This window comes from Dipodomys merriami, unplaced genomic scaffold (assembly GCF_024711535.1).
Source record: "Dipodomys merriami isolate MVZ:Mamm:240054 unplaced genomic scaffold, mDipMer1.0.p SCAF_13, whole genome shotgun sequence".
In the NCBI taxonomy this organism is placed as follows: Eukaryota; Metazoa; Chordata; class Mammalia; order Rodentia; family Heteromyidae; genus Dipodomys; species Dipodomys merriami.
The window spans coordinates 5,721,974-6,298,689 of NW_027202604.1; the positions used below are offsets into that span (position 1 = coordinate 5,721,974).

General features: G+C 38.9%; 2 protein-coding genes and 2 pseudogenes across 2 annotated transcripts; 1 reads left to right on the top strand and 3 right to left on the bottom strand.

Moving 5' to 3' along the window:
• The window catches only part of LOC138824518 (zinc finger protein 385D-like), a 33,300-nt pseudogene extending 6,381 nt beyond the window's left edge, over positions 1 to 26,919 (top strand).
• Positions 26,920 to 54,701: 27,782 nt separating this feature from the next.
• On the bottom strand, positions 54,702 to 128,100 carry LOC138824644 (uncharacterized). Its single transcript, XM_070018613.1, has 4 exons — positions 127,895 to 128,100; positions 121,651 to 121,834; positions 108,083 to 108,133; positions 54,702 to 55,211 (listed from the first exon to the last, which is right to left on the bottom strand). The coding sequence occupies exons 2-4, from the start codon at positions 121,824 to 121,826 to the stop codon at positions 54,821 to 54,823; spliced, it is 618 nt and encodes a 205-aa protein (XP_069874714.1). The 5' UTR covers positions 121,827 to 121,834; positions 127,895 to 128,100; the 3' UTR covers positions 54,702 to 54,820.
• A 31,192-nt stretch (positions 128,101 to 159,292) lies between these two features.
• LOC138824645 (zinc finger protein 385D-like) lies at positions 159,293 to 399,548 on the bottom strand (annotated as a pseudogene).
• Positions 399,549 to 455,402: 55,854 nt separating this feature from the next.
• LOC138824573 (nuclear pore-associated protein 1-like) lies at positions 455,403 to 467,223 on the bottom strand. The gene is made up of 3 exons (XM_070018424.1): positions 466,788 to 467,223; positions 459,958 to 466,596; positions 455,403 to 455,461 (listed from the first exon to the last, which is right to left on the bottom strand). The coding sequence occupies exons 1-2, from the start codon at positions 467,221 to 467,223 to the stop codon at positions 462,908 to 462,910; spliced, it is 4,125 nt and encodes a 1,374-aa protein (XP_069874525.1). The 3' UTR covers positions 455,403 to 455,461; positions 459,958 to 462,907.
• Between the last annotated feature and the right edge of the window lie 109,493 nt (positions 467,224 to 576,716).

A 576,716-nucleotide genomic window follows, 5' to 3' on the forward strand; every position in this document is an offset into this window, starting at 1 on the left:
CTCTGACAATTTGACATATGATTCCTCCAGCTATTTCTCTTTGTACACTTGCTTAATTTGCCTTTCCCTTGGAATGGATAGCTTTTTACACCTCATAGTTGTTTTTTGAGTGGTGACTAATTGATCCCTTGTAGCGTATCTTTTAACCTACATCCTGCACAACTGATTGTAGACTTCTTTGGTGTTTGCCGTTCATTAATATTGTTTCAGCAATATGTTAAAATTTTATTTATTTATTTTTAACCTTCTTCTTGCTACATGAAAGTAATGTACAGAGCGGCTATAGCTACATAAGACTGGTACAGAGTAGGTTACCTTTTGGACAATGTCACCCCTCCCTTTTTCTCTACCAGTTTTTTCCTCCCAGTAGTTTTAGTAGTACTAACAAAGCAATTCATAAACTCAGATCTGGTGGCACTTTTTCCATTAGCAGTTCAGAAATCCTCACAGTTCATATGGTCAATAGAAACAGCATCTGTGGTAGTGGACCCTTCAAAAATTAAAAGGGATAAATTTCATCTAAGTTCTATGGATTGGTGCATCATCTCAACCCATCTTGATGACTGAGATAGACTTCCCTGACTCAAATGGGTTGAACTTTCCTTAAGAGGAGAAGCTCAGAAAAATTTTCTCCTTATAAAATGTAATTTAAGAAGACAATTGAGACTAATCTGTATAAAGTAGATAATTTCTACCTTATTCAGTGTTAACATCCAGTCTGAGGAAACTTTATTAACTCAGATTGTCAAGTCAGTCAGACTGGCTTTGGAAGTATTTTCTTTCTTTACTGTGTGGCTGTTTATTTGTCTGTTTGAGACAGAATTTCATTTAGTATCCTAGGATAGCTTGGAACTTGCTATGAAATCTGGGTTGTCCTTACACATGATCTTCTGGCCCCTGCCTCTGTCTCCCCAGCTCTGAGACTGTAGCATGAGCCTGGCTTTCAATTACCTGAAGGTTAAATCAGGTCACAGTGATTTTTATTGTGAATTGCTGAATAAAAGCAAATTGCTATGCATGATGACATTGTAAGGCTAAAAATGAATATATACCTTCTGATATATGTAAAAGCTTCATGAAAAAAATACTTTTTATTTCCCCAGCATTAAGACATGCTTCAAGAATTCCTCCAAAACCTACAATTATTTGTGCCCTTAAATTATCCCGCGAAACTTATTTGGAGTCTTAATTTCAGTAAAAATTACTATATTCTTTTAAACAAAGCCCTAAACAGTGTTATTCTCCAGTTGAGAAAAGATGGCTTCCCTGAAGTGGACTTTCAGTTTATTCTAGGATCAGAGTTCTTGCTCACCTTCCTTTTTCCTACTCCCAGCCAGTTGAGAAGGTTTTTAATTTGCTTTCTCCAGAAGTATCCTTAAAAAGGAGTGACTTTTGGATGTAAATTGACATCTCAAAGACAGAACTATATGCATGTGTTAGTGTTTTGTGTTGTTTTTTTTTTTTTTTTTTTTTTTTACAGTCATTGTATCTTTTATTTATTTTTTTTTTTAAATTGTATTTTATTTTATTTGAGAACATACTGTACAGAGGGGCTACAATTACATGGGCAGAATAATGCATACATTTCTTACCAAGCATTGCAGCCTCCTCCTTTGTTTACTTTTAGATGAGGTAGGAAGTACAGATTGGCTGGGGGGTGGGCAGGGAAAGGAGGAAAGAGCTTGATCCTCCACTGCTCCTCATCATGGTTTCCTACTGCATGGTCCAGGAGCAGAAAACAAAACTCAAACTGGATGCCAGTGGCTCACAACTGTATTCCTAGCCAGTCTGGAGGTTAGGATCTGGATGGTTTTGGTTTGAGGCTAGTTTTGGCAGAATTATTTTTCTAGTCTCTATCTCCAAATGATCAGCACAAAAGATGGGGTGGAGGCTCAAGTGGTAGAATACCAGCTGAACAAGTAAGCTAAGTGAGTACAGAGGCCTGAGATCAAACTCCACTACTGAGAGAAAGAGAGAGAGACAGAGGAAAGAAGGAAGGAAGGAAGGAAGGAAGGAAGGAAGGAAGGAAGGAAGGAAGGAAGGAAGGAAGGAAGGAAGGAAGGAAGGAAGGAAGGAAGGAAAGAAAGAAGGGAGAGAGAGAGTGGGAGGGAGGAAGGGAAGGGGAAGTGAGGGAGGGAGGGAGGGAGGAAGGGAGGGAGGGAGGGAGGGAAAGAAGTAAGAAAGGAACCAACCAAATCTCTAGACCTATTGCTTCTTTCATTTCTTTCCTATTCTCTCCCAGAAGAGTGGGTACTGACATGAATATTCTCTTCAATAAAACTATGATTGAGCTGTCCAAAAGGTTCAGTTTCCATGCTAAAAATAACTTGACAAGGTCGCCACATTATCTGCCTGCCACATTTTAAGCCATGTCCTCAAATACCTGAGAACCTGTTTCTTCTCACCCAGCTTGCCTTCTGGCTCTGATTTCTTCCTCATCCCTCTGAGTTGGTGCTTGTGGCCTGGCTGTGATCTTGATTGCTTGGCAGAAGCTTTCTAAGAGCCAAGACTTGGCTCTAGTCTCTGCCACTCACACTCCCCAAATGCACAGAGGTTTGACTTTTCACATCCAGTGCTGAACTTCTAGAACACTCAGCCTGAGCAACCTGCCCAGGAGGCCATGAGCAGAACTGGTCCCATGGCCCTAGTAAGGGTTTCCCACTGTGAGAGGAACACTTCCAGGAATCATGATGTACGAGATAGAAATTTATATTTAAAAAAAAACTTTTCAAAAAGTACTCTAAAAGAAGACAAATTACCCACTCAAGAGCCTCACTTTTAAGACAATTGGATTTTTGTTAAGTGTAATTTCTAAAATCTTGGTCATTTAAAAATAGATGTTGCAAGAAGATGTTGCACATGCTTATAATCTCAACACTTGAGAGGCCAAGCCAGAAGGCTCACCAAGCTCAAGGCCAGCTTGGGCCACATAGTGAAACTCTGTTTCACAAACCAATCAAACAGGTATACACAAGTGTATGATAAATGAAGTAATGTTTCTTCTCTAAAAATAAGAGCTATGTTTTTAAAGGATATTTTATCTAATTCAATGGTGAATTTTCAGAACTTCTATTTGCCTCTGATGGACTCTCAAAAGGTATTCCGACTTGACTCAGGAAACAAAGATTCCAGCAGGTAGATTGGGCAAGGACAAAATTCCCATCTTTCTGTGGCTATAAAAGTGTTTACCATTCTACAGGATTGAAATGGCTAGTACTGACAGTTTCAGAGACAGCACAAACTTCCTTTGAAATTACTTTTCAGTCTGCCTTTCCTGAACACAGCTCTACCTTAAAAATACATTGACATTGAAAATACTGGAATAAACATTGATTCATAAAGCTAATGAAGAAATCCTTAATATACTCAAAATATATAATAGAACTTGAAGAAACTTTTGTTCCAATAACAGTCTCTTAAATGAAGCCTGTGGGGAAAAAAAAGAACAAAGTGTTTTTCTTCATATTTGGGAAGGAAAAGAGACTGATTTCAAGCTCCTAGTCTTGGGGCTTGAACTCAGAGCCTGGGCCCTGTCCTTGAGTTTTTGTGCTCAAGACTAGCACTGCTGCTTGAGCCACAGTCCTCCTCTGGCTTCTTGGACATTAATTGGAGATAGTGTCCCCTGGACTTTCCTGTGCAGGTTGGCTTTGAACCACGATCCTCAGATCTCAATCTTCTGAGTAGCCTAGACTAACAGGGATGTGTCATTAGCACCAGGATGATTTTTTTTTATTCAAAGCAGGAAGAGCAAGTTTATTTGGAAGCAAAAGGAAGGTAGTAAAATAGACTCTTTGTACAGTGAGGTCTCAAACTGTGAGAAGGGTCTTCAAAAGATTGATGAAAAGTTTATTGTATTGGTAAAATGGTGAGAAAATCGCAATAAATGTAGTTACCAGTGAAAGGAAAAATATAAAATATGGTTCATTTTTTTTGCAGGCACTAGTCTGCTATCATTTAGAATCTCTAGAACTAGGTGATAGCTTATAGGAATGATAGGAAGTAAAATTATATAACCTGAATGTCATGAAAATCAGTTGACATGATATAGACATAATCCTACCATTTTAGAAACCAGTTTGTTGGCTTTGATAGGGAAAAGGGATTATTTCCCAGAATTCTATTATTTTTAAAGTAGTTTTGTCAATTTTTGGCAGCCAAACTTTTAATAGTCGAATTCTGATTTCTCCTGTCCTATGTTTATTTTCACATTTGTCTATTAATTTTTATGCCTTCCCAAATCCTACAACTCTTGACCTAACCAACTAAAACAATATGCAAACGACTATTGTGAAGACAGAACTTCTATTAAGTAGTTATATTGTAAGATGAACTTCCCTCTGCCTCCTTTTCCTACAGAGGGAGTAATAAAAACAATTCTATTATGAGTGAAATGACTGTTGGAACTTGAGACAATCCATCTTACAGTTAAAAGAATGTCCTCAACAGTTATTGAAAATTTTCTGTAAAAATTAAGCAACCCTTTTGCCAAGTTTCATGCAGCTTCCTTCTTTTCCTTGTATTTCCTTCATGTTTGCAAATCATTTCCAGCCCTTTGTGTAATGGAATTGTCTCCCTTTCTTGTCCCCTGAAATGGGAAAGAGGCCTTTAATCAAAAAGCTTGAGTTGTAACAAGTGCTTGAGTTGTAACCGTTACATCATGATATTTTCCCAGTGATTAAAATGTTTTTCTGCATAGTTAATCTATGAAACACTAATAGTATTATGAAAACCGCTAAGTAACTCTAGCCCATACAATAAAATGCCTGAAACTAGATGGGATAATGTCCTAAATTATATCCCTACTAAATATTTTATCCCGTACCCTTCATTATGAGAGCTTGTTTTCTTATCTTCAAGACAGCTCTGTGGCACACAACAAATTGAAGAGCTGACAATGTGATTTTATTATTATTTTTACAGCCTGCCTAATAGGATCAGTTTGTATCCTAATGGCTTGCATGACCATTTTCATATTCCACATTCCCCACACATCCTAACTTTGAAGCCAGAGGCAAGATTTCACTTAATTTGATTCAATTACAATGAGTAAGATCTCTCAAGTTTTATGACTTCCTGTGATATAATTCTGAATGGTTGGATATTGTAGAAGTTAAGGAAATAAAACATACTCTATTTCTAAACGAAAGCACGTGGCTAGAAGCATAAGGGGATTGCTATATAAAACAGATATCTACCAAATCCCATAGCTGAAAACCTACACCTTGACATTTTGCCAGTTTTGAAATCAAGACTGACAATATGCAGGTCTTCTTGCTAATGAATGTGCAGCTGTCACATTCAGGACTTTTCTTCCTTCTAAAAGTTTTTGGAACATGGGAACTACCTTCCTACATTGTGAAATATTTTCTTGTTTCCCACTTTGGGGAAAAATAACTTCACAAGAAGTCTGAAGAGTCATGAGTGAAATAAAACAGCTTTGGAATATATAGATTTCCTTCTTGTTCTTTCTTTGTTCCCTTTTGCAATACTAAAGTCTTCTGCCTTAGTGCTTACCAACTGTATGTACAGTGGCCCCAGTTTCTCAGCTAGACCAAGGTCAATCAGGTTGATTTTCTTCCTATCCACTTAATTTTGGAAAGAAGAAATTGGGTAATTTACTCAACTTCAGAGAATGCAATAGAAATGAGTTCTCATAGAAATACCCTCACTAGTTGAGAGAGAGAAATTCTGTTCTTACAATAAAAAAAAAACAAAAAACCAGAACACCCATAGATTACCTGCACAATGGTAACTCAATTGGGCTCCCATAATTATTTCCTTCTGCAATATGTCTCTATTCTTCCTCCTTCATCACATGTATCTCAAGAACTGTTAGCCATGTGCTTGTGGCTCATGCCTATAATCCTAGCTATTCAGGCCTGCACTCTGGGCCTGGGTGCTGTCCCTCAGCTCTTCAGCTCAAGGCTAAGCTCTACCACTTGAGCCACAGTGTCACTTTCAACTTTTTCTACTTCTGTGGTGCTGAGGAATCGAACACAGGGCCTCATGCATGGAAGGCAAGCACTCTACCACTGAGCCACCTTCCCAGCCCCCTGTCGGACTCTTATCTTCAATACATCACTAAAAACCATAAGTAGAGCTGTGGCTCAAAGTGGTAGAACACTAGCTTTAAGCAAAACAGCTCAGGGACAGTGTCCAGGCCCCCAGTTCAAGCCCCACAATGGGGGAAAAAAGGGAATTGTTCATGTTGTATCTTGTAGAAGAGAAGAGAGGGGAGGAGTGGAGGGTAAGGGATAAGCGGACAGGCAAGAATCAAAGTGGGAAGAGATGGGAGGGGAAGGAAGGATAGGGGAGAGAGAATTTTTTTCAAATACCCTTTTATGGTGCCCAGCCTGTCTTGTTTTGCCTGGGACCTGTTATAGCACCCAGACTCGCATGTCCCAGGAACAACCTGGTTCATAGGCAAGCAAAACTAGTCACTTGATTTTCATTTTCCCTTTCTTCTGTTTGTGAGTTTCCTTTGAAGCTTAGATCAATTAATCTAAACCAGAAATTGGCAGGTCTGCCAATTGTGGTCTTCAAGTGCTGCTTGTGATTCTCATACAAGCCACAGAAGCAGAAGCAACCCCTAAGAATTTGTTAGAGATGCAAACTGAATCACTACTGAACAAGAGACTGATGGAGAACTTGTAATTTGTCAAACCCTTTAGGCAATTATGATGCTTAACAAATATTTCAGGGTTACTAGTTGATCATAACAGTATTATTTGTGATTCGTGGAAGTTCCCAAGACCTCAGTCTTGTCAGGTTTGGATACTGTGAGGGTCAAAGGAACAGGAGCACATAGAAAAGAGTAAAAGAAAGAAGAGTTAAAAGACATAAGAAAAAGATCAATAAGGATGAAACTTTCTTTAGGGGGTCAGAAATTTTCTATTCATATTGATAGATTAGTCTTCAGTCTAGCACCTTCCAGAAGTAGGACCCTAACTTGAATGAAAAAAATAAACGCCTAACAAAACAAATTTGATGACAGCATCATCTGTATTTATCAATACCAATTATCCAGCAGATGGTGTCCTAGTTGTGATATAGAGTATATTGATAACTCATAAGAGTAAGGAAAGCAATCCCTATTACATGTAATAAACTAAGACTCTGAAATGATAAAACATTCATACAGAATGCTGTAGCATCTGTTAGTCCCAGTAATATCATTGAGATAAGTTAAGATGAAAGACTATATGGTAAGGCTTTTTCCTTTGCATATGTCCCTTCTTTATGTATTCTAAAAGAATAAGAGAAAAAGTAATACTAACTTTAATAATTTTTTCTTTCCTTAAAATAGCAATCTTATATTCTGAGAGAAAGCCAAAGTCAGTGCATATGACCAGTCCCTTACCCACAGTGAAAATGAGCAGTGCTGGAGAGTTCAAATACAGTGTCTCAGAACCCTTCCCCAAAGTGTCATCTTGTCTAGTAGACTGCATGCAGAAGATTAATGGCCTACACACACACACACACACACACACACACACACACACACACACACACACACACACACACACACACACACACACAAATATTAGCATTTAAGGTCTGTTCATTTTAGATGAAACTGTGATGCCCAATTTGGTTATCAGAGTATCCCAAAGTATTGGCTAAACATGGATGTGCTTCCAGTGCTACCAATGACTCTTATCCTACTCATCTTCTCATCTTCTGCCTCTTTTCCCTTCTACTTATTTCTTTGAAAAAGGACTGGCAGTATTGCCTCACTAGTGTGTACTTGCCTTTACTTTGTGAAATCTCAATTCACACTAGCGTGATCCTTTTCAACGACTGGCCTGTTTTGAAGATGTCAGGCAGTATGAAGCTGTAAAGTAGTTTTTAGCTTTTCTTGGCCAACTATTGAATCCTGCTTGATACTCCAGTGAAGGATCAGACCATTCCTGCTAAGGCCTACATTTAAGGAGTCCCTAGTCTATGTTTCAGAAGATCTTGGGAACCTCTGATTCTTTTCTTCCTGCTTTGCCTGCCTCTTTTCCCCTTCTGCTTCTCATTTGCTTCTCTCTTTTTTACCCTACCCTGATTTCCATCTCCTTCTCTGAGCTTCTGCAAACATTCTCTATCTGAGAAACCTGATGTGCTAGTCTGCTTCTCTTAAAAAATCGAGGTAGTGTTTGCACTTGCTGAACGTTTAGATTATTTATCCTTGTGGTGAAAGCTATATTACTAAGATAGCATTAATGTCCCAACAAATAATGTGTGCCCTAGAAAACAGTCAGTTCTTATGAAACTAATTGGTGCTGGCTCCAAAAGGAAATACAAAATTGAACATATTTTATTTTATTTTTAACAGGATTGGTATTAAATATGTTTGCATCTTGAAGACTTAGATTCTAATCTGCATAGGTCATAAATAGTACAAAGTGAGTTCAACACATCACCATTATCTCTGTGTATGGGTCAACTTTTAAGCAGTTGCCTCAAACACACCATACATAAATTGGGCAACTTTGAAAAATGATATCAAAAGTTTGATTTTCATCTTGGTTAGATTTGTACAGTTTCTAACATATGCAAGATAAGAGACGGTCTTTCAAATCACTTGAAGGTAGAAGAATTGTTCGCTTGGTTCTTTAGGACATTAAGGATTTCATAAATGTCACTGCAGGGCAGAAATTGTCTCACAATTAAATGTTTGTAGGACCATTTTACTTGCATGGAACTTCTAAATCATAAGCTAACAGAGATGCAAGAGTATCCATTTGAAGGAATATTTACTTTCTTCATGTTTTTCTAGTAGTATTTCCTTCTCTTATCCTCCTAATAGAGAAAATCCCCTGTTCTCCACTGTTTTCATATTAGAGCTTAGCAATCTTTGGATATAAGATACAATACATATATTTCACTAGTACTTAGCACAGTGCCCAACACAGAGAAGTGGTCAATGAGAGAAAGTCCACAATTTTCCAGGACTGGGAAGAGTACAAGTGAGATATATGTCTTACGTCTAAATATCTTATCAAGTTTTCCCCAGCGGGACCAGACTCTATTCCCTGCAGATTGACCACGGAGAATGAAGAACCTCTTGCCTTGAGCCCTAACTGGATAGTAACACCAACTAAAGAAAGGTTTCATCCAGAAGTTAAACTTAACCAAACCCTGGGTCCCAGAGATGAAGGGACAGAAGTCCTGCAGATTCTGTACATCTATGTGGCCAGTATCTATGTGGTCTGTATCTATGAGTACATGTTTATGTGGCCTGTCTCTTTGAGGGTTCATGTGCATGGACTATACAGATGGCTAGAGAACTTACTGTATTGAAAGTCCTAGGGGTCTGCTCTTTATAAGTGCAGAATCAGAGGAAGATTCTGATTCATCTAGGTAGCTGATATCCTTGCAGCTCTGGTCGATGTTACCCAATTCTGTGAGGCCTTATGCAATGCAATGCACCTTGATTGTCCAGATCTAAGGGACCTGCCCCTATGTAACCCTGTATTTGACCAGTGTCTACAGAGTCCTCAGCTATGTCAAAGTCTGTGTGGCCCATATTTATACATCCAACATTACCACACACCAGGAGAAATGGCAGTATTCAAAGTACCATGGAATGACTCTTAGGAAAACAGCATTGGAGCAAATTTCACTTTGTCTATTTAGTCAGTATTCATGAGGCCTATGCTTATGCATACAACATCTGTGCAGCTGACATCTATGTGGCCAGTCCTGTGTGGCTACATCTATGAGTTAGACCTCTATGCACACCACATCTTTAGAGATTGTGTCTATATTATCTGTCTTTATGAGGTCTATGTCTATATGACCAAAGTCATAGATAGGTCTCTATTCTACAGTTCAGACTTTGTTTGCCTAGTTTGGGATGAGCATAGCCTTCAAAAGTACAAAACAAATCATTTTCATGGCTCATTCTTGTCTGAGTCAAAGTGTATGGCATGGTTCTCAATAAATGTTGGTTAAACTAAATAAAATCATTAGGAAATAAACCACCAGCAGTAATTTTTAGAGACTTAGGAATATTTTTGGACATGAAGCACATTTTTATACTTCAAAATGTCAGCATATTTAAGAGGAAGCAGCTGTTGCATACCCACTTGCTAGCTAATCTAAGAGAGACTTAAAATTCACACAGGAGAGAAGAAAATAAATCAGATATATTTCTAAGTCTTCCTTCTCCACAAAAACTTATTGAGGATCTTTAGGTTGTATCATGAACCCCTGCTACCTGGGAAGAGATTGGAATAGCTCGAAAGTCTGTAACTAAAGTAATAAAATTTCATACACAGATTATATAAGGTGTTCTTTTATTATCCATAATTCAAGTTGTTGGACATTTTCTGTAAACCTTCCTGGTGCTTTTTGGATGTTTTGCAAAGTGTATTTATAGTGTTTTTATACAAGAAGAGGGTCACAAATGGACCATATGAATACTAATGCTTCTTTTCATTCTCAACCAACGCCCCATTCCACAAAGTATTATCAATTTGTTTCAGTGCCAAAGAATGAGTGTTTCAATAATGAGTATTTGCTATAGGGCACTAGCAGCAAAATGACTCAAAAATCTAAGTCCAGACAATCTCAAATCTTTCTCTTCCACAGAATGCCACCCATTATTTTCCATTCCCTGTCACATATATTGTTGCTAGAGTCATTGGTTGAATAGCAAGAAGAAATCAGAATCAGCCTTTGGGAAATACTGAGAAAAGTGAATCATTATCCTACTTTCTCATTTTTATCTGGGGAGGGGCACAGTACAGTGAGGAAGGCTGTGATTTATTCTTACCACTTTTCACAAGAGGTAATTTCAGAGCCGCAGGTTTTCCTTTTTCCTCTCTTTCTAAATGGATTTGAGCAAAGTATAGTAGTTTCACATAAATGCGTGATTGGACATTTGTGATTTGACTCATGCTCTGGCCAAGTTTAGGTTCTTTTAAAGTCAAATGCCTAACACGTCATCTTTCACCATGAATAATAAATCATGAGTGACTCAAATTCTTTTACCAAATATATTTAAACTTGAGCAATAAAAGAACAAATGAAGAGCATGTACAACTGAGGTAGACCATGTGATTGAAAGCTATGATGTTGGCCAAATCCCCAAATTTCTATATCCAGAATTTCCTTCTTTAAGATAAGGATAAGAGTGATACGTACCTTTGGGAGACATGTAAGCTGAGAGTGCACTAAGACCTGTAACTGCTTAAAAAAGTGCTTCCCCATCCTTTCTTATTATTTTCCTTTCTTATGTGTCAAATATTTATTGGGGAGCCTATTTCATGGATATTTAAGAACAAGTATATAATATTAAACAAAACACATGGAAGGTTTTTTTTAATAGTTATAATGATTATTATTATTGATATTTCAAATTATTGTGTGAGATGTTTCATAAATTAACCAGTTACATTATTATTACACAGACCACCAAATGAATATGAGATATATCAAAAACTAGCCTCTTTATGCCCTAATGACATGATCTATGTTTATTGACCTTCTTGTCCCCAGTGGCTTAGCACAGAACTTAGCCCAAAACAGCAGCCTAATAAATGTTGATTGAATGAAGGCTGGGCTCATGAGACCCAGCTACGTAGGATAACAAGCTTTGATTTGAAACTGTACCACACACACTTCAGTTCCAGTTTTAACCTTATACACCATGACGTTGAAAAGTGTCCTGGAAACTTTCTATTTTGAAATTAAGACTGCTATGTTTTAAAACCACTAAGGCCTAGTTTAACTATGATTATGCAAAGTAACCCAAACCACACACTATTTCTTATCTAGTTCTACTTGTCAATATGAGAAGAGTTTGGAAAATCTGAAGTGTTAGATGACAAAACAAAATACAGGAGAGCTTCCTTACACCTTGTTTTTAAGTTTCCTTTTTTTTTTTTTTTTGTCAGTCAAGGGTCCTGAAGTCAGGGCCTGGGTACTGTCCCTTAGCTCTTCAATTTAAGGTTAGTGCTTTGCCACCTGAGCCACAGTACCACTTACAGCCTTTTCTGTTTATGTGATGCTGAGGAATCAAACTCAGGGCCTCATGCATGCGAGGCAAACACTCTACCACTGAGCTACCTTCCCAGCCCCAGTTTTCCTTATTTTTAACGTTTCACATGACCACAGTTCATCTGTCAAGACTCATGAATCAATACTAACAAATTGTTAGCAAAAACCTCTTCTTCATTTACATTTCTTATGTTTCTGACAAATTTCCTTCTATCACCACAGGAGCCCATCCAAGATCCTACATTGCAGTTAGATGTTAAACCTGCATAGGCTCTCCCACACAGAGACAGTTTTTTTAGACATTCCTTGTTCTGACGGCATTGGCAGCGTTGAGGGTACTTGCCAGGAATTGGGAGGAGTGACCTTAACTTGAGGTTTCTTTTGTGCTTTCTACGACTGGTCAGGTATTATGATTTGAAGAAGAAAGACCACACAAGGAATCCTTATCATATTACCTGATGCTGCCAGGTACATCCATTGATCCTTCTATTTTAATGAGTAAATAAGAATGATTTACAGTAATTGTATAATTAGTGATTTAATGTAACCCCATTAAGGAAAGCCTCTTTGCCCTTTTGCAAATTTCTATGTCATTTTGCGTGCAGTGTATAAAATAGTTGATTCTCTTGGGATAGGCATATGCTAAAATGTGTTTACCTTAACTCCTTGACTTGAAAAGAAGGACCTTTCATCACAGATAAAACGCTGATAAGTGAAACTCCACATGCTGTTACAAGTTAAAAATCCTACCTTTAAAGAATCATTATCCACAGATTCAAGTTAAAATTTAAAAAAAGTATATAGCTTTATATTCTTTCAAGTTCATTCCAATCTCAGAAAATAATATGTATGCTCAACTATGTGGTCAAAATAGGACAAGAAATAGAAGTAGAAGAAGTTAAGCCTTTGAATATTAATTCTCCTAAGCTCGTTTCAAGTAAGGAACTTGCCTAAAGACATGTTAATTCTTTACTAAGTCCTATGCATAAATAATCTGGTGTCTCTAGTCTTAGTGATTTTGGTGTAAATGTATACTCTCCTGTGGGACTAGAAGATATACCAATGTAGCTATTACAAGGATTGGAAACACCATTTTTTTTTTTACTCTTTTTTCCCAATTACAATGAAGAGAAGTTATTGTGGGATTAATATGATCTATGTCATGGACCATTTTCAGATCAAGACATAAAAGAAATATGTCAGTCCAGAGAAGAAGTTATTGAAAGATAAGGATTACTACAAAAATTGTTAGCATGGTGAATTTCACTGAAATAAATACCCAGAGTATCACATCTGGTTTCCTTGTGTGGCCACACTGGAAAATCCAATTTCTGTAAACATCATTCCTCCACAAAGCTGCCTGTAAGAACAATTTACTGACTTTACTACAGCTTAAGATCTTACTGTAGACAATCTTGGACAGGATTGTCTTGCACAGTATTTTTACCCCATTATCCAAGACATCTACATCTTATGAAGTAATTTGCTTTGGTTGACTTCATCCCACTGGTGTGATTTCAGGGAATTTTTGTAATTTCTGGGATGTCCTGATTTTTATAGCTCCCTGTGAAGGTCAAGTTGTGTTATTTGTATAAGTATATGAAATTCTTTTAAGTATAGAAAACATTTGGCAAATTGGCGATGAGTTAGTTACTCAGAGGTTCATGCTAGCAATCATTTCTTTTTATGAGGGGACGGTGAATGCAGTAAGATCATCTTGATTTTAGTAATGGGACCTTAGCAGGCAACTAAAAGCTAATCAGAAGCTTCTCAGTGTCCAAGAGAACAAATGGGAAAAAATGGCATGAGGGTTATTTTTGTTTGTAAAGTTTATCCAGTGAGTCACTCATTTGCAGGTTGACATTTAAAAAAAAAACCACAGTAGTTGAGTGTTTTCCATTCCGCTGAACGAGACTGCCTTAATAATTTCAGTCACTAAAATAAGTGATTGTGTGAAGTGTCAAGCATAGGAAACAAGATCGGGAAGAGCCTTTTACAGACCAGCCCTTCACAAGAGTCTTCTTTTTTTTTTTTTATTGTGAAAATAGCATACAGAGGGGTTACAATTACATGGAGAAGATAATGAGCACATTTCTTATCAAGCCTTGTTGCTTCCTCCTTTGTTTTCCCTTCCCAACTCTTCCGATTACCCCCACCCTGCCTCTTGTCCCTTGACATTAACTAATGTTTTTGATTCCATATTTAAGAAAGTAGGAATAAACAACCTCAACCCGTGTCTTCATTCTTATGCTTGGAGCAATGCAAATACACACGTTCAAAGGCATTTTATACTGCTATCTCCCCTTGGAAGTATGAGGTTATAAGAAGTAAACGTGTTCAGAGGCAATAGCACTGCAGGCAGGCTGCTGTCCCCTACATATCGCCTTGTCCAACCTATTTATCATGAACTGCTTAGTCTGTCTTTGAAAAGTGACCACAGCAGCACATGGAATCACATGTGGAATGAGAGATCCCAGAGCAGCTGAAGCTGGAGATACAGCAGGGAGTGTTCGGACTAAGAGGATAAGAACCAGCTGACAGGCAAAATGAAGGAGAGCAGGTAAAGATGGGGTATTGACAGATGGAGAAACCAGTAGAAAGCTCATTTGCAAGTTATTGCTGAGCATGACACGCATTGCTAATATCACAGTGAGTGGCACTTTTAAGAGGACAGTCCTGTGTGCCCAAGTGACATTAGGACAGGGGAATTTCTCTTTGAAGGTTGATCTCTCCAGATTTAGTATCAGACTTCAGTGCCAAAAGGGTTGTTGGATTACAGCACATCGACACTTCCATGGTCCTCAAACTTGTGAAACCATGTGACATTTAACATAGGATGATTAGTCTGTGAATTCTTTATGAGTGAGGTGGATCATTTGATTGCTTCTACCACAACTTCCTGCATGTGGTTTGATGTAGACTGCCCACTTAAGAAATACACCAGACTAGAATTCCTCTTGGTTTCATACTGATGAACTTTTCAAAGGGAGCTGAATTATGATTCTTTGTAAATAGAACAATGGTTTTCTCAGCTGCTGATCTAGGGAAAGCAATTTTGATATCAGAGTTTTGCTGATTAATAAAATAAAGCAATATAGGAGGACAACAGAAAAGTAATAGGACAAATAGGAAAAAAGCATGTTTCAAAGGCACTTATCCTCTTTTTAAAATTTTTAAGAGGAAAATGTATGTATTGCAAACATTCTTCTATTCCGGCATTGTGTTAAGAGAAACTTATGACATGTTTATTTTTCCCCAGAGAATATTTAGAACTTGCATCCATGTATATCTTGAAGAATCACCTGATGGTTTCCTCCAAAGCTTAAGTGAAATGTGGTCATCTGTGTACATTCCCTCATGAGATGACAGATGCAGTTAACAAGCAGTGATTTCTCACTGCTCTTATCATTATTAACAGGGTGTCATGTTACCCATCGGTTTCCAAACAAGGAAAGACAATGACCCTCTATCCTCCCCTTCCTCCTATGCTCTTTTAAATGCAGACAGTACCACAGGGACATCGGCGATATCAACGACGACAAGTGTGGAAATCCGCAAAAGCAGTGTTATGACAACTGAGATCACCTCTAAAGCAGAAAAAAGCCCCACGACAGCTAGCGGCAATAGCTCATGTCCTTCCACAGAGACGGAGGAGGAAAAGGCAAAACGACTGCTTTACTGCTCCTTATGCAAGGTCGCTGTCAACTCGGCCTCACAGCTGGAGGCGCACAACAGTGGTGAGATGCACATGCTTTCATTCTGTCTCCACAGCCCTGCAACCATCTTCCTCTGAATAGATTAGAACTTGTGCAGCAGGACACAAGGGCTGGGGGGACAGTGGCACAATTATTAGATGGCATTCATTAGCCATTAAAACATAAAAGTGACAAGCAAAGTGGCATTTATATGGGGGCAGGGGAGGGTTTCCAGAGCTTGTCGACTATGGTGTGTGCATGTGTACGTATGCACCTGTGTGCATGTGTATGTGTTTTTGCAAACTAGGTAGAATAGCATATAATTCTAAGTTTTTTTTTATATTAACCTGATTTCTGGATTACTGTGCACATCTAGTATTTGCTTCTAAGTGATATTTTCTAAAGTTATGTCATAAAACATGGCCTGTACTTTTCCATGTATGTTTGGTTAAAACATCTATATTATGATTTCTATAGCTAATAATGCTGTTGTAGCCAACACTATGTAAAATAAATACTTAAGAGAGAATTTAGTATTTTTTATGCGAGGCCACTGAGTTACGAACTCTACATGTAAGTTTTTGTGTGCTCTTCCTACAACTTAAAGACAGTGTGTTTTGTTATAGGACCAATCAAGCACAAAAACAAGAAAACAAAACCCCAATGTCTCTTACTTGAACTGTAAACTTTAAAACAGAAAAGTAAATAGGAGAATATTGAGAAACAAACACAAAATGCTCTTCCTTTATAATTTGGTCTTATCTAGTTGTCTGTTGCTCTCTCTGACTCTGTCTCCATTTTTTTCTTGGAGGTATTTTTTTTATTTTATTATCTTTAAGTAGTTGTACAAAGACGTTCCCATTCTACAAAACAGTATATGAGTACAAAGTGTCTGACAACATTGTCACCCATCCCTCTTAACCCATCCTTTCTCTCACTTCTTTTCCTTTAATTGAGATTAGGTGATGACATAAAATTTCACATAAAAATTCACATATTCCAGTATTGTGGAATAGTGATACTCAGAGTCACAAACACATTTAAATTTTTACAAAGCATATTGTCATTATCATGGTCTATACAGTTTGTGAATTCTATGAGCTTTGACATTACAAGTTATTTTTTCCACATCAGGTGATGTTTACACTTTCCTTTTGCTTAGTGTGGACTGTTCCCACTTCTGTCTCCATTTCTGTTTGCCCCTGCTTCTCTCTCTCTCTCTCTCTCTCTCTCTCTCTCTCTCTCTCTCTCTCTCTCTCTCTCTCTCTCTCTCTCTCTCTCTCTCTCTCTCTCTCTGTCTCTCTCTGTACTTCTCTTGGTGTCTCTTTCGGCATGTGTGTGGGAAGTGTGGGTGTGATTAGGTGTACATACAAACATCAGCTTTTCTCTAAAATGTGAGTTGATTTCCAAGATCGACTTTTCATTTAAAAGACTGTTCTTTGCCAGGGTTATGTCAGCAGCTGTACCAGAAGTAGATTCATCTGTGAATCATGTCTGGAGTTAATACTGCAGCTGCATGTTTAGTCACTGACCAATTGTGCCTCATTCGTAATATCTGGGCATTGACTTTAAAACTCTGAGGGGTGACTGCAGATGGAGAACAATTCCTTTAGCATGTGTCTTCCTCCTACCAACATTAACTGCAGTCAGGCACAGTTCAGGAGTTCAGTTGCTGGGAAACCTAGAAACCGATCTGCCTTTCTATCAGAATCTGTACCATCCACATTTGCCATACATATACAGGTATAATGCAAATACAAGTATAATCATCATGAATTCCACGTACTTCTTAAAAATTCTTTGACAGAAAAACACATTTATTTGGAGGCAAGTATCAATTTGGCAGGCCAAATCTGTCCTTCACAGTTAGAGTTTAAGAATTTTGGAGTCCTAGAATTCTTAGCAGAAACATTGCTACATCAATGTGTTTTTCTGCTGGCTTCACACTCACCATGTAACAGAGGCTAGCCTCAAACTCACACTCTTCCTTCCTCCATTCTCATTGTTGGGATTACAAGTACATACCACTATACCTGGCTCTTGTTTATATATTTCTTGTTGGAAGTCCTGGGACTTGAACTTAGGGCCTGGGTGCTATCCCAGGGCTTTTACGCTCAAGGCTAGCTCTCTACCACTTGAACCACAGCCTCATTTCTGTCTTATTTGGTAGTTAATTAGAGATAAGGGTCTCACAGACTTTCCTGCCTGGGAAGGCTTTGATCCCAGATCCTCAGATCTCAGCCTCCTGAGTAGCTAGATTATAGGTGTGAGCCACCAGTGCCCTGCTTACTTTTACATTTTTAAAATAAGCAGCACTGGGGTTCAAGTCATGAATCAAGCTTTCAGTGAGGTCAGCCTCTGAACTGCTATGGATTTACTAACAAGTTGTATCTGTGGAGCTGTTGTGATATCAGTTGTAAGCTATATAAAATTACCATAGTAACCATGTTCACTATTCAATAGAGACTGATGTGTTCTTTCTTTTCTTTTCTTGTCTTGTCTTTTGTTGCTCATGTGTCTTGCAGTTTGGGCCTGGGTGCTGTCCTTGAGCTTTTACACTCAAGGCTACCATTATACCATTTGGAGTGCCAATTCCAGTTTTCTGAGGGTTAATTGGAGACAAGAGTCTCACAAGCTTTCCTGTTTGGGATGGCTTTGAGTGATGATCCTCACATCTCAGCTAGGATTACTGGCATGGGTCACTAGCAACTACCTGACTAATGGTATTTTAAGGGAGAAGCTCTATATCATTGACATTATTTAGAGCTTTCAGTTCATTATGCTATGGAAAAGCATAATGCACAGCCCACTTCATTCTGTTATTTTACATGTGGATGTTGATTTTTTACAAATACAAGAACAATAATTATTTTGCCTCAACATATTCAAAACTAGACAACTAAGCAAAAAGTAAATAAAATTACTTGAAGCTTTATGATTTGCTGAGTTTGGATGAAATATGGTACTGCTTTCAGAAGTCATTCATACAAAACTTCAAATAGAATTACTATCAGGTCAGGCTTTCAAGAGTGTCAGGATGATACCTTTGCTTGAAATCTTGAAGATTTTCTCAAGACAGAGATGGCACGGAGATGGTGCAGAAACATATTTTTGACTGCTCTGCTGAGCAGTTGCATAGGATGCAGAGGTAGGCCTGGACCTTGGAGGGCATTTATGCGATACAGAAACAAGAAGTGATATTGTGGACTAGTACAGGGCCACAGCCCTTTAGTATATCCTGGTTTATAGAATTCTGCTCAGAAGAAGAGGGTGCTGGAAGAAAATAGATTGGGAGGCGGGATTTGAAAGACCCAAATAAAAGCCAATTTTACACAAGACGATTAATATGTGAGGTAGAAAATCAAGGGATATATATTATGGAAGACTGGTATACAACCACAGCCAGTTGTGTTGGAAGCCCTGAGTGAAATTTTAGGGACTTAGCTAAGGATCAGTTTTCTAGATTTCAAGAATGTCATTGAAGGCTTGTTTTCTGTGCCCGTGAGGGTAACTTAGTCTTGCCTATCTCAGTGTCTTATTGGGCATTAAAATAGCACTTAATGCATATAGTTGCTGCGAGCCAACTGCACAGTTAGCACAGCCTCGAGGGTGTATCAAGGTATTGCAATAAAAACGAGTTTCAATCTTCATCATGTATATATTCTCCATGTACATTTATCCCCAACGTTTTCAGTTAAAACAAGATTTTTTAAATTGAATTTGAGCTTTATTTGGGATAAATAAAAGTAGTTACCTTTAGAGCTTCTTAAAACATTAAAAATATAAACTGTCTAATAGCTATTTAATTATGAATACTCTGCCACTAAGTGCATGAGGTTATACTGTACAAAGTTCAGCTGTACTGATGATTAATAATAACCATAGAAGCAAAGCCACTTGTTGAAGTCCCCCTACCAACCTTGAGATTTGTGTGTGTGTGTGTGTGTGTGTGCATGTAAGCTATGTACCAAGCCCTGGCTCCAAATCACAAATGATTTGAACCACAAGTGAACCAGGAGTCCCTTCTGAAAATCAGGATGAGATGCTCTTGGTTTCTCAGGTGCACTGGAAATCTAAATTTGCCCCTGAAGTGCATTTCATTTTGAATACAGGAGGGGAATTTTTGAAATAAAATTATCTGTTGCAAGAAAGAGGTGCAGAACACCTTCAACGTATCTGTATCTGGCATCCTAGAACATGTGTACCATCTGCAAAGTAGAAAATTCCTGTGTTTACTCTATTGCATGGAGGCCGGGCAAAGAAGAGTAGGGCACCAACAGCACTAACTTGAATTGCTTCGTCCTTCAGTGCAGTGCTGCAGTTCCTCCAATGCTAACACCACGCTGACTTCTTTAGGTTGACATATGAGTATTATAATAGTTATGCATTAAGAACATTGATATTCAAAGCAAACAACCTAGGTTGTAAAGTGTGTATGTTTTATATTGATTGGTTAAAGTCATGATTATCCTGAATAAAATGTGTAGCTATGAACTATCTTATTCGATAGGAGGGGATCTACACTGATCTAGAATGTTCCAAACATGTTTTACTCATTAATGTTCAGTAATGCTCTGAGGCAGATGTATGACTCAGAAGTTAAGAATCTCTTTTTATGTTTGCAGAACTGATCAAAAACCTAATAAATACAAGTAGGAAGTAGAAATTAATTTAAACGAATACCAGAGAGGCTACATGTGATAATAAAAGAAATTCCTAAATTAAAACACATCCCCAAGAGGGATGAAGAAGGAAAACGTAATAACTAGAAATTAAGCAAAATTTAAGCAATCCTTTTTTTTGGGGGGGGTCTGGTCATGGGGCCTGAACTCTGGGCCTGGGCGCTGTCCCTCAGGGCTGGGCGCTGTCCCTCAGCTCTTCACCTCAAGGCTAGCACTCTCCCACTTGAGCCACAGCGCCACTTCCGGCTTTTTTCTTTTTGCTTATGTGGTGCTGAGGAATCGAACCCAGGGCTTCATGCATGCAAGGCAAGCGCTCTACCACTGAGCCACCTTCCCAGCCCCAAGCAATGCTCTTGAGGGAAAATTGCCATCATGATGGAACTACTGTGATCTGAAAAAAAAAATGTTGATGATTGCCAAGTGGAGTTACAGTACCTATGTGTGAGAGCCCAGAGAGGTTAATGCTTTAGTGAAGAGAAGCATTTATTTACAGGTTATCTTCCTACACTTTGAGCTTACCTTTCATTTTCTTACTTACTTGCATTGTATTAGCCTAAAGAGACCTTCACAGAACCATCGTTTTTTTTTTAAATTATTAATCTTGCTCTTCCATTTTGAACCTAAAACACATAGTCAAGCGAGGTTGTTTAGATTCTGTTTAAAAAGTGGATATTTAATTAGTGCCACCTTTGCAAACACACCATGTTTAAATTGATTACATTTGTTACACATCACTTCCAACTCTGCCTTCAGCAACTAAATCACTCTTCCTCATTGGCCTTCATTTATGGCTTATTATAGCATCAAGAGGAAATGAAACTCAGTCACACCCATTTAATTTCCTCTCAGAGGGCTCTCAAGTTCAGTTGCTAGGATGATGGTGTTTGCTTGTGATGTGGAGCAGCATTTTACAAAAGTGAAAAGTTCAATAGGATTATACAAGGTGACAGGAACACGTTGTTACAGTCTATACATCATGGCCAGGCTTCAGCCTTATTCCCAAAGGTTCACATTTGGATATTATACGGTTCCTTAACTTATCTACTAGCTAACACTTCCCCTGTCATTCTTTTTATTTCTCTTTCCCCGTCCCCAACTATTCCTGGCAGGTACTAAGCACAAAACTATGCTAGAAGCCAGGAATGGAAGTGGGACTATCAAAGCCTTTCCTCGGGCAGGAGTAAAAGGCAAAGGACCTGTCAACAAAGGAAACACAGGCTGCAAAACAAGACTTTCCACTGTGAAATCTGTGATGTGCATGTCAACTCAGAAACCCAACTGAAACAGGTAGGCAGGGCAGATGGTGGGAATGTAAACAAAGCAGCCCTGCCCCCTCCCCCCACAAGCAGGATACATGTGCAATCTTTCTTCCTTTCCCTTCTGTAATTCTGCTCTATCCTTCCATCCATCCCTCCATCCACCCATCTGCCTACTCACCCCCTTGTCTTCTTTTATTTTATTTTATTTTTATTGTGAAAATACTGTACACAGAGGGGTTACAATTACATGGGCAAGATAATGAGTACATTTCTTATCAAGCATTGTAGCCTCCTCCTTTGTTTCCCCTTCCCATCCCTTCCCACCCTCCCACTTCCACCCCCCCCACCCATCCGCCCTGGTTCCCCCCACCCACCCACACCAAAGTTGTAAAGTTCCTTTTCCACATAACGACTTGTATATTTCATTGTTGCAATGGGTCCACCTGTATCCTTATTTAAAGGATTTGTTTTTCCCCTTCCCCTCCACAAATTATACCAACATCAAATACAGTGAAAGCAGGGGTTATACTGTGGGGGAGGGACATACAAAGCAACAAAGAAATAATCTTATGAATGTGTTAGAAATAATCACATGAAAGAAAAAAAATATTTGAATACATATCTTAGGGTTCATTTTCCTAACATCACCTACTCTGACCTTTTCTGCTTGACTCACACATATACTAGATATTGCAAGTAAGGGAAACCATGGGACCTATGTTTCTTTGGGCCTGGCTTACTTCACTTAATATAATTTTTTCCAAGCCTTTCCATTTCCTAACAAATGGGGCAATGTATTCTTTCTGATGGAGACATAGAATTCCATTGTGTATATATACCACATTTTCTTGATCCATTCATCTACTGAGGGGCATCTGGGTTGGTTCCATATCTTAGCTATAGTAAATAATGCCATCTAATCTTCGATAAGGGAGCTAAAACAATAGAATGGAACAAAGACAGCCTCTTCAGTAAATGGTGCTGGCAAAATTGGTTAACAACTTGTAGAAAACTAAAGCTAGATCCTTATATATCACCCTGCACCAGAATCAACTCCAAATGGAGTCAAAGCAGACACTCTGAAAACATTACAGAACAGATTAGGAGAAACCCTAGGTCTCCTTGGCACAGGCCGAAATTTTCTTCATAGAGACCCAGAAACACAACAAATCAAAGAAAGGCTGGACAAATGGGACTGCATGAAGTTGCAGAGCTTCTGCATGGCAAAGGACATAGCTAGCAAGATCAATAGAAAGCCCATGGATTGGGAGAAGATCTTCACTAGCCATACAACGGATAAGGGTCTCATATCTAAAATATACCTGAAACTCAAAAATTAAATCCCCAAACAAAAAATCCTCAAAGAAACAACTGCCCAATAAACAAGTGGTCTAAAGACTTAAAGAAAAACTTCTCTGAAGAGGAAAGAAGGATGGCTAATAGACACCTGAAGAAATGCTCAACCTCCCTAGCCATAAAAGAAATACAAATCAAAACAACATTGAGATTCCACCTCACCCCAGTTAGAATGGCTATAATCAAGAAATCTAATAACAATAGATGCTGGAGGGGATGTGGACAGAAGGGAACCTTACTTCATTGTTGGTGGGAGTGTAAACTTGTTCAACCACTTTGGAAAGCAGTATGGAGGTTCCTCAAAAGACTCCACTTAGAGCTCCCCTATGACCCAGCAATCCCACTTTTGGGCATTTACCCAAATGTTTACAAACAAGACCACACTAAAGCTACCAGCACGACTATGTTTATTTCTTTTTGTTTTTTGAGGGAAGACAATTTTTTTATTGCACCCCCTTGTCTTCTATCCACTGTCCTTTTTTGTGTATATTAATTTGCCGGGAAATGCAGTGGCTTCTAGGATCTCTTGAAAGTTCTTGGCAGGGAGTTTGCCCTATTCTGTTGTATGGAGTAGGAGGAGACAGTTATCCAATCTTTCCTCTATCATATTTCCCATTCAAATATGTTAACTCTCATTAAAGGTCAACTTACCATGTTCCGTTTCTATGTGTTTTGCTATTTCCATGCTGCAACTAATTTTGTGCTGTGCTACTCTCTTATTGTGTGTAGTTTATTACACGGTATTGTGCTGTAGTTCTAAACCCTGCAACCAGCTGCTAAAAGGGATGACTAATCACATTGCATTCATTTCTATACTGAATAGCCTTCTAAACATGTCAGTGGTATATTTCCAGCGGAAGGCCCAGCCTTCGTATTGTGTTGTGTTTTATATATGTGTGTGTACAGGATTTTGCTGATTTTATGCACCTTGGTTATTTATCTTTAGAATTTGAAGGGCTGACATTTGGCTGTACAAATGTGAGGATAAATATTGGTATGGAAATAAATTCATGCCTTCCTGGGCATCTTTGTTTATTTGCACATAAAATTCCTTTAGACATGCCTTTCCTTTGCGAACACTTTTCTAAAAATGGATATGTGTTCAGGGAGAAGTCAAAAAGCTGGGCATCAGAATCCAAGGGCACAAGTGTGTGCCTTTTTAAAAAATTTGTCTTTCTGAAATGTGCATGAAATAATGATTATCTTTCTCCAGGTTAAAACAATATTTGTGAGAGTTTTTGTAGATACCCTTTTTTACGCTGTCACTGTATAATTGCATTTAATAGCACATTAGCAGTCGAAGGCACAAAGACAGAGCGGCTGGAAAGCCCCCGAAACCGAAGTATAGTCCCTACAACAAGCTTCCTAAGGCAGCACATCCACTGGGGGTGAGTGACATCTTTCTTTCCCAATAGATAACATGCTTTCTGTAATGTCCACAGTCTGTGAGAATATACTTTTTGGAAAGGGGTGGGGAGGAGAGAATGTCAGTCAATAAGTGGAGTATATGTACCTAAGATATCACAAATTGATTTCAGTGAGATCTCGATACCACCATTGGCCCAATGATTTATGTCAAGCCTTTGCCCCATTTTAGCCACAGCTTCGTGTCTTACCTATTTGCATTCAGATCCATCATTGAGCACAGCCAAGGGAGAAAAGATCAGATTCTTTCAATTCTCTAAGGGAGTCGCCTTGTGAAATCTGGTCTTGATGTGAGTGATGATGATAATCAAGGTAGAAGGTCAATAAAAGTCTTTTTAAGAGTTTCAAGACAAAGCATTGATGTTCAAAATACAGGCTCAAGAGGATGACTTTGTTTTCCTTAATCCTTCATCCAAGGGAACTATAGAAGGCCTGGACAAATATATCCTGCAAAATGCCCTCTTTCATTACTCCAAAGTATGCCTTGTAGATGATACAGTGTCCTTGTGTAGAGATCACTAGGGTTATTTGGGAGGGAATCAGGGAGAATTGAGGAAACCTTCCAACATTGTATCTATAACCTATGACTGGTTAAAGGGACTATCATTTCTATCAGACTCGGTCCTCAGTGAAAACTGAGGATGCCGGATTGTGCATTTTGAAATCTGTCTTTCTCAAATAGATCTTTTCATAGTTGGTGCTGTTGTGTACATGGACACGTGAAAATATAAGAAAGCTGTAGTTATTAATTAGAAGATGCTCGTGTCAGTATTCTCTATTTTTATGCAGATGGAACCACTTTTTAAAAAAAATAACAATAGATTTAGCTGCAGAGGAGAATGTGAGTTCTGTGTGGAGCTGGTTTTTCAGCACCGTAGTCCTCTTAACCAGCATAGAAGTGGCTGAAGTTTGTAAGTAAGTAGAGCACTCAAAATCCAGTTAATCTTTAGAATCTCCCTCTGGACTGTGGCCATGTTACTACTTGTAGAAGTGGAAATATTCTCCCCAAGGAGAAGTATCTTCTTGACTTCCTAACCTGGAAATATTGTTTGTTATAATAAAGCAGGATGGAGAAGAGGTGGTGAGTATTTGCATAGAGACAAAGGGGAAAGTGTCAATATTTGGAGAAGTGTTTACTCTTTTTTGAAGAAGTTTTTTGTTACTATTTGGTATTTCCCTTGGATTGGGTTGGGTTTTAGACAGGAGGAAATTGCATTGTCTGTGGTGCCTGCTCAGTGTAGATTGAAAACAACAATGAACCTCTTTTTTTAACCAGGATCTACTCTGTGATGGTTAACAAATGTGTCAAGGGTGGCACACATTTTCTCTATATTTTATATTTCATTTGATCATCTTTTCTTGGTCATTTATTTTATTTTATTTTTGTGCCTGTCCTTGGGCTTGAATTCAGGGCATGAATGTTGCCCCATGAACTTTCTATGCTCAAGGCTATTGCTCTACCACTTGAGACACAACTCCAGTTCCAGCCTTTTGGTGATTAATTGGAGATAAGAGTCTCAAGAACTTTCCTGACTGGGCTGTCTTTGAAACACAGTCCTCCTGAGTAGTTAGGATTACAGGCATAAGCCACTACTTAAAAAAAAAAAAGATGAATACTTTCCTCGGCAAGTATAATTTTCAACTTAAATAAGATTCCCAGGTCCTTGTCTAGAGGATTCTTTAGCATTGCTGGTTGGCCATTTTCAGCTCTCCCGCTCTTCCAAAGGGAAAAATGTTGTTCAAGGCTTTTTATTTTCTTTATTGTCAGTTCAGCAGTTTGACTTTATGATTGTAGCTGTTCACTGCTTTGTGTGCGTGCGTGCACACGCGTGCACATGAGTACGCCAGTAGTGGAGCCTGAACTAAGAGCCTAGTGCTCTCAATTAATTACGTTACTCAAGGCTGACCTTCTACCACTTTAGCTACACCTCCACTTCCACCTTTCTGGGGTTAACTGAAGAAGAATCTTTTGCATTTTTCTGCCCAGGCTGGGTCTCTAGCCTGATCCTCAGATCTCAGCCTCCTGAATAACTAAGGTTACAAACACAAACCATCAGTCTATCACTCCGTTGTATTCCTAAGCCTACTTATCATTTTGACTAATGACTACAGATTCCCAAACTCTTATTCTCATCCTTCTTTTAACTTTTCCTTACAGGTAAAATTAGTGTTTTCAAAAGAACCTTCAAAGCCATTGGCTCCCCGAATTCTTCCCAACCCCCTTGCTGCCTCAGCAGCTGCTGCTGCTGTGGCAGTGAATTCTCCCTTCAGTCTTTGAACTGCTCCTGCAGCCACTCTGTTCCAGACCTCTGCCCTGCCTCCTGCACTTCTGCGACCAGCGCCAGGACCCATTCGGACCGCCCATACTCCAGTACTCCAGTACTGTTTGCTCTTTTCTGAATTCCAAACTGGAGTCGTTGTACTGCAATAATTTTTCACAAAACAAAACAAAAGAGAACTATGCAGTGTTTATTTATAGTTTAACGCATATCTGAAGAGCCAGGACTTTTGATAGTGAATTGAAAAGATTATTTAAAAAAGGGAGGGGGTAATTAAGGGTGGGAGGGAGGGAGTGGTATTTTCTCCAAATTAAAGCATTCCTCTTGAATCACTGATTGTTTTAGTTGTGATCTCCAGCATTGACCTGTAGTGGTATCTAGAACTTTCAAAGCCTTTGTGACTGTGCTTTTGGGCACTAATTTTCCCCTGCATTGTCTTTTCTGCTTTATGAAACAACTATAATTGTCTAAGGGCATTAACTGGTTCCAGTGTGTATATAGTAATTTAATCTGTAGATTAAAATAATATGAAAAAGCTAAAAAACAAGAACAAATAAAAAAAACACAAACAAAAACAAAAGCAACACTGTGAATAGTAGTACCCGTGCTGGTCCTCTGGCTATGACAGCAGTTACTGGGTATTTATCCCAACAAAAGTAGATACAGTAGATGTCTTGTAAAACAAATAGTGCTGTGTCTCACTCTATGCCATTAGGTTTTAAAGAATTGCAAAAGTTAGAATGATCTATTTCATACCAGTAATCAGTAATAAGAAAAATTAAATAGACACTGTACAGTGTCATGGAGATGTCTCTAATCAGCCTTCTCCCTTCACATCTAGCTTGTTAGACGGGGCTATGTCAGGGGTGGGAGACATGAAGAAAGGTAATTAATTTCTTACCATATCCTAGTTTCCCACCTCAAGCAAGTATTCCTGGAAACATAGAAGTGCTTATAATGAACTTGCATTTGGAAACCGACATAGGTTTTGTAGACAGAAATCAGTATGACTATGCTGTTTCAAAGACAAGGAACAATCAATCTAAAGAGGAGAAGGAAAAGAAAAGATCTTTCATGTTAGTACATAGCTAATAAAAAACACGAACATTGCAATCCTTCAGTATTCACTTTATATCATACCAGTAGGATTGTCTCAAAGGTTTCTGTTTGAAGAATGATTCTAGACTTAAGCATTAGCAATTGTTGTGACCTTATTGTTTTTGATTCTTTCTTTAATACTTCCTACTGACATGATATAAGCAACTAATATATATTTAACTATTAAGAACAAAATAAATGAATCTGAGTTACTTGCACACCAGTGATCACAGCGTTAAAAAAAATTAGTGGTTAGATTCACTAGGACATCATTTCTCCAGTGGAGTGTTGAGGTAATACTGACTGCCTTTGAAATTCACTATAAAGCTAAAAGGAGTTGATGTTTTACCTTTAAAACAAGATTTATCAGGGGTATCTATAAATATATGTATATTGTATATATGTTAGAAAGACTAAGAGAATAACTTATAAAAAGAAAAATCTATATAAAACAATTATATAACCATTCAGTGTTCCATGTTATCATTAAGTTGGTAACGGATGGCGTAAAATCGTTTTGCCTTTAATTTATGATAAAGGCTCTTTGATTTTTTTCCCCCATAAAAAACTAATAGGTACCTATCTATATGGTGGGGTTTGATGCAGCTAATCTGTTGCATTAATTAGAACAATGACGCTCAAACTTAAAGCAGGGACAAAATGTGCATAAACCAATCCTAACTGATTTAGGTTTAAAGAAAAAAATATTTTTGAAAAGGTTTTGTAAAGACTATTTAAACATATAGGGGAGGGTGGGGTATGGCCTTCCTGAAACTTCTCTTGTCTAAACTGTAATAACATTGAGAGAGATATAAGGAATCAAGATGAAACCCTTTGAGAGATAGGTATTTAACATTTTTCATTTTATATTTACAGAACACCCATAGCGGGCTTGGTGCTCAATAGGAAACATGGTCTCCGGAATACTTTACTATCTAGTGATAGAAATTCATCACAACAATGTATCCTTCAAGCAGTTGGCTTTATCTATCATTTGTTAACCAATCAACCTAAACAAAAAGAAAAAGAGAGAAAGGAGAGGGGGAAAAGCAAAGGAATAAATGAAAAGAAGGATAAAGGAAGAATAGAGAAGATAAGAAAATACATTTTATCATTCTTCTGGTAAAAAAGAATTTTAAGCCATGACTGTGGTTAAATATATTGGTTAGCATTACAATTTTATTTGGAAAATAACTAGTTTTTATTTAGCAATATCTTTATTCTTTTGGTTTAGAAAAATGTTTCTTTCCTCTAGCCCTTGCTAATTCAGCTAGGTAGGTAGATATCTAGTTTGCCCATGAGTTTGTTCCTTTGAGCTCTGTATGTATCCCATTTGACTAGCTTCTGATGATATTGGACTTTAATGTCCTTCTCCTACTCTGTCAAATATTTTGACCTTTTATTTCAGTCATCCTGAATCCTTATCCAACAATTTTCCCCCAGCTGATATTGGCCTCTCTGTTGGAGAACTTAGGTGTTAATTGATGTAATCTTATTGCAATGTATTTTTGCTGTTCTTCGCCATTTTCATTAAAGTGATTGAGCCAGTCCACCAGAAGTCAGGGCCTGTGGGACACACAGAGCCCTGGTCACAATGTGTTACTAAATCATGATTTGCTGGGAACAAACAAAAATCAGCCATATTTTCTCCATCAGCCATATGAGAATACTCAAAAATACCTGGATCCCTTCTGCCTCACTTCCCTATGGAACCGTTTTTGTTTAAATGGTCTCTTAAATTGAAGTTGTAAGCATTGGTTGTCTTTTATTCACTACCTAATAAAGGATGACGCCTAACTATAGAACATACAATGGATTTACTGTGAATTGTTTTACCCACAACACCCATTTATTATTTATTATTTAGACTACTATAAGGCAATACACTTTCCCCTTGGGATCTTTGTTCATGAATAAAGATTAATAATTCAAAAATGTCAGAAGTGGTGTTAGGAAAATTCCCAAAGGTGGTCAGACTCCATATTTCTTTATCCCTTCCCATGGGTCATAAAGGCAAACGATAGGTGAACATCTTTTATTTCAATTTGAGACAAATATAAATGCATTGCAAGAGGTGAACGCCTCTGGAGAGAGCATTTTTTCCCAGATTATCCAGACACATGGGGAACCGTTGTGGGGAGGTTCTGTATTTCTCCTTTGAGAAAACAGGTGATTACTCATGACAGATTGTACCTCTAACTCATTCTGAGCTTTGAAGGGTTGCTGTTTTAGTCCTATAAGCAAACACAGTTGGCTTTTGGCAAGTTGTATTGCCATTGGCTCATTTGAAAGGATTGCTATTTTTACCTTCTCTTGCGGTTCTCTGAACAATTGCAATATTTCAATTCTGTTATCATCAGGGATCTAAATCTGTTACCAAGGACCTATTTAAGAAGACAATATTAGCTGGGAGCCAGTGGCTCATGCCTGTAATCCTAGCTACTCAGGAGGCTGAGATCTGAGGATCACAGTTCAAAGCCAGCCTGGGCAGGAAAGTCTGTAAGACTCTTATTTCCAATTAACCACCAGAAACCTGGAAGTAGCACGGTGGCTCACGTGGCAGAGCGTGCGCCTTGAGCTGAAGAGCTCAGAGATAGCACCCAGGCCAAGAGTTCAAGCCCCACGACTGACAAAAAACAAAACATCACACACACACACACACACACACACACTCACACACACACACACACACACACACACACACACACACACACACACACACACACACACACACACAAATCACTGGTCCTGTTAACCTGGAAAGAGAGGTGTGTTTCAAATTGAAGCACAACATCATTAAGGGAAAAGCCACAGCAGAACATGAGATGTTGAGTTCAAGCCTAAGTATCACCTTCCTCCCTTATGGAATTTAAACTCAATTGGAAATCAAGAGGAGAAATCATAAAGGTAAGGATTAAGAATTACAAGACAATAATATTGTAAAGATAATATCAAAGCATATTATGGATGTGTCCAGATGAATTTATAAAGCACAAATCTAAAACCTAGTTCACATGGATTAACTTTCACATGTTACTAAACTGTAAATATCTTTGTCTTTCTGCCCATGCCATGTTTCAACCTTTCTGAAGAAATCAGATTGAAAAAAAAGTAAAAAGAGAATGATGCCTAGAACTAACTACTTTTCTGTTCAGAGAAGGGGTAGGATTGTGTTACTCATTGTTTGCAAGAAAGCAATGAGCCTGAAAGAAATCCATTTTAGGAAGAGAAATTCTTGGTGTGAGGACAAGGAAAACTGTGTGAAGATCTTGCTGCAATTACCATTTTGTCCACCCCCATAGAAAGCACTCACCCCACAAGCCCAGGAAAACAAGAACAACTATTATTCAACAGACCTCTTTCTAGAGAGTCAAGAGCATTTATGTGGTATATGTAAATGTGTGTGTGTGTGTGTGTGTGTGTGTGTGAAACCAATATATTGAAAAGCAAATGGTTTACCAAAGCCTTGCAATAAATGACAGATATAAAAGTTAAGGGCACTTATATTTTTAAAAAAATTCTTAAAAATTATATATATTCATATTTTGTGGTTAATGCATATATACAGACATATACCTTAGAATTGGTCACTACTATATAATTACTTATAGGAGAAATTATACTTGTTTTCTCACAAGTTACTTAAATCTCACTCTAGAAAAATGCCTTCTGAGTTGATCTCTTACTCATGGAAAAATTAGGTGCCATTCTCTATGTTCTCATTTTTTATTTTTTTATTGTTTGGTCCAGTCTTGGGGCCTGAACTCTGAGCCTGGGCGCTTTCCCTCAGCCCGTCAGCTCAAGGCTAGCACTCTACCACTTGAGCCACAGCGCCACTTCTGGCTTTTTTTTTCTGTTTATGTGGTGCTGAGGAATTGAACCCAGGGCCTCGTGCATGGAAGGCAAGCGCTCTACCACTGAGCCACCTTCCCAGCCCTCTGTGTTCTTATTAAACTTGATCAGACGTCATGGTGCTCAACTTGATCATTTATAGTAATGACCAGTTTAAACTTCAGATGTGTTCAGCCATTTGTAAATTCAACCCAGCCATACTGGAAAGATGAGTTTCCATCACTGAAAAGGGAAAAAGGACAGACTGAAAGTATTCCTCAGTTCTTTTGAATGTGAATGTTGATGACTCTTGCAGGGAAATATTTTTATGCTCATGACCTGTATGAACTGTATGAACTTCTAATCAGTAGCACAGAGGTGGTTTCCCTGTGTAGGACTTGCCTGCTGCCATCACCATTCATCATTCTGGTAAGCCATAAATCCATTCCAGGAAGTAGCAACCTTGTACGCCATAGGAGGATGATATATCAACCTATCAATCTTTCACTGGGAGCTCTGATAATTCTCTGAACAAGTAAGTGGGCAATAAAGACCTGCCATATAAACGATGCATTTCACCTCCTGAGAGAAACCTTGCTAGTTACTGAGGAGTTTCATACAGAAACCAGAAGACACACTCCAGAAATAAATTTTCCTATTTAACCAAAGCCAACAGCAATTATTAGTTAAAATGTTCACTGTCTATACTTAGCTTAAATAATTAATTAGGCTGTGGTTTTTCTTTACAGGTTGAAACTACAAAAAAGATGAGAAAAATATCTGGGTGATTTTTCTCCTTTATGTTATCCTGACTCGGAAAATAATATCAGGACTCTGCTCAATATCAGCTGGTTGGCCAAAGGTTTTTATAAATTTCAAGTTTTACCTGATAACAATAATGCTTCACCTTTGAAAAGTCTATTAGAAAGAAGTACAGTAGGCAGACTTCTGTTGAGTTTTTCAAACAAAAGCTAGAGTCAAAGACATTGAGCTGCCTCTGGCTAGTTACACAGATAGAGGATTCTGGTTTGTTTGTCATAAGTTCAGCACCAGGAGCTAAAAGCCACAGGCTACACATTGATACCCCTTGAACAGCCAGGAATTCAATGTGTACAATATTGTGGTCTACATTTTGTCAAAGTATGCTCCATCAACTTCTATCAGAGGTTCTGGTGACTGCAAGGAGCTTGACCCTTGAAACAGGACTAGGGTTATTTTTTCACACAAAGATAATTGAATGATGAATATGTATGCTGTTCTCAAAGTTAATTGAATTATAGATCCTAAGAACTATCCCCTCCTATGCTGGCAGAGTATTAAATTAAAGAAATAGTAATGATAGTCAAAAATTTGCATAAATTGTTTTATATCAAGCTTTCTTAGTATTTATTTATTTATTTCATTGGGGGGGGGAGTTTGAACTCAGGGTCTGGTGTGTTTTAAGTGAAGTGCTCCACCACTTGAGCCATAGATAGTTTCACTTCTGGCTGTATCTCTTATCTCCACTAATGGAAGATAGGAGTCTCACAGACTTTCCTGCCCCAGCTGACTTTGAACTGCAATCTTCAGATCTCAGCCTCTTGAGCAGGTGTGGGCCACTGGCATCAGGCCAGTCTTCTTTTTGAAATCCTGTAATAACATTCTATCATCTGTCCATTGTTTCGCCAGGATATCACGACAAAATTTCCTAGGGGTTAATAATTCTCCAGTATAAAACAAAATTGCTACCAATTTTATTGACTCAGGAATGAAAAAGACAGCAGATTTTTGCCTTGTCAGTAGTCCTGTACAAAGTGAACCTTGTAGCTGTAAACAAAGTCTTTACCAAGAGTTTGATTAAATTCTTTATCTAGATTTTTTAAAATTCAGTTTCAATAAATTAAAGATAATTGTGACATTTTTGTGTGATTGAAGTCCCTCCTTGTTTCCATGGCTCTAACTCCTCAAATATTACCTCCCCTCTCTCTGAGTTTGGAAATTAATATTTGGCTCTTTATTCTTTACTAAACTCATGAAATGAAAATGCTTATATCCTCTCTTACATAGATGCATCGTAAGTAATATACTCAGTCTGGGGAATATCTTCCTTCTCCATTAAACTCTTCAGGCTCTTTGGAACAATATTGTAACATAGACTGCATGAAAAAGGCAAAAAAAACTGTTTTAACTCAGATCTGAGCAATACCTGTCTCTTGGCCATTTTTCTTCTTGTGTGAAGACAAGATTTCTCATCTTTCAATGCACCCCACAATGAAACCTCCTGGGTGGCCGGTACTGTAATAAAATTGCTGTGTCAGCAGGAGCTTAGAGATGGTCCTTTATTATTCCATAGAGCTTAATCAATTAGCTTCCATTTTTTTTTTGTCAGTTGTGGGGCTTGAATTCAGGGCCTAGGCACTGTCCCTAAGCCTCTTTATGCTCAAGGCTATGACTCTACCCACTACTTGAGCCACAGGACCACTTCTGGCTTTTGAGTGGTTAATCAGAGATAAGAGTCTCAGGCCACCAGGCAGGGACTCATCAAAGAAAGAGAACTATAGACCCATTTCTTTGATGAACATTGATGCAAAACTTCTCAACAAAATTTTGGCCAATCGACTTCAACAATTCATCCAAAAAATCATACACCACAATCAAACAGGATTCATTTCAGGGATGCAAAGCTGGTTCAATATACGCAAATCAATTAATATTATTCATCACATCAACAGGAGCAAGAATAAGAACCACATGGTTATCTCAATAGATGCAGAAAAAGCATTTGACAAGATCCAACACCCCTTCATGATGAAGGTTTTGGAAAAATTAGGAATCCATGGAACATTCCTCAATACAATAAAGGCTGTATATGACAAACCTACAGCCAGCATTATACTCAATGGTGAAAAACTAAAGCCATTTCCTCTTAACTCAGGAACAAGACAAGGATGCCCACTCTCTCCACTTCTCTTCAATCTAGTATTAGAATGCCTAGCTAGAGCAATAAGACAAGATGCAGACATAAAGGGGATCCAAATAGGGAAAGAAGAAATAAAACTCTCCCTCTTTGCAGATGACATGATCTTGTACTTAAAGAATCCCATAGACTCCACTCCCAAATTACTCAAGCTGATTCAAAACTTTGGCAAAGTAGCAGGTTATAAAATTAACCCCCCAAAATCAATGGCTTTTCTGTATGCCAACAATGAGAAAAGTGTGGCTGAAATTAGGAAAGCAACTCCATTTGTAATAGCCCCACAAAAAATAAAATACCTAGGAATTAACTTAACTAAAGAAGTGAAGGACCTCTATGATGAAAACTTTAAAATCTTGAAAAAGGAAATCAACACAGAACTAAAAAAATGGCAAAGCCTCCCATGCTCCTGGATTGGAAAGATTAACATCGTGAAAATGGCAATATTTCCCAAGGCTATCTACAAATTCAACGCAATACCTATCAAAATTCCACCCTCATTCTTCAAGGAAATAGAAGAGGCAATCCAAAAATTCATATGGAACAATAAAAGACCGCGAATAGCAAAAACGCTCCTCAATGGAGAGAACCCTGCTGGAGGAATATCAATACCAAATTTCAAACTCTAGTTTAAAGCCATAGTAATCAAAACAGCTTGGTATTGGCATAAGAAGAGACCTCAGGACCAATGGAATAGAATTGAAAACCCAGAAATGAACCTACAGACCTATAGCCATCTAATTTTCTAATCAATAGAATGGAACAAAGACAGCCTCTTCGGTAAATGGTGCTGGCAAAATTGGTTAACTACATGTAGAAAACTAAAGCTAGATCCTTATATATCACCCTGCACCAGAATCAACTCCAAATGGATCAAAGACCTTGAAGTCAAAGCAGACACTCTGAAAACATTACAGGATGGAATAGGAGGAACCCTAGGTCTCCTTGGCTCAGGCCGAAATTTTTTGAATAGAGACCCGGAAACACAACAAATCAAAGAAAGGTTGGACAAATGGGATTGCATAAAGTTGCAGAGCTTCTGCATGGCAAAGGACATAGCTAGCAAGATCAATAGAAAGCCCACGGATTGGGAGAAAATCTTTACTAGCCATACAACGGACAAGGGTCTCATATCTAAGATATACTTGGAACTCAAAAAATTAAACCCCCCAACAACAAATCCTCAAAGAAACAACTGCCCAATAAATAAGTGGGCGAAAGACTTAAAGAGAAACTTCTCTGAATTAGAAAGAAGTATGGCCAATAGACACATGAAGAAATGTTCAACATCCCTAGCCATAAAAGAAATGCAAATCAAAACAACATTGAGATATCACCTCACCCCAGTTAGAACGGCAAAAATCAAGAACTCTAACAACAACAGATGCTGGAGGGGATGTGGACAGAAAGGAACCTTACTTCATTGTTGGTGGGAATGTAAACTTGTTTAACCACTTTGGAAAGCAGTATGGAGGTTCCTCAAAAGACTTCACATAGAACTCCCCTATGACCCAGCAATCCCACTTTTGGGCATTTACCCAAATGTTTACAAACAAGACCACACTAAAGCTACCAGCACAACAATGTTTATTGCAGCATTATCTACCATAGCTAAGATATGGAACCAACCCAGATGTCCCTCAGCAGATGAATGGATCAAGAAAATGTGGTATATATACACAATGGAATTCTATGCCTCCATCAGAAAGAATGACATTGCCCCATTTGTTAGGAAATGGAAAAACTTGGAAAAAATTATATTAAGTGAAGTACGCCAGACCCAAAGAAACATAGGTCCCATGGTTTCCCTTATTTGCAATATCTAGTATATGCATGATTCAAGCGGAAAAGGTCAGATAATGTGATGTCAGGAAAATGAACCCTTAGATATGTATTTTAATGTTTTTATTCTTTCATGCATGTGTTTCTAACGCATTTATAAGATTATCTCTTTGTTGCTTTGTATGTCCCTCCCCCACAGTATAACCCCTGCTTTCACTATATTTGATGTCAGTATAACTTGTGGAGGAGATGGGGAAAAACCAGTTGTTTAAGGATACAGGTGGACCTGTTGCAACAATGAGAAATACAAGTTGTCATGTCCAAAACGAGCTTTACAACGTTGGTGCGGTGGGGGGGGGGAGGATGGGGGGGAAGTAGAGGGGAGGCTGGGAAGGGATGTGAAGGGTAAACCAAAGGAGGAGGGTGCAATGCTTGGTAAGAAATGTATGCATTATCCTGCCCATGTAATTGTAACCCCTCTGTACAGTATGTTCACAAATAAAATAAAATAAAATTTAAAAAGAAAAAGTGTCCTCAACCTCCAGAAAACCTCCTGCTAGACCTCACCTCCTATGGGTTCCACCACTGTGAGCTTGGGTGGAAGCTTTTAAGAAATAAGCCTTTGGGAAACCCAGATCTTAACCGTACTAATAATAATACCTCTAATTTCTAAATTTATGCAAAAATATACTTGGACATGGCCTATCTGCTCAAGTTATCCCGGAAGTAGCAATGGAATATTCACCAGACAACTATTTAGGTTTTGTATTGTTCTTCTGTGCTTGTCTTGGGGCCTGAGCTCAGGGCCTGGGTGCTGGTCTCTTAACTTTTCTCTCATGGCTAATGCTCTACCACTTGAGCCACAACTCCATATTCAGCTTATTTTGGTGGTTAATTGGGTAGATAAGCATCTCATGTGGTTTGAAGGCTAGCTTCCAACCACAATCAGATCTCAGCCTCCTGAGTAGCTAGGATTACAGGAGTGAGCCACCAGTGCTGGGCATGTATATAGTTTTGTATCTACACTATGAATATTTTAAGGCTCCACATCCTTTATTAATAACCTCATTTGAAACCAATATTTTACTCAAAGGGTCAGATTACTCTCAAACAAGGAATCAGATGACAAGTTGACAAGCAGAACTAACTTTCAGAAGAATCCATGTTCCATATCTTTACCTGATCATTGTGTGTCCTAACAGGAGTTATGTCTACCTACGCATTTGGGACCTAGGCGTGAACAGAAAGTTATCAGCAAAAATTTTCCAGAAATGTCCAGGATTAGGAAAGGAATGAAATTCAATACAATTAGCAAAAGATGTATGGAGGTAGAAGGATTCATCCTTGCACAGAGAAAATAATATAAGTCAGCTGCCCTTCTCTGTCACATGTATGTGATCCCAACATACAGTCATGGGATGATGTGCTATGAAAATAACAAGTACTAAGCTAACTAAAAGATGTATATCTTATGAGAGAGTGTGATGGGATTTGGAAGAGAAAGAAAGACTTTTGACTCTGGTGGGTCTTTGAACGTCTCATGTATGGGACTATTTTTCAGGCAATAGTCTTGTTTAGCAATCTAAGTTCCTCTGGCTTGAACCTGTTCTGCTTTATGTCTGTTGGGCCTTCCAAGATTCCTGTGGGAACACTGAATAGGATTCTGGACCATGGAAAAACAAAATGTGTGGCCTATTACTGTCCTAACCCACAGGATGCCTTCCCACACCTCCACCCCTTGTCCTCCAGTGTGCAGTAAAGCTGTCCCTGAAAAACACATGGCTTTTGCCTTCCCATCATCTAAGTTCCCAGGGCTGCTGCTGTGTGAGAAAAATAAGAGCCCTGTGTGTTTTTTTTTCTGGATCTGACTCACAGCAGTTCCATTTACTGGTTTCAAGACATTAGCAGAAGTTATAACACTGTGGAGATTTGGGACATGTCAGGAATGTTGGAACACAATAATACAGTGTAGCTACAATTTTTTAAAATATAAATTGTGCTATACCTTTACATAGATTTTATAGATAGGTGATAAATAGGTAGTTAATGACTTTAAAAATTTATACTTTCCTTTACCAACTTCTCAAAAAGTTATATTATCCCTGGGACTTTTGTTATGAGCTAGTGTTCATTCACAGAAAGTATATTATGCACTAACATATATAATGTACTATAAAATATTACTCAAACATTTGCTGCTAGTTAGATCTGCAAATAAACAAGGGCCACTGAGTGCTAGGATACAACTTCATAGAGAATGTAGAGAAAAATTGGAATTGTTAATGAACCCTAAGAGCCAGTGAAATCTAGCAGTTTAAGAAATGCCCTAAGTAGCCATGCTCCAATGACTCATGCCTGTTATGTTGGCTACTTGGTAGGCTGAGATCTGAGCATTTCCATTTGAAGCCAGCCAGGCCAGAAAAGCCTGTAAGACGCATCAGAGTCCAATTATACATCAAAATCAGAAAGTGGAGCTGTTGCTCAAGTGGTAGAGCGCTAGCCTTGAGTATAAAAACTCAGGGACAAAGCCGGGCGCCAGTAGCTCACGCCTGTAATCCTAGCTACTCAGGAGGATGAGATCTGAGGACCATGGTTCAAAGCCAGCCCAAGCAGGAAAGTCCGTGAGACTCTTATCTCCAATAAACCACTAGAAAACCAGAAGTGGTGCTGTGGCTCAAGTGGTAGAGCATTCTCCTTGAGCTGAAGAGTGCAGGGACAGTGCCCAAGCCCAGAGTTCAAACCCCACGAACGACCAAAAAAAAAAAAGAAAAGAAAAGAAAAGAAAAAGAAAACTTAAGGACAGTAAAATGTGGTACCTATACACAATGGAATCTTAACAGCTATTAGAAAGAATAAAACAATGTCATATGCAAGAAAATAGATGGAACCAGAACCAATCATGTTACGTGAGGTAAGCCAAGCTCAAAGAGACAAATGGCTCATGTTTTCTCTGATATGCAAAAATTAGATCTAAAATTCATTGGGATATGATAAATTATACAGGATTCTAGATACTCATGTAGAGAGAGACCAAAAGAGGACAGCCTTAGGAGATAAAGACAAAGGTTCAATTCCTAAGTGCCTCTTCATATTTGTAAAAAATAATATGCTTATTGAAACCACCTCTCAGTTCTGGAAACAAGAGACTTTCCACTTTCTTTTTTTCAGTTTTTAACTTTTGGTGATTCTGTCTCCTTTAACTTATGTATTGTATATTCAAGAGTACCTCTTTGGAAGAGTTGGGGGAGAGTGCAAAAAATGGTGAAAAGTGCAGAAAAAGTGCAGCAGTAATGCTCACTAGACTTTGATGGAGATAGGAGGGAGGGACTGGGAGAGAATGAGGGAACAGAAGATGCTGTAGGAAAGGAAAAGTGCTCATTACCTGTAATTGTAATCCCTCTGTACATCAACTCTATAATAACAATAAAGTAAAAAATAAAACTAAATAAAACTTAGGGAGAGTGCCCAGGGCCTGAGTTCAAGCCTAGTAACGAGAGCATCTATGCAAGTGCCTGTGTGCACACATACAAATAGAAAAGAAAGAAAGAGAGAGAGGGAGAGAAAGAGAAAAAGAAAGAAAGAAAGAAAGAAAGAAAGAAAGAAAGAAAGAAAGAAAGGAAGGAAGGAAGGAAGGAAGGAAGGAAGGGAGAGAGGGAGAGAAAGAGAAAGAAAGAAAGAAAGAAAGAAAGAAAGAAAGAAAGAAAGAAAGAAAGAAAGAAAGAAAGAAAGAAAGAAAGAAAGAAAGAAAGGAAAGGAAGGAAGGAAGGAAGGAAGGAAGGAAGAAAGAAAGAAAGAAAGAAAGGAAGGAAGGAAGGAAGGAAGGAAGGAAGGAAGGGAGAGAGGGAGAGAGAGAAAGAAAGAAAGAAAGAAAGAAAGAAAGAAAGAAAGAAAGAAAGAAAGAAAGGAAGGAAGGAAGGAAGGAAGGAAGGAAGGAAGAAAGAAAGAAAGAAAGGAAAGAAGGAAAAAAGGAAGGGAGAGAGGGAGAGAAAGAAAGAAAAGAAAGGAAGGAAGGAAGGAAGGAAGGGAGAGGGGGAGAGAGGGAGAGAGAGAAAGAAAGAGAAAGAAAGGAAGAAAGAAAGAAAGAAAGGAAGAAAGAAAGGAAGGAAGGAAGAAAGGAAGGAAGGAAGGAAGGAAGGAAGGAAGGAAGAGAGGGAGAGAGAGAAAGAAAGGAAGAAAGAAAGAAAGAAAGAAAGAAAGAAAGAAAGAAAGAAAGGAAGGAAGGAAGGAAGGAAGGGAGAGAGGGAGAGAAAGAGAAAGAAAGGAAGAAAGAAAGAAAGAAAGAAAGGAAGGAAGGAAGGAGGAAAAAAGAAAGAAAGGAAGGAAGGCAGAGAGGGAGAGAAAGAAAGAGAAAGAAAGAAAGAGAAAAAAAGAAAGGGAGAAAGAGAAAGAAAGAAAAAAGAAAAGAAGAAAGAAAGAAAGGAAGGAAGGAAGGAAGGAAGGAAGGAAGGAAGGAAGGAAGGGATAGAGGGAGAGAAAGAAAGGGAAAGAAAAAGAAAGAAAGAAAGAAAGAGAAAGAAAGAAAGGGAGAGAGAAAGAAAAGAAAGAAAGAAAGAGAAAGAAACAAAGTAACAAAAAAGTTACTTTGTATCTAACTTAAAATGTCAAAAGTATTTGTACATGGGTGCTTCCACCTATCCCACACGTCTTGGACTCAATGGCCCACCAGACTGTTTCCTCTGACCACTGCAGACCTCTTCAAATCTGCCTTTCTTGTGAAATATTAAGTTCCATATTTCCTCGCTTCTTCCCTAGCAAGATAGCTCAATGTGTGATCTAAAACCAATTTTCTTTCTTGGAATGTGACTTGTATCACTAGGGCTCTTTAACTATTTTGTTTGACTTTCACATTCCATAAATGTGTGGTAACGGGGGTTGAACTCCATGTCAAACAGTTGTTAGGTAGGAACTCTAATGCTGAGACACACTTCCAGTCCTTTTATTTATTTAGGCTTTTTTGCATTGGTTATTTTATGATAGGGTCTCTGTTTTTTGCCTGCGCCTCAACCTAGATGGAGACCCTCTACTCCCTGCCATAGCTAGGATGACAGGCTCATGCCACGCTACCCAACTTCCTTCACGGCAGTGGAATCTCATGAACTTCTTGCTTGTACGGGTCTCTAACCAAGAACCTTCTAGTCTCAATCTCTCCGGTAGCTAAGATTACAGATGTGAGCTACTGCCCCAGGAAATACCTGTATATCATGGGAGATGATAAAATCATGATTAGCATATTCATCACGTCATACATTAATTAAGTTGCTAATATGTGCACAAAACAGATGGCAAAACCCTGTCCACTCTATTAAGATATCATATAACTAGACTCTGTCAAAGGAGCTAAGCTACCATACATTGCTTTTTTGCATCAAGATTGCCAAAATAAAATAAAATAAAATAAAAAGTGTTAGCAACAGCTAGTATGGACAGTCTCAGCATGTAGACATGATTTTAAGCCAAGAATAGCAGTAAAACCTATAATCTCAGCACTGGGGAGACTGAGGCAAAAGGATCAAGATTTCAAGGTAAGCTTGCTCAATTTGCAAGCCATTGTTTCATAAATGATTTTTAATATGACCAAAAATATTTAGCCCTCAGAGTTAACATGGTAGAGGGTTTTGAACTCATGGCCTGGTGCTTGCTCTGCTTGCTCATTTGCTTGTAATTCTACATCTTGCATGCATTCAGGTCCTTTGTCCATTTTAAAATTATTTGTTTTATTATTATAATAACTATTATTATTTTTGTATGTGAGGTATAAAGGATTTATTTGTTTAATTACTAGTTTTTGAAATTTTTTATCTTGTTGGTTGTTGGGCTTCAACTCAGGGCCTGGGTGCTGTCCCTGAGCCTCTTTGTGCTCGAGGTAGTGCTACAAAGTAGAGCTCAAAGTAGAGCTCAAAGTAGAGCTCAAAGTAGTGCTCAAAGTAGAGCTACAGAGCCACTTCCAGGTTTTGAGTAGTTAATTGGAGATAAGAGTCTCACAGACATTTTTCTGTCCAGGCTGGCTTTGAACCTCGATCCTCAAATCTCACCCTCCTGAGTAGCTAGGATTACAAGAATGAGCCACCAGCACCCAGCTCCTACTACATTATTTTGATATATAGTCTAGGCAGGCCTTGAACCCATCTCTTGTCTCAGATATCAGAGGGCTGGAATTACAGTCATGCACTACCATACCCAGCTGAGTTGTTACAATTTCTTATATTTTGTATATAAATCCTTTGTCAGATACACATTTTACAGCTCTACAGGTTGCCTTTGTGTTTTGATTGTTTCCCTTGTTGAACAAAATTTTCTAAGTTCCATAAACAAGTTCTGTTTGTTGCTTTTGCTTTTTGTATTTTTTGAAGATATGTCCAAAATCCTCATTGCCAAAACCAGTTAGTATCATGTAACTTTTCCCCTCTTAGGTTTCGTATGTTTTCCTTATGTTATGAACATGTGAATAGAATACATTTGGGAAACATTTCATATGTCCAGAAAGAAAATGATTATTACAAATATATAAATCAGACATATAACACACATAAGTAATCTTAACACTCAAGAGGGTAAGGCAGGAAAATCATGTTCCCATGCTCTGTTCTTTTCATTAGTCTATGTTTCTATGTATCTATCTGTATATCTAAATAATGCCAGGTAAGATCTACATAGATAACCTTGTCAAAGAAAAAGAAAGGAAGAAAGGAAAGAAAGAAAGAAAGAAAGAAAGAAAGAAAGAAAGAAAGAAAGAAAGAAAGAAAGAAAGAAAGAAAGGAAGGAAGGAAGGAAGGAAGGAAGGAAGGAAGGAAGGAAGGAAGGAAGGGAGGAAGGGAGGAAGGAAGGAAGGAAGGAAGGAAGGAAGGAAGGAAGGAAGGAAGGAAGGAAGGAAGGGAGAAAGAGAGAAAGAGAGGAAGGAAGGAAGGAAGGGAGAGAGAAAGAAAGAGAGAGAGGGGAGGGATAGAGGGAAGGAAGGAAGGAAGAAATGAAGGAAGGAGTTAAGAAGAGAGAAAGAAAGAATCGAGAAAGAAAGGGAAGGAAGGAAGGAAGGAAGGAAGGAAATGCATGTTCATCATGACCCTTACTGTAGCCATTTATCTAATGTGAAAGGGTATTTTGAAATAAGAACACATAATGAACATTACAAGACAAGTATACCAAATGTATTTGTGTATAAAGGAAAAGAAACAAAATGTATGTATATTAAATATGTATGCTTTTAAAATACATTTAAAAGTTTTAAAATTTCTTATCTTTTCTGTAATTTGGAAGTTGTTCACATTTGTCTATTACCATATGAAAAGTTAAAAATTAAAATTGTGTAGCTTTCTGGGTGCCACATTATTTTTTTATTACCAGATTCCTAACCATAGCGTAACAGAATCTTTTTTTTAAAGCAGAAAATATTTTAGTGCTAGTTTTCATAACATCTCAAAGAATGAACAAGCACTCCATTATGTGGTTTGGAAATATACTCCAAATGTGGGTTGGAAATATAGAAAGTTATATTCAATTTGCTTGTGAAACTGTTCTGAATTCATGATAAAAATATTTCTTCAGAAATCTAGAGACATGTTTGGAGATAGTTTTACAAATACAAGCTTTGAGTTTTGTCAATCTGAATTTAAGATGTCATCTTCATTAGCATCACCTGAGAACATGTCATTTATCCCTGCCACGGTTGGTAATGATACACTAAACACTGATTGAGACATATGATTGATGTCTTTTCTGTTTCCTCATTCTAAAGCTGTTCTAAGGCATCTCTGTGTATGCATACGCCTCTTTTCATTTTTTAGCAATTACCATTGCTCTGTAAATCCTTCAAGAGTAAGATACTTCCTGATTGTAGCATTAAGTTTTATGGGAGCCAAAAAAGCGAGAACTTGACAAATTCCAAGAGAAATGCCATTTCTTTGTTTAAAACATGTTCTTAATTTATTTGCATTGCAATAACCAAGTCCTTCTTTACCCATAACCTTAATTACCACAATCATTCATCCTATTATGACTCTTTATTTCCCTGACTCCTTTTTTCCTTCCAGACTCCAATTTGTAATGTCACCTCCTTGAGGATTCATTATCTGGCACTTTGTACCCTGGCAGAAGAGGATTTCTGTCTTCATGCTCTGCTTTCATTGCATTTGTAAGTCTCTGGGCACTCTTGCTTGGAATATATTGTGGCCACCCTGTCATTATGAAGTGGCCAGCATTCATGTGAATAATAATAATAATAATAATAATAATAATAATAATAATAATAAAGGTTGGGGAACCAATGCAACAGCGATACTCACAAGACACTATATGTTGGAAATGAACTTTGCAACACTGTATGTTGGAAATGAACTTTACAACGTGGAGGAGAGGAGAGTCGAGGGGCAGAAAGTGGGAGAAAATGAGGGAAGGGGTCACACTGTTCAATAAAAAAAATGTACTTATTATCTTACTTATGTAACTATAAACCCTGTGTATATCACCTTTACAGTGAAATAAAATATTAAAGCAATGATTTTCTATGAAAAAGAGTTAAGCTCAAGATATGTCTTTATATGGTAAGACATGATTTCCCATTAAAATGGTTTCTTTTATTCTAACCATTTTTATATGTGGTCCTGACAGCTGTCATTCATGATCACTAGTTTGGGAGTATGTATATTTATTATACCATAAATGTAATTGTAAATTTCAAGTTTTGTATTTTTTAAGTTTCCTTTACATTTCAAAAGTAGATATTATGTGCCCTTATTGCTAACAAAGCTAAGTCATTTCTGTGGATGGACCATCCAATGACACCCAAACCTCTCAACTCCTTCTTTCGGCTATTGAATTCCTCAAATAGTTCCTATGGTGACTTGTGCAAATTCTCAACCCCAAAGTCTTACTATGCATGGTAATGTAGCTTGATGCTCAAAACCTACTTACCAGAAGAAAAAGGTTAAGAAAAAAATGTATACTGGTCACCTTAACCCAAAGGAAATTGATATCTCTTATATTAATCAGGATAAGGCTAAACAGTTGCAGTGGTTAAGAAAATAAAATATTTCAACCATCTAATAATCGAAAAGTTGATTATTCTGTAGATAAAATGTGATGTCAGTGTTCTTGGCTAGCAAGAGGGGGGTTCTTTTTAAAAAAATCTTTTTATTGTAAAGATGATGTACAGAAGGGTTACAGTTATATAACTCAGGTAATGAGAGGTTATTAATCTTAGTGAAGAACTAAGCTTGCTATACTCTGCCATTCTAGACATATGGCTATGAAGGTTGTTCTGGGTATATTTATTCAAAGAGGTTGTGAAAGTTACTAGAGAAAACTTGCTGTTCAAGATCTAGCTCTTCTACTGACACGTAACTCTGCTACTTTTACACACTTAGGGTCCACTAGACCCCTTCTAGATTTACAGAGATTGGGGCGTGCAGTGATTGACAGGCATTACATATGAGGGGAAGAGATCCTACATCTTTAGAACTCAATTTTCTTTCTCTGACAGAGAATCCATGACCAGACATTTTGCTAAGGAATGTAAGGCCCTGGTTTAATTGTTTCTAGTGTTCCATAACATCCCCTAAAGGTGTACTTCTAGAATTTTAACCGGAAGCCAACAGATTTCTACCAGGCTAGGTCATTCTTGTTTTGTTTTGATTTTGGTTTGGGTGCCTGGACTTCTACTTCTGTTTTTGATAGCTTCCTGAATCCCAAAGGCAGTTCTCAACTTGGAATATAGCAAATGTACATATAACATATTTAGAATGTGGTTCTTATTGTTCTAAGCCTATTGTTCTAACTTATTGTTCTAAGTGCCACCTGGGAGTGACTTTCTTGAAATCAGGAGTCTCTTCTGTTATCAAATTCCTCCATGGTTCAGAAATTCCTGTTTAATTAACAACCAGATTTCTTTTACTAATAAGTTTTTTTATTATGAAAATACCATACAGAGGGGTTACAATTACATGGGCAAGGAAATGAGTACATGTCTTATCAAGCATTGTTGCCTCCTCCTTTGTTTCCCCTTCCCATCCCTGCCCTCCCATCCCTCCTTCCCCTGCCAAAGCTGTAAAGTTTTTTGACATAACGTCTTGTACCCATTGTTGCAATGGGTCCACCTGTATCCCTACTTAAACAATTTGTTTTTTCCCTTCCCCTCCACAAATTATACCAACATCAAATACAGTGAAAACAGGAGGTATACCGTGGGGGAGGGACATACATAGCAACAAAGAAATCATCTTATAAATATGTTAGAAACAATAGCAAGAAAGAAAAACAATCGAGTCTTATCTTGGGGTTCATTTCACCTAACATCAATTTATCTGACCGTTTCTGCTTGTCTCAGACATATACTAGTAATTGCAAATAAGGGAAACCATGGGACCTATGTTTCTTTGGGCCTGGCTTACTTCACTTAATATAATTTTTTCCAAGTCTTTCCATTTCCTAACAAATGGGGCAATGTCATTCTTTTGGATGGAAGCATAGAATTCCATTGTGTATATATATGCCACATTTTCTTGATCCATTCATCTACTGAGGGGCATCTGGGTTGGCACAACTATGTTTATTACAGCATTATTTACCATAGCTAAGATATAGAACAACCAGATTTCTAACACATCTGGTTACACAATGATTTATTAAATATTTGTTAAATAAATGAGTGGGTGAAACTTTCATAACTCATAGCCATACAACATAGACATTGTATCTAATGAGCTATAGAAATAAACGGAGTAGGGCTAAGAGCTTATGGATGTACAACTATCCAACTCATTTTTTAACATTACCTGAATATTAAAGTAACACTTAAGACAATCTATTTAAAGTTCTTTCAAATATTTGAAAAGACTTCGTGAAATGTTTCCAAAAGTGTCATTAATAGGTTTTAGTTTGCCTCCAGGCTCCATGATGGCTGTCCCAAGATGTGTTCAGCCATGGAGCACTTAAGAAGTTCAGTGAATGACTTCATTATGTATAATGGGCAATGAACTTAAGTGCTCAAGTCTTGTTGAATTTATAAGAGAAATTTCCTCACGTGCTCCATCTCTTTTTTTCTATAGAAAACTTGATGCCTTTGCCCAAATCATCATCTCAACCTTGAGATCACAATTGTTGAAAGGCAATAAGTGGTCCCCTGGGATCTTTATCTAATTATGAAACACTGAAGGTGGTACAGGTAACTCTTCTCTGCCTATTTCTTTCAATCACTTAAATTCACATCTCTGATTTCTAATTATTGTATTCAAAATATGAATCTAATTATATCTATTATGAGTAAAATTCCCTCATTGTGCCCAATGTCTTCTAACTAAGGATTCTTTTAAAACCTGTAAATTCTTTCTCTATCAACACTAAAAATCTATATTCAGATGTAATGTTTAGCCATCCAGAAAGTGCATATTCAAACCAGGGTTATAAAGTATTCTTGGCGTAGGGTTAACTATTTGATCTCTATCGCCAATCCAAGATCGAATGAAGTCCTAGCCTTGTGGTAATTGGTTTCTCCAGAAAGCAGATGTTGAGATGGAGTTCCATATGCAGGAGATGTGTCAGGGAGTGCTTTGGTGGTCCAACCTTGAGAAAAGATAGAAAGGGAGCAGAATTAGGCAAAATGGGAAGAGCTGCATCTTCTGTGGCAGTCTCAGTTGAAGTCATAGATAATCCTTCAGGGAACTGTGAAGACAAGATATGGCTTCAAGCCTTTCTCAACTTGGAGGTGTGGCCACTAGGTTTTTGACATTTGTCTTTCACTATAGGCTGTCTTGGAGGAGGAGCCTGAATTAGGAAAATGAAGTCTTTAAGAAAACCATAATCAGAGACCCTCAACTGCAGGGAACTTAACTCTATCATTACTAAAGGATTGGAATGCAAAAAAGAACATCCATCGATAGGGTTCCAACTCTATCTAAGAGGCTATTTGCTACAGAAGATGTAAATGCAAGACTGAAATCCCCATTAGCAGTAGGTGAGAGTAACTGATGACAAGCAATTGCCTCTGCCAATGGGAAAATGCTGGGAACACTGACATATGCCACATAATGTTATTGGAAACGTGACCCAGATCTTTCTCAATACACTGTATCTTTGTTCAAGTTAACCATATCTTCTCAGTGAGCCAGGAACTGAGGGAGGAAGAGTAAAAATCTCCCATCCAATAGGCCAGGAACATGGGTCCCGTAAGATTGATATTAGCTCAAGCAAGTCTGATGAATAAATTATTGGTGGAATTTTTCACTGGTTTTGAGGCTAATCTTTCAGTGGGTGCACACAGGACCTATAAACTGCTGAGGTCTTGCTGAGACTGAGTGAATGGAACAAGTAAAGTTCCTTTTCTTTAAGTGGAAGTAAAAGACCATTTTACCTGCAACACATTTCCATACATTTCATCAGGCTTTATCTCATCATTTTCCCTACAATTAAAGCAGACTCACCCATTATGTCCTTATCCTTGTGCAACCTTGGGAAATGTTTGACCAACTGTTATGGTGGTTTAAGCAAATAAAATACAGCCCATAAAATTTATGACATAAAGCAATGCCCATTGCCAATTGATATTCAAGTATGAAGGCAATGCTAATTATATTTTCACTTGTGTAAATAAGATTGGAGAAATAGTTGTGAAAATTGTATTTGTTTAAACACATATGGGAAGTCATTTGCAACCCAATATAAGCATAAAAGGACCTATCATAGAATGTAAGTATCGTATCATTAAAGTTGTGTTGCAAATGATGCTAAGAATAATAAAGTTCACTTCATAATCTGGATTCTATTAACAAGAAATGTCCTCTTACACCATTACACTTTTCCTAACCCATTAAGCTGATGTTTTAAAATTACTTATATTGAAATGCTAGTACGCAAGACAATAAAATACTATACTGTTGCTATAACATGTTGGATTTTAATTACTCTTCTTACAAAATATGAATTAACATGGTGGTAAGTCGCTTGAAATCTAATTAACTTGCCTTTGTTATCTTGCTCAATGCCCACAATCTGCAAATAATCTTTACAAAGTTAACATATTAATAAAAATATGATTATGCATCTTCCTCAATTTAATTTGTTTAATTACATTACTAAACTTGGTTTGTCTCTCAGTAAAGTATCAATTTTGTAAAGTGTGTAACAGTCTCTTGATCACTCATCTTCACAACAAGCCAATGGCTTATTAATTCTGGGTAAATCATTAAATGCATCTGTGTCTAAAGTTCAAGCTCCAATTTTCTGCCACTCTGCACCAAAATGGATTTGTTATACTCAAAGCAAAAGAAATACTATGTGGAATCCTATTTGCTCCGTGTCTTGCACATCTACCCTGATGAATAGGCTGGAATGGAAATAATGTACAAAAAAGCCAGTAGAAGAAAGAGATTTCAAAGCAAGAGAAGGTGCTATGGTCAGTCGAAAGCACTTGGGCAAAGTGGGATCATGTTTGTAAAGTTTGACATTGCACAAGCTGCAAAAACAGTGATTATATGCTGAGTTGCATTTATTAACAACCATGCAAATCAACTCAAATATCCCTACTCAAAAAGGAGGCATATATCACAGGGCAGATAATTAGAATACTGTTAATATTCATCCGTCAACCTATTCTACTCTGCATATATTCATTACCTAAGATAACTGATGGGCACGAGTTTAGGAAGGAAATTATTTTCCTTGTAGGGAAACATACATAATGGAAGCAACCACTGTTCTTTGTTGTATTCTATTCTGGGAGATTTGTACGAGATTCAAAATTAGAAATTCAGTATTTTTTTAAATTTATCTGGTTAACCTCTTCCCACTTAGCTGCCTGGTGGTATTCATGAAAGGTGTAAGGAATTCCCAGATGCACTTTCAAGAGAATGATCTGAACATAGTACTTTGACTCTATTTGAGAGAGTCTAACTGTACCGGTATTTCTGGAACTTTACATTCTGTAATACCTGTATAAGGAAGAATCATAGGTGTCAATGACAAGTTTCAGGGTTCTAAGTTTATATTTTATACAGCTGTGCTTTCAGAGACAAATGGAAGTAAATCTAAATGGAAATGTTCACTATATTATCAAAGAAGAAAAAATAAGAAAACACAGATGTGAACTTCTGGCTATTTGAAGCAATCTAATCTTAAAGATACTTGTCAGATATTAGGGAAAAATGGCAGGTTTATAGTTTTATCTTTAAGACCTTAGATGTTAAAAATTAATTATCAAGCTTTGGGGTAAGTACTCATAATTCAATTACACTCTTTTTTTAACAATTGAACAAGGTTGTTACATGGAAAATATACCAATAGATGAAGAAAGATTAAAAGGCAGAAATCAGAAAATCATCTGACCTTCCCGAGTGTAATAAGAAGAATTCACAAGTTAAAATTTGAGTGAAAGCAGATGGAGCTGATAATAAAGACTTTCACTGAGCTTTATTACCTATTAAATATTTTCATGAATGTCAGTATTAACTTGTGACCAACAGACTGGTTCAATATGATAACTATTATTTATTTATTTATATTTTTGGTGGTAACAAACATTGAATTCAGGGCTTTGAGCCTTACCTCTCCATCCCACTTCATATTAGTTCATTTTTTAGATAGTCTCATGCTTTTGTCTGGCTATTCCTTCACCATCTACTTCCCCATTAGCTAAGACCATGGACATGCATACCATGCCCAGAATGACAAGCATTATAATCTCTACTTTCTTTTTTTTTTTTTGTCGGTCATGGGGCTTGAACTCCGGGCCTGGGCGCTGTCCCTCAGCTCTTCAGCTCAAGGCGAGCGCTCTACCACTTGAGCTACAGCGCCACTTCCAGTTTTCTGGTGGTTTATTGGAGATAGGAGTCTCACGGTCTCTCCTGCCCGGGCTGGCTTTGAACCACGATCCTCAGATCTCAGCCTCCTGAGTAGCTAGGATTACAGGCGTGAGCCACCAGCGCCCGACTATAATCTCTACTTTCTAAATGAGGAAATTCACAGCTCCGTAGGATTAAGAGACCATAGATAGGCCCTGAGTTCAAACAACAGGACCACACACACAGTAGAAGAAATTATACTGCTAAGGAAATTTACCATGAGTTTTGTTCTTGGCAATATACAAAAACACTGGGATTCTTGAGAAAAGTTTGCTCAACCTCAAAAGTCTCCTACAAAAAGAGTTATAGATTTAAAAGTGTGCCATTAAGTTCCAGGGCCTATGCCCTGTGTCACTAGATACTAGCTGAAGCTGGTAGAGTTTCTCTCAAAGACAGGTCTTCCTCCAACTCCTCTTCCCACCACAATGGAACCTACTTGCTTTTCTTATCTATTCTTTTCTTTGTACCAGTATTGGGGCTTGAACTCTGGGCCTCACACTCTGGCTTACCTTTTTCATCCAAGGGTGGTGCTCATCTCCAAGGAGATAAATAGTGGTTCTTATTCTCTTTATGGACATAGCTCAGGTATAGACATGCACTGTTTATGTATACACTACATACATAGATATTTAGTAGGTTTGTGGTATTAATATTTCATGAGGAGGCCATTTAAGAAAACAAATATCTAGAATGTCTCTTTATAGATAGAGTAAAAAGATAGAGAAATACTAATTAAAATAAACAATTTGAGGGGTTTGAAGCTAGCACACCACTACTGTGGCATAGTTCAGTGGAGAGTACAGTTTAAGTACCACATCTCCATTCTCCTTCATTTGTGACAGTAGCTACATCTTTTATTTTTTCCAGTTTTTGTTATGTTTGTTGTAGCAAAGGGGATATGAAGGTCTGGGTAACATCTTTTGTGTTCTCTAATCTTGATCTCCATGTGTTCCGCCATGTTTCTCCGCCCTTTTCAGAGAGCATTCAGAGCAGCAGCCACAAGCCTACTACCTCTTCTCTTGCTCAGACACAGAGGGTTGTGTTCCAAATGCTGGAGAACTTTCTCATCCTGGGTCATTGTGAAGCATGTTGGAGATGAGGACCTTGCTCATCCATATGAGAAAAATAGCTGGAAGACAAAGCAATTTTGGTTCTATCACATCACTGAAATCCTGGTGTCATTTTGTGACAGTCCCATAATCTAGCATATCCTGAAAAATACAAGGGTAATTGCTAGTTTTAAAAAGTGGAGTTGATTTGGGGGTTCCAGATTTGCTAATCCTTGCAGGGCTTTATAACCTTCATAAAACATTCTGTTGTGTGCAACTCTGGCCTAATGTACCACATATGAATGTTTCATGGGCTTTCTAATAGAAAGCCCGCAGGTCTTCCCCAGAAGAAACTTGTTCTTTTCTGTTATTACTTAAAGAATTCACTGCAATGCCCTCAATGCTGAATCTTAATGAATCAGTTCTTATGCAGGGTCCAGAGGAATAAAAAAGGAGAGTATCACAAAGAAAAATACTACCAATGCCTTCAGATTTTTTATTTTTATTAATATATATTTGCTTACTTTCATTTCTAGTACAGTTCTTTTAAATACTTGGCCCATGGGCCAGTGCTTATTTGCATGCTAAAGAGGAGCTAAAGGCACTTTATGCTGATGTAAGGCATCTAATTAATGAACTGGGAAAGATAGATCTTACCTAAGTGGAGAATAGCTTCCTTTCATCACCATTACCACCAGATTGCATGCTTCATGCCCACCACTTCACACCTTTGGTTTGTTCTTGAATATATTAAGTGGAGAATTAAACAACCCTAGTAGGATATCACTGAGTAACTATTGAATGTGTCTATACATAAGGAGTATGCCAAGTACTGAGTGTATAACTGATGGTAAATGGGTAAAAGGGAGGTCTGAAAATGGAAAAGGTTCTTCCTGTCAGGTCAGAATCTTCTCAGAAGTGGTTATATTGTTTCTTCTATAGTTCTTAGATGTGAGATGGTGCTTTCTCTGACATCTTTATTATACAATGGCTAATAGTATACTTAGAGATAGAGTGGGAAAATAAGATGGGGAGTCTAGTGAGGATAAAAGAAGTAAGAGAGAGTCAAATACTAGTTTCAGTTTGGCACAGGGTAAAAACTAGGATATGGTTCATGATGCTCATGCACAGGACCTGAGTATTTATTTAGTCTCTGTATTTGATAAGAGGGTTACACCTAACCATGAGAATATGTGGTAATCTATAGCAGTTCACTACTAAAATTAAGCTGGGTCATGTAGATATGCACAACAACTTTTAGTTTGACATTCTTTAATTGGAATGACAAAAGGAGTTAGTATATCTTGTACTTTTCACCCTTGTAAGTTGACATTCGTAGCTGGAAACACAGTCCTAGATTTCAGCATAGTTATTAGAAAATATTCATCACATACAAGAGCAATATAGTATTTCTTTAAGTCATCTACTTGTGGGTCTTGACGTGGAGGGCTTTTTTTGTTTACAAGCATTGGCAACGAGGGACACAACCTAATCTCAGCTCACATGTTTGGTTTACTGATATCATAGTTTCCCTGAGGTCCCTTGTAGTCATCTGTGGAGTACCGTCACAAAATCAGTAATTGTGTTAAGAGAAACCATTGTGTCTGCTTGTTTGTTTTCTCAGAACTAACCTCTCTGGATTAGAACATTTGTCTGTATTTGTGGGAAGGAAATTAACTATTTTTATTAGCTTAGTTCAACAATCTCAGACTATTGACTAGCTTAGATTGAATAACTCAGTCTCAGCCTTACTAATTTGGCCAATGTATCTTCAGTTAGATTTAAGTCAGCTCTCTAACAAAGCCCCTGTCGTTGATCACCAGTGCTATTTGTAATTGAGAGAGGCTAAAGAGTGAAAAATAGATCTGTCTTCCAGGCTCCAAAGACTTACCACATTACTGGGACTTCTGGTTATTTTGTTTATTGCTCTATTTCTGTCATACAGAAGAGTCACTGGCAAGGAGTATCGTTGCTGCATGAATGAATAAAAGGACGAATGAAATGAATGGATGAAAGGAACAGATGAATACACAAGTTCTCCTTCAAGAGCTCCAACTGAGGAAAGACCACCTAAAACTACCTTTATTCTGCCAGCCCATCAAAGCCCTGAGTACGGGCAGGTATGCTGCAATATAGTCTGAGGGCCACTCATTTTTTTTTTTTTATCATTTTCTGTGTTTTTAAAATATCCATAAGCCATTTATTTTTATTGTTTATAAATAAAGAAGATACTTTATTATATGAACATTTTATGCATTGTTGTACATTATTCAGTTATACATTTTTATTCTTTTTTATTATGAAAATACCATACAGAGGGGTTACAATTATATGAGCAAGGTAATAAGTACATTTCTTATCAAGCATTGTTGCCTCCTCCTTTGTTTCCCCTTCCCATCCCTTCCCAGCCTCCCCGCACACATGCCGGAACCCTCCCCCCTCTCTCCCTCCCCCCACCGCCTTTCCTCCCTCCCCCCACCCTGCCAAAGTTCCTTTTTCGACATGACATCTTGTATATCTCATTGTTGCAATGGGCCCACCTGTATCCCTACTTAAATAATTTGCTTTTTCCCTTCCCCTCCACAAAGTATACTAACATCAAATACAGTGAAAGCAGGGGTGTAGGGAGCCAGGGTAAACGCCATTACAAGATGGCGCCCACTCCCTTGCAGCTTTGAGGTAACCACTCCATTTCAGGCAGTGCTTGGCGGGACGGTGGGTCCTGGGCTTTGCGCATGCGCGAGCCACGTAGAGTCCCCAGCCAATCCCGTGGCACCTGGTGACGGTGAGAGGCAGACGACCAATGATAGAAAGACCCGTGTTCCTATTCCCTATATAAGCGGCCATGTTTTGGGTGCATGCTCTCTCGCGCTCAAGCTCTCCCATCAATAAAAAGGCTCTCCAATAAAGCGTGATCTGAGAAGACTCCTGGTGTGGTGGTCGTTCTTTCTCGCTGGCCGAGAAGGCGCGCGCCGCACAGGGGTTATACCTTGGGGGAGGGACATACAAAGCAACAAAGAAATAATCGTATAAATGTGTTAGAAACAATCGCAAGAAAGAAAAAAAACGTTTGAATACTTATCTTGGGCTTCATTTCGCGTAACTTATCTAACTGTTTCTGCTTGTCTCAGACATATACTAGTAATTGCAAATAAGGGAAAGCATGGGACCTATGTTTCTTTGGGCCTGGCTTACTTCATTTAATATAATTTTTTCCAAGCCTTTCCATTTCCTAACAAATGGAGCAATGTCATTCTTTCTGATGGAGGCATAGAATTCCATTGTGTATATATACCACATTTTCTTGATCCATTCATCTACTGAGGGGCATCTGGGTTGGTTCCATATCTTAGCTATGGTAAATAATGCTGCAATAAACATAGTTGTGCTGGTAGCTTTAGTATGGTCTTGTTTGTGATCATTTGGGTAAATGCCCAAAAGTAGGATTGCTGGGTCATAGGGGAACTCTATGTAGAGTCTTTTGAGAAACCTCAATACTACTTTCCAAAGTGATTGAACAACTTTACACTCCCACAATGCAGCAAGGTTCCCTTCTGTCCACATCCCCTCCAGCATCTGTTGTTATTAGAGTTCTTGATTATAGCCATTCTAACTAGGGTGAGGTGGAATCTCAATGTTGGTTTGATTTGCATTTCTTTTTTGGCTAGAGAAGTTGAGCATTTCTTCATGTGTATTAGCCATCCTTCTTTCCTCTTCAGAGAAGTTTCTCTTTAAGTCTTTAGCCCACATTGGCCATTTTCTGTCTTTTCAGAAATCAGAGGAATCTTTCTCAAACCCCATATTTTTAAATCTGAGTCACCTTACATACAAATTTAGCTATTCCACCTATCAAGTACAGTTCCCCATCACCAAAAATAGGATAATAAGGATTTACTGAATTCTTCTCCCTGTCGTATTATTTACATCATGCCAAGCTTGTCCTTCTCTTATCTGTAGACTCAGCTGCAGGAAAATATCACTCATTAAAAAGAGAAGTATGGGCATAATGAATACACAGACTTATTTGCAAATTATTTATTTTATTGGGAATAATAGAATTTAGGTAAACTATTATAAAGGTGGTTGAAGCTATGTTAATGAGAAATTGATTTTATTAGAAATTAGCCAGTCACCAGTGGCTCATGTCTGTAATCTAGCGACTCAGGAGGCGGAGAGCTGAAGATTACGGTTTCAAGCCAGTCTGGGCTGAAAAGTCCCTGTAAGACTGTTATCTTCAATTAACCACCAGAAAACTGGATGTGACACTGTGGCTCAACGTGATAGGATGCTAGACCTGAGCAAAAAGAGCTCAGGCTCTATTTCAAGCCCCATTACTGACAAGAGAGAGAGAGAGGGTGAGAAGGGGGAGGAGAGAGAGAGACGAAGAAGAAGAGGAGGAGGAGGAGGAGGAGGAGGAGGAGGAGGAGGAGGAGGAGGAGGAGGAGGAGGAGGAGGAGGAGAGGAAGGAAGGCAAAGAAAGAGAAGGAAGGAAAGGACAGAAAGAAAGAAAGAGAGAGAGAGAGAGAGAGAGGGAGGGAGGGAGGGAGGGAGGGAAGGAGGGAGGAAGGAAGGAAGGAAAAGAAAGAGAAATAAATTAACCTTAGGGTAAAAAAAAGAAAAAGAGTGGTATAGATTTGGTCATGAGTGACTTTCTTATTGTCATTTCAGGCAACTTGGTATGCTTAATGCAGACCAAAGGCTAGTAGTGCCAATGTCAATGACTGGCACTGGCTGCTCAGTGGAGACCTCCAGTGAAAACCTTCTCTAGGCTTGCTTTGATGCTAAGATTTCTAGATATTAGAATTAAACATTCCCATGCTTATTTAAAAAAAAATAGTTTCCATCCTAAAACAACTACCCTAAAATACATGTTAAAGAATAATGAGAGGTAAAGAATGGCATGTGTGCTGTTGCTTTTAGTTTGATTACTTATGAGAGGAATGTAGAGTTAATTACAGCATCTGTATTCCAATAATAGCTGTGATAAAGGAAGCCACACAGACTACTGGCACAGATTCCCTACACCTAAGTGTCTCCCAGAGGATTTCTACAAAATATTAATTCTTGGGCCCTAGCCCTAGAGAGTCTAACTTAATTTTTCTAGGTTAGAATCATAACGCTGATATTTTCTCTCCAACTCCCTAGGTGTTTATTATTGGAAGCTTTGGAGACATGATTTGGGGACTACTGGTACAGAAAAATGGCCATTTGTTTGCTTTAAGACAGTTCTGTCACCAAAAGCTGGATGCTTATCACTTCCTGTTAAAGCAGGATAAAAGAGCTGCAAATAATAATGCTGTCTACAGAGTTATTTTGAAGGACACATTTGGTAGGCCACTTTGAGTAATTTTGGAAGCTCCAAAGTTCTATATAAATGTCAGCTGTCTTAACACTTGAAGATAGTTACTCAGATTAGGTTAAATGAGCTTGCATTAGTAAAATCTAAAAACAGTACGTATAATAAACTTCTCTGTCAATCATAAAAGAGGGTCTTGGCAAATTGTGTATGTTTTCTTTGACCTCAGCGAAACACTGATGTGGGGGAATGTTAGTACTATATGACTTGCTTCTCAGAGACCTTAACTAATAAAACTGAATTTTATTTTAGATTTGTTTTACTTAGGTAAGTGAGTCTTGTATCTTCCAATTAATTGTTTATCTGGTTCAGAATGAAGTTTTAAAATGCTACCAACCCTCAGAGAGCAGCTTGCAGATGATATACAAAATCTGTTATACCCATTGCTTGTTTATAAAGCTAAAGTGCAGTAGGGAGCTATTAAATTCTAAAGATTAGAACATGTTGTTGTTTTGCAATGATAAACTACGAAACCTTTACAGAAAGGGAGAGAGCATATACCTAAAAGTAGGGAGAGCCAAAGGATAGGGCACATTTGTGCTACAGATGTCCAACACAAATATCTGGAATAGATTGCTAGAATTATTCCTAGATGGAAAGAGACAACTATTGAGAAACAGACAGACAGACAGACAGGCATGCAGACAGACACAGACACAGACGCAGTCGTAGACACAGAGAAAGATCTAGCCAAAGAAATGGAGTTGATCTTGAATGTCCCCAACTAGAGATGAGTTGGTGACTTTGTGAGGTTTGATAAATAGGCTGGAGATAATACATTCTCTTAGACACCAGCCTAGAAAATACTTGTACACTATGGTTGAATTTCTGCCAGGTCAATGAGCTCCAGGTTGCCTTAAATTCTTTCCCGATGGTACAGAAATAAAGACAAGACCTCTCCGAAAGTTCCATATATACTACAATAGACTGAATACCAGGGAATTCTTAGGCAGATTGCTGCCACAGAAATACAATTCAAGGCTTTTAGTAGTTGAGCCAAGAGCTCTGTGTTTACCTCTTTGTGGCTTTAAGAAATAATCAACACCTTCCTCCTTTCCAATGAAGCATTGGCCTAAAGAACTCTGTGTATCATTAAAGATCTGGCTTTGTTGTCCTTTGGCTACTTCATGTTAAAGACATGTTAAAGTCATTACTAAAATACTCATAGCATGTTCGTATCTTGACAATGCACACTTTTCAGTGAATACCCATCATCCCTTTTGAGTGACTGTCAGGCTAATTTTAGATCCAATAAAATATATTTATGTATGAATAACCATACAAGAATATGTGCATGTGATATTAAAATTATGTATGCAATAAATAGCCTGTTTGAATGAATCATCCCAGGAAATAGAGTGTTATTTCTATTCCAGGACTTTGCTGATCTAAAATTTGCTGTAGGCTATATATTTCTGCATCACTGACATCTAGAAATTCAGCAAATGAACTATGGTGCTCAAATCTTCCTCATCTCACATTTTTGCTTTTTGCCTCAGTTCTAAGCATGGCACTTATTTCATTTTAAATGTTACACAGGTTCTTTTGATTATCTTATGGCCAAATGGCCATCGTGGTGTTAGTAAAAGCATTTCAGAAACATCAATAAAAAAGACTTTCACATTAGATGCCAATGATAGAAAATAATGAAGCAGAGATATTACTTGCTGCCAAGTTCCAAAACTTTGAAATCCTTTCTGGAAAGTTGATGAAGAGCAGGTTCTTCTCTCTCTGTTGTTCTATTGCCAGATAGATGCTCAGCTGACTAGTTGTTACCATGTGCCTGGACAGAGAGTTGTAGAGAGAAACACGAAGAAATGTCACATGAAAAGTTAGTCTTCAAATGACATTCTATGGGGTAGGACATGTAGGGGAGAGAATAGCAAAACGCTCATGTTCAAATTGGATGTATTTCTTCATACCCTAAACTAATAAAACGCTGGAGACAGAACCAGTTTTTACTTTTATATATCCAAAATTCATCCAGATGTCTTTTCAAAGCAATTGCTCAAAGCAACCTAGAATGTCAAGCTTTCACTTATGAAGTGCTATGAACGTGGTCTCAGTTCTGATGACTAAATCCATTACAGGGTCAGATTCAGGAAAGGCTACAATTGTGTCTTAGTCTGCTTGTTGTTGCTATGACCAAAACATCTGAGGCTGGATAATGCATAAGGGACTTGTTCCATTCCTGATTCTCATGTATGGAACAGTTAAATTGCATGGGGCCAGTATCTTCCCAAGGGTTCCTGGCCCACATCACAACACAACTGAGAAATGAAAAGAAAACTGCAAGAAGCCAAGCACAGAAAGGTATTCATGAAAAGTGCCAAGCTACTTTATATCAACTCATTTTTGTGATAGTTATACCCATCCTGTGAAAACCATGCTAACCATTCCCATCAGAGATATCTCCAGTGACCTATTACCTCCCACTAGGCCTGACCTCTTAAAGGTTCTATGGCCGATCAGCATTGACACACTAGGACCAAACTTCTAGCACATAGCAACTGGTGATAGCTGTCAGCAATTCTTCTGGGCTGTGAAGAATTGAGTTTTAGACCCAGTTTAGCCACTAACTAAACATTTCCCCCCGATCAAGTTGTTATACTTCTTTGGGGTTAGACTAGTTTAATTACTTTTTTTTCCAATCTCTCTACAATATTTATTAACTCACTCATACCTTCCTCCTTCCCTCTCTCCATGTTCTCTTCCTCCCTCCAATTTTTAATTTCTTTCATCTTCCTCTATTTCCATACCCCCCTGCCCTTATTTCTTTGCTCATTATATTCTTCTTCTTCTTTCCTGTACCTCTTCCTTCCTATCCTCTTTCCTTTCACTCTTTTTTCTTCCTATTTCTCCCTACTATTCCTTTTCCCTACACTTTTTCCTTTCCTTTCCCTTCCCTTCCTTCCTTCCTTCCTCCTTCATCGTGTTGACTTTCTGCAAAGGGCATTTACAAAAAATCCCTGTCCTAGTTCAGGCTTTCCATTCTCTAGCTCAGTTCTCCTCAGAATGTAGTCCATCAACAGCAGCTTGTGTTTATGAAATGAAGATAATTATGATTCACCCAGAAATTATGGAGTTAGGGTTCATCAATCTACATTTATAAAATCTTCTGATGCCACTCTAAAATTTTAGAACCACTGCTTAAATCATTTTTGTCATTCTCCCCAGTAGTCTCTACTTACTAATAACTTATTTACAACAGAAAAGAGGGTCCAGGGTAGACTATGGCGCCAAGAGGACATGGAGGAGAATGTTACTCTGGGCCCTGTGCTGAGTCAAAACTGTATGAATTCATCCACGCTATTATTCACCAGTCCTTAAACTACTGAAAATAATAATGCTGCTTCACAGGACTATGTGAGAATTCTTCGTGATGCACTTTGAAAACAGAAAGGAGTCCTAAACAGTAGCCATTACCCTTGGGTTAATAGGGTTATCATTTTTGCTACAAAACAACATGAAGAGTAATATGGAAATTTGGGATTCACTGATTTTGGTAGGCAGAATAAACCTCCTCCAAAGATCCATGCTCTAAGTCTCTGGGATCCCTGAACATATTACCTTTCATGATAAAGGGGAGCTTTTCAGATACAATTAGAGGTAACCCTGAATTATCAGGGAGGACACATTTTACTAAACAATTCCTTCACAGTGGAAAACCTAGCTGTGGGAACAGACAGATGTGATGATGAAAGTCACTTCAAAGAGATACTATGTTGCTGGCTTTGCTGACTGAAGATGGAGGTCAAGGGCCAAGGAAAATGTGGGAAATCTAGTAACTAGAAGAGGCAAGATTCTTTCCAACAGATTCCAGAAGGAGACGCAGACTCATGCATGCCTTGATTGTACTTCAGTGAGTCTTGTGTCCCACATCTCACCTACAGACCTCTAAGATGATAAATCTGTTGTTTAAGTCATTGTGTTTGTAGCAACTCATCTAGGAAGGAGTAGTTGAGTCACTGAAATGATATTTAGATGGGTTTCTTTTGATTAACACAGCAGTCTAAAATTTCTCTGATGTATGACCTACCTTGTCCTTTGATCATTTGTAAACATGATCATGGCAAACATTTTGACTTCTTTCTACACCAAAATCCACCCCCACCCAGCCCTACTTTGAGCTTTATCTCCTCATTCTTTCTTCATTTACTCAATGAAAGAGGAGCTAATGAGCCTCGAATTAATGACAGGAGAAGCAGAGCGTTTGGTTAATCCATTAAATGGATAAGCAGCTACTGAATAATTAATTGCAATTTGGCTGAAGTTTTAGCTTCTTATCTAAGACAAAAAATAGTATACCCAAGATATTTAAAGCTGTATAGAAAATATGCTCTACTTCAAAATTATTTGGGGAAGTGTTTATGAAAGGTGCCTAGCATATATATTAGTATGTTCTTTGAAATTTGTAGGGTATAAAATATTACTGCTGCTGATTAAATAGTCACATTTGTTACAAAATAGCTTTAGAATTGTTTTCATGACAAAAGATGGTAAGAAAAACAATGGTAACTTTAGGTATAGAGACTGACTTAATAAGCTATTTTTGTAATGAGAAGTAACACACTGAGGTCAAATATGTGTAATTCTAGCTGCTGATTAGTTTCTGTGAGGTTAAAAAATAAAAGAAAAATGTTTTTGCACTTTTTTGTTTATAGCTTTCTGAACCTTACTCTCTATTCTAAAAAAGAACTAAACATGGCAGGGGTAAATATATAAAAAACACTTAAACTTAATTAGATGCTGTCATTAGTATGTTATATATTGCATTTAGAATTTTATTATAAAATTTAAGTTGTGATTAACTCAAACTAAAAAAAAAAACAAACACATTTTCTTCTAAGAACAAGTTTCACTGGCCTAATGACTAGGCCAACGTAAGCAGATGATAATATCCAGAACCAAAGTAAGCAGATGATGATAATATCCAGAACCAAAGTAAGCAGATGATAATATCCAGAACCAAAGTAAGCAGATGATAATATCCAGAACCAAAGTAGACTCTGTTAAGGTCTAGAAAGACTTTTCAAGCAGTGGAGTCCCTGCCCAGCAAGCAGAAGGCTAAGCAATTTAACATGTCAGAGCAACCAGTCTTACCAATTTCCATACAAGTTTTAAGGCTTGTGGCAGGTGCGGACTTCCCTTGCAGTTATGATTTGTAGACTGTCACCAGGGCCTTCTGTTTTATCAGGTGATGGTGTCTTCAGCTTTCCCTCTCCCTCACTGAATGCTGGGGCTGGGCTTCAGACTCTCTGCAATATTTTCCTGTTGCTGCTGTTTCTTTTGCCTTTCTGCTGCCTTGCTGTCTATTTGATTCCTATCTTCAAAATATAGGTCTTGTGTTAGCTAAATCTCTTTATTCAACAAGTCACATCTAATGTGTTATTTTTCCTCCTCTCTTCCTAGACAATTTAATGCTCAGGAAAGCACTTTCTTTCTATAATAAAAAAGGGCAAAAACAAAACAAAACAAAACTAACTTGAAGCAGAAGTCCCCAAAGAGACACCTCATATTGCTTTCAGGTTTACTTATTCAGTGTTACTTATATTTCTCTAAAATAGTTCAAATAGTCACAAGAAAAACATAGTCTTCTAAAAATGCTGGGATGCCTATTTCTCTTGGTGCAAAGCTTAGCTTTGACTTTAAGTCCATATGACTTACTGTCACCTAGTTGCATAAGTAATTGAACAGTACAACTAGTGTTGATAAGTCAAAATCAAAGGAGGTTTTAAGACAAGTATTCTTTTTGATATATGCATTACTTTCTGCATGCTAATCCTTACCATGACTTACTTGTACATCTTCTGCTTTAGAGGCTATTTACTGAAGTAAATCTGAAGTGAATCCAATAAAGTCTCCAGTTCCATGGTGCTTGATAATGTGCCTGTGCAAAAATATTTAGTTTATTAATCAAAAATGCTAAATTGTGTTTTTACCTTACTTTCTATTGCTACATTCTTATGTCTGCAGACTCATGCTGAAAGATCAAACAATCAATGGTAAGAATATAATGAATGAAACAGAATGTACCATTAATAAGCAAAATCTACATTTCACACAGAAGTAAAAGTTCTCTTGATGCTAACCTATAATTCAAGTGTACCAGATACCTCACTAAACTGAAACTGCTGGCCTCAAATTCACCTGCATAGCTAATCAGTAGATCCTGAACATTATCCATTGCACCTGTGTATTCTTCCGGTCATAGTGATGTATCAAGAAACAAAAACAAAGGCTGTCAGAGAGCACATATTCCACTGAGACTCTGGGACACTAAGCAAACTGGCTACATAAAATATTCATCTTTTTCGATAGTGATAATAATATAAATGACAAATATCAAGTACAAGGGGAAGTGAAGGGGAAATAGTATGGGAGACAAAGTCTGTAGAAGCATCTACTAGCTTTGAGGGAATATTAAGAGAAAACAAAGATCTGTAATAGAACACAAACATCAGAAAGCAGGAAATGAAACTAGCAGAACCAAAAAACTAGAGTACACAGATTGTTAGAAGAGAGAGACAGAGGACATGGTGCTAAAAATTGAAGAGGTGAAGGGTCTAGTCATGTCACAATTTTAAATGGGCTGTTCAGGGAAGACCTCCATGAGAAAGCCAAAACAAGGAGTTGAGGGAGAAGGTAAGTACCCATGGAGATATTTGGGGAACCTCATTCTAGGCAGAAGGAGGAGTCAGTGTGAAGAATCTAACAATGAGGTTTCCATTTTGTTCAAGGAATATCAGTAAGGCCCAGGTGATTGTGGTGAGGTGAGATTCAGAAACATCTGTAGGCGCTCAAGTGGGAGAGGGAAGTCAAAGCATCTGCAGCTTTTCTGTTCTAAAAATAAAATAAAAAAGGACCAAATAGGATCAATTCAAGAATCCAATATGATGCATTATGTAAATATTTGTTCTCTATGCCATTTGTGTTATTGAAATTATGGACATACTTGAACCTCCAATGTATGATTCTAGCATCCCGGAGTTCATACTAAAATGTAACAGAATCATTTATTTCTGATATAAATATTTTTTTTTATAAATTCTTCTTTAACTGACAGAAATTTCCTTTACTTAGATCAACCACTCCTAACGATAATGAAACCAATTTCTGTGAATCAGAGATAGGCTTTCCTATGATCGCCCAAGTTCTAGCCAAATCCTCTTATCTTTGACTTACAAAAATACAGTTCTGTTTAAATTTACTGCTCACTTGCATTAAAAGAAAAACAATTAAAATATACTGCTCACTCTGAGTTTTGATGTCTGAGCAGAAACTGCTGTAGGTTGGGTGGTTCTGATAAAGAATCCCCAAAAGAAAGCTGGTGTTCCAGTCTAATTCTCAATTTCTAAATATTATCTACATCAATGCTGTTTATATGTGATGAAACACCAGTTATTCTTTTTGCTCCTGTAATATTTTTATCTAAACTAAATATTGTTTATATAAATGTTACTTTGGATAAACATACCAAAGTTCCATAATCCCAGAATAAAAGTGCAATTTAAAACATATATCAAAGCCAGGCACTGGTGGCTCATGCCTGTAATCCTAGCTACTCAGGAGGCTGATTTCTGAGGATCACAGTTCAAACCATTCCTGGCAGGAAAGTCCTTGAGACTCTTATCTCCAATTAACCATCAGAAACCCAGAAGTGGTACTGTGGCTCAGGTGGTAGAGCAATTGCCTTGAGCTGAAGAATTCTGGGACAGCACCTAGCCCCAGAGTTCAAGCCCCAGGGCCAAAAAAAAAAAAAAAAAAACCCACCACCAACAAAAAACATATATCAAAATATCTAAAAGACTTTCCATTTCCTAACAAATGGGGCAATGTCATTCTTTCTGATAAGTGAAGTAAGCCATGCCCAAAGAAACATAGGTCCTATGGTTTCCCTTATTGCCAAAAACTAGTATGTGTCTGGGACCAAGCAGAATAGGTCAAAAGCTATGTACATATGATAAGATGATGTTAAGTGAAATGAACCCCAAGATAGGGACACAAGTGGATTTTTCTTTCTTGCTATTGTTCCTAACATATTTATAATGTACCATGTGATTTTTTTTGTTTCTTTGTATGTTCCTCCTCCACCATATAACCCCTGTTTTTCACTGTATTTGATGTCGGTGCCCTGCATCTTGTATATACACTTCTCTAGCTTGGGGAGGGGAAGGGAAAAAACAAAATGCCTAAATAGGGATACAGGTTGACCTATTGTAATAATGGGATGTACAAGACACTATGTTGAAAAATGAACTTTACAATTTAGGGGGAGGTAGGATGAGAGGGGTGTATAGTTGTTGAGGTGGAAGGGAAGGAATGGTAGGGGAAAACAAATGAGGAGGTAACAATGCTTGATAGGAAATGGACTCACTACCCTGTTCATGTAACTGTAACCCCTCTGTACAGTATTTTTACAATAAAAATGTATTTAAAAACATCTGAAAGAATGTTAAATAATTTCACTCTTAAGAACAAGTAGGTGAGTTTGGGAAGTATACAAAATAGCTTGATTTAGGTCTGGGAAGGTGGCTCAGTGGTAGAGTGCTTGCCTTACATGCATGAGGTCCTGGGTTCGATTCCACAGTACGACATAAGCAGAAAAATCTGGAAGTGGTGCTGTGGCTCAAGTGATAGAGCACTAGCCTTGAGCTGAAGAGCTGAGGGACAGTGCCCAGGCTCAGAATTCAAGCCCCATGACCAACCAAATAGATTTAGATATTGCACAATGCATACATAGAACAACTTTTAATCCATATATTTTTATAGTTCTTTGTTAATTAAAAGGTTTTATATATATATATATATATATATATATATATATATACTATATCTTACATTGTTCTGTAGGTTGTTTTTGATTTTACACTACTAAACCAATTTTATTTTATTTTACTTCTGTATATGAGTCATAGGTCACAACTTACTTTTTTTCCCCATGGACTCAAGATCTCACATATTCACCCCAGAATGGCCTTGAATTTTCCATACTCTAGTCTCACATCCCAAGGTGATGAAAGTACCTTGGATAGTTTCCTGTCCTTTTGTAAACCATATGAAAGCTTGTATCTTGAAAAGGCTACTGTTTGCTCATTGCTCTGCTTTTCTACTTTGCCAAAGAATGTTGAACATATTTTGGGGTTCTCTATGCTGTAGGCAGAGAGTCTTCCTATGAAACAATGCAATGTTTTATAATGAGTCTGAAAACCATATAATCTTTTCAATATTATTCTTCGCTATATTATTTAGTTGTATTTCCAGAAAAAATTATTTTTATTGTAAAGTTGATGTACAGAAGGGTTACAGTTACATGTCAGGTAATGAGTACATTTCTTTTTGAACAGTGACAACTTTTCCTTCATTTTCTCCAAGGTTCCCCCCCCCCCCACACTCACAAATTACCTAGCTCATTTTCAACTAGTTTCTAGTGCATATCACTACTACATTTGTCTATCCTTCTTTCCACCATTTCTGTGCTCCTCCTTACCCTCCCCAAAACAGATAAACTTATGTACAAGAAAAAGTTACAGAAATCAAAAACAGAAAAAGGGAGAAGACATAACAAAACAAAAAAAAAACAAAATAATAAAAAATCTCATTTCCATTTCTTGGAGTTTAGATAAACATCATTTTATATAAAAAAATCATATGCATATAAGCTATTGAGCCAATGTGATCCTTTCCTAAGACTACCCTTTGGTCTCACCATGCGGAAGTTTAGAGTCCTGTTTTATGAATTTCTTTTTACCCACAAAAATTCTTGCTGGCATTTAATAGCAATTGCTGTAACTGTGTATCTTGACTTACAGAAATTCATATCTCTTCTGTGTGGAATTTTCAAACCCATGAAATCAGTTTGCTTCTCTATTAAGGATTTCCTTGTTTCTTTTTATCAACATTGTAGTTTCAGAATGCTTGTTTAGATTCACATTATTTATTAGGCTTCATTTTTTTTGTGTGTGAAAATACCGTACAGAGGAGTTACAATTACATGGTAGGCTTCATTTTTTTTAATTATTTAAAGTATTATTTTTAAAAAGTTAATATCCAAGTATATGTCTAACTTATAGAAATACGATTTATATTTTTCACATGTAAATTTTTAGTCTATCTTGTCTTCTCTAAGCTGGCTATCTTTACTTGCAACTTTTGCTTTACTGCTCTTTTGTTTTGCTTTTAGATTCCTGGTAATGTTCTATATAGAGAATCAGAATATCTTCAAAAGAAAGCTTAATGGTATGTCTATTTCTTTTAACTTTCTTCTCCTTATAAAACATCAACCTTAAGGGGGTGGACATTTTTGCAATACTTGATGTCAGGGTGAAGGCATTCAATCATACTCAATTATAAAGAGTGTGAGATATATATAAGCTGTCCATGTTCCTCTCATTCCTAAAATCTCTGGGATGTCTCATCAGAATGACTATTAAATATTTTTTTTCAAGTTCTTTCCTTCATTGATTGATATGATACTGTGACTTTTCTTCATTAAAGTGCTATCGTTGAGGTCCAAATAATTCTTTAAAAATATTAAACCAGCCCTTGCATTCATAAAATAAACCACTCTTGGTCCACAAATGCTTCTTTTAGCAAATTGATGAATTATTAGCTGATATTTTTAAAGGATGAAAAGAAATTTATCTAGAGTTTTCTTATTTCACATTTTCTTTGTCGGGCTTTGGTATCAGGATAATAGAACTAATTTCATATTTTCCCTAGGGGATTTCTCCTTTTTTACAATATTTCATTTAAAGTGTGTATCCTGTGAGAATATCTGAACCTGCACATTTCTAGTTTGACATTCTTAATCTATAAATTAAATTTTCTAAAGTTGATCAGTTCATGTTACCCAATTCTTATTGGTGAAATTTGCAAGTTGTGTGTTTTGAGGAGCTGGTATATACATATTTTTAATTGTGAAAATACGATACAGAGGGGTTAAAATTACATGGGCAAGGTAATGAGTATATTTCATATCAAGCATTGTTGTCTCCTTTGTTTCCCCTTCCCATCCCTTCCCATCCTCCCCCCGCCCCCCTCACCCAATCCTCCCCACTAACCCTCCCCCACCAAAGTTGTAAAGTTCGTTTTCAACATAACATCTTGTACATCTCATTGTTGCAATGGGTCCACCTGTATCCCTATTTAAACGATTTGTTTTTTCCCTTCCCCTCCACAAATTATACCAACATTAAATACAGTGAAAACAGGGGTGAAATCGTGAGGGAGGGAAAGACAAAGCCACAAAGAAATCTTCTTATAAATATGTTAGAAACAATAGCAAGAAAGAAAAAACATTTCAGTCCTTATCCTTTTACCTAACATCAACTTACCTAACCGGTTCTGCTTGTCTAAGACATATACTAGTAATTGCAAATAAGGGAAAGCATGGGATTTGTGTTTCTTTGGGCCTGGCTTACTTCAGTTAATATAATTTTTCCAAGTCTTTCCATTTCCTAACAAATGGGGCAAAGTCATTCTTTCTGATGGAGCCATAGAATTCCATTGTGTACATATACCACATTTTCTTGATCCATTCATCTACTGAGGGGCATCTGGGTTGGTTCCATATCTTAGCTATGGTAAATAATGCTGCAATAAACATAGTTGTGCTGGTAGCTTTAGTGTGGCCTTGTTTGTGATCATTTGGGTAAATGCCCAAAAGTGAGATTGCTGGGTCATAGGGGAGCTCAATGTGGAGTCTTTTGAGGAACCTCCATACTGCTTTCCAAAGTGGTTGAACAAGTTTAAGCTTCCACCAGCAATGCAGTAAGGTTCCCTTCTGTCCACATCCCCTCCAGCATCTGTTGTTATTAGAGTTCTTGATTATAGCCATTCTAACTGGGGTGAGGTGGTATCTCAATGTTGTTTTGATTTACATTTCTTTTATGGCTAGGGAGGTTGAGCATTTCCTCATGTGTCTATTGGCCATCCTTCTTTCCTTTTCAGAGAAGTATCTCTGTAAGTCTTTAGCCCACTTATTTATTGGGCAGTTATTTTTTTGAGAATTTGTTATTGGGAGATTTAATTTTTTGAGTTCCAGGTATATTTTAGATATGAGACTCTTGTCTGTTGTATGGCTAGTGAAGATCTTCTACCAATCTGTGGGCTTTCTATTGATCTTGCTAACTATGTCCTTTGCCATGCAGAAGCTCTGCAATTCCATGCAGTCCCATTTGTCCAACCTTTCTTTGTTGTGTTTCTGGGTCTATTTTAAGAAAATTTCGTCCTGTGCCAAGGAGACCTAGGGTTTCTCCTATTCCATCCTGTAATGTTTTCAGAGTGTCTGCTTTGACTCCTAGGTTTTTGATCCATTTGGAGTTAATTAAGGAACAGGGTGATATATAAGGATCTAGCTTTAGTTTTCTACAAGTGATTAACCAATTTTTCCAGCATCATTTACTGAAGAGGCTGTCTTTCTTCCATTGTATTTTTTTAAAAGCTGGTATATTTAATCAAAGTTTAATTTGGCCTTTGATGTTTAACTTGGCCTTTGAGGTGATGGGCACCATATCCTTCCATACTGTTTTGTTAATAGAGTCCTTAATGATATCCTCTGTCTTATTCTTTTTGCATCTTTTTTATTGAAAAGGCAATGAGCAGGGGTGTTACAGTTACATACGTAAGGCAATAAATACATTATTTTAAATTGTTACCCCATCCCTCTTTATCTCCCACTTACCCCTTCCTATTCCCCCTGCAAGTTGTAATATTCATATCCAACAGTGTCAAGTGAATATCAATGTTGCTGTGGTTCAGCCCTTGTTCTGCTGTTCTGTGATTCCCTTTCCCTTCCACATACTGCAGTGTCTATTATGCAAAACATGAAGTACAAAAAAACTAAGAGAAATGAAGGAAAAATAGTGAAAAAATAATGAACTACATACAGGGTCTAATGAGAACCTCTTGTTTCCATAAGTTGGAGTTCATGTTAATATGCTTTATTATATATAGTCCTATGCACTTAGTACTTGGTTTATTGAGAGCCCCCGTTAGGAATATCATATATTTACAAGGTACCATGCGACTTTTTGATGCTTTGTATGTCCCTCCCCCAGGGTATCACCTCTGTTTTCACTGTATTTGATGTTGGTATAATTTGTGGAGGGGAAGGGAAAAAACAAACCGTTTAAATAGGGAAACAGGTGGACCCATTGCAACAATGAGATGTACAAGACACTATGCTGAAAAATTAACTACAGTTTGGGGGGGGAGAAGGAATGAGGAGGGGCGGAGTGTATTTATGGAGGTGGGAGAGAAGGAATGGTAGGGGAAAAACAAAGGGAGGCAACAATGCTTGATAAGAAATGTACTCATTACCTTGTTCATGTACCAGTAACCCCTTTGTACAGTATTTTCACAATAAAATACTTACTACAAAAAAGAATAACATATACAATGGGGCAACCTGATCTTAACTATGAGATATACAAGATACTATGTTGAAAATGAACTTTACAACTTGGGGAGAGTAGGAGTTGGGCAGGTGGGGAAGGAAGGGATGGTAGGGGAAAAATAAAGGAGTGGGGTAACAATGCTTGATAGGAAATGTAGTCATTACCATACTCATGTAATTGTAACCCCTCTGTACAGTATTTTTACAATAAAAACATATTAAAAAAGAAAAATCAACAAAAAGAATATCATATACATATTCTAGTTCTTACAAATGAAGGAGATCATGCAACCTGCTTTTCTTTGGGTCTGGCTTACTTAACATAATTTTTTCCAAGTCTTTCCATTTCCTTATGAATGGAACAATGTTATTCTTTCTTATGGAAGCATAGAATTCCATTATGTTTATACACCACATTTTCTTGATCCATTCATTTATCTAGGGCTTTTGGGTTGGTTCCATATCCTGGTTATAGTAAATAATGCTGCGATGAACATCATCATACTGGTGGCTTTAGTCTGGCCTTGTTTATGATCATTTGGCAAATTTCCAGCAGCGGAATTGCTGGGTTATAGGGGAGTTCTCCGTGTAGTCTTTTTAGGAGCCTCCACACTGCTTTCCAGAGTGGTTGAACAAATTTGCACTCCCACCAACAGTGTAGTAGCATGCCCCTTTAGTCACATCCCCATCAGCATCTGTTGTTGTTAGATTTCTTGATTATGGATATTCTAACTGGGGTGAGGTGGAATCTTAATGTTTTTATTTGTATTTCTGGGCAGCAAAGGACATAGCTAGCAAAATATATGGAAACCCCTCAGACTGGGAGAAGATCTTCACCACCAATACAACAGACAAGGGTCTGATGTCTAAAATATATCAACAGGTCTAAAAATTAAATTCCCCAAAACAAACCTCCAATGTAACAATCACCCCATTTAAAATTGGGCTAAAGACCTTAAAAGAGACCTCTCTGGAGGGGAAATATGAATGGCCAAGAGACCCATGAAGAATTGCTCAACATCTCTGGCTATAAAAGAAATGCAAATCAAAACAACATTGAGATTCCATCTTATTCTTTTTTTTATATTTTGACATGTATACTTCATTATATTTTACAAGCCATCTTCCAAAAGAATAATGTATGGGATTTTGTCCCTTGAGAATTTCAGTATAGAGTGAAACAACAACCTAAGAATGTCCCTTACATTTCTTTGTATTTTATTGCTGAATGGCTTGTGTCAGCTGTAATTATCAATGAGGTTTAGCATAATAAGTTAGTACATGCATACAGTTGTGCACTGACTGAATTTTGCCTTCCATCATTCACATCCTCTGCCCCTCTCCTTACCTCTATAACCATTATTCTGCATGCAGGCTGAGTCACTAATAACAGATGAGCTAGAACATATGTTATCTGTTTTTCTGTGTCTGGTTTGTACCACTTAGCATATCTTTCAGTTCCATCCATTTTTTTTGCAAATGACAGGATTTCCTTTTTTTTAATGCACATATATGCATATAATATATAATGTGCATTAAATTTTATGTATTTTATATGTTGCATATTATATTTTGCATGTTATATGTTATGTGGTGTGTATTGTATTATAAATATTACATATAGTCCTTTTATCCAGTGATGGGTGTCATGTTTGGTTCTAAGTATTGCCAATGTGGATAGAGTATCAATACATATGGATGTACAGATACCTCTTCAGTATGTTCATTTCATTTCTTTTAGACATTTATATAGAAAGGGGATAGCTGGAGTCTTTGGTAGATAACTTTTATTTTTTCAGGACCCTTCATACTTTTTCTCACCAGGATCAAGTATCTGTTTGTCCACATATTTTCTAGAATCTATCATATTTTATTGTTTTGATGATGGCTATTCGAACTAGGGTGAGATAATATCCTATTGTTTTGCTCTATGTTTTCCTGGAAGCGAATAATATTGAAGTTATTTTCATATATTTTTCTGGACACTTGTATTTCTCATTTTGCAAAATGTCTACTCACAGCATTTTTTGTTTTTATTTTTTTAATTTTCAAATTATGTCTTATTATCTTTAAGTACTTGCATTTTAATCAATGTCACCCCTTTTTTCATTCTGCCTCATACTCTGGTTTCTCTTCAGATCGTATAAATCTTTCCCCATTTCATTCTGCCTCATCCTTCATCTCTCACAACACAATCTCTCCCCTCAATTCAGTAGATGTGCAAAGAAGTTTCAATTCAACTTGCCATTTTTTGTTTTCAGATGTATTATTTGGTTCTGTTTTTGAGTTCTTACTATATTCTATTAATCCAACAAAACAATTCACTCATTCTGTAAGTGATCCTTTCACTCTGTTGATTTACTTTTCTATGCAGAAGCCTTTTAGCTTGACATATTCCTGTTTGAATATTTTGTTTATTTACTGTACTTTGGAGCCATTTTCAAAATTGTTGTCAATGCCACTATCTTGGAATGCTTATTACATGTTTTCTTCTGGCAGTTTTAGTTTGGGCTTCTACATGTAAGTCTAATGCTTTTTGAGTTGACCTTTGTGTTTCAATTTTCACCACTTTTGAGAAAAATGTATGTTTTTGGTACCTTTTCCAGGAACAGTTGGTTATAGATGTGTGTGTTTCCCTCCCCCCTCCCCGGGCTCTCTCTTCTGTCTTCTTATTCTGTTTCTGTTTCTATACCATTACTGTAGTCAAACCTAAGTAGGAGGGAGAAATAAATAATATGTCACCTTGCCACTAACAGATGATAGTTCAGTTTTGCACTTCACCACAAATAATGTTCAAGAGGAAGTGTGTGCAATACTCACTCCTCGGTCAGTTTTTCTAATACTTCTCTTAGTGGGAAGGTAGGAGTGTCTCAATAACGTTATTCACAAAGCTTCCACTGATAAAATGGGAGAAGACCTAGTTACCATCATGTGCTGGTGAATATGCCAAACCCTTCCTGTCGCCTGTGACATGTTCTTCCACAGGACTAAGAGTGCTGCTTTGTTACTGACTGTAGTAGGAAGAGGTCTAAGTTCCACATGATCTTTAATGACCTTGACAGAGTTGTTCACCTGATGCAGTAAACTTCCTGACTCTGTGATCTTGCTTCTCAGACCATGATAGAGGGAATCATTACAGTGTGATGGGTGTAAGGAGTCCTCTTTCCATCTTTGCTGTAGTAGATGGGAGTTGTGGCTCCAAGATTTTTATATGGTGTTTGATTTAAATATAGTGATATAACAAAGTTTTCTGTGTTGCTTGTCTGACTTTTTTTTCGGGGGGGGGGCGGTCATGGGGCCCCAACTCTGGGCCTGGGCGCTGTCCCTCAGCTCTTCAGCTCAAGGCTAGCGCTCTGCCACTTGAGTCACAGCACCACTTCCAGCTTTTTTTTTTCTTTTTGCTTATGTGGTGCTGAGGAATCGAACCCAGGGCCTCAGGCATGCAAGGCAAGCGCTCTACCACTGAGCCACCTTCCCAGCCCCTGCTTGTCTGACTTTTATCTGGACCTCTGAGTCTTTTTTGGAACTATTCTTGACTTTTCTGGATTGTTGGCTTTTTCATCCTTCAGTCTGAAAAAATATTAGGCAAAAAAATCCAGAGAACTCTCATGATACCATTATCTAGGGCCTCAAAACTCTTAAAGAGTCTCTCTTCTTACAGCCGTCTTTTAGAAACTTCTTCTATCTACAGAGGGTGATGTGTATTACACAGCATTAGTAGCTGTGCTTAGTGGGAGAAATAGGGAAAATATGCTATATGACTCTTCTCAGCCTTTCAGAAAAATGCAATACCTGAAATATGTCTTGCTTAAAGGTTGCTTATGGGCAAGTACAGAAGCTTTCATTTGCAGAGTCAAGGTTCTGTGTGGAACTCAGGCCATCACTAGTTTATTACTAGCTTCCCCCTATCTAACCCATGTTGCCATTTTGAAATCACATAGTCTTCTGAAACAAGTGACTGAAGATACTTGATTAGAGAGGCACAGAAAAATGAATGGCACATAAGCCTGTTTCATGACAGCATCCATTGGTTGGAGTGAGTTATTTATCTTTATCCCCCTGTGGGACTTCAAATTATCATAAGAAATCACAAATTGCTCTACACTGAGATGCAGGGTCAGCCAACCCATTCACCTGTATTGTAAGAGACCTAATTTTATTATCTCCAACCAGTCTTGATAAATGATGCCAAAAAGCCTGAAATATTTTAATAAAAGAAACCATGTAGCATTACTTAGCAGGTTACTCATTTATGCTGGATGAGTTGCCTCTAGATTTTTTTTTCAGTTTGGCTGGCTAATAAAGATAGGCACAAAGGAAACAAGTCTATTTTTTAATGGAACAAGTATGGGGTATGTCAGTCAAAGGGGAATTTAAGAAGATAAAACAGAGTCTCTGGCCTTTAAATAGGAATAGAGGAGGGAAAGAATTAGTAGAATACATTAGGCTATGTACTCACTCCTGAACATTGTCATCTCTAAGCTGGGATCATAATGATTACACCTTCTTTATCTGTGAAGGTATTGGTGAGGCCAACAGAAGGTTCAGTGTTTGTTTGGGTTTTTTTTGATGTTCTAATGTACAATTTTTATTTTTTTAATTTTTGTTTATTTTTTATTGTGAAAATACTGTACAGAGGGGTTACAATTACATGGGCAAGATAACGAGTACATTTCTTATCAAGCATTGTAGCCTCCTCCTTTGTTTCCCCTTCCCATCCTCCCCTTGCTCCCCCCACCCAATCCTCCCCTCCCCTCCCCACCAGAGTTGTAAAGTTCATTTTCGACATAACGACTTGTACATCTCATTGTTGCAATGGGTCCAAGAAGGTTCAGTGTTATGGGAAGTGGCGCTGTAGCTCAAGTGGTAGAGCGCTCGCCTTGAGCTGAACAGCTGAGGGACAGCGTCCAAGCCCAGAGTTCAAGCCCCACGACCGACAAAAAAAAAAAAAAAAAAAAGGTTCAGTGCTATGAATTGCTATAACTCCACTCCTCTAAAAATGAAAGTACCAATCCCTCACAATTGTCAAATTATTAAAATGACAGTAAAAGGTGATATGAAAGACCGCAATGAGAAGAAATGTAAACTAAAACAAAAGTTTTCTTCCATTCATTAAGCAGTAGGTGCCTAAATGCCAGGACTTCTCCCAGACTTTGTAATAAAACAAGTATATGGTCAATCCTTAATTGAATACCTGTGTAGAGCTCCAATAAAACAAATAGTAATTAAACAATATGAGTAGTGTCAAAAAGATTAATGCAGCTGGGTACCGTTGGCTCACTCTTGTAATCCTAGCTACTTAGGAAGCTGAGAACTGAGGATTGCAGTTCAAAGCCAGCCCAAGCAGGAAAAGTCTGTGAGACTCTTATCTCCAAATAAACCACCAAAAAAACAGAAGTGGTGCTGTGGCTCAAGTGGTAGAGTGCTCACCTTGAGCTGAAGAGCTCAGGGACAGTGCCCAGGTGCAGAGTTCAAACCCCTCAATCAATCAAAAAAATAAAAAGAGTAATGCAAGATATTTTGTACATGTAGCATACCTTACTCAACCAGGTACTTGGGGTATAAATTTTGTGAGATGGTACTTCAAGCTGAATCTTCTGTGAAGGATGAACAGTTAAAAAGAGAGACATAGGAATACTGGGTATGAGTAAGGAGGAAAGTTCATTTAATATAGAAATAGAAAAGAAAATATTTAAAAGGGAAATAGATACAGAAAATACAGTTTGAAATCAACGTCTAATAATGTGTTTCAAGCTATCATAAGGAAATTTAGTCTTGAAGAATGACTTTATATAAGTTAGCAACATCTATTGAAAAGCAAGAATAACTTCAACTTGCCTCTTTTCTTGAAACATCAGAGATTTTATTCATGAGATAAGAGAATAAAAAAGGCCTTTGTCTTTTGATTCCTTCAGATAAATAGGCTGTGCAGGAAGGTATTGATGCCATGTTGACTTATCTAGCTTTTATTGGATTTGATAGGCCATGAGACCTGGAATTCTCTCAAGAGTATAAAAGAGAACAGGACAAGATCAAGACATCATCGTTGAAAGCAAATGATATCAAAGCAGTGACATTTATTCCTACATTTGTACATGTTAAATTCACCAGAGGCCTGTCCAGAATCTCTAATCACTGATCAGAAACTAAAGGTCCGGTCTCTAAGTGGCATAGGTATATTCATTTATTCCCTGCAGCTTTTCTGGAAGTCCTGAAATTTACCCATGTATAATATGTGAATAAATTGTTCTGCTATAAGAATGAGAAACCCTGGCTTTGTAGGTCCACATTTCAGTGTAACAAAATGACCAGAATCTCCTACTTCTTGCTTCAGAAAGTACTTGTGCTCTCCCTTTTGCCATGACTCTATCCTCTCTTCTTAGGGATCTAACCTGGGTATCTTTCTTCATTTAATCTTCTTTTGTTTCCTTTGACATGTAACTGTTTATTTATTTGTGAATATTTTTATTATCTTCAAGTAATTGTACCAAGGAGGATCCATTCAATAAGACAGTACTTCTCTCTTCTCTTTCCACTCTAGTACAATTATAATTTGTGAATATTCAATTAAAACAATTCCAAATATACTTGGCTTGATTTGGGTGGTATATCCTGTTTGGGGTTTGCCTAAATGCAGAACCAAAGATATGGATGTAAGTACAGGTAGTTTATTTAGAAAGTGATCTCAGACAATGCTCATATGAGAGTAGGAACAGAGAAGAGAGAGTATTTGGCAACTTACTACATGGAGCCATTAAGAATCTTGTGTAAGTCCTTGTAAACACATAATTTAGACTAGTCTTCTGGGGAGTAAGAACACTGGAATATTCATTTACTGCTTTTCTTTTATTGGATAAAAATTATTCTTTCTTACTGGATCCAACCTACTCATGGGCTGTTTGCCCACAGGAAAAAGAATACTTGTGTTAGGAGAGATGTCTTCACTGCAGCCACAGATAGCCATGTGGTCCAAGAGCATACAAATGAGGTAACAATACTTCAGGCTACATAATGATATTGCTTAATTGGAATGTTAGTCCAGATCCTTTGGGAGACTAAACAGACTGATCACACAATGATTTTACTATGGGAAATATCTATGAGAGAAAATCGACAAGACAGAGATCCTCCTGTAAGTCTGACCCTGATTTAGAAACAGAGGACACAGGCATTAGGCCAAAGCATCCCAGACTGCCAATCAGTTTAAGGAAGCCTTAGTCAAACCACTGGTATTTCCTCAGCCAAAACCTATTGCCAGTAGATCTTCCATGAATGGGCCTGCCTTATAATGCCTACCATCTAGCCATAGGTTGAGGACCCTTCTGGGAGGAGAGACCTCTGCACAATCATGTTGGATCCAGATCACAGTTGTTGGAGCTACTGAGTAATTACTCTTATCTCTGTAGTTGGAGGTCTTCAAAGCACATACTCATAACTACCACAAATAATAGTAAAAATATGACATAGAAGATAACATCCAATGGTGTGTATGCCAACTTATATTGGGGTATACAATTTTTCAATTCCTATAGTAACTGCATTTAGCTCCTTGAAGTTGGCCATAGTGGGAATGCAATGCAAATTAACAAATCATACAGGTCACCATAGTTCTGATTCCCTGAAAGCCTGTTGTTAAAACTTATGAGCTAGTGCCCCATTAATAATATCTGTAGTAATTTCATCTCAGGGCAGAACAAAAACTTCTGAATACCACTCATAAGGAAATGGAAAGAGTTTGAAAAATATATATTAAGCCAAGTAAGCTGGAAACACAAGTTTGCTGTTTTCCCTCATTTGTAGTCACTAGAATATGCGTATCAAACTAGAAGTAAACAGATTGGATGGTTAAAAAAATATACACTGCTGTATGATAAATTATACAAGTCATTAGGCATTCACACACAAAAACCAAAGGAGGTATATTCTTAGGAAAGGAACACAAAGGCATAATGCCTATGCATATCTGATCATATAAAATAGTATTTATGGAAATGAGCTTTAAGAAATGGAAACAAGAAGTTTTCTCTTAGCTGCTGTTTTGTTTTGTTTTACTTTTGTTTGTTCATTGATCTGTCTTTGGGAGGGCAATGGAGGCATAGAAATGGTGGGACAAAGGGTGAACAAATGCAGCAGTGGTCCTCACTAGACACTATGTTGAAAATGAACTATAAAACCTGTGGGTGGGGATATGAGAGAGTGAGGGAAGGGGCAATATTGTCCAAAATGAAATGTATTCTTTATCTTACTTATATAGCTGTAACCCTTCTGTACACCATCACCGCTATAATAACAATAAAAATACATGAAGAAAAAATTTTGAATATATTATTTTCAAACTTAACAAGATTCTACTCTACCAAAATAATTTCATGTGCATTCCTATAAAAAAGTGTGTCTGGGAAACAACAAGGAGGCAACAATACTTGATAAGTAATGTACTCGTTATCTTGCCCATGTAATTGTAACTCCTCTGTATGGTATTCTCACAATAAAAATTAATAATAATAATAATAAAGTGTATCTGCTGATTGTTTACTTTTTTATTTTCTGCCATCAAACAAGGCTCCCCTTCCTTTTTTTTTTTTTTTTTTGGGGTCCAGTTGTGGGCCTGAACTCTGGGCCTGGGCTCTTCAGCTCAAGGCTAACGTTCTACCACTTGAGCCACAGCAGCACTTCCTCCTTTTTTTTTCTGCTTATGTGGTGTTGAGGAATCGAACCCAGGGCCTCATGCATGCAAGGCAAGTGCTCTACCACTGAGCCACCTTCCCAGCCCCTGCCCTTCCTTTTTTAAAAAAAAATTTTTTTTTGGGTCCGGTCATGGGTCCTGAACTCTGGGCCTGAGTGCTGTCCCTCAGCTCTTCAGCTCAAGGCTAACACTCTACCACTTGAGCCACAGCGCCACTTCCGGCTTTTTTCTTTTTGCTTATGTGGTGCTTAGGAATTGAACCCAGGGCCTCAGGCATGCAAGGCAAGCACTCTACCACTGAGCCACCTTCCCAGCCCGAGGCTGCCCTTCCTTTATCTGTCATATTCTGTTTCTCACAAAGAAAGCATGATATTTTTATATCCTATTTTATTGGTTTCCTAACCTGAAAGCTCAACAAAAACATTTATATTACTATGAAAAATTTTTCTATTCCAATATTAAGTTTAGCACCAAATAATAACATGTAAGGTTAATCTTCTCTGTTTGGGGTTAACAACCACTCTCAAGAAGGCAAGACAAAACTCTCAGGTTCAATTGTCAGTGAACTGAATAACACCTGATCAACCCAGAGAACGTGCAGGTCAGCCAAGTAACTGAATTCTAATGTCATTTTTTTTTTTTTTTTTTTTTTTTGGTCCAGTTGTGGGGCCTGAACTCTGGGCCTGGGCGCTGTCCCTCAGCTCTTCAGCTCAAGGCTAGCACTCTACCACTTGAGCCACAGCGCCACTTCTGGCTTTTTTCTTTTTTGCTTATGTGGTGCTGAGGAATCGAACCCAGGGCCTCATGCATGCAAGGCAAGCGCTCTGCCACTGAGCCACCTTCCCAGCCCCTCTAATGTCATTTATACTACTCACTCTTGAATTTCAGAACGCGGAAATGTTTAGGTTTACTGTCATGTAATTCAATAAATGAATAGGTAGGAGTGATCCCTACTTACTATAAAGATATCTAGTAGAATAACACCATTAAAGCAATTTTTGAGAACAAAAAATGGCTTAAAAACAGCAAGTGGTACTGTTAACATGAGGATTTTTTCCAAGTTCCATAGATTTCTTTGTGATTATCTGCTATTTGCTAGTAATATTTCATGTAATATAATAATAGAGGGATACTAAACTAGAAAAAAAGAAAATAGACCTGAACACTTCGAAATTGTATTGTTATATATGTTACAATTCAGAAAGCCTATAATGTTGTTATAACTAGAATCTATACAAGGGTAGTTTATTATTTAGTAGAAAAGAAGACCAAAGGAAATAAGGAGGGAGCCTGAGTTCAATATGTACAATTTAATCCTGAACTCATAGTATGTTACAACACAGGTATACAAAACCCAACAGGTGGGGCTGGGAAGGTGGCTCAGTGGTAGAGTGCTTGCCTTGCAAGCATGAGGCCCTGGGTTTGATTCCTCAGCACCAAATAAGCAGAAAAAGCTGTAAGTGGCACTGTGGCTCAAGTGGTAGAGCGCTAGCCTTGAGCTTAAGAACTGAGGACATTGCCCAGGCCCCGAGTTCAGGCCCCACAACTGACAAAACAAAAAAACTAAAACAAAACCCAACAGGTATCTTAAATCAATTTTCTTTGCATGTAATGTGGATTCTGTTTATCAATTCTCTCTCTCTCTTTTTCTCTCTCTGTCACACACACACACACACACACACACACATACACACACACACACACACACACACCCATGAACTTTCTCTGTAAAACATAATATATAAAACTTGTAACTAATGGTATCCCATTTGATGACCACATTATATGTATGTGTATAATATACATATGTATGTGTGTATATGCACATCTGCATGCATGTATATATGTACAAACACACATTCACAGACACATATATAATATATGTATACCTAATATACCTGTATTTCATTACAGTAACGTCACCTGTGGATCTTATGCTGAAGAGGAAAAAATATCACGCTACCATCATAAAGATAGAATATCTTCATCTTACCAACTTATTTAGTAAGCTAAGACTTCATGAAATAAAGTTTTCTTATGATTGAACGTGTTTGGAAATGATACATTTTATAATTACTTTCTTGGGAAATCAGAAATAATTTTAATTTTGAAGGCTTTGAGAAATTCCATAATTCATTATGAATAAAACTTCTTTATTTTTATATAGCCCACCATACTTTAGACTTATGTCATTCTGAAATATTGATGGAAGAATATAACAAATGGAGCTAATAGTAGACATCTCAGTGGATCTGATTACTAGAGATAAGTGACATTTTCATTCCTTACATAAGTAACTATGCTATTTCATGAAAATGTTTCCTGTTTATGAAAGGTTTTAATTTTAGTATGTATATTGAATGGAATTTACAGGAATGAAACTGTGCTATTGAGTCTCTTGTGAAAAATTTAATATGTAAACAATACCTTGTGGAGAATTCCAGGACATCAGTAATTTACAGGTATTTTCTCCTAGAAAAATAAATTTGGATTTTTAACTCATCAAGTGCAAAATATTAGGTTAGAATTTCTTTGTACTATTTTTCTAACCCTCCACAGATCTTAACCTCCCAGGAGTCAAGAATTGTTTTCTTTTTGCGTTTTTTTTAAAATTCTCCAGGGTTCATTAAGTGAAGCTAATTACATTATTGTTGAGTAAAACTCTAAATGATTAAACAGCAGAAAAATGATTCAAAGGTCTTTGTGGTTAAACAGATAACAAAACTGATTTAAAAATCTAAACACACTCTCAAAATTAATCTCTCCATTAAAACTGGGATTAAGAGTATCCCAGGGGTCATGTGGGGATGGGATTGGTGGCTAGAAGGGAGCCAGTGAGGGCTTATGTTTTCCTCCCAATGTTGCACTCTGGATTTGTGTTGGTTAACTCATTAATCTGTACATTTTTCTGCATCTTCATTGATCCTCAGTAATATTCAAGAGAATATAGAAGTGTTTGTGACTTTAACTATCACTATCTCACAATTGTGAAACTTATGTAATTAATTAATCTCAATAAAAGATAATAGAAAAGAGACTATAAAGATCAGAAAACGATCTCTATTCCTATCCATTCCATAATTGCATTTTGAATATTATAAGACTAATGGTTCCATACAACTCAAAAGTTCACCACCATCTATTGATGTTAAAATCCCATTTGGGTGTGTTATCCTTAAGCAGTCACTGAAAGGTAAATGTTAATCTGACTAAGGCTGGGCCTTTCAACCACATTTTGAAAGATTTTTTTGATTGTGTTTCCTGAGTGCTGGTGTCTAGGCTAAGAGGCTATTGATTATCAAACTGAAAAGAAATAACCAGTATTGTGATTAAAACTGACTGTGTGGTTTATTTGTAACTTCTAAATTAGTCCATTCAACACATTTGATTACATTATCATTGGTACATAATGGAAATGCTAGTGGCTAAAATGTGAGTATTACTGGCCCAAAGTTATGGCACAAGTATGAGTCTTGAACTAAAAATCTCCAGTCTTGAAAGTCTAACATTTATTTTTATATATTTTTTTATTTTTTGGTAGTACCAGGGATTGAATGTAGAGCCTTGTACTAGCTGGACTGGGACTCTATTACGTGAGCCACACCTCCACACTTCCTGAATTTTTCCTGGTTATTTTGGAGAGGGAATCTAGTAAACTTGTCTGTCTAGGATCCTCTCAAGCTGCAATCTTCCAGAATTCAGCTTCCTGTATAGCTAGGATTATAGACATGAATCACACACTATGCTGACATGAAATTAATTTTGCCTCTGGTGATGAAATTTGAATTTGCTATATAATGTATTTTGTATATTGAAACAAGAGCTTTCATCAGGTAAATTATAGAAGTTACTTATTTGGACTGTTTTGACTACTGAGATTATGAATCAGAAATCTGGAACTTTTTGTATGAATTTTTGTGCTTTCTTTTATTAAAATGTATATAGGTATTGGTATTTTGATATTGGGTAATATCACAAAACATGAGAAATTAGTCAATTCCAAAAGGTTCATTTAGACTCTGACAATATTTCTTACACCATGCAGAAAGAAATCTCTGATTAACATGTGCCATTAATCATTTAGGCACAAAACCAGGACCTTTTATTTCCAGTGATCAGAAATGCAGTGCCAAAAATGAAGGCATAGTCAGTGGATGACAAGTGTTAGTTTACTTATCTCTGAGAATAGAGTCTGATTTAGGAAAAAAAAATACCAATTGGGATTTCAGAGGGCAATCATTTATGATTATTAAAGTCATTTATACTTGGTGGCACATAGATCTATCAATTTTTGAGAATATTGGTTTTTAAATTTTTGTCTTTTATTATTTCTTAATCTTCACTGTTCATTTGGACACAGTCTTTTCTGATTTATAAAAATATCCAGTGAAAATGGTAGCTATTTGGGCTCTCAGAGGTCACGTTCCTGATGCCAAAGGTCAGAGAAAATCCTAGCGGCCACAGTAGCTGTGGGATGAAACTTGGATTACTTGGTAGCAAATGAAAACAAATCTACTTATGCTCAATTCTAGAATCTTGAGTTGATGGTGATTGTAATTCTGCAACTAGCCTTTCTTTCATTTAAAATTGTGTTCAGGAAGTAGATATACTTGATGTTTCTTTGTCATAGTCTGTGTATGTGTGTGTTCATGCGTGCGTGTGCATACATGACTATTCCATGCTTTAGAAATCCACTTTACTGTGGAGAAACTTTAGATTAGCTGCAAGTGTTTTTCCTCTGCTGTTGAAAACAGTGATGTATGAACATGCATATCTCACACTCACAATGGCTGTGGTAATAGCTTCTGCTTGACAAATGGTAGATCGCATTTCCAGCACATCTTCAGTTGTGTGGGAGGTCTTGTTACAGGCTGTGAACTTCAGAATCTGGGAGTGTTTAGTTCTCGCTAATCTTGTTCTGGTATTAGAGCTTGAACTCAGGACCTCACACTCTCACTTGGCTTTTTTGCTCAAAGCTGGCATGTTACTACTTCAGCCACAGTTGCACTCATGGCTTTCTTTTCTTTTCATTTCTTTCCTTTTTTTTTTTTTTTTTTTTTGTAGTTACTTGGAGATAAAAGTATCATGGAGTTTTCAGCCCAGGAAGACTTCAAACCTGGATCCTCAGGTCTCTGCATTCTGAATAGCTAGGATTTACCCATGTAAGCCACAAACACCATGCCTGATCATGGATTTTTCAGCATTGCTTTGATTACGAATAAGGTTGTCCATACTCTATGTTTAATTTCAATTTATATTCCCTTTGGTAAAGAGCCAATTCAAAACTTTCACCCATTTAAAAATTTAATTTCTGCATTTTGTACTCATTTGTAGTAATTGTGTGTGCATGTGTCTTTGTCTAGCTAGCTAGGTAGATAGACAGATAGACAGACAGACAGACAGACGACAGACAGACAGACAGACAGACAGACAGACAGATAGATAGATAGATAGATAGGAGATAAGGGGTCTTTGATCTAAGGACCTCATGCTCTCCCTTGGTTTTTCTTTTCAAGGTTAGTGCTCTACCACTTGAGCCACAGCTCTACTTCCTGCTTTTTGTTGATTAAATGAAAATAAGAGTCTTACAGACTTTTTTGTGACTGGCTTTGAACTGTGATCATCATCACAGCCTCCTAGGTAGCTAGTATTATAGGTATGAGCCACCAGCAGTTAATTTTTAAACAGTTTAAAATAAAAGAACTGACAATTAACCCTTTATAGTTTTTCATATTTCAGGCTAAAAGCCTACTTGTATATATGTGTGTGTATGTGTGAGAGAGAGAGGGTTAAAGTCACTTTTCTATTGTAGTACTCTTTCTGAAAGAAAACCTCAGCAAGAAGTAATTATTGTACATACTGCATTGAAATAAGCAGTATTATTTACAAAGAACTCACAAATGTGAAGTATGGTTAAGGCTTAATTGTGATTTGCTCAAAACAATTAAAAAGCAAGAATAGTCTCAGGAAGAAGGAAGGTCACCCATGGCATGAGTGGGTATTTACAGGTAGGAAGATATTTGAGATAATCTTTGGAGCATCACTTTTCTGCGACTTGAATACTTGATTTCTGTTAAGTTCCCTCTGTCATAACAATGAACTCTCTGAGCTGAATCCCAATGTATCTGTCCTAGCTCCTGCCTCTGGCATGTTTTTTAATCTTTAATACATAGAATCTCTCAGTGTGCAGCCATTCCGTGATGGCTCCATTGTTTCCTCACAGCCATTGCTAATGGAAGACAGCCCATGCTAAATGCATTCCCATTTGTCTCCTGAAGGAATCTCCATATTGTGTTGTTTTCCCAAGTGAAACCATGAAAAAATTTAAAAATTCAGCTTCCCTCAATTATTTTAAGTCAAAATATTATGCATCTTTATTAAGAAATAAGTCATCCAAATTGAAAATCTGTAATGCACATCTTCCTTCCAGGAGAAGAATTTAATAGGCTGGGGTTGATTGCTCTTTATAAAGCTATCTACCCCTTCCTTCATGATACATTATGCAGCAGTGTGTGGAAAAGTTCTGTTTTCCTCTTTTTATTTCTCCTCCCCCAGCCCAATGTCGGTACTGGGGCTTGAACTCAGTGCTTCTTGCTCTGACTTGACTTTTTAGCTCAAGGCTGGCATTCTGTCACTTGAACTGTAGCTCTTTCCATGGTTTTGATAATTACTTGGGGATAAATGTCTTACATACTTTCCTACCCAGGCTGGCTTCGAATTGAGATTACCAGATCTCAGCTTCCTGAATAGCTAGATGATAGGCAAGAGCCAACAGTGCTCAGCAGTAAAGCTCTTCTAATATTAAAGTAAAATAAAGTTTTAATAAATCTTAACGTTCCTATCTTCAGATAGGCCAGCATTAGGTAAATATGAATAAATTCATATTAATAGGAATACAGTGGCTAAGTACCTTCAGGTCGTTATGAGGTATTTTCCCAGATAGTTGGCAAGAATCCTGATTCCCATTTATACCTTGACTCTGTATTATTCTGTATTATTCTCTCAACCAGACAGACTCATGAAATTGTCCTGTATTCCATACTGTGAGAATGGGTGTTAGGATGACTGTAATGTATCACTTATATTCATACTTCTATAGGCAGACATAATAGATGTCCAGTAAAATGCTTTTATTCCTGTTTCAATTTTAATAAGAAATATTTTTTATAGAGCTGCTTGTGTTTTTATTGCCTATGTTGATTGCAGGGAAGCATCATGAATAAAACCCTACATAATATTTGAACTACATTATTACTACCAAATATCACATATGCATTTCTTACATGAATAAGTACATTAAAATGAAAGTACATTTGGAGGCTATGTAACGCGTATTTTCTATCAATGAAAAAACACATATGAGTATCTCCTAGGAGAAAACCATGTGATAAACCTTGTAAGAGATATGCCAAATTCTAATATGACCATCAAGGGTCCTGCCCCATTAGGCAAGTACCTCCTGCAATCCTTTCCCTTAAATGAGAGTAGAATATATGGATATAGTATGTCATTCCAGGGACTCGAAGTGCCATCATCTTGTTATGAAGATGATTTTTAAATTAATGAAATGTAATACACTGGATCGACATATGAGGGATAGATGTATAGAGAGGAACAGAAAAGACAACGGATGTTTCTGTTGGCATAGAAACAGCATAAGGATATTCAAAGCACGTTAAGAGGTCAGCTTACAGAGAAGCAAACAGATTGGATCTCTCCAGGCTGGCCCCTATGGAGCATTCAAAACAGCAACAGCAGGACTAGTTTAGGAACGTTTTATCTGTAACTCTAGAGATGAGATTAACATCTGTGTGCTTTATTATTGATTTAAATGTTCATTTGAACTTGTCTTTTATCATTATCATCATCTGACTCATCCATAACCAACAGATAAATTCTTACTTGTTCCTTTCTATAACTGTGTTTTCTTGACCTCTATACTCTTTCAAACAGTGATTAAGTTCATTTTTTAATATTTCCCAGGTAAGTCTGATCTGGCCTCTTTGTATTTACACCAAAGTTCCATCAGACCCAGGGAATAACTCTGGTATAGCAGTAATTGCATTACTTTGTGACTGACTGTTAACCTTATGTACCTCCCTCATATTACTATGAGATACTTGAGTTCTTAGGACAGTCATTTTTTTCTGTATATCCTGGTACTAGGGCTTGAATTCATGCCCTGAGCACTGATCTCAAGCTCTTTTGCTCAAGGTTAGTACTTTAACACTTGAGCCACAGCTCCACTTCTGGTTTTGTCTGTGCAGTTAATTGGAGATAAGAGTCTCACAGACTTTTCCTGCTCAGTCTGGCTTCAAACCATGACACTTAGATCTCCACTTCCTAAGTAGCTAGGATTCACAGGTATGACTGAAACAATCTTTCATCTCCAGGTATTTTGTCTCATGCATGTTATTGGACACATGTTAAGTGAGTAACACCTGCTTTTACGAATGGATTGGTGGTGATTCACAGGCCTAGGAACCTCAAATATCCATTTTTTAAACAATTGGAATCATTATAAAGTCGCCTAGTCAGCAGTTCCTTCCCTTGAGTTAAAGGCTCTGATGGTCTATGAAAATCTTTGAAGGGAGAGCCATGCAAGAGAGGAGAGACAAGAATAAGAACCACATGGAAGTGTCAATATATGTAAGGAAGGTCAACAGGATGTGTGTAGAATGATGAGACTAGAGGTGATTGCAGGTGTTACAGCAAAGCATTTGCTATCAATTTTCTTACTTTGCAGTATCTCTAGTATATAAATGTTGAGCACAAATGGTATATCGAAACTTCAGTAGATCACTCCATTGAAATGCAATCCTACTGCTAGAACAGCCTGTGTTGTGAAATATGAAAGTGCCTTCTGATCTCTTCTCCTTTGCTCTCCATTATGGAGTACATTTGCGGGATAATAGGATGTCGCTCTTTTAGTATCACATCTGTTCCCATTCCGTCGTCTTCACTTGAAATCATAATTTCCTCTTTGGGAATGCACAATTGGTGCCAAGTGGAGATGATTATGATGTAATAAACAGAACTGATGACTTCAGGTGGATAATAATAGTTAAGAAACTGAGGCTTTTGCTTCCAAGTATATTCCCTTGCTGATTAAAATGAGGAAACAAGGAAGCCAAAATATGTGGAATGCTGAACAGAGTGGCCTCAGAATTGAATAGCATCTCCATGGTTCAGCTCTGATCAGAGGTTGTCACAGCTGTTGTGGGCTGTTGTTTTTTATTATTATCAGGTATGCATAATAGATATCCACACTTAGGCATATTTTAGGGTCCTTCTTTTATTTTTGTGGGTCATGGGGCTTGAACTCCAGGCCTGGGCAATGTCCCTCAGCTCTTCAGCTCAAAGCTAACGCTCTACCACTTGAGCCACAGCGCCACTTCCAGCTTTTTCTCTTTATGTGGTGTTGAGGAATCGAACCCAGTGCCTCATGCATACGAGGCAAGCACTCTACCACTGAGCTACCTTCCCAGCCCCTAAGGCCCTTCTAACCTCATTATTATATTATAAAAGGGGCAAAAAGTTTCTTTGAAGGCAAGTTGGATCAGTTTCTGTATGAAGCACTTTTACCTTGTAAGGATGGGTATATCACTTAATCCTGTTGAGTTTCAAAGTATTGTAAACTTCATTGATAAATATCATCTTCTGCCAGGTGCTGGTGGCTTATACTTGTAATTTTAGCTACTCAGGAAGCTGAGATATGAGGATTATGGGTTCAAAGTCAGCCCAGGTAGGAAAGTCTGTGCAACATATCTTCAATAAGCTACTCAGAAAAAGCCAGGAGTGGCTCAGTGGCTCAAGTGGTTGAGCGCTAGACTTGAGTACAAAGAGGCTCAGGGACTGTACCCAGGCCCTGAGCTCAAGCCCCAGGACTGGAAAACAATGAGTTTCTATCAGGCTTCTAGTGGCATATACCTATAATTGTAGCTTCTCAGAAGGCTTAAGTCCAGAGGATCCTACTTCAAAGCCCAGCTGGGCATAGAAGTCTTTGACACTTCATTTCCAAATCAACAGCACTTAACGGGCCTAGAAACATGGTTTGAGTGGTAAGGCACCAGCCAAGGAAGCCTAACAAACATGAGACTCTGAGATCCAACTTCAGTACTGAAAAACAAAAAGTACATATGGACATATTTTCAAAATGCCTACCAGCATGTCTGACCCATAAAGTATTCCATATTTAGCATTTATAATAATTTTTTCTGTGATAAGCTATCTCAATATTCATATGACCACTCTATGTCTGGATAGTGTTTGGTTATTACTTTGCCACTGAGTGTGGTAAGTCCCTGGGTTCTGGTCCCACATTTTACCACTGAGTACAAATTACCTCATTCTTTCATTTTCCTACCCTTTGAAACAATTATTAAGTAGTTGCACAAAGGTGCTACAATTCTACAAGTCAGGTTATGAGTCCAATGCCTCTTGGTCAATGTAATCCATTCCTTTGTTTTTTGTAATTTCCCCCTGTCCTTCCCTACACACAAGTTACATAGTTCATTTTTTGCAGTGCATTTCCTCCCCTTTCCCTGGACCACTCATTGGCTTCCCCCACAAACATGTTTCCTCTTCCTGCTATTCACGTTGATAAACTACTTCCGTTATTCAGAGGAGTTACACCCTCCTTCAGTTTGTGTGTAAATGCACTGAGACCTGTATATATTAACATGAATAGTTGTATTTTAGATCTAGCTTCCACATATGTGAGCCCTTTGTCTCTCCGATCTTCGCTTACTTCACTTAACATGATTTGATCTAGGTGCATCTTCCATTGTCCTGCAAATGACATAATATTACTCTTTCTATCAAATGAGTAAAATTCCATTGTACCACATTCTCTTGATCCACTCATCTTTAGTACATGTAGGGTGACATGTCCTTTCCAAAAAAAAAATTGAAAGTTCATTTTACTCTTTCGGATGAGAGTTCATTTTGGTGAAAAGGGTCCAGGATGATTACAAATTTTGTCAGATTGAAGCATCTCTGAGGGCAGTTTTTTCAATATAGTTTTCTAAATGCATTTGAAACTGAAAAGGGCAAACAAGGAAGAGGAGACTTCTCAGGCTTCACCGGGTAGTCACGAAGGAGAACTAAAGAGAAGCTGACAGGGAAAGGAAAGGTACTACACACTAAAATATGTGGAGCACCAGCCTGGCATGCATGAGGCCCTGAGTTCACTTCCCAAACCACAAAAGAAACTCTGTTTTCCAAACAAGATATAACCAGCACCCAGATCTGAAAGATCTATTTAAACCAGCTAGAAAAAATGACTTCATTTGTGATGCCCTTGACAACAAATTCCTAGTCCCGAAGAGACTATGAAGAGCAGGCAGGCACTGCAGAAGAAAGCATGCAAATGACAAAATATTACTCTACCAGATGAGTAGAATTCCATTGTCCCACATTCTCTGGGTCCGCTCATCCTTAGGGTATCCTCTGCTCCTCCATCCACCTATCTCCAGCCTGAGTTTCTCCTGTTGTAGAGTGGATGACAGAGGAAGGCCCAAGGCAGAAGGAAGAGCATAGTCCTAGCAGGAAGCTACCAGCCTCCAGATAAATGTTCAAGTCCACCTGGATTCGGCAATTTTTGTCCCTGCTACCCAGCACCTGTGTGGCTGAGACTATGTCAAATTCCTATGCCAGGTCCCCATTGAATACCACAAAGTAGAGTTGCAGAGGGCTGAAGTAGAGTATCTGGGCTGTTTCCACAACTTGACCATTGTAAATATTGTGGCAATAAACCTGGATGAGCAAGAATCTTTATCCTGACTTGCAATCAAAGGATTGATCACACGATGGATTCATAATTTGATGGCTTATGTTGGGAAATAGTGAAAGGGATGCTATGGAGCCATGTCTTGAAGTCTTGTGTCTTGCTCAGGATCCTTCTACCCCCATTTCTCTGCTCACCATGATGTGAACTTCTGAAATTCACCAGCGAAACACTAATATTTCTGAATCCACGAGCCAGAATCAATTTTATGTCCAATTATTGTTCTTTCAGTTCTTGTGCACATAATGCAGAGAAAATAAATGCAACTGGCTTCTGTCCTACTAAATTTCTACAAAACCGTATATAAAAAAGAAGGAAAAGCTGATGGATCTCTTTTAAGCAAAATAATCTCTTTTAAGCAAAACAGTCTTGATTTAACATAAAATATAATATTATGTTTCAAGAATGATAAAAGACAAAGAAGAAACGTAAGAACAAAAAAAGAAGAAGGAAAAAGAAAAAAATAAAGACAAATTTATATAGATTCTTTATGCTATAAAGGGTGTGTGTGTGTGTTTCATTTGTTTAGACAGGGTCTCCTTATATATCCCAGGCTGTTTTGGAGCTTGCCACAGGCTCTGAGTCCTGGGATTATAGCTATGCTTCACAAAACCTAGTTCAAGTTTCTTATGATTATAAATAACCAAAATTGGTTAACAAACTTATGAAAAGTATCCTACCACAGTAAAAAAAGTCAAATGTAAATATTACTCCATCAACACTCCCACATTATTTCTGCATATTATTTTTTTGCCTTTATGTTTAATTTTTGGAAAATGGAATAAAGATTTGTACTCTTGTGCCTGGCTTCTTTGGGTGAATATTATATTCTAAAGATCTGGTAATTTGTGACGAAAACTAAATGAATTTTTATCGTCATGTCTTATGACTTAACTTCTCCAAAAGGACCATCTCATTAGACATTGTAGGGGGATATTGTAATGGGGCCTGGGCATTTGTCATCAGGAGTGATGACTTGTCTTTTGCCTTCAATGGACATAATGTTTAGAGGATAGAGCTGGGAATATGACTCAGAAGTAGAGCACATGTTTAGCTTGCTCAGTATTCTGGGTTTAATCCCAAGTATCCTCCCCATCATCACCACCAAATAAATAAATTAATAAGTTTAGAGCATGAATAGCATACAATTTCTTTTTTTACTTAAATTTTTTATTTTTTAAAATTGTTAGTATAAAGGTGATGTACAGAGTGCGGTTACTGTTTTATGTCAGGTAAAGAGCACATTTCTGTTTGGACAATGTCACCCCTCCCTGACTGTTTATCCGTCCCGCCCGGTCCCTACCCACATTATATAGCTTCCTGAAAACCTAGGATTACAGGCCTTCACCATGAGCACCTGGATGTTTTTTTCTAATTTTATTTTATTTGTGAACATACTGTACAGAGGGGTTACAATTACATGGGCAGGATAATGCATACATTTCTTACCAAGCATTGCAGCCTCCTCCTTTGTTTACCCTTCACATCCCTTCCCAGCATCCCCACTCCCAATCCCAATCCCAATCCTTCCCCTCCTCCCCATCCCCCCCCCCCCCCCCCCCGCACCAACGTTGTATAGCTCCTTTTGGACATGACAACTTGTACTTCTCATTGTTGCAACAGGTCCACCTATATCCTTAAATGACTTGTTTTTCCCCATCTCCTCCACAAGTTATACTGACATCAAATATAGTGAAAGCAGGGGTTATACTGTGGGGGAGGGACATACAAAACAACAAAGAAGTAATCTTATAAATGTGTTAGAAACACATGCATGAAAGAAAAAAAACATTAAAATACATATCTAAGGGTTCATTTTCTTAGCATCACATTATCTGACCTTTTCCGTTTGACTCATACCTATACTAGATATTGCAAATAAGGGAAACCATGGGACCTATGTTTCTTTGGGCCTGGCTTACTTCACTTCATATAATTTTTTCCAAGTTTTTCCATTTCCTAACAAATGGGGCAATGTCATTCTTTCTGATGGAGGCATAGAATTCCATTGTGTATATATACCACATTTTCTTGATCCATTCATCTGCTGAGGGGCATCTGAGTTGGTTCCATATCTTAGCTATGGTAAATAAGGCTGCAATAAACATTGTTGTGCTGGTAGCTTTAGTGTGGTCTTGTTTGTAAACATTTGGGTAAATGCCCAAAAGTGGGATTGCTGGGTCATAGGGGAGATCTATGTGAAGTCTTTTGAGGAACCTGCATACTGCTTTCCAAAGTGGTTGAACAAGTTTACATTCCCACCAACAATGAAGTAAGGTTCCCTTCTGTCCACATCCCCTCCAGCATCTGTTGTTGTTAGAGTTCTTGATTTTTGCCATTCTAACTGGAGTGAGGTAATATCTCAATGTTGTTTAGATTTGCATTTCTTTTATGGCTAGGGATGTTGAGCATTTCTTCATTTGTCTATTGGCCATCCTTTCTTCTTCAGAGAAGTTTCTCTTTTGCCCACTTATTTATTGGGTGGTTGTTTCTTTGAGGATTTGTTGTTGGGGGATTTAATTTTTTGAGTTCCAAGTATATTTTAGATATGAGACCCTTGTCCGTTGTATGGCTAGTGAAGATCTTCTCCCAATCCGTGGGCTTTCTATTGATCTTGCTAGCTATGTCCTTTGCCATGCAGAAGCTCTGCAACTTTATGCAATCCCATTTGTCCAACCTTTCTTTGATTTGTTGTGTTTAACGCAATAAGAAAAAAATACTTAAAAGGTGAATGAGTCACTAGTATACTACACTTTGTTTAACTTGCAGTATTTTTCTCTAATTACTTAAAGCAAGCAGCTTTTTTTTTAACAATGAAGATTACAAACGCCTAAAAACAAGGGGTGTGTTTCAGACACATTGCATGACTCCACAACACTGAGAACTTGGTGAATGGACTGAGTAAAATGCCAAGCTACCCATGAACATCGAATGTGTTCATAGGACATTGATCTGCATCATTAAAAAAAGAAAAACTAGAAAAGACTAAAAAACTTTTTTAAATTTTTTTCCCTCTGAAATTTGTGTGAGAGTTTCAAAATGAATTTAAGTTCATCTTCTGAAGAATATGAACAAATGCACTAAAGATCCTGCTGGCAAATGTAATATATAGAATATTTTTTTAGTGTAAGTACAAACTTAAACCTTTCAAGTTTTATTTCACATACTAAGACATACCAATGAGAATGAAGCAACTCACACTGAGTATAAAATTATGGTTACATTTTTAAGAAAAATATTTGAGCTAATGATAAACATAACCCCAATTAATGAGTTTTGCAAACATGAAAACTAATTAGTTAATTTGATGATAAAATAACAAATGCTATCTCCTAAGGAATTTTTAACCTTCCTTTTACTGATAGAAGCCCAGGTGTTATTAATAAAGACTTCCACATACAGATAAAATTGCAAAGCCTTTATCAATACATACTGGCTAATAAGCAATCTAGGGTCACTCTCAAGTAACAAGATACTTATATGTATTGTCTACATTCTTAAAAAAATTGGTATGAAGAGTCTCCTGCCTCAGCACTTATAACTTAAAAAAAAAAGGTGACCATTATATGCAACATAACACATTCATGTTATATGCCTTCACCATGAATCCTTAAAACCAATGAAGAACAGCCAGGTACCAGTGGCTCAGGCCTGTAATTGAAACTACTCAGGAGGCTGAGATCTGAGAATCGTGGTTCACAGTCAGCTGTGGCTCAAGTGGTAGAATGCTAGCCTTGAGCAAAAGAACCTAGATACATGAAACTATCTAAATTATAGCAGTATCAATACTATTATGAAGCCCGTATAGTGCCTGACACTACTATGAGTACTTTACATATGCTAACTTATATAATCCTACTCAGGCAACTCAATGTGTCTTACAGATAAAGAAATCAAGGCAAAGAAGAAATTATGTTAACTAAACCAAGAGGTTATATCCATTATGTAAGCCAGTCAGTCTCCCTAGAAGAAACCACAGTGTAATAACTGCCTCTAACTCAGTTACAAGTGTTCTGAGTACAGCAAGGGCAGAGAAAATTGGTATTTGAGGTATTTGAGGTAGACCTTGAAATCTAAAAGGAAATAATAAAACAAAGCCATGCCTGTATACAGGGGTAAAAAAGGCTTCCCAACTCTGCTCCTCCTATTTGTCCTCTGTATAAACAGTACATAACCAGCAGTTGTAACTGATAGGCAGTCCACACATCTACAAGAAATATTTGAGAGCATACTTAAGCCAACCTGGCTTTGATGGTAATCTCTACTATTCTACAGATGTAACATTCCTTAGAGTGTTTTCTCAGTTGCAAAAATGGAGAACAGCATGATAGCCATCCCATGTGTTTCATGAGATGAGATCCAAACATATATAAACTGACATGCTATCGGTAACAATTACATCTCTAGTAAGAAATGCACTAGATTAAGAAAAAGTCTATAAATAATGACACATACACGACTATCTGTATTTAGCATGGGAGGGAGGGAGCACAAGTTCTTAAAAGCATTCGTAAGCCCCTCATGGGCCAACATTCAGATGCTTCCCAAGAGGAAAGAATGCCTTTCCTCCTGAGCCCAATTATAGAGTCTGGTTGAATAGGTAATACAAAAGAAATTACTCTTGAAATCTCAGTGCAACCAGACTGTCTTTATTTACTTATTCTTTCCTGGTGAGTGGAGTAAGTGATTACACAATGATATTCTACATTATTATTCACTAGATAATTTCATTCATGATGAATTTAGATGTGCTCACTGAGAACTGGGTATTGTCTCTCTCTCAACCTCATGGAAACTTGGTTTTTCTCCTAACACCTGGTTGGCAAACTCTTTCAGTTTCTTCTGCTGGCTGTTATCTCTTGCATCTATATCTAAATGCTCTGGTTTCAGAGGGTTGGGTTGAATCATCTTCTCTGTGTATATACTCTTTCCAGATACCAGTTTATAAATTCTGGTAAGCTTAAGTATGTTTATGATGTCAACACCAAATTGGTGTTTCTTGATCTTCACCAAGTTCCAAACTCATGTTCAACTACCTGCTTGAGACCTCCAATTGGATATCTCAGTCATTTCTGTATTAACACATCTAAAACACAACTCTCTATCCTGTCCACTAAACCATTTCTTCCCATTGGTCTTATCTCAAAATAGATACTACCATTTCTTCCCACAGACTCAAACAACCAATCTCTTGACTTCTTCCTTGCCTCTTTGAACATCACAACATGTGTCCAACTGACCGTTCATATCTATAGGTTCACATCTAGCCAAAACTAAAAAATATTTTGGAGAACAATTTGGTGTGCACTGAACACAAACCCTTTTTCTCTTGCTATTAATACTCTGAACAATAGAGTATAACAACATTTATACAGCATTTACATCATACTAGGTATTTATAAGTAATCTAGAGATGATTTAAAGCATAAAGGAAGATTATCTAATTTACAAACATTATGTCCTTTTATATAAGAGACTTGAGCATCCAGATTTCTGTATCAACAATCTCCAGAATCAATCTCCAGAAAACACTGTGGGTGACTGTCTCTGCTTTAGAACCTCGGTATATGTAGCTTATTATGTACACTCTGACACATCTTATAAACTCAACATCTTTTATTTAGTTCTGAGTCCAAATGTAACCTCCACAGAAAGCTTTCTAAACTCATCTGAAAGTAGATTCCCACTCTAAAACTCACTCCTTGTTTATTTTCTTCACAGTAACTAATACATGTTTATTATTCCCTTCCTCATAAAGACACCGTTTTGGTTTGGTTCAGCTTTATAACAATTCCAATCTGCCCTCACAGTTGAACATAAACTCTACAAAGGCTGGACAAAAGTCTTGTTCATAATTTCATTCCCAGTATATAACATAGTACTGATCACATGCTGATCCTTAGAATAGCCTCAAAACTGCCTTATTCTGCTTATCTTATTACTCAGTAAGGCAGTTGTTTTCTGAACATACCCCCACCTAAACATTCTTTCATAAATATAACTTTTATGTTGCTATTTCTCAGGCCCCCAATACTTTGAGGGCTTTTCTATTAATCTTTGGTGAAGTAATTTGTCAAACACTGAAGTTATTCTTACCCTGTAATAATTCTTGTCTCTGAACATGACAATGTTTTTCTGCCATATTCTACCCTACATCAGACCTAATTCTACTAAGCACTTAGAAAAACACATAAAACCTAACTCCTTGAGATCAGTAAGGCAACAGGCTCTACTACTTCCCAACTCTTCAGAAGACTATATGGAACATCAAGTACAATAGTCCTTGAACATGTATAACACATATGTGTAAGGTAACATTATGAACATAAAAATATCCATTTAAACCTACTTAACCTAGTGTGCTTACTAAACCACACGTTCTATTTTGCAAAGAAGTCAAAACTCATCCGCTGGATTCCTAGCTGATGAGGCTGACTATAGAGGGACACTGGATAAATACAAATCCATTTGGCTAATTAAATAAGTGTATATCAAACTGAAAAATCCATCTCCAGCTACCTTCCACAGAGAAGACTGAGACCCAAATCTTCAGTGACTAATACCCAACAGGTATAGCCAAGCTGTGCACCCGTGACTCATGCCCCACGCCGTAATCCTAGCTACTCAGGAAGCTGAGATCTGATCTGAGGATCACATTTCAAAGCCAGCCTGGGCAGGAAAGTCCCTGAGACTCTTATCTCCAATAAACCACCAGAAAACCGGAAGTGGTGCTGTGGTTCAAGTGGTAGAGTGCTGGCCTTGAGCTGAAGAGCTGAGGGACAATGCCCAGGCCCAGAGTTCAAGCCCCATGACAAAAACAAAACAAAACAAAAAACCCTATAGCCAATTTGTTGTGTTCCACTCTAACATCTTACTTCTAAAATGATAGCAAACTAGAAAACATGGACTTATGGATAACAATGATATCAGAAACTGAGCAAAATAATTTCTCTGTTCAGAGATTCTGTCAGTAGCCAAAAAACACTAACCCACAACCCAGTGAGCCCCAAAACTAGAACTGTTAAAGAGCTTTATGAGGAAGGCAACAAAATAAATTTTAGCAAATATTTTAAATGTTTTGTTTTGTGACATTATCTTTGATAGTGGCCATTTAAACTCTGAATTTAAAACACCTTCCAGGAAAAGGCTGTAAGTGCAGCTAATGTGAGAGTGAAAACTGTAAGAAAGCCAAGCCAGGCCTGGCAAGCTTAAGCCCTGAGGAGGTTCACCTCATTGGGGCTTGGGGGGAGGGAGGGTTGGGGAACGAATCCAGCAGCAAAAGGAATTAATTTGAGAAGATACCACATGGAAGAAATGAGAATTCAAGTAAGAGTATAAAAAGAAACACTATCCACTAGAAGATGTTCAGATTATCATCTAGGATTCATATTCTGTGAAAATGTACTTTTTAAATATTCTATATTCTTACTATGTACTTCAGAATGAATTATTAACTTCTCATTAATGCCAACCATCAGAAATAAAGTTAATACACTACCTAAATATTGGAGGCTACTTACAATATTGTCTTTTGGATCTACTTTACCTTCTAGGTAAAGCTAACCAATAATGAGGTTATTTGGGTAATGTAATAACTCAGGACACTTGGAGATAGTCCAAGATATGTGCAAGTCTCAAAAGTACTCTAGAATCATTCAAATTAGGAGTAAAATATACAAGGTTTTATTCACATATATAATATACATATACATATACATGATAAAGCAAAGTACTAATTATATAAATGCTAAATGTTTCTAGAAAATCTGAAACCAATGTAACAGAATCTTAAATGTAACTCCTTTGTTTACCCTGTCTTGAAATATAATTTTTTTCTTCTGCTTTACCACTTTAAATCATAGCTGCTTATAAATGCAGATCACAACACTATTTACTGTTATTTGTGAACCAAGCTACTGATTCTGCTCTGTCTTACAGTTCTGTTTTTTCACTCATTCTCATTCTAGATCATGTTACCCTTCCATGGTAGGCTCTGGCTCATGTAGCCACACCTACAATTCCATTACCTCCCACATACCTCCAAAACTGCAAAGTCTGGCTCCATTTACAAGCTAATTTGAGGCTGACACCAAAATGGCAATTGTTAAAACAATAAATGTTCCACAGAAAGTTGGCTTGGACAAAGATTTCACTTCAGCACTTGTACCTGAATCTGTCACCTTCTTCTAGTTCACTCACAGGACCTCAGCTCTGAAGTCAGAAACACCAAAGATTAATTTCCAGTTGTAGCACTTACTTTCTCTAAGTCCAAGTCTATTCCCCATCTTTAAAACTGTCAAAACCATTATCTACCTCACTCATGACACTCATGAAGATCAAATGAGAAAATGCTGGTAAAGCACTTAACATACTGCCTCAAAGACTGTTAGCTCCCTACTGTAATTAATTGCACTTATTCACAGACACACTGAACAATAACTGGATGCTAAGATTTGAAAAAATTAAGGAAAGTTTCTGCCCAAATGAGAGAAACAAATATTGTGATAAAGTTCAGGGGAATGAGCAAAAGTGAAAAGAAAACCCACAAACAAGATCTGCCAATTCAAAAACATCTTCCATTTCTACTTCGTACACATCCAGAACAGTCATTCATGCAAGAGCTTTCATAGCTGATTCTGTTTTTTTTCTCCTCCATCTCTATTCTTACTCCATATGAAATATTATGAAATTAATTTCTACAATACAATGTAATGCCATTCACTTTTTATTCAATATTTTAGTAATAATCTATATTGATAAGTTTATTTTATAGACAGTCTCTAACAAATCTTATTTCCCATATGAGAAAGAAGCCAATCTGATAACCTCACTGTCCCAAAAATAACTATAAATTTTCCACCTTCATGTTTCTGCTTGCACACATTGTCTTACCCGAGGCCATCCCTACTTCTTTCTACCTTTCCAAATCCTAACCAGTCTTCAAAAACTCAGTTCATCCCATTCCATAAAGAAGTTTTTTCTCCTTGAAAGGAAGATTTTTATGAATACCAAAGATCTCTCTTTTTTTTTTTTAACAGCATGTCCTATTTGCATGGTTCACTAAGCATCTTCATGTCTTCCTAGTGACTTAACCAGATCTGCAGGATTGGTCTATGCTGGACCAAGTATAGGTCTACTATGAAGCCTTCAATGAGTATAAAACTGAACTGCAGGAGAATGGGCTATGAAATCAGAATAAGTCATAGAGAAAACTTAATCTAACACTAAAGTGCAAAACCTGAGTATTTTTTAAAAAATCATTCACCTGGGTATCTGTGGCTCACACCTATAATCCTAGCTACTCAGGAAGGAGGCTGAGATCAGAAGACCAAGGTTAGAAGCAAGCCCAGGCAAGTCCTCAAAACTCTGTCTCCAAAATAACCAGCAAAAAGCTAGAATGGAGGTATGGTTCAAATAGTAAAACATCAACCATGAGCAAAAGAGCTCAGCCATCACAAGGCCATGGGTTTGAATCCAGATACAGGACATCAGTTACCTAGTTCGACTTACTGTGCATGGGGGAAAAAAGAAAGCAGTACCTTTGAAAAAGTATTTTACCCACTGTGACACTGACATACATGCTCACACAAAGGATTATGGTTAAAAATTAGTAATTCCCCCCAAATCATTCTTCAACATGTTCTGACTAAATCTGCCTCACAGAATTCAGAAATGAAAATCAAAAATAGTACAAGATTTTGTGTATGTTTTGTGTGTACGTTTTCTTTTTATCCCTTTAACTATACATCCACAAATAACCAGTGATATAGTAATCATGCTGAAAATGCTTGAATTAATAAGGTGACACCAATGAAAAATAAACCACCAACTGGAAGACTTACACTTTCTGACTCAAAGCTTAATACAGGGCTATAGTGATTAAGACTGTGTGGTACAAGCAAAAGAACACACATACATATCAATGGAAAATAACAGAGTACAGCAATGTCTTTTACATTTACAATCCACTGATTTTCAACAGGGTTATTCAGGTAATTCAATAGACATGGTAGGGCATGCTTGTAATTCTACTATTTGTCAGGTAGAGAAAGGAGGGTTCTGTGTATGAAGCCAACCTAAGCAGCAAGGCACTGAGTCAAAATCCCAAGAGTTGGGATATAATTCAGTGTTAGAATGTACAGCATGTACAAAATCCTGTATTCAGTCCCTAACACCATTAAATAAAAATGTTTTGCATTGCAGAAAATACTACAGAGAAAGCAAAAGGCAACCACAGAGTGGAAGAAAATGTTTACAAATCATATATCTGATATGTCAGATTTATACCCAAAATATATAAAAAAAAAACTCTTACAACAACTCAACAATAAAAAGACAACATAAATTTTTAAATGGGTAACTTTTAAAAAAGATAGTCCCAAAGAGAACTGATAAGCCTACAAAAAGATGATGTTCATCATCATTAGGCATCAAAATATTGCAAACCAAAACAATCAACTACTTCAAGTCTATTAGATGGTTATCATCAAAAAGCTGAGCAATATTATTTCTTTGGTTATAGACAAACTGGGAACCTTATATCCTACTCATGGGGAAAAAAAATAGTGCAATCACTTTAGAACACATTCTGGAAATTCTCCGAAAGGCTAAACATATGAATTACCACTCGAGTGTACACAATTGAAATAAAAACAAATGTTTTGTCAAAAATTTGTACACAAATGTTTATTAACAATGCTAATCACAATATCCCCAAACAGGAAGAAGCTAAATATGCATGAATTGATAAGTTGATATATACAATGTGGCATGATCATTAAAATGGACTGTTACTTGACTATAAAAATGAAATACTGATGCATCCTGTAACATGCTACAATGAAAACGTTTTGGTTTACAAAAAAACCCACATATTATGTGATTCCATTTATAAAAATTCTCAGATAAGACAATTTTTTTCTGGGGGGTGGGGGTGTATCCGGTCATGGGGCCTGAACTCTGGAGGCCTGGGCGCTGTCTCTCAGCTCTTCAGTTCAAGGCTAGTGCCCTACCACTTGAGCCACAGCGCCACTTCCGGCTTTTTTCTTTTTGCTTATGTGGTGCTGAGGAATCGAACCCAGGGCCTCATGCCTGCAAGGCAAGTGCTCTACCACTGAGCCACCTTCCCAGCCTGATAAGACCATTTTTTAAAGACAGAAAGTATATGTTGCCTAGGGCATGGGGGAAAAAAGAAAGCAGTAACTGTGAAAAGGTATTTTACCCACAAAGCAAGCATGATTATGCAACCCTAGGAATACAATAAAACCTGAAAGTATAAAGAATATTTTACACCTTATATCTCAATAATATTGTTTTAAAAAGAGGAAGAGTATAAAGCAAGCCAGTGTTCAGTAAAACACTGAATCTTGAAACCAAAGAAATACCAAGTACAAACGACTAGCATAACTGAATTACCTCTACCTACCTTTTTATTTATCATCCTTTGCTTCCTAAATAAAAACTCAAAATTCAAGCTAGTCATTTTGGCTTTGTCACAGTTTTCAAGTATTAAGGATTTTCTGTCATTCCCATGAGGTTCATAAACCTCATACAAACTATAATAGTATTGACTAAGTAACAAAAGCTTCAATTTGAAAATTCTTTAGACACCAAATGCCAGTTTTCAACTATACTAAAGAAATACAAACGAAACATATTGGCATCCTCAGATTTAAGATCTTGGTTTTTTCTGAATAATAGTGAAAGTCACAACCGTCAGTCATGTATAAAGGACAGTGATTCTACCATTTATAACTCTGTAAGCATATACAGTATCACTGCCAGCTAAGTGTTCACAAAGCATTGAAGAAGCAATTACTATAGCAAAAGCTCAACATCTCCAACTCAGCAGGTGGTATGAAAACATTTATGGATCTTCAGAGGCCCTTGTAAATGTCTTGGGTCACTTATGTTATCCAACATAAAACGTAAAAGTTGAAGCCAACTAAAATATATTCTGTTATTTATAGGAAATACTCAAGTATATAACAAATTTCACTCAATATATAATTCTTCATACCTATGATGCCACAGACTGATTTTATGATAATTTTTTTCTTAAATATATAATAGTCTGAACTGTTTAAGTTACTCTTTAAGCTGAATGCAAAAAAAAAACTTTTAATTCAGCTTCAAAAATAAAACAATATTTCATTTTTATCTCATTTGAGAACCAAGAAAGTGAGAAGAAATTGAAAATAAATACTAAAAGATAAAAACTGGGACTAGAGGCATGGCTTAGTGGAATAGTGCTAGCCTAGCAAGTGCAAGGCTCTGAGTTCAATCGCACTATTGCAGAAAGAAAGAAAAAAGAAAAGAAAAGAAAGATTGAATCTATTAAATCATTTATAGAAGTTCTTTAGGAAGTACCACATAGGGGAGGTAGAGGTATAGCTAAGTAGTAGAGTGCACTCATAGCAAGCACAAGGTCCCAGATTTAATCTTTAGTAGTAAAAGATAAAAATCTAAGTTTCTAACATAGCACACTGACAGACATGCAGAATAAACACATGCTGGTTCCTCTGTGATTCCACCGATTTCTAAACTAGACGACAAAATTCCAAGGTCCTATCTCTGGCCTGACAGACACAGGACTAGATGGTAGAGGCCTGTTAAGGCCCCGCAAAACAGAACAAACCACACTGTAAGTGGAAAGCAACAGTCACCCAACACCCACTCACACTAGATAGCCAACAGAGAAAAACCCTTCTCCACTGTGACTGCTAAACAAGTAAACCCACAGATGTTCCTTGCCAGTGACAGCAAATTACAGTTGTCCACAGAACCATGCAGCAGGGTTCTGAAAGGGAACTGGAGGAGAGGGAACACATAAAGAAAGTATGAAGGAAATTATTTCCTCTGACATCAGGTATCATGTACTGACTGCTAAGAAAAGTGACTCCTGTTAGGCAAACAGCTTTATTTTTCTATATTTTTATAAGTTAATTCCACATAGTCAATGGATCACACCTAAAGGTAACAGAAGTCTATGAGACTCCATCTCCAAAATAACCATCAAAAATTCTGGGCTTAAGGCTGGGAATGTGGCTTAGTGGTAGAGTACGCTTGACTAGCATGCATGAAGCCCTGGGTTCAATTCACCAGTACCACATAAACAAAAGCTGGAGGTGGCATTGTGGCTTAGTTGGCAAGTTGCAACCATTGAGCACAGAGAGACTCAGGGACAGAGTCTGGGCCCTGAGCTCAAGTCCCAGAACTGGCAAAAAAAAATAAATTAAAAAAAGAAAAATGCTGGGCTTGGCAGTGTGACTCAAGTGATAGAGAGCCAATAAGCAAACACAAGACCATGAGTTCAAACCCTAGTATAAGTGGGGGAGACGAGAAGAGAGGGTAATAAACATTGGTCAAAAATAAAACAAATTAAAATTTTATGTTCTAATTTCTCTTTCAAAAGTTAGTAGCACATTGAAATATGTTCTAAGTTCTCTTGGAATATTGAGGGACAAATTTGTTATCAACTCCAGCCAAATATTTGATACCAAACAATACAAAGACCATAGTGGTTCACTTAACAAGCATACTAAACAATATTAAAAGTGGCATAAGCACACAGGAAATATAGGACACATCACCAGTTACCAAACAGCCACAGCATTTACTCACCAAAGGAAGCACCACTTAAAATGAAGCAAAGGATCTTTCTCTTTTCTCTGTCTGACCCAGTCCAAGCAACTACTTAGGAATCAACAAAAGGAACCACAGCCCTAGTATTGCAGGTCTACCTTGTACAGCAAAATTATTAGCCAATCTTCAGACATGTGAACTGCTTTTGAAAATTTCCTATAAACCAGAAAATTAATGACACTAGGACATTCTTTCCTGAAGCTATCTGAAGTGTTCATTATGTATGACTCCCATATAAAAGTCAAAAACTATTACATGTATTTGCTTTACAAAGAGCTCACATGTGAACCAGTAATAAGGCTCAAGGTTCAATGAAAAAAAGTAAACTTCCAAATTTCAGATAACACTATAAACTTTTACTTTAAATCAAACTATGATTCGAGCTATTCAAGCTATTATGTAATTCCATTCCTCCATCTCTAAAGTTTTGTACATGCTTACAATAGTAGTTTAATTATTGTCTTAGTAGTCAAAGCTAAATGAGACTATCCAAGATATTAGAAAATATCCTAAAAAAGTTATAATCTATATTGTACAATACTATGCACAGATTTATCAGAAATGAGTTTTAAGCCAGGCATTGTGGTACACACCAGTAACTCCAGAAATCAGCTGAGGCAGGAGGATTGTGTGGGCAACCTGGGCTACAACCTGTTTATAAAATAACAGAACAGACACAGCAGACAGAGATCAGAAGGATCACATTTTTAGACTGGGGGGGGGGGGGGGGCGGACAGATTTGCAAGCCCAATCTCAACCATTATAAGGCTGGGCTGTGACACTCTCCTTTTGATTCCGGCTCTGCAGAAAGTGTAAATAGAACTGCCACCAAGGCCACCCTGAAAATAAATATGAGACCCAAGACTATTATTCAAAAAATGCCTAAGACAAAAAGGGCTAAGGCAAGGTTCAAGTAGTAGGGTGCCTGCCTGCCTAGCAAGTCCCTGAGTTTCAACCCAGTAGTGGGGAAAAAATAGCTTTAAACTCATTAAGACAAAGTAATTATTTTGTCAATAATCTGTCAAAATTTAAGCAAAGTAGTTTGGAAATTAAGTTCAAATATGTATGTAATATACTACACTTTTTAAAGTAAGAATGCGATTAAAACAAATACTATGCTAGAAAGTGAGTTTTTTTATTCATTTCCTATTATCCACTTATATGAATTGATCACAAGTTAAACAACAATCTGACATCTGAAACAGCTTTGTTATGTCAAAAAATATTACATGAAACCGTCTTACTAAGCACAGAGAAATATTTGTTCTATTTAAGTGAAACATTCTTTGAACATTATCATTTCAAGCTTACATGCTGTACAGGATTCTCATATAAAGAACCACATTAAGTTCACTACAAACGTAATAAGCCTTAATCAAAAGTTTTTCTACATAAAATAGTTGTCAACTATCTATCAATATAACCAGTTGTAAAATTTTCATTTTCATTAATAGTTAAGGTTGTTATCTTTGTACATAAAATAAGGCCAACAAAATCATACCAAATAATAAATTCTGTCCACATTCAATGTTGGAAACAAAATGTTCATTTTATCTAGCCTCTCACCTTCAATGCATGGAACTATCACTTTAAGCCATAAAATTTGATGTTGTAGCTGGGTGCTATTGGTTCATGCCTATAATCCTAGCTACCCAGTAGACTGTAATCTGAGGATCAAGGTTCAAAGCCAGGGCAGGCAGCAAGGCTCTTGAAACTCTTTATCTCCAATAAACTACCAAAGCGTTAAAAGCTATGGTTCAAGTGGTAAAGTGCTAATGATGAGCAAAAAGCTAAGGATGTTGCCCAGGCCCTTAGTTCAAGTCTCAGGACACACACACACACCAAAAAAAACCCAACAACAACAACAAAAAAAAAACATTCAGTGTTGACCTGGTTTTAATACTGACCTCATATCAAATCAGAAGTAAAAGTCTTAAAATAGTCAACCATCTTAACATTGCAACAGACTCAACATACAGTATAAAGCAGAAGATTATTTTTCTGTCCTTTCTCCGTATCTTTTATAAAAAGTATTTTTATTTCCCAGTAAATGCTGACTAGAAAATGGGGGTGGGATAGGATATGTGGTCACTGGAAGAGAGATAAAGAACAACCAGACCTATCTGTAAAAGGCCCACAAAAATCATTTGTGACAGGACAGATATCTTTCTCATCAGCTGCCCAGGGTCCATCTGCCGACATTCATAATTTTGTATGGCCTTCAAATAGTGTTATAATATCCAATATCCCTTCACAAAAAAAGACACCCCATTCCTGGTAAAGAATATTGTTTTTATTTTTATTTCTGTCAGGACCTGGACACTGTCTCTGAGCTCTTTCTAGTCAAGACTAGCACTCTATCACTTTGAGCCACAGTCCCACTTCTGTTTTATAAGTGGTAACTGGAGATCAGAGTCTCTTGGGGACTTTTCTACCTGAGCTGGCTTTGAATGGGGATTCTCAGATCTCAGCCTCCTGAGTAGCTAGGATTACAGGGGTGCACCACCACCACCTGGCAGTGTTTTCTATTTAACATCACTGGTTTAAATCACTTATTCTTAGTCACATCCAAGAAATATTTTAATCATGAATAAACATTGCTGAATGTTCTTATACTTTTATAAACTAACTTCCAAGAAGACAACAATAAATAATAATTATTAAATAGCATGTTTTAGCCACAATATTATTCTATCATTAAAGAAACAATTTAAGGTATTAACACCTTTTCCACTAAAAGATAACAGAATGTGTTGCTACACTGTAATTTCATTAGCATACTGCTATTACATTGCACTGCTATTGGCAAGTTGACTGTACCACTTCAAACATACTTGCTGAATATTTCACTCTGCACAGACAACAACTACACTATAACAATTATTTAAATCCAAAACACCATGTTATTACTATTAAAACTACAACATGAGACCAATAGCTATACCTTCTGCAAAAGACACAAGTCATAAAAATCAGTAATTACTTACCTACAGTTGGGAGGAGGGTCCAACGTAATTTCTGCAAGTTCTTTCTGAATTCTTTAAAATGAAAAGAAAATTTATGTCAAAATTTCTTTAATCTATTTCACTAAAATGTGGTACTTCAACAGTAATACTTCCCTTTTGTGTATGTTTTAAATTTGAAGTATCAGTACTGAATAAAGCATTATCTACAATTTTGAAGATGTACTACCAAGGATGGTGACATCTGTACCACCAATACATAAAGCCTGCGGCAACACACTAACTTATTAAACTATAAAGGCCTTGTTTATAAAACCCTTCAAGGTTTTATAATGGTGGCTCTCGTCTGTAATCCTAGCTACTCAGGAGGCTGAGATCTGAGGATCACAGTTCAAAGCCAACCCATGCAGGAAAGTCTATGAGAATCTTATTTCCAATTAACCACCAGAAAACTGGAAGTCAGGGACAGCACCCAGGCCCAGAGCTCTATGATGGAAAAAACAAAAACAAAAACAAAAACTTCAAGGTAGGATTTTTTTTTTTTTAGGAAATTGGCTTGAAATGTGAACTCTGGTAACTGGGACCCACAGCAAAACTCTGTGTGTGGATATTCCTAGCTTTTGTTTTATCCTTTCAATGAACTGTAGCACTGCTATACAAAGGCAGACTAATAATGGCTCTATCCTTAAAACTGTAAATAAACTCAGTTTTCCATTTCAAATATTTTATGCTATCTTTTCTCAATGCAGGAATGCTAGTTTAAACTGGAACCACCTTTCACAGTAACTATGGGTCACTCTTCCTTACATCCAAACATTCCTGACTGGCCCAATCAACTGATGAAGAAATATCTAGATCTCATTCCCACATTGGAAACTGCTACCAAAATACATAGTATTCTTTCTAAAGCATGTTGAGACTTTGAGGTTTGGCACCATTCCATCTGCTTGAACTACCTTAATATTCCATGAGTTTCCTACAAGAAATTAAAACCTGCTTTTGTTCTTACGTCACTTTTCTAGGGGACGGTGCTATGGACTGAACTTAGAGCCTCTCATGTGCTAAACGTGAACATAACCACAGAGTTATACTCCCAAGACCCTTATGTATTATCTTTTTTACTTTGATTTTTAACAACATCTAACATCCTATGTACCTACACAAAGACTAACAGTGGTAAGCTGTTTTCTATGAGTACACTTTTAAACATCTCTTAACCACTCATGTCATGAAATTTGGGTTTTGCTAAATCAAACACAAAAATATTGTTGAGCTGGGCACCATTGGCTCATGCCTGTAATCCTAGCTACTCAGGAGGCTGAGATCTGAGGATCTCAGTTCAAAGTCAGCCCAGCCAGGAAAGTCCGTGAGACTCTTATCTCTAACTAACCACCAGAAAACCAGAAGTAGTGCTGTGGCTCAAGTGGAAGAGCTAGCCTTGAGCTGAAAAGCCTAGGTGACAGCACCCAGGCCCAGAACAAACAACAACAATATACATATACATATATGCATATATATACATATGTATATATACATATATACACACATATATATACATGCATATGTATATATATATATGTATATTGTTGAAAAGAATTTACTCTCCTTTGCCTTGCTTTTTTTTTGGGGGGGGGGGCCAGTCCTGGGGCTTGAACTCAGAGGCTGGTTGTGCCTGGGCCTCTTTGTGTTCAAGGCTAGCACTCTACTGTCTTTCTCTGAGTAGTTTATTGGACATAATGAGTCTTGTGGGCTTTTCTGCTTGGGCTGGCTTCCAATCGCAGTCCTCAGATCTCAGCCTTCTGAGTAGCTATGATTACAGGCATGAGCCACCAGCACCAGGCTTGCCTTGGCTTTTTTTATTAACAGCCAGATGCCTGCTGTATGATAAATATTACTACAGTACATGATAGCTGACTATAAAAAAAAGAATGTGAGCAAAAACATTAACACATTCGATTTCATTCTGTAAGACAACAACTAGAATTACAAAAATAAAGGAAACTCCTCCAAAAGAATTATTACCAACTTCCTAAAGGAACTGAATGACATTAACACAACTTTCACTTCTCTAATTCATATGGTTCAAGGTTGAGAGGCACTATGAAACAGCAAAACTAATTAAAAGGCAAAAAACTTCCACTTAAATTCTGCTATGCTATTTATCGAGTTGATAGGCAAAAGTATTTCTCTCACCTGCTCTATATGACTCAGTTTTCTATCCTACAAAATGATGAGATTAACTAAGACAAGTTTCATGATTTCATTTATCTTTAACACATGACAATTTCCTTTTAATACAGATTCTACAATGTGTTTATAAACACCTGAGTAAATATGGTCCCAAATTAGAAACGCTCAATGGGGTGAGTAAGCAACAAAGAGAAGTGGAATAGCAGAAACTTAACAAGTTGAAACTCACAATAGGGAACCACAGAATGTATAAGAATATAAAAAAAAAATTCAGGGATGGAGTAACTCAGTTGTAGAGTGCTTGCCTATCATGTCCAAGTCCCTGGGATTAACCCCTAGTGACATAATAAAGATTTGGGGTGGGAGGAGGAACAAAAGAACTAAAAAAAAAAAGCTACTGCAAAAGTTACATATTAAGTGTGAAAGAAACATTAATATATTTTTAATCAAATTATATATATAAAGGAATGAGATCTGGATCTATTCTGCCTAAATGCTATGACTCATTCCATAGCCCAAGAATCCCAACACTGGACTTGCAGAAAATATAATTCTAATATGCTGTTTGGTCTGGTATTTAGTATTTACAATTATACAATTCATTAGAATTTTATTAATAGTCAAAGCACAGAAGATGAGTTAAAGCTGTACTATACAAATAAATGTTACAAATTCTGAACTCTGAAATGTAAGATTAATTATAAACAAAGTTAAAAATAAGCCAGGCACCAGTGGTTCATACCTGTACTCCTTGCTACTCAGTTAGGTCTGCCCAGGAGAAATGGCCCACTCCCTTGGTTCTCTCCCTAGAAGTTCCCTCCTAGCACCAGTATCCCAGGTTACTGTAAAGCCTGGAGGCAGTGGGGGGTTCCTCCAGGCTCTGAGGTCACTTCCTCATCCTCTGAGGTCATTTGCACATCTGCTGTGGCCATACCACCTCCCCATGCCCCCTTGCTCCCCTTTCCCTGTATACTCTCAACCCACCAGAAGCTCTCTCTGGCTTTGCCCACTTCCATCTTCTGTGACCAGCAGTTTGGCCTATCTCAGTCTCTCTCAGGGTCTCTCTCTCTCCCCTAATAAACCCTCTTCTCCTTGAACTGCATGTGAGTTTCCTTTCAGCAACCCTTACACTCAAGAGGCTGAGATCTGAGGATCACAATTCAAAGCCAGCCCAGGTAGGAAAGTCTGTGAGACTCTAGGCTGTAAATTAATCATAATGAAAGCTGGTAGTAGAGCTGTGGCTCAAGTGGTAGAGTGCTAGCCTTGAACAAAGGGAGCCCAGGGACAGCACCTAGAACCAAGGTTCAAGCCCCATAACTGGCAAAAAAAAAAAAAAAGGCTAAACACAGATGGAAAAATAGTGGTGAAAAGATAAACTGAAGGATTAATATCTCCATTTTACAAAATCGAGAATCAAGAAATAGTGTTAAATTTTAAAGAATTACAGAAATAAAAGCTTAAACATTTTACAGTATAAAGAACAATTTTTAATGTAAATATCAGTAACAGGAGGGAAAAAGGAAAAATAAGTAAACTAAATATATCACAGCAGGGACTTAAAGGGTATTATTTAACAATTCAACAAATAGGAAATAAGGTATTATTCAGCTAAGCAGAAAAACCAAGAGAAAGACTAAGCTAAAAGCTAAAAGTTTTCTAAGTAAGAATAGAGTTAGGACCATTGGAGGAAGAAGGGTGGACAAAAAAACTGTTACTTTCCATTAAAAAAATCCTTCACTGTTTGTTATAACTTCTGTCATGAATAACTTCTATACTTATTTTAAACCGCAGGAACAATAGGAACAAGTATTCAAAAGAGCATGCTTTTAACTATAAAAGGAAATCATTTTTTCTGAAGATGATAAGAATCTCCTCTTATAACCCAGCCTGGCCTCAAACTAACCCTATCTTCCTACCTCTGACTCCCTTAAGTGCAATGATTATAGTTCTGTACCTCTATACCCAACTGAAAAACTTAGGGAAGGGAAATTGGGGTTTGAACTCAGGGCTTCATAGTTACAAGACAAGAGCTCTGCTCCTGGAGCCATATCTCCAGTCCTTCTTACTCTGGCATTTAATGGGCAGGCAAAATGTAATTGGGATCTCAACTCGGGACCTCTTACTTGCTAGCAGGTACAGCAGGAAATTTGGCTACTGAGCCATCCTTTTAACCCTTTCTGCTGCTCTGGAAATTTTTGAGATAGGGTCTCCACTTTTGCCCACGCCAGCTTGAACTACAATCCTACTATTTATACTTCCTGTTTTAGCTGAGATAACAAGCACAAACCATCATGTCCAGCTTTTTCAGTTGTAATGAGGTCTCATAAACTTTTGCTTGGTCTGGCCTCAATTTATGAACCATGATTCTTGTAATCTTCTCTCAAGTAGTTAGATTACAGGTGTGAGCTACTAGTTCAAAGCTGCTGCTTTATTTATCTGTTTCTTTATTTTTACACTCTAGTTACTCTTTATATAGGGTCTCACTTTTATCCTGGGTGATCCTAGACCTCAATCATACTATTTACATTTGCATATCTGAGAAGCTTGCACCATGGGGTCCAGCTATTAGTTGAAATGAGGTTTTACAAACTTTTGACTGGGCTAGTCTAGAATAGTGATACTCCAGATCTCCCCCTACACTACAGGCATGAGCCACCACCAGGTGGCCACAGGTTGAAAATCACTTAACATGAAAGAAATTTGTTGAGATTTTCAAATTATTCATCTTATTTTGTGCTTATCATGCTCCTTTTGGTTTAAAAAAACAGCTAATAACATCTTGCTGTAAAATTCTACAAAAGAACTTGAACTTCACCAGATGACCACAATTCCAAATTCATATTATGCAATAGAAAAAACAATTAATAAATTCAGCAACTCTGAGCAATGAGACAATATATTTTGAGTCAGTTCTGAGCAATGAGACAATATATTTTGAGTCAGTTATCTAAGAATAATTGTATTTCTATTGGCAGAAAAGATTATTCTAAGAATTGCTATTTAAAAGGTTGCAAGAAATCAAAACAACATTGAGATATCACCTCACTCCAGTTAGAACGGCAAAAATCAAGAACTCTAACAACAACAGATGCTGGAGGGGATGTGGACAGAAAGGAACCTTACTTCATTGTTGGTGGGAATGTAAACTTGTTCAACCACTTTGGAAAGCAGTATGCAGGTTCCTCAAAAGACTTCACATAGAGCTCCCCTATGACCCAGCAATCCCACTTTTGGGCATTTATCCAAATGTTTACAAACAAGACCACACTAAAGCTACCAGCACAACTATGTTTATTGCAGCATTATTTACTATAGCTAAGATATAGAACCAACCCAGATGCCCCTCAGTAGATGAATGGATCAAGAAAATGTGGTATATATACACAATGGAATTCTATGCCTCCATCAGAAAGAATGACATTGCCCCATTTGTTAGGAAATGGAAAAACTTGGAAAAAGTTATATGAAGTGAAGTAAGCCAGGCCCAAAGAAACATAGGTCCCATGGTTTCCCTTATTTGTAATATCTAGTATATGTATGAGTCAAGCGAAAAAGGTCAGATAATGTGATGTCAGGAAAATGAACCCTTAGATGTGTATTTTAATGTTTTTTTTCTTTCATGCTTGTGTTTCTAAGGCATTTATAAGATTATCTCTTTGTTGCTTTGTATGTCCCTCCCCCACAGTATAACCCCTGCTTTCACTATATTTGGTGTCAGTATAACTTGTGGAGGAGATGGGGAAAAACCAGTTGTTTAAGGATACAGGTGGACCTGTTGCAACAATGAGAAGTACAAGTTGTCAAGTCCAAAACGAGCTTTACAATGTCAGTGCGGGGGGGGGGGGGGGGGGAAGGGGGGGAAGGAGAAGGATTGGGATTGGGGGGGAGGGGGGAGGCTGGGAAGGGATGTGAAGGGTAAACAAAGGAGGAGGCTGCAATGCTTGGTAAGAAATGTACACATTATCCTGCCCATGTAATTGTAACTCCTCTGTACAGTATGTTCTCAAATAAAATAAAATAAAATATAAAATAAAATAAAATAAATAAAATAAAAATAAAAAATAAAAGGTTGCGAGATATCCTGCTGTTTTCAATGACAACAATTCAATTTTATCTCAGAAGTTGGGATCATGATATACAGTAAGAGGGGTAAGGAAGACAGCTATTTCAGGCACTGTCCCATAGTGATGAAAAAATGAAGCACCAATAATTCACACTTACCATGTACCTTTCACATGCTGAGCTTAAGATGAATGAAAGTGAATTAAACATCTCCCAGAATTCTCTACTACTTTTTTATCAAAGCTCATTTAAAAGATAAGGAAAATAAAACTATAATTATTCTTGCACAGCCAAGGTGAAAAACTGAAGAAATTATCCTCTGAATCATAGAAAAAGAGCTCTCTTACCAGAACATTTAAGACAAATTTTTTTTAGAAATAAATCAAGGAGCCGGGCACTGGTGGCTTATGACTGTGATTCTAGCTACTCAGGAGGCTGAGATCTGAAGATCACAGTTCAAAGCCAGCCTGGGCAGGAAGTCCATGAGACTCTTATCTCCAATAAACTGCCAGAAAACAGGAAGTGGTGCTGTAGCTTAAGTGGTAGAGTGCTCACCTTGAGGAAGGAAGGAAGGAAGGAAGGAAGGCAGGAAGGCAGGCAGGAAGGCAGGCAGGAAGGAAGGAAGGAAGGAAGGAAATCAACTAGACAATTATAGACAATTACCTATATTTCCAATTACCAGTAGGCAACTACGGTACAACTCAGGTTACTGTACCACAGAATTTAGCAAAAGCACTTACTTACAGAGATGAGTCAAGAACAAATTACAAATTTAATTGTAATTTGTGTGATTTTACCTATTTAACTTGTAGGATGAATGAGGAGAACAAAATAAGAATACTGTGTGAGTCTATCATTTGCTTTAAGGAAAAAAAAAGGCAGGAAGCTTAACAATAATTTGATACCTTAGTGATAAATATGATACTAAAATTGTATAGAACAAAGACACATTCATTTTAAAATCAATATACTGAAGTAATGTATCAGAAAAATAAAACTATATATAAATTGCACATACATAAAGTCTGGGCTAAAGAAAAATCCCTAATTCAGCCAGGCCCACGCCTGTAATCCCAGTTACTCAGGAAGCTGAGATCTGAGGATCAGGGTTCAAAGACAGGCAGGGCAGGAAAGCCTCTGAGACTCTTATCTCAATTAACCACCTGAAAACCAGAAGTAGTGCTGTGGCTCAAGTGGTAGAGTGCTTGCCTTGAGCTGAAGAGCTAAGAGACAGTGCCCAGGCCCACAGTTCAAACCCCACAACTGACAAAAAACAAAAACAAAAAATACTCCCTAATTCATTCAGACCCAAAAAAACAAACAAACAAAAACATGAACATGTGGATGTAAAGATTCAGAAAAGTGATTTCTAAGCAGTTACTATTTTGGAAAGAGAAAAAAAAAAAACCCTAGCTGAACCTCGGTGACTTTGTATTTCCCTGTGGGCTACATTCTTCAGTCATTCTGGCACCCCAATTCTAACCAACTGAAGTCAACTTCAAAATCAGCTTGTTCTCAAGAACGTATTAACTTTTTAAAAAAAGATTTAATGTCAAACCAATCTCTAGAAAACACACTGCCATTGCATTAAGCATGGAATGGGTTTCTAAATGATTATGATACTATACCAGTCATTTTAAGAGATTTTTAAGAAAGTCATCAATTAAACAATTATATATAGCAAAATAAGGTGCATCCTGACTGCAAAATGGTTTTTAACAGTTTAAGAAATGTGCATTTAAAATCAGGAAAATACAGTAATTATAAAAGATTGTCATGTAGAAAACAAACTCAGATGATCCCATTCATTAATAGTTGACACTGGAACATGCTAGAATCCAATCCGTTTTTCAACCTAACACGAATTTGAGTCTGAAACTGAATACTATTTCCAGAGTAACATCATACTGAATGCATGGTAACATCACAATATCTATTCTCAATGACATTAATTTGAGTTAAATATGACTTAAATATCACGTTTACAAACTTGCCAATGATGTAAAAAGCAGCAGCAGAGTCAATTCAATGAAAACCTCGAAACAGATGTTTTACTGAACTGACTAGTCAATTTAGTCAAAATCATCTGAATTTGTCATGAAAGACATAGTCCAACTACATACTTGCAAATCTGACAAGAGTAATATAGACCTATCAGAACAGACTAAAGCTGAACATTGGTAGCAAATGCCTATAATCCTACTCAGGAGGCTGAGATCTAAAGATCATGGTTCAAAGCCATCCAGGGAAAGAAAGTCCATCAGATTCTTATCTCCAATTAATCACCAGAAAACTAAAAGTGCTGCTGTGGCTCAAAGTGGTAGAGTGCTAACTTTGAGCAGAAAAAGTTCAGGGACTGCACCCAGGCCCTGAGCTGAGTTCAGGCCCCATGAGCAACTAAAAATAAGAGAGAGAACAGACTGTGACAAAAGCATACCACTTTTGGTTGTTGTTTTTTGTTTTTGTTTTTGTTTTTGCCAGTCCTAGGGCTTGAACTCAGGGACTGAGTGCTATTCCTGGGCCTTGGGCCTCTTTGTGCTCAAGGCTCGCACTCTACCACTTGAGCAATAGCACCACTTGCAGCTTTTTCTGAGTGCTTTATTGGAATTAAGAGTCTCATGGACTTTTCTACCCAGGCTGGCTTCGAACTACGATCCTCAAATCTCAGCCTCCTAAGTAGCTAGCAGTGCCTAGCAGCATACCAGTTTTTTAAAAAAGAAATTTTTGCCAAAGAAGGGTAAAAATATAGCAAAGATGCAATCATTCCTCTAACTCTAAAAGACAAAAACTAATTTATATCATTGTTTAAATACTCACTTAAATATGTGTATCAGTATTCAGTGTTACCTCAAAATGAGAATTTAAGAAAACTTGGTTCTACAACAAATTATTGATTCTATTACAGCACATTAATTATAGCAATTATTACTTCTATGATTACAGCATATTTCACTTAGCAATTGAGCGCCCCTATGTGCAAAGCACTTTCCCTGAGTTATTATAAAGTATATTTAATTACAGCAGCTAAGTATTTCTAGTTTAACAATAGCATTAAGTCTTTTGAGATTAACATGTACTTCATTTTGCCAAATTTGGTTAAATGGACTTAAAAATATCTTTGTAGATTTTAACTGGCACAAAGACTATTATTCATGGCATCCATTTATGGGCTTACTAGGTACCAAACAAATATTTTAACAGAGTTAGACCTCATGACAGACTTCTAAAGAGGGTACCATTATTTAATCTTTATTTTACAAAAGAAGCCACTGAATCAGAAACCAAGTGGTAGTACACAACTGTAATGCCAACACTCTGAGAGAGGCAGGAGGGTCATAAGTTTAAAACCAGCCTGAGCTACACAAGGGTTCCACACTAGCCTACTTCCATACAGTAAGACTCCCCTCTCAAAAAGCCAAAAGCCAAAAGCCAAGAGAGGAAAGCGAGGCTTAGAGATAGATGTTACTCATTCAGGGTTAGAGAAAATAATAAGTGGGGCTGGGAAGGTGGCTCAGTGTTAAGAGTGCTTGCCTAGCTTACATGAAGACCTGGGTTAGATTCCTCAGTACCACATCAACAGAAAAGGCCAGAAGTGGCGCTGTGGCTCAAGTGGTAGAGCACTAGCCTTGAGCTGAAGAGCTGAGGGACAGCGCCCAGGCCGAGTTCAGGCCCCACAACTAACCAAAAAATAAAATAAAATAATAAAATAAAACAATAGTAAGCCAAGCCCAAAGAAACATAGGTCCCATGGTTTCCCTTATTTGCAATACCTAGTTTATGTATGAGTCAAGCAGGAAAGGTCAGATAATGTGATGTTAGGAAAATGAACCCTTAGATATGTATTTAAATGGTTTTTTTTTCATGCATTTGTTTCTAACTCATTTATAAGATTATTTCTTTGGGGCTGGGAAGGTAGCTCAGTGGTAGAGTGCTTGCCTTGCATGCATGAGGCCTTGGGTTCGATTCTTCAGCACCACATAAGCAAAAAGAAAAAAGCCGGAAGTGGTACTGTGGCTCAAGTGGTAGAGTGCTAACCTTGAGCTGAAAAGCTGAGGAAAGGCGCCCAGGCCCAGAGTTCAGGCCCCACAACCGGACCCAAAAAAAAAAAAAAAAAGATTATTTCTTTGTAGCTTTGTATGTCCCTCCCCTACAGTATAACCCTTACTTTCACTATATTCGATGTCGGTATAATTTGTGGAGGAGATGGGGAAAAACAAGTTGTTTAAGGATACAAGTGGACCTGATGCAACAATGAGAAGTACAAATTGTCATGTCAAAAACGAACTTTACAACTTTGGTGCGGTGGGGGGGAGGGGGGGGGGGAGGCTGGGAAGGGATGTGAAGGGTAAACAAAGGAGGAGGCTGCAATGCTTGATAAGAGATGTACTCATTATCTTGCTCATGTAATTGTAACCCCTCTGTACAGTATGTTCACAAAAAAGAAAAAGAAAAAAAAAGAAATGTACTCATTATCTTGCCCATGTAATTGTAACTCCTCTGTACAGTATTTTCACAATAAAAAAATAAAAAGAAAAAAAAAACAATAATAATAATGTGTTGGAATTTAGATTCAAATTCAGAACCTGTCTCCTGAATTCAAGTTCTTTACTGCTACTGGTTATCTCAAACAGTATTTGGAAAAATAATCTTCATCTGATAAGGATTTTTAATTTTTTAAATTTTAAATTAAAATTTTATTTTAAAATTACCTAACTCTACATCCAAACTGAAATCTTAATTCTCAAGAAAACTCTAATCTCTACAATTAATGCAAAATTTTAAGGCAACCGGTATAAATATTGTAAACCTATTATGCTAGGCATCGTAGATACAATGGTGAATTTTTTCTTTTTTTTTTTTGTCAATCGTGGGGCTTGAATTCAGGGCCTAGGCTCTGTCCTGGAGTCCCTCTGTGCTCAAGGCTAGCACTCCACCACCTGAGCCATAGCTCCACTTCCAGCTCTTTTTGTTGCATAATTAGAGATGAGAGTCTCACAGACTTTCTGCCCTGGCTGGCTTCGAAATGGGATCCTCATATCTCAGCCTACTGAGTAGCTAGGATTACAGGCATGAGCCAGCGGTGGCCCTGCTATAATAGTGAATTTAAAAGATGTGGGTCTTGGAGCTGGGAAGGTCAGTGGTAGAGGGCTTGCCTTGCATGCATGAGGCCCTGGGTTTGATTCCTCAGCACCACATAAGCAAAAAGATCCTCAGTTCTCAGCCTTCTGAGTAGCTAGGATTACAGGTGTGAGCCACCAGCACTGGCTTGTACTTTCTATATATAATAAAATAAAATGAAATGTAAGTTGAGCAATGTACTTGAAAAGTCTACATTCACACATTAAGCAACACACTCTTCCTCACAGCAAAATTTGGTTTTGATAAATCATTCAAAAATATGATTGAGATATTTTGTAGCGGTGCTCCCAATTAGAGAATAGAGTAATGGTAGCTGTCTTAGGAGAATAGAGCACAGGCCCAGAAGGAATCTACTCCCCAGAGCCTGGGCCGGCACTCTTCCCTTTCTGTGAAAAACTCAGAGACTTGTAAAAACTCTATCAGCAGCTCAAGACTGATGTTACATGCAGCTGTACACAATCTGTATTTGAACATCTCTTACCCCTCCACTCCAATCACCTTTCCTCCACCTACATGTTATACTTACTCCATTTCCCACCTTTTTTATCTATCCTGCCCTTACCCTCATTTCCCAGCAGCAAGTCATTTTGTGGTTAGAGAAGAGAAAATTCACCCAGTTGAGTCTCTCTGGGTATGCAATGTAAAACCATTACAAAAAGAACCTTTTTCTACCGTAGGTTGAATATTCAGAACTTTCACATAATTCCTGCAACAGAGAGGTCAGGCACAGGTAACACACCCTACAAAGGGGAGTGAATAGTTAGTTCCCTGGAATGTACTGCTATTGCTGACCACACCGTAACTCCAACATTTCTCACCCTGAGGTTCTTTTCTCAGCCTGAGGTTCTTTTCTCAACCCTGAAGATTATTTATAATAGAGGGAAACAAGGGCTCCCATCTTTGTAAAAATGAGTTCCCTCTAATCTACATCATCCAACAGTAAATAAAGCTAGCACTAGCATTGGACATTTAGACATTCCATTATGGCTAATAGTTCCATGTGGTGGAATGAAAGTTAAATTAACACCTACATATTACTTTTATTCACAATGCCTATTTGGAAAAAAAAGCATAAAAATCATAGGAAAGACCACTAAATTTAATTTCTTTTCAAGTGATTTTCCAACAGATATTCTATAATGTAAGCATATCAACACAGATCCCTCTAAGCCCAAATGGCATGCCAACCCAATCATCATAAGAGGGTGAAGAGGTAACAGAAAAATCATTTAAATACCTACTTTGTAGATTTGTCTATTCCCTAGGGAAAGAGAAAACCTGTATCGACTGATTCTCTGCTTATTGAAACCAAAAAGCATTTGATTTTTTTTTTTTGGGGGGGGGGTCCGGTCGTGGGGCCTGAACTCTGGGCCTGGGCGCTGTCCCTCAGCTCTTCAGCTCAAGGCTAGTGCTCTACCACTTGAGCCACAGCACCACTTCCGGCTTTTTTCTTATGTGGTGCTGAGGAATCAAACCCAGGGCCTCAAGCATGCAAGGCAAGTGCTCTACCACTGAGCCACCTTCCCAGCCCCAAAGCATTTGATTTTTAACTGCAGTACTTCTAAATTTATTACTTTACTGGACTAGAAACCTATCAATAATTACTTCAACAGATTCTTTTTCTTTTTTTCCTTTTGTGTCAGTTGTGGGGCTTGAACTCAGGGCCTGGGCACTATCCTGGAGTTTTTCTGCTCAAGGCTAGGTCTCTATCGCTCTTACAGCCACAACACCACTACCGATTTTCTAGTAATTAATTGGAGATAAGAGTCTCACAGACTTTCCTGCCTGAGATGGCTTTGAACCGCAATCTCCAGAAATCAGCCTGAGTAGCTAGCATTACAGTTATGAGCCAATGGCACTCAGCAAGATTCTTATATTTATTTTGTGTTACTAAACAACAACAAACAAAAAAAACTTATGGCTAAATAAGCATGAGTCAAACCATCATACTTTCACACATTTCCTGTATATGCTCCCTAACAAGATATAAAACCACATAAACACACAATAGATACTATTCTGTTATCTGACATGCCACTTGGCTAACTTAAAAAAGTTTTCCACAATTAAAACCATGTAAAAAGAAGACAATCTTTTAAAGGCAAACTGCTCAAACTTCATGACCCACATTCCAGAAAAAATGACTAAATGCAAGAAAAAAAAATCATTAAAGTGATAAATCGACATGGTAACTAAAATACCTTTTAGCACTAGTTGACAATTTAGCAGCTGTTTTGCTGGATATTTTTCCCTCCTTTTTCTTGGGCTGCACTTGCTCTCTTTCTGGTTCTTGCTGAACACTTTCACGTTGATCTCCATCAGAACTTCCTCCACTAGTGCTTGGACTGTCATCAACTCTTTGAGCCTCAGTGGACATTTTAGATCCTAGATTAAAAAGTCAAAAGTCATTTATTCAGATGTGGGAAAGACTACAATAAGGTACTTCCAGAATAGACAGAAATTGAACCTAAAAACAGAGTAAGTAGAATTCCACATAAAATGGAAGTTGGTCATTTACAAAACATACAGCTTTAAGGACTGTGAAAACTTGTATGCAGTATGCATCCAAGCAAAATTTCTATGCAAAATGTTGGCAGCAGCATTATTCACAATAGACAAAAAGTAACAATTCAAATGTTCACTACTTAGTGAACAGATAAAATATGGTATCATCCATGTATAACACAATATTGCTCAGCTATAAAAAGGGATGAAGTACAGTATAGACACATTACAAGGACAAACCTTGAATTTTTATGCAAAATGAAAGATGTCAGTTACAAAGGACCACACACTCTATGAGTCCATTTATAAGAAATGTTTAGAACAGGTCAATCCATAGACACATTGAGGTAAGAATGAAGGAAGGAGAGGGAAGTGACTGCAAATGAGTATAAAGTTCCAGGGGCTTGAACTCAGGGCCAGAGCCCTGTCCCTTAGCTTTTTCCCTCAAGGCTGGTACTCTATCACTTGAGCCACAGTTCTACTTCCAGTTTTTTGTAGTTAATTGGACATAAAAGTCTCAGAGGCTTTCTGCCTGTGTTGGCTTGGCTTCAAATTGCAATTCTCAGATCTCAGTCTGCTGAGTAGCTAGGATTACAAGTGTCAGTCACCTGGGTCTGGTTTTAAAGTTCCCTTTTCAAGTCATAAAAATGTTAAGTTAGACAGTGGTGATGGCACACCACACTGTAAATAACTATCCTAAAAATCAGAGCTACATGTTTTAAAAGGATGAATTGAGGCCTGGAGATGTAATTCAGTGGTAGAGACCATGTGTAAGGACTAGAGTTCCATCCTCAACAACCATTAAAATGGAGGAAGGGGGAAAGGGTGTTAAAATTTTATAATTTTAATTATATGTCAAAGCAGCTGTGATTTAAAAAAAAAAAAAAAAAAAAAGACTGGGAGACTAATCTCTACTAGCTACTGGGCTTAAGCCCTTTGGGCCCAGTGAGAAACTCAGACTAGTAAGTAAGCCAATCTATTAAGTAAGCCAACCTACTAAGTACTGTTAACAGAACAGAGGTCAGCGCAAATAGCTACTAAAACAGAGAAATTGCAGGGGGTGGGCACTGCCACATCCATATCCGATCCATACCTTGCAAGAGCTCAGCTAAAGTTAAAACCTTCTAAATGGATAAATTACTTTAAGCAACCTTTGTGATAATAAAACACAGAGGTCATATGATTCTCAATAAAAACTGGAACATATAATGGTATAGGCACTGACCTACCTATATACTAAGCAGTGATGTTTCATAAGAGCGATGAAAGACATTGAAGAATTATTTTTTTTCAGTGTGAATGAAATAGCCCTCAAGGCTTTGAAATTCCCTGTACTCTTAAGTTCATGCTCCCCAAGCAGCTCTGATTACCAACTATAGTTCCTCACTATCTTGATTCCAAGACAGTTGTTATAGATAGCACAAACACAAAAAAATTCATATGTGAAAAGGGACAGGCCTCTCCTTGCTATTCTATCTTAGTCAATTTCTGAGTTTGATTACTGTGACTTTATTCCTCATGACCTAACCATGACTTAGATGACAAATCTAGGACTGTGCTGATAGAACTGATGGCCAGATCCTAGCCATATAGTACTGTCACCAATAATTACTTTGAGTTCTAGATAGTTTCCTTCCCAGACACCTCTTTAAAAAAACAAAACCACCTTTGTTCAATTAGTGCCATTGCTGACAAGAAAAAAAAATACTTTTAAAGAAGATAAATTGGCTGGGCATTGGTAGCTCACACTTGTAATCATAGCTACTCAGAAGGCTGAGATCTGAGGATCACGGTTCAAAGCCAGCCCAGGCAGGAAAGTCCCTGAGACTCTTATCTCCAATAAACCACTAGAAAACCAGAAGTGGCACTGTGGCTCAAGAGGTGGAGTGCTAACCTTGAGCTGAAGAGCTGAGGGACAGCACCCAGGCCCAGAGTTCAAGCCCCACAACCTGCAAAATAAATAAATAAATAAATTGAACAACTCCTTTTTTTAAAAGGATACTTTTTGGTTACTCTTAATCAAATTTAGACTATAAATAAAATCATCTCTGACATGATCATGAATAAGAACAGGTAAAAAAATTCCCACATAAAACACAGTTGTTATAATATTCAGTCCAAAGAGATAACTAATCGACCCACTTAGCTTTCAATTTTATAAGATAGATCTATGATTGCAAATTTTGTAAGATAAACTAAAAAGCTCTGCAAGAAACACTGCAAGAATCAGAAAAGAATAGAGAAATGAATCACCAGAAGAAAATACGAAATGCCTTTAGACACCACAGATTACCACTCTCAACCGAGAGCTTTCTTCCATCATGCCAAAGAAAAATAAGTCTGCACAAACTGCTCTGAAACACAGTGATAGAAAATTTGACTACTGTCTCTACCTATTCTGTAAATGGAGACCATCAGTCTCCACAGCTATGACATCTTTTATGAGCACTAAAGTCACTTAATAGAATATTGAAATTTATATCAGTATGCTTCATGTCTGGCTTTAAAAGTCCAAATATATTTCTGCGATTACTTCTTCAGTTTTATTTCATTTTAAATTATCGTTATTGGATTTAGTACTAGTTTTTCTCCAGCTTATTTCTTTTGGTTAAATCATCTTTTAAATGTGTTCATAATTGCATGTTAGAAAGAGCCAGATGTATGTGCAAGAGGATAATTCTCAAGGAAAGAAGCTCAGATATAGCAAAATACTGCTAACAATATTTTAAGAATGTGAAATGAGTGAAAAAATCACTGGATTCATCTTAAGCCAGAAGCAATCCATTACATGACAAATACATAGGAACCTAAATAACATTATCTTATACTGAAGCTATAAATAACTATGATTTAATAAACTAAGCCAAATTTCAGTTGTATACCACATTAGTTATAAAGCTACACATTTGTCTCAATATTCTTATTGATGTGTATTTACATAGTAATAATGTCATGATTATGCAACTATTTAGGAAAACTACTAAATAATGTAGTGAGCCATAATCTGAAGCTGAAATTTCCTAAAATACTCTAGAATATTAGAAGGCTGCTGTAAAGATTAATCTGAAAAAACTATTAAAAATTACTATTAAACAGTGGGTATGGCTCAGTGATACACCATTTCCCTAGCATGTGGGAGGGGGTAGGTTCCATCCCTAGCACCAGAGCAAAAAGCATTTAAAAAATATTACAAGTACTTCAAGTATTAAAAAGAAATATCATTTCTACAGTTCGATAGCTTAAAAAATTCTTTCCAGTGGGGCACCAGTGTAATCTTAGCTACTCAGGAGGCTAAGATCTCAGGCAGTCTAGGCAGCAAAGTCCAGGAGACTCTTATATCCAATAAACTACCAAAAACACTCTAAGTAGAGCTGTGGCTCAAATGGTAGAATGCTAGTCTTGAGTAAAAAAGATCAGTAACAGTGCCTAGGCCCTCAGTGCCCAGGACCTGAGTTCAAGCACCACAACTAACCCCCCCCCAAAAAAATCATTTCCACTTCTGATCAAACACATCTTCCTTCAACCAAATCTTAATCTACAAGCAATAAATTCATCTGACACCACTGGTAACCACTATAAAAACTTTTAAAGTATTTGTATCTTTTTCAAATAGCAAGAATATAAGGAATTTCTACTGGATTTAGTTTTTGAATGCCTGATTACAGAAGAAATGTGAGAAAATTGTATTTTCAAGTACAACCAATTTTTTTATGAAAAACATTCCACTTTTAAATGTGGTACCTTGTTTCTTTAAATTACAAATTCTTTAAATTAAAGTAAAACCTCCTACATTAAAATTTTTTATCATTTTCTGAATTAGTATTTTAAAATTGATTCCCAAAAAGCTTGTCTGATCCAATTATGAAATCTAGAAGGAAGACAAACTCCAGGATTATAATTACTCTCCTATGGCAGTGTCAAAGATAAGGTAAATAGATCGATAAAATTTTTAACTCATATTCACTGAAACATTAAGCAGTAGATTTTCATAATATATGTTATATTTTAAAGAGTTTACATATTGTAAACTTACATCTTCAACTCATAAATTGCCTAAGCTTGTATTACTTCTCTGTTGAAACTACAGTCCTTAGAAATTAGCTACATATATGAATGAAAGGCACACCTTCCATACAGACGAAGTGGTCTGGCTACAACACAAAAACAACGATATTCCCTCCATAAGCCCACACTATATAAAAGTAAGCTTTATAATCATGTCTTGCAGCTTAGAAACCACAAAACAACCGTTTATATGCACTTTTACTGAAAGAAAACATTTAATTCTGTCACCTATGTCTTGCAAGTCTTCCTATTCGCGTTTCCAAACTTTTCTAAAATGTAAAATAAAATGATTTATATTATATGCACAACACCTAGTAATACCCAGCAGTTAACTTAAGGATATTTATACAGGAAACCTTTAACGCAACACCTGATTTTGGGGAAAATATACTGCATCCTAGGGGAGACAGAACGAGGTTGTTATATATGAAAACACTCCATCTTCCTCATCTGTGCACACATGAAACCCCAAAACACCAGGAGCATCCAAATTGTTCTGAATAAGGACAAAGACTTAAGATTCCCAGTATCCAGACCCATGATCACATCTTCAGACCTGTACTGTTCAAATAATCAGGGATTAAAAACTCAGAAGCGCTTAAAATCTGGGGGGAAAACTGAGGTGGTGAGAGGGTGAGCCCTTGGATTTCTTTCTGCACTTTAAAAAATATCTGAGGAGACGCTCAAGAACACACAATTTTAAAAAAAAGCGATGGATCTTTAAAAAAAAAAACATTGCAAAGGTGTCTAACAGCTAGAAAGCACAGAATGATGTCTTCCTAAAGGGGCCTTGATTTCCTTTAGGGAAGATGGATGGGGCGTTTCTGGTTAGTGGGGGGGGGCGGTGGTAGTGGGGAGCCCCACAAGAGACCATGCTTTATCTTCATTAAAAGTAATCAAGGGCAAGAGGATGAAAACATGATGAGTGGGAGAAGACGGGGGGGGGGGGGGGAAGCGGGGAAGAAGGGAGAAGGGGAGATGGAGGGGGGGGGAATCTAGTTTCAAATCAGGCCAGTGGGGGCTGCAGAGAAAAAACCAGAGGAAAAAAAATGGGCTCGGGATCCCAACTGTGACCAGCACCCGGCATCCTCACAAAAGACCAAGAAGACAACACACGTCCCCCTCGAGGACTCCGAGAAAGACGCCCCCGCCCCCCGCCCAGGTCTCCTCCCGACGGGGCTCCCGAGGGCCGGCGGGGCGGGACGGGCCGGGCCCGGGCGGGAGGGACCCGGGCGCGGCGGCGGTGCGCGCCGGGGACGGCCGGGCTCGAGCCAGCACTTTCCACCCAGACACGCAGCCGGTACTTTTTCCTTTTTCTTTTTTTTTTTGCAAAGACTTAGTTCCAGGATGCGGCTGGAGGAGGGAAGGGGCCGGGAGGGTGGCGGAGGATGGGGAACCGAGAACCGCCGGGTGTGTGTGGGGGGGGGGGGTAAGAAGGGCCGGGAGGGACGCGGCTGGGGAGGGGGGTGAGGATGGGGAGGAGGGGGAGGGGTGGAAAGGGCGAGAACCGGGGCAGGCGGCTCTCCGGAGGGGGCGCGGGGCAGCGCGGACGAGAAGTAGGGCGCGAGCCGGGCGAGCGGAGCCCCGCGGCGTGGGGGAGGGGGCGGGGGCGGGGGGAGGGGAGCCCGCCCGCCCGCGGAGCGGCGGGGACACCGGCGCGGCCCGAGCCCGTACCTGAGGGAGGGGTGTAGGCGCAGGTCGCGGGCGCCCGCCGAAGCCCGAGGACGCGGGGGAGGGGGCGGGGAGGGCCCCCCCCGGGGACCGGGTGTCCCCCGCAACACCGTCGAGTCACCGGGAGCCGGACCCACGCACCACGCACCCGACCGCCCGGCCACGCCTGTTCCCCCGCCGCGCTCGCGCCCGCCCCGGACTCACCCTCAGCGCCGCCGCCGCCGTCGCCGCCGCCGCCGCCGCCGCCCCCGGCCGTTCCAGCTCCGGCTCCCGAGGCTGCTGCCCGCGGCTGCGGCTCTGGCCGCCCCTCAGTCCTGGAAAGTGAAGCCACCACCGCCGGGAGCCAACGCCGCCCGGCCGTCCGTGCGCGCGCCCGCCAGTACGCGTGCCCGCGTGCCCGCCCGCCCGGGAGAGACCGCGAGAGCGCGAGCCCCACGTCGGCCGTGCGGCGCCGCGCGCTCCCCCCTCCCGCCCCTTCGCCCCTCCTCCGCCGGCGCGCGGCCGCGAGGGGGCGGGGGCGGGCGCGCGCACGAGCGGGCTGCCCCGCGGGGCCTGCGGGGGGTGGGGGAAGGGGGAGGGGAAGCGGTGGGGAGGGAGGGAGGGGGAGGGGACGGACGGAAAAGTAAAGTGACAGCTGAGTCCCGCGCTCCGGCCGGGCCGCGGAGCGTGGGGGGTGAGGGGCGTCAAGCCGGGAAGGAGCGACAGGGACGGTGAGAGGTGGGGGGGCTGGGGGGGGAGTCGAGGCTGACGGGGCGGCTGGAGGGGAGGGGACGCGGGGACCTTGACGGGCGCGCGCATAAAAGGGACACACGAAGGCTAGGGGGTGGGAGATGGCCCAAGAATGGTGAAGGGATTGGGGGTGGGGGAGGCCTTGTACCCCCAATCCACCGCATCCCCCTCCGGACTTGAACTCGCCTCAGAAGTCCCGGCCGACACCTCAAACCCGACTCCCAGCCGCGTGGTGCCCACAGGCGCCCGAGGTGGGGAAACTTCACCTGGGCCTGGGCAAGAGTTGGCCCAGGTTAAGCCTGACCCCACCCCGACTCTGCAGCCACCCAGGTGGCCCTGCTTCTTTGGACTTGGTCTGAACCAGAATGCCCAGGCCTCTGAGCCTTGCGATCTTGGGTGTCCAGAGGGATGGGGAGTCAGGGGTACCGGAAAGCACAGGGGGCCCAGGTGAAGGGGTTGGGAACGCTAGCTGGACTGCGGATGGCCTGAAGGAGCCTTAAGTTCTCCTGTACCCTCCCCTAAATAGCCAGTATTTAAAAAAAAAAAAAGTATGCTTTCTCAATTCCATGAAATTTCCCTCACTCCCACCTGTTTGCTCACTTGAGTGTGATCACTGTTCCTAAACTTCTGCTCTGCAGAGCTCTGTGAGAAGATTGTCCTGACCAGACATGACTGAAGATAGACACCACCACCACCCCCAACACCCATCCCAAGGAGAGGGACAGACCTAGAATAATCTAAGTCACTTGGACATAATCTAATTGGATACATAATCAGGAGAGGAAAACCAGGCTGCCAGGGGTCCCAAGCCCACCATGTCCTGCAGGAACTCAAGAAATTCAGTGTAGCAAGACTCTCACCCAGAAGACTGGAGCAACATTTAGAACGAACATCTCTTCACAAGTGCCTTCTACCAGAAAATTGCCAAAAGCAAGTATTGGTGTTTAGCCTCTATAAATCATCACTGAGGGAAAATGGAACAGTATTGTGGGTCACTTCTAGGTATAACTCGTGTCAACAGGTCCTCTTTACCCTTAAAGTCTATATATTGGAGCATTAGAAGTAGTTGTATTCTAGGTTGATCAGGTAAATTGCCACCTATGTCTATCACCTGGTGTAGTGTATTAGTAGATATGGTAGTAGAAAAATAAGGCATAGAATGCGTCATACTTCTAAATATTGAGGATATGACCAAATAGAGCATTTCATAAACTGCCTTAAATGTGTGCATAATTAGTCTTTCCTCACTCATTCTCTGCATATCACTATTCTCATTTTACTGATGGTGTTTCAAGAATACAAAAATGTTGGAACCTTCCATGTGTTTTGCAACCTTTCTAGATTGAATTCAGGGCTAAGTAAGCAAACATATTCATTCTTCCACTAAACTACGACTCCAGCCTCTCAATTCTTAGGCTTTTCTCCAAAGTATTATTGTATATATTCTCCCATGTACTGTTGGTTTGTGTTTGCTCACAATAAATGTTTTATAACAGAGTACTCCTCCGTTACAGGCAGTCTCTGGTTGGGAACAAGGATGCAGTAATATCAGCTTCTATCAGGAGAAATGTTACTGCTTTGCTCCAACTGTGGTTGCAACAGTACTTCATTTGTATGTAAATATTTTAACCACTATTTACTAAGTTCACAAAAAGAATAATACAAATCAGACATACCCTTTACATTTATTCAAGGAATCTGTTCATTACCAGACACTTATATATTTACTGAGTTTTGGGATATACTATTGAATAAAGGAGAAAAAAAATCATTCTTACAGAACTTCCCTTTCCCTGATCCTTCTCAGCAGTACACTCAACAACAATTCTACATGATGTGAAAAATGAAAGTAATTATGATTACTAATGATGATTTAATTGTATAGTTAAATGTTTATTTCTAAATTTTTCATGCAAATAAGTTCATAATTAGGAAAACAAGTTACTTGGCCAGTTAATCAGGTTTCGTTTTAGTCTTGTTGTTTGGGCTAAAATGTACTCCAGGATGTCATCTGTGATTTGGAATATTAAAAAAAATGCTTAAGGGTGAGCCTTTAGAAAGCAATGTCCCTACATTGCCAAGCATGGAGTGGGATGTGTTTGATGGAAAGAAAAGCTTGGAAAACCTGAAACATGAGAAGAAATCAGAATGAGAGACGATTTGAGGAGTAGAAGCTGTGTGTTCAGAGTGGCTAGCCAATTGAATACAAGTACTTTCCAGATCTGGCCTTGAAGAGTCTCTATATGATCGTCCATTCTGTTTGTCTATCATATTGCTGGTTGAGCCATTTTCAGAGAAAAGCATCATAATCAGATGGCAATCCTGTGTACTGTCAGAGAGGAGGCAAGCCACCTCTCCATACACATGCTGAAATCATGAAAAAAAAAAAAAAAGGTTAACCACTGAGATATGGGCATTTATCAGTGACAATATAAGCTCTACTCAAAAACCTATAGAGCAAGATCACTCTCACTCTAAAAAACTATGATAAAATTATGTTGTTACATATCTGAATTATATACTAGAATAGTGTGATCATCTTTTTTTGGTTGATTGTAGCTCAGGGCCTGGTTGCTATCTCTGAGCTTTTTTTTTCTTTTTTTTTTGCAATGGATGTAGAAAAGCACATGAAAATTCATCATTTCACAGAAACCATTGCACAAATTTAAATAAACAGTAATCATCTCAAGATAATAAAAGCCATGTAAGAAAATGTACAGAAAACATATTATATAGTTCATAATTCTTTCAATTAACTGATTATTTCATTTTGCTCTCATTTTATTTATGATATTTGCATTCAGATTTATAACAGATAAGAATATCTAATGTTGTATACTTGCAATGTCTTTTTCTTGCTTTTTATGAAGGTAATATTGGCATCTTATTTTATTTTATTCTTTTTTATTGTGAAAATACTGTACAGAGGGGTTACAATTACACAGGCAAGATAATGAGTACATTTCTTATCAAGCATTGTAGCCTCCTCCTTTGTTTACCCTTCCCATCCCATCCCAGCCTCCCCCAGCGCCCCCACCCAATCCTCCCTACCCCCACCAAAATTGTAAAGTTCATTTTTTTTTTAAATTTATTTCATTTTATTTTTTTTAATTGTATTTTATTTTATTTGGGAACATACTGTACAGAGGGGCTACAATTACATGGGCAGGATAATGCATACTTTTCTTACCAAGCATTGCAGCCTCCTCCTTTGTTTACCCTTCACTTCCCTTCCCCATCTCCCACCTCCCCCCACCCAATTTTACCCCCCTCCCCCCACCCAATTATACCCCCCTCCCCCCCCACACCGACATTGTAAAGCTGGTTTTGACATGACATTTTGTACTTCTCATTGTTGCAACAGGTCCACCTGAATCCTTAAACGACTTGTTTGTCCCCATCTCCTCCACATGTTATTCTGACATCAAATATAGTGAAAGCAGGGGTTACACTGTGGGGGAGGGACATACAAAGCAACAAAGAAATAATCTTGTAAATGCGTTAGAAACACATGCATGAAAGAAACGAAAACATTAAAATACATATTTAAGGGTTCATTTTCCTAACATCACATTATCTGACCTTTTCCGCTTGACTCATGCATATACTAGATATTGCAAATAAGGGAAACCATGGGACCTATGCTTCTTTGGGCCTGGCTTACTTCACTTAATATAATTTTTTCCAAACCTTTCCATTTCCTAACAAATGGGGAAATGTCATTCTTTCTGATGGAGGCATAGAATTCCATTGTGTATATATACCACATTTTCTTGATCCATTCATCTACTGAGGGGCATCTGGGTTGGTTCCATATCTTAGCTATGGTAAATAATGCTGCAATAAACATAGTTGTGCTGGTAGCTTTAGTGTGGTCTTGTTTGTAAACATTTGGGTAAATGCCCAAAAGTGGGATTGCTGGATCATAGGGGAGATCTATGTGAAGTCTTTTGAGGAACCTGCATACTGCTTTCCAAAGTGGTTGAACAAGTTTACATTCCCACCAACAATGAAGTAAGGTTCCTTTCTGTCCACATCCCCTCCAGCATCTGTTGTTGTTAGAGTTCTTGATTTTTGCTGTTCTAACTGGAGTGAGGTGATATCTCAATGTTGTTTTGATTTGCATTTCTTTTATGGCTAGGGATGTTGAACATTTCTTCATGTGTCTATTGGCCATCCTTCTTTCTTCTTCAGAGAAGCTTCTCTTTAAGTCTTTCGCCCACTTATTTATTGGGCAGTTGTTTCTTTGAGGATTTGTTGTTGGGTGGTTTAATTTTTTGAGTTCCAAGTATATTTTAGATATGAGACCCTTGTCCATTGTATGGCTAGTAAAGATTTTCTCCCAATCGGTGGGCTTTCTATTGATCTTGCCAGCTATGTCATTTGCCCTGCAGAAGCTCTGCAATCTTATGCAATCCCATTTGTCCAACCTTTCTTTGATTTGTTGTGCTTCCAGGTCTCTATTCAGAAAATTTCGACCTGAGCCAAGGAGACCTAGGGTTTCTCCTATTCCATCCTGTAATGTTTTCAGAGTGTCTGCTTTGAGTTCAAGGTCTTTGATCCATTTGGAGTTGATTCTGGTGCAGGGTGATATATAAGGATCTAGCTTTAGTTTTCTACATGTAGTTAACCAATTTTGCTGTCTTTCTTCCATTCTATTGTTTTAGCTTCCTTATCGAAGATTAGATGGCTATAGGTCTGTAGGTTCATTTCTGGGTTTTCAATTCTATTCCATTGGTCCTGAGGTCTGTTCTTATGCCAATACCAAGATGTTTTGATTACTATGGCTTTATAGTAGAGTTTGAAATTTGGTATTGATATTCCTCCAGCAGTGTTCTTTCCGTTGAGGAGCGTTTTTGCTATTCGGGGTCTTTTATTGTTCCATATGAATTTTTGGATTGCCTCCTCTATTTCCTTGAAGAATGAGGGTGGAATTTTGATAGGTATCGCGTTGAATTTGTAGATAGCCTTGGGAAGTATTGCCATTTTCACGATGTTAATCTTGCCAATCCAGGAGCATGGGAGGTTTTGCCATTTTTTTAGTTCTGTGTTGATTTCCTTTTTCAAGATTTTAAAGTTTTCATCATAGAGGTCCTTCACTTCTTTGGTTAAGTTAATTCCTAGGTATTTTATTTTTTGTGGGGCTATTACAAATGGAGTTGCTTTCCTAATTTCAGCCACACTTTTCTCATTGTTGGCATATAGAAAAGCCATTGATTTTGGGGGGTTAATTTTATAACCTGCTACTTTGCCAAAGTTTTGAATCAGCTTGAGTAATTTGGGAGTGGAGTCTATGGGATTCTTTAAATACAAGATCATGTCATCTGCAAAGAGGGAGAGTTTTATTTCTTCTTTCCCTATTTGGATCCCCTTTATGTCTGCATCTTGTCTTATTGCTGTAGCTAGGCATTCTAATACTAAATTGAAGAGAAGTGGAGAGAGTGGGCATCCTTGTCTTGTTCCTGAGTTAAGAGGAAATGGCTTTAGTTTTTCACCATTGAGTATAATGCTGGCTGTAGGTTTGTCATATACAGCCTTTATTGTATTGAGGAATGTTCCATGGATTCCTAATTTTTCCAGAACCTTCATCATAAAGGGGTGTTGGATCTTGTCAAATGCTTTTTCTGCATCTATTGAGATAACCATGTGGTTCTTATTCTTGCTCCTGTTGATGTGATGAATAATATTAATTGATTTGCGTATATTGAACCAGCTTTGCATCCCTGAAATGAATCCTGTTTGATCATGGTGTATGATTTTTTGGATGAATTGTTGAAGTCGATTGGCCAAAATTTTGTTGAGAAGTTTGCATCAATGTTCATCAAAGAAATGGGTCTGTAGTTCTCTTTCTTTGATGAGTCCCTGCCTGGTTTTGGGATGAGGGTTATGATGGCTTCATAGAATGTGTTCGGTAGTGAGCTTTCTCTTTCAATTTCATTGAAGAGTTGGAGGAGTATTGGTGTGAGCTCTGCTTTGAAGGCCTTGTAAAATTCCGCTGTAAAACCATCTGGTCCTGGACTTTTCTTAGCTGGGAGGTCTCTTATTGCTGTTTCTATTTCAATGCTTGATATGGGCCTGTTAAGCTGGTTTAACTCATCTTGGTTTAGTTTTGGCATGTCAATATTTGCTAGGAAAAGGTCCATTTCTGTCAAGTTCTCAAACTTATTAGCATAAAGTTTTGAGAAGTATTCCCTTATAATGTTCTGAATCTTGGTTGTTTCCGTGGTGATGTTTCCGTTCTCATCTCTGAGTTTATTAATTTGGGTGTGTTCTCTCCTTTTTCTGATAAGGTTTGCTAAGGGTCTGTCAATTTTGTTAAGTTTTTCGAAGAACCAACTCTTTGTTTTGTTGATTCTTTCTATAGTTTTTTTGGATTCTAATTCATTTAATTCTGATTTAATTTTGATTATTTCTTTCCGTCTACTGGATTGGGGTTTATCTTGCTGCTCTTTTTCAAGGAGGTTTAGATGTGTCATTAAATTGTTAGTTTCCGATCTCTCCAATTTGTTGATGTAGGAGCTCAGAGCTATAAACTTGCCTCTGAGTACTGCCTTTGCTGTGTCCCAGAGGAGCTGGTAATTTGTGTGTTCATTTTTGTTGAATAGCATGAACATTTGAATTTCCTTTCTAATCTCTTCCATGACCCACTCATGATTCAGCAGTGTGTTGTTCAGCCTCCATGTGATACTGGACTTTCTTTGGTGGCTTTTGGTGTTGAGATCTAATTTTATTCCCTTGTGGTCAGAGAGAATGCAAGGTATAACTTCAATGTTTCTGAATTTAGACAAGTTTGCTTTGTGGCCTAAAATGTGGTCTATTTTAGAAAACGTTCCATGTGCTGCTGAGAAGAACGTGTATTCTGTTGCTGCTGGGTGAAATGTTCGGTAAATGTCTGTTAAGTCTAGTTGATCTATGCAGCTGTTTAGATCTGCGGTTTCTCTGTTGAGTTTTTTCCGGGTTGATCTATCTAGTGGGGAGAGTGGTGTGTTAAAATCCCCAACAATTAATGTCTTTGGATCTATATGGGATTTGAGGGAAAGTAGTGTTTCTTTGATAAATTTGGGTGCTCCATTGTTTGGCAAATAGATATTTAGAATTGTAATATCCTCCTGAAGGAGAGATCCTTTAATTAGTATGTAGCGACCTTCTTTATCTCTTCTCACGAATTTTAGTTTGAAGTCTATTTTATCTGATATTAGGATTGCAACTCCCGCCTGTTTATGAGGGCCGTTTGCTTGGTAGATTTTGTTCCAGCCTTTAACCTTGAAAATATGTTTGTTTTTACGGGCAAGATGTGACTCCTGCAGGCAGCAGATAGAAGGGTCTTGTTTTTTAATCCAACTAGATAGTCTATGTCGCTTAATTGGAGAGTTCAGTCCGTTAACGTTAAGAGATAGGACTGAGAGGTATTTGGGGGTTCCTGCCATGTTATCCACCTTCTTGGGGGCTGTGAAAACTGGGTTCTTCCTAAGGTTCTTGGATTCTCAGTTTGGGTGCAGTTTCTTGGCCTTTGTTGCGTTCTTGTTGGTTTTCTATGTGTAGGACATCTTTAAGAATCTTTTGCAGGGCTGGTTTGGTGGAGATGTATTGTTTCAATTTTTCTTTGCTATGGAAGGTTTTTATTTGGCCTTCAGTTATGAAGGAGAGTTTAGCTGGGTACAGTATTCTTGGTTGATAGTTGTTTGTTTTTAGGGCATGGCATACGTCATTCCAGGCTCTTCTTGCTTTGATTGTCTCTGCTGAGAAATCTGAGGTAATTCTAATTGGTTTCCCTTTATAGGTGATTAACCTTTTCTCCTTGACATCTTTAAGGATCTTTTCCTTGGTCTGGGTTGATCCTGTGTGGATTATAATGTGACGGTGGGATGTCCTATTCTGGTCTGGTCTATTTGGGGTTCTAAAAGCTTCTTGTATCTGAATAGGCCTATCTTTTTGTATGTTTGGAAAGTTCTCTGCTAGGATCCTGTTAAACAAATTTCCTAGACCATTAACTTCTGTTTCTAGGTGCTCCTCTACACCCATTATCCTTAGATTGGGCCTTCTGATGGTGTCTTCCAGGTGTTGGATAGACCTATCATATTTCTTGGACTTGTCTTGGATGGTTGTATGTTCTTTCTCTATAATATCTAGGCTGTCTTCAATCCCTGAGATTCGATCTTCTGCATGGTCTAACCTGCTGTCAAGACTCTCTACTTTGTTTTTATCTCTTTTCCTTCTAATTGGTCAGCTTTGATGGCTTCAAGTTCTTTGTTGAAGCTCTGTTTTAGGTCTTGTATGAATTTCTTTACTTCCTTAATTTGGTGTTCAGTGTTTGTTCTCAAATCACTTAGTTGATTGGTTATGGTTTCTTTGGACTCCCATTCCTTCTGTTGGGTTCCATTCAGCATTCCCTTTGTGGTCTCCCTGACTTCCTTCAGCTCTTTGTTAATGGATTCCATGAATGCCTTTAGTGATCTTTGTGTATTCTCTACCTGGTCTCTTAATTCGTGAATTACTCTTTGATTAGTTTCCTCCCTTCTGTGGGATTCCTGCAGTTCTCTTTGAGTGTTCTCTGCCTGCTCACGCCATTCCTCCCTTTCTCTTTGAGTATTCTCAAGTTGTTCATGCAAATCCTGTATCAGTTTTTGAGAAGCTTCCTCACGCTTATGATATTCCTGTATAAACTTCTGGGATGCCTCCTCTCTCTCCCTATCACGCTCATACAGAGTCCTTTGTACATTGTCAAACTTCTCATTTATCATGTTTGCTATTAGTGTTTGTAGAGCTATTTGGGAACTCTCCTCTGGATTATTCTTTATCTGTTCTAATCCCTGATTATCAAGGTTGGGAATTGAGATACCCGAATTTGCCATTTTTCTTGTGTTTTTCCGGCTTACTCGGCCCATTTGAGATAAAGATTGCACCAGTTTTGTGCTAGAACACTATCTTAAGGCAACCATCAACCAAAGTTTGCATTTGTACAGTCAATAGTCTACAGATACAATCTAGTTCAACAGATACATCTATTCAACATCAAACGACTATATGTTAAAGGACTTCGAACCGCAGAAAAGAATTTGGAAAACCAGAAATTATTAGGATTAGGGAGAGATGTGGGTAAAAAATAGGAATAGATTGGTGTGGGGAGGCACAGGGAGAGTTAACTATGTCCTAATCACAATGCAGGAAATGAGTTGGGTAGGATGCAAGTAGAGAGAGAGAGAAAAAGAAGAGACGGAAAGGGGAATAAAGAGAGACCAGAAAAAGAATAGAAACGTAAAAATTAATGTTATTATAGAGGTTAAAAGACCGTCTATTTAGAGAGGAATGTGAATATGTTCAGAGAAGGGGAGGGACATAGAGGAGATGTGAAAAGCTTTAAGGATGGGAACGGGAGAAGAAAAGATCAGAAGTTCAGTAGAGCTAGATAAAAAACAAAAAGATAATTAAGAAAGAAAGAAAAAGAGAAAGAAGACAAGAAAAGAAAGGAAAACTCTCATTCACGTATTCCTAAAATAAAAATTATAAGATGAGAAAAAAAAAGTTACTGGAAAACAATTATTTTTTCAGAAGAGGCAAAAATTAAAGATTAATAAAAGTTTTAGAAGGGAAAAAAATTTATATATATATATATATATATATATATGGTAACAAAAAACAAAAAACAAGCAAAAAAAAGAAAAGAAGAAGAAGAAGAAAAGAAAAAAAAAAGAAAAAGAAAAAAAAGTCTTTTGATTTTTTTTTGGGGGGGGGGGAGGAGTGGGAAGAATCCTGTATCTCCCTTTTGTCTGCAACCAGTCTCTTGTTGGAGTCTCTGGTCAGCTTGAGGTCCTGTGGCTTGATTGGTTTCTTAAGTCGGTTGGTTGGAAGAGGCAGAAAAATGTTCTGCTTTACCCAAGATTTTGAGATCCCCCTCCCAGGTTAGTTTTCTGGGAGGGTGGTCTGCTTTGAGAGTCACAAAAGAGGGGGATGTGGTGATGAGGCTAGGTTCTGGGTAGAGTTGAGGCCTTTCAACAAACAGTAGCTTTTCCCTGGGGCTATTTTGTGATAAAGCTCACAGCCCCCAGCCTGGAGCCATTCTGCGGGTTTCTGTTTTTCAATTGATTGTGGTGGCTGCTAGAGGGAGGGGCAGCCTCTGGCTCTGGTTACCCAGTGAGGGAAGGCACTCCGATGGCTGGCGCCTGAGCTGGGTGACTTTTCCCTGGATGGAGCTGAGTCTGGCAGGTCACTTCACCATTAAGTTCTTGTGACCTGCTAAATGACTCGTTTTATTCCAAGGCCTGAGCTGGAGCTAGCTGCTCCTCCGAGCTTTGTCGTATCCAAGATGGAGATCACTGGTGCTGGGGGGGGAGGGGTGGCCTTCCCTCCTCTGCTCCCTGAGGAGTGAGGATGTCGGGCTTGTACTCACGCCGAGTCTTGGATCCTGGGTCGTCTCTGGTCTGCAAACTGCAGGATGAAGATGTCCGCTCCTTGTCGGTTCTTGTTGGTGTTGAGTAGGATCCGCTCGTCCGCTGCGTCTGGCTCCTTTGTCCCCGACTCTCTGTGTCTCAGGTATGACTCCGTGGTCGCCGCCGCGGCCCCGCCGCCGCCGGAGCGGCAGCTGGTGCGTTTCCTTGGTTTCCCCTCTCTTGTCTAACTCTCTGTCCTGTGATGACACACTTGGTGTGATTCTCTGGCTTAGGACTGTTCACTGGAACTCTAAAACTCCTTTCTATGCGAGAGCTTGTTCAGATTCCAGCTTCTCCTCCGCCATCTTCCCGGAACTCCTCGTAAAGTTCATTTTTGACATGACAACTTGTACTTCTCAGTGTTGCAACGGGTCCACCTGTATCCTTATTTAAATGACTTGTTTTTCCCCTTCCCCTCCACAAATTATACCGACATCAAATAGAGTGAAAGCAGGGGTTATACTGTGGAGGAGGGACATACAAAGCAACAAAGAAAAGAGTTGGAAAAATTATATTAAGTGAAGTAAGCCAAGCCCAAAGAAGCATAGGTCCCATGGTTTCCCTTATTTGCAATATCTAGTATATGTATGAGTCAAGCAGAAAAGGTCAGATAAGGTGATGTTAGGAAAATGAACCCTAAGATATGTATTTAAATGTTTTTTTTCTTATCTCTGAGCTTTTTAGCTCAAGGTTAGTGCTCTACTACTTTGAGCCACAAGGCCCCTTCTGGTTTTCAGGTAATTAACTGGAGATAAGAGTCTCATGGAATTTTCTTGCCCAGGCTGGCTTCGAACTGTGATGCTTAGATCTGTCTCCTGAGTAGCTAGGATTATGGACATGATCCATCAGCACCTGGTTTGTTGTGATCATCTTGAGTTTAAAGTCCACTATGTCTTATTCTATATTTGCTTCTCTAAGTAAAGACAGGAATACAATAATTGCTTGAATTAAGTGAATGGTGATCTGAAATATACATTGATAGAAATATTTTAGGCAATGTGAAAATGTGATCTCAATTCAGAGTTTCCCTTATTTCAATGAGATGAACCATATTTTAAGCGAGGTATAGATTATGGAACGCTAAATAATTTGGGCAACGTAGACAGCCAACATTTTTGGAACTACCTCTGTCTGATTCTAGGGCCCATGTTACTTTTTTGAAACATGTGTTACAGAGTCTGTAGAAATCTTCAGCCCTTCTCCATGATCTTGTGCTTTGTCTTTTTCAGAAGTTCCTGAACCATATTTTGTCTCTGTGGTTCTCTGATGGAGATCAGACCATTAAAACTCAAGAAGTAACTTTTCACTGTAGGGAAACATTGTATGTTATTTTCCAAAATAATTTTTGATAAGTCATGGGCATTTATTTACATTTTATAGCCTATAGGTTTATCCTTTAAATAAGTGCCTATGGATTTTTTATGGTAAGGAAAAGTTGATTTTTTCCCCGAACAATGAGGTAGCTTATGATCTAATCAAAAATAAAATACAAGAGACTTGTTATCTTCCGAGGAGAACTCTGCAGTCCTTTGCTTGCACACTCCTTATTAGTCTCCTTGGAAACGGATAATCACTTGTTTCCCTTAAATAGATGAGATGCCAACAAATATGTAATAGTGGTTTGATACTTCAGCAAAGAAAAGTGCTCTAATGACAGCATAATAAATCTGAACAGGAAAAGTTAATAGCCACATTAGTGACAGCGTAACTATAGTGTGAGAAGCCCATAGAGCCTGAATTTTCTGCCTCCGCTTCGTTCTCTTTGTGATACTCACTCTTCCTTCCCAACCTTTGCAGAGCCCAAAACATGGAAGATGCAGAAAACCTTATAGCCTTGGTAATAATTTCTTCTTCCTCCTGTAAAAAAAGGTTGTCAAATTTATCAAACTTCAGGTTAATGATTTTCTAAAATATGATCTAGAAACCATTCTTAAAGACACAAATGTGTGATGTGAACCTGAATGTATTGCATTTAGTGGGAGATTTTTCTTGATTTGCTACATGTAGGGTCATTGATCACCATTAGAATATTCTCTTTGCACTCTGATTGGTTGGCACAACTGTCATGAAGGCAAATCTAGCACTTACTATAGTCCTGTCATAGTAAAGCCTTGGGTAATTTGAGTGACTTAATTACATATGAAGATATGTAGATGCAATAGTAACCTTTGACCCTGTTTTCCTTTCATATCGTTGTTTAATATTTACGAAAGGGGAGGTACTCATGACATATTGAAAGCCTTTGCTTTGCCATCATCAGAATTCATGATGCTTAGCAGCGACCCCACATTTAGAGGAAAATCAAGCCAGAGACACAGTCTACTACATCTCTGCCATCCTTCGTTCTTAGCTCCACTTTCTACACTTCCAGCTTCTCCTTCTACTTTTATATTTTCTCTTTTTAACTTTACACACCAATTCTGACCTTTTCCTTTGGAGTAGCCAAATGATATGATGAACGACATCTCCTTCAAAACATAACATAGCCCAATACAAAAAAAAAGTTGCCACTGGAGAGTCAGAGAACATAAAACATAAAGAAGTATAAATATTTATGGCAATATTAGCCATCCTTGGCATCATTGCACAAGTTCTACAATTTGTCAAATATGTCTTATACATTATTTCTCTTGAATCTTTACAACATGGGCATTACTGTCTTGATTTTATAGATGGTAAACTACTTGCCCAGAGTCATGTAACAGAGTCAGAATTTTAATGTTGGTTCCAAAGGCAATGTAGAGTGAAGTGTCATTCAAGAATAGCAAATAGTTTGCTACAAAAATTTTACTAACTGGAATCTTTGGAAGAGAAATTAACCAACCTCTTAACTATTTCCAAATCCTTGTTTGCCAAGGCATCTACCCTGCTATTAATAATAAAAAGAAGAATAGATACTATTTAGGTAGTGCCTTCAATGTGCCAGATATATTTAATATGTTCAGATTATAACTAGTAGTTAAAACAAGGGACATTGGAGTCAGACAATCTGTATTAAACCTTTATTTTCAAAAATCAGAGCCCTTGGGTCTCTATACCTTCACACTCCAAGTTTCTTATTTAAATAATAAGAAATACAATATCACTTGTAATATAAGGTTGTGATAAACAGATGAGAAAACATACATTCATCTTTTGGGACTCAGGCTGCTCATAGATGGCATCCCACAAGTGTTAATTAAATTATTATCGATTTTATTATTGTATGCTAGTCAATCTGCTAAGAATTTTATGTACGTTACTTAACCCATTCCTCAGTAATTTCAATAGGTTTGCGCAACTGGAGTTGTAATTTTACAAAGATGAAAGATGAGGCGCATATATTTTTCTAGGGAAATGAGGAAGGTATTTCTGAGCTAGCTTCTTATATATAGCCACTGTGTATCCAAAGCCAGGGCTGGCAGATCTTAGAGCTAGATTCTAGTTTGTGAACAAGAGAAATAGTTATAAAACATGGTTCTGTTTTATGCCAGACTGCCTAGGAAACTTCAAGCCCTTGAACTTTTTATTATTAGTTTACACATTTCCCTAACCATAAGGATTGTCTTTATTTCCATTGCGTTTAATACTTTACATGAATACTTTTCTGTACCCACTCCAATGTCTTCCTTCCCTGTTTGCACCATAAGAAATTTATTAAAGTATGTGAGAAAAATATACAAGGCTAATATATGTTACCCCAAGCAAAAAAAAAAAACAGATTTTAAAACTCTTCACTCTATGCCTCTCTTCTGTTTAACTAATTATTTATAATAACCAAGTTATCGAGTCAGTCCATATGCCTATCAACAAATGAATGGATAAAGAAAAGACAGTCTATATAATGTAGTTTTATTCAGCCATAAAATAGAACAAAACTATGTTATCTGCAGAAAAATGAACAGATCTTGAATGTTTTCTCTTATATATGGAATTGGATTTTAAAATAAAAAAGGTGTATCAAGTGCCAGTGGCTTATACCTCTAATCCTAGCTACTTAGGAAGTTGAGATCTGAAGATTGTAGTTCGAAACCAGCCAGAACAGGAAAGTCTGTGAGACCCTTATATCCAATGAACTACTGAGAAAGGAAAGTGGAGCTGTGGCTCATGTGGTAGATTACTAGTCTTGAGCAGAACAGCTCAAGGATACTGGCTAGGCCTTGAATTACAGCTCCAGGACCGGCACACGTACACACGAATGAGCAATCATGTGAACACACACACAGATATTACAAAAGTGTTAGAGGTTATCTTAAGGAATAAAAGTGCCATAAAGAAACTTGCTGTATTATATAATTTATAATAATTATAATTTATAATAATAATAATAAGTAATCAAAATCAAAATGAATGCACCTGACATAGTATTTTAAATTTTTTAATAAATACAGATCTACTTAGAGATCAAAGCTGTTAATTTACGATAAAAAAAGAATGATAATTATCAAAAAGAAAGATACTGAACCTAGGAAGTTCTTAAGTGACTATATGATAAGACCCTTACTTATCACCAGGCATCCAGATCCAATTGTCACTCTTCCTCAGAGAGGTCGTGAGAGCTACGTCTGGGCAGTTTAGGGCATCATATGATCACAATACACAGGACTCTTTTGCAGGGACCAGAAACTTAAGCAAAGTTATGCGCCTGTTGCAAATTTGTATCTTAGCAACATACACATTTTAAATAAATAAATGATTCTCCAAATAACTTTATTCACCGAGGAGAGATTTCAGGTTCTTGTCTGTCGGTCTAAATAGCACCTGATGTTCTGTTCCTTCTGTGTGGAATCTAAAAACCATGCAAACTTTCTTCCCCCATTGTTAAATTATTCTCACAAGTGGAAAATGCTTTGCTTTCTGGCAATGGTGAAACATTGCTTTTCAAATTTCTCCAGGGTTATTAGAGAAACAATGTCAGGGAGGAGAGTTTGATTTAAAGGGATGAATGTTTGTCAGACAGCATTTCTGAATCCCCTGCTAGAACACTGAATTGGCCAAGGAGATGTTTTAATTTCATTTCCAGTCGTCTCCTAACTCGAGTGTTTCTATTAAGGATCTTGCAGTTAAGTGGGACAGGGATATTGGCAGTCAGAAGGAAAGGGAAAATTATGATACAAGACAGAACATTCAATAAATTTTATGTACATAATTACATGAGAAATTGTTTTGTTGAACCAATGAAATCAGGCAAAGTTCCAAGAAGCCTCTGTTGGAATGTCGAATGTCTATTTTCACTCACATCTACCCATACTTCACTTCTGTTCTCCATGCTCTGTGACAAGATTCACAAGCTATAGACTTTATTTTTATACAAATACCTCTTCTGCATGGAGGTGTTTCTCATTATCTGTAGACCAGAATCCCAAGTTTGAGCAACTCTTTCCTAAGTAGGGTAGCTCATTTTCATCGTGGCAATGTTCAACTTCCCAAAATGTCTCTTATAGAAGCTTTCCTTGACTTCTTCCATTCCACCTAGAAGTCAGGTAGCTCTTCTTCTATAACCTGTTACAACTCTCCACAGCCCCAAAGTTACATGTTTGCATGTCCATTTACCGTCTAACTATGAACTTCTTAAGCCAGAACATATGTTTTATTTAGACTTTTAAAAAACCCTATTGATTGAGATAATGTTGTGTTGAGAAGTGTTCTTTGATGGATAGATGGCTGCTCTCTGGGTGATAAAAGAGTTAGACATGAGGGAAATAATCTCATCTGTAAGGTGCACAAGGTACATATTCACTACTTAAGGAGATAGGTAAGTAGAAAAAGCAACTGATTTTGAGGCAAAAAAAATTGGGCTTAGATAGGTATTGTACTACTTATTGGTTGTTTAGTCTTGCTTTGATTGTTTTTCTTAGACCATTACAAACATGGTTAAGTTTCATTAAGCTTATATCCAAGGATTTTTAGATATGGTTTGGTCACTTATAAAAATGTATAAAATGGCATCTATTATTTCTACTATGCATTGATCTATGCATCTTAAAACATTTTCCTTTTTCTAAATAAAAAATACGTTAAAGACCTCTACACACACAAACATGTATAGGCATTTCTACCTCATCACAAACTTTCACACAGGTAGTTGATTTATCACACACGTATGTGCAATATTCCCACAAGACAAACACAAAATAATCAATACAAAATGCCCATTGTCCTTACAAATACCAATTCTGACCAATTTTTGCTTGTTTTTGATAGGACATAGAAAGGGTTCCTAATAGTATTAAATAATTACAATGCTTTATATGATTTGTTATGTGCCAGATGCTGTGTAAAATATTTTGTATATATTAAGTTTATTTGATATAAGGTTACAGTATATAGGAGTAGCATTTGCGTTATTTAACAGAGGGAAAAACTTAAGCACAATCTAATTAAAAACTGTTTCGAGGGCAGGCAGCTAGGGAATAGCACAACTTGGTAAGTTCATTTCAGCAGCAATGACGTAAGAATATCCTCATGAAACAGGTGGTTAGACAGTATATTCCAAATTTCATAAGCTAGATATCATGGAAAGGAAGTGTAACTTCTAAAATGATATTTTGAAGTCCTTTTGTAAGGAAGTGTCCTTATTTACAACTAGGGTCTTTTCAGGGATAATTTGTTTTAATTATAGTGGGCTCCCACAGATGTAGGATGGATTCTAAATTTAATGTGATGGATGTCCTCATAAGAGGAGACAGGGAAGACATACAGAGGGAAGATACTGGAACACTATATGAATGGGTCTCTGCTTTGCAGCACCCATGTTCATGGTTTTCTTTAGAAGCCCAGGAATTCGGAGTGCCTGGGTAAGCAATGGAAGCAAGTTAACATGAACTCCATTCTCTTTGTAAGCCTGGAGAACTATGTCTTAACAGCTAATGTGCTGTTTTTAGCAACTGTGCCCCTTGCTTTTCCTGCCATCCACCCAGGAGGAATCTAGAGATGATAAAAACTGTGGCCAAAGAGAGCTTCATTTTCTCCTTCTCCATGTAGCACATTTCTCCCACTAGTTCTCCCTCTGTGGCTAATAAATCACAAAGTTGCAGAAAGCATGTTTACTTAGTTAGTCTTTCACAACATAAAGCAAGCCACCTATAAAATTATCTGACACTCTTGAAAATAGCTTCAATTAATGAATAAAACGTGATAAACTGATAACTGGCTTTGGAATGTGCAATTTTTACTAGGACAAAAATTCAATAATGTTCTCATTGTTTTCTCCATCATCAGACCTTAACTGACATTAGCTTCAGCATAACAATTCCCAGTCTATGTTTAGAAAATCCATGGACAATTTCCTAGGACTTGGCTAGAAATTATCCTCAATGCCTGGATGATACTCTTTGAAAAATGTGAGGATGTGTGTTATTCAAAATTCCAAATCTAGCTTTGGCAGGAGCTCCTAGCTTGGAGTACTCAACAGAAATTTATGAGCTGTTCTATTTTTTGTTTTATTTTTTATTGTTAAGCAAAACGACATGGAAGAGATTTTTGCTCTTAGATAATTAATGATTTCAAAACAATTAATGATAATATCAAGTCATTTGGGTCCATCTGCCCAAGAGATGAAAAAGATAGATAGTATGCTATGGGTCACTCTAACTTTTAAATGCTGTTCTTAAATATGGAGACGAATGAGGTATTTAAAAAATCAATAAGAATAAAAATTCATTATATATGTATATACATACATATATACCACATTTTCTTGATCCACTCATTTACTGAGGAGCATCTGGGTTGGTTCAATATCTTAGCTATGGTAAATAATGCTGCGATAAATATAGTTGTGTTGGTAGCTTTAGTATAGCCTTGTTTGTGATCATTTGGGTAAATGTCCAAAAGTGGGATTGCTGGGGGAGCTCTATGTGGAGTCTTTTGAGGAACCTCCATACTGATTTCCAGAGTGGTTGGACAAGTTTACACTACCACCAACAGTGCAGTAGGGTTCCATTTTGGCCACATCCCTTCCAGCATCTGTCATTATTAGATTTTTTATTGTGAAAATACTGTACAGAGAGATTATAATTGCATGGGCAAGATAATGAGTACATTTCTTATCAAGTACTGTTGCCTCCTCCTTTGTTTCCCCTTCCCATCCCATCCCATCTCTGCTACCCTCCCCTCCGGCCAAAGTTGTAAAGTTCATTTTTCGACATAACGACTTGTACACCTCATTGTTGCAATGGGCCCACCTGTATTCCTATTTAAATTATTTGTTTTTGCCTTTCCCCTGCACAGTGAAAGCAGGGGTTATACCATGGGGGAGAGACATACAAAGCAACAAAGAAATATGCTATAAATATGTTAGAAACAATGACATGAAAGCAAAAACATTTGAATACTTATCTTGGGGTTCATTTCCCTAACATCACCTTATCTGATCTTTTCTGATTGTCTCAGACCTATACTAGTTATTGCAAATAAGAGAAACCATGGGACCTATGTTTCTTTGGGCCTGACTTACTTCACTTAATATAATTTTTTCCAAGTCTTTCCATTTCCTAACAAATGGGGCAATGTCATTCTTGATTATCACCATTCTAACTGGGGTGAGGTGGAATCTCAATGTTGTTTTGATTTGCACTTCTTTTATGGCTAGATAAGTTGAGCATTTCTTCATGTGTCTATTGGCCATTCTTATTTCCTCCTCAGAGAAGACTCTCTTTAAATCTTTAGCCCACTTGTTGATGGGGCGGTTGTTGAGATTTGTTTATAGAAGATTTAATTTTTTGAAGTCTAAGTATATTTTAGATATGATACTCTTGTCCATTGTATGGCTAGTGAAGATCTTCTCCCAATCCGTAGGCTTTCTATTGATCTTGCTAGCTATGTCCTTTGTCATGTAGAAGCTCTGTAGTTTCATGAAATCCCATTTATCCAACCTTTCTTTGATTTGTTGTGTTTCTGGGTCTTTATTAAGAAAATTTCGGCCTGTGCCAAGGAGCCCTAGAGTTTCTCCTATTCCTTCCTCTAATGTTTTCAGGGTGTCTGCTTTGACTTTGAGGTGTTTGATCCATTTGGAGTTGATTCTGGTGCAGGGTGATATATAAGAATCTAATTTTAGTTTTCTGTAAATATTTAACCAAAATTTCCAGAGCTGAAAAGCTCAAAAGCCAAGTACATATGATCATATAAGTTGTTGCTAAGTGAAATGAACCCCAAGATATGGACACAAGAGATCTGTCTGTATTGAAATTGTTTTAAATGTACAATGTGATTTTATTTTTTGTCATTAATTCTTTTGTATGTTCTTTCCCCTATGGCATATCCCCTGTTGTCACTGTACTTGATTTTGCTACCCTGCATCTTGTATATACATATGTCTAATCTGCGGAGGGGAAGGGAAATAACAAAATGCTGAAACAAGGACACAGGATGATCCATTGCAAAAAGGATACCCACAGGACAGTATATGGGAAACAAACTTTACAACTTTGGGTGGGGGGTGGGGAATGGGGTAGGGTTGGAGGAGTGTGGGAGGTGGGGATGGGAAAGGAAGGTAGAGGTAGCAATGATCCACAACTAATGTACTCATTGTCTTACTCATGTAACTGTCACCCCTCTATACAGCATCTTTACAATAAAATAAAAAATAAAAAAATCAGTAAGTTATTTTTACTTGTACCTTTTCTAACGGATAATCTGGCATGTTCCAAATATTTGAGGGAAGTATAAATCCCCTCAAAATCGAAACACATTGAACAAGGTGGACTTGTAACTATGAAATATGCTTGATATTTTCCCCTAAATCTAAGTTTTGATACAAGCAGAAGTTAAGACCTCCTGTCTGGAAGCCCCAACCACGAAACAGTAGGGTTCCTTTCTAGAATAGATTCCCCCTTACCCAAGAGAATGTTTGCTGGATGTCACTCTATGAAATACTCACCCACATACACACATCATCAGCACCATAATTCCAATACATGGTCCAGTCATTAATTTGTTATAGGCCATATGTAGGTGAAATAAACCTCTACTGGAGTTAATGTTTGGAAAACATTTGTAGTTATGAAAATGCCCTTAACTATGAGAATCCAAGGTATTACTGGATAGACCTACGCTGTAAAAGAGACATGGTGAGGATTCTGAAAGTCAGCAGGCAGAAGATTATATGATGAGCAAGAAGTGATTTGTCGCTCTGTTATTTGCAAACCAAAGGATTATGGGGCCAGGCTGAAAGCTGTAAATATATGCTTTGCCCAGAGAATGTAATTTCAGCTGGACTATAGCAAAGTAGATACTGAGAGGAGAATGCAGTGTGAGAGATCTCTCCCCAGGAGATGTTGGAAATTCTCACCTAAAATTTTTGATTATTTGGAGTCAGGGACCAGTGGCCCATGCTTGTAATGCTAACTACTCAGGAAACTGAGATCTGAGGATCATGGTTTGAAGCCAGAAAACTAGCCCTGAGACTCTTTTTTTTTTTTTTTTTTTTAATTTGTGAACATATTGTACAGAGGGGTTACAATTACATGGGCAGGATAATGCATACATTTCTTACCAAGCATTGCAGCCTCCTCCTTTTGTTTCCCTTTCACATCCCTTCCCAGCCTCCCCCCTCCCCCCCAATCCCAATCCTTCTCCTTCCCCCCCTCCCCACCCCCTCTTCCCCGACATTGTAAAGCTCATTTTGGACATGACAACTTGTACTTCTCATTGTTGCAACAGGTGCACCTGTATCCTTAAACAACTGGTTTTTCCCCATCTCCTCCACAAGTTATACTGACATCAAATATAGTGAAAGCAGGAGTTATATTGTGGGGGAGGGACATACAAAGCAACAAAGAGATAATCTTATAAATGCGTTAGAAACACATGCATGAAAGAATAAAAACATTAAAATACATATCTAAGGGTTCATTTTCCTGACATCACATTATCTGACCTTTTCCGCTTGACTCATGCATATACTAGATATTGCAAATAAGGGAAACCATGGGACCTATGTTTCTTTGGGTCTGGCGTACTTCACTTAATGTAATTTTTTCCAAGTTTTTCCATTTCCTAACAAATGGGGCAATGTCATTCTTTCTGATGGAGGCATAGAATTCCATTGTGTATATATACCACATTTTCTTGATCCATTCATCTACTGAGGGGCATCTGGGTTGGTTCCATATCTTAGCTATGGTAAATAATGCTGCAATAAACATAGTTGTGCTGGTAGCTTTAGTGTGGTCTTGTTTGTAAACATTTGGGTAAATGCCCAAAAGTGGGATTGCTGGGTCATAGGGGAGATCTATGTGAAGTCTTTTGAGGAACCTCCATACTGCTTTCCAAAGTGGTTGAACAAGTTTACATTCCCACCAACAATGAAGTAAGGTTCCTTTCTGTCCACATCCCCTCCAGCATCTGTTGTTGTTAGAGTTCTTGATTTTTGCCCTTCTAACTGGGGTGAGGTGATATCTCAATGTTGTTTTGATTTGCATTTCTTTTATGGCTAGGGATGTTGAACATTTCTTCATGTGTCTATTGGCCATCCTTCTTTCTTCTTCAGAGAAGTTTCTCTTTAAGTCTTTCGCCCACTTATTTATTGAGCAGTTGTTTCTTAGAGGATTTGTTGTTGGGGGGTTTAATTTTTTGAGTTCCAAGTATATTTTAGATATGAGACCCTTGTCCGTTGTACGGCTAGTAAAGATCTTCTCCCAATCCATGGGTTTTCTATTGATCTTGCTAGCTATGTCATTTGCCCTGCAGAAGCTCTGCAACTTTATGCAATCCCATTTGTCCAACCTTTCTTTGATTTGTTGTGTTTCCGGGTCTCTATTCAAAAAATTTCGGCCTGAGCCAAGGAGACCTAGGGTTCCTCCTATTCCATCCTGTAATGTTTTCAGAGTGTCTGCTTTGACTTCAAGGTCTTTGATCCATTTGGAGTTGATTCTGGTGCAGGGTGATATATAAGGATCTAGCTTTAGTTTTCTACATGTAGTTAACCAATTTTGCCAGCACCATTTACTGAAGAGGCTGTCTTTGTTCCATTCTATTGTTTTAGCTTCCTTATCGAAGATTAGATGGCTATAGGTCTGTAGGTTCATTTCTGGGTTTTCAATTCTATTCCATTGGTCCTGAGGTCTGTTCTTATGCCAATACCAAGATGTTTTGATTACTATGGCTTTATAGTAGAGTTTGAAATTTGGTATTGATATTCCTCCAGCAGTGTTCTCTCCATTGAGGAGCGTTTTTGCTATTCGCGGTCTTTTATTGTTCCATATGAATTTTTGGATTGCCTCTTCTATTTCCTTGAAGAATGAGGTTGGAATTTTGATAGGTATTGCGTTGAATTTGTAGATAGCCTTGGGAAGTATTGCCATTTTCACGATGTTAATCTTGCCAATCCAGGAGCATGGGAGGTTTTGCCATTTTTTTAGTTCTGTGTTGATTTCCTTTTTCAAGATTTTAAAGTTTTCATCATAGAGGTCCTTCACTTCTTTAGTTAATTCCTAGGTATTTTATTTTTTGTGGGGCTATTACAAATGGAGTTGCTTTCCTAATTTCAGCCACACTTTTCTCATTGTTGGCATACAGAAAAGCCATTGATTTTGGGGGGTTAATTTTATAACCTGCTACTTTGCCAAAGTTTTGAATCAGCTTGAGTAATTTGGGAGTGGAGTCTATGGGATTCTTTAAGTACAAGATCATGTCATCTGCAAAGAGGGAGAGTTTTATTTCTTCTTTCCCTATTTGGATCCCCTTTATGTCTGCATCTTGTCTTATTGCTCTAGCTAGGCATTCTAATACTAGATTGAAGAGAAGTGGAGAGAGTGGGCATCCTTGTCTTGTTCCTGAGTTAAGAGGAAATGGCTTTAGTTTTTCACCATTGAGTATAATGCTGGCTGTAGGTTTGTCATATACAGCCTTTATTGTATTGAGGAATGTTCCATGGATTCCTAATTTTTCCAAAACCTTCATCATGAAGGGGTGTTGGATCTTGTCAAATGCTTTTTCTGCATCTATTGAGATAACCATGTGGTTCTTATTCTTGCTCCTGTTGATGTGATGAATAATATTAATTGATTTGCGTATATTGAACCAGCTTTGCATCCCTGAAATGAATCCTGTTTGATTGTGGTGTATGATTTTTTGGATGAATTGAAGTCGATTGGCCAAAATTTTGTTGAGAAGTTTTGCATCAATGTTCATCAAACAAATGGGTCTATAGTTCTCTTTTTTGATGAGTCCCTGCCTGGTGCCCTGAGACTCTTATCTCTGATTAACCACTCAAAAGCCAGAAGTGGTCCTGTGGCTCAAGTAGTGGGTAGAGTCATAGCCTTGAGCATAAAGAGGCTTAGGGACAGTGCCTAGGCCCTGAATTCAAGCCCCACAACTGACAAAAAAAATTGGAAGCTAATTTATTAAGCTCTATGGAATAATAAAGGACCATCTTTAAGCTCCTGCTGACACAGCAATTTTATTACAGTATCGGCCACCCAGGAGGTTTCATTGTGGGGTGCATTGAAAGATGAGAAATCTTGTCTTCACACAAGAAGAAAAATGGCCAAGAGACAGGTATTGCTCAGATCTGAGTTAAAACAGTTTTTTTTTTGCCTTTTTCATGCAATCTATGTTACAATATTGTTCCAAAGAGCCTGAAGAGTTTAATGGAGAAGGAAGATATTCCCCAGACTGAGTATATTACTTACGATGCATCCATGTAAGAGAGGATATAAGCATTTTCATTTCATGAGTTTAGTAAAGAATAAAGAGCCAAGTATTAATTTCCAAACTCAGAGAGAGGGGAGGTAATATTTGAGGAGTTAGAGCCATGGAAACAAGGAGGGACTTCAATCACACAAAAATATCACAATTATCTTTAATTTATTGAAACTGAATTTTAAAAAATCTAGATAAAGAATTTAATCAAACTCTTGGTAAAGACTTTGTTTACAGCTACAAGGTTCACTTTGTACAGGACTACTGACAAGGCAAAAATCTGCTGTCTTTTTCATTCCTGAGTCAATAAAATTGGTAGCAATTTTGTTTTATACTGGAGAATTATTAACCTCTAGGGAATTTTGTCGTGATATCCTGGCGAAACAATGGACAGATGATAGGATGTTATTACAGGATTTCAAAAAGAAGACTGGCCTGATGCCAGTGGCCCACACCTGCTCAAGAGGCTGAGATCTGAAGATTGCAGTTCAAAGTCAGCTGGGACGGGAAAGTCTGTGAGACTCCTATCTTCCATTAGTGGAGATAAGAGATACAGCCAGAAGTGGCTCAAGTGGTGGAGCACTGCTCTTAAAACACACCAGACCCTGAGTTCAAACTCCCCCCCCCCCCAATGAAATAAATAAATAAATACAAAGAAAGCTTGATATAAAACAATTTTTGCAAATTTTTGACTATCATTACTATTTCTTTAATTTAATACTCTGCCAGCATAGGAGGGGATAGTTCTTAGGATCTATAATTCAATTAACTTTGAGAACAGCATACATATTCATCATTCAATTATCTTTGTGTGAAAAAATAACCCTAGTCCTGTTTCAAGGGTCAAGCTCCTTGCAGTCACCAGAACCTCTGATAGAAGTTGATGGAGCATACTTTGACAAAATGTAGACCACAATATTGTACACATTGAATTCCTGGCTGTTCAAGGGGGTATCAATGTGTAGCTTGTGGCTTTTAGCTCCTGGTGCTGAACTTATGACAAACAAACCAGAATCCTCTATCTGTGTAACTAGCCAGAGGCAGCTCAATGTCTTTGACTCTAGCTTTTGTTTGAAAAACTCAACAGAAGTCTGCCTACTGTACTTCTTTCTAATAGACTTTTCAAAGGTGAAGCATTATTGTTATCAGGTAAAACTTGAACTTTATAAAACCTTTGGCCAACCAGCTGATATTGAGCAGAGTCCTGATATTATTTTCTGAGTCAGGATAACATAAAGGAGAAAAATCACCCAGATATTTTTCTCATCTTTTTTGTAGTTTCAACCTGTAAAGAAAAACCACAGCCTAATTAATTATTTAAGCTAAGTATAGACTGTGAACATTTTAACTAATAATTGCTGTTGGCTTTGGTTAAATAGGAAAATTTATTTCTGGAGTGTCTCTTCTGGTTTCTGTATGAAACTCCTCAGTAACTAGCAAGGTTTCTCTCAGGAGGTGAAATGCTTCGTTTATATGGCAGGTCTCTATTGCCCACTTACTTGTTCGGAGAATTATCAGAGCTCCCAGTGAAAGATTGATAGGTTGATATATCATCCTCCTATGGCGTACAAGGTTGCTACTTCCTGGAATGGATTTATGGCTTACCAGAATGATGAATGGTGATGGCAGCAGGCAAGTCCTACACAGGGAAACCACCTCTGTGCTACTGATTAGAAGTTCATACAGTTCATACAGGTCATGAGCATAAAAATATTTCCCTGCAAGAGTCATCAACATTCACATTCAAAAGAACTGAGGAATACTTTCAGTCTGTCCTTTTTCCCTTTTCAGTGATGGAAACTCATCTTTCCAGTATGGCTGGGTTGAATTTACAAATGGCTGAACACATCTGAAGTTTAAACTGGTCATTACTATAAATGATCAAGTTGAGCCACCATGATGTCTGATCAAGTTTAATAAGAACACAGAGGGCTGGGAAGGTGGCTCAGTGGTAGAGCGCTTGCCTTCCATGCACGAGGCCCTGGGTTCGATTCCTCAGCACCACATAAACAGAAAAAAAAAGCCAGAAGTGGCGCTGTGGCTCAAGTGGTAGAGTGCTAGCCTTGAGCTGACGGGCTGAGGGAAAGCGCCCAGGCTCAGAGTTCAGGCCCCACGACTGGACCAAACAATAAAAAAATAAAAAATGAGAACATAGAGAATGGCACCTAATTTTTCCATGAGTAAGAGATCAACTCAGAAGGCATTTTTCTAGAGTGAGACTTAAGTAACTTGTGAGCAAACAAGTATAATTTCTCCTATAAGTAATTATATAGTAGTGACCAATTCTAAGGTATATGTCTGTATATATGCATTAACCACAAAATATGAATATATATAATTTTTAAGAATTTTTTTAAAAATATAAGTGCCCTTAACTTTTATATCTGTCATTTATTGCAAGGCTTTGGTAAACCATTTTCTTTTCAATATATTGGTTTCACACACACACACACACACACACACACACACACACACACACACACACACACACACACACATTTACATATACCACATAAATGCTCTTGACTCTCTAGAAAGAGGTCTGTTGAATAATAGTTGTTCTTGTTTTCCTGGGCTTGTGGGGTGAGTGCTTTCTAAGGGGGTGGACATAATGGTAATTGCAGCAAGATCTTCACACAGTTTTCCTTGTCCTCACACCAAGAATTTCTCTTCCTAAAATGGATTTCCTTCAGGCTCATTGCTTTCTTGCAAACAATGAGTAACACAATCCTTCCCCTTCTCTGAACAGAAAAGTAGTTAGTTCTAGGCATCATTCTCTTTTTACTTTTTTTTCAATCTGATTTCTTCAGAAAGGTTGAAACATGGCATGGGCAGAAAGACAAAGATATTTACAGTTTAGTAACATGTGAAAGTTAATCCATGTGAACTAGGTTTTAGATTTGTGCTTTATAAATTCATCTGGACACATCCATAATATGCTTTGATATTATCTTTACAATATTATTGTCTTGTAATTCTTAATCCTTACCTTTATGATTTCTCCTCTTGATTTCCAATTGAGTTTAAATTCCATAAGGGAGGAAGGTGATACTTAGGCTTGAACTCAACATCTCATGTTCTGCTGTGGCTTTTCCCTTAAGGATGTTGTGGTACAATTTGAACCACACCTCTCTTTCCAGGTTAACAGGACCAGTGATGTGTGTGTGTGTGTGTGTGTGTGTGTGTGTGTGTGTGTGTGTGTGTGTGTGTGTGTGTGTGTGTGTGTGTGTGTGTGTGTGTGTGTATGTGTGTGTGTGTGTGTGTGTGTGTGTGTGATGTTTTGTTTTTTGTCAGTCGTGGGGCTTTAACTCTTGGCCTGGGTGCTATCTCTGAGCTCTTCAGCTCAAGGCGCACACTCTGCCACGTGAGCCACCGTGCTACTTCCAGGTTTCTGGTGGTTAATTGGAAATAAGAGTCTTACAGACTTTCCTGCCCAGGCTGGCTTTGAACTGTGATCCTCAGATCTCAGCCTCCTGAGTAGCTAGGATTACAGGCATGAGCCACTGGCTCCCAGCTAATATTGTCTTCTTAAATAGGTCCTTGGTAACAGATTTAGATCCCTGATGATAACAGAATTGAAATATTGCAGCTGTTCAGAGAACCGTAAGAGAAGGTAAAAATAGCAATCCTTTCAAATGAGCCAATGGCAATACAACTTGCCAAAAGCCAACTGTGTTTGCTTATAGGACTAAAACAGCAACCCTTCAAAGCTCAGAATGAGTTAGAGGTACAATCTGTCATGTTTTCTCAAAGGAGAAATACAGAACCTCCCCACAACGGTTCCCCATGTGTCTGGATAATCTGGGAAAAAATGCTCTCTCCAGAGGCGTTCACCTCTTGCAATGCATTTATATTTGTCTCAAATTGAAATAAAAGATGTTCACCTATCATTTGCCTTTATGACCCATGGGAAGGGATAAAGAAACATGGAGTCTGACCACCTTTGGGAATTTTCCTAACACCACTTCTGACATTTTTGAGTTATTAATCTTTATTCATGAACAAAGATCCCAAGGGGAAAGTGTATTGCCTTATAGTAGTCTAAATAATAAATAATAAATGGGTGTTGTGGGTAAAACAATTCACAGTAAATCCATTGTATGTTCTATGGTTAGGCATCATCCTTTATTAGGTAGTGAATAAAAGACAACCAATGCTTACAACTTCAATTTAAGAGACCATTTAAACAAAAACGGTTCCATAGGGAAGTGAGGCAGAAGGGATCCAGGTATTTTTGAGTATTCTCATATGGCTGATGGAGAAAATATGGCTGATTTTTGTTTGTTCCCAGCAAATCATGATTTAGTAACACATTGTGACCAGGGCTCTGTGTGTCCCACAGGCCCTGACTTCTGGTGGACTGGCTCAATCACTTTAATGAAAATGGCGAAGAACAGCAAAAGTATATTGCAATAAGATTACATCAATTAACACCTAAGTTCTCCAACAGAGAGGCCAATATCAGCTGGGGGAAAATTGTTGGATAAGGATTCAGGATGACTGAAATAAAAGGTCAAAATATTTGACAGAGTAGGAGAAGGACATTAAAGTCCAATATCATCAGAAGCTAGTCAAATGGGATACATACAGAGCTCAAAGGAACAAACTCATGGGCAAACTAGATATCTACCTACCTAGCTGAATTAGCAAGGGCTAGAGGAAAGAAACATTTTTCTAAACCAAAAGAATAAAGATATTGCTAAATGAAAACTAGTTATTTTCCAAATAAAATTGTAATGCTAACCAATATATTTAACCACAGTCATGGCTTAAAATTCTTTTTTTACCAGAAGAATGATAAAATGTATTTTCTTATCTTCTCTATTCTTCCTTTATCCTTCTTTTCATTTATTCCTTTGCTTTTTCCCCTCTCCTTTCTTTTTTTTGTTGTTTAGGTTGATTGGTTAACAAATGATAGATAAAGCCAACTGCTTGAAGGATACATTGTTGTGATGAATTTCTATCACTAGATAGTAAAGTATTCCGGAGACCATGTTTCCTATTGAGCACCAAGCCCGCTATGGGTGTTCTGTAAATATAAAATGAAAAATGCTAAATACCTATCTCTCAAAGGGTTTCATCTTGACTCCTTATATCTCTCTCAATGTTATTACAGTTTAGACAAGAGAAGTTTCAGGAAGGCCATACCCCACCCTTCCCTATATGTTTAAATAGTCTTTACAAAACCTTTTCAAAAATATTTTTTTCTTTAAACCTAAATCAGTTAGGATTGGTTTATGCACATTTTGTCCCTGCTTTAAGTTTGAGCGTCATTGTTCTAATTAATGCAACAGATTAGCTGCATCAAACCCCACCATATAGATAGGTACCTATTAGTTTTTTATGGGGGAAAAAATCAAAGAGCCTTTATCACAAATTAAAGGCAAAACGATTTTACGCCATCCGTTACCAACTTAATGATAACATGGAACACTGAATGGTTATATAATTGTTTTATATAGATTTTTCTTTTTATAAGTTATTCTCTTAGTCTTTCTAACATATATACAATATACATATATTTATAGATACCCCTGATAAATCTTGTTTTAAAGGTAAAACATCAACTCCTTTTAGCTTTATAGTGAATTTCAAAGGCAGTCAGTATTACCTCAACACTCCACTGGAGAAATGATGTCCTAGTGAATCTAACCACTAATTTTTTTTTAACGCTGTGATCACTGGTGTGCAAGTAACTCAGATTCATTTATTTTGTTCTTAATAGTTAAATATATATTAGTTGCTTATATCATGTCAGTAGGAAGTATTAAAGAAAGAATCAAAAACAATAAGGTCACAACAATTGCTAATGCTTAAGTCTAGAATCATACTTCAAACAGAAACCTTTGAGACAATCCTACTGGTATGATATAAAGTGAATACTGAAGGATTGCAATGTTCGTGTTTTTTATTAGCTATGTACTAACATGAAAGATCTTTTCTTTTCCTTCTCCTCTTTAGATTGATTGTTCCTTGTCTTTGAAACAGCATAGTCATACTGATTTCTGTCTACAAAACCTATGTCGGTTTCCAAATGCAAGTTCATTATAAGCACTTCTATGTTTCCAGGAATACTTGCTTGAGGTGGGAAACTAGTATATGGTAAGAAATTAATTACCTTTCTTCATGTCTCCCACCCCTGACATAGCCCCGTTCTAACAAGCTAGATGTGAAGGGAGAAGGCTGATTAGAGACATCTCCATGACACTGTACAGTGTCTATTTAATTTTTCTTATTACTGATTACTGGTATGAAATAGATCATTCTAACTTTTGCAATTCTTTAAAACCTAATGGCATAGAGTGAGACACAGCACTATTTGTTTTACAAGACATCTACTGAATCTACTTTTGTTGGGATAAATACCCAGTAACTGCTGTCCTAGCAGGAGGACCAGCACGGGTACTACTATTCACAGTGTTGCTTTTGTTTTTGTTTGTGTTTTTTTATTTGTTCTTGTTTTTTAGCTTTTTCATATTATTTTAATCTACAGAGTAAATTACTATATACACACTGGAACCAGTTAATGCCCTTAGACAATTATAGTTGTTTCATAAAGCAGAAAAGACAATGCAGGGGAAAATTAGTGCCCAAAAGCACAGTCACAAAGGCTTTGAAAGTTCTAGATACCACTACAGGTCAATGCTGGAGATCACAACTAAAACAATCAGGGATTCAAGAGGAATGCTTTAATTTGGAGAAAATACCACTCCCTCCCTCCCACCCTTAATTACCCCCTCCCTTTTTAAAATAATCTTTTCAATTCACTATCAAAAGTCCTGGCTCTTCAGATATGCGTTAAACTATAAATAAACACTGCATAGTTCTCTTTGTTTTGTTTTGTGAAAAATTATTGCAGTACAACGACTCCAGTTTGGAATTCAGAAAGGAGCAAACAGTACTGGAGTATGGGCGGTCCGAATGGGTCCTGGCGCTGGTCGCAGAAGTGCAGGAGGCAGGGCAGAGGTCTGGAACAGAGTGGCTGCAGGAGCAGTTCAAAGACTGAAGGGAGAATTCACTGCCACAGCAGCAGCAGCTGCTGAGGCAGCAAGGGGGTTGGGAAGAATTCGGGGAGCCAATGGCTTTGAAGGTTCTTTTGAAAACACTAATTTTACCTGTAAGGAAAAGTTAAAAGAAGGATGAGAATAAGAGTTTGGGAATCTGTAGTCATTAGTCAAAATGATAAGTAGGCTTAGGAATACAACGGAGTGATAGACTGATGGTTTGTGTTTGTAACCTTAGTTATTCAGGAGGCTGAGATCTGAGGATCAGGCTAGAGACCCAGCCTGGGCAGAAAAATGCAAAAGATTCTTCTTCAGTTAACCCCAGAAAGGTGGAAGTGGAGGTGTAGCTAAAGTGGTAGAAGGTCAGCCTTGAGTAACGTAATTAATTGAGAGCACTAGGCTCTTAGTTCAGGCTCCACTACTGGCGTACTCATGTGCACGCGTGTGCACGCACGCACACAAAGCAGTGAACAGCTACAATCATAAAGTCAAACTGCTGAACTGACAATAAAGAAAATAAAAAGCCTTGAACAACATTTTTCCCTTTGGAAGAGCGGGAGAGCTGAAAATGGCCAACCAGCAATGCTAAAGAATCCTCTAGACAAGGACCTGGGAATCTTATTTAAGTTGAAAATTATACTTGCCGAGGAAAGTATTCATCTTTTTTTTTTTAAGTAGTGGCTTATGCCTGTAATCCTAACTACTCAGGAGGACTGTGTTTCAAAGACAGCCCAGTCAGGAAAGTTCTTGAGACTCTTATCTCCAATTAATCACCAAAAGGCTGGAACTGGAGTTGTGTCTCAAGTGGTAGAGCAATAGCCTTGAGCATAGAAAGTTCATGGGGCAACATTCATGCCCTGAATTCAAGCCCAAGGACAGGCACAAAAATAAAATAAAATAAATGACCAAGAAAAGATGATCAAATGAAATATAAAATATAGAGAAAATGTGTGCCACCCTTGACACATTTGTTAACCATCACAGAGTAGATCCTGGTTAAAAAAAGAGGTTCATTGTTGTTTTCAATCTACACTGAGCAGGCACCACAGACAATGCAATTTCCTCCTGTCTAAAACCCAACCCAATCCAAGGGAAATACCAAATAGTAACAAAAAACTTCTTCAAAAAAGAGTAAACACTTCTCCAAATATTGACACTTTCCCCTTTGTCTCTATGCAAATACTCACCACCTCTTCTCCATCCTGCTTTATTATAACAAACAATATTTCCAGGTTAGGAAGTCAAGAAGATACTTCTCCTTGGGGAGAATATTTCCACTTCTACAAGTAGTAACATGGCCACAGTCCAGAGGGAGATTCTAAAGATTAACTGGATTTTGAGTGCTCTACTTACTTACAAACTTCAGCCACTTCTATGCTGGTTAAGAGGACTACGGTGCTGAAAAACCAGCTCCACACAGAACTCACATTCTCCTCTGCAGCTAAATCTATTGTTATTTTTTTTAAAAAGTGGTTCCATCTGCATAAAAATAGAGAATACTGACACGAGCATCTTCTAATTAATAACTACAGCTTTCTTATATTTTCACGTGTCCATGTACACAACAGCACCAACTATGAAAAGATCTATTTGAGAAAGACAGATTTCAAAATGCACAATCCGGCATCCTCAGTTTTCACTGAGGACCGAGTCTGATAGAAATGATAGTCCCTTTAACCAGTGATAGGTTATAGATACAATGTTGGAAGGTTTCCTCAATTCTCCCTGATTCCCTCCCAAATAACCCTAGTGATCTCTACACAAGGACACTGTATCATCTACAAGGCATACTTTGGAGTAATGAAAGAGGGCATTTTGCAGGATATATTTGTCCAGGCCTTCTATAGTTCCCTTGGATGAAGGATTAAGGAAAACAAAGTCATCCTCTTGAGCCTGTATTTTGAACATCAATGCTTTGTCTTGAAACTCTTAAAAAGACTTTTATTGACCTTCTACCTTGATTATCATCATCACTCACATCAAGACCAGATTTCACAAGGCGACTCCCTTAGAGAATTGAAAGAATCTGATCTTTTCTCCCTTGGCTGTGCTCAATGATGGATCTGAATGCAAATAGGTAAGACACTAAGCTGTGGCTAAAATGGGGCAAAGGCTTGACATAAATCATTGGGCCAGTGGTGGTATCGAGATCTCACTGAAATCAATTTGTGATATCTTAGGTACATTTACTCCACTTATTGACTGACATTCTCTCCTCCCCACCCCTTTCCAAAAAGTATATTCTCACAGACTGTGGACATTACAGAAAGCATGTTATCTATTGGGAAAGAAAGATGTCACTCACCCCCAGTGGATGTGCTGCCTTAGGAAGCTTGTTGTAGGGACTATACTTCGGTTTCGGGGGCTTTCCAGCCGCTCTGTCTTTGTGCCTTCGACTGCTAATGTGCTATTAAATGCAATTATACAGTGACAGCGTAAAAAAGGGTATCTACAAAAACTCTCACAAATATTGTTTTAACCTGGAGAAAGATAATCATTATTTCATGCACATTTCAGAAAGACAAATTTTTTAAAAAGGCACACACTTGTGCCCTTGGATTCTGATGCCCAGCTTTTTGACTTCTCCCTGAACACATATCCATTTTTAGAAAAGTGTTCGCAAAGGAAAGGCATGTCTAAAGGAATTTTATGTGCAAATAAACAAAGATGCCCAGGAAGGCATGAATTTATTTCCATACCAATATTTATCCTCACATTTGTACAGCCAAATGTCAGCCCTTCAAATTCTAAAGATAAATAACCAAGGTGCATAAAATCAGCAAAATCCTGTACACACACATATATAAAACACAACACAATACGAAGGCTGGGCCTTCCGCTGGAAATATACCACTGACATGTTTAGAAGGCTATTCAGTATAGAAATGAATGCAATGTGATTAGTCATCCCTTTTAGCAGCTGGTTGCAGGATTTAGAACTACAGCACAATACCGTGTAATAAACTACACACAATAAGAGAGTAGCACAGCACAAAATTAGTTGCAGCATGGAAATAGCAAAACACATAGAAACGGAACATGGTAAGTTGACCTTTAATGAGAGTTAACATATTTGAATGGGAAATATGATAGAGGAAAGATTGGATAACTGTCTCCTCCTACTCCATACAACGGAATAGGGCAAACTCCCTGCCAAGAACTTTCAAGAGATCCTAGAAGCCACTGCATTTCCCGGCAAATTAATATACACAAAAAAGGACAGTGGATAGAAGACAAGGGGGTGCAATAAAAAAATTGTCTTCCCTCAAAAAACAAAAAGAAATAAACATAGTCGTGCTGGTAGCTTTAGTGTGGTCTTGTTTGTAAACATTTGGGTAAATGCCCAAAAGTGGGATTGCTGGGTCATAGGGGAGCTCTAAGTGGAGTCTTTTGAGGAACCTCCATACTGCTTTCCAAAGTGGTTGAACAAGTTTACACTCCCACCAACAATGAAGTAAGGTTCCCTTCTGTCCACATCCCCTCCATCATCTATTGTTATTAGATTTCTTGATTATAGCCATTCTAACTGGGGTGAGGTGGAATCTCAATGTTGTTTTGATTTGTATTTCTTTTATGGCTAGGGAGGTTGAGCATTTCTTCAGGTGTCTATTAGCCATCCTTCTTTCCTCTTCAGAGAAGTTTTTCTTTAAGTCTTTAGACCACTTGTTTATTGGGCAGTTGTTTCTTTGAGGATTTGTTGTTTGGGGATTTAATTTTTGAGTTTCAGGTATATTTTAGATATGAGACCCTTATCCGTTGTATGGCTAGTGAAGATCTTCTCCCAATCCATGGGCTTTCTATTGATCTTGCTAGCTATGTCCTTTGCCATGCAGAAGCTCTGCAACTTCATGCAGTCCCATTTGTCCAGCCTTTCTTTGATTTGTTGTGTTTCTGGGTCTCTATGAAGAAAATTTCGGCCTGTGCCAAGGAGACCTAGGGTTTCTCCTAATCCGTTCTGTAATGTTTTCAGAGTGTCTGCTTTGACTCCATTTGGAGTTAATTCTGGTGCAGGGTGATATATAAGGATCTAGCTTTAGTTTTCTACAAGTTGTTAACCAATTTTGCCAGCACCATTTACTGAAGAGGCTGTCTTTGTTCCATTCTATTGTTTTAGCTCCCTTATCGAAGATTAGATGGCATTATTTACTATAGCTAAGATATGGAACCAACCCAGATGCCCCTCAGTAGATGAATGGATCAAGAAAATGTGGTATATATACACAATGGAATTCTATGTCTCCATCAGAAAGAATACATTGCCCCATTTGTTAGGAAATGGAAAGGCTTGGAAAAAATTATATTAAGTGAAGTAAGCCAGGCCCAAAGAAACATAGGTCCCATGGTTTCCCTTACTTGCAATATCTAGTATATGTGTGAGTCAAGCAGAAAAGGTCAGAGTAGGTGATGTTAGGAAAATGAACCCTAAGATATGTATTCAAATATTTTTTTCTTTCATGTGATTATTTCTAACACATTCATAAGATTATTTCTTTGTTGCTTTGTATGTCCCTCCCCCACAGTATAACCCCTGCTTTCACTGTATTTGATGTTGGTATAATTTGTGGAGGGGAAGGGGAAAAACAAATCCTTTAAATAAGGATACAGGTGGACCCATTGCAACAATGAAATATACAAGTCGTTATGTGGAAAAGGAACTTTACAACTTTGGTGTGGGTGGGTGGGGGGAACCAGGGCGGATGGGTGGGGGGGGTGGAAGTGGGAGGGTGGGAAGGGATGGGAAGGGGAAACAAAGGAGGAGGCTACAATGCTTGATAAGAAATGTACTCATTATCTTGCCCATGTAATTGTAACCCCTCTGTGTACAGTATTTTCACAATAAAAATAAAATAAAATAAAAGAAGACAAGGGGGTGAGTAGGCAGATGGGTGGATGGAGGGATGGATGGAAGGATAGAGCAGAATTACAGAAGGGAAAGGAAGAAAGATTGCACATGTATCCTGCTTGTGGGGGGAGGGGGCAGGGCTGCTTTGTTTACATTCCCACCATCTGCCCTGCCTACCTGTTTCAGTTGGGTTTCTGAGTTGACATGCACATCACAGATTTCACAGTGGAAAGTCTTGTTTTGCAGCCCGTGTTTCCTTTGTTGACAGGTCCTTTGCCTTTTACTCCTGCCCGAGGAAAGGCTTTGATAGTCCCACTTCCATTCCTGGCTTCTAGCATAGTTTTGTGCTTAGTACCTGCCAGGAATAGTTGGGGACGGGGAAAGAGAAATAAAAAGAATGACAGGGGAAGTGTTAGCTAGTAGATAAGTTAAGGAACCGTATAATATCCAAATGTGAACCTTTGGGACTAAGGCTGAAGCCTGGCCATGATGTATAGACGGTAACAACGAGTTCCTGTCACCTTGTATAATCCTATTGAACTTTTCACTTTTGTAAAATGCTGCTCCACATCACAAGCAAACACCATCATCCTAGCAACTGAACTTGAGAGCCCTCTGAGAGGAAATTAAATGGGTGTGACTGAGTTTCATTTCCTCTTGATGCTATAATAAGCCATAAATGAAGGCTGATGAGGAAGAGTGATTTAGTTGCTGAAGGCAGAGTTGGAAGTGATGTGTAACAAATGTAATCAATTTAAACATGGTGTGTTTGCAAAGGTGGCACTAATTAAATATCCACTTTTTAAACAGAATCTAAACAACCTCGCTTGACTATGTGTTTTAGGTTCAAAATGGAAGAGCAAGATTAATAATTTAAAAAAAAAACGATGGTTCTGTGAAGGTCTCTTTAGGCTAATACAATGCAAGTAAGTAAGAAAATGAAAGGTAAGCTCAAAGTGTAGGAAGATAACCTGTAAATAAATGCTTCTCTTCACTAAAGCATTAACCTCTCTGGGCTCTCACACATAGGTACTGTAACTCCACTTGGCAATCATCAACATTTTTTTTTTCAGATCACAGTAGTTCCATCATGATGGCAATTTTCCCTCAAGAGCATTGCTTGGGGCTGGGAAGGTGGCTCAGTGGTAGAGCGCTTGCCTTGCATGCATGAAGCCCTGGGTTCGATTCCTCAGCACCACATAAGCAAAAAGAAAAAAGCCGGAAGTGGCGCTGTGGCTCAAGTGGGAGAGTGCTAGCCTTGAGGTGAAGAGCTGAGGGACAGTGGCCAGCCCTGAGGGACAGCGCCCAGGCCCAGAGTTCAGGCCCCATGACCAGACCCCCCCCCAAAAAAAAGGATTGCTTAAATTTTGCTTAATTTCTAGTTATTACGTTTTCCTTCTTCATCCCTCTTGGGGATGTGTTTTAATTTAGGAATTTCTTTTATTATCACATGTAGCCTCTCTGGTATTCGTTTAAATTAATTTCTACTTCCTACTTGTATTTATTAGGTTTTTGATCAGTTCTGCAAACATAAAAAGAGATTCTTAACTTCTGAGTCATACATCTGCCTCAGAGCATTACTGAACATTAATGAGTAAAACATGTTTGGAACATTCTAGATCAGTGTAGATCCCCTCCTATCGAATAAGATAGTTCATAGCTACACATTTTATTCAGGATAATCATGACTTTAACCAATCAATATAAAACATACACACTTTACAACCTAGGTTGTTTGCTTTGAATATCAATGTTCTTAATGCATAACTATTATAATACTCATATGTCAACCTAAAGAAGTCAGCGTGGTGTTAGCATTGGAGGAACTGCAGCACTGCACTGAAGGACGAAGCAATTCAAGTTAGTGCTGTTGGTGCCCTACTCTTCTTTGCCCGGCCTCCATGCAATAGAGTAAACACAGGAATTTTCTACTTTGCAGATGGTACACATGTTCTAGGATGCCAGATACAGATACGTTGAAGGTGTTCTGCACCTCTTTCTTGCAACAGATAATTTTATTTCAAAAATTCCCCTCCTGTATTCAAAATGAAATGCACTTCAGGGGCAAATTTAGATTTCCAGTGCACCTGAGAAACCAAGAGCATCTCATCCTGATTTTCAGAAGGGACTCCTGGTTCACTTGTGGTTCAAATCATTTGTGATTTGGAGCCAGGGCTTGGTACATAGCTTACATGCACACACACACACACACACACACACATCTCAAGGTTGGTAGGGGGACTTCAACAAGTGGCTTTGCTTCTATGGTTATTATTAATCATCAGTACAGCTGAACTTTGTACAGTATAACCTCATGCACTTAGTGGCAGAGTATTCATAATTAAATAGCTATTAGACAGTTTATATTTTTAATGTTTTAAGAAGCTCTAAAGGTAACTACTTTTATTTATCCCAAATAAAGCTCAAATTCAATTTAAAAAATCTTGTTTTAACTGAAAACGTTGGGGATAAATGTACATGGAGAATATATACATGATGAAGATTGAAACTCGTTTTTATTGCAATACCTTGATACACCCTCGAGGCTGTGCTAACTGTGCAGTTGGCTCGCAGCAACTATATGCATTAAGTGCTATTTTAATGCCCAATAAGACACTGAGATAGGCAAGACTAAGTTACCCTCACGGGCACAGAAAACAAGCCTTCAATGACATTCTTGAAATCTAGAAAACTGATCCTTAGCTAAGTCCCTAAAATTTCACTCAGGGCTTCCAACACAACTGGCTGTGGTTGTATACCAGTCTTCCATAATATATATCCCTTGATTTTCTACCTCACATATTAATCGTCTTGTGTAAAATTGGCTTTTATTTGGGTCTTTCAAATCCCGCCTCCCAATCTATTTTCTTCCAGCACCCTCTTCTTCTGAGCAGAATTCTATAAACCAGGATATACTAAAGGGCTGTGGCCCTGTACTAGTCCACAATATCACTTCTTGTTTCTGTATCGCATAAATGCCCTCCAAGGTCCAGGCCTACCTCTGCATCCTATGCAACTGCTCAGCAGAGCAGTCAAAAATATGTTTCTGCACCATCTCCGTGCCATCTCTGTCTTGAGAAAATCTTCAAGATTTCAAGCAAAGGTATCATCCTGACACTCTTGAAAGCCTGACCTGATAGTAATTCTATTTGAAGTTTTGTATGAATGACTTCTGAAAGCAATACCATATTTCATCCAAACTCAGCAAATCATAAAGCTTCAAGTAATTTTATTTACTTTTTGCTTAGTTGTCTAGTTTTGAATATGTTGAGGCAAAATAATTATTGTTCTTGTATTTGTAAAAAATCAACATCCACATGTAAAATAACAGAATGAAGTGGGCTGTGCATTATGCTTTTCCATAGCATAATGAACTGAAAGCTCTAAATAATGTCAATGATATAGAGCTTCTCCCTTAAAATACCATTAGTCAGGTATTTGCTTGTGACCCATGCCTGTAATCCTAGCTGAGATGTGAGGATCATCACTCAAAGCCATCCCAAACAGGAAAGCTTGTGAGACTCTTGTCTCCAATTAACCCTCAGAAAACTGGAATTGGCACTCCAAATGGTATAATGGTAGCCTTGAGTGTAAAAGCTCAAGGACAGCACCCAGGCCCAAACTGCAAGACACATGAGCAACAAAAGAAAAGACAAGAAAAGAAAAGAAAGAACACATCAGTCTCTATTGAATAGTGAACATGGTTACTATGGTAATTTTATATAGCTTACAACTGATATCACAACAGCTCCACAGATACAACTTGTTAGTAAATCCATAGCAGTTCAGAGGCTGACCTCACTGAAAGCTTGATTCATGACTTGAACCCCAGTGCTGCTTATTTTAAAAATGTAAAAGTAAGCAGGGCACTGGTGGCTCACACCTATAATCTAGCTACTCAGGAGGCTGAGATCTGAGGATCTGGGATCAAAGCCTTCCCAGGCAGGAAAGTCTGTGAGACCCTTATCTCTAATTAACTACCAAATAAGACAGAAATGAGGCTGTGGTTCAAGTGGTAGAGAGCTAGCCTTGAGCGTAAAAGCCCTGGGATAGCACCCAGGCCCTAAGTTCAAGTCCCAGGACTTCCAACAAGAAACATATAAACAAGAGCCAGGTATAGTGGTATGTACTTGTAATCCCAACAATGAGAATGGAGGAAGGAAGAGTGTGAGTTTGAGGCTAGCCTCTGTTACATGGTGAGTGTGAAGCCAGCAGAAAAACACATTGATGTAGCAATGTTTCTGCTAAGAATTCTAGGACTCCAAAATTCTTAAACTCTAACTGTGAAGGACAGATTTGGCCTGCCAAATTGATACTTGCCTCCAAATAAATGTGTTTTTCTGTCAAAGAATTTTTAAGAAGTACGTGGAATTCATGATGATTATACTTGTATTTGCATTATACCTGTATATGTATGGCAAATGTGGATGGTACAGATTCTGATAGAAAGGCAGATCGGTTTCTAGGTTTCCCAGCAACTGAACTCCTGAACTGTGCCTGACTGCAGTTAATGTTGGTAGGAGGAAGACACATGCTAAAGGAATTGTTCTCCATCTGCAGTCACCCCTCAGAGTTTTAAAGTCAATGCCCAGATATTACGAATGAGGCACAATTGGTCAGTGACTAAACATGCAGCTGCAGTATTAACTCCAGACATGATTCACAGATGAATCTACTTCTGGTACAGCTGCTGACATAACCCTGGCAAAGAACAGTCTTTTAAATGAAAAGTCGATCTTGGAAATCAACTCACATTTTAGAGAAAAGCTGATGTTTGTATGTACACCTAATCACACCCACACTTCCCACACACATGCCGAAAGAGACACCAAGAGAAGTACAGAGAGAGACAGAGAGAGAGAGAGAGAGAGAGAGAGAGAGAGAGAGAGAGAGAGAGAGAGAGAGAGAGAGAGAGAGAGAGAAGCAGGGGCAAACAGAAATGGAGACAGAAGTGGGAACAGTCCACACTAAGCAAAAGGAAAGTGTAAACATCACCTGATGTGGAAAAAATAACTTGTAATGTCAAAGCTCATAGAATTCACAAACTGTATAGACCATGATAATGACAATATGCTTTGTAAAAATTTAAATGTGTTTGTGACTCTGAGTATCACTATTCCACAATACTGGAATATGTGAATTTTTATGTGAAATTTTATGTCATCACCTAATCTCAATTAAAGGAAAAGAAGTGAGAGAAAGGATGGGTTAAGAGGGATGGGTGACAATGTTGTCAGACACTTTGTACTCATATACTGTTTTGTAGAATGGGAACGTCTTTGTACAACTACTTAAAGATAATAAAATAAAAAAAATACCTCCAAGAAAAAAATGGAGACAGAGTCAGAGAGAGCAACAGACAACTAGATAGGACCAAATTATAAAGGAAGAGCATTTTGTGTTTGTTTCTCAATATTCTCCTATTTACTTTTCTGTTTTAAAGTTTACAGTTCAAGTAAGAGACATTGGGGTTTTGTTTTCTTGTTTTTGTGCTTGATTGGTCCTATAACAAAACACACTGTCTTTAAGTTGTAGGAAGAGCACACAAAAACTTACATGTAGAGTTCGTAACTCAGTGGCCTCGCATAAAAAATACTAAATTCTCTCTTAAGTATTTATTTTACATAGTGTTGGCTACAACAGCATTATTAGCTATAGAAATCATAATATAGATGTTTTAACCAAACATACATGGAAAAGTACAGGCCATGTTTTATGACATAACTTTAGAAAATATCACTTAGAAGCAAATACTAGATGTGCACAGTAATCCAGAAATCAGGTTAATATAAAAAAAAACTTAGAATTATATGCTATTCTACCTAGTTTGCAAAAACACATACACATGCACACAGGTGCATACGTACACATGCACACACCATAGTCGACAAGCTCTGGAAACCCTCCCCTGCCCCCATATAAATACCACTTTGCTTGTCACTTTTATGTTTTAATGGCTAATGAATGCCATCTAATAATTGTGCCACTGTCCCCCCAGCCCTTGTGTCCTGCTGCACAAGTTCTAATCTATTCAGAGGAAGATGGTTGCAGGGCTGTGGAGACAGAATGAAAGCATGTGCATCTCACCACTGTTGTGCGCCTCCAGCTGTGAGGCCGAGTTGACAGCGACCTTGCATAAGGAGCAGTAAAGCAGTCGTTTTGCCTTTTCCTCCTCCGTCTCTGTGGAAGGACATGAGCTATTGCCGCTAGCTGTCGTGGGGCTTTTTTCTGCTTTAGAGGTGATCTCAGTTGTCATAACACTGCTTTTGCGGATTTCCACACTTGTCGTCGTTGATATCGCCGATGTCCCTGTGGTACTGTCTGCATTTAAAAGAGCATAGGAGGAAGGGGAGGATAGAGGGTCATTGTCTTTCCTTGTTTGGAAACCGATGGGTAACATGACACCCTGTTAATAATGATAAGAGCAGTGAGAAATCACTGCTTGTTAACTGCATCTGTCATCTCATGAGGGAATGTACACAGATGACCACATTTCACTTAAGCTTTGGAGGAAACCATCAGGTGATTCTTCAAGATATACATGGATGCAAGTTCTAAATATTCTCTGGGGAAAAATAAACATGTCATAAGTTTCTCTAAACACAATGCCGGAATAGAAGAATGTTTGCAATACATACATTTTCCTCTTAAAAATTTTAAAAAGAGGATAAGTGCCTTTGAAACATGCTTTTTTCCTATTTGTCCTATTACTTTTCTGTTGTCCTCCTATATTGCTTTATTTTATTAATCAGCAAAACTCTGATATCAAAATTGCTTTCCCTAGATCAGCAGCTGAGAAAACCATTGTTCTATTTACAAAGAATCATAATTCAGCTCCCTTTGAAAAGTTCATCAGTATGAAACCAAGAGGAATTCTAGTCTGGTGTATTTCTTAAGTGGGCAGTCTACATCAAACCACATGCAGGAAGTTGTGGTAGAAGCAATCAAATGATCCACCTCACTCATAAAGAATTCACAGACTAATCATCCTATGTTAAATGTCACATGGTTTCACAAGTTTGAGGACCATGGAAGTGTCGATGTGCTGTAATCCAACAACCCTTTTGGCACTGAAGTCTGATACTAAATCTGGAGAGATCAACCTTCAAAGAGAAATTCCCCTGTCCTAATGTCACTTGGGCACACAGGACTGTCCTCTTAAAAGTGCCACTCACTGTGATATTAGCAATGCGTGTCATGCTCAGCAATAACTTGCAAATGAGCTTTCTACGGTTTCTCCATCTGTCAATACCCCATCTTTACCTGCTCTCCTTCATTTTGCCTGTCAGCTGGTTCTTATCCTCTTAGTCCGAACACTCCCTGCTGTATCTCCAGCTTCAGCTGCTCTGGGATCTCTCATTCCACATGTGATTCCATGTGCTGCTGTGGTCACTTTTCAAAGACAGACTAAGCAGTTCATGATAAATAGGTTGGACAAGGCGATATGTAGGGGACAGCAGCCTGCCTGCAGTGCTATTGCCTCTGAACACGTTTACTTCTTATAACCTCATACTTCCAAGGGGAGATAGCAGTATAAAATGCCTTTGAACGTGTGTATTTGCATTGCTCCAAGCATAAGAATGAAGACACGGGTTGAGGTTGTTTATTCCTACTTTCTTAAATATGGAATCAAAAACATTAGTTAATGTCAAGGGACAAGAGGCAGGGTGGGGGTAATCGGAAGAGTTGGGAAGGGAAAACAAAGGAGGAAGCAACAAGGCTTGATAAGAAATGTGCTCATTATCTTCTCCATGTAATTGTAACCCCTCTGTATGCTATTTTCACAATAAAAAAAAAAAAAAAAGAAGACTCTTGTGAAGGGCTGGTCTGTAAAAGGCTCTTCCCGATCTTGTTTCCTATGCTTGACACTTCACACAATCACTTATTTTAGTGACTGAAATTATTAAGGCAGTCTCGTTCAGCGGAATGGAAAACACTCAACTACTGTGGTTTTTTTTTTAAATGTCAACCTGCAAATGAGTGACTCACTGGATAAACTTTACAAACAAAAATAACCCTCATGCCATTTTTTCCCATTTGTTCTCTTGGACACTGAGAAGCTTCTGATTAGCTTTTAGTTGCCTGCTAAGGTCCCATTACTAAAATCAAGATGATCTTACTGCATTCACCGTCCCCTCATAAAAAGAAATGATTGCTAGCATGAACCTCTGAGTAACTAACTCATCGCCAATTTGCCAAATGTTTTCTATACTTAAAAGAATTTCATATACTTATACAAATAACACAACTTGACCTTCACAGGGAGCTATAAAAATCAGGACATCCCAGAAATTACAAAAATTCCCTGAAATCACACCAGTGGGATGAAGTCAACCAAAGCAAATTACTTCATAAGATGTAGATGTCTTGGATAATGGGGTAAAAATACTGTGCAAGACAATCCTGTCCAAGATTGTCTACAGTAAGATCTTAAGCTGTAGTAAAGTCAGTAAATTGTTCTTACAGGCAGCTTTGTGGAGGAATGATGTTTACAGAAATTGGATTTTCCAGTGTGGCCACACAGGGAAACCAGATGTGATACTCTGGGTATTTATTTCAGTGAAATTCACCATGCTAACAATTTTTGTAGTAATCCTTATCTTTCAATAACTTCTTCTCTGGACTGACATATTTCTTTTATGTCTTGATCTGAAAATGGTCCATGACATAGATCATATTAATCCCACAATAACTTCTCTTCATTGTAATTGGGAAAAAAGAGTAAAAAAAAAAAATGGTGTTTCCAATCCTTGTAATAGCTACATTGGTATATCTTCTAGTCCCACAGGAGAGTATACATTTACACCAAAATCACTAAGACTAGAGACACCAGATTATTTATGCATAGGACTTAGTAAAGAATTAACATGTCTTTAGGCAAGTTCCTTACTTGAAACGAGCTTAGGAGAATTAATATTCAAAGGCTTAACTTCTTCTACTTCTATTTCTTGTCCTATTTTGACCACATAGTTGAGCATACATATTATTTTCTGAGATTGGAATGAACTTGAAAGAATATAAAGCTATATACTTTTTTTAAATTTTAACTTGAATCTGTGGATAATGATTCTTTAAAGGTAGGATTTTTAACTTGTAACAGCATGTGGAGTTTCACTTATCAGCGTTTTATCTGTGATGAAAGGTCCTTCTTTTCAAGTCAAGGAGTTAAGGTAAACACATTTTAGCATATGCCTATCCCAAGAGAATCAACTATTTTATACACTGCACGCAAAATGACATAGAAATTTGCAAAAGGGCAAAGAGGCTTTCCTTAATGGGGTTACATTAAATCACTAATTATACAATTACTGTAAATCATTCTTATTTACTCATTAAAATAGAAGGATCAATGGATGTACCTGGCAGCATCAGGTAATATGATAAGGATTCCTTGTGTGGTCTTTCTTCTTCAAATCATAATACCTGACCAGTCGTAGAAAGCACAAAAGAAACCTCAAGTTAAGGTCACTCCTCCCAATTCCTGGCAAGTACCCTCAACGCTGCCAATGCCGTCAGAACAAGGAATGTCTAAAAAAACTGTCTCTGTGTGGGAGAGCCTATGCAGGTTTAACATCTAACTGCAATGTAGGATCTTGGATGGGCTCCTGTGGTGATAGAAGGAAATTTGTCAGAAACATAAGAAATGTAAATGAAGAAGAGGTTTTTGCTAACAATTTGTTAGTATTGATTCATGAGTCTTGACAGATGAACTGTGGTCATGTGAAACGTTAAAAATAAGGAAAACTGGGGCTGGGAAGGTAGCTCAGTGGTAGAGTGTTTGCCTCGCATGCATGAGGCCCTGAGTTTGATTCCTCAGCATCACATAAACAGAAAAGGCTGTAAGTGGTACTGTGGCTCAGGTGGCAAAGCACTAACCTTAAATTGAAGAGCTAAGGGACAGTACCCAGGCCCTGACTTCAGGACCCTTGACTGACAAAAAAAAAAAAAAAAGGAAACTTAAAAACAAGGTGTAAGGAAGCTCTCCTGTATTTTGTTTTGTCATCTAACACTTCAGATTTTCCAAACTCTTCTCATATTGACAAGTAGAACTAGATAAGAAATAGTGTGTGGTTTGGGTTACTTTGCATAATCATAGTTAAACTAGGCCTTAGTGGTTTTAAAACATAGCAGTCTTAATTTCAAAATAGAAAGTTTCCAGGACACTTTTCAACGTCATGGTGTATAAGGTTAAAACTGGAACTGAAGTGTGTGTGGTACAGTTTCAAATCAAAGCTTGTTATCCTACGTAGCCGGGTCTCATGAGCCCAGCCTTCATTCCATCAACATTTATTAGGCTGCTGTTTTGGGCTAAGTTCTGTGCTAAGCCACTGGGGACAAGAAGCGCAATAAACATACATCATGTCATTACTGGCATAAAGAGGCTAGTTTTTGATATATCTCATATTGATTTGGTGGTCTGTGTAATAATAATGTAACTGCTTAATTTATGAAATATCTCACACAATAATTTGAACTATCAATAATAATAATCATTATAACTATTAAAAAAACCTTCCATGTGTTTTGTTTAATATTATATACTTGTACTTAAATATCCATGAAATAGGCCCCAATAAATGTTTGACACATAGGAAAGGAAAATAATAAGAAAGGATGGGGAAGCACTTTTTTAAGCAGTTACAGATCTTAGTGCACTCTCAGCTTACATGTCTCCCAAAGGTACGTATCACTCTTATTCTTATCTTAAAGAAGGAAATTCTGGATATAGAAATTTGGGAATTTGGCCAACATCATAGCTTTCAATCACATCGTCTACCTCAGTTGTACATGCTCTTCATTTGTTCTTTTATTGCTCAAGTTTAAATATATTTGGTAAAAGAATTTGAGTCACTCATGATTTATTATTCATGGTGAAAGATGACGTGTTAGGCATTTGACTTTAAAAGAACCTAAACTTGGCCAGAGCATGAGTCAAATCACAAATGTCCAATCACGCATTTATGTGAAACTACTATACTTTGCTCAAATCCATTTAGAAAGAGAGGAAAAAGGAAAACCTGCGGCTCTGAAATTACCTCTTGTGAAAAGTGGTAAGAATAAATCACAGCCTTCCTCACTGTACTGTGCCCCTCCCCAGATAAAAATGAGAAAGTAGGATAATGATTCACTTTTCTCAGTATTTCCCAAAGGCTGATTCTGATTTCTTCTTGCTATTCAACCAATGACTCTAGCAACAATATATGTGACAGGGAATGGAAAATAATGGGTGGCATTCTGTGGAAGAGAAAGATTTGAGATTGTCTGGACTTAGATTTTTGAGTCATTTTGCTGCTAGTGCCCTATAGCAAATACTCATTATTGAAACACTCATTCTTTGGCACTGAAACAAATTGATAATACTTTGTGGAATGGGGCGTTGGTTGAGAATGAAAAGAAGCATTAGTATTCATATGGTCCATTTGTGACCCTCTTCTTGTATAAAAACACTATAAATACACTTTGCAAAACATCCAAAAAGCACCAGGAAGGTTTACAGAAAATGTCCAACAACTTGAATTATGGATAATAAAAGAACACCTTATATAATCTGTGTATGAAATTTTATTACTTTAGTTACAGACTTTCGAGCTATTCCAATCTCTTCCCAGGTAGCAGGGGTTCATGATACAACCTAAAGATCCTCAATAAGTTTTTGTGGAGAAGGAAGACTTAGAAATATATCTGATTTATTTTCTTCTCTCCTGTGTGAATTTTAAGTCTCTCTTAGATTAGCTAGCAAGTGGGTATGCAACAGCTGCTTCCTCTTAAATATGCTGACATTTTGAAGTATAAAAATGTGCTTCATGACCAAAAATATTCCTAAGTCTCTAAAAATTACTGCTGGTGGTTTATTTCCTAATGATTTTATTTAGTTTAACCAACATTTATTGAGAACCATGCCATACACTTTGACTCAGACAAGAATGAGCCATGGAAATGATTTGTTTTGTACTTTTGAAGGCTATGCTCATCCCAAACTAGGCAAACAAAGTCTGAACTGTAGAATAGAGACCTATCTATGACTTTGGTCATATAGACATAGACCTCATAAAGACAGATAATATAGACACAATCTCTAAAGATGTGGTGTGCATAGAGGTCTAACTCATAGATGTAGCCACACAGGACTGGCCACATAGATGTCAGCTGCACAGATGTTGTATGCATAAGCATAGGCCTCATGAATACTGACTAAATAGACCAAGTGAAATTTGCTCCAATGCTGTTTTCCTAAGAGTCATTCCATAGTACTTTGAATACTGCCATTTCTCCTGGTGTGTGGTAATGTTGGATGTATAAATATGGGCCACACAGACTTTGACATAGCTGAGGACTCTGTAGACACTGGTCAAATACAGGGTTACATAGGGGCAGGTCCCTTAGATCTGGACAATCAAGGTGCATTGCATTGCATAAGGCCTCACAGAATTGGGTAACATCGACCAGAGCTGCAAGGATATCAGCTACCTAGATGAATCAGAATCTTCCTCTGATTCTGCACTTATAAAGAGCAGACCCCTAGGACTTTCAATACAGTAAGTTCTCTAGCCATCTGTATAGTCCATGCACATGAACCCTCAAAGAGACAGGCCACATAAACATGTACTCATAGATACAGACCACATAGATACTGGCCACATAGATGTACAGAATCTGCAGGACTTCTGTCCCTTCATCTCTGGGACCCAGGGTTTGGTTAAGTTTAACTTCTGGATAAAACCTTTCTTTAGTTGGTGTTACTATCCAGTTAGGGCTCAAGGCAAGAGGTTCTTCATTCTCCGTGGTCAATCTGCAGGGAATAGAGTCTGGTCCCGCTGGGGAAAACTTGATAAGATATTTAGACGTAAGACATATATCTCACTTGTACTCTTCCCAGTCCTGGAAAATTGTGGACTTTCTCTCATTGACCACTTCTCTGTGTTGGGCACTGTGCTAAGTACTAGTGAAATATATGTATTGTATCTTATATCCAAAGATTGCTAAGCTCTAATATGAAAACAGTGGAGAACAGGGGATTTTCTCTATTAGGAGGATAAGAGAAGGAAATACTACTAGAAAAACATGAAGAAAGTAAATATTCCTTCAAATGGATACTCTTGCATCTCTGTTAGCTTATGATTTAGAAGTTCCATGCAAGTAAAATGGTCCTACAAACATTTAATTGTGAGACAATTTCTGCCCTGCAGTGACATTTATGAAATCCTTAATGTCCTAAAGAACCAAGCGAACAATTCTTCTACCTTCAAGTGATTTGAAAGACCGTCTCTTATCTTGCATATGTTAGAAACTGTACAAATCTAACCAAGATGAAAATCAAACTTTTGATATCATTTTTCAAAGTTGCCCAATTTATGTATGGTGTGTTTGAGGCAACTGCTTAAAAGTTGACCCATACACAGAGATAATGGTGATGTGTTGAACTCACTTTGTACTATTTATGACCTATGCAGATTAGAATCTAAGTCTTCAAGATGCAAAAATATTTAATACCAATCCTGTTAAAAATAAAATAAAATATGTTCAATTTTGTATTTCCTTTTGGAGCCAGCACCAATTAGTTTCATAAGAACTGACTGTTTTCTAGGGCACACATTATTTGTTGGGACATTAATGCTATCTTAGTAATATAGCTTTCACCACAAGGATAAATAATCTAAACGTTCAGCAAGTGCAAACACTACCTCGATTTTTTAAGAGAAGCAGACTAGCACATCAGGTTTCTCAGATAGAGAATGTTTGCAGAAGCTCAGAGAAGGAGATGGAAATCAGGGTAGGGTAAAAAAGAGAGAAGCAAATGAGAAGCAGAAGGGGAAAAGAGGCAGGCAAAGCAGGAAGAAAAGAATCAGAGGTTCCCAAGATCTTCTGAAACATAGACTAGGGACTCCTTAAATGTAGGCCTTAGCAGGAATGGTCTGATCCTTCACTGGAGTATCAAGCAGGATTCAATAGTTGGCCAAGAAAAGCTAAAGACTACTTTACAGCTTCATACTGCCTGACATCTTCAAAACAGGCCAGTCGTTGAAAAGGATCACGCTAGTGTGAATTGAGATTTCACAAAGTAAAGGCAAGTACACACTAGTGAGGCAATACTGCCAGTCCTTTTTCAAAGAAATAAGTAGAAGGGAAAAGAGGCAGAAGATGAGAAGATGAGTAGGATAAGAGTCATTGGTAGCACTGGAAGCACATCCATGTTTAGCCAATACTTTGGGATACTCTGATAACCAAATTGGGCATCACAGTTTCATCTAAAATGAACAGACCTTAAATGCTAATATTTGTGTGTGTGTGTGTGTGTGTGTGTGTGTAGGCCATTAATCTTCTGCATGCAGTCTACTAGACAAGATGACACTTTGGGGAAGGGTTCTGAGACACTGTATTTGAACTCTCCAGCACTGCTCATTTTCACTGTGGGTAAGGGACTGGTCATATGCACTGACTTTGGCTTTCTCTCAGAATATAAGATTGCTATTTTAAGGAAAGAAAAACTTATTAAAGTTAGTATTACTTTTTCTCTTATTCTTTTAGAATACATAAAGAAGGGACATATGCAAAGGAAAAAGCCTTACCATATAGTCTTTCATCTTAACTTATCTCAATGATATTACTGGGACTAACAGATGCTACAGCATTCTGTATGAATGTTTTATCATTTCAGAGTCTTAGTTTATTACATGTAATAGGGATTGCTTTCCTTACTCTTATGAGTTATCAATATACTCTATATCACAACTAGGACACCATCTGCTGGATAATTGGTATTGATAAATACAGATGATGCTGTCATCAAATTTGTTTTGTTAGGCGTTTATTTTTTCATTCAAGTTAGGGTCCTACTTCTGGAAGGTGCTAGACTGAAGACTGATCTATCAATATGAATAGAAAATTTCTGACCCCCTAAAGAAAGTTTCATCCTTATTGATCTTTTTCTTATGTCTTTTAACTCTTCTTTCTTTTACTCTTTTCTATGTGCTCCTGTTCCTTTGACCCTCACAGTATCCAAACCTGACAAGACTGAGGTCTTGGGAACTTCCACGAATCACAAATAATACTGTTATGATCAACTAGTAACCCTGAAATATTTGTTAAGCATCATAATTGCCTAAAGGGTTTGACAAATTACAAGTTCTCCATCAGTCTCTTGTTCAGTAGTGATTCAGTTTGCATCTCTAACAAATTCTTAGGGGTTGCTTCTGCTTCTGTGGCTTGTATGAGAATCACAAGCAGCACTTGAAGACCACAATTGGCAGACCTGCCAATTTCTGGTTTAGATTAATTGATCTAAGCTTCAAAGGAAACTCACAAACAGAAGAAAGGGAAAATGAAAATCAAGTGACTAGTTTTGCTTGCCTATGAACCAGGTTGTTCCTGGGACATGCGAGTCTGGGTGCTATAACAGGTCCCAGGCAAAACAAGACAGGCTGGGCACCATAAAAGGGTATTTGAAAAAAATTCTCTCTCCCCTATCCTTCCTTCCCCTCCCATCTCTTCCCACTTTGATTCTTGCCTGTCCGCTTATCCCTTACCCTCCACTCCTCCCCTCTCTTCTCTTCTACAAGATACAACATGAACAATTCCCTTTTTTCCCCCATTGTGGGGCTTGAACTGGGGGCCTGGACACTGTCCCTGAGCTGTTTTGCTTAAAGCTAGTGTTCTACCACTTTGAGCCACAGCTCTACTTATGGTTTTTAGTGATGTATTGAAGATAAGAGTCCGACAGGGGGCTGGGAAGGTGGCTCAGTGGTAGAGTGCTTGCCTTCCATGCATGAGGCCCTGTGTTCGATTCCTCAGCACCACAGAAGTAGAAAAAGTTGAAAGTGACACTGTGGCTCAAGTGGTAGAGCTTAGCCTTGAGCTGAAGAGCTGAGGGACAGCACCCAGGCCCAGAGTGCAGGCCTGAATAGCTAGGATTATAGGCATGAGCCACAAGCACATGGCTAACAGTTCTTGAGATACATGTGATGAAGGAGGAAGAATAGAGACATATTGCAGAAGGAAATAATTATGGGAGCCCAATTGAGTTACCATTGTGCAGGTAATCTATGGGTGTTCTGGTTTTTTGTTTTTTTTTTATTGTAAGAACAGAATTTCTCTCTCTCAACTAGTGAGGGTATTTCTATGAGAACTCATTTCTATTGCATTCTCTGAAGTTGAGTAAATTACCCAATTTCTTCTTTCCAAAATTAAGTGGATAGGAAGAAAATCAACCTGATTGACCTTGGTCTAGCTGAGAAACTGGGGCCACTGTACATACAGTTGGTAAGCACTAAGGCAGAAGACTTTAGTATTGCAAAAGGGAACAAAGAAAGAACAAGAAGGAAATCTATATATTCCAAAGCTGTTTTATTTCACTCATGACTCTTCAGACTTCTTGTGAAGTTATTTTTCCCCAAAGTGGGAAACAAGAAAATATTTCACAATGTAGGAAGGTAGTTCCCATGTTCCAAAAACTTTTAGAAGGAAGAAAAGTCCTGAATGTGACAGCTGCACATTCATTAGCAAGAAGACCTGCATATTGTCAGTCTTGATTTCAAAACTGGCAAAATGTCAAGGTGTAGGTTTTCAGCTATGGGATTTGGTAGATATCTGTTTTATATAGCAATCCCCTTATGCTTCTAGCCACGTGCTTTCGTTTAGAAATAGAGTATGTTTTATTTCCTTAACTTCTACAATATCCAACCATTCAGAATTATATCACAGGAAGTCATAAAACTTGAGAGATCTTACTCATTGTAATTGAATCAAATTAAGTGAAATCTTGCCTCTGGCTTCAAAGTTAGGATGTGTGGGGAATGTGGAATATGAAAATGGTCATGCAAGCCATTAGGATACAAACTGATCCTATTAGGCAGGCTGTAAAAATAATAATAAAATCACATTGTCAGCTCTTCAATTTGTTGTGTGCCACAGAGCTGTCTTGAAGATAAGAAAACAAGCTCTCATAATGAAGGGTACGGGATAAAATATTTAGTAGGGATATAATTTAGGACATTATCCCATCTAGTTTCAGGCATTTTATTGTATGGGCTAGAGTTACTTAGCGGTTTTCATAATACTATTAGTGTTTCATAGATTAACTATGCAGAAAAACATTTTAATCACTGGGAAAATATCATGATGTAACGGTTACAACTCAAGCACTTGTTACAACTCAAGCTTTTTGATTAAAGGCCTCTTTCCCATTTCAGGGGACAAGAAAGGGAGACAATTCCATTACACAAAGGGCTGGAAATGATTTGCAAACATGAAGGAAATACAAGGAAAAGAAGGAAGCTGCATGAAACTTGGCAAAAGGGTTGCTTAATTTTTACAGAAAATTTTCAATAACTGTTGAGGACATTCTTTTAACTGTAAGATGGATTGTCTCAAGTTCCAACAGTCATTTCACTCATAATAGAATTGTTTTTATTACTCCCTCTGTAGGAAAAGGAGGCAGAGGGAAGTTCATCTTACAATATAACTACTTAATAGAAGTTCTGTCTTCACAATAGTCGTTTGCATATTGTTTTAGTTGGTTAGGTCAAGAGTTGTAGGATTTGGGAAGGCATAAAAATTAATAGACAAATGTGAAAATAAACATAGGACAGGAGAAATCAGAATTCGACTATTAAAAGTTTGGCTGCCAAAAATTGACAAAACTACTTTAAAAATAATAGAATTCTGGGAAATAATCCCTTTTCCCTATCAAAGCCAACAAACTGGTTTCTAAAATGGTAGGATTATGTCTATATCATGTCAACTGATTTTCATGACATTCAGGTTATATAATTTTACTTCCTATCATTCCTATAAGCTATCACCTAGTTCTAGAGATTCTAAATGATAGCAGACTAGTGCCTGCAAAAAAAATGAACCATATTTTATATTTTTCCTTTCACTGGTAACTACATTTATTGCGATTTTCTCACCATTTTACCAATACAATAAACTTTTCATCAATCTTTTGAAGACCCTTCTCACAGTTTGAGACCTCACTGTACAAAGAGTCTATTTTACTACCTTCCTTTTGCTTCCAAATAAACTTGCTCTTCCTGCTTTGAATAAAAAAAAATCATCCTGGTGCTAATGACACATCCCTGTTAGTCTAGGCTACTCAGAAGATTGAGATCTGAGGATCGTGGTTCAAAGCCAACCTGCACAGGAAAGTCCAGGGGACACTATCTCCAATTAATGTCCAAGAAGCCAGAGGAGGACTGTGGCTCAAGCAGCAGTGCTAGTCTTGAGCACAAAAACTCAAGGACAGGGCCCAGGCTCTGAGTTCAAGCCCCAAGACTAGGAGCTTGAAATCAGTCTCTTTTCCTTCCCAAATATGAAGAAAAACACTTTGTTCTTTTTTTTCCCCACAGGCTTCATTTAAGAGACTGTTATTGGAACAAAAGTTTCTTCAAGTTCTATTATATATTTTGAGTATATTAAGGATTTCTTCATTAGCTTTATGAATCAATGTTTATTCCAGTATTTTCAATGTCAATGTATTTTTAAGGTAGAGCTGTGTTCAGGAAAGGCAGACTGAAAAGTAATTTCAAAGGAAGTTTGTGCTGTCTCTGAAACTGTCAGTACTAGCCATTTCAATCCTGTAGAATGGTAAACACTTTTATAGCCACAGAAAGATGGGAATTTTGTCCTTGCCCAATCTACCTGCTGGAATCTTTGTTTCCTGAGTCAAGTCGGAATACCTTTTGAGAGTCCATCAGAGGCAAATAGAAGTTCTGAAAATTCACCATTGAATTAGATAAAATATCCTTTAAAAACATAGCTCTTATTTTTAGAGAAGAAACATTACTTCATTTATCATACACTTGTGTATACCTGTTTGATTGGTTTGTGAAACAGAGTTTCACTATGTGGCCCAAGCTGGCCTTGAGCTTGGTGAGCCTTCTGGCTTGGCCTCTCAAGTGTTGAGATTATAAGCATGTGCAACATCTTCTTGCAACATCTATTTTTAAATGACCAAGATTTTAGAAATTACACTTAACAAAAATCCAATTGTCTTAAAAGTGAGGCTCTTGAGTGGGTAATTTGTCTTCTTTTAGAGTACTTTTTGAAAAGTTTTTTTTTAAATATAAATTTCTATCTCGTACATCATGATTCCTGGAAGTGTTCCTCTCACAGTGGGAAACCCTTACTAGGGCCATGGGACCAGTTCTGCTCATGGCCTCCTGGGCAGGTTGCTCAGGCTGAGTGTTCTAGAAGTTCAGCACTGGATGTGAAAAGTCAAACCTCTGTGCATTTGGGGAGTGTGAGTGGCAGAGACTAGAGCCAAGTCTTGGCTCTTAGAAAGCTTCTGCCAAGCAATCAAGATCACAGCCAGGCCACAAGCACCAACTCAGAGGGATGAGGAAGAAATCAGAGCCAGAAGGCAAGCTGGGTGAGAAGAAACAGGTTCTCAGGTATTTGAGGACATGGCTTAAAATGTGGCAGGCAGATAATGTGGCGACCTTGTCAAGTTATTTTTAGCATGGAAACTGAACCTTTTGGACAGCTCAATCATAGTTTTATTGAAGAGAATATTCATGTCAGTACCCACTCTTCTGGGAGAGAATAGGAAAGAAATGAAAGAAGCAATAGGTCTAGAGATTTGGTTGGTTCCTTTCTTACTTCTTTCCCTCCCTCCCTCCCTCCCTTCCTCCCTCCCTCCCTCCCTCACTTCCCCTTCCCTTCCTCCCTCCCACTCTCTCTCTCCCTTCTTTCTTTCCTTCCTTCCTTCCTTCCTTCCTTCCTTCCTTCCTTCCTTCCTTCCTTCCTTCCTTCCTTCCTTCCTTCCTTCCTTCCTTCCTTCCTTCTTTCCTCTGTCTCTCTCTCTTTCTCTCAGTAGTGGAGTTTGATCTCAGGCCTCTGTACTCACTTAGCTTACTTGTTCAGCTGGTATTCTACCACTTGAGCCTCCACCCCATCTTTTGTGCTGATCATTTGGAGATAGAGACTAGAAAAATAATTCTGCCAAAACTAGCCTCAAACCAAAACCATCCAGATCCTAACCTCCAGACTGGCTAGGAATACAGTTGTGAGCCACTGGCATCCAGTTTGAGTTTTGTTTTCTGCTCCTGGACCATGCAGTAGGAAACCATGATGAGGAGCAGTGGAGGATCAAGCTCTTTCCTCCTTTCCCTGCCCACCCCCCAGCCAATCTGTACTTCCTACCTCATCTAAAAGTAAACAAAGGAGGAGGCTGCAATGCTTGGTAAGAAATGTATGCATTATTCTGCCCATGTAATTGTAGCCCCTCTGTACAGTATGTTCTCAAATAAAATAAAATACAATTTAAAAAAAAAAATAAATAAAAGATACAATGACTGTAAAAAAAAAAAAAAAAAAAAAAAAACAACACAAAACACTAACACATGCATATAGTTCTGTCTTTGAGATGTCAATTTACATCCAAAAGTCACTCCTTTTTAAGGATACTTCTGGAGAAAGCAAATTAAAAACCTTCTCAACTGGCTGGGAGTAGGAAAAAGGAAGGTGAGCAAGAACTCTGATCCTAGAATAAACTGAAAGTCCACTTCAGGGAAGCCATCTTTTCTCAACTGGAGAATAACACTGTTTAGGGCTTTGTTTAAAAGAATATAGTAATTTTTACTGAAATTAAGACTCCAAATAAGTTTCGCGGGATAATTTAAGGGCACAAATAATTGTAGGTTTTGGAGGAATTCTTGAAGCATGTCTTAATGCTGGGGAAATAAAAAGTATTTTTTTCATGAAGCTTTTACATATATCAGAAGGTATATATTCATTTTTAGCCTTACAATGTCATCATGCATAGCAATTTGCTTTTATTCAGCAATTCACAATAAAAATCACTGTGACCTGATTTAACCTTCAGGTAATTGAAAGCCAGGCTCATGCTACAGTCTCAGAGCTGGGGAGACAGAGGCAGGGGCCAGAAGATCATGTGTAAGGACAACCCAGATTTCATAGCAAGTTCCAAGCTATCCTAGGATACTAAATGAAATTCTGTCTCAAACAGACAAATAAACAGCCACACAGTAAAGAAAGAAAATACTTCCAAAGCCAGTCTGACTGACTTGACAATCTGAGTTAATAAAGTTTCCTCAGACTGGATGTTAACACTGAATAAGGTAGAAATTATCTACTTTATACAGATTAGTCTCAATTGTCTTCTTAAATTACATTTTATAAGGAGAAAATTTTTCTGAGCTTCTCCTCTTAAGGAAAGTTCAACCCATTTGAGTCAGGGAAGTCTATCTCAGTCATCAAGATGGGTTGAGATGATGCACCAATCCATAGAACTTAGATGAAATTTATCCCTTTTAATTTTTGAAGGGTCCACTACCACAGATGCTGTTTCTATTGACCATATGAACTGTGAGGATTTCTGAACTGCTAATGGAAAAAGTGCCACCAGATCTGAGTTTATGAATTGCTTTGTTAGTACTACTAAAACTACTGGGAGGAAAAAACTGGTAGAGAAAAAGGGAGGGGTGACATTGTCCAAAAGGTAACCTACTCTGTACCAGTCTTATGTAGCTATAGCCGCTCTGTACATTACTTTCATGTAGCAAGAAGAAGGTTAAAAATAAATAAATAAAATTTTAACATATTGCTGAAACAATATTAATGAACGGCAAACACCAAAGAAGTCTACAATCAGTTGTGCAGGATGTAGGTTAAAAGATACGCTACAAGGGATCAATTAGTCACCACTCAAAAAACAACTATGAGGTGTAAAAAGCTATCCATTCCAAGGGAAAGGCAAATTAAGCAAGTGTACAAAGAGAAATAGCTGGAGGAATCATATGTCAAATTGTCAGAGCTTACTAAAATGTCACAGCCCTCCAAACAGTATGATGGGAAGTGGCACTGTGGCTAGGGTACAGCACTGGCCTTGAGCAAAAAGGAGCCCAGGGACAGGGCCCAGGCCCAGAGTTTAAGCTCCACAATTGGAAAAAGAAACAAATAAATATAAATAAATGAATAAATAAACAGTATGATTTACATCATACTCACAGTTGAATTAGTAGAAAAGAATCCATACCTAAATCCACACACCTATGAGTTATTGATTTGTGACAAAGCTGGCACCATTATTCAGTGAGGAAAAACACATGCTGATTTTTTTAACATGCTAATTTTAATCTACCCTTCAATAGTGATTCTGGGACATGGATATTTGCATGCAGTGAGTGAATTTGGACTTCTGAATCATATTATCTAACACAAAATAAATGGATGTTTGACCTAAATAAAAGAACGAGGAATCTATAACAGTTAGTAGGAAAAGAGTAAGGATAAGTATTACTGACTTTAGGTTAGGCAATGGTATCTTAAAAGCAGTAACAAGAGCACATGAAACAAAAGAATCAATAGGTAAGTTGAAGTTGATCAGTATTAATATTTTTAAAAAGAGAAAACAGCACATGGAACAAGAATGTATCTATCTATCTATCTATCTATCTATCTATCTATCTATCTATCTATCTATCTATCTATGAACATATACATATATACTATATAGCTTATAAGAACCTAATGTCCTGAATATATAATGAAATGTTACAACTCAACAATAAAAACAATCCCCCTAGCTAAAATTAGATTTAAAAAATTGAATGAACTTCCCAAATGAAATATACAAGTGGAAATAAGTACATGAAAAGAAGGTCAGCATTAGACAAGGAGAAATGTCAATGATCACCACAAGAAAAAGCCATCTCATACCCTCTAGAATGACTATCATAATACAAAAAGCAAAAAGAAATAAAAAAGAGAAAATAACAAGCACTAGCAAGGATGTGGAGAAATTAGAATCCTCATACCTTGCTGGAGGGAAAGAAAGTGATACAGCTATAGAAAAGTGTGGCAGTTCCTAAAAAGGTTAAATAAAGTTTATGGTATAACTAAAAAAATCTGACTTCTATGAAAATATCCATAGTGACTGAAAATAATGTTGCCATGTGCCTCATCCATAAATGTTTTATGGTAGCACTAATCATAATTATGAAAGATGATAAAAACTCACATGTCTGTCAACTGAGGAATGGATACCTACAATATGGTATACTTTAAAATATTATTCAGCCCCATATTAGGAAATAAAATACTGACACATGTTACAATATAAATGAACTGGAAAAGCATCACGCTAAATGAGAAAAACCTAATCAACAAAACACTGCATATTATATAATTATCTTTACAAGAAATTCCCCATTAAGAAAGTCATTGATCAAGACATACTGTGTTTATAAATTGCTTTGTTGAATGATAACTCTTTATACAACTACTTGAAGATAATAAAAATATTTTAAAAAATAAAAGAAGAAAGTAAAGGCAGACAAAAAGTATATTAGAATGTTTTAGGGGTTGTGGGAGGGGAAAATTAGAAGGTACAGCGTTACATGACAAAAATATTCAGGGGCCGGAAACTGGTGGCTCATGACTATAACCCTAGCTACTCAGAGGGCTGAGATCAGAGGATCGAGGTTGGAAGCCAGCCCAGGCAGGAAACTTCATGAAACTCTTACCTACAAAAAAACTGCTCAGAAAAAGCTGGAAGGGGTGCTGTGGCCAAAGTGGTAGAGCACTAGCCTTGAGCAAAACCTCAGGGACAGAGCCCAGGCCTAGAGTTCAAGCCCCAGTACTGGCAAAAAAATTTTAAAATGTGTTCAGAGATGGACAGTTTTATGATTTCCAACATTAAGCATATACTAAAAGTCCCTTGGTTCTATGCATTAGTATAATAAAAAATAATGGTTTCCCTATTATATGAATTCTTTATCTATAAATCATTTTCTAAAACTAATGTTCTAATCTTGGCCAATAGCTGTGCATGATCTGGTTCTCAGGTATTCACCTCTCTTAAGTTTCTCCTTGCCCTCCCTTCCCTTTTGCTCTGTAAGAACCACATACCAACATTGGTATTGTTGATTTTCTCAAGCACTCCAAGTACATTTATATCTTATAGGCATTTAGGTTGCTCCTTCTCTACCAAATTCTTCCCAGAGAACCAATAGCTTGTCCCCTTGATACCCGCAAGCCTGTATCAACATCTCAGAAAAGGTGGCTTCTTACCACGTTGGATAAAATTGTATCTCCCTACTCATGTTTATAAATCCTTGTTGTTTGTGTTTTCTCCTCTCCTGCCTGAATGTCTTATGTTCAGCCATTCTATGTAACATCTGACAGCCTGTTTCATCTGTCTTGCTGCCATGGAAGGCAAACTCTATAGGGAGGCAAGGATTTTTATCCTTCCCCTCTCTGCTGTTCTTTTATTTCTGGAGCAGTTCCTGAAACAAGAGTTTCCTGGAAAACATTTCTTGAATCCATGACAACACAGGAACAACACAGGAAATTGTTGGGAAGAAATATATCTATCTATCTATCTATCTATCTATCTATCTATATATATATGTATATATATATATATATATATATATATATATATATATATATATATATATAAAACTCTATTGTTGTAAACATCATTTCCATCTCTTGAAACTTTTTGCTTTCTTTTCACACAAGTGTGGATTACTCGGGTGATTTAAATAGAAAGTCCTGATTATTTCTTTTAGGAAGAATCATGTTACACAATTTATGGATTCCTTTATGGATCCTAGCTAATGTGATACCCTGAGAAACAGGATGTTTATAATCACTTCAGCTGTAATGCCCCAGAGTTTCTAAAGAGGTGATGAACAAGGTAAGAATAACAAGTCATTCGCTACTGGCCTTTCCATTTCCAAAGGCTAATAGCTAGACAGAGTGAATGTGGAAAACTGTTTTCTGCATTTAGGATATTATGCTAGACACTATATGAAGACATCATTGCCAAGCCTTATTTTCTTTTTATTTGGCTAGGTCATAGAGAAAAGAGTGAAACAGCCAGAAAGAAAGCTGCCAAGCCTCTTGTAAAAACAGCAAAACTTCATGCAGCTGAAAAAGAGATTAAGATACAAACTAGAAATTCAGGTTAAAAGACCATGGGAAAATTTGAATTCCCAAGCATCAAGCAACTCTGTAAAACCTATGATACATAACTCAAAGTTAGAGTAAAAATTAGTTTTTTCTTCTTCTTAGAAACACAGGCAAAATTATGGAGATTAACTCTTATATTTACTAAGTATCAGGGCTCTCCAAATCTTGATCTCAACCTCAGTAAATTTTAACACAGAGTTAGGATTCATTCATTTCATGTTTGTCCAATTTTACTCCTTGTTTTACAGCAACACCATCCTTGAGTAAAAAGACATATTTACGTATATATAGCATATATATGTATATATGTATGTATATGTGTATATTTATATATGTGTATATATGTGTATATATACGCATTTGCATATATGTGTACTTTATACATATATATGTAATTTTATACATACACGTATATATACATATATATTTGATATATATGTCAGTTGTGGTGCTTGAACTCAGGGCCTGGGTGCTGTCCCTGAGCTTTTGTGCTCATGGCTTATGCTCTACCACTTGAGCTACAAAGCCACGTCCAGTTAATTGGTGATAAGAGTCTCATGGACTTTCCTACCCAGAATGGCTTCAAAACACAAACCTCAGATCTCAGCTTCCAAGGTAACTAGGATTACAGGTGTAAGCCACCAGTGCCTGGTGCTGATATACATATATATGTTTTTCAAGTGAATTTATTATGTAAAAAGCTTACGTATGGAAAGCATCAACCATGGGAACCTCACAAGCAACTTTTGTTCAGCTATTACATGAGGACAAATAGTCTCAAACATAATGGCCAGTAAATTCTTGCAGTCACTTTCAAAAACAATTCAATGTTCCCTCTAAATGTTAAACAGAGTTATCAAATGACCCAATATGCACACAAAAAATACTTGAATATACATTTTCAGAGTATATTACTCATTTCCCCACCCCAAATAGTAAACAACATAATGTCTATCTATTTATGAATGAAATGAAAAATGGATTGTGGTATATCCATATAATTGAATGCTCTTCAGCCCTGAAAATAAATAAGGCTATGATACTATCCACACCTGAAGGAAATTTGATTATACCAAGTAAAGGAAATACACCTGTATGAGTATTGCAGCATTGTTGTCATTAATTGCTTTACCACCCATTTTCTTCTCAGAGATGTCAGTGAGATGCGGGTCTGGGAACAGCCACAAATCCCTCAATATTTTTAAGCCTTGCCTGCAGGTTGATGGCAGTCTCTTAAGCTGCCCCTGATTCATTCTCCATCACTCACCAGAATACAGAGGGCTGCTGTGACCACTTCAAAAGGATGGTCCTCTCCTGCAGAGATTGATCTCATCTAGCCAAGTTTTTACTTTCATTTCTAATAGCAGAGTTTAGAGTCTTATTTTTCCCCTCAATCGCAACAACCCTGTAAGTCGTATCTTTACACCCTTCTGTATATCACTCCGATCCATCCTAATATAAAAATGCATTATTAATATCTACCTTTAATGTATTCCTTTGCTCAACATTTTGGGAAACAAACAAAAAGAAATCCAATGACCTTCATCTGGCTTATATATACCCTCTACTATTGCTTGTTTCTTCCATCTTGCCTACTCCTCCATATACCCACTTTGCTGTAGCTATAATGTATTTGTGCTAATACCAGGACTTGAACGAAGGTTCTAATACTCTCTCTTGGCTTTTTTCCCCTTAAAGCTATTGCTCTATCATTTGTGTCACACTTTCAAGTATATTTTGTGTTTGTTGATGGGCTTGCTTTTTGTTTTCTTTTCTTTTTGCTGGCTAACTGAAGAGTCTCACAGACTTTTCTGCTGGGCTAGCTTTGAATCTTGATACTCAGATCTCAGCTTTTGGAGTAGCTAGGGCTGTGGATGTGAGCCTCCAGCACCTGGCTTCTTCTTCTCTTATGTAGTTCCACTAAAGAAAATGAGGAAGATCTTTGTCCCATTAATGTAAAAAGTTGCTTCAGGGAAGCGCTGTGGTTTCACTCAGGTAAATGTCACTCTGAGCTCTTCCATAATCTGCCCTAAGTTTAAATCCACGCTGGCTGTCCCTAGCTGCACTGTACATACCTTGTACACAATGAATTCGCTTTTCTGAGGAGGAGGCTATAAGGACATTACATCTATCCCTTTTTCAAATCTTTTAATTCAAAGGAAATTTGAGAGGAGGCAGGGTTCTAAGACTGAGGTACTTTTTTCAGCTATAATGACAGATGAAGCGTGAACATATGTCAGAAAAAGAATAAAAGAATAGAATTTGGTTCATGTTTACTTCTACAGATGCTCATATCTCCTCTCTGTGTCTGTGTCTGTGTCTCTTTCTCTCTCTCCCTCCCTCTTTCTCTCTCCCTCCCCCTTCTCTGTCTCTCTCTCTCTCTCTCCCTCTGTCCTGGGGTTGGAACTAGCTTTGTGTTTGTTAGGCAGGTGCTCAACCACTTGAGCTATGCTCTCAGACCTGTTTATTTTTTAGATATGGGCTCATACTTTCTTTCTGAGTCAGCCCTGAACCACCATACTTCCACCTTCACCTCCCAGATAGCTAGGATTAGAGACAAGGATAATCATGACAGACTGGTTCATTAAGATAAGATTCCACTGTTTTTGCACAGATTAACTTTAAACAAAAATTCTCTCATTTCTGCCTCTAGGCACTTCTGATTACAAGCATGCTCCATAGCACACTTATTTCCTCTTTTAATGACACTGTAGTCAGAGAAGTTTGATTAATTTACAACAGTTTTAAGTATTAATTTCTTTATAGTAGTGTAGTATGGCTACTTAAATACACAAAGAATTAGTCATTTGGAATTGAAGATATCTAAACAGGATGGGAAGAAGACTTGAAGAGAAAGATGTAAGTTAAGAATTGTTTTGTGTGGGGCTGGGAAGGTGGCTCAGTGGTAGAGCGCTTGCCTTGCATGCTCAAGGCCCTGGGTTCGATTCCTCAGCACCACATAAGCAAAAATAAAAAAAGCCAGAAGTGGCGCTGTGGCTCAAGTGGTAGAGCACTAGCCTTGAGCTGAAGAGCTGAGGGACAACGCCCAGGCCCAGAGTTCAGGCCCCACGATCAGACCCCCCCCCAAAAAAAAAGAATTGTTTTGTGCTCTAGAGGTTTAATGCTGGTTCTAAAACAATCATCCATTCCCTTCAAAGCACTGCACCAAGAAAGTGAGATGATGAAGAATATAGCTATGAATGCCTCATGTTGAACTTAACGTTGGTAAAATTCAAGTCTTGTTAGATCAATGAGAACATTGCACCTCCACTTTTCTCACTGCATGATATTAAGGCACTTAGACAAATCTCTTTCAGAGTATAACTTCAGTGCATAATTTGGAAAGGAAATCCATCATCTAGTTCTTTTCTACTTTCTCTGGATTTTTTTTTGGCATTTTCAAGCATAATGCTTTACCTAAAAACCCTTCAACACACATATTATAAGATTTAAGGAATTAAGGCCATATTCTGAGACTTCTACCTATTAAAAACAATCAAGCTTAAGTAACTAATTTAGGTAGCCTCAGAATAGGTAGCTACTGGGTTCGAGAATTCTCACTAGTATTGTTCTAGAGGATTCTGAAGAGTGACAGTGGGTGTTTTCTGCCACCATTATCCCCACCATTCTGTGAAAATGTCAGGCAGAAAATCGACTAAAGAGACCCAATATAAAGTTAGAAACTTGCCCAAAACTCTGAAGTATTATTTCTGATGCAGTATTCTTAAGCTACAAATACATTTGTCTAAGACTCTGAAGTATTAGTATCAAAAGGTATGACATAAATTGGTGACACATAAGTATATCTTAAAATGGAGGTCAAATTAAGGATGACATGTACTCAAAATGGTTTATATGTTTCATCTTTTTGGGAAAGAGGGGAAAAATGTGGTTCTGCTAGCACTTAGAGAAATTACTTGTTCTCAGGTCACAGATCAGCCAACAACCAGAATCAAAGCCTGAAAACTCTTCCATCAGACACAAGCACTCTGCAGGGTTGACTATGGAGGGAAGGAAAGTATGGGACAAGTCAGGTGGCAGTGGATCTTGCCGTTCATCCTAGCTGCTCAGGAAAATTACAGTTCAAAGCTAGCCTACACAGAAAAGTCTACAAGTGTCTACTTCCAATTCACCAGCTAAAAGCCAGACCTGGGGAATGGTTCGAGGAGTAGAGAGCCAGCCAGGAGATGAGAGAGTGTTAGTTGAACCCGTGGCATCACAAGATGGATGCAAAATCTGCTTGTGGTACCAGTTTCTCCATGGCTATTTCTATCCCTCAGTCACCATAGAACCATACATAGAACAGTTTGAGAAAGTTCACCATCACATTTCAAATCAATGGGGTGACTAGAAACTGACAAAAGATGAGAGACACCAGTGCCGTATGCTATTTGATTCTTTCTAATAAAAAGTGAGAACCGTCTATCAACTCTGTAAAATTTAAAGACAATGTGGGATGCATGTTGTTACTTTCTAAGTTGAAAAAGATGAAGGTACATTTTAACTTGCCTGATATAGGCATATAACTCACAGAATTACCCTTGCCCCAATTCTCCTAGGTTCTGACTTTGCCTTTCTGGATTTTCTTATTTCTTAACCACTAGTTGGCTTGACAAGTTCAAACCCATGGACTACTGATACTATAAAACTTCTATCCATCAAAATCTCTTCACGCGGCTCTGATATTCTCACTAAAAATCATGAGATGAGAGCAAATAAACAGCTTGTTTCTCTTCAAGCAAAGGTCAACTGTGTGTACTTAAGGTGGAAATAGTTCTCTGTTAATTAACCTGTTAGGCGAAATATTCAGATTCTCAAAAACTCCCAGAGGATGAAGTACAGAGAAGCACTTCTTAGCCCTTAAGCTAAACCATCAAAACAGATTACAGAGAATCCTTTTGTCTTCCACAACACAATCTGTAGTACACAGGATAATGTGCTCCTTACAATGCTTCAACTGTGACACAGTGGAAAAATGACTTCTTTCCGAGAACATGTTCAGCCTTTGGAATGTCTTTGGTCTCTCAGAAAGTCAAAGGAAATCTACTAGTGTTTGCTTGCCTGAGTTTATGCCCATTGTGTTTAAACAGAATAAACTCATTTTCAAATTTCTTTGCATAGAACGCAAAACGCTAGCTGAGCTAAAACATTGTGCTAATCTTAAAAAGAGCTTTGGTCATTGCAGCAGAACTGGCTAGTGTTGTTATTAAATTAAAACATGTTCAACATAACAGGTCTAAGTGTTTTAAACTTGTCTCATGGTGTTCTCTTCAATGAAGTCTGAAGCTACATAAACACTTACAGCTTTTTTTCCCCCTGTATTTGTTGAGTGTGGCTCTGTCCTTGAGCTTTTCTCCTCAAGGCTAGTGCTCTACCACTTGAGTGACAGCTCCACTTCCCGGTTTGTGTGGCTAACTGGAGTTAAAAGTCTTAGGGAATTTCCTGCCTAGGTTCGTTTTAAACAGTGATCCTGCTAGTATTCAAAGCATGACCCACTGGCTCCTGGCATCTTATAGCTCTTAAAAAGAACCATTGTTTCCTTCCTTCCTTCCTTCCTTCCTTCCTTCCTTCCTTCCTTCCTGTATTCCTTCCTTCCTTCTGCCTCCATTCCTCCATTTTCTCCTCCTTCTTTCCCTTTGGCTGAACATTCTTGTCCTGTTCCTCTTTTTCTCCTCTTGCTGCCTTCTTCTATTCCCAGAATGCTATCATATCATACAAAGGAACAGCACAGAGTCGCCTTTTCTATGCTAATTAATCTTGAATATTCACAATTACTAGACAAAACCAGTAGGAAAGAAAAGCAAAATAGTCACTTGCCTGGATATCCCTCCCTCTGCCTATCTGCCTTCTGTGTAGTCTCCCTGATCCTTCTCCTGGAGCTCCTGGAAGAAGTACTCTGGGTTTGTGTTGACTGAGTGAGTGATACAGGCAGGTGCATTAAGTTAGATTTTGTGGTTTTACCTCCAGACCAACAGGTAATACAGAGAAGAGGGTGTGGAATCGTGATATTGAACTAGGCCTCATGAACATTGTCCAAAAGTATCCTTTGAAATCATTTTAAAGATTCACTGTTGTCATTACTTCTGTGTCAATATGAGAAAAATGAAGAACAGAAGGGACACATTGAGGATCTTGGAGAAAATTATGGAACAGGGCATTTTTTAATGATTCCCTTCCAAAGATCCTGAAGTATAGTCTATCCTAAGCCCATTCTTTCTTTCTTTTATTCCTTTTTGCTGCTGCTTCTTGTTCTTCTCATTTTTCTTTTCTTCTTCCTGTTTCTGTAGTTAATTCTCTCTCTCTCTCTCTCTCTCTCTCTCTCTCTCTCTCTCTCTCTCTCTCTCTCTCTCTCTCTCTCTCTCTCTCTCTCTCTCTCTCTCTCTCTCTTTCTCTCTCACCATTCTAGTATTGGGATTCAGCTCAAGTCTCACATTTCCTAGGCAAATACCATTTGAACAATGCCTCTAGCACATTCTTGGCTTGGGTATGTGTGTGTATGTGTGTGTGTGTGTGTGAGAGAGAGAGTGTACGCATACATGTGCTTGTAAATTTTCACTTTCTCCCTTTATTCTTTAATTACCTCTCACCCTAACACCACTGAACCCATCTCCTCTTCCTGGTAGTTATTTTGATAAACAGGTTGTTGATTTGGATTAATTTTGGGAGTGTCTGATTTTATGACCAGCCTGGACTGTTATTCTCCTGTATTTCCTTTGGTCACTAGGCTGACAAGCAAGTGCCATTGTGCCCAGCCATAGTGCTTTCTCTGTAGTTTGGGATAACAGGCTTACACCACCACACCCATTCATTGTTGAGATGGAGTATTATGTACTTCTATGCTCAGGCTGGCTTTGAATTACAATCCCTTAATATCTGTTTCCCAAGTGGCTAGTATTATAGTTTATGGATCCCTGACTGAATTTTAAAGCCTACTTGCACCTTTAATTTTGTATAGTTACTAATTTTAAAGTACAGAACTCAGGGTCTTCAATGGATTTAGCATTCAGTATCCGTTACTAGACACTGGAGAGTCCTTGATTCTGTGTAGCTCTTTACATTGTCACTTAATGATGTCTTCTACAGGGAACTGAGCCTGGTGCCTCAAGACGCAGGGACTGAGAGCCTGAGGTATTTCAGATGCTCACAAATCCCTGCCAGCAGGGAGGCTTACTGGATTCCACCCATATAGTAGTACTTTATGGAACTTGGAGGAAAGGAACTGGACCTACTTAGGATCCCATGATTTTTCAACTCCCTGACTCCACAAAAGCAAGCAGAAAACTCAGAGCCAGTAACAGCTTTCTCCTTAGGGGTCCAAAATCCCAAAATGTTTGGTAAACACCTCTATCTTTATGTTGACTCATTTTTTTTGTTTGAATGACAAGAAATGTTTGTTTACTTACAAACGAAGATATCTACATACTTATACTCCCAGCCCAAAGCTGATGTTCAAACCTCAATAGCTCTCTCCTATTGCATCCATGTTTCCTTATTCACTAACTGCCCTTGTAAAACCTGCATTACTTTGTTGGAATTATTTAAAATTGTATCCTTTTTCTTTTATATTACTATACATGGTAAAAATCATACTACACAGCAATTGAGAGGATGGAACACTTTATCATTCACAAATATTTCCTTTCTAAATATTAGTCTAGGGCTGGGATGTAGCTCAGTGGCAAAGCGATTGCCTAGCAAGTGCAACGTCCTGGGTTCGATCCCCAGTACCAAAAAAGAAAAGACAAAAAAAAAATACAGTTAAAAAAGCCTAAATATTAGTCTATCCTCTGGTTTGATTCAAGAAATGCAGATTTGAGATGGTATAACTTGCATCCAATTTTTTTATGCATGTACTGATATTGGGAAATGCAAATGTTTTTAACTTCTGAAACTAATGTCATTTTAAAATGTGAAAACAGGGCTGGGAAGGTGGCTCAGTGGTAGAGTGCTTGCCTTGCACACCTGAGGCCCTGGGTTTTATTCCTCAGCACCACATAAGCTGAAAAAGCCAGAAGTGGAGCTCTGGCTCAAGTAGCAGAGAGCTAGCCTTGAGCTAAAGAGCTAAAGGACAGTGCCAGGTCCAGAGTTCAGGCCCCACAACAACCAAAACTAAATAAAACTAAATAAAAAATGTGAAGATAGAATGGGGAGCACATGAGGAATTCCTACAAATGGGGTACAGGAGGCTCCTAGTGGTAATCTTACCTATTCCAGAAAGGAAGATGCAGAAGATCATACTTCAAGGCCCACCCAGACAGATAAGTCTAAGACATTCTAACTGCAATTAAACATCAAAAGAATGGACTGGAGACATGGCTCAAGTGGTAGACCACCGGCCAATTAATCAAGCAAGGATGAAGACCCCTGAATTCAAACCTTTGTACTTACTTCAAGTTACTTCGTCTCCCATTGTGGGTGATGCTGCAAGCATATCGTGGTTCAGTGATGAATTAGGGTCACCAGAACCTGCTAGGCAGGAGTTTTTGTGCCAGTTTTCACAAGTGTGGCAGTGTGAAAACACTATGTGAGTCACTACAACAGGCCTGCTGGGGAGTAAAGGCAGGGTTCACTGCAGCCACAGGTGATGTTGTGGCCACATGTCCTGACTGCATGATGTTGTCACGAGGACAACGTAGTGCCACCAAATGAGGCCAGACAGACAACCAAACAGGTTTTGGGCATACCCAAGATATTCATGGATATCATAGCTCTGGGGAACCAATTCCCTTGCACCTCCTAAAATTTTGGATTTAAGGGAAGTCAGGAATCCTCATACTTCGGTTCAATGTTGACTTTTACATTTAATCTAAAGCTCTTTCTATGGCTATTTGCATTCTCTGCAAACTGTTTATTTAAATAGAACCTTTTATATTATAGTTCTGATTCACACCCAAACCTATGGAACCCATCAACAAAAGATAGACAAATCATTTAATTTTGATAAATTCATTTTAAATTGTATTTATTAATAAAGATGGGGGCTTTATTTGAAATAAGGAAAGATAGTGGTAGTGCAATAAATAATGGAATAAGTACCACTTGTGAGGAAACAGCTTTTCATCTTTCAGGATCTAGGACATCTGAAACATGGTCCAGCTCTTTGCTGAGTCAAGCTAGTTTTCAAGCAAGAGATGGTGACTAAAGAGTCATTAATGAGTCGCCACTGGAACATCCTTCTAAAGCAATCAAGCTGTAGGTAGAGAAGACTTGTGTTAAGAGAAAGTAAAATAAACTTTCAGTCTTATTAGAAAGCTGGACCTGTCTCGAGTCCTGTTACAGAGTTGGATCTTCTACATTTCAAATTTCTGCCTTTGGCAGCCTGTAGGTGCTTCAGCGTTGGAAAATGAGCGTTTGGTGGATTTTTTAAATCTCAAGTGTCTTGTACTTGATGAGTCACCGTTTCCCATTGTGGCAGAGGTTGCAGGAATGGCTTGGTTCAGGGATGAATTAGGGTCACGAGAGCCGGCTTGTCTGGAGATTTTCTTGCCAGTTTTCTTCCGTCTGGTAGTACTAACAACACTGTGTGAGTCGTTACCAGAGGTGTGTTGGGGAGTAATGGCAGGGTTCACTGCAGGCACAGGCATGGACATGGCCATGTGTCCTATTTGCATGTTGGTGTCATTAGGTGGTTGCATTGTAGGCACAGTTAGGTCAATAATTGGTGTTTGCAAAGGTACTGGTTGGCTCAGAGACAAACTGTCAGGTTGTCCATTGAAGACCCCGACTGTGGGGTCTGGAAGGGCACCAGCACTAGATGCATGGCCAGTGTGTGGGCCTGGCCCCGGCATGTGCTGGGATTGTATAAATTGACTGTGGGAGTCTTGGTTGCTGGAAATAATGCCACCGTGTGGCACATAGGCAGGAGCAGAATGGTCCTGGTTCACTACAGAGAGGTTTGTCAAGACGGTTGGAGATGGAAAGATCGAAGCCTCTGACGGATGCGTTATATCCATCATGTTATCGTCATCGTCCATGGACGGTTTTAGTGGTGGGGAAGAGCCACTTCTGTGAACAATGACAGCTGCTTGGTCCATGTTGGGAAGGACCGGAGGAGCAGAAGATAGCGGAATAGAGGGATTGTACATTTGATGTACAACAGGGATCACATTGGCGGAGTCATTAGGTGGTTGCATTGTAGGCACAGTTAGGTCAATAACTGGTGTTTGTAAGGGGACTGGTTGGCTCAGAGAGAAATTATTGTCAGGTTGCCCACTGAAAACACCAAGAGTGGGGTGTGGAAGGGCACCAGCACTAGATGCATGGCCAGTGTGTGGGCTTGGCCCCGGCATGTGCTGAGATGGTATAAACTGATTGTAGGAGTCCTGATTGCTAGAAATAGTGTCACTCTGTAGCACATGGGCAGGAGCAGGATGGGCCTGGTTCACTACAGAGAGGTTGTTTGTCAAGATGGGAGGAGATGGAAAGATCGAAGCCTTTGATGGATGTGTTGTATCCATCATGTTATCGTCATCGTCCATGGACGGTTTTAGTGGTGGGGAAGAGCCACTTCTGTGAACAATGACAACTGCTTGGTCCATGTTGGGAAGGACCGGAGGAGCAGAAGATATCGGAATAGAGGGATTGTACATTTGATGTACAACAGGGATCACATTGACAGAGTCATTAGGTGGTTGCATTGTAGGCACGGTTAGGTCAACAACTGGTGTTTGTAAGGGGACTGGTTGGCTCAGAGAGAAATTGTCGGATTGCCCACTGAAAACCCCAAGAGAGGGGTCTGGAAGGGCACTAGCACTAGGTGGATGGCCAATATTTGTTGCAGGAGTGGCCTGGTTGAGGAATGAATTAGTGTTACCAGAGCCTGTGCGTCTGAAGATTTTCTTGCCAGGAGTTTTCTGTCTGGCAGTGTTGCAAACACCAGAAGAGTCACTACAAGAGGTGTGCTGGGGAGTGATATTAACGTTCACTGCGGGCACAGGCATTGGCATGGCCATATGTCCTGCTTGCAGGTTGGTGTCACTAGTCACAGTTAGGTCAATAATTGGTGCTTGCAAAGGTACTGGTTGGCTCAGAGACAAACTGTCAGGTTGTCCATTGAAGACCCCGACGGTGGGGTGTGGAAGGGCACCAGCACTAGATGCATGGCCAGTGTGTGGGCTTGGCCCCGGCATGTGCTGAGATGGTATAAACTGATTCTGGGAGTCCTGCATGCTAGAAATAACGTCACTGTGTGGCACATAGGCAGAAGCGGGATGGGCCTGGTTCACAGCAGAGAGGTGGTGTGTCAGGACGGGAGGAGATGGAAAGATCGAAGCCTCTGAAGGATGTCTTATATCCTTCATATGATGATTGTCCATGGATAATTTCATTGGTGGGGACGAGTCATTTCCATGAGTAAGGACAGCTGCTTGGTCCATGTTGGGATGGACCACAGGAGGAGAAGATATTGGAAGAGAGGGATTGTGCATTTGATGCACAAGAGGGATCACATTGACAGAGTCATTAGGTGGTTGCATTGTGGGCACGGTTAGGTCAATAACTGGTGTTTGTAAGGGCGCTGGTTGGCTCAGAGAGAAATTGCCGGATTGCCCACTGAAAACTCCAAGTGTTGGGTCTGGAAGGGCACTAGCACTAGGTGGATAGCCAGTATTTGTTGCAGGAGAGGCCTGGTTCAGGGATGAATTAGTGTCATGAGAGCCTGTGCGTCTGGAGATTTTCTTGCCAGGAGTTTTCTGTCTGGCAGTGTTGCAAACACCATAAGAACCACTACAAGAGGTGTGCTGGGGTGTATTATCAGCATTCACTGCAGGTACAGGCACTGTCATGGCCATATGTCCTGTTTGTATGTTGGTGTCATTAGGTGGTTGCATTGTAGGCACCGTTAGGTCAATAATTGGTGTTTGCAATGGTACTGGTTGGTGCTGAGACAAACTGTCAGATTGTCCATTGAAGACCCCAGTGGTGGGGTATGGAAGGGCACCAGCACTAGATGCATGGCCAGTGTGTGGGCTTGGCCCCGGCATGTGCTGGGATTGTATAAACTGATTGTAGGAGTCTTGTTGGTTAGAAATAATGTCACTGTGTGGCACATGGGAAGGAGCAGGATGGTCCTGGTTCACTACAGAGAGGTTGTTTGTCAAGATCGGAGGAGATGGAAACATAAATGCCTCTGAAGGAGGTGTTGTATCCATCATGTTATCGTCATCGTCCATGGATAATTTCATTGGTGGGGAAGAGCCACTTCCGTGAATAAGGACAGCTGCTTGGTCCATGTTGGGAAGGACCGGAGCAGCAGAAGATAGCGGAAGAGAGGGATTGTGCATCTGCTGCACAAGGGGGATCACATTGACAGAGTCATTAGGTGGTTGCATTGTAGGCACGGTTAGGTCAATAACTGGTGTTTGTAAGGGGACTGGTTGGCTGAGAGAGTAATTATTATCAGGTAGTCCACTGAAAACCCCAAGAGTGGGGTGTGGAAGGGCACTAGCACTAGATGCATGGCCAGTATTTGGGCTGGGTCCCTGCATGTGCTGAGACTGTATAAACTGATTGTGCGGGTCTTGCTTGCTGGAAATAGAGTCACTGTGTGACATTGTGTGCTGTGGTTGCACAACAGAGATGGCATTGATGGAATAATGATCGTTTTGAGGGACCAAGGTTTGGGAAGAACAGGACCCCTTGGTAGGAGGTAGGTTGTTGGGGGCTGGCCCCATCCCAAGTTGCCCCTGGTACAGACTGCAGGGGATTTGGGGAACTGGATAGGTATAGGGTGTTGCAGGGGCAGTGGGGTCTGGGCCCATGGTGACATGGCCCTGAGGCGGACTGCAGAGCGCCTGGGGTACTGGTGGGCTGGTGGGCACTGGCCCATTCGGCAAGTGTCCTGGTTGCAGGCCACAGGGGGCCTGAGGTATTGGTTGTGGGGGAGGTATAGGTGGGCCGCTGGGTACTGGCCCATTCATAAAGTTTCCCTGTTGCAGGCTATTGGGAGCCTGCGGCAATGCACAGGAGTCAGTGGTGGAGACTTGGGGAGATGAGTAAATGATGGCTGCAGATGGTGGTGTGGTATCCATCTGAACAATATCGTCATCTGTGGCCGGCTGCAGGCTCACATGACAGGATAGGCTGGGGGCGGCTGCAGCCATATCAGTGGTGGTAGTGTTAATGGGAAGTGGGACTACAGGAAGGGTGGGGAAGGGAAGAGGACGGGAATCAGGAGAAGTAGCAGTGTTAGATTCCTTTGTGCAGGGGAGAATGGAATGATCAGGAAGAGGAAGTCTGGAGGAGAGAGAAGTGGTAGGGGTTGCAGCTCTCATTAAAGGGGCATGGTTTCCATTTTTATCATTTAGAACCCCCAGTTGAGAGGCTGGGGTACCAAAAGGAAGAGAGTCTGCAGGAGGAGCCAAAGAGGAAATGAGGATTTTAGGTGCTAGATCCTCGTTAGATTTTGATGAGGATGCTGGCACAATGTTGGCCCCAGCAGCCTGCTCTTCCACATTAGAGGTGTTAGGAAGAGCTGGGATGTTTAAAGTGCAGGCAGGCAGGGTCACGAAGACATAAGTCTCTACAACAGGTGGAGGAACAGAAGAGGCAGTGTTGATGTCACTGCCATCTGTCACTTCTGTTCTCCCTGAGCATTTTGTCTTACTGATTTTACTATGAGTAGACTGAGTGGTGTTACAAATGTCCACGTCTTTCTCCATGTCCATGCATGGAAGTTTAGGAGGTGGGGGAAGCTCACCGCGACCCCACTGTACTGGTATTGGCACAATCTCTGGCAAAGGAAGAGCTGATGGCAATGCTGCTTTCCTTTTGGATGCTCTGTGAGCTGCCAGATTTGGGGTAGCAGGGCTTGCTGGTGGTCTAGTTGTGGGTGTTTCAACTGCCACCCCCTTCACTGACTCCAGGGAGTCCCGTGGTGGATGAGCTTTGGGCTTTACACCCACTGCCCCCTTCGCTGACTCCTGAGAGTATGGTAGATGAGCTCTGGGCTTTTCACTGTCCACTATCTTCGCTGACGCTTGGGAGTCTTGTGTTGGATAAACTTTGAGCTTTTTACCCACTACCCCCTTCGCTGACTCCTGGGAGTCTGGTGGTGGACTTGCGGTGGGCTTTTTGCCCTCCACCACCTTACCTGACTCCTGGGAGCGTGAGCAGTTCGGGGGCTGGTTTTCACCCAGATTGTCCGCGGTGGAACTATGCGAGCTGGGAATGTCACGGCCATGAGACTCGGTACCTAGAGGAGACACAAGCACCTTTTTGTTCCTTTCTACACTGGGAAGAGTCCCGGGCTGGGGAGTAAGGCAGCATCCATTGAGAGTAAGTCTCTCCTGATGGTCACAGGACGGCATGGTGCCGTTGCTCCATTGCTAGGTCGTCCCCTCCCACTGGCCTGTCCCTGATGGTCTCCCAGAATTTTGAACTCACCCTCTTGGCTTTCGAACTCGTCACTGCTTGAGTCGGGAAGAGGGACGTCCCACGGCATCCTGAGCACCACAAGATGATTGCGCGGTCTGGGTGTTGCAATTCGAGGTGTGGACTCGAGCTGACACGAAGGGGTGCTCGGGCTTCTGGGGGTTTCCAACCCCGAGTCTCCAGCTGGCAGCGGATGCGCAGGTCTTTTTGGCGATCGCTCTGGAGACGCCGGAGGGCCCTGCCCCGGGGTGGTGTCCGAGGCCTCCGGCTCAGGGCACCTCCTCTTGGGGGCCCTGGGTGGACCGGCTGGTGGCAGCGCCGGCCTGGGAACCGGCCTGACCTTCCTACAGACGGGGCAGCGTGCAGGCTCGGGTGTTGAGCTGCGAACCCACCTCGGGAAGGTGAGGCCGCGCAGCTCATCATACACTTTACTGAGAACGTTTGCCATAACGGGGAAATATGTGCGAATTATCAGCTATGAGAGGGAGAAGGGGCGGCAGCGATCCTTCTCCTCGGGTCGCTAAGGACGCACTGCCCAGCCTGGCCTCTGTGACATCACCTGCGCATTCCACAGACCAAGTGCGCGCGCACGCGGAGGGCGCGCGGCAGGCTCGAAGTAACGTTTGAACCCCACATTCTGATGGTCACGCAGATGCTAGTGGCCCAGGCAGCCCCTGGACCCAGCATGAATGGGAGAAGCTCTCCATTCATCCACCTTCTTGCAATCCTAGTATCTGAGTTACTGTCTATTTCCATAGTCCATCTAGGACCCTCCTCCACATTTCTTTTCTACAGTGAGCACAAGCACTTGTCCACAGGCATCATCTCCTCACATCAGGCTCCAGGGCACCAACTGTCAGCACAGCTTCATGCCCCTCTCTCTTGGACTTGAGTCTTGTACACTAAATGCATTTCGTTTAGGTGGAGGAATTCAACGGTGTCGTGGACTTCCTGTGGGCTTTTTGCCCCCCCCCCCACCTTACATGATCCCTGGGAGTTTGATCAGTCTGGGAGTTGGTTTTCACCCAACCTGTCCTTGGCACAGCTTTGGGAGCTGGGGAATCTCACAGGGTAACTACAGGAGACACCAGTATCTTTCAACATTGGGAAGATTTCCCTGCTGGCAAGTAGGGGAGCATCCACTGCAAGTGAAGGCTCTCCTCATGGATAGATTATATACGATCTCTTTGGATGTGTGCTAAAGAAATTCAGCAGCCTGTTTTCCAAATAAATACCAAGCTAGTTTTCTGGTCTTTATGGAAGGTGTCGACAAATCACACAACTCATTGGTTTGCTAGCAAAGAATGGAACCTAATTTGGACTTTATGAGACACCAGTTGGGTGTACTGTTCAAGAACATTAGGGTCAAGTTAAAATAAGTTTAGATTTCCTTATGCCCAAGCCAAGAGTTCTCTTACTGGAGGTATGGACAAGGGATATATACATAGGATGATTAAAAGAGTTATAAATTTCACCAAGATAAGTAAAATTGGAAAACACATACCCATGGCTTTGTCTTAGTTGTATCTTGTTGGTTTGACTCCCTACATTGCAGTAATTGTCTCTCTTATAAAGAATTATTTGTGTCACCATTATGCAGGGATCTCAAATACATGAGTGACAGAAGGCTAATGAAGTATATATGTATATACACATACATATATTTATATGCATTTTCTTGAAAATAACATGAACACAAAATACATATCTATCTGTCTGTCTGTCTGTCTATCTGTGTATCTATCTATCTATCTATCTATCTATCTATCTATCTATCTATCTATCTATCTATCTATCTGTGCTGTTTTGTGTTTGAGTCAGGGTATCACCAGGACTCTAATTCATCATTCTCCTGCCTCAGATTCCCATGTGTCAGTATGCCCAATTTACTGTTTTAATGTAAATATCTATTTAAGAGAACATTTACATATTGCACATAATGACAACTGTTGGTCATAACAACCATGAATTTAGCTTCAGGAATGTACGAATCTCATAGGTTTGAGAATTCCCACCAGAACGCACTAGTATTTTTCTAATTGGTGACCTGATGTGTGATTTCTGCCCACATCATCCCCACTGTTCTAGGCAACTGTCACAGTCTAAAAAATAAGGAAACATAATATAAAATTAGAGATAATTTTGTCTAAAACTCTGAAATATTATTTCATAGAATGAGTATCAAAAGGCATGACTTAAAATAAATTGACAACATGGAATTATATCTAAAAATGAAAGTCAAATTAGGAATGATATGTACTGAAGTGGTTTATATCTTTCATCTTTTTTTTTTTTTTTTTTTTTGGTCGGTCATGGGGCTTGAACTCTGGGCCTGAGCGCTGTCCCTCAGCTCTTCAGCTCAAGGCGAGCACTCTACCACTTGAGCTACAGCGCCACTTCCGGTTTTCTGGTGGTTTATTGGAGATAGGAGTCTCACGGTCTCTCCTGCCCGGGCTGGCTTTGAACCGCGATCCTCAGATCTCAGCCTCCTGAGTAGCTAGGATTACAGGCGTGAGCCACCAGCGCCCGGCTCATCTTTCATCTTTTTGGAAAAGAAAGAAGTGGTCTGCTAGAACTTGGAGAAGTTACTTGTTCTCAGGTCACAGACAGCCAACAACCAGAGTCAAAGTATGAAAACTCTTCTTTCAGATGCAAGTGCCCTGCAGGGTTAACTATGGATGGAAAGGAAATACAGGACAAACCAGGAAGTACAGGCTCTCACTTGTCATCCTAGCTACTCAGGAGAGTATCCATCCTGCACAGAAAGGTCTACAAGTGTCTACCTCCAATTCACCAGCTAAAAGCCAGACTTGGGGAGTGGTTCAAGTGGTAGAGGATCAGTCATGGACTGAGAAAGAATGATAGATGAAACCCTGGCACTATAAGGCAGATGTAAAGTCTGTTTGTTGTTCTACAGTTCTGTAACCTTCAGTCACCATGGGACCATACATAGAACAGGGTTTGAGAGGGTTTATAATCACGTTTCAAATCATTGGGGTGACTAGAAACTGACAGTAGACGACTAGAGACAACAGTTTCATATACTATTTAATTCTTACCAATAAAAAGTGAGAACAGTCCATCAACGCCCCGAATTTCAGAGACAATGGTAGGATGTTAATTCCAAGTTGGAAAAAGATGAAGACTGTAAAACTGACAGACTTACTTTTAAAAGCCCCAATTCTCCCAAGTTCTGACTTGGAGCTCCTTTCTGGGTTTTCTTACCACTACTTGGCTGGATATTATTTTCATCGACATGCACAAAGCTAGAGACTGCACTATGGAACATCCTTTCATCAAAAGCCCCTAAAGCAGCTCTGATATTCTCACTAAATTAATCAGAGCAAGTAACTCATTTCTCTTCAAGGACAATGACAGCAAGCAAGGTATACATAGGATACAAATAGTTTCCTGTTAATTAAACTCATATATAAAATCTTCAGATTTTCACTATGATTAAACAGAGTAAATACTTTTTAAATTTATTCACATAGAAAACAAAATGCTAGCTGAATTGAAACATTGTGCTAATATTAGAGAGAATTTCAGTGATCGCAGGAGAACTAGCTAGTGTATTAAATCGAAATGTTCAACATAGTGGGCCTGAGTATTTTAACCTCGTCTCATGGTGTTCCCTTCCGTGAAGTCTGAAGCTCAATTGCTTCCTATTGCATTTAACAGGGCCCTTCCTTCCTTCCTTCCTTCCTTCCTTCCTTCCTTTCTTCCTTCCTTCCTTTCTTTCCTTCTCTTCCCTTCCTTTTCTCTTCCTCTTCTACTTCTTCCTCTTCCTTCTGACTTCCTTTCTTTCCCCTCTCTTGCTTCTCCAACTTCCCTTTTCCTTTCCCTCTCCTCCTCTCTCTTTTTCTCCCCTTCCTTTCCTCCTTCTTCCCCCACTTTCATTTTGGGTCTGAGATCAAAGAACCCATGCTCTATTAATATTTATTGACTTTACAAACAATGCTAGACAATTCAAAGTGTTAAAGAATAAAGTTAAAAGCAGGACAAGAAACAGTCTTCAAAAACTCAATACTAAGAGCTAGAAACAGCAAAGAGCTGCTGTTGTTACAAGGTGCAGTAGAAAACAGGAGCAAACAATGTGCTATGGTATTCACAAAACTAATGAGATTAACTTTAGGAAGTATCATCCATATCATTTCAGCATCCTGAATAACATGGATTAGAGGTATGAGCCACCAGTGCCTGGTTATGTCCTTTTATAGAGAGTTGCAATGATCAGGGTAGCTGCTCTTGCCTGTGGATTTAGAACTAAAATTCTTATTTTCCTTATTTCTATCAAGTACACAGCAGGAGATTTTATACATTATGTGGACATTTCTGTCCTCCTTGCTCCATTTTTTCCTCTTCTTTTTCTGACTAGTAGCTTGAAGAAGGATCTGATATGTCTAAGTAAATTTCTATTTTCTTTTCTTTACATAGAGTGATTGTGACTGGCCCGGTTCTGAGGCTTGGACCTCAAGATTGTTTCTCCTTTGGCTTTCCTAAAGGAATCTGTAATCGTTTTGATCCTGTACTAAAACAAACAAGTGTATTTTAAACCTGATGCTCAGCCTTGGCCGACATATTTGTTTCCTGTCTCTCTCACATGACACATTTTCTCTTGACTCAAAGGCTTTGCACATCCTTCCTGTGTTGACTGATAAAAGTCCTTTTTTAATTCCTTCTTCTCAGTTCTTGACATAAATATTATCTCCTCAGACATATCAGCTCCTGGTGAACCAACCCTTCCTCCACACTCCCTCATCTTCTCCTATTAAATATTCTGCTTTTAAATAGAATAGTATTTAGGGTTTTTTTTTTTGGGGGGGGGGGTCCCGTCATGGGTCTTTGAACTCTGGGCCTGGACGCTGTCCCTCAGCTCTTCAGCTCAAGGCTAGCGCTCTACCACTTGGGCCACAGCACCACTTCTGGCTTTTTTTTTCTGCTTATGTAGTGCTGAGGAATCAAACCCAGGGCCTCATGCATGTAAGGCAAGCTCTCTACCACTGAGCCACCTTCCCAGCCCTAGAATAGTATTAGTACAAAGTTAGTGCTTAAGCACATCACATTCAAAATGTTGGAAATGGTACGCCACCTATATTTAACTACTGTTTCTTTTTTTGCCACAGATGTTTGCTACTACTAACAAATGCAAGTGTGATACCTGGGAGAGAGCCTGGTTGTTGTCAGGCAGTATCAATTTAAACTAAACCCTCTTCTTTCTAGCTATTAGCCACCTGTGCAAGCAGCCCAACCTACTTTGTTTGCTTCCATTTGCAAGGCTTAGATGGGAAAACCCAGGGAGAACCTGAATACCACAATGCAACAGCCTAAAAGCAAACCACAGAACAAGACACTCTCAGGGACTAGGAGGCAAAGATGGTGTGGATGCTGCCCTGTCTCCCTAGAAACCTGGGAAGGCCTTCAAATCCTGAGGATCTGAGCATGCCCAAGAAAGAAATGTTTGATAAATAAACTGATCTCATTCTGTCCTTTCATCTGAGAAACTCATCCAAGGTCAAGCATAGTGTTACAGATAGCTCTTGGGTCATGTCATCCAACACAAAAATAACTCTTTTACCATATCAGGCACTTAGAGTTCATGCTACCTTTTCTGTGAAAGATCTTCCACTTTATTTCTGAGGTTAGAAGTATATTTCATATATTTTAAATCCGGATAGAAAAAAAAATTGAACATCCACTTTGCACACATTAGAACATATAGACTATTTTTCTAATCAGAACCCTTTCACAAGTCTTGCCGTTTTCCAAATCCAAAATCATTTTGTACTGCTTGAAAGCCAGCTCTAGCATTGCTAGCAGAATTATACATGAGGGATACATTTCTCATGCTGATGACTGCATTCTTCTTGGCCCATTTTCTTAGACTTATTTTGTGTTTTAATTATGACCAAGATGTATTTGGCTCATTTGATGAGGGTCCCTTTCTCTATCTGTTGATATTGAAAATATAGAATAAGAAAAACAGCTTGTTACCTTGTGTGGCTGAATTCCTGACGTGTTATTTACTGTTTAATCTATTTCACAGAATGAGAAAAACTACTACCAAGATAGGTAGTATTCAAAAGGAAATATTACAGAAATGTGGGTTGGAGGGAAACAGTAATTGTTCAGTTTCATTTAGTTCAGTTCTTGAATTTAAATTTGCTTTAGAAAATGTGATTAGATTACAAATTTTACACTATAGTATTCATGCATTCTATAACAATATGTAAGAAGGCCAAACCTGACACAGTTAACTTCTATTTACAATATTCAGGTAAATACATGTAAAATAATAGCATATTTTCATTAATGAATATCTAATAAGGCTTAATTCAGGGTATTAGGTATTCACAGTATATGTTTTTTAAATTTCATTGTTGTAAAACACAGGCTTCTCTATTTTTTAAAAAATCTGGTGGCTTCAATGTTCATCAAAGAAATGGGTCTATAGTTCTCTTTCTTTGATGAGTCCCTGCCTGGTTTTGGGATGAGGGTTATGATGGCTTCATAGAATGTGTTCGGTAGTGAGCTTTCTCTTTCAATTTCATTGAAGAGTTGGAGGAGTATTGGTGTGAGCTCTGCTTTGAAGGCCTTGTAAAATTCCGCTGTAAAACCATCTGGTCCTGGACTTTTCTTAGCTGGGAGGTCTCTTATTGCTGTTTCTATTTCAATGCTTGATATGGGCCTGTTGAGCTGGTTTAACTCATCTTGGTTTAGTTTTGGCATGTCAATATTTTCTAGGAAAAGGTCCATTACTGTCAAGTTCTCAAACTTATTAGCATAAAGTTTTGAGAAGTATTCCCTTATAATGTTCTGAATCTTGGTTGTATCCGTGGTGAAATGAACCTACAGACCTATAGCCAGAAATGAACCTACAGACCTATAGCCATCTAATCTTCGATAAGGGAGCTAAAGCAATAGAATGGAAGAAAGACAAACTCTTCAGTAAATGGTGCTGGCAAAATTGGTTAACTAAATGTAGAAAATTAAAGCTAGATCCTTATATATCACTCTGCACCAGAATCAACTCCAAATGGATCAAAGACCTTGAAGTCAAAGCAGACACTCTGAAAACATTACAGGATGGAATAGGAGGAACCCTAGGTCTCCTTGGCTCAGGCCGAAATTTTCTGAATAGAGACCCGGAGACACAACAAATCAAGGAAAGGTTGGAGAAATGGGATTGCATAAAGTTGCAGAGCTTCTGCAGGGCAAATGACATAGCTAGCAAGATCAATAGAAAACCCACGGATTGGGAGAAGATCTTTACTAGCCATACAACGGACAAGGGTCTCATATCTAAAATATACTTGGAACTCAAAAAATTAAACCCCCCAACAACAAATCCTCAAAGAAACAACTGCCCAATAAATAAGTGGGCGAAAGACTTAAAGAGAAACTTCTCTGAAGAAGAAAGAAGGATGGCCAATAGACACATGAAGAAATGTTCAACATCCCTAGCCATAAAAGAAATGCAAATCAAAACAACATTGAGATATCACCTCACTCCAGTTAGAATGGCAAAAATCAAGAACTCTAACAACAACAGACGCTGGAGGGGATGTGGACAGAAAGGAACTTTACTTCATTGTTGGTGGGAATGTAAACTTGTTCAACCACTTTGGAAAGCAGTATGGAGGTTCCTCAAAAGACTTCACATAGAACTCCCCTATGACCCAGCAATCCCACTTTTGGGCATTTACCCAAATGTTTACAAACAAGACCACACTAAAGCTACCAGCACAACTATGTTTATTGCAGCATTATTTACCATAGCTAAGATATGGAACCAACCCAGATGCCCCTCAGTAGATGAATGGATCAAGAAAATGTGGTATATATACACAATGGAATTCTATGCCTCCATCAGAAAGAATGACATTGCCCCATTTGTTAAGAAATGGAAAAACTTGGAAAAAATTATATTAAGTGAAGTAAGCCAGGCCCAAAGAAACATAGGTCCCATGGTTTCCCTTATTTGTAATATCTAGTATATGTATGAGTCAAGCGGAAAAGGTCAGATAATGTGATGTCAGGAAAATGAACCCTTAGATGTGTATTTTAATGTTTTTTTCTTTCATGCATGTGTTTCTAACGCATTTATAAAATTATCTCTTTGTTGCTTTGTATGTCCCTCCCCTACAGTATAACCCCTGCTTTCACTATATTTGATGTCAGTATAACTAGTGGAGGAGATGGGGAAAAACCAGTTCTATAAGGATACAGGTGGACCTGTTGCAACAATGAGAAGCACAAGTTGTCATGTCCAAAACGAGCTTTACAACGTTGGTGCGGGGAGGGGGGTGTGGGGGGAAGGTGGGGGGAAGGAGAAGGATTGGGATTGGGGGGGAGGGGGGAGACTGGGAAGGGATGTGAAGGGTAAACAAAGGAGGAGGCTGCAATGCTTGGTAAGAAATGTACGCATTATCCTGCCCATGTAATTGTAACTCCTCTGTACAGTATGTTCACAAATAAAATTAAATTAAATTAAAAATAAAAAAAATCTGGTTGCTATTTATATAGATTTCTTTCATTTTTTTAAAAAAGTCATAATATTCTATTCTTTATGGTTAAACAATACCTCAATGTATTTACAAAATATAAATGATTTATGCATTTATTTGCTGTTGGTCAACAAGGCAGAATCTGCATTCTCTACTGTGAACTGTGCTACTACGAACACAGGCGTGTAAGTATCTCGAATGTATGCTGACTTACACCCCTTTATGGCCAGGAGTGGCAGAGCAGGATCAGATAGTGGTTTTGTTTTTCATTTTCTAAGGGACTTCAACACTGATTTCCATTGTGGTTATAGTAACTTATATTCCCAACAGTGCTGAATGGTGTTTCACTCACACATATTCTTACCAACATTTCTTTCTTTCTTTTTTTTTTTGTTGGTTGTAGGGCTTGAACTCTGGGCCTGGGCACTGTCCCTCAGCTCTTCAGCTCAAGGTGAGCACTCTACCACATGAGCCACAGCGCCACTTCCGGTTTTCTAGTGGTTTTTATTGGAGATAAGAGTCTTATGGCCTTTTCCCGCCCGGGCTGGCTTTGAACCAAGATCCTCAGATCTCAGCCTCCTGAGTGCTGTGAGCCACCGGCACCCAGCTACCAGCATTTATTATAGTATTACTTAGCTAGGAAGGACAGAATTTTTGTTGTTTATAAGAAAGTGGATGAAACTGGCAATCATCATGTTAAACATAGTAAGTCAGAGTCAGGAAGAATAGTCTCTGTCATATATAGGAAAAATATCTATAAATAAACAAATAACTAGACACTATGTTGAAAATAAACAATACAACTTGTGGGGAAGGGTAGGGAGAAAAAAACTGGGAGAAAAATGGGAAGAGGTGACATTGTTCAAAGAGAAATGTACTTATTTCCTAACTTATGTAACTATAACCCCTCTGTACATTACCTTTACAATAACAATAAAAAATGAACACAGATACATACAAGGAAGATTATTTGCTATTTGATGGAGACCTGTCTATCAAAAAAACTACAGAAGGCAATGGAGCTAAAGGTGAATCAAAAGGAAGTCACAGAACTCAGATATGTTCAAATACAACTCATATAAAATGTCATGTCTCGGGCTGGGAAGATGGCTCAGTGGTAGAGCGCTTGCCTTGCATGCCTGAGGCCCTGGGTTCGATTCCTCAGCACCACATAAGCAAAATGAAAAAAGCTGGAAGTGGCGCTGTGGCTCAAGTGGTAGAGCTCTAGCCTTGAGCTGAAGAGCTGAGGGACAGCGCCCAGACCCAGAGTTCAGGCCCCACAACCGGACCCAAAAAAAATAAAATAAAATAAAATAAAATAAAATGTCTCTTTTTGATCATCCATAGAAAATAATCAATGCAAACCTCCACATACATAACACAGGTGAAAGGCAGGTAAAAGCCTTACTTATTAGTCCTGTGGCAGTACTGGGTGTTGAACTCTAGGCCTTCCTTTCCCTTAGCTTTTTCAGTCAACGCTGGCACTCTACCTCTTGAGCTGCTGGTCCATTTCCAGTCTTTTTCCTAGTAAATTGGAGAGAAACATCTCATAGACTTTACATCCTGGGCTCACTTTTCAGCCTCCTGAGCAGCTAGAATTATAGGCATGATCCATTGGCACCTGGCTATTACATTTTAGGGCAATGAAAGTTGTAGTTTAAAGCATGTACTATGAACACACTCAGAGAAATCTGTTCCTTTATCTTGCCTTTTATAGCTTAGTGGAAGGTCATTCCCATGTCATTTTTTAGAAAAGTAATTCATATGTATCTCTGTGCATTTTGCATGTGCTGCAAATCAACAGTAACAAGCATGCAGTTTGCTCACTACTTTCTAGTCATATGGATTAAGAGCTAAAGCTCTTTATTTGTCTGTTTGTTTTTAGATGGGCTCTTACTCTTTAGGCTAGGCTGATCTTCCTCAGCCTCTCATGTGTTGGGATTATAAGCCTGTGCTTAAAATGAGCTCTGTAATCACAATTCTGAACTCTAGTATTAGATGTTTTTGTTCCTGAGTGGCTGGGAAATTAAATCCAAGATTTTTAACAGGCTGGGTAAGAGCTCCATTTTGAGCCACTCCTCAACCCTTATTAGATTTTGAGAGAGATTCTCAGTATGTTGCTCAAACTGACTTTCAAATTGTGGTTTTTCTGTCTCTGTCTCTAGGATTCTGGGATTATAGGCATGAACCCTCATGCTAGATTTTGTTTATTTGTTTGTTTGTATAGAGCCTTGTTCTTGTTAGGTAGTCACTCAGCCTCTTGAATCATGCCCTCAACCTTTTATTGTATTGGTTATTTTCAAAGTATGATCTTGTTTTATGCCCAAGCTAGCCTGGGATTCAATCCTGTGTGTCCTCTTGTTGATGGAGATGGTAGGTAAGTGCTGATGGTGTCCAGTCATTGCGTTTCCTCTGTACCTGAGATACAAGGATGTGCCACCACATGTGATCATGTTGTTAGACTTTTAAAATATTGAAATTTGTGCTGGGTGTGAGTGGCTCTTGCCTTCAGTATTAGCTACTCAGGTGTCTGAGATCTAAGGATTGTGGTTCAAAGCCAGCCAAGGGAAGGAAAGTCCATGAGACTCTTATCTCTAATTAAGCACCAAAAAGCCAGAAGTGAAGCTGTGGCTCAAGTGGTAGAGTGCTGCTAGCCTTGAGCAACAAAGCTCAGAGACAGTGCCAGGATTGGCACAGAAAACGGGAAGAGAGTCATTTGAAGAGACAGTCCTTTGAAACAATTATCCTTCAAATGAATAACTGATATATTTATTATTTATCTGATAACTCTAAAAGATAGACCCAACCCTGTTGAGCAGAAATTTTACTATTTGAACTCAGGGCCTTGAAGTTGCTAGGCAAACCCTTTACCACTTGGTCGATGCCTTCAGTTCCATTCTGTTAGGTTATTTTTTTTTAATCCAGTTTGATTCTCATGTTCTTTGCCTAGTCCAGCCTGAGGCTCCAATCCTCCATTCTATGCCTCCCATGCACCTGAGATTATATTGCCATTCCTGTCTAGTTTATTGAGATGGATGTCTTACCATCTTATTGCCCAGCTAGCCTCAAACCACGACTAGCCTTTCAATAGCTAGTAGCTCCAAGGAGCTGAGATTACAGGCATGAGCCACTTCATTCAGCTTTTCCTTCTTACGGTACAAAGTAATACATGTATTTGCTTGAATCCTGTCCTCGGGGCGCTTAGGCTCAGGTTGTGGTGTGTGTGCCTACTTGAGTGTGATAAGAGACTTATATGTCCTTTTATTTTCTTTTCTAATAGGCAGAGTTACTCGTTTTAAAGAGGAAATAGCTGTGCTTTCCAGAAACCAGCATCCAAACTGAAATTGAATTCATTTATTTATTTATTTCCTCTTCTCCTTCACGTTTGCCAGGACCTGATTACTCCCACGTCAGAGTGATTCCAGGATGCTCTCCTCCCTGCAAATGGTGGGAGACATGGTGAGGATATGTGGAGGCTCCTCCACATGCAGTCTTCACAGTCTCCCTTCTGCAGAAGGCTTTTGGAACTCTCTGCCTCTCTCTCCCATGTCCATGATCAAATTCAGCTCCCAAACTCACTGCTCCTGAAACTCTGTCCACCTCACAGTCTTTAGGGCACCTTTTCCTTTGCCATATCATATAGACAGCACCTACCAGACCCCCATGCTCCTCCTGCCTGTCCTTTCCTTTCCTGCCTTAGCTCTGATCCATTCCCACACTCTGGGGAGACCTTGACTCGTCCTTACAATGAAGAATTTCATGATAATCTCCTCCCCACACTGACCTCCAAGTCACTGCTGCTTCCTCAGGATCATACTGATGGTCGTGTTTGTCTCCCTGATACCCAGAGACCACTGTGTCTGCTCTTGCTGGCTGGACTTCCAAACTCCCTCTGCAGATCTGACACCAAATTCCGGTTCTTGTTTCTTACTTCTGACATCCCCCCAAATCTGTGCACAGTGCATACTTTCCTTAAATTATTTCATGTCAACTCCTAGAGCCTCAGTTTCAGGAATCAAAATCAATAAATGACACAGTGGCCACCAATTTTCCAACTTCTCAAAGACACAAGTCCACTCGTGGCAGTGACTTCTTGTTCCACCTATTCACTGAAGGTATCTTTCCCAGATCAGTCAAGAAGCAGGGAAACATGCATGCTATAATTCTCACTCCATCATCCTTAATGAGACTTTTGTTCAGGGGGTCTCTACGAAAGTGGTATGAGATTTCACTCAACACAGGATCCAAAAAAGAATCGAGCATGTCAGGGCTACATTAGCACCACCTTAGCACATTACACATCCCAACCTGCTGGTTATTCCAATGGAGATGTGTTGTGTGGGTGCGAGGATCCTTGTGGAGAATGTGTATTGTCTTTCAGTGCCCTGCCCTGCTATTCAAGTTCTCCTTTCTGTACCCTGTTGCCATAGATTTTATTATACCATCTACCTTGTCACCGCCCAAAAGAGTGAAATTAACCAATGCCACTTTCTAGATTGCAGGAGGAAACTTACTTAAATAAGGGGTACCCTAAAACTTCTAGCATCTCCCCTGGACATAAGCAATACTCCATGGTACCAGCTTTATTAGTCTGTACCTCAAATAAATATACATTGGACAGAGCTATAGCAAGAACAAACTTTTGCTTTGTGAACTTCTGAGACCTATGTCCTCATCATATTATGTATCCTAAACTGTCCCTTATGGCAAGAATCAGATACCTGGAGTAAGATTGCTCTTTCCCAGGACAGCTTCATGCCTAGAAAGGGCAGCCCCTTGCATTCAAGTTTGTGCATATCTTCAGTAAGAAAACATAGCATGAAAAATGTAGAAAGGTTAGTATTTTTCTCTCTTTCTCTTTGTTCAGGTTTAGTAGTAAGGAAATTTGCAGGGAAAGGGATTAATAAGAATTTTTAAACTTTTAGGTCATAAAAATCTTTGTTAGGTATTAAGTTTAAATGATATATAATTAAGATAATAACGCTAATGAAATGTATGGCAGGATCCAGTGTTAACCATAAATTTCTCATAAATACTGCTTAGAAAAGATTGTATGGATGTATCAACTACTTCAGACCAAAACATAAATTATCAAGTTAATTTTTTTAATATTTGAAATAGTCGTCTAGTAAAGGTGTTTTTTTTTAACCATACACTTCAGAGTTATTCTAGCAATGTAAATACATTTCACTCAATTAACAAGAAATGCACATATCTCTGTGCATTTCATCTAGGCTACCACTTGAGAAATTTATCTTTGCTCTGTGTAGCTTTCCTAGAGATTTTCTTTTTCATATCTGAAATATCATTAAGCATATGTAATTAACACATGTAATGATGTGTTAATGACCTCTTATTTATACAGCATAGAGCTCCAATGAACACAAAACTGCTCTATTTACTTAATGTATTCACTAAACATATGCATCTGGAACTATCTTTCGACTTCAAATGAATTAACTCCGCAAGGCAGTAGATTTCTTTAGGAGAAAATGTATTTAAGGGATAGAATAAAAAACTAAGACATGCAAATATCCTTTTGTATGACAAACTTATTTAAGGCTCTTGACTGAGAACTGTAGTACAAGGGAAATTCTCTGCAATTCCTATCAGTGTTTGCCAGGTCCCTGGTGACTACAGAGGGCCTTAAATTTTTATTAACATCTAAGAAGGACTTAATTTGTAATGAAAGGCTGCTTTGCAATCGCCACTAATTCTCCATTTACCTGCCTCTATAATTTGCTTCACTTATGGCAGGCTCTTACATTAATATTCATTATAGAAGCTCCTCTCCAATATTCCTTGATGTGACAGAAATGCATTAGCTATGACAAATGCTTCCTGATGTACTCAGAGTCTGAACGCAAGCAGAATCTATGGTAATTATTGCTATTTAAACACACAGATTATTCCTTTTTGGTTTCTTTTTTAATGGAAATAAAATCCGTAGCTACCACAGATTAGAATTCTCTGCTTAGAAAAATAAAAAAGGAGATTTGATTTTAATGTCATCCCCACCCCCATGTGAACATATTCATTACAGAGAGAGTGACATGCAGTCAGCCTGGTGGATCCATACATATACACAAAGAAAAGGAGAAATTAGAAAAGCCCATATAGTGTAATGTGGTGGTGTTCACACCCGTAATGTGGTATCTGGAAACTGAGGCAGGAGGATGATGAGTTGAAAGCCAGCTTGGGCTTCCCAGGGAGTACTTGTCTTCGAGAACCAAGGGATGCAGATGTAGCTCAGTGGTAGAGCACTTGCCTAGTATTTCCTACTGTGGAGAAAGCCCCTGGTTCCTCTGAATACACAGGATGAACTTCTTATTTGTGCAGGAAAAAAAAAAATGGGCCAAGGACTCAGGAAGTGACCTTGTTGGTTTCACCTGTTATAGCTCAATGTCATATCATAATGCTGAAATACCAGTGTACACCCTCTTTACACCTTCTTCCACTAGAGAAAGGTCCAAAGGCAAAGAGGGACATTTGTATTTTACTGATCAGTAAGACACACAATACATATAACCTGGTTCACTAGCACATTAATTCTCTGATAATAGTTATCATTTAGTTGCTTATTAATTCTGTAAGTTTAGATTTTGGTATCTCCCAATAAGCCACTTTCATTCAGAGGGTATGGATCACTTTCATTGTAACAAGTAATTTAACACTCATCTGTTCTTGAAATATATTCAGACGTACATTTAGATATAGTATTCTAAACAATTCATTTTGTCAAATACATAAACATTGAGGGGTAGTTGTGGAGGTAGCGGAGAAGGGATGGTAGGGGAAAAACAAAGGAGGAAGCAACAATGCTCCATAGGAAATGTACTCATTACCTTGCTCAGGTAACTGTAAAGTACTTGTATAATAAAAAATGTACAAAAAGATTGGTTTTAATCTGCCAGTACTTGAGTTTCGATTGAGGGCCTTTTGCTTGCTCAGTTTGGTATTGGCCTGATGCTTTTACAACTTGGGCCATACCTCTAGTCCAGCTTTTTGCTAGCCTGGAAGACTAGCCCCGCCTAGCTTCAAACCACAATCCTGTGGGTCTCAGCCTTCTGAATAGATAGGATTAGAGGCAGCAGCCATCAGCGCCTGGCCATTTATTCCCACTAATATTCCCCTCAGAAGACATAGGCTTATTATATGACAAGATAAAACTGGCCATTCTCAGATAGATACATGGTATTATTAACTTTAAATTGTATTTACTCATAACTTTCTTTATTTCCCCTTCCTTCCTTCTTTCCTTCCTTCCTCTTCCTTCCTTCCTTTCTCTTTCTTTCTTTCTTTCTTTCTTTTCCTTCTTTCTGGCTCCTTCCTTCCCTCCTTTCTTCCTCCCTCCCTCCCTCCCTCCGTCCCTCCCTCTCTCCCTCCTGCCCTCTCTCCCTCCCTCCCTCCCTCTCTCCCTCTCTTCCTTCCTCCCTCCCTCCCTCCCCCCCCCCCCCACCTAGGCAAGGTATATAGTCCAGGCAGGAGGACTTAAAGATGAGATCTCCCAGCCTCAGCTTCCCAAACTTTGTGATTGCAAGCTCATACCACCACACCTTGCTCTTTGCACTGAAAAAAAAAAATTATCAGCCAGAGTTGTTGGCTTATGACAGAAATCCTAGCTGTTCAGGAGGCTGAGATCTGAGGATCATGGCTCAAGTTTGTGAGACTCTTATCTCCAATGAACTACTTCCCCCAAAGCCACACATTGAGGGAGTGGCTCAGGTGATAGAGCACTACTTTAGTGGAAAAGCTTAGGAACAGCTCCTAGGCCTACAGGATGGCACACATACATTCAAAAAGTCATTCTTAATGACTTGAACTTAACCTGCATCTTGGAACAGCATAGGTAGGTGTTCATATATAGTTGTTGATCCATAAATAGGAGAATAACTCTATTTTTTTTCATCACCTACATAGTTCTATTTTACGTTTAGTTTTCCAATCTCTTCACTCATTTCCTAGGATGTCATTTCCGGAAACTTCACAGTCCTCGTGACTTTTATTATAACCGGAAACTTTTAATTTTAAGTGAGGAGAGCACACTAACTTACTAAATTAAGTCAAGACAAGCAAGAGTGAGTAATAAAGCCATTAGTATTATTGACCTGGACTTATTTATTTCTTCTGATTAGGGCGGGGTGTGGCAGTAGCTTGTAGTCCCAACTACTAGGAAGTCTGAGACAAGATTGGGCAACCACGTCTCAAAAAAGAAGAAAAACAGAGCAACCATACAATTCAGAACAGGGTTACAAAACCCCATTGATTAAGACCATCCCATAATTGGCTATATAAATCTAGGGTCAGCAAATGGTGACCTGTGAGGCTAAATCTTACTGCCTTGGTTTTTTTGGTTATTGTTGTTTTGTTTTGTTTTTGTTTTTGTTTTTGTTTTGTTGGTCATGGGGCCTGGGCGCTGTCCTTCAGCTCCTCAGCTCAAGGCTAGCGCTCTACCGCTTGAGTCATAGTGCCACTTCAGGCTTTTTCTGCATATGTGTTGCTGAGGAATCAAACCCAGGGCCTCATGCATGCAAGGCAAGCACTCTACCACTGAGCCACCTTCCCAGCCCCTCATGCCTTGTTTCATAAATAAAGTGTTTTAGAAACACAGTCATATCCCTTTGTTTATATATTGTCAGTGACCGCTTTTGCACAGCAGTTGTAGAATTAAGTAGCCTTGACAGGGTCTATGGGGTTTGCAAAGATTAAAAATATTTCCACCTGGTTTTTGCATTAAAAAATTACCAACCCCTAATCTCAGACAACTTTGCCTAAGATTATTAACGAGCAGGCTACTGGGAAGTAGAGTTCAGCACTGTCTAGAACTGGATTTCCACCCTGGAAATCCAGCACTGAAAATAAATAAATGAATGAATAAATAAATAAATAAATACAAGCTAACAGAAGCAGTGCTGTGGAGCACTGGTGGCTCACACCTTTAATTCTAGCTACTCAGGAGGCTGAGATCCAGGAATCAGAGTTTGACAACAGTCTGGGCAAGAAAGTCAATGAGACTCTTATCTCCAATAAACACTAAAAATTGCAGCAGTGAAGCTATAGGTCAAGTGGTAGATCACTAGCCTTGAACAAAAGTAGCTCAAAACCAGTGCCCAGGCCCCCAGTTCAAGCACAAGGACCAGCATGTGCATGCACACACACAAAGCAGTACTTCCAAATACCATAAACCCAGAAGACCTGGAGAACAGTCCTACATAAATACTCCCTTCTAGGAAAAGCTGACTTTTACTCTAAAGTTAATTCAAATCACTGGTTTTCCAATCTCTGCTATCAGTAGAATCATCTGTATATTTTTAAAATGCTAATTCCTGTGCATACAATCAAGTGTCAAGTGTGAGGTAGTATTAGCCAAGAGGCCAAGCCCTGGCCTTCTACATGGTTCTTGTTTAATTTCTGTGTCTCCTTCTGTTTCTATTGCTATTGTTGTCATTGCTAATTTGTTTAATTTTCACTGTGAACTAATTATAGACTCACATACAAGTTACAAAACATTGTTCATGTGTCTCTACTCAGTCTTCCCTCAAATTCCTTCACTGATACATCATATGTCACTACAGAAACATTGTTAGAAACTGATACTAGACAACAGTACTAACAAAATAGTGGATTTTGTTTGGATTTTTACCGGTTTCAGCATGTAATCTCTATATATGTCTGTGAAATCACACATGTTGACTTTTGTAATCACACCATGACCAATAACATACTACATTATTCATTCATTTCAAAAGAAAATATTTCTTGCTACCCCATTACTGGCATAGCTTCCTTTAACCCTAAGCTCTGGAAACCACTCCAATAGTTTAACTCAGAAATCTGCATAGACAAAGTTATAAAGGGCAGATGCTGGTGGCTCACGCCTATAAACCTAGCTACTCAGGAAGCTAAGATCTAGGAAGCACAGTTCAAAGCCAGCTTAAGCAGGAAAGTCTGTGAGACTCTTATTTCCAATTGCCCTTCAGAAAACCAGATGTGGTGCTGTGGCTTAAAGGGGTAGAATGTTAGCCTTGAGAAAAAGAGCCCAGGGACAGAACCCAAGCCCCATGGCTGAGGGGGGGTAAAAAGGAAAGAAAAAATAAAAATAAAAAGTAATAGAGCATACATAGAACCTCTTCAGACTGGTTTTGTTCACTCATCACTATGTATCTGAAATCTACCCAACTTGCTACACTTGGTAGTTTATTCTTCTTAGTTACAAAGAGACATTCTACAATTGTGAGTTATTATAATTTGTTAGTCCATTGGCTCAAGAAAAGCATTTGGATTGTTTCCAGTATTTGATGAGGATTAGTAAAACTGCTGTAAACATTTATATTTGGATTTTTGTGTGAACAGAAGTTTCCATTCCTCTTGGGCAAATACTTAGAGTAAGATTGTTTGGTCATATGGCAACCATATGTTCATAGGAACTGCCAGACTGACTCAGTAGCTTGGTTAGTTTTCTTTTCCCCTGCAATATGTGAAAAGACCTAGTTCCTTTGTCTCCTAGTCAGCACTTAGTGTTGTCAGAATTAGTATTTATTTTTGTAGCCATTCTAACAGGTGAGTAGTATTGTCTTACTATGTTTTTACTTGCATTTTCCCTGTAGCTAAGGGGATGGATACAGAATATCTTTTTATATGCTTTTGACCATCTGTGCATTCTTCAGTAGAATGAATGTTTACAGCTGTTTCCTATTTTCATTTTAGGTAGTTTGCTTTTTTATTGTTCAATTTAGATTATTTGTCATGTACTTTTTGTCAGATATGAAAATCTAAGGTATTTCCTCCTGGACTGATAGTTTTGTTTTCTAGCTCAAACATTTGTAATTTTTAAATCCAATTTATCATTACTTTTCTATTATGGACCGTGCCTTTGATGTCACTCTTTATCAGAGTCCAATCAAGACAGAAAGCATTTTGTGAATACAACGCATCTTGATCAAAGTCATCCCTTTCATAATTCTCTCCCAACCTTGTCAACCACACCACTTCCTTTGATTTTCTTAATTTTATAGATATGCATTGAATTTTATGAAACTGCTTTGTTGAATGGCAGCTCCTATGTACAACTCCTTAAAGATTAAAAAAGAAAGCAAGCAAGAAGGCATACAGTCATTGGAAGTTTAGTGTTGACTGCAATAGGATTGATTCAATACAACTGGCAAGTAAGATTTACAGAGATCTCTAAATAACTTTGGAGTAGGAGGCAGAAGAGCAGGCTCATACCTTCACAGGGCCAGGACCCCTGGCTCAGGACAAAGGGGCCTCCGCAACTCAGAGCTAAACACCAGACCTCATGGAAGAGGGGTATGACCACCACTCACTGAAGGCTAGACATTGCTTTAGGAATTCCTGGAGGAACTTGCTGGAAATAAGTTCTTTATGAAAAACTTCTTACTAAATATCTTGTCAGAGGAACAGTCACAGAATTCGGTCTTGAGGGTGTTTTGAAAGCTGCTCATCTATGGATTATTCTGACTGCCAAACATTTCAGGAATATGGCATCTCTAGAAGAATCTTTCAACAAACTGGATATTGCTTGTGAGCACCTAAGGCCAGGTACAAAGCCTCCTTCCTTTTGTTGTACTGTTTTTCCACTCCCATCTCCTGACAATGGTTAACCTCAGGCCAGCTTGCCAAAGAAAGATGTTTAAAGGGTCCAAATTCATTTTCCCAGCTTGGGACTGGTCCACGGTGCTCTGCCTTGTATTTCTCTATTTTTGATGTTTTCATGGTGTGCAAATAAAACTTTATTTCCAAAAATAAATGCCTGGCCTGTCAGATATCTTTGATATAACTGCAGAGGAAATTGAGTAACTGTATTATTAGTGTGTTTATTGAAACAAAAGTGGTACTTACGTGGAAACAAACAGGCTCCAGCTTTTTGCCTGACATTGTTTATGCTTTTCTGTGATTTTTCTTCCCTAAAGTATAAAGGAGGTCTGAATCTTTCTGTATATTGAGGGGTGGGACTTGGCATAGTTTTTTTTAAGTTTTATTCTGTTTCCCTGACTCGGATTGTGGCAGCAATGGTTAGCAGGAAGCTTCCATCCCTTTCTGTATGGGGGGGGGGGGGGAGGGAGGAAAACGCACAGCATTTTCCTGGCATTCCTTGGGAGTACAGCTGGGCTGCTTGAAAGGGGTCCCCTCCTGTGGTGCTGTTCTCCCAGGCCTGACACAGGAGTGCAAAGAGCAGGCTTGGCTTGGGGCTGTTCTGTCTCTATCTTTTGGCAGTTCTGGGTGCAGACTCCACTGGAGCATGGGCTGGCATGTGTAGGACGCAACAACACAAAGAAACAAGCAGACACATAAAAGAAGAGTGGGAAGCTCTACTTGGTAACGCCTCAAATTCTGAGGTACCTCATCAGCCCTTTTCTCACTCTATTCTTTCCCTGGCCTGGTCTCCTGACTGTCTTCCTGGATTCTGTCTAGGCTTCAGAGTTGTCATGAGCAAGCCTAGGTTAGAAGGACCTTCTCTAATGTCTAAAACCAGAAATCTCCCATGGCTGTGTTTACAGCAGATGGATTTGCCTAGACCACAGGCCAAAGCTTCTTTGACCTGCCAAGTGTTTCTGAGAGAGGGTATTCCATCACCAACTGAAAAAAATGAGCATCCTCATACACAAGGCTTCTGTGTTTGAAAGGTCAGAAGAAGGCTCATCATGTGGACATGAGAGGTTCCCATGAAATCGTAAAATGAAGACCATTGAAGGGTGAAGCAGAGCTTCGAAACCGAAACCTAGAAATAATCCCCTTCTCTTCCCACACCCATCCTGCCCCTGTGTCACAAATGCCACTTCTATGTAGCCCTTTTCACTTGTACCTTTAAGGTGAAATCTACAAAGCAAGACTGCAACCTCCTTGAAGGCTGGAAGCTCTTCTCAAACTTCCACCTGCCACAGCAGCCTGGGGTAGGTGCTGAGTAGCTAGCTACGCATAGCTGCAAGGTAGAGGTAAACCCTCTGTGGAAACTGACTTAGCAGAGCTTAAACATAATTATCTGGAAAGTCACAAATTCAGCTAGAGATCAGCTGAGTGGAAAGGATGCTTGGTGAATGATGAGGCTAATCTGCCTGATGATCAAGACTTCGTTATGCATACATATGAGAACCCAACTCGAAATGAGGTGCATAAATTAATGTATGCATTAATTTATAACCACCTATGGAAAAATGGAGCCAAGCATCATAAACACAAGCACAAGCCTTTCAAAGGCACGCATTTCTGAGGCTCATATTTGACAATGATAACTGATCAAGCTCACATCAGTCACACTACAGGCTCCTGTCCTGATTACAAAGTACACACTGTCCATTTCTCTGAACGTGATGTGACAAGTTATCAAAAGATGATGAATGTCTTCACAAACAGGAAGGGCTCAAAAAATGCTCACAATATTTCTCTGTGCTTTTGTAACAACAAACATCTTGAGTGAATTTCCTATCTGTTAGGGACGCAAAAATGAAAAGCTTTCCAAGATCATTACCAGGAATGAAGAACAGTATAAAGGTAAAGAATAGAAGATCAGGGTTTTGGGATAACAACTGGATCAGTTTGGCCATAACCCCAGCCCAGGTTATTACAAAATACTCATAAAACCTAGTTACAAGCCCACAGAAGGGTTTCCAATGTCAGGAATGTATCTGGGTTACTCTATGGGATAAAAGATAATTTGTTGGGCTGGGAAGGTGGCACAGTGGTAGTACGCTTGCCTTGCATGCCTGTGTTCGATTCCTCAACACCACATAAGCAAAAAGAAAAAAGCCGGAAGTGGCGCTGTGGCTCAAGTGGTAGAGCGCTAGCCTTGAGCTGAAGAGCTGAGGGACAGTGCCCAGGCCCAGAGTTCAGGCCCACGACCAAACCCCACCCCCCCAAAAAAAATCCATAGACTAGGGCTGGAAAGGTAGCTCAGTGGTAGAGTGCTTGCCTTGTATGCATGAGGCATGAGGTTCCTCAGCACCGCCAGAAGTGGTGCTGTGGCTCAAGTGGTAGAGCGCTAGCCTTGAGCTGAAGAGCTGAGGGACAGCGCCCAGGCCCAGAGTTCAGGCCCCACGACCGGACCCAAAAAAAAAAAAAAAAAAGGTAATTTGTTATTTCTTCATTTATACACTCTTTTGTTCATTTATTTGTTTGATGACTATATCTTTGAGTGGGTGGGAGAGGTGCGTGCGTAAGTGTGTGTGTGTGTGTGTGTGTGTGTGTGTGTGTGTGTGTGTGTGTGTGTGTGCAGTCCTGGGATTTGAAGTCAGAGTCTGGGCCTGGGCACTGTCCCTGAGCTTCTTTTGCTCAAGGTTAAGGTTAAGGTTCTATGACTGGAGCCACTGTGCCACTTCCAGCTTTCTCTGAGTAGTTTATTGGAAATAGGAGTCTCACAGACTTTCCTTCCTGGGCTGACTTCAAACCTTGATCCTCAGATCTCAGCCTCCAAGTAGCTAGGATTACAGTTGAGAGTTGCCTTAAGCTATGTCTTATTTTGTCTTTTTTTTTTTTTTTTGAAATCGCAAGCTAATTACATGTAAAGAACTAAGAAAACTGCCATGAAAGAGACAGACATGTTCTCAACTTTTACTATGAGTGGCTGAAAATCTATAAAAGTAAGTATGAAATTCACAAATGTGATAGAATATCTAAAATGAGAAATCTTTTATCAGAAATAAGGTTTTATTTGTGCCGATCCAAGTGAGATCCTCTGTTGTATTCTTACAACTATGTAATGCAAGATTGTAATTATTATGCTGCACCTTATCAGGTATTTGAAAACAGCTCATCTTATAGCACTAAATTTCTCCAGGGTAACTATCTTTAGTTTTCTTTTTCAAAAAACTCTGTTACTTTTAACAAATTATTGCCGTCACTTACAATCTGGTTTTCCAAGCTAGTTTTGTTCTGTTTAGTTGACTGAAAACACAGTAGTTCAAAATCTGACCTTCTTTACTCATAAACCCATTGGCTAGAATTAATTAAATGGCCCAAATATAACAGAACTTGGAAATTGAAAGAAATGAGAGCTTTGGGTGAGTATCATATCAAATTCCAAGTCTCACCTAACATGATAATAATAGGTTTAATATCACCACCATTGTTGTTGTTGTCAATCCTAAACATTTACTTATGTTTCCAATTGTAAAGATGCACACAATGGCCAAGTGCTTGGGGCTTATGCCTGCTATCCTAGATACTCAAAAGGCTGGGTCCTAGAAGATAATTGTTCTATACCAGCCTAGGCAGAAAAGTGCAAGAGATTCTTTTTCCCAATTAACCAGCAAAATGCCAGACTGTGGGCTGGCTCAAGTATTAGAACCTTGAGGCAAGAAAGCCAAGAAAGAATCCCAGGTCCTGAGTTCAAGCCATGGTTCTGGCACACACACACACACATGAACACACACACACACACGCACACGCACATGCACACACACAACGCAATCATGTGTGAATGCACGCAGATGTCATGAATACATGCACATATAACAACATTAATGTAGTTACTGAATGGAGAAAATTGATGATGGAGGATATAGAATCAAATATCTAAGTGCAAACATGACGCTTAACCTCTCAATTCTACATTATCTTATTCAAGAATAAGGTCAAAACCTTTGTTGAGTTCTTGTATTGAACTAATCAATCAATGTAAAACATTAGAGTGTTAGACTCTCATCAAGTGCTTCCTATATATTAGCTGTTATTATTATCACAACTAGATATACAAAGAAAATAAAATACTTTTGTTAAAACGAGGCCAGTCTTCCATCAGATTCCTAAGCACAATACTCTGGAAAAGACAGGAGGACATATTTCAATATAATCTCTCCAGGTTGAAATTTTATAACTAGAGATAAATTTACATTTCTGTTTTCCTTTCTCTACCTCTTTCCTTTCCCATTCCCAATGCATACTATTGGTTCATCTTTTGTCCCACCATTTCTGTACTTCCATTTCCTCTCCCAAAATCCCATGAATTTACATACAAGACAAAGGGTACAGAAATCAAAAATAGTGACAAAAGGGAAAAAGCAGATAAACAAATAAAGAACCTCAAACAGTGCAATTAAAAAAAAAACTCTTGTTTCCATTTCTTGGAGTTCATTTCAATGGAAAAAAATTACATTAAGCAAAGTAAGCCAGATCTAAAGAAACACAGGTTGCACGGTTTTTCTCATTTGTCATATTAGAATGTACCTATAAATCTACAAATAAATCCAATGGATAGTCCAAAGACAAAAAATTACACTTGGACATGATTTAATGAAACAAGACACTATGTGATTAAGTGAGACCAAAGGAAGATATTCTTAGGAGAAGATCACAAGGGCTCAATAGCTATGTGTGTATGATCATATAAAATAATGCTAATCTAGTAATTTTTATTCCTTGATTTCCCAGCTATACACTCAAATCTTAGCAAAAGTATTATCTTTTCTTTAGATGTACTTATACTAGGTATTTTACTTTATCTTCTTTGCCTCTAGATTTATATTGAACAAAACATTTTTTTCTTTTCTTTTTTTAATTTAATTTTATTTTATTTGTGAACATACTCTACAGAGGAGTTACAATTACATGGGCAGGATAATGCATACATTTCTTACCAAGCATTGCTGCCTCCTCCTTTGTTTACCCTTCACATCCCTTCCCAGCCTCCCCCCTCCCTATCCCAATCCCAATCCTTCCCCTTCCCCCCACCCCCTCTCACCCCCGCACCAACGTTGTAAAGCTCATTTTGGACATGACAATTTGTACTTCTCATTGTTGCAACAGGTCCACCTGTATCCTGAAATGACTGGTTTTTCCCCATCTCCTCCACAAGATATACTGACATCAAATATAGTGAAAGCAGGGGTTGTACTGTGGGGGAGGGACATACAAAGCAACAAGGAAGTAATCTTATAAATGCGTTAGAAACACATGCATGAAAGAAAAAAACATTAAAATACATATCTAAGGGTTCATTCTCTTAACATCACATTATCTGACCTTTTCCGCTTGACTCACACATATACTAGATATTGCAAATAAGGGAAACCAGGGGACCTATGTTTCTTTGGGCCTGGCTTACTTCACTTAATAGAATTTTTTCCAAGTTTTTCCATTTCCTAACAAATGGGGCAATATCATTCTTTCTGATGGAGGCATAGAATTCCATTGTGTATATATACCACATTTTCTTGATCCATTCATCTGCTGAGGGGTATCTGGGTTGGTTCCATATCTTAGCTATAGTAAATAAGGCTGCAAAAAACATAGTTGTGCTGGTAGCTTTAGTGTGGTCTTGTTTGTAAACATTTGGGTAAATGCCCCAAATTGGGATTGCTGGGTCATAGGGGAGCTCTATGTGGAGTCTTTTGAGGAACCTCCATACTGCTTTCCAAAGTGGTTGAACAAGTTTACATTCCCACCAACAATGAAGTAAGGTTCCCTTCTGTCCACATCCCCTCCAGCATCTGTTGTTGTTAGAGTTCTTGATTTTTGCCATTCTAACTGGAGTGAGGTGGTATCTCAATGTTGTTTTGATTTGCATTTCTTTTATGGCTAGGGATGTTGAGCATTTTTTCATGTGTCTATTGGCCATCCTTCTTTCTTCTTCAGAGAAGTTTCTCTTTAAGTCTTTTGCCCACTTATTTATTGGGCAGTTTGAACAAAACATTTTAATTTTCCTGTATTTAGTAATTTTAATGGGGTTCCTTTTTTATATATAGGATAGCATGTGCCATTGTGTTTGGGGAAATAGATTTCTATCACATTTGGTTTTCTCTTAACATTGTTTTACTTTATTTTAATAAACATGGTAACTAGGTGTCATCAAATTTCATCTTAGAGGGTTTGATATCATCATATAATTAATAGGATTATGATGATAACCTAACACTGGAGAGTTGTTTTCCTGTATTAATAGTACTTGGTTATGCTGTTTAAACTTTTGATCAACTGCAGAATTCTATATGGTGTTGTTTCCTTCTTTGGACTAAAACTTTTTTATCAAATTTTGCTACTAATATGATGCTATCTCCCCAAATAAAATGGAATCATTTCTATCTTATCCTGTGGCTTAAGTTAGCTAAACTGAAATTGGAATGATCTGTTTTTAAAGGTTAGATAACAGCTATCTTTGAACTATAACAAGATTGGTGCATTGCTCACTGCTGAATAGAGTACCTTCTGTCACCTCTAATTGCCTGTTGTGTTTTCCACTTTTCCTGGTATAATTTAATACTTTATAATTCCATGAGTACTATATAGCTTTTCTCTACTTTTCAAAATTGCTACTAAAACCTTTCTCAAGTTTCTGAGTTTGTTCCTGTTGTTCCTTTGCCAGTTTGCTTTGCTCTTGATAGAGTTTTTACTTTTGTTTCATATATCTTTCAATGATTACCAAGAAATGCAGTTTTGTTGCTATATATTTAATTACCTTTACACCAGTTATTCCCAATGTCCCCAAATGCCAATTTCTAATGTTTATTGTGATTTGATCAGAAAAGGTAGCCCATAAAATCTATTCTTTTATTTTACATGCAACATTTCTTGGTGGCCAAGTATGCTTCAATTTTTAAATATTTTATGAATATGTAAAGTATACATCTCAGGAAGATGTTAAAGTGTCACTTAATTAACTGCATTCTTTTATGCTGTTACTTAGCTAAGATGTACAACATTGAGAAGGAAACATTGAAATAGCGTACTATTTGTATTCTGACTATTGGTATTCTTATCAAGCTCCTGTCACATAATTAGTAGTCTTGCTTTATCTGTACTAAAAGATATTCACTTGTTCAATATGTACAAATTCCTGGCTATTCTGTACCTTCATTAATTTTGCCTCTTATTGTTACCTTTCTCATTACATAATCCTTTTATTGACTAGAGTATTTTAGTTTTATTTCTTGCTTTTCTATAGAGTTGAGGAGTTATTTTTTTTCTTTATACATTATCTTCAAATCATTGTACAACAGGGTTTCAATTCAATAGGTCCATTTATGTGCCCAATGCATCTTCATAAGATTAATCAGATTTTCATTGTGTATATTTTTACTCTTTATTTAACACTTCTGTCACATTTGATATATTTACTTAGCATTTATATCATATATTCTCATTCTACATCATGATCTATTTATGTCTGAGTCAACATATAAACATTCATTTGTTCTAAGATTCATAGTTCACAGCTCCTGCTTCATTTTACATTTCCCCAGACTCCATCTTTCATTTCACCTTTACTTGTTCATCTCTTCTCTACACTGTACGCCCCCCAAGAGATATGCTCTGTGAATTCTTATAAAACCTGAAATGAATTGTTTGGCCTTCCAGATGAATTACAGTTGATCTGGGTAAAGGATTTCCAGGTTGAAGTCCTTGACTCTCTGTTGTCTCTATGAACTATATTATTGTTTTATAGATCCCAGTACTGAAGACTGAAACATAAGATCATAGTCTAAATCTTTCCCATTAGGTGTAACTTGTTCTTTCTGAGAGGAATGCATTAAAAGTTTGTTCTTAGTCCAAGCATAAGCGTGCACAAGCCTTTTCTCATTATTACACCTGTAACTTCAAACTACCTGTTCATCCTGATTCAGATCTTTCATCTTAAATTACATGTCCATTTCTATGTCCAGGGTCCATCCTCCATGATTCACCTCCTATATCAAAATTTCTCTCTCTTTTTGTATTTTTTCATTTTATGCTATAAGGTAGTTACCTAATTGGATTCCAAGATAGCAAATTCAGTCTCAAATCAGATCATCCTCTGCTCTAACAAAATCAAATATGTTTGCACAAAAACTCATTTCAGGCCGGGAGCTGTTGGCTCACACCTGTAATCCTCGCTACACAGGAGGCTGAGATCTGAGGATCGCAGTTCAAAGCCAGCCTGGGCAAGAAAGTCCATGAAACTCTTATCTCCAATAAGCCACCAGAAAACTGGAAGTGGTGCTGTAGCTCAAGTGGTAGAGCGCTCGCCTTAAGCTGAAGAGCACAGGGGCAGAGTCCAAGCCCAGAGGTCAAGCCCACAAACGGCTAAAAAAGGAAAGAAGGAAAGAAAGATGAATTGAAACTGGCCTTCATCTGATACAACAAAACTTTTGCCATCTGACCATGCTCAACATGGCTCAACATGTAAGGGACTGGTCCAACATAGACCTTGCTTTTTGAGATATACTCCCCACTGGTGATTTGAATGGTACAGTAACTCTTAGTGAGCTTGCAAGTGTCCTCTTCCCTCTGCTTCTCTTTAGCAACTTCCACTCAGAGCTATTGCCTTAGAGAATGGGCATTGCATGCCCAAGACGTTAACCTCGGTCCGGTGACAGCTTAAAAGGGAATGCTTCTTAGCAGTTTATATCCAAAAATATCTTCCTCTTTGTTCTCCCTGGGAGTCTGCCATTCAGCTTATGGATTTGAGCTGTCCTTCAGAAAACCAGCCCTCTCTAATCATTGCTATAATTCACTATCTGATCAGGATGCAAAACTGAAGGTAAACTGCAACCTCAGATAGTGTCACAACAAACCCAAGATGTTTTTCACAAAACTCTATGCAGCTCTGATTCAAGAGATCCTTCATCTATCTCCTTGACTTCCTTTCCTTTCTATTTCTTCTCAAGTAGCGGATGTAGTCACAGGCTTAGAAGCAGAGACCTGTATTATTATGTTTTCCATGCTGTGACCAAAATAACTGACATAAATGACTTAAGAAGGGTGTATTTTATCTCACCATATCCAAGATATTTTTCCATAGTTGTTGGGTGCCATGTACTAGAGTGAACATTGTGGTGGCAGAATGTGTGACAGAGGAGATTTCTCTTGGTGGGCAGGAAGCAAAGAGTGAAGAGTGCATGGAGACCCCAGTGGAGCCTTCAGAGTCTTGCCATCAGTGGTCTAATTCCTCCATCAAGGCCCTTGCTTCCTAAAACTTTCACAACCTCTCTCCCAAAAAGTCTACCATCTGGGGACTAAGTGCTCAAAGCATGAGCTGCTGGGAATATTTCATATTCAAGCCATAAGAGACTCAAATCTTTTTCTATTTAAGGCTTCTCTATCATAGTTTCTTATAACATGACAGTATCACCCCAAGAGTGATCACAGCTCTATGCTGCTCAATAAAAGAATAAAAAGCCCTTATTCCAGTTTCTCCATGGGATAAAGCATTTATGTATCTTCAAAGAAAAGAAGGAAGGACTGAAGAACAACCAAAATACAGAAGAAGGGCAGAAGAAGAAGAAAGAAAGAATTCTGGATCAATAAAATTGAAGGCACAGTTCAGTCCAGTTTGTTTTATAGTGCAGCAGGCTTTCCCTACAAGCCTTTGTACCATGACCCTGGAGGAATGGCTTTAGTGAACTAGTTAATAGTAAATGCCATTATATAGGCAAAACAATATGTTGTATCATTTCTGAAGACTTTCTGCCATTTTGAATTGGTTTATGAGCAATAGCTTAGCATTATCAAAGCATGTCTTCTTTGCTTCTTTTTGGAGTAGGCTCAAGTCTTTTAACACAAACATAAGACACTTATTAAAATCTCTCCTGTATTCAGTGAAAACTTACGCCAGAGGGGATGAAAAGGAATGCATAAACGCTGCTGTTGATAAGTGTTTCTTTGACACTTTAAGAGATCTTTGATGATTCTGGGGTCTGAGACAGATCTCACCCACCAACAATTGGATGGATCATACATGGATGGATGATGAATGAATAGCTAAAAACGTTTGAAATCATTTGGCATAGCAAAAATTACTTCTGAGTTCTGCTTCCACCAGACTGCACTGGATTTTTCTCAGTGTCTGGAAAATGCAAATCTAACCTCCACTTGAATCAAATTCTCAGTTATACAGTATCTATACTGTGAACAGCACAGCCCAGAAGTAGTCCCAGAAAGAGAAATAAAACAATAACAACAATAAGTATCAAGTTGGGCCTAGTAATATATGCCTGTAATTCCAGCAATGAGGAGGCTGAGGCATAGAGACTGTAAATTCAAGAGCCTCAGTGGGCTATATTGTGAGATCCTATCTCCAAACCATATAAAGAGGGTAACATTAACACTAATAATAACAATAATACAAAGCATAATTAAATATCTTGCATATCTAACATATGAAAGTTACTTACATAATTCTCTTGCCTTGTAAAGGACTTTTATATTTTTATTCCTTTATCTTACATTTGGAAAAATAGATGCCCAGAGAGAATTATATAACTCACCCAAGGTATCCAGCTAGAAAGCAGGAACTGGAATTTGAACCTAAATCAACCTGACAATGGAACTCGCACTTGTATAAATCATGCTGTCATTTGTAGTCACTGCAACTTATCAACCCACAACTTCTTAGAGCTATGACAGCCTTCACTGATAATAAACAATATGACTGTATTCACTAGTAATAGCTAACCTGATTTTTTCCCTCTGGCTTCTTCTGGTAATCAATTAACTTCAAGCCAAACCATGACTTTTGAGCCTGTGCATTCCCCTGAGTAAAATGCTAATATAATTGTATGATGATTGATTATCTCCACACCTCCCTTCTATCTTTAACCCAGTTTTATCCCATCTTGTCAAAGATCAATCTGGCAAAACAATGCTGAACAATCTGTGTGTGGTAAGCACAGATTTTACCAGACAGACTAATTCGAAGATTGTATTTACCCTACAAATTGAAAAAACAAAACCAAACCTTTGGTCCTTAGGATGTAAGAGCCCTGTACATATGTGCTGAACATCTATTTCCTAGATTTTAACTATCCTTGCCCTGCTTTATTTATGAGTCATAAAGCTGTAAACAAAGAATGAAATGCTCATCGTGAAGTTCAATGGGATATTTATACTCTTACAATCAGATGTGTTTTTCATCATAATGGGACACACCATGACACAAACGGAAGTAAGAACTGAAGAGATTCTCACACAGAATTATTTAAAATGTTCAGCAAGAGACCAAACATCAGAATCAGACAAACCATTACAATAATTCAAAATCTCTATCACTATGCGTATTCACTGAAAGGAAGCAAGCTGGTATATATTTTTCTTTACAACAAAGACTGGTCACAAAATCTGAAGTAAAAGGATAGGAACACGTACAACAAGAGGGGAAATAAGGAGGAAAGTAAAGATGGAAGAAAACAAAAAGAAGATGAAGAAAGAAAAAAGACAAGTGTGATGTATGAAAAGGAAGGAGGGAAGGTCTGGACCCAGAACTCAGGTCTCCAACTGTTTTGTTTTGTTTTGTTTTTCAGCTCCAGAAGTTTCTTCAATGCAAACTCATTTCTATGCGTTGCACCACTTACTTGCAGTATTTAAAATGTAAGAGAAAGAGAAAAGAATATGCATTAAGTGACACACACACACATATACTCTCACACAGATTATTTGACGATGAAAGGATTCCGTGACATCACTATAAAACCACCAGTTTTTTCATGAGTAATGAATGGGAAATGGCAGATATGATCAAATGTCCCTATTTCAAGTCATTTCTTCAAATGTCAGCTTTGTAACCCAGAGCACCCTCATAACTGACAATTAAGACATGGTAGTAGCATCCAATATAGATGCAAGATATTTGCTTTGGGATGACTTTTCACATTTCAAGCAAAGAGCTGGAAGTCATCTTTTTCTGTGTCTCACTCCTCCGGTCAGACATAGGAAGAATCCCTTGTGGATAAAACTAGAAACGGTGTCATAATTTATTTAGGAGTAAGCACATTCATTCTCTGTTATGGGACCAATGCCGGTAGGGGTTAGCTCAGAGCTGTAAGAAATAGGTTCTGAAAGCAAGATACAGAAAACTCAGCAAAAGGTCAATTTGGAATCTTAAATATTTAAAGATATATGGATTGAAAATCCTACAGAACCTTCCATCTGAAAACCCATGTCTACAGGAAGCAAGTGTTTCTAAACCTATTATTTTCTTCTTCCCTTGATGAATTATTTTTATCGGATCAATTAGATAGACCTATATAAATATTCATTCAGCAAAGAAGATTTAAGAATATCACACCTATCCAAGACATAGTTGCAGTAACCAACAAGCCTTCAAGAAGATTTACCTATAAAGGAGGGACAAACTTTAGCCAATTGTGTACTTAGAATAAATAATAACAGCTAAAGTTTAGTAAGTGTTAAAATGCCAGGCAAGTAGGAACTATTAGTATCCCTGTTTTAAGTACATAGAAGCTTGAACCAAGAGAAAGTAATTGTTTCCAAATATACAAATCTAGTATTGAAGAAAGTTGGCCTGTGAACTCTAGCCTCATAGTGCCGCGGACCGGGTTCTGTCGGGACGACGGAGGACACCTAAGGGAGGAACCTGGAATAGGATGGGGAGATGGCAAACAGACAACTCACACACATTAGGAGTGGATGCTGAGTGCGATTTAATGCAGAGTATAGCAAACTTTTATAACAGAAGTCTTCATGAGAAAGGGCAAAAGGTTACACAATCTTGCTGCATGGCTTCTTTCTTGGGTGGTCACCAGCTGGGCACCTGATAGGCATTTGTCTTCGGCTTATCTCTAAGGAATACAATGGGTTTGGGTTTCGATGTTCATCACCAATTAACCATTACCTATTTTTATAGAGGCCTTAACTTTCCCATAAGATCTTTCCTGTCTCTTCTTTAATAGTAAACTTTAAGGAGACCTAGCAATTCTCTTAGTAAATAGCAGGAAATTCTCTCTCCTAAATAATTATCTCAGCAATTGCCATACATTCTTTCTGTTTTAACTGAGCCTATAGCTTCTTGTAAATCCCTTACAAATAATTCCTTCTGCTGAAGTGACTTTGTGAAACCCCCAATACTTTTATATTTACTTATAACTTATCTCCTAGCCTCCATAAGAGGGGTTTCATGTTAGTACTTAACTCTGGTGAGTCCGTCATATTTTTAAGACACTCATCAGATATTGGAGTCCTCAACACTCTTAAGAAAGAGCTTTGAATAAGGGAACGTTGACAATGAGCAAGTACATAAAGCAGTAGAAGAAGTAAAGGATTAACAGGCACTCTTATGAGGGAAAGAAAGGCATAAACACATCTTTCCCAGGGGTTTGCCAGCCTTTTTCCAGGAGTAGGCCTCTTAGAAGCCCTATTCTCTGAGGTAGACTTCGGTGAAGTCCCAAAACTTGGAGATAGGTTTCTGTAAAGCCCCATTATCTGAGGTAGACTTCGGTGAAGTCCCAAAACTCAGAGATAGGTCCTGAAGCCCCTATCTTGGTCTGATAGATGGTTTCCCATGCTAAGCAGACTCTACTGGAGTCAGTGTGGCATCATAGAATATATAAAGTAATGCAGCATCTGAAATGTAATTTGTCTAGATTTGAACAGACTGTGGGATCAGCTGCCTTCCTACAGCCAAGGCCTCTGTTCATCATAGCAAGAGAAGTGGATACCTCAAACATGGGCTTGGCTGTTTCGAAGAGGTTAGCTTTCTTTCTGTAATTCTTTTATCAAAAATACAACCCCTCTCCAGCTTTAGATCAATTATTAAATAATAATGAAAATACAGGCAGTTCTAAGACCAAAAAGGCAAATTAATGAGCTAAAGGGGTAAGTTGGAACAGAATGTACTCAATAAGCAATGCTTAATAGTCAAAGCAGGGAGCGACCCTAAAAAAATTTTTAGCTACTTCTAGAATATGCCTTTAAGAACAGTCAGAATTCCATGGGAAAAGTATTGTGACCACAATGGCATGAGGCATTTGTAGCACTGTGGGAGGCTCTGGATAGGGAAAGTTCAAAAGAAAGGAGAAATTCACTGACCAGGCACTGTGTGGATGAATGATTTCCAATTACAGAAATACATGAGGGGTTTGTATCCACATTCTGTAGTAGGAGGGGGTGGGCCTGGCTCAGTGAAGTGTGCTGTTTGCTGTGTTTCACAGCCATGTCTCCTAGTGGGCTAAGGTTTTGGTTGGCCAATGAGGTAGCCATCAGAAAGAAGAGGTAGGCACCCAAGGGTGTGATTGGAAAACACCTTGTCCCTCTCCCCATCTTTAGCATCAAAGCCCTCAAGAGCTTGATAGATGCTTCTCATTTGTTTTCGATCTTACACCAGCCCTAACCTAAGAAAAATGTAATCATCACCGAAGTCCACAACAGAAAAGAGGTCAACAAAGTCCAACTTGTAGATCTAATCCAGTCTGCCACCTGATTTTGTAAGGAACATTACTGGAATACAGTGATGCTGATCCATTTATAGATGTATTGAGCTGTACAAGAAACAATCCAGATAAACTCTCTCACGCTTGCATTTATTTTCTCAATTTCTTGTCTTAATGGTAAACTTATTGTCCATTTCTAAGTTCAGAACTTAGGTCATGGGCCACTCAGTAAATGTCCTTTAGTGAATTGATCTTCTTTTTGCACTATTTCACTCCTTGAAGTGATAGGGATTTGTTATGGTTTGAATAACAATGTAATTCTCTAATTGGTAGAATTATTTTGAGAGGTTGTGAGAATTCAGGAGGTTAGAGCTAGCTGGAGGAAGAGGATGGGTAAGAGAAGTGTCTTTAAAGAATATACCTCTTTGCTTCCTCTTTTTTCTGCTTCCTGTGTGACATAAAAGGAAGAATGCCCCTACACTCATAATGTCCTGCTCAGAAACCTGGTCAAGTGACCATGGCCTAAACCCTCTGAAACTGTGAGCCAAAATAAGTCCTTCCTCCCTTATATTGTTTCTGTCAGAAACTTTGTCCCAATGATGAGGAAAACAAAACTCACACAGAATCTGAGTCGGATCCCCCTTGAGGTAGGTGTGGTTATTCTGGGAAAGTGGTCCACATGGAAAAGTTCTGCTCAGATTCAAGTGTCCTGTCTCTTGGCAAGTCTCTTGGCAAGTGACTGCTGATGGTGAAATATGACTCAAAGCATAGATATCAGGGTGTTACACAACTCAAACCAAAGGGATTGCACCTATAGCAGAGATTATATGAGAACCAAGACAGATCAGGACCCAAGTGGCTACAAGAGTATACTATAGCCCTAAAATAGCCATAACCCCAATGCATACAAGTTGTGTGAACTTGGGTAATTGCTTTTCTTCTCTGGGCTTGTTTTCTCTCTGGAAACCCGAAATATTTCTCACCCTCTAGGGCTAGTTTGAAGATAATCTGAGATAATAATGTATTAAAATAAGTTAAAACATATTAGATTCTGAAATAATTACTGAGCATCTACTCCATGTCCATGTCCTGGACTGAGTACCAGAAAGAGCAAACTAAAAGTCCTTATAAAGCCTTTCTTCTCATGGGGAAAAATAAAAATAAGAAAACATTCAATATTTCAGAAAAAAATGAAGACAGGTTAGAGGTACTGGGTGGATAAAATCAGAAGTGGATTGCTCCTTTATATAAGGTGGAGAGAAAAGTCCTTACTAGTAAAGTAACACCTGAGCAGAGACCTCACCTGAGTAGAGACCTAAAGGCAGTGTGGAAGAAAGCTATGCAAACATCCAAAAATAAAATGTCCAAGGCAGAAAGACCAACATGTGCAAATAAAATGGGAGACAATTGGACATGTTTAAGAAACAGTAATGCTTTTAAAATGCTAAGCTTTAGTTTTGAGATAGAAATACTTGATATACTAATATAAAGTTAAAATCGTGCCCCAGTTTCAAAAGGATACAGTATAAGGAGATACTGGTCAAATAGTCAAATAAGTTATAGGCTTGGGGATCGAGCAATGCCAAATACATAAAAACTAGACATTTGATACCCAGAACACACACTCTTTCCTCTCTCTCTTTCTCTCTCTTCTCTTTCTTTCTCTCTCTCAACTCAATCTATGTTACACTAAGTGCTTTACCATTGAGCTGTGTCCTTGGCCCTGACTAGACTTTTTTTTAACTAAAAATTTACTTAAAATATCAAATCTAGGTCATTTTATTGTTCTTACTTTAAAATAGTTACTTAAGTGCTTCAATATATCAAGCACTGACATATTGGTTGGTTCTAAGTTATTTGAAGACAGAAGATGCCTTAGATCCATGTATATTTCTGAGTGAGAAAATCATTTTCCATGAAAATAAAACTATCACCTCTTCTTCTTTCAGTAGGCTAAGACATATGAATTAACTCTATTTGTTTTTTTTTGTATGCCTAGGAAAATCTCTCTCTCTCTCTGTCTCTCTCTCTGTCTCTCTCCCTGTCTCTGTCTCTGTCTCTGTCTCTGTCTCTCTGTCTCTCTGTCTCTCTGTCTCTCTCTCTCTCTGTCTCTCTCTCTCTCTCTCTCTCTCTCAATGAGTGATAAGCTAAGTTTCCAGATTCCTCCAGGAAGAAAAGAATGCACCCAGGAAGTTTGATCTCAATTGATGGCATCTCCTCACCTTAATGACTAATTGATTGTCTTATTTACATCAGAGCTGTCTAACCAAACCCTAGTGTGCACTGGCAATGCTCCCATTGTCTCTCCTGTACTTTGGGAGCTCTTGAAGGTACATTCCGATATTTTGATGTACATTCACTGGATGGTCAGCCTCACTTCCAATAACCCTGGCCTCTCTTTAAAGCACAGAGGAAACAAATTGCCTTGAATCACTTCCAAAATCAGAGGGAGAAAAGGAGGATCTTCAAAAATTTTCACAATTTAATAGGTGTCTCTGGCTGACATTGTTCATTATCTATCTTGATTTATTAAGTAAATACTTTAAAACACTAATTTATTTAATCCTGAAACCATTTCATGATGCATATATTCCGATGTACGCACTTTGCAGATGCGGACCCTGAGGCACGGGCAGGTCTACTCTTATCTAATCCATCCTCTAGAAAGTACTGGAACTGGAACCACCTGGCTTTGGAAAGATTTTCTGATATTAAGTCACTTGGTGACTATTCTGACTTTTCTATTTGTTTATCTGGGTCCAGGCTTTAAAGGCTCAACAGGAGGTTTACAACTGGAAGAAAAATGGATGGGGATATGGAATAAAAGATTTTAAATTATGCAACGTTTTCCTGATTGTAAGTTTAAAATTTTTTAATGAGAGAAATTACAAATTATAGAAAATACAAGAAAAATTTATCATCCCAAATAATCACTTAGTATTTTGTTCTGTGAATATCCAAGTTTTCCCTCCAAATATTAGCAAATAAATATGGGAGATTTGATGTCTCTCTGTTTGGTTCATTATATAGTACATTATGGATTTTCACATCATCATTGAAAATTATTTGAACATTTTTTCCAGTGACTACATAGTTGGAATTCATAAGAATATGTCATAATTTATTTTACTGTTGAATATCTAGATTGTTTCTATATTATTTTTGCATATATCAACATATGTATATATGCCATCCCTCAAATACTCAAGATCATCTTAGCTTATTTTCTTTAACATATGTTTCCAGACATGAAACTACTGGGTCAAAGGATACTCGGGATTTAAAAGCTTATATAAACTCCTTAACCAATGGCCTGAGAGAAAGACGGTAGCAATTTGAAAGCGAAAGAAAATTATTTTCTTCTGCCTCAAGCTGCTGCTTTAGATGGGTCACATCACAGCTGGGAGACGTCCGAGACAAGTACCCATAGGAAACAGAGGTGCACCCGATTCTCCTTTGCACCTCTTCTCTGTAGAGTGAGCCCAATCCAGTGCTGTTCTACGAAAGCGAACTGCAAATGGAGCCAAACAGAACAAATTGGAAGGTGGGAGCGAACGAGAGAACGTCTGCACAGGCTTCCATCTGTGTTTCAGAGCTTTGGATAGAAAGCAGTTCCTGAATACTGATTAGCCGTCTCTGTTTTGAAGCAATTTACATTCAGTGCTTTGGGGTCCTCAACTCAAATGTTCAGAAGAGTAAGGCAGACTCGCCATGCTTCTAAGATAAGAAAAGGAAAAAGTTGAGGTGCGGAACATTTGCCCTTGTCAGGACTTGACCCTTCAGAAGCAGCCAGACCTTGCTTAGCAAACAACTGGTTGTAATCACCAGTGGATGCAACTCCAAAATTGCAACTTCCAGTTTTCGAACGGAAATGAAGAACTGTATTTTTAGTGTTTCATTTTTCAACTTTAACATGCTGGCAATTAATTCAATTAAAAAATATGGCATGAGATATAGGTCATAGGGGGTTTTGTTTGTTTTGTCTATTTGTATGTTTATGTCAGACTTAGGGTGTAAATTCAAGGATTGGGAACTCTCCCTTAGCTTTTTCAATCAAGGCTGATGCTCTTGATCTCTACTTTTGAGGGGTTAATTGTAGATTAGAATCTCACATATTTTCCTGTCTGGGCTGGCTTCTAACCTCAATCCTTGGATCTCAGGCTCCTGAGCAGCTAGGGTTATAGGCAAGAGCCACTGATTATATATGTTTTTAATAAGACCTTTTAGAATTAATTATGTTTTCCTATAATTTCTCAGTTTTATACAAGTACGTTCAAAACAGCCAAGGAGGAAATTTGTAACCAGCACCCTGCGTAGGGAACAACTGGTAGAAGTACTTAGCAGTATTGCCACCTGTCTTGGTTCTGAGTGTTGATTATTACGATGAAGTGGGCTATAAAGAGGATGGCAGGGTAGACAGAGCGAGAGGAGAAACTAAGAGAAAAGAATTCCATTGCCACCCGTGCTTTTATGAGTGTCTGTCACTTTAAACCTATCGTTATGGCTGAAACTTCCTGAGAGGAGACCTCAGTATCAGCAGCCTGCTGCTGGTGGCCCATCCGTGATTGTCATTGGAAACAGTTTGCACCACGATCTAGTTTAATGTCTTGCCTATTTTTACATTCTAGCACTAAAAAGTTAAACTGCCCACCTAGCAAGGCCAGAGCAGGTTATTTTCCAAAAAAACCCATATATTTTACAAGTAGTTTCCTAGCCCAGTTTCCTTTTTATATGGGATAGTATCCATTGTACAGAGATCCCGTTGATTGTCAGAAAGTAGAGAGGTGAAAAAGGCTTTCATGACTTGGAAACCAGCTGAAATCACTCTGAAATGATAGTGGAAATTACTGTCAGTATTTACATAGCATCTCAGTTAGCCCTTTCCTTTTTGTGGAAATAGTATTGAGTTATAAAACAAACAGCAATGTGGTTCATGCCTATAATCATAGCTACTCAGAAGGCTGAGATCTGAGGATCTTGGTTCAAAGCCAACCTGGGCAGGAACGTCTGTGAGATTTCTTTTTTCAACTAAACACCAAAATGCTGGAAGTAGATCTGTGACTCAAATGGTAGAGATCCAGCCTTGAGTGGAATAAACTAAGGCAAACCATCCAGGCTCTGGCTTCAAGCCCCAGTATCAGCACTAAAAAAAAAAAAAAACAGATCACTAACAGTCTCAGGAAAAAACAGGGACATATGTCCATCTTAGCTGTAGGAATTCTCTCTTTAGGCACCTTCTAAGACATTATTCACTCTCTTTGCATCTCTATGACAAGAATCTTCTAGATTGTGATTGGTCTACGCCCCAGAAAATATAGGGCAGCAGCTCACATTTATCTAAGCTTGCCTAACATCCTTCCAATCCTGACTGAAGTAAAAAAAAAAAAAAGGAAACTGAAGCTGGGCACTGTGGCTCACGCCTGTAATCCTAGCTACTCAGGAGGCTGAGATCTGAAGATCGCAGTTGAAAGACAGCCCACGCAGGAAAGTCCATGAGATTCTTATCTCCAATAAACCACTCAGAAAACTGGAAGTGGTGCTGTGGCTCAAGTGGTAGAATGTTAGCCTTGAGCTGAAGAGCTGAAGGACAGCGCCCAGGCCCAGTGTTAACAACCGACCAAAAAAAAAAAGGAAACTGATGTCACATTACACAAAATTAGTTGAACAAAATAGAAAGCTTCTATGAGCTACTGACTTCAACTTCTCTGGTATCATTTCCTTTATTCAAATAATCTGACTCTTTGGACAGAACAGGCTTTCTGTAGTTTTTTTGTTTCCCAGGCCATGTTTCTCTTTACTATTTTTATTAGTACACATTGTTAATACAAGGGAGTTTCACTATAATAATTCCATAGCTACATCAAACAATTCACTCCTCTATTATATCTATTCATAAAAATAAAATAATTTAGGTCTTCCTTTCCATTTTAACCATATTTGCTTTGCTGAAACTCACACTGGTTGACATTATTATCTCAAGTTGGAGAAATAAGCCATGTAAGGGTTAGCAGCAGTTAAAAAATCTCCAGCAAAATCCTACAACAAGGCAAGAGCCATCATGTTCATCCCAATATGAAAAAAAGTCATGTGACCCCTTTAGAGTAGGAATTCTATCTTAGGCTTTCTGTGTGTTCTTCTCCACACCAAAGGTTTCATGAACAATATCAATATCCAACTAATGTGATGACCCATTTAGGTCATTAATATTTACAGTGTGGAGTATTGCATTCTCTTGACTCAGAGTAATATATATTTGCACATATCTGGAATATGCTTAATAATTTACATGTCATGTGGGTGTAATTTATGCCAATGTTTTTATTTTAAGGGCAACTTGCATACCTCAAAGCAGCAGAAGACATTGAACTAGAACTTAGGACATTAGCATTTGAATCAAAGACTCTCCATAACTATTTATTTGGTCCAATAAGTAATATTTATCCTCCCTATCATGTTCTATCTTCCCTTAATTGTTTTCTTTGGTTCCTAACACTAACCTTGGCTCTTGCTAATACCAGCTCAAGTGAGCCCAAACATCTTCATCTCATATTTAAACATAATTTAGAATAAAATGACTCTTAAGGTCTTTAAAGCAAAGACATTATAATGGCCAGAACAAAAACAAGTTGCTAATTTTAGTTACCTGTTCAATCTTTTTATCTTTTTTGAAAGCAGGCTTTTTAATTATAGTACCTTTTAATAAATTCAATCATCAATAATATCATGTGAAACTTTAAGATGAAAGTCCTACTTCTTTAAAGTAGATTTCTTAGAAGGAAACAATATGTGTTTTTATGTATTTGTATGGGAATATTAGCCTCCCAAAGACTTATTCCTGCATTTACAATTATGATGACTACCAGGCAAAAACACTCAATAGTTTATAATAATGTAATTCTTAAGGTCTAGTACCCAAGCAATGGAGATATAGCGCCAATATCATGGAAACTACTTTGAAAGGAACATGCAAATTGTTGCATCAAATATGATTAATTTTAAACTTATAAAATTGGTGCAACTTAGAATTAAAATATATTAATGAAGATGCTGGAGGGGATGTGGACAGAAGGGAACCTTACTGCATTGTTGGTGGGAGTGTAAACTTGTTCAACCACTTTAGAAGTAGTATGGAGGTTCTTCAAAAGACTCCACATGGAGCTCCCTTATGACTCAGCAATCCCACTTTTGGGCATTTACCCAAAGGGTCACAAACAAAAGCTACCAGCACAACTATGTTTATTGCAGCATTATTTACCATGGCTAAGATATGGAACCAACCCAGATGCCTCTCAGTAGATGAATGGATCAAGAAAATGTGGTATATATACACAATGGGATTCTATGCCTCCATCAGAAAGAATGGCATTGCCCTGTTTGTTAGGAAATGGAAAGACTTGGAAAAAATTCTATTAAGTGAAGTAAGCCAGGCCCAAAGAAACATAGGTCCCATGGTTTCCCTTATTTGCAATAACTAGTATATGTCTCAGACTAGCAGAAATGATCAGATAAGTCAATGTTAAGCAAAATGAACCCCAAGATAAGGATTCAAATGTTTTTTTCTTTCTTGTGATTGTTTCTAACATATTTATAAGATATTTCTTTGTTGCTTTGTATGTCCCTCCCCCATAGTATAACCCCTGCTTTCACTGTATTTGATGTAGGTATAATTTGTGGAGGGGAAGGGAAAAAATGAATTGTTTAAATATGGATAGAGGTGGACTCATTGCAACAATGAGATGTACAAGATGTTATGTCGAAAATGAACTTTACAACTTTGGCGCAGGGGGGGGGTGTAGGTGGGGGGGATGGTGGAGATGGGAAGGGATGGGAAGGGGAAACAAAGGAGGCAATAATGCTTGATAAGAAATGCACTCATTACCTTGCCCATGTAATTATAACCCCTCTCTACAGTATTTTCACAATTATATATATATATATATATATATATATATTAATGAACAGTATTTTTTGGAGACTAGAGGGTTCACCATTCTGTATTTAAGTGTATGCTTTATTGAATATACCCAGTAAATCAAGCAAACACACCTCATGGGTGTGTGATCACAGAAGCTATGACAAGCAGTTTGCCCCTGCTTGTGCCTAGAGGATATAAAACATTAAACCACTTAAAGCCCTAAGCATTATGTCAACTCTGTAGTTAAAGTCCAGCTTCATATCCTACCCAAAAGCTTCAGGTTGTAATTTCTCTTCTCCATCAGCTAGCTCTGGCTAGTGGGGGACCAGGTCAAATAGAAGGGAAAAAAAAGAGAAGTAAGAAAAGATTTTACTTGATGAGACACATTTTTAAGTTAGCTTCACATACACTGAGCCTGACAGATAGATGTTCAAATTTGATTCTTTTGCTCTTAACTGATTCCGTGCCCTTCCTCAGAGATTTCCCACTGGCAACAATCTCTTGTTCTTCTCAAGACCCAGGAGATGCATCTTCCTGCTGCCCCTTTTGTCCTTGTTTCCTAGCCATTTGAGACAGACTATTGCTAAGGAGTCCAAAGACTTGGCTGGCTGGATTCCAAATGGTTGCAGGTGGGTTTATCCATGTGTGCCTCCTCTGATCCACAGATAAAACTCATTCACCCTTAACTCAGAGACACTCTGAGAGGCACAGACCAATTCAAACCCAGCTACAGAAACTCCACTAGCAAACGATTTATGGATGAAATGGCCTCTGTCCACACCTGTGACTGCTGAGCAACTCCTCAAAATGCCCCTGGTCTTGATGCCGTGCCTCTCTCCAGGCACTGTCCCAGTACCCTGCTGTTTGGTCCACGGAAGGAATCACTGCACAACTCACACCAAAGAAATCTCGACATGAAATCCTGCTAGATCTCCAAGGACCTCATTCTTCTATCACCCTTGGGCTAATCATTATTGACTTGTTTACATTTCTCTTGATTTGCCTTTAAAATGAAAACAGAAGCCTCTCTTTGTTCTATCCACTGGAATCTCATATAGCAATTTTACCTATGGAGTTGATTGACTTAAAAAAATAATAAAACAATCCACATATCTAGGAACAAACTGTTTTAATTCGCTCCAGATACCAGAATAATTATTAATTGCAGTAAAGATTCTATCACGTGCAGAAATCCCAATTTCTGTGTAACCTAAACTTATAAACCAACAAAATATTTTCTTCTAAAAAGACAAAAATCCAACAAAACATACCTGTTATCCAAATACTGTGGCTTCCTCCCCTCCTGACTATTGTCAATTTTAAGAAGACTCTAAAATATACAGTATTACAACCATGTTATAACACTGCCATCTGAATTCTGGTGAATTACATCAAAATCATTTTATTATAACCTATATTGGAAGACACCAACTAATTCTAGTATATCACTAAAAAAAACATGAAAGAAACTGGGCACCAGTGGCCATGCTTGTAATCCTAGCAACTCAGAAGGGTGAAATCTGAGGATAGGGCTTTCAAGTCAGTCCCATCGGGAAAGTCCATGAGAGTCTTATTTCCAATTAACTTCCAAAAGTAAAAATAAAAACAAAGCCAGTCTGTAGCTGTGGCTTGAACAGTAGCATGCTAGCCCTGCACAAAGCTTCTTAGGAACACTGCCCAGGCCCTGAGTTCTAGTGCCAGGACCAGCAAAAAATAAAAATGAAAATAAATGAGATAGTATCTCATTCGATGCAAGTTTCCTTTTCTGCTCCATCTCTGTTTAAACAGCAGTTATAAGAATTGTTATTTGGGAGGGGAAGGAGATGCACAAAAATATTGTAACAAAGGGTGAACTAATTCAGAAGTGGTACTTACTAGACACTATGTTGAAAATGCAGGAGGGGAAATCAGGAGGGGAAAAATGGAGAAAATGAGGGAGGGATGACACTGTTCAAAAAGAAAGGTACTCAATACATGACTTATGTAACTGTAACCTTCTGTACAGCATATAAATAAAGTAAATAAAAATAAAAGGTATTTGATATCCAAAAACTTACAAAATAATTAATCTTGTTGGGCTTCAATGGCTCACACCTGTAATCCTAGCGACTTAGGAGACTGAGATCTGAGATTGCAGTTTGAAGCCATCCTGACAGAAAAGTCCAAGAGACTTATCTCTTACTAACCAGACAAAATCTGGAAGTGGAAATGTGGCTCAAGTAGTAGGGTGACAGCTTTGAGGAAAAATGCCAAGTGAAAGCATGATGCTGAGTTCAAACTCCGGCACTGGCACATACACACAAAGAGAAATAATCCTTTGCACAGCTCTACCTTCTAACTATAAATAATGGATATTTGTTGACTCTGTCACTTCTTTGCCATTAGCTAAACACTCAAATTTCATTTATGAAACAGGAAATATTGGCTTGTATTGTCCATCATATTTCTTAGCACACTGTCTGAAACTGTTGAATTTGAAATGAGATTACTTGGATTAAAGACTAGATCTATTACTTATAAATTGAATGACATTGAACAGATTATGTCACATTTCTGTCTCACTGCCTTCTCTCCTATGGGAAATGGGAATGATTATAGTAGCTAGTTCATAGATGGTAATAGAAAATAAAATAAATAATATGCTAGTTCATAGATGGCAATAGAAAATAAAAGAAATAATACATTGTACATGTATCAATAGGCTAAAAGATGTCAAATATTGCTTATTGTTATAACTATTCTTATTGTATACCTAGCAAAGTCTGGTTTCCAAATTTTCCCTCAAAATGATTCCCCAAAATCTTGTATTTTCATGTTACTAAAATCCTAAGAGTTATAATTTGGAGATCTTTAAAGGTTTTTAAGAAATTTGAAGATTCTAAGAAATAAAAAATATCAAGAAATTAGGTGTGAACTTAAGTATAGTCATTCACAGGTTTTCTAAACAGAATTCTGTATGTATGTTTATCTGATTTGGGATAGGGAAGGGAAATAACAAATGGTGAGACAAAGGATAAAGGGCAAACCAACGCAACAAGACACTATGTTTGAAATGATCTTTACAACTTGGGGGTGGGGAGGGAAAGCAAGAAAAAGATAAGGGAGAGACTAATAATGTTTGATAAGAAATGTACTCATTACCTTGCTTATGTAACTGTGACCCCTCTGTACATCACCTTTACAATAAAATAAAATTAAATTTTAAAAACTTAATTCCTTCACTATATTTGATGTCAGTATAACTTGTAGAGGAGATGGGGAAAAGCAAGTCGTTTAAGGATACAGGTGGACCTGTTGCAACAATGAGAAGTACAAGTTGTCATGTCAAAAACGAGCTTTACAATGTTGGTGGGGGGGGGAGCAGGGAGGATTGGGGGGGTGGAGGCTGGGAAGGGATGTGAAGGGTAAACAAAGGAGGAGGCTGCAATGCGTGATAAGAAATGTACGATGGGGGGGAAAGAGGGGGGAAGGAGAAGGATTGGGATTGGGGGGGAGGGGGAAGGCTGGGAAGGGATGTGAAGGGTAAACAAAGGAGGAGGCTGCAATGCTTGGTAAGAAATGTATGCATTATCCTGCCCATGTAATTGTAACCCCTCGGTACAGTATGTTCACAAATAAAATAAAATTAAATTTAAAAAAAGAAATGTACGCATTAACCTGCCCATGTAATTGTAACCCCTCTGTACAGTGTGTTCACAAAAAAATTAAAATTAAAATTAAAAAAAACTTAATTCCTCTCCTTCCCCTTGTCTTTCTCCCCCTCCCCGTACTTAATTCCCTCAATCTCCCTACAAAATTTTACAAATAGAATTTGTCTGCATTAAATCTTAATTTTCTATGGGAGGATTGTGTACTTTTTCAATTTACTTAGCTAGTTAAATGTATATATGCATATGCATAGGTATGTATATTTGTGTATAGGTGTGTAGATGTGCATGAATGCATATATTTATATAATATATACAAATAAAATGAAATATCAGCAAAATAATTAATGAACACTTCGTCAGAGTCACTGTATGTAATGTCAGCATATGAAAAAGATATTCAACACCATTACTCAGTAAGGAAATCCTGAGAGAATCCACATAATAACACTACACACTTTGAAAAAGAATTTTTAAAAAAAATATGACAATATATGCAGAACAATTATTTTCATATATTGTTGTGGGAATGTACACAGTGTAGCAATGTGGGGGGTGGAGAAGGGCAATGTGTGTACATGCCAGTCCTAGGGTTTGGCTCAGTATCTGAGCACTGCCCCTGAGCGTCTTCGCTCAAGGCTAGACCTCTACCCCTTAAGTCACAGCACCATTACCGGTTTTTATGGTAGTTAATTGGAAATCAGATTCTCATGGACTTTATTGCCTGGGCTGGCTTCAAACCATGATCCTCAAAACTCAGCATTCTGAGTAGCTAGGAGTACAGGCATGAGTGATTAGCTACTGGCAGTAAATTTTCAAAATATAGTTACCATCTGATACAGAACTAAAATGAGATTTTCTTCTCCACACAGGAAGACAAATACTCTGAGTATATCTTTGACATTAACTGTACAACTTGAGTATATTATTTAACATGCCAAATTGTTCATCATATTTGTCTTGTACCATTTAATGTAAATGTTTATATATGTGAGTATAATTTATGTTTTGTGTACATTTGTGTTAGGGTGATATAGTCTAAAGCAAACCCCCATTGTTTTTTCCAGAGCTGAGAACCAAACTCAGGGCCTTGCACTTGCTTGGCAAGTGCTCTTCCACTGAGCTAAATCCCCAACTCCCAAACCCAAATTTTGTATCACCCCTAAAAAATGTGTCAACCCCAAGAATCTCATAACAATTGGGTCAGAAGGGATGGGGTGAGCAGCTGAGACACTCGTATTTTCTTAAAGCTTCCCAGAGAGCCTGCTATGCATCCAAGCATTGAAATCACTATCACAGTGATTCAAACACAACCCCCCCCCCACACACACACAAATGTCTAGGTTACTTTATCATTTCCTATTCCTTCCAAGTACTGCTAAAAGGTAGGAAAAGTTTTTTGCCGTTCTAACTGGAGTGAGGTGATATCTCAATGTTGTTTTGATTTGCATTTCTTTTATGGCTAGGGATGTTGAACATTTCTTCATGTGTCTATTGGCCATCCTTCTTTCTTCTTCAGAGAAGATTCTCTTTAAGTCTTTCGCCCACTTCTAATGTTGACAGATTTAGACATCAACATACTGCTAGAGTCACAGTCAGAAAACAGACTCAAGGTGAACTTTGAAGGTAAAAAAAAATAAACTTAAGGAAAGATTTTAAGATGGAATTATTGAATTAAATCACTCTCAATTATAAAAATAATAAACAAATTAAGCACCTATTTTTATATCTTCTAAACTTTACACTGACCACATTTACACTGACTATATTTAAAATGGATAAAGCATGACAAGCAGATTATTATCTCACAAGATTTATGTCTTTGTAGAAAACCTAACACCATCAACCATGGCACAAAGACACCACTCTTGAAGAGGACAGAATCATGAGAGGATGTATCACCAGTAAAAATTAATTAAATTCTCTTCCTCTACCCCAATGTCCCTCACCTCAGAGTGAGGATCACAGCCTTAGTGCCCAATATTCTGGTATATTTCACAGATAGACTAGTTGGATAAAGGACCAAGAAACACAGAAAAAAACCAGTATATTAAAAATAGCTCCTAAGACTGGAGCTATTCACATAAAGAATTATGTGAGTTCTGCCTCAGCATAATGCTAAGTGTTAGGATTTAAGTACCAAACAAAGAAGCAAAGACTCCTACTCTCCCCAAATTTAATAGCCCTGCATTTTCTTTTCTTTCCTTTGTTGTGTGCCAATACTGGAACTAGAACTCTGGGCCTGAATGTTGTCCTTTAGCTTTTTGGCACAAGCCTGGTACACTTCCACTTCTGGCTTTTTTGGTAGTTAATTAGAGATAAGAGTCTCATAGACTTTCCTGCTCCAGCTTGTTTCAAACCTTGATCCTCAAAGCTGAGTCTCCTGAGTAACTAGAATTACAGGTCACTTGTACTCATTTTTTTCATTATATGTTTATTTATCAAGTTCATATAAACTGGTTTCATGGACCCAATTAATATTTTGTTTAACAAAAATAATTTTATCAGGTGATGTTAAAAATATTCCCACCTTATATGTGAGCTCATTAATCAGAGCCAGTAAGGATGAAAGGCAGAGAGGGGAGATTCATTTTGGGCCCACCAACAAAAGAGGCAAAGCATTTGCATCTTTAGAGTACATATATGACCTTTTGGCTTAAATAGAAAAAGAATTGGAACAAGAAGCATGCATAATTAAGATTGCTATTTTAAGGAAAGAGAAACTTATTAAAGTTAGTATTACTTTTTCTCTTATTCTTTTAGAATACATAAAGAAGGGACATATGCAAAGGAAAAAGCCTTACCATATAGTCTTTCATCTTAACTTATCTCAATGATATTACTGGGACTAACAGATGCTATAGCATTCTGTATCAATGTTTTATCATTTCAGAGTCTTAGTTTATTACATGTAATAGGGATTGCTTTCCTTACTCTTATGGGTTATCAATATACTCTATATCACAACTAGGACACCATCTGCTGGATAATTGGTATTGATAAATACAGATGATGCTGTCATCAAATTTGTTTTGTTAGGCGTTTATTTTTTCATTCAAGTTAGGGTCCTACTTCTGGAAGGTGCTAGACTGAAGACTGATCTATCACTATGAATAGAAAATTTCTGACCCCCTAAAGAAAGTTTCATCCTTATTGATCTTTTTCTTATGTCTTTTAACTCTTCTTTCTTTTACTCTTTTCTATGTGTTCCTGTTCCTTTGACCCTCACAGTATCCAAACCTGACAAGACTGAGGTCTTGGGAACTTCCACGAATCACAAATAATCCTGTTATGATCAACTAGTAACCCTGAAATATTTGTTAAGCATCATAATTGCCTAAAGGGTTTGACAAATTACAAGTTCTCCATCAGTCTCTTGTTCAGTAGTGATTCAGTTTGCATCTCTAACAAATTCGTAGGGGTTGCTTCTGCTTCTGTGGCTTGTATGAGAATCACAAGCAGCACTTGAAGACCTCAATTGGCAGACCTGCCAATTTCTGGTTTAGATTAATTGATCTAAGCTTCAAAGGAAACGCACAAACAGAAGAAAGGGAAAATGAAAATCAAGTGACTAGTTTTGCTTGCCTATGAACCAGGTTGTTCCTGGGACATGCGAGTCTGGGTGCTATAACAGGTCCCAGGCAAAACAAGACAGGCTGGGCACCATAAAAGGGTATTTGAAAAAAATTCTCTCTCCCCTACCTTCCCCTCCCATCTCTTCCCACTTTGATTCTTGCCTGTCCGCTTATCCCTTACCCTCCACTCCTCCCCTCTCTTCTCTTCTACAAGATACAACATGAACAATTCCCTTTTTTCCCCCATTGTGGGGCTTGAACTGGGGGCCTGGACACCGTCCCTGAGCTGTTTTGCTTAAGGCTAGTGTTCTATCACTTTGAGCCACAGCTCTACTTATGGTTTTTAGTGATGTATTGAAGATAAGAGTCCGACAGGGGGCTGGGAAGGTGGCTCAGTGGTAGAGTGCTTGCCTTCCATACATGAGGCCCTGTGTTCGATTCCTCAGCACCACATAAGTAGAAAAAGTTGAAAGTGACACTGTGGCTCAAGTGGTAGAGCGTTAGCCTTGAGCTGAAGAGCTGAGGGACAGCACCCAGGCCCAGAGTGCAGGCCTGAATAGCTAGGATTATAGGCATGAGCCACAAGCACATGGCTAACAGTTCTTGAGATACATGTGATGAAGGAGGAAGAATAGAGACATATTGCAGAAGGAAATAATTATGGGAGCCCAATTGACTTACCATTGTGCAGGTAATCTATGGGTGTTCTGGTTTTTTGTTTTTTTTATTGTAAGAATAGAATTTCTCTCTCAACTAGTCAGGGTATTTCTATGAGAACTCATTTCTATTGCATTCTCTGAAGTTGAGTAAATTACCCAATTTCTTCTTTCCAAAATTAAGTGGATAGGAAGAAAATCAGCCTGATTGACCTTGGTCTAGCTGAGAAACTGGGACCACTGTACATACAGTTGGTAAGCACTAAGTCAGAAGACTTTAGTATTGCAAAAGGGAACAAAGAAAGTACAAGAAGGAAATTTATATATTCCAAAGCTGTTTTATTTCACTCATGACCCTTCAGACTTCTTGTGAAGTTATTTTTCCCCAAAGTGGGAAACAAGAAAATATTTCACAATGTAGGAAGGTAGTTCCCAGGTTCCAAAAACTTTTAGAAGGAAGAAAAGTCCTGAATGTGACAGCTGCACATTCATTAGCAAGAAGACCTGCATATTGTCAGTCTTGATTTCAAAACTGGCAAAATGTCAAGGTGTAGGTTTTCAGCTATGGGTTTTGGTAGATATCTTTTTTATATAGCAATCCCCTTATGCTTCTAACCACGTGCTTTCGTTTAGAAATAGAGTATGTTTTATTTCCTTAACTTCTACAATATCCAACCATTCAGAATTATATCACAGGAAGTCATAAAACTTGAGAGATCTTACTCATTGTAATTGAATCAAATTAAGTGAAATCTTGCCTCTGGCTTCAAAGTTAGGATGTGTGGGGAATGTGGAATATGAAAATGGTCATGCAAGCCATTAGGATACAAACTGATCCTATTAGGCAGGCTGTAAAAATAATAATAAAATCACATTGTCAGCTCTTCAATTTGTTGTGTGCCACAGAGCTGTCTTGAAGATAAGAAAACAAGCTCTCATAATGAAGGGTACGGGATAAAATATTTAGTAGGGATATAATTTAGGACATTATCCCATCTAGTTTCAGGCATTTTATTGTATGGGCTAGAGTTACTTAGCGGTTTTCATAATACTATTAGTGTTTCATAGATTAACTATGCAGAAAAACATTTTAATCACTGGGAAAATATCATGATGTAACGGTTACAACTCAAGCACTTGTTACAACTCAAGCTTCTTGATTAAAGGCCTCTTTCCCATTTCAGGGGACAAGAAAGGGAGACAATTCCATTACACAAAGGGCTGGAAATGATTTGCAAACATGAAGGAAATACAAGGAAAAGAAGGAAGCTGCATGAAAGTTGGCAAAAGGGTTGCTTAATTTTTACTGAAAATTTTCAATAACTGTTGAGGACATCCTTTAACTGTAAGATGGATTGTCTCAAGTTCCAACAGTCATTTCACTCAGAATAGCAAATTCTTTTTATTACTCCCTCTGTAGGAAAAGGAGGCAGAGGGAAGTTCATCTTACAATATAACTACTTAATAGAAGTTCTGTCTTCACAATAGTCGTTTGCATATTGTTTTAGTTGGTTAGGTCAAGAGTTGTAGGATTTGGGAAGGCATAAAAATTAATAGACAAATGTGAAAATAAACATAGGACAGGAGAAATCAGAATTCGACTATTAAAAGTTTGGCTGCCAAAAACTGACAAAACTACTTTAAAAATAATAGAATTCTGGGAAATAATCCCTTTTCCCTATCAAAGCCAACAAACTGGTTTCTAAAATGGTAGGATTATGTCTATATCATGTCAACTGATTTTCATGACATTCAGGTTATATAATTTTATTTCCTATCATTCCTATAAGCTATCACCTAGTTCTAGAGGTTCTAAATGATAGCAGACTAGTGCCTGCAAAAAAAATGAACCATATTTTATATTTTTCCTTTCACTGGTAACTACATTTATTGCGATTTTCTCACCATTTTACCAATACAATAAACTTTTCATCAATCTTTTGAAGACCCTTCTCACAGTTTGAGACCTCACTGTACAAAGAGTCTATTTTACTACCTTCATTTTGCTTCCAAATAAACTTGCTCTTCCTGCTTTGAATAAAAAAAAATCATCCTAGTGCTAATGACACATCCCTGTTAGTCTAGGCTACTCAGAAGACTGAGATCTGAGGATCGTGGTTCAAAGCCAACCTGCACAGGAAAGTCCAGGGGACACTATCTCCAATTAATGTCCAAGAAGCCAGAGGAGGACTGTGGCTCAAACAGCAGTGCTAGTCTTGAGCACAAAAACTCAAGGACAGGGCCCAGGCTCTGAGTTCAAGACCCAAAGACTAGGAGCTTGAAATCAGTCTCTTTTCCTTCCCAAATATGAAGAAAAACACTTTGTTCTTTTTTTCCCCACAGGCTTCATTTAAGAGACAGTTATTGGAACAAAACTTTCTTCAAGTTCTATTATATATTTTGAGTATATTAAGGATTTCTTCATTAGCTTTATGAATCAATGTTTATTCCAGTATTTTCAATGTCAATGTATTTTTAAGGTAGAGCTGTGTTCAGGAAAGGCAGACTGAAAAGTAATTTCAAAGGAAGTTTGTGCTGTCTCTGAAACTGTCAGTACTAGCCATTTCAATCCTGTAGAATGGTAAACACTTTTATAGCCACAGAAAGATGGGAATTTTGTCCTTGCCCAATCTACCTGCTGGAATCTTTGTTTCCTGAGTCAAGTCGGAATACCGTTTGAGAGTCCATCAGAGACAAATAGAAGTTCTGAAAATTCACCATTGAATTAGATAAAATATCCTTTAAAAACATAGCTCTTATTTTTAGAGAAGAAACATTACTTCATTTATCATACACTTGTGTATACCTGTTTGATTGGTTTGTGAAACAGAGTTTCACTATGTGGCCCAAGCTGGCCTTGAGCTTGGTGAGCCTTCTGGCTTGGCCTCTCAAGTGTTGAGATTATAAGCATGTGCAACATCTTCTTGCAACATCTATTTTTAAATGACCAAGATTTTAGAAATTACACTTAACAAAAATCCAATTGTGAGTCTTAAAAGTGAGGCTCTTGAGTGGGTAATTTGTCTTCTTTTAGAGTACTTTTTGAAAAGTTTTTTTTTAAATATAAATTTCTATCTCGTACATCATGATTCCTGGAAGTGTTCCTCTCACAGTGGGAAACCCTTACTAGGGCCATGGGACCAGTTCTGCTCATGGCCTCCTGGGCAGGTTGCTCAGGCTGAGTGTTCTAGAAGTTCAGCACTGGATGTGAAAAGTCAAACCTCTGTGCATTTGGGGAGTGTGAGTGGCAGAGACTAGAGCCAAGTCTTGGCTCTTAGAAAGCTTCTGCCAAGCAATCAAGATCACAGCCAGGCCACAAGCACCAACTCAGAGGGATGAGGAAGAAATCAGAGCCAGAAGGCAAGCTGGGTGAGAAGAAACAGGTTCTCAGGTATTTGAGGACATGGCTTAAAATGTGGCAGGCAGACAATGTGGCGACCTTGTCAATTTTTTTTTAGCATGGAAACGGAACCTTTTGGACAGCTCAATCATAGTTTTATTGAAGAGAATATTCATGTCAGTACCCACTCTTCTGGGAGAGAATAGGAAAGAAATGAAAGAAGCAATAGGTCTAGAGATTTGGTTGGTTCCTTTCTTACTTCTTTCCCTCCCTCCCTCCCTCCCTTCCTCCCTCCCTCCCTCCCTCACTTCCCCTTCCCTTCCTCCCTCCCACTCTCTCTCTCCCTTCTTTCTTTCCTTTCTTCCTTCCTTCCTTCCTTCCTTCCTTCCTTCCTTCCTTCCTTCCTTCCTTCCTTCCTTCCTTCCTTCTTTCCTCTGTCTCTCTCTCTTTCTCTCAGTAGTGGAGTTTGATCTCAGGCCTCTGCACTCACTTAGCTTACTTGTTCAGCTGGTATTCTACCACTTGAGCCTCCACCCCATCTTTTGTGCTGATCATTTGGAGATAGAGACTAGAAAAATAATTCTGCCAAAACTAGCCTCAAACCAAAACCATCCAGATCCTAACCTCCAGACTGGCTAGGAATACAGTTGTGAGCCACTGGCATCCAGTTTGAGTTTTGTTTTCTGCTCCTGGACCATGCAGTAGGAAACCATGATGAGGAGCAGTGGAGGATCAAGCTCTTTCCTCCTTTCCCTGCCCACCCCCCAGCCAATCTGTACTTCCTACCTCATCTAAATAAAACAACACAAAACACTAACACATGCATATAGTTCTGTCTTTGAGATGTCAATTTACATCCAAAAGTCACTCCTTTTTAAGGATACTTCTGGAGAAAGCAAATTAAAAACCTTCTCAACTGGCTGGGAGTAGGAAAAAGGAAGGTGAGCAAGAACTCTGATCCTAGAATAAACTGAAAGTCCACTTCAGGGAAGCCATCTTTTCTCAACTGGAGAATAACACTGTTTAGGGCTTTGTTTAAAAAAATATAGTAATTTTTACTGAAATTAAGACTCCAAATAAGTATCGCGGGATAATTTAAGGGCACAAATAATTGTAGGTTTTGGAGGAATTCTTGAAGCATGTCTTAATGTTGGGGAAATAAAAAGTATTTTTTTCATGAAGCTTTTACATATATCAGAAGGTATATATTCATTTTTAGCCTTACAATGTCATCATGCATAGCAATTTGCTTTTATTCAGCAATTCACAATAAAAATCACTGTGACCTGATTTAACCTTCAGGTAATTGAAAGCCAGGCTCATGCTACAGTCTCAGAGCTGGGGAGACAGAGGCAGGGGCCAGAAGATCATGTGTAAGGACAACCCAGATTTCATAGCAAGTTCCAAGCTATCCTAGGATACTAAATGAAATTCTGTCTCAAACAGACAAATAAACAGCCACACAGTAAAGAAAGAAAATACTTCCAAAGCCAGTCTGACTGACTTGACAATCTGAGTTAATAAAGTTTCCTCAGACTGGATGTTAACACTGAATAAGGTAGAAATTATCTACTTTATACAGATTAGTCTCAATTGTCTTCTTAAATTACATTTTATAAGGAGAAAATTTTTCTGAGCTTCTCCTCTTAAGGAAAGTTCAACCCATTTGAGTCAGGGAAGTCTATCTCAGACATCAAGATGGGTTGAGATGATGCACCAATCCATAGAACTTAGATGAAATTTATCCCTTTTAATTTTTGAAGGGTCCACTACCACAGATGCTGTTTCTATTGACCATATGTACTGTGAAGATTTCTGAACTGCTAATGGAAAAAGTGCTACCAGATCTGAGTTTATGAATTGCTTTGTTAGTACTACTAAAACTACTGGGAGGAAAAAACTGGTAGAGAAAAAGGGAGGGGTGACATTGTCCAAAAGGTAACCTACTCTGTACCAGTCTTATGTAGCTATAGCCGCTCTGTACATTACCTTCATGTAACAAGAAGAAGGTTAAAAATAAATAAATAAAATTTTAACATATTGCTGAAACAATATTAATGAACGGCAAACACCAAAGAAGTCTACAATCAGTTGTGCAGGATGTAGGTTAAAAGATACGCTACAAGGGATCAATTAGTCACCACTCAAAAAACAACTATGAGGTGTAAAAAGCTATCCATTCCAAGGGAAAGGCAAATTAAGCAAGTGTACAAAGAGAAATAGCTGGAGGAATCATATGTCAAATTGTCAGAGCTTACTAAAATGTCACAGCCCTCCAAACAGTATGATGGGAAGTGGCACTGTGGCTAGGGTACAGCACTGGCCTTGAGCAAAAAGGAGCCCAGGGACAGGGCCCAGGCCCAGAGTTTAAGCTCCACAATTGGAAAAAGAAACAAATAAATATAAATAAATGAATAAATAAACAGTATGATTTACATCATACTCACAGTTGAATTAGTAGAAATGAATCCATACCTAAATCCACACACCTATGAGTTATTGATTTGTGACAAAGCTGGCACCATTATTCAGTGAGGAAAAACACATGCTGATTTTTTTAACATGCTAATTTTAATCTACCCTTCAATAGTGATTCTGGGACATGTATATTTGCATGCAGTGAGTGAATTTGGACTTCTGAATCATATTATCTAACACAAAATAAATGGATGTTTGACCTAAATAAAAGAACGAGGAATCTATAACAGTTAGTAGGAAAAGAGTAAGGATAAGTATTACTGACTTTAGGTTAGGCAATGGTATCTTAAAAGCAGTAACAAGAGCACATGAAACAAAAGAAACAATAGGTAAGTTGAAGTTGATCAGTATTAATATTTTTAAAAAGAGAAAACAGCACATGGAACAAGAATGTATCTATCTATCTATCTATCTATCTATCTATCTATCTATCTATCTATCTATCTATCTATGTACATATACATATATACTATATAGCTTATAAGAACCTAATGTCCTGAATATATAATGAAATGTTACAACTCAACAATAAAAACAATCCCCCTAGCTAAAATTAGATTTAAAAAATTGAATGAACTTCCCAAATGAAATATACAAGTGGAAATAAGTACATGAAAAGAAGGTCAGCATTAGACAAGGAGAAATGTCAATGATCACCACAAGAAAAAGCCATCTCATACCCTCTAGAATGACTATCATAATACAAAAAGCAAAAAGAAATAAAAAAGAGAAAATAACAAGCACTAGCAAGGATGTGGAGAAATTAGAATCCTCATACCTTGCTGGAGGGAAAGAAAGTGATACAGCTATAGAAAAGTGTGGCAGTTCCTAAAAAGGTTAAATAAAGTTTATGGTATAACTAAAAAAATCTGACTTCTATGAAAATATCCATAGTGACTGAAAATAATGTTGCCATGTGCCTCATCCATAAATGTTTTATGGTAGCACTAATCATAATTATGAAAGATGATAAAAACTCACATGTCTGTCAACTGAGGAATGGATACCTACAATATGGTATACTTTAAAATATTATTCAGCCCCATATAAGGAAATAAAATACTGACACATGTTACAATATAAATGAACTGGAAAAGCATCACGCTAAATGAGAAAAACCTAATCAACAAAACACTGCATATTATATAATTATCTTTACAAGAAATTCCCCATTAAGAAAGTCATTGATCAAGACATACTGTGTTTATAAATTGCTTTGTTGAATGATAACTCTTTATACAACTACTTGAAGATAATAAAAATATTTTAAAAAATAAAAGAAGAAAGTAAAGGCAGACAAAAAGTATATTAGAATGTTTTAGGGGTTGTGGGAGGGGAAAATTAGAAGGTACAGCGTTACATGACAAAAATATTCAGGGGCCGGAAACTGGTGGCTCATGACTATAACCCTAGCTACTCAGAGGGCTGAGATCAGAGGATCGAGGTTGGAAGCCAGCCCAGGCAGTTAACTTCATGAAACTCTTACCTCCAAAAAAACTGCTCAGAAAAAGCTGGAAGGGGTGCTGTGGCCAAAGTGGTAGAGCACTAGCCTTGAGCAAAACCTCAGGGACAGAGCCCAGGCCTAGAGTTCAAGCCCCAGTACTGGCAAAAAAATTTTAAAATGTGTTCAGAGATGGACAGTTTTATGATTTCCAACATTAAGCATATACTAAAAGTCCCTTGGTTCTATGCATTAGTATAATAAAAAATAATGGTTTCCCTATTATATGAATTCTTTATCTATAAATCATTTTCTAAAACTAATGTTCTAATCTTGGCCAATAGCTGTGCATGATCTGGTTCTCAGGTATTCACCTCTCTTAAGTTTCTCCTTGCCCTCCCTTCCCTTTTGCTCTGTAAGAACCACATACCAACATTGGTATTGTTGATTTTCTCAAGCACTCCAAGTACATTTATATCTTATAGGCATTTAGGTTGCTCCTTCTCTACCAAATTCTTCCCAGAGAACCAATAGCTTGTCCCCTTGATACCCGCAAGCCTGTATCAACATCTCAGAAAAGGTGGCTTCTTACCACGTTGGATAAAATTGTATCTCCCTACTCATGTTTATAAATCCTTGTTGTTTGTGTTTTCTCCTCTCCTGCCTGAATGTCTTATGTTCAGCCATTCTATGTAACATCTGACAGCCTGTTTCATCTGTCTTGCTGCCATGGAAGGCAAACTCTATAGGGAGGCAAGGATTTTTATCCTTCCCCTCTCTGCTGTTCTTTTATTTCTGGAGCAGTTCCTGAAACAAGAGTTTCCTGGAAAACATTTCTTGAATCCATGACAACACAGGAACAACACAGGAAATTGTTGGGAAGAAATATATCTATCTATCTATCTATCTATCTATCTATCTATCTATCTATATATATATGTATATATATATATATATATATATATATATATATAACTCTATTGTTGTAAACATCATTTCCATCTCTTGAAAATTTTTGCTTTCTTTTCACACAAGTGTGGATTACTCGGGTGATTTAAATAGAAAGTCCTGATTATTTCTTTTAGGAAGAATCATGTTACACAATTTATGGATTCCTTTATGGATCCTAGCTAATGTGATACCCTGAGAAACAGGATGTTTATAATCACTTCAGCTGTAATGCCCCAGAGTTTCTAAAGAGGTGATGAACAAGGTAAGAATAACAAGTCATTCGCTACTGGCCTTTCCATTTCCAAAGGCTAATAGCTAGACAGAGTGAATGTGGAAAACTGTTTTCTGCATTTAGGATATTATGCTAGACACTATATGAAGACACCATTGCCAAGCCTTATTTTCTTTTTATTTGGCTAGGTCATAGAGAAAAGAGTGAAACAGCCAGAAAGAAAGCTGCCAAGCCTCTTGTAAAAACAGCAAAACTTCATGCAGCTGAAAAAGAGATTAAGATACAAACTAGAAATTCAGGTTAAAAGACCATGGGAAAATTTGAATTCCCAAGCATCAAGCAACTCTGTAAAACCTATGATACATAACTCAAAGTTAGAGTAAAAATTAGTTTTTTCTTCTTCTTAGAAACACAGGCAAAATTATGGAGATTAACTCTTATATTTACTAAGTATCAGGGCTCTCCAAATCTTGATCTCAACCTCAGTAAATTTTAACACAGAGTTAGGATTCATTCATTTCATGTTTGTCCAATTTTACTCCTTGTTTTACAGCAACACCATCCTTGAGTAAAAAGACATATTTACGTATATATAGCATATATATGTATATATGTATGTATATGTGTATATTTATATATGTGTATATATGTGTATATATACGCATTTGCATATATGTGTACTTTATACATATATATGTAATTTTATACATATACGTATATATACATATATATTTGATATATATGTCAGTTGTGGTGCTTGAACTCAGGGCCTGGGTGCTGTCCCTGAGCTTTTGTGCTCATGGCTTATGCTCTACCACTTGAGCTACAAAGCCACGTCCAGTTAATTGGTGATAAGAGTCTCATGGACTTTCCTACCCAGAATGGCTTCAAAACACAAACCTCAGATCTCAGCTTCCAAGGTAACTAGGATTACAGGTGTAAGCCACCAGTGCCTGGTGCTGATATACATATATATGTTTTTCAAGTGAATTTATTATGTAAAAAGCTTACGTATGGAAAGCATCAACCATGGGAACCTCACAAGCAACTTTTGTTCAGCTATTACATGAGGACAAATAGTCTCAAACATAATGGCCAGTAAATTCTTGCAGTCACTTTCAAAAACAATTCAATGTTCCCTCTAAATGTTAAACAGAGTTATCAAATGACCCAATATGCACACAAAAAATACTTGAATATACATTTTCAGAGTATATTACTCATTTCCCCACCCCAAATAGTAAACAACATAATGTCTATCTATTTATGAATGAAATGAAAAATGGATTGTGGTATATCCATATAATTGAATGCTCTTCAGCCCTGAAAATAAATAAGGCTATGATACTATCCACACCTGAAGGAAATTTGATTATACCAAGTAAAGGAAATCAGCCACAAAATATCAGGTGTTCTGTGACTGTTTCTATAAAACTTCCAGGCAGGGGAAATCCACAGATTCTGAGAGTTGATTGGTGGTTATCAAGGACAAGGGAGAAGATGGAGAGCCACTGCTTATGAGTATGGTATTTTTCTTAGGATAGTGATAATGGCACAATTCTGAAAAACAGCCACTCTACACTTTACATAAGTGAGTCCTGTGATGCAGATATTCAAACTCAGTGAAGCTCTTACATTGTAAAAAGCCCAGTGCTATGGAAATTTCTCACCAGTTGTAGCATTTCTGTGTCTTCTTTGCTATTCTAGAGCACCAATGATAACTCCTGTCAGCTTGGCTTATGTAACTACAATTCTCATGTTGGTTCACTGGTGGATCTCTGAGATCTTATGAGAGTGCAGATCCCCTGAGCCAGCCCGGCTCATGCCTTCATTTGCTCTGATGGGAAACTTAACTCCGTGGACCAATACACATGAATGCTTGGTAACCAGCACGTGTCTCAAGCTAATAATATCCTGCTGAAGACAGTCACTTTTCTGCTAAAATAAAACCTTGCAGAACAAGATCTGCATTCTCTTCTATGGTATACTGTTCTTGTCATTAAAATCAGCTAAGGCCTCCAATTCAGCTCCTCCACCACACTCTATATTTTATTATTGTCAAACTATCTGCTATCTTTTGGATTGGAAATATCTCCCCCAAAGACGTTTGTGTTAGAGGCTTCATTCCACTGCATGATGTGACTGGAAAGTTGGTGGGGCCATTAGAATATGGCACCGGCTTACAGAAAGTTAGGTCATTGGAGCATGTGCCTAGAAAACCTTTTTCCTTTTCTTCCCCTTTTGCTCCCTGGTTTCTTTGATATGGACAACTCCCCCCACTATCTGCTCTTCCCATGTTGTTTTGCCTAGCCTCAATTCCAAAAAATACAAGGCCCAATGGCCACAGACGGAAACCTCTGAGACCATGTGTCAAAATGATCCTGTCTTTTGATAAGCCTATTAGCTGAGATACTAGTTACCATACCAGTAGCATACTACTGGCTGACACACTGTCCAAAATGCCCCAAGAGTAACGTTCTATGCCAGCACTCCCGTGTCCACACCTCTGCACAAATGTCATGGTGGATACTCAGTGATTCCTTTTCCATGTGCTTAGAACAGCTTGTCGTAGTCGTTTTTTATTTTTATTTTTTTGGTTAGTCATGGACTTGAACTCAGGGCCTGGGCACTGTCCTTGAGCATTTTTGCTCAAGGTTGGCACTTTACCACTTTGAACCACTGCTCCACTTCTGGTTTTCTGGTGGTTTATTTGTGATAAGAGTATCACGGACTTTCTTGCTCCAGCTGACTTCTGATCTGATCTCAGACTCCTGGATAGCTAGGATTACAAGTGTGAGCCACTAGCCACAGGCATTTTCTGCAGTCTTTTTTGGGGACCAACCCTATTACCATATTTTTTAAATCAATAATCTTTTTGCCCAGATTTTGAATCTCAAAAATGAAATCTGTCTTTCCCATGATAAATTGTTGAAAAGTACATTCATTATTTGGTATTAGGAAGGATTTACTTCACAGTTGCATGTAACTACTTCTGCTTGACATCTTTGTTTTACTGGGCAGAAGAAAGTTGTATAAGTAAATACAAAATAAGACAAAATGTAACTGCATAAAAAATGATTGTTCCTACCCTAATATTAGATTTCATCTACAAACTTCTGTCATTAAAAAACAAAAGGCCCTCAATATGACTGGGTTTGTCTTCATTTCCTGAGATTTGAGCTGTAGGGTGATGCTGGATTTGCGCAGGTTTTCACATCTGAGGGTGGAAACCAATGGGAAGGCTCTCCCGAGCCAGATGATGCAGGTAGGGCCATGGCCACATTTCTGTCAGTTCTTCAGTGTGCTAAGCAAGCACTCTTGTGCTTCTAGTTCCATTGATAGTTTTTACACTGGAGCTTCCCATGCACTGAGGCCTAACTTCTATTTCAAGCTCAGATTTTATTCAAATCATACCACTTTTATTTTACTTTCCAGTGTGAGAAAGATGATACTCGGATCTTGTTTTGTGTCTTATGTTCTGGTTTGCGTGAAGGATTGATGTAAATCTGAAATATGGTTTTGGTGTCTAGAGAAGTATGAAATTCAGATTAAGTTGTTGTGTCTTCTGTGTATAGATACCAGGCCACATGAGGATGTATAGATAAACTTAAAGCAATGGTGGATATTGGACATTTATCATTTAGTGTTGCTTGTGATAAATTATATTTGGTTTAAAAATCTAACGACAGGAATTTTGAGTTGTGTACATTAATGTAGCAGACATAGTCAAGTTTTTAAAATATTATATTGCATGTGTAGTAGTAATTAACCCCGTGTAATCTTGTGTAGAAGTTATAAGAAATGGGTGCTTCAATAGAAGCTCAATTGTTTGGTCTTTGTATTGTAATAAAAAAGAATTAAGTTTTCTAACATTTTTCTATATACTACAAAATGTTTTAAGGAAAAGAGCAAAAACAAATTTAATTATTAGAACAATTGTAATCTCTAGAATGGACGTTTCTAATTTGACTTATAGCCATTACATAAACTATCTAACCTGATTTCTGATAATGTCTGTTGAAGTCCCAAAGTTGATTTCTAGGACAAAAAAATATTAATTTGATTACTTTCATTGTATCTAGTATTTGTTTAGTAGTATTCACTCTGCTACATACTTTCATGCTCATTTATTCTCCAAGCAAAGCAGAAACTGCTTTTGTTCAGAGACTTGATTTAATTCACATAAAAAAAACAAGCTCTGTACTGCACCACCCAGTCTCCCACGTGGATCTTACCCTGCATGGTATCTGAAGGGGCTTCAGGGAGGAATGGAAGATTGTCTTTCACCTCCAAAATCACATTGCACTCTCATGTCTTTTCTCATTGGACTCCACATTTAAAATAGGTGATTAACAATATTTAAAGTTCCTCTTTGAAATGAGGCTTTAATTCCAAAGCAGACTGTTTAAGAGAGCAATTTTGGTAAAGATGTTAGAGATTCAAATTATTCATGTTGGGCCAAATGTTAAATACGAACTTAATTGCCTTCAAATTTGCACAGGAACTCATTAGGCCTCTAGCCAGTTGAAATCACCCACTATCAACGTGTAGCCATACATTTCAAATGATCGTGGGAAGGGCAGATGCTCTGTGGAGAGTAAGCATGATAGACAACAGCAAATGTCCGGGAAAGCCAGTGGCTGGTGCAAACCAGGACAGTGACTTCTCTGCTGCCTCCAGCATAAGGCTTGTAGCTTCCAAGCATATGAGACCAGCTTAGAACTTTGGGGATAAAAATGAAAAGTATATACCTAGCAATACATAATAAAATAGTGGAGGGCTGGGAAGGTGGCTCAGTGGTAGAGTGCTTGCCTTGCATGCATGAGGCCCTGGGTTCGATTCCTCAGCACCACATAAACAGAAAAAGCTGGAAGTGGTGCTGTGGCTCCAGTGGTAGAGCGCTAGCCTTGAGCTGAAGAACTGGGGACACTGCTCAGACCCAGAGTTCAGGCCCCACGACCGAAAAAATAAAATTTATTAATAATAATAATAATAATAACGGGCTGAGAAGGTGGCTCAGTGGTAGAGCGCTTGCCTTGCATGCATGAGGCCCTGGGTTTGATTCCTCAGCACCACATAAGCAGAAAAAGCTGGAAGGGGTGCTGTGGCTCAAGTGGTAGAGCACTAGTCTTGAGCTGAAGAGCTGATGGACAGAGCCCAGGCCCAGAGTTCAGGCTCCACGACTGGACCAAATAATAATAAAATAATAATAATAATAATAATAATAATAATAATAATAATAATAATAAAATAGTAGGAAGCAAGTAGTCATCTACTAAAATGCTGTGTGACTTAACTTTTTATGTTACAGATAATATTTTCATGGCTGAAATGGAGACAGCCTGTCACATTTATACCATCATAATCTACATCCCAAGAATAAGAAATCCAGAGGTCATTACAATAGCTGGGTGGCTGAACAGTTATTGAAATATAAATATTGTCTTTTCTAATTTTAATTGAACCTCCAAAGATTTGACACGCAGAATTCCCTGGTGTTTTCCGTTTCCGTGGATATACTTTTGTGAAGCCAGATTGGTATCTGGCTGCAATAAAACAAATAGAATAAATTAAATTTGTAAGAAAAGATAGCTAGATAGATAGGCAGGTAAGGCACTAGGCACTGTTTTATGAGTAATATTCACATTACAAAATGCTTAGCATAATGCAAGAAGTAAAATCAAGTTTTAAAAGGCTGAGGATATAATCATAATGCAAATACATGATGAAGTAAGCCATACATTAAAAATAAATTTCAATCGAGAAGCTATGAAGTTCACATTACATATGACTATAACACAATGCACTAAACAAACATACTGAAAATCTAGAGGTCTCTGAAAGAAAAAGGTATTTTATAAAATAGTAGTTAATTTAAAATTCAGACCTGAGAGTTTGAAGAATGCAAGTGAAGTTAAAAGATAATGAATTGTACCACATATAATTTTATTAGCTAAGGTCAGTAAAACTAGTAAACATACATGACTTATATAAGAGGGTTGCTGGGAGAGAGTAAAGGAAGGGATGACATTGCTCAGGAAGAAATGTCCTCATTACGTGGCTTATGAAATGGTAATCCCTCTGTACATCACCTTAGTGATAATTAAAATTAAAAATAAAACAGAAAGTAGAAATATTCATAAACAAAAACCCTATTACATGCATTATGGGCCAACATTTTCTTAAAATGAAAATAGCCCATGCATTGCTAAAGGGAATCTGGAATGAAATTGGAGGTCGGTGTGTTCTTTTCGTGTTATAAGGCATTGTTTACATGACTAGCAAACATCCCACTTACTTAGAATGAGGAGGAGGAAGCAGACAGGAGCATTTATGCATTAGGCTCCCACCCCAGCCATACAAGGAGCCTCTTTCTACCTCACCTGGAAGTTCAGCTGGTGGAGGTACCGTTAGCTCTTCCACTCACCCAGGCCCCCTCAAGCTGGTGAGCCTTCTCTTGGTGCCCACCCACCCTAAGATGTGAACAGATGCCCAAATTCATGGCCTCCTTACAGCCCAAATCTCAGGAAGTAAAGAGAAGCCAGGCAGACTTAATACCTCTTATTTTCAATGACAAAGGTTACTAAATAGAATTTAATATAGAGGTAGTGTCAATCGTTTTTTGGACAGCTACTTTTTTTTTCCTTCCCAGATTGTCCCCACCCTGCACCATCCTCTCAGAATATCCTCTGTGCCTCCATTTCTTTACAACGGAATAAAAGTGGATACCTTATATATTTATAGATATTAGAGGATGCTATATACATGCAAATCAAACAAAGCAATTAACCCAAGTAAGTTCAGCTGAGGTAAACGCTACACACTATTTGGCTTAACGAAAGGCAACTAAGATTAAAGTAAGCCTTCAACTCCTTTAAATCTCTCCCCTAAGAAAATACTTTGCTGATTGCAGTATTCTCAGGGTATTTGATAAAACATTGCTTCATCCATAGAAAAGCAGACTTTTGTGAAAGTAATTGCCAGAGATTTTATAATAATTCATAATCACTATCTGAAACCTTAATGTAAACTTACATGCACAATTTTGGTGAGCTGTGTAATCTTATATTCCAAAATGGGGGGAAAAAGCCTTCATTTCAATATCTGAGAATGGGTCCACTAATTGGAAACAAATAAATCTTACTGCAAATACATGGACTTTTTATATTATAAACAAACTATAAGTATTACTACTAAGGCATGGACTTTTTATATTAAAAATCAAACAAAGGAATTTTCCTATCTTATCTGCTTCTCTTTCTGACTGACTTTCACATACACATAGGTACAGGGACATTCTCTCTCTCCCTCTCCCCTCTCTCTCTCTCTCTCTCTCTTTCTCACACACACACACACACACACACATACACACACACACACACACACACACACACACACAGTACCTCAAACTCCCAATTAAGTGTGTTTTATCCTCTGGAACATTGGTCTACATTTGTATTTTTTAAACTATAGCTGCTAGCAGCTGCATCTCAAGCTTAATAAATTTATATTTCATTTTCAAATCATAGTCTCTAAAATCCCTTTGTATAAGACTCACATAGTTATTTACAGCTTCTGGAAAATGGAACACACACACACACACACACACACAATTTCTCTTTAATAGAAAGACAACCCCAACAGATGTATATAACATATTAAAATTTGTCATAGAAATGCAGGGCATGAGAAAATGAACCAGTGCCCATGCTTACCACACATTACACGGCCTACTCTCTGGCTTCACAGTGGGATGAGACAGAGAAATACAAGTAAGTTCATGAAGCAGTCATGTGACCTTCTTACCCGCCAAGCACTCTGGTCCAAAATAAGAAGCTATAAATTTCTTCCTCATTAAATACTTAGACATCTTCACAGAGAGATTTAATAGACAAGTCCTCTAAACCTTGTGTTTAAAAGTTAACCAGAGCTATCTCTCTCTAGAGTCCTCAGAACACATTTTCTGTCCAATATTTAACCACCTGTAAAACCTAAATTTTAACTTACAGAGAGGCAATTACAACTCATCTCCCAGTGTTTGGTTTGTGTGTTCTTGCTTTTTGGTTACATTCTTATGCATTCTGCTAAACGTCCAAGGCCACACATGCCAGTTTTTAGAGATAGTTCTAGTTTCTAATAAGGCATATAAAATATAGTCAATTTGAAGTACATTTCTTCCCCAACTTGGTGAATAATGGGTTGGAATGTTTTCTTCAGAGCTTAGATTGAAGGGAACTTTCTTTCTCATATTTTTACAAGTTCTCCACCTCTATTCCTACCTCTCTATCTCCAAGAAGACCACAGCCTCTCATCACCTAGCCAGAGTAGATATCACAAGGCAAACATTTATAGTCCAGGAAATGCCCAGGAAAAAATGTGTTAATCAGAAGTCTAACCTCCAATTGTCACTAGGACAAAAGCCCAAATTTTCGACCAATTCTTCCAAGAAGGGATTTGTTCTTCATTTTTGTAGGTACTCCTAACTCATATCTATATGCTTTTCAGTCCATCCTATTCCTTTCCTGTGAGAAATACACCTGTATGAGTATTGCAGCATTGTTGTCATTAATTGCTTTACCACCCATTTTCTTCTCAGAGATGTCAGTGAGATGCGGGTCTGGGAACAGCCACAAATCCCTCAATATTTTTAAGCCTTGCCTGCAGGTTGATGGCAGTCTCTTAAGCTGCCCCTGATTCATTCTCCATCACTCATCAGAATACAGAGGGCTGCTGTGACCACTTCAAAAGGATGGTCCTCTCCTGCAGAGATTGATCTCAGCTAGCCAAGTTTTTACTTTCATTTCTAATAGCAGAGTTTAGAGTCTTATTTTTCCCCTCAATCGCAACAACCCTGTAAGTCGTATCTTTACACCCTTCTGTATATCACTCCGATCCATCCTAATATAATAATGCATTATTAATATCTACCTTTAATGTATTCCTTTGCTCAACATTTTGGGAAACAAACAAAAAGAAATCCAATGACCTTCATCTGGCTTATATATACCCTCTACTATTGCTTGTTTCTTCCATCTTGCCTACTCCTCCATATACCCACTTTGCTGTAGCTATAATGTATTTGTGCTAATACCAGGACTTGAACGAAGGTTCTAATACTCTCTCTTGGCTTTTTTCCCCTTAAAGCTATTGCTCTATCATTTGTGTCACACTTTCAAGTATATTTTGTGTTTGTTGATGGGCTTGCTTTTTGTTTTCTTTTCTTTTTGCTGGCTAACTGGAGTCTCACAGACTTTTCTGCTGGGCTAGCTTTGAATCTTGATACTCAGATCTCAGCTTTTGGAGTAGCTAGGGCTGTGGATGTGAGCCTCCAGCACCTGGCTTCTTCTTCTCTTATGTAGTTCCACTAAAGAAAATGAGGAAGATCTTTGTCCCATTAATGTAGAAAGTTGCTTCAGGGAAGCGCTGTGGTTTCACTCAGGTAAATGTCACTCTGAGCTCTTCCATAATCTGCCCTAAGTTTAAATCCACGCTGGCTGTCCCTAGCTGCACTGCACATACCTGGTACACAATGAATTCGCTTTTCTGAGGAGGAGGCTATAAGGACATTACATCTATCCCTTTTTCAAATCTTTTAATTCAAAGGAAATTTGAGAGGAGGCAGGGTTCTAAGACTGAGGTACTTTTTTCAGCTATAATGACAGATGAAGCGTGAACATATGTCAGAAAAAGAATAAAAGAATAGAATTTGGTTCATGTTTACTTCTACAGATGCTCATATCTCCTCTCTGTGTCTGTGTCTGTGTCTCTTTCTCTCTCTACCTCCCTCTTTCTCTCTCCCTCCCCCTTCTCTGTCTCTCTCTCTCTCTCTCCCTCTGTCCTGGGGTCGGAACTAGCTTTGTGTTTGTTAGGCAGGTGCTCAACCACTTGAGCTATGCTCTCAGACCTGTTTATTTTTTAGATATGGGCTCATACTTTCTTTCTGAGTCAGCCCTGAACCACCATACTTCCACCTTCACCTCCCAGATAGCTAGGATTAGAGACAAGGATAATCATGACAGACTGGTTCATTAAGATAAGATTCCACTGTTTTTGCACAGATTGACTTCAAACAAAAATTCTCTCATTTCTGCCTCTAGGCACTTCTGATTACAAGCATGCTCCATAGCACACTTATTTCCTCTTTTAATGACACTGTAGTCAGAGAAGTTTGATTAATTTACAACAGTTTTAAGTATTAATTTCTTTATAGTAGTGTAGTATGGCTACTTAAATACACAAAGAATTAGTCATTTGGAATTGAAGATATCTAAACAGGATGGGAAGAAGACTTGAAGAGAAAGATGTAAGTTAAGAATTGTTTTGTGTGGGGTTGGGAAGGTGGCTCAGTGGTAGAGCGCTTGCCTTGCATGCTCAAGGCCCTGGGTTCGATTCCTCAGCGCCACATAAGCAAAAAGAAAAAAAGCCGGAAGTGGCGCTGTGGCTCAAGTGGTAGAGCACTAGCCTTGAGCTGAAGAGCTGAGGGACAGCGCCCAGGCCCAGAGTTCAGGCCCCACGACCAGACCCCCCCCCCAAAAAAAACAATTGTTTTGTGCTCTAGAGGTTTAATGCTGGTTCTAAAACAATCATCCATTCCCTTCAAAGCACTGCACCAAGGAAGTGAGAAGATGAAGAATATAGCTATGAATGCCTCATGTTGAACTTAACGTTGGTAAAATTCAAGTCTTGTTAGATCAATGAAAACACTGCACCTCCACTTTTCTCACTGCATGATATTAAGGCACTTAGACAAATCTCTTTCAGATTATAACTTCAGTGCATAATTTGGAAAGGAAATCCATCATCTAGTTCTTTTCTACTTTCTCTGGATTTTTTTTGGCATTTTCAAGCATAATGCTTTACCTAAAAACCCTTCAACACACATATTATAAGATTTAAGGAATTAAGGCCATATTCTGAGTCTTCTACCTATTAAAAACAATCACGCTTAAGTAACTAATTTAGGTAGCCTCAGAATAGGTAGCTACTGGGTTCGAAAATTCTCACTAGTATTGTTCTAGAGGATTCTGAAGAGTGACAGTGGGTGTTTTCTCCCCACCATTCTGTGAAAATGTCAGGCAGAAAATCAACTAAAGAGACCCAATATAAAGTTAGAAACTTGCCCAAAACTCTGAAGTATTATTTCTGATGCAGTATTCTTAAGCTACAAATACATTTGTCTAAGACTCTGAAGTATTAGTATCAAAAGGTATGACATAAATTGGTGACACATAAGTATATCTTAAAATGGAGGTCAAATTAAGGATGACATGTACTCAAAAGGGTTTATATGTTTCATCTTTTTGGGAAAGAGGGGAAAAATGTGTTTCTGCTAGCACTTAGAGAAATTACTTGTTCTCAGGTCACAGATCAGCCAACAACCAGAATCAAAGCCTGAAAACTCTTCCATCAGACACAAGCGCTCTGCAGGGTTGACTATGGAGGGAAGGAAAGTATGGGACAAGTCAGGTGGCAGTGGATCTTGCCTTTCATCCTAGCTGCTCAGGAAAATTACAGTTCAAAGCTAGCCTACACAGAAAAGTCTACAAGTGTCTACTTCCAATTCACCAGCTAAAAGCCAGACTTGCGGAATGGTTCAAGTAGTAGAGAGCCAGCCAGGAGCTGAGAGAGTGTTAGTTGAACCCGTGGCATCACAAGATGGATGCAAAATCTGCTTGTGGTATCAGTTTCTCCATGACTATTTCTATCCCTCTGGCACCATGGAACCATACATAGAACAGAGTTTGAGAAAGTTCACCATCACATTTCAAATCAATGGGGTGACTAGAAACTGACAAAAGATGAGAGACACCAGTGCCGAATGCTATTTGATTCTAATAAAAAGTGAGAACCGTCTATCAACTCTGTAAAATTTAAAGACAATGTAGGATGCATGTTGTTACTTTCTAAGTTGAAAAAGATGAAGGTACATTTTAACTTGCCTGACATATACATATAACTCACAGAATACCCTTGCCCCAATTCTCCTAGGTTCTGACTTTTCCTTTCTGGATTTTCTTAACCACTAGTTGGCTTGACAAGTTCAAACCCATGGACTACTGATACTATAAAACTTCTATCCATCAAAATCTCCTGCCGCAGCTTTGATATTCTCACTAAAAATCATGAGATGAGAGCAAATAAACAGCTTGTTTCTCTTCAAGCAAAGTGTCAACTGTGTGTACTTAAGGTGGAAATAGTTCTCTGTTTAATTAACCTGTTAGGCGAAATATTCCGATTCTCAAAAACTCCCAGAGGATGAAGTACAGAGAAGCACTTCTTAGCCCTTAAGCTAAACCATCAAAACAGATTATATGAGAATCCTTTTGTCTTATTCAGCACAGTCTGTAGTACACAGGATAATGTGCTCCTTACAATGCTTCAAATGTGACACAGTGGAAAAATGACTTCTTTCCGAGAACATTTTCAGCCTTTGGAATGTCTTTGGTCTCTCAGAAAGTCAAAGGAAATCTACTATTGGTTTGCTTGCCTGAGTTTATGCCCATTGTGTTTAAACAGAATAAACTCATTTTCAAATTTCTTTGCATAGAACGCAAAATGCTAGCTGAGCTAAAACATTGTGCTAATCTTAAAGAGAACTTTCGTGATTGCAGCAGAACTGGCTAGTGTTGTTATTATATTAAAACATGTTCAACATAACAAGTCTGTGTTTTAAACTTGTCTCATGGTGTTCTCTTCAATGAAGTCTGAAGCTACATAATCACTTACAGCTTTTTTTTTTCTGTATTTGTTGAGTGTGGCTCTGTCCTTGAGCTTTCCTCCTCAAGGCTAGTGCTCTACCACTTGAGTGACAGCTCCACTTCCCGGTTTGTGTGGCTAACTGGAGTTAAAAGTCTTAGGGAATTTCCTGCCTGCGTTCATATTGAACAGTGATCCTGCTAGTATTCAAAGCATGACCCACTGGCTCCTGGCATCTTATAGCTCTTAAAAAGAACCATTGTTTCCTTCCTTCCTTCCTTCCTTCCTTCCTTCCTTCCTTCCTTCCTTCCTTCCTTTCTTCCTTCCTTCATTCTGCCTCCATTCCTCCATTTTCTCCTCCTTCTTTCCCTTTGGCTGAACAGTCTTATCCTGTTCCCCTTTTTCTCCTCTTGCTCCCTTCTTCTATTCCCAGAATGGTATCATATCATGCAAAGGAACAGCACAGAGTCACCTTTTCTATGCTAATTAATTTTGAATATTCACAATTACTAAACAAAACCAGTAGGAAAGAAAAGCAAAATAGTCACTTGCCTTGATATCCCTCCCTCTGCCTATCTGCCTTCTGTGTAGTCTCCCTGATCCTTCTCCTGGAGCTCCTGGAAGAAGTACTCTGGGTTTGTGTTGACTGAGTGAGTGATATAGGCAGGTGCATTAAGTTAGATTTTGTGGTTTTACCTCCAGACCAACAGGTAATACAGAGAACAGGGTGTGGAATCGTGATATTGAACTAGGCCTCATGAACATTGTCCAAAAGTATCCTTTGAAACCATTTTAAAGATTCACTGTTGTCATTACCTGCGTGTCAATATGAGAAAAAATGAAGAACAGAAGGGACACATTGAGGATATTGGAGAAAATTATGGAACAGGGCATTTTTTAATGATTCCCTTCCAAAGATCCTTAAGTATAGTCTATCCTAAGCCCATTCTTTATTTCTTTTATTCCTTTTTGCTGCTGCTTCTTGTTCTCATTTTTCTTTTCTTCTTCCTGTTTCTGTAGTTAATTCTCTCTCTCTCTCTCTCTCTCTCTCTCTCTGTCTCTCTCTCTGTCTCTCTCTCTCTCTCTGTCTCTCTCTCTGTCTCTCTGTCTCTCTGTCTCTCTGTCTCTCTCTCTCTCTCTCTCTCTCTCTCTCTCTCTCTCTCTCTCTCTCTCTCTCTCCCTCTCTCTCTACCATTCTAGTATTGGGATTCAGCTCAAGTCTCACATTTCCTAGACAAGTACCATTTGAATAATGCCTCTAGCACATTCTTGGCGCTTGTGTGTGTGTGTGTGTGTGTGTGTGTGTGTGTGTGTGTGTGTGTGTGTGTGTGTGTGTGTGAGTGAGTGAGTGTACGCGCATGTGCTTGTAAATTTTCACTTTCTCCCTTTATTTCTTAATTACCTCTCACCCTAACACCACTGAACCCAACTCCTCTTCCTGGTAGTTATTTTGATAAACAGTTTGTTGATTTGGATTAATTTTGGGAGTGTCTGATTTTATGACCAGCCTGGACTGTTATTCTCCTGTATTTCCTTTGGTCACTAGGCTGACAAGCAAGTGTCATTGTGCCCAGCCACAGTGCTTTCTCGGTAGTTTGGGATAACAGGCTTACACCACCACACCCACTCATTGTTGAGATGGAGTATTATGTACTTCTATGCTCAGGCTGGCTTTGAATTACAATCCCTTAATATCTGTTTCCCAAGTGGCTAGTATTATAGTTTATGGATCCCTGACTGAATTTTAAAGCCTACTTGCACCTTTAATTTTGTATAGTTACTAATTTTAAAGTACAGAACTCAGGGTCTTCAATGGATTTAGCATTCAGTATCCGTTACTAGACACTGGAGAGTCCTTGATTCTGTGTAGCTCTTTACATTGTCACTTAATGATGTCTTCTACAGGGAACTGAGCCTGGTGCCTCAAGACGCAGGGACTGAGAGCCTGAGGAATTTCAGATGCTCACAAATCCCTGCCAGCAGGGAGGCTTACTGGATTCCACCCATAAAGTAGTACTTTATGGAACTTGGAGGAAAGGAACTGGACCTACTTAGGATCCCATGATTTTTCAACTCCCTGACTCCACAAAAGCAAGCAGAAAACTCAGAGCCAGTAACAGCTTTCTCCTTAGGGGTCCAAAATCCCAAAATGTTTGGTAAACACCTCTATCTTTATGTTGACTCATTTTTTTTGTTTGAATGACAAGAAATGTTTGTTTACTTACAAACGAAGATATCTACATACTTATACTCCCAGCCCAAAGCTGATGTTCAAACCTCAATAGCTCTCTCCTATTGCATCCATGTTTCCTTATTCACTAACTGCCCTTGTAAAACCTGCATTACTTTGTTGGAATTATTCAAAATTGTATCCTTTTTCTTTTATATTATTATACATGGTAAAAATCATACTACACAGCAATTGAGAGGATGGAACACTTTATCATTCACAAATATTTCCTTTCTAAATATTAGTCTATCCTCTGGTTTGATTCAAGAAATGCAGATTTGAGATGGTATAACTTGCATCCAATTTTTTTATGCATGTACTGATATTGGGAAATGCAAATGTTTTTAAGTTCTGAAACTAATGTCATTTTAAAATGTGAAGACAGGGCTGGGAAGGTGGCTCAGTGGTAGAGTGCTTGCCTTGCACACCTGAGGCCCTGGGTTTTATTCCTCAGCACCACATAAGCTGAAAAAGCCAGAAGTGGAGCTCTGGCTCAAGTAGCAGAGAGCTAGCCTTGAGCTAAAGAGCTAAGGGACAGTGCCAGGCCCAGAGTTCAGGCCCCACAACAACCAAAACTAAATAAAACTAAATAAAAAATGTGAAGACAGAATGGGGAGCACATGAGGAATTCCTACAAATGGGGTACAGGAGGCTCCTAGTGGTATTCTTACTTATTCCAGAAAGGAAGATGCAGAAGATCATACTTCAAGGCCCACCCAGATAGATAAGTCTAAGACATTCTAACTGCAATTAAACATCAAAAGAATGGACTGGAGACAAGCCTCAAGTGGTAGACCACCGGCCAATCAATCAAGCAAGGATGAAGACCCCTGAATTCAAACCTTTGTACTTACTTCAAGTTACTTCGTCTCCCATTGTGGGTAATGCTGCAAGCATAACGTGGTTCAGTGATGAATTAGGGTCACCAGAGCCTGCTAGGCTGGAGTTTTTGTGCCAGTTTTCACAAGTGTGGCAGTGTGAAAACACTATGTGAGTCACTACAACAGGCCTGCTGGGGAGTAATGGCAGGGTTCACTGCAGCCACAGGTGGTGATGTGAAAACATGTCCTGACTGCATGTTGTTGTCACGAGGACATCATAGTGCCACCAAATGAAGCCAGACAGACAACCAAACAGGTTTTGGGCATACCCAAGATATTCATGGATATCATAGCTCTGGGGAACCAATTCCCTTGCACCTCCTAAAAAATTGGATTTAAGGGGAGTCAGGAATCCTCATACTTCAGTTGAATGTTGACTTTTACATTTAATCTAAAGCTCTTTCTATGGCTATTTGCATTCTCTGCAAACTATTTATGTAAATAGACCCTTTATTACACTTCTGATTCACACACAAACCTATGGAACCCATCAACAAAAGAAAAGATAGACAAATCATTTAATTTTGATAAATTCATTTTAAATTGTATTTATTAATAAAGATGGGGGCTTTATTTGAAATAAGGAAAGATAGTGGTAGTGCAATAAATAATGGAGTAAGTACCACTTGTGAGGAAACAACTTTTCATCTTTCAGGATCTAGGACATCTGAAACATGGTCCAGCTCTTTGCTGAGTCAAGCTAGTTTTCAAGCAAGAGAAGGAGACTAAAGAGTCAGTAATGAGTCCCCACTGGAACATCCTACTAAAGCAATCAAGCTGTAGGTAGAGAAGACTTGTGTTAAGAGAAAGTAAAATTAACGTTCAGTCTTATTAGAAAGCTGGACCTGTCTCGAGTCCTGTTACAGAGTTGGATCTTCTACATTTCAAATTTCTGCCTTTGGCAGCCTGTAGGTGCTTCAGCGTTGGAAAATGAGCGTTTGGTGGATTTTTTAAATCTCAAGTGTCTTGTACTTGATGAGTCACCGTTTCCCATTGTGGCAGAGGTTGCAGGAATGGCTTGGTTCAGGGATGAATTAGGGTCACGAGAGCCGGCTTGTCTGGATATTTTCTTGCCAGTTTTCTTCCGTCTGGTAGTACTAACAACACTGTGTGAGTCGTTACCAGAGGTGTGTTGGGGAGTAATGGCAGGGTTCACTGCAGGCACAGGCATGGACATGGCCATGTGTCCTATTTGCATGTTGGTGTCATTAGGTGGTTGCATTGTAGGCACAGTTAGGTCAATAATTGGTGTTTGCAAAGGTACTGGTTGGCTCAGAGACAAACTGTCAGGTTGTCCATTGAAGACCCCGACTGTGGGGTCTGGAAGGGCACCAGCACTAGATGCATGGCCAGTGTGTGGGCCTGGCCCCCGCATGTGCTGGGATTGTATAAATTGACTGTGGGAGTCTTGGTTGCTGGAAATAATGCCACCGTGTGGCACATAGGCAGGAGCAGAATGGTCCTGGTTCACTACAGAGAGGTTTGTCAAGACGGTTGGAGATGGAAAGATCGAAGCCTCTGACGGATGCGTTATATCCATCATGTTAACGTCATCGTCCATGGACGGTTTTAGTGGTGGGGAAGAGCCACTTCTGTGAACAATGACAGCTGCTTGGTCCATGTTGGGAAGGACCGGAGGAGCAGAAGATAGCGGAATAGAGGGATTGTACATTTGATGTACAACAGGGATCACATTGGCGGAGTCATTAGGTGGTTGCATTGTAGGCACAGTTAGGTCAATAACTGGTGTTTGTAAGGGGACTGGTTGGCTCAGAGAGAAATTATTGTCAGGTTGCCCACTGAAAACACCAAGAGTGGGGTGTGGAAGGGCACCAGCACTAGATGCATGGCCAGTGTGTGGGCTTGGCCCCGGCATGTGCTGAGATGGTATAAACTGATTGTAGGAGTCTTGATTGCTAGAAATAGTGTCACTCTGTAGCACATGGGCAGGAGCAGAATGGGCCTGGTTCACTACAGAGAGGTTGTTTGTCAAGATGGGAGGAGATGGAAAGATCGAAGCCTTTGATGGATGTGTTGTATCCATCATGTTATCGTCATCGTCCATGGACGGTTTTAGTGGTGGGGAAGAGCCACTTCTGTGAACAATGACAACTGCTTGGTCCATGTTGGGAAGGACCGGAGGAGCAGAAGATAGCGGAAGAGAGGGATTGTACATTTGATGTACAACAGGGATCACATTGACAGAGTCATTAAGTGGTTGCATTGTAGGCACGGTTAGGTCAACAACTGGTGTTTGTAAGGGGACTGGTTGGCTCAGAGAGAAATTGTCGGATTGCCCACTGAAAACCCCAAGAGAGGGGTCTGGAAGGGCACTAGCACTAGGTGGATGGCCAATATTTGTTGCAGGAGTGGCCTGGTTGAGGAATGAATTAGTGTTACCAGAGCCTGTGTGTCTGAAGATTTTCTTGCCAGGAGTTTTCTGTCTGGCAGTGTTGCAAACACCAGAAGAGTCACTACAAGAGGTGTGCTGGGGAGTGATATTAAAGTTCACTGCGGGCACAGGCATTGGCATGGCCATATGTCCTGCTTGCAGGTTGGTGTCACTAGTCACAGTTAGGTCAATAATTGGTGCTTGCAAAGGTACTGGTTGGCTCAGAGACAAACTGTCAGGTTGTCCATTGAAGACCCCGACGGTGGGGTGTGGAAGGGCACCAGCACTAGATGCATGGCCAGTGTGTGGGCTTGGCCCCGGCATGTGCTGAGATGGTATAAACTGATTCTGGGAGTCCTGCATGCTAGAAATAACGTCACTGTGTGGCACATAGGCAGAAGCGGGATGGGCCTGGTTCACAGCAGAGAGGTGGTGTGTCAGGACGGGAGGAGATGGAAAGATCGAAGCCTCTGAAGGATGTCTTATATCCTTCATATGATGATTTTCCATGGATAATTTCATTGGTGGGGAAGAGTCATTTCCATGAGTAAGGACAGCTGCTTGGTCCATGTTGGGATGGACCAGAGGAGGAGAAGATATTGGAAGAGAGGGATTGTGCATTTGATGCACAAGAGGGATCACATTGACAGAGTCATTAGGTGGTTGCATTGTAGGCACGGTTAAGTCAATAACTGGTGTTTGTAAGGGCGCTGGTTGGCTCAGAGAGAAATTGCCGGATTGCCCACTGAAAACTCCAAGTGTTGGGTCTGGAAGGGCACTAGCACTAGGTGGATAGCCAGTATTTGTTGCAGGAGAGGCCTGGTTCAGGGATGAATTAGTGTCATGAGAGCCTGTGCGTCTGGAGATTTTCTTGCCAGGAGTTTTCTGTCTGGCAGTGTTGCAAACACCATAAGAACCACTACAAGAGGTGTGCTGGGGTGTATTATCAGCATTCACTGCAGGTACAGGCACTGTCATGGCCATATGTCCTGTTTGTATGTTGGTGTCATTAGGTGGTTGCATTGTAGGCACCGTTAGGTCAATAATTGGTGTTTGCAATGGTACTGGTTGGCTCTGAGACAAACTGTCAGATTGTCCATTGAAGACCCCAGTGGTGGGGTATGGAAGGGCACCAGCACTAGATGCATGGCCAGTGTGTGGGCTTGGCCCCGGCCTGTGCTGGGATTGTATAAACTGATTGTAGGAGTCTTGTTGGTTAGAAATAATGTCACTGTGTGGCACATGGGCAGGAGCAGGATGGCCCTGGTTCACTACAGAGAGGTTGTTTGTCAAGATCGGAGGAGATGGAAACATAAATGCCTCTGAAGGAGGTGTTGTATCCATCATGTTATCGTCATCGTCCATGGATAATTTCATTGGTGGGGAAGAGCCACTTCCGTGAATAAGGACAGCTGCTTGGTCCATGTTGGGAAGGACCGGAGCAGCAGAAGAGAGCGGAAGAGAGGGATTGTGCATCTGCTGCACAAGGGGGATCACATTGACGGAGTCATTAGGTGGTTGCATTGTAGGCACGGTTAGGTCAATAACTGGTGTTTGTAAGGGGACTGGTTGGCTGAGAGAGTAATTATTATCAGGTAGTCCACTGAAAACCCCAAGAGTGGGGTGTGGAAGGGCACTAGCACTAGATGCATGGCCAGTATTTGGGCTGGGTCCCTGCATGTGCTGAGACTGTATAAACTGATTGTGCGGGTCTTGCTTGCTGGAAATAGAGTCACTGTGTGACATTGTGTGCTGTGGTTGCACAACAGAGATGGCATTGATGGAATAGTGATCGTTTTGAGGGACCAAGGTTTGGGAAGAACAGGACCCCTTGGTAGGAGGTAGGTTGTTGGGGGCTGGCCCCATCCCAAGTTGCCCCTGGTACAGACTGCAGGGGATTTGGGGAACTGGATAGGTATAGGGTGTTGCAGGGGCAGTGGGGTCTGGGCCCATGGTGACATGGCCCTGAGGCGGACTGCAGAGCGCCTGGGGTACTGGTGGGCTGGTGGGCACTGGCCCATTCGGCAAGTGTCCTGGTTGCAGGCCACAGGGGGCCTGAGGTATTGGTTGTGGGGGAGGTATAGGTGGGCCGCTGGGTACTGGCCCATTCATAAAGTTTCCCTGTTGCAGGCTATTGGGAGCCTGCGGCAATGCACAGGAGTCAGTGGTGGAGACTTGGGGAGATGAGTAAATGATGGCTGCAGATGGTGGTGTGGTATCCATCTGAACAATATCGTCATCTGTGGCCGGCTGCAGGCTCACATGACAGGATAGGCTGGGGGCGGCTGCAGCCATATCAGTGGTGGTAGTGTTAATGGGAAGTGGGACTACAGGAAGGGTGGGGAAGGGAAGAGGACGGGAATCAGGAGAAGTAGCAGTGTTAGATTCCTTTGTGCAGGGGAGAATGGAATGATCAGGAAGAGGAAGTCTGGAGGAGAGAGAAGTGGTAGGGGTTGCAGCTCTCATTAAAGGGGCATGGTTTCCATTTTTATCATTTAGAACCCCCAGTTGAGAGGCTGGGGTACCAAAAGGAAGAGAGTCTGCAGGAGGAGCCAAAGAGGAAATGAGGATTTTAGGTGCTAGATCCTCGTTAGATTTTGATGAGGATGCTGGCACAATGTTGGCCCCAGCAGCCTGCTCTTCCACATTAGAGGTGTTAGGAAGAGCTGGGATGTTTAAAGTGCAGGCAGGCAGGGTCACGAAGACATAAGTCTCTACAACAGGTGGAGGAACAGAAGAGGCAGTGTTGATGTCACTGCCATCTGTCACTTCTGTTCTCCCTGAGCATTTTGTCTTACTGATTTTACTATGAGTAGACTGAGTGGTGTTACAAATGTCCACGTCTTTCTCCATGTCCATGCATGGAAGTTTAGGAGGTGGGGGAAGCTCACCGCGACCCCACTGTACTGGTATTGGCACAATCTCTGGCAAAGGAAGAGCTGATGGCAATGCTGCTTTCCTTTTGGATGCTCTGTGAGCTGCCAGATTTGGGGTAGCAGGGCTTGCTGGTGGTCTAGCTGTGGGTGTTTCAACTGCCACCCCCTTCACTGACTCCAGGGAGTCCCGTGGTGGATGAGCTTTGGGCTTTACACCCACTGCCCCCTTCGCTGACTCCTGAGAGTATGGTAGATGAGCTCTGGGCTTTTCACTGTCCACTATCTTCGCTGACGCTTGGGAGTCTTGTGTTGGATAAACTTTGAGCTTTTTACCCACTACCCCCTTCGCTGACTCCTGGGAGTCTGGTGGTGGACTTGCGGTGGGCTTTTTGCCCTCCACCACCTTACCTGACTCCTGGGAGCGTGAGCAGTTCGGGGGCTGGTTTTCACCCAGATTGTCCGCGGTGGAGCTATGCGAGCTGGGAATGTCACGGCCATGAGACTCGGTACCTAGAGGAGACACAAGCACCTTTTTGTTCCTTTCTACACTGGGAAGAGTCCCGGGCTGGGGAGTAAGGCAGCATCCATTGAGAGTAAGTCTCTCCTGATGGTCACAGGACGGCATGGTGCCGTTGCTCCATTGCTAGGTCGTCCCCTCCCACTGGCCTGTCCCTGATGGTCTCCCAGAATTTTGAACTCACCCTCTTGGCTTTCGAACTCGTCACTGCTTGAGTCGGGAAGAGGGACGTCCCACGGCATCCTGGGCACCACAAGATGATTGCGCGGTCTGGATGTTGCAATTCGAGGTGTGGACTCGAGCTGACACGAAGGGGTGCTCGGGCTTCTGGGGGTTTCCAACCCCGAGTCTCCAGCTGGCAGCGGATGCGCAGGTCTTTTTGGCGATCGCTCTGGAGACGCCGGAGGGCCCTGCCCCGGGGTGGTGTCCGAGGCCTCCGGCTCAGGGCACCTCCTCTTGGGGGCCCTGGGTGGACCGGCTGGTGGCGGCGCCGGCCTGGGACCCGGCCTGACCTTCCTACAGACGGGGCAGCGTGCAGGCTCGGGTCCTGTGCTGCGAACCCACCTCGGGAAGGTGAGGCCGCGCAGCTCATCATACACTTTACTGAGAACGTTTGCCATAACGGGGAAATATGTGCGAATTATCAGCTATGAGAGGGAGAAGGGGCGGCAGCGATCCTTCTCCTCGGGTCGCTAAGGACGCACTGCCCAGCCTGGCCTCTGTGACATCACCTGCGCATTCCACAGACCAAGTGCGCGCGCACGCGGAGGGCGCGCGGCAGGCTCGAAGTAACGTTTGAACCCCACATTCTGATGGTCACGCAGATGCTAGTGGCCCAGGCAGCCCCTGGACCCAGCATGAATGGGAGAAGCTCTCCATTCATCCACCTTCTTGCAATCTAGTATCTGAGTTACTGTCTATTTCCATAGTCCATCCAGGACCCTCCTCCACATTTCTTATCTACAGTGAGCACAAGCACTTGTCCACAGGCATCATCTCCTCACATCAGGCTCCAGGGCACCAACTGTCAGCACAGCTTCATGCCCCTCTCTCTTGGACTTGAGTCTTGCACACTAAATGCATTTCGTTTAGGTGGAGGAATTCAACGGTGTCGTGGACTTCCTGTGGGCTTTTTGCCCCCCCCCCACCTTACATGATCCCTGGGAGTTTGATCAGTCTGGGAGTTGGTTTTCACCCAACCTGTCCTTGGCACAGCTTTGGGAGCTGGGGAATCTCACAGGGTAACTACAGGAGACACCAGTATCTTTCAACATTGGGAAGATTTCCCTGCTGGCAAGTAGGGGAGCATCCACTGCAAGTGAAGGCTCTCCTCATGGATAGATTATATACGATCTCTTTGGATGTGTGCTAAAGAAATTCAGCAGTCTGTTATTCCAAATAAATACCAAGCTAGTTTTCTGGTCTTTATGGAAGGTGTCGACAAATCACACAACTCATTGGTTTGCTAGCAAAGAATGGAACCTAATTTGGACTTTATGAGACACCAGTTGGGTGTACTGTTCAAGAACATTAGGGTCAAGTTAAAATAAGTTTAGATTTCCTTATGCCCAAGCCAAGAGTTCTCTTACTGGAGGTATGGACAAGGGATATATACATAGGATGATTAAAAGAGTTATAAATTTCACCAAGATAAGTAAAATTGGAAAACACATACCCATGGCTTTGTCTTAGTTGTATCTTGTTGGTTTGACTCCCTACATTGCAGTAATTGTTTCTCTTATAAAGAATTATTTGTGTCACCATTATGCAGGGATCTCAAATACATGAGTGACAGAAGGCTAATGAAGTATATATGTATATACACATACATATATTTATATGCATTTTCTTGAAAATAACATGAACACAAAATACATATCTATCTGTCTGTCTGTCTGTCTGTCTGTCTGTGTATCTATCTATCTATCTATCTATCTATCTATCTATCTATCTATCTATCTATCTATCTATCTATCTATGTATCTATGTATCTATCTATCTGTGCTGTTTTGTGTTTGAGTCAGGGTATCACCAGGACTCTAATTCATCATTCTCCTGCCTCAGATTCCCATGTGTCAGTATGCCCAATTTACTGTTTTAATTTAAATATCTATTTAAGAGAACATTTACATATTGCACATAATGACAACTGTTGGTCATAACAACCATGAATTTAGCTTCAGGAATGTACGAATCTCATAGGTGTGAGAATTCCCACCAGAACGCACTAGTATTTTTCTAATTGGTGACCTGATGTGTGATTTCTGCCCACATCATCCCCACTGTTCTAGGCAACTGTCACAGTCTAAAAAATAAGGAAACATAATATAAAATTAGAGATAATTTTGTCTAAAACTCTGAAATATTATTTCATAGAATGAGTATCAAAAGGCATGACTTAAAATAAATTGACAACATGGAATTATATCTAAAAATGAAAGTCAAATTAGGAATGATATGTACTGAAGTGGGTTATATCTTTCATCTTTTTGGAAAAGAAAGAAGTGGTCTGCTAGAACTTGGAGAAGTTACTTGTTCTCAGGTCACAGACAGCCAACAACCAGAGTCAAAGTATGAAAACTCTTCTTTCAGATGCAAGTGCCCTGCAGGGTTAACTATGGATGGAAAGGAAATACAGGACAAACCAGGAAGTACAGGCTCTCACTTGTCATCCTAGCTACTCAGGAGAGTATCCATCCTTCACAGAAAGGTCTACAAGTGTCTACCTCCAATTCACCAGCTAAAAGCCAGACTTGGGGAGTGGTTCAAGTGGTAGAGGATCAGTCATGGACTGAGAAAGAATGATAGATGAAACCCTGGCACTATAAGGCAGATGTAAAGTCTGTTTGTTGTTCTACAGTTCTGCAACCTTCAGTCACCATGGGACCATACATAGAACAGGGTTTGAGAGGGTTTATAATCACGTTTCAAATCATTGGGGTGACTAGAAACTGACAGTAGACGACTAGAGACAACAGTTTCATATACTATTTAATTCTTACCAATAAAAAGTGAGAACAGTCCATCAACTCCCCGAATTTCAGAGACAATGGTAGGATGTTAATTCCAAGTTGGAAAAAGATGAAGACTGTAAAACTGACAGACTTACTTTTAAAAGCCCCAATTCTCCCAAGTTCTGACTTGGAGCTCCTTTCTGGGTTTTCTTACCACTACTTGGCTGGATATTATTTTCATCGACATGCACAAAGCTAGAGACTGCACTATGGAACATCCTTTCATCAAAAGCCCCTAAAGCAGCTCTGATATTCTCACTAAATTAATCAGAGCAAGTAACTCATTTCTCCTCAAGGACAATGACAGCAAGCAAGGTATATATAGGATACAAATAGTTTCCTGTTAATTAAACTCATATATGAAATCTTCAGATTTTCACTATGATTAAACAGAGTAAATACTTTTTAAATTTATTCACATAGAAAACAAAATGCTAGCTGAATTGAAACATTGTGCTAATCTTCGAGAGAATTTCAGTGATCACAGGAGAACTAGCTAGTGTATTAAATCGAAATGTTCAACATAGTGGGCCTGAGTATTTTAAGCTCGTCTCATGGTGTTCCCTTCCGTGAAGTCTGAAGCTCAATTGCTTCCTATTGCATTTAACAGGGCCCTTCCTTCCTTCCTTCCTTCCTTCCTTCCTTCATTCCTTCCTTCCTTCCTTCCTTCCTTCCTTCCTCCCTTCCCTTCTTCCTTCCTTCCTTTCTTTCCTCCTCTTCCCTTCCTTTTTCTCTTCCTCTTCTACTTCTTTCTCTTCCTTCTGACTTCCTTTCTTTCCCCTCTCTTGCTTCTCCAACTTCCCTTTTCCTCTCCCTCTCCTCCTCTCTCTTTTTCTCCCCTTCCTTTCCTCCTTCTTTCCCCACTTTCATTTTGGGTCTGAGATCAAAGAACCCATGCTATATTAATATTTATTGACTTTACAAACAATGCTAGACAATTCAAAGTGGTAAAGAATAAAGTTAAAAGCAGGACAAGAAACAGTCTTCAAAAACTCAATACTAAGAGCTAGAAACAGCAAAGAGCTGCTGGTGTTACAAGGTGCAGTAGAGAACAGGAGCAAACAATGTGCTATGGTATTCACAAAAGCAATGAGATTAACTTTAGGAAGTATCATCCATGGCATATCAGCATCCTGAATAACATGGAATAGAGGTATGAGCCACCAGTGCCTGGTTATGTCCTTTTATAGAGAGTTGCAATGATCAGGGTAGCTGCTCTTGCCTGTGGATTTAGAACTAAAATTCTTATTTTCCTTATGTCTATCAAGTACACAGCAGGAGATTTTATACATTATGTGGACATTTCTGTCCTCCTTGCTCCATTTTTTCCTCTTCTTTTTCTGACCAGTAGCTTGAAGAAGGATCTGATATGTCTAAGTAAATTTCTATTTTCTTTTCTTTAGATAGAGTGATTGTGACTGGCCCGGTTCTGAGTCTTGGACCTCAAGATTGTTTCTCCTTTGGCTTTCCTAAAGGAATCTGTAATCGTTTTGATCCTGTACTAAAACAAACAAGTGTATTTTAAACCTGATGCTCAGCCTTGGCAGACATATTTGTTTCCTGTCTCTCTCACATGACACATTTTCTCTTGACTCAAAGGCTTTGCACATCCTTCCTGTGTTGACTGATAAAAGTCCTTTTCTAATTCCTTCTTCTCAGTTCTTGACATAAATGTTATCTCCTCAGACATATCAGCTCCTGGTGAAGCAACCCTTCCTCCACACTCCCTCATCTTCTCCTATTAAATATTCTGCTTTTAAATAGAATAGTATTTAAGGTTTTTTTGGGGGGAGGGGGGGTCCAGTCATGGGTCTTTGAACTCTGGGCCTGGACGCTGTCCCTCAGCTCTTCAGCTCAAGGCTAGCGCTCTACCACTTGGGCCATAGCACAACTTCTGGCTTTTTTTTCTGCTTATGGGGTGCTGAGGAATCAAACCCAGGGCCTCATGCATGTAAGGCAAGCTCTCTACCACTGAGCCACCTTCCCAGCCCTAGAATAGTATGTAGTACAAAGTTAGTGCTTAAGCACATCACATTCAAAATGTTGGAAATGGTATGCCACCTATATTTAACTACTTTTTCTTTTTTTGCCACAGATGTTTGCTACTACTAACAAATGCAAGTGTGATACCTGGGAGAGAGCCTGCTTGGTGCCAGGCAGTAACAATTTAAACTAAACCCTCTTCTTTCTAGCTATTACCCACCTGTGCAAGCAGCCCAACCTACTTTGTTTGCTTCCATTGCCAAGTTTTAGATGGGAAAACCCAGAGAGAATCTGAATACCACAATGCAACAGCCTAAAAGAAAACCACAGAACAAGACACTCTCAGGGACTAGGAGGCAAAGATGGTGTGGATGCTGCCCTGTCTCCCTAGAAACCTGGGAAGGCCTTCAAATCCTGAGGATCTGAGCGTGCCCAAGAAAGAAATGTTTGATAAGTAAACTGATCTCATTCTGTCCTTTCATTTGAGAAACTCATCCAAGGTCAAGCATAGTGTTACAGATAGCTCTAAGGTCATGGCATCCAACACAAAAATAACTCTTTTACCATATCAGGCACTTAGAGTTCATGCTACCTTTTCTGTGAAAGATCTTCCACTTTATTTCTGAGGTTAGAAGTATATTTCATTTATTTTAAATCCAGAGAGAAAAAAAATTGAACATCCACTTTGCACACATTAGAACATATAGACTGTTTTTCTAATCAGAACCCTTTCACAAGTCTTGCCGTTTTCCAAATCCAAAATCATTTTGTACTGCTTGAAAGCCAGCTCTAGCATTGCTAGCGGAATTATACATGAGGGATACATTTCTCATGCTGATGACTGCATTCTTCTTGGCCCATTTTCTTAGACTTATTTTGTGTTTTAATTATGACCAAGATGTATTTGGCTCATTTGATGAGGGTCCCTTTCTCTATCTGTTGATATTGAAAATATAGAATAAGAAAAACAGCTTGTTACCTTGTGTGGCTGAATTCCTGACGTGTTATTTACTGTTTAATCTATTTCACAGAATGAGAAAAACTACTACCAAGATAGGTAGTATTCAAAAGGAAATATTACAGAAATGTGGGCTGGAGGGAAACAGTAATTGTTCAGTTTCATTTAGTTCAGTTCTTGAATTTAGAAAATGTGATTAGACTACAAATTTTACACTATAGTATTCATGCATTCTATAACAATATGTAAGAAGGCCAAACCTGACACAGTTAACTTCTATTTACAATATTCAGGTAAATACATGTAAAATAATAGCATATTTTCATTAATGAATATCTAATAAGGCTTAATTCAGGGTATTAGGTATTCATAGTATATGTTTTTTAAATTTCATTGTTGTAAAACACAGGCTTCTCTATTTTTTAAAAAATCTGGTTGCTATTTATATAGATTTCTTTCATTTTTTAAAAAAGTCATAGCATTCTATTCTTTATGGTTAAACAGTACCTCAATGTATTTACAAAATATAAATGATTTATGCATGTATTTGCTGTTGGTCAACAAGGCAGAATCTGCATTCTCTACTGTGAACTGTGCTACTACGAACACAGGTGTGTAAGTATCTCTAATGTATGCTGACTTACACCCCTTTATGGCCAGGAGTGGCAGAGCAGGATCAGATAGTGGTTTTGTTTTTCATTTTCTAAGGGACTTCAACACTGATTTCCATTGTGGTTATAGTAACTTATATTCCCAACAGTGCTGAATGGTGTTCCATTCACACATATTCTTACCAACATTTCTTTCTTTCTATTCTTTTTTTTTTGTTGTTCTTGTTGGTTGTAGGGCTTGAACTCTGGGCCTGGGCGCTGTCCCTCAGCTCTTCAGCTCAAGGTGAGCACTCTACCACATGAGCCACAGTGCCACTTCCGGTTTTCCAGTGGTTTTTATTGGAGATAAGAGTCTTATGGCCTTTCCTGCCCGGGCTGGCTTTGAACCAAGATCCTCAGATCTCAGCCTCCTGAGTGCCGTGAGCCACCAGCACCCAGCTAGCAGCATTTATTATAGTATTACTTAGCTAGGAAGGACAGAATTTTTGTTGTTTATAAGAAAGTGGATGAAACTGGCAATCATCATGTTAAACATAGTAAGTCAGAGTCAGGAAGAATAGTTTCTATCATATATAGGAAAAATATCTATAAATAAACAAATAACTAGACACTATGTTGAAAATAAACAATACAACTTGTGGGGAAGGGTAGGGAGAAAAAAACTGGGAGAAAAATGGGAAGAGGTGACATTGTTCAAAGAGAAATGTACTTATTTCCTAACTTATATAACTATAACCCCTCTGTACATTACCTTTACAATAACAATAAAAAATGAACACAGATACATACAAGGAATATTATTTGCTATTTGATGGAGACCTGTCTATCAAAAAAACTACAGAAGGCAATGGAGCTAAAGGCAAATCAAAAGGAAGTCACAGAACTCAGATATGTTCAAATACAACTCATATAAAATGTCATGTCTCGGGCTGGGAAGATGGCTCAGTGGTAGAGCGCTTGCCTTGCATGCCTGAGGCCCTGGGTTCGATTCCTCAGCACCACATAAGCAAAATGAAAAAAGCTGGAAGTGGCGCTGTGGCTCAAGTGGTAGAACTCTAGCCTTGAGCTGAAGAGCTGAGGGACAGCGCCCAGACCCAGAGTTCAGGCCCCACAACCGGACCCCAAAAAAAAAAATAAAATAAAATAAAATGTCATGTCTCTTTTTGATCATCCATAGAAAATAATCAATGCAAACCTCCACATACATAACACAGGTGAAAGGCAGGTAAAAGCCTTACTTATTAGTCCTGTGGCAGTACTGGGTGTTGAACTCTAGGCCTTCCTTTCCCTTAGCTTTTTCAGTCAACGCTGGCACTCTACCTCTTGAGCTGCTGGTCCATTTCCAGTCTTTTTCCTAGTAAATTGGAGAGAAGCATCTCATAGACTTTACATCCTGGGCTCACTTTTCAGCCTCCTGAGCAGCTAGAATTATAGGCATGATCCATTGGCACCTGGCTATTACATTTTAGGGCAATGAAAGTTGTAGTTTAAAGCATGTACTATGAACACACTCAGAGAAATCTGTTCCTTTATCTTGCCTTTTATAGCTTAGTGGAAGGTCATTTCCATGTCATTTTTTAGAAAAGTAATTCATATGTATCTCTGTGCATTTTGCATGTGCTGCAAATCAACAGTAACAAGCATGCAGTTTGCTCACTACTTTCTAGTCATATGGATTAAGAGCTAAAGCTCTTTATTTGTCTGTTTGTTTTTAGATGGGCTCTTACTCTTTAGGCTAGGCTGATCTTCCTCAGCCTCTCATGTGTTGGGATTATAAGCCTGTGCTTAAAATGAGCTCTGTAATCACAATTCTGAACTCTAGTATTAGATGTTTTTGTTCCTGAGTGGCTGGGAAATTAAATCCAAGATTTTTAACAGGCTGGGTAAGAGCTCCATTTTGAGCCACACCCCAACCCTTATTAGATTTTGAGAGAGATTCTCAGTATGTTGCTCAAACTGACTTTCAAATTGTGGTTTTTCTGTCTCTGTCTCTAGGATTCTGGGATTATAGGCATGAACCCTCATGCTGGATTTTGTTTATTTGTTTGTTTGTATAGAGCCTTGTTCTTGTTAGGTAGTCACTCAGCCTCTTGAATCATGCCCTCAACCTTTTATTGTATTGGTTATTTTCAAAGTATGATCTTGTTTTATGCCCAAGCTAGCCTGGGATTCAATCTTGTGTGTCCTCTTGTTGAGGGAGATGGTAGGTAAGTACTGATGGTGTCCAGTCATTGAGTTTCCTCTGTAGCTGAGATACAAGGATGTGCCACCACATGTGATCATGTTGTTAGACTTTTAAAATATTGAAATTTGTGCTGGGTGTGAGTGGCTCTTGCCTTCAGTATTAGCTACTCAGGTGGCTGAGATCTAAGGACTGTGGTGCAAAGCCAGCCAAGGGAAGGAAAGTCCATGAGACTCTTATCTCTAATTAAGCACCAAAAAGCCGGAAGTGAAGCTGTGGCTCAAATGGTAGAGTGCTGCTAGCCTTGAGCAACAAAGCTCAGAGACAGTTCCCAGGCCCTGAGTTCAAGTGCCAGGATTGGCACAGAAAACGGGAAGAGAGTCATTTGAAGAGACAGTCCTTTGAAACAATTATCCTTCAAATGAATAACTGATATATTTATTATTTATCTGATAACTCTAAAAGATAGACCCAACCCTGTTGAGCAGAAATTTTACTGTTTGAACTCAGGGCCTTGAAGTTGCTAGGCAAACCCTTTACCACTTGGTCGATGCCTTCAGTTCCATTCTGTTAGGTCATTTTTTTTAAATCCAGTTTGATTCTCATGTTCTTTGCCTAGTCCAACCTGAGGCTCCAATCCTCCATTCTATGCCTCCCATGCACCTGAGATTATATTGCCATTCCTGTCTAGTTTATTGAGATGGATGTCTTAACATCTTATTGCCCAGCTAGCCTCAAACCACGACTATCCTTTCAATAGCTAGTAGCTCCAAAGAGCTGAGATTACAGGCATGAGCCACTTCATTCAGCTTTTCCTTCTTACGGTACAAAGTAATACTTGTATTTGCTTGAATCCTGTCCTCGGGGCACTTAGGCTCAGGTTGTGGTGTGTGTGCCTACTTGAGTGTGATAAGAGACTTATATGTCCTTTTATTTTCTTTTCTAATAGGCAGAGTTACTCGTTTTGAAGAAGAAATAGCTGTGCTTTCCAGAAACCAGCATCTAAACTGAAATTGAATTCATATATTTATTTATTTCCTCTTCTCCTTCACGTTTGCCAGGACCTGATTACTCCCACGTCAGAGTGATTCCAGGATGCTCTCCTCCCTGCCAATGGTGGGAGACATGGTGAGGATATGTGGAGGCTCCTCCACATGCAGTCTTCACAGTCTCCCATCTGCAGAGGCTTTTGGAACTCTCTGCCTCTCTCTCCCATGTCCATGATCAAATTCAGCTCCCAAAGTCCAAAAATAAAAAAGGAGATTTGATTTTAATGTCATCCCCACCCCCATGTGAACATATTCATTACAGAGAGAGTGACATGCAGTCAGCCTGGTGGATCCATACATATACACAAAGAAAAGGAGAAATTAGAAAAGCCCATATAGTGTAATGTGGTGGTGTTCACACCCGTAATGTGGTATCCGGAAACTGAGGCAGGAGGATGATGAGTTGAAAGCCAGCTTGGACTGACCAGGGAGTACTTGTCTTTGAGAACCAAGGGATGCAGATGTAGCTCAGTGGTAGAGCACTTGCCTAGCATTTCCTACTGTGGAGAAAGAATCTGGTTCCTCTGAATACACAGGATGAACTTCTTATTTGTGTAGGAAAAAAAAAATGGGCCAAGGACTCAGGAAGTGACCTTGTTGGTTTCACCTGTTATAGCTCAATGTCATCTCATAATGCAGGATAGCTGAAATACCAGTGTACACCCTCTTTACACCTTCTTCCACTAGAGAAAGGTCCAAAGGCAAAGAGGGACATTTGTATTTTACTGATCAGAAGACACACAATACATATAACCTGTGGTTCACTAGTACATTAATTCTCTGATAATAGTTATCATTTAGTTGCTTATTAATTCTGTAAGTTTAGATTTTGGTATCTCCCAATAAGCCACTTTCATTCAGAGGGTGTGGATCACTTTCATTGTAACAAGTAATTTAACACTCATCTGTTCTTGAAATATATTCAGACGTACATTTAGATATAGTATTCTAAACAATTCATTTTGTCAAATACATAAACAACTGAAGGGTAGTTGTGGAGGTAGCAGAGAAGGGATGGTAGGGGAAAAACAAAGGAGGAAGCAACAATGCTCCATAGGAAATGTACTCATTACCTTGCTCAGGTAACTGTAAAGTACTTGTATAATAAAAAATGTACAAAAAGATTGGTTTTAATCTGCCAGTACTTGAGTTTCGATTGAGGGCCTTTTGCTTGCTCAGTTTGGTATTGGCCTGATACTTTTACAACTTGGGCCATACCTCTAGTCCAGCTTTTTGCTAGCTATTGAATGATGGAGCCTGGAAGACTAGCCCAGCCTCGCTTCAAACCACAATCCTGTGGGTCTCAGCCTTCTGAATAGATAGGATTACAGGCAGCAGCCATCATTGCCTGGCCATCTATTCCCACTAATATTCCCCTCAGAAGACATAGGCTTATTATATGACAAGATAAAACTGGCCATTCTCAGATAGATACATGGTATTATTAACTTTAAATTGTATTTACTCATAACTTTCTTTCTTTCCCCTTCCTTCCTTCTTTCCTTCCTTCCTCTTCCTTCCTTCCTTCCTTTCTCTTTCTTTCTTTCTTTCTTTCTTTTCCTTCTTTCTTGAGCCTTCCTTCCCTCCTTTCTTCCTCCATCCCTCCCTCCGTCCCTCCCTCTCTCGCTCCCTCCCTCTCTCCATCCCTCCCTCCCTCTCTCCCTCTCTTCTTCCCTCCCTCCCTCCCTCCCCCCTCTCTCTCTCCTAGGCAAGGTATATAGTCCAGGCAGGAAGACTTAAAGATGAGATCTCCCAGCATTAGCTTCCCAAACATTGTGATTGCAATCTCATACCACCACACCTATCTCTTTGCACTGAAAAAAAAAAAAATTAATTATCAGCCAGAGTTGTTGGCTTATGACAGAAATCCTAGCTGTTCAGGAGGCTGAGATCTGAGGATCATGGCTCAAGTTTGTGAGACTCTTATCTCCAATGAACTACTTCCCCCAAAGCCACACATTGAGGGAGTGGCTCAGGTGATAGAGCACTACTTTAGTGGTAAAGCTTAGGAACAGCTCCTAGGCCTACAGGATGGCACACATACATTCAAAAAGTCATTCTTAATGACTTGAACTTAACCTGCATCTTGGAACAGCATAGGTAGGTGTTCATATATAGTTGTTGATCCATAAATAGGAGAATAACTCTAATTTTTTTCATCACCTACATAGTTCTATTTTACATTTAGTTTTCCAATCTCTTCACTCATTTCCTAGGATGTCATTTCCGGAAACTTCACAGTCCTCGTGACTTTTACTATAACCTGAAACTTTTAATTTTAAGTGAGGAGAGCACACTAACTTACTAAATTAAGTCAAGACAAGCAAGAGTGAGTAATAAAGCCATTGGTATTATTGACCTGGACTTATTTATTTCTTCTGATTAGGGCAGGGTGTGGCAGTAGCTTGTAGTCCCAACTACTAGGAAGTCTGAGACAAGATTGGGCAACCACGGCTCAAAAAAGAAGAAAAACAGAGCAACCATACAATTCAGAACAGGGTTACAAAACCCCATTGATTAAGACCATCCCATAATTGGTTATATAAATCTAGGGTCAGCAAATGGTGACCTGTGAGGCTAAATCTTACTGCCTTGGTTTTTTTTGGTTATTGTTGTTTTGTTTTGTTTTTGTTTTTGTTTTTGTTTTGTTGGTCATGGGGCCTGGGCGCTGTCCTTCAGCTCCTCAGCTCAAGGCTAGCACTCTACCGCTTGAGTCATAGTGCCACTTCAGGCTTTTTCTGCATATGTGTTGCTGAGGAATCAAACCCAGGGCCTCATGCATGCAAGGCAAGCACTCTACCACTGAGCCACCTTCCCAGCCCCTCATGCCTTGTTTCATAAATAAAGTTTTTTAGAAACACAGTCATATCCCTTTGTTTATATATTGTCAGTGACTGCTTTTGCACAGCAGTTGTAGAATTAAGTAGTCTTGACAGGGTCTATGGGGTATGCAAAGATTAAAAATATTTCCACCTGGTTTTTGCATTAAAAAATTACCAACCCCTAATCTCAGACATCTTTGCCTAAGATTATTAAAGAGCAGGCTACTGGGAAGTAGAGTTCAGCACTGGCTAGAACTGGATTTCCACCCTGAAAATCCAGCACTCAAAAAAAAATAAATGAATGAATGAATTAATAAATAAATACAAGCTAACAGAAGCAGTGCTGTGGAACACTGGTGGCTCACACATTTAATTCTAGCTACTCAGGAGGCTGAGATCCAGGAATCAGAGTTTGACAACAGTCTGGGCAAGAAAGTCAATGAGACTCTTATCTCCAATAAACACTAAAAATTGCAGGAGTGAAGCTATAGCTCAAGTGGTAGATCACTAGCCTTGAACAAAAGTAGCTCAAAACCAGTGCCCAGGCCCCCAGTTCAAGCACAAGGACCAGCATGTGCATGCACACACACAAAGCAGTACTTCCAAATACCATAAACCCAGAAGACCTGGAGAACAGTCCTACATAAATACTCCCTTCTAGGCAAAGCTGACTTTTACTCTAAAGTTAATTCAAATCACTGGTTTTCCAATCTCTGCTATCAGTAGAATCATCTGTATATTTTTAAAATGCTAATTCCTGTGCATACAATCAAGTGTCAAGTGTGAGGTAGTATTAGCCAAGAGGCCAAGCCCTGGCCTTCTACATGGTTCTTTTTTAATTTCTGTGTCTGCTTCTGTTTCTATTGCTATTGTTGTCATTGCTAATTTGTTTAATTTTCACTGTGAACTAATTATAGACTCACATACAAGTTACAAAACATTGTTCATGTGTCTCTACTCAGTCTTCCCTCAAATTCCTTCACTGACACATCATATGTCACTACAGAAACATTGTTAGAAACTGATACTAGACAACAGTACTAACAAAATAGTGGATTTTGTTTGGATTTTTACCGGTTTCAGCATGTAATCTCTATATATGTCTGTGAAATCACACATGTTGACTTTTGTAATCACACCATGACCAATAACATACTACATTATTCATTCATTTCAAAAGAAAATATTTCTTGCTACCCCATTACTGGCATAGCTTCCTTTAACCCTAAGCTCTGGAAACCACTCCAATAGTTTAACTCAGAAATCTGCATAGACAAAGTTATAACGGCCAGATGCTGGTGACTCACGTCTATAAACCTAGCTACTCAGGAAGCTAAGATCTAGGAAGCACAGTTCAAAGCCAGCTCAAGCAGGAAAGTCTGGGAGGCTCTTATTTCCAATTGCCCTTCAGAAAACCAGATGTGGTGCTGTGGCTTAAAGGGGTAGAATGTTAGCCTTGAGAAAAAGAGCCCAAGGACAGAACCCAAGCCCCATGGCTGAGGGGGGGAAAAGGAAAGAAAAAAGAAAAAGTAATAGAGCATACATAGAACCTCTTCAGACTGGTTTTGTTCACTCATCACTATGTATCTGAAATCTACCCAACTTGCTACACTTGGTAGTTTATTCTTCTTAGTTACAAAGAGACATTCTACAATTGTGAGTTATTATAATTTGTTAGTCCATTTGCTCAAGAAAAGCATTTGCATTGTTTCCAGTATTTGATGAGGATTAGTAAAACTGCTATAAACATTTATATTTGGATTTTTGTGTGAACAGAAGTTTCCATTCCTCTTGGGCAAATACTTAGAGTAAGATTGTTTGGTCATATGGCAACCATATGTTCATAGGAACTGCCAGACTGACTCAGTAGCTTGGTTAGTTTTCTTTTCCCCTGCAATATGTGAAAAGACCTAGTTCCTTTGTCTCCTCGTCAGCACTTAGTGTTGTCATAATTAGTATTTATTTTTTTTTGTAGCCATTCTAACAGGTGAGTAGTATTGTCTTACTATGTTTTTACTTGCATTTTCCCTGTAGCTAAGGGGATGGATACAGAATATCTTTTTATATGCTTTTGACCATCTGTGCATTCTTCAGTAGAATGAATGTTTAAGGCTGTTTCCTATTTTCATTTTAGGTAGTTTGCTTTCTTATTGTTCAATTTAGATGATTTGTCATGTACTTTTTGTCAGATATGAAAATCTAAGGTATTTCCTCCTGGACTGATAGTTTTGTTTTCTAGCTCAAACATTTGTAATTTTTAAATCCAATTTATCATTACTTTTCTATTATGGACTGTGCCTTTGATATCACTCTTTATGAGAGTCCAATCAAAACAGAAAGCATTTTGTGAATACAACGCATCTTAATCAAAGTCATCCCTTTCATAATTCTCTCCCAACCCTGTCAACCCCACCACTTCCTTTGATTTTCTTAATTTTATAGATATGCATTGAATGTTATGAAACTGCTTTGTTGAATGGCAGCTCCTTTGTACAACTTCTTAAAGATTAAAAAAGAAAGCAAGCAAGAAGGCATACAGTAATTGCAAGTTTAGTGTTGACTGCAATAGGATTGATTAAATACAACTGGCAAGTAAGATTTACAGAGATCTCTAAATAACTTTGGAGTAGTAGGCAGAAGAGCAGGCTCATACCTTCACAGGGCCAGGACCCCTGGCTCAGGACAAAGGGGCCTCCGCAACTCAGAGCTAAACACCAGACCTCATGGAAGAGGGGTATGGCCACCACTCACTGAAGGCTAGACATTGCTATAGGAATTACTGGTGGAACTTGCTAGAAATAAGTTCTTTATGAAAAACTTCTTACTAAATATCTTGTCAGAGGAACAGTCACAGAATTCGGTCTTGAGGGTGTTTTGAAAGCTGCTCATCTATGGATTATTCTGACTGCCAAACATTTCAGGAATATGGCAGCTCTAGAAGAATCTTTCAACAAACTGGATATTGCTTGTGAGCACCTAAGGCCAGGTACAAAGCCTCCTTCCTTTTGTTGTACTGTTTTTCCATTCCCAGCTACTGACAATGGTTAACCTCAGGCCAGCTTGCCAAAGAAAGATGTTTAAAGGGTCCAAATTCATTTTCCCAGCTTGGGACTGGTCCACGGTGCTCTGCTTTGTATTTCTCTATTTTTGTTTGTTTTCATGGTGTGCAAATAAAACTTTATTTCCAAAATTAAATGCCTGGCCTGTCGGATATCTTTGATATAACTGCAGAGGAAATTGAGTAACTGTATTATTAGTGTGTTTATTGAAACAAAAGTGGTACTTACGTGGAAACAAACAGGCTCCAGCTTTTTGCCTGACATTGTTTATGCTTTTCTTTGATTTTTCTTCCCTAAAGTATAGAGGAGGTCTGAATCTTTCTGTATATGGAGGGGTGGGACTTGGCATAGTTTTTTTTTTTAAAGTTTTATTCTGTTTCCCTGACTCGGATTGTGGCAGCAATGGTTAGCAGGAAGCTTCCATCCCTTTCTGTATGGGGGGGGGGGGGGTAGAGGGAGGAAAACGCACAGCGTTTTCCTGGCATTCCTTGGGAGTACAGCTGGGCTGCTTGAAAGGGGTCCCCTCCTGTGGTGCTGTTCTCCCAGGCCTGACACAGGAGTGGAAAGAGCAGGCTTGGCTTGGGGCTGTTCTGTCTCTATCTTTTGGCAGTTCTGGGTGCAGACTCCACTGGAGCATGGGCTGGCATGTGTAGGACGCAACAACACAAAGAAACAAGCAGACACATAAAAGGAGAGTGGGAAGCTCTCCACTTGGTAATGCCTCAAATCCTGAGGTACCTCATCGGCCCTTTTCTCACTCCATTCTTTCCCTGGCCTGGTCTCCTGACTGTCTTCCTGGATTCTGTCTAGGCTTCAGAGTTGTCATGAGCAAGCCTAGGTTAGAAGGACCTTCTCTAATGTCTAAAACCAGAAATTTCCCATGGCTGTGTTTAAAGCAGATGGATTTGCCTAGACCACAGGCCAAAGTTTCTTTGACCTGCCAAGTGTTTCTGAGAGAGGGTATTCCATCACCAACTGAAAAAAATGAGCATCCTCATACACAAGTCTTCTGTGTTTGAAAGGTCAGAATGGGGCTCAACATGTGGACCTGAGAGGTTCCCATGAAATTGTAAAATGAAGACTATTGAAGGGTGAAGCAGAGCTTCGAAACCTAGAAATAATCCCCTTCTCTTCCCACACCCATCCTGCCCCTGTGTCACAAATGCCACTTCTATGTAGCCCTTTTCACTTGTACCTTTAAGGTGAAATCTACAAAGCAAGACTGCAACCTCCTTGAAGGCTGGAAGCTCTTCTCAAACTTCCACCTGCCACAGCAGCCTGGGGTAGGTGCTGAGTAGCTAGCTACGCATGGCTGCAAGGTAGAGGTAAACCCTCTGTGGAAACTGACTTAGCAGAGCTTAAACATAATTATCTGGAAAGTCACAAATTCAGCTAGAGATCAGCTGAGTGGAAAGGATGCTTGGTGAATGATGAGGCTAATCTGCCTGATGATCAAGACTTCGTTATGCATACATATGAGAACCCAACTTGAAATGAGGTGCATAAATTAATGTATGCATTAATTTATAACCACCTATGGAAAAATGGAGCCAAGCATCATAAACACAAGCACAAGCCTTTCAAAGGCACGCATTTCTGAGGCTCATATTTGACAATGATAACTGATCAAGCTCACATCAGTCACACTACAGGCTCCTGTCCTGATTACAAAGTACACACTGTCCATTTCTCTGAACGTGATGTGACAAGTTATCAAAAGATGATGAATGTCTTCACAAACAGGAAGGGCTCAAAAAATGCTTGCAATATTTCTCTGCGCTTTTGTAACAACAAACATCTTGACTGAGTTTCCTATCTGTTAGGGACGCAAAAATGAAAAGCTTTCCAAGATCATTCATTACCAGGAATGAAGAACAGTATAAAGGTAAAGATCAGAAGATCAGGGTTTTGGGATAACCACTGGATCAGTTTGGCCATAACCCCAGCCCAGGTTATTACAAAATACTCATAAAACCTAGTTACAAGCCCACACAAGGGTTTCCAATGTCAGGAATGTATCTGGGTTACTCTATGGGATAAAAGACAATTTGTTGAGCTGGGAAGGTGGCTCAGTGGTCGAGCGCTTGCCTTGCATGCCTGGGTTCAATTCCTCAACACCACATAAGCAAAAGAAAAAAGCCGGAAGTGGCGCTGTGGCTCAAGTGGTAGAGTGCTAACCTTGAGCTGAAGAGCTGAGGGACAGCGCCCAGGCCCAGAGTTCAGGCCCATGACCAAACCCCCCCCCCAAAAAAATCCATAGACTAGGGCTGGAAAGGTGGCTCAGTGGTAGAGTGCTTGCCTTGTATGCATGAGGCATGAGGTTCCTCAGCACCGCCAGAAGTGGTGCTGTGGCTCAAGTGGTAGAGCGCTAGCCTTGAGCTGAAGAGCTGAGGGACAGCGCTCAGGCCCCACAACCGGACCCCCCCCCCCCCAAAAAAAAGGTAATTTGTTATTTCTTCATTTATACACTCTTTTGTTCATTTATTTGTTTGATGACTATATCTTTGAGTGTGTGGGAGAGGTGCGTGAGTGTGTGTGTGTGTGTGTGTGTGTGTGTGTGTGTGTGTGTGTGTGTGTGTGTGTGTGTGTGTGTGTGTGTGTGTGTGTGTGTGTGCAGTCCTGGGATTTGAAGTCAGAGTCTGGGCCTGGGCACTGTCCCTGAGCTTCTTTTGCTCAAGGTTAAGGTTAAGGTTCTATGACTGGAGTCACTGTGCCACTTCCAGCTTTTTCTGAGTAGTTTATTGGAAATAGAAATCTCTCAGACTTTCCTGCCTGGGCTGACTTCAAACCTTGATCCTCAGATCTCAGCCTCCAAGTTCCTAGGATTACAGTTGAGAGCTGCCTTAAGCTATGTCTTATTTTGTGTTTTTTTTTTTTTGAAATCGCATGCTAATTACATGTAAAGAACTAAGAAAACTGCCATGAAAGAGACAGACATGTTCTCAACTTTTACTATAAGTGGCTGAAAATCTATAAAAGTAAGTATGAAATTCACAAATATGATAGAATATCTAAAATGAGAAATCTTTTATCAGAAATAAGGTTTTATTTGTGCCGATCCAAGTGAGATCCTCTGTTGTATTCTTACAACTATGTAATGCAAGATTGTAATTATTATGCTGCACCTTATCAGGTATTTGAAAACAGCTCATCTTATAGCACTAAATTTCTCCAGGGTAACTATCTTTAGTTTTCTTTTTCAAAAAACTCTGTTACTTTTAACAAATTATTGCCGTCACTTACAATCTGGTTTTCCAAGCTAGTTTTTTGTTTTGTTTAGTTGACTGAAGACACAGTAGTTCAAAATCTGACCTTCTTTACTCATAAACCCATTGGCTAGAATTAATTAAATGGCCCAAATATAACAGAACTTGGAAATTGAAAGAAATGAGAGCTTTGGGTGAGTATCATATCAAATTCCAAGTCTCACCTAACATGACAATAATAGGTTTAACATCACCACCATTTTTGTTGTTGTCAATCCTAAAAATTTACTTATGTTTCCAATTGTAAAGATGCACACAATGGCCAAGTGCTTGGGGCTTATGCCTGCTATCCTAGATACTCAAAAGGCTGGGTCCTAGAAGATCATTGTTCAACACCAGCCTAGGCAGAAAAGTGCAAGAGATTCTTTTTCCCAATTAACCAGCAAAATGCCAGACTGTGGGCTGGCTCAAGTATTAGAACCTTGAGGCAAGAAAGCCAAGAAAGAATCCCAGGTCCTGAGTTCAAGCCATGGTTCTGGCACACACACACACACACACACACACATGCACACACACACACACACACGCACATGCACACACACAATGCAATCATGTGTGAATGCACACAGATGTCATGGAATACATGCACATGTATCAACATTAATATAGTTACTGAATGGAGAAAATTGATGATGGAGGATATAGAATCAAATATCTAAGTGCAAACATGACGCTTAACCTCTCAATTTTACATTATCTTATTCAAGAATAAGGTCAAAACCTTTGTTGAGGGCTTGTATTGAACTAATCAATCAACGTAAAACATTAGAGTGTTAGACTCTCATCAAGTGCTTCCTATATATTAGCTGTTATTATTATCACAAATGGATATACAAAGAAAATAAAATACTTTTGTTAAAACGAAGCCAGTCTTCCATCAGATTCCCAAGCACAATACTCTGGAAAAAGACAGGAGGACATATTTCAATATAATCTCTCCAGGTTGAAATTTTATAACTAGAGATAAGTTTACATTTCTGTTTTCCTTTCTCTACCTCTTTCCTTTCCCATTCCCAATGCATAATATTTGTTCTTGTTTTCCTGAAAATCAAGGCAAAAAGGGCAACACAATTCCCATGGAGAAAGGAGGGATATCTGTTGTTTAGGAAGCTAATAATAACAAATATGTCTATGCATCTAAAATCAAATCTTCTATCATACCTACCGTGAAGGCAAATCTGTCTCTATAAGAATTCTGATTACGGCTTCCAGTTCTATTGTTCCTACGTGAACCGCTCAGTAGAAATGGGACCGCAATGACATTAAGGACATAGAAACTGGAATAAGACTTGGGTCTACCTGGCACAATGCTTCTAGGCTGTATTCTTAGGCCAGCATTTTGGAGAGAAAAAAAACAAAAACAATAAAACAAAACAAAACAAACCATTCAGTTTTAGCTGTCTGGAAAGAAAGTTTTGGCATTTATTTGTTTAATCTCTCCAAAACAGTCCAAATGCATTACCTGAAGGCAGAACTTCAAATTGGATTTCTGTTTCCAGAGGACATTGCTCTTGCTGCTAGAGCCAGCCTAAAGCTCTAGCCTGTAACGAGCACATTTGCAGTGAGAGTTTATTAATAAATTGATGAAAGCTCACCAGTTAAAAGCTAAAGAATGCCACTTAATGCTCTCTTTTGCTTTTAATGGACTGAAACCTGTTTTAAAAAGCAGCTAAAGGAAAAGGGAAATTTTCCTTGCTTCTTGATAGAGGCATGGCAGCACATACACAAACACGTGCACACAAGCATATGTGTGGTGCCTACACAGTACACACACACACACACACACACACACACACACACAGAAGAGATCGATTTCAATAGCTTATGCATTCAAAACAATGAGAAGGTAGCAACTCTAAGTGTAGCTACCTAGAACAGGGGGTCTGGGGTATGGGGGGCTATGAGGCAGACTGGTGAAGGGGTCCCATGGAAAGGCTCAAGATGAAACTCTAAAGACTTCCCACTCAGATCCAACTTTTATGATTACATTATGAGCTTTCCTGGGGATATTAAATCAGTGGAGCAAAAAATAGGCACATTTGGTCCACAAACAAAGAAGGCCCAGTGGAGAGAATTGAGGGTTGAAATGGCACAACAGATGTCTCCAGGCTCCCGTAGCTGGGCGCCTGCTCAGAAGGGCACTTCTGAGGGCTTTAATGCAGGCAGTGGCGTATGGAGCACAGAAAATACTGGAGAAGTTAGGGAATGGAGTTTTAAAGACTCCCTGCTTCTTTGTTGCCCTCAGTTGGCTGCTTCTGTCTATTTTTGGGTTTGTGATGTCAAACCTACCAGCTAATGAAGTCATTTCAGGGAGACTTTTTCATATGTGTCACCTGTCAGGACCAGGTCCAATAGTCAACACTTGACTTTTCCACTCTGAAACACCTATTGATCTGCCCTGTCATAGACCCAGTCTGTGATGTACAGTGGGATCCAGACTGGCAAAGAGCATCAACGAGATCCTTCCCCGTGCTGTCCTGAGGTGAAGGACACCCCATTCTTCTACTCTAGAATGGAAACCACTTTCTGATGTCCTCCTATTTGTTGGGACTTGTACTCAAAATCTTTTACTTCTTCGTGTGTGTGTGTGTGTGTGTGTGTGTGTGTGTGTGTGTGTGTGTGTGTGTGTGTGTGTGTGTGTGTGTGTGTGCGTGTGTGTCAGTCGTGGTGCTGGGCACTGTCCCTCAGCTCTTCAATTCACCAGCACTCTACCACTTGAGCCAGAGAGCCATTTCTGGTTTTCTGGTGGTTTACTGGAGATAAAACTCTCACAGACTTTCCTGCCCAGGCTGGCTTTAAACCACAATCCTCAGCTCTCAGCCTCCTGAGTAGCTGGATTACAATTATGAGCCACCAGCACCCAGCTCACAACCTTCTTCTGACCACTTAAAAGTTTGCTATTGTATATACATGTATTTGTATTACGGAAAGGAAGGGGAACAACAGAATGGTGAGACAAAGGACAAGGGGGAACCAATGCAACAGCGATGTACACAAGACACTATGTTGGAAACGATCTGTACAACTTGGAGAGGGGGGTGGGCTGGGGGAAGGAAAGTAGGAGAAAAATGAGGGAAGGGGTAACAAGTTTGACAAGAAATGTACTTATTACCTTACTTATATAACTGTCACACCTCTGTACATCACCTTGACAATAAGAGTCTCCATTCACCATATGTGTTTATATGGATATATATATATATATATATATGTATATATATGTATGTATGTATATGGATATGTAAGGATGGAACCTTATACAAATCCAGGTTTTAGTCCCTGATGGCTTTAATGACTATCATCAATATCAATATATCATTATCAATATCAATTATTGTATCAATGTATGATTCCCATTATGCCAATTTCTCCCCTTTTGCTTTCCAAATCTTGCTGCTGTACCTTTTCTGCTGCTGTTCCAATTTTTTTTAATGCATAACAAAACATCACTATGGCAGGTTCACTTTCCAAAAAGAACTGAAGCAATAGCTCTCATCGTATGTTCTTCTTACAATGTGACTGTCGCTCATTCTTTTCATTGAGTGAAAAGTCATTGCCTTTTCCCTGGAGCCTGTCTCAACCAATACAGTACAGTGCAAAGACAGAGACTTTAGTGACTAGGTCATGAGCGTAACCTGGCTGCCTTTGTAACCCAGAGAACATGCGACAAAAACATCTCCGTTCACCCTATGGATAGGTCACTAGAGGTCACTCCAGCAGACAGTCCTTGCTGAAGTTCCAGCCCACAAGCAAGCAGCATCAACACACTAACACTGGTGTGACTCCACACAAACTTCCATTTGACTCTAATGCAGTAATACATCCCATACCCACATGCAGAAGAAACAGCTCCAGACAGAGAGCCACCAGCATCATGAGAGACAATGTTAATAGGTAATTTTCTTTTTCACTACAAAGCTTGGACTGCTCCCTTATTGCACAAAGGAACAATCATTAAAAAGTTCTTGAGATTCAGTAATTGAATCTCTAGATCTTCTGCTAGGTTACAGTCATATTCATCTATGTCTATGTTACCAGTGGCTGCTTTCATGGATCGCTGTTAGAACTAAGTAGTGGCCACGGGGGCTAATATATTAGCTACCTGGTCTCTTGAAGAAAAACAGACTCTCTTTTTTGCTTTTTTAAAAGTTTGTTATCATTATTCTTTATTTCCTTGTTGGACACTATGACTCAAAATTCCAAATCAGAGATGCAGATCTTTCCTATTTAGGTCTTACAATATAGTGAGGAAATCTCATTTCAGATTTTACAGATCAACTAATAAAAGATCTCAATTCAGGCACCGACGTTGGCTAAGTTTAACTTTATTACATTGAAAAATCTTGTTCAAATATAAAGTACTTTTTAAGAAGAATCCGCAGGAAATATGAACATAATTGGGTAAAAGTTGAGTATCTCTGCTCTAAACAGATCAGCAAGATCCACAGCACCCAGAGGTAATGTAATATCCACTGACATTACCTAGTGTGTCAGACAGGCTCACCCCTCATTTTTTTGCTTTTGGTAGTGTGTACTTACTGGTTGTAATCCTGAGTTATGAAAATTTAATTTAAATTTACACACTAACATAAAGGCATACGTTTACCAGTATGCACACATGTGTTTGGGTAAAGCATTAACTAAATAAAATACACCACAGAGATTCGAAATGGCCATATATGTGATTGCCACAAGGCCACGGTTAAATGAATATGAGTTGAGGTACTCACAGCAAATGTGTACATTGGCCAAATCAGACTGTGGCAGACATATCAGAATAAACATTTATTTTATTATCTTGTTTTCTGCAGTAAGGAGACAGCTGAATTCCTAGCTATGCAGAAGCTTTCACTGGGTGGGACTTTGAGAAACAAACCAACAGCTTTCTCACCGTTTTAAGAAAGACAAGTATTCTTGAAATTGGACCAAAAGTGATAAAAATAATAATAATAATAATACTTTCTAGTAGCAAGCAAAACTTTCCAGTCTGGCAAACTAATAAAAAGCAGCATAGTTTTCTAATTAAGTAGTATTTAGTGTTGGCTAAGCTGGTAGTCTATCAAATGAACCATACGTCCAGCCCGGCTTTTTGCTGGCTATTTTGGACCTGAAGTCTAGCAAACTTCTCTGTCAGGGCTTTCTCCAAATCTCAGCCTTCAGAGTTGCTAGTGTTATAGGCACACACTGGTACCCAGTAATTCTCTTCTCCCCCCCCCCCGCCCTTTTCTTTAAAAAAAAAAAAAAGAGAGAGAGAGAGAGAGAGACCATCATAAAGCTTTGGCCCTTGACCTATCTTCTCTTACCAGCTTACTTGCTGGAAAAGATCACAATATAGATGCATAGAGCAAAGGCCATGGGCAGATACATACTTTAAATACTCTGGCCATGTATAAGACAAAGTATAGCAACATTGAGCACAATAGTTTTGCTAATGAGAGGAGCTATTCTGGGTGATCACATTATGGTGATGCAATCTAGCAGCCAAAATTAAAGATAATACTAACAAAGAAGTATAGGCAGATTAAGTGCTTTCATGCCAATAGGATACAATGGCTTGGGAAGATTCAGAAGTCAGTTTGAATCTTAGCTCCCTGGAAAGAATAGTTAACCTCAGTTAAGATTCTTTAGCTGCAAACTTAAGAATATTTTCTAAGAGTGAGATAGTCCTGTTACCTTCACTGTCCTCCAGAAGAAAATTTACAAACAACTTCATGAAAGCCTTTTGTTCTCTACTCCATTATCAGGAGCTATTAAAAGGAAAGAGTGACATGTAATAATTACAAGGAAGTGCATGGTAAGTACTAACAAAGCACTGAATCAATAAAACATTACATTAAGATTTAGTCTGAGGGTGGCACACATTGAACTCGATTTAAAATACAGTATTGTGTGATCCTTTCTGCCTCTTTCATATAAAAGGGCAATTGCATTTGGACTTTTGTGGTGTTACGCCTACCTACCTGCTATTTTTTCCCCACTAAATCTTGTACTTCCTTGAATTAAATTTTGTACTTTTGTCTTATCTTCTGAACCAGATTGAAGATTTCTGGAAGTTAGATCTCCAAATGTGGATCTTAGTTTTCTTTGATTCTGCCTCCAGAGTCTCATAAAAGTCTAAATAGAGATGGACAGATGGATGGATGGATGGATGGATGGAAGGACAGATAGACACCATTCTTGATTCAAAGTCAGATCTCTGACAACATCAATAAAGCTTGGGAATATTTTTTTCCTATTCTACAAACTCTTCTACTTCAAAGGGCACATGGAAGAAAAGCATTATTTTCCCCCTTGATTTTTACTTACTTCTTCTACTGCCTGAAAAACGAAAGGTTTGGACAAAAAATAAAAATAAAATAAGGACAAAAATAGGTCAGTTTCAATACTGCTGTATATTCTCAATCCTGACCTTCACCTTGGACTTTGTCCAGGCAGTAATGGTGAGTCTGAGGGTGATTGATTTCAGCAATCATGTACAACTGATATATTGCCAAGACTGCCCACAAACTCAGTCTAGCCCAAGCAAAGCCTGCCAGAGATGAGTTGTGCACTGGTAGAGCGGTACACACTCTAACCTGTGTAGTGAATATGTTCTCTGCCCTCAAATTTAACCCAATACTCCTGTCACAGCTAGAAGTTCAATACGGTCAATCTGACTCAATAGAGCTGTTTGAAATGTTCTTAACTCTCTTTAGAAACTGAAGCAGCACAGTAATTTAATGATGAATCTGAATGCAATTATGATAATTAAAATAGCAACTTAATTTTATGCTGTCTCTGGGAAAAGCTCAGCCCACTGGTTACACCTGCAAATTCTGAGTTACACTGGTTAAGATATTTGATTTATTTTGCACACTGGTTAAATGTAGGAGAGATCAGCTATAAAAATCTATTGACTACTGTGTACTTGGAATGTGTTATTTTTAATTGCTAGTCGAATTATTGGAATAATGTTGGCACAAAGATGGTGCAGTAGCATGTACTTACACTTATTCTGTATTTCTTGCTAGTATATATTAGTTGTACAAGGATATTTCACTTTGATATTTCTATATACACATACAATGTACCTTGATCAAATTCATCCCTCAAGCATCTTCTTTCATCCCTATCTCCCACTGGAAAACAATTTTATGTTGGTTTGTTTCATTCTAATGTGTGTATATGAAGTATTTTGGTCATAATCACCTTCTTTCTCTTCCTCTGTTTACCCCTCCCCCTCCCAAAATGGTACCCATTTGCCAATAGAACTTGTTTTGCATTCCCTGTTGTTACTGCATTAGTGTATATTAATTGTACAAAGGGATTTCACCATGGCATTCATACATGCATACATTATTTTTAATCCAATTAGCCCCCTCTATCACTCTCTTTCCACACACTCTCTACACCTCTGAAAGTCAACAGCTTTCAGTGAGCTTCTCTATGCGATCTTCATTCACATATACAAATTATTCCAACATTGTTCACCTTCGATTATTGTCTTTCCCTCTTTCCCTCTCCCTCATCTACCCAAAAGTCCCATAATTGCGGTCATATTATACACACACACACACACACACACACACACACACACACACACACACACACACACACACACACACACACACACACACCTTTTAGGTCTAGATTCTGTTTATAATAAAAATGCAACTATAGTTTTTCTGATCCTGTCTTACTTCATGTAACACAATGATCTCCAGTTCCAGCTATTTCCCTACGAGTGGCCTAACTGCACTTTCTTTACGGTTGAATAATATTATGTGTACATATCACATTTTCTTGATCTATCCATCAGTTTTAGGACATCTGTGTTGTCACCCAGGTGAGACAATTCAGAATAGTCCTGCAATGAAGATGAGTGTGCAAGTGCCTCAACTGTAATCATATCATATATTGTTTTAGATGCTTGTCAAGAGTGGTATTACTAAATCCCAGGGGACTTCTATTTTATATTTTCAGAGACCATCATAATGATTTTATATAATGATTACGCTAATTAACATTCCCATCAGCATTGTATTAGGGTGCCTTTTCCCCTCCATCCTTGCTAACTTTTATTGTTCTTGTTTGTATTCCTCTTTCCTCTTTTTTGTTAAGGTGCCAGTCCTTGACCTAATTTGCTTATGGTTAGTACTCTATCACTTGAGACACAGCTCTACTTCCACCTTTTTGGGTGGTTACTTGGAGATGAGAATCTCAAGGACTCCCTGCCCTGGCTGGCATTAAACTGGGATCCTCAGCTCTCAGCCTCCTGATTATGGGATTACAGGAATGAGCCGCTGGTACACAGTTATTGAGTATATTCTTTATGATGGCTATCCTGACTGAAATGAAATAGAATCTCAACATTATTATTTCAGTTTCCTATATGGCCAGTAATGTTGAGTAGTTTCAAACTTTGCTAGTTGTTAGGACAAAGATTTATGTGTTAAAGGTATAAGTTTTACCAAGTACATGGACATTACGTCAAGTTCACAAAGAAGAAGACAAGCAATCCATTATAGAACTGTGTCTACGTGGAAACCTGGAATTAGAAATCAGACAGCTGTGGGTGAGGCTGGATTTGTGTGTAGTTGTGTTCACCTATGCACAGGTGCCCCAGCAAACATCATATACATCCTTCTTTGTCTCTGAGTGTGATACATAGAATGAAAGAAGCTATACAGGAAGACTGGCTCAATCAACCACACAGATATAACTAGTTTCCAATTTTCCAGTGGGTTTACTCTGTTTGTTTCAGGTGGTTTTCCCAGGCTATAAGTGAGTAAAGATATGGAAGACTGACAAAAATGATAGGCAAGTGCTAGATCACCAAAAGTCCTCTCATTGTGTTCCAAAGTTTGGAATTGATAGGAAATAAATGCAACTCCAATTCTTAATTTAAACACCTCTCTTCACTTGGGTTTCATTTTTACTAAGAACACTATGTCAGTGTAATGTACACTGTGAAAGTAGAGTAAGAAATGTGATGCTATTGAGATGTTCTACTCATCTACTAAGATTATTCTAGATGTATACTATTTATGACAAATAAGGGAAATAATAGGAGCTATGTTTCTTTGGGTCTGGCTTATTTTACTAAGATGATGCTAAATGAAATGAACTCCAAGACATGGGAACAAAAGGGTTTTCTTTGTTGTTGTTTTTAATGTACTATGTGATTTCTTGTTTCTTTTGTGTATCCCCTGTTGTTACTGTATTTGATTTTGATATGCTGGGTATTGTGTATACAATTATCTGAATCCGGGAAAGGAAAGGGAACAACAGAATGGTGAGACAAAGGACAAGTGGGAACCAATGCAACAGCAATACTGACGAGACAATATATTGGAAATGATATGTACAACTCAGGAGAGGGAAAGGAAGGAGAATAATGAGGGAAGGGGTAACAAGGTTGACAAGAAATGTACTTATTACCTTACTTTTGCAACTGTAACCTCATGGTACATCACCTTGACAGAGAAAGGAAGAAAGAAAGAAAGAAAGAAAGAAAGAAAGAAAGAAAGAAAGAAAGAAAGAAAGAAAGAAAGAAAGAAAGAAAGAAAGAAAGGAAGGAAGGAAGGAAGGAAGGAAGGAAGGAAGGAAGGAAGGAAGGAAGGAAGGAAGGAAGGAGGAAAGGAAGGAAGGAAGGAAGGAAAGAAGGAAGGAAAGAAGGAAGGAAGGAAGGAAGGAAATGTGATGCCAATTGTAGTAGTCCAGACCTATCTTCCCTAGTTAATCAGGAAGTAGAGGTAGGAGAATAGAGATCTTCTGGCACCCAACAAAAGCATGAGACACTATTTGAAAAACAAACTAAAAGAAAAATAAATAACTGGGGAAGTAGTTCAACTGAAAGAGTATTTGCTAGACAAACAAGAGACCCTGAGCTCATTCATTCATACTGTCAAAATTTTTAAAAAAGAGAAGTAAAATAAAACAAAACAAGCCATAGCAGTCCCTCTGCCTTTTCATATTAGTGACCAAGTTGGCTAAATGTCCACATGTTTATACTGTTGGTTGTTCGACATTTTATCATATTTTTTGTCGTCAACTCTCATTGCATTTATGATTTCTAGAGTGCAGCTGAAATATTTTATCATATAAACTTATGTCTACAGAATTTGATTCTAAAAATGGCATATAAAAGGTGGGAAAAATCCTCCGTGAATGCATACAGATGCAGATGCTTCTAGAAATAAGGCATCTGTAGACAAAGCCTCTGGGAATTTAAATTTAATTTTCAAATATCATCCAGACATCTGGCATATCATATATATGGGTGAGCTGTTCAATTTATCATTTATTTTTATAAATTTAATACTTCTGGTTGAGATAATCATATACATACAACACACACATATGCACACACATATGCATATATATATATATATATATATATCAAAGTAATTTAAGAAATGTCACACCAAAGAAAACAATTTGTGTGTTAAGACTTCAAGCTGGGACCATTTGAAAACCAACAAATGTAAATCCATTAACCAGGGAAGATGAATTCCTGTCCAGCAAGTGAAGTCTGGAAGCCAGAGCCACACCCAGAGACCCTCTATTATAGGCTATTCTCTGTTTTGGGGAAACATTCATCTTCTCCCTTCCCCAAATTTACTTACCTCTCTAATCCCTATATAGAAGGTATAAATGCTTCCAGATATTTCTGGGTGGGGCTTGTGTTACTCAGTTCTGTTATGTGATACCTGTGAGTATAGCAAACATTTGGGTGCATTTTCTCTTATTAATCTGCCAGCTGTCAGCTTATTTCAACAACTAAATTATCAGACCCTCAGGAGGCAGAAGGAAAGTATTCCCTCTTGTGTAGCTTACTGAGAGAGAGAGAGAGAGAGAGAGAGAGAGAGAGAGAGAGAGAGAACCCAGTTGATTTTAGACTCTTAATACAAAATTATGCACAAGCTCATTGAACTAGACTAATATCCCTCTTATCCTCCATACCACACCCGACACCTGAACAAAGCTGGATGACAGGCTCCTTTTTTTTTCAGGTTTAGATCCCTGCAACTTCACCCATTTGTGACACTGAGAGCACGAGACAACATGTTCTTGTCAGGATGCAAAAGCCATTGCAAAATTCTGTGTGATTCCAGGACGGTTTTATGTAATGCATCTAGGTCCAACCTTTTACCAGCCTTATGGAATCAGCCAAACACCATTCATCTTGATTTCTTTCTGCACGCCAAAAAGCTAAACAGAACTGTGTCTTACTTTCAGGCCTCCTTTAATGTGCAATTTGTCGTCCATATACAGATATTCTGGAGCCATGGCATTCAAATAAACATTAGCTTATCCCCCTTTTCTTTAAATTTCCTATTGCTTATTTATTTATTTCAATTTCTTTCTAGTTCTGCTGCCAGCGCTATTGCAGGAACTTCTCACACATCTTGAGAAAGGGACACTTGATAAAATCCCTTTCTTTGGCCAATCTTGAGCATGTGCTAAGCCAAGAGAAAGCGCTTAGGCATAAATGGCCTCACAATGGTTCTTCAGCTCTGAGCTGAGATGCATGCTGTGGGATCTTTTATCCTGGTGTGATTGTCCCAGGGAGGCTTTGTTTGGGAGAATGGATCAGAAAAGAAAGACCCCAGGAGCTGGAACAATTTCCACACGCTACGAGGGGCATTTGTAGACTACTGCACCATATCTATAAGAGTTGATGAAATGTGTCCCCTTTCAAATCATTTTATATTGCCTCTTACATTCCAACAGAGCTACAGATGCTTAACCCGCAAAAGAATGCATTTCGCTTCTTAAAGAGCTCCATACTGATTATGAACACCTGGCAGAGTAGAATACTTCAATGACAGCCATTAAAGACAGAATCTTGCATACAGATAAGTATGCATGTATACCGCTTGGATTTATATGTACTATATTGCATACAGAATCCTGTATGCAACTACATAATACATATCAGTATATCAGGGATATATCAGGGATGTATGGTTTTTTAAATGACGCTTAGGTAACATTTTTGTCATTATTTTCAGTGTTAGGGACATAGGAAGTCAGTGTGAAGAAAACTCTACCTTCCTTATAAAAACAGAAATAAAAACTAGTTCACACGTTTCCTCCACTGAAAGATACTTTCTAAATGACAGATTGGTTTTTCCATACAAATTGCAACTGCCTTTATCGTTCTCATTGTTGTGGTGATTTAGCTTCTAACTAAATATGAAAGAACAAAAAAATTGTAATATTAGCTTTGTTTGGCACAGGCTTAGTGTAAAAGGCCAGTTAAGGAGAGTAATATACAGGTAAAATAAGAACCCAGGTTTGTGAGTCAGGATTGAAAACACTCCCATAAAGCTTTTGCTTCCTTATCAATCTATTTTCAGCCACAGGCTGATATTTTCCATCAGAGACCTTCTTTGTTTTGAGAACACATTTTTTTCTCTCTCTGACCCCTGAACAAATCTTGTGACTCTGAAAAAATAATAAATCACTTGGAACCAATTATTAATACAAAAAATAAATGTTAATTTGCTATCATGGATTTGGTCAACAGTAGAGTCAAAAGTATTTTATTCCTGGAACCTTTGAGACTGATGAGCACAGCATCCCTGGATTGCTATTTAAGAAAAGAAAAAAAAAAATGAAGAAAAAGAGACAGGAAAATGAGCATGAGATGACTGAGTCATGAGAATGAAAAGTGCATATTTAAATTGTAATTTAGTGATTTTATCGGGTGAATATATTTGCAATTCACTGAAGGTTGAAGAGGAGAATCAAAGGAAAAATGTTCTCATACATAACCAGTGAGAAGACTAGGGAAAATCCATGTACTCCATAAGCTAATTAACTTCTGATTGATAGTCACTGAAGGGCCATTAGAAATGTCAAGAGTTCTTTACCTGAGGAACTAGCAAATCTCAAGAAGTAAAACCAAAGACTACTTCCTGAAAACCTTTCACCCAAACTTGCCATTCTAACTTGTGATGACCAATATCATAAAATCCATAGGACTAATGAGGCCCATTACAAATTCATAGAAGCACTATATAAAAATAAGCAAGTTTAAAGTTTGACTGTGCCCCTCAATACAGGAACAAAACCACAGAACTAGTTGTTCCAACTGCGCAACTACTTACTAACTTTAGTATAAAAAGCACTCTATAGAGAAAATTGTAAAAGACAGAATGAGAGAAGCTGAGAAAAAGTATTGAGACAATAGGTATCAATAAGAATGCTATAAACTAGCTGGAAAGGAATATAGTCATGTGGGACTTTCTATGCAGGAGGAAGGAAATTTAAACAGGTTAATTTAGATAAACAGTCTAAGAAAAAGTGACGGGACAGCGGGCTGTAGCTCTGGTGAAGAGCATTCAGGTGAGCAGTGGAGGAGAAACTTGGAAGGACACGCTGTGGTCATCCCCTGGCCACACATGGGTCATGGTGTTCAGCCCAACCTTAGCATAAAGGTGCACTGAGGGTTTCTAAGTAAGTGCATTCCAGCACACAAATAAATGATACAATGAATGATGTGGTTGTGGATGCTGTACAGAGGCTTCAGAAGAGGGAATTGCAAGACATAAACCACAAAGCCAGAATATGGGGGTAACAAAGAGGTAAAATGTGACAGATGCTTTCTAAGAATGGAAAGGAAGTGGATGGGTTTAACTGTACAATTGTAGGGACTGAGTTAGAAAGAAAAAAAAAAGTCATGCTAATCTTCTCTGTATCATTCCAATCTTAGTATATGTGCTGCCGAAGCCATACAATGGACAAGGGTCTCATATCTAAAATATACCTGGAACTCAAAAAATTAAATCCCCCAACAACAAATCCTCAAAGAAACAACTGCCCAATAAATAAGTGGGCTAAAGACTTACAGAGAAACTTCTCTGAAGTTTCAGGAAAGAAGGATGGCCAATAGATACATGAAGAAATGCTCAACCTCGCTAGCCATGAAAGAAATGCAAATCAAAACAACATTGAGATTCCACCTCACTCCAGTTAGAATGGCTATAATCAAGAACTCTAACAACAACAGATGCTGGAGGGGATGTGGACAGAAGGGAACCTTACTGCATTGTTGGTAGGAGTGTAAACTTGTTCAAGCACTTTGGAAAGTAGTATGGAGGTTCCTCAAAAGACTCCACATAGAGCTCCCCTATGACCTAGAAATCCCACTTTTGCCCATTTACCCAAATGATCACAAAAAGCCACCAGCACAACTATTTTTATTGCAGCATTATTTACCATAGCTAAGATACGGAACCAACCCAGATGCCCTCAGTAGATGAATGGATCAAGAAAATGTGGTATATATACACAATGGAATTCTATGCCTCCATCAGAAAGGATGACATTTCCCCATTTGTTAGGAAATGGAAAGACTTGGAAAAAATTAAGTGAAGTAAGTCAGGTCCAAAGAAACATAGGTCCTATGATTTCCCTTATTTGCAATAACTAGTATATGTCTGAGATAAGCAGGAACAGTCAGGGCTGGGAAGGGAGGTGAAGGGTAAACAAAGTAGGAGGCTGCAATGCTTGGTAAGAAATGTATGCATTATCCTGCCAATGTAATTGTAACCCCTCTGTACAGTATGTTCTCAAATAAAATTTAAATAAAAAAAAAAGCAGGAACAGTCAGATAAATTGATGTTAGACAAAATGAACCCCATGATAAGAACTCAAATGGTTTTTCTTTCTTGCAATTGTTCCTAACATATTTATAAGATGATTTTTTTGTTGCTTTGTATGTCTCCACCCCCACGGTATAACCCCTGTTTTCACTGTATTTGATGCTGGTATAATTTGGGAAGGGCAAAAACAAATTGCTTAAATAGGGATACAGGTGGATCCATTGCAACAATGAGATGTATATTATGTTGAAAAAGAAACTTCACAACTTTGGCGAGGTGGGTGGGGATGAGAGGGCAGGGATAGTAAGGGGAAACAAAGGAGGAGGCAACAATGCTTGATAAGAAATGTACTCATTACCTTGCTCATGTAATTGTAACCCTTCTGTACAGTATTTTCATAATAAAAAACTTATTAATATTTTTAAAAAGCCAATTGTAACTAGATTTCAAGTCTGTGAACCATGCACTAAAATCTTGGAAAGATGGGCCAGGTGCTGGTGGCTCATGCCTGCAATCTTAGCTACTCAGGTGATCATGTTTCGAAGCCAAGGTGGTCAGGAAAGTCCATGAGCCTCTTCTCTCCAATTAAGCATCATAAAGGAAACAAACAAACAAACAAAAAACCAGAAGTGAAACCATGACTCAAGTGGTAGGATGCCATCCTTGAGACAAAACACTAAGAGACCATGCCTAGTCCCCAGAGTTCAAATATCAACACAAACACCCAAGAAACAATGTGAAAGAGAGAAAGCTGGACAATGGTCAAGATGAGGACTATTTTAGTTTCCTTTGAGAGCCTATGAAATATTATCCATGTAAGTGAACACAGGCCAGGCTATGGGAAAGTAAGTCTGGATTTAAGAGACAGGTCTGGAGAATGTTGAGATATCTAAGTACAAATGAGAGTTGAAGCTACCAGAAAATGCTGGGTGGTTATTCACCAATACCTCCCAGGACAGAAATTCTTCCTGGCCTATTGTGATCAGCTTCAGTCATGTGAATTTGCAGGAAAAAGTGAGAGGAAAGTTATGTGTCGCTTCCACTAAAAATTTGCTGTAAGAGCCACTTTTCATTTTCCCTTCCTCATAGTATTGGCAAGTTGCTTCTACAGCCTGGCCCTGGTGTTAAGTTCATGTGAAAAGCAAAACAAAATGGATGTGCTGTGTGCATGAAAAATAATTCATGGTTGCAAAAGCTGCTTGTATTTCAAGGTTGTTTATTTGGAGGATCTTAAGCTGATTGATATACCATGGGAAGGAACCAAAAGTAAAGAAAGACCAGGTGTTAATATTGTATTAAAGAGCCAATTCAGGATTTGTCCTTTTACAATAGAAAACAAATAGCAATACAGTCATATTCTGCAAGATACTTTGAATGTAATTTCCTGATACCTATTAATTAATTATTTATTTTTATTTTATTTTTTTATATAGGATCTTACTATTTAGCTCAGGCTGGCTTCTAACACTTAATCTTCCTAAATTATCTTCCCACAGACTTAGATTGTATCTGACTCCAATTTGTTGATTTTTGACATGATTTTCTCTGCACGGAAAATCTTACATTCAAGAAAACAGACAGCTATCCTGGCTTCTTTTAGAAATGCTTGTTCTGTGAAATATTCTGTAATGAATAGTAACCACTCATACACAAAGAACTTTGAGTGTGTTATATACTCTTAAAATAGTACCTTTGCCTGTAAATTTTTCTTTGTATCAACTCATTAACCCAACTCTTATCATTATTTTAAAAATATAATTTTTTAATGTTAGGAGATGCCTCTTTGCATCAAAGCAGGTAAACTATGCTTTCTATGAGTTGTCAGTGGCTGATGAGTAAATATTTCTTTTCATTCACTTCTCTGGCCTGAAGACAGACATAAATCAAGAAAAAGAAGAAAAGACAAAAAAAATAAAACCAGAGGAGAAGCTAGGCATGGTGGCATTCACCATGAGGGTGAGGCAGACGTACTGGGAACTCCAGGTCACCCAAAGTGGCATAGCAAGACCCTTTCTCAAAAGAAAGCAAACAACAATAAAACCAAATAGGGAATGGGTCATTTAGACGTAGAAATTATCCTAGAGCATTGCGTAAACTATAATTTATATTCATAAACATCCATGAATGAGAATAGTAAGAGGACATATTTGTTCAAATTCTCTTCTCATCAAGTACACCTGCAACTTTCTAACTCAGCTCCCTTTCTACCGATGTCCTTCTTCCCCTGATATCAGCTCCCTCAGCGTTTCTCATCTACCAAAGAGCTGCATGCTTTGCATTTTCCAAAAGCACTCATTGTTTTTTTTTACATATAATTGGAATTGGTTTTTCTAAATAATTTGATTTTTTTATTGAGATGGTTTGGCGAAACCAGTAAAATGTGATTTAATGTGTCTCTCACATTTATATAAATGGATAAGTTTGTAAATCCCAGAACACCCTTGTGCATTAAGCAGAAGAGTTATAATCTTTTTTCTAAAAAAAAAAAAAAATGATCTTTGATCCTGGAGACTTATCTCGTTCTCCTTCTGCCAAGGATTTAAGTTTTGTAGAAAACTAGCCCAGAGTGGTTTCAGAGCTGTGTTTCCTATCAGAACAGGGGAGCAGGTTTATATCATAACACTCAATGTACATATATGAAAAGAGTAGGTTATTTGAGAGGATGGGAAGGGTTGGCATAGATGGAGAATGCGCAATGATGGTAGCAGTAATATTATTCAAGATGCGTTCTAGGTATATATTTGATATGAGGCCCTTGTCTCTTATATGGCTAGTGAAGATCTTCTCTCAATCTGTGGGCTTTCTATTTATCTTACCAGCTATGTCCTTTCCCATGCAGAGCTCATCAGTTTAATGTGATCCCAATTTTCCAGCCTTTCTTTCATTTGTTGTGTTTCTGGACCTTTATTTAGGAAGTTTTGAGCGGTGTATCCCCTATCTCTTCTTGTATTTTCAGGGTATCTGCTCTTAACTAGAGCTCTTTGATTTTTTAGAGTTGAAGCTGGTGCAGGGTGATATATAAGGATCTAACTTTAGTTTTCTACACGTGTATAGACAGTTCTGCCAGTACTATTTTTTAAAGAGGCTGTCTTTCTTCCATCTGATAATTTTATCTCCTTTATCTAAGATTAGGTGGCCATAGATCTGTGGGATAATTTTTGGATCTTCAATTTTATCCCTTTGGTCCTCAGGCCTGTACTTGTGCCAGCACCAAGCTCTGTGTGTGTGTGTGTGTGTGTGTGTGTGTGTGTGTGTGTGTGTGTGTGTGTGTGTGTGTGTGTGTGTATGTGTGTGTGTGTGTGGTTTTATATGGTATTGATATTCCTCCAGCACTGTTCTTCCTGCTAAGGAATGTTTTTGCTATTCAGAATATTCTATTATCCCATAGAAATTTTTGGATTGAATCTTCTATTTCATTAAGGAATGTTGTTGGGATATTGATAGATATTGTTTGGGATTTGTAGATAGTTTTTGGCAGTATTGCTATTTTCCAATGTTAATCCTTCCAATCCAGAAATATGGGAGGCTTTTCCACTTCCGTAAATCTGCTTTAATGTCATTTTTCAGGTTTTTAAAGTTTTCAACATAGAGGTCCTTGACCTCTTTGGTTAAGTCAGTTGCTAACTTTATTTTTTGATACCATTACAAATGGAGCTTTTTTTCTCATTTCACTGCCTCACTCTTCTTATGGTTGTCATAGAGAAAAGCTATTGATTTTTGTGTGTTAATTTTATACCCTGCTACTCTGCCAAAGGTTTAAATCAGCTCAAGTAACTTGGGGGAGAAGTCTATGGAGTTCTTTAAATACAGGATCATGTCATCTGCAAAGAGGGAGAGTTTTACTTCTTTCCCTATTTGGATCCCTTTTATGTTTGTCTCTTGCCTTACTGCTCTGGGATTCCAATAATACATTAAAGAGGAGTGGAGAGAGTGGACATCTTGGTTGAAAGACATGCCATGTGTCCCTGCAATCCATCATCCCTTTAGATTTACACTGATCCTTTTTGATTCCTCCGGATCTTTAGAAGAGCTTATGTATGGTCTAGTGGATGCTACCATCTGTAACAAAGTTGTTGTTATCTGCTCTATATACTCACTGGTAGCAACTTACACTTTCATAAGTCATGGCAAGAAGATACTCTTCTAATTAAGACATTACCATCCATGGACCCCTAGATTATAAACACTTCCTTCTCCTCAAAGATCCATTTGTAGACTGGAAAATAGCCATCATTACCCCCGTATTCTTGGAAGTGACTTGTTATAGTAACATTCACAAATCATACAGATCTGCCTTTTATATAAAATCTGAGGACTGATGGTCTTATATTTTAAGACACCAGGTTAGGTGAACTCCACTCATTTCCCATGCTGTGAATAAGCTGGTTGCTTGCAGGAGCTATCCCAAGGGGCCATTCAGAGACCATTATTTCAGTGTGAAGACTCTTAAAAAGAACAATTGATATCAATAACACTTATCTGTTTATGTAGAGGGAAGGTTACTCAGCCATAAGGAGCCCAGAATTACACAGCCACTACTTAAAACAATGCAACGCTTGGAATTTATGAGAATAAGGCCTGTCAGTAGTAATGTTCTTTCTCGAGTCATTTGGCTTACTTTGCTGGGGACTCACAGTTAAATCAAATCTGCTGTGAAGTTATAAGCTAAGATACTGTGTACAAAATGCTAAGTATACACACTGAAAAGGTCTACTTAGAAAATAAAAGGTTAGGGGAGGGATAGCTTTCAGGGAACTTATGATTATTCTGTCCCTCTGAACAGCTGCAGGACTGCCTGAAAATGCAAAATCTGGAAGATAATCAGGGATTGTCATAAGGTCACTGGAAAAATGCAAAGGAGCAATTATTACACAGAAAGATGGATTCAAGTGTGAATCGATGCAGCAGGCACATAATTCCACAGACATGGGATTAGACAAAAGGGGAGAACCCCCCAAAACAACAACCACAACAACGACAATAACAAAGATTGTTGCTTAACCTGTTTTGTCAGAGCTGGTAGTGATGGTATTGGTGGTGATGGAGGTGAAGGTAGTCTTTGCGCTGTCCTTGGCAGTTACAGATTTCTGCTTACTTTTCATGGCTTCCAGTGCTTTGACCTTCTTGGCATGTTTCGTGCCTTTGTAGTGGGCCGCAGCCTGGCTCTACAAAGGAGAACAAAATGAACTGTGCAATCAGGCTCATTTCTAAACTAGCATTCTCTGTATTCATGCAAATATAGACTCCCTTTCAATAACAGGTACTGTTCAAGCTAAACATTGCCATGGCTAAATGTGAGGTTCTGGTTAGAATGATGCTGGAAAGCAATGGGAATCAACTTCTGAGACCTTAGAAAAAAAGAAGCAATATTCGGTGGCTTCTCTTAAGGGGTAATGTAGCTGAACCTTAGCACATCAACAGCATCTGTTTGCAAAACTGAGAAAGAAAAAAAAATTTTAGAACTTACACCTGGATTGCCTTGGTTTTGCCATCAAAGATGGTGGGCTTCCAGAGACTAACCTGGGCCCTAGAAGTGAGTAGCCCTCACCAAGTTGGTTCAGAAAATGTGTTTTGGCTTTCTGTAATGTGTCCTATTATTACAGTCCCTCATAAGTAATCTATAAGAAAAGCTGCGTGGGAACAAGGGAAGTGGGCATCCTGGAGACTGCCATTGAAGACTGAGAGTTCAAACACAGTCTCAATGTCAGAGTCCAAATGGAGCCATGCAGAGGACTGGGCGATTTCCTGTTTCTTTCTCTTTGTTTCCTGTTTCCCTAGAAGTGGTTCGATGGAGCATCACACTTTCAACATGTGGATCTTTCCAGCCAGAGCTTGCTGACTGGAGACTCCAATGTGTTTTAAACACCAAATGGGTCCAGTGTAATTCCTTGCTCTGTATTGTCGGACATTGTTTTTGAATGGATATATCTTCTCCCCTTCCCCAAAAATTTCCAAAGTTTTTATTTTACTAACACTATGGTTTAGGGTCATATTACACAGACACATTGGAAAACTATGTTTAAATAAATACACATTTATGAATGTTTATCCAGAAAAAAAAGCCTTTGTGAATGGGGATGATAGTCTGATGAAAGATTTCTTAGATTGGAAGGTTTTTCCCATCAAAACTTTGAATAGGATAATCTCACCAAAAAAAAAAAAAAAAAGAATAATTGTAGAGAAGTATTTTTGTTAGATTACGCATTACTTCCCATTGCTTATTTAAACTAAATGTTCCAACTGGGGGGAAAAATCACTTTTTCTTCTGAGTCACAAGAACTGCAGTATAATAGGGTGTTACATTATGCTGTATTCTTAATAAATAACCATGTAGTCCACACTTTAATTTGCATCATTCTGACATTCTTATAAGACTAGGTACCTTATTGAAAGAACACTGGACAAGGAAATTATATATTAGAAACAGTTTGAACAGAGAGCACTCATGCATCAGTTACACATCTTTCCAACAACACATAACACCAAAAGACATAGTGTGAGTCCAAATAGAAAGTTCAGTCATGGCGTAGTTCATTGAGAAACCAGAGACAAATTAGATTAACTAAATTCTGTGGGGAAAGCTACTTTAATGGACAGAATTGCATGTCTATTTTTTTTTCCTGATTAGTTCTCTTTTAATACATCAAGTCCTTTGGCTATAAATCTTTTGAGAGCTATGGGCTATATTTAATGAAATCCACAGGCTAGTTGGTTATCTTCTCTAGGGAAAGCTAGTTTCCTTTACAACAAAGTTCTTCTTTTCCCTGCCAGTGCCATTTCCCCTGGTGATAAAAGTGAAAGTTTTTACTGTATGTTAAATAGGCTGAGTTTTTTTTAACAGTGTCATTCCCACTTCTTTTTTTTGTTTGTTTGGTTGGTTGGTCGTGGGGCTTGAACTCTGGGCCTGGGCACTGTCGCTCAGCAATTCAGCTCAAGGCTAGCGCTCTACCACTTGAGCCACAGCGCCACTTCCAGCTTTTTCTGCTTATGTGGTGCTGAGGAATCGAACCCAGGGTCTCATGCATGCAAGGCAAGCACTCTACCACTGAGCCACCTTCCCAGCCCCCCACTTACTTCTTATACCACCTTTTAAAGGTTCCTAGCACAGCTACATTTTCAGTTGCATTTCAAATAAAACAACACACTTTATTTTGCCATAAGTTAGAAGAAGATCGATATCCTTTCACAGAAAGTAGAGAAAGATTTTTTGAGATAGAGCCTTGCTTTGTAGCCCAGGGTGTCCTAGAACCCATGATGCTGCTGACTCTGTCATATCGTCAGAGTGCTTGGATTACAGGCATGACCCACCAGTCCTATCTCTAATGTCAATATTTTTGATATGAAAAAAGTATTCCACAGGAACTCCCATAACAGTAAAAACAGGAAAAGGCACAAAGAAAACCCTTCCCTGCACAAGTCTGGCTAGATCAACCTTCTCTGGTGATAGAAATGGTTCAGAAGTCATGAGGAGTAGGGAAGGACAGAAGGACTAAGAGTTAGCTAAGCTCCTTGTTGAGACACCAGATATCTTAAAATGGACAAAATACACACTCAAATTCACTTGTTCATTAAATGAGAGTCTCAAAGCACTTTGATAACTGTCAGACATCATCAGCTCTCAAGAGTTGGGCAAAGTATCAGTGATGGGCAGGTCCAAGGTACTCTGAATACACTTTCAGGAAATGGATTATAATGGGATGCTGGCAACCCAGGAGACTGTTTTCATGGTGACTGTGGAGGAAGCATGCATTTCGAGTGACAGTAAGCATGTGACGTTGCAACCTCATGTCTGTACACCCATGCTCTTTCCATGTATTTTAAAGTTTTCTGCAACACTGACTTAAAGTAATGCTCTTAGAATTTGGACCGTATTTGGGTTGTCCCAATATAAATGTATCCAATCTATGTAGATAGGCACCCTAACTCATAAAAACACCTTGCTCCAGATGAGTTATATAAAGGGGTGTGGAAGGCAAGAAAACCCAGCTAGCTCTCCTTATCTTTAGGCCACTTGACTGGATTGGAGAGATTATTCAGTCACATCTAATCTTTCTGTGACTGTAGATAAAGCTAAAGTCTAAATGGAGAGCCTGCTGAGAGACTTTTTAAAAAGCAGCAGATGGCAAATGCGGCACTTTGGGGTTCCTTGGCCTCTCCAGGCATACATAGCATGCTTCCTCTCAGGTTGTTTCCAATATCAGATTAGTCAGTCTGAGTGAGTGCCTACCCAGAAACTTGGGAGCCATCAAGATACAAGCAAATGGTCATTTATTTTTTAACAGGATTCATTTCAAGGTCACAAAACCCTACCTACATGCTGATATTAGACTGCATATCACAATTACGTATGCTTATATTGGAATGGAACCCATAGCACACATAGAAGTAAGAGAGGGAGTAAGACCTGGGCTTCAGCAACTAACTTTGATATTGTAAGAGGAATGTGAGGATGGCTCATAATAAAAGTCACTCTGGTAATCCTAAACTACCTCATGACACGGCAATATCTGACTAGTGTCATCCCAGAGGTAAGGACCGACGCTGCAGTTAGACCGGCACATTCCTGCAGAATGGCTGATGCCATTTTGCACATCATTACTGCTAGTCATCAGTAGCCAGCAAGACAATCTTCACGTGTCATCTTCCATGTTTCAGGACAGCTTTTAGTTTAAAGATTCCTATGCTCTAAAATAGATTAAATTAATTATTAAGTGGCTACCATTTGAAAGAGAGGTTCTGTCATTTTAATATACCCACACATTTACTTGACTTCTCTAAGTAAAAAGGACCTTTACCCAGGTACCAGTGGCTTACATCTGTAATCCTAGCTATTCAGGAGGCTGAGATCTGAGGATCACAGTTTGAAGCCAGCCAGAGCAGGAAAGTCTATGAGACTCTAATCTCTAATTAGTCACCAGAAGACCAGAAGTGGCACTGTGGCTCAAAGTGGTAGAGTGCTAGCCTTGAGCAAAAAAGCTCAGGGACAGAGCCCAGGCCCTGATTTCAAGTGCCATGACTGACTTGGGGGGGTGGGGGAGCATGCGCAAGCGCGAAGCATGTGAAGCACCTTCGCAAATTACTAATATTCATTGGAAATCTAATATTAGAGTATCATTTTGTGTCATTAACACCGAAAGCCTACATTCCTTTATTTTAAATCTCTTTTACAAAATCTGACTAAATATGCTTTGCAAAATAAGGAAATTCATTGGAAAGCATGTATACTTACCATTATCAGTTAATTTTCATGGACCCAGGTGATTTCAAAGAATACATATCATTTTTATTCCATATTAATTTTTTGTGCTGGTCTTGGGGCTTGAACTCAGGGCCAGAAACTATACTTGGTCCCTGAGATCCTCCCAACCCCCAACTTAGGGCCATTGCTCTACCACTTGAGCCACAGCTCCACTTACGGCTTTTTTCTGGTTAACTTAAATGAAGAATCTCATGAACTTTCCTGCCTTGGCTGGCTTTGAACCTTGATCCTCAGACATCAGTCACCTAAGTAGCTATAATTATAAGCATGAGACACTATCACACCACTGCATATTAACTTTAAATGAAAGTAAATAAAAAAATAAAAATACTATTATTATATGGATGGGATTCAATACCACTTAACACCCACATACAAACTATGGTCCCAATACCATAGTTTTAGTTTCTTACCTTTGGATTGGAAGAGTGATAAAAATGCAAATTCTCGGGCTGGGAAGGTGGCTCAGTGGTAGAGTGCTTGCCCTGCATGTATGAGGCCCTGGGTTCGACTCCTCAGCACCACATAAGCAGAAAAAGGCTGGAAGTGGCGCTGTGGCTCAAGTGGTAAGGCATTAGCCTTGAGCTGAAGAGCTGAGGGACAGTGCCCAGGCCCAGAGTTCAAGCCCCACAACCGGCAAAAAAAAAAAAAAAAAGCAAATTCTCTGTGTCCAGTCCAGATTTTATTAATCAGACAAAATGGGGGCAGGACTCAGAAATGGGTGTTTTCTAAGCCCTTGGGTGATTTTGAAATACATTAAACTTTCAGAACTAGTGATTTCCTCCCCAAAGAGTCATGCCTTATGTATTTGTTAGGAATTAGCAAACAATAACCTAAAGTATGATGTTTTGGCTATGCTGAGTGTTTTAACTTAAAGCAGTCTCATACAACCAGGTCTCTTTGACCTTTACCTTGTACTTTCTTTCCTCCCAAAACACAGAGAAGAGATTGTTTTGAATTTCCTTGTCTCAGAAAAGACATATTCCTACAATGGGATGTGAGTGTCACCAACTGAACCCCTTCTTGGAACCCCACCAGCCTCAGAAGATTAACTCTTACTATAGTTCTAATAGTGATGCCCTCCTCACTCAGAGTTTCGGGAAGCCTAGCACCTATTCTCCTGAGGGCTGCAACTGACAAATTTCAAATAAAAAGTAATACATAGTCTTTGTTATACCTGCATCCTTTTTCCGTGTCCTCCTATAGACTACTCCTAAAATCCATTTCTATAACCCATTATAACTAAACCTATTATCTCAGAAACTCAAACTCCCCATTCACTTCTGTGACTTAGAAACCATTTAAATGTCAACAATTGAGCCCTTCCTCTCATCTTATATTTTGTGTGGAGGCTTATAGGTATATAAAATGAATTTGTACATCTGTTTATTCCTATTAGTCTGACCACTGTGAATTTATTTCATAGATGTAAGTTATCAAACATTCAAAGAGTAGAAAGAAACTCCCTTTTTCCACCATCTACAAGCTCAGGTTTTTAAGAGTAATGCGTAATCACTTAATGATTAAACCTTAATACACCTAAATATGTGCAATATGTATTATCCAAGAAAAAGTACTTATAGTTTCTTTCCTTAAGAATACTAAGAGTCAACTACTGAAACTTCAAATATATATGTAATTGGGGAACTTCTATCCCAGTGATCTGACCTGAAAAACCACAAAGTAACCCTGGAAACCTCCTTGCAATTCTAAGTGCCCATCTAAGTGATCTCCAAGTCCTTACAATAGTCTCTTTCCTGAATTTACCTTTCCTATCCAAAGCAATTATTGTTACACTGTTTTTTTTTTGTTTTTTTTGTTTTTTTTTTGTTTTGCCTCTGTGCTGAGTATTCTGCTACATTCTCATTTGTAGGGATGCCAGGAACCCTGAGCTCTACAATCATCATTGTTCCCATTGCCATGATCAACATCATTATAAAAATTAAACCCTAAAACGTCAATGTATCAAAGAACCATTTACCTTTGTTTCTATTATTACTTTTTTTGAGGCCAGGTCTTTTGAAATGTCCTGCTGCTCCAGCTTCACCACCAGATAATCCACTGTTTTATTTTCAACAGACTGATTTCCTTTTAAGGCTCTTTCTTTATCTATTTGGCTCTTCTTTGGAAACCATGGGACAACAGGCAAACAGCTCTGGTAGGCCAAGAGTCTTTTTTTTCTGCTCTTTCATTTTTACTAAAAATTGGAAGAAGAAATTTAAAGACCTTGCTCTAGATTTTTCTTACCCAAAGAAAGAAATTGTCTTATGCAACAGGGAAAAAGGCAAGATATAGATATTGAAAATTTTAATAGTTTCTTGTATCTTGTGATCTTACAATTTCAATTGTAAATAGCAGTCCACATTAACAATAAAATGGAAATCTACTTCCTTGTGTCCCAAGTGAAAAACCCAACTCAATTAAGGACATTCTTTGTGAGCTCAAGTGATTGACGTGATTTTCTTTAAATGTATTTGCATTTTTTTATGATGTTCAGTACAGAAAAGAACAGCCAAAGCCACAGGCAAAGAAAAGAAAAAAAAGATAAAAGCACAAGAGTAGAGAAATTTTCATATACAACCACTAATCAAGGAGGGGAAAAAAATCTCTAAGCATGAAGAGAAGGAAGAGAGAGGCATGTTTCTTTTTCTAAGCTACATTGCGGAGCTCTTACCTTTATGAGCAGAGAAATACTTTGTCACTGAGCAATTATATAATTGGGAAAAATAGTCTAGATAGGCTCACTTATCTTTTCAAAGCTTCTCAACTCATCCACACACTTTGCTATTGCTAAACATTAAGTATTTAATGTTTGTTTTCAAGTATTGAATGTGAATCAGAGAGTAGAGAGGGCTAGCTTGCGTGAGAAAAGCTAACTTGAGAGTTCCTACCTGCTGTTTTTATGGAAGCAACCATTGTGTTTGTTTATGTGGAACTACTATGAAAATGTAGAGCTCTTACTAGGTAGTAACTAGGACAATGGTGGGCTTTGGATGCTGGCACACGGAGTTAAATGCAGCCAAAAGAAACAGATTCTGGTGAACTACTTCTAATTGAGTTCTAATTTGATAACTGTAAAACTTTCCAATTTGTACAGAAGAGAGAAAAACTGGAGAAATCCATCTGCCTTAACTACTCAACCAGGGCACAAAATCCCTTCATAATCCATGCTTCACACTTCTCTCAGGGTGTGACTGTCACATACTGTTTGTTAAAGTGTAGCATGAGTTAGAAATGTTGAAGCTAATTATGTCCCAAGGTCAAGTTGTGATAGGTGTTGGTATCCGTAGCAGAGAGAAACTTTTACAGCCTGGATGGATAAGTGTGCTGCCTTTAACTAACCTCATCTTTGTCTTCTAGCCACGTCTCCATCTCTGTCTGCTTTCTAGAATGAACTACTTGCAGTGAAGATACATGAGCAACAGCCTACCTTGAATGATCTTAAGGAAAGTGCCTCAAAAAGAAATTATATTTGAGCACCTTTCTTTTGTCTGGTAACAATAGGTCACCTCCTCTGGTCATGGGATTGTCCTCAAATATCTGTTTCTTCTGATAGAGTACAATTCCCACCACAGAGAGAAGAGTTGATACTATTCATTATTCTGTCCCTGGATCTTCTACACATTTCTAAATAGTTGCCTATTAAGTACATGCTGAATTAATTTCACATTCTGATTTTTAAATGGAAATATGCATATGGTGTCTCAATGGATTTTGTATGTGAACAGAGTTCAACTTCATTCTCTGCCATTCTTTGGCACTTTGCCCTATCTGTTGAACACACTTCAGGGGATTTTTTTATGGCACTTAATGCGAGAAAAGCATCTGGCACAAACACAAACTATTATTTTTTTTTCCTCTGGGAAGAAGCTTATCATCAACCACAAATTGTGCTATTTATGGGAGCTCTCTTTGCATGCAATATAGCAAAGGAATAAAATGGAGAGTGCTTAAAACATTTAGTGAATAACTATCTGGGTGTTTTTAATCCAGGGAATTCAGTTATTAATTCCAGTGATGACTCTGCATTTGAAGGGTTATCTGAAAGACCATTTTTTTAATGCATATATGAATTTCAGTACTTGAGAAATGCTACTATACTGTTAATGTCATTTGCAAACTTTGAAAATGGAGTGTTTTATGTTTTAAGAAATACAAAGAAAATATAACATCAATAACCTATTGTCAATCTTACCAACATAGAAATATGTACCCTGAATTTGCGAAAGAAAAGCAGTTGGCAAATGACTAAATGTTCCACCTCTACACAAATCAAGAGTGATCTTCCTTTCTGAGCTGTGTAGGACTCATAATCTGTAATGAATAAATCTGCCTTTTTATTGCCTCTTCAATGGTCTTCTCCCAAATATCACCCTCTAAAATGTACAGTTGTTTATGAGATCCAAAAGTGGCTTCACAAAACAAAGATTTTACTGAAGCTAGGTGTTTTGTCAGTGTTAGATACCATAATGGTTTTCTTAAGTACTTTGACTGGAGAAAGGTGAGGAATAAAATGATAAATAACCTCAAGGACCTTGATCTGGTAGTGTCCAACAGTACTCAGTCTTTTCAGCTGTTCATTTATCCACAAAGGAGTCAATGAATAGCAACTGTGGACCAAACATAATTGGAGTATGTGGTCTGGAGATTACAGATGAAGTCTAAGCTACAGTTATGTTGGGGAATTAATCAGCAACAAATGGTAAGTGAAGTCACTGAAAAATGTCATTTGTAAGACAAATTTAAGATTCTGTTTCCTGTTTAAACATTGAAACACAATCCTTAGGCAGCTGCAGCATTTGAATGAATGAACTATGATTCCAGCTAATAATGTATGGGGATAATGTATTTACAGATTTCTTATTGAGATAGTGTAGACTGTGTCCTTCAGCTTTGAAAAAAATATTTTTGTATAGTGCTTAGGTTTTTACTTTTCAACTACATAAGTCCAGTTTCCATCCTCACATTAAAATTAAGTAATTAGAAAGAAAGAACAATTTCCCCCTACTATATATGATATTATGTCTCATCAGTTGGTCTCTGGAGGCTAAGTTCATAATGATTTAAGGTCTATCACTACCACAGCAGAATGTTCTACAGGAAAGTAAAGTGAGGTGTTCTCAAAACCTGGCAGTGAGGTTATTCTCTCTGAGTTAAAATTGCAGTGGATGAAATTAGCCTTTTATAAGAACCTTATTAAAGGGCAGGTCAAAAGCAGAAAAGCAGGAAGTGAGTACTAATCAGAGGCTGACTGAACGTAAAAAGGAGCCATGTCTTAATGAATATTATTACCATGTCGAACTAAGACTGCTAGTTGAATAGATTTCATCCTGGCTTCTAGAAAAAGGAAATTTAAAGGAACTACATATAAAGATCTTTCTCTTTCCTTGATAAATATAGGAACAAAAATATGTACCACTATTTGACCTGATGTTTGAGTATGCCATCTGTCTTCTTACTACCAGAGAGGAAGGGCAGGTAAATCTCACTCTTCATCAGGGCCATTGTTGGTACTCTTATAAAAAGACAGATAAACCAGATTATTTACTCAATGATTAATATCAGACAGGAGTCTTCCAAACAGATATTCAAAGGTCCACGGAAAATTTCATTCTTATCTTGATGGAGACTGGATATTAATGCAGAAAATGATTGACTAAAACCACATGATCTAAAGGTAGTAGGGTAAGTGAAGGATTCAGCAAGGGCTTCCTATGTAGGATTTCTTCCTTCCATTGATAGGACAGGATTCTTCTTATAATCTACTATCAGGCAAGGGAGGTCAGGGAACTGCTTTCTGACCAGCTCTTACACAATAAGGCAGAGGAATCATCAGAGGGGTATTTTGAGGATTCATTGCTACCTCTGGAAGAGAAGGGTTCTAGTTTCTATGACCTTTTATCCAATGATCTCTTTTGAAGAAGAGGAATTGTAGAGCATATGCCTTTTCTTAATATGAAACAGTTGGAAAGCTCAGAAAGCTTTTGCTTCTTGATGAGGTTGTTTCCTTCAGACAACAGCATTTAGCATCTAAGGGACCATAGTTAAAGTACCATCTTCTGGTCTCCACCAGCCTGAATAATTTCTCAACTTCAAGAACCCTTAAGCTTTTTAATGTGGAGGAACAAACTAAAAGTTTTAATTTAGTGAGAATATTTCAACTAAGGTTTTGACACGTTTTATACTCAATAATTTCAAAATCTGAATTTCAAATTTCTAAACTATTTTATTAAAGGCAGATTCAATTTTTTGAGGGGGGGGGCATATGTTTTCCCAAGAGTGTTTGTGATTAGTGCTGAAAAGTAAAAGTTAAGAATTCATAAAATATTTTTGTTTCATAAAATAAAAAAAAATATGGAACATGTGCTTTTCTAATTTTCTGATACTATCTGAATCCCTATGTTCTTTGAATATACCAGGATCAAACTATCTTTACAGCATTAATAAGTTTGTGTCTTCATGGCAAGTTAGTGCCTTCCAACCTTAACTACAGCAGTTTTCTAAGTGATGCTTGTTGAAATCTCAGCTTCTACTGTTTAAGCCAGCAAATGATTTTCCCCATTGGGCATATATTAACAATTTATTTTTTGTAGACAAGTGCACAAATATGATTAGCTTTTGCAAATTGCTCTTTATTCTGTTACTGGTAAGTAATTATTATATTATTATAGTGAAAACAGATGCTATTTTCCACTATATATTCAGCTGTAATGAGCTAATTCAATGTGTTAAGACAACAAAAGAACTTCAAGAATGATTCAGTGATGCAAGCTGCTTGGATGCTAGGAGGAAAATCAAGCGTGAAGTTTATAAATGTAATTCCGAAATGTGGTTTCTACTAAAGAATTACAGAGACCCATTTTTGAAGCCTATTTATAGTTGTGTACTTAAGCTAATTCTATAAACTTCAAAAGCGGAAGTTTCTACAGGTGTTTCTGCTCATTGATCTTCCATTTCCTGAAACTTAAACTATCAGTGTTCTTTGGGTTGAAGAGAAGATTTATTTATTTGTTTGATTTTTTTCTATCTTTGCACTTAAATATTTATGCATTCAACACACAGGTACTTTTTTCTTCTGGTTGTGGGGCTTGAACTCAGAGACTGGGAGGTGTGTCTGAGCTCTTATGCTCAGGGCTGGCGTTCTACCCCCTTGAGCCACAGCTCCACTTCCAGTTTTTGAGTGGTTAATTGGAGATAAGAGTCTCATTGGGACTTTTTTTTTGTTCTAAGGCTTGAACTACCTCTGGACCTGGGCACTGTCCCTGAGCTTCTTTTTGCTCAAGGCTAGTGCTCTACCACTTGAGCCACAGCACCACTTCCAGCTTTTTTGAATAGCTTATTGAAGATAGGAGTCCCACGGACTTCCTGCCCATGCTTGGCTTTGAACTGTGATCCTCAGATCTCAGCCTCTTGAATGGATAGGATTACAGGCATGAGCCTTCAGTGCTCAGCACATGGGCATGTTTTATAGAAGAAGAATAAGGCAAGCATGTGAAAAAAGACAAAGATAGCCACAGACTAAGGACCTAAGCCTAAAGAACCCAAGGCCTACAGAAGCCAAGAGGGATGAGCATCTAGAATGCAATGCTGATCACTTCTGATGGCTGGTATGCTCTCATCATGATTAAAGGAACAGGTAACTTGAAAATCATTAAGCTTGGAATACATGATGAGTATGGCAATTATTGTCCTGGGTGCTGTCACTGTTGACACATCAAACAATCTTGGTAGAGGTTATAGTACTTTTACAAGATATATAGATCAGTCTGTTTTTAAACACTCACAGGCACACATATACAATACATACATACACAATAAACACAAAGCCAATTTGCTTTCAGAACAAATGTGTTTGGCTACATCTAACTGCCATTAGGAGAACCAAAATGTATTTTGTATTCTATAGCTATGAATCCATATTAAATCAACAGCATTTGATCATTTTAAGCCTTGGGAAAGCAAATGCAGTAGACAAGAAAAAGAAACAAAGTATAGTGATTAAGAAGAAATAAGACTGTCTTTTCTCACAGATGACATGTTTATCTATATAGAAAAATATGAAAAAGGAAGAAAATTCACCTGGAACTAATAAGAAACTATAATCTAGTTTTAGACCACAATGTTTATATATAAGATGATTGTTATTTTATATACAGGAATGAACAGGAAGAATTTGAAATTAAAAGGACACAAACATTTATTAAATACCTCCAAAAATTAACTGCTTAAATAATAAACAAGGGATGTATAAAAATATCTGCACAGTAAAGCTATAACATTGATGAGATAAATTAAACAAGAACTAAATAATTAGACATACTTCATGTCTGTGGATAGAAATATTTAATATTATCAAGATTTCAGTTCTTCTCATCTTGTTCCATACATTCAATGCCAAATCAATTAAAATTCTAAGACATGAATCTAATGTTTATTTGGAGAGACAAAGGCTCAGAGCGGCCAAAATAATGGTAAAAGGAAAGAAAAAGCACCAATCAACTGTGAAATTTACTATGAAGTTTTGTAGTCCGAACCAGCTTATTATTGGCCAAAGCAAATGAAGCAAAACAAAAAAGAGCTCCAGAAGGGACCTACATAATGAAAAGAGTAGGGCTACTAGTCTTTTCCAAAAGTAATATTGGCATAACTTGACATTTATATGCCAAAAAAAACCTGGAGTCAAAAATCACAAACTTTAAAGAAACTCATGATCTAAATGCAAAACAAAGAAGTCCTAGGAGATATCAGAGGAGGGCATCTTAATATCCTCGGACTGGTGATACTTTAAATATCAAAGGGATGACTGATGAAAGAAAGGACGTCAACACAATTTTTTTAATCTATTTTATGAATGGCATTGTGCAAAGACCAAATGACAAACCACACACTTAGAGCAAATACAGTTTACATTGAGAAAATACCCCTATCCAAAGTATAACATATCAGCTACACAGGAGACAAATATAGAAGGATTATGGTGACAGGTTAGCCTCAGGCAGAACGCAAAAAAACCCCTGGTTGCAGAGAAAATCCTCAAGTAGTATAGTACACTCATAGCAAGTCCCAAAACCCTGAGTTTATAATCCAGTACTAAAAGAAAAAAGTATAAGAAATTCCTATAATTCTACAATAAGATAAAAGTAACCTAATGAAAACTGCACTGTAGACTATTATAAGCAAATACACAGATGGAAAACAAGCACATGAGAAAAGATCTTCCACACAGTATTTTATCAGGGAAATGCAAATTAAATCAGCACTAAGTTACCCACTGCACAGCCATCAGAGTGGTCAAAATCCAGAAGCCTAGATGGGCTGTGTCTCATGCCTATAGTCCTATCTGCTGAGGAGAATTAGGTCTTCAGATATGGGGCTAGACAGACAAATCTGAGAGACTCTTGTCTTATATCTCCAGTTAATCAACCAAGAGCAGGAACTGGAGTCATGGCTCGAATACAACAGTGATAGCCGTAAGTGTGCTCTCCTGGGTTTATTGTAGTGGTATTCACAATTAGCAATATAAAATCAGCTGAATGTCTATGAAGGAATAAATGGATTTAAAAAGGTATTTTATATATATGCATATATATAGCAGAATATTTACTCAGCCTTAAACAATAATGAAATCCTATTTAAAACAGCATGTACCTGTATTATTTAAGAAGACACACATGATATCACTGAAACGTGCTCTTGAAGAAAGAAAGTTGATTTGACAGAATTTAAGGGCTAATTGGTAGATACCAGAGTTGGAGGAGAGTAAAAAGGATATGGAGCTTAATTATAAGGCACAATATTATAGATGGGCCGAAAGAAGTAGTTCAAATATAGTTAGTTCATAGTAGCACATGACTTATTTCACAATCCTGAAAGAGAACTTTGAATGTTGTTACCACAATGAACAGCCATAATTAGCAACCATGCTAATTACTTTGAGCTAATCAGTGCACAAAGTATACATGAATGGAAATATAACACTGTGTCATACAAATATGTACAATCATTGGGATTATTTTATTTAAAATAACAATTATGAAGTCTATTTTAGATACAAAAGGAGTGAACACCAAGGGGAAAAAGTATACCTTGTTTTATGGGTATAGTTTTCTTTCACCTGTGATTCTAGAATGGCATAGTGAGGAAACAGTCTTTCAATCATGAAAGTGGGCTTAAAAATTAGGGGTAGCAGAGAGGAAAGACGGGGGCCCTGAGCCCTTGCTGAGGTCATGAGCTTGTGGATTAAGCCTGGAACCATCCTACCTTTGGATGTGTGGTATTATATTATTACATCCTATTATATGGTTTCATGATGGATGATTATATAATAAACCATTGTTCATGGGAAAAAGTCAACAGATATTTCATATGTGCATTGTAATATATCAACAGTGGAAGAGGAGGTACATGAAAAGATGCGTGCAGGCAGGAGAATACAGAATAATGAATAACACAGATTGCAAAAACAGAAATGGCCGATTCATCATCACATTTAACTGAATAAAGATTTCCAATACTAGATTTTAAGATATCCTTTGAAACAGAACTTTTCTTTGCTTCCTTCCTGCTGTAGCTCCAATATAGATTCTCAAAGCCTGAAGAAAAATATTTCAAAATGAAAACAATTTACACCAAATATGCAAAATGAAATGCAAAGATTTGTGCAAGTTTCAGTATATTGGTTATGTATAATATAAATTGCTTAATAAATGTTACAAATAAAAACCTATCAAGCAACTTCAACATTCAGCTTTTCCTTTTGCCGGTCCTGGGGTTTGAACTCAGGGCCTGAGCTTTTTTGTGCTCAAGAGCAGTGCTCTACCCCTTGAACCATGACATGACTTTCAGCTTTTTCTGCATAGTTTATTGGAGATAGGAGTCTCATGGATTTCCTGTCCTGGCTGGCTTCAGACTTTGATTCTCAGAACACAGCCTCCGGAATAGTTAAGTTTACGGGTGTGAGCTACTGACACTCACCTTCAACTTATTTTTTATATTTCTGTTTATCTCTTACAGAATTATTTCAGCAGATATTGAGTTAATTCTGCACTGGCTGGTAGGCACTGTTCTGGGTACTGTTGGATGTGTGAAACTCTTACAATAGCAAATCAAAGTATGTACAAAGACAAATAGCCTTCAAAATTTATGATTTGTCTGTCCAGAATATCACTTGCCTCTGGATTTGTAATTTTTCAACTGCCTCATGCAGGTCCAGAAATGTTAGGGTTAAAGACTTAGTGATTCAGAACCAGGCTCTGTAGTCCATGAAGATGAATATAATCACAGCCATAAATTGACGAGTTATGCATAAAGCTGCAATGACAAATGAGGCCACAAGCCATCATAAGAGCCTGAAATCACTGATGTACTACCAAACCACCAGTGAGAGAGCGAGAGAGAGAGCAGGTGGCCCTCATCCTGCATGTTGCAGCTTTAAATCTTCCCCACAAACTGGGAAATAAGCACCTTACCATTTAACATGAGCAGGGAAGTCACTTCATCATGCACCTGTCCAGTGAACTGCTGACACAGAAACTTCTCCCCACAAGAACCAAGCCATGCCTTAGCAGTTGGAAAATGTCTGTCTTTTGCCCAAGAAAAGCTGTCTTATTTGAAATTAAAGGCCAATTCCTTTTGAGAAACTTTGGGTGCACTCAACATTTGACTCCACTTGTCTTCTACTCCTGCTACTATAGAAGGAAACATTTCATGAATCTGTCAGTAGGGTATGAGTTTATATATAAGTATAGCTGTGCCTCTATTGTCTACTGTATAACTTTAAAGGGCATCTGTCTGATACCCAAACAGCCCTTCATTGGATACTATTTTAAAAAAAAGTTAGGCCAAGGTTGCATTTATTACACAAGCTCTTGTAGCTTAAAGTGAAAAAAGAAGAAAGAGAAAAGCCCAGATCAACCTGTCAGTTACCAAGAAAAGCCATACGTAGCTTCTAGAATTAATTGTATATCATCTATCTATCTATCTATCTATCTATCTATCTATCTATCTATCTATCTATCTATCCATCTCTATTTATCTACTTATCTATGTTTTATTTTATTTTTTGTCAGTCGAAGGGCTTGAACTCTGGGCCTGCATGATGTCCCTCAACTCTTTAGCTCCAGGCTAGTGCTCTACCATATGAGCCACAGCACCACTTCTGGTTTTCTGGTGGTTTATTGGAGACAAAGAGTCTCTTAGACTATCCTACCCAGGCTGGCTTTGAACCACTGTCTTCAGATCTCAGCCTACTGAGTAGTTAGAATTAAAGGTGCGAATAGTTGGCATCAGGCGTCTATCTGTATTTTTAATTCACTTAATTAATAGGCATGTTTGTCCCCAAAGAACAACTTGGCCAAAATGATAGGTTGTATTAGGAGAACCCAATTAACATTCAATCATATTACTAAAGGAAAAAAACATTGGACATGCTGCAGTCTTTGCCACTGCCACATCATTTGTAATTTTGAAAGTGAGTAGGAAAAAAGTACCCTTTCTCATGCTAAGATCAAACCTAAGGGGGTAAAGAAAATTGCTACTGAATATTTCCTTTAAATTTCCTGTTTTGCTTACGATAGCCTCCCCGCCATTGACTTTAAGGGATGTCTCTAATGGTAGTTCTACATTCTATTACTCATGAGTGAAAATCTGAGACACATAAAAGTTTAAAACCATTTACTAGCCCCCAAATTGCACAATTAATAATGCCAAGACTAGGATTAGCCTTATCTACATCTTTAGCTTTACTGGGTCTTGAAGGTAGAACAATTAGAAACCGTGAAAATAACTTTTCTAAGATTTACCCTGAACTTGTATTGTGTGGGGGTCAACTATACAAACAAACCTTATTGTCGAGAGAGGGCCCCAAGATTGGGACAGGTTGCTTTATCAGTAGACCCACTAAGATATCTACTATATTAATATAATCCTTGCACCCAAATATCCAACTCACATGGATCAGTTTGCCTCTCTCTCTCTCTCTCTCTCTCTCTCTCTCTCTCACACACACACACACACACACACACACACACACACACACACCAGTGGAGCTGAATTCAATTTTCAGCTGCAGTAGATCAGGCCTACAGAAGCTGACCACAGAAGCAGGGAGCTAGAGGAGCGTTTATACATGCTGTGCACTCAGATAAGCACAGCTGGGCTGACAGGACCTCTTTTCTGAAATTCTGTTGCCAAGTTGAATTTTATGATCTTCCCTGGCAGTTATCTTTGAGCAGCTGTTGGAAGAAATCGTTTAGAATGCAAATCTAGTCCTTAATGTATGGGAAAACTGTTGCGGTGATGGATGGTTTTTGTGCCAGGAGTTCACGGGACACTCCTGATGCCCCCTGAGAATTATGGAGGAAGACAAATGTTGCTGCCATTTGCGTTTATTTATTTTCTTCCGAGTAATTGCCCCTAGAGGGAGCAATTGAAAGAGGCTGCAGGTGTTTAAACTTGCCTCAACTCAACTCCCCTTTCTACCCAAGAATGATCGAGATCATAGACAGGTACACTAAGTTTCTTAGTCTCTGATACTTCCTTAGCACCTAGTACTACACTAACTCTAGGCTCAATCCTCTGAAGTACCTGGAAACAAGAATGGGAGGAGTCATGTAGAATACTTTGTGTTGACAGAAGAAGCCACATCACCACTTATCACTGGCCCAAAGAATTGGGTTTCTATGAGTCATCAAATACAGCTGATAAAGTCTTGTTGTTGTTGCTCCCCCTTCTTTTTCAATCATGTGCTATTCTGCCACCAATCACTATTCAAGATGAAGGGCTGATTTGAGTTTCTGGTTTTAGGGCTTTCAACCCTAAAAATGGCTTTGTGCTGGAGACAGCTTGGGCGCTTCTGGCAGAAGTGCGTGGCAGAGGGGGTCTACTTGTTTCATGGCAACCAGGAAGTAGAAAAAAAGCTAGAGAGTATAAAGATCAGGGGTCCAGCTATCTTTCTCAGGAGCATGCCCCCAAGGACCTGCCTTTCTCCCTTTAGGTTCCTCCTTCTCAACTGTTTATCCATCTCCCAATAGTGCCATAAGCTGGCAACCAAACTCTCCATACATGGGAATTTTGAGAACACTCAAGAGGAATTCATTTAATTTCCAGCTAACAAAGACCTTCGAGAATGCCTAATGCATTAAGAATTCATACAGTCATTCAACACTTTTGAGCCTCTTCTTCTGAACTGAATGAAATCTGAGAAGATTCTCAGGCCTCTCATGCTTATTAAGAAATGGTTTAGTGAGCTTTGAGCAATATCTATGGAGATCTCATCTCGTGACAAGTGTTAAAGCCATAGACAAATCTCTATCAGAGCTTGTTCTTCAGAGAACTATTAGAAAGAAAATGAGAGGAAGTTGCTGTCATAGGAGTATAGGGGTAGAAATGCATCCAAGTTTTGCGCACAATACAGGGAAACTTATATTCAAATTAGTAATTTTGAATATGAGTCCAGCTCTCTGAACACATGCTTCACTTCTAACCAGTCTCACCTTCTTGTGTGTTTACAATTCCACATGCTTCCATCTGGACAAAGTAAAGCCAAAGTGATACCACTAACCATGCTGATTTCTATGTCCTGCACTTCTCTGACTTCATTGTAAAAATACATAGCTGTCTGTGTTTTTCACCTATATGACTTTGTGGTAGAGAGATGGGAGTTTCATAGGAACAAAGATTTCAGAATTTATTATAATCCCAACTAGAAACTGGAGTTTAGATCTGTTCTAGGTCCAAGGTACTCCACTGTTTCTTCCTGGTGAAGCCCAGAAGCTACAAAATTGTCCTCATCAATGCAAAATAACAACCTGTTTGGAATTGCCCTTGCTGACAAATAAAAATTTATATTAAGTAGTCAGAATAGAGAATTCTGCCTAAAAATGAATGCCTGGATTGGCTGTAAAACAATCTAATATCCATAAGGATGTTATGCTATCAGAAAACAGAGCAAGCTCACAGGAAGAAGATGGTATTTTCTCACCATCTTCTTCTTCTGGGATGAAAGTAGCTCATCCCATCTCTCCTCAGGGCCCTCCTTCCTTGTGATGGGCTGTGGGATTCTATAGGCTGAATAGGAAAGAAGAAGAAGAAAACCCTGGAGAGGGCTGAAATATCACAGGGTTTGAATAAAGCAAAGCTTGGATGTGTAGGGCTAGGGAGTGCCATAGTATTCATTTTGTCTTTAATCTATGCATTCAATAAGCATTTGTTAGCTATCATCTGCCATGCACTATTCTCATACTTAGATAAAACAGTGAATCAAACTAGAAAACTTTTTTGCTGATAGAACTTATTTGGAGGTATATAAAATCCTTAATAAATACATAAATTATAAGATTTCAAAAGACTTATTAGCTACTTGGAGAAAAATCATCAGGTAAGGAGGGTGGGGATAATGGGTGTTGAACACAGTGGTCACAGTAACCATCAGAAAAACCTAGGACCTGAGTAAAGCCTGAAGAGGAAAACCAGAGGAAAGACACATCAGGCAGATAAGAGTCAGCACAAACCAGGGGGAAGGAGGAGGAGCTTGGAACATTCAATGTATACTATGGAGCAGAATCAGGACTATAGTGGCAAGGGAAGTGATTAATCTGGTTGCCACATGTCAAGGGATATTTAAACCCCCAATAGTCAAGAGGGATGATATCTAGTGCAAAATGTTAAATAATTATATAAGAAAGTCAATAAAAAATAAATCAAATTTTACATAAAGACAGGATTAATCTTGTATTTATATGACTTGTCCTAACTCACCTGTTTTTCCAATAAAACTTTATTTACAAAAATAGGTGACTACCCTTGGGTCAGTCTGCCAAATTGGAATATTGCATTAAAATACTATCAGATTCAATTACTAAGTTTCTAAATTAAAAAAAAAATCAACCTTTGAAGTTTTGTGCCCCATACCAGCATGTCACCAGACATGACCTTTAGTTTTGAATATTTTAGAGTTGAGAGACTTATTAGTTAACTAAATGCAAGTACTGAGAGAACAGACAAAAAAATATTTGATTATGGACTTGGAGAAAGAGCATTGTTGCATATATGTGAAGAAATACATTAGAAACCTATAGTAATTACTAATTCCTTCCTATTTTCAGGCAACAAAAGCATTCTTCCATGAACCAAAGTTGAGAACCATTTTGGAAGAGAAAAATAGTGATGTGACTAGTGATGGTCTAATGATGTGACTTTCATGCTTTTTATTGGAAGAATGCATCCTGATCAATGTCACCCCATTCATCATTCTCTCTCCCTACAACTATGTCAAAACTCATCCATCCACTCAAGTAGGAGTTTGATCAGAAGCGATTGAAGCAAAGTTTTAGACAGGAAGTTGCAATTGCATCTGTGCTTCTATCCAAGCATAAGTTCTTAGCATTTTCAGTGTAAAGACTGACAACTTGGTTCAAGTTAGAGAAAACAGTAGGGTCAAAATGTTAGTAGCTAGATCCCACTTCAAAATGCATTACTAATGCTAATGGAATGACAAACATAATGGAATGAACTAAGCATCACCAGATAGGAAAAGGTGTAAGAGATAGATAGAGAGACAGAGACTCTTGAGTTATTTAAAATAAGGACATTTCATTTTATATGAAACTGGTAGTAATACATTTTCAGCCAATCTGAGTATTTAATAAATATATAAACATTGTCACCATGTTAAGATGACTTTCAAATGTTCAGGATTAGGTCACATAATTTGTGACAGTATGAAATCAAACTGTAGGCTAAGATGACTATTTTCTACAGTTAAAAAAAAAGTAACACACCTCTCCGGGCTGAGAAGAGAAAAAATTTTGACATATTCTTCATGTTCTACGAAAATGTAGGATGTTGATTGCCAAGAAGTGGTAAGATTGGTTACAGTACAATATTCAAGTTAGTTTTAAAACTTGCATAATGACAAAGCAATGCTTGACCAAACAAATCAACTCTGATCCACAGACCACCACAGATAGCAATGAGCCCACCTGAAATTTTTAGTTCTGCTTTTCTAAACTGGAAAATACCATCCAGAGTCCAATGGCTTATACATTTCCATAAAGATTACCTTTTCATTAACTGATGCCATTTGCTCTAGTTCTTGTTTCACAAAGAACCAGTAATATCTAAATGCCAGTATTGAAGGAGGACAAAAGAACTCCCTCTTTATCGACCTATTTGTTTTACTCAGCAATAAAAATGTATCACTGTCATAAGAAGGGAAAACTGTAAAAGAAATGTTAGAGTTTTATAATTAAGCCTTCTGATACAGATGATTTCCTATCAAATTCAAGTTATTCTGTTATTGCAAATGCTGTTTTGTTTCTTTGTATTTGCCCTCTAAATGTTATATTGTTTTTCATGATCCTCTAAATTATTGTTACAGATTCTATGAAATAACTAAAAATACTGCAAAATGCTAGGGAGAAAAAAATAACATAGAATACACAAAGATCACATAAAATGATTTTAATCATGTATGTATTTTAAATACCTTATAAAATCAGGAAACATTATGCCAGGGTAATGTTTTATCACCGTTCTAATAATTGCACTGAAAATGATACTGTTTTCAGAAATATGAGCTGGCTTCAAAAAGTAAGAAATTCATTTACTACATATACCATATATTATAGTCACGGTGAAAAGCAGAGCTCATTTTGAGCCATTGCTTTTAAATATTTACTTCTCAGTGCCTTTATAAAACCATCAAGACAGCTAGTTAGTGTTACTTAAAATAAGATGTAAATTAAAGATAAATATTCCCTTGCCCATGCCAAAACATAAAACAAAATCCTAACTTAGAAAAGCATTAAAAAAAATCAACAAAATTAGACTTGCAAACATTCTAGTAAAACATATGCTAAACTGTTTTTACAGAAGTACTGAATATTCATTGAATTGTAATTCCTATGATTTTAATTTCTGCAATATCTGCATTAGCGATTAGAAAAGCTAATATGATAATAAGGGTAAAATAGATCATGAGCTACTCTTTTGAATTAAAAAGGCAAGAACTGAGGAAGAACAATCTAATGCAAATAATCGAGCAAACTGTGGGAGCTATTTTGGGAGAATATTTTGTATGAGAGAGGAGACAGAGTCAAAGACAGCCATGATAACCCAAATGAGATGAGACCCTAATGTAAATGCTACAATGATGGACAAAGCCTTGGAGGGAACATTTTCTCATTGGAGGGATGATGGGTACCAGTCTCCAGGTGTAATGTGTGCACTGATGGGCTGAACAACAGAACAGAACTTCTCTCCAGCTGTAATCAAGAGTGATTGATGGTTGGGACAAAAAAAAGTTGATTATCATGACAAGTTCACTGATGCAGGGAAAATAAGCTCTGCTTGAGGAATGGATAAAACCTGTTCAGAGACTGCTTTTTGAAACCTGCTTTGTAAAAGAGTCACAGAGACAGTTAGAAGTTGGAGCAGGCACCTGTTGTAGTGATACACTGGGTAAGAATCAATTTGCCAGACCTCATTCTCTACAGGTTTCCTATCTGAGGAATTTAAAAGCTCACTGATGCCCAATAAAGGAGAAACACAGACAATGTGTAATGGAAAGATCTCATTTGCTTCTCAAAGTATCACTGAATCACACATGGACCTTGAAAATTAAACATTCCTAGCATGACACACTTCCATTTGTCCTCCCAGTTCCTTCTACACAACAAATGCTTTGCCCGAACAACTGCAGCCTTTGCCACTATCGGATTCAATTTATATCAAAACACAGATTTTGCACTGAGACAAGTCCCAGTGGTAGAATTCTGCATTTAAAATAAGATTTGGCCAGCTTCACAAAAAGGTGAATCTGGGCCAAAATGTGCAGGTATAGTGTTTTAAAACCATACCTAGAATGTGTAGATTGAAGAATATGAATAAATACTTGCACTTTTTATTTACTTTCTCAAGTTGTATAGTAAATCCAGATGTACCATGCAATTTATCTGGTACAATTTCATTATCCTTCAGCCCAAGATTAAATTCAAATCTACCACTCCTAAACTAATTACCATCAGAAACTTTTAGTGTAAATAAGGTAACTAAAAGTGTACATTTGTTTAACTGATAAGCAGAGCTTTATCCCTGTGGATATCTGGGAAAGGGTAATGTATTTTATCTCAATTAGTCTAGACAATTAATAGAGAGAATAGAACTTAATAGAAAAGAGACCAATGCAAATAGCATCTGTAAGCCACAAAAAGAAAATCACACACAAGATCAGACAGGTCTATGAACTACTCTTAATCAGTATCTTTTGCTCTTCTGCTCAGGAATAAACCACTCTGTGATCCTAGTTTCCAGTCGTGATGGAATGAGTGGTTTACAAAATGTTGAATTAAAGTATAAGAAAAAAATACCAAAGTGAGCAAGAGCACTGGTAAACAGTGACTACAATTAATAGAAAAGAATGAACAAACTTGGTCTTTAAGACTTTGAACTACTGGTGACCATTCATTCTGTTTTCACTTTTGGTTTCTACAAGTTTTGTTAGTGACTAGTGACAAGCAGAGAAATGCATATGGTAGTAAAAAAGAGATAGTAAAAACCTGATTACATTTATATTAGCTACACACATCAAGTTGTTTCTGGGCAACTGGGTTACATCTAGGATTTTTTCCATGGCCAATGAAGACTACCTCATCAATAAATGGAGATGGAAAGATTGAAGTTCAATACTAGCCCCGGAAAAATGTTCTAAATACTCCATCTTTAAAAAAAAAAATAAGTGGAATATAATGACACGTGTGTGTAATCTCAGGTACTCCTAAATGGAAGTAGAATGAGAATGGTCCAAAATCAGACAAGTAGAAGCAAGATGCAAGGAGGCAGAGACAAACTAAAGCAATGAGAGGTTGGGTGTGGCTCAAGTGGTAAAGCTCTTCTAGGAAGTGTCAAGTCCTGAGTTCAAACTCCAGTACTACAGAAAGAGACAAAGTGAAAGAGGGAGAAGGCAGGAGATAGAGACAGAGACTGACTGAAAGACTGAGAGACAGAGAGAGACAAAGAGAGACAAAGACAAAAACAGACAGAGACAGAGAGATAGAAAGGGAGATACACAGCAAGAGATGGAGGGACAGAGAGACAAAGAGATAAAAAGAGAGATAAAGACAAAGAGACAGAGAGAGACAGGGACAAAGAGACAGAGACAAAGAGACAGATGGAAAGAGATAGAGACAGAGACAAAGATAAAGACTGAGAGAAAGAAAGAGAAAGAGACAAAGAGAGATCAAGAGAGACCAATGGACAGACAGACAGACATTGTATTGGCCAAACAGTAGCTATATCAGCAAAACTGTGGTGAGATTTCTGGTATACTCTGAAATCAAATATAATCCTGAAGTAAAAATTAAGATTTTATACTGCAGTGACTTTTTAAAATCATCTAAAATTTTGAGGTTGCTATAAAGTAAGCTTTCAAAATCTTCATATTCAAACCACAGTTTTTAGGCTACGCTCACATTCCACTTATTGATTTCCATTTCAAAACACAAATTTTCCTGTTGAGATACCAAGGAGTAGTTTAAGATATGAATCTTAACTTGAAGAGAGATTAGACACTGCAAAAAAAAAAAAAAAGACAACTCAGCTATTAATTTTTAACTTGAACTGCAACGATTATTGTAAATAATTATTCATAAATGTGAGGCAACTTATTTTAGAAGTCTTTTTTAATTTAATGTTATTGTCTAGGTAATGTACAGAGGGGTTACAGTTACACATGTAAAGTCATGAGTATACTTCTTGTCCAACATTGCTACCCTCTCCCTCATTTTTCTCCCACTTTACCTCCCTCCACCCAAGTTGTACAGTTTATTTCCAACGTGTTGTCTTGTGAATTTCACCTTCAATTTCGTGTCACAGCAATAGGAAACGTATTTCCTAGTCTTAACTGTTTAGTTCCTTTGGCCATTCAGCATTCATTGTGGGATGTCTAAAACTGTCAGAGAATCCTTAATAGATATAGCTTCTTGCTTCATATTCTAGAGGAACCATGGCCAGCTTTTAGTTCATGCAACTGGAAACACATTTCTTGCCCCTGACCCCCACCTTGCCCTCTTCTTTCTCTATCCGAACCTACTCTTTTATACTTTGACCAGCTTAACTGTCCATTATAGAAACGTTCGTTAAGTGTCACTCAAATTCCAATTGCACTTTTATACTGTGCCTACCATTGCCTTTAATACTGGCAACTGTCCTTGAGTCATTTTGAGGTTGCATATGCATAGAACCTTGGCTGCCATTTGACTTAGTTGAACACTATTAGCTGATGTGGGGCAGGGCCTGTCAGTTTATATGAAAAATGAAAGCCCCACGCTGGCACTTACGGACCCTGTTTCTTGTCCTCCTAGCTGTTCAAACTGCTGGTGACATTGAAAAGTCAACTAAACATTCTTCCCTCTGTCCATCTACACATGAACTGAAAGATTCCTTATACATCTCTCTGTGCTAATGTAAATTAGTAGAATGGTCAATACAAACATCAGCTCCCTTTCCTAAGGGTGTGGTGATGCACTCACTAGTCATATATTTAAAAAAAAAAAAAAACTTTCTCTTTTTCAGGCTCTTTTTAGATACTCATGACCCAATTTTTTAATGTCTAATAGAAGTTGCCCAAAACAAATCTTATTATTCTGTTGGATAACAATATATTTTGATAAATATAAAACCCTTGGGTTTTTCTTTTCTCTCCTTTATTCTTCATGTCATTCCAGATGACATTCTGGAATAGCAGTGCCTGATTTAGAGTATTCTGAAATATCCCAATCATTGGGATTTTACTTTTGAAATCTTGCCCAGAATATGCATTGCTTTTACAGATTTCTATGTTCTCAGCTGACTCATTCTTTTCCCTGAAACCTCTACAACTAGACCCAGAAATTCTTGCTTGCTCCTTCTGTTCAAATTTTACTTGCTGAGACTTTCTGACAGAGACATAGGAGTCAGTCAAGGTGTAGCAAAGTTTCTTGACACATGGAACGTGCCCAAATGCACACTCAGGGCCTAAGCTTTTCAACAGAGCTTACCCAGCCACATAATCCAGATGCAGCCACAGCCTGAAATTCTCAGCGCTGACACACAGCACCACCAATCCCAACCACATTCTCAGAGGTGTCTCTCTCTCATCCCAGCTGAATGGCCCTGTCAAAAACCGCTTTTGAAGAAGAAAGACCCCATTTGTTAGGAAATGGAAAGACTTGGAAAAAATTATATTAAGTGAAGTAAGCCAGACCCAAAGAAACATAGGTCCCATGGTTTCCCTTATCTGCAACAACTAGTATATGTTTAGGACAAGCAGAAGAGGTCAAAAGCTATGTACATGTGACCATATAACCTAATGCTAAGTGAAATGAACCCCAAGATAGGGACACAAGAGATTTTATCTTCCTTGTTGTTCTTTTTAATGTACTTATAATGTACTATGTGAATTTTTTTGTTTCTTTGTATGTTCTTCCCCATGGTATAACCCCTGTTGTTACTGTATTTGTTTCGAGTATCCTGCATCTTGTACATACATTTTTATAATTTGGGGAGAGGAAGGGAAACAACAAAATGCTGAAACAAGGATACAGGATGACCCATTGTAATAATGAGATGTACAAGACACTATGTTGAAAACAAACTTTACAACTTTGAGAGAAGGGAGAGAGGAATTTGGGGAGGTGGGGAGAAAAGGGGTAGTAGGGGGAAAACATAAGAGGGGGTAACATTGCTCAATAGGAAATGGACTCATTACTCATGTAACTGCAACTCCTCTGTACAGTATTTTTACAATAATATATATATTTAAAAAAAGAATAAAAAAGAAGAAACAACTCTCAGTGAGAAGGTCATGATGTTGAATCCAGGGCTCCAAGCAGCTGTGAGCCCTGGAGACTGACAGTGGACACTCTCTTATGAAAGGAAAGTTCTAGTGCTGTCTGAAAATTGAGTTTAGAACTGGGTAGTATATTCCACAAGATCTCTTAGAACACAACAGTCCCAACAACAGACTTGAAAGAGGTTTGGAGCGTTTGGTACATGTCACTTACCCAGGACAATTTATCCCTGCAGGTTTTATCAGGAATATACGTGTTAAAATCTACTGAAGAATACTAAATACCAACACTGCAAACAAACCAGACCTCTTTAAACACTTTTCTTAAAACAAGCAATAACATTTTCAAACTTTGATGTATCTTAAAATCATTACAGTAGGAGCTGGGAAGGTGGCTCAGTGGTAGAGTGCTTGCCTTGCATGCATGAGGCCCTGGGTTCGATTCCTCAGCACCACATAAGCAAAAAGAAAAAAGCCGGAAGTGGCACTGTGGCTCAAGTGGTAGAGCGCTAGCCTTGAGCTGAAGAGCTGAGGGACAGCGCCCAGGCCCAGAGTTCAGGCCCCACAACCGGACCCAAAAAAAAAAAATCATTGCAGTAAACAAAGTAAGGCTCAGAGAGACAAAGGAGGAGTACTGTTTTGCATACGTGGAAAGTGGAACTAAGTTATATAAAATATGTAGACATATACAGGGTCACATGCATGTATACAAGAACATGTTAACTAAAATATGGTATATGCAAAGGAAGGATTTCAGTGGAGTGTAACTTGAACACTGATTTACTGTTTGACAAAATGAACAATAGGAAGCTGGAACATTGGGGTGTCAGGGGATGGGTGAGGTCAAGGGAATCAGGTGCAAAAACGGAGAGAGGAAGGGTGTAGAAACAAAGCTAGAATATTCAGTGCACCCATGTGAAAATGGAATTAGGAAACTGAAGGTATGGTTGGGGTTGGGAGAAATAGGGAAGAATGATGGGAGTGAGACACTCCTAAACTGACATGTTGAATTGAAACCCCTTTGTTCAGCTGTCAGGGTAATTCAAAAATTAAAAGGCAATGTGACATTTCAAAAAGGGAACTCCTCTGTGACCCAGCAATCCCACTTTTGGGCATTTACCCAAACGATCACAAACAAGGCTATACTAAAGCTACCAGCACAACTATGTTTATCGCAGCATTATTTACCATGGCTAAGATATGGAACCAACCCAGATGCCCCACAGCATTGTTTATCCCATAATATAAATGTAGTTTTTCAGTTTCATTCACAACAGAGTTTATAATCCAACCAACTAAATATCATATTTTATTCAATTCATATAAAATTACTGAAATCATGGTATTCCCAGCATTCCGTGCTACTGCACCAGACTCTGTGTCCTGGTTTGGTATTAGATGTACCACTTACAGGCGTGGTTTTTCAGTAACCTTTGCCGCTAGACTATTAAATCCAAGGATGGATTTTTCAATGTGAGACTAATAATGTCTGCACATTCTCAAGGGATTGTGTTTAGACAGCAGACACTTCCATAAGTAGACAAGAAATATTCTGAAAATTGTATCTAACCTGAGAAGTGGAATTTATAATTTGAGAAAAAATACTGAGAATTGACAAGTAGAAGAGGAACTAGATGCAAGGATTCCTTTTCATTTTCATTTTCCAAAACAGTTTAACATGTATATAAAGTAACTTTACACAAAAAGGAGAAGGACTTCATAGTTATTTGATTCTAAGAAAACCACCATTATGTTTAAGTATTTATTTTCTTTAAACATCAGCCTTAGCAATAAGATTGATATAAATATTCAAAAGATGAATGTATAACTGTCTAATTTGTTCATTTAGCAATAAGATTGATATAAATATTCAAAAGATGAATGTATAACTGTCTAATTTGTTCATTTAGAAAGAAAAAAATATGACCCACTAGTCGCATTTTCCTCAGGTCAAACCATTTATTTGGGATATGTATGTTAGGAACAGATATGAATCCAAACATGCAGACTTGTAATGATTTCTAATGCATATCGCCATTGCAAAATTTACCACTTGTATTGGTGGTTATTCAAAGATTAAGAGGCTCTCAAGCAATGTGTCTTCTAACAAGAGAATTCCCTCTTCTGGTTCCTTAGATCTCAGAAATAATTAATGCTTGACAGTCTGAAGTCAAAAAAGAAGCCATGTTATTTAGACACAATGGTGCAGTCACTTGAATTTATGAATTCAGTGTGCCTATGGTTAAGCTGTGAGTGTGACAAGATGAGGATTTGTAGGTAAGCCTTCAAGAAAGAGCTACTTTCAAAACAGCTCTGACTTCATCCATGCAGCACCTTAAGGATATAGTTCCTAAGGGAAGGAACTCAGGCCATCTCTCCAGGGCACTTTGCCTAAGCCAGAACTGCATGGACCTCATCCACACCACATACTTGGTATACCACCTTGAGCAGAGGAGCCCAGCCACAGTGGAGAATGGGCATTGTCCCTGTCCAGCAGCTGCTGGCCACACACTCTACAAATCCTCTAACCTCTGCACTTCGGCTTCTGCGTGTAAATTGACTGAAAAATTTATTCTCTATTTCATGTAATAATCTTATATTCATGTTGGCCCGTTTTAAGTTTTCTTTCAAAAGCATCCTTACTAACCTGACCAGGCCACATAGCAATGTTAAATTATTTTAATAAGTTGATTTATAATTGGACAAATTACAGCCTTACATTCTTTAGTTGGATGCTCTTTGCACAATACTATATGGGTTTTATATAAATGTTTTCTTCAAAAATAAAAAGAATATGGTAGGAGAAAAACAAAGCAGGGGTAACAGTGCTCAATAGGAAATGTACTCACTACCTTATTCATGTAACCCCTCTGTACAGTATCTTTACAATAAAACATATGTAAAAAATAAAAAATAAACCAGGAAAAATGAATATACCAGGAGAAGCCAATCTGATTTATATCCACAAAATAACAATTTATGACATTAAAATTAAACTATCTTCAGGGCCCCAAGTGGAAGCTGCATGATACAGGAAACACCAATCCACACAGTTTACAATCTGAAAGGTTAAAAAAAATAAGAGTTTAGAAGAATAAAAACACTGAATTTTCATGATCTACTGATGAAAGCTCAACAAGCTATTATTTTCATTGGAAGGAGAAGAGGCTATGAAATGTAAAGAGGTTCATAAGGAAGAAATGCTTCCCTATGTGAAAGAAGATTCAACTAGGACTCAAGAACATTACAGTGTGGTCATCAAGAATGAATCTAGGTTTTAAATGGAAACAAGACAAAAATCCACATTTATATGGAAGGAGTCAAAGATAGTTTTAGAAGATTAGAGAAATTTCTCAGAGGATCAAAATAGTATATACTTATATACATACATGTATATACTATGTATATATAAATATACATACATATATACTATATATACATATATACATATGTATATTTTAACTTACTTTGTCTGGGTGTTGTGTGCATATATCTATATAGATCAGTTGATAAATCTAATTGATATTTAGTTTTGAAATATTTTCTAAATTTAGAAAAATTTAGTTTGTTCAATAAGAAAACAAATATATGATTTTCAGAACATTGGTTCCTCTTAACCACATGATAAAGGTATCATAATACAGAATTTCCAATGTTATATTTTAATCCTGCAGTAATTGTTATGTTAGTATTTCTTATTATTTAGGATAATATTAATAATGACAAATACAAGTATAAGTATTACTCAAAGTATGTCTGGATATGATGAGCAGGCCATCACTAGGAGTAATCAATAGAAAAGATGCTTGCAACTCAGTGTAAGACAGAATCCAATGACCTGAAGTGCTTCTGAGTCCTGATTTACAATTTTTTTCCTCCAGTATAAAATCAAACTATAAAATTATCAGCAGATAATATTTATTTATTGTGTATATATATGTGAGAAATAAATTTTTATGTCACACAGCTTATAGTATTTTGTTATAGCAAATGAACTAAAACAGGTGTTATGCAGCCAAAATTTTCCTTCTCAAATCAGCAGAACGAATGTTAGATTGCTCTAGTAGGTGAAGATCTGAAGACAGCAGAAATCCTTTTACAAAAGGAAATGTTCTTCCTGAAGACACCAGCCACTTTCTTTATGCCACATCTATTTCCTGTACCTAATGATCTCTTAACCTATCCTTATCAACAGACCACCCAAAAGGACTCCCTGTCTGTGGAGATGACATACTGGAAGGCTTAGTTCTTCCCAATCAACATCTATTTGGTTGTCTCCATGGTGACAAAATAGAACAAGATTAATGACACCTTGGACATATCCATTTTGTTAGGCAAGGGTCCTGTATTCTCCCACAGTTTGAATAATTCCTAGTCCTTATAAAGTATCATTCCTATTCTTCTGGACTTCTGGGGGTGGGAAATCAACAAAGATTTTTCACATTGGCCACAACTCAAAATTGGAAGCATCGAGATGGGTCCAAGTCCATCAGATCATTGTAACAGGTGTAACTAAGGTATAACTAACCTGCTGAAGGGCTGCTCAGGTCCACAGCTGTCTCCTTTCATCTCAGTCTCCCTATGTATCTCATCTGTGAGCTTCCGTGAGGTAAGGGCTTTGGAATTGCCTGCTAGATTGACAGTATATCTGAGATCTCTAAAATGGCCAGAACTCAGGATATATGGTGGATCTGGAATTGGACCCGTATGCAAACTGGGCCATGATAGAAACTGGGGCTATCATGGGAACTGGAGCCAACACAGAAGACAGAATTTCAAAAGTCCCAAACTTGGCCTTGGTGTCTGTCTTAATTCAGAAGTACAGTCTATTAAAACTTGTTTGATTCTAAATGTGACTATTCTCCAAAGATGAAGTACATTATCTTCTTTTAGCATTCCAAAAACACTAAAATATACCATTAAGTTTCACACATTTAAGACTGTACACATGTGCTTTTTCTGTACTACATAAACAAACATAAAGTAATTAACTCTGAAATCAAAATACATGCAAATTTAAATGCTATCTTTGGATTTTGACATGCTAAGTTACTGGAGAAAAAAATACTAAACAAATCTTTTCTCCTGCAAGATTAGAACAATATTTTATTTTTTTTAGTAAATACAAAACAATGAACTTACATCAGAATTAAATCTCAACTGGCAAATGTTGCATGATATGATTTGCTTTCTTCGATGAGGAAGAGGAACCCCAAATGTATGATTTATTACAGCTTTCTGAATTGGGTCCATCTGTAATGAGAAAAAATACAACAAATAGAAATCAAACTTGTCAGTTCCATTGGAAAGTTGCCTGCTTCATTAAAGAGCCAATCTGTGCAGCTTCGATCTACTGCTCCCATTATAAAGAACATTTCTATGCTAAGAAAAGACATTTCAACTTGCTTAGAAAATAGATAATAAGCCTGAAGCTTGGGAATGATAAATGTTCCCATTAAATCTACAAACTAAGTGCTTTTCTCATTTGGGATCAACAATTGTACCAGCTAGATAATCCTTAAGTATAATTAAAGGTATTAAACAGTCTAACATAAAAGTATGCCAAAATGAACTTAAAAATAGATTTGGTCAGTTGGGCAACTATGAAAGTAAATTATATACCATTATTCAACTTTAGCCTTATGTTTTGAATTTGCTATATTTTAAAAGGGCCAGATGTGGTGGTGCATGCATTTAATTCCACCTACTAGGGAAGTAAAGTCTTCTTCACTGAGAATTGTGCATTTGAGGCCCATCAGGCAAACTCAGCAAGTCTGTATCTCCAAAACAAACACAAACTGAAGGACTAGAGGTGTGGCTTAATAGGTCAGCACTGGTATAGTATGTACAAGGCTCTGCTCCAATCCCCAGTACCAAAAAAAAGTCACAGCATACAAATCCTGTCCCACTGGGAGCTGTTAATGAAGTCATTTAACAATCACTTGTTGAATACTTAGTATATACTGATGCCCTATGGACAAGTTTAAGGGGACTCAGAGTTTGAACCAAGTGTCAATTATATCTCTTTATCTTAAAGTAAGCAACACCCAAACATGTCACAACCTATCTCTGATAAAACTCAGTTCTTCTTACCTACCTTTATTCTGTGCTCAGATCATGATCCCTAGCTGTAAGACTAATAAAAATTTCCATATGCTCTTTAAGACTATCTATGTTCTTCTCTTAAAGTTGTGGTGTGGTTTAAATCTGATAATTCACCAAAGTTAGTAGATGCTATTCAGTATTTATTATGAAGCCAGGAAGCTTACTTTTTTTTTTTTTTTTTTTTGGTCAGTCGTGGGGTTTGAACTCTGGGCTTGGGTGCTGTCCTTCAGCTCTCCAGCTCAAGGCGAGTGCTCTACCACTTGAGCCACATAGCCACTTCCGGTTACCTAGTGGTTTATTGGAGATAAGAGTCTCAGGGACTTTCCTGCCCAGGCTGGCTTTGAACTGTGATTCTCAGATCTCAGCCTCCTGAGTAGCTAGGATTACAGGCGTGAGCCACCAGTGCCTGGCTAAGCTTTCTTAATATATGAAACGTGGCTACATGTTTTATACAATGTGGGTCCTGCAAAAACAAAATCACCTAGAACTTTGTGTTCCTAGAGATACTTTTGATACCCCAGCAATTTGTTTGCAGACATCTCTGTGATCTTCACAATATAAGTTCCTTCTTCAATTCAATTCACTATTTTGATCTAATTATTAAAGCCTAACTCCAAGCCACAGTATCTGTTCTCCTCAGCCAGGGCCTACTATAGGATAGTCGTGGAAAGGTCCAAGGGTTTGCTATGGGATTAATGCCTGTCCATGTTCCCAATTTCCCCATCCCAGTCAAGCTTCCATGCTTTCTTTAAGCCCCACCTCCAGCCTATTTTCACAGAACTTAAATGAACAATGCACCGAGACTGAGACAGCCAGTCGTCTTAAGTGTAAATTTCAGCTGTTTCAACAGCTCTCATTTGGCTTCCCTAAGTCATTTTTATACCACTTTTAAATATTGTTACAACTTTCAACAATAACCATAGAGACAACCAACTGTCCCTCCAGATGAAGTGAAATGTTAAGCTAAAAGATATACCAGGTATTGGTGGCTCACACCTATCATACTAGCTACTCAGGAGGCAGAGATCTGAAGAAATACAGTTCAAAGCCAGCCACAGTAGAAAAGTGATGGGACTCCAATTCCACTTAACAAGAAAAAAAAAAAAGTCAGACTGAAAGTATAGTTCAAGTGGTAGAGTGTCAGCCAGTAAACCAAACGAAGCAAAATGTGAGGCCGTGAGTTCAAACCCCAGAGCTGGGGGAAAAAAAGTCCTAAGTGACTTGCTTTGTCTTATCTTGCCTGTTGCATGTGCTTTCTGCCTAAGCAAAGCACACTTCTTTCAGATGAATTATGCCCACAACCCATTAAGGTACACATCAGTTCTCCCATAATAATACCTTGAAATAGAAATATGACACCCATTGAAGGGGGGGTGGGGAGGCGGTCGTGAGGCTTGAACTCTGGGCTTGGGTGCTCTCTGTGCGCTCTTCAGCCCAAGGTGAGTGCTCTACCGCTTGAGTCACAGCACCGCTTCCAGTGAGTCTCACAGGCTTTCCTGCCCGGGCTGGCTTTGAACTGTGATCCTCAGATCTCAGCCTCCTGAGTAGCTAGGATTACAGACATGACCCACCAGCACCTGGCATGACACCTATTTTTTTTTTTTACTAGAGCTGCTCTTCAAAGATACCCTGTACTGACTTTTTGGTGAGCAAGATGCTATCTGAGTCTTTCAATAACCCTGGGGAAGTAGGGGTATCCACCCAATCTGTGCCAGAGGTATTTTAGAACCGGATGCTTCGTGGAAAAGTGATGAATGCTCTAGATTAAATTCTTCTGTTGAATCTGAATGAGTCTCTGATCACTTTGGCTATGAAATCTGATTTCAAAATGCAAAGTGGGTTGTCTTCTTCAGAGACATTTTTATCTGCCAGCATGCTTAAGAAAAATAAAAACACTTAACTGAATATAATTTAAACATGAATTTCACCAATTATAAGTATGCCACTAAAAGTAATTTACTTTTAGTCTTATAGGAATCTAGTATAGAAATATGACACGTTTAACACATTTATCAATGAAAATACACATAATCTAATGTGTGTCAGTGTATACACATATGTACATAGCATAGATGACCATTTACAGTTAGCAATTATGAAAGAACAAAGTCTAAATAGAAACCCATTTCACCGCTACTTATTTAATTAAATGATACTTAATTAAAGGCCATGTAACTAAAACCACATCTACTATCTGATCTGGAGATGTAGAAACAATACTAATCAGACACATATTTATGTATCACAATAAACCTTTTAATCTGTGATTTCCATAACATAACTAAAGCCTTTACTCTTTTGTATGTCTTTAAATTAAGTATTATTGTACCATGCATACAGTTCAGAAAAGTGGGGAATCTGAGAGGTGGAAATATTTTCATATTTTAAAAAGATGAAAAAAGGTGTAATGGTTTCCAGGAAATAGTAAAGACACTAAACTAAAATTAGAACACAGGATCAGATGCATAAAATCTTCAGATGAGTCCCACTTAAGCCTGGTAGTATTGAGTTATAACTAAGGAAATGGTAACGTCCACCTAATATGACACATTTGTATAATTTTTCAATTGGGATATCTTAAAGAGTAGACTTTCAGAATCCTGTCTGTAGCTCCCCTATGCAAATAAACAAAAGAACAGAATGATATACTAGTGTCCATTCAGCCAGACACTAGACTGAAATTCAATTTCCAACCCAGCCTATGGCTTATTTAAAGCTAAATGAATATGTTTTTCTTCATTTCAGACTTAAGGACTTTGGTGTTTCTATCAAGGGCCTGGGACTCTGCTGTCACCCCTCTGGGATTTCTTCTAAATGGATTCGCAAATGAGCGTGTGAGGGGCAGGTCTCAAGGGCATCAGGAGTCCCCATTTAAGAGGACTGTTGCATTGTGGGGCAGCAAGAATTTAACCCTGAGTTTACAGTTCTTGCCCTAGGAGACTGCTCTCCCTCTGATCTACTATCAACTTGCCTCTTACTTTTTCAATCAAAGAATAGGAACTTAAATGCCAGAAGTTTAGAAGTCCCCAAGTATAAAGGTTGTGTCTTCCAGCTGATATTTCTATATAATAATGGCCCCTAACAACTAACAATCGAAAGGTTGCACTCACAGACACTCACCGTATGTTTGATGTTCCTAACCATTATTTCTATCCTAATGTGCTTATGAGGGCACTTTTCCTCTCTGAATCTTCATCAGTACATTACTATCATACATTTCTGATCATTGCTATGTTGGATATTGAAGTCATTCTGAGACATGTATCTTGGAAAATTTGATTTGTGATAGATTATGTATAGAAGTTTTAGTGAGTACTGCAAAATGTTTGTTGCAACACTGAAATGACATTCTAGCACTAACTACCCAGTGTGAATAGAATGGTCTACAACATGACATCCTACCTTCCAGTGCCAAATACAAGTCACAAACTCACTTGTAGTTGACAAACTGGATGCAAATGTGTAGATCATCATGATCCACACAGGTTTGAGTATGTGCTACAATGACTGGCAGACAGGAAGAAAGTATTTAAAGAGAATATAGTTTTACCATAGAGAATATATATGAGAAACAGACATAGGAAGAGAACAGAGGCAAGAGCTTGAAGAAGGAGTAGAAAGCTTCTATCTTCTCTCTCTCCCAGAATATCGATGCTACTGCATTCACTTTCCCAACCAGCAAACTCATACAAGTCTCATTACCCAGTGTTCTTACTGTAACTCCATTCCATGGAGGTCAAGCTGGGATTACTTAGCACAAATACCCAATCTTCCAGTCGTGTGGTTAGTCCTTCTGGTAACTGGGCCCTGTCCTCCTCAATCATCTCACTAGTATAAACTAAGCTAGCTATTGCTGGAAAGCAAAGACCGTCCTATCACTTGGGCATTCCCAAAGGGTTAGAGGTACTGACCACAGATCAAAGGCTAAAGATGAACCTAATTCTTTATTTTACAACAGTTGCTCATCTTCATATGAATTTAAATACCTCATTTTCCAGAGTTGTCATCATAATAGAAAAATATATATCCTTCTCAGTTATCACAAAAAATACCATTTAATCAATTTTCAGAGTGACCAATAAGCAGTAGCAAAGGTTTTACTAAGTCTACCACTCCCACTTCTGGGAATTACCACTGCAAAGTCATCTCTGTGTGTATAATAATTCTGAAAAACAATGCTGCATCTAACTGTAAGGATCTTATTTTGCCCTCCAGTGCTATTGACAAAGTCACTCCAAGGTCACAGAGGGGAAACCAGCCCATCACCTAGTTGCATTGGTGATGAACCAATGCAACACATGGTACAAAATATAACATTTCCACTTTGCCTCCAAGCAGCGTTTAACAAATGATTGTGATGTACTATCAAGTCCTAGCTTTGCCTCCTACTTGTTTTATTTTCCTTGTCCCAAGCCTTCGTGCATCTTCACGTCTACCATAGATAGGGAGCCTTGTTAGACTGTGAGCACAGAATCCTATTATGTGATTGTGGAGCCCTCACTTAAATACCCGCATCCGTTCCTGTCATTTCCCACACATCAAGAACAGGGAGCACCTGTTTCTGAAGAAGCAGAAAACTTAGGGAGAAGAAAAGTGACTCAATGTGTCCAGGTGACCCAGAGCTTTCTAGGAAGAAGTAAGTGAGTTCCACTACATCCAAGTGCAAACTACTTGTGAAGAAAACAAGACAGCTAACTGAATGCAGGCAGTGTGAGGCTCAGTCCTTAAGAACCCAGACAACATAGCTCAGTAGGTCTTCATAATGTCCCCAGGTGGTGGAAGCTATTTTTATTCCTTTTGTATATAGAGGTTTAAGCACAGACACATGAAGTTAAGCTGGGTGCACTATGCAAACCTGTAATTCTAGCTATTTGGAAGGCAAGATTGGGAGATCAGATTTGAAGGCCAGCCTAAGCAAAAAGGCAGCTCTGGATTCTCCATTTCAATGAATGGTTGGGTATAGGGACTGGTACTTGTTGTCCTAGTTATGGAAGAAGCAAATACTTGGGCATACTGGTGGGTAGCTATCACTCAGAAACACAATTAAATACAAGGAAAAGGACCAAAGCTTGGGTTGAGAAGACCTCAACTTGAAAATATCCAAGGTTTTTTCCCTTCCGCTCCCCAAATTATACCAACATCAAATACAATGAAAACAGGTGTTATACTGTGGGGGAGAGACATACAAAGCAACAAAGAAAGCATCTCATAAATATGTTAGAAACAATAGCAAGAAAGAAAAATGATTTGAGTCCTTATCTTGGGGTTAATTTCGCCTAACATCAACTTATCTGACCGTTTCTGCTTGTCTCAGAGATATACTAGTTATTACAAAGATACAATGAGATGTATAAGACATTATGTCAAAAAACAAACTTTACAACTTTGACGTGCAGGGGGGAGGGGGGAGATGGGAAGGGCAAACAAAGGAGGAGGCAACAATGCTTGATAAGAAATGTACTCATTACCTTGTTCATGTAATTGTAACCCCGCTGTACGGTATTTTCACAAAGGAAGGAAGGAAGGAAGGAGAAAAGAGAGAGAGAATGAGAGAAAGAGAGGGGGGAGGATAGGAGGGAGGGAGGGAAGGGAAGGAAGAAAGAATATCCAAGGTAAGAAGAAGGTAGAGATGTAGTTCAAGTAGTAGAACATTGACTTAGCATAGCTAAGTTGCCAGTACTGCCAAAAATTAATTAATTAATTAATAAGACAGAAAATTGAGTGTAATCAGATTTCTCAGGGAGAAATTTCTAGAACTTTGACTAAAATCCAAGAATTCTACCTTTACTAATACAATTATAATCATTGCTCTCTGTATGCTTTCTTCAATAAAGATAAAGAAAATATGATTAAACAGAAAAAAAGAGAAAGGAAATGTCTATGGCATACTAATACATCAAAGATTATTCTACCATATTTACAGAGCAGCATTTTGAAATTTATCTTTTTTGAAAAAGATAAGTACCAATCACTCAATGGCCAAGCTTTATTTAAAAAGAATGCAGCCAGAAGCCAGTGGCTCATGCCTGTAATCCTACTCAGGAGACTATGATTTTAGGATTGCAACCTGAAGCTAGTCAGAACAAGAAACTCTATAAGACTCTTATCTTCAATTAACCAGCAAAAAGCTAGAAGTGGAGCTGTCTCAAGTAGTAGAGTATTAGTCTCAAGCAAAAAAAAAGCAGAGAAATAGTACCCAGGCCCTGAGTTCAAGTGCCAAAAAAATGTACATATGTGTGTGTGTATAAGTACAAAATAAGAGCATTAAAAATGCTTTTAAAAGAGCATTACAAATGTAGGGGAGAATGTAGAAATGACCAATAAAAATATACAAATACTGGTTATTCTAGAAATGAAATTTACAATAAAAAGGACATGGTCTTTAGATGGATGATTGTCAAAAATAAGCGTAACAACACATCTGGTAAGGATAAGCCCTCGAGAAACATATAGAAAAGTTGGGTAATACCTACCAATATTGCAAGTGAATCTCCCATGTGATCTAAGCATTGAACTTGTAGAAGTACTCTAGGTAGTATACACCAAGAAAGCATCTTGTTATCTGTGTTTTTGTTGGTCCACACATTCCCACATGCAATAGGAGAAATAGTAAGTGATTAGGAAGCTATAGCTTTCACTATGTGGAAGTTGTAAGGAACTCATTAACTATGTTGAGGTACAAAGAGATCAAAAACAAAATGCAGAATAACTATGGTTGGACAGTAGACTGTGAAACAGTCACACCAGCATAGTGAGAAGTAAAGTAGGTGCTGAGGATAGTGCTACTCCACCACTCAGACACCATCAGGTAGCAGACAGAAAAGCAGGACAGCAGGCATCTCCTGAAGAGAGTTTGACACAATACAAAATCATCTTGCCAAGAACATGAAACCTGGATGTGGTTATGTGTTTGAATGAAACCGAGGGACATCAAATCCCAGACTATGGGAAAGTACAGAAGGGATGGCATGATTCCCAGAGAAAGAGCTAGAAAATAACTGAGAGAAGGCACGTAACTTCAAAGATGCTTAAATGACATACCAACCAATTTCAAATACTGGGCCTTAAATAGATCCTGAATTTAGCAAACTGGACAGTACTTGTTAATAAACAGAGGAAAGTAAAATTGGATTGTTATAACAGGAAATCATATTTTAATTCTGATTGCAGTAAATACAGCATTGTTATATAGGGGTCTTTGTTGTGTTTTGTGTGTGTGTGTGTGTGTGTGTGTGTGTGTGTGTGTGTGTGTGTGTGTGTGTGTGTGTGTGTGTGTGTGTGTGTGTGTGTGTGTTTTGTCAGTTGTGGGGCCTGAACTCTGGGCCTGGGCGCTGTCCCTCAGCTCTTCAGCTCAAGGCTAGTGCTCTACCACTTGGGCCACAGCACCACTTCGGCTTTTTTCTTTTTGCTTATGTGGTACTGAGGAATAGAACCCAGGGCCTCATGCATGCAAGGCAAGCACTCTACTACTGAGTCACCTTCCCAGCTCTCTGTAGGTTTTTTATTTGCTTTCTTTTTGCAGTGCTGGAGCTTCATATGTGCTATATAAGTGCTCTACCACTAAGTTCAGTTCTAAAGTGTTTTTAAAAGTCTTTGTCATTTCTTGGAATACATTTCAAAGAAACTTTTTCATTTCAAGTGAACTCCAAGAAATGGAAACAAGAGTTTTTATTTTGTTGTTTTCTGTTTGCTTTTTACTGTATTGTGTGAAGTTCTTTATTCACTTTTTTTCCTTTGATTTATCCTCTGTCTCGAGCCTCTTTGTGCTCTGCTCCTTATGCCACAGTGCCACTTTCAGGTTTTGAGTGGTTAATTAGAGATAACAGTCTCACAGGGAGATTTCTGCCTGACCTGACTTTGAACCATGATCCTCAGATCTCAGCCTCCTGAGTAGCTTCACTGAGGTTTTTGATATTGTTGTTTGTTTCTTGCTTTTTTTGTGCTAGTACTAGGGCTTCTAGACACTGTCCTTTACCTTTTATACTCAAAACTGGAACTCTAGCACTTAAGTCACAGTTCCACTTCCAACTTTTTGGTAGTTAATTGGAAATAAGAGTCTCACAGACTTTCCTTCCCAAGTTAGCATCAAACTGCAATCCTCAGATTTCAGCCTCCTTAGGAACTAGGATTACAGGGATGAGCCACTGATGTTTGCCTCTCAATGTTCTTGTATCCAGCCATTAGCAAAGTGGATCGCACCAATCCAAGGCTTCAAGTATATGTCTCTTGAGTTGCTAAATAAACTGAAAGATACTTACAGCTGATATCAAAACAGCATGTATCGGCACAGCATGGTACTTACAATAGCAGCAGGAAACCTGGATTCATAAGTAGGGAGTGTTTATGATTACTAGAGTTCCAGGACAAAACATGGAACTCAACACCAACTTTATACTATCAAGCAGAGTCAACATGTAATAGATTGCCTTCTAGCAATAGAGTAATGGCTATATTGAACTCAGTGTCTCTTCCTGCCAGGCAAGTGTTCTACCAATTGACCTATGGACTAGTAGACCTTTTTATCATTGTCTGTTTTTCAAATGAAGTCAAACATTTTTCCCAGGTAGTCTCAAACTGTGATGATCCTGTCTTTGCCTCTAAAGTAGTTGGGATTGCTGGTATAAGCACCATATCCATGTACCTAAAAGATGTCTTGAATGCAGATTAATACCCTAAGGGTTCCCTAACTAAGAAGTAACTGATTTTGCTCAGAAAGCCAATGCTGGAACTTGAGTGAGTGAGGGCATCTGTCCAAGTACTCAAGACATGTCCACATGTAAGGGATATTTGACTGCCAGTATCTTTCTGCCATGGCTTTGTTTTCTAGTATTCTGTGATAGCTTAGTGAAATAGAGCACAGCAGGTTCAAAGCAAAGAAAGAATGAGTACAAGGGCATCTTAGATGATACTCTTCTTAGAATTATTTATGTGATCCTGTTAATTGCTTTTAACTAGAACCCTGTAACCCTGTCAGGGAATGCCTACAGACGCCCATACTCCAAGACTTTTCACTGGAAATGTGGAATTTACTTTGGCTTTTCAACCTTAAATGCCACTTTAGAAATCATCTGTCTGAGGCACCCCAGTGGGCGACACAATGAATCACCATGCACACAGTCCCTGTTCTCATTCCTTTCCTGGAATCCAGGGGGCACTCTGTATACTCAACTTTACTCATCATCCCCCTTCCTTACACATGGAAAAGTTCACATTCTGTAAAAGAAATAAATCTGAGAAAGAAAATGGAAGAATTTTTCATGACTTCCTCGAGCTCCCTTATTTTGTTAATGATATTTTCTACCCAAAACGGTGTTGTTTTCTTGGGTTTTAAGGAATGTATGCTGTCTGGTTGTCCTAATACCACGAAGGAGGAAGAAGACACCAGTGTTAAATTGAGCCACTTGAGAAACTTCATCATCAACATAGACAAGTCTCGTTAGGCTAACTCAGTGGTTTTTCATCACAATCCTGTTCTTTTGGACCCACAGTCAAACCTCTTTTCTCAGACCTTGAAATCCTCTAGGGCCTCTCTGCAGGAGAGAAGTCAGAGGTTCTCTGAGAAAGATGCAAGAGAAACAAACGCGATAACTCTAAAGTGAAGACTCTGCTTCCATGGCCTGCCCCAGTGTAGACAGGAGGCATGGCAGGCTGAGTGGGAGAACAGATCACAGGAATGCATTCCGTTATCTTCGAAATCACAAACCCATAAAACATCTGGCTTCCCAGTGCATCACCAACATGTGGGCCAGCAACTCAAATCTGCTTCGTTCTGACGGAAAAGACAATATGCTTTTGTGTGTAAGTTAGAGGAAGGGGAATTTCAAGGAGTTTCTCTTATTTTCTAACGTGTCCTTTCTACGCTCTTATCATTCAGTTTCTTTCATTTACCAAATGAGATGCTTTCTTGTACAAAATGAGATTCGTTATTCATTTATTTATCTAATGATTTGTTTAGGTGCTGGCATGAAAAAATAAAATTTAAATGTCCTTTGTTAATTGGTATTTAATATTATTGTTATGGATTGATTGATTTGCCATTGAGCTAGCTCAGGTCTGTGATTCTGTAATTCTAGTCAACTTGTGAGGAGAAGATAGGAAGATGACAGTTCAAAACCAGTCTCAACAAACTTGCTGGACATGCTAATTGAGCCACATAGTCCTATATAATTTAAGTGGTGGAACTAGAAAGATTGAAATTCAAGGCTGGTCTAAGATAAAAGCATGAGACCTGATCTAACATACAAACTAAAGTACAAAAGACTTGAGGTGTGGCTCAAAGGATAAGAGTACTTGCCTAATTTACCCAAATGTTTACAAACAAGACCACACTAAAGCTACCAGCACAACTATGTTTATTGCAGCATTATTTACCATAGCTAAGATATGGAACCAACCCAGATGCCCCTCAGTAGATGAATGGATCAAGAAAATGTGGTATATATACACAATGGAATTCTATGCCTCCATCAGAAAGAATGACATTTCCCCATTTGTTAGGAAATGGAAAGGCTTGGAAAAAATTATATTAAGTGAAGTAAGCCAGGCCCAAAGAAATATAGGTCCCATGGTTTCCCTTATTTGCAATATATAGTATAGGTATGAGTCAAGCGGAAAAGGTCAGATAATGTGATGTTAGGAAAATGAACCCTTAAATATGTATTTTAATGTTTTCGTTTCTTTCATGCATGTGTTTCTAACGCATTTATAAGATTATTTCTTTGTTGCTTTGTATGTCCCTCCCCCACAGTGTAACCCCCGCTTTCACTATATTCGATGTCAGTATAACATGTGGAGGAGATGGGGACAAACAAGTCGTTTAAGGATTCAGGTGGACCTGTTGCAACAATGAGAAGTACAAAATGTCATGTCAAAACCAGCTTTACAATGTCGGTGTGGGGGGGGAAGGGGGGTATAATTGGGTGGGGGGAGGGGGGAGGCGGGGAAGGGAGGTGAAGGGCAAACAAAGGAGGAGGCTGCAATGCTTGGTAAGAAATGTATGCATTATCCTGCCCATGTAATTGTAGCCCCTCTGTACAGTATGTTCTCAAATAAAATAAAATTAAATTAAAAAAAAAAAAGAGTACTTGCCTAGATAGCAGGTGGTCCTGAGTTCAAATCCTGGTACTGCCAAGAGAAAAAAAAAAAGAGAATACAAGTCCCAAAAGTAGATATTAAATACCTCATAATACTCAAGTCTTGAAAGTTTAAGATCAATGTATGTTCCCTTTGAAACCTGTAGTGGAGAATCCTGGCAAGGGTTAGTCAGGGAGTTTTGAAACCTGATTGCTGAGAGGGATGGCATGTTAATGGTACAACTGAGACACAACAGGGTCTCCCTGACCATATGCTCCACAGCTGTGCAAAAAGCCTAGGTTTGACCTTCCAAGGTCAGCATTCCTTTGTCCCATTTGTATAGAGACTTGGCAAGGCATAACCCAAGTTAATAGGCATGAACCCAGTTTTCCTGGACTGACCACCATGGCCACAGATAAGAGTTTGAGGATCTCAGGACCTCCAGTACAACACTTCTTCTTGAGCCTACTCTCCTAGAAGGTGCTATAATAAACCTGCTCCTGATTAAGTAGCTTTGTGCCACCTTTGAATTCTTTCATGAAGAAGAGCTGTGTGGCCCTCCAGAACTGGTGACCTGAATTTGGTGACACTTCCTTGCCTGTTTCAGCGTTCTGACATATTGTCAGCCATCTTTGCCTGCCCTTGGTCTCTGGTTGTATCATCCCACTCTATCATCTTTTTGTTGTTGTTGTTGTAAGTTGTGGGGCTTATACTCAGGGCCTGGTCACAGTCCCTGGGCTTTCACTCATGGCTAGCTCACTACCACTTTGGGCCACAGCCCCATTTCTGGTTTTCTGGTGGTTAACTATAAGAGTCTCACGGACTTTCCTGCCAGGGCTGGCTTTGAATCATTAACTTCATCTCAGCCTCCTGAGTAGCTAGGATCACTCCACCATCTTCACAGCCTATTCTAGGGGCTTGAACTCTGGTTCTGAGTTGGGTCCATGAGACCAATTTGTGCTCAAGACTAGCACTGGAGCCACAACACTACTTCTGGCTTTTTCTGAGTAGTTTATTGGAGACAAGAGTCACATGGACTTTCCTGCCTGGGCTGGCTTTGAATTGTGGACCTCAGATCTCAGCCTCCTAAGTAACTGGATTACAGGCATGAGCCACCACACAGGGCTTGTCTCTGTCCTAATTTCTCCTTTTTATAAGGATACCAGTCTTATTGGGTTAGAACTCAAACTAATGACCTCATTGCTACTAGATCAATTCTGTAAGACTAATACTTAGTATTGAGAGTTCACTATGATGTTCTAGGGGTTAGGAATTTCAAGTTTCCTTTTGAGAGGCACAATTGAACTCAAAAAAAAAAAGGAATGGGTTGCAAAATCTGGGAACCATTGTGAAATTTTATTCACACACCAATTTTCAGGTGACTTGTTCAAAGAAGAAAAATACAAAATTCCTTGTCTAAATAGCAAAAAAAAAAAAAGAAAGAAAGAAAGAAAGAAATATCCATGAACCAGTTTGACCATTTCTTCCTTGCCTCTCTTGCCAATATGGTCAATTTTAGTCTCAAAGAATTTTGTGATCTCTACAGGTTTGGGGAGAAGAAAGAGGCTCAAATAATTGATATTGTTCGAGATAAGGAGAATACATGAAGATGAATCATGTACCACTTAAGGACAGACTTTTATTAACTAGTCTGAAGAGAAGCATAGATCTTTTGAAATGTCACAAGATGGACATTGTAAAGTTTATAGAAAAATTAAACAATGGCATACAGTTGTGAGCTATATAAACACTTAATCTGGATTTTGTTGTTTGTTTAAACCACAAAAGAAATCAATTTTAAGCTAAATGTTTAGATCTGCGTAAATTTCCAGCTTCTTTGTATATTTGTTTCTTTATTTAGATCACTACTTAATGTTCTAAGAAAGTATAATGATGTGTAAAATGGCACTTTTATTCAAATTAATCCTGTGTGGATAATCTGTGGGATCTCCTCTAACATAGAAATTCCAAATAACATACATTTAAGACATTCACAATCAAACTCTTGTTTGATTGTTTTTATGATTTTCACCAATATGTAAATTCATCTACATGGATATATATATATTCATTTGCACACACATGTGTATACAGACATATACACATTATTTATGTATTGATATATAGACAAGTATTTTTCCTGCACCGCCTTACAGAAAGTCTTTCAGATCTTATTATCTGGCATCATTAATTCCTGTTACTTACAATATTGGGCTTCTCCTTTTATAAAGTCCTCAATTCACAAATTTCTATCTCTCCTTCTCCCAGAGGAAATCCATCTACTTTTCATCGTAAGCAGTGACATGGACTCAGGCCACAAAGGAATGGTATTAGGAGCCAGGTGTCGGTGGCTCACACCTGTAATCTTAGCTACTCAGGAGGCTGAGATCTGAGGATCATGGTTCAAAGCCAGCCCATGCAAGAAAGTCTGTGAGACTCTTATCTTTAATAAACAATAGAAAACAGGAAGTGGCACTGTGGCTCAAGTGCTAGAGCACTTGCCTTGAGCTGAAGCGTACAGGGACAGCGCCCAAGCCGAGTTCAAGCCCACAACCAAAAACAAAAAAAAAAGGAATGTTATTAGGACAAACACTGCTTTCCTGAGTGAAATCAGCCCTCCATCTCTGGATTACATTTTTTCCACTACTCTCTTCCCTAAGCACCTGGTTCCAGTAACACAGACTTGATATGGAATGCCTGGTATAACCCAGAGTGGTTACTCTTCTCCACATTTTATTAAGGCTCCTTTCTTTCTCTCATCTTTACTTGCATATTAGGTATAAAATGCTTATCCAGCCCTTCTAATGGAATTTCTTTTTCCAAAGGGACCTCTCTAGTCTGAGTTAGGGTAAACACTTTTCTTTCAAGCCCTTCCAGTGCCCTGTGGATTCTAGCACCATAGCATCTACCACTGAAATAATTTGATTTTCAAACAGTCTGATAATATTTCTCCCTTCCTCAAATTGGAAAAGGGTAGTGGGTTGTACTTTCTTTTTTTTTTTTTTTTTTGAATAAGCGCCTGTCCACCAAAAGTGCTCCCATAAGGTTTACCACTGAAGAGAGAACTTAGAGGCATAAAAGTAACCACTCTAGCTGTCTGTCAATCATTATAAGGAGAAGAAGCTGGTCTAGAAAATGGTTCTTGGTTGAAACCATGTTGTATAACTTTGTAAAGAATCAATGCATTAAAAGCCAGGTGCTGGTGGCTCTCGCCTGTAATCCTAGCTACTCAGGAGGCTGAGATCTGAGGATCATGGTTCAAAGCCAACCCGGGCAGGAAAGTCCGTGAGACTCTTATCTCCAATAAAGCACTAGAAAACCAGAAGTGTCGCTGTGGCTCAAGTGGTAGAGAACTTGCCTTGAGCTGAAGAGCGCAAGCACAGCGCCTAAGCCCAGAGTTCAAGCCCCATGACCAACAACAACAACAACAAAAAGAAGAATCAATGCATTTGTTGGGAGCCTTAATGTCCATATGCCATAAATACACTGTTCCAGAAGTAAAATTAGGGGCTAAAAGGATGGTTCGTGAGGTAGAGCACTTGCCTTGCAAGTCTAAGGCCCAGTTTTGAAACTCTATTACTACACAAACTGGAAAAAAAAAAAAAAGAATTGTGCTACTAATGGAACCTCAAAAGCACTTAATGTGCATTAACTCAATTATTTTCAACCCTGACTGTACACAAGAATGACCTGGGAGTGTTCTGAAAGTAGGGCCAGGTCCCCAAACAAGGCAAAATCACTGCAGTGCTTACGCGGCTTCTGGGGGAGAGAAAGAGCCCTAGGAAACCCCCTGTAAGAGAATCCATTCATCTGGTTGACATGTTTTCACTGATGTGCCACAGAAGCTAAAATGTTTTCCATGTATGCACAATACAGCCAATAATCCACCAAAAGAGGCAGGGCTTTGCTCATTGTTCAGAAAGACATTGAGGCCAAGCAGGATAATGGATTTTCTCCTGTCATCTAAGACACCAGGAAGCTCCCAGATTTAAATTCAGGTTGATTAAAATCAGTGTTTCTTCCAGCACCTCCCACTGCCCCTGAGACCCACGTCATAGGTAACCGAACTTCTGACCTCATTCCAAAACTGGGTCTGAATTTGGGTGCCTCTCAGGTTAACAAACCACAGGAGATGTGTGTGTGTGTGTGTGTGTGTGTGTGTGTGTGTGTGTGTGTGTGTGTGTGTGTGTGTGTGTGTGTGTGTGTGTGTGTGTGTGTGTGTGTGTGTGTGTGTGTGTGTGTGCAATAACAATTAATAAGGGAAATACAAGCAGACAAAACTCAGCTACATAGGGTAGAAGAAAAGCCTCTCCGGCAACGAACTGGCTTTCATTATACCATCTGCTACTTCTTGCACCCAAAGAAGAGCCAGCCTCTTTCACTTCTATGTTCTTCCTGCTCTACCTGTTTCTCTTAACCAGCCTGACAGGCATGGTAATAGATATTGTGAGTCTACTCCTAAGATTAAACTATACTACCACAAGAAAGAAAGAAAGAAGAAAGAGAACGAAGGCAGGCAGGCAGGCAAGCAGGAAAGAAAGAGGAATGAAAAAAAAAAGGCATTGGTAACCTAAACCTGTAAGCCTAGCTACTAAGGAGACTGAGATTTGTAACATCTCAGTTCAAAGCCAGACCAGACAAAAAAGTCCATGAGGATAATTAACCAGGCAAAAACGAGGCTGGAGGCATGGCTAAAGTACTAGAACAATAACCGCCCAAGCAAGCCCAACCAAAATGAGAAGCCCTGAGTCCAAATCCCAGTTCTAGTTTAAAAAATAAAAAAGGAAAAAGAAGAATTTAACAGGTAAATATCATCTATTGTCACACTATCTTCTACATAAACATTCAAAATTTCATTAATTTGCATAAAATACTCAAATACACATGTTTCAGTTTTAGTCTGGATTTTATTCACTTAAGCCAACATCTCAAATTCCCTACTTAAAGATACACATTTTTTACTTTATTTTATCCTTCAATTACTTCTTTACAAATATGCTAAACTACACTCACACTTTGAAATGTTCACAATTTTCTAAATAAAATAGCCTCTAACTGCCACTCATCTTTCTAGATATTGTTTGTGAGTGACTGGAGAATTTGACAGATTTCTATGTTCTTAATACCATAAAGAAAATGTCTTTTTTTTCTTGTACCAAGTGGCCTCAAGCTTTTTCAGTTTCTTGCTTAGGTAGCACTCCAACTTAAATCACACCAACTTAAATCACACCTTTGGCTTCTAAATACAACCCTCTAGATCTCAGCCTCCTAAGTAGCTAAGATTATAAGCATATGCCAATGGCCCTGACCAAAAGATTTTGTTTTATTCAGTTCTGAGTAAACTGCTTATATTTTCTTGTTATCCAGTGATACGAAATTGTCTTATTTTTGACTCATGATTATGCAAGCCACTTTTTTTCTATTGCTTCCTTTTCCACTAATTTTCCTATAATGTATCTTCATCGTAATATAAAACATTTTGTTCTTTTAAATCAGTCTCCAGACTTTCTGCCCTACTTGTCTCAGGTTCTTTCCTCTCACCTCTCATGCCCCATGAAGTTCCTGACTGCAGACTTCTTCCTTCCTCCAGCTGGCCCCATGCTTTTCTCTGTATTTCCTTTTTGAATCCTCACATCCTCCTTCTGCCTTCCAGAATATTGAAAACTTTAATCTGTTGTCAACGCAAACACCTCTATCCTTTTCCAGCTATGGTCATTCCTTAAATTTATTTCAGTGAAAATCTTGGGAGCAAAGTCTTTTTTTTTTTTTTTTTTTTGGTCGGTCATAGGGCTTGAACTCTGGGCCTGGGCGCTGTCCCTCAGCTCTTCAGCTCAAGGCGAGCGCTCTACCACTTGAGCTACAGCGCCACTTCCGGTTTTCTAGTGGTTTATTGGAGATAGGAGTCTCACGGTCTTTCCTGCCCCGGCTGGCTTTGAACCGCGATTCTCAGATCTCAGCCTCCTGAGTAGCTAGGATTACAGGCGTGAGCCACCAGTGCCCGGCGAGCAAAGTCTTTATACACAGATAATCTTTTATGTTATTCTGAAGAGAAGCATGATTTATTCTTGTGTGTTTGAAATAATAAATCTAACAAAAAAGTAACCTTGGCTCCAAAGGATGTACACTAGTCCAAAATACCTTTGAATGTGATCTCCATAAATTAAGGTTTGTAGGTAATTATTGTTGTCTACATTGGACCAGACTAACTACTCCATTGAAATAATGGGCCTTCTAAATTGTATTTCAACATGAAGAGCATGATTTATTTAGGAGCATGGCGCTTCCGCTGGAATCTTCTGGGAATTGTTGATGAGAATTCTTTTCCTTTGCCTGGAATATGTGATTCCTCCCACCATAAAACCAGACAGTTAAAATTATGTTTTCCTCCTTCTTCTGTTGCAGAACTGACTTTGCACTTTAAGTCAACTTTCCAAACTAGCTCTCTAGATCTTGCTAGATAATGATATTATTTTGTAAAGGATTCTTAGCTTTAAAAGCTGCACACATAAAAAAGACAAACACCATAAAGAAAATGTGCTGGTGCTGAAGACTTCTAATTACCTGCCAAAGAGATCTGGCTGCCTACCATTCGTGGGGTGAGGATGGTAACTTGAGACAGAAATATAATGGATCAAGTGTCAGTCTGTTAAGCAGATCTCAGACATTCAATTGGAACAGACCATATTTTGTAGACCACAGCTTGCAATAGTTTAAGTCAGAAGGAATAAAGTTAATGCAAAGTTAAGACAGATATGAGGTGGGTCGGCTGCATATGGAAAATGGAGGACAAATTACACTGGAGGTATGGGATTAGCCTAGGCACACAACAACTTGATAGATGGACAAAAATCATGAGTCATGCCGTGGCTCAAGGGATAGAACACTCGCTTTGAGCTGAAGAGCTCAGGGATAGCGCCCTGGCCCAGAGTTCAAGCCCCATAAGTGACCAAAAAAAAATTCATGAGGTACTGTACTGATTAATTATAATGATGTCAAAATAATAACAATAAGGTCAATGGACTATTATTCAGTCATAAAGAAAACTGCAATGATGTCTTGCAGAAAATTACTGGAATTAGAGAACATCACGTGAAGTAAAATAATTCACAGTGAAAGATAAATATTTGCATCTTCTCTCTCATAGGCAGCATCTAGATCTAAATAAAATGAATTACATGAGTAGACAATGGAGATAATTTGGGAGTGAAAACTGTGGGAAGAGGGGATGGAAGAACAGGACACAGTGGAAAGCACGCGATCAGAACACTTTATATGAATAGTGAAAATAGAATAGTGACATCTGTTACAATTGCATAATTCAGTCAAGAGTAGGGAGGGTTAAGAAAGAGCAATAGATGGGGTGAATTTAATCAAACACCATTATGTCCATGTATGGAAATAACACAATGAAACCATTAATATACACTAATTGGAAAAAGAAATCACTCTGCACAGTACTAGAAGGATGAAATCAGTTCAGAGTAATATGCTTGGAACAAAGCCAGGCATGTACAGGATGCATTGCACTTTCAGAGACCACCATTGAGAGCTATACAGTGCAAAAACAAGCACCCTCCCCCCAAATACAGTATTTTCATGATGTATCTCCAGTGCTGATATCAGGATGATATATAGAACCATTAAAAACATCCTGTGTTCATCATTGACATATTGCCTAATAAGATAAAGAACTAAAAACAATGAATTGAAGATCACCTGGGAAGGTCAAGCATTTTAGAAAGGTTTTAAGTAAGAGGCTGAATGTGTCCCCCTTTTAAGAGAATGGCTTCAGCGAGCATTGACATGGTGGTACACATCTGTGAGATCAACTACTTGGGCAGGCAAAGAGGCAGGAGGATTTAGAGTTCAAGATTTGCCTGGGGAAAAAAAAGGTAGCTGACATCTTATCGGAAAAACAAAAACAAGCTGGGCGCCAATGGCTCATGCCTGTAATCCTAGCTACTTAGGAGGCTGAAATCTGAGGATCATGGTTCAAAACCAGCCCAGGCAGGAAAGTCTGTGAGACTCTTATCTTCAGTAAAGCACTAGAAATTGGAAATGGCACTGTGGATCAAGCGGTAGAGAACTCACCTCGAGCTAAAGAGCATAGGGACAGTGCCCAAGCCCAGAGTTCGAGCCCCATGACTGACCAAAAAAAAAAAAAAATGAAGCCAAACACAGCTATAATCCTAACTATTTGGAAGACAGAGATCATGAGGCAAAAGGTCATAAGACTCCATTGCAACCAGTTGCTGGGTGGATAGGTACACTCCTGTCATCCCAGCTGTGTGGGGAAACACAAATAATAGTATCATGTGCAGGCTGTCCAGGGTATAACGTTAGACCCTATATCAAGAATAATCCGTGAAAATGGACTGAAGGCATGGTTCAGGTAACAGAGAACTAGCCATAGCCTTTAGAGATTATCCCATTGGATTTGGGGTAGGAAGGGTGGATTAGGGTTTGAATTCATGACCTTGTGCTTGCTAGGAGACGATACTCTAGCACTTGAGCCACAGCTCCACAATCCAACTAGTAGAAGTTGATAAATGACAAGAGACATGTAGAGGTTTCAGGAGACAGGCTTTGGGTCATTGTTATCTGAAGTGCAACAGATGAAGAGTGTCTTCTCAGCTAGGTGGCTGAATGTGGAACAATAATGTTGATCAGTTCATGAATAAAGAGAAGAGAGAAATGTCTTATAGCCATGGGACAAGAAAATAAGTTCATATCAGGTATAGGGATGGTATACTAACTTGTATGTGGTATCAGCTGGTTTCATGAGGTTAATAGAGAGGTAAGGACTCAGAAATAAGGCTCAGGGCCGGGCGCTGGTGGCTCACGCCTGTAATCCTAGCTACTCAGGAGGCTGAGATCTGAGGATCGAGGTTCAAAGCCAGCCCAGGCAGGAGAGACTATGAGACTCTTTTTTTTTTTTTTTTTTTTTATTGTAAAGATACTATACAGAGGGTTACAGTTACATGAGTGAGGTAATGAGTACACTTCCACTTCCTCTTGAACATTGTTACCCCCTCCATTGTTTTCCCCCTACCATCCCCTCCCTCCCTCCCTTCCCCAAGGTTCTTTTTTTTTTTTTTTTTTTTTTGATTGTGATTAAGTGATTACTTAATTTCCGGAAATTCACAGTATTGTGGAATAATGATGCTCATTTAAAGTCACAAGTTCATTCTAACTTTCCTGGAGCAAATTGTCTATCACAGTCTGTAATATATAACGGTGCTCATATGTTATATACCATATATGTGATCAGCAGCATGGGGATATTTAGTAGTGGTTCAACCAGATGAGTGGGAGTTCTTTGTTTCTTAAGTCCTGTTAGTTTTGTCATATCACCTAACATTTTGGATTCATCATCCACTTATCAGGGAGACCATGTACTGTTTGTCTCTTCGTTCTTGGCTTACCTCGCTCAACATGATTCCTTCTAGCTCCATCCATTTCCCTGCAAATGCCATTATTTTGTCATTTCTAATGGCTGCATAATATTCCATTGTGTATAGATACCACAATTTTTGGATCCATTCATCTGTGGTGGGGCATCTAGGTTGTTTCCATATCCTAGCTATTGCGAACAGTGCTGCAAGAAACATGGAGGTGCACGTGTCCTTGTATATTGGTTCCTGTTGTTCAGGGTAGATGCCTAGAAGTGGTATGACTGGGTCGTAAGGGAGGTCAATCTTTAGCTTTCTAAGGACCCTCCAGACTGCTTTCCAAAGTGGTTGTATGAGTGTACATTCCCACCAGCAGTGTAATAGCGTTCCTCGTTCTCCACATCCCCTCCAGCATTTGTCGTTGGCTGATTTGTGGATGTGGGACATTCTGACTGGGGTAAGGTGGTATCTCAGGGTTGTCTTTATTTGCATTTCCTTCACCACCAGGGATGATGAACATTTCCTCATGTGTTTCTTTGCCATTTTTATTTCTTCATTTGAGAAGTCCCTCTTTAGTTCCCTTGCCCATTTAGTAATTGGTTTGTTGGGTTTGGGAGGGATTAGTTTCTTGAGTTCCCTGTATATACAGGATGTTAACCCCTTGTCTGATATATTGCTGGTAAATATTTTTTCCCAATTAGTTGGTTGTCTTTCTAGCTTGGTTGCGATAGCTTTATCTGTGCAGAAGCTTTTTATTTTAAGGTAGTCCCATTTGTCGAGTCTCTCTCCAATTTGTTGTGACCCTGGGACTCTGTTCAGGAAGTTCCTTCCTGTGCCTATTAGTTCAAGTGTCTCTCCTACTCTGTCCTGCAGTAGTTTCAGAGATTCAGGTTTAATGTTAAGGTCTTTAATCCATTTTGAGTTGATGTTGGTGCATGGTGATAGGCTGGGGTCCACTTTTAGTTTTCTGCATGTGGCTGCCCAGTTTTCCCAGCACCAGCGGTTGAAGAGGCTGTGTTTCTTCCATTGTATGTCTTTGGCTCCTTTGTCGAATATCAGCTGGCTGTAGGCCTGTGGATTTATTTCTGGATCTTCTATTCTGTTCCATTGGTCTTCGGGTCTGTTTTTGTGCCAGTACCATGCTGTCTTTGTTATTATAGCTCTGTAGTAGAGTTTGAAGTTCGGCATGGATAGCCCTCCCATATTGTCTTTATCCCCTAGAATTGTTTTGGCTATTCTAGGTCTTTTGTTGTTCCATATGAATTTTTGGACTGTTTTCTGTATTTCAGTGATGTACGTCATTGGGATTTTAATAGGAATTGCGTTGAATTTGTATATTAGTTTTGGAAGTATTACCATCTTTACTATATTAAGTCGGCCTATCCAAGAGCATGGGAGGTCTTTCCATTTCCTAGTGTCTTCTGCAATTTCTTTCTTTAACTTTTTATAGTTCTCATTAAATAGTTCTTTTACATCTTTGGTTAGGTTAATTCCTAAATATTTTATTTTTCGGGAGGTTATTGTGAATGGGGTTGCTCCCTTTATTTCCCTCTCTTCCTGTACATTATCAGTGTATAGGAAGGCAACTGATTTTTGTGGGTTTATTTTGTATCCTGCTATTTTGCCGAAGTGATTTATGATTTCTAAGAGTTTGGGGATGGAGTTTTTGGGATCGTGGAGGTATAGTATCATGTCCTCTGCAAAAAGGGATAGTTTAACTTCTTCTTTCCCTATGCGGATCCCTTTAATGTCTTTTTCTTGCCTTATTGCCCTGGCTAAGGGTTCTAGGACTATATTGAAGAGGAGTGGAGACAGTGGGCATCCTTGCCTTGTTCCTGATTTTAGGAGAATTGGTTGTAGCTTTTCCCCATTAAGTATAATATTGGCTATTGGTCTGTCATAAATGGCTTTTATTGTTTTTAGAAATGTTCCTTCTATTCCTATTTTCTCCAGAGCTTTTAGCATGAATGAATGTTGAATTTTGTCAAAGGCCTTTTCTGCATCTGTAGCAATAATCATGTGATTCTTGACCTTGGCTCTGTTGATATGTTGGATTACATTTATTGACTTACGTATGTTAAACCATCCCTGTGTCTCTGGGATGAAGCCTACCTGGTCATAATGAATTATTTTTTTTATGTGTTTCTGGATTCTGTTAGCTAGAATCTTGTTAAGGATCTTTGCATCTGTGTTCATCAAGGAGATTGGAGACTCTTATCTCCAATAAACCACCAGAAAACTGGAAGTGGCGCTGTAGCTCAAGTGGTAGAGCACTGTCCTTGAGCTGAAGAGCTGAGGGACAGCGCCCAGGCCCAGAGTTCAAGCCCCACAACCGACAAAAAAAAAAAAGAAAGAAGGCTCAGGTTATGAGTTTAAAATATAGAACATCATATACTTAAATTTTCAAGATGTCATTGAAGACAGCATAGTATACTTATTTTTTTAGTAAAAATAGAGAAGAAGGAAACAAATGTTCCTGCGTTAGCACTGGGGGAAAAGTAGGAGAGAATGGGATATTAGCCCCTAACAGGCCAAGGCTTTAGAAGAGAGGGATTGCCACATGCGATAATGTCTATGCATCGTTTGAAGCTGTGGCTGAAAGTAAATTCTCTTCTCTGTATGCTCAGTCTTAACATCTGTTTGATTGTAGAGCCTACATCCTACGATGGCAGGCACTGGGAAGAGATGCAAAAATCAAGTCCCTGGCCTCTGAGTGTGCATTGTATTGAGGAAGGCGGAGACATGTAATTACTACACAACATGACATTAGAACAAGGGCTGTAAAGCAGGTGCATCATTAGGAGGGAGGACTAATCACAAGGGGAGGACTAATAAGTGTTGTGGGGGATGGGCGGGTTAGGGAAGGCTTATTAGTGGGAGAAAAGTTGTAAGTGAAGGGTACAAGGTTTTACTTCTTAAGTCTTCTCAATCGTTCCAATGAGATTCTTCTCGCGAGACTTTTATCTCACAACTGAATGGACCTTTCTTATGCAATGCAATAACTGACTTCTTTCGAAAATCTTACCTGTATTCAAAAAGATCATGATAGTTTAACATTTAATTTTTAGAATGTATAGTGCCTTTGGTCGAAGATTAGAGCTTTCTCATTTGTATTGGAGAAGTTATGAATAATTTAGCTGTGTCAGCAAGAAATATAATCACTTTACCAGTGTACAACTTTACAGGGATCATGGGAAACACATATTAAAGAAAGAACTAAATAAATAAAAGACACATCATATTAATAGATGAAAATTTCAAAAAATCAATTCAATACTCAAAAAAAATGTATTTGTTCTCTCCAAGTTGAGCTCAGAGACAATGCAATATGAATGCATGGCAATGAGGTTTTCCATATGACGTGATAGAATTTTGAAATTTACATAGAGAGATGCTAACGAACAGGACCATCCTTCCTTAAGGACTGAAAACACTGAGGCTACACCGTCCTGGACAACAAGTTGTATTTTAACCTCTCTTGAGTGGTGTTTTTATTATATTAGGCACATAGGTATCAACTATTTATAATTTATTTACGTGTGTGTGTGTGTGTGTGTGTGTGTGCGCATGTGCATGCACGTGCACATGAACTCAGAATCTGGGTGCTGTTTCTTAGTTTTCTGCTTAAGGCTGATGCTCCGCTACTCAAGCCATGGCTCCACTTCTAACTTTTCAGTGATTAATTGGAAACAAGAGACTTAGGGACTTTCCTGACTTCAATTCTCAATTTTCTGAACTCAGTCTCCTCAGTAGCTAGAACTACAGGTGTGAGTCACTGGCACCCAGCTCAACTATTTCATTTTTAGAAACCAACACGAGTTTCTAAAACAAGTTCATAATGAATCCTTAAAAATGTACAATGAGAAACCTGAGAAATTTCATTGCCTTTATCTTTAGGCTTTTATGAATTTTCATCCTGCAGAATAAAAAAAAAGACTCACAATACCAATAATTTATGTGGTTAAAATGAAAAAATGTAAAACAGATTCTTTTTTTTTCTACCTTCCTTTATCTTGTAGCAAGAAAGGAGAGAAAAGGAAAGATAAAGCATAATGGTGATCTAAGCAAGGAGAAAAACTGAAACAAAAATATTCAAATTGATCTCAATTTTAAAAAGTAAATGATAATTTAAAATATGTATTCAGCACTTTACTACCATATGCTAGATATGGCAACTCAAAACCAAAGCTATAAAAATGTTTCATGATGTTCCTCTTCTCTTTGAATTACTATATACTGAAAAATCTGTTCCTTGTTTGCAGAAGTGACCTTTGCCTCCCCGATGAACAAAACTATTTTACAATATTCTCTTTTTAACAAATGGGGAGGAAATGAAGTGTGTTTGTCTTGTTATTGCTGCAATGCTTTTCTTAGGAGAGGAAAAAAGTACTGAATGGATATATAGTATAATAGAATAAAGGAAAAGAGAAATTTGACAGGTTTTCCCAATCATTACTCATAAAGAATTACTTTTAGTGAGTTAAGTATCTGATTAAATACTCTCATAATTAATGTGTTTTTTAAAAGCCAGTTGCATTGTCTAAATGGAAATAAATTAAATTACAGGTACTCATAAATGTTTAGTATGCTGTCCAAATATACAGAAAATATAGCTAAATATTCACCTACCTGTAGATTCCCACGTAGGCTTTTATCTAGCTAAAAAGACCTTCCGTCTGACTCACTGTGTCTTTAAGCTTCTTCCAGCTGCTCTCCTTTCTTGCTTCCCATTCCATACCTCATTCAGTTCTTTCTATTTGTACTTATTTCTTCACCATCTAGCCTAGAAACTTCAGTCCTTCTTAACCAGGAGCTTTGTTGCCTGGGTTACTCTTATGTACTCCTGTCATGTTGGTTCTTCCAAGTTCCCATCCGTCATCAATTACTCATAAGAAATTTGTGTGTGGTGTGTGGTGTGTGGTGTGTGGTGTGTGTGTGTGTGCGTGTGTGTGCGTGCGTGTGTGCATGTGTGTGTGCACACCGTGCTCTTGCATGCACATCGTGTGATGATACAGGGGCTTGGAGTCAGGGTTTATACTCTTGCTTGGCTTTATTTGTTCAGAACTGTAACACTGTTGAGTCACACCTCCACGTCCAGCTCTTTGTTGGTTTATTGGAGGTAAGAGTCTCACAGACTTCTCTGCCTAAACTGGTTTTCAACTTTGATCCTCAGATTTCAGCCTCCTGAGTAGCTAGAATTACAGTTGTGAGCCACCAGCACTTGGCCAAATATTTGAATTTTTAGTTATTTTGATTATTACTGTTTATCTTTACCAGCTGCTCTTTAAATCTGAGCTTCCTTCAAATATTAACTCTTAATTGTTCCTAACTGGGAGATGATCAAGAAGCCAATACATCTATTTAGGCCTAATAATTTATAAACATGTGACATGCAGGTATGTTGTAGGAATGAAGTAAAAGACTCAATTGCCATCGTTTTGGTACAAAAATAAACTTTCATTATTACTGCTGTTGATTATTAGTTCTTTTGATTTATATAAAGAAAAGGAGTCCCTGTCTCCCATGTCAATTTCCTGTTGGTTTGAAGCTCTTACGGAGCCCCAGTAAACTTCTTTACAGCATTCTGTTCCTCTGCCTGTCTCTGGGGTAACATCCTTCTCCAATGTTCATTACATCTGTACGAGGCATAGTTAGATAAATAAATCATCGTCCCATGATTTATTTGTGTAAATGGACTTCTTTATCTATCACAGTTTAGTATCCCAGTAAAGGTGTACTTCTTTTTACATTAGAAGCACTTAGAGAAACAGTTAAATAATGGCTATAGATGGTGATTTAATGATGTGCCTTACATCTTCTAATTGTGTTTGTAAGATGGATATATTTTTTTTCTCATAGAGATTCCCTCCTTAGAAATTGTCTTCATTTAATCTTCACTAGCCATACAATGGACAAGGGTCTCATATCTAAAATATACTTGGAACTCAAAAATTTAAAACCCCCAGCAACAAATCCTCAAGAAACAACTGCCCAACAAACAAGTGGGCTAAAGACTTAAAGAGAAACTTTCTGAAGAGGAAAGAAAGATGGCCAATAGACACATGAAGAAATGCTCAACCTCCTTAGCCATAAAAGAAATGCAAATCAAAACAACATTGAGATACCACCTCACTCCAGTTAGAATGGCTAAAATCAAGAACTCTAATAACAACAGATGCTGGAGGGGATGTGGACAGAAGGGAACCTTAGTGCATTGTTGATAGGAGTGTAAACTTGTTCAACCACTTTGGAAAGCAGTATGGAGGTTCCTCAAAAGAATCCACATAGAGCTCCCCTATGACCGAGCAATCCCACTTTTGGGCATTTACCCAAATGTTTACAAACAAGACCACACTAAAGCTACCAGCATGACTATGTTTATTGCAGCATTATTTACCATAGCTAAGATATGGAACCAACCCAGACACCCCTCAGTAGATGAATGGATCAAGAAAATGTGGTATATACACACAATGGAATTCTATGCCTCCATCAGAAAGAATGGCATTGCCCCATTTGTTAGGAAATGGAAAAGCTTGGGAAAAGTTATATTAAGTGAAGTAAGCCAGGCCCAAAGAAATATAGGTCCCATGGTTTCCCTTATTTGCAATATCTAGTATATGTCTGAGTCAATCAGAAAAGGTCAGATAAGGTGATGTTAGGGAAATGAACCCTAAGATATGTATTCAAATGTTTTTTTCTTTCATGGGATTGTTTCTAACACATTTATAAGATGATTTCTATGTTGCTTTGTATGTCCCTCCCCCTCGGTATAACCCCTGCTTTCACTGTATTTGATGTCAGTATAATTTGTGGAAGGGAAGAGGAAAAACAAATCGTTTAAATAGGGATACAGGTGGACCCATTGCAACAATGAGAACAATGAGGTGTACAAGTCCTTATGTAGAAAACGAACTTGACAACTTTGATGCAGGGGGTGGGGGAGGGGAGGGGGGAGAATGGGAAGGGGAAACAAAGGAGGAGGCTACAATGCTTGATAAGAAATGTACTCATTATCTTGCCCATGTAATTGTAACCCCTCTGTACAGTATTCTCACAATAAAAATAAAAGAAAGAAATTGTCTTCATTTAAAAAATGGTTACATTTCTTGATCTATTCGTCTACTGAGGGACATCTGGGTTGCTTCTATAGCTTAGCTATGGTGAATAATGCTGTGATAAACATAGTGGTGATGGTGGCTTTGGTATAGCCTTGTTTGTGATCATTTGGGTAGATGTCCAAAGATGACATTGCTGGGTCATAGGGGAGCTCTATGTATAGTCTTTTGAGGAACCTCCATATTACTTTCCACAGTGGTTGAACAAGTTTACACTCCCACCAACAATGCAGTAAGGTTCCCTTCTGTCCACTCCCCTCCAGCATCTGTTGTTATTAAAGTTCTTGATTATAGCCATTCTAACTGGGGTGAGGTGGAATCTCAACATTGTTTTGATTTGCATTTTTTTATGGCTACAGAAGTTGAGCATTTCTTCATGTGTCTATTCACCATTCTTATTTCCTCTTCAAATAAGTTTCTCTTATTTGCAATAACTAGTATATGCCTAAGATAATCTTACCAGACAAGTAGAAAAGGTCAAAAGCTTTGCACAAATGACCATATAAGATGATGCTAAGTAAAATGAACCCCAAGATAGGGACACAAGAGGTTTTATCTCTGTCACTGTCGTTTTTAATGTACTATGTGATTTTTTGTTTCTTTTGTATGTTCTTCTCCCATGGTATAGCCCCTGATTGTCACTGTATTTGATTCCAGTACCCTGCATCTTATATATACATTTCTCTAATTTTGGGAGGGGAAGGGAAATAAGAAAATGCTAAAACAAAGATACAGGTTGACCCATTGTAACGATGAGATGTACAAGATACTATGTTGTAAACAAACTTTACAACTTCGGGGTGAGGTGAGGAGTTGGGAAGGGAAAGGATGGTAGGGGAAAAACAAAGGAGAGTGTAACAATGCTTGAAAGAAAATGTACTCATTATCTTACTCATGTAACTGTAGCCTCTCTGTATCTTTACAATAAAAAATATATTAAAATGGTTACAATCTGTATAATTTTTCTGCTTTTTGAAAATGAAAAAATTGGAAAAAAAATGACCTGCAGCAAATCTTTAGTTTGTTCAGATCCCTTTTCTTAAATCAAATCTTTTGTGAAAGAAATGGCAACTTCTATTTTAAGATTTCAAATCCCAGCAACAGGTACCTTTCAAGAATAAAACCTATTCCATTTTCTTCTAAGTAGAAAGCAGTTAGAACCTGTCAACCAAAGTACAAAACTTCCACAAGGGAAAAGCATTCTGGAGCATAAAGTCACACATTGATCTATATCAAATGAAAAGGTGGATCCTCTGGCAGCCCTTTTCCTTAACATGGTCTATTCCCTGCCCAAGTTAAGGGCAACCAGACTAAAAGGGCCTGCAGAGCCAGCCTCTGACACATGCTGAAGAGACATTGTCAGTGGCAGACCCTAGTAGACCTCAGAGTGTCCCTGCATATCTATAGCTACCAAGGAATAATAGTCTCAGGTCACCAGTGCCTTCTCCTGCTGCTATGAGGCTTGAACCCTTTTTTGTGGGTCACTCCCAACCAGTTTTGCTTGATAGCTCTCAAACCAAGTCACTTCTTGTTTGGCAGTGGGAGTAGGGTGGGGTCCCTGGATATCTGTTTTTAAGGGAAGAACTAGTGGGCAAATGGTGTTTTTTCCATCCTCTTCTGCATTTCCTGCCTGCAATAGTGGTGCTCTTTTCCATGTCCTCAGCTTCCCAACCACTGCCCTCATTTCCCAGGAAAATCATTTGTTCTCTTTCATCACCCTGGGCCAGACTCAAGTCAGGGCCCAAGCATCCAAAGAAACACCTGTGCAAATGTGAATCACACTTCTTTCCTCCTTTGTAGACATCTTTTCTCTATGCCTTTATCTAAAAAGGAAGATGAAGAGAAGGCAGGAATAAAGCAGAGTCTTTAGCTGTGTGTTTTCAATACTAGAAATAAATTATTTCTACACATATCCTCACTTTACTTCGGACCTACCTGTGCATATGTATTCACTAGGCATTTAAGGGCTTGACATTGATCAAGATGCATGGCATTAACAGATTGACATGTTGAACTGAAACCCCTTTGTACAACTACTTAAGATTATTATAAAAAAATAAATTAAAGTTTTAAAAAGATTTGTTTTGTTTGAAACTAGTATGAACAGCAGAAAGAAAACATGAGATGCAATCATTGACTATGACTATGGAGAGAGAAAATAAAGACAAGCTATTCCCCGTAAACAAGGAGAAGAGTTTTTTTTCTTTAATTAGTTCTTAAAAAGAGAAAAATGCCAGAGCCTGTGCCAGAGACAAGTGGCTTTCTGATGGGTTGGTCCTGGTATGTAAGTCCACTCCAGCTAGTTGCTGTTTACTGTCAGAAGCCTGGCTTCCCAGAATAGAGCTGAACCTAAGGCAGAGTTTAACTCCAAGAAGAGGATGTACAGATACCATTTCAGTGAAGTTCCTGACCCAGGAGAACACCAAAGTTCTTGTCCTCTGAGGTAACTCTGGTCATTCTATAAGATTCTAGCTAGAAATTCTGTGTAATACATCCCTGCAGTATGCATTTATCCTCTGGACTTCCCATGCTTGTATTCTCTCTGTGAAAATATGCAATTATAAGTAACTCTGCCCCCCCCCCCGTGTGTGTGTGTGTGTGTGTGTGTGTTGGTCTTGGAGCTCGAACTGAGAACGTGAATGCTGTCCTTAAGCTTTTGTGTGCAAGGCAAGCACTCTACCACTTGAGCTTCAGCTCCACTTCTGGCTTTTGGGTGATTAATTGGAGATCAGAATCTCAGGGACTTTCCTGCCCTGGATGGCAGATCTCAGCCTCCTGAGTAGCTAGGATTACTAGCATGAGCCAACAGCATCCAGCTGTAAGTAACTTTTACTTGAGAACATCCATCTTGGCTCCTCCTTCCAGAAGCTTTGAGAAGCAGACTGTAAAAGTGAATTCTCATGACCTGAGAAGAGGCTAGTCTACTTGTGAGGCAGGAGAGGGAGGGGAAGAAGGCCCTCCTATGGAAAATTACATTAGGCTGATCTTAATGGGTAGCTGGAGGAAATTCTATATACTGGGTTTCAATGACCTCCAAATGAGACAGATAAGCTTGAAACAATCCTACTTCAGCCATTCCTATTAAGAACCTCTCAAGGAATCTTAAACTTTCATATATTTCTGGCTCCCTGCTTGGGTTGACAACATGGCTCCAGTGACCCAGTGGGTCCTGTGGGGAAGGTCAAAGTGGAAGTGTTGTCTGTAGACTATATGAATAGTGGCTTCTTAATCACATCAGGCTCCCTAGTTCTGTAGACTGAATAGCGTTGTTTGTAGCTTTCCAATCCCAATTTTTGATTGTGTAGTTCCATATAACTTTTTAATTTAGTCATATGACTTAAAAACAAAAATCCTTTTACAATATAGAATTGTACAGAACTATGTACCTAGTTAATCACTTTTAGAAGAGTCTCAGTCCCCAATATATATCACACCATAGAATGAAGGGCTAGAGGCTGGAGTTCAGAACTATCAATCTTAGACTTTCATGCCTACTTGCTTTGTCCTTTTTGATCTACAGAGTGTGAGTCTAAAGATAGCTTTGAGGTTTTTTAAAAAAATTATTTTGTAGGGTCTTTAAGTAGTTGTAAAAAAGGAGTTAATTCAATGTATCACTTTATGAGTACAATGTCAGCCCTTTTATCATTGTCCCCTTCTGTACAAACCCTACCTTCCCTCAAGTTACCTGGTTGTATTTTCACTGTATTTGCTCACTCTGTCTCCACTCAATGAAGACAGTTTCAATTACTTTTCTTAAGCATTATTTCTGATGCCTACAAATTTTTGGTGAAATGTGACTCTGTTGAGAACCATCTATTTCTCTACACTAAGCAAAGTCCTGACCTTGGCTGAATGAATCTCACTGAGCACTGAATGAGCACAGATAAAACTTTAGACACTGGGGACTGAGAAGGTGGCTCAGTGGTACAGCACTTGCCTTGCATGCATGAGGCCCTGGATTCGATTCCTCAGCACCACATAAGCAAAAAGAAAAAAGCCGGAAGTGGTGCTGTGGCTCAAGTGGTAGAGTGCTAGCTTTTAGCTGAAGAGCTGAGGGACAGCGCCCAAGCCCAGAGTTCAGGCCCCATGACCGGACCAAAAAACAAAAAACAAAAACAAAAAACTTTAGACATAGGAAACAGAGAATTAGTCCATTTCTACTTCTAGAAGTGGTCCAAGGCTTAGTATGTAGATGTAGATAGAATCCTGTTTTATAGTTTACAAACACAAACCATTTGCAAACCAATCCAATAATTGATGTGTTTGTAATAAAAATAATCATTGACCAACACCAAAACATTTTAAGTAAGATTTGCTTTAAGTTTAAGGTTTAACAATCTAGTTATAATTTATACCCTATTAATCAGAAGCTTTTTTTTTCTCTGAAGGGAATACTCATAGTGATTATCTTCAAGTAGTGTTATCATATGATTCAACAAGTCCTACAACTCACAAGTGTCCTTCAGTCAACCTGACATGTTAAAAATGGATTCCAATGTTGTATTTATAAAAATGAGGAAGAGAATTCCACAGTAATACTTTCAAATGAACATCAAATCATCCTTATCTAAAATATATGATTGTTTTTCACATTGAGTCATATACTTTTCTACAGGAGATCACTGAAGTATAAATGCAGATCCCTACTGAAGTCTAGCTTAGTTGTTAACAGTCAAGGGCTGGGAAGGTGGCTCAGTGGTAGAGTGCTTATCTTGCATGCATGAGGCCCTGGGTTCGATTCCTGACCACCACATAAGCAAAAAGAAAAAAGCTGGAAGTGTTGCTGTGGCTCAAGTGGTAGAGCGCTAGCCTTGAGCTGAAGAGCTGAGGGACAGTGCCCAGGCCCAGAGTTAGGCCCCACGACCAGACCAAAAAAAAAAAAAAAATTGTTAACAGTCAAACATTCATCATAGCAAACAGAGAACAAGCCATTTTACCTTTGGCTAAAATATTATTATTGTGTAGATGAGGACTTGAGAATTGAAAATGAGCCCTGCAAAGATTCATTGCAAAGCAAAGCATAGTACTTAGAAAAGACCAAATATGGCAGAAAAAGCATTTGACAAGATCCAACACCGCATTATGATGAGGGTTCTGGAAAAACGATACGATAAAGGCTGTATATTGAGAAACCTATAGCTAGCATTATACTTAATGGTGAAAAACTAAAGCAATTTCCTCTTAACTCAGAAACAAGACAAGGATGCCCACTCCCTCCACTTCTCTTCAATCTAGTATTGGAATGCCTAGCTACAGCAATAAGACAAGATGCAGACATAAAGGGGATCCAAATAGGGAAAGAAGAAATAAAACTCTCCCTCTTTGCAGATGACATGATCTTGTATTTAAAGAATCCCATAGACTCCACTCCCAAACTACTCAAGCTGATTCAAAACTTTGGCAAAGTAGCAGGTTATAAAATCAACCCCCCAAAATCAATGGCTTTTCTGTATGCCAACAATGAGAAAAGTGTGGCTGAAATTAGGAAAGCAACTCCATTTGTAATAGCCCCACAAAAAATAAAATACCTAAGAATTAACTTAACTAAAGAAGTGAAGGACCTCTATGATGAAAACTTTAAAATTTTAAAAAAGGAAATCAACACAGAACTTAAAAAAATGGCAAAACCTCCCATGCTCCTGGATTGGAAAGATTAGCATTGTGAAAATGGCAATACTTCCCAAGGTTATCTACAAATTCAACGCAATACCTATCAAAATTCCAACCTCATTCTTCAAGGAAATAGAAGAGGGAATCCAAAAATTCATATGGAACAATAAAAGACCCCGAATAGCAAAAACGCTCCTCAACGGAAAGAACACTGCTGGAGGAATATCAATACCAAATTTCAAACTCTACTATAAAGCCATAGTAATCAGAACAGCGTGGTCTTGGCATAAGAACAGACCTCAGGACCAATGGAATAGAATTGAAAACCCAGAAATTAACCTACAGACCTATAGCCATCTAATCTTCGATAAGGGAGCTAAAACAATAGAATGGAAGAAAGACAGCCTCTTCAGTAAATGGTGCTGGCAAAATTGGTTAACTACATGTAGAAAACTTAAGCTAGATCCTTATATATCACCCTGCACCAGAATCAACTCCAAATGGATCAAAGATATTGAACTCAAAGCAGACACTCTGAAAACATTACAGGATGGAATAGGAGAAACCCTAGGTCTCCTTGGTTCAGGCCAAAATTTTTTGAATAGAGACCCGGAAACACAACAAATCAAAGAAAGGTTGGACAAATGGGATTGCATAAAGTTGCAGAACTTTTGCAGGGCAAATGACATAGCTAGCAAGATCAATAGAAAGCCCACGGATTGGGAGAAGATCTTTACTAGCCATACAACGGACAAGGGTCTCATATCTAAAATATACTTGGAACTCAAAAAATTAAACCCCCCAACAACAAATCCTCAAAGAAACAACTGCCCAATAAATAAGTGGGTGAAAGACTTAAAGAGAAACTTCTCTGAAGAAGAAAGAAGGATGGCCAATAGACACATGAAGAAATGTTCAACATCCCTAGCCATAAAAGAAATGCAAATCAAAACAACATTGAGATATCACCTCACCCCAGTTAGAACGGCAAAAATCAAGAACTCTAACAACAACAGATGCTGGAGGGGATGTGGACAGAAAGGAACCTTACTCCATTGTTGGTGGGAATGTAAACTTGTTCAACCACTTTGGAAAGCAGTATGGAGGTTCCTCAAAAGACTTCACATAGAACTCCCCTATGACCCAGCAATCCCACTTTTGGGCATTTACCCAAAGGTTTACAAACAAGACCACACTAAAGCTACCAGCACAACTATGTTTATTGCAGCATTATTTACCATAGCTAAGATATGGAACCAACCCAGATGTCCCTCAGCAGATAAATGGATCAAGAAAATGTGGTATATATACACAATGGAATTCTATGCCTCCATCAGAAAGAATGACATTGCCCCATTTGTTAGGAAATGGAAAAACTTGGAAAAAATTATATTAAGTGAAGTAAGCCAGGCCCAAAGAAACATAGGTCCCATGGTTTCCCTTATTTGCAATATCTAGTAGATGTATGAGTCAAGCGGAAAAGTTCAGAAAATGTGATGTCAGGAAAATGAACCCTTAGATATGTATTTTAATGTTTTTTTCTTTCATGCATGTGTTTCTAACACATTTATAAGATTATCTCTTTGTTGCTTTGTATGTCCCTCCCCCACAGTATAACCCCTGCTTTCACTATATTTGATGTCAGTATAACTTGTGGAGGAGATGGGGAAAAACCAGTAGTTTAAGGATACAGGTGGACCTGTTGCAACAATGAGAAGTACAAGTTGTCATGTCCAAAACGAGCTTTAAAACGTCGGTGCGGGGGGGGGGGGGGGGAGAGAAAGGTTGGGATTGGGGGGGAGGGGGGAGGCTGGGAAGGGATGTGAAGGGTAAACAAAGGAGGAGGCTGCAATGCTTGGTTAGAAATGTACGCATTATCCTGCCCATGTGATTGTAACTCCTCTGTACAGTATGTTCACAAATAAAATTAAATTAAATTTAAAAAAAAAAAAGAAAAAAGAAAAAAGCTGGAAGTGGTGCTGTGGCTCAAGTGGTAGAGCGCTAGCCTTGAGCTGAAGAGCTGAGGGACAGTGCCCAGGCCCAGAGTTAGGCCCCACGACCAGACCAAAAAAAAAAAAATTGTTAACAGTCAAACATTCATCATAGCAAACAGAGAACAAGCCATTTTACCTTTGGCTAAAATATTATTATTGTGTAGATGAGGACTTGAGAATTGAAAATGAGCCCTGCAAAGATTCATTGCAAAGCAAAGCATAGTACTTAGAAAAGACCAAATATGGCAGAAAAAGCATTTGACAAGATGCAACACCGCATTATGATGAGGGTTCTGGAAAAACGATACGATAAAGGCTGTATATTGAGAAACCTATAGCTAGCATTATACTTAATGGTGAAAAACTAAAGCCATTTCCTCTTAACTCAGCAACGAGACAAGGATATCCACTCTCTCCATTTATCTTCAATTTAGTATTGGAATGCCTAGCTACAGCAATAAGACAAGTTGCAAACATAAAAGGAATCCAAATAGGGAAAAATGAAGTAAAACTCTCCCTCTTTGCAGATGACATGATCTTGTATTTAAAGAATCCCACAGACTCCACTCCCAAATTATTCAAGGTGATTCAAAACTTTAGCAAAGTAACAGGTATAAAATTAAACTTCAAAAATCAATGGCTTTTCTGTATGCCAACAATGAAAAAAGTATGGCTGAAATCAGGAAAGCAACTCCATTTGTAATAGCCCCACAAAAAATAAATACCTAGGAATTAAGTTAGCCAAAGAAGTGAAGGACCTCTATGATGAAAACTTTAAAAACTGAAAAAAGAAATCAAAACAGAACTTAGAAAGTGGAAAAACCTCCTACGCTCCTGGATTGGAAGGATCAATATCGTGAAAATGGCAATATTTCCCAAAGCTATCTACAAATTCAATGCAATATCTATCAATAGTCCAACCTCCTTCTTCAAGGAAATAGAAGAGGCAATCCAAAAATTCATATGGAACAATAAAAGACCCCAAATAGCAAAAATGATACTTAACAGAAAGAACAGTGCTGGAGGAATATCAATACCAAATTTCACTCTACTACAAAGCCATAGTAATCAAAACAGCTTGGTACTGGCACAGGAGCAGACCTTAGAATCAACAGAATAGAACTGAAACCCAGAAATGAACCCACAGACCTATAGTCATCTAATCTTAGACAAGGGAGCTAAAAAAGTAGAATGGAAGAAAGACAGCCTCTTCAGTAAATGGTGCTGGAAACATTGGTTAATCACTTGTAGAAAACTAAAGCTAGATCCTTCTCCATCACCCTGCACCAGAATCAACTCCAAATGGATCAAAGACCTCAGAGTCAAAGCAGACACTCTGAAAACATTACAGGATGGAATAGGAGAAACCCTAGGTCTCCTTGGCACAGGCCGAAATTTTCTTAATAGAGACTCAGAAACACAACAAATCAAAGAAAGGCTGGACAAATGGGATTGCATGAAATTACAGAGCTTCTGCATGACAAAGGACATAACTAGCAAGATCAATAGGAAGTCCATGTATTGAGAGAAGATCTTCACTAGCCATACAACGGACAAGGGTCTCATATCTAAAATATTCCTGGAACTCAAAAAATTAAATCCCCCAGCTACAAATCTTCAAAGAAACAATTGCCTTATAAATAAGTGGGCTAAAGACTTACAGAGAAACTTCTCTGAAAAGGAAAGAAGGATGGCCAATAGACACATGAAGAAATGCTCAACCTCCCTAGCAATAAAAGAAATACAAATCAAAACAACATTGAGATACCACCTCACCCCAGGTAGAATGGCAAAAATCAAGAACTCTAATAACAACGGATGTTGAAGGGATGTGGACAGAAGGGAACCTTAGTGCATTGTTAGTAGGAGTGTAAACTGTAAACTTGTTTAACCACTTTGGAAAGTAGTATGGAGGTTCCTCAAAAGATTCCACATAGAGCTCCCCTATGACCCAGTAATCCCACTTTTGGGCATTTACCCAAATGATCATAAACAAGACCATACTAAAGCTACCAGCACAACTATGTTTATTGCAGCATTATTTACCATAGCTAAGCTATGGAACCAACCTAGGTGCCCCTCAGTAGATGAATGGATCAAGAAAATGTGGTATATATATATATATATATATATATATATATATATATACATATACATATACATATATATAAATACATATATATATGCACATACAATTGAATTCTATGACTCCATCAGAAAGAATGACATTGCCCCATTTGTTGGGAAATGGAAAGACTTGGAAAAAATTATATTAAGTGAAGAAAGCCAAGCCCAAAGAAACATAGGTCCCATGGTTTCCCTTATTTGCACTAACTAGTATATGTATGTCTGAGACAAGCAGAAATGGTCAGATAAGTTGATGTTAAGCAAAATGAACCCCAAGTTAAGGACTCAAATAATTTTTCTTTCTTGCTACATTTCTGTTGTTTAGTATGTCCCTCCCCCACGGTATGACCCCTGTTTTCACTGTATTTGATGTTGGTATAATTTGTGGAGGGGAAGGGAAAAAACAAATTGTTTAAATAGGGATACAGGTGGACCCATTGCACCAATGAGATGTACAAGATGTTATGCCCAAAATGAACTTTATAAATTTGGCACAGGGGAGGAAGGGGTGAGGGGAGGGGAGATGGGAAGGGGAAACAAAGGAGGAGGCAACAATGCTTGGTAAGAAATATACTCATTACCTTGCCCATGTAATTGTAACCCCTCTGTACGGTATTTTCACAATAAAAAAGAAAGGAAAAAAAGACCAAATATAGAACTCGTATTCTCATTGGATTACTTAACTGTGGCAACCAGAAGTAAAGATATCTAATGTGAAAAATCGGAATTATGTTCATTTAAAATCAAAGGGTTTTCTGAGTTGCCTAAGCACTTCCTCTCAGATTCAGGTAGGAGTTTTTTCCTCCAGATGAACTAGAATATCTGTTGTTATTGAGAATATGCCCTGCATTAGGTCATTTGCTTACTGTAGTAGGGATCCTTTGAAGAAACCTGAAGTTTGGGGTTATTCTTGATTTACAGGCAAGGAACAATGCTTAGAGAAATGACTCCTTCAATTCACAGTGTCTATATAGTAAATACAATTGACCAGAAAGGACTTTAGTGGAAAGAAAGTAGATGAATGTGAGAATTTTGTTTTCAATAAGGAGCACCTACATGTCAATAGTTAAACATGAATTTTACATTTTTTTTAACTTCCAAATAAGACCTTCCAACTCTGTTAACTTTTCCTTCAGGATGCTATTTACTCATCAAATATACTATGAAGATCTAATCATCTATTTTATTGCTTTAAAAATTAAAAACATGGGCTGGGAAGGTGGCTCAGTGGTAGAGTGCTTGCCTTGCATGCATGAGGCCCTGAGTTCGAGTCCTCAGCACCACATAAGCAGAAAAGGCCGTGCTCAAGTGGTAGAGTGCTCACTTTGAACTGAAGAGCTGAGGGACAGCACACAAGCCCCGAGTTCAAATCGCACAACCAACCAAAAAAAAAATTGAAAACATGGTAATCAAAGAGAATTTTATGACCAATTACAGACCATTATTCTGGACAAGTGTGGACTAACACTTGAATTTCAATTAGAAATACACTGCTAATTGATCAAGTTTTTAAAAATAGAGTTATTTTTGCTCTTTGAAAATTTAAACTTCTAAGCCGGGCGCTGGTGGCTCACGCCTGTAATCCTAGCTACTCAGGAGGCTGAGATCTGAGGATCGCGGTTCAAAGCCAGCCCGGGCAGGAAAGACCATGAGACTTCTATCTCCAATAAACCACCAGAAAACCAGAAGTAGCGCTGTAGCTCAAGTGGTAGAGCACTCACCTTGAGCTGAAGAGCTGAGGGACAGCGCCCAGGCCCAGAGTTCAAGCCCCACGACCGACAAAAAAAAAAAAAAAAGAAAAGAAAATTTAAACTTCTAGAGTGGTCTTAAATTTTAAAAGTTAATATTGAATATTAAATGGAACTTTAATGAATTCAAATGAAAACTAGAGAACACTATCAAAACATGGGGAATAAATTTCAGTCACCTTCTTTGATTTATTACCTACTAGGAAAAAAATAAGAACCAAAATCAAAATCTCTATATGAGATAATAACAGAAGGCATTTGTGACATAGTACACCATACTTGCAGGGTGAAAAAATCATCAACTTATTAATAAAATAATTTTTTGTTATTGTTGTTCATGGTTTTGAAGGTTCCAAACTATAATCAGCTGGCTTTGTCAAGTTGAGGCCTGTAGCCAGAGAGTATAACATAGTGGGAGTGCATAATGGAGAAAAACCGCTCACCTCATGGCTGAGAAGTAAAAAGAGAGGAAAAGGAGGGAGGTGGAGTCCATTCTCACAGTACTAGGCCCACCTCTTTAAGGCTTTACCACTTTCCGTTAACACCAATGAAACATTGAGCCTTTAACATTGAGGGATCACTGTTGAAGGATATTTATCCAAACACTAGCGACCCACAGACAGACAGACAGACAAGAGACATAGAGAGAGCTACAGAAAGAAGAACAAAGACCACCAATTTAATTTACCCTCAGAACCTCAGTTTACACCAGAAACTGAGACCATCTAGTAGCTTGAAGTTGATATTTTAGGCTGTGAAAGTGATTACTGCTTTCAGTCTTTATAAGGAGAGGACTCAAATTTCACACCTCCAATTTTACTTCACCTTGACTCAAGAATCACTCCTAAGGGAAGAAAGATGTATATTCTTTGGAGTTGTTCAAGGCTAAGTGAACACAGTAGTCATTTAGGATTGTGTACTCAACTACAAGGAACTTGAGGGAGTGGCAGTAATATTTCACAGATCCATTCTTCTCCTAGCATCTAGAACTTCCTCTCCTACTAAGGTAGCACCTTCATAAGCTATGGCCATTGAAATTAAATTAAAACCAAATAAAAATCTAGTTCCTCACTAGCATTAATATCTACAAGTGCTTAGTAGCCCCAATGTGGTTAATGATGACTGCACTGGAATGCATGCACATAGAACAACACAAAAGCCATGAACAATTTATTTATATAGCGGCTAGAAAGAATATCGAGCAATGCTTCTCAATAGCATCCAAAATAAGATTCCAATAAATAAGACATTTATATTCATTATGTTAGTCTTCTTGGAAAAAGAAAAGAAAAAAGAGCTTAAAGCCTTGTCAGTCTACACTGCTCCCTTACTACCTTCATTCCCAGAGCATCAGATTAGTCTGTTTGTAACTCAGCCCTAAACAAAACTGTAAGTGATACCATGTGGCATTTAAGGAAAGCTTCCAAAAGCAGGAACCTAAACAGGAAAGTCAGGGACCTAAACAAAATCCAAGGACCCCCTCTCTCCCCCGCCTCCACACACAAGGAAGGTACATATATACATAGCTGTGAATACACATGTACACATGCATACATATATGTGTGTGTGTATAGTTATATACTCACTTGGACACACAGGTGTATGAATAAATACATTCAGAGAATATGTGCAGAGAGGGAGAAAAAAAAAGAAGAGGAAACATCGCAAAATATACTCATGCATACAAAATATACTCATGCATAAAATTAGAGAAGACTGTTACCAGAACTTAATATTCAGAAAGCAAGATAAAGCACTGAGAAATTATAAGAGTATAAACATACAAACAATAGCAAAATCGTTTTAAAGATAAATTCCAGGTACTATCCTCAAAGTTAAAAAAAAAAAAAGTTAAAAGAATGAGCCATAAGCCAGATGTGGTAGTTCATGTTTATTATCCTAGCTATTCAGAAGACTGAGAGCTGGAAAACTGTGGTTCAATGCTAGACTGGGCAAAATGTTTGGTAGATCCTATCTTAATAGACAAAGCTAAATATGTTGGTATGCACCTGTCATCCCAGCTACACAGAAAGAATAAACAGAATAATTGCTATCCAGGCCAGCCCACACAGAAAGTAAGATCCTACCCCCATAATAACTAGAGCAAAAAGGGTTGGAGTAGGGTGCTTGCTGCCTAGCAAGCAAGAAGTCCTGACTTCAAACTTCAAATAAATAAAAATAAGTAGATGACAAAACAAGAAAATGAATGACTAGTGCCAGAGAATCATCTCTGATAACCAGAATTCAAGAGTTGGTGAAACAAGGGAGCCTAAGGAAATTTGCATAGAATTTTGTGGTAAAAGCCCATCAACATATTTTATTTACCATTACTGTTAGTGTAAGGAGATTTTTCATTAGTGTTACTACTCAAATGCATCTCTACCCATTAAGAAAAATTAAAAAGCAAAGATATTGGAGAACTCACAACTTTACAAGCCAAAAGTGAACCTACATACTCCACTAAACAGCATACCAATTTATTTAGAAAACCAGCGTTCCTAATCAGTTTCTCACAGTGAACTCAAAGATTTTTTCCCTTTATAAAGCAAAAGATAAACCACAGGGGCCAAGGCAGCTCTGAATTCTTCTTGCTGACTCATTTGCATGAATGAAGCAAAACATTCAAAAGCTCAAGAAAGATAAAAACTGCCAGCTAATGAGGCCATTTGTGCAAATTCATTAGCATGAACACTTCCAATTGATTAGCACAAAGTGTTACAAGAAAATCTCTCCAGAGTAAAAAGTACTATACAAGATAGGAAGCTGCTCACCCAAGATGGAGAAATCCCCTGAGAAGGAGGCTGGGGAGTTAAGAGAAGCATCTGGCCTCCTTTGCAAGTGAAAATCTTCCTTAAAAAAAGGAAAGAAAGGAAAGGGGAGGAGGAGTACCAGCTAATGCTGAGCACTTACATGCTGGATATAGCAACTGGTTCACTTTTATAAGGATGCCAGGTGTGAATTCAGTGAACACAAGTAAATTCTAATACTGTATTCTTCATGAAGGATTACTATTATTTTAGAAACACCATTTGTCTTGCTCACATGCACCTAAAGATGTCCAGCTCTCAGTTAAACCAGAAAATTTATACCTTTAGGAATCCTGAAGACATATGGGATCCAAGATCATTTTAGTGGTCCCTCCTCCATGGAAACATCCGTGGAGGGGTTTATGCTGGTGGTGGGGTACTCCAGCTAACAGGCTTGACTTCCTCACACATCTGTGCAAATCTCCTCCTTTATCTCCTGTCTCCACATTCTTTGTGCTCAGAGGGTTACCAGTTCTTAGTCAGAACTCTTCCCTGCTATTAAGACTGGGTAGCTAGCATTGGCAGGCATGCTTATACAGATGAAAAGGACACATGGGTGGGTAATATGAATTCCTCATTTTTCAGAGAAGGAAAAGCTGTGCTGTAGACTCCATACTGTCAGCTGCAAAGGCAGAAAGAAACCTGCTCTGCTAGGGCTTTCACTTAAATGTTAAAACACAACTCAGCCCATATTCAAGAACCACAGAAATAGCCAGGCGCTGGTGGCTCATGCCTATAATCCTAGCTACTCAGTGTTAGGTTTTTAAAAAGAGGTAGCCGAGTAAGAACAGCACCACACACGTGGTATTCAGGTAAGGGGTAGGTTTATTCATCATTCTGGCTGGCACCAGGCCATCTTTGTCCTCCATGCAGTGGGGAAAGGCCTGGGAAAGAGAAAGAGCTGGGAAAGAGAGAGAGCTGGGAAAGAGAAAAGAGCTAGAAAAGAGAGCATCTGGGAAAGAGGTGGGAAAGAGCAAGCTAGGAAAGAGAAGAGAGCTGGGAAAGAGAAGAGAAGGAAAGAGCTAGAAAAGAGCAGAGCAAGAGCATCTGGGCCTGGGCTAGGCCTTTTCTAGGGTATGGGTAGAGAAAAAGTGTGGCCACATCAAATTCTGATGTGACCTCAGTGGATGCAGACTTGACCTCTTCCAGGTGTCCCAGTTGCCTAGGTAACGCAGGTACTGGGTGGAGACTTGGCTGCGAGGAGGGTGGAGTCTGCTAGCCATCCAGGAGCTGACCTTACACTCAGGAGGCTGAGATCTAAGGATAACAGTTTAAAGCCAGCCCAATCAGGAAAGTCCGTGAGACTCCAATAAATCATCAGAAAAGTGGAAATGGTGCTGTGGCTCAACTGATAGAGTGCTAGCCTTGAGCTGAAGAGCTGAGGGATAATGCCCAGACCTAGTGTTCAAGACCCAAGAACCACAAAAACAAACAAACAAAAAAAAACCCGAAATATAATCCTACACTACTCTGAGCAACTAAATTAGAGTCCTCAGTGACTTCTAAACCTCCTTCAATCTCTTGCAGCTCCAGAGAGAAAGATCAGTTGCTGCTCAGAGAAACACAGTATACCTCTATTCCCCGTCTCTGATGTTCTGTTCTTTGCAGGAACCCTGCCTTTATTTTTATCCCAAAGTCGCCATCATTCAAGAAGCAGCTTCAATTCCATTGTTTTCAATTACCAAAATAAAATTAAAGCAAGGATCATATATATGTATGTATACATATATATATCCATGTGTGACTATATAGTCTATATTAAATATATATCATACATATAGGCACACAACTGTAACTTACCCTTTAAAATTCTGTGATTTACCATCTATCAATATTTATATAGTTGATGGTTATGAGGTAGGGAGGGCAGGTCTGGCCGGCGCCATATTGGCCGCATGGTGGATAGTAGAGTCTGACACCTTGTTTTCATGCCGGTAAAAAGAAACGCTCCCGCCTCCCAGTTGATGGGCGTGCCCAGAACCCTGGCAGCAGGGGCGGGCACTTAGCTGATAGGTTACTGAACCTGTCTGTCCAGTGCCTGGGAGGAGGAACTTCCTGTGGACCTACCCCTGCCCCCTGCCCCTGCCCAGACCCTATTTAGGCCTGGACCAGCACCAATACTGTTACACCAAGCCACATGTGTTTCTGTGATCCTGTCCTGTGTCCTGTCTCCTGGTTCGTTTCCGGTTATCATGGCGACCCAATTCAGGTCTTCAGAAGAAGTGAATTTGTTTGTTGGTATTATTTCTTTTCTTTTTTCCTTCCTCTCTGGCCTGTTTCCTCACCTGTTCAAGTGTATTTGGGGGCTTCAGGCCTTTGTTACAATGGGTGGCCTGCTAGTGTTGTAATAAAGACTCCAAAAAATTTCATCTTCCAAACGGTGGCTTCACGGATAGTTCCCCTTACAACGGTTAGCTGGTGCTGGCACAAGTGATGGAATGAGGTAGTGGTATCTCACACTTTACTGGAGAGACTGTGGCATTTCAGTAGGCAGAAGTGGTGAAAATATTCTCCACAAAGAGGGGCCTACACATCGCAGGTGTGGTGCTCAGCCTGGACCAGTGACTAGACTGGTTCCAGGCAGTTAGGTAGAAGTAGAAGTGAATTATCTTAGTTTCAGGCGGAAGCAGTGAAAAGCACTTACATAATTGGACTCAGTCATAGAGATTGAGGTGGGCAAATTTGACGGAGGCAGGACACATTGCTAAATAACTACAAGGGGAGCAAGTATCTGATGCACCACCTGAATCAGCGAGTGAATAATAAATATGCATTTTGCAAAAGCAATGAACCTTGAAGCTGTTCATCCTCATAGGCAAATATAGCCTAATAATGATATTATCAGTGGAGGGAAAAGTATCCTAGCAAGGTGTATGCTGATGGTGGTGTGTACTTAGTGTGTAGAAATTGAGAGGGATCTTAAGATGCTTAGAAACCGACTTCGAGGTTAGACACATGAAACTGAATTTCAAAGTGAAGAGGCCCATTCATTTTGTTTTAATTTTTGTTAGTTGGGGTTTTTTTTGTTTCTATTATGTAAAGCTGGAAAGTGACATGATAAAAATTTAGGAATTCTGTCTGTGTATCTGTTTCTCTGTCTCTCTCTCTCCAACTTCTATCTCTACCTTTTTTATTTTCCTCTGAGGTCCAGTTCTTTTTTTTCTTTTTTTTTTTATTGTGAAAATACCATACAGAGGGGTTACAATTACATGGGCAAAGGTAATGAGTACATTTCTTATCAAGCATTGTTGCCTCCTCCTTTATTTCCCCTTCCCATCCCTTCCCATCTCCCTGTCTCCACTCCCGTGCCAAAGTTGTAAAGTTCGTTTTTCGACATAATGTCTTAACAACAGATGCTGGAGGGGATGTGGACAGAAGGGAACCCTACTACATTGTTGGTGGGAGTGTAAACTTGTTCAACTACTTTGGAACGTAGTGTGGAGGTTCCTCAAAAGACTCCACATAGAGCTCCCCTATGACCCAACAATCCCACTTCTGGACATTTACCCAAATGATCACAAACAAGACTATACTATAACTACCAGCACAAGTATGTTTATTGCAGCATTATTTACCATAGCTAAGATACCTACCTTTTTTTTTGCTGTTTTTAAATCTGTTGTGGGACTTGAACTCTGGGCTTGGGTGCTGTCCCTGCACTCTTCAGCTCAAAGTGAACGCTCAACAGCTTGAGCCACAGCACCACTATGGGTTTTCTACTAGTTTATTGGAGATCAGAGTCTCATGGACTTTCCTGCCCAGGCTGGCTTTGAACTGTGATCCTCAGCCTCTTGAGTAGCTAGGATTATAAGCGTGAGCCACTGATGCCCATCGTATTTCTACCTTTTTGTCTCTCTTTCTTTTGGCAAAACTGAGGTTGAAAGTCAGAACCATCTGCTTGCTAGCTAGATACTCCACCACTTGAACCATGTTGAGCTGAAATTTCAATTACTCATGAAGATTATAACACTATGCACAGAAGTATATCTGACTTTAAAAATTGATGAGAAACAATCATCAAAGAAAGAAGAGAAACTTAAGAGGAGTGTTACGTGTTGTGGCATCCTTAAGAGCAACATGAAGAAGGAATGGGCAGCTCCTGATGTAAAGTGGGAGGTGAAATGAGGTGATGCCTAGAAACAGTGATCCAGTGATTAATGAAGAAACTTAAAGAAAGTAATTAGTAGTGTGAAGTGGAAAGAAACTAGGTTGAAAGAATTTGAACAGCAAGTAGGTGGTAAGGAAATGAGGTCACTTAGTGTAGGGAACTCTCCAAGGTAGGCAGAGAAGGGAAGGAGAGAAATAGGAACGCTGGAGGAAAAATTTAAAGACAGATTAGTTATCTGTTTATTTAGATGTCTTTTAAGTGAAAGACAGAAGGTATGCTAGAAGGTGGTGGCTAATGGCATTCCATGGTCCAGTCATGGTACCAGTTGATAAATTTTAATTTACAGGTGAAGAGAGCAGTCTTGAATAGGCCTTTGCTGAGAGACTGAGAAAATGGGGTAGACTCGAATTCTGAATGAGGTGGAGAGATCTTAAATGGAAAATGAACTTAGTCCTCATACTCTAGGTATTAGGGACAAAAGACTTGATCTTTCCTTGAAGTGTGGTGATTGCAGGGAACGTAAGAAGTGAGTTGAATGCAGAGGCTATAGGAGCTGGGGATGTCTGTTTCCTAAATATAGACAGAAAGTTAGAAAGGAGGAAACGCAGGAGATATGAGCCCTTCTAAGGGCTCACTGATAAAAAGAAATGGTACACATTGAATCAGATGCAAATGTTTGGTCACCGTCTTCAAGTGGGCTGATACATCATCACTCTTTTTCTTCATCACAAATTAGAGATAAAATAGCAACTTCCTAAAAGGTTCCTCATTTATTTATCTCCTTTAAGCATTATTGCTGTCTGGTAAGCTAGACATGATCATGAATTATGAAGTTATAGTTGAATAAAGTGAAGGACTTCTCCCCTTTCAATTAGTCCATTTTCTATGGCTATGAAAAACACACCTGGTTTGATATTGCTAAAGAAAATTGGAGCATTATTTAGTTCACAGATTTAAAAGTTAGAAATCTCGGGGGCTGGGAAGGTGGCTCAGTGGTAGAGCACTTGCCTTGCATGCCTGAGGCCCTGGGTTCGATTCCTCAGCACCACATAAGCAAAAAGAATAAAGCTAGAAGTGGCACTGTGGCTCAAGTGGTAGAGCACTAGCCTTGAGCTGAAGAGCTGAGGGACAGCGGCCAGGCCCAGAGTTCAGGCCCCTTGACCAAATCCATATATATATATATATATATATATATATATATATATATATATATATATATATATGAGTTAGAAATCTCACAGGTCCCATCTGTTCAGCCTCTAGGGAGCTAAGTGCCCTTGGCTGGGTCACAGTGAGGTCAAGAATCAGAGGGGCAGAAGAGGCCAAGTCATGGTGTGGCTTCACTTCATAACTCCCTACTCTTCTGAAAACTAACCAGATTCTCCTGAGAACTGCATTAACCTTTTCCAAACGTAGTATGTCCAATGGCTCAAATACCTTCCATGAAACTCCATCCCTTCTTGGATCCACCACCTCTTAATCCTGTCATAGATGAGGACAATAAACCTTTAGCGGGGGACAAACCACACACAAATCACAGACCTTGGTCAAGAAAGATTTATGAAAGCATTTGAACATAGAAAAGTTCATAAAGTTCCACCAATTCTCAAGAGTCAAATACACATACAAAAATAATGTCTGAAAGTCATGTATTCACAGAACACTTAATATGTTCACTGCTGGGATTCTCTTTTTGTCTATCTCCTCCTTTCCCTTTGCTCTTGCCTTCCCTTTCACTGGGAGGGAGACTTACCTCATGAGCTCTTACTTGATCCATTCCACTTGACTTATGGCTGTGCTTTACCAATAGGATGAGGGAGGGGCAGTGGTGAAAGTCTCGGCATCCATCTTCTCTAAATGCTCGCATCCCTTGGAAGGAAGTGCTGCATAAACCCTGCAGCCCCATCTCCCTCACAGCACACACCCTCCCAGAGCCAACAGCACTAACTCCCCATCCTTGTTCCTTCAGGTCCACAGATGCTAATAATGTCCTTCTGGGTGTCTGGATATGAACTCTGGGTTCCTTGCCCTATCTGCACCTCTAAGCTGAGTCTGGTTAATAAACCATTGGAGAACACTCTTTCTTTCCAGTACTTAGAGTTACCCACAGAGTAAATATGGAGTGCCATGTGTTTTGGAGGTACGCACAGAACACCATTAATGAATGAATCAGAGATCCATTGGTATCTTTAGGCTTCATTTCAAATAGACAAAAAAATTGAGACCCAGAACAGTAAACTGGTACCAATGCTTCAAAGCTAGTGAGAGCAGCGAGGAGGGCTAGATCTGATTCCCAGGACAGAGAATCTATGTTCATTCTCATAGTCTACCTCACAAGGGAAGCAGAGCTGCAAAACAAGGTGTTGACAATAGGAAGCATCTGCCCGACAGTGACTGTGGCTTCCACTGTCAGACCTTTCCATCCCATTGTCAGAACAGCCCCCACCATCTCTCTCTGTGGAGATAATTAGGATTTAACCTCCATGTCGAGGCAGAAAGCTGTTAGCTTTCAAAAAGAGATGTCACTTAAGGGTCAAATCTATTTTCTTCTGATCAATTCTTCTGCAGTTGGATGAAGTCCCTACATCTGCTTCTTGTTTGGGGGTGGAGGGTATCCTGTTCTCTCTCAGCTTCTTGCACATACATAGCCAATCATGTACTGTCAAGTGAAGTTAAGGAACTGCAGTCTTCTAATTAAAACAGTTCTGCTCTTCTGATGCACTTACAATGGAAAGTAGATATTGACATTGATCAAAACTGGCTTTCTGGCTGTGCTTTGTTCTCTTTCTTCTTAAAACTGATGATATATAACAGTACTAATGGCATCTCAAATGTGTACTGACACAAATCTGCATATAAATATATACACATACATACAGACACACATATGTATATATGCATTTACACGTTTACAGGTACACACATGTATAGAGACACAGATATATAGATACACATATAAAGACACATGTTTAGAGGAACACACATGAAGACAGTCACAAATGTGTTTATAGATATACATATATATACATAGTCATATACACACAAACCACATAGAGTTAGAAGCTAAGATAATTTTTATAAAGATGGATATTTAACCAGGTGCTGGTGGCTCCTGCCTGTAATCTAGCTACTCAGGAGGCTGAGATCTGAGTATCACGGTTCAAAGCCAGTCCAAGCAGGAAAGTCCGTGAGACTCTTATCTCCAACTAACCACCGAAAACCAGAAGTGGTGTTGTGGTTCAAATGGTAAAGCCCTTGCCTTGAGCTGAAGAGAGCAGGGACAGAGCCCAAGCCCAGAGTTTAAGCCCCACGACCAAAAAAGAAAAAAAAAAAAAAAAGATGGAATTTATTTATTGTTGAAGAAACTTGCCTTAACGTCTTCATGTCATGCTTCAACATTTATTAGTAGACTACATTGTTGTATAAAAGGTAAAAATGAGAACATATTAAATTAATAAGGTTCGCCTAAAGTAGCAAGTTACTAAGTGCAAGTTTGAAAGTAGATCTTCCTATACAAAAGTCTACACACACTTTCCATTTGTATGGTGCTCTGTAATTATTACTAAATGATGTCCTCTGAGACTATATTTTTCTAGCCTCGCATCTTCCTGGAAAAACCTTGTCACCTCTAGTCCTGGAAGCAGTCATTCATTCATTCATTGGGAATTTAGATATGAGTCTTGGAGACTCTCGCTTATATTCTGTTTGTGCCTGCATGGGAACATCCAATACAAGTCTAGAAGCTCTGAGCCACAGGGAAAGGGACAGCTGCAAAGACAGAAGAGAATGAATGCATCTCCCCAGTGAGAAGCACACATAGAGACCACTTTGTCCTGGGAAAAGGAGAGGAACCCAGGTCTCTAATGGTTTTCTAATCTAATCCTTTTGAGAGGCCTAATTGTCACTACTGTCTTCAAGTTCCAATAGGTGAGATGTCTCTTTATTCTTCCAATAAATGCCCTTTATTTAAACTTTTATGACATGTTTGAATAATATTGTGTTACCTGCTAACAAGTAATCCTAATGGAAACATGCTATTTTTTTTAGTATGTGTCTATGATTCTAGCCAGGCACTAGTGACTCACACCTGTAATCCTAGCTACTCAGGAGGCTGAGATCTGAGAATCTCAGTTCAAAGCAAGCCCAGGCAGGAATATCCATGAGACTCTTCTCTCCAATTAACCACCAGAAAATCAGAAGTGGCACTGTAACTCCAGTGGTAGTACGCTAGCCTTGAACTAAATAGCCCAGGGACAGCGCCCAGGCCCAGAGTTCAAGACCCATGACCAACAACAACAACAACAAAAGAACATAAATTCTCAGTCTAGACCACAAACATGTTTGGAATATGGAATATCTGATAACTAAATCCAGAATTATTGGAAAGATGTTAACATTGTTGGGCTGTAGATACAGATTGCTTGGGTTCAAATCCTGGCACCAGCATGATGGAAAGCCAATTAGTTTAAAGTATTCTGCTTCTACTCCTTTTTCTGTAGGAAATGACAAAGTTATTTATTTAGCCAGGTGCCGGTAGGTAGTTTATGCCTATAATCCTAACTACTCAGGAGGCTAAGGATCGTGGTTCAATGTCAGCCAGACAGGAAAGTCTATGAGACTGTTAGTTCCAATTAACCACCAGAACAGTGGAAGTGGCACTATGGCTCAAAGTGGTAAAGCACTAATCTTAAGGGAGAAAGCTTAGAGACAGCTTCCAGGTCCCGAGTTCAAGCCCCATGACCAACAAAAAAATTATTTGACAAGATAGTGTACAATTGACTTAAATTACTATTCAGTTATTACAATTCCTGACCTATAGAAAGAACACAACAAGAGCTCCTTGCTTTCCTTGTTATACTTGTCATCTCCGTGGTGACTTTTCACATATGCTACACTCTGCATAGTTTTAGTTCTGGTTTTCACAGAGAAGACTCAAAAAAATTCCATCTACAAATGAACATAGTTACAAATCCAGCTGTGAAACTAAAGTAAGGCCTATCACAATCATTAGTGTTAATATTTGTCTTTCTCCCTTTATGTTTGTTTAAAGTTCCAGGAAGTTTTGTTCATTCCCCAGAAACAAGATGGAGATAATGAGCCTTGAGTTACATAGAGAGGAGATCTCTAAACATCTTGTCATAGGTAGGTCAGATACCCTGGAGAGAGAAGCAAATTCCCAATATGAAACTAACATTAATCATAAATATAAACAACCATCATCATTTCGTGAGTCACTACCTTGGCGTTTGTTCTGCTATGTTAAATAGAGTTGTGCTAAATAACTTTACTTGCTCTGCCCAACTTGTGAAAGCAGGTGTGTGTTTTTTGTCCCCCCCCCCAATTTTTTTTTCCCAGTGTGAGTCTGGGCTATATTCTAGAACAGAAAAAAATCTTACTAGTCCGCAGAGGGATTTATCTACCACATCTGCCTCATTAACACAGTTCTACCCAATTGAGCTAAATAATTAGGGTCAGCTATAGATAGAATTACTATTAATTGTTTTAGATTTCAATCACTAGGTTTTTCATTTCAGAATCACTAATTAAAATAAGAATAAAAGAAAAGTGCTTAGAAGTATAAAGTCAATTTGTGCTTCATAATAATGTTTGCAAGCCAAATGGATCATTTGTTGATGATGATGCCCAAATCAAGCTTTCCAATAGTATATAATATATATCAATCCAAGCAACTTGAGAGAAAAGTTGCCAAACCAATTCTAGACATCACTACTCTGACAACACATCTTTCCACTTCTGAGAATAGGCCCACCTCTTACAATTAGGAGTATGCTTATAGAATAGATTGAACCTCTTCAATGTCTTGACCCATAGTAGTAATAATCACTGGTTCAAGGTACCAGTACAAAATCTAAAGACAGTAAGTACTCTTTTATAGAAGAAGCTAAGAATGCAAGCTTATTGGTAGTCTGGTCAAGAAATTGTTCATACATAAGCAACATTGGCTTGTGGTCATTTCCAAAGACACATAAAGACAAATTAAATCCACATGCACAGAAAAATATAGATGAGATACAAACAGACATGCATAATGGCATAGAATCCTTCTTTGCCTTACATTTACCATTCCCAATTGCACAGGCAATTTTCTTAAAGTAACCCATTTATCACTTATAATCAAAACATTTTGCTAATAAATCCCCTATCCCACAATACCTTTTCTTTTGTTAGTAGCAGAGTGGAACTCTGACTGTGCATTCACTAGGCAAGTTTGTTACCACTTGAGTCATGCCCTTAACTCTTCTTACTCTATTTTTTTTGGATAAGATCTCTTGCCCCTTTGCATGTCCTAGATGTCAGATATTTTTACCTCTGCTTCTCAAGTAGCTAAAATTAACATGAGCCATCATGACAATTGTTTATTGCAATTATGTAAAGATTGTTTAGTCTTGATTCATTTAAATTATCCTAGACTATAAGGACAGTTCAGGCCAGGGTCACAACCTTATGTGTGTATCCATATACACACATTCATATAAGCATGTGTGCACACACAAAAGTATGGTACACATAGGGTATATCTATATGAAGGCTTTCGAGAGAGTGTCTTTGAGACTAGATTACATCTAAGAACAGGTGTCATGGAGCTTATGTACGAGAACACAAATATCAGATGACTCTGGAATTCTTGTTTCATTTCTGGATTAAGGGATGAGGAATTTTGTATTAAAGATGTTAGCACTTGCTTTCTAAAGTTCTTGCAAGTCTGACATAGACATCAGAACTTTTTATCAATTAACAGATTTGAGCCCACCATAACTCTACTTGGATGTACTAGTTGTCTAGTGAAGTATATCAGATTAGTGCAAACTCAGTGAACATTGCCTATTTCACAGTGTCTATGGGTCAGGAGTCCAGACAGGGTTTGGCTAGGTCAGCTACATGACTGACGTAGGGTGTCAGCCTGGAACATGGCTTCGTCTGAGGCCAGGCTGGAGAAGGTCTCATTTCACCTGCAGGTTAGCAGCATTTAGTTCCTTGTGGACTGTTGCACTAATCTGGGGCTCTTCTTCTCATTGGCTGTTAACCCAAGGCTACCTGTATCCCTAGTTAATAAAGCCCTCTCCATAAGCAACTCACAGCTTGGTACCAAGTTTCTTCAGGCTCAGGAAAGTGGAGAATCTGGTGTTACATTTTCATCCCATCACTTCCCTCTATTCTATTACTTGGAGCACAACCTGGATCCTGCCCACACTGAAGCAGAGAGGATATACACGGTGGAATACCAAGGGCAGGTATCCTGAGAGCCACCCCAAAGCATCCACAATAGGGTTCATCACTGCTTCATATTTTATATATGAGGATGCTGAGGCACAGATAACCTAGAAAGGATGAAGGATGATGCTTCCAGTCAGGCTGTTTACAGTTGCTGCTTCTTAGAAGACGGAAGGAAAACAAAGTGCATACAGCAAGTCCAATACCAGTCTGAGGTCTCATGTTCCCTAGCAGGAACAAAAGTTTTTAAATCTGTGATCGTTCTCTTATGTTTCCTTAGTTAAAAAAAAAAAGACAAAAATGTCTCTGTGAGTTTTTTTGTGTGTATGATGGTTGTTAAAGTTCATGTGAAGGTTAAAAGTATCGATACATTATTTTAATCATATTATCCTATCCTATGTACTTATGATATAGAATGACAGTGAATTTGTTTTCCCAAAATAATTGGAAAATATTTTTTCCAAGTTATTATAATTGTTTGCACCCACGTGGCCAAGTTGCCTTCTGCAACCATGGCAGCAAATTCAATCCTATAAGAAGAGGGGACAAATTCAATCCTATAAGAAGAGGGGAATGAAGATGGTTGTATCTAGAGATTGGATGAGCTGTTCTATCCCCAAGACAGGAAACATAAGCCCCTGGACAGAGAGATGGACTTGCACGCCACACAGGCTGCATATATGCTCCAGGCTGCTGTGACTCTCAATACATTTCTAAAACTGAAACTTGGACATGTCTTGGATAAATATAGATTGGAAAATGAAAGGATTTTACAATTTTGTAGTGTGTATTAAAGGATACCATTATTATAGGAAATCTACCCATACTACATAATTTAACCTGCAGGAATTTCCATATAATCATTATTAACTATTTAAACAAACTTAGAACCAGAGAAATTATATTACATGTTCACCAGAGAATTAAAACCCAAAACTTTTCAAGTGGGACAAATGGGAGAGATATATGTTCAAATAGAGATAGATAGATGATAGGTACACACACACACACACACACACACACACACACACACACACGCACGCACACACACACATACAGAAATAAACAAACATTTATTTTTTCAATTATAAAATGACCACAAAGTAATTGAGTTCTATTATCTATTAGTCACAGGCATATGAAAGCAATGAGAAATCAGATTAATTTTCACACACAGAATTTTGAACAAGAATCCATTGACTCAAGACTAGAAAGATATCTACCAAGTATTTGCTTCTACTGTTGGGGGAGGGAAGGGACTTATGTTTGTGTTAGCTGATTTATTAGATTCTACATTTAAAGTTCATTTTGTCCTCTGTAAAATTAGCAATGTTTCCTATGTTCTTATGATGCAGTTATTGGGATCAAGTTAATTAACATGTTTGTAAAAAGAATGTACATGTAAGGAATTATCAAAGCCCTGGGTACACAGGCCTAATTTCGGACTCATTTAAGCTTTGAATGATGATCAATAAAGCAAACATCATCCTACCACATCTTTTCTACCACAGAACTTACAAATATACCAAAAACAAACCAGTCAGCTTTTGAAGATTTTTCTGGATTAAAAAAAAACTATGTAATAAAAAGCCTATAAAAGCTCTAGTTTCTAATCATTATATACTCACAAATCAATCAGATTTAGAAAAAGATGATATAATTGCATGACTTTCAAATCGATAATAACATGCTATTTACTAATGTACTTCCCATAAGTATCATTTAAAACTATAATGGCTTTTAATAAAAAATCTCAAAGCTGGGCACCAGTGGCTTACACCTGTAATACTAGGTACCCAGGAGGCTGAGATCTGAAGTCTGCAGTCCAAAGTCAGCCTGGGCAGAAAAGTCCCTGTGGGACTTGTATTTCCAATTAACCACTGAAAACTGGAAGCAGAGATCAAAGTGGTAAAGCACTAGCCTTGAGCAAAAAAATTCAAGGATAGTACCCAGGCTAAGTTCAAAACCCACTACTGACACACACACACACAAAAAAAAACCCCTCCTCAAAGTCTTATAAAGCTTCCCCTGCCCAATTTCCTATAAAAATACACAGAAAAGGATAACAATTTCCATGTCTACTGCAAAGCTAGGACTCTTAGATAAAGCTAGATTCAGTACAATCAAAAAAAAAAAATACACACACAATGAAGTTAAGTCAGGGGGCATAAAACACAACATTTTAGCTGGTCACTGGCATCTCACACCTCTATCTTAGCTAACTAGGAAGCTTGAGATCTGAGGATCATATTGCAAAGCCATTCCAGGCAGGAAGTCCAATTAACAAAAAGCTTGAAGTTGAGGTACAGCTTAAATGATAGAGCAAGCCAGGCTTTAGCAAAAAAGCTAAGCAAGAGGCAAGGCCCAGAGTTCAAGTTCTAGTATCAGTATTCTCTCTCTCTCTCTGTCTCTCTGTCTCTGTCTCTGTCTCTGTCTGTCTGTCTCTGTCTCTGTCTGTCTGTCTGTCTGTCTGTCTCTCTCTCTCTCTCTCTCTCTCTCTCTCTCTCACACACACACACACACACACACACACACACACACACACACACACTACAACAACATTTTTGCAATCAGTACTTCTGGCCACCAAAGGTATGACCTAGGCTACAGTTTCAAGTCTTTAGCCATTAGAAAAGTTCCAGTTAAATGTACAGGGCTATTAAGATATTCTGCTCATCTGATAAGATTATCCTAGACATAATAATTACTGCAAATAAGGGAAATCATGGGACCTATGTTTGTTTGGGTCTGGCTTACTTCATTTAATATAATTTTTTCCGAGTCTTTCTATTTCCTAACAAATGGGGTGGTGTCATTCTTTCGGATAGAAGCATAGAATTCATATATATGTATATATATATATATATATATATATATATATATATATATATATATGTGTGTGTGTGTGTGTGTATATACATATACATATACATATATATATATATAAATGTCACATTTTCTTGATTCATTCATCTACTGAGGGGCATCTGGGTTGGTACCATTTCTTATAAGATGATGCTAAGAGAAAGGAAATCCAAAACATGGACACAAGAGATTTTTCTTTGCTGTTTTTAATGTACTATGTGATTTTTTGTTTCTTTTGTATGTTCTTCTCCCTATGGTACTGTATTTGACTTTGGTACTCTGGTATTATATATACATTTATTTGAATTAGGGAAGGGAAGGGGAACAACAGAATGGTGAGACAAAGGGTAAAGTGGGGAACCAATGCAACAGCGATATTCACAAGACAATACTTTGGAAATGATCTGTACAACTTGGGGGTGGGGGTAGCGGGGAGGGAAAGTAGGAGAAAAATGAGGGAAAGAGTAACAAGTTTGACAAGAAATGTACTTATTACCTTACTTATGACTTTTGTAACTGTAACCCCTCTATACATCACCTTGACAGTTAAAAAAATGCAACAAAAAAAGAAAAGTTCCAGTCAAGGCCTATTATAAGGGCTAACTCAAGTTTTTCGTGGGACCCTTGGCTACAACTGAAACCATTTCATAGAACATTTTTGTTAAAAACACATACAAAGTTAGATTGGGAAGAGAATAATAATTTACAACAAAGAAATACAGAGCAACTTAAAATCTAAACAGAAGCCCAGATAACACACTCACAGCATTCAAAAAAAATACCATTTCTTATTACACTATCTTAATAACATTTTGTCTGACCTGTATCATGGGGCTGCATGTTCTGTGATTGCCTCTTCCCTTGACAATGATTTTGTATGATAATTTTGAAGGAAGAGAATAACGAAACTAAATCAGTCTTGTCTTTGGCTGTGGTTGACTGATTTTTCAAAATAATAGTTTTAGAATAATTTTTTATCCGTCAGCTAGAAAATACTCACCAATGGAAACAGAATATAAATTTTTAGGATTATTGTCAAGTTTTGGACATTTCTGTTTGTTTGGGAACATACTCCAAGTCTTACAGCTCGAGTATAAGAAAAACAAAATATATTTTGGACTTCATCTCTCCTCTGCTACACACATAACACACACACACACACACACACACACACACACACACACACACACACACACACACACACACACACACACACACACACACACACACACACCAGGTACCAGGCTCCAAACAACAGGATCATGCTGACTTCATGCAAACCCTTATCCTGAGCCTTCATGCACAGTGAGTTAGAAAGAGATGGGAAATTATTTCTTTTAACAAGATGAGTAGCATCAGCCTCACTCTACAAGAAAGCACCAGCAGGCCTCATCAGATATGCCTTAAATTTGAAACAGAATCATTCTCCAACTTCAGTTTCCACTAGCCTGACTCTAGGAAAGTCTGTAAGCCAGGTGCTAGTGGCTCATGTCTGCAATCCTTGCTGCTCAGGAAGCTCTGATCTGAGGATAGAGGTTCAAAACCAGCCCAAACGGAAAAATCTGAGAAATTCTTATCTCTAATTAACCAGCAAAAACCTGGAAGTGGAGGTGTGCCTCAAGTGGTTGAGCACTAGCCATGAGTGCAAAGCCCTTAGTTTAATAAAACCCCACAAAATTTTTAAAAAAATAAGCAACTAATACTTGAAATTACCCCTAGTATCACTTAATACAAGAAAATAGATGAAAGGAAATAACAGCAAAAGATGACTTAATTGCTTGTGGTTCAGGACTGTGGTAATATTTTCCACTGAGGATTTACAAATGCTATAAAACCAGGTCTGTTCTCACCATAAAACAAACTGTGGTAGTTTTTCTTTTCTTTCTTTCTTTTTTTTTTTTTTTTTTGCTTATGTGGTGCTGAGGAATCAAACCCAGGGCCTCAGGCATGCAAGGCAAGTGCTCTACCACTGAGCCACCTTCCCAGCCCCAAACTGTGGTAGTTTTATAAAAAAATAAATAAATGACTGTTTGGTCTGGGCACTTGTGGATCATTCCTATAATCCTAGCTATCTGGGAGGTTGAGATCTACAGATCATGGTTCTAAGCCAGATCATACAGGAAGGTCAGTGAGACTCTTAGCTCCAATTAACAAGAAAAGAGCTAGAAGTGGAGCTGTGGTTCAAGTGATAGAGCACTAATCTGGATTACAAAATACAGTGTCCAGGTCCTGAGTTCAAGTCCCAAGACCCACACAACCAGCATCACACACATACACACACGCACACACAACATGCACAATCATGTGAGCATACAGTTAGGGACACTTGTGTGTTTTTTGAAACCATTGTGCAACTGAATGAGTTTAAAACCGGCCTCTTAAAGTTTGCCAGGGCTCCTCTTCAGTGTGTGATAGAGTTCTCAGGAAAAATACTTCCCACTGTACATGGTCCAGCATACCCTGGTGAGCTTTCCAGAGTTGTGATTACACTTCTGTTTCTGCATACATGTAATGGCCTTCTGAACTATTCGGAAGCTTTCATTATCAGACTAGAATAGGGAGAGAATACTGAGGTAGAAGGCTGGACAGGAGATGCAATTCCCAATAACATTGTATTCTTTCTTTTTTTAGAGGGGGGGTCCGGTCGTGGGGCCATAACTCTGGGCCTGGGCACTGTCCCTCAGCTCTTCAGCTCAAGGCTAGTGCTCTACCACTTGAGCCACAGCGCCACTTCCGGCTTTTTTCTTTTTGCTTATGTGGTGCTGAGGAATCGAACCCAGGGCCTCACGCATGCAAGGCAAGTGCTCTACGACTGAGCCACCTTCCCAGCCCTACATTGTATTCTTTCACTAGGGCTGCCATATCAAAATACTCCAGACTAGCCTGGCGCCGGAGGCTCACACCTGTAATCATAGATACTCAGGAGGCTGAGATTTGAGGATCTCAGTTCAAAGCCAGCCTGAGCAAGAAAGTCTGTGAAACTCTCATCTCCAATAAAACCTCAGAAAACCAGAAGTGATGCTGTGGCTCAAGTGGTAGAGCTCTAGCCTTGAGTTGTAGTGCTTAGGGAGATCACCCAGGCCCAGAGTTCAAGCCCCATGACTGACACACAAAAAAAAGTACTCCAGGCTATTTCTTGCTATTTTGGAGATGACTACAGTCACAGATCAAAGACTGAGCAGGGTTTCTTTAACTTGCAAATGTCTCTCTTCACTTGGTTCTCATATGTCCTTTTCTCCATGTGTAGGGACCTCTCTTGTATCCCATTTTGTATTTTCCAATCTTCTCTTCTGTTGGTGGTATTAGGTATTGAACTCATAATTTAATGCTTACTAGGCAGGCATTCCGTTACTTGAATCATACCTCTAACCCCATTTTTTTCCATTGGATATTTTTGAGATAGGGTCTGGCTTTCTGCCCTGAGCACTCTGGACATGATCCTCCTACTTATGCTTCCCCAAGTCAAAGGGGATGACAGGTATATGGCAGTAGACCTAGTCATTGGTTGAAATGGAGTCTTTTGAACTTCTTTTTGACTGGACTAGCCTGGAATTAAGACTCTTGATCTCTGGCTCCCAAAGTAGCTCCAGTATATTTTTGCTAGCTCTCTACCACTTGAGCCACAGCACCACTTCTGGCTTTTTCTGTTTATGTGGTGCTGAGGGCCTCATGCACACAAGGCAAGCACTCTACCACTGAGCCATCTTCCCAGCCCTAAGCACATCTCATAAGGACAGAAGTGTCACTAGAATAAGGTCTAACCTAATGGACTCTCCCTTCTTTCCTCTTTAAGAGTCCCCTGTCTGTAAATAGAGTTGTATTTCTAAGCTCCTAGGGTTAGATATTCAGTACAGAATTTGAATTTTAGAGGAACACAGTTCCGTTCATAGTATCCACCCTACGGGGTTGTTGATTCTGATGATACTGAGATGGACAATGTTGTGTCATAGAGGACAATGGCAGAGGGTGATGTTTCTCTCAGCCAGAGTTGCAGTATAATATTACTACTCTCATGCATAGTCCTCCAGCTATGCAGACATGGCTGCACTTAGGAAAGCTGGGTATACCGAGGGTATGGACATTTCCCAGCAAAAGCTCACATAACGGGGAATAGAATTTGTTTACAGTAAACAGGTAATGTCACCACAGTACTGTATTTAAGTCTTTCGGCTTCTGATTGGAATGTGTATCATATAGCAAGAAATCAGCAAATGTTTCTTCATGTCACTTAAATTCTGTTTCTGACTCTCAGCTGTAAGACTCTATCTTTTCCTAGTCATTTCCTCTGCTCTTCTTTTGTTTTGTTTTTTTACTTCAAAACTGTCTTGTTTTTGTTTTTTTTTTTTACTAATTTTCATTATTTTTCTTTTTAAAATATAAAAACGCTTTGATGGGTTTCAAGTGATCAAGATATGTTATTATTATTATTATTATTATTATTATTATTATTATTATTATTATTATGTGAGTTCTTGTCCTTGAACTCTGGGCCTAGGCATTATCCAAAGCTCCTTTTGCTCAAGGCTAGCACCCTACTGCCTTGAACCACAACATCAATTCTGACATTTTTTGTGATTAATTGAAGATAAAAGCATCACAGACTTACTTGCCTGGGCTGGTTTGAAACCAAGATCCTCTGATCTTAACCTCCTCAGTAGCTAGGATTAGATGTGTGAGTCCCCAGTGCCTGGCTTGGTCAATATATCTTACAAGGCCTCTTCTACCTAGTATCTAGGAAGGATAACTTAATAGTGAGTGTAGCAGGGGGCGGGGAGAGAGAAAGAGAGAGAGAGTCTGTGTGTGTCTGTGTATGTGCATGCGCATGCACACACACACATGCAAACTAAGAGAGGAGTAAAATAAACCAGTTTGAAAAGACATCATTATTTAGTGAAAAGGGTGAAAATATATAACATGCTAATCTACATGCCGCATCAAGAATCTGAGCAGTTTTATTTACCTGGGACAATAGCGACAAATTTCTGAAAGGCTAATCAGAATTAATGAATAGAAAAAATTAAGGGATAGAATTAATTCATGGAAAACAGGAAAAGAAGATTTCTAATCAGTCATCAAGTTTGCTCTATTTAAATAAGGTGAAATCTATCAGAATTAAAAAAAAAAACCACTTTTAAGATTACCTTTCCCTTAAAGATGAAATGTCCAAATGAACTAAATAAAAGACCTAAAAGGAAAAGCCAGTCTAATAATCATGATATAGTATATAAAATGTCATGACAGTGAAGGTCAGCCAAAGCAACAGGAGCACATGTAATCAGGTGATTCTAGATGCTGGGGTGGCCTCAACTAATGTTATTTCCTTGCAAAGGATTCTGGGAAATAGAAACAGAGCAAGGGATGGTTTCATTCTTGTTTACGGCTGGGATTATAGAGACATCTCTCTCACTGATGGTGCTAAATTAGTTGCTTCTCCTCTGATGCTAAAGATACCCTTCAGTACCTCCCATCAGAAAATCAATTTCCTTGCAGAAGAGTTTTTGGAGGAGGCTGGTGGACTTTCTTTTATTATGCTAAGTAACTAGCAACAGCAAAATACACTTTCATTCCTAAAATGACCTCTACAAAACAGGGTATATTTAGTCTTGCAATTCACAAATGTTTTCTTATCCTTTAAACTCGGCTAGTTTTACCATAAAATAAATGTCTTGTTCTCCTGCTGTTTTCATATCTGTTATTATACTTAGTGTGTGTGTTGCTAGAATGCCTCTAAACTATAGTGAACCACTCTGGAATTAGTATATGGTATCTACTAATTAGCATTAGTATATGGTGATGTCCACATGCATAGACTAAATAATTTACAGATTTTTATGTTTTTAGTAAATGAGAAGGAAGTTGCTAACTTGGGTCACTTTGAAGCTGAGACTTCGATGTTATAAGTGTACAATTGTTGTCACTTAAGCACCTCCTGAGTTCTTTATAGTCCCAAATATCCAAATTCTTCTTCTTCTTCCTTGATTACTTTTTGAAAGGTTTTGAAAAGATCAGATGATACCAAATCTGCCTAAATCACAGGTACACATTGACTTCACCACTATTGTAGATCTTAAAATACAAACCTGAGCTTTTTTTTCCTGTTGGCAAGAGCCTGAATTTCAGCAGTCTCCTCTCTGCCCTTGAAACTTGGGCCATCAATAACAATTTCTACATTTTCAGACCTTAATGTGTTAAGTAATAGAGAAGGCTGGATTCTTCTAGCCACTAAGGACACAAAATATTCATTACTAAACTTTCATTTAATAAAATGGATACCAAGATGTCTCAACTCATCAATGCGATAAACAATAACCTACTTTCTTCACATCAATTATTTTTTCTAGCAAGAACAAGGGGTATGGGTGATGGGTACAAAGAACCAGATGAGGTTCAAGATAGCTGGGTTTGTTATTAACTAGCTTAAGCTGTGTGACCTTGAGGGAAGGACAATTTACAAGATGCATCATGAAGCAAGGTATTTTGATCACACACTTACTAATGCTAGCTAATGTATCAGAGGGCTGCTGTTCCCTGGATACTTCCCAGCGCTTTACATAGATGAGGTCACTGTATCCTTAGAACAACACTAAGCAAAAAGTGCTTTCATCATCTTCTCTCTACTGATGTACAAGCTCAAGACAGGGTGAAGTCAAGAATCTTGCCCAAGATCAAATGACATAGCTAGCAAGATCAATAGAAAACCCACGGATTGGGAGAAGATCTTTACTAGCCATACAACGGACAAGGGTCTCATATCTAAAATATACTTGGAACTCAAAAAATTAAACCCCCCAACAACAAATCCTCAAAGAAACAACTGCCCAATAAATAAGTGGGCGAAAGACTTAAAGAGAAACTTCTCTGAAGAAGAAAGAAGGATGGCCAATAGACACATGAAGAAATGTTCAACATCCCTAGCCATAAAAGAAATGCAAATCAAAACAACATTGAGATATCACCTCACTCCAGTTAGAACGGCAAAAATCAAGAACTCTAACAACAACAGATGCTGGAGGGGATGTGGACAGAAAGGAACTTTACTTCATTGTTGGTGGGAATGTAAACTTGTTCAACCACTTTGGAAAGCAGTATGGAGGTTCCTCAAAAGACTTCACATAGAACTCCCCTATGACCCAGCAATCCCACTTTTGGGCATTTACCCAAATGTTTACAAACAAGACCACACTAAAGCTATCAGCACAACTATGTTTATTGCAGCATTATTTACTATAGCTAAGATATGGAACCAACCCAGATACCCCTCAGCAGATGAATGGATCAAGAAAATGTGGTATATATACACAATGGAATTCTATGCCTCCATCAGAAAGAATGACATTGCCCCATTTGTTAGGAAATGTCAAAACTTGGAAAAAATTATATTAAGTGAAGTAAGCCAGGCCCAAAGAAACATAGGTCCCATGGTTTCCCTTATTTGTAATATCTAGTATATGTATGAGTCAAGCAGAAAAGGTCAGATAATGTGATGTCAGGAAAATGAACCCTTAGATATGTATTTTAATGTTTTTTTCTTTCATGCATGTGTTTCTAACGCATTTATAAGATTATCTCTTTGTTGCTTTGTATGTCCCTCCCCCACAGTATAACCCCTGCTTTCACTATATTTGATGTCAGTATAACTTGTGGAGGAGATGGGGAAAAACCAGTTGTTTAAGGATACAGGTGGACCTTTTGCAACAATGAGAAGTACAAGTTGTCATGTCCAAAACGAGCTTTACAACGTCGGTGGGGGGGGGGGGAAGGGGGGAAGGAGAAGGATTGGGATGGGGGGGAGGGGGGAGGCTGGGAAGGGATGTGAAGGGTAAACAAAGGAGGAGGCTGCAATGCTTGGTAAGAAATGTACGCATTATCCTGCCCATGTAATTGTAACTCCTCTGTACAGTATGTTCACAAATAAAATTAAATTAAATTAAAAAAAAAAAAGAATCTTGCCCAAGATCAAAACAGCAAATGAGTGTGAAATAGATTCAACTAAGGAGCAAATGCTTTTGGCCACTCTTTTATACTGCCATGGGCCTTTCCAGTATCAGTGTGTTCTCATGTATATAAAAATCTCCTGCAAAGACACTTATTCTAGTACTTTGGTAAGATCATTACAACAAGGTGCATAAACACCAGAGCAGGAGTCAGGTGACTGTCCTCTCTTCTTCCTGTACTCTTAATCAGATGGACACCTCCAGAAAAGACACCTAGAAGACTTCTGTGTACACAGCTCCTAAAGGTCCCATCCAATCCTACACTTGCAACATTTTAATTCTGAATTAACAAATGGTCTATTTCTCATTGTGGATGGAAACCTAGATCCCTGCTACAATGATTGCTATCCTCCTGTGTAGGGGGTTAAGCGGTGTCTCCTCCTTGAAAAAAGTTAGATCCATTCCATAACCCCAGAAATTATGGGTGCAATCTCATATAACAAAAGTTTAAAGGTTGCTTTATATGGTAAAAGTAGGGAGGTTACCTTATAGAATAAGAAGAAATATTACACTGTTTTCAGAAAGGGCTTTGTAGTATAATTAAAGATTTTGATATAAACAGTCTATCTTGGATGATCTATCCCGTGGTCCCTAAATGCTATCCTAAAGGTCTTTAGATGATGCAGACGGAGATTTCTTATGTACATACAGAGAGAAAGACCACATGTCAATAAAGGCAGGTAAGTGAAGTGATGAAACTATAAGCCAAGGAATGCAAAGGATCTCAGGAGCCACCAGAAGCTCAGAAGATGCTCTTCTGATGCTCTCAGAAAAAAACAATCAGCAGATTTATGGACCTATAGTTCCAGAGTTCTAATAAAATCAGCTTTTTCCCTTAGTCATCCATTATGTGCTAAATGTGTCACAGCAGTCCTGGAAAATGAATGCAATACCCCAAACAAAATTAATCACGTAAAAAGAATAATCATGTAAAAATAATCATCTTTAAAAATACAAATTCAAAACAGAGCAGTCAACATGTTTTAGGTCTTTATGTACAAATTGGAAAATACAAGCAGCAATGGGGATGTCTTAAGAGTTAAAATAATGAAAGTTTGCTCAACATAAAGCCATATGCTTGGGAAGACTTGATGTACATTTGTGTGTAAGTATTAAAGATTGTAAATCTCCAACCTCCAATAACAGGGAATAATGCCAGGGAAAAAGATCTCATAAACTAGATATGATGGTTTGGACAACTGCCTCAGATAAAGAGATTACCAATACTCCAGTGAGATTACCAATACTCCAGTAATGATAATTGATATTCAAGTAATTGCACTGTGTCTGAGAAAAAATGAGGAGAAGCAGCTACTTCTTGTGGATGGACACAGAGCCTGCACTGAGACCCAGCCTGGCCTCCCTCTTCAATGGGTATTAATAAATGTATTGCGTACCTTCACTGAACTCTCATTCTACTTCAAATCTTACATACATGCTCAGGGCCTATTAGAGAAAGCGCATATATGTTAACTACAAGAGAAAGTTGCTTTATAAAGTCATTTAGCCTACCCCAGATAGAAATACAGTGCCAGAAAGTTTATGTTTGAAAACAAAAGCAGTTAGAGGTCTCTGGCTACTTTGTGTTTTAAATTGAGGCCAGAAGGAAGTAGGCATTGGGTCACCCATCCCTAGAGTTCAGTAAGAATGGCTAAACAGGGGGTGATTGCTCTTCAAATGAATCATCAAAATTCATTAGGGAAAAATCCTCTTTCTGCCAAGCTTTAAAACCTCTCCCTCAGCCCCGGTCTCATAAGTTCCTCTCAGCAGCTTTTTGCAGCAAGCAGATTGGGGTGAGACTTTTTCCATCTTCCTTAGCATAATGCCTTATGATAATGAAGTGCCATTTTATACTAACAAGCCAATGATTACTCCCCTTCAGAGGAGCCCTTTCACACAGCACAGAGCTTCAGACTACCTCATATGCCTGGGCATTTTTCTCCCAACACAGAGGCCTGGACTTTACACATCCTGTAGAATTGAATGGCAAGCAAAGAATTTTCATCACAGCCTACTGGTCTTTTCCTTTGAAAGCCCTTAACCCATTTGCCTCTGCTTTCAATGTTACTGATTATGCTGAGCCCTGAGCACACATCTTGGGACTATGGGTGGCTGGGATGTAATGCTTGTCAGTAAACTTCAGACGTTCATGGGTCTCAGTAAAATGGTAAGTCTCACAGAGGTCTCAAGAGGCAAGGAACTCTGAACTTCAAACTGGAGAACTCCATTTGCAAACACCCTATGGTGTGTTACTATCCTGCTACTCTACTATACATGAACTCATTAGGAATCTAGCATTGTAAGTAAACAGGGTTTGTGCCTGTATGTATGTGCACACGCACACGCACACAGATACACGCACACACATTATTTACTTTCTGAAGCTGTAAATATCTGGCCTAGAGTACCCATGTAATCAATGGAGAACAATCATTTCCTTATACAACTCATCCTATTTTAATGGTGTTAATAAGAAGGCTTGGAGAGCCTAACTTTTAAAGCTGGACTCCTTACTACAAGTCCTGGGTGGCTTTACCTCCCCCCCACCTCCAATAATTATGCACTTGCTGTCTAAGATTAATCAGGGAAGTTAATGATGCAAAAAATTACATTTATAATCCAGTCTGAATACAGCTGTACTGCAAGCTAAGTTCTAAGTCCTATTAAAGTAAATGGAATTAATGGGCTGTCTCAGGCAATCTTTATATCCATCAGTTACTAATTAACATTCTTCTGTAAAGAATAGTTTGTGGTGGGGAAAAATACAACATGTCTTTAGCAGCAGCTATGGTACAGGTAGTGGTGGAATCTTTGACAGTGCCCATAGCAGGGGCTGCAGGGTACCACAGCACCCCTGATAACAAGGTAGACCTGACAGCTTGCTGTGTCATTCATTGCAAAAGTTTCCTTGTGTGTATGTGTGTGGGTGTGTATAAAATGTTGTTTGTTCTACCCAGCAGCAAATGATTACCACTAAGGATGACCTTTCCACAGAAAATGTCAACTTCAGCTAATAATGCAAGGACAGAGGCAGTGGAGCTATAAAACAAGAGGGTAAGATTAGCTATGGAGGAAAAACAAATGTATTTGTGTTATCGTCTGCTATGCTAAGGTACATTTGCTGCTCCTGTCACAAAAAATTCATGCTTTATAACTAATGCTGCTGTTCTAGGTTAATTTGAAGTGACCCATCCAGTTCCTTGTTGTGTGTGTATGTGCATGGGCATGTAGGTGTGTAACATGTTTTCTTTGGAACTTGGCATAGGAAAAATGGATTTTCCTAGGTCTTAATTGTTTCCATATCTTCCCTTAGATGTGAATACATGTTTTACTTTTTTAAAGTGCAGAAGAAAGTAAACTTGCTAAAAAGAGAGGCAATTTCCTTCACCCAAGCCACATGACTTGACTTCTTATAAATTGTTACTCAGATGTTATAAAAACAATCATTAGCTCTTATCTTGGATGAAATATGATTCCAGCCAGGTACAGTGGCTCCAGCTTGGAAGGAGATCAGGGGATGGTGGTTTGAGACCAACTTGGACAAAAAGAAGTTTGAGGGACTCCATCTACTCAATGGCTGTGGTGGCACAAGTTTGTCACCTCCATTGACATGGGGAACCATAAGTAGAAAGAATTGCATTCCAGGCATACAGAGCATAAACAATTCCTAGAGAATCACTAATACAAAAAGAGGCTAGAGGAAAATGCAGTTCAAATGGTAGAGTCTCTGCATTACAAACATGAGACTCTTGAGTGCAATCCTGAATAATGAAAGAGAGAAAGTGACAAAGAGATGGTTTTATTGCATTAAGAATATTATGCTAAAGTCATTAAAAATCAGTACTTTCAAAGGAAAATAAAGTCAAGAGCAAATGCCCTCAAAACTTCCACATCCCAAATACACTTTGGCTCTAACACGTAACACAGTCGAGAGAGATCATTCATTTGTGAGTTCTCCAGATTTGCAGTGCTTTTATCAGTGAGATGCACCCTGAACCTCACAAAGCACCAGAAAAAGCTAATGCTCTGAGAAGTCAAGTGATGGAATAAATTAAGGTCTAAATATTGAGTAGAAACATCAAAGTTAAAATTGTAGCACTGCCACCTATTAGACAAGGGATAGATTTTCATCCATCAAAAGGAGATAAAGAATATGACCTTCCTCCTTCCTAAGGAGATATTAGGATGTTAAAGTCATCATGTCAGATTGAAGATGAACATGTCCACATATGTAAATGAATTGTTAAGTTTTGAATTCAGCACATTGGTACAATTGAAGCTTATTTCTGATTTCTCTTGGACATTATTATTTAGCTTTTTAATTGGAAATAAATGGTGTGGTTTGTTTAATCCTCCATTCTTTTTGATCATGGCTATACTACTTCTATCGCATGGGCTCATTTTAACTAAGATTCGGATCCAATTCATTTGTTCTTTCAAAATGATTTATGTGGATGCTCCAAGCAAAATGCAATAGTAGAGCAGAAGCTCTATTTAAAAAGCTTTTCCCAAATGAAAAAGAAAGTATTTATTAGCCTAATTTCTTTATTTGTCATTGAAACAAAGTAATGATAATAAAAATTTTGTTACCCTAAAGGAACTATGATTTTATGTAGTTAAAGGCAGTATCACTGGTGTTTGAGAAAATACCTTAGACTGTCTACCATCTTCACTGACGTGAGAGCTCTGATCTTTGCTGGCACTGTTATTTTGGATCAGGTTCTTCATCTGCATTTAAAGATAATGCAGCACTTACCCCCTGAGTGCCACTGTGAATCCAAAGACATAATGAGTGGCAGGCCCTTCTGCACAATATCTAGAATCTAGAATGCATTCAAGAAATACACATTTTTGTTATTTTTGCTATTGATTAGTGTTGTTAAAATGATAAGTTAGATCCAGACTCCAGTGGCTTATGTCTATAATCCTAGCTACTCAGGAGACTGAGGTCTGATGATAGTGGTTTGAAGCCAACTCAGGAAGAAAATTTCATGAGGTTTTCTTTAATTTAGTTGGTCCTTTAATTTAGTTGGCTTATATTCAGGACCTGTTTTTGCTCAAATCACATCTCCACCTCTGTTGTTTGTTTGTTTTAGGTTTTTTGGTAGTAAGGGTCTTATTGACTTTCCTGTCTGGGCTGGATTCGAACCACCATCTTCAGATCTTAGCCTCCTGAGTAGCTAGGATTATTGTATGATGATGAAACAGAGAAGCCACATTTTGAGAGGTCAAATCGGGAGTATTTATTAAAAAGGCTGGTGATTGCATAGTGGACTCCTGTCTCAAAGACCAGCAGCCCAGAGCAGAGATTGCACCAAGCTTTTAAAGATAACCACAGGGGCTGGGAAGGTGGCTCAGTGGTAGTGTGCTTGTCTTGCTTGCATGAGGCCCTGGGTTCAATTCCTCAGTAAGTAGAAAGAGCTGGAAGTAGCACTGTGGCTCAAGTGGTAGAATGCTAGCTAGCCTTGAGCTGAAGAGCTGAGAGACAGCTCCCAGGCCCAGAGTTCAGGCCCTCAGCCTTAACAAAAGTGTCATGCATAGACAGAGCAAAATAGATAGGGATACTTATTCCTAAAAAGAGTGTAATTCACTCTTTGATAGTTGGCAAAACCAACTATCCAGGGGAATAATCAAGGGCCATCAGGACACCAATTATCTAGGAGAAACATGAGCTTCCTGGAACCCAACCACTCATGACATATTTGCAATCCAAAGAGTGTACTCTGTAACTCTACATTTCTCAGAAAGTCCCCATTCACAATTAACTTCCATCAAGATGCCAAGATGGTGTTACTTAGATCCAGAATCCTCCTTATTTCAGGATTACAAGCATGAGTCATTAGTATGTGTGAAGTATGGAGGCTGAGCCTATGCTTGCTTAGATAATTAGCCCTTGATTTCCCCTGATTATTTACCGAGATGGTTTGATTTCCTATTGGGTTTAAGTGTCCTTATCTGGTTTGCTTTACTCATGTATAACACTTTTGTTGGGTTTGATCTCATATACCTTGTAAGGTTTTAGCCTATATAAGCTTTGTGCTAGCTGCATTCAGGGCTGCTGGTCTTTGAGACAAGGACCCATGAGCAGCCCTCTGACTCTCCAATAAAGATTCATAATTTGGCCATTTAAGTGTGGCTTCTCCTGTTTCTTGTGACTGAGTTTCTTTATAACATTTGGATCCCTGACTGGAAAGCCAGTCAATAAGACCCCAGTGCAAAGGGGGGCACTTGGGAAACAGCCTAAGTATAATTCCAGCTGCCAGAGGATGGGAGACTCCATAGGGCAGGCACTGCTTGAGATTTTTCTCCCAGCCCAATGGCTCTTCTGCCACTCTGACAGGTGGGATTGTAGATGCCAGACATTCCATTAAATCTTTTTGGAGTCGCTCAGGAAACCTCTGAAGTAAGTGTCTGTCTGTTTATTTTGTTTGTATGTTTTTCTGGTATCTGGAAATCAATCCATCTGAAATTGAAGAGACTAAGGGGGGCAGATGTACTTGAGACCTGATGAGGTGAGGAGGTTCTGTCTGGCCATGGTAGGGTGAGGGACTACCTGGTATCTGGCCGTGGTGGAGGTTTGTGGTGTTATACCGAAATTCGGGGACCCCCAGAAGACCACCAGAGACCACGATCAATGTAAGCAACAAAGAGCCGGTTTATTGCAAGCTCGAGCTTGGTCATCCGCGCACATGGTAACCGGTGATGCTAAGAGGCCCTGAGCATAGAATCAGGGCCGTTTTTATAGTATTGAACCAACAACTTTAAGGAAATTTTACATAAGAAATTACATGATTGGTTAACATTTACATTTAAAGCAAGCTAAACTGGGCAAATAATGATTGGTTGACCTTTACAGAAAAAATGTCCTTGGTCCATAGCTTGACCGAAAAAGGTTACGAGTCACACCCGAACTAACAGAATGCATGGCATGTCTCGCCCCGGGCTCTGAAGAATGGGTTGTTTGGAAACTCTTATTAGTCCTAGGTGGGTGGGGGGCAACACCACTTGGGGGCTAACACCTGCCTTAAGCAAATGTCATCTATGGCTCCAAGAATTGTGCATGGCTTTTTGTCATAAATTCCTAGCATTGGGGCTAAAGTGGATCACGAGTCAAGTCGCAGAACTGAGATGGAGTGTTAAACAAAAATGGAGTTGCTTAGGTTTCTTAAAACGTTGTATTTCTTCCCTAGGGCCTTACAGCCTCGGCCTCCAGGAGGGGCGTTGCAGCTGTGGGGATAATTCTGAGGACTTTGCCCCCTTGGTCAGGGCTGTAAACCCTTTGAAGTCTTTTACTAAGCAACTCTAGGCTCCCAGGCTGACATTCCACTACTAAGTAACTAAAACCAGTCACAGTTAAAATCATACAAAAACCATACAATCATCTAGTACAAAGCAATTCATACAGAAGCAAAAATGGCTGTTAGGTGCTGTCATGATATATATATATATATATATATATATATATATATATATATGATTTTTTTTTTGCGTTCTTCAGTGGACCAGGCCACCTGTCATGTTTCTGTCTTATGGATCCTTGTTTTCTGTGTGGGTTAATTTTTTGTTTGTTTGTTTTGTTGTTCATTTGAACATTTCTGAGGGAAGAAAAGTTCTAGCCTCTGGCTGGGCCCAATCACAGGCCTGCTCTATCCCCACCATGTGGTGGCAGTCAAGAGGCAGGGCACAGGTGGCTGGCTGCAAGCCTGATTTCGTCCTTTAGCAATCTGGCTAAAGTCACAAGCAAGCTTCAGGCTGTGTCCCCTCCCCGTGACAGCAGCCAGAAGCGGGGCACAGACAGCTGTGAGCCTGGTTCGGACATTTGGTAATGTAAAATCTGTAAAGTGTTCTTGTCTAAAATTGGACAAGACAGACCAATTTAGTCCCACCTGACCCCCACACCGCCTTCCTCCAGTTGAAGGCATTCAAAGGTCAATTGGGATGCTAACACCTTGCTAAACAAGCAAGCCCTGGAGAAATGAGCTAGGGTAAAAGTTCTTTGTTAAAAAGCTTTGTCTCGAATCTTGGTCATCTGCAAGAGTAAGATTGGCAAAAATATATCTCTTGCCACTAAAATTCCAGAAGATATATGGCTGATATTCACTTTTGCATGCTTTAGTTCTTTGTTGTACAAATGTGTGTGTGTGTATGTGTGTGTGATTGTGAACATGTTCAAGATAAAAAGTGTCAGCATGCCATGAAAAAATACTTGGGTAGGTTTAGACTTAAAACACAAAAGCAAATGGGGAGCTGGGCCATAGTGGCTCATGCCTGTAATCCTAGCTACTCAGGAGGCTGAGGTCTTAGGATCACGGTTCAAAGCCAGCGCCCGGGCAAGAAATGCCATGAGACTCTTATCTCCAAAAACCACTAGAAAACCAGAGGTGGCGCTGTGGCTCAAGCAGTAGAGTGTTCGCCTTGAGCTAAGAGCACAGAGACAGTGTGCAAGCCCAGAGTTCAAGCCCCACGACTGACAAAAAAAAAATAAAAAATAAAAAGTAACTGGGGGTTTAAACTTAAACTCTAAAGATCATCAGGTTTGGGCATTATCAAATTTCTCAAAGGATTATTACATTGTTTTAAAGAGGAAGTTTAGTTAAAAGGTTTTCTAAGGATTCTTTAATGAACATTAACAATGGGAAGTAGGTTTGGAAAAAGAATTAAAGACCTGGTCTCTAAAGTTGTTAGCACTGTAATCAAGAGTTATCTGGCAAAGTAAAAGGAGGGTTCAAAGGAAAAAGGAGGTTTATTTGTGATGTAATTTGGTTTCAGTGCTATTTTGCAATTGGATGCATTTTAGAAAAAGCAAAGAGATGCTCTGAGATTCCTGTTTGTCAAGTCTCGATTCTTAGGCACAGTGCGGGTGCTTATAATTCTTGCATTAAGAAAACTGTCATTTGAGTTCAAAGATTTTCTAAGAAATCTCAGACTGCAGGGGAAAAAAAAAATGGCTTAAAACTAGGCCACAGAAAAGTGAATGGGCGTTACCTATTTCAAGGTTTCTAAACGGTTATTTAAATGCAAATGAATGCTAAAGTAAATTGTCCTAAATATTTGTTTCAAAGTGGAAAAAGGAGAAATTAGGACTACCAAAATGATTGTTGAATTGCTGGCTTCACAGGTTTTCTGTAGCAATTACAGGAGGGCCCACAGCGAGACAGATGATTTTTACAAGTTTGTCAGGTATAAATTGGCTCTTAATAAGTCCCAGGTAAGACCATGCTCCGGGACTATTTCTATTTGATTTCCTTGTTGCTTCAATTGGAGTAAAAGGGCTTTTGGTAAAGATTCATTGATCGGAGGACTGCCAGGGCAAAACAGTCACTGTGAGAATCATCTTTAATTGGCTAGCAGTACTGAAAGCAGTGGAGATGTACTGTAGCTCAAAGTGGTAGAGTGCTAATGTTGAGCAGGAGAGCACAGGGACAGTGCTCAGGCCCTGAGTTTAAGTCCAGCAACCAACCCAGGGAAATGTCAGTGGGGCATTTTCCCAGCAGAAAAAAGACACTCCTAGCTGTCTTGGTAAGGACAGGCATCAAGAGGCATTTGAAAGACACTGCTCAGATAATGGAATGGAGGTGGTGTCAGATCCCAGAGTCACTTGTGCTTGGCCCTTAAATAGAGCCAGGAGGTCATAGGAAAAGTCTGTAAGCATGCATATCTAATGTCCATGTCTGTCTACTTTATAACTAAGCAGGAATTTATACCCTGGCTTGTTAGTTGTCTCTTACAGTGGGTAGTAAAAAGCTAGAGTTTGCTATAAGGGGGATGGTTTAAAATCCCAGCTCTAGTATCTGCACAATGCCCTAACTGACAGTGAATTTTGATCTGGCACTGGACACACAGATTCATCTGTTCAGGAAAGGAAATTTGTGGACCTGAGATTGTGTCTCTATTAAGAGCTGTCTAAATTCCTGCACAGGTAACTTAGGCATTGTGAAAGTCAGGAAAGGTCAGGTTCCCCAGGCATTCAGGAAAATGCTTTTGCAAACCAAAGTGTTAGATATGCTACACCGTAGCCCAAAAAAGTCTTTGCAGTTGTTAAAAGTTAAAATATTTACTCCAGTTCAGAGTAAATATTGCTCCTAATGACATCTGATCCTGGCAATCACTTGGTACAATAGGAAAAAGCTTTAGGCTCCTGGCAAGGTGGTGTCCACATCTCTGAGTCAGCTTGAAGGGCTTACAAAAGATGGATCCTTGCCCATCAACTTCTTGTAAGATCAAAGGACCAAAGTCATTTTTGAAAAAAGTAAGGCAATAGATTAAAGAAAGAGGCATGGGAAACAGTAGTATAGTTACAGATCCAAGCCTTCTATGTTTGCCTAGGAAATCTAGCCTTATTTTAAAAAAATCTTGTTAGCAAAAGTTGCCACCCTGGTAAATTGGCCCTGTCCACTACCTAAAAACTGCTTTGAAAACCAGTGTGATGCCAGCCTAAAAAAGCCTACGTACTCAGAGAAAGCAACCAGAAAAACATTGGAACATTGCACTGAAGTCAGGCTCCTACCTTAGGTTAATAATGCTTCCTTAAGACTATGTAGTCTCTGTGTAGAGCTTACAGATACCTCAGCAGAAGGTGTGTAATGGGACTGGGAGACACTGCTACGATCCAGCTTATCCCTTGCTACCTGGGGATTCCATTTGTGTTAAAAAGCTTATTAAAGATAAACTTACTCCTGCCTGAAAGGGACCCTACATCATTATCCTGACCACCCCCAATGCGGTAAAGGTAGATGGGACCCCTGCCTGGCTCTATCACATACCACTAAATCTGCTGATTCAGGATGGAAGATACAAGCCACTTCAGATCCACTTAAGCTCAGACTTCTACATCGCCCTGATCCTTCACCCTCTTCTTAGGCACCCAAATGCATATGAGGCCCCAAAAATCAACAGTTCACTTTCATGTTTATAAAATCAATAAAGAAACTGAATTTATGCTTCCCCCTAGATAATTAAGCCTCTGTTTTTTCCATGATTGGTTCCCTAGATGGTTTGCTTTTCTATTGGGTTTAAATGTTCTCATCTGGTTTGCTTTGCTCATGTATGACATTTTTGTTGGGTTTGATTCCACACACCTTGTATGGTCTTGGCCTATATAAGCTTTGTGCTAGCTGCGTTGGGGGCTGCTAGTCTTTGAGACAAGAGTCCACCATCAATCCTCCAGCTCTCCAATGAAGACTTATAATTTGGCCTTTTAAGTGATGGCTTCTGTTTCTCAAAACTAAGTTTCCTTACAATACCTAGTGCTCATGAGATTCTTATCTTCAATTAATTACAGAAAGCTGGAAGTGGAGGTGTAGGTCAAGTGGTAGAGCAGCAACATTGAGCAAAAAAGCTAAAGGAGCGTTCCTAGGCTGAGTTCAAGTCTCATTACCTGCACAAAAAGTAAATAACATTTCTGTTACTCATTTAAAGGAAAGAAAATCCATATCTAATCACATTATCTTCAAGGATATGCACACTTAGGCATGCAGGCACACACACACACACACACACACACACACACACACACACACACACACACACAAAACCGTAGGTACCATAACACTGTACCCAGTGATAGAGATTTGACATCAGTATCTGATGACTCTGAGCTGAGGATTTCTTTTTCTATAAATGAAAAACAATAATGCTTTGACAAAAATAAGTACAGAATTTTGTATCAATTGGTTTGAATTGAAAACTAGAAAGAGGCTAAAATAATTAGAATGCATTGAGAAAAACAGATTTCAAATGACTTATGCTAGGTTGTTAGTGAGTTAGTTTAGGTAGTTCGTTTGTTTAGACATAAGTTGGTTGAAGCATAAAGCTAGCTAAAATAGAGCTAATGAAGAAAATCCTCTTTATTTATTTTTTTTGGTGCCCATCCTAGGGGTTGAGTTCAGGGCCTGGCACTGTCCTTGAGTTGTTTTGATCAAGGTTGGTACCCTATTAACTGAGCCAAAGCTCTACTTCTGTTTTCTTGGTGGTTAATTAGAGATAAGTTTTTCATGGACTTTCCTGTCCAGGCTGGTTTCAAATCTTGAGCCTCAGCTTTTAGCTCCTAAGTTATAAGCATGATCCACTGGCACCTGAATTTTACTTTGTGTGAAGTTAAAAAGTTTGTACAAGCCGGGCGCCAGTGGCTCACACCTGTAATCCCAGCTACTCAGGAGGCTGAGATCTGAGGATTGTGATTCAAAGCCAGCCTGAGCAGCAAAGTCCGTGAGACTCTTATCTGCAATAAAAAACACTAGAAAACCAGAAGTGGTGGTAGAGCACTCACCTTGAGCTGAAGAGCTCAGGGACAGTGCCCAAGCCCAGAGTTCAAGCCCCACAACTGACCAAAAAAAAAAAGTTTGTACAAGGGGATTACAATTTAACATGTCCATCTAATTTTTTATTGTGAAAATACTGTACAGAGGGGTTACAATTACATGGGCAAGATAATAAGTACATTTCTTATCAAGCATTGTAGCCTCCTCCTTTGTTTCCCCTTCCCATCCCACCCTCCCCCCACCCCCTACTCAACCCTCCTCCCTCCCCGACTCCAAAGTTGTAAAGTTCGTTTTCAACATATCGACTTGTTGCAATGGGTCCACCTCTATCCCTATTTAAACGATTTGTTTTTTTCCTTCCCCTCCAAAAATTATAACAACATCAAATACAGTGAAAGCATAAATGTGATTTGTGATCAGATTCCTTCCTTCTCTTGTTCTTTCCCATCCTACATGTTCCCTCACCCCTAGACTCATTTCACATGTCCACTTCCTTCAAAAATCTATTTACATTGAGTATTCTGAGTGGATTTGTCTCCTGTTCCCTTTTTCATTCACCTACCCTCCATTAGCCCCCTTTACAATCTTGTTACAGCTTCTGATATTCATTTTGTTAAACTTTCTTGTTAATTATTCAAAAGACCTAACTCACATAGACTCACTCCAGTATATATTAATAATTTGTCAATTGTGTATACAAGCATATACCTCTAGGTGTGATCATTTTGTTCCTACTTTATGTGCAACCAATCAGCATTGTTATTAATTTATGAAAACCAATATCACTACTTTAAGAGAATATTCATGAAACTATTGATTGTCATCATAACATGATTTTGAAAATTAGCTGGGTCTTCCCTGGGAGCTTCCCAGGTTGGCTTCAAAGGTCCCCGTGGAGCCTGGCTTTCTGGGACCTGGAGGGACCCTATCATGTGATGCTCTCAGGGTGACTTACTCAATTAGCTCAACATTAAATATTATCACTAAAGGAAAGAAGTTTTCTTCCCTTTCCAAATAATAAGGAATTAAAAATAATAATGCTAGTTTTAGCTAGGCAGATACATAAAAAGGACAAAAAAGGCATGATACTTAAATTGGAAGAGATTTTTGTCTCTTTAAAAATAACAGGAATCTGGAAAGTAATCCTGTTCTGTAACCTTATAATGACTAATTGGCAAGAACTGGACTGGGAGAGATCCAAGCAGCTCGGAAATTGCTGGCTTGACAACTGCATAGAAAATTCTTGAGTCACGACCCAGAACTTAAGAAAGAAAACAACACTCCCAACTCTTACCTACCAGCCTCAGAAGATTCAGTGCATGGATCACTCACAAACTTTGTGCTCAGTATTCAAAAACTACAAAGACCAGTTTACCCCTAAATCCTGGAAACTAGTGAAACAATATCTTATTTCAGCTACACTTCAGCTGCCAGACTCTTGCCTGTTTCTGAGTTAAAGCCAGATTTGTATTCACTAACAGTAGGGGATAAAAATCTTCCTCTCCCTTAGACTGACATGCCATGTCTACCTTATCTCCATCTCCACACATGCAGGCTTTTAAGGGATAGGGAGTACATAAGAACTAGCCAGTCACCAGTGGCACATTTCTGTAAGTCCAGCTACAGGAGAAGCTGTGAATGTACCGTGGTCAGAGTGGAAGCTCACCAAGTCCAAACTTTTAGTTCTGCTAAAAAGCAGGGGGGGGGGGGGTGGGGAGAGATTTCATAAGAAATAAACTGTGTAAGCATCTCTTTATGGATAAGTACTTTTATGATGTATAAAATGAACATATTCAAATCCCTTTCTATACCTCAAATACATCCTAAAACCTGGTTTTCAGGATAAGTTAAAAATAAAGTAAAATTATAACACAACAAAAGACCAAACTAATGTTTAGAATGTAGTTAAAAATATTAAATCTTCCATTCCAATATTCAAACAATATAATAACAATATAATCTAATTTGCTTTGTAAATAAGAAGCATAATAAATATTTCCTAATTCCAAATGAAATTCAAGGGACTTTTTAAATCGTTCCAAAGTTTATATTCTTACAGATGCTCATATTTTATGTATATTTTTCTCTTCTCATCCACAAGGAATACATAAAATGATTCAAAATGAGGAGAAACTACAAAGGACTAAACAAGAATTTCGTAGGAAATAATCAATGGAAAGCCTCTACATCACTATGATAATACTTTCAGGTCTTCAAAGACTAAGTGTATCCACAAAATCACTTCCTGAATCCAGTCTTCAGAAAAAGGACAATTAGCAAAGTTTTCTATTTCTTCCAAAGTAGCTATAGAAACATATTCATATTCACTAGAAAATTTGAGCAATTCAGGAGAACAGTGCTATTTGACTTCATTAGTAGAGTCTTGCCTTGGCCTTATATTAAGTCCTCCTTTTGATTCACTTTGAAGACTGTGGCTGAGACCTAGAAAAGTCAGATATAGTTTCTATGTCTGTGCTGTCCATTAGCACGGACACTATATATGTGTAAATATTTAAATTAGTTTCAAGCAAAGTTCTAGTTCCAGTCTTCATAGCATGCAGCAAAAAGCAATGATATTGATAAAAACAGACCACTTTTATGATGGTAGAAGTTTTATTAGACAGTACTGCATAGAAGTCAAGGCAACACAAAATTATCCTTCCAGCCTTCTCTCCTTTCAGATTTCTTAAAGCCACCATTTTATTTAAATATTACTAATGAACAGGTACATTTCACATGATTTCTTAGAACTACCCTATAATAAATGGTTTAACGATGAGAAAACTAAAAAGTTAGGGGGTTAGTTCAAAGTTGTTCAACCCCAGGTTTTCCTTGCTGCAGACTTATTACTCCAAGGTTTCCAAAGCTTATATACCTTCTGGCCTAGGATTCATCACAGTCAGAATTTTTTTTTTTTTTTTTTTGGGTCCGGTCGTGAGGCCTGAACTCTGGGCCTGGACGCTGTCCCTCAGCTCTTCAGATGAAGGCTAGCACTCTACCACTTGAGCCACAGCGCCACTTCTTGCTTTTTTCTTTTTGCTTATGAGGTGCTGAGGAATCAAACCCAGAGCCTCATGCATGCAAGGTAAGCACTCTACCACTGAGCCACCTTCCCAGCCCCATCACAGTCAGAATTTATAGCACAAAGTCCACTTGAGTGCCTCTCAAGGATTCCTTGGGGGGAAAAAAAGATGATGTGAGGAAAAAAAAAAAAAGAATAAGCATCACCTGGTGCTGATGTCTCATGCCTGTAATCCTAGCTGCTCAGAAGGCTGCTATCTGAGGATTGAAGTTCTGAAGCAGCCTGGGCAGGAAAGCCCATGAGACTCTTATTTCCACTTAACCCTTCAAAAGTTAAAGTGCTAACAATGAGCAGTAAAGATCAGGGACAGTCCCGAGGTGTTGAGTTCAAGTCCCAGGATTCACACATACACAGAGGAATGAACATGGACTGAAGCATGACTGTGCTAGGGGATATGTCACATATACTGTCCCAATCTTCTCACAAAGTCCATAAAGTATAAACAGAGACCACAGATAGGAAAAAAAAGCAGTCCACAGAGCACAGAGTTTAAGTACAAAAAATCTTGTTTATTGCGATGGATGAAATGTCATCTCTTGAGGTAATATGAGGTGCTGAGCTGCGACATCCTTCTATCTCCTTGAGGTGACCTTGGCCACCATAAGTCCTTCCCCCAGAAAGGGAGGTTAAGTGGGGTGAAGTACATATCACTTTCTATGAGATACTTGAAATTAAGAAGAAGAGCCAAGGTGAAACTTGAAGAGTAAGTTCAAAGGATGCTAATGTGCTTAAACCTTAGACTAACATATAAAGGCAGAATGGGGAGAGAGATCTAGAAAGGGAGATAAGTAGACAAGCAGATTGAAACTTTTAAATAGTGATATTAATAGATGGCAAGGCCACGGGCTAAGGCTAGTGGGTTGTTGCTCTATTGTTTCAGTGTGTTTAGACATGGTCTGACAAGCTTGTGGAAAGGATTTCAGAATTGCAAGGCTTAGAAAGAAAAAGCAAATATTAATTAAGAATTTGTTGCAAGATTCATGATGAAATGTTCGATGTTTTATAGGAAAAAAATAAGCCATTTTAGGAAGGTTCTTTTTCAAATCATAAAACTAAACTATAATTGGAATCCTTCAGGTTATATATGTTTTGATTCTAAAATCTTTTCAAATTAAATGACATTTCGTGTAAACAAAGCCCTGGGTTTTCATGTCTCTTTGTCGAAATGAAATACTAAAGTAGCAAAATGAAATTTATTCTACTTCAAAAACATATGTGTATGAGAGAGAGAGATGAGAGAGAGAGAGAAAAGACCAATGGAAGACCAAGAGGAGGGTGGAGAGAAGAGGGGAGGGAAAAGGAGAAAAAGGAAGGGGAGAAGAAAAGAGAAGAGAGAAGAGAAAAGAGTAAATTACCACCGACTTATGAAGGTCAAGTGTAGAATAGTAGAATTTATAAGGAAGCTCAGCCCAGAAGCTATAATGCAGCTCCTCCTCAGTCATTCACCCTTTTAACAACAATCCTTTAATCAGCATCTTTGTTTTTTTTTTTTAATTTTATTATGTTTAAGAAACTGAAACTTGCCACGCACCCATGGCTCACGCCTGTAATCCTAGCTACTCAGGAGGCTGAGATCTGAGGATCATAGTTCAAAGCCAGCCCCGGCAGGAAAGTCCGTGAGATACTTATCTCCAATAAACCACCAGAAAACCTCAAGTGGTGCTGTGGCTCAAGTGGGAGAGTGCTCACCTTGAGCTGAAGAGCTGAAGGACAGCGCCTAGGACCAGAGTCCAAGCCCCATGACTGACAAGAAAAAAAAAGCTGAAAATTTGTAAGACAAAGAAGATACTGTGCAAAATCAAGTCTATTAATCCCAGATCAGGTGTCCGTGTCTTCTTCCCATTTCTGAAGTCCTAAACCTCTCCTTTGCCTCTGTTATTTCTGTGCCATGTAAACTGGGCTATGAAACAGAAAGAGAAATAGAATAAAATGAAAATTTAAGAAAAGATTGCCTGAGACAATGTACATGCACACTCTGCAGATGTAGTTTTCTCATGAACTAACATATCAAAATGGACTTTGCTGAAGTGACTCCCCAAAGTTATAAACTATTACAGAGGAAGTTTCCTATTGAAGTATAGTTGTTCCAGTCATTTATAAGGAAAGAATCTACTTGTATTTTTTGTGTTTATATATTGTTTTTTGTTTCCTTCAGAGACCTTGTCTCCACATAAGCCCAGATTGGCCTTTGAACTCATGATTCTTCTGCTTCAGACTTCCAAGAACTGAGCTAACAGGTGTACACTCCCATAACCAGCTGTCTACCTGCCTTTTGATAAAGCAGCAGTATTGTTAGATTTTGATTTAGACCACAAATAAAGTAGGAAAATAGTGCTTTCTTTGGACACATATACCTAATCCTTTGTGTCTGTGCTTCCCAAAGCCAATTTGAGCAATACTTGAATGATTTCACTATTCCTTTGATTGCTAGTGGTTTTCTGCTCATACTGGCAGTGGGTTAGGAAAACCTGAAGCTGGGACTGAGAGGTAGGCTGTGGCTAGCACCTTCACATTGACTTTAGAGGTTTTACTATGGCCTCTCATTGTTATGAATGATCCAAATAAATGAATCAGATGCAATAACCTGTTCTTAAGGCAAGTTCCACTAACTGACTATGGGATTTAATGGAGGAACCCTTAACTAGTGGCAAGAAAAGAAAAAGCAGGACTGATTCTGAGTAAGTTATTTCATTTGTTTCCTTTAAGATAGTTTTGGAAGGCAGGATTTTGAAATAGTTTCAATGAACAACTTAGATCATAGAACAAAGGCAGCAAAATAAAAAGACTTTCTCCAGGGTTTATTTACTCACTTTTACCAAAGATAGATGAGCTCATGAATGGTTACTAAATAATTGACATGGTGCTTGGCAACTTTGGAATAACCCTAGGATCTTCGTCATAATAGACAGTCCCTGGAAATTATAGGACTGTAAGCCTGGGAGCAACTGCATTCTTGTAGTGAAGGTAACAGTAACAGCTAAGTATACACACACTGGTGTGACAGATCCTATTGAAGTGTTACACGTATCTGTGTCCTCAACTAAGACCAGCACCTTCCTCTCCCACATAATGGTTTTATGATTCCATGGATGTTCTCTTTCATAGTTTGCTTGGGAAGGGACTTTTAAGAACATTACTGTTCTTTTCTATTTTTTTCAAAAAGAAAATCCCTTGGCTACCAGCACCGTATGTTACAATGAACAGATAGTATGATCTAAAAATGCAGAAAATCTGAACTAACAACTTTTTCCCCCCTGTGTGAACTGTTTCCAGCTGCCTTTGGGTGAATGAGATTTGCATTTGAGAAGGCTTCACTGGAAATGACTAAAAGTGGTGGGGTGTCACAGTCATTTGCAGTGGGCAGGGAGCCAGGAGAAATGTGGCACTCATCATCAATTCTCCACTGGCCACAATTGCCTACAGATACAGACATAAGTTAGGCCACAGAATGGACTTTTCCCCATATAGAACCTTATGAAAATCTAATTTGGATTTCACTGTGTTGCTCCAGGCCCATTGTGTATTATAACAAGCAAGAAAGTTTACTGTTAAAAGAAGACAAACCCCCAGGTACTAGTGGCTCAGCCTGTAATCCTAACTACTGAGGCAGCGGAGATCTGAGGATTGTAGTTTGAAGCCAGCAGGGCAGAAAAGTCCCTGTGAGACTCTTAGATCCAATTAACCACTCAAAAAATGGAAGTGGGGCTGTGGCTCAGAGTTGTAGAGTGCTAGCCTTGACAGAAAAAGCTCAGAGACAGCACCCAGACCCTGAGTTCAAGTCCCAAGACCAAAAACAACAACAAAAAAGTAAATAAAAATATATACTCACTTAATACTCAATATCGCCTTGTTCATTCTGAGAATAGAAAGGACCACAGGTGCAAGTAATCAAGTGATGGGGTCTGCTGATAATGACGAGTCCGGTATTCCAGCCTTCTTCCATACCTCCCTCAACATCTCTCCTTCCTTCCTTTCTTCCTTCCCCTCTTCCTGCATCCCTTCCCACTATGAATGAACATTTTTTTCCAGGCTTGTATACAACTTTTTTTTTTGTTTTTTTAACAAAATCTATGTAGCCAAGGTGGGCCTCCAACAATAGATCTCTCGATCTCAGCCTCCTGAGTGATGGGATTGTATCATGAGCAGCCACTTCAAAAGTGGCTCAAATTCCACCAAAATATGGGTGAATTCCCACAAGGCATACCAGTCCAAGTTCCTTATACAACTGGTTTCCACTATTTATCAAAGATAACCATTTAAGAAGAAGTACATATCACAAACCTCATTAGCTTTTAAATGTCTAAAGCGCAGAATAAGGAGAAAGATGAAAACTAGAATACACTAAAAAAAAACTCTGATATCCTGAGAGCATTTCATTGTTCTGATAGCATTTCATTGTTTGAAGTCAAATCTGAGTGAGGAACCCTAGGACACTATTTCATGCAAGATTGTGATTACATATTAGCCATACTTGGTGTTTTCTTTGAGAATGCCCATGGTAAAAGTATCCCTTGTGTCTTTCTTCGCTCTGTTCTCCCAAGCATCCTATGATACATGGCTTATGATAAACCTCAGAAAGACCACATGTATGTTACTGTAGTAGTAACACATGTACGCTTAGGCAAATCACTTGATCTCTTGAGTCTTATTTGTTTATCTTTTAAATAAAGATATGGTTAGACAAGCTCAAATACACTTGAGTGAACTTTGATGGGATATTTGGACATCACAGTGAAAAATCGTTTAATAATTGTTCCCTTCAGAAATGTCTAAAGCAAGTTCTTGCTTATTATCATTATGACCATCATCATAGCCTCCATCACCAATAGCTACTGAGCACATACGGCTATTAATCATTCAACCAGGGCTCTCACTTTTCTAATATAATTTACATATCAGTTTCTACTGATGAACCCTTTTTAAAAATTAAGAGAGAAATAGAAGATGGAATAATTCTCCAAACACAATTCATCTCAACTCTATCAAGATTCAAAAATAGATACCTGGAACATCATAAAGGCATGTGGTTAGTTATGTTTATAGTTAGTGGTTTTATTAAGAGCAGGAGAACTAACCAGTTAGATGAAACATTTGAACTGTGGAGACTAGATGGATGTATGTGACACATACACATATACACTGAAAACACAGCTTGGGAATTTGGGGCAACAGTTTGCTTCTACATGGGCTCCTGGAAATGGCTGGTTGGCACCAGGCTCAGCTCTCCGTAGGTCTCCCTGCAGATGTGGTCACCCACATCTAGAGTTCTCGGCCCCTATGTCTCCAGGGGAAGTCAACCTAGCACTGCCTTATGACAATCAGTATTTCCAGAATGCATCCCTGGGACTTACTCTTTTTGAGCTACTCAACAACAGCCAACCATTTTCCCTCTTTAATGTTCCCTCACTTACGCTAAACCATTGTAGATGGACAGTTGAGGTATTTGAAAATAATCAAAGAAATGGGTTCTTTTTCAATCTCTCTTATCTTTAATTCTAAGGTGATCATCATACATAAACTGATTTTCTCTTTTAGCTATTATGAATCCTTTTCTTCATTGAAAGTTATTTAATTATATAATGGTCCTTAATGCACAGAGACTTGGGCAATTGAAAGCCTTTCTGAACCTCAGGATTTTTCTTTTGTGTTGTTTAGTTTTTTGTTTATTCTCTTTGGTTGTAAAATTGGATATTAAAAGGCATTGATACCTCCCCCAAACAGCAGGTTTGTGGTTTTCTTGTTAAAATTAAGTCTCAGGATTTGAGGATAGATAGGGAAAGCCTCCAAACTGTATATGTTGGATATAGAATAAGCAGGTATTCTTTTAAGCATTAGGGTTTTTGTTGTTTTCATTTTTATTGTTTTGCTGGTCTGGTGCTTGAACTCAGGGCCTGGGTGCTGTCTCTGACTTTTGTGCTCAAGGTTAATGCTCTACCGCTTGAATCATAGCTCCACTTCTGACATATATAGTGTTTAATTGAAGGTAAGAGTCACATGGACTTTCCTGCCTGGGCTAGCTTTGAACCATGATCTTCAGATCTCAGCTTCGTAAGTAGCTAGGATTACAAGTATGAGCCACAGGGACCTAGCAGGTAAAGTTTTCAAGAATATAATTTAATTATCTTCTTGGAAAAACTAAAAAGGCTTTTCTTTAAACCTCCAGGTTCCTAGAGGCGAGTCTTTATTAATTTGGAATTTGTATAAGATCCAAATTTATGTGTCTGTCCTTTTATAGATGTTCAAGAGAGATAATCCCTCATTTTAACCAATATTTATTGAAGTCTGAGGAATATTACCAAGGTACTGTTTTAGACACTAATGTCTTGGTGGTAAATTAAACAAACATTCCTTCTCTTATGGAAATTACGATCTAGGCATTGGAGATCCAGTCATATAAAACTAGAGACATTCCTATCCTCAAATAGTTTGTACCTAATGGTGGATAGATGAACGGTAAATAAACAAACATAAGATCTGTATAAGATATTGGTAACTATCATACAGAAAATTAGTACTGGCAAGGAGACAAGACATACTGGTAAACCAATGGAACCTGGTAAGTTTTAATTAAACATGACCAATTTCAGACTGAGAGTTTGTATAAACCCTTGAGAAATAAATTAATGTTTGCTTACTCTTCATGCTGATTTTTGTCAATTCAAAACAATTCTGCATGAAATGAATTAAGTTAATTTCCAAAAGAATGTAGTTAAGGGGGAGAAATGGCAATAAAGTAGCATTTTGCTCTGGAAGATTGAACAATAATACATAATATAAATTGGACCACAGTTTGTATTCCTTAATGAAAGAAACCACAAAAAGGACATAGCAAATCTATTTTCAGAAGCAGTTGACACAGACAATTGCTTCTTCCTATTTTGTGCTGGAGCATACATCATTTCTGTAGGATTGGATGTGACAAAATTGGGGAAAATAAAATATAAAACATTGCTTTGTGTGGAAATTGGAATCAAGTTACATTGTCATCAAAAAATGTGAAGCCCTGAGAAATTATTTCTCATGTATCTCAGTCTAATATCATACTATGAATAACTAAAACATTTCTATTGTGTCTGTTTTATTTATTTGATGAACTAATTTACAGGCAAGTTATTATTGTAATAGCTCCACTAAATTTATTTTTAACAAATGATATTATTAAATGGGGCATTTTACACTTAATCAGAATTGAAACACATACAAAAAATATACAAGTCATTATATTTTGGAGGTTTAACAAGAAAATTGTCAATACTTTAGCTGTCATAGTCTGACAGAGGCTGAAAAAGAAAAACGAATAAAATTCACTCATTGTGGACCACTGTAATTTGGGAGTAAAATTAAATCCTGAAAGATGGTATAGTTTTATTCTATTTGTCATTCCCAATTACACAATTATCTTGAACAGTGAGCAGCTATAATATCACGTGGAGGTATTAAAGTCAAATAAGTGTCTAAGTCAAAATGATGTATGTTTAAATTGGAATATGAATGTACAAGTGGGTTGAGAAACACTGACATTAAAACAAACAAATGGGCAAAACACAAAGTAAGCAAGTGGGACAAGAAAATTAATACATTTTAGATGCATTTAGCTACTGCACCTGTGTAAAACACAAATCATTTCATCTTCTAACAGGATTATAAGGACCTATAGCTGAGTATATTGAGGTTTTTCTGATTATGAGTTTTACACTGTCTTGACTTCCGTGAGAAAATTTCAAATTACATCCTAAGTCTTTTTGTTAATCAATACATTCATTGAGATCCTGCACTGTTTACAGATACTATAATGCTTCTAGTAAATAGGAAGATGATAATCAAGTATAAACTGTCAGTTTCTTCCCTCTCCCTTCTCAACAATGTATTAATAAGGTATTGGCAAACCTAATTAATCTATGATCTTACACTTTAATACTAATCTTTGCTAATATTTTGAACCAGCGATGGCAAAGCAAAGCAAATAAAAGCAAAAGATAGCTCTTCTTCAGGAGAAAAAATAAACCATAAAATCTGCAACATGGAAAATTCATGGTGTTCAAGCTGTAAACAACAGTGTATGGCAAGCATATCTATTACTTTCAATAAAACACTTAATACTTTTTATATTTGATTTGAGAAGTACTTTTCAAAATTTCATTCCCATTTTTCTTGTCAGTACAACATAAAGTATATATTTATTAAAAAGATATAAAATCCATGTAATGTTCATTTTCCCATTTACATATTACATGCCAAAATTTTAGGTCAATTGCCTGCAAGTTTTTTTTTTTTACATACACAAGTAACCAGGCCCCCCCTCTAGAATTCATATAAATAGTGTTTTCAAACCAATATGTTCCTTCAGTATGCTCTGTAATTTAAGACTTACTGTTTGTTTTGTATTGTTTTGGATTTTAATTTTACATTTCATTTCAGGCAGAGTGAAAACAAGAAGTCACTTAAAAGAAATGTAATTTCAAATGTGACCCTAGAAAAAGAACTTATTGCACACATTTGGGTAACGTGTCAATTAGCTTATGATTTTAATGGGAGCAAACTTATTTTTGCTTCATGTCTAGCGGTGTGATCAAGAGTCTCTTTCTCAAAAATCAAAGCTTCTTATGCATTTAGAAACCTACATACAAGCCGGGCACCAGTGGCTCACACCTGTAATCAGGAGGCTGAGATCTGAGGATCACGGTTCAAAGCCAGTCCAGGTAGGAAAGTCCATGAGACTCTTATCTCCAGTAAACCACTAGAAAACACAAGTGGCACTGTGGCTCAAGCAGTACAGCGCTGGCTTTGCGCTGAAGAATGCAGGGGCAGCGCCCAAACCCAGAGTTCAAGTCCCACAACTGACAAAAAAAACCAAACATACATACAAATACACATGTGGCAGAATATCAGAGAAAGACTTCCTTTATCTACCTATTTAATAAGTACTGCCAAGCATCTGCTTTGCTCCATACTATAACAGTAAGCAAGCTTGATTTACCTAGTGTCCTTGGCAAATGAGAAGAATTCAGAAAATAGCATTGTCTTCCAAATCGAACAAACAATAAAGCCCAAACCATAAATAATTACATGAGTTTTAGGGATTAAAATGTATTTGTACTCCCCATGCTCCTCTCTGTTCAAAGGGCCTAATGTCTATTAACTCTTTCAATTATCACAACAATCCTACACATTAGAGTTGATAAGATCCTCTTCCTGTAGAAGAGGAAATTCATGTACAGTGAAGTCAAGTCCCTTAGCCTGAACTACACAGCTACTAGACCGGAAGGGAGGATTCATATGGGGAAGGCTGGCCCCGGAGCATCTGCTCATATGTTCTTCAAGAACCTCACAGCCAGCAGCTTCAGGGTGTTTGATCACACAGAAAGTCCTGGAAAGCATGAAATGACTACACACAATAAGCAACAACAGCAGGGAAGGTCCCGTTGGACTCAGGGACAGACTTGAGAGCCAGACTAAAGCATGTCTGTAACCTGTCAGTTAAAATACATTGCCACCAGTGGTCTTCATAGTTTGCAATTATTTATTTAAAGAATTTTTGTTCTGGTATTGGGGCTTAAACCCGGGGTCTGGGCCTTGACCCTTAGGTTAGTTAGCTCTCAAAGCAAGTATTATACCACTTAAGCCATAGCTCCCTCCACTTCTGGCTTTTTGATGGTTAATTGGAGGTAAGAATCTCACAAACTTTCCTAGCCTGGTCTGGCTTCCTTCCTGTTTCCTTCCTTCCCTCCCCTCCTCCTCCCTCACACAGTTCTTTCCTTCCTTCCCTCCCTCCTTATTTCCTCCCTCCCTCCCTCCCTCCCTTCTTTTCTTCCTTTCCTCTTCCATTTTCATTTTTTTCTTCTTCTTTCCCTTCGCTCTTTCTCTCTATGTTATACACTTCCTTCTATTTACCATCATGCTATCAACAACATTGGGTCAGAAGAATGTCAGGAAATACCCATCCACACAATTCAATCCTTAAAATAATGTTTTCTTTTTGTTTTGTTTTTTTGGGTTCAGTCGTGGGGCCTGAACTCTGGGCCTGAGCGCTGTCCCTCAGCTCTTCAGCTCAAGGCTAGCGCTCTACCACTTGAGCCACAGCGCCACTTCCAGCTTTTTTCTTTTTGCTTATGTGGTGCTGAGGAGTTGAACCCAGGGCTTCAGGCATGCAAGGCAAGCGCTCTACCACTGAGGCACCTTCCCAGCCCCTAAAATAATGTTTTTGCTCCAATTTACTATCTATAAGTCTGTTCCTTTGCCCCTGTAGAATTATTGTGGTGGTGAGATAGCTCTCTCCCTTTCTCCCCCTTAAAGTATATCCATTTTCATTTTTAAATGTAGCTTTAAGAAAAAGATTAAAAATGGCCTACATTTAAATGCAGATTTTAGGTGCTCTAAGGTTATATATCATCCATTACTAACTTTAAAAGCTTATAATCATTGATCTGTTTTTTTCATATGAATGTTGTTAAGGAAACCGGTGTAAACCAGCTGATTAAAATATTATTTAATAGGCTTTATTGAAATTTGTTTTAAAGCAGTTTTTCTCATTAGGATTTGACAAATCTGGGGAGGACTTTACTTAATCTCCTTTATGAGGCTGTTTTGCACACCGAGAGTGACTTGAGGGATTATGTGATCCGTAAAGACTTGGACTTGGGTCGGCTAGAGTGCACAGCCACCCAATACCTCCTTCTCCAAGATCTGCTGTGTCAATATTTTCTTGCAAATACCAGGTGGGGAAACAAGATAGAGTGCATATTCTCCTTTGTGGTTTCAGTTTTCTATATACCTTAATGACAACCAGAGAAAGGAACAACTGCCAGTTAAAATCTGTGTGGTCCTATAAGAATCTCTCCTAATTATTTAACTAAAATATCCCCCAGCAAGAATTCAAATTACTTGAAGGTTAGAATGTGGCAGAATAATTGAAAAATATCTATAGAAAACAAACAGAAGTGATAAAAGAGACAAAGGTTCAAGGCCAACCTGGGTGGAAATGAGACTATGTTTCCTAAATAACTAACAAAAAGCTAGGCTAGAGACATGGTTCAAGTGGCAGATCCCAGTTAGCAAGCCAAATGAGCAAGCTTGATGCTCTTACTTCAAATCCCAGTAAAATAAAGAAAGAATACAGCAATTATCCTTGCTGTCGGCAAAACTAAGTAGCAAATAAGAACTGTGCTATTGAAGTTGTGTTCCAGAAAATAAAGTATATGCTATATCTCAATTAACAAATAACCAACAAGGCAAGAATTATCACTATAACCATGTTATACATGAAGAAAATGAAACTTGGAGAGACACAGTCACTTCCTCAACATAGTATATCTAGTAAGTGGTAAATCCAGGATACAAAACTAAGACTGATTCCAGAACACATCATGACCTTTAGCTCTTCCTATTCCATGGGTCGACTGCTTGTAAGTAACAACGCTTAAGTACAGGATCCGATTTAAGTACAGGCTGACACTAAGTCGAGCACTGCTCCATAGATAATAATACAAATAATGATAGTACTATAATATTACATATTTATTTATAACTTAAAAGTATGTGTACATATCCTACCAGACTATGTGGCAGACAAGGCTGGAATGCAAATGAAAGCCATATGCTAGAAAAGTGTCCATTTGGTTAGAAGGTATTTTGTAGAGAAGTCGGAACTACACAGCCTCAATGTACTTTTGGAGGATTAGGGAGGAAGTAGCTATGGATTCCTGTCCGTGGGCTCTACTTTGTAAGGGATATCATGGACATTTGCTAAACCTTCTCAGGAAGGAGTGTCCAACCAAATGACAAAGTCATATCCTTTCTCAGGACATAGGTGAGGGGAAGAAAGTCACCTGATAGGAATTATGTACTCATTATCTTGCCCATGTAATTGTAACCCCTCTGTACAGTATTTTCACAATAAAAAGAATTTCATGTAAAACAGAGAAATTCAAGCAAACAATTCTTTATAACCAGAACATACTTAAAGCTCCAGTCTCTTTCAAAGTTTTGAAGAGTTCAAAGACTCTTTAATCACTTTATATTTGAATATGATATTGTATATAACCCATTCATCACAAATGCTAGCTAGCTAAAAACAATGGGATAAGCTAGATCTTTTTGTTTTACCAATTCTTTGTTGTTGTTTTAAATCTGTGAAGCATTTATTGAAGGAAACTGGCTGAATTTCAGTCAAAACCATGAGCTTTATGGTGATTTAACTCTCCCCAATTCAAGTAACAAGTTTAATAAGGTTGAAGATACAAGATCATTATACAAAACAAAGAATTCTATATCTACATGAACATTGAGCAAGCTGAAAATGAAATTAAGAAAAAAATAATTTTATAGATTCTAGCTGGTGAAGGTGGCTCATGCCTGTAATCATAGCTACGTAGGAAGCAGAAATCAGGAGGATTGCAGCTCCAGGCCTGGCTGGGCATCAATGTGAGATTCCATGTCAATCAGTAGGTAGCTAAATAAGGTGCCATGTGTTGTGAACCAGGTAACTAGGTCCAGACCAGCCTCAGCATATATTTGATACCCTATTCAAAAAATAAACACTTTTCTTGTCCTCCTTTTAACCATTTTAATAGGTTTCATTATTTTATTTTCATATACATAATCCTTTCAACATAATTATGCTCCAATACCCCTTCTTTCAACCTTTCCACTCCTACTTTTTGTCCAAATAGGAGTTAGCTCATTAAAGAAAATCAGCAGGTCAAATTAGTACCAACTCAAATTTACTACTTACATTACAGAAAATATTTCTAAACTTCCTGCTTCTTCAGCGAAGTTGTGAGCTTTATTCTTCATTTATTATATAACAGTCCATGAATATTTATGAACTGCTAGATCTCCACATATGCCTCTGAGATTTGTATTTTGGAGCTAAATTGTACAAAATCTGTAATTGTTTAGTGATTGATAAGTTAGAAGAAAACATGTTCAGGTTTTCTGAGGAGCACTCTAAGTTCCTTGAAAAAAAAGCTGAGTCTTGACCATTGTTTTGCCTTCAAGACTAGAACATTTCCAGTAACTGAATATTTATTGACTAAATGGATGAATAAGAGTTAAAGAGATAAGACAATTCAATCTTCTGAAAGAGTTTGATAAGCCCATCTTATTTGAGGGTTTACTGCATGTGCTTGTACAAGTGTCAAACAATAGCAAAAACTAAAGTAAAAATACATTTAAAAACAAATATTTTTGTTTGGTGCTATGGCTCAAGTGGTAAAGTCCTAGACTTGAGCTGAAGCCCTGAGGGACTGAGCCCAGACCCAGAGTTCAGGACCCATGACTGACTAAAAAAAAAAAAAAGTCAAATTCTATATGTGCATTACATAGCTCCACTGATACGGAGAAGCTCTCAATCTGTTGATATTGTCAGTGATCTTTAAATCATTGTGTGATCTTGCTAAGTTTCTCTGAATTTAATTGCATGCAAACTATCACCCCCAAAAATGACACCGCAAAAGGAAGGTTAAAAAATCCTGTGTATAATCGAAATAATAAAGTGAAATGTCTAGATTTATTGAAAAGTAGCGTGTCTTAGAAGGGGAGGAACGTTATGGGAAGAATGGCAAGCCTCTTTAGCGAGGTCCTGGACTCTGCATCTTAACACGTGTGGTTAATCCTCAGTGTTGAAATCCTGCAACCATAACCACAGATACTAAGGGCTTACTCTTCTATAGCTGTACTATGCTGATGTCAGCAAATGGTGTTTGTCGGCAAGTAGAAATGTCTTTACAGTATTTCATTTATGTTATATTTAATTCATATTTTACATTTACTTACAGCTACATTCATATTTCATTTTTTAAATTGTGAATCAACAAAGACATTAGGATTCCCAGCCACCTTCATTTCAATTAAACAGGGCTAGCTGTTTCTTCTGGTTCATGAATTATTTCCTCACAAAAAGCTGGTAGAATTTTCATACTTAAGCATTCCTTTTACTTTCCAAATTTAATTTTCACTCAACCACTACTACATTTTTGGAGTGAAATAATGACAAATACCAAATATATGTTTGAATATCAATATTTCAGAGAAAGTTTCTTGTTTAAAGGATTAGGTTTAATTATAGGTTGTGTTATTTCAAGACAGTGCTTTTTATTTTTTGCGGGGGAAGGGGTATAGGGCCTTATCTCAGGACCTGGGCTCTATCTCTGAGCTTATTTGCTCAAGGTCAGCACTCTATTGCTTAAGCCACAACTCTACTTCAGCTTCTTGGTGATTACTTAGAGATGAGAGTCTCACAACTTTCCTGACCAGGCTGGTTTTGAACTGTGATTCTCAGATCTCAGCCCTCTGATGGATAGGATGACAAGTGTGAGCCATTGACATCTACTCTTCAACACTTTTTTATAGTAGTCTACCTCCGATGTTTTTTGTTTGTGACATTATTTTTCAACAATTAAGATAAAATAATGTAGAGGTGACTTAGGGCTTAAATCTATATTCTTCCATTTCACCTATTCAAATATATATGAATATACATTTCATGAATATATATCTCAGTATAACATAATGGCTTACACACTATCCAATACATGCTTATGAAAAAAACCTTCTCTTGAAAAACCCTTAATATAGAATCAAGTAGTGATCAGAGAACTAAGTACCATATACAGTCATACCCTGCAGTTGGTGAGGAGATTCACATATGTGCTTGATGAGAAAACAGATCTTCTGAAGCATCAGAAGGGGGAGTGGGGTGCTCCACACTTCCACGAGTCCGTAGAGTCGCATATGAAGTAAAAGCGAAGTTCGTGTTCTATGAACTTCACTTACATCACTAGGATGAGTTCAAGAACCAAACTCAATCTGGAATCTATCTGTGCTCCTCAGGAGAGTATTTTCCTCAGGTTGTCCATGCGGGTTTACTTGTCTGTCTCTCTGTTTAGAGTGAGGTTAACACCACATCTTCCTCATCTTCCTGGAAGGGCTTTCTGAACCAGTTTCACACAACAGCGTAAAATGGAAAAGAAATGACTACATGCATTACTTTTTCTTTATTAAGTCACAAAAAGGCCTTTTTAAGCACCATGAGTCAGTTAATTTGGCAGGGATAGGGGTGGGGGTCCAATGCAGGTCCTCACAACAGGAGCTCTTAATGATAAGCCTGCCTCCAGCCTTGATATTTGCATGGTTTTTTTCGAGATGGGGTCTTGCTTCTTGCCAAAGCGTGGGCCTGAGCACAATCTGTTAGGGTTCCTGTATGGCCAGGACAACAGGTATGAGACACTGCATTAAGCTCTCCATTGAGAAAGGGGTCTTGCAAATGTGTAACCTAGACTGGCCTCAACCTGTCATCCTTCCAATCTCAGCCTCCCAAGTCACTAGGAGTACAATTTCAAGCCACTGGGCTATGTCCATTACTTTTGCATAGCTGTGATCAACATAACTGAGAAAATATTTTAAAAGGCAAAAGTGTTTTATTTTGCTCACAGCTTCAGAAAGTTCAGTTCATTATGGTGGAGAAGGATCCCCCAGCCTGCCCTAGTAATCTACTTCCTTCATCTCAGCCACCTCCACTTCTTCATGCTTCTTCAAGGGCCTCCACAAATAGTGTCACAAGCTGGAGATCAAGCATTTAGCACATGAGCCTGTGGAGAACATTTCATATCCAGAGCATAATTTGTATACTGAAAGAAGAAAAAAATCCTCTAAACAGCCTCCACTCAACAAATGACACACAAATACAATTTTGGCACACATGTGTGTGTGTGTATTTTTAAACACCAATCATATATATGTTATATGTGTTATTTATATATATAAATATATGTGTATATATGAATATATGTCCCGACCCGCAGGACTTTAACGAGGGCGGTGAACCTAAGCGAGAAGGAATGAAGAGACAAGAGACGCGAAGAAGGATAGCAAGACAAGGATTCTGATCAAGCTGCCAATTTTTATTTTTCAATCAACGGTATTTATATGCTTGGACTTAGGGCGTGGTGCAAAGGTGGTGGTTAGTAGATTTAGGGTGGGGTAAAAAGGTGGTCATTAGTAGCTGCAGGGTGTTTACTTTAGGGCGTGGTGAAAAGGTGGGATTCTGTAACCTCAGCCTCAGGTTGTTCCAGTGAGATAGTTAAGCCTATCAAGTATGAGAGACTTAACTTTTGGCTCCCAACATCTCCGCCCATCAATTGTTGGTTGCTCTTTTTAAGTGGCTGACAGAGGCTCTGTTCCTCTAAGGGCCCGGGGTTTTTCTCCATTCCCGAGTGAGCGTCCTCACTCGGGGAAGGGAGTTTTACAGGCCTTGGCATGTTTTTTGAAGAGACGGCTTGTGGGTATGCATGCCAACCTCATGCACCAGAGCTTGACACTCAGGGGTCTTGGGTTTTGGGATCTTGCGGATCCATCCCCCTGCAGTCTTACCTGCACCCTTGATTTGAGCATTTTTTCTTCCTCCCATAGGTGCATCCTCCCCCAAGCGGAGGGGCCAATAGGAGGAAGGGCGAACCTATCCCTTATGGCAATAGGTCTTGCCTGTTGAATGGTCAGGAGTTATGAATAAGGAGGGTTTTCTAAATAAGAAAAAGAAGGCGGGCTGTTTCCCACTGGAACAAGCTCATGGCAAAACACTAATTAAAAGCCTGGGGTAAATCCTAGAGCTCAATGCCACGGTCTGCCATATCAAGGCGATGGGATGGTGATGAACCTGTATGGGCTTAGAAACCAAGAGATTAATCTGTTATTTAATAAATTCAAACAGGAAGGTCCACGTTTGTAGTTCTAGCTGCATCTGTAAGAGATAAGGCATCATCCTGGGGTGGTGGGGGAAGGTTTCTCCTGGGTTGTGATAAGCCATTCACTTGTTTTATCAAGCATTCTGGCAGCCACCTTGGGGCTGCTTGTTCTTGATCTAAAAGACAAAGAGTGGCAGGGAGTGGTCTACCTTTAGCTTGGGAGGGCATTGCCCCTTGGCTTTGTTTGCCGAAGTTATGAGAGCTGGGGACTGAACCCTGAAATGCCTTGGTAAAGGCAGCACCTATGGTGAGTCCCATGGCATGGACGGTTCCTACTCCAGCATAAAGCCTGACGAACTCAGAGAGGTCACCCTTGTATTTATGTGGTCGGAGGACATCTTGACATGCCAGATTAGCATTTTCAAAGGCAAGATGTTTAACAAAGGCACTTTCACTTTCACTAGGCCCAAGAAGCCTTTCCGCAGCCAAGTTAAGCCGGGAGACAAAGTCACTGTAGGGTTCATCTGGCCCCTGTCTAATCTTTGCCAGGGAAGTAGTAGCCGATCCCTTTTGAGGGAGACGCTTCCAAGCATGAAGGCCAGCATTTTGAATTTGTGCCAAAAGTCCGGTAGGAAAGCGCGCCTGTTTAGCATTGGTATCAAAGGGCGCATTACCCAAAAGTTTAGTATAGGTCCAGGTTTTTGAAGATGTTTTAGCCAAATTTTTTTGCACGGTTTCTCTACATTGTTCCTTAAAGTCCGCATTCCATAAAACAAAATCACCCCCACTAAGGGTGGCGCGGGCCAGAAACTTCCAATCATTAGGGGTGAGCCAGCGCGCACTTTGGTTCTCTAACAAGGCTAACGTATAAGGGGCAGTCGGGCCATATTGGGCACATGCATTTTTAAGCTTTTCAATAAACCAAAGGCTAAGCCTCTTATACTCTTGTTGGCCTTTTCCCTGGGCGGGTTGTTCCTCTTCATCCCCAGTATTCTGTTCATCATCTTCCTTTTCCTCCTCTTCTGATTCATCCTCCTCACCCTCTGAGGCCCTATCTGTCTGGCTCCGAGTTACTGGAGAGGCGAGAACTGATTGATGGCCTGATCTAACCTTAATTTTATCAGGTGTTTTTGGCGTATCGGCCAAGGCCAGTATGTGGAGTTCATAATCAAGGGACCGCAGTTCTTTTAAAAGTTGAAGGTGTTCTCGCCTATGTTGAAGAGTCTCGCGTAAAGGTGCCAGGTTAGGTAAAGGGGGAGGGAGTAAAAACATCAGGATCTGGAGGGGCAATGGGCCCTTGAAAGGCCAGGTCACAAAAGGGAGGGGGTGCATAAGAGGAATGCGGAATATGTGAGGTAGAGGGTTTAGTCTGAGGTAGGGGGTGACTGAGTAAGGGGGGCCAATCAGGCTGACGATATTGGGCCGCCTCCTCTTCCAGGGTGGCCTCCTCCTCGGGATTTAAATTATTCTGAGGGGAACGGGCAGCCTGGGGTACAGGATAATAATGTTCATCTACCTTTTGAGAAGGAGTTTCAAGATCTAATACAACCGATGGGCAAGCCGCGGGGGCCCGAGAGGCCTGTTGGAGAACCTCCTCTCCCGTTTTTACAATTTTTAAAATTCCACTATCAAACAGAGAACATTTAAAAATGTCATTAATCAAATTCCAATAGGAAAAGGCCGTAGCAGGAACCTTTTCTGAACCAAAGGTTTCATAATAATTTAAACAATCTCCTACTCTTTGCCAGCTTTTTGCATCTATGATTCCTTCAAGTCCTCTATGAATGAGAAAATTAATTCTAAATCCTTTTTCTTAACCTGCGTTCCCCATGTCTTGAAGGCCTCCTTGAAGTCTGACAGAAATAGATCATATGACAACATTGCTTGTCCCATGGTGGGTCACTCACCATGCGCCGTCCCCACTCTCCTCCTGGATCTGTCTCTCGGCAGGGTCTGTCGAGGCGATCTTGGACTGTACTTGGCCAAGTTTTCCCGGAGGACGGCGTTCCTTCCTTAGTCAGAGGCTCGAGTCCCACGTTGGGTGCCAGTTGTCCTGACCCGCAGGACTTTAACGAGGGCGGTGAACCTAAGCGAGAAGGAATGAAGGGACAAGAGACACGAAGAAGGACAGTAAGACAAGAATTCTGATCAAGCTGCCAATTTTTATTTTTCACACAAGGGTATTTATATGCTTGGACTTAGGGCGTGATGCAAAGGTGGTGGTTAGTAGATTTAGGGCGTGGTGAAAAGGTGGGATTCTGTAACCTCAGCCTCAGGTTGTTCCAGTGAGATAGTTAAGCCTATCAAGTATGAGAGACTTAACTTTTGGCTCCCAACAAATATACATACACATAAGCACATGTACACACCCATATGTTTTCAAAAACTTCTTACAGTAATGTGTGTGCTCCAGTCCTACATGCTCATCTCTTACAGATTTCCAATACTTTTTCAATGAAGTCAGAAATCAACTTCATTACAAGACAATTGTGAAGTCAATACAAGGCATAAAGATTCCCATTTTAGATTTACCTAAGGTGTATGAAGCGTGTATTGACTTTAAACAGTTCATCTGTTCAGCGTTCCTTACTGTATGTAGTTCATGTGGGTTGCTTTTCTTTGTAAGAAATACATCAGCTTTTGCATTTATATTACTTTAACAAATAATATATTTGCAGGCTATGAACAATTATCTTACCAATCTGAACTTGAAGAACGCAAAAAAAACATAAATATATATATATGACAGCACCTAACAGCCATTTTTGCTTCTGTATGAATTGCTTTGTACTGGATGATTGTATGGTTTTTGTATGATTTTAACTGTGACTGGTTTTAGTTACTTAGTAGTGGAATGTCAGCCTGGGAGCCTAGAGTTGCTTAGTAAAAGACTTCAAAGGGTTTACAGCCCTGACCAAGGGGGCAAAGTCCTCAGAATTATCCCCACAGCTGCAATGGCCCTCCTGGAGGCCAAGGCAGTAAGGCCCTAGGGAAGAATTATAATGTTTTAAGAAACCTAAGCAACTCCATTTTTGTTTAACACTCTATCTCAGTTCTGGGACTTGACTCGTGATCCATTTTAGCCCCAATGCTAGGAATTTATGACAAAAAGCCATGCACAATTCTTGGAGCCATAGATGGCATTTGCTTAAGGCAGGTGTTAGCCCCCAAGTGGTGTTGCCCCCCACCCACCTAGGACTAATAAGAGTTTCCAAACAACCCATTCTTCAGAGCCCGGGGCGAGACATGCCATGCATTCTGTTGGTCTGGGTGTGACTCATAACCTTTTTCGGTCAAGCTATGGACCAAGGACATTTTTTTCTGTAAAAATCAACCAATCATTATTTGCCCAGTTTAGCTTGCTTTAAATGTAAATGTTAACCAATCATGTAATTTCTTATGCAAAAGTTCCTTAAAGTTGTTGGTTCAATACTATAAAAACGGCCCTGATTCTATGCTCAGGGCCTTTTAGCGTCACCAGTTACCATGTGCGCGGAGGACCAAGCTCGAACTTGCAATAAACCGGCTCTTTGTTGCTTACATTGATCGTGGTCTCTGGTGGTCTTCTGGGGGTCCCCGAATTTCGGTATAACAAACTCTTAAAAAATGGAGGAAAATTGCAAGAGCATAAAATATCTCAATTTTATGTTGTAGCTCAGGTTATTTTCAGTGTTTTTATTCAGCTAAAATTGAATGTATTTGTCAGATGTCTCATCTAACACACCTGTGATCACTGAACATGATTATGTGGGATACCACAATAAGGAATTTTTAGCATGTACTATTAAAATATTATAGAGAATATGGTATTTGTATATCAAGTTGAGTATACAGAGAAGTCCTGTCAACTCATTTTAAATTTAAAATGGACTCTTCCACTTCACTTGAGGGTTCTATCAGATACATCATGCTCAATGATCCTCATTTATAAGACTAAGATCCTTCTAAGAGATCAATGCTAATCCAACTACTTTAGCAATTCCTTTTTTTTTTTTTGGTAAGTCCTGGGCCTTGAAATCAGGGTTTGGCCTCTGTCCTCTGAACTTCTCTATGCTCAAGGCTAGAGTTTTACCACTTGAGCCACAGTGCTACTTTTTGCCTTTTCTGTTTATGTGGTACTGAGGAATCGAACCCAGGGCTTCATGCATGTTAGCCAAGTACTCTACCACTAAGCCACATTCCCAGCCCTCTAGCAATTCCTTTAACGTCTAGATCATCAAAAATTAACTATCAACTTGACATTTTTATTATTGTAATTATTAAGTAATTGTACCAAGGGTTTATGAATCCTAAGTTAGGTTTGAGTCCTTGTGCTTCTTGGTCATTCTTTCTTTCTCCCCCTTTTTCCCCTCTCCCAGTCCTACTCTCGACTTTTTTTTTTTTTTTGGTCGTGGGTCTTGAACTCTGCACCTGGGCGCTGTCCCTCAGCTCTTCAGTTCAAGGCAAGCCCTTTACCACTTGAGCCACAGACCACTTCTAGTGCTTAATTGGAGATAAGAGTCTCTGGGACTTTCCTGCCCAGGCTGGCTTTGAACTGTGATCCTCTTGAGTAGCTAGGATTACAAACTTGAGCCACCAGCACCTAGCTCAACTTGACATTTTTAAATTGGCCAGATGTATCAAGTTCCTTTAAGGAAGAATAAGTTAAGTTGACTATTTTGGAGAAATAATCAAGGAACAGAGGACAAAGAATTTTCACAAAATTCTAAAATGCCAATACCATTATGCTATGCACCTAGATGCAGACTAATGCAGCATTTCACCCAGCTTCTATCACCATCAATGTTAATACAAACAGAAATCAATAAAAACGAGCCAAGAATACTTTCCTCCCCATACTAACTTTTCTACTTTTAATGTAAAGTTTGAATGTTATAACGTGTAACATCTTTAAAAAGAGATATTTGAATTTGATATCAGAAGAAGGGTTTCAATACATTTTTCCGATTGGCTTTGCGATTACTTTTAAAGAGTGGAAGGCCACAGGAATTAATGAATTAACTTTCTATGGGGACTTAATCTATTTGCTTCTATATTTCTTCTAGGAGGCATTTGAGCAAATAAAATCATAATTATTATAGGGACCACAGGATTGAGGCATGTTGAAGCTGACATTTAAGTATTAATGTCAGAGGGGCCCTATCAGACTCTTTTATAAAAGTGTTACATATTGAATTTTAGAATTTAGCTAAAGGTGCTTGTACCTTATAAAACTTTCAAAGTCCTTTTTTATACAAAAACGTATACATACACTAATATTCAAAATAATCATGTACATATTACCTATATACATATGATCTAATCTATATTCCATGTCCCTCACTCCTGCCTTTCACCCTTTCTCTTTCTCGATTTCTTCCATGTGATTTTATGATATACACATTTTCTATAATTCTAAAATGTTCACATTTCATTCATTTTTCTCATGGCACATTCTATAATTTCATGTGCATACATTCTTTTTTTTTTTTTTTGGTTCCGGTCGTGGGGCTTGAACTCTGGGCCTGGGCGCTGCCCCTCAGCTCTTCAGCTCAAGGCTAGCGCTCTACCACTTGAGCCACAGCGCCACTTCCGGCTTTTTTCTTTTTGCTTATGTGGTGCTGAGGAATCAAACCCAGGGCCTCAAGCATGCAAGGCAAGTGCTCTACCACTGAGCCACCTTCCCAGCCCCGCATACATTCTTATTGATAGTTATAGTGTTCAAGTTTTTTGCTTTTCAACAAAACCCCAAATACGTTTGATAAAAGTATTTTGAAATACATATGAAATTTTTTCTTCATACCAGTGATGGGTATTTAAACTACAATACACACACACACACACACACACACACACACACACACACACACACACACACACACACACACGCACACACCTGAAAATGTAATTCTCCATGTGTGTTTATCTATACCCTTCTTCAAATTTTTATCATCAATAGGTAGCATGCCTATAATCCTAGCTACTCAGTAGGCTAAGATCTGTGGACTGAGGTTCTGAGGTTAGAAGCCAGCCCAGGCAGGAAAGTCTTTGAGATTTTTATCACCAGTTAACTACTCGGAAAAAGCTGGAAAGAGGCTATGGCTCAAGTCAGAGAGCTATCCTTGAGCACAAAGAAGCTCAGTGACAGAGCCCAGGCCCTGAGTTGATGCCCAAGGACAAGAAAAAAAAACCCAACAAACTCATAGCCCAAGATGAAAATTTTGTTTCTCATTGTAAATAAGCATCTTAAACATCAATTTATTAAGAGAACTTTATAGTTAGTGTTAGAGATAATTAAGTTCATCTGAAAATCAAATTCGTATTTTGTACTAACCTGTTCCTATTTACAAAAAAAAGTTTCTCATTAGAGTATATGCACAAAAAGCATCTCTCTCAGTATATAAATCCCAGGCATGTAAAAACTGTCAGACACACAAGAGAGGGCTCCTCCCTTGTCCTCTGTTCCTATCACAAGTTCCTAGGAGACCTGGGAATTGCATTGCAATGTTATAGGAGGCACAAGCCACAGAATACTCGGTAGGTATACATACATGTTCTAAGGTATGTAAGACATTATATTTCTGTCAAATTTCTTAAAGAAATAACTTCCAAAATTCCTCAACCTACTGTACACCTGCACTTCCATTCTAGTTTTTATTAAATATATAGATAGAAAGATAAGAAGACATATATCCAGGGGCTGGGAAGGTGGCTCAGTGATAAGAGTGCTTGCCTCACATGCATGAAGCCTTGGGTTCGATTCCTCAGCACCACATAAACAGAAAAAACCCAAAGTGGCACTGTGGCTTAAGTGGTAGAGAGCTGGCCTTGAGCTGAAGAACTGAGGGACAGTGCCCAGACCCAGAGTTCAAGCCCCATGACCCTCCATCCCCTCACCCCCCCCCAAAGACATAAAACCATTTAAAAGGGCAAACTAATCAACTTGAGGAGGTTACAAAAGTGCTCATTAGGAACTCAGCACTAAAGATTCCGATTCTAGAGACTTCTTCAATTCCTGCTATTTCTGTAGCACATTTACTCTGAACACTATCTGACACTTGTAGGAAGTTAACATTCTAGTTTTACAAAATGAGAAATGCAAACACAGGAATCTACCTGAGGCTGTAGAGTTAAAGTAGGAATCCCAGAACCTAAAGCCTATAGATTCTACAAGTTTAGTGGGTTTTAAAAATTATTTTATTCACCAGTGAAGATGGGCCTAACGTTTTTTTTAAAGAAAAACAAAAACCTCTATTGTTACTGGAGTCCTAGTGTATTCTTTTTACTCATTATCACTTAGAGTTTCCAGCCTTCTGTAAACTGTAGCCAGTATATAACATACAGGCCTGTAGGGTGACATACTGCTCATCTCTCGGTGCCCTTGAAATTTCTGTCATAATCACCTAACCACAGTCAGACTCTTGTTTAGGAAATAGTTTGCTTCCTTTGTCTTACACTATATTTAGCTACTGAGTGCTTAAAGCATCCTTATGGCCCCCTGGCAGATTATAGAGACTACTGCCCCTGAGACAATGAAGGCCTTAACAAAGTACAAATTTGCACTAGACTTGGATCACGGAGTCTAAAATCTACCCAGGAATCAGTTATTCATTATTTGTGTTATTTAAAGGGACTCATTTTACCTCTCAGAGTTTAGTTCCCATTCCTACATAATTTAGATAATATTTGCAATGTACAAGGTTCTTATGAAATTAAATTTAGATACAATGAATATTAAAATGTTTCCCTAGCCTGGTACCAGTGGTTCATCCCTGTAATCCTAGCGACTCAGGAGACTGAGATGTGAAGATCATGTGTCAAAGCCAGCCTGGGCAAGAAAGTCCCTGAGATTACTCTGATCTCCAAACAAGCACCAAAAAAAAGCTGGAAATAGAGCTGTGGCTCAAAGTGGTAGAGCACTAACCTTGAACAAACGAACCCAAGAACAGTGCCCAGGCCCTGAGTTCAAGCCCCATGACCCAAATAAGTAAAAATAAGATAAACAAAAATATTTTCCTTACAATTCCTGTCATTTAGTTGACCTTTTCTTAAATAAAAACAATCTATTTTGTATGAGTTTCTTTGTTCATCAAAGCTTTAAGGGGCCTGAACTACCTTTAAGCTGAGAACTTCCTTATGGTGTAGGTGATAGCGAAGTAAGGCTTCTCATCCTTGAGAATAAACACATTTGCTATCACCGGATCTAGTTAAGTAAAAATCTGGAACTTTGTTGAAGAGATTTCTTAGGTGGATCTGATGGCTCTGAAACTGCTTTTGTCGCTAAGGTTACTATAACACCTTAAGCAGTGGTTGAAACAATAGAAATGTGATATGGGTGGTTCTCCTGAGGGTTGTAAATGGAGTGTCTGCTCATTTTCTTGGTTTATACAGGACCCTCTCCAGTGTCTTTCAACACTGTTTTCTCTAGGAATGCCTCAGCATGCAGCATTACCATGTTTATAAGAACATCAGTCATAATGGATTGAGAACCCCATTAATGATGTCATCATAACTAATTGCCTCTTCAATGACTGTTTCTGAATAAGATGTCATGGTGGTAATACAGTGCGAGTTTGGATTTCTACAGAGTTTTGAGGTTTACAATTTTTGCATTTAGCATTGAGAGTCAATGATTGGCCCTGTCAAACATGTAAGGCAGAAGTTGGAAATCTCAACTTTCACTAAGCATTGCCATTTGTTACCCACAGAATCAGAAATACAAAAAGCCTACAGTTAAGTGTGGAATAGCAATGCCCTCAAAGAGCTACTGGATTATAAAATGAGCTGTGAGCTTACATTTTTTTCCTTACCACATTTAATCACATTAATATTTAATCACATTTGTGCAGAATCAGTTACTATGAAAGTTAGATTTAGAGAGAGATCAAACAGATTCTTTGCAAAGCTTTATCTCATTATGATTGATTAATCACACAGTATGTATGTGTAAGTAGGTATATTTCATACTGGGTCTCAATCTTCTCTGGAAGGGCAGATATGCAGGCAACTTACCACACTGATTCCAACTTATGAGAGAACTGGATTCGGGCTGAAGAGTAAGAAAATGTATTTTGTTCCCTCTAAATTTGATCTAAAGGACAATGAATTAGCTGTACAAGGTGTAGAGAGCTATTAAAAATCAAAATATTTGTGTACTGTTCATCTCTTTAAGTTTTTACCGAGCTTGGGTAGTCTATGGTAAAGTCATTTTGTGCTCTGGAGTGATTATAAATTGTCTTGACATTTACACACTTTCTATTTCTCAGGAAGCTGCAGGGCTAAGGAAATAAATCCAAAACATTTAAAGTACTATTAACCAGAAAAATGTTTGACAGCAGGCATAGACCAAGTGGTAGAGCACCAGCCAAACAATCAAGTTAATAAGCATGAAGCCCCCTGAACCCTGCATTCAAAACCTGGCATTTATGCCCCCCAAATAGATAATTCCTAAGACATCTAAGAATACATGTGCATATCCATAGGCCTATGGAACAAATTCCACTGAAACTCCCTAAGATTTGAGTTTGAGAAGACTCAAGGTTCCTCATAGTTCTGTTTTATGTCCGCATTCATATTAACTTTGATTCTGATTCTAAGCCTGTCTAATATGATTCTATTTCTGTTCTCTCCAAACTGCTTGTTTCCTTGGACCCTTAACTTTTTTCCTTGGACCCTTAACTTTAGTATTTGATTCACATTCAAACCTATGCTTCCTGATCTTGCAGAACCTTCAGGATCTGAATGATATAAATCCCAAAGGAAGAGATGAACGAATTATTTAATTCTACCAAATTTGTTTTAAATTTCATTTATTAATAAAGACTGGAGTTTTATGCATTGAACTGGGAAAGATTAGGGAGATACTGCAAAAAATAGTGAAACACAGGTAGCACCCTGTAAGAAAAGATCGTGAAATCTTGAAAGATGGAGGCCTTCAGAAAACTGGCCCAGCTTTCGGTTGACCCAAGCTGGTACTCAAGCAAGAAACATCCTGCTACAGTAAATCATGCTGTATGTAGAAAAGAGAAATTTACAGAATTTCTGAGTCCTGTTAGAAAGCTGGGTGTTTTACGATTCAAATTTCTGCCTTCAGCAGTCATTGGGTGCCTCGGATTTGGAACGCAAACTTTTGGTGGATTTTTTTAAATCCCAGGTGTCCTGTGTTTGACGGCTCACCGTTTCCCATGGTGGCTGGTATTGCAGGAGTGGCTTGGTTCAGGGATGAATTAGGGTCACAAAAGACTATTCGTCTGGAGATTTTCTTGCCAGTTTTCCGTTTGGAAGTGTTCACAACACCTTGTGAGTTGCTACAAGAGGTGTTCTGGGGAGTAACAGCAGGATTCACTGCGGGCACAGGTACTGTCATGGACAAATGTCCTGGTTGCATGTTGGTGTTAGGAGGAGGAGGTTGCATTGTAGACACAGTTAGACCAACAGCTGGTGTTGGTGGGGGTACTGGATGGCTCAGGGAGAAAGTATTGTCAGATTGTCCATTGAAGACCCCTAATGGGGGGTGAGGAAGGGCTCCTGAACCGGACTGATAGCCAAGATTAGGGCTTGGTCCCTGCATGGGCTGGGACTGAAGTCCATTGAAGACCCCTAATGGAGGGTGAGGAAGGGCTCCTGAACTGGACTGATAGCCAGGATTAGGGATTGGTCCCTGCATGGGCTGCGACTGAAGTCCATTGAAGACCCCTAATGGGGGGTGAGGAAGGGCTCCTGAACTGGACTGATAGCCAGGATTAGGGATTGGTCCCTGCATAGGCTGGGACTGAAGTCCATTGAGGACCCCTAATGGGGGGTGAGGAAGGGCTCCTGAACTGGACTGATAGCCAGGATTAGGGATTGGTCCCTGCATGGGCTGTGACTGAAGTCCATTGAAGACCCCTAATGGGGGGTGAGGAAGGGCTCCTGAACTGGACTGATAGCCAGCATTGGGGCTTGGTCCCTGCATGGGCTGGGACTGGAGAAGCTGATTGTTGGGATCTTGCATGCTTGAAATAGGGCCACTGTGTGCCATGTGGTCAGAGGCAAGAGGGGCCTGGTTGTTTGACAAGTGGTTGTTTCACAAGACGGGAGGAGATGGAAAGATTGACACCTCTGAAGGAGGCGTTGTATCCATCATATTATCGTCATCAACAGACAGTTTACTTTGTGGGGCAGCATGGCTTCCGGCAATGGGGCCAGTGGGCAGGCCTGTGTTGTGAAGGACTGATGGAACAGCGTATGTGGGGATAGAGGCGCTGTTCTGCTGCTGAGCAATAGGGATCACATTGGTGGTCCATGGGTCATTTGGAGGGACCAAATATTGGGAAGGATTGGGCATCATGGGAGGGTTCATTGCAGACGAGGGTGCTGTTGTGGTCATATGCCCTGACTGCATGATGGTATAATTATGTGGCTGCATTGGAGGAGCAGTTTGGCTAACAGCTGGTTTTGGTATGGCTGCTGGATAGCTCAAAGAGAAATGGTCAGATTGTCCATTGAAAACCCCTAATGTGGGGTGAGGAAGGGCTCTCACATTGGACATATGGCCAGTATTGGGGCTTGGTCCCTGCATGGGCTGGGACCGTATCAACTGATTGTTGGAGTCTCTCGTGATGGAAATAATGCCACAGTGTAGCATCTGATCAGAAGCAGGTGGGGCGGGGTTCAATACAGAGTGGCTGTTTGTCAAGATTGGGGGAGGTGGATAGTGCGATGCCTCTGAAGGTGGTTTTTTATGCATTTTATTACCATCACCCATGGATGGTTTAGTTGGGGGGAGGGCACCCCTTCCAGGAAGGGGAGCAATTGCTTGGCCCATGTTGGGAAGCACCGAACGAACGGCATGTGTGGGGACAGAGGCGCTGTGCTGTGGCTGCACAAAAGGCATCGCATTGGTGGTCCAAGAATCACCTTGTGGGAGAAAGGATTGAGAAGTATAGGGCACTCCAGATGGGTACCCTGTGGACAAAGGCATTGTCATGGCCATGTTTCCTGACTGCATAAGGGTGTTGCTAGCTGGCTGCATTGGGGGACCAGTCAGGCCAACAGCTGGTGTTGGTATGGCTGCTGGATGGCTCGAAGAAAAATTGTCAGATTGTCCATTGTAGACCCCTAATGTGGGGTGAGGAAGGGCCCCTGTACTGGATGGATGACCAGAATTCAGGCTACGTCCCTGCATAGCCTGGGACTGTATAAACTGATAGTTGGAGTCTTTTATACCAGAAATAGTGCCACCATGTGGCACGTGGTTAGGAGCAGGAGGGGCCTGGTTTAATGCAGAGTGGTTGTTCGTCAAGACCAGAGATGGTAAGATAGATGCCTCTGAAGGAGGCGTTGTAACCATTGTATTATCATCTGTGGATGGTTTAGTTGGTGGGAAGGCATCACTTCCAGGAACAGGAGCAATTCCTTGGCTCATGTTGGGAAGGACAGAAGGAACAGCATATGTAGGGACAGAGGCACTGTGATAATGTTGTAGCACGGGGTTGATACTAGTGGTCCCAGGATCATTTTGAGGGATCAAGACTTGGGAAGAATTGGGCATCCTGGTTGGGTTCACTGCAGACAAGGGCACTGTCATGGCCATATCTCTTGATTGACTGATAGTATCTTTAGGTGACTGCATTGAAGGAGCAGGTAGGCCAGCAGCTGGTGTTGGTAGAGCTACTGGTTGGCTCAGAGACAAATTGTTGTCATATTGTCCATTGAAAACCCCTAATGTGGGGTGTGGGAAGGACCCCATATTGGATGGATAGCCAGTATTGGGACTTGATCCCTGAATGGGCTGAGACTGCAAAGAATGATTGCTGGGGTCCTGTGTGCTGGGAATAGTGCCACTGTGTGGCACCGTGTGCTGTGGTTGCACAACAGCGATGGCACTGGTGGTCCAGGAATCATTTTGATGGACCAAGGGTTGTGAAGGACAGGGAACTCTGGGAGGAGGCAGGTTGGTGGGGGCTGGCCCCATCCCAAGTTGCCCCTGGAACAGACTAACAGGGACTTGGGGAACTGGATTGGTGTGGTGTGTAGGGGGCAAAGTGGGGTCTGGGCCCATCAAATGTCCCTGGGGCACATTGCAGCTGACCTGGGGTACAGGTGCACTACTCGGTACCTGGCTATTCAAAATTTGTCCCTGGTTCAAGCCACAGGGCACGGGTGGATAAGGATGGGGATAGGGTGCAAGGGAGTTGGTGGGGACTGGACCTATGGTGACATGGCCCTGAGGCGGACTGCAGAGCGCCTGGGGAAATGGATAGGGTTGGGGTACTGGTGGGCTGGTGGGCACTGGCCCAGTCAGCAAGTGTCCTGGTTGCAGGCCACAGGGGGCCTGAGGTATTGGTTGTGAGGGAGGTATAGGTGGGCCGCTGGGCACTGGCCCATTCAGAAAGTTTCCTTGTTGCAGGCTATTGGGAGCCTGCGGCAATGCACAGGAGTCAGTGGTGGAGACTGGAGGACTTGAGAAAATGACCGCTGCGGAAGGCGGTGTGGTATCCATGTGAACAATTTCATCATCGGAGGCTGGCTGCAGGGTCATATTACATGATATGCTGGGGGCAGCTGCAGCCAAATCAGTGGTGGTAGTGTTAGTGGGCAGTGGGACTACAGGAAGGGTGGGGAAGGGAAGAGGATGGGAATCAGAAGTAGCAGTGTTAGATTCCTTTGTGCAGGGGAGAATGGAATGATCAGGAAGAGGAAGTCTGGAGGAGAGAGAAGTGGTAGGGGTTGCAGCTCTCATTAAAGGAGCATGGTTTCCATTTTTATCATTTAGAACCCCCAGTTGAGAGGCTGGGGTACCAAAAGGAAGAGAGTCTGCAGGAGGAGCCAAAGAGGAAATGAGGATTTTAGGTGCCAGATCCTCGTTAGATTTTGATGAGGATGCTGGCACAATGTTGGCCCCAGCAGCCTGCTCTTCCACATTTGTGATGTTGAGAAGAGCTAGGATGTTTAAAGTGCAGGTAGGTAGGGTCACAAAGACATAAGTCTGTGAATCGGGTGGAGGAACAGAAGAGGCAGTGTTGATGTCACTGCCATCTGTCACTTCTGTTCTCCCTGAGCATTTTGTCTTACGAGTAGACTGAGTGATGTCACAATCGTCCACGTGTTTCTCCATGTCCATGCATGGAAGTTTAGGAGGAGGGGGAAGCTCACTGCGACCCCACTGTACTGGTACTGGCACGAACTCTGGCAAAGGAAGAGCTGATGGCAATGCTGCTTTCCTTTTGGATGCTCTGTGAGCTGCCAGATTTGGGGTAGCAGGGCTTGCTGGTGGTCTAGCTGTGGGTGTTTCACCTGCCACCTCCTTCACTGACTCCTTGGAGTCTGGTGTTGGACAAGCTTTGGGCTTTACACCCACCACTCCCTTCACCGACTCCTGGGAGTCCGGTGGTGGACAAGCCTTGGGCTTTACACTGTTCACCATCTTCATGGACTTCTGGGAGTCTGATGGTAGACTACCTTTGGGGTTTTTACTCACTACCCCCTTTGCTGACTCCTGGGAGTCTAGAGGATGAGTTTTGGGCTCTTCACCCACCACCTCCTTTGCTGACTCCTGGGAGGAGTCTGGTGGTGGACGAGCTTTGGTATTTTCACTGTCTACCCCCTTCGTTGACTCCTGGGAGCCTGGTGGTGGACTTGCGATAGGCTTTTTGCCCTCCACCACCTTACCTGACTCCTGGGAGCGTGAGCAGTTTGGGGGTTGGTTTTCACCCAGATTGTCCTCGGTGGAGCTTTGCGAGCTGGGAATGTCACGGCCATGAGATTGGGTACCTAGAGGAGACACAAGCACCTTTTCGTTCCTTTCCACACTGGGAAGAGTCCCGGGCTGGGGAGTAAGGCAGCATCCATTGAGAGTAAGTCTCTCCTGATGGTCTCAGGACGGCATGGTGCCGTTGCTCCATTGCTAGGTAATCCCCTCCCACTGGTCTGTCCCTGATGGTCTCCCTGAATTTTGAACTCACCCTCTTGGCCTTCGAACTCGTCACTGCTTGAGTCGGGAAGAGGGACGTCCCACGGCATCGTGGGCACCACAAGATGATTGCGTGGTCTGGGTGTTGCAATTCGAGGTGTGGACTCGAGCTGACCCGAAGGGGTGATCGGGCTTCTGGGGGTTTCCAACCCCGAGTCTCCAGCTGGCAGGGGAGGCGCAGGTCTTTTTGGCGATCGCTCTGGAGACGCCGGAGGGCCCTGCCCCGGGGTGGTGTCCGAGGCCTCCGGCTCAGGGCACCTCCTCTTGGGGGCCCTGCGAGGACCGGCTGCGGGGGGCGCCGGCCTGGGACCCGGCCTGGCCTCCCTACAGATGGGGCAGTATGCAGGCTCGGGTCCTGCACTGCGAACCCACCTTGGGAAGGTGAGGCCGCGCAGCTCATCATACACTTTACTGAGAACGTTTGCCATAACGGGAAATGTGTGCGAATTATCAGCTAGGAGAGGAAGAAGTGGCAGCAGCTATCTCTCCCTCCTTCTCCTCTGGGAGCTGAGGCCACTCTGCCCAGCTTGATTTATACTTGGCCTCTGTGACATCACCTGCATATGCCACAGAGGAAGTACGCAGGCGCGCTGAGGGAACTGAGGGAGGTTCAAGACAAAGCACCCCTTATGCGCTCAGAGGAGTAGCAGGCCCAAGGCTATTGGCTGGATTTCAAGCTCTGACGTCTTCCCTGCTGCCCCTCACAGATGTGGGCACACTTAGACCAGCAGCTCAGGATGGCCTTGAGTTGGTTGCCCCAACTCTAAGGATGCCCTGATGCTACCTTGATTCTCTGTGGTTTCTGGTTCTGACCAGAGGACCAGTGCCATAAGCTCACTGGGTGCCACAACCCCCGCAACATCTCTTCCTGCCAGGCAAGTTCTGAGGCAGGTTCTGTTTGCTTCCTTTTATTCATGTGGGAAGGCAACACATCCTTCTTCTGGTCACACATAGGCCAGTGGCCCAGCCAGGGTCTGGAACCAGAATGAATGCACTCATTTGCCTTCTTGGAATGCAAGCATCTGGATTACCACCTCCATTTCCATGGTCCATCCAGGCCCCTCATCTCTTTTTCTTATCTATAGTGAGCACAAGCACTGTCTAGGGGAGTCACCTCCTAAGTTACCAAAGGCCCATATTGGCTTGACATCCAGAGCCCCGAAGAGGGACAGAGACCAACTGTTAGTGCTTCTTCATCCTCTCTCTCTCTCTCTCTCTCTCTCTCTCTCTCTCTCTCTCTCTCTCTCTCCCCCCCCCATCTCTCTCTCTCCCTCCCCCCCCCCTCTCTCTCTCTTTCATACTTAAACCTGGCAGAAAATGCATTTTTTGGTTTATTTGGACAAATTTGTCTATGCGAAGTTTAAAATGTATTTGATAGGGAAAATATAAAGGAGAGTATAATAATACTCGATAGGAAATGGACTCATTACTTTGCTCATGTCACTGTAACCCCTTTGTACAGTATCTACAATAAAATATACTTTTAAAAATGATTAAAAATTATTTGGGTGGGTGCTGAGGAAATACAGTGGCATATTATTCAATACAAAAATAATGGAGCCCGAGTACTGATCATGGAATGTCTCCAAATCATTGATTGTCTGGCAGAGTGGAATTATGTATTAAGATCTACATAATTTGTACATTATGAGGTCACCAGCTGAGTATCCTTCAAGAACCTTAGTGTCAATTTACTGTAAGTTTAGATTTCTATATGCCCAAGAGAAGAATCATTTTGGGGGTGAGGACAGGGAAATGCACAAGGACAAGTGTAGGCAGCTCTTTTTTGTCTTTGTCCCTGTCTCATCTTTTTCCCTTCCATCATCTTTTCTTCTTTCTTTCTCTTTTCGCCTTTTTTCCTTTCTTTCTTTCTTTCTTTTCCTTCCTTCCTTCCTTCCTCTTCCTTTCTTTCTCTTCTTTCTTTCTTTTTCTCTTTCTTTCTTTCTTTCTTTCTTTCTTTCTTTCTTTCTTTCTTTCTTTCTTTCTTTCTTTCTTTCTTTCTCCCTGTCTTCCTTCTTTACTTCTTCCATCTTTTCTCTTTCTCTTTTTTTCTCTCTCCCTTTCTTTCCTGTCCATTTCCCATTTCCCATCCTGATTGTGTCATGAGTGCTTTGTTCTGATGACTGTATCAAAGCCTAATAACTTCTCTAGGCTCCACCTCTAAACCCTGCAGTCAAGTTGAATTTATGCCCTATTAATACCTCACATTGAAGTTTAAAATTTAACAGAAGAAATCCTTCAAAGATTGACTCACGCCATGTTAGAACAGTTGTGTAAATTTATAGTGTGGCAGGTGAGGAGGAGGATTTTTAAGCCTGGTTTCCCTCTGTAGAGTCTTCAGAGCATTGCTTTCTATTTATTTTTGCCATCTGAACTAGGTATGTGTTAAAATTATGTCAATGGTGGGTCAAAGGGAGAACAAATGTAGCAAATGATACCCACTAGATACTGTGTTGAAAACGAGCTGTGTAAGTTGTGGGAAAGGGGAGTGGGGAGGGAAAACCGGAAGGAAACAAGGGAAGAGGTGACACTTCTGACTGAAATGTCATTACCTAACTTACTCAACTGTAACCCTCTGTGCCTCACCTTTAAATCAAAAACAAAACTATGTAGAACAAGACAAATTATTAAGAGAAGACAAAAGTAGAGAAGGAGAAATAATGGAAATGAAGAGAAGTGCTTATTGGCATACAGTGCATTTGATTTTGCTTGATCACATAATGGACTCAGTCAACTCATTTCTTATCACTCTAGGTGTCTCAGAGATGCTTCAGGATTTTAAAGGTAGGCTGGATTGTTTAAAACAAACATTCGAGTCCAGAGCCAAGTATCATGGTGCATGCCTGTCATCCCAGAGCTCAGAGTGCTGAAGCAGGAGGAATGTGAATTTGAGGCAAGTCTGGGCTACAGAACAAATTCAAGTCCAGATTCAGCCATATAACAAGATTATATCTTTTTAAAAAATGGAAACAAGATATAAAGAGGATGGGAGAGAAGGGAGGGGAGAGAGAGAGGAGAGAAAGGATAAAGGAAGAGAAGGAAATGAAAAAAGTGTTCTAGTTATGGTTCAAGTACCAAACAACACTAATTTTAAGAACTGGCTTTGGCTTCATGGGCCTTGCTTCCTTATCTGTAGAATAAAGTTTTCCAGATCATACACCTTCTAGACGTTCTTGAGTTCATTCACAATGAGTTCACCAGAGCAGATCTGTTGCCCATCTGCCTACAAATGATTTTGAGGAAAGGAAAGTCGTCGCTATAAATGGTTTCCATATTCTTTTTGTACTCCAAAATGTTGTGAATCTGTGAAGGTTTACACCTCAATGGTTTTCATAAAAGGAATTTTTCTGTTACCAAGTCATTACTTTTCAAGCCTGGTTCTATATCAAATTCACTTTGGAGATAGTTCATTTTGTTTATTTCTGAGAGCATTCCTTACCTTCTTCAAATGACTAGGCCTGAATCCTTACATAATGTCTTGGCAGCTGTAATTTAAAAAATCCCCTCCCCAGATCCTTGCCATGTGAGACATCATTGAAACGTTGCTTGAGGTCCAAAGTGTGAAAATGAACTCAAGAAGTCTGTTGAGCCATGCTTGTGGCTTGATAGAACAGCTAACAACGTCTAAGTGCTTTATAAATGTTAAATATATTTAACAGGTCTGGCATTACCCTTTCCAAGTTTGAGAAGTAAAGAATCAGAATATATTTTTCACCAGAGTATATTTTTCTTCCATTTGTAAATAATGTCCTTGTTTTATCTTTCACAAATATTAAAGGTTTTTGTAAACTAGTTAACTAGAAAACATGTATCTTGGGTGAGACAAAATATTTAAGGTTCAAAATAGTCATCGATTCCAATAATAATCATTTTATTATTTAATTATTCATGCATAATACATAATAATATCTATCTATTGATGCCTACCTTTTAGCATTATAATTGTGTGGGTGCATTATGTTGTAATATTGTAAAGCTGGTGTCAGGACTAGGATTCGAATCGGAACTACTACTTGTAAAATACTGGCTTGTGCTTTTTGTTAGCACTTCAAAAATTAGTTGGAAAGTGATCACTTCTGATACCTTGTCATCACTGAATAAAACATTTCTTCCACATGGCAATAAAGGATGTGAAGTAAGAGGAGCAGCAACTTATTCAGAGATGTATATTATTGCTGACAGAAAGACTTTCCTTTATACTCATTGTCAGAGGTAAATCTTGGGAGAGACAAGGGACAAAGGACATTTTCTACAACCTCTTTCTTACTTATTATCTCCACAGAAGCTAGAAATCATGCCATGGCTAGAGAACATTTTAGCAATAAGAGATGCATACTTTGGTCCATGTTTTTCTTAGGGATAAAATTTTTAAAAAGTTTATTACATTCATATTACCATAATGGAAAAATTATAAACTTTTATCTAATTTTATAATTTACTGGAAATATCTGGACTCAAAATTAGACCACATAGTGAAGCGTTGCAAAATCATATTGTACAAATCTTTTCCATACAAAATTGAAGTGAAAACAATATTATTTTTAATATGGAAATAAAATCATGGGTATATGGGTACCAATTATCTAGGTTTCTTTTGCTGATCGTATATTTTGGCTCCTTAGTTGAAAAATCATACATTCAAAAAACTTTTTGAGAGTAATTTCATAGTTTGAAAATAGGCTTTTCTTGGACTCAGTTATCCCTGACATAGGTATTAAATTAAATAAGTAAATACCACCTAGAATTTTAAGAAAAATTCGTATCTAAGGTATATCTAACCATTATTGTCCTTTTTTATGCCAGTTTTTTGAGTTTGAGCTCAGGGCTTAGACACCATTCCTTAGCTTTTTTACTTAAAGCTAGCACTCACCATTTGAGCCACAGCTCCACTTTTGGCTTTCTACTGGTTAACTGGAGATAAGAGTCTCAGAGACTTCCCTATCCAGGCTGTCTTTGAATCCTGATCCTCAGATCTCAGTCTCCTAGCAGCCAGATCATAGGTATGTTTCACTGGTGCTTACCTATTCTGTCAAGTCTTGAGATTAGGGAAGGAACTAGCTTCAACCAGGTACCATGAATGCCCACCCTCCAATTTGTTTCTGTTGATTTATGACTCCCCATTTGAGAAGAGTGCTTCTAAAATTCACCTCCCTTTTTTTGCATGGAGTTTTGAAGATTTCTTTTTTTCATTTGAATAAGTACAATCAGACAGATGTCTAGACTTTGGTCTTCTGAAATCCTGTTTGTTGGCTTTCTCTATAAATTGTCAAGACTTTTTCCACAGAACTCATCTCATATTCTCAATTTCTCAGTATCCTCTAACCTTTTAGTAATATTTTCTTTCCCCTTGGCTCATCTCTTGCAATGGCCTTTGAGTTACAGAGTTAAGACGGTGCAATTTGCACATGAATGCGGAATGCCCCGTCATCCCTCTAATACTTGAGCACAGAATATATTATGACAGTATAGTCCTGCGACTCTGTTCAAAAGAATCAACTTTTGGGTCTTTCGACTCTGTTCAAAAGAATCAACTTTTGGGTCTTTTTAGAGTCAATCTGTGCAGGATTTATAGCTCAGTTATTTTGAATTCAAATCAAGCTGAAAACTTCCTGGCACTCAAGCAATTTTAACTCGATTAAAATTTGGCTTCAATCTGTCAGGCTGTCTTTTGGCACAACTCACTACCAAAGTATGAAAATACCTGAGATTTTCCTGGAACTTGTTGAATGGTGGGATGTGTGGTATAGATCTGTGGTTGCCCTGGGTGTATACTTATTTCCTAATTAATCTATACAAATCAGACCGATGTTCTCTTAAAGTGCCATGGAACAGTTTTTTTTAAAAAATGACAACTGTTTATTTTGAATTAGTTAATTCAACAAATGTAAATTGATGCATAAAATGATTTACTTAGATGAAAGATAATTACGTGACTAAAGAGCCTGATTAATTGCATTATTCAATTCATGTTTCTACTGAATCTAAAATGTGAGACCACTTTATTCCATTTAAATGGATGGAAACTACCACCATTTTTAAAAAAAGCGAGATTTGAGACAGAGCCTTTGTTGCTATGATTATGTTTGTGATTTTAATTGCTGAGATATTCATGTTTGAAAAGTATCTGCTGTCAAAGCAGAGAAGCGGTAATGTTCTTAATGGTTTCCCTACAATAGCAATCACACCGACAATCCATTTGGAGAATAACCATAATGGTTATTCCATTTAGTGTGTGCTCTGTGCTAGAGTGTCAGGATCAATAGAATGGATATGAAGATGTGCAATGTAGCCGATCCTTCTAGTATGTCATTTCCATTGATGTTATGGAAGGGAAAATGGAGACCTGAACCTGAAATAATGGAGAAGAAAAGGAGCCTTTTATTATATTGCTATTATCCCACAGACAGGCCCTCCCACTGGAAGCCATTCAACAGGATCTTCCATTGCAATATTTTAATGCTGTTTTTCTTTCTAAAAATGGGGAAGAAAGGAAACATGGATTAAAATAAGCAAATGCAGACAACTCTGCAAAAATATTGAGTTGTAAAGGTAAATTAATGACTACTGCTACATTATTTCTTCCCTGCCCCTGTAAATATTTGAACACAGGGCTTGAAGCTTGCTCACCTGGCCCTCTTAACATCTGAGCCATACCTGCAACTTGGCATTTCGTTCATTATTTTGGAGACAGACTCTCATGGACTGGCTTTGAATCAGAATCTCAGACTTCTGAGTAGCTAGGATTACAGGTGTGAGCCACTTGTACTTGGCTTGCATAGTTTTCTGAAATAAATGCACTTTTTTCCCATACTACTGAAAGACCCCCTCCCCAACCAACCAGGCCCTGAGCCTCTTTGTAGGGGAACAGAGTTTTGTATCTAACCAAGCTATTTCTGGCTTCTGTAACATGCTTTGCTTTTCTATTACCCCACACTCCCCCTTTGATAACTAACCTCACCAGTTAATCAACAAGCCCACACCCTACTAACTAATCCCACCCCGCAGTCAGCCCCCTGGTGTGAGCGAAGGACAGGCGCTGACAAAGGTCACTTCCTCATACCAAGGGCAGGAGACACACAACTCGGGGCATGTACACCGAGGGACCCCCTCGAACAGTGATTGGCCAAAACACATGATTTGTTTTAAAAGGATTGGCTGCCTGCGTGCAGACCAGGTTGTAATACTTTAAATTTACTGGCTGAAAAAGCGCGGGTACTCCTGTAGCGGACAGAGGGGTCCCATAAAAGGACCATCCCCGGGACTGCTCGGGGTTCCCAGCCACTGACCCGAACCTTGCGGATCTCGAGGTCACATGCACCTGGGAACCTGGGCATGCCCAAATAAAACCCTCTTGCCTTTTGCATCTGGTGTCGTCTGACTGGTGCTTGGGGCAGGGAGGTCCTGATATGGGGGACACCCGAAGTCGGGGGTCTTTCACTACAAGAAGGAAAAATGAACTTATTCTGATAATATGAAACATGTTTTGTTTTTAATCTAGACCCGTTAATGTCAGCTTTAAAATACTTAAACTAACTCAAAAAATAAAACAAAAAACCTCTCAATACAATTCTAATGTACCAAGTTCTAAGATATCTAGGACACTTCTCATAATTTTTCCTGCCTTAATTAAAAATCCTGGAACAGAAGGCTTTGGAAAGGATATCAGAAGGGCAAAACCATTTTTGAATTTCTACTCCTCCTTTTCAAGGTAGATGGAATAAACTAAGGGAAGGATGGCCCATGTGGTCTACAGTAGCACGCTACAGCCAAGCCAACTTACAGTGGTTCATACCATCATTTTTATATGAATTTCCACATTATGTATATCTTGCCTGTGATATGAAAGCAAAGAAAGGAGTAATGGGCCATTCTGACTATATATCTATATCTATCTGTCTATCTATCTATCTATCTATCTATCTATCTATCTATCTATCTATCTATCTGAATATGAGATGTCATAGTGAAACCCTTTGGTACAATTTTAATACACAAAAATGAATGACAGAAATCGAAAACAGGCTGTGTATGTGGATGTAGTGGTAGGAGTGGTTAGGTAACAAGGGGAGTGTATGAGGATGAATATTATCAAAGTAGTTTGCTTATATGTAGGAAAACAAAACAATAAAATACATTGAGCAGAGCAGTGGTAACTCATGCCTGTAATCCTAGAAAATCAGGAGGCTGAGATCAGAGGATCACGGTTTGAAGCCAACCCCGGGCAGAAAAGTCCATGGAAATCTTACCTCCAATTAACCACCAGAAAATGGAAATTGGCTTTGTGGCTCAAAGTGGTAGAGTGCTAACTAGCCTTGAACAAACGATCTCAGGGACAGGGTCCAGGTACAGACTTCAAGCCCTGCAACTGACAAACAAAACGAAACGAAACAAAACACCTGTAGAAATTGCTTTACGAAAGGAGGGTAAATGACTGTTGATTGGAATACATTTGCATATGTGTGAAAATGTCACAATAAAATGCTCTTATACCATCAATGCAAATTTTAATACAAAGAAAACTAAGCTAGGCGTGGCTGGCTCACACTTAGAATCCTAAATATTCAGAAGGCTGAAATCTGAGGATCACAGTTCAAAGCCAGCCTGGGCAGAAAAGTCTGAGACTCTTATCTCCAATTAACCATCAGAAATCCTTATGTGGTGCTGTGGTAGAACAATAGCTTTGAGAGGAAAATCACAGGCCGCTGAATTCAAGCCTCATAACCAACAAAAAATAAAATAAGTAAATTAAAAATAAATTTAAAAAGAAGAAAAACAAAGTAAGTTGAGAAAAATTATATTGTTGCCAAAGACTTTGGTCAACAAGTAAATAAATCATGTATTCCATGAGATATAATGGGTATAAAAGAGATAATTCTAGCTGTTTTGTTTTGTCGTCTTCTTGTATGTTTTCAGTATGTTTTTTTTTATTGTGAAAATACTGTACAGTGGGGTTACAATTACATGGGCAAGGTAATGAGTACATTTCTTATCAAGCATTGTTGCCTCCTCCTTTGTTTCCCCTTCCCATCCCTTCCCATCTCCCATCCCCCCCCCAAGCCCCACACCCCCTCCATCCCCCGCTAAAGTTGTAAAGTTCATTTTTCGACATAATGACTTGTACATCTCATTGTTGCAATGGGTTCACCTGTATCCCTTATTTAAACAATTTGTTTTTCCCCTTCCCCTTCACAAATTATACCAATATCAAATACAGTGAAAACAGGGGTTATACCGTCGGGGAGGGACATACAAAGCAACAAAGAAATATCTTATAAATATGTTAGAAACAATCGCAAGAAAGAAAAAAAAATTTGAATCCTTATCTTGGGGTTAATTTCACTTAACATCAACTCATCTGACTGTTTCTGCTTGTCTCAGACATAGACTAGTAATTGCAAATAAGGGAAACCATGGGACCTATGTTTCTTTGGGCCTTGCTTACTTCACTTAATATAATTTTTTCCAAGTCTTTCCATTTCCTAAAAAATGGGGCAATTGCATTCTTTCTGATGGAGGCATAAGATTCTATTGTGTATATATACATTTTCTTGATCCATTCATCTACTGAGGGACATCTGGGTTGCTTCCACATCTTAGCTATGGTAAATATTGCTGCAATAAACATAGTTGAGCCGGTAGCTTTAGTATGGTCTTGTTTGTGATCATTTGGGTAAAAGCCCAAAAGTGGGATTGCTGGATCATAGGGGAGCTCTATGTGGAGTCTTTCGAGAAACCTCCATACTGCTTTCCAAAGTGCTTGAACAAGTTTACACTCTCGCCAACAATACAGTAAGATTCCCTTCTGTCCACATCCCCTCCAGCATCTGTTGTTATTAGCGTTCTTGATTGTAGCTATTCTAACTGGGGTGAGGTGCTATCTCAGTGTTGTTTCAATTTGCATCTTTTATGGCTAGAGAGGTTGAGCATTTCTTCGTGTGTCTATTGGCCATCCTTCTTTCCTCTTCAGAGAAGTTTCTTTTTAAGTCTTTAGCCCACTTATTTATTAGGCAGTTGTTTCTTTGAGGATTTGTTGTTGGGGGATTTAATTTTTTGAGTTCCAGGTATATTTAAATATGAGACCCTTGTCCATTGTATGGCTAGTGAAGAACTTCTCCCAATCCATGGGTTTTCTATTGATCTTGCAATTCTACCTTTTAATTATTAATCTGACATTGTTCATGGCTTTTATAACTAGAAAATTTTTCCTAAATCCTGTATATTTATGCTTTTTCAAGATGATTTAGATACATTTCCTTGTATAAAATGTGCATCTGCTATGCTCAAAGAAAGTGAAGTCTTCGTAGTGGAAATTTGCAAATCCATTGGTTTTTTTCTTTTTTTTTTTTTTTTGTCGGTCGTGGGGCTTGAACTCTGGGCCTGGGCGTTGTCCCTCAGCTCTTCAGCTCAAGGCGAGCGCTCTACCACTTGAGCTATAGCGCCACTTCCGGTTTTCTGGTGGTTTATTGGAGATAGGAGTCTCACAGTCTTTCCTGCCCGGGCTGGCTTTGAACCGCGATCCTCAGATCTCAGCCTCCTGAGTAGCTAGGATTACAGGCGTGAGCCACCAGCGCCCGGCTTCTTTCTTTTTTAAAAAATAAGTTTTTTATTGTAAAAATACTGTACAGAAGGGTTACAGGTACATGAGCAAGGTAATGAGTACATTTCTTACCATGCATGGTTGCCTCCTCCTTTGTTTTTCGCCTACTATCCCTTCCCTCCCACCTCCTCAACTACACTTCCCTCCCCTGCCTAAATTGTAAAGTTCATTTTTCGACATAGATTCTTATACATGTCATTGTTTCAATGGGTCACCCTGTATCCCTATTTAAACAATTTGTCTTTTCCTGAAGATGAAAAGTTTACTCTCAAATTATATGACTCTCAGTTTTGTTTCATTCTTCAAGAGGAGAATCTTGGAGGTATCAAATGTAAGAAGAAAAAGTAATATATGAATGTGATTAAATATTTGGGTACCACTTAGCAAAAAATAAAAGTAATAAACATTCAAGTACAATTTTCTGTTTATTTTCTGACAGTTCAATATGTTGAGGTCATTTATATATCTACTGGATGTATCTGGAGAAAATACTAAGTGATAGTGTAGTAGTGTACATTTCTCCCCACGGTTGTACAATGATGTTTTGGTAGTTTGAAATGAAATAGTATAAGAATATTTGCAAATTGTTCTGTTGGTAGTACTTACACCAGTTATATATTTCAGCAAATGCTACAGATAATTTTTCATTTTTTTATTGTGGTGTTAACGTTCTGGATTTGAGGAAATGATGGAGGATGTTGGATGTGCAGCTCAGAGGAAGAGGACTTGCCTACCATGCCCTGGGCCCCGGTTTAATCTCAGTGACACATACACACATACACACACACAATACGGTGGAGCATTAGGCTTAAAATTGTGTAACATCTCTGTACTACAGTGGATGTCCATGAGTCTGTGGGTTTGCCAAGTGTTCGCTGCTCTAGACTGGGCTCTACTGATCTTGACTGTACTCTCATATCCTTTGTTGGAAGCTTTGTTTTGAGTCAGAAATGAGTAGGAATAGTTAATCTGATTCAGTATATCTGCTCCATATGACAGACATCCTTCTGAAACAAAGGAGCTTCAAATAGACGGCAATGGCTTTGTAAAGGCTTTGTTTGTGATGTTTGCTAAGGCCACACAGTTTAACAAGTCATACAATTTAACAAGTCATACCCTCAGTGAGAGAAGAGTAGAAAATTGGGGAAGGGGCAATAAGGCATATGTTGGGAGTGAATGTTGATGTACCCCATCATGTACCTCACACACTAAAGCTAAGTGATTGATGATTTTGGGCAAAAATAGAGTAGGCCATCCTGAAGATAAACAATGGAAGGCAGTACATTAAGAAAATGATAAGGATATTATATTATTTACAAAGAAATGGATATTTTGTTAAATGAAGTATTTTTTCATATGTGAAAGCTAGATTTAATTTACAAGATCTACAGATACAAGTGGACACATACCTAGTTGAAGGCAAATGTACACAAATATATTGATATAAGCATGGCCTTTGTAGATGAGATTTCAAATGATGCAATTCCTTAGAAAAACAAATTCACAGCCCAATAAAATAAAAGTCAGGAAGCTAGCACTTGAAAGGTGTTGGGGTTGAGAGGAGTTTTAGGGAAGAAAGGTGGGAGAATAATCATAGTCAATGTCTATCCTATGAAAATAGAAAAATTTAAGTGAGGCGTTGAGAAGGGAGGGGTTGTGTTAGGGGGGAGACTGATGAAAGGGATGGCATCAATCAAGATACATCTCACTTATAAACTGTTTTGTTAAATGGCAACCATGTTTTACCACTACTTAAAGATAATGAAAATAAAACAGTAACATCAAGATTTTCTATGACAAATACCACTCACTGGCCAAGTAGGAGGAGGATTCGACATTTGGTGTTAGAATTGGTGTCCCTTGGAACAGCAGTTCAAAAAAAAACGTGATGGGAAAATGTGGAGATAAAATTTTGATATGTGAAGAGATTTAGGGGATCAGAGCAGGAGAGAGATGGGAGAACTAACTATGTAAAACATCTCATGGACTTTTCTGCAGAAAAGGATAGGGATATGGATTGATACTTGGCAGCCAAATGGGGCAAACAAATCTTTAAGTAGTACTTATTTTAATGTGAGGTTCACAGGCTGATGGTAATTGCTTAGCCTAGGAGGGAAACCAGTGATGCAGTGTGAAGAATAAAATTGGTGGAGTCATGGATTAAAGTAGATGAGGTAGGCTGTACTGCACTGTTGATGGCCTTAGGTAGATTCTGCAGAGTTTAGCTATAGGAACTAAAAAGACAGTCAAGCATGTCTTTCCTCCTCCTCCTCCTCTTCCTTCACCTTTCCTCCTCCTCTTCCTCCTCCTCCCCCTCCCTCTTCTCCTCCTCTTCTTCCTCCTCCTCCTCTTCTTCTTCATCATCATCATCCTCTTTTTTGTGCTTATCTTGGGCCTTAAATGCTGTACTTGGGCACTGTCCCTAAGCTCTTTTGGCTCAAGGCTAGCACTCTACCACTTGAGCTATAACACCACTTCCAGATTATTCTGTAGTAATTGGAGATAAGTCTCATGGCTTTGAACTGTGATGATCAGATCCCAGTCTTCTGAGTGACCAGAAGTATAGGCATGGGTCACCATGATATGTATTCTGATCCCAATGGATTTTTGTCATGGAATCGGTAGAATTTCCCTAAACTCTACAGTTCAATCACATAATCTCCTGTGACTGATAACATTATTATTCCTTCAGAATTAAGTCCACTCCGTACATGTTTGTTTTAGGCACTAATTCTCAGTTTGATATTTTATGATTTTTTTCAACTAGTTTGCCTGGCTTCCTCTCTCAGGCTAGGTTACCATGCTAAAGTCCTGTACCTCTAATTGGTTACAAGAAGCTCTGACTTTTCTCTGCCATCTTCCCAGAATCAGAAGTCAGCATATAAACATTCTTCTGCCTACTCCAAGTACAAGAAATCACATCCAAGTACATTTATTCTCAATGTTGCTTTACAGCCATGAGTGTAAAAGTCTTCTTTTAAAAAAAATCTCAACTGAAACTGACTGCAGAGTTAAATTACTCTTGAAGTACCTCTTCATGATTAAACATCCGAAACATTTATTGATGGGAAGCAAGCATTGATAGTGATTAAGTATTAAGACTATTTTTTGTAGTGACTAGGGCCTGACTTACTCAACAGATAAGAAACCCAAGTAGCTGTCAAAGAAAAATACCTCAAATTGGGAGAAAAAATCAAAGCTTACGATGAACAAAATATCCTATAATGTTCTTAACACCTAAGTGAAATTTTCTCAAGAATGCAATTTCTTCTCTTTATCATGAATTTTGTTTTCAGGAGGCATCTAACACGACTGTCCTCAAATACTTAAAAGTATTTAACAGAAGTCTCTGCATACATAAGTTACAGACTCTATGCTCTGCCTTTTATCCTGTCATAAATGAAAGCGGCTGCTAGCAGTATTCTGGGGTGACCTTGTTTTCACACCAGATTGCTTAGCCCAATATTGGAATGAAAACAGATAATGCTACCCTATAAATCTGTCTTTATAATCATAAAAAAAACTTGAGGTAGTGAAGAGTGGCAGATGGATTCCAAACTAAAGGAATCCATCCACTGTGAGTTTTGACATTGAAAGACTAAGATCAATGCCAAGGACAAGATGGACATTTGGGACACCCTTGGCCAAGGCTCTTTGTGTTCCTGTCTTTGGGACCATCTTTGTGACTACCAGCTTCCCTGCATATGCTGCGTACTATGACCTCAGCTAGCCTCCTCTGCCAGCTCCTCCAGATGCCCTCTGCTCTCAGGACACTTGCGTGTTTGTTTGGGTGGAAACATGGCAATGTGCTTTAATCCTGCCCTGTTTCCTGGAGTGAAGAAATCCATTTAAGTGACTGAAAACTCAGCTACCTTTGATGAGATTTTCAAATTTGTTTTTCTTACCAGAAAAAAGATACAGCCAATTTAAAATTAAAACCAGGCTTATAAATGACATAATACTATTTTCTGTCTATTTTGACTTACACAATTAGGGTATTCTTACCCTTTGGGTCAAAACATTTGTAAAGGAAAAAGTTTCCCCAGAAGGACACTGAGACAGTTATATATCAAAATTGTTCATGGTGATGTCTAGAGATATTTTTGGTCATCCCAATGGTGAGCATGGGTTACTCCGGGTCTCTAGATGGCAGAAGCCAGGGGTACTGCCTGCCATCCATAGAACTTCTTCCCCCCCCCCCATCATCACCAACGGGCAATGTCCGGTTCAAAATACCAGTGGAGTGTTGCAGAGATCAAGAACACTTCAAAATGTCAGTCTTGATAAATCTTCATTCTATTTCCTATGAATCCATAAGTTAATATTTTTCTATTAGGAAAAGAGACCACTCACCTCCCCAAAACAATTTCCACCCCCAGTGCAGAATGTGAAGTGTGAGAGCCAAGCCATTTACTCGTGGTAAAACCAAGCAAAACGAGCATCATATAAACATCTCACCTGTTTGTGTGATTATTGAGGAAATCTAGATGCAAGCTAATTTCCACTGTCCGATCCCTATATAGTGGAGCAGCCAATTGTATTTATTTCTGTGCAAACAATGAATATTGATGCAGAAAGATGGTGGAGAGAGTGTGTCAAGCCCTGGAACTTTGCGGCTGGCAAGGGAACTGGGTCATGGGCAGCGATGTGAGCAAGTACAATGGACTGGAATCTGAAATTCTCAACCAAAATTCACAATCACAAAATTCACATAACAGTCCTCTCCTTCACATTTTTTAAAATGAGAAAATTAGTTGAAAATGGGAATGAGAACCAGGAGGATTGAGGGCAAGCTTGCATACTCTCAGTGCCTGAAAGGATTAAGTCAAATAAGTCAGCCTTAGATTACCCTCTCTTGGCTTGGTCTAACCACTGGATGGTGGTAGGGAAGTTCTGATGGAATAAATATCAATAAGCTAAGGGGTGCTATCTGGGCTCAGGTTTCTTTACCTTGTGGCTTCCTCACACATCATGATGCCATTTTTTACTTCAGTGAACAGACATTAAGAAGACTTGCTAGTCTTCTTGCTAGTCACAATATTCCTCAGACTCCTTCTATTCTTCTTTATAGGCAATGACTGCCATGTAAGAAAAAAATTAAAAAAAAAAAAACAGGCAAAGAAACAAGTAAACAGAACTTGCACTCCCAAAATAACTTGCACAGAAACTAAGCTCCCGGTGACCCAGATACTTAAGAATCTGTTGGAAAAGGTAGAAGAGATGGGAAGAATGAGTTAACTTAAGATAAAGAATCTTAGTGAAGAAATAGAAAATACAAATGAAAGAGAAAGCCTGGAAGTGAAAAATACAATATCTAAAGTTGTAAAGTAAGTTAGATTAAATTGACCGCAGAACAAAGGTTGAAAAATAAAGGACCAGTAGGCCTAGAGACATATCAGTGTACACTATCTAAAATACAGAGAGCAAAATATTAGTAAGCAGTGGTGTGACATCACGTGATCAAATATGTGTGTACTAGGATCAACAGAAGACAAAAGAAGACTTGGGACCAAAAAAAAAAAAACAAACCAAACACAATGCAGATAGATGAGAGTATTATATTTCCACTTATCTGACTTTCAAGATTGGTCCAAATTAATTTATGGTGACAGAAATCAGAATACTCTTCTGGTGGAAAATAAACTATAAGTGTGCCACAAGAATACCTAGAATATTCTTGTATGTGGCTCTATATCTACTGTTGAATGGATGAGAGATAACGTGAATAAATTTGTAAGAGTCATCATGGGTCTTTCCTATCTGTACATTTTAAAATGAGAATCATCACAATGTGATAAGCCAAACAAAAATATTATTTAGAGTAACATGGTGAAATATTTACAAATCAATGAAAAGAATATTCCAATATGCATTAAATTAGCAGTTTGTGGAGTAAGTTCAGTGTGGGTGCACTAAGGATGGTGTAGGAGGTACTAGTTGTAAGTACCCCATGAGTTGATAAACACTGGAACTGAGTCACCAAATACACAGGGATTCATTCTTCTATGATTATTTTGCTAGTTTTTTATTCTTGTATGTTAGGATAAGGTCTTTGAAATAATTGGTTTTCTTTGTTTGAATGGTAAGTAATGTCAATCACTACAGTAAAAGGTTCATCTTTAAAAAGCAAGGGTCATCAAGCAGTTTTATCTTTGTTGCTGTTCTTTTTAATGTACTTACGATGTACTATGTGATTTTTTTGTTTGTTTCTTTGTATGTTCTTCCCCCATGGTACAACACCTGTTGTCCCTGTATTTGATTCTGGTATCCTGCATCTTGTATATACATTTTTCTAATTTGGGGAGGGGAAGGGAAATAACAAAATGCTGAAATAATGATACAGGATGACCCATTGTAACAATGTGATGTACAAGACAGTTTGTTGAAAACGAACTTCACAACTTTGTGGGGGGCAAGGGGGGCTGGAGGCAGGAGGGAAGAGTTGGGGAGGTGGGGAGAAAAGGGATGGTAGAGGAAAAATAAAGGAGGGTGTAACAATGCTCAATAGGAAATAGACTCATTACCTTGCTCTTGTAACTGTAACCCCTCTGTACAGTATCTTTACAATAAAAAAAATTAAGGGGCTGGGAAGGTGGCTCAGTGGTAGAGCGCTTGCCTTGCATGCATGAGGCCCTGGGTTCAATTCCTCAGCACCACATAACCAAAAAGAAAAAAGCCGGAAGTGGCGCTGTGGCTCAAGTGATAGAGCGCTAGCCTTGAGCTGAAGAGTTAAGGGACAGCTCCCAGGCCCAGAGTTCAGGCCCCACAACCGGACCCAAAAAAAAAAAAAAAAAAGAAATTTTGGGGCTGGGAAGGTGGCTCAGTGGTAAAGCGCTTGCCTTGCATGCCGGAGGCCCTCGGTTCGATTTCTCAGCACCACATAAGCAAAAAAATAAAAATAAAACAATAAAAAAAATTTAAAAAAGTGTCATTTCTTTGTTCCTGAACTTACCCCACTATAACCAAACAACAAAATTTGAAACTGACAGATCCCTTTGAAAAATCTGTTTTCATTGATTAAATTAGAAATATGCCTTCTGATGTAAGTTTTCTTTCTGTTTAACAATTTTGAAGTATAATATAGATATAGAAAAGTACCCAAGTGACTTTTCACAAGGTGAATTGCACCAACATATAACTCCCATGCAGATCAATTTAGAGCAACATAGAAATTCAATTAAGTCACCTCTAATTCTACCCCACCTAGTAGCTTAAGTATTACCTTGACTATTAAAAAGCATACTTCATCCAGTTTAGTATTTTTATTTCAATTTGGCATTTGGATTTTGTATTTATTTTTTTGCATGTGAGAAATCACAGATAAGGCACAGAGTGCTCAATCTCCTTGTTTTGTAGTATTCCACTGTAGAACTATGCCACACAGCTCACTTGTTTCCAATTAGGCAATATGAGTTGTGCCGCCATAAACACACCAGAAGTAATCTTCTAGTACATACTCATATGTTGGATAGAAATATATCCAATTAGCGGGGCACTGGTGGCTCACCAGTAATCCTAGCTAGCTGTAATCCTAGCTACTTACTTAAGAGGCTGAGATCTGAGGATCACAGTTCAAAGCCAACCTGGGAAGGAAATCCGTGAGACTCTTATCTCCAATAAACCGCAAGAAAACCGGAAGTGAAGTGACGCTGTGCCTCAAGAGGTAGAACTCTCGCCTTGAGCTCAAGAGTGCAGGGACAGTACTCAAGCCCAGAGTTCAAGCCCCATGACTGACCAAAAAAAAAAAAAAAAAAAAGAGGAAGGAAGAAAGAAATATACCCAACTAGAATTGCTGAGTCAAAAATTCCTACGCTTAGTCAACCAATTCTATAAAATGATTGTATGAAATTTTACAGTGGTGTCAAGTAGTTCTCACTCTTCTGCACTTGAAGAAACAGCAGGTTCACCGTGGCTTTGTCATTTCTACTATCCCATCTGTAAAGTGGCATTCATGGTGTGTGTGGGTATTTGAAACAGAGCTATTAAAGAGGTCACTGACATACAATAATCCTCACATAATTTAGCTAATATAGCAGGAGCAATTTGTAATGAGAACTTGAGAGGCTGGGATAAAAGGATAGTTCCAGTATATTTGGTCTATAAATAGTGAGATCCTCTCTAGAAACCATCCAGCCAACCAAACCAAGTAGACCTCTATAGTCTCACATCATTTGCTAAAGTTTGGTTATGTTTATTCATCCTTGAAGCCATCATCAGAAACTGAGATAAGATATGAATAATTGATATCAATTATCCCACAACTGCTTTCTCATGCCCCTTTGCAGCTGCTTTCTTCCTCCTTTTCCCATGCTTGCTTGTTTGGTCATTCCCACACAGGAGGGTAAATCTGCATTCACTTGCTTTTTTGGTACAAGTGAAAGTTACATTGGAGTTGCATTTCCTTGATAGTTGATAAAATGGAATAGTACTTTCAGTTTTATTTTCCAAGACATTAATTTTTAACTTTGTTTTGACATAAAGATAAGTGGTAGCATCCAAGCCACACAATTGGCACATTTATTATCTCCTCCTGGGAGATCATAGTTCAGCTGCCATCATTCATCTGGTATCAACTTATTTTCAGCTGATGCACCGTACTATAATAGCAATCATATATGCCAATCATCCATCTCATAACAAAGCTTAATATAGAAAAATTGATTTAATGGCAATGCAATGTGCTTCACAGGTTATAACATTGGAGGATGCTAGAATCGGCCACTTACTGACTAGATCCTTTCTAATCTATCCTAATAAGAAACTGTTGAGAAATAAGGAAAGGAAAGAAAACATACAAAAGTCAAAATGTCAAGTTCATTAAGTTGATACTGGGAAACAATTCAAATATGTGAAGAAGTTATCTTTGCAATTCAAAACTAGGCCTTTGACAGATTTCCCTACTCAATGTCAGTCTAAGTATCACTAGACCAGAGAGGGCTTTCCTCCACTGCTAGGTAGGGAAGGCATAGTCTATACTCAACTTTTCCATCTAAAGACAAGCATATTATATCTTTCCACCCACAGGAAAGCTGGGGATGATAGGGTGAGTCAGAATTGCCAATATCAATAGAATTCAGTGAGGGGATAGGAATCATGGGAGTTCCAATGAGAGGTTAGCACTTGTCTATTCTTTTAACCTACTGATTTAAGCATGGAATGTTCACTCTGCTAAGATTGAGACTGTCTGACCCAGGAGAAGAAAATGGGAACTACAAGAGAGTCCATCTCTCATCTTCATGAGAGTAATTTCCCAAGTCAAAGTACTGTGTGATTAGCTGTATTTCTGGACAACTGTTTAGATTATAGGAACTAGCCCAGAGGACTTTAAAATAGGCCGGGATTGTGTGTTTGTTATATCAGCCTATTATTTATTTTTTATAATAATCCTTAAGTAGTTGTACAAAGGGGTTTCAGTTCAACATGTCAATCTGTTAATGCCATGCATCTTGATCAATGTCAAGCCCTTAAATGCCTAGTGAATACATAACAGGTAGGTCTGAAGTAAGGTGAGGATATGTATAGAAAGAATTTATTTCTAATATTGAAAACACACAGCTAAAGACTCTGCTTTATTCTTGCCTTCTCTTCATCTTCCTTTTTAGATAAAGGCATAGAGAAAAGATGTCCACAAAGGAGGAAAGAAGTGTGATGCACATTTGGATGCTTGGGCCCTGACTTGAGTCTGGCCCAGGGTGATGAAAGAGAACAAATGATTTTCCTGGGAAATGAGGGCAGTGGTTGGGAAGCTGAGGACATGGGAAAGAGCACCACTATTGCAGGCAGGAAATGCAGAGGAGGATGGAAAAAACACCATTTGCCCACTAGTTCTTCCCTTAAAAACAGATATCCAGGGACCCCACCCCACTCCCACTGCCAAACAAGAAGTGACTTGGTTTGAGAGCTATCAAGCAAAACTGGTTGGGTTCAAGCCTCATAGCAGCAGGAGAAGGCACTGTTGACCTGGGACTATTATTCCTTGGTAGCTATAGATATGCAGGGACACTCTGAGGTCTACTAGGGTCTACCACTGACAATGTCTCTTCAGCATGTGTCAGAGGCTGGCTCTGCAGGCCCTTTTAGTCTGGTTGCCCTTAACTTGGGCAGGGAATAGACCATGTTAAGGAAAAGGGCTGCCAGAGGATCCACCTTTTCATTTGATATAGATCAATGTGTGACTTTATGCTCCAGAATGCTTTTCCCTTGTGGAAGTTTTGTACTTTGATTGACAGGTTCTAACTGCTTTCTACTTAGAAGAAAATGGAATAGGTTTTATTCTTGAAAGGTACCTGTTGCTGGGATTTGAAATCTTAAAATAGAAGTTGCCATTTCTTTCACATCTAAAAGATTTAAGAAAAGGGATCTGAACAAACTAAAGATTTGCTGCAGGTCATTTTTTTCCAATTTTTTCATTTTCAAAAAGCAGAAAAATTATACAGATTGTAACCATTTTAATATATTTTTTATTGTAAAGATACAGAGGGGCTACAGTTACATGAGTAAGGTAATGAGTACATTTCCTTTCAAGCATTGTTACACTCTCCTTTGGTTTTCCACTACCATCCTTTCCCTTCCCAACTCCTCACCCCACCCCGAAGTTGTAAAGTTTGTTTACAACATAGTATCTTGTACATCTCATCGTTACAATGGGTCAACCTGTATCTTTGTTTTAGCATTTTCTTATTTCCCTTCCCCTCCCAAAATTAGAGAAATGTATATAGAAGATGCAGGGTACTGGAATCAAATACAGTGACAATCAGGGGCTATACCATGGGAGAAGAACATACAAAAGAAACAAAAAATCACATAGTACATTAAAAACGGCAGTGACAGAGATAAAACCTCTTGTGTCCCTATCTTGGGGTTCATTTTACTTAGCATCATCTTATATGGTCATTTGTGCAAAGCTTTTGACCTTTTCTACTTGTCTGGTAAGATTATCTTAGGCATATACTAGTTATTGCAAATAAGAGAACTTATTTGGAGAAGAAATAAGAATGGTGAATAGACACATGAAGAAATGCTCAACTTCTGTAGCCATAAAAAATGCAAATCAAAACAGCGTTGAGGGAAGTGGCGCTGTAGCTCAAGTGGTAGAGTGCTCGCCTTGAGCTGAAGAGCTGAGGGACAGCGCCCAGGCCCAGAGTTCAAGCCCCACGACCGACCAAAAAAAAAAAAAAAAGAGTCTCTTGGATTTGTTTGTCTCAGCTGGCTTCAAAAAAAAAAAAAAAAACAGCGTTGAGATTCCACCTCACCACAGTTAGAATGGCTATAATCAAGAACTCTAATAACAACAGATGCTGGAGGGGATGTAGACAGAAGGGAACCTTACTACATTGTTAGTGGGAGTGTAAACTTGTTCAACCACTGTGGAAAGTAGTATGGAGGCCCCTCAAAAGACTATACATAGAGCTCCCCTATGACCCAGCAATCTCATCTTTGGACATCTACCCAAATGATCACAAACAAGGCTAAAAAGCCACCATCACCACTATGTTTATCACAGCATTATTCACCATAGCTAAGATATGGAACCAACCCAGATGTCCCTCAGTAGATGAATGGATCAAGAAAATGTAACCATTTTTTAAATGAAGACAATTTCTTTCTTTTCTTTTTATTGTGAGAATACTGTACAGAGGGGTTACAATTACATGGGCAAGATAATGAGCACATTTCTTATCAAGCATTGTAGCCTCCTCCTTTGTTTCCCCTTCCCATCTGCCCCCCCTCCCCTCCACACAATCCCTTTCCTCCCCCACCCCCCGCCCCCTGCACCAAAGTTGTCAAGTTTGTTTTCTACATAAGGACTTGTACATCTCATTGTTCTCATTGTTGCAGTGAGTCCACCTGTATCCCTATTTAAATGATTTGTTTTTCCTCTTCCCTTCCACAAATTATACCGACATCAAATACAGTGAAAAAAAAGCAGGGGTTATACTGTGGGGGAGAGACATACAAAGCAACAAAGAAATAATCTTATAAATCTTACTTAGAAAATACTAGCCATTAGTGAAATCTTACTAGTCAATAAGCTAGTTAAACAAATTAGATGCAAATGTAAAACATAATGAATGATAAGACAATGTTTCATATTGATACATTTCTTCCACGAAAACATAAATGATATGGTCTAAGAAAATCTTTTTTGTTCGCAAGCCAGGTTTTAATGTCTGTGATTAAGTCATACAAATCCTTTTTAACATACACAGCCAGTAGATTAACAAGACGGATGATAGTATGCTGCTTGTTTTTGAAAGTCACAGTCCCTACTATTTCAGTGTTCTATGTAGAAATACAACTCATACAATTGCTTATACAGCCATACAATTCACAGACCCAGCCACTGTTATTACAACACCTTGGAGGTGTAGTACCAGTCATCAACTCTTCAACAGGAAAATATGCATGCATATACAATTTATAAATTTAAATAACCAAATCCTGGTGGAAAGTAGCTCTTTTCCAGCTTGCAATCTTTTCTCCAACTACAATTTTTAGTCAATTGGGCCAAAAAGCCTACCACCATCAAAACTATATATGCCCTTAGAATTTCCACACATGTAAGTAGAATACTTGTTGATAATTTGCATTTGGAGGCCTATAACAGTATTATTAAATGACAGCTGTGGAATTAGTGAGTGGCAAGCTCTGTAGCACTAGCTTCATTTTCCCTCAGTGACATACATGTAAAGTAACCCTTCTATGAAATGTTTTATATACATAATGAGATACTTTAATGACAAAACCCATGTCCAAATATAAAATTCCCTTGTACACATAGGCTAAAGAAAATTCCAACAGTATTCTCAGAGCACTTAGTTACCTTCATATGAGCTCAGTTGTGGGACTTTCATTGTCACATCAACACTTAAAAACTTCCACATTTTGGAATATTTCAGGTTTTATATATTTCAGATTAGGAATCCTCAATTTGTCTTGTCTGTTATAAATATATGAGTATGTCAACCTACTGCTGTTAATCCTACCCTAACCATTTATTTTGGTGGAGTTAAAGCTAATACATAACTAGAGATTAAGAATTAAATAATCAGCCAGGCATCGGGGGCTCATGCTTGCAATCCTAGCTACAAAGGAGGCTGGGATCTGAGGATCACCGTTCAAAGCCAGCCCAGGCAGGAAAGTCGATGAGTCTCTTATCTCCAGTTAACTACCAGAAAACCAGAAGTGGTACCATGGTAAAGTACTACCCTTGAGCTGAAGAGCTGAGGGACAGTGCCCAGGCCCAAGTTTAAGCCCCAGTACCCACCAAATAAATAATAAATAATCCTTTCTCTTTATTTATCTACAAGCAAAAGGTCTAAACTCAGTTTCTACATATAAACTTGTTGCTTTAATATATTAATTCTAAATAAACTAATAATGAATCACTACACAAATAACTATTCCCTACTTAAGGTAATAAATTTGAGACCAAATCTACTACAAAATTAACGTAGTAGATAAGTAGTTACATGAATACATCAGATACTTCCTTAATTTTCCAAGTCTTAGTGCTGTTAAATTTAGAGGGAGGCTGCTTTTAAGCAAAACTAAGAAACAGGATGATGATTTTGGTGTGAAGGCATGACTTACAGGCCAACTGCTGCCAAAGTGGTTACTAGAGGCTGATGAATGATAAAATTCTACTACACAATTTAAAAAAAAGAGAAAACCCAACTCACATAATGGTTCTTCATCTTTCTTGGGGGTGGGCTGGAGAAGAGTCTTTGAAAATCTGAGACAAGTCAGCCCCCGCCCCTCAATTTCCCACTGCATACAGTTTTATCTGTCACTTCAGAGGAGGCCATGAACTCCCTGAAGCTGATACACACTGGCAGATTAAAAACTTCCACAAGAACTGGAAAAGAAATTACTCACATCTAAACCCTAAGCCAATAAAATAACTATAATTAAAAATGAAATATAACTCCAAGCCCCTTGCAGCCAAAATACAGAAAATACAAGTTATATAATTCTCAATGGTTGATATAAGAAAGCATGCCAGATCATAAAGGGAAAAAAAATGTCCTCTAAAAGAGGAATTCATATATAATCTGTCAAGTGGATTAATTTAAACAAGTACTGAACATCATTTACAAAAATGTATCAGTAGTTTTACAGATAATAAAGTTATTTTTCACATAATCCACCTAATAATATAGGTTGAAATAATATGAGGAACTGATACTCAAGCACAGGATAAATAGTTTCCTGGTGATACAGTTTGAAATGAAGTTAGAAATAATGTTATGCAGTCACTTTCCAATATGCCGCAAAATTAACTGTGACACAAAAATCACAAAATTTGGGAGAAAAACAAGGGAGGGGGTAACAATGTTTGACAAGAAATGTACTACCTTATGCATATAACTATAATCCCTCTGCAAATTACCTTGACAATAAAGTTAAATTTTAAAAACAAGCATACAATTTTCACTGTGTAGACTAGCCTCAAATTTCTCAGAGCAGCTATTTTCAGTATTTGGAGCAGGCATTTGAAATCTTTACATATGAGAGAATAATACATGAAAAATTAACAATTAGCAGAGAGGCATTAAAAAGAGTACAAGAATTCAAGCTGCATTCTGAAGGGGTCTGAACTGGAATTTTGTTTCATTTATTTGAAGGCCAATCATTTGGGCCAGTTTTTAATTGTGATATTACTACAGACTCCTTTTCTTCTTTCTTGTTTCTGTTGTTGTTAGTGGTGATGGCAGTTTTCCTTGTTTGCTGTTGTTGTTTTGAGACAGTCTCACCATGTAGTTCAGACTGGTTTGAACTAGCATGCCACTCAGGCTGGCCTTGAATTCACAGACCTCCTGCCTCTACTTCCTGAAGGCTAGGATTATAGGAATGCACAGCAAGTATATTATGGTTTGGGAGGCAGCAAGGGATCTCAGAAACAAAACACAACACACAATGTGAAGAAAGAAAAAAAAAAGGCTAGGCTGGTACTGACTAGCATATGCCAAGCCCTGGCTTCAATTCCTCCCCAGAAAAAGCAAAGTTGCATTTACAGTCCTTGTTCCTAGAGAAGCTGAGAAATAAGTGAGTTCATAGATTAGACACCTAAAACAGGCAAGTTGCTAGGTGCTGGTGGCTCTCACCTGTAATCCTAGCTACTCAGCAGGCTGAGATCTAGGGATCCCAGTTTGAAGCCAGCCCAAGCAGGAAAAGTCCAGGAGACTCTATCTCCAATTAACCACCAGAAAACCACAAGTAGTACCATGGCTCAAAGTGGTAGAGAGCTAGCCTTGAGCAAAAGAATTCAGGGAGAGTCCCTAGGCCCTGACTGACCAAAAACAAAACAAAACCAAAAAAAAAAAAAAAAAAAAAAAAATCAGGCAAATCATTAAGATCAGAGTCTAAGAGGATGTGAAAGAATAAAGAGAGGAAGAGGGGGAGCGTGTAATCATAAAATTCAACATGTATTCTACAAAAATAAGACAAATGAAAGAGGGGTGGGGGTTGGAGGAGCAAGGGAGAATGATGAAAGAGGTGACATGATCATTATGTTCATATACTACTATGTTGAATGGCAACTCATTTGCACAACTACTTAAAGTTAAAAATAAAATTAAAGAAAAAGATTAGGGTCTGGCATTTTCTACTTCATCAGCTATTACATAATCCACTCATCAAAAATTCTTTTTAACTCTGGGTTAAAATGAAAGCTTTATTAGATTTCATTTAAACTGACTAAATTTTAGTTCATGCAGACATTTATTTTGAAGGTCACTGGAATCTCTAATCTTAGCCTAATTTTACTACATTTACCCAATCAATTCCTTGCTTAAGCAACCCATTTGCTCTAGTTGGCCAAACTTTTAGGAATTTGTAAAATATACTTAGCCGGAAGTGGTGCTGTGGCTCAAGTGGTAGAGCACTAGCCTTGAGCTGAAGAGCAGAGGAACAGCACCCAGGCCCAGAGTTCAAGCCCCATAACCAACAACAACAACAAAAAAAAAGCAGAATGAATTCTTTCTCTATACATATCTTACTACATATCTAGTTATTTTTCAGAACTACTTGTTCTCAAGTATTTCTATTCGGCTTTGCTCTGTTGATCTTGTTAGTCTTTCTTTCATTTATGTATTATGGCAAAATCAAATTTGACTCCAAAGTTAAGTTCTTAATTGTCAAAGGCAAAAACTGCTCAAAATTATCTCTGATCCCTCTTATCCTATAAAGTTATTTTCGTGTAGCAATAACAGCCTATTTTTTTTTTCCAGTATGGCAACACATTGCTACCTATACAGCTCAATACCAGATGAAGTAGCTGACCAGTGTGGGGAAAGACTAATACAATCAAACTTTTGAAGAACGTGTTGTTTATACTCCAAAACGTAATTTTTAAAACTAAAGTATTCCATATCTCATTTAGGGTCACTCATTCATTGATCAAAATTAAAGAATGGCTGAATGACTCTCACCTGCACTTTTGAAGTTTAAACTATTTCTCTGAGTATACTTTTTCCTTTGAATTTATACAAGCTACATAAAATGCAATTTGCGTGAAAGAGTATTTACCCTAAAAATTGTTGTTTTGATGCTATATAACATCAATGTTTACATATTGTTAATTCTATGAAAAGATCTTGTTTCATGTATGTGATACTGGGGTTTGAACTCAAAGCTTTATATGAGACTATTAAGTGTATGTATGTATAGCTAGTTATACAATTAGAATTATACATCCACACTTTTAGCTTTGTATTTTTTTTTCTAGGATCTTGCATTTTTGCCTGAACTGGCCTTGGACCAAGACCTTCCTATGCTTCCCATGTTAAATGAGCCATACACAACACTTGCCATGCTTACTGAGATGGAGGCTCCCTAACTTGCTGCCAGAGTTGGCATCAACCCATGATTCTCCTGATCTCTACCTTCCCAATTTACAGGTATGAACTACCATACCTAGTCTTGTAGGACTTTTTTTTTTATTTTACTTTTATATATGTATTTTTATTGTAAAACTATCGTACAGAGGGGTTACAGTTACATGAGTAAGGTAATGAGTACATTTCCTATCGAGCATTGTTACCTCCTCCTTTGCAGGACTTTCTTGTATACTAGTTGATCAGGAGATGCTTTTGTACATCTGTTTTCTGACCTACTTGGCAGAACTCAGATTTTTGTTGAAAAATTTCAAATTTCACTTGGTGCTTTAACTATTCCTTCAGTCAAGGATAAATACTGGAGAATTTAAATATAGTCTTAGCAAAATCCCAGGAAAAAAAAATCCTGTCTTTAAAAAAAAAAACAAGCAGCAGAACACCTGTGACTCATGCCTATAATCCTACATACTCAGAAGACTGAAAACTAGAGGTTCACAGTTCCAAACCAGCTTAAACAAAAAAGTCCTAGAAACGCTATCTCCAATTAACCAACAAAAAGCTGGGCTGAAGGTCCTACTCAAGTATTATAGTACTAACAGAGCAAGCCAAGCAAGTTCAAGAGGCCCTGAGTTCAAAACCCAGTATGGACAAAAAAAAATAAATGAGAGAGAGGGAGAGAGGGAGAGAAGGGGGGAGAGAGAGAGAGAGAGAGAGAGAGAGAGAGAGAGAGAGAGAGAGAGAGAGAGAGAGAGAGAGAGAGAGAGAGGAGAGAGAGGAGAGAGAGAGAGAGAGAGAGAGAGAGAGAGAGAGAGAGAGAGAGAGAGAGAGAGAGAGAGAGAGAGAGAGAGAGAGAGAGAGAGAGAGAACGTGCACACGCAAGATATAAAGTAAGTAATTCTGGCCTTTTTGCACATAATGAGAGATGCCTGTCATGAAGACACTAGCCTAATTGAGTCATCCAAGAAATATCTGAAAATGGGGCTATGAGGTTACTACTAACAAGAAGCTACATAAGTCATACCTCTGAACTAGTGAGGTAAGATGACCTAACTTGCCTGGCACATGCAGTGGATTGTCTGGTGTAGTATGTTAACCAAAATTTATATACGCCAATACTATGATTTCAAAACACAGGGGGCTGGGAATGTGACTCAGAGGTAGAGTGCTTGCCTTGAGCAAAAAAGTTCAGGGACAGTGTGCAGGTCCTGAGTTCAAGCCCTAGGACGGGGGGGGGGGGGGGGGGGGGACGGGGACGACACTACTTAGTATTTAGAGCTATTTGAATAAAAATAAAAGTTGCATATGAAGCTGCGTGCCAGTGGCTCACACCTGTAATCCTATCTACTCAAGAGGCTGAGAGGAGTGCTGTTCAAAGCCAGCCTGGGCAGAAAAGTCTGTACTCTTATCTCCAATAAATTACTCAGAAAAAAAGTTGGAAGTGGCACTGTGGCTCAAGTAGTAGAGTGCTAGCCTTGAACACAAAGCAGCTCAGAGAGGGCCCAGACCCTGATTTCAAGCCCCAGGACTGGGGGAGGGGTGGGGGGACAAAAACAAACCAACAAAAAACCTGCATATGAAAATAACTTTGTACAGATGTTTTCTTTAATTAAAAAAAAAGACGGGAAACAAAAGGGGTAAATTATTTTATAAGCAAAATTTTATTAGAGAGAGATAATAGAAATTTATTTTACATATGACTCTCTAAATCTACTCCACTGTCAAAGAAATGTCTTTTCTATACTATAAAGAAATTCGTTCTCTTTAGGTCCAAATAATTCTGCTTTAAAAAAAAAAAATGACATATTTGCTGGGCACAGGTAGCTTACACCTATAATCCTAGCTACTCAGGAGGCTGAGATCTGAGGGTCCTCATTCAAAGCCAACCCAAGCATGAAAGTCTATGAGACTCTTACCTCCAATTAATCACTCAAAAAAGCCAGAAGTGAAACTCTAACTCAAGTGGTAGATCACTAGCCTTGAGAAAAAAGCTCTAGGGCAGTGTGCCCAGGCCAGGCCCTGAGTTTAAGCCTCAGGACATCACATATACACAAAAAGATATACTTAGAGATAAAGTTATATATAATTAAATTGCAGAACAAAAAAATAATACAGGATCAGAGTAAAAATAAAAACCAGAGGGGCTGGGAAGGTGGCTCAGTGGTAGAGCACATGCCTTGCATGCCAGAGCCCTGGGTTCGATTCCTCAGCACCACATAAGCAAAAAGAAAAAAGCCAGAAGTGGCGCTGTGGCTCAAGTGGTAGAGCACTATCCTTGAGCTGAAGAGCTGAGGGACAGCGCCCAGGCCCAGAGGTCAGGCCCCATGACTGGACCCCAAAAAAACAAACAAACAAAAAATAAAAACCAGAAAACCAGTCTAGTTTTATATTTTAGCAATTAATACATTCTACTATCTTTTGTATTGTTTGGAAAATAGTTTGGGGAGGGAAAAAAGTCTCCACTGTAACCATGTGCTGGGTACTCACACTTGTCACAACAGCTACTCAGGAGGCTGAGATCTGAGAACTGTGGTTCAAAGCCAGCCAGGACAGGAAAGTCTGTGATACTCCTACCTAAAACCTAAACACTAAGAAACTGGAAGAAGAGTTGTGCTTCAAGTGATAGATAACTAGACTTAAGCAAAAAAAATAAAATAAAATAAAATCTCAAGAACAGTGCCTAGGCCCCAAGTTTAAACCCTAGAACCAGCAAACACACACACACACACACACACACACACACACACACACACACTCACTCACTCACTCACTCACTCACTCACACTCGTATTTCCATTGCATTAACTCACTTTATAAGTAATAATTTAAGTGAATAAGCAGCGGCTTACTTGCTTAATAACTAGTGACTGAATTCTTACTACACATCCCAATCAATGTTGTCAAGATGATTTTTTGTAATTGTCAAGGTTCTCAGGGAAGACAAATATATACAATTATATATGTGTTTAAAAACAAAAGAAGCCATGTGGTGGTTGCTCATACCTGTTACCATAGCTACTTAGGAGGCAGAAATCTGAATAGAAATTTGAGGCCAGTCCTGCCCCCCCCCAAAAAAGTTTGAGACCCCATCCCTCAAAACAAAACAAAGAAAAAAAAAGCTGAATGTGGTGGTACATACTTGTCAACCCAGCTATCACAGGAAGCAAAAATAGTATTGCCGGATCCAAGCCAGCCCAAGCAAAGCTAGACCTTATTTCAAAAAGCTAGATCAAAATAAGCTAGAGACATGGCTCAAATGGCAGAGAGCCTGCCTAACAAGTATAAAGAGCCCTATGTTCAAGCTCTCCAAGAGTAGGTTAGAGAATAAAAGAAATATTTGTGTAAATATGAAAAACACAAGTCTGAAAACCAAAGAGGAATTGAATTTCTTCATTTTGAAAATGTCAAAGAGGACCAAAACCAATTATTTGGCAGATCTAATAAAAGGTTTAAGGTGCTAAGATAAAGAGACATGAAAATGCTCTTTAAAACTCTAAAAATGCTATTCCAATATATTATTAATAAAACAACATTGCTTGATTTCTCAATTACTTATCCTATTATTATAAAGTCCACTATGTTTCTTTGTAAGTATAGAGTATTTAAGATATCTAGTACTCTGTTTCAAGTCAATCAAATTTAAAGAAATTAGATCTTTTGTTGATTTCTAGTCATTCTAATTATTTAAAAGAAAGACAGCTGGGCACAGTGTCTCATGCCTGTAATCCTAGCTACTCAGGAGGCTGAGAGAGATCTGAGGATCGTGATTCAAAGCCAGCCTGGGCAGGGAAGTCTGTGAGACTCTTTTTTTTTTTTAATATTTTATTTTATTTTATTTGAGAACATACTGTACAGAGGGGTTACAATTACATGGGCAGGATAATGCATACATTTCTTACCAAGCATTGCAGCCTCCTCCTTTGTTTACCCTTCACCTCCCTTCCCAGCCCCCCCCTCCCCCCCACCCAATCATACCCCACTCCCCCCACACACACACCGACATTGTAAAGCTAGTTTTGACATGACATTTTGTACTTCTCATTGTTGCAACAGATCCACCTGAATCCTTAAACGACTTGTTTGTCCCCATCTCCTCCACATGTTATACTGACATCAAATATAGTGAAAGCAGGGGTTACACTGTGGGGGAGGGACATACAAAGCAACAAAGAAATAATCTTATAAATGCTTTAGAAACACATGCATGAAAGAAACGAAAACATTAAAATACATATTTAAGGGTTCGTTTTCCTAACATCACATTATCTGACCTTTTCCACTTGACTCATACCTATACTAGATATTGCAATTAAGGGAAACCATGGGACCTATGTTTCTTTGGGCCTGACTTACTTCACTTAATATTTTTTCCAAGCCTTTCCATTTCCTAACAAATGGGGAAATGTCATTCTTTCTGATGGAGGCATAGAATTCTATTGTGTATATATACCACATTTTCTTGATCCATTCATCTACTGAGGGGCATCTGGGTTGGTTCCATATCTTAGCTATGGTAAATAATGCTGCAATAAACATAGTTGTGCTGGTAGCTTTAGTGTGGTCTTGTTTGTAAACATTAGGATAAATGCCCAAAAGTGGGATTGCTGGATCATAGGGGAGATCTATGTGAAGTCTTTTGAGGAACCTCCATACTGCTTTCCAAAGTGGTTGAACAAGTTTACATTCCCACCAACAATGGAGTAAGGTTCCTTTCTGTCCACATCCCCTCCAGCATCTGTTGTTGTTAGAGTTCTTGATTTTTGCTGTTCTAACTGGAGTGAGGTGATATCTCAATGTTGTTTTGATTTGCATTTCTTTTATGGCTAGGGATGTTGAACATTTCTTCATGTGTCTATTGGCCATCCTTCTTTCTTCTTCAGAGAAGCTTCTCTTTAAGTCTTTCGTCCACTTATTTATTGGGCAGTTGTTTCTTTGAGGATTTGTTGTTGGGTGGTTTAATTTTTTGAGTTCCAAGTATATTTTAGATATGAGACCCTTGTCCATTGTATGGCTAGTAAAGATCTTCTCCCAATCGGTGGGCTTTCTATTGATCTTGCTAGCTATGTCATTTGCCCTGCAGAAGCTCTGCAACCTTATGCAATCCCATTTGTCCAACCTTTCTTTGATTTGTTGTGTTTCCAGGTCTCTATTCAGAAAATTTCGGCCTGAGCCAAGGAGACCTAGGGTTTCTCCTATTCCATCCTGTAATGTTTTCAGAGTGTCTGCTTTGAGTTCAAGGTCTTTGATCCATTTGGAGTTGATTCTGGTGCAGGGTGATATATAAGGATCTAGCTTTAGTTTTCTACATGTAGTTAACCAATTTTGCCAGCACCATTTACTGAAGAGGCTGTCTTTCTTCCATTCTATTGTTTTAGCTCCCTTATCGAAGATTAGATGGCTATAGGTCTGTAGGTTCATTTCTGGGTTTTCAATTCTATTCCATTGGTCCTGAGGTCTGTTCTTATGCCAATACCAAGCTGTTTTGATTACTATGGCTTTATAGTAGAGTTTGAAATTTGGTATTGATATTCCTCCGTGAGACTCTTATCTCCAATAAACCACCAGAAAACCATAAGTGGCACTGTGGTTCAAGTGGTAGAAGGCTAGCCTTGAACTGAAGAACTGAGGGACAGCGCCCAGGCCCCAGCGTTCAAGCCCACAACTGACAAAAAGTAGAAGGAAGGAAGGAAGGAAGGAAGGAAGGAAGGAAGGAAGGAAGGAAGGAAGGAAGGAAGGAAGGAAGGAAGGAAGGAAGGAAGGAAGGGAGGAAGGGAGGAAGGGAGGGCGGGCAGGCGGGAGGGAGGGAAAGATGGAGGGAGGGAAAGATGGAGGGAGGGAGGGAGGGAAAGATGGAGGGAGGGAAGAAAAGAAGGAGTGAGGGAGGGAAGGAAGGAAGGAAAGAAGGAAGGGAGGGAGGGCGGGCGGGAGGGAAAGATGGAGGGAGTGAGGGAAAGATGGAGGGAGGGAAAGAAGGAAGGAAGGGAGGGAGGGAGGGAGGGAGGGAAGGAAGGAAGGAAGGAGGGAGGGAGGGAGGGAGGGAGGGAGGGAGGGAAGGAAGGAAGGAAGGAAGGAAGGAAGGAAGGAAGGAAGGAAGGAAGGAAGGAAGGAAGGAAGGCAGGCAGGCAGGCAGGCAGGCAGGCAGGCAGGCAGGCAGGACAGATGGACCAGGTCACTTAAAGCTAGGATCTCAACTCTAGTTTTATGTAACTTTCCACAACAATGAAGGTCTAAATCTTTCTAAAGAGCAGTCTTCCCAACTGTAAAATAAGGTTTGATATATAAGTGAAATTTAAATAAATGAAAAGGTGATAATATTCAGCACAAAAATCTATCACATATAAGAATTTAATAATCCCTTTTTGTCTTTTTGACAAATAGTATATAATGTACTTTTCAGTTATGTTATGTTTTAAAACACAATAAAATGGTCATTTTTTTTAATCTACTCCCTAGGATTGGAAGCAGGGTAGAGTGATGAAATGTTAGCAGAGCTGAAAAAAGCCAAGCAAGAAAGAGACTCTAAGTTTAAGTCACAGCACTAAGAAGAACACAAACCAGTGGGCACCAGTGGCTCACCCCTGTAATCCTAGTTACTCCGAAGGCTGAAACCTGATGATCGTGGTTCAAAGCCAGCCCGGGCAGGAAAGTCCATGAGTCTTACCTCCAATAAACCACCAGAAAACTGAAAGTGGTGCTATGGCTCAAGTGGTAGAGCACTAGCCTTGAGCTGAAGAGCTGAGGGACAGTGCGGGCCCAGAGTTCAAGCTCCAGGAACAAAAACAAACAAAAAAACAAACAAAAAAAAACTCACAAACCAAAACAGAGAAACAAAACATATTCCATTTTAATGTAAATAGAATAGTTAATAAATGGCCCCGAAACTTTTTTAGTACCTCCATAATGCCTAAAATATTGACGAGCCACATTTACTAGATAATAAATAGCCCCAAAGGGTATTCTGAACTACAAATGTATTTATATGAAAAAAAAACAAGGAGTATCTGAAATCAGGATCTATACCAGAAAATGGGAGGTGAGCCACACCACAACTTCTCTGCAGTACGTATTGACTCTATTGCAATTATTTTTTTGGGGGGGAGGGGTCAGTCGTGAGACTTGAACTCTGGGCCTGGGCACTGTCCCTGAGCTCTTCAGCTCAATGCTACTTGAGCCACTTGAGCCACAGCACCACTTCCAGTTTTCCGGTGTTTAACTGGAGATAAGAATCTCATGGAGGGGCTGGGAAGGTGGCTCAGTGGTAGAGCGCTTGCCTTGCATGCATGAGGCCCTGGGTTCGATTCCTCAGCACCACATAACCAAAAAGAAAATAAAAAGCTGGAAGTGGCACTGTGGCTCAAGCGGTAGAGCGCTAGCCTTGAGCTGAAGAGATGAGGGACAGGGCCCAGGCCCAGAGTTCAGGCCCCACGACTGAACCAAAAAAAAAAAGAATCTCATGGACTTTCCTGCCCGTGACCCTCAGATCTTAGCCTCCTAAGTAGCTAGGATTACAGGCGTGAGCCACCAGCGCCCTGCTTTCTATTGCAAATTTTTATACTACTATTACATTACTAACGATGCATCATTTTGTTTCAGGTTAGATTCAGCAAAAGTCATAGGCAAAATTCTAACCTTGGTGTGAGTTTTTATCATCTTTCACCTTTTTAACACTATTTGTTTAATAGAGCTCAAAGTCTGTCAAATGAAAGCATACATTAACATTTCCATTATTTCTTTATAAAACTGCAATGGGAATGGCAATTAAAATTAGGTCTTTTAACTCCTCTATCATCTGCATGTTAAGTGTGCTTACAAATTTAAGAAACATCCAATGAAGGCATTATTACAATTGGTCAGCCTCACACACTGCTATTATTTACTTATCTTCTCTGTATGCCTTCCTCTTTGAAGCATTGTTCCAGTATTCAGCTATAATGAACAAACCTTATATAGTTAATTATTCTGCACTAACAATAAAAAGTTGGCCCGCTTCCATTTTGACTATAAAAAAAAACTTCATTAAGGAGAGTAATGAACACAATACTGCAAAGTCAACCACACAAAGAAGTATGCAACTTATTACAAGGATGTTTTATAATAAACAAAATGCACACAACGCTAGATACAAATCTATCTATGTAAACAACATGCACTTGCCAACATACAGTGAGAACATAATTACTGGGAGGGGAAATGTAGCTCACATGTGTAATCCCAGCTACTTGAGGCTGAAAGTAAAAGGATCCCAGCTAGAGAAAAAAAAAAAAAAAAAAAAAAAGACTCCAATCTCAACAAAAAAGCCAGGCATAGTGGTACATACCTATAATCTCAGCTATACCCTTTGTAACAATGAGATGTACGAGACATTATGTTGAAAACAACTTTACAATCTTACAAAAAAAAAAATTCATTTCTAAAGCCATAAGGCCAAGAAAAAGGAATCCTAGTTGTGGACAACTGGTTTTTTTTATATCATAAAGGTATTCAAAACTTCAACTGGCCCAATCAATTCTTGGAGAAAAAAAAAGCTGAACCACGTGAAGACAGTATAATTCTCAAAAATAACTAATTTTCTTTAATAAAGTCATTACTTTAAAATGAACATATGTTGTTTTAGATAAAATCCATAGTATCAAATACAAAATAAAAAATCAGAAAGAAATTAGGGATTGGGGAAGAGAGTATAAGGGGGAAAGAACCAAGTGGAGAGGTCTTATAGGGAATCTGAGGCTCAGGAATTGAATGTACATACAAAGGCTCTAATTCCATGAGATTATTTGCCAATAAACCCTAACAAAAGTTGGAAATACTGTATGTCATAATACCATCTTTCTACACCTAACCTACTAAATATCAGAGATTAGCTACAGAGAATACCATACAATATATCAGCTATCTCCCCACATGATCACACAGCTGGCTGGGAGCTGTAGCTCGCTGCTGCTTCCCCTCACTGAGAATATCATACCTAACCTAGGAAAAGACCACAAGTAAAATCAGAAGTACAATTTCTAATGCATATGTACTGCTTACTACATATCATCCTTTTGGGGGGAGGGGGGAATGTCCAGGGTCTTGAACTCAGAGTCTCGGTGCTGTCCTTGAGTCTGGGCTCTAGGCTCTAGCATGCTCTACCATATAAGCTACAGCTCTACTTCTAGCTTTTTGTGTTTAATTGTTGATAAGAATCTTATGGACTTTCCTGCCTGGGGCGGGGGGGGGGGGGGGGGAGGGGGGGACATCAAACTACAATAGTCAGATCAGCCTCCTGAGTTGCTAGGATTACAAGCATAAGCCACTGGCACCTGGCTACATACTATCTTAAAGTAGAAATATCATTAAGTGACAAATCATCATGAAGTCAGACTGTTTTTTTTTAGAAAAATAAAACTATAATAACTATAATTATAGAACTGCTGAGAACATAAAAGATGAGGCACATGACATGACACTCAGCAACTGCTCAACCACGGCTGACTTCATTTGTAGTATTAAAAGATGTTTTCCCTATTACTAGCACTAAAGCAGGTGAGAAACTGGATGCCAATGGCTCACACCTATAATGCTAGCTAGTCAGAAGGCTGAGATCTGAGGATTGGAGTTCAAAGCCAGCCCATGCAGGAATGTCCAATAAACCAGAAAACTGGAAGTAGTGCTGTGGGTCAAAGTGGTAGAGCACTAGCCTTGAGCTGAAGAGCTGAGGGACAGCACTCAGGCCCGGAGTTCAAGCCCCAAACTCACCAAAAAAAAAAAAAAAAAAAAAAAAGAGGTGAGGAATTCTGTTTAGCAAATACATCAAATGATAATTGTGTCCTTTGAAAGTTTATTGTTCATTTTAATTTCAGTAATTATTTATCCTTCTTAGGATATTTTTACTCATTAACAACTATTTTAAAGTAATTATGGCAAGTCCTAAGAATTTGAGAAATTTGCTTATGTATCCAATTTATCTCATTTATGTTATTTTGGGGGGGAGGGGGGTCTGGTCATGGGGCCTGAACTCTGGGCCTGGGCGCTGTCTCTCAGCTCTTCAGCTCAAGGCTAGCGCTCTACCACTTGAGCCACAGCGCCACTTCCGGCTTTTTATTTTCTTTTTGCTTATGTGGTGCTGAGGAATAGAACCCAGGGCCTCATGCATACAAGGCAAGCGCTCTACCACTGAGCCATCTTCCCAGCCCCTCATTTATGTTACTTTTAACAGCAGTGAGTTCAAGGTTTTTCCTCAGCAGAAATACTTGTGAGTTGGTAAATTATATTGCATCCATTTTCAATATGACAACCTAATACCTATCTACAAGGTGTTCCTTATGTCAATGGTATAAAATGATCATCCACATCATAACAACTCTAGTAAAACTGTGAAGGCTGTCATCTAACAGTTGATTCAGAAGAGGTAAAGATTGCACAAACAATTTAAAACATTTTCACAAGCTCACTAGCAGTTACTGAAAAAATATAAATATTTTTTTCTTATTTGTTTATTTACCTGTCACCTAAAGAACAAAGTTACATGCAATAGACTCCTACCTATCATCTTAAAAACAACTTTAAAAGTCTCCACAAAGGACTGAAGTGTAGGTCAGTGGCAGAGAACTGGCCTTGCATGTGTGGAGATCCAGGTTCAAACCCCAACACTACAAAAAATAAAATAAAAATTCTACTTGAGAACAGGTGTGAATGGAAGATGAGAATTGCTTCTGAGCATCACTTAGAATGTTACTGGGATATTTCAAGAAATATTTACGACCAAAGGCGAAGGCAAAGTCATCCAGCAGTTCAGAAAAAGAACATCCCAAGCAGAACAAACAGCCAGTACAGACATCCAAAGTGGAAGACAGCAGTGGAGGAAGGGGAGGTTAATGAGATAACCTTAAATATTAGGCTATAATACAAAAAATTATTGAAATGCCTATTTTCCTAGTTGTTTCCAAAATTTAACCTAGATGCTTCTGACACAAAAATTTTAGCTCAGACATAACAGCTGACAGATATTACAAGTCAAGAGACCTATATACCTCCACAAATGAAACCTGAGTCAAAAAGAATTGCACTTTAGAAGAATTAAAGTTCAAACTGTTCTACCTGAGTTGATCTTATTTCCAATTCCTTTTCATAGTTCATTATATAATTCTATATAATAAGGAGACAAAAGGGTCCTTTGTACTCACAAGTCTGAATCATCAACCAAAGGAAAAGTCACCATAATTTCTATATCATTCATTAATTCATTTGTGATGCAATCCTAGGCCTCTTACTACGCAAATCATCTACTCGGCACTCTAGCCCTATCTTTAGGCCCCAGCATGCTTTCTCACCCAACTATACTTTTCAGTAGCCACTTTTATAGATACTCAGTGTTTGCTTAATCTGCATTTCACCTTATTTCATCTTTCTTTTTTCACTTTGCTTCTTTCATGGATCTCTTAAACTGTACCCAATTATGAGCATTTTTATTATAAAACTGAGTGCTTTCATTATGCTAAGTCAAAGGAACCAGATATTAAAGGTCTCATTTTGCAGGATACTGTTTACATTTCATGAAATATTAAGAGCCAAATTCATAGAAACAGAAAAAGCTGATCATTGTGGTTGTCATAGGCTAGAGGGGACAGGAGAATAAAAAAATGACTGCACTAAGGGACAGGGGATTTCTTTTTGAGGTGATGAAAATGCTTTAGAAATAACAACAATGAGAGTTGCACATCTTTGTGAATACTGTTCACTAAAAAATAGTGAATTGCAGCTGGGCACTGGTGGCACAGGCCTATAATCCTACTCAGCAGCTGAGATCTGAACATCATAGTTCAAAGCCAGTCAGGGCAGGAAAGCCCAAGAGACTCTTACTTTGCAATTAACCACTAAAAGAAGCCAAAGAAGAGCTGTAGCTCAAGTGGTAGAATGCTAGCCATAAGCAAAAACAAAAACAAAAATCCTGACTTCATGTTGGGGGGGGGGGAGGGACTGCATACTTTGAAAGTATGAATTTAGCCAGGCATGGAGTTCCACTTGTAATTCCAGCTACTCAGGAGGCAGAGGCAGGACAATTACAAGTTTGTAAAGGCAGAGAAAGTTAGGATTCCATCTCAAAATCAAAAGGGCTGCTAGCATAGCTAAAGTGCCAGATTACTGCCTAGTTAGCTGAAGGTCAGTACTGAAGAGAAAAAAAGGGAAAGGGAAAAGGAAAGGGAAAGGAAACAGGAAAGGAAAAATGAATTTCATGGAAATTAAAGTTTAAAATTTTTAAATAACAGCACTCTAAGGACATGAAGCAAAAGCTCTGATTACCTAAGTAACTTAGTTATTACCTGATTACTATATTTCAGTATTGTAACTGAAGTTCAGAAATAGGTCCTAAACTAACAAGAAAACCTTTAACTCACTAAAACTCCATGTTTAAGAGGAGAGACAGACAGAAAAAATGTATTTTAAATAATCAAATATAAAAATCTGGGAACCTTGATGGAATATATTTTCCAAAAGGACACCACTGAGGAAGTTTTTCATCTTGACCTCTTTTTCTAACTATTCTATTACTCCTTTGACTTAAAAACAGCTTTTTCTCCTGATATTTCTTCCCCTAGGAGAAAACTCTATGCTTCATAGTTCAGTTTGAGATAACCCTTATTACTCCAGCTCTCACTGTTTTGTTTTCATTGCTAGAACACATATCATCTACCCAAACAACATAACAATCTATAATGCTTTATGAAATGAATGCAGCTTTAGTGCTCTAGTAGCTTTCATAGATTCCCATATATGATCCTATGAGATGGGCACAGTAAATTCAGTGAAGGAAAGAAACTTGCTACATTTTACCATTGTCAATCTTGTAATAAAACTGAAGGGTTTAACGCAGTAAGAAAAAAATACTTAAAAGGTGAATGAGTCACTAGTATACTACACTTTGTTTACTTTGCAGTATTTTTCTCTAATTACTTAAAGCAAGCAGTTTTTTTTTTTAACAATGAAGATTACAAACGCCTAAAAACAAGGGGTGTGTTTCAGACACATTGCATGACTCCACAACACTGAGAACTTGTGAATGGACTGAGTAAAATGCCAAGCTACCCATGAACATCGAATGTGTTCATAGGACATTGATCTGCATCATTAAAAAAAGACAAACTAGAAAAGACTAAAAAACTTTTTAAAATTTTTTTCCCTCTGAAATTTGTGTGAGAGTTTCAAAATGAATTTAAGCTCATCTTCTGAAGAATACGAACAAATGCACTAAAGATCCTGCTGGCAAATGCAATATATAGAATATTTTTTTAGTGTAAGTACAAACTTAAACCTTTCAAGTTTTATTTCACATACTAAGACATACCAATGAGAATGAAGCAACTCACACTGAGTATAAAATTATGGTTACATTTTTAAGAAAAATATTTGAGCTAATGATAAACATAACCCCAATTAATGAGTTTTGCAAACATGAAAACTGATTAGTTAATTTGATGATAAAATAACAAATGCTATCTCCTAATGTATTTTCTAACCTTCCTCTTACTGATAGCAGCCCAGGTGTTATTAATAAAGACTTCCACATACAGATGAAATTGCAAAGCCTTTATCAATAGATACTGGCTAATAAGCAATCTAGGGTCACTCTCAAGTAACAAGATACTTATATGTATTGTCTACATTCTTAAAAAAATTGATATGAAGAGTCTCCTGCCTTAGCACTTATAACTTAAAAAAAAAAAAGGTGACCATTATATGCAACATAACACATTCATGTTATATGCCTTCACCATGAATCCTTAAAACCAATGAAGAACAGCCAGGTACCAATGGCTCAGGCCTGTAATAGTAACTACTCAGGAGGTTGAGATCTGAGAATCGTGGTTCACAGTCAGCTGTGGCTCAAGTGGTAGAATGCTAGCCTTGAGCAAAAGAACCTAGATACATGAAACTATCTAAATTATAGCAGTATCAATACTATTATGAAGCCCGTATAGTGCCTGACACTACTATGAGTACTTTACATATGCTAACTTATATAATCCTACTCAGACAACTCAATGTGACTTACAGATAAAGAAACAAGGCAAAGAAGAAATTACGTTAACTAAACCAAGAGGTTATATCCATTATGTAAGCCAGTCAGTCTCCCTAGAACAAACCACAGTGTAATAACTGCCTCTAACTCAGTTACAAGTGTTCTGAGTACAGCAAGGGCAGAGAAAATTGGTATTTGAGGTATTTGAGGTAGACCTTGAAATCTAAAAGGAAATAATAAAACAAAGCCATGCCTGTATACAGGGGTAAAAAAGGCTTCCCAACTCTGCTCCTCCTATTTGTCCTCTGTATAAACAGTACATAACCAGCAGTTGTAACTGATAGGCAGTCCACACATCTACAAGAAATATTTGAGAGCATACTTAAGCCAACCTGGCTTTGATGGTAATCTCTGCTATTCTACAGATGTAACACTCCTTAGAGTGTTTTCTCAGTTGCAAAAATGGAGAACAGCATGATAGCCATCCCATGTGTTTCATGAGATGAGATCCAAACATATATAAACTGACATGCTATCGGTAACAATTACATCTCTAGTGAGAAATGCACTAGATTAAGAAAAAGTCTATAAATAATGACACATACACGACTATCTGTATTTAGCATGGGAGGGAGGGAGCACAAGTTCTTAAAAGCATTCGTAAGCCCCTCATGGGTCAACATTCAGATGCTTCCCAAGAGGAAAGAATGCCTTTCCTCCTGAGCCCAATTATAGAGTCTGGTTGAATAGGTAATACAAAAGAAATTACTCTTGAAATCTCAGTGCAACCAGACTGTCTTTATTTACTTATTACTTTCCTGGTGAGTAGAGTTAAGTGATTACACAATGATATTCTACATTATTATTCACTGGGTAATTTCATTCATGATGAATTTAGATGTGCTCACTGAGAACTGGGTATTGTCTCTCTCTCAACCTCATGGAAAGTTGGTTTTTCTCCTAACACCTGGTTGGCAAACTCTTTCAGTTTCCTCTGCTGGCTGTTATCTCCTGCATCTATATCTAAATGCTCTGGTTTCAGAGGGTTGGGTTGAATCATCTTCTCTGTGTATATACTCTTTCCAGATACCAGTTTATAAATTCTGGTAAGCTTAAGTATGTTTATGATGTCAACACCAAATTGGTGTTTCTTGACCTTCACCAAGTTCCAAACTCATGTTCAACTACCTGCTTGAGACCTCCAATTGGATATCTCAGTCATTTCTGTATTAACACATCTAAAACACAACTCTCTATCCTGTCCACTAAACCATTTCTTCCCATTGGTCTTATCTCAAAATAGATACTACCATTTCTTCCCACAGACTCAAACAACCAATCTCTTGACTTCTTCCTTGCCTCTTTGAACATCACAACATGTGTCCAACTGACCGTTCATATCTATAGGTTCGCATCTAGCCAAAACTAAAAAATATTTTGGAGAACAATTTGGTGTGCACTGAACACAAACCCTTTTTCTCTTGCTATTAATACTCTGAACAATAGAGTATAACAACATTTATACAGCATTTACATCATACTAGGTATTTATAAGTAATCTAGAGATGATTTAAAGCATAAAGGAAGATTATCTAATTTACAAACATTATGTCCTTTTATATAAGAGACTTGAGCATCCAGATTTCTGTATCAACAATCTCCAGAATCAATCTCCAGAAAACACTGGGGGTGACTGTCTCTGCTTTAGAACCTCGGTATATGTAGCTTATTATGTACACTCTGACACATCTTATAAACTCAACATCTTTTATTTAGTTCTGAGTCCAAATGTAACCTCCACAGAAAGCTTTCTAAACTCATCTGAAAGTAGATTCCCACTCTAAAACTCACTCCTTGTTTATTTTCTTCACAGTAACTAATACATTTTTATTATTCCCTTCCTCATAAAGACACCGTTTTGGTTTGGTTCAGCTTTGTAACAATTCCAATCTGCCCTCACAGTTGAACATAAACTCTACAAAGGCTGGACAAAGGTCTTGTTCATAATTTAATTCCCAGTATATAACATAGTACTGATCACATGCTGACCCTTAGAAAATATTTATTTACGAAAGCGAATAGCCTCAAAACTGCCTTATTCTGCTTACCTTATTACTCAGTAAGGCAGTTGTTTTCTGAACATACCCCCACCTAAACATTCTTTCATAAATATAACTTTTATGTTGCTATTTCTCAGGCCCCCAATACTTTGAGGGCTTTTCTATTAATCTTTGGTGAAGTACTTTGTCAAACACTGAAGTTATTCTTACCCTGTAATAATTCTTGTCTCTGAACATGACAATGTTTTTCTGCCATATTCTACCCTACATCAGACCTAATTCTACTAAGCACTTAGAAAAACACATAAAACCTAACTCCTTGAGATCAGTAAGGCAACAGGCTCTACTACTTCCCAACTCTTCAGAAGACTATATGGAACATCAAGTACAATAGTCCTTGAACATATGTATACACATATGTATAACACATATGTGTAAGGTAACATTATGAACATAAAAATATCCATTTAAACCTACTTAACCTAGTGTGCTTACTAAACCACACGTTCTATTTTGCAAAGAAGTTAAAACTCATCCGCTGGATTCCTAGCTGATGAGGCTGACTATAGAGGGACACTGGATAAATACAAATCAATTTGGCTAATTAAATAAGTGTATATCAAACTGAAAAATCCATCTCCAGCTACCTTACACAGAGAAGACTGAGACCCAAATCTTCAGTGACTAATTCCCAACAGGTATAGCCAAGCTGTGCACCCATGACTCACGCCCGTAATCCTAGCTACTCAGGAAGTTGAGATCTGAGGATCACATTTCAAAGCCAGCCCTGGCAGGAAAGTCCCTGAGACTCTTATCTCCAATAAACCACCAGAAAACCAGAAGTGGTGCTGTGGTTCAAATGGTAGAGTGCTGGCCTTGAGCTGAAGAGCTGAGGGACAATGCCCAGGCCCAGAGTTCAAGCCCCATGACAAAAACAAAACAAAACAAAAAACCCTATAGCCAATTTGTTGTGTTCCACTCTAACATCTTACTTCTAAAATGATAGCAAACTAGAAAACATGGACTTATGGATAACGATGATATCAGAAACTGAGCAAAATAATTTCTCTGTTCAGAGATTCTGTCAGTAGCCAAAAAACACTAACCCACAACCCAGTGAGCCCCAAAACTAGAACTGTTAAAGAGCTTTACCCCACTTGAAAAGTTGGACATTCCTGGTAATACATATTTGAGGAAGGCAACAAAATAACTTTTAGCAAATATTTTAAATGTTTTGTTTTGTGACATTATCTTTGATAGTGGCCATTTAAACTCTGAATTTAAAACACCTTCCAGGAAAAGGCTGTAAGTACAGCTAATGTGATAGAGTGAAAACTGTAAGAAAGCCAAGCCAGGCCTGGCAAGCTTAGGCCCTGAGGAGGTTCACCTCATTGGGGCTTGGGGGAGGGAGGGTTGGGGAACGAATCCAGCAGCAAAAGGAATTAATCTGAGAAGAGACCACATGGAAGAAATGAGAATTCAAGTAAGAGTATAAAAAGAAACACTATCCACTAGAAGATGTTCAGATTATCATCTAGGATTTATATTCTGTGAAAATGTACTTTTTAAATATTCTATATTCTTACTATGTACTTCAGAATGAATTATTAACTTCTCATTAATGCCAACCATCAGAAATAAAGTTAATACACTACCTAAATATTGGAGGCTACTTACAATATTGTCTTTTGGATCTACTTTACCTTCTAGGTAAAGCTAACCAATAATGAGGTTATTTGGGTAATGTAATAACTCAGGACACTTGGAGATAGTCCAAGATATGTGCAAGTCTCAAAAGTACTCTAGAATCATTCAAATTAGGAGTAAAATATACAAGGTTTTATTCACATATATAATATACATATACATATACATGATAAAGCAAAGTACTAATTATATAAATGCTAAATGTTTCTAGAAAATCTGAAACCAATGTAACAGAATCTTAAATGTAACTCCTTTGTTTACCCTGTCTTGAAATATAATTTTTTTCTTCTGCTTTACCACTTTAAATCATAGCTTTTTATAAATGCAGATCACAACACTATTTACTGTTATTTGTGAACCAAGCTACTGATTCTGCTCTGTCTTACAGTTCTGTTTTTTCACTCATTCTCATTCTAGATCATGTTACCCTTCCATGGTAGGCTCTGGCTCATGTAGCCACACCTACAATTCCATTACCTCCTACATACCTCCAAAACTGCAAAGTCTGGCTCCATTTACAAGCTAATTTGAGGCTGACACCAAAATGGCAATTGTTAAAACAATAAATGTTCCACAGAAAGTTGGCTTGGACAAAGATTTCACTTCAGCACTTGTACCTGAATCTGTCACCTTCTTCTAGTTCACTCACAGGACCTCAGCTCTGAAGTCAGAAACACCAAAGATTAAGTTCCAGTTGTAGCACTTACTTTCTCTAAGTCCAAGTCTATTCCCCATCTTTAAAACTGTCAAAACCATTATCTACCTCACTCATGACACTCATGAAGATCAAATGAGAAAATGCTGGTAAAGCACTTAACATACTGCCTCAAAGACTGTTAGCTCCCTACTGTAATTAATTGCACTTATTCACAGACACACTGAACAATAACTGGATGCTAAGATTTGAAAAAATTAAGGAAAGTTTCTGCCCAAATGAGAGAAACAAATATTGTGATAAAGTTCAGGGGAATGAGCAAAAGTGAAAAGAAAACCCACAAACAAGATCTGCCAATTCAAAAACATCTTCCATTTCTACTTCGTACACATCCAGAACAATCATTCATGCAAGAGCTTTCATAGCCAATTCTGTTTTTTTTCTCCTCCGTCTCTATTCTTACTCCATATGAAATTAATTTCTACAATACAATGTAATGCCATTCACTTTTTATTCAACATTTTAGTAATAATCTATATTGATAAGTTTATTTTATAGACAGTCTCTAACAAATCTTATTTCCCATATGAGAAAGAAGCCAATCTGATAACCTCACTGTCCCAAAAATAACTATAAATTTTCCACCTTCATGTTTCTGCTTGCACACATTGTCTTACCCGAGGCCATCCCTACTTCTTTCTACCTTTCCAAATCCTAACCAGTCTTCAAAAACTCAGTTCATCCCATTCCATATAGAAGTTTTTTCTCCTTGAAAGATTTTTATGAATACCGAAGATCTCTCTCTTTTTTTTTTTTTAACAGCATGTCCTATTTGCATGGTTCACTAAGCATCTTCATGTCTTCCTAGTGACTTAACCAGATCTGCAGGATTGGTCTATGCTGGACCAAGTATAGGTCTACTATGAAGCCTTCAATGAGTATAAAACTGAACTGCAGGAGAATGGGCTATAAAATCAGAGTAAGTCATAGAGAAAACTTAATCTAACACTAAAGTGCAAAACCTGAGTATTTTTTTAAAAATCATTTGCCTGGGCATCTGTGGCTCACACCTATAATCTTAGCTACTCAGGAAGGAGGCTGAGATCAGAAGACCAAGGTTAGAAGCAAGCCCAGGCAAGTCCTCAAAACTCTGTCTCCAAAATAACCAGCAAAAAGCTAGAATGGAGGTATGGTTCAAATAGTAAAACATCAACCATCAGCAAAAGAGCTCAGCTATCACAAGGCCATGGGTTTGAACCCAGATACAGGACATCAGTTACCTAGTTCCACTTACTGTGCATGGGGGAAAAAAGAAAGCAGTACCTGTGAAAAAGTATTTTACCCACTGTGACACTGACATACATGCTCACACAAAGGATTTTTTTTTAATTTAATTTTATTTTATTTGAGAACATACTGTACAGAGGGGCTACAATTACATGGGCAGGATAATGCATACATTTCTTACCAAGCATTGCAGCCTCCTCCTTTGTCTACCCTTCACCTCCCTTCACACAAAGGATTATGGTTAAAAATTAGTAATTCCCCCCAAATCATTCTTCAACATGTTCTGACTAAATCTGCCTCACAGAATTCAGAAATGAAAATCAAAAATAGTACAAGATATTGTGTATGTTTTGTGTGTATGTTTTCTTTTTATCCCTTTAACTATACATCCACAAATAACCAGTGATATAGTAATCATGCTGAAAATGCTTGAATTAATAAGGTGACACCAATGAAAAATAAACCACCACCTGGAAGACTTACACTTTCTGACTCAAAGGTTAATACAGGGCTACAGTGATTAAGACTGTGTGGTACAAGCAAAAGAACACACATACATATCAATGGAAAATAACAGAGTACAGCAATGTCTTTTACATTTACAATCCACTGATTTTCAACAGGGTTGTTCAGGTAATTCAATAGACATGGTAGGGCATGCTTGTAATTCTACTATTTGTCAGGTAGAGAAAGGAGGGTTCTGTGTATGAAGCCAACCTAAGCAGCAAGGCACTGAGTCAAAATCCCAAGAGTTGGGATGTAATTCAGTGTTAGAATGTACAGCATGTACAAAATCCTGTATTCAGTCCATAACACCATTAAATAAAAATGTTTTGCATTGCAGAAAATACTATAGAGAAAGCAAAAGGCAACCCATGGAATGGAAGAAAATGTTTACAAATCATATATCTGATATGTCAGATTTATACCCAAAGTATATTAAAAAAAACTCTTACAACAACTCAACAATAAAAAGACAAAATAAATTTTTAAATGGGCAACTTTTAAAAAAGATAGTCCCAAAGAGAACTGATAAGCCTACAAAAAGATGATGTTCATCATCATTAGGCATCAAAATATTGCAAACCAAAACAATCAACTACTTCAAGTCTATTAGATGGTTATCAACAAAAAGTTGAGCAAAAATCAAAGAAAGGTTGGACAAATGGGATTGCATAAAGTTGCAGAGCTTCTGCAGGGCAAATGACATAGCTAGCAAGATCAATAGAAAGCCCACGGATTGGGAGAAGATCTTTACTAGCCATACAACGGACAAGGGTCTCATATCTAAAATATACTTGGAACTCAAAAAATTAAACCCCCCAACAACAAATCCTCAAAGAAACAACTGCCCAATAAATAAGTGGGCGAAAGACTTAAAGAGAAACTTCTCTGAAGAAGAAAGAAGGATGGCCAATAGACACATGAAGAAATGTTCAACATCCCTAGCCATAAAAGAAATGCAAATCAAAACAACATTGAGATATCACCTCACTCCAGTTAGAATGGCAAAAATCAAGAACTCTAACAACAACAGATGCTGGAGGGGATGTGGACAGAAAGGAACCTTACTTCATTGTTGGTGGGAATGTAAACTTGTTCAACCCCTTTGGAAAGCAGTATGAAGGTTCCTCAAAAGACTTCACATAGAGCTCCCCTATGACCCAGCAATCCCACTTTTGGGCATTTACCCAAATGGTTACAAACAAGACCACACTAAAGCTACCAGCACAACTATGTTTATTGCAGCATTATTTACCATAGCTAAGATATGGAACCAACCCAGATGCCCCTCAGTAGATGAATGGATCAAGAAAATGTGGTATATATACACAATGGAATTCTATGCCTCCATCAGAAAGAATGACATTGCCCCATTTGTTAGGAAATGGAAAGGCTTGGAAAAAATTATATTAAGTGAAGTATGCCAGGCCCAAAGAAACATAGGGTCCATGGTTTCCCTTATTTGTAATATCTAGTATATGTATGAGTCAAGCGGAAAAGGTCAGATAATGTGATGTCAGGAAAATGAACCCTTAGATGTGTATTTCAATGTTTTTTTCTTTCATGCATGTGTTTCTAACACATTTATAAGATTATCTCTTTGTTGCTTTGTATGTCCCTCCCCCACAGTATAACCCCTGCTTTCACTATATTTGATGTCAGTATAACTTATGGAGGAGATGGGGAAAAACCAGTTGTTTAAGGATACAGGTGGACCTGTGGCAACAATGAGAAGTACAAGTTGTCATGTCCAAAACGAGCTTTACAACGTCGGTGCGGGGGGGGAGGGGGGGGAGAAGGGGGGGAAAGGAGAAGGATTGGGATTGGGGGGGGAGGCTGGGAAGGGATGTGAAGGGTAAACAAAGGAGGAGGATGCAATGCTTGGTAAGAAATGTACCCATTATCCTGCCCATGTAACTGTAACTCCTCTGTACAGTATGTTCACAAATTAAATTAAATTAAATTAAAAAAAAAATAAGTTGAGCAAGAAGGATGGCCAACAGACACATGAAGAAATGTTCAACATCCCTAGTCATAAAAGAAATGCAAATCAAAACAACATTGAGATATCACCTCACTCCAGTTAGAACGGCAAAAATCAAGAACTCTAACAACAACAGATGCTGGAGGGGATGTGGACAGAAAGGAACCTTACTTCATTGTTGGTGGGAATGTAAACTTGTTCAACCACTTTGGAGAGCAGTATGGAGGTTCCTCAAAAGACTTCACATAGAACTCCCCTATGACCCAGCAATCCCACTTTTGGGCATTTACCCAAATGTTTACAAACAAGACCACACTAAAGCTACCAGCACAACTATGTTTATTGCAGCATTATTTACCATAGCTAAGATATGGAACCAACCCAGATGCCCCTCAGTAGATGAATGGATCAAGAAAATGTGGTATATATACACAATGGAATTCTATGCCTCCATCAGAAAGAATGACATTGCCCCATTTGTTAGGAAGTGGAAAAACTAGCCAGGCCCAAAGAAACATAGGTCCCATGGTTTCCCTTATTTGTAATATCTAGTATATGTATGAGTCAAGCAGAAAAGGTCAGATAATGTGATGTCAGGAAAATGAACCCTTAGATATGTATTTTAATGTTTTTTTCTTTCATGCATGTGTTTCTAACGCATTTATAAGATTATCTCTTTGTTGCTTTGTATGTCCCTCCCCCACAGTATAACCCCTGCTTTCACTATATTTGATGTCAGTACAACTTGTGGAGGAGATGGGGAAAAACCAGTTGTTTAAGGATACAGGTGGACCTGTTGCAACAATGAGAAGTACAAGTTGTCATGTCCAAAACGAGCTTTACAATGCCGGTGCGGGGGGGGGGGGGGGGGGGAGGAGAAGGATTGGGATTGGGGGGGAGGGGGGAGGCTGGGAAGGGATGTGAAGGGTAAACAAAGGAGGAGGCTGCAATGCTTGGTAAGAAATGTACGCATTATCCTGCCCATGTAATTGTAACTCCTCTGTACAGTATGTTCACAAATAAAATTAAATTAAATTTTTAAAAAAAGCTGAGCAATATTATTTCTTTGGTTGTAGACAAACTGGGAACCTTATATCCTACTCATGGGGGAAAAAAATAGTGCAATCACTTTAGAACACATTCTGGAAATTCTCCGAAAGGCTAAACATATGAATTACCACTCGAGTGTACACAATTGAAATAGAAACAAATGTTCTGTTAAAAATTTGTACACAAATGTTTATTAACAATGCTAATCACAATATCCCCAAACAGGAAGAAGCTAAATATCTATGAATTGATAAGTTGATAAATACAATGTGGCATGATCATTAAAATGGACTGTTACTTGACTATAAAAATGAAATACTGATGCATCCTGTAACATGCTACAATGAAAACGTTTTGGTTTACAAAAAAAAAAAAAACCCACATATTATGTGATTCCATTTATAGAAATTCTCAGATAAGACAATTTTTTTGGGGGTTGGAGGGCTGTCCGGTCATGGGGCCTGAAATCCGGAGGCCTGGGCGCTGTCTCTCAGCTCTTCAGTTCAAGGCTAGTGCTCTACCACTTGAGCCACAGCGCCACTTCCAGCTTTTTTGTTTTTGCTTATGTGGTGCTGAGGAATCGAACCCAGGGCCTCATGCCTGCAAGGCAAGCGCTCTACCACTGAGCCACCTTCCCAGCCCAATAAGACCATTTTTTAAAGACAGAAAGTATATGTTGCCTAGGGCATGGGGGAAAAAAGAAAGCAGTAACTGTGAAAAGGTTTTTTACCCACAAAGCAAGCATGATTATGCAACCCTAGGAATACAATAAAACCTGAAAGTATAAAGAATATTTTGCAACTTATATCTCAATAATATTATTTTAAAAAGAGGAAGAGTATAAAGCAAGCCAGTGTTCAGTAAAACACTGAATCTTGAAACCAAAGAAATACCAAGTACAAACGACTAGCATAACTGAATTACCTCTACCTACCTTTTTATTTATCTTCCTTTGCTTCCTAAATGAAAACTCAAAATTCAAGCTAGTCATTTTGGCTTTGTCACAGTTTTCAAGTATTAAGGATTTTCTGTCATTCCCATGAGGTTCATGAACCTCATACAAACTATAATAGTATTGACTAACAAAAGCTTCAATTTGAAAATTCTTTAGACACCAAATGCCAGTTTTCAACTATACTAAAGAAATACAAACAAAACATATTGGCATCCTCAGATTTAAGATCTCGGTTTTTCTGAATAATTGTGAAAGTCACAACCGTCAGTCATGTATAAAGGACAGTGATTCTACCATTTATAACTCTGTAAGCATATACAGTATCACTGCCAGCTAAGTGTTCACAAAGCATTGAAGAAGCAATTACTATAGCAAAAGCTCAACATCTCCAACTCAGCTGGTGGTATGAAAACATTTATGGATCTTCAGAGGCCCTTGAAAATGTCTTGGGTCCCTTATGTTATCCAACGTAAAACGTAAAAGATGAAGCCAACTAAAATATATTCTGTTATTTATAGGAAATACTCTTAAGTATATAACAAATTTCACTCAATATATAATTCTTCATACCTATGATGCCACAGACTGATTTTATGATAAATTTTTTTCTTAAATATATAATAGTCTGAACTGTTTAAGTTACTCTTTAAGCTGTAATGCAAAAAAAACTTTTAATTCAGCTTCAAAAATAAAACAATAGCCGGGCGCTGGTGGCTCACGCCTGTAATCCTAGCTACTCAGGAGGCTGAGATCTGAGGATCGCGGTTCAAAGCCAGCCCGGGCAAGACAGACCGTGAGACTCTTATCTCCAATAAACCACCAGAAAACCGGAAGTGGTGCTGTAGCTCAAGTGGTAGAGCGCTTGCCTTGAGCTGAAGAGCTGAGGGACAATGCCCAGGCCCAGAGTTCAAGCCCCACGACCGACAAAAAAAAATAAAATAAAATAAAATAAAATAAAACAATATTTCATTTTTATCTCATTTGAGAACCAAGAAAGTGAGAAGAAATTGAAAATAAATACTAAAAGATAAAAACTGGGACTAGAGGCATGGCTTAGTGGAATAGTGCTAGCCTAGCAAGTGCAAGGCTCTGAGTTCAATCGCGCTATTACAGAAAAAAAGAAAAAAGAAAAGATTGAATCTATTAAATCATTTATAGAAATTCTTTAGGAAGTACCACATAGGGGAGGTAGAGGTATAGCTAAGTAGTAGAGTGCACTCATAGCATGCACAAACAAGGTCCCAGATTTAATCTTTAGTAGTAAAAGATAAAAATCTAAGTTTCTAACATAGCACACTGACAGACATGCAGAATAAACACATGCTAGTTCCTCTGTGATTCCACCGATTTCTAAACTAGACGACAAAATTCCAAGGTCCTATCCCTGGCCTGACAGACACAGGACTAGATGGTAGAGGCCTGTTAAGGCCCCCCAAAACAGAACAAACCACACTGTAAGTGGAAAGCAACAGTCACCCAACACCCACTCACACTAGACAGCCAACAGAGAAAAACCCTTCTCCACTGTGACTGCTAAACAAGTAAACCCACAGATGTTCCTTGCCAGTGACAGCAAATTACAGTTGTCCACAGAACCATGCAGCAGGGTTCTGAAAGGTAACTGGAGGAGAGGGAACACATAAAGGAAGTATGAAGGAAATTATTTCCTCTGACATCAGGTATCATGTACTGACTGCTAAGAAAAGTGACTCCTGTTAGGCAAACAGCTTTATTTTTCTATATTTTTATAAGTTAATTCCATATAGTCAATGGATCACACCTAAAGGTAACAGAAGTCTATGAGACTCCATTCCAAAATAACCATCAAAAATTCTGGGCTTAAGGCTGGGAATGTGGCTTAGTGGTAGAGTACGCTTGACTAGCATGCATGAAGCCCTGGGTTCAATTCACCAGTACCACATAAACAGAAGAAGCTGGAGGTGGCACTGTGGCTTAGTTGGCAAGTTGCAACCATTGAGCACAGAGAGACTCGGGACAGAGTCTGAGCCCTGAGCTCAAGTCCCAGAACTGGCAAAAAAAAAAAATTCATTAAAAAAAGAAAAATGCTGGGCTTGGCAGTGTGACTCAAGTGATAGCCAATAAGCAAACACAAGACCATGAGTTCAAACCCTAGTATAAGTGGGGGAGACAAGAAGAGAGGGTAATAAACATTGGTCAAAAATAAACCAAATTAAAATTTTATGTTCTAATTTCTCTTTCAAAAGTTAGTAGCACATTGAAATATGTTCTAAGTTCTCTTGAAATATTGCGGGACAAATTTGTTATCAACTCCAGCCAAATATTTGATACCAAACAATACAAAGACCATAGTGGTTCACTTAACAAGCATACTAAACAATATTAAAAGTGGCATAAGCACACAGGAAATATAGGACACATCACCAGTTACGAAACAGCCACAGCATTTACTCACCAAAGGAAGCACCACTTAAAATGAAGCAAAGGATCTTTCTCTTTTCTCTGTCTGACCCAGTCCAAGCAACTACTTAGGAATCAACAAAAGGAACCACAGCCCTAGTATTGCAGGTCTACCTTGTACAGCAAAATTATTAGCCAATCTTCAGACATGTGAACTGCTTTTGAAAATTTCCTATAAACCAGAAAATTAATGACACTAGGACAACATTCTTTCCTAAAGCTATCTGAAGTGTTCATTATGTATGACTCCCATATAAAAGTCAAAAACTATTACATGTATTTGCTTTACAAAGAGCTCACATGTGAACCAGTAATGGTATCACTAACTTATAAGGCTCAAGGTTCAATGAAAAAAAGTAAACTTCCAAATTTCAGATAACACTATAAACTTTTACTTTAAATCAAACTATGATTCAAGCTATTCAAGCTATTATGTAATTCCATTCCTCCATCTCTAAAGTTTTGTACATGCTTACAATAGTAGTTTAATTATTGTCTTAGTAGTCAAAGCTAAATGAGACTATCCAAGATATTAGAAAATATCCTAAAAAAGTTATAATCTATATTGTACAATACTATGCACAGATTTATCAGAAATGAGTTTTAAGCCAGGCATTGTGGTACACACCAGAACTCCAGAAATCAGCTGAGGCAGGAGGATTGAGTGGGCAACCTGGGCTACAACCTGTTTATAAAATAACAGAACAGACACAGCAGACAGAGATCAGAAGGATCACATTTTTAGACTGGGGGGTGGGGGGGGACGGATTTGCAAGCCCAATCTCAACCATTATAAGGCTGGGCTGTGACACTCTCCTTTAATTCCAGCTCTGCAGAAAGTGTAAATAGAACTGCCACCAAGGCCACCCTGAAAATAAATATGAGACCCAAGACTATTATTCAAAAAATGCCTAAGACAAAAAGGGCTAAGGCAAGGTTCAAGTAGTAGGGTGCCTGCCTGCCTAGCAAGTCCCTGAGTTTCAACCCAGTAATGGGGAAAAAAATAGCTTTAAACTCATTAAGACAAAGTAATTATTTTGTCAATAATCTGTCAAAATTTAAGCAAAGTAGTTTGGAAATTAAGTTCAAATATGTATGTAATATACTATTTTTTGTTTTTGTTTTTTGGTCGGTCGTGGGTCTTGAACTCTGGGCCTGGGCGCTGTCCCTCAGCTCTTCAGCTCAAGGTGAGCGCTCTACCACTTGAGCTACAGCGCCACTTCCGGTTTTCTGGTGATTTATTGGATATAGGAGTCTCACAGTCTTTCCTGCCCAGGCTGGCTTTGAACCGCGATCCTCAGATCTCAGCCTCCTGAGTAGCTAGGATTACAGGCGTGAGCCACCAGCACCCGGCTATACTACACTTTTTAAAGTGAGAATGTGATTAAAACAAATACTATGCTAGAAAATGAATTTTTTTATTCATTTCCTATTATCCACTTATATGAATTGATCACAAGTTAAACAACAATCTGACATCTGAAACAGCTTTGTTATGTCAAAAAATATTACATGAAACCGTCTTACTAAGCACAAAGAAATATTTGTTCTATTTAAGTGAAACACTCTTTGAACATTATCATTTCAAGCTTACATGCTGTACAGGATTCTCATATAAAGAACCACATTAAGTTCACCACAAACGTAATAAGCCTTAATCAAAAGTTTTTCTACATAAAATAGTTGTCAACTATCTATCAATATAACCAGTTGTAAAATTTTCATTTTCATTAATAGTTAAGAATAAGGCCAACAAAATCATACCAAATAATAAATTCTGTCCACATTCAATGTTGGAAACAAAATGTTCATTTTATCTAGCCTCTCACCTTCAATGCAAGGAACTATCACTTTAAGCCATAAAATTTGATGATGTAGCTGGGTGCTATTGGTTCATGCCTATAATCCTACCTACCCAGTAGACTGTAATCTGAGGATCAAGGTTCAAAGCCAGGGCAGGCAGCAAGGCTCTTGAAACTCTTTATCTCCAATAAACTACCAAAGCGTTAAAAGCTATGGTTCAAGTGGTAAAGTGCTAATGATGAGCAAAAAGCTAAGGATGTTGCCCAGGCCCTTAGTTCAAGTCTCAGGACACACACACACACCAAAAAAAAAAAAAAAAAAAAACCAACAACAACAACAACAAAAATACATTCAGTGTTGACCTGCTTTTAATACTGACGTCATATCAAATCAGAAGTAAAAGTCTTAAAACAGTCAACCATCTTAACATTGCAACAGACTCAACATACAGTATAAAGCAGAAGATTATTTTTCTGTCCTTCCTCCATATCTTTTATAAAAAGTATTTTTATTTCCCAGTAAATGCTGACTAGAAAATGGGGGTGGGATAGGATATGTGGTCACTGGAAGAGAAATAAAGAACAACCAGACCTATCTGTAAAAGGCCCACAAAAATCATTTGTGACAGGACAGATATCTTTCTCATCAGCTGCCCAGGGTCCATCTGCCGACATACATAATTTTGCATGGCCCTCAAATAGTGTTATAATATCCAATATCCCTTCACAGAAAAAGGCACCCCATTCCTGGTAAAGAATATTTTTTTTAATTTTTATTTCTGTCAGGACCTGGACACTGTCTCTGAGCTCTTTCTAGTCAAGACTAGCACTCTATCACTTTGAGCCACAGTCCCACTTCTGTTTTAAAAGTGGTAATTGGAGATCAGAGTCTCTTGGGGACTTTTCTACCTGAGCTGGCTTTGAATGGGGATTCTCAGATCTCAGCCTCCTGAGTAGCTAGGATTACAGGGGTGCACCACCGCCACCTGGCAGTGTTTTCTATTTAACATCACTGGTTTAAATCAGTTATTCTTAGTCACATCCAAGAAATAATGTAACTCATGAATAAGCATTGCTGAATGTTCTTATACTTTTATAAACTAACTTCCAAGAAGACAACAATAAAAAATTATTAAATAGCATGTTTTAGCCACAGTATTATTCTATCATTAAAGAAACAATTTAAGGTATTAACACCTTTTCCACTAAAAGATAACAGAATGTGTTGCTACACTGTAATTTCATTAGCATACTGCTATTACATTGCACTGCTATTGGCAAGTTGACTGTACCACTTCAAACATACTTGCTGAATATTTCACTCTGCACAGACAACAACTACACTATACCAATTATTTAAATCCAAAACACCATGTTATTACTATTAAAACTACAACATGAGACCAATAGCTTAAATATACCTTCTGCAAAAGATACAAGTAATAAAAATCAGTAATTACTTACCTACAGTTGGGAGGAGGGTCCAACGTAATTTCTGCAAGTTCTTTCTGAATTCTTTAAAATGAAAAGAAAATTTATGTCAAAATTTCTTTAATCTTGGGGGGAGGGGGGAGGCGGGGAAGGGAAGTGAAGGGTAAACAAAGGAGGAGGCTGCAATGCTTGGTAAGAAATGTATGCATTATCCTGCCCATGTAATTGTAACCCCTCTGTACAGTATGTTCTCAAATAAAATAAAATACAATTTAAAAAAAAAAAAATTTCTTTAATCTATTTCACTAAAATGTGGTACTTCAACAGTAATACTTCCTTTTTGTGTGTTTTAAATTTGAAGTATCAGTACTGAATAAAGCATTATCTACAATTTTGAAGATGTACTACCAAGGATGGTGACATCTGTACCACCAATACATAAAGCCTGCGGCAACACACTAACTTATTAAACTATAAAGGCCTTGTTTATAAAACCCTTCAAGGTTTTATAATGGTGGCTCTCATCTGGAATCCTAGCTACTCAGGAGGCTGAGATCTGAGGATCACAGTTCAAAGCCAACCCATGCAGGAAAGTCTATGAGACTCTTATTTCCAATTAACCACCAGAAAACTGGAAGTCAGGGACAGCACCCAGGCCCAGAGCTCTATGATGGAAAAACAAAAACAAAAACTTCAAGGTAGGATTGTTTTTTTTTTTTTTAGGAAATTGGCTTGAAATGTGAACTCTCGTAATTGGGACCCACAGCAAAACTGTGTGTGCATATTCCTAGCTTTTGTCTTATCCTTTCAATGAACTGCAGCACTGCTATACAAAGGCAGACTGATAATGGCTCTATCCTTAAAACTGTAAATAAACTCAGTTTTCTATTTCAAATATTTTATGCTATCTTTTCTCAATGCAGGAATGCTAGTTTAAACTGGAACCACCTTTCACAGTAACTATGGGTCACTCTTCCTTACATCCAAACATTCCTGACTGGCCCAATCAACTGATGAAGAAATATCTAGATCTCATTCCCACATTGGAAACTGCTACCAAAACATAGTATTCTTTCTAAAGCATGATGAGACTTTGAGGTTTGGCACCATTCCATCTGCTTGAACTACCTTAATATTCCATGAGCTTCCTACAAGAAATTAAAACCTGCTTTTGTTCTTACGTCACTTTTCTGGGGGACGGTGCTATGGACTGAACTTAGAGCCTCTCATGTGCTAAATGTGAACATAACCACAGAGTTATACTCCCAAGACGCTTATGTATTATCTTTTTTACTTTGATTTTTAACAACATCTAACATCCTATATACCTACACAAAGACTAACAGTGCTAAGCTGTTTTCTATGAGTACACTTTTAAACATCTCTTAACCACTCATGTCATGAAATTTGGGTTTTGCTAAATCAAACACAAAAATATTGTTGAGCTGGGCACCATTGGCTCATGCCTGTAATCTTAGCTACTCAGGAGGCTGAGATCTGAGGATCTCAGTTCAAAGTCAGCCCAGCCAGGAAAGTCCGTGAGACTCTTATCTCTAATTAACCACCAGAAAACCAGAAGTAGTGCTGTGGCTCAAGTGGAAGAGCTAGCCTTGAGCTGAAAAGCCTAGGTGACAGCACCCAGGCCCAGAACAAACAATATACATATACATATATGCATATATATGTATATATACATATATACACACATATATATACATGCATATGTATATATATATAAATGTATATTGTTGAAAAGAATTTACTCTCCTTTGCCTTGCTTTTTTTTTTTTTTGGGGGGGGGGGGCCAGTCCTGGGGCTTGAACTCAGAGGCTGGTTGTGCCTGGGCCTCTTTGTGTTCAAGGCTAGCACTCTACTGTCTTTTTCTGAGTAGTTTATTGGACATAATGAGTCTTGTGGGCTTTTCTGCTTGGGCTGGCTTCCAATCACAGTCCTCAGATCTCAGCCTTCTGAGTAGCTATGATTACAGGCATGAGCCACCAGCACCAGGCTTGCCTTGGCTTTTTTTTTATTAACAGCCAGATGCCTGCTGTATGATAAATATTACTACAGTACATGATAGCTGACTATAAAAAAAGAATGTGAGCAAAAACATTAACACATTCGATTTCATTCTGTAAGACAACAAATAGAATTATAAAAATAAAGGAAACTCCTCCAAAAGAATTATTACTAACTTCCTAAAGGAACTGAATGACATTAACACAACTTTCACTTCTCTAATTCATATGGTTCAAGGTTGAGAGGCACTATGAAACTGCAAAACTAATTAAAAGGCAAAAAACTTCCACTTAAATTCTGCTATGCTATTTATCGAGTTGATAGGCAAAAGTATTTCTCTCACCTCATGTGTTTCTAACGCATTTATAAGATTAGCTCTTTGTTGCTTTGTATGTCCCTCCCCCACAGTATAAGCTTTCACTATATTTGATGTCAGTATAACTTGTGGAGGAGATGGGGAAAAACCAGTTGTTTAAGGACCTGTTGCAACAATGAGAAGTACAAGTTGTCATGTCCAAAACGAGCTTTACAACGTCGGGGGGGGGGGGGGGGGGGAAGGGGGGAAGGAGAAGGATTGGGATTGGGGGGGAGGGGGGAGGCTGGGAAGGGATGTGAAGGGTAAACAAAGGAGGAGGCTGCAATGCTTGGTAAGAAATGTACGCATTATCCTGCCCATGTAATTGTAACTCCTCTGTACAGTATGTTCACAAATAAAATAAAATAAAATTTAAAAAAAAAAGTACTTCTCTCACCTGCTCTATATGACTCAGTTTTCTATCCTACAAAATGATAAGATTAACTAAGACAAGTTTCATGATTTCATTTATCTTTAACACATGACAATTTCCTTTTAATACAGATTCTACAATGTGTTTATAAACACCTGAGTAAATATGGTCCCAAATTAGAAACGCTCAATGGGGTGAGTAAGCAACAAAGAGAAGTGGGATGGCAGTAACTTAACAAGCTGAAACTCACAATAGGGAACCACAGAATGTATAAGGATATAAAAAAAAATTCAGGGATGGAGTAACTCAGTTGTAGAGTGCTTGCCTATCATGTCCAAGTCCCTGGGATTAACCCCTAGTGACATAATAAAGATTTGGGGTGGGAGGAGGAACAAAAGAACTAAAAAAAAAAAAGCTACTGCAAAAGTTACATATTAAGTGTGAAGGAAACATTAATAAATTTTTAATCAAATTATATATGTAAAGGAATGAGATTTGGATCTATTCTGCCTAAATGCTATGACTCATTCCATAGCCCAAGAATCCCAACACTGGACTTGCAGAAAATATAATTCTAATATGCTGTTTGGTCTGGTATTTAGTATTTACAATTATACAATTCATTAGTATTTTATTAATAGTCAAAGCACAGAAGATGAGTTAAAGCTGTACTATACAAATAAATGTTACAAACTCTGAACTCTGAAATGTAAGATTAATTATAAATAAAAGCTAAAAATAAGCCAGGCACCAGCGGTTCATACCTGTACTCCTTGCTACTCAGTTAGGTCTGCCCAGGAGAAATGGCCCACTCCCTTGGTTCTCTCCCTAGAAGTTCCCTCCTAGCACCAGTATCCCAGGTTACTGTAAAGCCTGGAGGCAGTGGGAGGTTCCTCCAGGCTCTGAGGTCACTTCCTCATCCTCGGGTCACTTGCACATCTGCTGTGGCCATACCACCTCCCCATGCCCCCTTGCTCCCCTTTCCCTGTATACTCTCAACCCACCAGAAGCTCTCTCTGGCTTTGCCCACTTCCATCTTCTGTGACCAGCAATTTGGCCTATCTCAGTCTCTCTCAGGGTCTCTCTCTCTCCCCTAATAAACCCTCTTCTCCTTGAACTGCATGTGAGTTTCCTTTCAGCAACCCTTACACTCAAGAGGCTGAGATCTGAGGATCACAATTCAAAGCCAGCCCAGGTAGGAAAGTCTGTGAGATTCTAGGCTGTAAATTAATCATAATGAAAGCTGGTAGTAGAGCTGTGGCTCAAGTGGTAGAGTGCTAGCCTTGAACAAAGGGAGCCCAGGGACAGCACCTAGAACCAAAGTTCAAGCCCCATAACTGGCAAAAAAAAAAAAAAAAAAGGCTAAACACAGATGGAAAAATAGTGGTGAAAAGATAAACTGAAGGATTAATATCTCCATTTTACAAAATCGAGAATCAAGAAATAGTGTTAAATTTTAAAGAATTACAGAAATAAAAGCTTAAACATTTTACAGTATAAAGAACAATTTTTAATGTAAATATCAGTAACAGGAGGGAAAAAGGAAAAATAAGTAAACTAAATATATCAGAGCAGGGATTTAAAGGGTATTATTTAACAATTCAACAAATAGGAAATAAGGTATTATTCAGCTAAGCAGAAAAACCAAGAGAAAGACTAAACTAAAAGCTAAAAGTTTTCTAAGTAAGAATAGAGTTAGGACCATTGGAGGAAGAAGGGTGGACAAAAAAACTGTTACTTTCCATTAAAAAAACCTTCACTATTTGTTATAACTTCTGTCATGAATAACTTCTATACTTATTTTAAACGGCAGGAACAATAGGAACAAGTATTCAAAAGAGCATGCTTTTAACTATAAAAGGAAATCATTTTTTCTGAAGATGATAAGAATCTCCTCTTATAACCCAGACTGGCCTCAAACTAACCCTATCTTCCTATCTCTGACTCCCTTAAGTGCAATGATTGTAGTTATGTACCTCTATACCCAACTGAAAAATTTAGGGGAGGGAAGTTGGGGTTTGAACTCAGGGCTTCATAGTTACAAGACAAGAGCTCTGCTCCTGGAGCCATATCTCCAGTCCTTCTTACTCTGGGATTTAATGGGCAGGCAAAATGTAATTGGGATCTCAACTCAGGACCTCTTACTTGCTAGCAGGTACAGCAGGAAATTTGGCTACTGAGACATCCTTTTAACCCTTTCTGCTGCTCTGGTTATTTTTGAGATAGGGTCTCCACTTTTGCCCACGCCAGCTTGAAGTACAATCCTACTATTTATACTTCCTGTTTTAGCTGAGATAACAAGCACAAACCATCATGTCCAGCTTTTTCAGTTGTAATGAGGTCTCATAAACTTTTGCTTGGTCTGGCCTCAATTTATGACCATGATCCTTGTAATCTTCTCTCAAGTAGTTAGATTACAGGTGTGAGCTACTAGTTCAAAGCTGCTGCTTTATTTATCTCTTTCTTTATTTTTACACTCTAGTTACTCTTTATATAGGGTCTCACTTTTATCCTGGGTGATCCTAGACCTCAATCATACTATTTACATTTGCATAGCTGAGATGACAAGCTTGCACCATGGGGTCCAGCTATTAGTTGAAATGAGGTTTTACAAACTTTTGACTGGGCTAGTCTAGAATAGTGATACTCCAGATCTCCCCCGACACTACAGGCATGAGCCACCACCAGGTGGCCACAGGTTGAAAATCACTTAACATAAAAGAACTTTGTTGAGATTTTCAAATTATTCATCTTATTTTGTGCTTATCATGCTCCTTTTGGTTTAAAAAAACAGCTAATAACATCTTGCTGTAAAATTCTACAAAAGAACTTGAACTTCACCAGATGACCACAATTCCAAATTCATATTATGCAATAGAAAAAACAATAAATTCAGCAACTGAGCAATGAGACAATATATTTTGAGTCAGTTCTGAGCAATGAGACAATATATTTTGAGTCAGTTATCTAAGAATAATTGTATTTCTATTGGCAGAAAAGATTATTCTAAGAATTGCTATTTAAAAGGTTGCAAGATATCCTGCTGTTTTCAATGACAACAATTCAATTTTATCTCAGAAGTTGGGATCATGATATACAGTAAGAGGGGTAAGGAAGACAGCTATTTCAGGCACTGTCCCCATAGTGATGAAAAAATGAAGCACCAATAATTCACACTTACCATGTACCTTTCACATGATGAGCTTAAGATGAATGAAAGTGAATTAAACATCTCCCAGAATTCTCTACTACTTTTTTTATCAAAGCTCATTTAAAAGATAAGGAAAATAAAACTATAATTATTTTTGCACAGCCAAAGTGAAAAACTGAAGAAATTATCCTCTGAATCATAGAAAAAGAGCTCTCTTACCAGAACTTTTAAATTTTTTTTAGAAATAAATCAAGGAGCCGGGCGCTGGTGGCTTATGACTGTGATTCTAGCTACTCAGGAGGCTGAGATCTGAAGATCACAGTACAAAGCCAGCCTGGGCAGGAAAGTCCATGAGACTTTTTTTTTTTAAATTTAATTTTATTTTATTTGTGAACATACTGTACAGAGGAGTTACAATTACGTGGGCAGGATAATGCGTACATTTCTTACCAAGCATTGCAGCCTCCTCCTTTGTTTACCCTTCACATCCCTTCCCAGCATCCCCCCTCCCCCTCCATGAGACTCTTATCTCCAATAAACTGCCAGAAAACAGGAAGTGGTGCTGTAGCTTAAGTGGTAGAGTGCTCACCTTGAGGAAGGAAGGAAGGAAGGAAGGAAGGAAGGAAGGAAGGAAGGAAGGAAGGAAGGAAGGAAGGAAGGCAGGCAGGCAGGCAGGCAGGCAGGCAGGCAGGAAGGAAGGCAGGAAGGAAGGCAGGAAGGAAGGCAGGAAGGAAGGAAGGCAGGAAGGAAGGCAGGAAGGCAGGAAGGAAGGAAGGCAGGAAGGAAGGAAGGAAGGCAGGAAGGAATGCAGGAAGTAAGGCAGGAAGGAAGGAAGGAAGGAAGGAAGGCAGGAAGGAAGGCAGGAAGGAAGGAAGGCAGGAAGGAAGGCAGGAAGGAAGGCAGGAAGGAAGGAAGGAAGGAAATCAACTAGACAATTATAGACAATTACCTATATTTCCAATTACCAGTAGGCAACTACGGTACAACTCAGGTTACTGTACCACAGAACTTAGCAAAAGCACTTACTTACAGAGATGAGTCAAGAACAAATTACAAATTTAATTGTAATTTGTGTGATTTTACCTATTTAACTTGTAGGATGAATGAGGAGAACAAAATAAGAATACTGTATGAGACTATCATTTGCTTTAAGGAAAAAAAAAAGGCAGGAAGCTTAACAATAATTTGATACGTTAGTGATAAATATGATACTAAAATTGTATAGAACAAAGACACATTCATTTTAAAATCAATATACTGAAATAATGTATCAGAAAAATAAAACTATATATAAATTGCACATACATAAAGTCTGGGCTAAAGAAAAATCCCTAATTCAGCCAGGCCCACGCCTGTAATCCTAGTTACTCAGGAAGCTGAGATCTGAGGATCAGGGTTCAAAGACAGGCAGGGCAGGAAAGCCTCTGAGACTCTTATCTCAATTAACCACCTGAAAACCAGAAGTAGTGCTGTGGCTCAAGTGGTAGAGTGCTTGCCTTGAGCTGAAGAGCTAAGAGACAGTGCCCAGGCCCACAGTTCAAACCCCACAACTGACAAAAAACAAAAACAAAAAATACTCCCTAATTCATTCAGACCCAAAAACACAAACAAACAAAAACATGAACATGTGGATGTAAAGATTCAGAAAAGTGATTTCTAAGCAGTTACTATTTTGGAAAGAGAAAAAAAAAAAAAAACCCTTGCTGAACCTCGGTGACTTTGTATTTCCCTGTGGGCTACATTCTTCAGTCATTCTGGCACTCCAATTCTAACCAACTGAAGTCAACTTCAAAATCAGCTTGTTCTCAAGAACGTATTAACTTTTTAAAAAAAGATTTAATGTCAAACCAATCTCTAGAAAACACACTGCCATTGCATTAAGCATGGAATGGGTTTCTAAATGATTATGATACTATACCAGTCATTTTAAGAGATTTTTAAGAAAGTCATCAATTAAACAATTATATATAGCAAAATAAGGTGCATCCTGACTGCAAAATGGTTTTTAACAGTTTAAGAAATGTGTATTTAAAATCAGGAAAATACAGTAATTATAAAAGATTGTCATGTAGAAAACAAACTCAGATGATCCCATTCATTAATAGTTGACACTGGAACATGCTAGAATCCAATCCGTTTTTCAACCTAACACGAATTTGAGTCTGAAACTGAATACTATTTCCAGAGTAACATCATACTGAATGCATAGTAACATCACAATATCTATTCTCAATGACATTAATTTGAGTTAAATATGACTTAAATATCACGTTTACAAACTTGCCAATGATGTAAAAAGCAGCAGCAGAGTCAATTCAATGAAAACCTCGAAACAGATGTTTTATTGAACTGACTAGTCAATTTAGTCAAAATCATCTGAATTTGTCATGAAAGACATAGTCCAACTACATACTTGCAAATCTGACAAGAGTAATATAGACCTATCAGAACAGACTAAAGCTGAACGTTGGTAGCAAATGCCTATAATCCTACCCAGGAGGCTGAGATCTAAAGATCATGGTTCAAAGCCATCCAGGGAAAGAAAGTCCATCAGACTCTTATCTCCAATTAATCACCAGAAAACTGAAAGTGCTGCTGTGGCTCAAAGTGGTATAGAGTGCTAGCTTTGAGCAGAAAAAGTTCAGGGACTGCGCCCAGGCCCTGAGCTGAGTTCAGGCCCCATGAACAACTAAAAATAAGAGAACAGACTGTGACAAAAGCATACCACTTTTGGTTGTTGTTTTTTGTTTTTGTTTTTGTTTTTGCCAGTCCTAGGGCTTGAACTCAGGGACTGAGTGCTATTCCTGGGCCTTGGGCCTCTTTGTGCTCAAGGCTAGCACTCTACCACTTGAGCAATAGCGCCACTTGCAGCTTTTTTCTGAGTGCTTTATTGGAATTAAGAGTCTCATGGACTTTTCTACCCAGGCTGGCTTCGAACTACGATCCGCAAATCTCAGCCTCCTAAGTAGCTAGCAGTGCCTAGCAGCATACCAGTTTTTTGCTTTTTGGTTTTTTGTTTTGTTTTGTTTGGTTTTTTTGTCGGTCATGGGGCTTGAACTCTGGGCCTGGGGGCTGTCCCTCAGCTCTTCAGCTCAAGGCGAGCGCTCTACCACTTGAGCTACAGCGCCACTTCCGGTTTTCTGGTGGTTTATTGGAGATAGGAGTCTCACGGTCTTTCTAGCCCGGGCTGGCTTTGAACCGCGATCCTCAGATCTCAGCCTCCTGAGTAGCTAGGATTACAGGCGTGAGCCACCAGCGCCCGGCTAGCATACCAGTTTTTTATTTTTTTATTTATTTATTTTTTTTGGGGGGGGTCCGGTTGTGGGGCCTGAACTCTGGGCCTGGACGCTGTCCCTCAGCTCTTCAGCTCAAGGCTAGCGCTCTACCACTTGAGCTACAGCGCCACTTCCGGCTTTTTGCTTATGTGGTGCTGAGGAATCGAACCCAGGGCCTCATGCATGCAAGGCAAGCACTCTACCACTGGGCCACCTTCCCAGCCCCAATACCAGTTTTTTAAAAAAGAAATTTTTGCCAAAGAAGGGTAAAAATATAGCAAACATGCAATCATTCCTCTAACTCTAAAAGACAAAAACTAATTTATATCATTGTTTAAATACTCACTTAAATGTGTGTATCAGTATTCAGTGTTACCTCAAAATGAGAATTTAAGAAAACCTGGTTCTACAACAAATTATTGATTCTATTACAGCACATTAATTATAGCAATTATTACTTCCATGATTACAGCATATTTCACTTAGCAATTGAGCGCCCCTATGTGCAAAGCACTTTCCCTGAGTTATTATAAAGTATATTTAATTACAGCAGCTAAGTATTTCTAGTTTAACAATAGCATTAAGTCTTTTGAGATTAACATGTACTTCATTTTGCCAAATTTGGTTAAATGGACTTAAAAATATCTTTGTAGATTTTAACTGGCACAAAGACTATTATTGATGGCATCCATTTATGAGCTTACTAGGTACCAAACAAATATTTTAACAAGTTAGACCTCATGACAGACTTCTAAAGAGGGTACCATTATTTAATCTTTATTTTACAAAAGAAGCCACTGAATCAGAAACCAAGTGGTAGTACACAACTGTAATGCCAACACTCTGAGAGAGGCAGGAGGGTCATAAGTTTAAAACCAGCCTGAGCTACACAAGGGTTCCACACTAGCCTACTTCCATACAATAAGACTCCCCTCTCAAAAAGCCAAAAGCCAAAAGCCAAGAGAGGAAAGCGAGGCTTAGAGATAGATGTTACTCATTCAAGGTTAGAGAAAACAATAATAACTAACCAAAAAATAAAATAAAATAATAAAATAAAACAGTAGTAAGCCAAGCCCAAAGAAACATAGGTCCCATGGTTTCCCTTATTTGCAATATCTAGTTTATGTATGAGTCAAGCAGGAAAGGTCAGATAATGTGATGTTAGGAAAATGAACCCTTAGATATGTATTTAAATGTTTTTTTTTTCATGCATTTGTTTCTAACTCATTTATAAGATTATTTCTTTGGGGCTAGGAAGGTGGCTCAGTGGTAGAGTGCTTGCCTTGCATGCATGAGGCCTTGGGTTCGATTCTTCAGCACCACATAAGCAAAAAGAAAAAAGCCAAAAGTGGTGCTGTGGCTCAAGTGGTAGAGTGCTAACCTTGAGCTGAAAAGCTGAGGAACAGCGCCCAGGCCCAAAGTTCAGGCCCCACGACCGGACCCAAAAAAAAAAAAAAAAAAAGATTATTTCTTTGTAAGCTTTGTATGTCCCTCCCCCATAGTATAACCCCTGCTTTCACTATATTCCATGTCGGTATAATTTGTGGAGGAGATGGGGAAAAACAAGTTGTTTAAGGATACAAGTGGACCTGATGCAACAATGAGAAGTACAAATTGTCATGTCAAAAATGAACTTTACAACTTTGGTGCGGTGGGGGGGGGGGGTTGGGAAGGGATTGGGGGGGAGGCTGGGAAGGGATGTGAAGGGTAAACAAAGGAGGAGGCTGCAATGCTTGATAAGAAATGTACTCATTATCTTGCTCATGTAATTGTAACCCCTCTGTACAGTATGTTCACAAAAAAGAAAAAGAAAAAAAGAAAAGAAAGAAATGTACGCATTATCTTGCTCATGTAATTGTAACTCCTCTGTATTTTCACAATAAAAAAAAGAAAAAAAAACAGTAATAATAATGTGTTGGAATCTAGATTCAAATTCAGAACCTGTCTCCTGAATTCAAGTTCTTTACTGCTACTGGTTATCTCAAACAGTATTTGGAAAAATAATCTTCATCTGATAAGGATTTTTAATTTTTTAAATTTTAAGTTAAAATTTTATTGTAAAATTACCTAACTCTGCAGCCAAACTGAAATCTTAATTCTCAAGAAAACTCTAATCTCTACAATTAATGCAAAATTTTAAGGCAACCGGTATAAATAAATATTGTAAACCTAGCCGGGCGCTGGTGGCTCATGCCTGTATCCTAGCTACTCAGGAGGCTGAGATCTGAGGATCGCGGTTCAAAGCCAGCCCGGGCAGGAGAGACCATGAGACTCCTATCTCCAATAAACCACCAGAAAACCGGAAGTGGCGCTGTAGCTCAAGTGGTAGAGCGCTCGCCTTGAGCTGAAGAGCTGAGGGACAGCACCCAGGCCCAGAGTTCAAGCCCCATGACCGACAAAAAAAAAAAAAAAAAAAAATTGTAAACCTATTATGCTAGGCATCGTAGATACAATGGTGAATTTTTTTTTTTTTTTTTTTTTTTTGTCAATCATGGGGCTTGGATTCAGGGCCTACGCTCTGTCCTGGAGCCCCTCTGTGCTCAAGGCTAGCACTCCACCACCTGAGCCATAGCTCCACTTCCAGCTCTTTTTGTTCCAGCTCTTTTTGTTGCATAATTAGAGATGAGAGTCTCACAGACTTTCTGCCCTGGCTGGCTTCAAAATGGGATCCTCAGATCTCAGCCTACTGAGTAGCTAGGATTACAGGCATGAGCCAGCGGTGGCCCTGCTATAATAGTGAATTTAAAAGATGTGGGTCTTGTGCATTTTTAGAGAAATACAAGTTGCCCAAACTGAGCAAAGAAGAAGTTAACCAATTAAATAAGCCAATATCCTATAATGAGATACAGGAAGCTATCAAAAGTCTTCCAACAAAAAAAAGCCCAGGACCAGATGGATTCACAGCAGAATTCTATAAGACCTTTAAACAAGAACTAATACCCATACTCCTCAAGCTCTTCAGAGAAACAGAGGAGGAGGGAGCTATCCCAAACTCATTCTACGAAGCCAATATCACACTCATCCCCAAACCAGGCAAAGACCCAACCAAAAAGGAGAATTACAGGCCAATCTCCTTGATGAACACAGATGCAAAGATCCTTAACAAGATTCTAGCTAACAGAATCCAGAAACACATAAAAAAAATAATTCACTATGACCAGGTAGGCTTCATCCCAGAGACACAGGGATGGTTTAACATACGTAAGTCAATAAATGTAATCCAACATATCAACAGAGCCAAGGTCAAGAATCACATGATTATCGCTACAGATGCAGAAAAGGCCTTTGACAAAATTCAACATTCATTCATGCTAAAAGCTCTGGAGAAAATAGGAATAGAAGGAACATTTCTAAAAACAATAAAAGCCATTTATGACAGACCAATAGCCAATATTATACTTAATGGGGAAAAGCTACAACCAATTCTCCTAAAATCAGGAACAAGGCAAGGATGCCCACTGTCTCCACTCCTCTTCAATATAGTCCTAGAACCCTTAGCCAGGGCAATAAGGCAAGAAAAAGACATTAAAGGGATCCGCATAGGGAAAGAAGAAGTTAAGCTATCCCGTTTTGCAGACGACATGATACTATACCTCCACGATCCCAAAAACTCCATCCCCAAACTCTTAGAAATCATAAATCACTTCGGCAAAATAGCAGGATACAAAATAAACCCACAAAAATCAGTTGCCTTCCTATACACTGATAATGTACAGGAAGAGAGGGAAATAAAGGGAGCAACCCCATTCACAATAACCTCCCAAAAAATAAAATATTTAGGAATTAACCTAACCAAAGATGTAAAAGAACTATTTAATGAGAACTATAAAAAGTTATAGAAAGAAATTGCAGAAGACACTAGGAAATGGAAAGACCTCCCATGCTCTTGGATAGGCCGACTTAATATAGTAAAGATGGTAATACTTCCAAAACTAATATACAAATTCAACGCAATTCCTATTAAAATCCCAATGACGTACATCACTGAAATACAGAAAACAGTCCAAAAATTCATATGGAACAACAAAAGACCTAGAATAGCCAAAACAATTCTAGGGGATAAAGACAATATGGGAGGGCTATCCATGCCAAACTTCAAACTCTACTACAGAGCTATAATAACAAAGACAGCATGGTACTGGCACAAAAACAGACCCGAAGACCAATGGAACAGAATAGAAGATCCAGAAATAAATCCACAGGCCTACAGCCAGCTGATATTCGACAAAGGAGCCAAAGACATACAATGGAAGAAACACAGCCTCTTCAACCGCTGGTGCTGGGAAAACTGGGCAGCCACATGCAGAAAACTAAAAGTGGACCCCAGCCTATCACCATGCACCAACATCAACTCAAAATGGATTAAAGACCTTAACATTAAACCTGAATCTCTGAAACTACTGCAGGACAGAGTAGGAGAGACACTTGAACTAATAGGCACAGGAAGGAACTTCCTGAACAGAGTCCCAGGGTCACAACAAATTGGAGGGAGACTCGACAAATGGGATTACCTTAAAATAAAAAGCTTCTACACAGATAAAGCTATCGCAACCAAGCTAGAAAGACAACCAACTAATTGGGAAAAAATATTTACCAGCAATATATCAGACAAGGGGTTAACATCCTGTATATACAGGGAACTCAAGAAACTAATCCCTCCCAAACCTAACAAACCAATTACTAAATGGGCAAGGGAACTAAAGAGGGACTTCTCAAATGAAGAAATAAAAATGGCAAAGAAACACATGAGGAAATGTTCATCATCCCTGGTGGTGAAGGAAATGCAAATAAAGACAACCCTGAGATACCACCTTACCCCAGTCAGAATGTCCCACATCCACAAATCAGCCAACGACAAATGCTGGAGGGGATGTGGAGAAAGAGGAACACTATTACACTGCTGGTGGGAATGTACACTCATACAACCACTTTGGAAAGCAGTCTGGAGGGTCCTTAGAAAGCTAAAGATTGACCTCCCTTACGACCCAGTCATACCACTTCTAGGCATCTACCCTGAACAACAGGAACCAATATACAAGGACACGTGCACCTCCATGTTTATTGCAGCACTGTTCACAATAGCTAGGATATGGAAACAACCTAGATGCCCCACCACAGATGAATGGATCCAAAAATTGTGGTATCTATACACAATGGAATATTATGCAGCCATTAGAAAGGACAAAATAATGGCATTTGCAGGGAAATGGATGGAGCTAGAAGGAATCATGTTGAGCGAGGTAAGCCAAGAACGAAGAGACAAACAGTACATGGTCTCCCTGATAAGTGGATGATGAATCCAAAATGTTAGGTGATATGACAAAACTAACAGGACTTAAGAAACAAAGAACTCCCACTCATCTGGTTGAACCACTACTAAATATCCCCATGCTGCTGATCACATATATGGTATATAACATATGAGCACCGTTATATATTACAGACTGTGATAGACAATTTGCTCCAGGAAAGTTAGAATGAACTTGTGACTATAAATGAGCATCATTATTCCACAATACTGTGAATTTCGGAAATTAAGTAATCACTTAATCACAATCAAAAAAAAAAAAAAAAGAACCTCGGGGAAGGGAGGGAGGGAGGGGATGGTAGGGGGAAAACAATGGAGGAGGTAACAATGTTCAAGAGGAAGTGTACTCATTACCTCACTCATGTAACTGTAACCCTCTGTATAGTATCTTTACAATAAAAAAATATATATATGATTGAGATATTTTGTAGCGGTGCTCCCAATTAGAGAATAGAGTAATGGTAGCTGTCTTAGGAGAATAGAGCACAGGCCCAGAAGGAATCTACTCCCCAGAGCCTGGGCCGGCACTCTTCCCTTTCTGTGAAAAACTCAGAGACTTGTAAAAACTCTATCAGCAGCTCAAGACTGATGTTACATGCAGCTGTACACAATCTGTATTTGAACATCTCTTACCCCTCCACTCCAATCACCTTTCCTCCACCTACATGTTATACTTACTCCATTTCCCACCTTTTTTATCTATCCTGCCCTTACCCTCATTTCCCAGCAGCAAGTCATTTTGTGGTTAGAGAAGAGAAAATTCACCCAGTTGAGTCTCTCTTGGTATGTAATGTAAAACCATTACAAAAAGAACCCTTTCCCACCGTAGGTTGAATATTCAGAACTTTCACATAATTCCTGCAACAGAGAGGTCAGGCACAGGTAACACACCCTACAAAGGGGAGTGAATAGTTAGTTCCCTGGAATGGACTGCTATTGCTGACCACACCGTAACTCCAACATTTCTCACCCTGAGGTTCTTCTCTCAGCCTGAGGTTCTTTTCTCAACCCTGAAGATTATTTATAATAGAGGGAAACAAGGGCTCCCATTTTTGTAAAAATGAGTTCCCTCTAATCTACATCATCCAACAGTAAATAAAGCTAGCACTAGCATTGGACATTTAGACATTCCATTATGGCTAATAGTTCCATGTGGTGGAATGAAAGTTAAATTAACACCTACAGATTACTTTTATTCACAATGCCTATTTGGAAAAAAAAAGCATAAAAATCATACGAAAGACCACTAAATTTAACTTCTTTTCAAGTGATTTTCCAACAGATATTCTGTAAGGTAAGCATATCAACACAGATCCCTCCAAGCCCAAATGGCATGCCAAGCCAATCATCATAAGAGGGTCAAGAGGTAACAGAAAAATCATTTAAATACCTACTTTGTAGATTTGTCTATTCCCTAGGGGAAGAGAAAACCTGTATCGACTGATTCTCTGCTTATTGAAACCAAAAAGCATTTGATTTTTAACTGCAGTACTTCTAAATTTATTACTTTACTGGACTAGAAACCTATCAATAATTACTTCAACAGATTTTCTTTTTTTCCTTTTGTGTCAGTTGTGGGGCTTGAACTCAGGGCCTGGGCACTATCCTGGAGTTTTTCTGCTCAAGGCTAGGTCTCTATCGCTCTTACAGCCACAACACCACTACCGATTTTCTAGTAATTAATTGGAGATAAGAGTCTCACAGACTTTCCTGCCTGAGATGGCTTTGAACCGCAATATCCAGAAATCAGCCTGATTACAGTTATGAGCCAATGGCACTCAGCAAGATTCTTATATTTATTTTGTGTTACTAAACAACAACAAACAAAAAAACTTATGGCTAAATAAGCATGAGTCAAACCATCATACTTTCACACATTTCCTGTATATGCTCCCCTAACAAGATATAAAACCACATAAACACACAATAGATACTATTTTGTTATCTGACATGTCACTTGGCTAACTTAAAAAAGTTTTCCACAATTAAAACCATGTAAAAAGAAGACAATCTTTTAAAGGCAAACTGCTCAAACTTCATGACCCACATTCCAGAAAAAATGACTAAATGCAAGAAAAAAAATCATTAAGGTGATAAATCAATATGGTAACTAAAATACCTTTTAGCACTAGTTGACAATTTAGCAGCTGTTTTGCTGGATATTTTTCCCTCCTTTTTCTTGGGCTGTACTTTGTTCTCTTTCTGGTTCTTGCTGAACACTTTCACGTTGATCTCCATCAGAACTTCCTCCACTAGTGCTTGGACTGTCATCAACTCTTTCAGCCTCAGTGACATTTTAGATTCTAGATTAAAAAGTCAAAAGTCATTTATTCAGATGTGAGAAAGACTACAATAAGGTACTTCCAGAATAGACAGAAATTGAACCTAAAAACAGAGTAAGTAGAATTCCACATAAAATGGAAGTTGGTCATATATAAAACATACAGCTTTAAGGACTGTGAAAACTTGTATGCATCCAAGCAAAATTTCTATGCAAAATGTTGGCAGCAGCATTATTCACAATAGACAAAAAGTAACAATTCAAATGTTCACTACTTAGTGAACAGATAAAATATGGTATCATCCATGTATAACACAATATTGCTCAGCTATAAAAAGGGACGAAGTACAATATAGACACATTACAAGGACAAATCTTGAATTTTTATGCAAAATGAAAGAAGTCAGTTGCAAAGGACCACACACTCTATGAGTCCATTTATAAGAAATGTTTAGAACAGGTCAATCCATAGACACATTGAGGTAAGAATGAAGGAAGGAGAGGGAAGTGACTGCAAATGAGTATAAAGTTCCAGGGGCTTGAACTCAGGGCCAGAGCCCTGTCCCTTAGCTTTTTCCCTCAAGGCTGGTACTCTCTCACTTGAGCCACAGTTCTACTTCCAGTTTTTTGTAGTTAATTGGACATAAAAGTCTCAGAGACTTTCTGCCTGTGTTGGCTTGGCTTCAAATTGCAATTCTCAGATCTCAGTCTGCTGAGTAGCTAGGATTACAAGTGTCAGTCACCTGGGCCTGGTTTTAAAGTTCCCTTTTCAAGTCATAAAAATGTTAAGTTAGACAGTGGTGATGGCACACCACACTGTAAATAAATATCCTAAAAATCAGAGCTACATGTTTTAAAAGGATGAATTGAGGCCTGGAGATGTAATTCAGTGGTAGAGACCATGTGTAAGGACTAGAGTTCCATCCTCAACAACCATTAAAATGGAGGAAGGGGGAAAGGGTGTTAAAATTTTATAATTTTAATTATATGTCAAAGCAGCTGTGATTTAAAAAAAAAAAAAGACTGGGGGACTAATCTCTACTAGCTACTGGGCTTAAGCCCTTTGGGCCCAGTGAGAAACTCAGACTAGTAAGTAAGCCAATCTATTAAGTAAGCCAACCTACTAAGTACTGTTAACAGAACAGAGGTCAGCGCAAATAGCTACTAAAACAGAGAAATTGCAGGGGGTGGGCACTGCCACATCCATATCCGATCCATACCTTGCAAGAGCTCAGCTAAAGTTAAAACCTTCTAAATGGATAAATTACTTTAAGCAACCTTTGTGATAATAAAACACAGAGGTCATATGATTCTCAATAAAAACTGGAACATATAATGGTATAGGCACTGACCTAGCTATATACTAAGCAGTGATGTTTCATAAGAGCGATGAAAGACATTGAAGAATTTTTTTTTTTTCAGTGTGAATGAAATAGCCCTCAAGGCTTTGAAATTCCCTGTACTCTTAAGTTCATGCTCCCCAAGCAGCTCTGATTACCAACTATAGTTCCTCACTATCTTGATTCCAAGACAGTTGTTATAGATAGCACAAACACAAAAAAATTCATATGTGAGCCGGGCGCTGGTGGCTCACGCCTGTAATCCTAGCTACTCAGGAGGCTGAGATCTGAGGATCGTGGTTCAAAGCCAGCCCGGGCAGGAGAGACCATGAGACTCCTATCTCCAATAAACCACCAGAAAACCAGAAGTGGCGCTGTAGCTCAAGTGGTAGAGCGCTCGCCTTGAGCTGAAGAGCTGAGGGACAGCGCCCAGGCCCAGAGTTCAAGCCCCACGACCGACAAAAAAAAAAAAAAAAAAAATTCATATGTGAAAAGGCCTCTCCTTGCTATTCTATCTTAGTCAATTTCTGAGTTTGATTACTGTGACTTTATTCCTCATGACCTAACCATGACTTAGATGACAAATCTAGGACTGTGCTGATAGAACTGATGGCCAGATCCTAGCCATATAGTACTGTCACCAATAATTACTTTGAGTTCTAGATAGCTTCCTTCCCAGACACCTCTTTAAAAAAACAAAACCACCTTTGTTCAATTAGTGCCATTGCTGACAAGAAAAAAAAATACTTTTAAAGAAGATAAATTGGCTGGGCACTGGTAGCTCACACCTGTAATCATAGCTACTCAGAAGGCTGAAATCTGAGGATCACGGTTCAAAGCCAGCCCAGGCAGGAAAGTCCCTGAGACTCTTAACTCCAATAAACTACTAGAAAACCAGAAGTGGCGCTGTGGCTCAAGAGGTGGAGTGCTAACCTTGAGCTGAAGAGCTGAGGGACAGCACCCAGGCCCAGAGTTCAAGCCCCACAACCTGCAAAATAAATAAATAAATAAATAAATTGAACAACTCCTTTTTTTAAAAGGATACTTTTTGGTTACTCTTAATCAAATTTAGACTATAAATAAAATCATCTCTGACATGATCATGAATAAGAACAGGTAAAAAAATTCCCACATAAAACACAGTTATTATAATATTCAGTCCAAAGAGATAACTAATCGACCCACTTAGCTTTCAATTTTATAAAATAGATTTATGATTGCAAATTTTGTAAGATAAACTAAAAAGCTCTGCAAGAAACACTGCAAGAATCAGAACAGAGAAATGAATCACCAGAAGAAAATACTAAATGCCTTTAGACACCACAGATTACCACTCTCAACCGAGAGCTTTCTTCCATCATGCCAAAGAAAAATAAGTCTGCACAAACTGCTCTGAAACACAGTGATAGAAAATTTGACTACTGTCTCTACCTATTCTGTAAATGGAGACCATCAGTCTCCACAGCTATGACATCTTTTATGAGCACTAAAGTCACTTAATAGAATACTGAAATTTATATCAGTATGCTTCATGTCTGGCTTTAAAAGTCCAAATATATTTCTGCAATTACTTCTTCAGTTTTATTTCATTTTAAATTATCATTATTGGATTTAGTACTAGTTTTTCTCCAGCTTATTTCTTTTGGTTAAATCATCAAAAGTGTAAAACCTTTTAAATGTGTTCATAATTGCATGTTAGAAAGAGCAGATGTATGTGCAAGAGGATAATTCTCAAGGAAAGAAGCTCAGATATAGCAAAATACTGCTAACAATATTTTAAGAATGTGAAATGAGTGAAAAATCACTGGATTCATCTTAAGCCAGAAGCAATCCATTACATGACAAATACATAGGAACCTAAATAACATTATCTTATACTGAAGCTATAAATAACTATGATTTAATAAACTAAGCCAAATTTCAGTTGTATACCACATTAGTTATAAAGCTACATATTTGTCTCAATATTCTTATTAATGTGTATTTACATAGTAATAATGTCATGATTATGCAACTATTTAGGAAAACTACTAAATAATGTAGTGAGCCATAATCTGAAGCTGAAATTTCCTAAAATACTCTAGAATATTAGAAGGCTGCTGTAAAGATTAATCTGAAAAAACTATTAAAAATTACTATTAAACAGTGGGTATGGCTCAGTGATTTCCCTAGCATGTGGGAGGGGGTAGGTTCCATCCCTAGCACCAGAGCAAAAAGCATTTAAAAAATATTACAAGTACTTCAAGTATTAAAAAGAAATATCATTTCTACAGTTCGATAGCTTAAAAAATTCTTTCCAGTGGGGCACCAGTGTAATCTTAGCTACTCAGGAGGCTAAGATCTCAGGCAGTCTAGGCAGCAAAGTCCAGGAGACTCTTATATCCAATAAACTACCAAAAACACTCTAAGTAGAGCTGTGGCTCAAATGGTAGAATGCTAGTCTTGAGTAAAAAAGATCAGTAACAGTGCCTAGGCCCTCAGTGCCCAGGACCTGAGTTCAAGCACCACAACTAACCCCCCCCCAAAAAAAAAATCATTTCCACTTCTGATCAAACACATCTTCCTTCAACCAAATCTTAATCTACAAGCAATAAATTCATCTGACGCCACTGGTAACCACTATAAAAACTTTTAAAGTATTTGTATCTTTTTCAAATAGCAAGAATATAAGGAATTTCTACTGGATTTAGTTTTTGAATGCCTGATTACAGAAGAAATGTGAGAAAATTGTATTTTCAAGTACAACCAATTTTTTTATGAAAAACATTCCACTTTTAAATGTGGTACCTTGTTTCTTTAAATTACAAATTCTTTAAATTAAAGTAAAACCTCCTACATTAAAATTTTTTATCATTTTCTGAATTAGTATTTTAAAATTGATTCCCAAAAAGCTTGTCTGATCCAATTATGAAATCTAGAAGGAAGACAAACTCCAGGATTATAATTACTCTCCTATGGCAGTTTCAAAGATAAGGTAAATAGATCGATAAAATTTTTAACTCATATTCATTGAAACATTAAGCAGTAGATTTTCATAATGTATATTTTAAAGAGTTTACATATTGTAAACTTACATCTTCAACTCATTAATTGCCTAAGCTTGTATTACTTCTCTGTTGAAACTACAGTCCTTAGAAATTAGCTACATATATGAATGAAAGGCACACCTTCCATACAGACGAAGTGGTCTGGCTACAAATACTGTCAACAACACAAAAACAACGATATTCCCTCCATAAGCCCACACTATATAAAAGTAAGCTTTATAATCACAAAACAACCGTTTATATGCACTTTTACTGAAAGAAAACATTTAATTCTGTCACCTATGTCTTGCAAGTCTTCCTATTCGCGTTTCCAAACTTTTCTAAAATGTAAAATAAAATGATTTATATTATATGCACAACACCTAGTAATACCCAGCAGTTAACTTAAGGATATTTATACAGGAAACCTTTAACGCAACACCTGATTTTGGGGAAAATATACTGCATCCTAGGGGAGACAGAACGAGGTTGTTATATATGAAAACACTCCATCTTCCTCATCTGTGCACACATGAAACCCCAAAGCACAAGGAGCATCCAAATTGTTCTGAATAAGGACAAAGACTTAAGATTCCCAGTATCCAGACCCATGATCACATCTTCAGACCTGTACTGTTCAAATAATCAGGGATTAAAAACTCAGAAGCGCTTAAAATCTGGGGGAACACTGAGATCGTGAGAGGATTTCTTTCTGCACTTTAAAAAATATCTGAGGAGACGCTCAAGAACACACAATTTTTAAAAAAAAAAGCGATGGATCTTTTAAAAAAACACTGCAAAGGTGTCTAACAGCTAGAAAGCACAGAATGATGTCTTCCTAAAGGGGCCTTAATTTCCTTTAGGGAAGATGGATGGGGCGTTTCTGGTTAGTGGGAGGGGGGGCGGTGGTAGTGGGGAGCCCCACAAGAGACCATGCTTTATCTTCATTAAAAGTAATCAAGGGCAAGAGGATGAAAACATGATGAGTGGGAGAAGACGGGGGGGCGGGGAAGAAGGGAGAAGGGAAGATGGGGGGGGATCTAATTTCAAATCAGGCCAGTGGGGGCTGCAGAGAAAAAACCAGAGGAAAAAAAATGGGCTCGGGATCCCAACTGTGACCAGCACCCGGCATCCTCACAAAAGACCAAGAAGACAACACACGTCCCCCTCGAGGGCTCCGAGAAAGACGCCCCCGCCCCCCGCCCAGGTCTCCTCCCGACGGGGCTCCCGAGGGCCGGCGGGGCGGGACGGGCCGGGGCCGGGCGGGAGGGACCCGGGGCGCGGCGGCGGTGCGCGCCGGGGACGGCCGGGCTCGAGCCAGCACTTTCCACCCAGACACGCAGCCGGTACTTTTTCCTTTTTCTTTTTTTTTTTTTTTGCAAAGACTTAGTTCCAGGATGCGGCTGGAGGAGGGAAGGGGCCGGGAGGGTGGCGGAGGATGGGGAACCGAGAACCGCCGGGTGTGTGTGGGGGGGGGGGGGTAAGAAGGGCCGGGAGGGACGCGGCTGGGGAGGGGGGTGAGGATGGGGAGGAGGGGGAGGGGTGGAAAGGGCGAGAACCGGGGCAGGCGGCTCTCCGGAGGGGGCGCGGGGCAGCGCGGACGAGAAGTAGGGCGCGAGCCGGGCGAGCGGAGCCCCGCGGCGTGGGGGAGGGGGCGGGGGCGGGGGGAGGGGAGCCCGCCCGCCCGCGGAGCGGCGGGGACACCGGCGCGGCCCGAGCCCGTACCTGAGGGAGGGGTGTAGGCGCAGGTCGCGGGCGCCCGCCGAAGCCCGAGGACGCGGGGGAGGGGGCGGGGAGGGCCCCCCCCGGGGACCGGGTGTCCCCCGCAACACCGTCGAGTCACCGGGAGCCGGACCCACGCACCACGCACCCGACCGCCCGGCCACGCCTGTTCCCCCGCCGCGCTCGCGCCCGCCCCGGACTCACCCTCAGCGCCGCCGCCGCCGTCACCGCCGCCGCCGCCGCCGCCGCCCCCGGCCGTTCCAGCTCCGGCTCCCGAGGCTGCTGCCCGCGGCTGCGGCTCTGGCCGCCCCTCAGTCCTGGAAAGTGAAGCCACTACCGCCGGGAGCCAACGCCGCCCGGCCGTCCGTGCGCGCGCCCGCCAGTACGCGTGCCCGCGTGCCCGCCCGCCCGGGAGAGACCGCGAGAGCGCGAGCCCCACGTCGGCCGTGCGGCGCCGCGCGCTCCCCCCTCCCGCCCCTTCGCCCCTCCTCCGCCGGCGCGCGGCCGCGAGGGGGCGGGGGCGGGCGCGCGCACGAGCGGGCTGCCCCGCGGGGCCTGCGGGGGGTGGGGGAAGGGGGAGGGGAAGCGGTGGGGAGGGAGGGAGGGGGAGGGGACGGACGGAAAAGTAAAGTGACAGCTGAGTCCCGCGCTCCGGCCGGGCCGCGGAGCGTGGGGGGTGAGGGGCGTCAAGCCGGGAAGGAGCGACAGGGACGGTGAGAGGTGGGGGGGCTGGGGGGGGAGTCGAGGCTGACGGGGCGGCTGGAGGGGAGGGGACGCGGGGACCTTGACGGGCGCGCGCATAAAAGGGACACACGAAGGCTAGGGGGTGGGAGATGGCCCAAGAATGGTGAAGGGATTGGGGGTGGGGGAGGCCTTGTACCCCCAATCCACCGCATCCCCCCCCCGGACTTGAACTCGCCTCAGAAGTCCCGGCCGACACCTCAAACCCGACTCCCAGCCGCGTGGTGCCCAAGGGCGCCCGAGGTGGGGAAACTTCACCTGGGCCTGGGCAAGAGTTGGCCCAGGTTAAGCCCACCCCGACTCTGCAGCCACCCAGGTGACCCTGCTTCTTTGGACGTGGTCTGAACCAGAATGTCCAGGCCTCTGAGCCTTGCGATCTTGGGGTGTCCAGAGGGATGGGGAGTCAGGGGTACCGGAAAGCACAGGGGGCCCAGGTGAAGGGGTTGGGAAGGCTAGCTGGACTGCGGATGGCCTGAAGGAGCCTTAAGTTCTCCTGTACCCTCCCCTAAATAGCCAGTATTTTAAAAAAAAAAAAAAAAAAAAAAGTATGCTTTCTCAATTCCATGAAATTTCCCTCACTCCCACCTGTTTGCCCACTTGAGTGTGATCACTGTTCCTAAACTTCTGCTCTGCAGAGCTCTGTGAGAAGATTGTCCTGATCAGACATGACTGAAGATAGACACCCCCCCCCAACACCCATCCCAAGGAGAGGGACAGACCTAGAATAATCTAAGTCACTTGGACATAATCTAATTGGATACATAATCAGGAGAGGAAAACCAGCCTGCCAGGGGTCCCAAGCCCACCATGTCCTGCAGGAACTCAGGAAATTCAGTGTAGCAAGACTCCCACCCAGAAGACTGGAGCAAGAACCATACGGATATTTAGAACTGAATCTGTTCACAAGTACCTTCTACCAGAAAATTGCCAAAAGCAAGTATTGGTGTTTAGCCTCTATAAATCATCACTGAGGGAAAATGGAACAGTATTGTGGGTCACTTCTAGGTATAACTCGTGTCAACAGGTCCTCTTTACCCTTAAAGTCTATATATTGAAGCATTAGAAGTAGTTGTATTCTAGGTTGATCAGGTATATTGCCACCTATGTCTATCACCTGGTGTAGTGTATTAGTAGATATGGTAGTAGAAAAATAAGGCATAGAATGCGTCATACTTCTAAATATTGAGGATATGACCAAATAGAGCATTTCATAAACTGCCTTAAATGTGTGCATAATTAGTCTTTCCTCACTCATTCTCTGCATAGCACTATTCTCGTTTTACTGATGGTGTTTCAAGAATACAAAAATGTTGGAACCTTCCATGTATTTTGCAACCTTTCTAGATTGAATTCAGGGCTAAGTAAGCAAACATATTCATTCTTCCACTAAACTACGACTCCAGCCTCTCATTTCTTAGGCTTTTCTCCAAAGTATTATTGTATATATTCTCCCATATACTGTTGGTTTGTGTTTGTTCACAATAAATGTTTTATAACAAAGTACTCCTCCATTACAGGCAGTCTCCGGTTGATTTTTTAGTCAGTTGGGAACAAGGATGCAGTAATATCAGCTTCTATCAGGAGAAATTTTACTGCTTTGCTCGAACTGTGGTTGCAACAGTACTTCATTTGTCTGTAAATATTTTAACCACTATTTACTAAGTTCACAAAAAGAATAATACAAATCAGAGATACCCTTTACATTTATTCATTTATACATTTATACATTTATACATTTATACATTTATTCATTACCAGACATTTATTTACTGAGTTTTGGGATATACTATTGAATAAAGGAGAAAAAAATCATTCTTACAGAACTTCCCTTTCCCTGATCCTTCTCAGCAGTACACCAATTCTGTTCACTCTGCTGTCAAAAACTATCTCCTGAAAGTGTCTAGTTCTTCCCAGTCCCCTTCTTCCCCACTGCTTAAATTCCAGTACAAGCGATCATGGTGTCTTAATAATAGCATCCTACCTGATCTTTCTACTTCCCCCTACTCCCACTACACACATACAGTGGTCTGAATGAATTTTTAAAAGAGGTTGTGTCTTTCCCTATCTCAAAATGTCTAGTGGCTTTGCATCCTAGATCAACAGCCAAACTTATTTCCAGGACCCAACCAGACACCTCAACCTGGTCCCTCTGGCTTCACAGCATACAATTTTACCTCATCCTTCTCTCCCTCCAGCCATATTGACCTCACTGTAATGGAACACATTAAGCATTCCTCAGCCTCAAGACTTCGATTTCTTGTCTCTGAATGTTCTTCCCTCATACCACTCCCCCCAGAACTTCCTATTCCCCTCCTTTGCTTTATTTGCCTCATGAATATCACCAATACAACTTTTATGTGTTTAGCTCAGTATCATTTCCCTTTCCTTCTTTCTCCATTCTCCCCATCCCCACAACACACAACATGTAAGCACCTTGAGAAAAAGGATCTTGTTGGCTGATAGAATATACAATATAAATACTAGATAAGTGAATAAAATCAACTTATTTTAGTTGATGACAAAATGAAGTGTAATTCTAATTTCTTTTTGTTGTTGTTATTGTTGTTGGTGGTGGTGGTTGGGAGCTTGAGCTCAGGGCCTGGGTGCTGTCCTTGAATTCTTTTTATTCAAGGCAGATGCTATACCACTTTGAGCCACAGCACCACTTCTGGTTTTCTGGTGGACTTTGTTGTCTGGGCTGGTTTTGAAGTGCAGTCCTCAAATCTCAGCTTCCTGAGTAGCTAGAATTACAGGTATGAGCCACCAGCACCTGGCCATAATTCTAATTTCTTCAATAATGATTAGTACTTACTTAATGTGTTCTGGGTGGGAGGTATTGAGAGTGGGGGGAGAAAATGAGAGAGAGTGAGTCCTGGGGCTTGAACTCAGGGCTTGGGCTTTGTCCCTGAGCTTTTTTGCTCAAGGCTAATGCCCTGCCACATGAGCCACAGCTCTACTTCCAGTTTTTTGGTGGTTAATTGGAGATAAGAGTCTTACAGACTTTCCTGCCAGAGCTGGCTTTGAACCACAATCCTCAGATCTCATCCTCCTGAGTAGCTAAAGTTACAGGGGTGAGCCACTAGTGTCCTGCTAATTTGTTCTCAATTGTGCGAGGTTAAGTTCTAGGGCACTTTGCAAGATCATAAGCATTGTGTAGATTTATTCTATTAAATCAATCCCCATTGTACAGATGAGAGCATTGGGGTGCAGAGGGACTGAATTACTTGCCCACTATCACACAGATGCTAAGTAGCAGAACTGATATTCAATATTGACTGTGCAGACCTGTGAACTTCTAAACAGCTTACTATAATTCCATGCTACAGACACAGATTTTTATTTGATGTTTTCAGCTCCTTTTTCCTATGACTCAAACTTAGTCTCCAAGACAAATAGCTCACCTTTCTTATATTTCCTGTTCTCGTCCATCAATCTGTCATCATATACATACTCCTTTCCTACATTTCTTATTTCTGGCTTTTAATTCAGAGGCTACATGTTTTTCTCCCTAGAATTGGCAAATGAGAATGGGTTTTGAAGGTTTCTTCTAACTTTGTTACTTCCAGCTATATGAGAAGGTAGAATCACAACTGGTTTTTTTTTTTCCAGTTTGAGAAAGACATTTGGGGGGGAGGGGCTAGAATATATCATGCTGATAGAGCCCTGCTATTTGTTTATGCAGCTTCTGTTCTCATTGGGCACCTTTTAAACAGGCATTATGAAATAATTGAATTATACTCCCTGCAAGAAACATCCTGTTAGTTCAGGTTTACCATAGAGTAGAACCCTGAGAGAAGGGGAAGACAGACAGTTATCTTTTTCATAAAGCCTGTTTTGAGATAGGCTGTTGGCACCCTGTGGTCACCCAGAATGTTTGGAATGCTTAAGAAGAGCAGCACTGTGAAAGACCCCAGACTCACTGGGATGCTTTCTTCAACGGGAAGGCACCCCAAGAACCAAGACTCCAAACCAGCAGATGCAACAAGCAAGAGGATTTTATTAGGCGTTTGCCCAAACGGGCTCCCTGTCCAAGGCAGACTGGAAGCCCCGAGCAGCGGTACAGGCACTTTTAAAGACAAAAACCACAGGATTAGCGTAAGACCCCAGGCTCCCCAGGATTGGCTCAGCTCTGCGCGGGAAGTTTTGTAACACTTGTTGAAAACTAGTTGGCTCTCTAGGGGGAGGCTTCCCTGGGGGAGAGTCCACATAGTTACAGGCTCGTGATTGGTGGACATTTGACCCTAGTTTGCTGGGCTCACCAGATGGTCTTTATTTTGAGCCCCTTTGCTGAGAGTTTCTAAACAGGAATTTAGAACATACTCTTTTGTTCTTTATGTTTGCAGACCTTGTCCCTGGGCCTGCATCTGGACTTTGTAACTTTTTAACTTATTTCTGGGAGGGGAAGAGTCAGTGTTAGCGCAAGCAGGTTTACAGAAGCAGAATTAGCAGTTAGCATATTGTAAAATGGACATAGCCCCAATTTTAATCTTTCACACTGAAGGAAAAATTAAAGTTCCATTAGATTTGGGAGTGCTGACACAAAGGTACACACCAGATGCCTAAGAAATGTTTGTTGCATAAATGAATGAATTTCTAACAGGGCATAGAAGAGTACCAAGGACTAAGTCTCTTGACTTTCTCATTTAGTCAGAGAGTGTTACCTGGGCTTTTATAGATGTTTGTATCTGTTGCACACTGCAAAATGTCAGAGAATTCCACTTTTTCTTTTCTTTTTTTAAATTTTTGGTGCCAGTTCTGGGGCTTGAATTCAGAGCCTAGACACTGTCACTGAGCATTTTTTTTGTTCAAGACTAATATTTTGGTATTTAATTGAAGTATTTTGGTATTTAATTGGAGGTAAGAGTCTTAGGGACTTTCCTGTCCACCCTGGCTTCAAACCTCGGTCCTTATCTCTTAGTCTCTTGAGTAGCTAAGTCAGGCATTAGCCACCTCCACCTGTTGGAATTCCATCCTTATAAATTAAAATGTGAACACCAAAGTGTGGCTGTTCTCTAACCCCCTTATTCCTGCCCAAATATGGTAATCTTTAAGATGCCCCCAATTATCTCTGTTTCCTAGTATTCACATCTTAATGTTCCCTTCTCACATTATATTATATGATGGTTGGTATTATACTGAGAAGTGATGATAAGTCACTTCTGAGCAGTTTATAAATACCTTAGAGCTTTGATCACATCTGCTTTGTCTCTCATGGCTCACTTTGGTGGAAGCCAGTTGCCATATTGTGAGCAGCACTATGAAGATGTCCATGTAGCTAGGAACCAAGATCCCTTGCTAAGATCCCCATGAGCAAGCTAGAAAGCAGGTCAAGCCAAGGCTGGGAAGGTGGCTTAGTGGTAGAATGATTGCCTAGCATCCATGAAGCCCTGGGTTCAATTCCTCAGTACCACACATTGTGGCTCAAGTGGTAGAGTACTACCCTTGAGCAAAAGAAGCTCAGTGACAGTGCCCAAGCCCTGAATTCAGGCCCCAGGACTGGGAAGGAAGGAAGGAAGGAAGGGAAGGAGGGAGGGAGGGAGGGAGGGAAAAAAAGAAAAAAAAAAAAAACCAAGCAGGTCAGATCCAGCCACTGTGGGATAAAACCCTAATCAGCATCATATCTACAAACTCATGAACTAAGAAGCCGTGCTTTAACTTTGAGATTAAAAAGATGTTTGCCAGGGTCAAGAAATGGGGCTTAGTGTTAGCTTAGCATGCATGAGGCCCTGGGTTCTATTTCTTGGTACCACATAAACACTGAAAGTACGTATTAAAAAAAAAAGATAAAAGTTTTGAGGACAATTTGTTATGCAGCAGTAGGTGTTTGCTCCTGCTTATTAACATTGATATCTCCCCACCAAATCAGCTGCATATCAAAAATTCTGCAGGCCCTATAGGACAAGGAGTCACTCTGATAAAGGTATACTCAACTTCCCCAAAACACAAATGGAAGGGCTTAGGTAGCTGCTGAGAAAGGAGGTTAGGAATGGAATAAAAGAAGGGTCATTCTTAAACACCAAGGAATAAAAAAGGGAGGAAAAATCTGTTCTGAATAAGACTGTCAAAACAGAAAGAGAACAATCCACGTAAATTAGAGATTTGTTGAGCAATGAGATTGTAAATGAGATTTTCTTTGTAGTATTTGTTATAATGTTATAAAAGTACATTTGACTTAGGGAAACCTGACCATGGAACAAAGATGGAAGGTGGAAAAACTTGGTGTGGTTTGAGCCATTTCTTAGCCCAGGGCCTGACACAGTAGAATTGGGCTGCATAGATCTGAGATCCTGGCTCTACTTTGCTCCTGCTTGTGTGATCTGGAGCCAGTGGCTTAACTTCTTACTGCCTCAGAAGCCTTCTCTACAAATGGGGCTTATTTAAATAGCCCTTTCTTACTCAGCCTTAGAGAGAAGATTAAATAAGTTAAATATGTAAGCAACTGAATAGTGCTTGAAGCAAAAACAGCAAAAGTGAACTCCTGGTCTTCCTAGTTCTTTGATAAGCACTCCAATCTGCATTTAAGGACCTTGCGTGTGAGTGTCTCTTTGTCTTGCAAATAATCTTCCCTAGTCTGACACCACTCGGAGTCCCATTCCCCACCTTCCCCCTAGTATTCTGATTGTTTGAAGCCTGAGTGCTCTACTTGCTGTAAACTCTTGTAGTGCTGGGCCCTGCCCTTTGCTTATCTCCACATCTGTGCTTTAGGCTAAGGAAAAGTGGCCGTAACTGTTGGTCAGGTCAAGGAATACATCCACTTTTCTGCCAGCCATTTTTCCCCTCTTAAATTTTTATGGAAATCTAAGAGGTGTGCCATTGTTTCATGTCATTCATATAAACAATGACTTCAAAGGCTATGTAAAACGTAAGTTCTTTACGTAAACACTTTACTACTTCCTACAAACTCACTAAAAAAAAAAAAAATACTTTCCAGGAACCCATTGATTCTTCTGCAGATTCCTATGAAGACAAACTAGAACTTTGGCTGACTTTATTGTTTTTATTCAGCTTTATATTTACCTTGTACTACATTCTATACTTAGAAGTACATAATTTTTTTTAAGTTACAGCTTTATTGAGAGATAATTTAATTTAAAAGATATGTAATTCAGTCTTTTTTTTGGGGGGGGGTCCGGTCGTGGGGCCTGAACTCTGGGCCTGGACGCTGTCCCTCAGCTCTTCAGCTCTTCAGCTTAAGGCTAGCGCTCTACCGCTTGAGCCCAGCGCCACTTCCGGCTTTTTTCTTTTTGCTTATGTGGTGCTGAGGAATCAAACCCAGGGCCTCATGCATGCAAGGCAAGTGCTCTACCACTGAGCCACCTTCCCAGCCCCAGTCATTTTTTTTTTGGTTGGTCATGGGGCTTGAACTCAGGACCTGAGTGCTGCCCTGTGTTTTTTCACTCAAGCGCAGCCCTCTAGCATTTGGATCCATACTGCCACTTCCTGTTTTCTTGTGGTTAATTGGAGATGAGTCTCATAGACTTTCCAACCTGGTCTGGCTTCAAACTGTGGTCCTGTGATCTCAGCCTCCTGAGTAGCTAGGATTATAGGAAAGAGACACTGATGTCCAGCTGTGATTTTTTTTTCAGTCTGCTTAAATATTCAAGGTCAGACATAACTGTAAATGGAGAACAATACTTGCCTGCTTTCTTTCTCTGTCTATTCTGTTACATTTTTCTGTTGACCAGAAATTATTTTGACACTATACATGAGCCATATGTTAGAGTTCTCTGGGATTAACAAACAAATGGGGGGCCAAATGAGATGGTAGCACCAGGTGTCCAGCCCCACAGTCAGTGATGTATTTCTTACTAGCCTTTATTTAGTTTGTGTCCTCAGACATCCTCGAATCCCTCTTTATTTGGTTGAGTCCTCAACAAAGCACACACCAGGATAAAGTTAGAAATGCAGATGGTCTCTTCCTTTTTTTTTCCTTTTCCATACTCTCCTCTTTTTTTCTTCCTTCCTTTCTTTCTTCCTTCCTTTCTTCCTTTCTTCCTTCCTTCCTTCCTTTCTTGCCTTCTCTTTCTTTCTTTCTTCCCTCCTTCCTTCCTTCCTTCCTCTTTCTTTCTTTCTTTCTTTCTTTCTTTCTTTCTTTCTCTCTTCCTTCCTTCCTTCCCCTTTCTTTCTTTCTTTTTCTCTTTCTTTCTTTCTTTTTTCCTTCCTTCCTTCCTTCCTTCCATCTTTCCTTCTCTCTCTTCTCCCTTTCCTTTCTACCTGTCTGTATCTATCTAGCTTATCTGTCTATGAGAAATAATGAGAGCCAAACCTGGCAGGGAAATCCTACAGGTACATACAATTCAGGGTTGACATTTGTGACAGGAGGGAAGGGAGGAAGGAGAAGTGGGCAGGAAGCTGCAGTGTAGCTCTGAGGAAGTCTTGCCCAGCCTAGAAGACAGTTCCTGTGCAAAGACTGCCAAAACTTTGGGGCTTTGGTTAGCAGATTCTGCTAAACTACTCATGGTTTGTCACTTGCCAGGACTGTCTGGGAAGGGCATCCCTTTGGCTTAAAAATTAAGATGATGGGCTGGGAAGGTGGCTTAGTGGTAGAGTGATTACCTTGCATGCATGAGGCCCTGGGTTCGATCCTCAGCACCACATAAGCAGAAAAAGCTTGAAGTTGCACTGTGGCTCAATTGGTAGAGTGCTAGCCTTGAGCTGAAGAGCTGAGGGACAGTGCCCAGGCCCAGAGTTCAGGCCCCATGACCGGCAAAAAAAAAAAAAAAAAAAAAAAAAAAAATATATATATATATATATATATATATATATATATATATATGTGCTACATATATATACTAAGATGTGTGCTGAGAGTACCTAGAACTAGTAGCCTACTGGATGCCTCACAACTGATAAAGACATTTTTTTCTTGAAGAGTAACTTCAGCTATTTCCATAGCTCCTTAGCTTTAACCTAAGTTCTAAGAACCTAAGTTCTTTTGATCATAGCTACTATCAGCCTCCAGTCTATTTGCCTAATAGTGGATATGTTCAATACTGTTCTCTGCTTGACTATTATACTGGTCTCCTGGAGTCAAAACTAATGCTGAGACTCTTGTTCAGACACTTAAATTACACTGAGTACATATTAGTGTCCTTTAATTTTTATTCTCTCTCTCACTAACTCTCTCACACACACACCCCACACACATACATACACCTATAATCCTCCTGTTTTAGCATCCCAAGTGCTAGGATTGAAGGCTGCAGGCCTGGGCCACTGTACACCTAGCCATTCCTCTCTTTTTTAAAGGAAAGAGAACGAAACCACTGTCCTATGTTCTGAAAAATATGTAGAGCTCTTCATTTGACTCACTTGCCCCCAAACTGTTCTAAAACTGCATAACTAAAGATACCTCTAGAGAAGCTTCTGAGCTAACTACAGTGTATCTCTCTGCTTGCTTGTTCAGAGGGGAACATAGGTTTGCCCTTCATTTCACCTACCTTTAGCATAACTTTACCAAAGATATTCAAGGAGTAAGACATCAATTGACCCACAAGGTATACGTGTAAATATCTTCATATGGTATACATATGCTTCTCATAATTTATAAGTAACACTGAATGAGTTACAAAAATGTTGTGCAGATGTTACCAGCAGTGTTTGATATTTTTCCCTTTGTTATTTATACTAGAGATTATGGCAAATGACCAATTGCATTGTCACTGCTCAATTACAACAGTATTTCTTTAAATTTACTACTTAACGAACTGCAAACCAAATTGTTTAATCCATTCAATTTGTCTTTTGAGACAGTGTCTTGCTTAGTTGCTAAGACAGTTAAGATAGTGTCTGGCCTGCAGAGTGCCCGTGGCTCATGCCTGTTATCCAAGCTACTCAGGAGGCTGAGATCTGATGATCGTGGTTCAAAGCCAGGCCAGGCAGGAAAGTCCATGATACTCTTACCTCCAATAAACCACTAGCAAACTGGAAGGGGCACTATGGCTCAAGTGGTAGAGCACTTGCCTTGAGCTGAAGAGCGCAGGGATAGCGCCCAGGCCCAGAGTTCAAGCCCTACTACTGACCAAAAAAAAAAAGATAGTGTCTGGCCTCTAACTTAAGATCCTCCTACCTCTGTCTCCTGGATAGCTGAGATTCCAAGTATGCATAACCATGACAGATTTAAAATTTTAAGTTGAACTATGTTACATAGTCCTTTCCTTTCCTCTTCCATATGACACTTGAAACTGTTATTTTTATTTTTCTTTTGCTAATCTTATCCTTCCATCATAGAATCGTATGGGGAAGGAAGAACAGATAGGGGAAAGGGAAGTAAGGATCACAGTACTAGTGTAATATGTCTCATCCTAAGATCTATACTGGGGGTGTTCAGAGTGTCCCAAGAACTGACCATAATGGCAAAAAGACTAGAAATATAGAGATGATTACAGATAAAGAGCAAATTATTCTGGATAAAGACAGTCTTAACTAGAGTAATGCATTACTTCCTGATTATTCCAACTCAATCCCTCTAGACATTTATTTCAGTCTACAGAGAAAACCTATGACTAAGAACTAACAGCTACTTGCCCACAAAATCTCTTTGGCAGGAGTTGCACAACGCAGCACACAAAAGGAAGTCGGGCGGGTGGTGCTGTGTTGGGGTTGCTGACAGAGTGGGAAGTGACACTCGTAGAGTCTGTGGCTTGGTTGCACAGGGAGGCACTGGTGCAGGGCATTTGGAGTCTTCTGTGAGGAATAGCATGGCTTTTAGAGAGCATATTACCTCTGGGATTTCAGAGGTTTCACAAGTTTCTGAAACAATGAAGGGCCATGTTCTAACCACAAGTGAGAGCAGACCTGGTGCCTCACAGAGGAAACAATATGCAGGCGTCTAAGGAGGTCAGCATTCTGACAATGGAAGAAATAATCTTAGAGGACATTGAACTGCACCCCATCTGATTAAGAAATCTTTCCAGAAAAATGTGCTTGAATGTCTTCAATAAGAGAGGCCATTTTACCTCCCCTAACTGTTGACTGTACTTCTAAAGACCTTCAACTTTCTTCACCCCCAAATTACCTCCCAAACCTTTTCTCACTTTTTTAGGGACCATGAAGTAATGCTAATCGCCTCCCAGCAGGAAGGCTATCTCATTATTTAAAAATTACAAACATAGCCTGGGTCTGTTGGCTCCTACTTGTAATCCTAGGGTCTCAGGAGGCCAAGAGACTCAGAGGATCATGGTTTGAAGCCAGCCAAGACAGAAAAAATGTCTGCATGACTACATCTCCAATGAACCAGCAAAAGGCTGGGCTGGATTAATTGCACAAGTGGCAGTGTACTAGCTGTGAGCAAGATAGACTCGAAGAGTGAAAGGCCCCGTGTTCAAGCTGTTACCAGCATGAGAAAAAAAAAAAAAAAGCCATCTCCTCCCCATATGGCTAACACATCTCAGAATTCGATGTCTCCCTAAGGACATGGATTTCTGTTCTCTCATCATTGAAGTCATTCGCTCCCAAACATACTCTAATTTGTCTGTTTCTCATAAAACATCATGCTGGGAACTGAACATGATATTCCAGGAGGAGTTGGCTCAGCTGAGAGCAAAGTAAGCTATTTGTCACCTGCTATCCCCCTCCCAGGAATCTGCCATTCCCAAATGTTAAATATAATTTCCCATGCTGCATGGGAATATTGCTTTTCAAGGACACATTAGGTTAAGGTCAAAGGGAAAAAAAATCCAGGAGACTGACGAGCACAGGAAACAATTTTGCCATGTCAATTCACTGCATTTTAAATCTTTACCTCTCAATTTAGCATGCATCTTGCACTCCTAAGGCCTATAGGAAATAAGCTTGTCAGCCTTAAAGAACAGTCATAAATTTTACCTCTTTCAGAAACTCCTAGTTGGTTTTCAGAAATGTGTGTTTATGGGGGGAAACAAAGGTATTGATGACAAGTTAGAATTATGTACTTTTATCCCAAGAATATAGAGTCTTAACTGCCATAGAAGAATTCAGGTAGGGTTTTTATTTGTTTCTGAAATTATATCATTTTCCACTTTGGTAGTTAAAACAATAAAATTACTTCTTTTGCAAGTTGTCTAAATGAGGATCATCTACATAAAAGAAGGTGTGTGTGTGTGTGTGTGTGTGTGTGTGTGTGTGGTCTGGAGATTGAATTCAGGGCCTCAAGGCAAGCATTTTACCACTTGAACTCAATTATTTTCACTTTTAGGGGTTTTGTTATTTTGTTTTTCAGATAGGGTCTCCTGACAATTTTACCTGACTTAACCTAAAGCCTCAAACCTCATTCTTCTCATATCTACCTGCCAAGTGGCTGGGACCACAGACATGTACTACCATATCTGGTCTGCAGAAGAAGATTGCTAATCTTTTTTGCAGTACTAATGATTGAGCCTAGGGCCTCTTCATTCATGCTAGGCAAATAAGTGCTATACTACTTTTACACTACTATACACTTTTAGTCTTAATATTTTCAAGAAAAATTTATTACAGAAAAAGCCCTTTTATTATGTAAATGTTTACATTTACATCAATAGCACTTTCTGGTACCATCATGAATAATTAATCCAAGCATAGCTAATTATATAGTGTAGCTTTGTTACATTTACACTAATAGTTTGTTTACCAAACTCTTTTTTCCTTTTCACATAACAAAGTCAACATTCCCAACATGTTCCATATTTTTCGTTTCTATTTCTAATGCTGAATTATGCTTGAACATTACCTTATTTGTGACATGTTTTAAAATATCAAGCTATTTCATACCTCTTTTAGATGTTATTCCAGAAATCTATTGTTAAAGAAATAAAATAAAAAATAAAACCACTCAAAAAGTTGGTGGTTTAAATGAGTCATTTCTGTTTCTTCCAGATACAATTTGGAGAAAATGGTAGCTGGGTGCTAGTGGCTTATACCTGAGTCGGAGATCTGAGAATTGTGGTTCGAAGACAGCCTGCACAGGAAAGTCTGTGAGACTCTTATCTCTAGTAACCACCAAAAAGCCAGAAGTGGAGCTGTGGCTTAACTGGCAGAGGACTAGCCTTGAGCAGGAACAGTATCCTGCTCTTCAGTGGCTCATTCATATGGCTGGCAAGTTGTTGCTAGCTGTTTGGGTGGAGATCTCAGTTCCTTTCCACCAGAATGTCCTACTAGCTGCTTGGCTTCCTTACAGCATGATAATTTGTTTCTACAAGCAGAGATCTCAAGAAAATCAAAGGAAAGATACCTAATGTACATATTCTATTCTAGCCTCACAGGGTCATTTCTCTACATTGTATTCATAGAAGTAGCTCTATAAATCCCCACAGATTCAAGAAGAGAATTAGATCTCACCTCTTGATAGAAGAGTGAAAAGTTTCTCGAAAGTTTTGCAGAACTAGAGATATTGCTGCAGATATCTTTGGAAAATACAGTCTGCTCCCGGTATGTTATTCCTCGCATCCCATTCCTTCTTTGCTTAGGAAAAAGTGTATTCCCTTAAGCTCTGCTCAGATACTACTTTCTTCCAACAAAGAGTATAATAACCATGCCTATTGTGTCAACTGTGTCTTATATTAACCACTATTATGCTCCATTATTACGACAATTATCATGTATATTCAGTCTGAATAAAGACTGTAAGCTTTTTTTTTTTGGGGGGGGGCAGTCCTGGGGCTTGAACTTAGGACTCAGGCCATGGGCATTATCCTTGAGCTTCTTTTGCTCAAGCCTAGCACTCTATCACTTGAGCCACAGAGCCACATCTGGCTTTTTCTGTTTATGTGGTACTGAGGAGTCAAACCCAGGGCTTCATGAATGCTAGGCAAGCACTCTACCACTAAGCCACATTCCCAGCCCCAAGACTGTAAGCTCTTTAAGAGCTACTACTGTAACCACTGTTGACTGGCTTCTCATCAGCCATCACCAATCTGCCAGTCCTTATGTTGATGTCCTCATCATTCTTTCATTGCCACAAATATCTCTCCTATTCCACATTGGTCTGCCCTTAGAGCCAACCTAGCATGCCCCGATCTACCTTTGTCCTTTCCTAGTTTACTCTAAGTATGGTCCACACACTAACAGTTGGTTATCACTTGGGGAGCTTGTTAGAAATGCAGATGGTCAGGCTTTGCATTAGAACTACTAAACCTACATGTTAACAAGATCCCATGATGATGATAATGATTTGTTATTTTAGAAGGCATCTCTTTGACTCCATTCTGAGAAGTCAATGGTGTCAAGTGAATGCACTCATCTTGGAAATACACACACACACACACACATCCTACATGTTTATGCCTGTAGTTATTGCTATTGCAACAAGAGACCTCACCCTCAGGTGGCAAGAAAGGAAAAGAGTAAGCTAGAGGTATGACTTTGATTCATTCTCTGGCCTTAGACTTCCAAGAAGGCAAATTAACAATATATTCATGTTTCTAGACCCTCTGGTGCAATTTTGAATTTATAGATGATATGAAAACAGCCATCTTGACAATAATGTCTTCCAATTCATGAATATGAAGTGTCTTCCCACTCATTTAGGTATTCCTTAATTTTTCAATGATGTGTTATAGTTTGCAGTGTGTAAGTCTTGCATTTCTTCTGTGAAATTTATTTGTATTATATTCTCATTGTTATTGTGAAGGAGTTTTTAATAATACAATTTTAATTGTTATATAGTTATACAATTACATTCTGTATTGATCTTGTATACTTGCTAAAGTCAGTTATTTGTTCTAATAAAATTTCTTTAGATTTTCTTTAGATTTTAAAACTTTCTTTAGATTTTAGGTAGGCCTATATCATCTCAAAATAAAGATGGGCTTACTTCTTACTTTACAATCTAGATGCCTCTAAATATTATTATTTTTGTATTGGTCTAGCTAAGAAATTTCAGTAGAAAGTTGGATAAAAGTGTTGAAAGCAGCCAGGTGTCAGTGGCTCATGCCTGTAATCCTAGCTACTCAGGAGGCTGAGATCTGAGGATCACAGTTCAAAGCCAGCCCGGGCAGGAAAGTCCGTGAGACTTCTATCTCCAATAAACCACTAGAAAACCGGAAGTGGTGCTGTGTCTCAAGCAGTAGAGTGCTCGCCTTGAGCTGAAGAGCTGAGGGACAGTGCCCAAGCCCAGAGTTCAAGCCCCACGACTGACAAAAAAAAAAAAGTGTTGAAAGCAGAGCTTGGCTGGAGTGGCTCATACCTATAATCCTAGGTACTCAAGAAGTGGACATATGGAAGATTGTAGTTTGAAGCCAGGATGGGCAGAAAAGTCTAAGAGAATTCATCTCTAAAATAACCAACAATAAGCAGGGGTACAGGTATAGCTCAAGTGGTTGAGTACTAGCCAAGCAAGCAATCAGAGTGGAGTTTAAACCTTAATATTCTCTCCCTTTGCCTGTGTCTGGTCTTAGAAGAAAAACATTCAATATTTTTACTATTAATTATGACATTAGCTGTGAATATGTGGGGAAAGGGGTGGAATGAGTGTGTATGTGTGTGTGTGTGTGTGTGCTTTATCAAGTTGGAGAGGTTCTATTCTTAGCTTGAAATTTTTATTACAAATGGTATTGGATTTTTTTTCCAAATGCTTTTTTCTGCATAGAGATAACCATATGGTTTTTATCTTGTATTATATTAATCTATTACATCTTTTTTCTTTTTTCTTTTTTAATATGCACTTTCAGGAATTTTTAGGGCTTCCTGAAGTTCAAAGCCAAAAGTTATTAAAGTTTCGCTTCCTCTGTTTGTCCTAGAGGAAACTAATTTTCTGCCCTGAAATGAAATAATCTGATTGTCACATGTCACTAGTCTCATTTCCTTCACTGTCATGAACTTTAAGTCATATCAGGATTTTGTTGAAAAATTCCAAAATAATTAGATTTCCAAGGCACTAACTGGTATAAAATTTAAATAAAATCTTCACCATCCTTCTCTCTGCCATTGCTTTTACAAACCACCTGAGAACATAAGGAAAACAGTCTCCACATTGTGCTAATCTAGAAAATAGTTGCCAATGGAAGAACAGAGATGATGTACTTATTAGTACAACAATGTGCAAATTATGTAGTTGTGTAAGCATTATAATGAACAAACCCAACTCTTCATCCTGAAAGCAGTCAACATTCAAGAACTTCATTATGTATTTAGACTACTTATTTAGGTGTCATTTAGTCTTTGTCCACATGTGTCTCAGGAGGCTGAGAACAGAAGATCAGGGTTCAGAGCCATCCTGGGCAAGAAGGTCTGTGAGACTCTTATCTTCAATTAACCTCCCAAAAGCTGGGAGTGAAGTTGTGACTCAAGTGGTAGAGTGCTAACCTTGAGCAAAAAAAAAAAAAAAAAAAGCTCAGATAGGATGCCCAGGAGAAGGAGGAAGAAGGGGACAAGGAGAGGGAGAGGGGGAGAGGACAGGGGATGAGGGGATGAGGAGAAGAGGAGGAGGAGGAGGGGGAGAAGGGAAGAGGAGGAGGGGAAGAAGAAGAAGAAGAGGAGGAGGAGGAGGAGGAGGAGGAGGAGGCGGCGATGATAGGATGGGAGAGAAAAACTGGGAGAGAGCGAAGGAAGGGGTGACATTGTCCAAAAAGAAATGTACTCTTTACCAGACTTATGTAATTGTAACTCCTGTGTACATCACCTTTATATTAACAGTTTTAAAAAAAGAAGGAAAAAAAAGACATAATGTGTCTTGAGCAAAGAGCCCTGTTAATGTGTTTCAAGCTTCCTCTGCTGTGAAAAGTAATGATTATGTAGATGCTTCCTAACTCAGAGTAGAGTAACCAATGTAAGCTTATTATTCAGATGAACCGTTTCTTTCATTCATCAAACACTGAAAATATTTGAGTTGAATATGTGTTTAATCTACCAAATGTCCTACTCTACCACATATCCTAGCTTAGAAAATCAGTACACCATTGTAAACTGGTTGTCCACTCTCAAGACTGTATAACTGTCTACAGTGTCTTCATGCTGCTGCCCACCATCTCAATAAAGCATCATAGCACAAACTGTTAGTCATAAAAGATCAGAATTCAACATTTGAATACAATCTCCACGGGATGCTTATCATTTCTGTGCCATTATAAAGTTGAAAAGTCATATGTTGAACTTTTATTGAGATATGAAGATCATCTGTATTTACCCCAGAGCTTGCTGTGATAACTAGTGAAGTCATTTAATATACTCTGAATAGTCCAAATACATACATATCCATTTATTTTAGCAGTGCTGTATGTATGTGTGTAGTAAGAAGGGCTAAGAGAGTTAAATATGTTACTAAGTAAAGGTTTTGAGCATTCTGATATTTAAAATATGTCTCTCTACTTATTACACTGACCTACACCTGATTTGAAGATTCTCCTCTTTATTAGAATTTGCCTCAAATTCTTTCCCCTCCCCAAAGTCCATCAAATTGTAGCAAATGTGAAACATTTACTGGCTTGTCCACCTAATGCATCATAGCACCATACAAAAAGATAGGAAGAGACTAGTGTGGATAAAGGAAATCAATACCGGTTTCCTGTTCTTTACCTTAAGATCCTTTGTCTAGTTTCAGTGAGTCCTCAGCAGAATAAGAAACAGCTGAATTCTCAATCAAAATCAGATAAAACACAGTGATAAGACATTGTGGCTTTGCTATCTACAGATAAGAAGTTTGAATTATAGCCGGGCCAAATTGTCTGAGCATGCAGCAGTTTTTTCAATTTTGTGTGTCCTGGTAAATTTATCAACTTAAACATAAGATATTTAGAAACACAATGAGAAAATTCAGCCCCTCAAAATCTCTCCTGATTAAAAGCAATCCTATGTATATTCCATTTGATGATAAACTTTCTCTGTAAATCTATGAGCATTATTAAGTTGTATAAATGTAACCTGGTCTATATTTACTCAACTAGATCTAAATATACTTTGCAAGATTTACCTATTGAGCCAGGTGCTGGTGGTTCAGGCAAGTAATCCTATCTACTCTGGAGGCCCGGATCTAAGGATTGCAGTTGGAAGCCAGCCTTGGCAGGAAAGTCTGAAAGATTCTTACTTTCCAGTAAGTCAACAAAAAGCCCAAAGTGAAGAGTAAAGCTGTGGTGGAATGCTAACTTTGAGCAAAAAAACCTCAGGGACAAGCCCAGGGCCTAAGAAAAAGCCCTGGAACCAGTACAAGAAGGAAAAACAAAAAAAAAAGCTACTGAATGACAGAAGTAACAAGGCCTTAGCAGTTTTTAACCCACTAACCTCACAAAATGATCTTTTTTTGGGGGGCAGGGAAATTGACAGTGCTAGAGACTGGTTGCTTTTAATTTAAATGGCCTGATTCATTATAACTGTCTTCTTAAACATGATTATACATATCTTTCAACTAGACATGTACAAAATTGTATTTTTTTGATGGAGGCAAAAAGATTCCATCTCAACCACTGTGCCTGTTATCCAAGCTACAAGGCTGTGAGTGCCTGTCGTCTCCTGCAACACAGCAAAACAAAAAGTAGGAGGATGGCAGTCCAGACTACCTGAGCGAAAGTAAATTCCTATCTTGAAAATCACATCAAATGATGAGAGCTATGGCTCAAGTGGTAAAGCACCAGCCTAGCAAGCATGAGGTCCTGAGTTTAATCCTCAGTATCACTGAGAAAAATTTTAAAAAAGCAACTCAGAAGTTACTGAATTGAAAAGTTCCCTAGTCTATACCAACAGAATGAAGTAAAAGGAAACTTACCTAATGCTATGAAAATAAGCACATAGGAGTTAGGATAAATTCTCTAATAACAACATCATTTACTGAATTTAAAAAGGACTATATAAAAGCCTAATGTGAATATGGTGTATTCTGAAAAATTATTGGATTCATCCGAGAGTAGTCACAACAATGATATCACATTTCATTTATCATGACATGAAAGGGAAGGAGAGAGAGAGAGAAAGTGGGGGAGGGAGAGGGAAAGAGAGGGAGAGGGAGAGGGAGGGCAGGGAATGCGGCTCAGTGGTAGAATGCTTGCCTTGTATGCATGAGGCCCTGGGTTCTATTCCTCAGCACCACATAAGCAGAAAAAGCCGGAAGTGGCACTGTGGCTCAAGTGGTAGAGCACTAGCCTTGAGCTGAGGGACAGCACTCAGGCTCAGAGTTCAGACCCCATTACTGGCAGAAGGAAAGAGGGAAGGAAGGCAGGCAGGCAGGCAGGCAGGCAGGAAAGCAAGCTGGGCACCAGTACCAATAATCTTCAATGGAATGGAGACAAAGTTTCTAGCTGTCAGACCATGAATACCTTGGTTGGCCTTTTTTCTTTCCTAGACTTCCCCACTTCCTGCTAGTTTAATTGGGAGATTTTTGATTAAGTCACTTTCACTGGGAGCTGAGAGTTTAAGTCTGTAATTCCAGCTGCTCAGGAAGCTGAGATGTAAAGGCTTCTGGTTTGAAGGAGCCTAGGCAGAAAAGTTGGCATGACTTCATCTCCAACTAGCTAGAAAAAAACTGAGCTGGAGGTATGACTTAAGTGGTACAGTGCTAATCATGAGCAAGTAAGCAGAGCTGAGAGGCCCTGAGTTCAAGCCCCAGGACCAGGAGGGAAAAAAAAAAACACAAAAATGACTAAGTCACTTTAACATAAATCCTTATCTAATTCTATTTCTGGGAACTCTTCCTAAGACGGGAAGTTTGTGTTCACCGTGGACCCTTGAAGTTTTCTTGCTTGGGTCATTCCTGAATGAAATAGATAATACCCAGGCTGGGAGGTTAGATGGTCTTTCTCTTCATAGTACACATGACCTAGAATGCAAATTCAGGACCTAAGCACCCTTTTCTCCAGCTGCTATGAGCCCAAACATCCTTCTCTCAGAGTTGTCATTAGCCAAAGGGCAGCCCTTTTGGTATATCTGTCCAGTGCAGCCCCTCTTATCTTCACTTAGGACAAGTGGGAAGAGGTATCATAACCCAGAGCTCTCTATGTCATAAGCTGCAGATCCTGCTGTAATTCATGATAACTAGGTTTCTTCCTCTGCCCAACCCTGCACTTCTTATATCTTCGTGGTTTTCTTAAAGACATTCTTCCATAAAGCTCTTATTAGTAAATCTCATAAAGCCCTTCTTAGTAAATATCTAGTAAATATCTCTTTCCTCAGGGAAGTGACCTGAGATGTTCTTTAATCTGGAGAGGAAAACCAGAGACCTGACCTGTGAGGATAAGCAATGCTTGGAAATAGGAGCTCAAAAAAGCGATCTGTCTTACCAAGGTTATACAGCTTGTAAGGACAGATGGAATGTGCATTTGAATTCAGATCCCTTTTCTTTTGCACATAAACCATCCAAAATACATGGCTTGATTCTATTTTCCAACACTAGTAGCGAGTTATTTTTATCATCGTTCTTTATTTTATTTTATTTTTGCCACCTCCAGAGTGGTAGAGCTCCACTTCCAGAGTCCCCATTTTCGGTAGTTTATTGCAGATAAGAATCTCAGGGACTTTTCCTGTCTGATCTGGCTTTGAACCACAATCTTCAGATCTCAGCCTTCTGAGTAGCCAGGATTATAGGCATGAGTCACTAGCTCCCAGTGTATTTCTTTATTTTTAATTTGAACTCAGGGCATGGGCACAGTCCCTGAGCTTTTTTTCCCCCAAGGCTAGCAGTTTATCAGTTGAGCCACAGCTCTACTTCAGATTTTCGGTGCTTTACCGGAGATACAAATCTCTTAAACCTAGTAGATACCAGTGGCTTACACCTGTAATCCTAGCTACTTAGGAGACTGAGATCTGTGGATCATGGTTTGAAGCCAGCCCAGGCAGGAGAGTATGTGAGACTCTTACCTCCAATAAACTACTCAGACAAAAAAGCCAGAAGTAGCTCTGTATCTCACGTGGTAGAGCACTAGCCTTGACCACAAGGAAACTCAAGGACAGCACCTAGGCTCTGAGTTTAAGCCACAGTACGGGTTCACTGGGACTTCCCTGCCAGTGACTTAGAATCACATTGTCAGATCTCGGCCTCCTGAGTAGCTAGGATTATAGGAATGAGGCTCTGGCATCCAACTTCCTTGATTTGATTTTTTTTTCTTTTTCTTTTTTTTTTTTGCAGGGCTGGGGACCCAGAGTCTCATGCATGCTATGCAAGTGTTTTATCACTGAGCAGCATCTCCAATCCTTTACTTGCTTTTATTTTCTCCTAATGAAAACAAGCACTAACTAAATACTCCATGAGATGATGTGCCAACCTTAATCTTTTCTACATCAAGTGCACATCTTCTTATTTGTGCTCTCAGCAAGATTAAGACAGGAATATTCAGACAGCCAATACACAGAACCACTTTCACAACAATAATGTGTGCTGGCTAGATAAGCTTCTGGAAATTAAGAAGTTTCCATCATGTACTAATAGTAACATTTCCCCTTGGAGCAAATACCCTCACCCAAGAGAACAGTAGCTTCATGGGAGAAATTTCATTAACTTCTCAGACAAGTTCCTATATACTACAATTAATGACCAAAGATATGTAGGGGTATACACACACACAGGTGTGCAAGACTTAAACTCTCTCTTCCATTTCATGTCAGGTTCTGTCAACTTGTGAGCAAATAGGTCTAAATAAAAATGTGTTCATTGAGTTATCTATTGTGTCTTACTGAGCTACGGCTGTGGATAATGGATAGCATTATGACTGTTGTTTTGCCAGATACGACATAGTATTAATAAAAGGAAGACATTATCTGCTCTGCTGGGAAGCCTTGGAAGAAAATAAATGGTGAAGTATTCTTGATAGCGTTTAAAATTAGGGCTGTAATAGTTTATTGATATTTATTAAATACACGTCACTTATATTGTCAGGATGGGGAGGAATTGTGAAAGGAATATAGAGAAGGAGTGATGACAGACTAGCTGGCAAGAATGACAGAGTGAGACTGATAAGGGGCCAAGCTGGCTGCAGATTGGATTCTCCTCTTTAATTGCTTTTCTGACCTCTGGTAGCAATTTTTCTTGCTTGAGTTCAAGAAGATACTAATGTTCTACTACTGCTTAATAGAACCTGACTGTTTCATGTTTCATATGATTGTCATTAGCTACATGTGATTATTGACTACTTCAGAGGATCCAAACCTTAATTTCAGTAACTAAATTAAATTTTTAAATAGATACATGTGGTCAGTTTGTCAGTGGCTACTGATTTGACAGTGCAACCTAAAATTAAAATTATGTAATAAGTGAATATTTTTTCCTTCCTTCTTCCCTTCCTCTTCCTTTCCTCTTCCTTTCTTTCTCTCTTTCTTTCTTGCTAGTACTAGGGCTTGAATTCAGGACATGAATGTTGTTCCTTAGGTTTTTCACTCAAGATTGGCACTCTAGCATTTGAGCCATAGATCCACTTGCAGCTTTTTGCTGATTAACTGAAGATAAGACTCTCATAGACGTTCCTGCCTAGGATCACTTTGAACTGGAATCCTCAGATCCCAGCTTCCTAAGTAAATAGGAATACAGATGTGAGCCACTGGAGTCTAGCTCTTCCCTTCCCTTCCCTTCCCTTCCCTTTCCTTCCTTTCCCTTCCCTTCCCTTCCCTTCCCTTCCCTTCCCTTCCCTTCCCTTCCCTTCCCTTCCCTTCCCTTCCCTTCCCTTCCCTTCCCTCCCCTCCCCTCCCCTCCCCTTCCCTTTCCTTCCCTCCCCTCTCCTCCCCTGCCTTTCCCTTCCCTTTCCTTCTCTTCCCTTCCCTCCCCTCTCCTCCCCTGCCTTTCCCTTCCCTTCCCTTCCTTTTCCTTCCCTTCCCTTCCCTTCCCTTCCCTTCCCTTCCCTTCCCTTCCCTTCCCTTCCCTTCCCTCCCCTACCCTCCCTTTCCCTTCCCTTCCCTTCCCTCCCCTCCTCCCCTCTCCTCCCCTCCCTTTCCCTTCCCTTTTCCCTTCCCTCCTTCCCTTTTTCGAGGGAGAGGTAGTGGGATTTTAATTCATTTGAACCACGTGCTTGCCCAGCTATCATCCTATCACATTAGCCACATACCCAAATTAGGTTTTTGCTGGTTATTTTAGAGATGGATTGATTGGGGGGGGGGCAGTCCTGGGGATTGAACTGAGGACCAGAGCACTATCTCTGGTCCTCTTTGTTTTCAAGGCTAGCATTCTACCACTTGAACCACAGTGGCACTCACTTGAGTCACAGAGGTACTTCCAGCTTTTTCTGAGTAGTTTACTGGAGATAAGAGTCTCATGAACTCTTCTCCCTAGGCTTTGAACTGCAATCCTCAGTCTCAGCCTCAGGAATAGCTAGGATTATAGGCAAGAGTAACCATAGAATCTTCTAAACTTTCCTGCCTGGCATCCTCTGGATCTGAGCTACTTAAGTAACTAGGATTATAGACATGAACCCCCAGCACACAGCTGAATGCTCCCTCCCTTCCCCTTCCTTCCTTCCTTCCTTCCTTCCTTCCTTCCTTCCTTCCTTCCTTCCTTCCTTCCTTCCTTCCTTCCTTCTTTCCTTTTCTCCTCTCTCTCTCTCTCCCTCCCTCCCTCCCTCCCTCCCTCCCTCCCTCTCTCTCTCTCTCTCTCTCTCTCTCTCTCTCTCTCTCTCTCTCTCTCTCTCTCTCTCTCTCTCTCTCTCTCTCTCTCCCATGTGGGGTTCTGGGGCTTGAACTCTAGGGCCTGCCTGATATCCCTGAGCTTCTTTTGCTCAAGGCTAGCACTCTACTCCTTGAGCTACATTCCATTTCCATGTTTTTGGTAGGTTATTGAAGATAAGAGTCTCACAAACTTTTCTGCTTAGGCTGGCTTTGAATTGTGATCCTCAGATCTCAGCCTCCTAAGTAGCTAGGATTACAGATGTGAGCCACCAGCTCGCATCTTCAAACATTTTATTTAACATCTCTCATTAGAATTCTGTTTAAGTATGAAAGTATCTTCCTAATTTGTATGTATAAATTTAAGTCTCAGATTAACTTGATGAGGTAGTTACTATTATTACACCCATCTTAGAGGCGAAGATTCAAAAGCATCAAGAAATTAAATAAATTGCCAAGAATCAGATAGTAAAAAGAGCTGTCTTTGGATGAGAGCCGAAGATTCAAAAGCATCAAGAAATTAAATAAATTGCCAAGAATCAGATAGTAAAAAAAGCTGTCTTTGGATGAGAGCCCTATGGTTATCAGCAGGTGTCAAGTCATTGCCATAATGAAGAAGGATGTATTGCCTGGTTTAAATTAAGGGAAGGTATGAAAAGAGGTTGAGAAGAATGAGAAACCTGGAGCAGGTCTAAGGGACTCTATGGGGTAACTGTAAGAACTGTAGAGAAATAACTGGATTTGTGTTGTAAATAATGTAGCCATGAGCCGCAAATAGTATTTGCATTTAAATATGTTAACGTTAAATAAAGTTAAAGTTCAATCAGTTACAGTGGCCACATTTTAAGTGTTCAAAAGCCACATATGGCTACTGGTGATAAAATCAGGCAGTGCAATGTCAACTATTTCCATCATGCTTAGCTAGCTCTATTAGACAACACTGAGTCAAAGGACAGTTTAAGATGGCTGTCTATATCTGTGTGATCACAAGAGGTGGTTTTCACTTATGTAAGGCAAACCTCTTTTTCCTCCCCTTCCCCCCATCATGAATGCTTCACAGGAATAGGTAAATTTTTTTTTTTAAAAAGGCTTGGATTTTTTTTAACCTAAAATCAATATGATAAAATATAGGAAATGTGCTTCAAGAGCAAGAGGCTGGAATCAGAGATGGTTAAAAAAAGCTGTAGAAAGTATTGTTGGCTTTGTATGTCATGAACTGTGGAATTAAAGGAATGGTAATGATAGGAACCATGTGCTTGCTAAGCTCATAGACACTGCGATTCCCCTCCTACCATTGGTATTCATGGGATCACTTTTATAATGTGTAAAGGAAAATCATCCTAAAATTCCAGTGGGAGGACAAAAAAGCCTGAAGTGCCAAAAAGAGTAATGCTAGAAGTACCACAATACTTGACTTCAAATTATACTACAGAGATGGAAGTGGCACTGTGGCTCAAGTGGTAGTCTTGAGCTGAAGAGCTCAGGAACAGCGCCCAGGCCCAGAGTTCAAGCCCCACAACCGACAAAACAAACAAACAAAAAACCAAAAAAATTATACTACAGAGCATAACAAAACAGCATGGCACTGCCAGGAAAACAGGTATGTAGAATGATGGCACAGACCAGGAGACCTAGAAATAAACTCACATACCCATGGCCATCTGACTTTTAACTAAGTTGCTAAAAAATGTACATTGGAAAAAGAAAGCTTCTTCAGTAAATGGTACTGGGAAAACTGGATATCAACATATAGAAGACTGAAATTAGATCCTTGTCTCTTACCGTGTAATAAAAAAAAATCAATTCCAAATGTAAGACTTGATTAAACTAAAACTGTTAGGGAAAATACTTCAAGATAAGAAAATAGACAACAACTTTCTGACTAGAACTCCAGTGATTCCGGAAATAATAGCAAAGGCTGACAAATGGATTACATCAAATTTAAAAGCTTCTCTACAATAAAGGAACAATTACCAGAGTGAAACCAGTTTACAGATGAAAAAAAATCTTTGCCAGATATTCATTTGATAGAAGATTAATATCCAGAATATATGAAGAACTCAATAGTCAAGTAATAAAAGAGCAAACAATTCAATAAATAAATGGGCAAATATATTAAACAGATAGTTTACAAATGGTGACATCTTTAGCTATCAGGGAAATGCAAATTAAAAATATAGTGAGATTCCATTTCACCCAGTCAAAATAGCTATCCTCAAGAAAAGAAACAACAAAAAATGCTAGCTCATACATGCTTTTGATAGAAATTCAGATTAGTGAAGCCACTGTGGAAATCAATGTGAGGGTTCCTCAAGAAACTAAAAATGGCCAGGTGCTGGTGGCTCATGCCTGTAATCCTAGCTACTCAGGAATTGTGGTTCAAAGCCAGCCCAGGCAGGAAAGTCCATGAGACTCATCTCCAACAAACACCAGAAAACCGTAAGTGGCACTGTGGCTCAAATGGTAGAGTGGTAAAGCACTAGGCTTGAGCTGAAGAGCTGAGGGACAGTGCCCAGGCCAAGAGTTCAAGCCCCATGACCAACAAAAACAAAAACAAAACAAAACTAAACAAAAAATGAAACTACCATGTGATCCAGCTGTACCACTCCTGGGCATGTAACAGAAGGAATATAAACATTATATATGGAGATAAATCTCTGCACATTTACTGTAATAGTACTCACAAGAGTCAAATTATGAGCCTGGTTATCCATCAATGGATGAGTGGCTTTTTTTTTTAAATGGGGTATATACAGAGCTTTATTGCCATAAAAATGAATGAAATTAAGGCATTTGAAGGAAACTGAGTAGAACTGGAGACCACCATTAAGCAAAGAAAGCCACTCTTAGAAAGACAAATGTCAGATCATCTCTCATGGGTGGAGTCTTAATTTAAAGAAAGACAAAGACATGAAAGTAGAAGTGGGACTATTTGGAAAGAGGAAATGACTCACAGGATGGGGGACAGAGGAAGAAGAGAGCTGACTATAATTAAAATGCATCATATTCATCTGTGCAAATGTCTTAATGAAACCCATTGTTTTGTACAATTAATATACACTAATCAAAATGAATAGAAAAACACTTCAGTAAAAAAAAAAATTGCTATTTCCTCAGAACTTGTACAAATCCAAAGTCATAGATCTTTATTATTCCTTGCTTAGTTATTAGAATGCTTTTATTGTAAGATCATATTTAATTATTTTTCTGAGTTATCAGTATAGCAAAGAATAAACATTAGCTACTAATTTAAATAATGGATCGATAATCTGGGGAAAAAACAAAGATATTTCCTTCCTTTTATCTAGAAACTCTTAATTTTCACTTACAAATCTTGTCATACACAAAAATAATCTAAATGTTGTTATAGCACTGAAAGAATTAAAATTGCAGTTGTTGCATGTGAAAAAAGGGTCAATGGTTTTTAATAGAAAAAGGTACTAGCATTTATCAACAATGAGTAATACATAAGAATATTAATATTAATACAGTATATAAGACTAGGTAGGAGCTGGATGCCAGTGGCTCATGCCTATAATCCTAGCTGAAAGAAGCTGATACCTGAGGATTATAGTTCAAATCCAACCCCAGCAGGTAAGTCTGTCAGACTTGTTTCCAATTAACCATAAAAAAGCCAGACGTGGCAGTGTGGTTCAAGCAGTAGAGCACGAGGCTTGAGCAAGAAAACAAAGGAACAATGAGTGCCCAAGTCCTGAATTCAAGCCCCAGTAAGTGCACACACACATACATACACACACACACAAGGCTATGTATGAATGAATAATTAAGCTCATTTCTTAAAAAAGAAAGTCTGAATAAATCTGAAGACATGCTCAAGTTGGGACATCAATCTCCATCCTCTTAATTATTCACATGAAAAAACAGCTAAGTTGTAGGGCAGAGAGCATCATTAGGCACCTACTCAATGACCCAAATGTATTTCATCATGCAGGTCATATTCTTTCTCCTAGAGCATATTTGAGTGTTTGTCCTAACAAGGTATGTTTTGTATTACTGTTTTTTTTTTTCCCACCTCACTTCTGGTAATTCTTACTGACCATTTTGATCAGTAAAATATTATATCTTCCAGGATCATTACCTGCCAAGTAGAGACATGAAAGAAAGGTATTTAATGTAATTGCTGTCCCTACAATGGTAGCTCATGTGATACCTCTCTAATCTGAAGATTTGGCCAGTACAGACGGCAGAGTAGATGGCAATATTCCAAACCTTAGCTTTTCTGAAGGACAGTTATTACCACTGGTTTGGATAGTGGCTGAAGTGGGAGGGAAGAGGAGGGAAAATACTTTATGGAATTCAGGATTCCCACAAGCTTAAAGAAGGTAATCCTGAGTAGTTACAAGCTTAGAGCTAAAAGACTTGGGTTCACGCGCTGGCTTTTCTTTTACCACAGGATGACTTCTGTTAAACCACGTAATCTCTCTGAACCTCAATTTTCTCTGATGTAGCAAATTGACCTCACAAGATTATTGTGAAAATTAGAGTATATTCATATGATTGAATTTCATAAATTCCCTATATACCACTAGGTAAATATAGGCTCATTCATTTTTCCAGTGAACTTGTTTCATTTTTGAGTATTGTTAAGCTTAGAAATGTTAAAAGAACGATTTGGCTTTCTTGAAATTGGGTGATTTTCATTGAACCTAGGCTAATCTTTTCTTCACTACTCACAATGATACAAAAAAATGTAACTTCTGGATCAGGTCTTTTGTCCCAAGGGTTTTGGCAGGGACAGAGGGAGAAGTAAAATGGCAAGGCCTCATTGAAGAAAAAGATAAGTAGAGCTCCTGTTGAACAGGAGGGGACTCAAAGAAAGGAGGGTCATTACATGGGTGGACTGAGAAGGGTTTAATAAGGTGTCTCTATAGAAAATTACATGACTGACAAGAACATTGAACCCCTTGGGTCCTAGAAACCCCAGACTCAATCAGAGGTTCCACGAAGCCTGCACAAACTCTTCAGACATCTAGCACACACTTCTCGTGTGCAGTCAGTCATTGTTTATCGGTGAGTCTTCCTGGGACATGATGCATAGGGGGCTGCATGTGTAACTGCTCAAGGCCAAGGTGAGGGATACAGAACTTGTATGGGAGGGAGGGCCTTGCTCTGAGTGTCCAGCCTGTCTCCCTTTTGGTTCTTAACTAGGTAAGTCATAGTATTTTTTTTTAGGCTAAATAGCTAAGTTCCTATTTTTATTCTTTTTCCCTACAAATCATACATGGAAGGGCTTTAGATGGGATTCTAAAGGGTAAATGGAATTAGTCAGGCTTTCTTCACTGTAACTAACAGAGGGCTTTGGCCTGTACTTCCCCAGGACTGGCTCAGCTAATTCAGTATATTCATGGAACTGTGAGATACATATGCATGCCTTATCTTAGTTAGCCCTACATACAACCTTGAGACTAGGGTTGCATGCATGACTTTATGTAACTATAGTTGGCCAGAGGCCACGTTTGTCTAATGGATATATAAAAAGACACCACTGCTGCTATATTAGAGGGCCTGCACATCACAGACGATGGGCAAGAGGCATAGAAT

Excerpts from the sequence above, each read along its gene's own strand:
- LOC138824644 (XM_070018613.1), bottom strand. The coding sequence starts at position 121,826 with ATGTCCACTGAGGCTCAAAGAGTTGATGACAGTCCAAGCACTAGTGGA. Across the intron at positions 108,134-121,650 it reads TTGTCAACTAGTGCTAAAAG|AATTCAGAAAGAACTTGCAG; the intron begins GTATTTTAGTTA and ends TTCATTTTAAAG. Across the intron at positions 55,212-108,082 it reads GACCCTCCTCCCAACTGTAG|GTATAACCCCTGTGCGGCGC; the intron begins GTAAGTAATTAC and ends CCCTCCCCCAAG.
- LOC138824573 (XM_070018424.1), bottom strand. The coding sequence starts at position 467,223 with ATGGCAAACGTTCTCAGTAAAGTGTATGATGAGCTGCGCGGCCTCACC. Across the intron at positions 466,597-466,787 it reads CGAGTTCGAAGGCCAAGAGG|GTACCCAATCTCATGGCCGT; the intron begins GTGAGTTCAAAA and ends TGTCTCCTCTAG.